The following is a 414,083-nucleotide window of genomic DNA, read 5'->3' as shown; positions in this document are numbered from 1 at the left end:
CTTCCCTGGGCTAAGAAGTAATCCGTTCCTATCAAAGAATTTTCTCCAGGGCAGCCTGGCAGTGAGGGCAGTGAAGACGATCTCGCTTCTGGGGGCTTGAGTGAGTGAGCATTTGGGAAGGAACTGCATCTTAGTGTGCATCTGTTCTGCAAATCACAGCCCCCGCTCTTGTCCTGTGAGATAAGTCACCCACGTATTTCTGGTCACGGAGCCCAAGGCTGAGGAAGAATTGAAGAATTGAATGCTTGCCTAAGAACTGAAGCAAACGGAGTCAGCTGTTCTGTGTTGTGTTTTGTTTTGTTTTTTTCCTCCAGAATGCTCCAGATATTCAAAGCTCTGGCTTATTCTGTTTGGGCAGCAGACTTCCCATGGTCTTCCTGGTTGATATGGAAATGGGCTGCAAATTCACCTGATAACATGTCCTTCTGTGCCCCACCCCAGCACTCTTAGGAGGCCCCCCAACCTTTCTGTCCCTTCCTGGAATGCAACTCATTCTCAATACTGAGAGCACCTTTGTCCCTGTTGTCCACCCCCCCCACCCCCACCCCCACCCCCCCGCCTGGAAGGCTAGTTCTCTTTCTCCAGCTCACGCGCGGCTGTTCAGGACTCATCTTAAAACGGCCCCTCCTCAGAGCGGGCTTTCATGAACACCCCAGCAATGAACTGTCCCTCTGATGATTCTTGCTGGCAGTGCCTTGTCAACGCCCTCCTTGAAACCCACGGCCTTTGCTTCCCGGTGTGTTTTCCCCCCTCATCTGACTGGGCGCCCCGGGGCCAGGCTATCTTGCTCGTGGGCCGTTCTGAAGTGGACCCAGCGCTGGGGGCACAGCGGCGGCTTGATCAGTCCTGATGGAATGACCGTGCTTTAGCCTGGTGCCCTCAGTTTGGGGGTGTCTGAAGAGCAGACACCAAAGGGAAACCGAACTAGTGTATCTGTCCACACTCTCACACCTTCCCTGCCTCCCCTGCTCCCTTGGCTAGACGAGGAGCCTCTCTCACACTCCTGCTCTTTTCAGCGCAACCTCTAGGTACCCCTGGAGTCCCTGCTTTCAGAATGGAAGGCTGGATCACCTGGCAGGGCGGTGTGTGTGTGTGTGTGGTGTCTGTGTGGGTGGATGAGTGGGCGGGAGCTGGACTGACAAGGGCCTCCTTGTCAGTCATCTGAAGAAAGGGAAGCAAGTGACTTCTCCCTTCCGAGGAAGGAAAAGAAGGGAAAGATGGGAGAGACTCCGTCAGCGAGCAAGAACCTGCTTGGAAGAAATTGGGGAAACAGCCAGATGCTGGAGGATTCAGGAAATGTTTCTAATCTCCCTGTCACCTGCCCCAGCCCCATTTCCACCCAAGGCTTTCCACCCCAGAGGACCAGTATGTTGGCCTTGGGTACCCAAATGATGGAGACACAAATACCCCGGGACTGTGGGTTCGTGTTTTAGAACATCAACAAAGGGGCGCACCGGCCCGCTGGAAAGAGGGGAGCTAAGGAACAGGTCTTGAAGCTTGCGGAGCATTGAAGCCTCTGGTTTCCGCCCGCTCCCTTGTAAGTTACAGATCTTCTAAAACAGAGGTCTCTGAGGATTCTTTTATTCGGACTTCAGTGAGCTGCAGAAACCTTGAAAGGTCACCTCAGACATTACTACTCCTACTACTGTTACTTGGGAGGACTTGGGGACCCCACGAGTCACCCCTTGGTGCCGCCGCTGGGGTGTTTATTCCGCAGGATTGCCGGGCTGTGCAGACGCCCTGGGCGCGGGCTGGGGGGGTGGAGGCGCCAGACGGGGCGGTTGCCCACCGCGGAGGAGGCCGGGGGCGGGGTGGGCCGGGAGGAGGCGCGGGGAGGAGGAGGCGCCTAGAAAAGGAGGCGCGGCCGGGAAGGTGCGGAGAGGGCCCGGAGGCGGCGTGCGCCTCGGGCTGGGCCGGGCGGCGGGCGGCGGAGCGCGAAGGGGAGGCCGGGCCCGGCGTGGCTGGAGCGCGGCCAGCGGCGGCGGCGGGCGGGCGGCAGGCCCGGCGTGGCAGCGCGGAGGGGCAGCCGCCCCGAGCGCACGGAGCCGGGCGCCCGACCGCCGGCCCCTCCTGGGCGCGGCGCGCGCGGCCGGGCCGGCCGGGGAACCGGGGACTCGGGCGGTGGGGGGCGGGTGGGCGCCGGGCCCGACGCACCGTCTCTCGGCTCTGCCCGCAGGTCCCCGGCGCGCAGCCCCCGCCCCGCCGCCGCCCGCCCCGGGCCCCGGAGCGCGGTGGAGGAGTCCCCCGAGGAGCCGGGGGCCCGCGCCCGGCGCCCCCCAGACATGGTGGGCCACCTGCATCTGCAGGGCATGGAGGAGAGCCTCAAGGAGAAGAGCCGGGAGGGCTTGCTGGACAGCCCCGACTCCGGGCTGCCCCCCAGCCCCAGCCCCAGCCCGCCCTTCTACTCCCTGGTGCCTGGCATCCTCGACGCCCGCGCGGGGGGCTCTGGCGCCTCCTCGGAGGCCCCCGGACCCGGCGAGGCCAAAGCGGTAAGCACGCGGCTTCGCGCAGAAACCGGGGACAGAGCCAGCCCCCCGGATGGGGTACTTCAGGAGCCGGGACTGGGTTTCCCCCGCCATCCCCCCAGCCAAGAAGGTGGCCTAGTGACAGCCACGCTCCGCAGGTGGGGATCAGGGCGCGTAGGTGGGGACGGTCCAGCCTGACCCCTGCAGCCCTCTCTCTGGCTGTGGGCCTAAGGAGTGATCGTCTGTCTTACTGTCAGCAGTAAAAGAGCAGGGGTTGAGGACTGTCCGAAATTCTCCGAGAGGTTGGCTTCAGGCTAGGGGAGCTGGAACCCCAGGTTCCCTGTTTGCTGTTCTCCCTGTGCTGCCAACGTGAAAGACTTTTTTTTTTTTTTTTTTTTTAACCAAACGCAGACAGGAGCCCTTCCTTCCCGGGGTGTTGAGGGCTGCTGACGTGGAGCCGAGGCGGTGCCTGGGGAAGGCTGGAACCCCAGGTCAGGACACGCGAGAGTTTTACCTCTTGCCGGACTTAGTGGGGCCTTCAGGTGGGCTCCGGGGGTCACCCAGCTTGGTGGCTGGGCTGAGACTGGGCTCCCCGCACCCCTTCCCCGGCAGGCGGGAGCCAAGCAGGCAGGAGCCAAGCAGGCGGGATCGGGCGCCTTTGGACTTGAGGAAATGACAAGTTGAGATCCGGAGGCTGCTAACAATCCCAGTGGCGTTTCCCTGTTCTCGCGGCTCTCTGCACGCCTTCACATTGTTTCTGCCGGGTGTCCTAGCACGACTCCAGCCCGGCGCCGCTTTCCTGGGGCCCCGGCAATGCCCACCTGGTACCTCACAGGGCAGTAAATGCTTCCCCCGAGTTGGAAATCCTCCCAGGAGCAGAAAGGAATGGTTCCCCTGCCTCCAGGACTATTGATGAGAATGTCACTGGTGTGTCCCTTGCTCCTTGGTCCAGTGGGTCCCAAACTTGAGTGGGCACGGGAATCTCTCAGAGATTTTTTTTTTTAAGTATTTATTGATTTGGCTGCATCAGGTCTCAGTTTCATCATGCGGACTCTTAGTTGCGGCATCTGGGATCTAGCTCCCCGACCAGGGATCGAACCCAGCCCCCTGCATTGGGAACATGGAGTCTTAACCACTGGACCACCAGGGAAATCCCTCTCTTGGAGATCTTTAAAGCATATCCATGCCCACCTCATACCTCCAGACAGTGTCATTTGATTGGTAGAGCCTGCGACCTGGACATCAGGATTTTTTTTTTTTTTTTTTTTTTTGCGGTACGCGGGCCTCTCACTGTTGCGGCCTCTCCCGTTGCGGAGCACAGGCTCCAGACACGCAGGCTCAGCGGCCATGGCTCACGGGCCCAGCCGCTCCGCGGCATGTGGGATCCTCCTGGACCGGGGCACGAACCCGCGTCCCCTGCATCGGCAGGTGGACTCTCAACCACTGCGCCACCAGGGAAGCCCTACATCAGGATTTTTAAAACCTCCCCGGGTTATCCTCATGTGCAGCAAAGTTTGGGAACCGCTGGCTTAGACCAAAATCATGCGTTGAATTTGAACTTTGGTCTGTCTTTTGGGGGCTGGGGGTAGGAGAGGCGTTCTGGACGTCCAGGGATTGATAGATGTGACCCAGGCTGTTGGCAGTGAAATTGATCCCACTGTCTGAACGCACCAGCTTTCCTGCAAGAGTGTCTCAGACTTGGCACAGTTGAATGGAGGGGGTGGTATTTGGGCTCTTGCGTTGGGAATAAATCCCTGTGGTGTCCTACACAGTGGGCCTTGGAGAAAAGGGACAGGGAAACAGCCTTCCTCTTTATTCTTTGGATGACCCGGAATCCCCCTTATAGAAGGTTTTTTGGATGCTTTTCCTGCCGGCCAGGCCAGCCAGGGGCAGCCATAAGAACAGTGTGCCTGGCTTACTTGTCTTGGCTGTCCTAGTTGATTGTATTTTTTCCCCCTCCTTGCTAACTAGATGCCAGGTATGGGACTGAGCTTCTCTGATCTTTCTAATTTGGCTTGAAGGCAAGACCTGGGGCTGTTTCCACACAGGTAATGACATCTGCATTTAGATAGCCTTCCCAGGTGCTAGGAGCTGTCCTAAACTCTTTACTTACGACAACTCATTTCATTTTCACAGTAGTCCCAAGAAGTATGTAGGTGCTCTTATTACACCCATTTCCCAGAGGGGGAAGCCGAGGCACAGAGGTTAGCGACTTGCCTAAGCTGATAAGTGGCGGTGCTGGATTAGAACCCAGGGAATTGGGCTCCGGAGTCTCTACCCTTGAACCTTGCATTATCCTACCTTTCACTGTGCAGCTAATTAACTACCTGTGTTTTGTTGTTGTTGTTTTGTTTTGTTTTTAAAAAAACAAAATGCCTCTGAACCTACAGGACTTGGAAATGCTGCTTTTTTTTTTTTTTTTTTTTTTTGGTACGCGGGCCTCTCACTGTTGTGGCCTTTCCCGTCACGGAGCACAGGCTCCGGACACGCAGGCTCAGCGGCCATGGCTCACGGGCCCAGCCGCTCCGCGGCATGTGGGATCTTCCCGGACTGGGGCACGAACCCGTGTACCCTGCGTCGGCAGGTGGACTCTCAACCACTGCGCCACCAGGGAAGCCCATTGGAAATGCTGCTTTTAATAAAAAGAGAGGAAATGGTTGCCACAGGGAAGCCTCTTCTCAGCCCTGGGGCCTGCAGCTAGGGCCCCGGGCACCTAAGTTATTGTCACACAGGCCCCCTCCACCCCCACCCCCGCCCCCCACAGGTTAACTCCTGTTAAATGTTGCTAATCTGGTGTTTAACAAAACCCTGCTTGCGGGCGACTCACTGACCATGCTTTCCAGGCGCAAATGTAGGCAAAATATTGGCTGCCGATCTTGCACAAAGGGACAGAAACCTCTCCTGCGTCTTGGAGTTGATGGTTTCAAATGGCTGGCTGCAAGCAGGGCCACGTTTGCTCTGGCACCCCCTTAATGGCACCTGTCAGACCATGTGGGCCTGGGGTTCAGCCTGGGGTAGACATCTTTGTTCTGACACCCAGTTTCCAGCACTGCCTTCCTGGTCAACACTGGTGGCACACACCCCAGCCAGGGGGATGAGCTGCAGTCCTGTCCCCACCCCCCTGGCCACTGAGGTCCTCGCTAGCTTGTCACCGTATTTATTATGCTGGAAGTGCAGGTTAAATTTGCTCACCCTCTAGAAAGAGGTTCCATTTCTCCCCACTTTGTTTTAATAAGCTGGACTTACCTTCTGGACAGTACCCCGTGGATGTAGGGTAACTGGCTGGCTGCGACATTGCCCCCCAAGACGTAAAAGGCACTGGGGAGCAGGCTGGGTATAAATGAATCCCTCAACCCCACCCTAACTTGATCATAGGTTTTTTTCTGGCCCACTCTGTGGACCAACGATGGTACCGTTCCTGGGAATTCCCAAACCAAAGGAAGATCTAGGAATCGGTCATTCGTCCCACCAGTACTTATTGAGCACCTACTGTATGCCATGTGCTGTTTTGGGCCGTGGGTGACATAATGGTGAACAAGATGTTCGAGGTCCCTGCCCTCATGGAACTGGCATTCTAGTGGGAGAGACAGTCACCAACTTAAACATGTGATAAAACACCAGGTGGATTTTTAAGTGCCCTTAAGACAAAGAGCTGGATTCAGGTAGAGCTCCTTTAGACTGGATGGTCAGGGAAGTGACATTTAATGGAAACCAGAAAACATGAGAGAGTGGCCTTTATGGTCATAGGGCTGAAATGTGCGTCAGTCCAAGGGGATGGCAAGTGCAAAGGTCCTGAGGCCTGGTTGAGTTGCAGCCGTGAGGCTGGTGGAGGGCAGCGCAGGGACTTGTGGGCTAAGCTGAGGCCAGAAAGTAAAATTCCATTTGGTCTTTCCAAAATGTACTTGTGACTGTTTTATTTTTATTTTTTAAAAAGGCCTCATGAGCTCCCAGACCCTCCAAATTAGAAACCCAAATCAGAGACTTGACTGAGAAGTGCCTGTGCAGAACAGGCTCTGTGGAGGGCTTGTCTCCCTGCAGTGGGCCCCTGGTCGCCTGCAGGACACCGGGACAGCCAAGGCCGCCTGCCGGGCCAGCCAGGGTTTGCCTGTCAGCTGCATTCATCCCACAAATATTTAAGCCAGGCCTGGTGAGGGATACAGCTGTGAACAGGACAGCCGCTGTCCGTGTCACCTTTGAGCTCTCGGGGCCTGGACCTCCGGCTCCAGATTGAGGGAACACTCTATGTCCTTCCTGCCCCCCTCCCCGTCCTGCCTGGTGGAGCTGTGGGGAGAGGTCGTGCTGCCAGGAAGGATGAGTGAGTGTGTGTGGCAGATACCCATCTCCCCAGGTTAACGTGGCCGGTTCAGGGAACTAGCCCTATCCCCTCTTACCACCCTCAGGGAGAGCACAGATGGCATTTGGGGTCGCAAGTCGTCTTCTCTGGGTGCACCTTTGAGGGAACAGCCACCACCGGGGTGGGTGAGGTGAGGACAGATCACGCACCTGTGGCACATGAGGGGCTCGGCCGTCCGTGGGGTGGTGACCGGAGGTGACAATCTGAGCTGTTACCCCCTCAGCTGTGGATATGGGTTCTCTAGAAGCCAGTGGCCTGGGCCCCGTCATGCGTTGCCCCATCACCCCCATCTGACCTCCTGGGCTTTGATTACACATCGAGTGTATGTCCGAGTGGCACACCGGGGAATTTCCCTAAGGATGAGGTGCTGGTTCCCCGGGCCCAGATTCCGAGGGAAGCCCTTGGGGCCGGATCCGGGTAGAATTGGGGGTGGGGAGTGGGTTGTCTTTGCCCATCCTCGAAAATTTCCCGGGGCTGCCCAGCTCTTGGAAATCTTTGTCACTGCCAACTCTTAGGATCTTGGCTGTCACCACCCCTGCCCCCAGCCCAGGACACCTGGATTTTCTCATTTCCCTGTTTCTGGTCTGTGATGGTGAAACCAAGGCTGAGGGCAGAGAGGGAAGCGAGTTAGGAATTTAGGGCGTCAGCACCCAGCGTTAGGAAGGACGGAAGCACGGATGGACGGACACACGGATGGATGGATGGATGGATGGACAGACGGAAGGATGGACAGATGAGCGCGTGCATGGACAGATGGATGGACAAATGGATAGATGGATGGATGGATGGATGGGCAGATGGATGGGTGGATGGTTAAATGGACCGATGGATGAATGGATGCATGGATGGACACACGGATGGATGAATAGATGGATGGGTAGATGGACACACGGATGGATGGATGGATGGAGGGATGGATGGATGGATGGACAGGCAAGTGGATGGACGGATGAAGAGAAAAATGGATGGACCGGTGAATGGACAGATGGACTGAGGAGACAGGGGTCAGCCCCCATGGCCCCCTTGCAGGCTCACGGTGTGTCCCTGACCAGCGAAGGTGCCTGTGAGCAAGCTCAGGTGCAAGAGAATCAGGTGTGTCAGGCCACGGAGGGAGGGGCCTGTTGGCGGAAAGGAAGGCCATGAGGGGCCAGAAACCCTGGTGCCTCCTTTCAGCCCCCGTCCGCTTAATCCTGGATGAAGTGGCCTCCAGCGGAAATTCAGCAACGTCTCTGACAGCCTTGCGTCTCTGTGAAAGGCTCATCTGAGCGAGAAGTTCTACCTGTAGCTTTAGTGTGCAAAGAAGACAAATAGGCCCATGCCCTGCCAGGTGCTCTGGGGGCGAGGGAGTGAACAGGAGCCACCTTCCTGGGAAAATGCCCCTAGGCGGGGGCTGACGGGGACTCTCCTTGGGGTGGGCGTGGCCTGTCCTTTGTGCCCTTGGGACTCCTGGCCTCCCTGCTGTGGGGTGGGGGAAACAGATGTGGTACAAAGAGGCCTGAAGTCTGAGATCCGGGTGTTAGCAGGGCCATATTCCCTCCGGAGGCTCTAGGGAAGAATCCATCCCTTGTGTCTGTCCCACCTTCTGGTGGTGGCCGGCCATCCTCGGCGCGCCTTACCGTGGAGATGCACCCCTCCATCCCTCCCTCCGTTCCCCCGTGGCCTTCTTCCCTCTGTGTGTCCCGTGTCCAAAGTTCCCTCTTTTTATAAGGACACCAGCCGTGTTGAATTAGGGCCCGCCCCCGTCCAGTGGGACCGCATCTTCACTTGATCACATGTGCAAAGACCCTGCTTCCAAAGAGGGTCACATTCACAGGTCCTGGGGATTAGGACATGAACATATCTTTGTGGAGGCCACAAACCAACCCACCAGCATCCTGCTGGCTTGGGTCCATCAGGCGCCCAAGGGCATCTTGGGGAGCGGGCCCGTCCCTGAGCCCTGCCTCTGACCTGTGATGTATGGGTTTGCTCAGTTTCACTGCTCTGAGTGCCAGACCCTGCGCCTGCCCTGTTTGGGGTCTCCTGGGCTCCCCGAGCCTGGCCCACTCACCACCTCTGTTGTGCCGTGTTGTGCAACGTGCCTTTTGGAGTCCCTCCCCTCACCCCAGGATTTGCCACCCATACCCAAGGCCTTTCATAAAAATGATAAGAATTCTTGGGGCGTAAATGTCCCTCCTTGGATCACTTTCCTCATGGGTGCAGGTCAGCGTCCACCTTAGCCCAGCATGGGAGCTTTGGGTCTCAAATCCCAAAACACGCCGAAGATACTCAGTTTAATTCCAATCACGGTAGAAGCCATCCCCCACCAGTGAGGTCAGTGGCCTGAGAGAGGCTGTTTCGGCCCTTACAAAGGTTCCCTGTGGCTGTGGTGAGGACCCCCCTCTCCCATGTCTGTGTGGGGTCTCCCCGGACCCTTCCTCCTGACACTGACCCTCCGCTGATGGGGGCTTGATACTCCCTAAGTGGAAGGTTCTGTGGGTCACATGTGGCTTCAGCCACGTCCCGTGCGGTGGCAGGTGGGGGACCGCCGTGCGTCACACTGCAGCGCCATCCCTACCTGTCCCTGCCAGCCAGGCCCGGACCCCCGGTGGGGCTGGGCTGTCACCGCGCGGCACGGAGCTCTCAGGACGGAGGACTTATCTTTCTCTGCCGTCCTGTGGGCCGTGCCCTGTACCGCAGCCAGGAAGGGGGAGCTCTCCAGACGCCAGGGTGTATTTTTACTTCCAGGCGTGGAGTATGTATCCTCACCCGGCGGCTCCAGGGAAGGCGCATGAATCACTGGGTGAGGCGGGGCGTGGGGGCATGGTAGGCGGAGGGCAGCCCGCTGTTCTCTGGGTCCCACTTTCTCAGAAGCACTCCCTAGTCCCTACACACACACCCTGCCTGCCCAGGAGACCAGGGAGCCAGACCAGCCCCCTCCCCAGGCTAGAACAGGGTTTTGCCGGTCCCTAGAAGGAGCTGGGGGCTGGAGGCTGGCCCAGCTGTGTCTCCATCCCAGGGTGGGCGTGTGTGGCGTCTGGGAGTCTGGGGTCCGGCCTTCAGCTCTCAGCTCCCCCGTGCGTTCCGCTGCCCCTGCAGCCCAGGGCTGCGAGGGGACCCGAGGACACCGGCCAGCTTGCGCCCGGGCATCAGCCTCATTGTACAGATGAGCAAACTGAGGTACTGTGAACAGGTGGCTGGTACAGGTGGCTTTCTCGACGGGTCCTCTTCAGAGGGAAGCAAGCACCAGGGCCTTTGGGGAAACGAGCTGGGATGTGGCTGCCCCAGGGTTGGGGGGCGGGGAGGGGAACAGGGCGCCTGGGAGCTTTCTTTGCTCCAGGTGGCCCAGGCCAGGCCATCAGGTACAGCGGCAGCAGCAGGGGGTCCCCTGGGCGCTGGAGCCCAAGCCCCGTCCTCAGCCCGCCCCCCACGCTGGCGGCTCCGATGGGAATGTGAGTCCAGCGTGGCTGGAGGGCTGCCCTTGTAGGGCCAGCAGTGTGCCTTCCTGGCCGGCTCCCGGGGCTGGCTGGGCTCCGCACACAGCGCTGCCATGTTGATGTTAAAACACCGCTGCAGCTGCAAGACTCGGCTCTGAGCTTCCGGAGCCCAGCGGCTGTGGGGTGGCCGGAACTGCCACTGGTCCCTGGAGCCCTGCGGGGGCGGCCTCAGGCCTCGGCAGCGACTGCCTGAGCTGTCCCGTCACCCCCGGGGCCCCTGGATGCCAGCCTGCGTCTGGATTTTCAGAGGCTTCCTCTCTCTCTCTTGTATCGTGTTCCCAGGTGGGGCAGATTTTAGCTGTTTTTCCACCAGGGCCCTTTGGAAAACGGTGCCCAGAGCTCCAGCTTCCTGGCCTAGTCTGTGAAGTCAGCCTTGTCCCCTCTGCTGGCAGACAGTGTGGGGAGTGAGATCCGGCCAGAATGGAGCCCCAAATGTGCACTCGGGCCGCGCCAGGAGGCTCAGGGGGACCCCAGAGGGATGGTGGTACCCAGCTCTGCACCGAAGGCTTTGCCTCCCAAGGAAGTCCTCCCTGCCCATGAGCTTGGGAATGGTTCTTTCTTGGGGGTGCAGTGGGGGGATGGAGACCAGTAGCAGGCTGCCCCCACCCCGCTCCAGTCCTTCCACCTAGAGACACCTCCCAAAACCTTAGCACCCATGTCCATAGCCCCTCACACGCCTGCCTCATCCTCTCTCCTCTTCGATGTCCACAAGAAGGGCCCTGGGAGGCACTGTGCCTCATCCGACTCACACAGGGCCTGGCGCACAATAGGTGTTTGGCGCACAGTAGGTGCTCAGCAAACCCCTGCACACATCTGGGAAAGCGCCATACTTCACGCTTCAGATAGTCTTACGGGGAGAGAGTATGATTTTTATAAGCATCAAGTCATGGAGTTTTACAGCTGAGGCCAGAGCCACAGAGGATGCCAGAAATGCCTATATCTTGTCACTGTTTTATTTTTTTAACTTTTTTTTTTTTTTTAATTTTTGGCCACACCGCGCAGCTTGTAGGATCTTAGTTCCCCAAACAGGGATTGAACTCGGACCATGGCAGTGAAAGTATGGAGTCCTAACCACTGGACCGCCTGGGAATTCCCATCACTATTTTATTTTTAAACTTAAAGCTCCTGAATGATGTATACTTGCTTCTGAAAGGTAGGAGCAGGGTTGTCTCAAGGTTAGAAAGGGTGTGGATTGTACCTCTCTCTCCTGAGAGGACCCCCCCAACCAGGCACCACCCCTCGAGCCTTTGTGAAAAGCACTCAGAATACAAGCCTTTTCTCCGTAGGCTTGTATTCTGAGACTTTTATACAAGACTTTTGTGTGGCGCTTGCTCCGTGCCGGGCACTATCCAACACATTCACACACTTTGAAGCATTGTCCTGACTGCGGCCTGGGAGGCGGGTGCTCCTGTTGCCCCGCTTTGGGGACCAGCAGGCTGCAGCCCCGAGAGGGGAGTTGTTCTCTGGGTCACATGGTGTTGTAGCTTCCTGTCGCTGCCCTAACAAATGACCCCGCGCATAGTGGGTTAAAACAACACAGATTAAATAGCTTACAGTTCCAAAGGTTAGAAATCTAAAACAGCTTTCACGGGCTAAAAGCAAGGATTTTGGCAAGGCATCCTCTGGGTGCTCTAGGGGAGAATTCTCACCTTTCCCACCTTCTAGAGGCCGTCCACAGTCCTTGGCTCCTGGCCCCGTCCATCCTTAAGGCAGCAGCATAATGTCCTCCATTTCTTTCTGACTCTGACCCCCCTGCCTCCCTCTTTCACTTATAAGGACCCCTTGAGAAGACATTGGGGGCCCGCTGGATACTCCAGGACAGCCTCCCCATCTCAAGATCCTTAACCACATGTGCAAAGTCCCTTGTGCCCTGTAAGGTCACGCATTCCCAGGTTCTGGGGATTAGGACGTGCACATTTTGGGGGCCATTATTCCACCTGCTATGCCCAGCAAGGGAGAGATAGGACAGCTTGATGACAGCTGCTGGGGGCCTAGGGAGAACCCCCTCTTTCTCCAAGTCTTAGATCTTTTCTTCCTGTGGTCCTTCCTCGGCCCCTGTTCTGGGGACGCTGTGAGGGGGCTGAGGAGGGGGCTGCGGGGACCATGTCCATAGGCTGATAGCGGATTTGAAGACAGGTGTGGGCCTGGCCCAAGGGCTCACAGGACGGGGGTGGGGAGAGGTGGAAGGGGGGCAGGGCGCTGCTTTGCACGTGTGAGGTCCTGCCTTTGGACAGCATGGGGTCTGCGAGGTGCCAGGCGCTGGGGCCAGAGAGGTCATCAGGTCCTGAATCTTAAGGAGCTCGTGGTCTGGGGGCGACACCCAAAGGGGTCGCAGCGATGGAGACCAGCAGGTGGGAGCTCCAGGAGCCCCTCAGAGGATGTTGGGGGAAGACACGGGCGCTGATGCCTAAGTTGTCACCCTGGACGGACCAAGTGAGAAGGAAAGGGAAGGACGTTCCTAGTACAGGGAACAGCATAAGGCAAGGCACAGAGGCAGCCTGGGCCGTGGCCAAGGCGAGTGAAAGGTATGTGTGGGCAGAGGCCTGTGTGGGAAGCGCCCTGATCCTGTGTGTGAGGGCAAGCTTGCTCTGAGCAGGAGGTGACTGGACAGGTCTTGGGGCTGCAGCACCCGTCCCGTGGGCCTGAGAGGCGGCCGGGGGACATGGGTGAGGGCGCAGACTCTGGAGCCAGACCGCCAGGGTTCCAACCCCAGCTCGGCCTCTGCCTAGCTGTGTGGCCTCAGGCAAGTTACTTAGCCACCCTGGGCCTCAGTTTCAGCGTCTATAAAATGGGGATGCTAGTAACAACTCCCTCCCATGATCGAATGTATGGAAACATGGAGTGCTCAGAGCCACGACTGGTGCGGTTAGCGCTCAAAAAGCATAGCTGCTGTGATCTCTCCTCGTCCAGGTGAGGACAAGGAAAGCCCTGTGAAGGCGTTGAATGAGGGGCCCACAGCCACGCACCAAGAAGGGCCGGGAACTCTTCCCTCGATGAGCACGGTTTTCAGTCCCTCGCAGAGCTCTGACCTGCCGTGTCACCCAGGGGCGCAGCTTGCGAGGCTTAGGCTCAGGGGCTCCCTGAGAGGGGTCCCAGTTCTACAGGGCTCTGAGCCTGGCGCCTGGAGCTCGGGTGGGCTGGGCGTTGTAGAAAGAGGCCGTTACCACATCCCCTTATTGAGATGCCCAGGAACTGAGGGGCAGGCCGGTGGCTGGGTGGGCATCAGAGCGCTTGGATTCCACAGAGGGACGCTGGGGTGGGCTTCCCGATGGACCCTAATGGACCCCGCAGAGCAGGCTTCCGGAAAACCAGGACTGGAGTGGTGTGGGGCAACCCTTGTGCGCGGCGGAGAGCTTAGGTTGCAGTGCCAAAGGGCTGCTCACGTGACCCTGTGTCCCTGGCTCTCCCCGCAGCCCCTCCCCCTCCCCCCGAGCACCCCGGCGCGCGAGATGAGGCCCCGGATGCTGCCTGTGTTTTTTGGGGAGAGCATTGAGGTGAACCCAGAACCCACGCCCGAGATCCGGTGAGTGGGGCGGCTGGGCTGGGTGGGGCGGGGTGGCCAGGCCGGGGCGCGGCAGCCCCTCCGCATGCTGCTCCCCGAGGGGGCATGGCTGTGATTTGAAGAGACTCTGTCCCCAGGTGGCCTTCCCTGCCACCTCTCCAGTCCGTCCCGGGCCCACATGCGACCATGTCCACGCTGACCTTCACCCCCAACCTGGCTGGGTTTTATTTTGAATTTGCCCCTTTATCCCCCGGGGAGCCATTGCCCTGAATGTGTATTAGGTGCCCTCCCACGTGTAGGACGTCTCAGGTGGCACCTGCACTTCTGAGTTAAGGCCACCCCACCAGGAGCTTTCCCCCAGCCAGCTGCCCTCCTTGGAGGGCTTCTGGGGATCGGGCTTCCAGAAGGTGGAGTCTAGGGTCCGTGGGTCTCACCCACGTATCCCTGGGACGCTCAGGATGGATTTGTCCATGTCACCCCAGCCTGCCCAGGGGTGTGGGACCCACTACCTCCTCCCGCTTCCCCTCTGGATAGGGTCCCAGGTCCCCTTTGAAGGTTTTTCTTCCCAAAGAGCGCTCCTTTTTAGTTTTTATCACAGAGGCCCCAGCCAGGGTGGATGCGAGCTGCCTGGGCTCTTGGGAGCCCTGCTTCTCTTCCCATGCGGGTCACCTGTGGGGTGCAGCGGGGAGGGAGACAGGTGAAGTCCCCACACCCCTCCCCGGAGCTCTTCCTTCCCGTGTGATGATCTGGGAACAGAGCTGGGGGCACTGGCCAGCTGGTCACTCCTAAGGAGGGTCACTCACCTGGAGGTGCTGCGGCTACTTGGGGGGAAACTTAGTTTGATAACATTTCAAACTTAAGGAAAGTTGCAGGAAGAGTACAGGGAACCCCCGTTAGACAGATTCATTGGCTCTTTCCACTTGGCCCCATTGGTTTGAATATCTGCTCACTGTCTTGTTCTACATAAACGAAGCTTTCTTCTGACCCGTTTGAGAGGATGTTAGTGACACCGTGACCTTGAACCTCTAAGTAACCCCGGCTGGTGTCCTTCCTAAGTACAGGGACATCCTCTCACATAATGACAGTGCACTTGCCAAAATCGGGCCAGCTAAAGCTGAAACACGACCACTGCCTGGTCCAGTTCCGCCCACTGTCCCCAAATGTCCTTTTATGGCCTATTTTTATCCCAGTTCAGGATCCAGCCAGAGTCACGTGCGGCATTTAACTGTCCCGTCTCTCGAGTTTCCTCCAAGCCAGCTGGGTCCCTCAGCCCTTCCTTGCCCTTCTGACCTGGGCATTTCGGAAGAGCCCAGGCCGTTCTGTGTTCGCACTGCCCCCCGACCACGCGGGACAGTGACCTGGCTGCCCCATCCGGGGCTCACCCCCGTGCTCCCGCCCTCCCCCGCAGCTGCAATTCTGAGGTCAAGTACGCCTCGGAGAAGCACTTCCGGGACAAGGTCTTCTACGCGCCGGTGCCTACGGTCACGGCCTACAGCGAGACGATCGTGGCCGCGCCTAACTGCACTTGGCGCAGCTACCGCAGCCAGCTGACCCTGGAGCCGCGGCCGCGCGCCCTGCGCTTCCGGAGCACCACCATCATCTTCCCCAAGCGCGCCCGCAGCTCCTTCCGCACCACCCTGCACCTCAGCCTGGGCCGGCCCCGCCGCTGGTTCACGGCCAGCGTGCAGCTGCAGCTGTGCCCGCGTCCCGGGCCCGGCCTGCTGGGCCCCGCGCCGCTCTGACCGGCAGCCCGGCCCCCGCGGCGGCCGGAGCACGGGCTCCACGATCGGGAGGGACCCCGGACTGTGTCTTGCCCGCGCCGCATCCGCTTTCTCAGCACCTACCTGGTGAGGCAGCGTGGGCCTGGCTTTCCCGAGGAGCCCGGGGCGGGGGCAGGTGGGTAGGCGGTGCCCGCCCCGACGGCCTGGGAGAGAAGAAGGTGTGTGTCCCTGGCTGCCCTTGAAGCGGGGGACACCCCGAACGCCGGCAGGACAGAGGCGTCCGTCCCAGCCTTGGCCGGGCCCCCCCCCCCCCCACCAACCCCGGCTCCCAGGCCACGTGGGAGGGAAGAGGGGTGCCATCCAGACACCCACCGCCCCTGGAGAGGGCTGTTTCCAGAGCAGGCCTTTCAGATATGTGCAGCTGGACGCCCAGAGCCATAGCCCAGCAACCTCTGGTGGACGGTGAGCCGGGAGGCTGGGCGAAAGCCGGAAACGCTGCCAGGGCTGGTTGTGGGTTGTGTGGGGAGCGGCCTGGAGGAGCCCCGCCCGCGCTTTCCCAGTGCCCGTGCCCCAGTGCGGAGGATGGAGGGCATAGCCCGTCTGCAGCGAGGCCTTTGAGCTCTGTGTCCGGAGCCTCACCCGCAGGGCCTCCTGCTAACCTCTGTCCTGACACCTTCAGGACCAGGACTCTGGACCGTCAGAGCCCTTGCGCCCGGTGCCAAGGGGAGGCGTCTAAGCCGTTGGAAATGACCACTGCCACCTGCCCGAGGCTCCCGGCCAGCTGTCAGCTTTCAGATTCCGTGGGGTCCAGTGCCCTCGCTCAGGCCTCCCGTTCCTACGGTGATGACGCTGCAGTGGCCAGTGCTGCAGGGTTCACCACACACGTGCAAGGTCAGGGGAGGAAGACGGGAGACCCTTGTCTCCCTGGGAAGAGCCAGGATACGTGGGTGCTGGGGCCACGGCCTGGGGCTGCCCGCCACCAGTGCCCCAGAATCCCCCAACGTGGCCGTGGAGATGCCTTCAGACCTGACTGGACCCAGCAGGTGGAGGCCGCCCCGCCGCTCCTCTGGAATCCCCCCCAGGACGGGGTTTAGCTCCCTCGCTGCAGGGAAGGGCTGCTCGGAGCTAGCGTTCAGGAGAGGCGAAGTGACTGATATATTTTTATATATCTTCAGACTGTGCATGTTCTCGCCACAGAGATGCTTTCTGATTAACAAAGAAATAACTTAAGAATCGATTGATTATCTTAATAAAATGTGCAGACTCGAAGAGACTCCCTCTTCCATGTTTCTGAGACCCTCAGACCCCACCGTGGGTGGGACTGGTCTTCATAGGCCTGTGGCCCCTCCCCACTGCCCACAGGGGGCAGGGAGACACTTGGAAGGCTCAGAGGGAGCCCTATGCCCCTCACCCCATCCCTGTAGACAGCCTCAGAGTGCGCCAGCTCCACCCAGGAGCTAGGTAATAAATGCAGAGGCCCAGGGCCCACGCTGGGACTTGGGTCTGACTCCGGGGACGGTCCCGGGAATCTGCACGTTGGATGCTCCTGTGCTTTGCACTCCGCACGCCAGCCCTCGGCACCTGCGGACGCCCAAAGCCAGCTCTGTCCCCGGAGAAGCGCCCGGGCTGCCTCTGCAAAGCAGGTGGCCTCGGCCTTGGTACACCCTCTGCGCATCGGGTCCACATCCTTGGAGGGGCCTCCGGGGCCCCAGACTGGGAGTGAGGAGGACTCTCGGGGCAGTGTCCTTGAGGGGGAGAGTGCCGGTGCCTTTGCAGGGGATCCTGCCTCAATGGAGAACGATGTCTAACAGGGCGGGGCCAGGGTGAAAGCCAGGAGGGCAGGGCCAAGGGACAGGGTCATGTCACTGAGAGGAAGAACCTGGAGGCGTCGGCCGCTCAGTACGGGCAAGCGGGGTGCAAACACAGCCTTGGGAACTCCGAGAGCGCAGCCTGTGTAGAGAGGGGACTGTGTGCAGACACACGCTGGGGGGCGCATCGCGGGCACCAGGCAAATGCAGCTGCACCAGTTTGCTTTCCAATCACAACCCTGATTTCCCCACTTGGAAAGATAAGTGGGTTGGGCTTCCTGACATGTGCAATTACGGTGCCAACGAATCCGGTGACCTTGGAGATGCCTCTGGGATTGCCCTTCAAGAAACAACTTCTGAGGCGTGCAGTTAGCGGATGGCCTCTAACTAGAGCTTTCCAGCAGCTGCCAGGCTCCTCCCGGGCGCCCCGCCAACGGGAGTGCGGTGGGACGGGACCAGTTGCCCGAGGCTCAGTCCCTGCCAGGTCCTGCTTCCTGTCCCTTTTGTCTTTCACAAGCATCACCCTGACAGGCCTCAGACCCTCCTGACTCCATCTCGGCACCACCCTGAGGACCCGGGCCGCACATGTCAAACAAGACCGTCTCCTTTGATCATGCAAACGGCTTCCGCCTTCCCCGATGACCTTGGAACTCCAGCCTGGGAGGAAGAGGACGTGGGGTGCAAGGGCTGCGGCCCGTCAGGCCCCCAGGTGTACCCCGGTTTCCCTCTGAAGCAGCTGTCTGTCCTACGGGAACCCAGAGGACTTGGAGAAAGAGGCAGAAAGAGGTGGCAGCTTCATCTAGGTCCCGTCCCAGCCCTTGGGATTTCCACCCCCAAAATAAAGAGCCTGGAGGCCAGTGACCCCGCTGCCCGCCTTAGGGTGCTGCCTGCAGAAGCCCCTCCTGTCCTCTGCCTTCCTCCACACTCCCCGGATCCAGATGCACTGGGCAAGGGGGGCAGAGGTCACTCACTGAAGCCCCCTGGGAGGGGAAGACCAACACGGGGAGGGCCCGGTGGCTGGAGAAAAAGCCTGTCGCTTAACTTCTCTAAGTATCTGCAAGGAGGCACATGGACTTACCTGCCTGGCGGCTGGGACAGTGAGAATCCGTGCTGGTAAAGCTCGGGCTGCCATCCAATCAAGCCGGGACCCTGCTGGGGGCAGGTCAGGGTGTCCATCCTCTCTCTCAGAGGGGCAGAAACACTTCCCAATGTCGAGGGCCGGCTCTGGCCCCAAACACCCATCCTGAGCCCCCTCGCTCGGCCTCTTGTGCTGTCACCCCGGCCAATCTCTGGGTTCATCTCTGGATTCACACTCGCAGGCCTCCAATCAAGCTCGGCGGCCCCCAGCCCACAAACAGGTGCCCCGTCCGTCCGTCTAAGGGCTCGTCTCTCCTCCCCAGAGTAGCCTTGGTGAGAACACACAGCCCTGGCGGCCGACGCGTCCACGGAGCGCTGCCTGTCTGCAGACCGCTTGGCCCTGCTGTCAGAATTTTCTGCATTTAATCTTCCCAGTGAGCCTGTGAGGTAGCTGGTGAGACATTCTGATGAGGAAGCGTGACCTGGCTGAACCCCGGAGGAGGTCGGGTGGAAGGACAGCCCGTCACGTGGCTGCCACAGCTAAACCCTCCCGGCTTCCTGGAGAAGCCATGAAAACAAAGGCGTCTCCTTTGATGGCCCTTCTTGGCCTTCTAAAGGTGGAATGACCAGGGGGCCCTCCCACCAGCTGCCAGCGATCAAATCAGTTTATCCCTGTAAATATGCAAATAAGATTCACCGTTGCCGGACCACCTGGAGTTTTTTTCTCTTCTCTCTCCTTTCCTCGCAAACCCATTCTTTCTTTCTTGCCTTGTTCCACTGACTCCTGCACAGGTGAGTAAACTGTGTCTCTATAGAGCTACACAGCCCATCTCTGAGGTACTCCTCACAGCAGTATCATTATCCCATTTTACAGATGGGGAAACAGAGGCACAGAGGGTTCAAATGGCTTGGCCAGGGTCACATGGCCATTACGTGGCAGCTGGCTCCACAGTCTGTCTTTACTCGCGTGCTGCACACCCCCCCTCGCCTGCCTCATACGTGGCCTGGCCCCATCCCCACTCCCCGAGGCGGTGGGGCTCTGTCCTGGCCTTCTCTGCCGTGCCGACCCCCATGCTGGCCCTGCACTAGCCTCCTGGACTGCTGCTCCCTCAATACACCCAGCACCCTTGCAAGCCAACAAGACCCAATTTCAGAAAACCAGCAAATCGCCTTACTGGGCATTGACTGTTCCGTCTCAGAAATTCCAGGGCCTCCACACTGCCTTCTGTCTAAGCCACCCTGGGCTCCTGAGTGCCCCTGGCTGGGCTTCACCTCCCGGCCTTTGCCCACACAGGTTCTTTCCACTCAGCCCCTCCCCTCCCCAAGAACCACCACCTCCAGGAAGCCACCCCGACTGCTCCAGGCCAGCTGTCACAGTGTCTGTATCACCTGGCCCGAGGTGGGCTTGTCCTGAGCCAACCCTAGTGCTGTAGGGACCAACCCGTTCCTGCCCCCCTTGTGGGCGGCAGCTCTTCGGGTTGGTGGGCTGGGACTCCCTCTGCAGAGCCGCCTGTGCCCTTACTGGAGAACTCCTGGCCAGAAAGAAGTGAAGGGACCAGGTTCTAGCTCTGACCTGGGGCACCACCCTCACCATCATAGTGAGGGCTGCAAGTCACCGGCATCAGAAACACCTGGGCCGCTGGATGAAAACACAGATTCCCAGCCCCAACCCTGGACCTAGAGAATCATTCCTGTCCTCTGGGTGGGGCCCAGGAATCTGCACTCTAACCAATGTCACAGTGTTCTAAGATGCTGGGAAATTAGCCAGCAAGTGTCCTGCGCTTTGCAGGTCACGTTCTCATTTTCTATGGAATCGGATCCTCACAGCATCAGTTCAGCTCAACAGTTGCTAGGGGCTCAGTCAACAACAGAGTCAGGAAGAGAAAGGCAAGATCTTTGCTCTCGAGGGGTTCTGTCCAGTAGCTTGCAGGGTGTCAGCAAAGACCCAGAGGAGAGAGAAGATGGGGAGGGATAATGGGTTCTTAGAGGAGAGAATGACCCAGCTGGGTTTTGAAGTATGTGTAGGAGTTTTCCAGAGAGATGGGATCCCAGCAGGGGCCTCCATTTTAAGATGGAGCAGTAAGAAAACCAAACAAGATGGGGGTGGGATGAACCCTCTGGGGGGGTTGCTGAGGACTCTCTGGGTGAGGTTGGAAGAGAGGGTGGACCCTTCACAGGCACCAGGAGGCCGTGAGCTCTCCCTACACCCCACAAACATCACTGTGTGGGGTCTGTGCCACTGGGTGCCAGGTGGTGTCAATTCTGAGGCCATGGAGACAGGGGGATGGCAGAGATGAGCCTGTGGGCTGATACTTGTGTCCCTCCCACCCCCGTAACACTCTGGTCTGACTACAGCTGAGGGAAGTGCCATGGGATGCTGGGTGGCACCAGCAGGCATGGCCAACCCCTTGTGGCTGGTGTGGCCAGCACGACCTGACCCATCCTGGATTCCAGGTGGGGGCTGGCCTGCACCCGGGACCGGAGGGAGGCCCGGAGCAGGACAAGACTGTTTTCTGGCCCAACACTGCCACCTGCCTGTCGGCATCAGTACTACAGCCCAGGCGCCAAGCTGAGCCCTGCGGGGCTCCAAAGACCTCTGCTCATTTCGCCTCACAGCACAGGTTCCCAGGGTAAACTTGGAGCGCCAGGGAGGGTGGGCAGAATCCCCTGAGGACGCAGATCTCTCTGCATGCCCAGGTCCACACCCTGGGGAGACGAGGTGCCGGGCTGACCAGCAGTTCACAGGTAGGGCAGGGGATGGGAATTTCTGCATCCAGTGGGTCTCGGTTCTCCCCTCCACTGCTCCCCACACCCTGCCCCGCCCCAATGCTGCAGGCACGTCCATGGCGAAGAATCGCAGCCTCTCTGGAGCTCCAGCCCTGCTCCTGAAGGAACACAGCTCGTGTCTGAGACACGTTCTACCAAGACTGCAAGACGCCAGTTGGCAGCTGCCTCAAGACCCAAGCTGGGAGGGAGGGCTGTTCTCTCTTCTGCCGCGTATCCAAAGCAGTGACGGCAAAGGGTCTGTTTGTTCCCTAACATAGTGTGGGCAGGAATAATTTTTAAAGTATTTAACAGTTAAGAGCTGATGATGGCCTTCTTGGATGCCGTCACCATGGCTGTGAATATCTGACACCCTCCTCGTGGGTGTGAAAATTCAATACTCTCACCATGGGTGGGACAGTTCAAGGTCTGCACGGTGACATCCTTACCGTGGGCGTAAATATTCGCCTGCAGAGGGGAGAGACTGGTGAGTCAGGGGATGTGCCCTTGTCCCCCGCAGGGTTACACTCCCACCGTTCCCCCCCGCACCGCCCCCCCCCCCGGCCCAGTCGCCTGTCCTCCTGGCTGCCGGGGCCAAGATAGAGAAGGAGCCTCTGTAAGTCGAGTATAATTCGCTTTTTAATGAGAAGAACGTGTGTAAATGACAGGACGCCACCGCCGTGCGCAGATGGCGGTCACAGAATCCCCTTCAAATTCATTCTGCCCAAGGAGAGGAGGGAGGGAGGACGCAGGGGGGCTCGAGAGCTGGCAGCCCCTGCCCCACCTCGGTCCTGCGGACTATGGGGTCGCCGACTGTTGGCCTGCGCACGCCTCTTGAACGGTAAGCAGAGATCGAAAGCACAGCAGCAATAATACTGGGTAAGTCCTTCCTTGCTTAAAACATCTGAATTAATTCATTGAAGGTATCAAAAATATACCCTGTAAACCAATATATCATTTACACCTGCCTTTCCTTCCCACCGCTGCGGCAACGATGTATGAAAAAAACAGTCCAGTTCCTCGGAGCAGCCGCTCACCCCAGGCCGCACCCGGCCCTGTCGCCCGCCCATCTGGCCTGACTTGGTTTCCAGCGGTCTCGTTGGCTGGGGCAGCCCGTGGGGACTGGGACAAGAGCGCTGGGGCCTGGACAGGGCCTGTGTCCGTCTGTCCAGAGTGCTAAGCGGGGTGGGGACGGAGGGCGGGTGCGGGGGCTGCCAGCTTAGTTTAGACTTTGGTTCCAAATGCGTTAGGTGGGGAGGCAGTGGCGTGGGAGGTGCGTGGTCGTCCTGCTTTGGGTCCCTGGCCGCCCCGGCTGTGCGCGTGTGGCCGCCACACGCCTGCCGTGCCCCCTCCCCGGCCCCTCCCCTCCCGAGCACCAGGTAAACATCCCCTGAGTAAGGTCACTGCACAGGGCCAGCCGGGGCGGGAGTCGTAGTTAAGGCTTTAGACAGGCAAGGATGCCGGCTCTGGACGGACGGACGGACAGACGGGCGCACAGGCAGACTCAGGGGCTCCTTCCTCGGTGGGGGGAGTCGGCAGCCGCCCGCTCCTCGTCCCGCTGCTCCGGCCGCTCGCCGGCCCACCCCGTTCTGAGCCTCACTCGCTGTCGGAGAGCGTCTCGTACTGCGAGCAGAGCAGCGGCTTGGGCTCCTCGTCCCAGGCGTGATGGGGGCCGGCCAGGGGCCCGCTGCCCGCGGGGAGGCCAGGCGGGGGCGGGGAGGCCATGACCCCCGCCTGCAGCCGCATGATCAGGGGGTTGTAGGGAAACGGTGTGGACCCTGCGGAGAGGCCGGGACAGAAGCCCCGGGGGCCCCGGTGAGCCTGGCGGCCCCCAGGGGCCCACCCACCCGCCACCCCGGGAACTGGGGCCTCGGCCTCCTGCCTCCCACCCCTCCTATCTCCTGGAAGCTTTCTCAAACTGCCCGCCTGGCCTCACTTCCAGCACTCCCACGCCACTCATGCCCGGCAGCCTGTTGCCCGGCCCAGCGGGAGCCGCCTCGCTGTTCCTGCCCTCGCCCCCCTGCGTCTGTCCTGCAGCCAAGAGCTCTCTTGGACCTGCGGGAGATCACGCACCTCCCCCAGGGACCTCCTCGCACGCACAGAGGAGTCGGGGGCTCCCCTGAGGCCCCCCCAAGCCTGTGGGACCGGCCCTGCCCACAGGCCTCTCTCGTCACTTCCTGAATCCTGCATCCTCTTTCTAAATCGTGCTTTCTCTCCACCTGGGCCCTTACGAGAAGCATCCTGACCACCTGTGAGCCCCAGTTCAGCTGGCCACGGCCCTGGGCGAGTGTCTCAGAACAGGCCTGACCATGCGCTCTGCACACAGTAGGTGCTCGGGCAGCTGGCCGGGTCCACCTGCCCGCCCCCACCTGCCCGCCCCCGGTGCCCACCTGCGGACGAGGGCCGGTCCTCCCACACGCGGTTGGTGAGTGGGGTCCGGCGGTTGCAGTCTCCCTCCGAATGCACTGAGGAGACAGAGGGTGGCCGGTCCCCAGACGCCAGGCCTGGGGCCGGGGACTTGGCTTTTCGGCTGCTGGGTCTGCCAGAGACTTTGGCCTTCCCGCCACCACCTGCAGGGGGACACGTGGGAAAGGGCCGAGTTGGACTGAGGACAGCGCTCCCACTGTACGGGTGGGGGTGGGTGGGTGAGGCCCTGGACCCCTGCTTCCCAGGCCCCCCAGGGAGGGGGAACAGCAGCCCAGCCCCCTGGGAAGCCAAGGAGGTCGACCAGATGGCCAGACCCAGCCAGGAGCCTGGATTTGGAGGGGGTTTCTACTAGGGGAGTGAGTAGAACTACTTGCAAAGCCCCCTCGGGCTGCCCCGAGGCCCCCTACCCACCAGGGGCTAACACCTCAAGCACGGAGCCTCAGGCCTCTGGCTTGACCCTGACCACTGCCCCAGGACTGTGCTGGGGCTGGGCAGGCTGCAGGCCCTCTGCAGAGAAGCCAGGGCCCCTGAGGCCAGGCCTGGGCCTTCATTAAGTCCAGAAACTTCTGGGGGTCACAGTGTCTAGGTCAGAAAAATGGCTCCAGAACTCTCTGCCTGGCCCTTGCTCTGATATGCAGAGTGTTGATTAGGGACCCAGGGCAGAGGGCGAGCCAGCCCGTCTGGTTTCCCTGATTCATCTGAGTTTGGATCTGGCACACAGATGCTGGTCTCCACCCCATCAGCCCCGAGGGCCAGCCGTGAACATGCCTGCTGGCCGCAGCAGACAGTGGGCCCACTGGCCTGGCTGCCGTGAGCCCAAGGGTCCCCCCTGATCCACACAGAGAAGGTGGGTCCTCACTCCAGCCTGATCTCCCCCAAGGAGACACAAGCTGGGCCAGGACGTGGGCATCCCGGGACGAATGTCCAGCCGGGGAGGAAGGCAGGGCAGGGCTCGGGCAGCGGCGTGAGTGTTTTTAGAAAAGCGGCAGCTCCTTCGGGCCCAGCGGGCGAGGGCGGGCCGGGGCCGCGCAGACACCTGGGGGTGTCCGCCCGGCTCGGGGTTACCCAACTCCAGGACCACGTCAAACACGCACAAAAATAGAGTCACAAGCTCCAAAGCTGGAGGGGGGTTGGTCAGAGGAACGCGGAGGGAGGCGGGAGGATTAATGACACCGGCTTGGGACAGACGGGGTGGAGGAGGCCTGCAGACCTGGCGAGGTGAGCGCGTGTTCCCTCCGTCCGTCAGCAGCGGTTACGGGCATAGCAGCGGGCAGGCTGGCACTGGCATTCAGAGGGTTAAAAGCATTGGCGCTGAGCGGGTGCTCCTCCCACTGATCATATTTACCCATGAGCGCCTTTCTAATAATGGCCTCCAGCCCCATGTTGGTGCTGGCATGCTCCTGCACCGCCTGGCTTCTGCAGGTCATGAGGCCTGGGAGAGAGACACACACACAAAGGGGGCCGCAGGGGCCAGAGGGACAAGGGGGAGAGAGGGAGAGAGAAGCAGAGAGGGAGAGAGGGAGGAGAAGAAAGAATACACAGTGAGCACATTTTGGCAAAGCAACGATTCTTGATTTCCCTATCTTCCCCCCGTGTTTCCGCTGCAGGGTGATGGGGGCGGAGGGCTCCTTCTGACTCGGGCCCTGGAAGCCCTCAGGAATTCCCGGTGGGGGAAGAGGTGGGCTCGGGGTGGTTAGATGACCGCCCCCCAAGCCTCATTCCTACGCTGCCCTCGGGGAAATCAGAAGCCCCTTCTGGATCCCTAACCCCCAGCTGGGGCTGCTTCTTTTTTAAAAAAATCGAGTGGCCTTAAAAAGGAGCGGGGAGCGGGATCAGGGGGTCCCCTTATTTGGGGGAAGGGCTGCTGGGAAACTAAGTCAAGCCAGAGCTCAGTGCTGGGCGTTGGGGGGGTCCACCCTGGTTCCCGGGGGCTGCTGGGAGGAATGGAGGGAAGGTGACCAGACGGTCCTCCGGCCGCCCCTGCCTGCGAGGCCTGGGACCCTCAAGCCCCCTGTCTGCCCCCGCAGCTGGGCCTAACTCTCCTCCCACCCCCTCTCCCCGCCCGGGAGCCACAAGGAGAAAGAGGTGCAGAGACGGACGGTGGAGAGGGGGGTCGCAGCCATGCAGTTACGGTGCGTGCGGGGGTCAGGGCAGAGCTGGAAACAATCACATGGCCGCCCCCGGCCCGGCCACCCGGCACAAAGTGGTCTGATCAACAACTGTCCCTCACGAATCCTTCCAGACACCCGCTTCAAAGTCACGCCAGTTATGCCTCTTTTTCTGTTTACCAGGTTTTCTGTCCCTCTCTTGTTTACTTGTGAACCATTCTGGGGACGTTTGCAAACCCTGGGGAATGTGTCTCTTTTTGGCATTTTTGTTAAACCAGACTTTGCTTCCAAAAACCTCCAACGAAGCTCTCTGCCTGCCACTGGGCAAAATTTTCATGGATTTTAAAACTTCCACTCTAAGTCAATTGTATGATTACCAAGTGGCCGAATAACGGGTCTCGCTGACCCCTAACGCGTCTGTAAACCGGACTGATGGTTACTGGGAGCCTCGGAGCAACGCGGCAGCAGCTGAAGTCACATCTCTTCAGCGACTATTTGCCGTCTACGTTTTCATTTTCTTTTCTTCCTTTTAGTTTCAAACTCATTCACAGCCACAGGACCCCTTGACAGGTTTTTAGCTGTGTCTGGGCCATGCTTCACCAGCACTTTAAAAAAGTCATGTCGGGGCCTCCCTGGTGGCGCAGTGGTCGAGAGTCCGCCTGCCGATGCAGGGGACACAGGTTCGTGCCCCGGTCTGGGGGGATCCCACATGCCGCGGAGCGGCTGGGCCCGTGAGCCATGGCCGCTGAGCCTGCGCGTCCGGAGCCTGTGCTCCGCAACGGGGGAGGCCACAACAGTGAGAGGCCCGCATACCGCAAAAAGAAAAAAAAAAAAAAAAGTCATGTCGGTCAAGAAAAAGCAAAATTTCCAGCAGGGGTGAGTGGGGCGGGGAGTGGGGAGAAGCATTTATGATCCTACAAACTGAGACACTGGGAAGTGGAAATAAAAGATGTGAGGGATACAGGTCACGATGGTTCCTCGGTAGGTTAGCATCCTACGATCACAGACGTTACTGAACCTGCCACCCAAGGTCACGGGTCCATGGTCTGTCAGTGCTAGGCAGGAAGCTGACCGTCTCAGGTCCTAAAGCAGGAGCTAATTAAGCAGCAGAGACCGGGGTCTGGGGAAATTTTGTGTGTGTGGCCTAAACTGCTTTGAAAAAACGTTGAATCTAATTTATATACAAGTTCCTTGTACCGCGTGAATTTCTACAGCACACACGCACCTGTGTCGGTGTACGAGCATCTCTGAAATGAAAACATGAAAACATTCATTTCTGTCCATCTTGTTGTTTTGACCGAATTGTCTCCTCCCCATTGCCTGAGGCTCAGCCAAGCCCCCAGCGTCTAGTCTCCGGGTGGGTGGACATTCCCCAGTTGGGACCCCCATTTAGAGGCCCCGTGGCCCCCTGATAAAATCCAATGGCTGCCTTTTGCTCACCACATTCCCAGAGCTGTGACGGCCCTCAGGGAAGGTCAGCACATCCCCCCAAAGACGCCTCGTTCCTCCCCACACTGGGCAGGCCTCTGGCGGAGGGTCAGCCCTGTCTGCTCTGGCTCAGCCGCTTCACACCAGACACCAGGTGCTTCCCCAGAGCCCCGTCCCAGTCCTTCTACAGAGGCAGCAGAAATGCACAGTGTAACCCCACGGGCTCCACAACATCACAGAAGGCTTCAGTTGCAGTGTAAACATGTGTGTGGGGGCTTCCCTGGCGGCGCGGTGGTTGAGCATCCGCCTGCCAGTGCAGGCGACATGGGGTCGAGCCCTGGTCCGGGAAGATCCCACATGCCGCGGAGCAACTAAGCCCGTGCGCCACAACTACCGAGCCTGCGCAGGCTCTAGAGCCCGCGAGCCACAACTACTGAGCTCGCGTGCTGCAACTACTGAAGCCCACGCGCCTAGAGCCTGTGCTCTGCAACAAGAGAAGCCACCGCAGTGAGAAGCCCGCGCACCGCAACAAAAAGTTGTCCCCGCTCACCGCAACTAGAGAAAGCCCGTGCACAGCAACGAAGACCCAACAGTCAAAAATAAATAAATACAATAAATTTATATATTAAAAAAAATGTGTGTGAATTTTACACTCATCTCTGGAATACATCTGCACTGTTTCCCCAGCTCCCTGGATGGAATTTTCAAGTAAAACTGATGCTCCACCTATAAAAAAGGCCCACGTGGACCACATGCACACACAGGCCCACTCCACGCACTCACATCTCCACCTGAGATCCCAACAGACAGGTTCCGGGTATTTGTGTGTAATTCTGATACTGAACTACATGCACCAGAAGGCCTTGAAATTGAACTCCAAATAGACACTCCTTGCCAGGCCCCGCCGGCCTTTTGTGTGTGTCTGCATCCCCACGGCAGGTGTCTGTCCCCTCTGCATCCCCACTGCAGAGGAGGGGACACGCTTGAACTATGAAAGGCCACCTGTCACCATGGCTACGGCTGATGTGAGGCCCAGTGACCTCCGAGGCCTCACTCCCAAGTCTCCTTCCAGGTCCAGACACCCAGCTTGACCTCCCTGGGCGCACAGTGACGGGGGAGGGGGAGGGAGGGGACGGGCTGTCGGCCGAGCAGCCCGGGGTGGCCGGTTACCTGCTCCGGTGATGGCGGGCATGTTGAAAATCTCCGTCCCGGGCTGGCCAATATCTGGAGGGGGATGACGAGATGGGTGAGGCCTACAGGTCCTGGAAAGCACCTGCCCCCCATGTCCCCTGTCTGGTCTCGGCAAGGTGCGCCACCTGGGAGCTTGCGCAGTGCAGACAGATTTAGCAGGGCTGGGGCAGGGCCTGAGAGTCGGCATTTGGAGCCAGCTCGCTGAGGCTGCTGACCTACTGGCCCAGGCACAACACTTGGCAAGGTTCTGGACTTAGCAGCCTGGGCCAGTGACTGTCTGCAAGGCTGCGACTCCAGCCCCAGAAAGAGAAAAGCCTCTGCAAGGTCCCCAAGCTCCCTGCGCTAATGAGCTTTTTGAGGCCGGGGATGTGATGTTCTTTCTTTCATTGGTTCACCCACTCCTGTGTTCTCTTGAGCATCTGCTATGTGCCAGGCGCTGTGCCGAGAGGGTACAGCTAAGCTAGGACTTACGTCCAGTAACCTCGTAAGTGGGGTAAACAAATCACAGATGTGAGGCACATCGTGCACGGGGTACACACGGGGTCCTTGTAAGGGCATGGCCCCGACCTCTGGCGCCCAGTACGAACAGACCCGGGCATGCCAATATCCCCCGAGTGCCCCCTGTGACAACCCAGCAAATGCCTACGGGAAAAAGACGGACAACACGGGCTCCCTGAACGTGAGGTGACGGGCCAGTGGGAGAGGTGGCTGGTGGGTCCACCCGGCTGTGCTAACCCCCCACCCCCGGCAGCCCCGCTCCCAGGGAGGGCGGGCCCCTTACTGTATTCTGGCTCGTTCCGGTTGTGGGTGTTGAGCTTCTTGTTGATCTCCTGTTTCTTAGATTTGACCATGGCCGAGTTGCTCTCGGTCAGCTTGCTGAAGAAGGCCGGCGGCTGGCTGGTGTTGCCTGGGGATTTGGAGCCCATCCTGCTGCGAGGATCAGACACCCCGGGTCAGTTCACTTGGTGCTGAGCTTGCACACCCTTGATGACGGGGTGCTTACCACCTGAGCTGCCTTAGAAATTCAGGATGAAGCTTCTCCCACCTCGTGCTTGCTTCCCCCACCTCTTAGGGCCCATGTCTTCCGAAATCCCCTCTGTCATCCACCTATCCTTGGGCTCAGGGTGTCTCTGCAGAGCCCTGGCTGCCCTGGTGGGCCACGCCTGTCTACCTGCAATAGCCGGACTCCCAGAAAAGAGCCTCGGGAACCAAAGTGGGCTCAGACCACATCTTCCCCTGAGGTCAGGGGGCCCTTTCTCTCCCCCCCTCCCCCGCCCTCCCCGGGGCCCCAGTTTGGTCCAGCACACTTAGCTCTTTATTTCTCAGATCCTCAAGGGCCGGCAACAGGGGCCGGGCCTGAGCTAAGAGACCCCAGCCCAAGGCTCAGGAAGCTGCCGTGGAGGTCCACCAAGTTTTGACCTTGTTTAGCGGGTCTGAAGGCCCCCGGCTGCACCCCAAAGCCCTTGCCAAGCCCCCAGCTGCACAGTGGTGGATCGAGGCCACAGGTGGGCAAGGGCCCGAGTCCTGAGCGTCCCAGGAAGGGGAGGGGCTGCCGTGCAGGTACCTGGGCTCCACCTGCTCCCCGTGCCGGTACAGCAGCGGGTACACGGTGCTCCGGGGATGCCCGGGCTCTGCCATGCCCTCCGGCGGGGACACAGGTTCTATACCATCCTCACTGCTGCCCAAGGCTGACGTCTTGCTTGGCTCTGGAGACCTGGATGGAGAGAAGGTCTCTGCGGTGGTCGGAGCTCAGAGCTCTCCCTCTTGCAGGGGGCGCACCCCTCCCTCCGCTCCCCGCTAAGCCCTGCCTCGTTCTAAACCGGGGGTCGGCACGCTTTTCCTGCAAAGGGTCAGACAGCAAACACTTCAGTAGTCTCTGCTGCATATTCTCCTCCTTTAAAAACGTAAACTCATCTTTAGCTCATGGACCATGCAAGAACAGGCCGTGGGCTGGATCTGGCCCGCGGGTGGCACTTTGTGGAACCCCCGCTGCACCCCAGCGCCAGGGACCCCACTGTTCCCCCAAAGACATGCTGCTGTCTCCCCAGCTCTGGGCGCCACTCGGAATGGCTCCTCCATCCCAGAGTGGGGGTCCCTCCCCGTTCCTCTCCTCTCTGACCAGGGACCCCCCCCCAGGGATAACCAGGAGTGCAAGTGTGTATGTGCCCGTTAGGAGGCGGCTCTCAAATCACACGGCTCTGCTTCGAATCCCAGCTCCACCACTTACTGGCTGCGTCCCTCTAGGCAAGTGAATTCACTGCTCTGTGCCTCAGTTTCTTCGTCTGTGAAATGGGATACCTACACTTCCTAAGGTTGTGGTGAGGACCCTGGTTAACAGGCGTGAAGTATTCAGCTTGGTGCCTGGAACCCCCCGAGTGCGGCGTATGTAACAGCTATGGTCCAGCTGCGCCGTGACCTTGAGCAAACTCCCTGGTCTTCCTGAACCTCGGTTTCTCATATGTGCGATGGCTCCGGGTGGGCCTCGCACTTTACTGGGCTCAAGCTTCCCGCAGCAGACACCTAACAGAGCCCTCTCGGTGGTGACCAGCAAGGGGCACCCGTCTCCCACCGCCGCTCACCTCTTGCCCCCTTCACTGTGGGGTGAGCCACGGGCCGGGGCGCCATGGTCCGGGGCTGGGAGGTAGAGGTCGCTGGGTGGGCGGCGAAGGTCCAGGATGGGGCAGCTGGCTCCAGGGAAGGAGTAAAGGGGGGCCGGGAGGGGCGCGCTGAGCTGCTGCGGGTGGTGTCGCGTGTAGTCCTGCGTGATGACCTCCTGCAGGCCGAGGGTCAGGGGACAGGAGCAGGGTCAGGCGCCAGCCATTTGCCAGAACCTTCCAGGCGGGGTGAGGGCTGGACTGAGCTTTGGGGGCAGAACCCGGGGGCTTGGTCCTTGGCTCGCCGGGGGCTTCGGGCCTGCCCACACAGCCTCAATGTCCCCAAGTGCATGGGGTGGGGGCACTGGCCCAAGTCTCAAAGTGGGCCCCCAGGTGGGTCGGGTTCCCCTGACCAGCGTGTGTAAGATGTGGATCGAGGCTGGGCTCGTGCACCTGAGGCTCCGTCAGCTGGATGAGGGGGCGGATATAGCACCTGAGTCTGAGACTCTGGGACCCCTGGCATGGCTTGCCCTCACCAACCCCGGATCCCTGGCTCACCTCACCAGGACTCAGTTTATCCACCAGATGGTGCGTGGACCCTCCCCCCCACCCTTCCTCGGGGCCGGGTCCCACCCCAGGTACAAAGGCAACGAGGAGGGGGCACAGGAGGGGTAGTTACACTGATGTGCTGTGCCAGCGTGACCACCCGCTGGTGACCTTTGACGCCGGGGGTGGTCTGCAGCAGCGGGCTGGACGAGGGCTGGCTCTCGGGCAGCGGCCGCAGGTGTGGGAGGTGTGCAGCCTCGCCGCTGAGCTTCCCCGGGCCTGCGGGCAGAGCAGGGCAGGTCAGGGCGTGGCTGGGGGGGGGGGGGCGAGGCGTGTGCCTGGTGGGGCTGCTGCCCTCAGAGCCCGGCTCTGCCCTCTGAGCTGTGGTGCGAGGCCGATTCCGCCACCTCTGAGTGCCTCAGTTTCCCCACCTGTGCGATGGGGTGACAACGGTCCCTGTCTCACACGCGGTGGGGGGGGCGGGAGGGGGCTCAGAGGCAGGGGGGACCCTACCTGGCTGCTTGTGCCGCAGGTCCCCTTCCAGGTGGCTCTTGTCGAGTTCCTCCAGGTGCTTGGGGAGCCCCTTGTCATGGGTCAGGCTGGGTGAGCTCACGGGGCTGACGGGCTCCACCCCATCAGGGCTGTAGCCGCCGCCGTGGTAACCTGAAGCCGGGTGAGGCCGCGAGTCAGGCCAGCGCCAGGGCCAGGCTGTCCCTCCCTGCCTACCCTCCCAGCTGGCGGGGGCCCCCAGGCCGGGGGTGGGAGCTGGCGCGGAGGGAGAGAGAGGGAGAGAGCCAGAGTGGGGTCTGCTGGCCGGCCGGCCAGGGGTGGGGGCAGGGTGAGAAAAGAGGGACGGGGGCTGCAGGGGGAGAGGGCGTAGAGAGGGCCGGACACAGACGCAGCGCAGAGAACAGGACGCACAGGCAGGCGGGCGGAGGGGGGCGGGGAGAGATCCAAGCAGAGGGACGGGGGCTGCAGGGGGAGAGGGCGTAGAGAGGGCTGGACGAAGAAGCAGCGCAGAGAACAGGACGGGCAGGCAGGCGGGCGGAGGGGCACGGGGAGGGATTCAAGCAGAGGGAGAGCTGGACAGCAGCACAGGTGGGGAAAGGGACGGAGACACAGCCCGGTGGTGCTGGCGGGTGGGGGGCGGGGACAGTGAGATGGGGGAGGAGGAGTCTCTGCGAAAGGAGTGTAGGGGCAGCGGACAGCGGACGGGACAGGCGGTGAGGGAGTGAGGTCGGTGAGGGCTGGGGCGGGAGCGACCCTCAGGTCCCAGTGTCCCCGCCGGGCCACAGCCCCGCTCCAGCACGGAGGACCCCCCTCATCCCCGGGGCTCCTGGCCGGCGGGCTGGCAAGGGGAGCGTGGGGCAGGGTACCCCCAAGACTCCCTCACGACCTGGGCAGGACGCAGGGGGCAGGTTCCCAGGTCCTCCTGGAGAGTGGCGGCGCTCCCCCCCTCCCCGTCTTCTCTCCACCGTATGCCGGGGGGTGGGAGGCATCGGCCTCGCCCCTCTGCAGCCCCGCTCCCCAGACAAAGGCGCAAAGGGGGAGATGGGAGGCGCGGCTAAAGTCAAAATCACAGATCCATTCATTAAAGGAAAAAAAGCGAAAATCCAAAACAACACAAAAAAATCATGATAGAACGATGTGCAAAGGATGAGGCTGCCCCCACCCCCGCTCAGAGGGGGTGTGCGCGGCTGGAGGAACCATCAGAGCGTGCAATCGACGAAGACGACTTTCAAAACAAAATACCAAAACCAACGAAAAATGGGGGAAAAATAAAAAGCAGAGATCTGAAAATATCTTTAGGCCACAAGACGGAGCGGGTGGGCGGCGGGGCCAGAAGTCTTACCATCGCGAGGGGAGTCGTTGGCCAGCGAACCTCCTTCTCGCGGCCCTTTATCGTGAGCAATTTGACGCATGATTATCGCGTCTATGAAGGTGGCCGCTGTCAGGGTGGTCTTACCCAGAGAACGGAGTTCCAATTCCTGGATGGAAAAGGGTTTACTTTGAGTCTTTTCCCGGTGCAGGTCCGAGGCCGAGGCGGGCGGCGCTGGCTGGTCCGGGCTGGCGTGGTGGGGCGTGAGGCCCTTCGCCGGGGCGCGGGTGATGGCTGCGTGGCCGGAGCCAGGCGGCGCCAGGGGCCGGGGCTCGGAGCCCTTGCCGGGGGAGGATGCGGGCTCCAGCCCTGCACGGGCTGGGGGCTTGGCGAGGAAGGTGTGGCCGGCGTCCGCTCGGGGCCGCTCGGGCCGGGTGACCCGCGGGGCCTCCTTAGGCAGCAAGACAGGCTCCAGGAGGGTGGGGTAGACCCCGTCGAGGGTGCCACCCAGCGGGCAGTGGGTGGCAGGTGGGAATGTGGCGGCCGGGCGGACAGGCGAGGAGGTGGAGGTGGACCTGGGGGAGGAGAGAGGGAGGGTCAGCAGCTGCGGGACTGTGAGGCCGAGGCAGGGTCACTCCCTCACTTTGACACCCTGCGGAGTCACCCCTGCCCGGAAGAGCTCCCTCTCTCCCTACTGCTCTCAGAATAAACGCTGCTGACCGTGACCTGGGAGCCCCCGTGCCACGTGGCCTCACCTACCCCATCCACCTGTCGTCCATCCAGCCCATCAGCTTGTCAGCCCAAAGCTTTTTACGGAGCACCTACTATGTGTCAGGCGCTGCTCTAGACACTGGGGTACAGCAGTGCACAAAACAGACAAAAGCGCCATACACTCTAGGTCAGAAGAAAGACTACGCACGTCTTAATGTGATAACGTGATAAATTAAACCCCCGTCAGCATGGCAACTGCTCGAAGGTGAACGAGTCTGGGTTACGTTCTACTAAGAGAGCGGCAAGGGAGCTCGTAGGCCGGGCTCCCGGGGGGCTCTCTGAGAGGCTGGTACATGTGCTGGGGAGGAAGTGAGTGAGCCGCGGGGAGACTCAGAACACTAAGGGCGAGGTGATGATGCTCCCACCTCCGCCGTCAGGGGCCACACAGGGCTCCCTGTCGTCCCCTCTGCCTGGGGCGCTCTTCCTCACCCCAGAGGCTTATGGGTCTAGGCCATAAGCCCTGAGAGGGCACCGCGTGCGTCAACCATTACCGTGTCCCCCAAACCCAGCACAGGGCAGGAGACCCACCACAGGCCCACGAGGAAGGAGGAGTGCACAGATGCAGTCTCTCTGACCTTCACAGGGTCAATGTAACCACCCCTGCTCTGCACACGAGGAAACAGGCTTGGACATGAGCTGGCCCGACCCCATCTCTCGTGGCCTGTCAAGCCTAGCGTTTCCATGAGGAAGGCTTGTGCGAACCCTCTCTCCCAGGGGTCTTACTCAGCTGCCATTGGGAAAGGGCTTGATGTCCCCGCTACAGCTTCTCCCCGGTGGCTGCCGGTGGGAGCTCATGCCTGGGTACCCCGCTCTGCGAGTCAGGTGCTCCTGCCCTGCATACCTGCTGGGGACCTGACTCAGAGGGGACAAGCCTATGCTCTTGGGAGATGATGTCATTTTTCGTAACTGGAATGGTGGTGGGGAAGGTATGATTTAGAGCAGCCAGATGGAAGGATACTTGCATGAGTGGATACTTCATTCTGGAAGAAGCAGCCGCCTCCAAACTGTCCCCGGGCAGGGAGGGGTACTGGGGAAGCTCCCTCCCCCATCAGGCAGCTCTGCCCACAGTCCTTGGGCGGGGGTTGGGAGGTGGGCCTTGGGCCTGTTGTGATAGGAAGTGGACTCCGGGGGGTGGCGGGGGGGACACCTATGGGACCTCTGCAGCTTCTCCCATCTTCACGGAACCTCTGGACTTTGTCCGGGCAAGAGAGACACTATCTCCTCCCTGTAGGGCCCTGCTGAATCCTGGGAGAACAGGAAAGGCTCACCTCACAGGCCTCACCCTGTCTCTCCCTCTCCGCTCCACAGACTCCATTCCTGAACTCGACAACCTACCCGACTACTCACCCACCCACCCACCCAACTCATCATCCATCTACCCGATGAACCATCTACTCATCCATCTACCCACCCAACCCCCCAGCCATCTACCCAACTCGTCCCCTGTCCACCTACCCATCTATCCACCCACCTCCCCACCTACCTACCTAACCTAACCCGACCACTCATCCACCCACCGACTCAACCCATCACCTGTCGACTCACGCATCTGCCCATCCATTCACCTACCTGCTCACCCATCTAACCCAACCTCCATCCAACTACCCACCCATCTGTTCACCCACCTCCGTCCATCCACCTGTTCACCTGGCTCTCTAACACAACCATCCATCCACCACCCGCCCACCCGCTGTCACCTACCCATCTGCCCCCCGACCTGCCCGTTCATCCAGCTCCGCCACCTGTCTATCCACCACTGACCCACCTATGCATCTACCTACTTACCTGTCATCCATCTACTTACCCACCCAAAGTCTGTTATCCGCCCATCCATCCAATCATCTATCCACCCACCCATCCAACTAACCCAGTCACCCATCTATTTACCTTCTCACCCACCTGGCCACCCACCTGCCCAGCCATCCCTCACTCTCCCGTATACCTCCCAACCCATCGGTACACGTGCGCATCCCCCCAACCCGTATCCAGTGACCAGCCACCCCCCCACCTGTCCCCTCCCCGGTGCCAACCTTGCCCACCTCAGGACCGTGGGCGTGCTGGGCTCCACGGAGGTGATGATGCTCTTCATGCCCGTGTTGTGCAGCACGCTGGGCCTCTGCTGGATGGCGTCCTGGGTCCGGGGTGAGATGGGCGAGTGCTGGTGGGAGTGGGAGGCGGGGCGGCTGCCGCTGCTCCCACCCCCGCCGCCGCCGCCGCCACTCTGCTCCGTACCTGGTGGAAACAAGCCGCGCGATCAGAGGGACGGGCCACGCGCAGCCACGGGGACCGCTGGGGCGCGTGCTGGCGGCTCTGCCGTCCTACCGGGCCTCCAGATGGGCGCGTGCTCCACCGTGGTGCTGGACGCGAGGATGGACTTCTCCCGTTCCCGCTCCCTCTCGGACGAGGACGTGGCTGCGGGTTTTGTCAAGTGAGTGGGGCCTCCTGGAAACCCAAAGGCCTGCGGCTCAGCCCCGGACACAGGAAGGGCCCTGGACTTGTCTTCCGGGGTGGAACAGAGAGGGCAAGGCATCTGCCCGAGGACGCCCAGAACGGGGGTGGGGGCATCACCTGGGGAGAGCGGGGAGCTGCTGAGCCGGCTGCTGAAGTGCTGTGGGGCCGTGGGGAGGTAGGCTAGGCGGTCCATGGCGGTGGCTGGAGTGCCTGGTGTCGGGGGCACCAGCACAGGCAGGTGTGGCACTTGGGACAGGTCGATGATGCCTGTGAGAGAGGAGGCGGGGCCGGGCTGCAGCGGGCGGGGGAGGAGCGGGGCCAGGCTGCCTGCTGGCTGGACCACCCCAGCCAGTGGAGCACCGCGCGTCCTCTGAGAAGCAGCACGGCCGGATGCTCCCTCCTTGGTCCCCGCACCGGGCCCGCAGGACCCTTCTCTGAACGCCGGGTGCTTACAGCACCCCGTCCCTTCACTCCCAAACCCTGAAGTGGGCGTGGCTTGCAGTTGGCACCCCTGCATACCTTGCTATGCCCATTTTGCTCTTTCGCTGTGCCCTTGGTGTGCCCTTTTTGCCTTTGACCCTATGCAGTCCTTTCCTGGTATTCAATCCCCACTGTACGAAATACCTAGTGTGACCGATTTTACCAACTGGACCGTAACTAGTACTTGGTTGTTCCGGAAGCACATTCCAGAATCAAACAGACTCACATTTCCATCTTTTTTTTTTTTTTTTTTAAACTCCAAGGACCGCACATACCAAGAGGACACAAGCACATGCAGAGCCCGTGTGTACGCATCCAGGACACACACCACACACAACCCTGCACCACCTGCCAGGTCTGTGTGTGCTCTCAGCGCAGTGATACAACCCGAGCCTCTAAGGCAACTGCTCTAGTCGCCTCGGCAAGGACAGACGTGCACGCGTGGGCACGCACGTGTCCTGTGCTCTCAGGACCCTGGGCAGACCAGGAATAAGGGCAATTCTGGGGGGCGGGTTCTGCCCACCCGCGTGACTGGCAGCTCTCTGCCCCACCCACCTCGCGGGCCGGCGGCGTAGTTGAGCGCCAGCGAGGACTCGCGGGGCGACAGGCCCCTCAGCATGTCAGCTCGCTGGGCCATGGCGGTGGCCGCGTTGTGGTGCATCTGCTGCGAGGTGATGTAGTCGTTGATGATTGTCTGGCGGTTCTCCAGTGCCGCCGTGTCGGGGTAGCCGCGGATGAGGTAAGGCGGGTACAAGTGTGGGTAGGTGGGGTTGGGGGCCAGGTGCCGGGGCAGGTAATAGGCAGCGGCTGCCGGGAGAAAGGGAACAAGGTCAGGCCGGCCCACACCTCGGCTGGGAATGCCACGCCCGCCCCGCCGGTCTCAGTGCCCTCACAGCTTCTCCCAAACACCCCCCAGAAAACAGAACTAAGAGCCTAGAAGGAGAAAACCCCTCGCTGCCCCAACACACATGCGGGTGCCTCTGACTGATAATGTTCTTTGGATGGAAATTCCCCCAAACACAGGGCATCCAGAATGGGGATCACTAAAATCCCTACGGGCTGCATCCTGCTAAACGGATTTTCAGATCATGTCCGTCTGGGGAACGCTCACCCTTGAGCCCTCTTTTGATACATTTGCAATTTTAAAAGCACTGATAAGTTCCGCAGGAAAAGAAAACCACTGAAAAACGTTTAACCCAGCATGTCCCTCAGAGCCCTAAGAGAAATTCTGTTTCTCACCTAAACTGTTGACGTGATTACACTGTTGGGTCTCCCCCACACCATGCCTCAGTTTCCCCACCTAGTGGCGCCTAGTTGACGCCTGAGGAGCCCTCGGGCTGACACGGATGCCGCAGGGTTCTATGGGCCCGGGGCAATCACCTGCATCCAGAGGGATCCCACGGGGTATGGAGGTGGGGTCAAAGGCCAGCGGGATGTGGCCGCGGTACAGGTCCACGCCACTCACGCCCCGGAGCAGGTGCTCGTAGGGCGACATGGGGTGGGGGTGATGCTCAGGCACGGTGCTGTGTGGGGACTTGGCAATCTCACGGGGCGTGGACGTCAGCTTTCGATCCTGGGGTGTCTTGCTGGACGAGAGGCTGCCTGTGGGGAAGGGCCGGGTGGGGACGGCATCAGACCTCTGTGATATAGGTGTCCCAGCCTCCAACACGGGGGCTGCCAAGGCCAGTGCTTATGGGAAGTCATTTGGGGGTAGGGTCTCCGGGATCCCAGGGACCAGGCCTCGTCATCCATCCATTTGCGCCTAGTTCATTTTTCCTTTCATTTATTCATTCACTCACTTGCTTCTGTTTTTTTAGTTCTTTTGAAAAGTTCATTCTTTCTTTCCTGCGTTCCCTTTCTTGTGCATTCCTTCAATCAACCAGAAATATTTATTAAGTGTCTACGACATGCCGAGCACTTTCTAAGAGCTAGGGCTCCCCCGCTGGACAAAACAGAAAAATCCTGGCCCCTGTGGGGCTGACATTCAGTGTAGGAGACAGATGATCAACTAGTCATCGAAAAAGAATTTCAGAGTGATAAATGCTCCGAAGAAAAATTTTAAATGTGACAGAATGTGACCAGAATACTGAAGGGGGGAGGGTGGTCATAAGAGGCCTCCCTGAGGATGTGACATTTGAACAGAGTCCCGAAGGGCGCAAAAGAAACCCGTTAGGTAAAGATCTGAAAGGCGGGTGGTGGGCTGGGGGCGGGGGTCGGATTTCAGGCACAGGGGACAGCACGTGCAAAGGTCTAGAGCAAAGAATGAGCTGAGTGTGGTCAAGAAAGAGACATAAAGCAGCAGATAAAGGAATTCAGCAGTAAGATGGAGAGGTGGGTGGGGCGGGATCCTGCAGGCTCCCAAGGCCGTGGAGGAAAAGGGTGATTTTTTCCTAAGTGCAGTGAGAAGTCACTAGAAAGATTTAAGCAGAACAGTGGCGTAATCTGATGTAAATATTTCAAAAAAGTATTCAGCCTGTCGTTTGGGGAGCAGATTATTAGCAGGACAAGAGAGAAGTCAGGGAAGCCAGGTGATCTGGAGGTGGCCAAGAGATGGAGAGAATCCTGAGGATGGTTTGGAGGTAGAACCCACTGGTCTGGCAGGTGGCATGGATGTGGTGGCCCCGAGGATGCTCCTGAGCTAAGGAGTGGATGGTAAGGCAGTTTCAGAGACCGGAGCCCACGGAGGCCGTGCCCCACCCTGTGGCCCCGCCCCACCTCGCGCCCCGCCCCACGCACCCTCCTGCAGGCGCGGGGTTGGCTCCCGTGTGGTCACTGGTGATCCGCGGGGTAGGTGGCTGGCGAAGGGCGCCGCGTGGTCCTCGTAGGTCAGGGGGCTCTGCCGTGGCTTGCCCAGCTCAGGCACGATGACCGGGGCCCCCCGGGTGATGGAGCCCCCCGAGCTGCTGACAGTGCCCGGCCGGCTCTTCAGACTCTCCTCGTAGCAGGCGCGCTCCAGGGCCCGGGTGTCGGCCATCACGTCCAACGGGTGCACCGCCGGGAACGTCCGGCCGGGGCTGCCGATGATGGAGCGCACGTCGTGCTTTTTGGAGCCGGTGGAGGACGTGCTGGTATCATACTTGAGTGGGGTGCCCTGAGGAGCAAGGGGGGGATGAGCATCAGCGACACAGCCTCTCTGAGCCTCAGTTTCTCAGCTATGAAATGGGAGCGACATCTCATGCCTCCAGGGGCGGCGGAGGAAGGGCTTTGCTAAGCCTAAGATGAGCGCACACCTGTCCCTGCCCTGCCCACCCCTGTCCTGGACCCTGGCCACCAGAGTCACCAGGGGGGCTGCAGAAGGGGGCACAAAGTTCAGAGGTCAGCCTTTCCTGGAGCAAGTGGGGGAACCTCTGTTGGCCCTTGGGGTTTGCTGGAAAGAGACTTAACACCCCCATGAGGGCAAATACCTTCTTCCTGTCAGTCTGGGACTGTCTGCGGCCCATCCAATGCCAAGCCAGAAAAGCCAGCCAGAAAATCCAGTTCCACCGCCCTGAGGCTCAAGTCTCAGAGGTCAGGGCAGAGGTTTATGTTTGCTCTATGGCCAGAAAGGGCAGCTGAAGAAACAGGGGTCATGGATGAGCTGCAGCCTGGCTGCCTGGGAGAAGACCCAACCCTGTCTGCGCAGGCCGGGGAAACCCAGGATACGGTAGGCTCTGTGTCTTTGCCAAGTAAGAGAACTCTGCTTTTATTCAGGAGTGGTTTTTTTTTGTTTGTTTGTTTTTTGCGGTACGCGGGCCTCTCACTGTTGTGGCCTCTCCCGTTGCGGAGCACAGGCTCTGGACGCGCAGGATCAGTGGCCATGGCTCACGGGCCCAGCTGTTCCGCGGCATGTGGGATCTTCCCCGACCGGGGCACGAACCTGTGTCCCCTGAATCGGCAGGCGGACTCAACCACTGCGCCACCAGGGAAGCCCTTCAAGAGTGTTTTAATTACTTTCTTAAGAAGGGAAAATGCCCTTATTTTAAAAAGAATATTCCAGAATCAGACTGGCCTCCCTTTTGGATCCATGGGAAACTCTTGCCAATGGCTTCACAACTGCCCAGAGGCTAAGAGCCAAACCCGTCCCCCGGCCTTCGACAATCTTCCCACCGCTCCCGCCTTCTCCCGGGGCACCTCTGTGCCGTTAGCCAACTGTAGGCCTCCTGGACACCCCACCTAGTCCCTGCCACGTCACAGCCACGCAGCCCCCGATGGATCCCACGCTCCTTCCTCATTCACATCAGCCACCTCTGACCACGTGAAGAGACACTGGTCCTTGGTGGTTTCCACCGACCAGCTCCTCACACAATCAGAGCTCATCTTCCCTTACCAGGCTGGGGCCTCTGGGGGGCCAGAGCCACGGGGGTGGGGGTAGGATGAGGTGCAACATGCCGGTGGGAGAAGTGGATGCCAAGAAGCAAAAATGTTGCAGATTTAGGGACACCTAGATTTGAGATACACAACTTGCCATTTACTTGCTGTGTGACCCTGGACAAGTTGTTTAACCTCTCTGAACCTGTTTGCTCACCACTAAAATGCAAACAGTAAGAGAACTACCTCAGAGTGCTGCTGTGAGGGTTAGATAAGTCATGATGTCTTATGGTTACGGATTGAGGGTTCGATCCATGACTGGTGTTCATTATTACATCTAGCTCTGGGGTTTGGCAAGCTTCTTGACCTCTCTGGGCCTCAGTTTCTCCACCCGGAGAATGGGGATGATAGGTATGACTCTCCTGGGCTGTAGATACAATTGAACGAGGTCCTGGATATAGTATAAAGGCCTTGGTATGGAATCTGGAATGTACGTGATGACGGCTCAGTGATGAGCAGCTGTGTGATCTTGGGCGTGGCACTCAACAAGTCTGGGCCTCAGTTTCCCCATTTGTAGGGACCAGAGCAGTGCCCATCGGCACCCGCCGCCCAGCCCCGTGCCCGTACCTGCGTGATGGAGCCCTCCTTGAGCGGCCGCGGTGCCAGGGGCAGTTCAGGCGTGCGCCGCATCTCCTCCCGCGGGATCTCGTGGATGGAGCGGCCGGCCTCCTTCACTGTCGCCACCAGGCCCTCGTGGGCCGGCTTCAGCTTCAGGGGGCCCAGGGCCTCCAAGGGCCGGGCCTTGTAGGCCTCGGCCAGGTCCCGTGGGGGCGGGGGGGGCGGGGGCGGCGTGCCCTCACGCTTCAGGAGCTTGGCCTCCCGACGCTGGTAGTCTTCCTGGGCCTCCACGTAGGATCGTGGGATCCCTGCCAGGGAGGACGGGGCGCTGACCCTTGCACCTGCACCCCACCTCGCCCATCCTAACCTGGGGCCTCCGTGCTGGCAGATTCTGGAGCCAGACTACCTGGGTTCAAGTCCTTATTTGCTGTGTGACCTTGAGCACATGACTTGCCCTCTCTGAGCCTCAAGTTCTTCACACATAGAATGGGAGTAGTAACTGAAACCCCTCACCAAGTCAGGAACATTCAGTGAGATAATATAGATAAAATGCATAAAATGGGGCTCACAGTAGCTGGCTTGCCACTGACCAGCCAGGAGGACTTGGGCAGGGTATCTGACCTCTTTGATCCTCCCACCAATTGTATCTTCCTCTCGGGGTCTGTTCCATAAGATAATATATAGAAAGCGCTTGGGGTAGCACCCAGCGCAGAGTACAGGAGATGCTCAATAGATGACATCTACAAAGTTGAGGGTGATGGGTAGTATTTTGCTTTCTCTTTTTGTTTTCAAATACATAAGGAATGCCTTGCTCTGCCTTTCAACCTGCACACATACCTGTCATGTACACGTGTGTTACATGCCTTTCCACACACCTGGGCACCCATGGCACTCTGGTACGCCTTCCCTCTCCCGCCCACCCTGACTGTAAACCCAAGGGCTTGTTGTAGCTGCCACGAGGGCGTGGTGGCCAGGCATGCGGGGGCACTTGGGGAGCAGAGGGCAGGGTACCTTGCGTGATGGAGCCTCGGATGTGGTGCTGCTCTTTGAGATGGTGGGGGCTGTGTCGCTCAGGCGGGATGGCGCGGCCCATGAGACCTGGGAGGGGGAGGGCAAGAGCATCACCTCGCGGCTCCCCGAGCCGGCCTTGGCATGACGAGCCAGGGTCTACAGCGCCCCCTCCCGGCAGCGGGTCCCTCCAGCCACTAGGTGTCAGTCCCCATGATGATAGTGGTGGCGGCATAGGACCACTTCCCGGGCCCTGTGCCACCTCCGGATGGAGCTTCAGAAAAACCCTGCCTCAGTTTTCCTATCTGTAAAGTAGGGCCAACCATCCCATCTCCTCCCTCCAGGGGGAGCTGAGAGAGAGAAATTCTCTCCCTTTCCGCTCATCACCCAGCAAGGAGGGAAGCCCCCGGGGCAGGTCCTAGGCCCTCCCGTTGCCCTTCTGTGCCCCCTGGAGTAGGGAGCTGGGCAGGGCACACACCTTCGATGCTGGCTGAGGAGATAGCCCTGCTGACGCGGCCCTCCATCACGTCATAGGTGCGCTTGGGGGCGGCCGTCTCGTGGGGAGGTCCTGAGCTGCTCCTGCCGTCCTCCTTGGAGCACTGGGACATGGACGTGCCACCTGGAAATCAGACCGATCTCACGATGAGGGGCAGCCCCAGGGCAACTGTGTGCACTGGGCCCAGAACCAGCAAACCGGCCGGGCCCAGTGGGCAGGAGTCAACAGCCTGCGGTCCAGCCCAGGGCCTGTTCTGCTGGCAGGTAGGTGTGTGCCTTTGACCACGCGCGGGTATGTGAGTCTGTGCACAAACACGTCCACTCGTGGGAGCCGACATGTGACGTGAACACGTGTAACCACGTGCACGTGAGCAAAGATGCACCAGCCGAGTGCGAACATGCAGGGTTACCACAACCATTTGTGTGTGTCACTGTGGGTCTCTGTGTGTGTGCACGTGTGAGAGTGTGTGTGTGTGTGCGCGCACCTGGCCACTGAGAGCAAAGTGAGGCCACATGGAATAAACTCTGTGCATCTGTGTCCACGTGGGGAGAGTGTGTGTCTGCGGGGAAGGGGGGAGGGAGGGGACGAGGAGTGTCCACAGCAGAGGCGGCCTCGCCAAGCTAGGCTGAGCCCAAAGGGCGAGCGCCTCAGGCTGGCACGCGGGCCCCCGACAGGCTGAGGGTCTGAGCAGCCAGGAGGCGAGCCCTGAGGAGGCCAAGGCTGGGTCTCGCCCATCAGGCTCGGGGCTCCTCGAGTGGGCCTCTCCTCCCAAGGGTGGCTGAGTCCAGGGGTATCGGAAGAAAGTTCCCGAGAGCCCCGTGCCTGCCCCTTGGGATAAAGGGCGCACTCGCTCTCCCAGGATTTCTGATCATGACCCCATGGGATCCTCAGGGCATGAGCTACTCCAGGGGCTGCAAACTGGTGGCCAGCAGACAGACCGCGTTGCTGCTCCAAATTTTGCTCAAAATTAATTGCTGATGTTTAAACACTGAGAGATTTCAGATAAAAACAGAGAGATAAGAAGTCTGGCCAGCGAGCTCACACTCATTACAGGGCGACAGTCAGCTATGGGAGAACAGAGGCGGGGACCCTGTAGTCACAGCCATCATTCTCCGGGTCCTCCCCGGCCCCTACTGCCTTCCACCCGGCCTGCGGCCCTCTCTATTCCCAGGAAGCACGTGAGAAATTGAAAGCCTTGGTTTTACACCCATTCTGCAGATGACAAACTTAAGGCCTGTAGGGGCTCAAGAACTGATCGGGAGGCCTGAGCTGAGATGCCATCCAGGGCTCTGCTCACAACACCTCAACTGCCAGCCTCTCCGTCTGCCCTTCCAGGGCCCCTGACCATCCCCCAGGGCCCTCCGCCGGGTACCGAGGTTGGCACAGAAGACGCAGCTGACACCCTGTCCCCAAGACTGTCTCCACCACTTGGCAGCAGACAGAGGCAAATGCCTAAGCCCCACGATACCACCTCCGCTTCCCAGGACCTGGAGGGCGGGAGGGCAGTCAGGCCAGGCGGAGGCGGAGGGAGAGGAAAAAGCGTCCACCGCCGCCAGAGGAGAAGCAGTTTGCAGCCTTACAGCTGCCAGCCGCTGAGAGGGGCGCCCATTAGCAGCTTTTATCTCCGCGCCGCTGGGTGCCCGAGGCTGCCAGGAAATTCACGTCCCAGCCCTTTACTTCCTTAACTCCTTCCAGGCGGGGCTCCCTGGTTGGGGAACCAGAGAGGGTGAGAGGAGTGAGGGGCACTGAAGTGGGGGGCCCAGGGCTCAAGGGGGTGACGCATCACTCTGGTCATCGCCCCTTCCTGCCACCCACGTGGTATCAATTAGAGAGCACAGCGTTTGCCCGGAGCGCTGGGCCAGAGGCCTGGGGGACTGAGCCTGAGCTTCTGCCCCCTGGGCCTGTTCCCCTCCTACACGTCTGGCAAGGCTGGCCACAAGTTTGCTTCCTAAATTGTAAAGAACCGGGCAGAGGTGGAGACAGCTAAAGCCAATCCTTACCTGCTGCTGGCTTACATACCTGCAGGGATGGGGAGGTCACCCCCTCTCCTGGTGTCACCCCAGCCTTGCTTCCCTGTGAACCCACCTCAATGGGCCAAACACCCCCACCCCTGCTCCCCCAGTCCCAGGCCTCCTTTGCTCTTGAGGGGCCAGGAGGGCGGACACACAGAAGGACCACTGGACATCACTGCACCTCAGCTCCCACATCCGTGAAATGGGAAGACACTCCTTCACCCTGGCTCTCAACCACACGAAGCTGACAGGAGGGCAACACACTCCCCTAGATGCGTTTTCTGAAGACATTTGGCTGCCCTTGAACCCCAGCCATGTTTTCTGGATCCTTCTCTCTTGACCAACTCCAGAAACACCAAAGTCTGGGGTTTGGTGGCCAAGCCACACTGGATGCGGGCAGGTTTCCATGACTCAAGATTAACAAGGTGACGTCCCATTTGCATCCTGGGCGGGTGTCCTGAGAGCTCTCTGAGGGGGCTTCATCCGCTGGGCCCCCAGCATATGGGCGGCCCCCAGTAAACACCAAGTGACCACATGACCAACCACCTCCAGGTCACCACTGGTCCTCTCACCTAGAGGGTCCTTCCCGGGCATCAAAGATGCCCGAGGGGGTTTCCCTGGTGGCGCAGTGGTTGAGAGTCCGCCTGCCGATGCAGGGGACATGGGTTCGTGCCCCGGTCCGGGAAGATTCCACATGCCGCGGAGCGGCTGGACCCGTGAGCCATGGCCGCTGAGCCTGCGTGTCCGGAGCCTGTGCTCCGCAACGGGAGAGGCCACAGCAGTGAGAGGCCCGCGTACCACAAAAAAGAAAAAACAAAAAGAGGCCCGAGGATGGGAGGGCCGGGCCAGCCCCTGCCCGCCCACCAGCTCCCGGCAGCCGAGCCGGACGACGGGACTCACCCTCGTAGGACAGCACGTGGCCCTTCTTGCCCTCGTAGATGACGTGGCCCTTGGGCAGCCCGTCCTCCCGGCTGCGGTCCAGGCGGCTTGGGCTGTCCTCACCGATGATCCTGGTGATGGTGCCCTTGTACAGGACGTCGGCTGGAGTGCCCTGGGGGTGCGGAGGGGGTGAGTGCCCGCGAGCTCCGGCCGGGGACCCCCACATTCGCCAGACACGACCCAGCGCGCGTACATGTGCACCTTCCAAATCCACACACAGGCACATGTGTGTCCGCCAGTGCCCACGTGTTCACACAGGTACTGCTTCAAAAGGGCAGAGCCCAGCGGAACACAACCACGCAGGACAAAGCATCAGTAATATTAACAAGTGCTGGACGCTTTCTATACATCGACTCATTTAACCCTGGAAATAACCCTAAGTCAGGTACTATCGTGCCTACTTCAGATGAGGAAACGGAGGCACCGAGAGGCAAGGTGACCTCGCCCAGGGTCACCTGGCTAACGCGGGGCAGAGCCGGGAATGGAACCCAGGCAGTCTGGCCCTGGAGTCTGTGCTGCAACCTGTACTACATGAATTTTACTTTCTCAGAGCCTGGACGCTGGGATGTCAGCCACGTGCCGGTGGCCACATGTCATTCCCAAAACCAGAATGGGGACTCAAATCAGGGCAGGACACCAGAAATCTCAGCTCTAACTCAGGGTTTCTCAACCTCGGCACTGTGACCTGTGGGCCAGATGATTCTTTGAGGTGGGGGCCAACCTGGGCACCGTAGGACATTTAGCAGCCCTCCCCCCGGGCTCTACCCACTAGATGCCGGTAGTGGCTGTAACCCCCCATCTGCTCCCCACAAGATGTGACAATCACAAATGTCCCTAGACATTGCCCAGTGTCCCCTGGGAGGCAAAATTGCCCCCAGTCAAGAAACAGTGCCTTAGAGGGAGTGAGCTCCCTGTTGGGGGTTGTATTCAGGCAGAGAGAAGATAGCCACGTGGGGTAGTGTCCTGCCTTGGGCGACTTCCACAAACACGAGTCGGGGGTCAGAATATGAATCTGGAGTCAGACTGCTGGAGGGCAAACAGCAGCTTTACCAACAAGTTGCTGTGTGACTTTTGTCAAGTCACTTTGCCTCTCTGAGCCTCAGCCTGTACATCTACAAAACGGAGACAATCTCTGTATACGATTCTCAAAGGCACCCGTCACAGACAAGCTGTCCCCAAATCAAGACGTCTCTCTTCTCTTTCTACGATTCCAAGAGCTGACTGAGAGATGCAGCTCCAACTGCGTGCCAAGCCCTAGGCTGCTGCACTTTGAGTCTCCCCCTGGGAGCTTCTCTGCCAAGAAACATCCTTCTGTGGGGTAAGGGCAGCAACTGGCACCCCAGGCTTTCATCCCAGACCCTGGTCTGCAAGCAGGGGAAAAGCAAGACGCCCTGAATCCAGACCAGTTTCCTGAGACGTCTCAAAGCAGACGCCCTAGATAGGATCCCTTGGCCACACTTTAAAAGGCTTGTGCACAAACAGTGTAGAATAAATGGGCTTTAGTTTGGGTGACAGATAATCCAGGGGCGGGAAGCCACCTCTCTCATCAGGAGAGCACACGGCAGGGGAGCCGGCAACATCCCATCAGGAAAGGCTCCTCCAGGGCCAGCTGATAGAAGCCCACCCACTGTAGGTCTGCGTGTGTATGAGTTTGTGTATGTGTGTGTATCCGTGTGTTCCTGAGTTTGTGTGTGTGTGTGAGCCTGTGTGTGTCCCATGACCAGATTTCATCACCTGGGAGTGAGGCTGTGGGGAAGTCTGACCCTCACACATCTGGCAGCTGCCAGAAACAATCGCCAAGGCTGTGAGTGACCCACATGGCTTGGGTCAGGGCCACCTGAAACTGGAGGCCGATGGATGCCCAGGAGCCTTTAATCCCTAACACCTCTGTGAGGATGACTCAGCAAGAGACACTTTTAACAAAGGTAAAACTGCATCAGGGAGCGTCGATCCCCTGCCTGTGTCAGCATGCAGTGGGGCTGGGACTTGAGTGTCTTCAGCCCGGCTTTGGCCCCAGGTACCTGCGCAGCTGCCTTCTAAAGCTCATGATTTCAAAACCAACAGGTTTTAGAGAAACATGAAGCATCAGGGCCTCTCCTCTGTGGTGTGATCTGAGGCCCCTGGAGCCAAAGACACCTTCCTATGGGAGCCTGTGGCCTGAAGTTTCACCATTCACGTGCGTGTGTGTGTGTGTTGGGGGGAGGGGTTGTGCGTGCGTGTGTGTGTGTGTGTGTGTGTGTGTGTGTCCAGGCTCCCCTTCCTCTGGGACAGCTGGCACAAAACGCTGCGTCCCCTGCTTACTGGCTACATGACCTTGGGTTTAACCTCTGGGCTTCGGTCTTCTCATCTGTAAAATGGGCTGACCTGGATTCTGTGCTAATGTAAACCATCTTGTCTGGAGCGGGTGGAAGGGAAGGAAAGGAAAGCCCTTGGAGCTAAGGACCCCAGGAAGTGGGGGGACTGCCCTCTGTGGTCCACCCGCCAGGGAGGAAGGAGAGGGTTAAACAGGCCCTGTGTACACTAGGAGCCCCGAGCTCAGTTCTGAACCCCCAGTCCTGACCCCGGAGGGCCAGAGTGGCCCCTCTGCAAACCCTTGCATGGGGCAGATGTCCCCAGCCGATCCCACACTCCTTTCTGCGGAGCTGGATGTGGCCAGGATGCCAACTCCAGCCGTCAGCCTGTCAGCACCACGAGGTCGAGGCTGGCACCAGAGGAAACCTCTGTTATCCAGGACTGAAGTCACAGAAGCGAGGGTTAGGGCAGCACAGGGGGGGCCCCAGTGGTGTGGGCGGGCTCAGCTGAGCTGCGGGAGCGTCCGACCACTCACCGCCTTAAAGGCGGGGCATGTGCAGACTCCCTCACTGGCCCCCAAAACTTCGCTGACCCGAACGCCTCCTGCTCGCTGCTCCAGGCACCACGGACACTTGCTGGTCCTGGCGCACACCAGGGACCCTCCACCTCTCCGCCTTTGCGCATGCTGTTCCCTGGGCCCGGAATGCCGATCCCTGAGATTCCCGCAGGGCTCACATCTCCGAGAGGTCTCCCCGGCTCCCCTGTCTCTGCGGCCTCAGCCATTCTCAATCGCAGTGTTTTACTCAACACAAAGCACTGGCTCCTCTGAAGTCACCTGCTCCGTTTTTACCTGTCTGCTTCCTTCTGCTACCCTCCCAGCTCCTTGGGGCCCTTGAGTTTTGTGTTCTGCTCAGCACCTAAAACGCCTGGCTCCCAGGCTCACGGAGTGAGTGGGCACCCCACCTACTGAGGCAGATGCTGAGCAGAGATGCTGGGCGGACTGGGTGGGTTGCCCACTGTTTTGTCCACAGGCAGGGCCACGTCCGGAGACACTGCCTGCTAGTGCCACCCTGGCCCCTCATGCCACGGCCCCAGGACACCTACATGGGTGATGGAGCCGCGGTACGTGATGGGGCTCTCGGAAGGCACCCGCGTGCTGGGGATGCCCTTGGTGATGCTTCCTCCTGGAACCGAGCCCAGAGACGTCCCTGGAAGACATGAGACACGGGCTGAAGGGGTGTCTGCAGCCCCTCCCCAGGCCCCAGGCCCAGAGCCACCCAGACCTGCAAGTCCTCCCCCACCTCCAGTGTCTCGAGGCTGAGGGTCCGCCTGCCCCTAAATGGCGAAGTAGACAACCGTGAAGAGAGGCTGCTGGACCCTCTGGGAGCTGAAGCTTCTTAGCAGGTTTTGGATAAAGGGGCCCATTCCTGCCTCGACCCTCCCAGGGATGCAGGGGCAGCCGCCGGGGGTGAGCCTAGCTCGCACACCCTCACCTCTCAGCACGGACGTCTCCTGAGCCGCAGGCACCCCCAGGCTCTCCGGTGGCCCAGCCTGGCCCCGTGGGGACAGCTGTTCCTGCTTCACTCCGCTGAAGGGCGCTGGAGAGGGGCGAGAGCAGTGAGCCGAGCCTCTGGGCAGGGATTCAGAAGGATGGCCGCCTCCCTGCCCTGTCCAGGGGCTGAGGGACCTCCCCGCCACGCTCAGGCCAGAGTCCCTTAGGGTGAACTGCCTCCCTCAAGCCCCCAACACAAACAGCCTGGGCCAGCGAGGTTGGGGGGCCCTAGATCCTTACCCAGCTTCTTGGGGTCCATGGTAAGAGGCAGCCCCATGGTGATGGGGCCCACGGGGGCCTTGGCATGCTCTGAGTACGGGACGTGGAGCTGCACAGACATGCCCTGTGGGAGCAGAGGTCGTGGGGTCGCAGAGGTCGTGGGGTCGCGGAGGCCACAACCAGGGCCTCAACCCGCTTTTACGAGGGCCCAAGAGGAGGGGAACCTCAGGATCACACACGGGTCCGAGAGGCTGGGGCCTGAGTTCTGGCCCTGCCGCCGCCCTGAGCAACTGTGAACGAGTCACGGCCTCTCCTGAGCCTCAGGGCCCTCACCCGCGTGGCGGTCATCATGACCTGGTTTAAAGGAAATGGTGCCCACAAGCGTCTGAGCGAAGCACATGCCTTGCCCCCGCCCTGAGCCACATGGGGGCAGGTCAGAGAGGTGAAGGAGCAGGTGGACCGAGGCTCACCACGTGCCAGGGCTGTGTGTCTAGTGCCTGCGATTTTCTGTTTCACAGAAGGGAAACTGAGGCACAGAGAGGTTAAGTAATTTGCCGAAGGCCACACAGTCTGATCGCAGAGCCCGTGCTCTTGAATGCCCCATGGAGGGACCTCCCAAGGTCCTGATGCCTGGGTCAGGCACAGCCAGCTCTGACCCAGCCCCTTGGGTGCCCGACCCCCACCCAGACACCACCAGTCCCAGTGATCACCCCCACCCCGACCTGACAGATGGAAAGACCAAAGCCCTGAAAGAGGAAGGGGCGTTCTCCGGGCACCAGGCTGCACAGGTGCTTCTGGGGGCCTGCCCCCCCACCTCACCTGGGAGATGGCACCCATTTGCCTCTCAAGGACGCTGGGGTGCTTGGTGGAGGAGATGAGGGGCGGCGGGTTGGAGATGGTGGGTGGGCGTGGTAGGACGGGCCGGGCGCTGTCATGGAGGCCCAGGGGCAGCGGGTGACCTGCAGGGCACGTATCTGTCCATCACAGGGCCCCAGGAGCGGTCAGCGGCAGAGCCCCCAGGCCCCTCCCCACCTCGTCCCTGTCCTGCCCAGGGGGGTGCCCGTCCATACGTGCCCCCACTGCTCCTCTCGTCTGCCTGATGAGCCGTCTGCATCCTTGGTTCAGACACCACTACCCCAGGGAAGTCTCCCTCCAGGCCCCCCCACCACTCCCAGGCCCTGGCCCAAGCCCCTCAACTCTCTCCCAGACTCCTTAACTGGTCTCCCCGTTCCCCTTTTACTCTCCAACAGTCCACTCCTCTCACAGGAACCAAAGGGATCTTTTTGAAAAGTCTACTAGTTCACATCCTCCCCTGCTATGAACCTTTATGGCTCCCCACTGCTCCCCCAGGATAAGGCCTTAGCCTCTGACACCACTTTCAGGTTCACCTGACCTGGTGCTTATGGTCTCCCCAGGCTCACTGGGCACCAAGCTTCTACCATGGCAGCCTGAGTCAGTGTCTCAAGCTTCGCCTGCTCTTTCCTGCCTCCGGACCTTTGCACATACTGTTCCCCCTGCCTGGCATGTCTTTCCCTGTTCTTCTCCTGGCTCTTTTGGCCCACTCATCCTGCAGGATCAGCTCTGCTTAGGATGGCCTTTGCTGACATCACAGTCCTTACTGGCCCCTGGCTATGCCCCTTTGATTGCTGGCGGGGCCTGGCAGGGCTGGAGAACCCAGGAAGGATCTCGAATCCAGCCTGACTATATTTGTAAATCAAAGCAGGCCCTTCCCTCCTCACACTTTTCTCTCCACCTGCCCGTTGCCCACCTCCAAGTCCATGGTGGAAGACAAAGCTCCCACCCTCAGCCTGCCCCTCACCGGCTCACGCACCTCCTAGGGCTCCCCAGCACCAGGGGCTTCCACTGCAATCCTGTAGATTTCTCACATCTCAGCGGAGCTCCCTTCCCCTTTACTGACCAGACCATCCCTCCCGCCAGGACCCTAAGATCCTTCTGCATGCAGTTCCGAGTCAGTGCACACAGTCGGCGCCCAATGATTGCACGCTGGCTGACTCGGCAAGGAGACCAGGCTCGGGTGAACTACTCACCAGGCGGGGCGTAGGAGAAGGCCAAGGGGTCAGGGGCGTGCGGAGAGGCCTTGATCACCTCGCGAGGGGGCACAGGAAAGGGCAGGCCTGACGTCCAACACGAGGGATCCGTGGGCAGCTTCTGGCCCTCAGCCGCAAAGGCCGGGAAGAATACGGGGTTCTCTGCTGAGGGGCAAGGCAGGGCAGTCAGCCACGCTCGGCCAGCCCTCAGGCCCCCAGCCCTGGCTGCCCTGCTCAAACAAGACCCCCTGCGCCTTGCAGGGCCGGCCTCGGCCAGGGGAAGGTCCTGGCCAACAGTGATGGAGCCCCCCAAGTCTGCAGACCGGGCACCACGCTGACTCCTGTGATGTCCTGTCAAGCACGGTTGTGCCTCGGGCTTGGGCTGGGCTTCTCAGCGGCCCCTGATTCCAGCGCTGGAATCCCACAGGCACTTGCCCGGCACCGGGTCAGCAAGGGGCCTGGACAAACTTCCAAACCAGGGGGCGGCAGATGGTGGCACGGGGCCTGCCCACCATCCGATTCTGTGTGTACACTTGTGCTGGAACGTGGTCACATCCACACGTTTATTTATCATCTGCAGCAGAGCTGAGGAGTTGCGACAGAGACCGTCTGTCTGGCCCACAAAGCCTAAAATATTTACTATCTGGCCCTTTCCAGAAGAGGCTTGCTGACCTCTTCAGATGACGAAGGCGGTCAGAACAGTTTGCCATGATCCGTGTATGTGTGCTCCCGCCAGCACGGCTACGGCCCGGATGCCCGGGATGATGAGGATTATCCCCAATTTGCAGATGGGAACACGGAGGCTCGGAGAGGTGGAAGTCACCTGGTCAAAGGCCCACAGCCAGCAAGGGGAGCTCTGAGCCCAGGTAGATGGGCTGCAGGCTGTAACCTTCACCTTTGCCACACACACACTGATCACAGGAAGAGGAGCAACGATTGGCCCTGGATTCTCAGGCCTGGGGACAGCCCGCAGACATGGCCAAAGGCCAGGCCGTCTTCACGGTGTTCTCCCGCTGGCCACTCACTCTGCTGAAATCGGTCCTAAGCGCCAAACCTCTTCCTTGAGAATTGGTGTCAGGCTGGAGGACCGATGGTGGCGAGGGCGGGGTACGGGGTTGGGGGGCGGGGAAGGAGTAGCCAGCTGATAACGACTGGGGAATGCCGGGCCTGGGATGGGAACGGCAGGCAGGTGTCATCCCTCGGGCCACCTCCAGGTGACAGACGGAGGCTCTGAAGACCCAGCGAGGCGAGCAGGAGGGCACTGAGAGCCACCTGCTGTGGGCCCAGCAGGTGGGGGTGGAGGCGTGCGCGCCCCTTGCTTCTCTCCTGGGAGTGAGCTCCCCCCGGACCTGTGCGCCTGCTGACGTGGGGAGCCCGCAGGAGGGGCCGCAGATGCGGAGAGTAACCCGGGGTGGGGATTCTCATGCTCAACCAACCCCCAGTGGAGGCGCCCCCCCCCAACCCAGGGCCTGCACCGGGCCCGGAAATTCCACGCACACCCTGGACCTCGCTCGTCCAGCCACCCGACCGCGCGTGCCTGGGCTGCTCTCTCCAGCTCAGCTCCGGCTGCCGTGGGAGGGGGCAGGGGCGGGGGGTGGCCTCCGGTGCTGGAAGGGAAATCTGGGGCCGGGCCAGGATGGGCCGGCGGCCGAGAGCTTGGAGAGACAACCTGTTCCTCCAGCTGGGCCCAGGGAGCCCGAGGGGTGGGCTGGCGGAGCAGCTCCAGGCAGGAGCCGGGCGGCGGGGGAGGCTCCTGAGACCAGAGAGGTCGGTCGGGCTGGGTGTCAAGTTCATGCATGTGCCTACGGGTGCTAGCTGCAAGGCAGGCCTTGGTGCCTGTCGCCAGGTGCCCCGTCTCCTGTGCGGAGCGATTCCAGGAAATGGCGCAGCCCTCCGCCGTGCCAACGGGCCGAATGCCAGACTCAGAAAGCACAGGTGGTGGCTCACCTTCTCCCAGGACAGGGCCTGTGACCCATCCCAGCGGGCCCTGCCTGGCCCTGTGTGCTGTCCAGCCACCCAAGTATGGCCCAGCCCGGCTCAGATCTGGCGCCGGCCAAGGCTGTTTGGGCCCCTGACACTGCCACGCAGCTATCCGCCCTGGGCTGGTGCCCCAGCCCTGGAATGTCCTTCCAGAGCCAGACCCCACGTCTCACACTACACTCTCGTCCAGCGAACCCCAGCCCCACCACGGGGAGTCCCGGTCCCAGCGTGGGTGGCTGGCAGGGTCCCAGGAAGAGGCAGACGTTCTGCTTTCAACCCCACACTCGGGTTCATCAGGAGGTCCCACTGTTTGCCTTTGAAACCAAGTCCCAATGCCCCCCTTCATGGTCACCCGCACAGTCCAGGCTGCCGCCATGGCCTCTTGCATCTGCCCACAACTCCCTGCTGCCCTTTCTCCTCAACAATGGCCAGAGAGGCGGAGAGAGAAGAGATCTTTCTAAAATAAAAATCAGATTGCCTGACCTCTCCCCAGTCCCCTACACACACACACACACACACACACACACACACACACACCTTAAAATTCCTCCAGCAAAGGCTTTTTCTGCACCCAAGACAAAATCCCACAGTACCATGGTCTATGAGGCCCTACACAATCTGGTCCCCCATCTCCCTGTCCCACCTCCTATCCTACCCCCTCCCCAGCCACCACGACCTCCCGGCAGCTCTGCCAACACACCAAGCTTTTTCCCACCCCAGGGCCTTTGCATGTGCTGTTCCCTATGCCTGAACGCCCTTCCCCCGATCTTCCCACGACTGCCTTCTCCTCTTCACGGAGACCCTTCCCTGAGCCCCTCATCACTCATTCTGTTTTGTCTCTTTCGCTGCATGAACCAGCCTAAGGTCATCTTGCTTCCTTACGTGTCCCCCCGTTTAACGTCCTCTTGCAAAAGCAGCAGCTCCTCGGAGCAGGGATTTCATCCTGCTCACTGCCGAACCCCCGCTGCCTGGCATGGTGCTTGGCGATTGTGGTTGTTCAACCAAAGTCCTGGCCCTGTGGCCACAAGCTGGCCTGTGTGCCAGCCAGGATGCATGCCCGCCCGTGTGGGTGGCATCCGAGACTTCCTGCAGCAGGTGAAGGCGGCAGGCAGGGCGGGCTGATCAGCGGGGGCGTGTCTGGCAGGCCCTGTCACTTGTGAGGTGTGGAGCTGGCCTGCTTCAGGGACAGCCCTGCTCTCTGTCGTCCAGCACACAGCACCGCCCTCAGGGAGGCCCATGGCCGAGGGCCGCCCGGCTTTCTAGAGAAGGCGGGACGTCGTACCAGAGGCTGCCGGGGGTGGGGACGCAGGTGGCCCTGGCTGCCCACACCTGTCCCTGGGTTGCGTCGGTCACGGAGGATGGCCTGGGTCCTGCTGCCCTCAGACCCCTAGAGCAGCCCGCAGGAGCCTGGGCTAGCCCAGAGTGGGGGGAGCCTCTGGGGGGTCAGCCCCCAGTGCCTGAGACGTGCCAGGCTGGTCTGGGACGGGTGTCCCTTTGGGACACAGGCTTGAGACTTCTTGGGCCGGGTCGGGGGTCTGGGGCAGAGACAGAAGATCCAGAGAACGAGAAACCATGCCCCACCTGCCTCCAGACCTTGAGCTTCACGTGGTGACAGTAAAGCCCGCCCCGGGCAGTTGCTGCAACACAGTTGCTCGGGGAATCACCCCACTGGCTCCCCAGTGAACCCAGTGACCTCGGCCTGGAATAAGGTCAGGGTGAAAGCTGGAGGGGGAAGTGCTTCCTGCCCAGGCCTCAGAGTTGCTGCCAGCCGGTGCTGAACCTCGTGGTTCTAGAAGCTCACGTGTGGACTGAATCACGGGGAACCAGAAACTGAGCCGTAGACATGTTTTCGTACATGCACAGTGCTTTTGAAAATTTTGAGAAGTTGCCAATGTCGAGAAATTCGAAGGTTTCACATGACAAGATGGATTAGTAGCTTCTCTGGAAGAACCACCCCAGGCCTGTACTGCCACGTGGTGACTCTTGGCTGAGGCCAATATGCACCCACTTTAGAAAGAACAGAAGTCTCCAACTGCCCCAGTGCCCACCCCCACACTGCCTCACCCCCCCACCATGTGTCACTCATTTACTTGGCCTGTCGGGCCACTGCGGCCTTGGAGTCTGCAGGAGCTGCTCTGCACACGCAAAGGCCCCTTACGCCCACCCACCTGCCCCCTCTCCCCCATACTCCCTGGGCCACCGGCACACACTTACCCTCCTTCTCAGCAGGAGGCACAGGGCTCCTGCTTTTGCCTCGAGGGCTGCTGCTGGGCTGCTGGGGGCTGTCGCTCTCCGGTTGCACGTGCTGCGGTGGCGGAGGAACAGGGGGCGCCGCGTCCTCCCGGGTGGGCTCGTGGGCTTTGGTGACCTGCTGAGGGAAGCCGGGAGGACTGAGCATCTTCACAGCCCGTCCGTCCATAGGCCACAGAGATCAGGGAAAGCCCTCCAGGCCCCCTGCGTGGGACCAGCCTGGAAACTGAGGCCCAGGGGGAGGCCGCGACGTGCCCAAGGGCACGCGGCTTGAGGGCCAGGAGGGTAGGGCTTTGCGCAGAGTGTAGGGGGTGTGTCCGCCCATCCCGGCTGCACGGCCGTGGATGGGGGAGCCCCCGTTACCCTCCCCACCAGCCCCTTCGCCCTTCCCCAAATCGCTCCGGGTCTCGGAGGGATCGGGGCTGACCAGTGGGACTGGGCCCGGCCTCGGGGAGTGGGCAGCGCGGCTTGGCACACCTTGTGCCCCTCACTGGGAAAGCCCTGGTCAGCTCAGAGCCTTTCAGCCCAGAGCCCCCAGCTGCATTTGAAGGCCCGGCCCACCTCCTCGGAGACGGACGGCTTTGGCCACAACTGAGCCATCCCGAGTAAGGGGCACCTCTGGGGGTCCTCCTGCTGGGCCTGGGGAGGAATCTTCCAGCTCCCTCCTTCCCCCAGCGAAGGGCCTCTCGGTAACTGTGGGCGCTGCCCTCCGCTCCGAGGAGCTGTGAGAGCGGGCTGGGGGAGCTCACTGCGAGGCCTGGGCGCCTCTGGAGAACCGTCGGCGGGCGGGGTGGGGCGAGAGGCCAGGGCAGACACCTTGCCAATCCCCCAGCCTCCCCGCCTGTCTCCACGGGGCTTTGCCCAGGGAATGGGAGACGCGGGCAGAGCCAGGCTGTGCAGGTGCTGGGGCCCCGCCTGCCCGGCCAGATCTACCGTCCCCCCAACAGGAGGTGGAGGTCGCAGGGGCCCGGGACTCACAATCGGGGGGATGGCGGCCGCACGCTGCTTCAGCTGCTTCAGGTCCAACGGCTTCTGGGGCGAGGCGTTGGTCCTGGCGTCGCTGGTCGCGGTGAGGAGGCTAGGCCGTGGCGACAGGAGCCTGTGGGGGAGACCAGCGTCAGGCCCACGGGCTCCCGGCCTCCTGGCTCCAGCCTGGATGACGGGGCCGGAGGGGCTGCCAGAGAGAGGCGAAGGTCCAGGATCACGGGGCCCAGGAGACCTGGGGTCACGGTGGGGTCTCCTCCCTCCCTCCCTCCCTCCCTCCTCTGGTCCATGCAGGCCTCACAAGGGGCCAAGAGCCCTCCCACCCCAGCCCAGAGGCCCAGCCAGGATCAAACACTCCTGAGACAGCCCAAGGCAAGGAAAGCCCCAGAGAAACCCACACTCAGGGCCCACACCACGCTCGGCCCTTTGGAAGCTGCCAGAAAGGCCAAGAATCAACCAGCTTAAGGCTTGGGGAGCTTGGGAGGTTCAGAGGGACTCTCCGTCACCCAAATAGGAGGCTCAGGTGCCGGGGTAGGGCCTGGGGCATGGTGCTGAGAGGACCTTGCTTATTGGAGACCAGGATTGGGGAGCCCCCCACTCAGCCCAAATGCAACCTGAGATGCTGGGAATCTTGCCTGCACAGCGTTTGCTGAGGCGCTAAAGCGGGCGGGTACAGGCTCTGCATGGAGGGGCTGGTCAGCGTGTACACGGCCCGCCCAGCAGCCCTTAGTGGGCCTGTGGTGTTGAGCAGGGCCTGCAGGTGCCTCGTCCTCTAAAGCAAGGTCACGTCTGTCTGCTGCTGACATGCAGAATGGGGCAGCGCACCTGCGCATGGTGTGTGTGTCGGGGGGGGGGCGGAGTGGGGGGGGGGGCTGAAACACGGTGGGATGCCAGCGACAGGGTCACCCCAGTGTAGAGGTGCAGTGTCTGGGACACCGGAGCAGAGCCTGCCCTGGGGTGTGGCTCCAGAGCTGCTCACGGGTGTTGCCTCCTTCAGGAAGTCTTCAGGGATTTCCAGAGCTCGCCAGCACTGACCACAGTGCCCTGCCACAACCCCCGTCTGCCTCCCCAGCTGGCACGAGGGTCTGTAGGGCAGGAGCTGGGTCTGCTGCACCCTCAGAAGCCCTCACCCACCCACCGGGGCTGCCTGGCTCCAGCCCAGCCCTCGGTTCCCTCCTGTGACCCACACTTGCTGAATACACAGCAGGCCTGGTGTTGTGCTTGGGGTGTGTGGTTGGAGACCCAGAATCCAATGTCTGCTTGCAGGGCGCCAGAGCTGGCTAGATGATCAAACGGTACACACAAAGGCATCGGCTGTGGGCTGGATTCAGCCAGAGGGCAAAACGAAGGCCAGGTCCCCAAAGCCAGAGGGTCCTGTTGGTACAGCCCTTAGTGTGTACTGTGACCATCCTGGCTGATGCCACATGCAGACTGTAAGCACAGCCACTGCCTTCCAGGTAAGATCCATGACCACCAGGATGTAGCTCACGCCACCCAGTGCTGGCTGCCGGACGCCCAGCAAAGAGCAGAACACGGCTGCTTCCCGCAGATGGAGCAGGACAGACGGGTGAGGTGCAGCTGCGGTACCCGCTGCTCTCTGCAGTGAGACCATGGCCTGTGACCGGGACCACAGCCTGTGACAAGCCAGTCCCGGGGGCGCTAACCCCCTGGCCGCATCTGCCACATACTCAGCCGAGCGGAGTCAGTCTCGGCGACGCCCACTGGCGCTGCCCATGGCGTGCAGGTGGCGCCGGGCGCAGAGCTTGGCCTGACTTCTCCGTGCTCAGCTGGTCTCCACGGTCCTCTCGACCCGGCTCACCCTCCCTGCTGTCCTCACCTCTCTCGACCTCTCCAGATCCTGCTCACGCTCCGAGGACCACCCGAGGCCTCTCCTGCTGTGGCTGCCCGTCCTTGCTCCCCTGGACTCAGGCCCAGCCCCGTTTTGCCCACCACCCTCGGGCCAAGGCACCCTGACCAGGTCTGAGAACTGATGTTATCACCTGTCCTGCATTCCCCACCTGCAGCTTCAACCGTCACCAAACACTGCCCCACACGCCCGCCGCAACTAATTATCAATGTCCATTTAAATCAACTTGCATTTGTAGACTTAAATTTAAAATGAATATACTGCAGCCACTTTGGAAAACACTCTGGCAGTTCCTCAGAAGGTGAAACAGAGTCACCATAGGATCCGGCAATTCTACTGCTGGGCATATACTGAAGAGAATGAAAACACACATCCACACAAACACTCGTTCACACAAGATCACAGCAGCCACTATTCACAAGAGCCAAAAGGTGGAAACAACCCAAGTGGCCAAAAACAGATGAATGGATAAACAAAATGTGATAAATATATATACAACGGAATATTATTCAGCCATAAATGAATGAAGTGCTGACACAGGCTACAACATGGATGAACCTCAGAAACATGACGCTGAGTGCAAGAAGCCAGTTGCAAAAGGCCACATACGGCATGTTTCCATTTATATGAAATTCCCAGAAGAGGCAAATCCATAGACACAGACAGAGAAGAGAGATTAGCGGACCAGGGGCTGGAGGTGGGGGATGAGGAATGACTGCTAATGGTCTGGGGTTTCTTTCTGGGGCAGTGAAAATGTTCTGGAATTCAACAGTGGTGATGATTACACAACTCTGTGAATGTACTAAAAACCACTGAACTGTACACTTCAATGGCTGAATTGTATGGTTTGTGAATTATGTCTCAATAAAGCTGTTACAGGGAAAAGATAAAGAATATACTATTTGCCAGCCATGAAATCAAGGGTTTGTTATATGAACTGTACTGTTTCTACAAATAATAAAGTAATAATGTTATACTATTATTTGCTGTATAAATGACTCTAAAATGCAGATTTTAAAGTTAAAATATAAACTTTTATATTTTTGTAAATATAATTTTACAGGGACACAAATTATGCTTTTATAATACACATAAAATCAGCAAAGTGTCTGCGTCTCACTCTGATTGTCAGTGAACTAGGACCTCCGACTCAGACCTGTGTCCTGCCTTGGTTTCCCGGTGGCTTCTCGTCCAGGCAGGGGGCAGTCAGATTGGAGGGGGCAGGGGTCGCCCCTCGAATGCTCTCAGCAGGCACCAGCTGCGGGGTGGGGGGACAAGCACAGAGGTCCAGACCCCTCAGGATTTTCTGAGGCCCCCCTAACCCTCACCCAGCAAGGCAGGAGCTCAGTGGGGACTGCGGCCATGGGCACGGCACTTCACAGTTGACGAGATGACAGCCTGACAGCTCACGGTAAAGAGGGCGGCATCCGGGGCCTCCCTGGTGGCGCAGTGGTTGGGAGTCCGCCTGCCGATGCAGGGGACACGGGTTCGTGCCCCGGTCCGGGAAGATCCCACATGCCGCGGAGCGGCTGGGCCCGTGAGCCATGGCCGCTGAGCCTGCGCGTCCGGAGCCTGTGCTCCGCAACGGGAGAGGCCACAACAGTGAGAGGCCCGCGTACCGCAAAAAAAAAAGAGGGCAGCATCCAAGAACAAGGGTCTGGATTCAGATCCTCAACAAGCCCAAGGGTCCTGAGCTCCCCCCACCGGGGAGCGGGAAGATGCCTGGTGCTCACGTGGCCCCCAACCCCCCTCATCCCACATCCACGGTGGGCGAGCACCACCTCCAGGGGCCCTCCCCGTGGCAGCGCCCTCCCTCTGTTCTCTTTCCTTTGTTTTCTTGGAAGACAGGGCTTTTATTTTCCTCTCTGGAGGCCTGGGCAGGGTAGGGGCTCTCGGAGCCTGGCACTGTGCACATGACCCGGGACAGGCGGGGGAAGCCAGCAACTTGGCTGAGAGCAGCCAGGGTCCCGCCCCCGACCCCGTATTCAGGGCTCTGGCTCCCAGTTCAAATCCCACCTTTGGCCGTATGACTTAACCAGCTGTGCCTCACTCAGTTTCCCCCCATCTGTAAAATGGGTACGAGAACAGTCGCTCCCTCCGAGGATTGTCCTGTGGGTGGAACATGGGAAGCCCCGAGAGCAGCGCCTGGCGCTGAGCGGCTCGGGCACCTTCCCATTCCTGTGGTTTTTCTTCCCACCCTGGAAGACCAGGGCTGGGGGAGGGGGAGGGGCCACAGGGGACTCTGGGTCCTGCAACAGTATGCCCCCTCTCTGCTGAGCCCCCCTTCCCCAGCTTTCTCATCATCACTGGGCTGGGATAGGTGGGACTGTGAACAGTGTCCACACAGACGAAGTCATGTTACTCCCCTGTGCTCCCAGGATAAAACCGCACTCCTTACCTCGACCCCTGGGGCCCTGTGGAGCCAGGTCGGGCCGGGTCCCTGCCCACCTCTGTGACCTCCTCTCCTGCCTTCCGGGCCCCTGCCCACCTCTGTGACCTCCTCTCCTGCCTTCCCCTCTTCCCTTCGCTTGCTCCACACTCAGCCACAGGCCTCTTTGCTGTCTACTGAACATAAGCTCATGTGGCCACAGGACCTTTGAATTGGCTGTTCCCACTGCTGGCTTTTTCCCTCCACGTCTCACACTAAGTGTTCCAATCATCCTTCAATGGCGCCTCCTCAGACAGGCCTCCCCGACTGCCCCTCCCACTCCCCCCACCCCCAATCCCTCCATCACCCACTTATCACACGAGCATTCCCTTTATTCCATTACTGTTCCAGTTCCGTACTGGTCGCTCTCACTAAAATGTAAGCTCCTTGGAGCCAGGACCTCATCTGTCCTGTTCCCGGCACCCCTTGAGCCCAGAATGGCGCCTGGCACACACTGGGGCCCAGTTAATCATTTATGGACTAAAGAAGTAAAGGAGAAATTGCTGTTACATTCTTTCAAAGTTGCAGGGGCTCAGCAGAAGAAGCCGCATTCCAGCCTCCTCCTGGAGTGACCTTTGCGGGGAGCCTGAAGCAGTTCCAAAGTGCCAGGCTGGCTCGTAACTCCATTATCCTGACAAGAAGCTCATAAGCCAGGATACCCACACCCATCTTATACGTGAAAACGCTGAGGCCCAGAGAAGGGACTTTCTGAAGGCCCAGCCCTGCCAGAAAGTGCCCAGGCACCTTCTCTGGGAAGTGGAACAGGCGGGGGCAGGCAAGCTCAAGGCTCTGCAATCGAAGCCAGTATCTCTGGCTGTGGGCCAAGAAAACTCCCAGGTGGAGCTGCCTGGCAGAGAGGGAGGGAGAGGAAAAGCAGGATATGATCTTCCCTCCCCAAGTCATCCGGGCACGGGCCAGAACGAGATGCATCTTGTGTCTGTCCAGGGACGCCCAGTTCACTGCGCCGGGACTGCCGGGCGGGCGGGAGGGAGGGCCGTGGGCAGGAGGCCAGGACCGGGGGTCGCCTGGGGGCCCACCCATCCCGCCGGCCCTCCCGGGAGGCGCTGGCTGCCAGGACGCACTCTGACGCATCTCGCCTGCGTCCTCCGACGCCTGCCCGGCCCTGTGTGGCTGTGGCCGGGGAGGGAAGAGGTCAGGAGGCTGGCCTGAGTCCAGCCTCACCCTGGGGCCAGGGGACTGGCCTCGGTCACAGAGGGCGTGACAAACCAGGTGTCCTGACTCCCAGCCCAGGGCCCCTGCTCCCGAGGGATCGAATGCTGGCCGCTCAGGCAGGAAGAGCGGATGGAAGCCAGACCCAGCTCGGGGAGGGAAGGACACGTCCCTGGGCGGGGCTGGGGTGGGGAGCAGCTGAAAGTAGGCTGCGGGGCTTCAGGCCTGGCCCGAGAGGTGCGGGCGGGCTGTCGGGATCCAGGCCAACCCGCCGAGCTGTCCAGCCCGTCAGGCCATGTGCACCCAAAACACAGACTCCGGGAGGCCGCTTATCAGCGTGGCTGTCCCATGAGCTCAGCACTCTTCCCACTAAGAGCAGAAACATGTGTTTCCATGACTCTGTCCCCGCGGCCAGCAGGAGCGGGGTGGGGAGCCGCCCGCCCTGACCCCATTACCCAGGCGCAAAGAGTGAGCCGAGTGGCCAGACCCTGGCCCAGGGCCCTCCCGGGCAGACCGAGCCGCCATGAGCACTGTTTTCCAAGCTGCGCCCTCTGGGCAGGAAGCTCAGGGTCTCTGCGCCCTCAGAAACCTGTTGGCCAGACCTTTGCTTATCAAAGGGCCACACAAGCGGGGTGAGGGTCCCCCCCGGACGCAGGAGGCAGAGGACGACGTGGCTCACCGGCTTTTGTGGACCATGTGGGGACCCAGACCAAGTCCTAGTTTCATACGAAACGTTCTAGAAGGTGCCGTTTTCACATGCCCCGAGGTGGATCGTGGGGCAGAGGAAACGGCTCCTGGGGAACAGGTCGGGTTTGAAAGTCAGATTTTCCTCCCTCTCGTGCTGCCCAGAACTTTTCCGAGAGACGTGAGGGGAGAGAAGACAGACTCTGCACTGTTTTCAGTCAAAATAAAACTGGCCGGCCCGCCTCACCGAATTCTTCAAGCCGCCCCGACGTGAGCGGGAGCCGATCTCCGCAGCTCTGCCCTCCGCTGCCCACGTTTGGCCCTAAGTGGGGTCTACGAGCTTGGCTTCTGGTCGGGGGTCTCGGGGACCCTCCGCAGGCATAAGAGGAACCAGCAAGGATCCCGGAATCCGCCACTTTCCCCCGTGTCCACCACCACCAGCCTCACCGGCCCCTGGGACACGGCCGCTGCCGCCTTCCAACCCGTATGTATCCCTGTGCCCCTGTGGCCCCCGTTAACGCCCCGCCCCCTCCCAACACACTGCTGCAGGTTTCAGAGCCTGAGACATACCCCAGCTCTCTCGGGCTCTCTCCCTCTGAGGACAAAATGCAGCCGCCCACCCAGCCAGAGGGGTCGCACGAGGCGGGCTGGTCTGCTGACCCTGCCTCTTCCCAAGCTGCTCCCCCGACCCCGCTCCACCACTCAGGGCCTGCATCACGCAGGCTCAGTCCCACCCCGGGGCTTTGGCACTTGCTGTTCCCACTGTGTTGAGAGGAGAATTGCGTCCCGCAAAATATGTTCAAGGCCGAACAGCCAAGTACCTGTGAATGTGAACTTCTTTGGAAACAGGCTCTTTGCAGATGTGACCAAGTTAAGATGAGGTCCTTAGGGTGGACCCTCATCCAGTGGACTGGTGTCCTTAGAGCAAAAGGGAAATTAGGGGACACACACACACAGGGAGGGTGTCACGGGACCACGGAGCGACGCGTCTACGAGGCAAGGACTGCCGGCACCACCGAGGCAGGAAGGAGCCGTCACGAGGCGTGGCCCTGCCGATGCCCTGACTTGGGGGTGGTCCTCTGTGGCGGCGGCTCTGGATGCTAATCCACGCCGCCCAGCACGCTGTCCCCTGGCCCTCCCTGTGGCTCCTCCTTCCCCGTCCGGGCTCAGCTCAGAGGCCACCGCTGAGGGGGGCCGAGCCCCCGACGCTGCCCTCTCCCACCACGGAGCTCCTGCGTCTGGACCACTCAGTGGCGGCCTCCCCTCCCTCCGAGGGCAGGCGTGGAAGTGGCCTCGTGCACTGCCGTCTCAGTACACAGGTGGCGATCAGGAAGCGTTTACGGAGGCAGACGACGAAGCCGCCGGCCGGCCCACTCACCTGTTCTTGTCGCCGCCCTCGGGCTCATCGACCTCGTCCGCACTGCAGGTGGCGCTGGAGTCGCTGTCCTGGGGGGCGCCCGAGCCCTTGGCCGCGGGGCCTTTGCCCCCAGGGCCGCCGCCCTCCTTCTTCTCCACCTTGGGCGCCCCCTCGGGTGTGGCCTCGGCTGCGGCCTCCGCGCCCCCCTTGACCTTGTCGGGCCCCTCCTCGGCGGCCTCCTCCTTGCACTCGCTCTTGACGGGCTCCGAGGGGGGCGCCTCGCCGGGCTCCTCGGTCTTGCCCACGTCGGCTGCCGGCTCTTGGGCCGCAGGGGGCTTCTGCTCCTCCCCCTCTTCGGCCGAGGGGGCGGCTGCGGCCTCTTCCTCCTTCTCCTCCTTGGGGACCACAGCAGGGGCCGCGGCAGGCGAGGCGGGTGCCGGTGGGGACGTGGGTGGGCAGGCGGCTTCGGGGGCCGGGGCGGGCTCGCTGGGGGCCGGGGCATCCTCAGGAGGCGGGCTGGGGGGCTCAGGAGGTGGCGCATCGGCGCCCGGGGTGGGCGGGGGCTTGGGCCCGCTCTGCGCGGTGTCCTTGGCGGCCTCGGTGCGGGGCGACGGGATACTCTCGGTGTCGGAGCTGTTGTTGACAGTGGCTGTGCGGGGACAGTGAAGACGGAGTGAGCGGTGCCGGGGGCTCAGGGTGGAGGCAGGCCCGGCCCTCCCCACGGCCCCCTGACGGCCCCGACGGCACGCCCTGGCTCCAGGCAGGAGCTCAGGGCGCTGTGACCCCCATCGCTTGACACCACGTAGCCCTAAGGCTCCTACACGCCTGGGCAGCGCCCCCGCCGGCCCCTCCCAGTGCCCTGTCCTCCTCTGGCCGCCCTCTCCACCTGCTGACTCTGGATCCCAGCAACCTGTTAACTTCCAACCCCCCGGGTGGGCGGCCAGCACCCCACAGAGTCAGGCTGGGGGCGGCCAGGGCTGCAGGCCTTTGTTTTGGGGTCTCCTTGTTCTCATCTGGGCTGCAAACCCTGGCTCTGCCCCGGCTGGTGGCCTGGCCGTGGTAACACCGGTGGCCTCCCAGCCTTGCTTTCCCCATCTGTAGGGTGGGGAGAACAGCTGCCACCCCACAGGGGCTGTGACAGCTCAGGGTGACACCTGGTAACGGTTTGCTGCTGTATTATCGCTGCTGTCATCACAACACGATGACATAAAATGGGGCCAGTGAGCTCGAAGGAGCCCATGGGGAAAGGGTCCACACCGACTGCATCCCCCAGCCATTCCCACAGGGCTGGTACACAGCAGGGGCACAATAAGTATCGATCGGATGACTGAACGTGTGTACAGATAAAGGGGGAGGGGACCTCAGCTCCAGGCAGGCCTGACTCTCTGGGCTTAACAACCGCTCCTGTCCCTTCTTGGGTTTCAATTTTCCCCATTTTCTACAAAATGGGGACATCTGAAACCCCCCACCCTCCACACTTCCTGTTGGGGAAATCAAACTGGGTAAGCGTCGCAGGTGAACACACTAATGAAAAATCAACCAAGCAGTCAAGCCGAGCACACTAATCTGCAGGAGTGAGCCTGGGAACAGCATGGGGAACAGACACTGCGCTGAGGAGCGGGGACAGAGGTGGCGGCAGGGTGGTGCTCACAGGCAGAGGCGTGCTCACAGAGGTGGGCCCCCTCATAGAGAAAAGGCCCCCTTGGGAAGCCCCCCGCCCTGGTCAGGCCCTACCCCCGCCCCCGACGGCCAGCTGGCCACATTCGTACCTGGGCCACTGCATTCCCCTCTGGGTACCTCGTTCCCAGAGGCGTGTAAGGCTGGAAGGAAGTGAGAGAAGGGTTAGCAGCGAGGTGGCATGAGCGGCAGGTGGGGTGGGAGGAGGCTCTGTGGCCAGGCAGGGCTGGGAAAGGGGCCCAGGGCCCAGCAGACAGCAGGAGGACCTACAGCCCTGTCCCAAGAGCCCTCACCGTTGAACACTCCTGGGTGCCCTTGGACAAGTCACTGGCTCCAGGGTCCTGGGGTGGGAGGTGCTGGCCTCAGAGGTGGGCAGGGCTGGGGGAGAGGCCTTCGGGGCTGCCGGGCCCTGTCTCACCCCTCAGACGCAGAGCCGGGTCAGCAGGGGTTGCTGGTGCCCTGCGCAAACGCTTCCTTCAGCTTTCACTGCCTCCAGACCCCTGGCCTCTCCCACTTTAAGGCCCAGAGCAAAGGCCATCCCTTCCAGAAATAATAATCCCAACAAGAGCAACACAGGGCTCGCTCGGTGGGTGCTGGGCTCCGGGCAAAGCTCTTCACACACACGACTCATCTCACCCTCAATAACCTCTAAGTTGGAGATGATCACCATTCTCCTTTTCAGATGAGAAAACAGAGAGGTTGCGTCACTTGCCCCAGGCCACACTGCGTGGAGGTGGGAGGCGGCTGACCCCAACATCCTGTGTCCCTGACCACTGGTTCCTGCCCCTGCCTTCTGACTCCGGCAATGTCACTCCCTCCTTTCACGTCATCAGACCACAGGATGGAGGGGGCCAGCGCTGAGGTCCCCTGGACAAATGGTTTCGCCCCAGAGTCTATGTGTTCATCTACAAAATGGGCGGTTCACGCCTGGCTCTCTCCCTTACCCAGAGGCTTCTCTCCATCGGGGGTTCTCAGACCTGAGTGAGCCTGAGGGCCGTGAAGACTCACATGGCTGGGCCCACGCCCAAAACGTTTCTCACTCAGTAGGTCCAGGTGGGGCCCGAGAATCAGCACTCCTGACAAGTTTGAATCCTGGTCCCCAAACAGGCCAACTGGTTACCTTGGGTAACCTCTCTGTGCCTCAGTGTCCTCATCTGTAAAATGGGGTGATGACAGCACCCACTGGGCTGTTGTGACAATTAAAGGGAATAACTCAAGGCTGTTGCTCTTATGACCACGATCTTTACTAGAGACACTACGGGGCCAAATGGATCACTCCTCCCTCCCCTGGATTCACCTTCAGCCTGGCTATGACAAGGCACTTGCTGCCTGCCCCGTGGAGGGAGGGGTCTGCAGTGCAGTTGGGGCTGGTGGGGTATTCCAGAAGGTTCCATTGTGGTGACCTCAGGCCCTAACCCAGAACCTACCTCACTTCCCCTATCCTGGTCACAGGGACAGAGTTACGCAGCGAATGCCGGCTGGACTGGCAGATTCCAAGTCCACCAGCTACATGACACCCCATGAGAGTGATTCTCCTCTTCCTGGGCCTTGGTTTCCTCATCTGTAAGATGGGAACATCACCCTGTGCCTCTCGGCAGGATCTTCTAAACTGCCTCCCTGATGTGCACAGAGCCATCAGGTGGTCACAGAAGCCTTGGATTCAGCCAGACCAGCACCCCCACCCCCACTGCCCAGCAGAGAATGCCTCTCCCCCCATCCTTGATAGGTTGTGTGAACCCTACAAGTGACATGGAGCTCACCACCGCACAGTTCTCTTACTGGGCAGCGCCTGTTCTGCTTTTAATGCTGAGCCACAGACTGGCTTCCTTTAACTTTCCCACCAAGCCTGCATCCTGCCTGGATGGATATTTAAAGAGGGGATTGGGTTTCTGCTCCCTAGGCTCCCTTTTCCTGGCTACAGACCCAAGATCCAGAATGCAAAGACCAGAGGGATCTGGAACCTTCCATCAGACACGGGTCAGGCCTCTGGTCAACTTGGGATAGAAAGACCCAAGGCTGTCAAGGAGGCCAGACTCACCTCCCCAGGTCCATCCCCAATGCAAGACAGTAATAACCCAATGGCTTGAGTCCCCATTTTCAACCAGGAAGTAGGATTCAGGCTGGTAAATACACTGCGGGCTGGTATAGCCTGAGTTTATTTGCACGTCTTGCTCACGGAGCCAGGGAGTGATTCACACTTTCCTCACACGTTGGCAGAAGTTTGGGAGTTTAAATGCAGAGACAGGCAGATAGGAGGGACAGGAAGGAACTCTGGCAGGGACAGGAGGAGAAAAGGTTCCCTTCACCAAGAACGTGAGGCCCCGCTGGGGAGCTCTGGCCAGGGAGATGGCGGAAGGAGAGGCAGAGACATTCAGCTACGCAGGGGTTGGGGTCTTCAGGGGTGTCATGCCTTGAGGGCTGGTGTAGACCAAGGAAAAGGGAGAGGGGCGGGGGCCAAAGGCAGACTGATCAGTGACCAGGGGTGCAAGCCTGGTGTCGGGCAGCCTGGTGTAACTCCCGAGTCTACAAACACTGATTACACAGCGGAGCCGCAGGTTACGTGGGGGCCAGGCTCTGAAGTTAGGTGACCATCTCGTGCAGTTAGAAATCCTCCTTTTGAGAAGTGGGCCAAACTGCCTGTGCAATTTAAAAGACTGATTCTCGCTCTCTCTTTAGCAGCCCTCAGCTGGTGGGAGAATTCATCTAAGATCAGGGCAGACGATGCATCTGTGTGATACCTGGGGTGCCTGGTGTAACTGCCCTGAACCTCAGTGCCCCCTGATAGAAAGCCGGGGGCTATGCAGTTTATCATCCAAATCGAGACACTTGGGAGGAAAATGAAGCATAATTATATAACTTTTGAATACTTATCGACCAACGGTATTGGTTGTACTTATATTAGTCAACTTGTAAAATAATAGTTCAGGTCAAAAAACTATTTTCAGGGACTTCCCCGGCCATCCAGTGGTTAAGACTCTGCACTTCCACTGCAGTGGGCGTGGGTTCGATTCCTCGTCGGGGAACTAAGATCCTGCACGCAGCACAGTGTGGTTAAAAAAAAAACCAAAAAACTATTTTCAAAAATAAACTTTTTTTTTCTAAAATGTGACACCAGATGTGCTGGCAAGGTAATAGGCATCACCAGAGCTGGATGCGACCTGGACGTGTAAGGTCACCAAGCACAAGACTGAACTCACAGGGGTCAGGAGGACTGAATGGACAAGTGTCCTGTGGGCGCAGAGATGCCGATTACCATCATTATTGTTGCCACTGTCACCATCATTATCAACATCATTTTCACCATCATCATCACCATCACCACCACCATCACCACCACCATCACCATCATCACCATCACCACCACCTTCATCACCACCAACACCACCACCCCCAGCATCATCACCATCATCACCATCACCACCACCCCCAGCATCATCACCATCATCACCATCACCACCCCCCCCAGCATCATCACCATCATCACCATCACCACCACCCCCAGCATCATCACCATCATCACCATCACCACCACCCCCAGCATCATCACCATCATCACCATTATCATCATCACCATCATCACCATTATCATCATCACCATCACCATCATCACCACCATCACCACCACCCCCAGCATCATCACCATCATCACCATCACCACCACCCCCAGCATCATCACCATCATCACCACCATCATCATCACCATCACCATGATCATCATCATCATCACCACCATCATCACCATCATCATCACCATCATCACCATCATCATCACCACCATCATCATCATCACCACCATCATCACCACCATCATCACCATCACCACCATCATCATCACCACCACCATCATCATCACCATCATCACCACCATCATCATCACCATCAACATCACCATCATCATCACCATCAACATCATCATCATCATCATCACCATCATCACCATCAACACCATCATCATCACCATCACCATGATCATCACCATCATCACCACCACCATCATCATCACCATCATCATCACCATCATCATCATCAACATCACCATCACCATCATCATCATCACCATCATCACCACCATCATCATCACCATCACCATCACCACCATCACCACCATCATCACCATCATCACCATCATCATCACCATCATCACCACCACCATCATCATCACCATCATCATCACCATCATCATCACCATCAACATCACCATCACCATCATCATCACCATCATCATCACCACCATCATCACCACCATCACCATCACCACCATCACCACCATCATCACCATCATCACCATCATCACCACCACCATCATCATCACCATCATCATCACCATCATCATCACCATCAACATCACCATCACCATCATCATCATCACCATCATCATCACCACCATCATCACCACCATCACCATCACCACCATCACCACCATCATCACCATCACCATCACCACCATCACCACCATCATCACCATCATCACCATCACCACCATCATCACCACCACCACCATCACCACCATCATCATCACCATCACCATCACCATCATCATCACCGTCACCACCATCATCACCACCATCATCATCACCACCACCATCACCATCATCATCACCGTCACCACCATCATCACCACCACCATCACCATCACCATCACCATCACCGTCACCACCATCATCACCACCATCATCATCACCATCACCATCATCATCACCATCATCACCATCACCATCACCATCACCATCACCGTCACCACCATCATCACCACCATCATCATCACCACCACCATCACCATCACCATCACCATCATGCCCTCCTCTTGGGGCAGTCCAGGCTCCTTCTCGGTAGGACCCAGGCATTTCTGGGAGAGGTCAGCTCCCACTGCCCACCCTCACCTTCTGCCTCCTCCGCCATCTCCTCTTCGTTCCCGCTCACGCCTGACACCTCCATCTCCTCATCTTCCACCACGGGTGGGAAGGCAGCCTCCTCACTGGCAGCAGCCGGCGCTTTCTTCTTCTTCCTCCGTGCGTTCCTCTCCTTCTCCTAGGGCACAGGGATAGCAGTGGGTGAGGGTCAGGGCAAGGGCCTGGGCTGTCAGCCCGGGGACTCCCGGTGCCGGAGGCCTGCCACAGCTGCAAGGGACAGTGATCCCAGCCACGTGGTCTTGAGTTGGTTTGAATCATACCAAACCCTTCCCCCCTTGTGCCCAACTGCACGGCCAGACATGCCAGTGGTTATTTTTATCCAGAGCTTCATTCTTCCATGCCCCAGATACACCTGGGGCGCAACCTGGCCTATAGGTTGCCCAGACATCCTTCCGGAACAGATGAGGAAGGACTGCCTCTGCCTGGAGGCCCCCCATGATCGCTCCAGCCCTGCCAGCTGTCCTAGCCAGAGCAGTGACCACAGCCTCTGGAGGACACACTGCCAGGCACGGTCAGTACACTGGAGAGAATGAATGAATGAAGCTTTTCCTTGCAGCCTCATCTGTCCCCAGCTGAGCCCCGGGGGACAGGCTAGCTTGGGCAGCACGTCATTTCACCCTACCAGTCTTTACAGGGCACCTCTTGTGTGCCAGGTACTGCCCCAGGGGCTGAGAATACAGGACGAAGGAGGTAGACAGGGTCCCTGCCCCACAGGCCACCTAGTCGGGGAGATGAGCAATCAACACATCAATTAAAAAGACGACTCAGAGGTGGGGGCATGGCTGCTGAGGGGGAGAGACAGGGTGGGGTTGAGAGTGCAAGGGCGGGGCAAGGAAAAGGCTTCTCCGAGGAGATGACATCTGAGCTGAGGTTTGAGTCGAGAGAAGAAGCTGGCCAGGCAAGGCTCTGGATGAGTGGTCCAGGTGGAAGGAACTGCAAGTACAGAGGCCCAGAGGTGGCACCACCTGGGTGGTTCAAGGAACAGAAAGAAGGCCTCCACTGAGCAGCCCCGCACTTCCCTCCACGCCTCCCCCAGTCCCCAGAGGCCCTGCTCCCCACGCAGGGGGCCAGGCGCCCACCCCCAGCTCATCAGCACTCCTCCTTGACAGCTCCCGTGTTTGCACCGCACTGGGCCGGGTGTTCCAGAAGGGTGTCTCTTTACCCCCATGCTGAGCCAGCCAGAGAGTGTTGATTGGCTTACTGAGTGGCTGCATGGGCCGCGTCCAGGGCTTCAACACACGGTCGGCAGAGCCGGGGTATATGTGGAGGCAGAGTGTGCTGGGGGTCCGAGGTGACCAGGGGCTCCCAGGGGAGTGGACTGGTCCCTAAGAGGAGACCCACCCCAGTACAGCTGGTGTGACGGGAGGGGTCGCAGCCTGAGCCCTTCGGGGTCCCTGAGGAAGGAGATGGAACCTAAACACTCCCAGACATGCCAGCAGCTCCCAGAGAAGCCCCTCACGCAGGGCTGACTCGGTTCCTCCCAGAGTTCACGTCCACCCGAACCTCAGGATGTGACCTTTCATAGAAATGAGCTCCTTGTAGATGTAATTAAGATGAGTTCATATCAGATGAGGGTGGACCCTAAATCCAAAATGACTGGTGTCCTTAGAAGAAGAGGGAAATCTGGACACAGAGGCACCCAGGGGAGGGATGCATCCCCAAGCCAAGGAACGTCAAGGATTGCAGGCCACCCCCAGGAGCTGGGAGCGCAGGGCAGGAGCCTCCCCTGGAGCCTTCGGAAGGAGCGTAGCCCTTCCGACACTTTGATTTCAGACTTTTAGCCTCCAGGATTGCAGGAGGATAGGTTCCTGTACCAGACTGTGGTGCCTTGTTACAGGAAACAGGAAACTAACGCACCTCCCCTCCGCCAATCCCCCGGCCCCCAGGAGAAAGCCACCATCACCGTACGTGAGTGAAAACACAGCACAGCCCACTCTCGGGCAGATGCTCCATCACCTCCAGGCGCCAGCCGGCCCTGCCCAGCCTGGCCCCTCACCACGCAGGGCTGGGAGCAAGCCTCAGGGGTCCCCAAGCCCCAGCCCCTGCCCGGGAGTGGGATCACTTCCTGTCCTGCCTTCTTCCTGAGCAAACGGGGGACCTTGGAGTGCAGCCGCTCAGAATTCGGGGAGGAAGAGGGAAATGTCTGTCTGCCCGTTAGTCACGGTTTCCGTCACCAGCACTCGGCCAGGGCCACGGCCCCACCCTGCCGCATGTCCACGGGACCACTGTGGGAACGCCCAGCTCCACCACCCGCCTGCCTCTGGGGGCTGGCGCACCCCGGTCCCAGACCCCGAGCTTCTCCCAGAGGGCCCCCGGCTGGAGCTCGCGGGGGCGTGAGAAAGGTGTGTGGCCTGTGGGTTTGTGGGTGCAGCTGAGGGGTCCCTCTTCTTCCCCAATCTATTTTTAGCAGACAAGGACTCACTTGAGTGCTGGAGCTGGGTGATGCAGGCGACTGGCTGCCCGGGGGGGTGGGGGGCATGCTCGGAGCCTCGCAGGGAACGGGGGCTCCTATGGGCCTGGCTGGGATGCACGTCCTGCTGGGAACCTGAGGTCTCTCCAAGCCAGCAGCCCAGGCCACCGCAGGCCAAGTGGGGTGAGTATGATGTCAACACCAGAATCCCCCCAAGCTCTGGGTTTCAGAGGCTGGGACTTAGTGTCCCAGGAATCATACCAAACCCTTCCACACGTGGCTCTGAACCTCAAGACTGGGACATGTGTATGGAACAGGAGATGCTGGCGATAGTAGTATTGGTAATTACAGCTGATGTCTGTTAAGCACCTACTATGTGCCAAGCATTCTTTACTTATTAATTCACTGGATCTGCACATCTCCTCTGCGAATCAGAGCATGCCACTCCCTACCTCGAACTCTCCAGACGCTCCCAGAACCTCTTGATATAAAACCCAAGTCTTCCCCGCTCCATACAGTCCAGTGCGATCTAGATCTGGACCCCGCCCAGCTCTCTGACTTGCTCACCCTCCTTGGTCTGTTACAAACACACTGCCCTTCTTGTGCAGATGGGCTTACAATGCCCCGGCCACAGGGCCTTTGCACTCGTCATTTCTCTGGCTGGACAGCCTTCTCCCAGACACCCACATGACTCACGTACCCACCTCCATCGGGGCTTTGCTCATACATCACCTCCTCAGTGAGGTCCTCCCTGATTACCCTTCAAAATCAGCTAATCTCGTTCTCCATCAATCACTTTCTACTACTATCCCTCATCTATCTTCAGACCACAATCTGAAATTATCTGTGAGTTAATTTGTCTCTAGAACTAGAATTAACTCAAGGGCAGGCATCTTTGTCTGTTCTCAGCTGTATTCCCAGCACACCAGGAACAGTGCCTGGCACAGAAGAGACACTCTGTAACTACTAATTTAGATGCATGAACCTGATAGACAAAGATGCTGGCCCAGAGGGGCAAAGACACTTGGCCAAGATCACACAGCTCGTGGGTCAAGAAACCCACACTTCAATGCAGGTCAGGTTCAAGTACCTCCCTGTCTGACCATCTCTCTCTGCAGGCCTGTGCAGCCTCAGATGGAAGAGGCGACAGAGGAAAACAAGGCAAGGTGGGGCCTGGGCTGAGATGGACAGAGACAGAGAAACACGGAAGCTGAGCCCGAGAGCCTGGATTCACAGATGGGAGAAAAGGGTAACCTTCGGTCATTAGGAGGGGGAGGGAAAACCTTGGAGAAGCCACTGGTGCCAAATGTTACATAACGCTGGGACACGCTCCGCCTGCCCACCCGATCCTGCTTCCTGCTGACGTCGCCCGTAGCCACGCTCGGGCCAGGCCTGGTGCAAGGCAGGAGGGGACACCCGCTGACCCTCTGCTTCCCCCACTGCTCCCTCCACTGGCCGAGGGTGACGTGTCTTCCTGAGCTCCAGACGGGGCCCGGCCAGCAGGAATCACCAGGACCTGTCTCCCTCCTGGGGTCTGGAGGGTGTGGGACAGCATCTTGTGAGGACTGCTTGCATTCTCCAGTGACAGGGAACTCAGCCAGGCACCATGGGTGGCCACTGTAAGGACGGATGGACCCAGGCTGCTGGGCCCGCCATCCCTCACTGAGCTTTCTCCGCAGCCTTCAACCTAAGTCCACTCCTTCGCTGTGAGCAGGGAACGAGAACCCGTCCCACTCTCCCCAACAGCCCTTTCTCGTCCACAAGTGACAAGCAAGGCTCCCCTGTTTGTTGGCCGCAGAACACGGCCCATCGGCCCCCACCTTCTGGTCCCCTGCTTCCCAGCAGGACCAGCCTCTGCTGAGTTCTGTGGGAGCCACGTCCAGTAATACAGGTATGGGTCCAGGAAGGGAAGCCAGGGGCTCCCACAGACTTGGGTTCAAACTCCCTCTGTGGTGTCTCCCTCCTGTCCTCAGCATCTTCACCTGAGGACGGGGTCAATGGGGCGACCTCAGGGGTCTGGGGGAGGGGCCCAACCTGGGCCTCAGGGTCCCCCTGCTGTTCACGCCTCCTCCTCGGCCCACCAGCGATGCTGCCAGCCACCAGCATGTTCAGAGTCTGGGGACAAGGAGGGCGACCGTCTCTATCAGCTTTGGCTACATTTCACTCAGACCACACAATCTAACCCGAGCCCGGCCCCCGCTGGGTTGCCCCTCAGCTCACAAACCTTCAGTGGCTCCCACTGTCCATTAAAGAAAGACCCAGCTCCTCTGCCCAGCAGGAAACTCCACCCACACGTATACCCAGGGCACCTGCCATTGCTTCCCTGGCATACGGTAGGCGCTCACTAAAGGCTTGCTGAGTGTGTGATGAGATGATGCCCAACACTTACTGAGCACAGATCGAGGGCCAGGGCTGGCCCTTTACAAATACGAAAGCCTCTGCTGCCCACAGCAACCCTACGAGTGGGCCTGGGTCTTACCTCCTTTTACAGAGGAGGCCGCTGAGGCCGAGTGCTGAGGCCACGAACCTGCGGGCAACAGCCAGGAGGCGACAGAGCTGGGGTGTGAACCCTCCAGCCCACAGCCCTACTCCACACCATCCTGCTCGGCTGCCTCTTTGAATGAGTGAGTGAATGCATCGATCAATCGACGAATCAATTGCTCAGGCAATCCAGGAGCAGACACACTCCACACCCAGTTAACAGCCAAGGGAGGCACGGCACCCCACATCACTACTGATGCCACCACCTCTGCTACCAATGATGCCACTGCGGCTCTCTCTCTTAGTAGCGCTGGCGATGTGCCAGGCCCAGTTCTAAGCACTTCATACCCATCCCCTCGAATCATTCCCACAACAGCTCTTTGAGGTGGGAATGATCCCCATTTCAGAAGTGGGGAAACTGAGGCACCGAGAGGACAAGCCACTTGCCCAAGGTCACACAGCTAGGAAGTGGCAGAATCTGGATTTGAACCTGGGTGTCTTGGGCCCACAGTCCCCACCCTGGCTGTTCCTGCACACGTTATTCAGGAGAGCACCTTGAAGGCCCCTGAGGAGAAAATGGGGTCCGTGGCTTTAAAATAAAAGAATAATGACACTGATACTACTACCAGTAGTTAGAGCAGCTGACCCCCATGCAGCGCCCCCCTCTGGCAGGCACTCAGTCCTTTACAAGTGGTAACTCATTCGCTCTTCACCTGAGCTCTCAGGGTAAAGCCTATCATTCTCCCACTTTACAGATGAGGAAACTGAGGCTCACGGGGTAAAGCCGCTGCCCGAGGTCACACAGGTGCCAAGTCATGAAGCTGGCGCTTGACTCCACTTTCGCCCTGGAGCCCAAGCTGCACCATCCACCTGGCTGGAAGCTCTGTTTCCCCAACCCACCCTCTCAAGTTTTGGGGCCCCCAGGGGGCACAGCAGGGCCGTGCCCCAAGGAAACCTGGAAAGTGAGGTGGGGGCCAGCAGGCTGTGAGAGGAGATACCTGTAACCCAACAGCCTGGGCGAAGCGGGCTGGTGTGTGGGCACCAGCTGGGCTGGGCTGGGCTGAGCAGGGAATGGGGGGAGGGGAGAGGCGGGGAGGACAGGTCAGAGGGAGAGGGGACGAAGCAGGAAGACCCCTCTGTCCCTGGGGCGATGCTCAGGGCCACACTCCCAGCCCAGTTAATCCTGAGTTGGTGTGTAGAGGCCGACATCCTGCCCCCATCCAACCACCACCACCACAGAGCTGGATCCTCTCTGAGCTACGGGATCTTAGCAAGTGTTACGGACAGGTGCTCCTTGGCCTCGGCCCTCACTGAGTCTTCCACCCTGCCAAAACCAGAGTCCTGAAAATCTAGAAAAAAGCAGAGCTCCCTGTGTTTCAGGGCGCCCTGCCTGAAGCCCCAGGAGCACCGGGAGCCGACTGCAGAGCAGGCGGGGAAGGCGCAGGAGGCACAGCCTAACCAGACACGACGGGGAACGGGCACAGGCAGGGGCCTGACCCAGGGAAACCTGAGGGCGAGCCTCAGCGCTGACCACAGGGCCATGGCACAGCGTCCCCCTCTGGCCTAGAATGCTTGGGGTTGGGGTGGGGAACTGGGGAGGGATGTCCTTAAATTCTGCACATGCTCAGGGAGCGTTCAAAGAGGGTGATCCTGTCCCTGGTCCGCCCGCCATGCTGTGTGACCTCAGCAGCCTGCTCGTCCTCTCTGGAGCAAGGCAGGCTCCATGGTGGAGCAACTCAGCCTCCCAGGACAGGGTGCACATACTTTAAACCCAGCACAAGCAGCCCAATCAGGGGGAACGGGGAGGGTGGGGAGCTGTGTGTCCCCCTCTTGTACCTTCATATCTACAAGGAAATATGCAGCCCGCCGATTAAAAGCATGCATCCTCAGGTCATGTAATTGTGGGTTCAAACTCCAAGTCAGCTGTTTATGAGCCTGGCTGAGCCTCAGTTTCCCCAGGTCTGAAATGGTGACAATGCTTGGCATGTCACAAGTGTGCCCAAAAGGGGGAAGGGAGGGGGATGGAGGGAGGGAGGGAGGGAGGGGGGGAGAGAGAGAGAGAGAGAGAGAGAGAGAGAGAAGGAAGGAGGGAAGGAAGGGGGGAGGAGGGAGGGAAAAGGAAAAGAAAAGGAAAGGAAAGGAAAGGGGAAGAGAAAGGAAAGGAAAAGGAAAGAAAACAAGCCACCCCCAAATGGCCCTCGCTTCCCAGTAACAGCTGCAGAGGAAGCGGCCTCTCTGTGGAGACCATTTACGGGCTCAGCGAGGCGAGCCTGCTCCTTCTGTGCTCCTGGAGGAGGGAAGGTCCGTGCCTCTTCTCAATCCCCTGGAGGCCAGGGCTGGGCCGGCTGCTCCCTGACCTGTCCATTCCTCCCCCGGGGTGGCCCTAAGACTGTGAGTTCAAATGGAGTGCGGGAGATGCTGACTTAGGGTTCCTCTGCCAATGCGCTGACAGCCCTGAGTCCCTGGGGAGTCAGTGCCTGGCCCACCGAGCTCCTTCCTCCCTGCCCTGAGCCCTCAGAGGCACTACGGGCCCGCAGAGGTGTCTGACCGAGGAGTGCTGGGGGGTGGAGGCGGGGAGGCAGAGGTGGGCCTGCGCATCGCAGTACCCAGGAGGGATGCTTACGGCAGGGATCCACCCCTGCAGCATTTTCGGGGGACCACGGAGCGGGAACCTCGAGGGGCTGAGACCTCGGCAAAAGAGCTGGCGTCAGACCCCTCCCCACCCAGGGCTCCCGGGCCGCAGGTCTGGCCCACAGGTCTGGCTGGGATGCACAGGGCAGTGGCGGGGGGGGGGGCAGTGGGGAGACTCACCATCTTCAGCTTGTGCTGCTGCAGGATCTCATCCAGGTTCTGCCTCTTCTTGTAGTTGAAGTAGAAGTTCTTACACTGGGACACCGTCTTGGAGCCCACCATCCGGGCGATGGCCGACCAGTTCCGGCCGTGTTCCAGGAGGCCTATGCGGGGGAGGGCAGCAGGTGAGGGGTGGCAGGGGGCTGGACAGGCAGCGGGGGCCCGTACCCACAGCCTGGAGGGCAGACAGAGCCCTGGGCGAAAGCAGCCCTGATCCCGGGGCTTAGGCTCACTGCATGGGTCCAAGGTTTCTGGAAAGAGATGGCTGGGGTGGGGGACACCAGAAGGGTGTGGGAGGCCTGGGCTCCCCGGGCTGCATGGGACAGCCTGGAACTGGAGGGGCAGGTGGGTGCAGCCCTGGGTGTACCCCTGCTGAGGCCACTGTCAAGGGTTCCAGGGACTGAGGGCTGAGGTCTGGGGCGCAGACCCCGCCCGGGGCCCCACCTCTCCTCCTCCCCTGGCTGTCTTGACCCAGCACTGACACTCGCTCGCAGCTGCAGACGAGGCCTCGGGAGACGGGCTGTTTTCCGGCCGCACCAGGCCAGAGAAAGGAAGGAACGTGTGAGCAGGGGTGGGAGGGTGGAGTCCGGCTTGGGGTGAGCTGGCCCAGGATCCTCCGCGCCCAGGTTAACTGGGGCACACCCAGAACCCAGAGCTCCCCGTGGACGCCTAAAGGCCCACCCTGGACTCGGGGCCCACCAGGCGTGGTTCAGGGTCTGGGAGTGGACTTGCCTCCCCAAATCACAACCCCCCCATCTCCATGAGCTTCTCACACAGCCTCACAGACTCCTGACGTGGGGAGAAACGCCCAGGAATTGGTAGACCCCATCCCAAATTTACCTAGGGCAGAGAAAGTTCCCTCCATCCCCACAAACTCAGGCCAGAGCTGCACCTCCAAGCCCTATTCCGTTCTCAATGCCATAGACACCAGGTTCTGCAGAAACGTCGTTCCCCCAGCCCCCCTGGAAGCCAGCCCTGGGTCTCAGCCCGTCTGCCCTTAGTGCTCCCAGCACACACCTCGAACAGGCCAGCACCTCTGCATCTCCAAGCAGCGCGCCTTGTGTGGCCAGGTCAGCCGGAGCAGGTAGGGCCTGCCCGCTTCCTGACGGCTGCAGGAGGGGCAGATGGGAGGCTCCGGCCTCCAGGGACTGCGGGGCAGGACTGGGCCCCCAGAGGGCAGCAGGCATGAAGCCTGAGTCACGGTGCTGGGAACACAGCAGCCTCTGAGCCCCAGAGCTAGACTCATAAGGACTAGCGAAAGATTTCCCATAAAGAAGTTTGAGGCTGTTTTCCTTGAATCAAATCAAGCTGCAAGCAGGGAGGGCTACGGCTGATATTTTTCAGGGGTGTGGGAGCGTAAGGGGCGGACAGTCTGTGTGTCGGTATTTTCTTTCTTTCATTCATCCATCCATCCATCCATCCAGCCATCCAGCCAGCCAGCCAGCCATTCAAACATGTGCCGGCGGCTTGCTACATACAAGGCTCGCACAGAAATAAAACAGCAGCAAAAACAACATCAACAAACCACCAGGTCACACGGCCGAGCAACCTGGAGTTTGCAAAGCCCTGCAAAGACCTGGTTCCCTCTTCTCCTTGCTGTGGAGGCCACGGCTGTTTTCCCATCCCCAGGATGGGGGAAACCGAGGCTCCAGGGATCAGAGGAACTCACAAGCTTACGGGGTGCGCCAAGGGGCCGAGTGGACGTGGGACCCAGGTTGTCTGCTCTCCCGCCTCTGGGCCCGGGGAGTGGGGTGCTAGACTGACAGGCCACCTGCTCCCCTGCGGAGGCCACGGGGCCACATGGCCCCAGGGCAGCTCCTCAGGGTTCCTCAAGGACAGGCACGGAGGGGAGGGCTGGGGCGCGGGATCAAGTGTAACCCAGCCCCCTGACCTTTCCCTCCGCCTGCGCCCGCAGCAGCTGCCACTTCCACAGGACCTGGCGGAGGACGACGGGGACGCGTTTATTTATATTTCCCCAGCCAGGGCCAAGAGAGCCCAGGCAAACACGTTGGGCCGGAACCCCGGGAGGGAGAGGGCGGGTCTCCCATCTGGGCCTGCTGAGGGGTAGGTATTGGTGGGGGGGGACGAGGGCCCGGAGGTGGGGGGACGAACCTCAGCGAGGTTGACATTTACAGACTCAACACATAAATAAGGAGGGAGCTTGGAGCTGGCTTGGGGGTTGGGGTCCTACTTAACTCCACTGGTGGCAGAAGCAGGAGCTTGGGTGGAGGGGTCACCCGGCCCTTCCCGAAAGCTGCTCTCGAAGGAGTGCTGGACTGAGCTGTCCAGAAGCCCTGCCAAGAACATGCTGTGTGGTCTCCGCCATCCCCTCTGCTCTCTGGGCCTCAGTTTCTTTAACTGCTGCGTGAAGGGCTGGGCTGAATGCCCTAGCACTGCTGGCTAGGGTCCCTGGGGTGGGGGTGGATGGGCATGAGCTTCCTTCTGGTTCTGGTTCTGGTCCTGGCACCCCAGACTGAGGGTGCCAGGCACAGGGAGATGCACTTTAGACCCCGCCATGCCTCGGAGACCACATGGACCAGACCCAGCTGAAAGCCCCCTCCCACCCACCCCCGCCGACACCCCTCTACCTGGAGAGAGCACCTCTGAGCATGTGCCAACCAAGACCCCCAAGATCCGCCCCAAGCACAGACCTCCTTCCGGGAGAGCCCCAGCCCGACAGCCAGAGAGGCAGGGGAAGGGGCACCAGTAGAAAGCCGGGGGGGGGGGATCCCACGGGTATAGCACTCCTGAGTCTGCCGCCCTGGGGTCCCTGTCACCGTGGCCCAAAGTCCCCCCCCATCCCAGTCCCCTCCCCGGAGCCACTCACTCACATCCTCTCATCTGCGTCTCCCCCTCCGCCAAGTTTTCCGGAAACATACGGCTTGGAGGATGCTCCAGGGATCGGAGCTGGGAGCAGCGGGCTGGGAGGCGGGAGGCTGGGCGGCCCTGGTGCCGGCTCCGCAAGGCTTCTGGCTGGCGTCTGCTGGCGGCACAGCTCGGCCTCACATCCTTCTCGTCCAACGGCGCGAGGGAGGGAGGAGGGAGGGGCCGGGCGGTGGGAGGGCGGCAGGAGGAGGCTGGCTCCGAGGAGGGCGGGGAAGCAGCTCCGTGCTGCGCGCCGTGGTGGCCCAGGGCTCCTCCGGCGCTGCCACCCCTGAGCCGTCCCCCCCCCCCCGCAGCTGCGGGCGTGCGAGGTGCCCTTCGCCGATGCGGGCGGGCGGGCGGGAAGGTGTCGGCCGTGCCAGGCGTCACCAGGGAGCACACTGTCAGCGGCTCCTCTGGGCACCAATGTGCCCAGCGCGGGCGCTCAGCCCCCGGACCCCCGACGCCCCCGCGGGGCAGAATCCAAAGACCCCAGAGCCTCTCGGGCAGCAGCGCCCGGCAGCGTCGCTACGCGCCAGGGCTCGTCCGATCTTCCTGCTGCCTGACCCAGCGAGACGCGTCAGGGCTGAATGTGACCTCCAGACGGAGGCTCGCGGGAGGGGCGGGGGAGTGTGGCAGAAGCCCAGGTTCGGAAGGGGCGGGCCAACTTGGCACTGGCTTCCCCCTCCCTCTCTCTCCCCATCCGTGGCGGTGGCGGCGTCAGCAGCGGTAAGAACAGATGAGGGTTCAGAAAAACAGAGCTTCTCCGCCCCGGCAGCGGGAGCAAACAGCTTCTTCCGCCGTCAGTCCCCTGCGCTGGTTCCACCTGTGGCCTGCCCCCCTCCGGGCCTGACGCTGCTATGGCGGCCAGGCCCTCCGTGGGGGACTCTGGAGGTCTGGATGGGCTGGAAGGCGGCAGTACCCTGGCATTCTAGGAGGAAGCTTAGGATGCGAGGGGACTCTTCCAAGTGCAAATGAGACCTCCCACACCTGAGGATGGGGGGAAGGGTTTGGAGCCCGTCAGAGGGCTCTCGACTCCCTGAGGGTCTTGGGACGACGGCGGCGGCCTCTTCCTTCCCTCTCTGAGATACCCGTGACGACTGGGTCGGCCCGCGCCCCATACAAACACCTGCTGTGGACGCCCCAGGCAGCTCCCAGGAGGTTGAAAGTTAACTGAGTTGAACTTTGGAGCAAGATCCAGGTCACGACCGATTTCTCCAACTCCGGGGTCACTGACCTGCTTGTCCCTTCAGCCCTCAGCCTTTCCATCCTGCCCAAGAAACCCAAGGAACGACAGGCCACGGGTCTCTGAAGCACCCCGATACCCCTGCTTTGCCCCCAGCCCTCGCCCTGGGCCCTGGGGCACACCCTCCAGGGCCGGCAACAGATCCCAACCACATCGGGGATGCGGGACGTCCTGCCTGAGTCCCATGATCCGTTCTGTGCAAGGGAGGCCCAAGACGGCTTTTAAGGATGCCAATCCAATCGTGTCACTCCTCGGCTTCAGATCTTCCAGTGATGACCCAAAGCTCTTGGAATAAAATCCAAAGGCCTCAGTGTGGTGCATGAGGCCCTGCAGAGCCAGTCCTGCCCCGCTGTCCAGCCTGCTTCCTACCTCTCCCCTCGCTCCAGCCACTGGGACCTTTTCTGCCCAGCCCTTGGATGTGCCCCAGGACATTTGCACTCACTGTCCCTGCTGCCTGCATGGCTTTTTCACAGCTCTCCTTCTGTCTTCCTTCAGTTCTCAGCTTCAAGTGATACCTCCTCAAGAGAAGCCTTCCCTGACCACTCTCTCCACAGTCGTCCTCCCAGCCACCCTGCCATCATGGGGTTTTGTTATCTCCAGAGCACTTATCACTCCCTGAAATTAGCTCCTTGGCTCCAGTGCTCATGGACAGCCGTGTCTCTGCACTCACAACTGCTAGGCGTGCAGGAGGCATCAGGCAAATGAACAAAGCTCCAGACACCCTGGGTACCTGGGTTTGGGAGCCCTCTGGGCATCCCCCCCAGGCATCTCTGCTGCCTCTCTGGGGCTCCCAATTAGGAGCTCCAAAGAGAGGAGGGAGCTGAGCAGTTTATCCCCCCGGGGGGGTCCTGGACCCTCCCCTCCCCAGAAGAGACGTCAGGGAGTGCCTGGCTCTCACACCAGGGGCACGTCCACATGCACTCTGTGCCGGTGCCCCAGACGGCAGATTCTGCCAACATCCCCTGTGGTCTGGATTCCCTGACCTCACTTCTAATTCCTAAGGAAGGAGTTTCGTTCTGAAGTGTCAAGAGGCGGGAACTAGGAAGTGAAATTGACCGAGACAGGAAGTCAAGCCAGGAGGTCTGAGTCACAGACTTGGAGCGCAGAATGAGGTGAAGGAGCAGGGGGTAGCCGCAGAGGTGCCAGCGAGAGGGGCTTCTCTGCGTGGTGGCACACGGAGGCTTGGCCAGACCACTCTGGCTGTCCCGGCTACCCTCAGTGGGGAGCTTCCCATACACTGTCTGGGGGCCTGGGACAAACTGTTCTCCCGGGAGCAGTGACTCACCCTCCTCAGCTCACGTACACTGGCCCCCAGAAAGGCCTCGTCCCTGTTATGTCCCTCCGCACGCTGCCACCCGCTCAGGGTCCCTGATGTAGCCTGGGGTCTTCGAACCTGTACCAGTGGCCAACCTCCACCCCGCCACGGGCGAGTTCTGATAACCTGGGGGCAGGAGGAGTCTTTCTAGCACCTGCAGTCACCACACTGTCATCCATCTGCATCCTGGGAATGTCACAGCTGCTCCCTCTGGAAACCAGCGTCCGCCACCCCCTCCCCACCCCCCCGGAAACACTCGCTCCCCATTACCCCAGCCAGCCCTGTGCAGTCCTGAAGTTTTCTGTTCCCTTCATGAAGAAGCACAGGCCGCCTACAAGAGGGACATATCCACACCCCTCCCGCCAAATGCCACTTTCCAAGAGAAACTCCAGTTTGCAAAACAAGATTTTCTGCCTAAAACACTATCAAAGGAGTGGGGGGGAAAATCCAGCAGACTCAGTCCTGAGTCATGCCACTTCCTTATTTTGGAAACTCCAAGCCCTGGGTGGGTTTGACTTGCACCCAGCCCTTGGTTGGCGACCTTGCCAGGAGCCTACTGTGTATCTGAACCTCTGACACTCCCGCCAGTCCCCGAGGGGATTCGGCCGGACAACTTCACACCTGAACTTGGACTTACCTTCCAAGTAAGTCCAAGTTAACTTTTCTGTCCGTCTACTCTTTTCAAAATAAGCCTCGGTGCCTACATAAGCCTCAGCTTCAGCTATTACATCTGCAAATCACAGTGACGATGTGATCTCCCAATACATGATCAAAGCCAATGATCTCCCAATACATGATCACCTATTAAGATGAAAAAAAAAAAATCACCTGTGTGCAACCCAACACCCTACCACTTTGGGAAAAATGCCCTGTTCTGTGTCCAATGTCAAGTTTTCCCACAGAGCACAGCCAAGTGGTTTGCCCCCAGGGCCAAGCAGATCTATGTTATTTGCTGGGCAAGCCCCAGCTCACCGCCCCTTGGGCCTCAGTTTTCCCATCTGCGAAGCAGAAGGCATGTGCGCTTGTGTGTGCATGTGTGTGTGTGTGCATGCACACGTGCGTTCGCAAATATGAAGAACTCGCCTTGAGGGTCCCTTGGGAGGATTAAGTAATATCATTCGTGCAAAATGCTGGAACCAGCCAGCAGCCACCACATGGTAACAGACATCATCACTGCTGTGTAACCTGCCAGGGGGCTCTTTCCCTGAGGAAGCACCAACTGGAACGGCCATGTGTGGATTTTGCCCCTGGGAGTGCAGGTGGGCTGGGAGATGCTTGACTTTACCTTCCAGGGTGCTGACAAGGAACAAGAGAGTGGCCTGGAGCTTGCCCTGGTGTCTGGCTGTCCCCCAAGTTCATGCAGAAACCCCGACTCTCTCCTCCTTCTGAGCCATCACAGTGGCCTGTCTCCCACACGTCAGAAGCATCCAGATCGGGGGAGAGCGCACCCAAGACAAAGCTCAGCAGTCTCTCTCCAGCCGGAGGTGGCGACAGCTCCCCACTGATGCCAGCCCTGGGATGCTGCAGGGTCCCTTCTGACAAACCTTTAAGGCCGCCCCGCTCCTGTACATCAACCGTCCTCAGCCCCCCTCCAGGCGCCGGCCCCGTCTCCTGCTGGGCCCTCCCTGATGCCCGTACTCAGAAGTGACCCAGCACCCCTGGTGCATCAGCCGCCAGCCCTGTGCGTTAACCACAGCGCCATGCCGCCCGTCGTGAGCGCCTGTGGGCAGGTGCACGGCTGTCCAAGCACAGAGGCCATCGCTCTCCCTTGGTCCCTGCAGTGAGGACGGCATGAGGCTTTGATGATAGACACGTGGATGGTAGGCCCCACATTTCCAAGTTCCAAGGCTGGAGACTCACGCCTCCCCTCCCCAAGCCTCAGACTCTTCATCCGTAAAAACTAATTAAACCAGCCAGTGTGCACAGCAAGCATTTTGGAGGTGCAAAGCAATCAGTGGTTTCTCCCTCGGTCCCCATGAAAGGGGGCGAGTCCTGCAGGCAGAGACAGCCTGAAGTTACTGGGGGAGAGTTCGGGGTCCACCTGGGCTCCATCCGGCCCGACGGGCCTTGCTTGGGGCCACCAGATCCTGGTCCCTGCAGCACCCTACTCTGGGGCCGCACACCTCGCCTTCTCCCTCCCCACCAGGCAGGCCACTCGAGGCCAGGGAGGGGCTGGTGGCCAGGAGCTGGGCCAGTGCCTATTTCTGGTCTGGAATGGTGTGCCTGGGGGCTCCCCTGCCCCCTCCACAGCTGGCGCCCTGTCCACCAGAGAAGGGGGCTGGAGACCAGTAGGAACTGCCAGCAAAGCCCTGGGCCTCCCACACAGCTGGGTCGAGACTGCAAGCCAGGCCAGGCTGACCTTTCCCAGGGGAACTAGAGCCTCACATCCCAGCCTAGTGCCTGCCCAGCATGGCGCTGGGCCCGAGGGCAGGCAGCCAGCTCCCTGAGGCTGCCCTGCACATGCTCAGTCCTCACTTTGTATGAGCCCCAGGACAGGCAGCCCTGACTCCAAGCACAAAGGAAGGAGCAGGTGCCCACCTGCCAACCTGGAATCCCGCAGCCATCCTGTCCCCTGTCCCACTCTTCCCCATGCAATGGTCTTCCCCATGCTCTCAGAGTAATAGCCAAACTCTATCCCGCAGCTGGTAAGGCTGGGGGGTGAGGGGTGGCCCTCCCGACGGCCCCTCCATTCCTTGCCTCTCTTCCCCTCGTTCTCTGGGTTTTAACAGCTTCTTACTTGACCACGCTGCCCTGGCCGCAGGGCCTTTGCACATGCTATTCCTTTGCTGGGAGGCCCTTCCCTCTCTCGTCATCTGATTAATAGTAGCCAGGTCCATGGACTCACTCATCCAAGCCTCACACCAGCCCCATTCCCATTCTGTAACTAGAGTGCGTGAGTTCAAATCCCAGCTCCACCAATTAACAGCTGTGTGGCCTTGGGCAGCTCACTCAACCTCTCTCGGTCTCAATTTCATCATCTGGATAAAGACACTAGTAATAGCATCTGCCTCTTAAGGTTTGTGGGATGAAGTGACTTGATATACAAAACGCCTTTAGCTGTACCTGGTACCCAGGCGTACCGACAAGTACTTGATAGTGTTACTTAATGTTATTTCGTGCTTTGGGTGTCAGCCCAAGGGCCCTTCCCCGGCGCTGTGAAGCCACCTCCAAATGTCATTCTACGCTTGCTCAGGAGGCCACTCACCTCCAACCCCCTTCCCTGCGGCCCCGGGAAGCGTAGGCACTGCTCAGTGTCACACACCCACAAGGGACAGAGCTGGGACTCAAACCCAGGAAGAAAGGCTCCAGAGTCTGTGTGCTGAACTGCAGGCCTGCCACTTCTGAGCACGTACCGTATGCCAAGGACAGCACGAATATGGCTCATGCCACTCTTATAATGCCCCTCGGTGATGGCATCCAGCCTCATTTTGGAGGACGAGGGAAAATGAGGCCAAGACAGGGATGGGCCAGGGTCACAAGGCTGAGGAGCCGGTTATCATTACAAACAGTGACAGGGAACTCAGTGTGTCTAAGTCACCACCCCTGTAAGCGCTTCTGTTTTCTTTCACCAAAACCCCACGAAGGTGGCTGTCCTGGATTCAACAGTGCTCCCCACCCACCGCCAAATTTCATGTCCACCCACCTGTAACCTGTGAACGTGACCTTATTTGGGAAAAAAAGTCTTTATAGACGTGATCGAGTTAAGATGAGGTCATGCTAGATTAGGGTGGGTCCTTATAAGAAGAGGAAAATTTGGACAGAGACACGCAGAGGGAAGACAGCCATGTACGATGCAGGCAGGGATTGGAATGTCTAGAAGCCAAGGAGCGCCGAGGATTGCCAGCAACAGCAGAGGTTGGAGGAGGAGAGGCAGGACCCTCCCCCGGAGCCCTCAGAGGGAACCCAGCCCTGCCGACACCTTGATTTTGGACTCACGGTCTCCAGAACTGGGAGAGAATACATTTCTGTTGTTTTTAAGCTACTAAGTTTGTACTTTGTTATGGCAGCCCCAGGAAACTCATACAGTGGGTGATACTCTAATTCCCATTGTACAGATGAGGAAACTGAGGCACAGAGAGGTTGACTAGCTTGCCTGAGGTCACAGAGCTCAAAGGTCCAGAGGCTGAGGTCCAGTTTCTCTCTGGGGATGGGGGACCCTCTGCAGCTCATCCTTCTAGGCCTGGCTCCTGGAAGTCTCCTGGGATGCCTGGGGCAGGCTCAGTGGTCCCAAGGCCCTGGGGACACCTGGCTGCTCACTTCCTGGGCTCCCCGAGGGAGGGACCAGGACTGGCTCATCTCTGGGTACCCCTGCCCTGCCCAGGGTGAGGCACTGGGTCGACGTAAATGGGTAGGAGGAGGGGTGGGTACCATCTGTCTCGGGCACAGCTGGGTTTTGGGTACCTTCCTGGGTTTCTGAGGGCCGGGGGCACTGGAACATTCCTAGTCCCTCCACCCCCACCCACTGTGGAGGAGGAGTCCTGGGGGCTGCCAGCACCTGCCTCCCGGCCCCGACCCCCCTCCCACCGCCTGGAACATGCAGCCATTAGCAGCCACCCTGAGCGGTAATTGTCCAGATTGCTATAATTCACAGCGGACAAGCACACTGGCACTCATCACATTATCACAAATGTCACTGAGCAGGGCCTCGGCGTGCACGGTCCCCGGGGGGACTTGCACGCTGCCGTCTCCGCGGGCAGGACCCAGGATGAGCTCGCTGCCGCCACAACCTTGAGACAGTGGGGTGCGCTCCCGTCTCAGCCGGTGAGTCATCCCCAGCCGTCTCCCAAAGGAAGAGAGAGAGCAGCCTCTGACTCAGCCGACTCCCCGGTTCCCGGGCAACTGGGAAGGAGCTGGGGATGGGGCTGTCATGACGACAGAAGACACAGCACAGGCTGGCAGCCCTGGGACATGCACGTGGAGCCCCTCACGGCCCTGGTGGGTGGGTCCCCGCGCAATATCACTGCCGGTGGCTGAGATCCCAGGGTCTCACGTGTGGTTAAAAAAAACATGCAATTCTACACAAATGTCCACAACAGCATTATTCACAATAGCCAAGAGGTGGAAACAACCCAAGTGTCCATCAGGCAATGGATGAACGGATAAACAGAACTCCTCTGTCCACACGGAGGAATACAACTCAGCCGTAAGAAGGAATGAGGTGCTGACGCAGGCTACGACATGGATGGACCTCAACAACACGATGCTGAGAGAGGCCAGACACAAAGGGGCATAAGTTGTATGATTCAATTCACGCCGAAGTCCTAAACGGGCAAATCCATAGAGACAGAAAGCGGACTAGTGGGCACCAGAGGTTGGCAGGGTTTGGGGAGAATGGGGAATGACTGCTAATGGGTACGAGGTCTCCGTTTGGGGTGACAGAAAGTTCTGGGGCTAGAGAGTGGTGATGGCTGCACAACGCTGTGAATGTACGTACTTAATGCCACTGAACTGTACACTTTAAAATAATTAAAATGGTAGGTTTTTACGTTTTATGTATTTCACCAAAATTAAAGGGGGGGGGAAACATCACACATTTTCAAATAAAGCCTCTTTTGCACCCCATGGTGAATCCACACCGAAAACCACAAAGTAGACACAGAAGAAGGAAGAAAAGGAAAACGTGGCCCCCTTGGGGGGCTGACAGCACCCACGGACCCCTGGCAGCCAGAGACTGTGCCCACAGGCCCCCGTTAGTGCTCCTCTGACACACTGAATATAGGACCTCACCTGCGAGAGGAAGCTTCTCCTCTTCTGAATGATGCTGAGGGTCCAGCCCGGCCCTTCCTCCAGGCCAGCCTCACCAGAGGGCGGGGAGCTTGGAGGAAGGAGGTCTGGAGCCTCCGAGGGACAGCGTGCCCGGAGGACAGGAGCCCTGAGGGGAGGGGCCCACTCCCAGGCAGGGGGCCTGCTCAGGTCTGGGGCTGCTCCTGGTCAGTTTCTGAAACACCAGGACCAGACGCTCAGGCCCCTAGGGACCCTTTCCCAGGGCAGGGGGAGGGGAGGGGGTGGGCAGGGCAGGCAGCCCATGGTCCAAGGTCTCAGCCTCCGGGCCCAGCTGTCCTCGCACACAACTGTCCCTGTGCACCTGGGTCCTTCATTAGAAAGGCCATTTGCTCCCTCCCTGAGTCATGACCTGGAGCTCTGGGCACAAAGAAGCTGCACGTCAGCAGTGGGGCCTCAGCAGGACCTTGGGGACAAGAGCCGGGAGGCCCAGGTCACCAGCCCCAGGACCGGGCCATCCTCGGCCTCTGCCTCTCACTCCCTCGTCCACAGAACGGCCGGAAACAAGACTCACCTCTCAGGGCCGGGGTCAAGGTGAATGAGAGAAAGCAGGGAAAATGGGGCTCAGACGCCACCTCAGCCTTGGCCTTCCTGCCGGCGCTGAGCTAGTCTGACGGCCCCTGCACTGGGCACAGGAGAGGGAGGGACAGCCGGAGCATCTCCCAGAGATGGGGGCCGGGGGATCGACGCCGACGTAGCCCTGAAAGTGCCGGGCCGTCCTTGGGACCCTCAGTGCCTGTTGTCTCTGGCTTCTCTTGGCCAACCCGGATGCCCCTCTCTTTTCACAGATGGGGAAACTGAGGCCCAGAGATTGGTCACTGAGCCAGGAAGTCAAGGGCCCAGCCATCCTGGCTCCAATGAACAACAAATGTGCGGGTGGCTTCTACAGAGAACGTGGGGTCGGCACCACAGCGCAGGGAGACGGCGCAGCGGAGGGGAACAGCTTGACCCCGTGGCCCCGCCGCGGTGGCCACCGGCAGGCTCTGCACCTCCCAAGGCACCCAGGTACTCTGCCGCCACTCCGTCTGCAAGGCCACGACGTGCTGGCCCCAGTGGCCACGGAAGCCGTACACCGACAACATGGCCACACAGACCCATTTTCTGGAGGACAAAACTGAGGCTCCGAGGAGACGTGGCCCATCTGAGAACACCCAGAAGCGGAGCGTGCCCCCTGCAGACCACACCACAGCCCCGTTTAAGGGCACAGGTCAACCTCCTCCCCACCACACGAGCTGCAGGACCTGGATGCCCATCAAGGGCCATTAGAGCAGCCAGAAACCCCTCACCTTTCTTGGCTGTTTCCATCTCTTCTTCGGTCCAGCGAGAGCTCTCGTTCATCTCCATGGAAGCTGGAAAGGAAGACACAGCGTGTTGGCAGCAGCCTGGAGCGGGGCGCTTTCTCCGCCTCTGGCTACTCGGGGCGCCTGCTGGGTGGAGGGTGTGCAGGCACCTGTTTTACAGAGGGGAACGCTGAGGCGATCCAGGGCCTGGACCCTGAGCTGCCTCTGTATGCACTCGGCTGGGAGCATGGTGACCACGTGAAGGCGGGGGGGGGGGGGGGGAGATGAGAAGGGACGTGAGCTTCAGATGGGCAGGGACCTCCTCTGAGCGTGGACCCACTGGGGCCGGATGATCCTCTGTCGTGGGGGCTGCCCTGGGCATTGCGGGGTGTGGAGCAGCATCCCTGGCCTCTACCCACTAGATGCCAGGATCCCCCACTCCAACTGAAACAATCAAAAATGGTTCCAGACATGGCCACCTGTCCCCTGCGGGAGGGCCCTGCTCTACAGGGTGATTATTATATGCTCCCCTGACTCACGCGGTACAAGGATGGGGCTGCTCGTGTTACTGAGAAGGAGCGCAGCTGCCTTGGAGTCGGGGGAGTTAGCCGGGTGTCTGCTATGGCTGTTCCTGAGCCTCTCCTCCAAGTTCCCCTACACGTGAGCCCTCGCTCTTCCCTGAAAGTCGCTTAAGACGTCGGCAGGGGGGCGAGCGTGAGGGACATCAGCTGCGCGGACTCAGTGCCTGGAACCGCGCTAGGCACAGAGTACGCACTTGGTAAAGGCCGCTGACCATCAGAGGAACGTTCGGGCAGCTTCCCGGCTCCCTGCTGCCAGCTTTCCCCTTTCCTCCCACGGCACCCCCAGAGGCAGGCTGTGGAAGTGGAGCCTGGGGTGGGCGGTGCCCATCAGAGGGCCTGGGGTTGTCTTCCACTCCGCCATCCGGCCCCAACGTCAGCCTGGGGTCCAGAAGAGCCTCCCCAGAAGTCAGGTGCGCCAGTGCACTCCTGAAGGGAACCCTCCTGCCCTGGGTCTCCAGGCACTCCGGCACCAGCCCACAGGAGCTGCACGGGGTTTGTGGCCAGCGGGCTGGCTTTGAACCCCAACTGACTGGGACTTTACAGAGGCAACACCCCTTCTCTAAGGTTCAAACAGCCCGTGTACGAAACGGGTACCAACGACCTCCCACGGGAAGAAGGAAGAGGTGCCTGGCACAAACCCTGGGTGTGGACGAGGCGGGTGTCTGTGAGACAGGGAACATCACCTCCATCAACTCCCACCCCGGGAAGACATCCAGGTGGCTGGGGCCTCAGCCTGAACACTCAGGCCATGGGTCCGGGCTCCCGCAAACGCCGGAGGGCAGGCCCCAAAGGGCCAAAACGCTACAGGCAGCAAGCACACACCGGCTGCCCCCCTGTGGCCGAACTTGGGAACTGCTACTCAATTCTTCTCTTGTTTCCCCCCTTGGGGTAGGGCGTGAGGCTCAGAGCACCTGGGGGTGGGCACCCACTGAGCAGAAGGAGAAACTGAGGCCCACAGAAATGAAGGTACAGGGACTTCCCCGGCTGTCCAGTGGTTAAGACTCCACACTTCCACTACAGGGGGCGTGGGTTCGATCCCTGGTCGGGGAACTAAGATCCCGCAAAAAGGGGTGGTTTTTCGGCGGCTTGCGGGATCTTAGTTCCCTGACCAGGGATTGAACCCAGGCCCTTGGCACTGAAAGAGCAGAGTCCTAACCACTGGACCACCAGGGAAGTCCCAAGGCCAGATCTTCTGAGTGAAAAACAAAACCAAATTGGTGACCTGGAATTTTATGTGAACTCTCCAGCCCTGGAATAATCACGGCTGACAGCCAGTGAGCCTTTCCCACGTCCCAGGCACTGTTCTAGGCCCTTCCTACACACAAAGTCACTAAAACGCTCACCCCACGGGGACAGGCATTACGGGCAACTGCAGTGCCGATGAGGCCACTGAGGCACAGAGAGGTTAAGGAACTCGCCTCAGGTCACAGAGCGAGTGTGCAGCTAATGCTGGGATTCTGAGCCTGCTGTGCTTGCGGCGCCCCTTCCCCAGCCCGAGACTCACCCAGCTCGGCGCTCTGTTGCGGGGTGATGGCCTCCTCACTGTTGGCCTCGTTGGCCATTGAGCGGGTGATGCGGCCTTTGCGTCTTCCCTGGCTGTTGGCGGTTTTGCGGCCTTTGGAGGCCACTGCCTCCTTCTCATCGTTGTCTTCCCCAGAGGTGTCATCCGTCTTCTCCCTAAAGGCCAGGGAGGGGAGACAGGGATGGTTTCACTGGAGCCGGGAACCTAGGTGGCAGTTTCAAGAGACCTGCTTTTCCTTAGCAAGATTGAGTGCTGGCTGCCAGCGATTTTCTACTAATCAGAGGGTAGGAAAGAGGGAAAAAGCTTGGGGTGAGGGCTGGCTGGGAGCAATCTGCAAGGTTCCTTTATTCACCAGACGAGGGAGTACGCCTGGTAGCCGTCTGCAATGCCATCTTATTCATGAAAAGGGAGGTGTGAACTGGTAGCTGTTGTCTGCTTTATTCTCCTAACAGGGACGTGGGCTGGGAGTTAACCGACTGGCTATTTTATTCACCAAGTAGGGGTGTGGGCTGGTGGCTATCTGCAAGACCATTTTATACACCAAACAGAGATGCTCTCTGCTCTCTGCCTGCAAGATTACTGGATTAACGGCATGGGGGTGCAGGCTGGTAAAACCTTCAGGCCACTTTACTCCCCAAAGAGGAGACGTCCCCCAAGGGGCCCTATAAACGGCACTGACTTTGCCTTCCGTATTATCATGGACCACTGTGGCCTGCAGAAAACGCAAGAGGAAAGTTTCCTGCCGGTCTTATGCAGGCCGAGCCAGGCGTGTGGGGAGCATGTGACCTCAATAACTGGGGCTGGGACTTTCTCAGAAGCCGACTCAGGAGACTTTACTGCGGGGCTCCTCAGATTTATCACCTCCGCTTTCCATTCATCTTCCTGAAGGGCCTCGCAGGAGCGTCTGGGAGACGAGGGGTAACGAAGCCAGATGCTCTCAGAAGCCACATTCCTGAGCCCACTCCAGGTACCTGGCGCTAAGCCGTGCCCACTCCCCGCCCTTCCTCGGAGTGAATCTCCAGCTGGCTGTGCTCCCACCCCTGGCAGGCACGGGAGGCTGCCGGTGGGGGGCCCCCCCACCCCGAGGCGAGGCTGTGCCTTGATCTGCAAGAACTCACACTGACAGCGATCATTGGAAAGGTGAGGGCTGCCGCCTGCCTGCATCCTCTGACCCCCCCTCCCGCCCCCAGCATCTCAGGAGACTCGGCCGAGGAGGGGGAGGAGGAGGAGGAGAGGAGGCAAAGAGTTCCAGAGTCACTGCCTGGATTTATTCGCTCAGGAGTGGAGCTCAAATGAGCTCTCAGTCTCTGAGGTCTCCAGAGGCTTCGAGAAAGAAAGGGCGGACAGGCGGGAGGAGAGAAGAGCAGGCTTCCGGAAGGGGGGCTGTCGGGCACAGGCAGAGCAGAAAGTGCCTCCCTTCGAGGCAGGCGATCTGTAGATGCCACCTCCTCGCACACCCGTACAGGGGGCCGTCCACGGCCCCGTTCAGGCTGAGCGCACACCACGGCCCTGCCACCCCCCCACCCGGGGGTCGCGGCCAGGCCCCTGCCGGGCGGCCGCCGGCCTTACTTGATCAGCTCTTCCTTGCCATCCTCCACGTCCGGCTTCTCCTCCTCCTTCTCGGCCTCCTTCTCCTTGTCCTTGTCCTCTTTCTCCTCCTGGCCGCTGCGGGGCATCTGCTGCTGCTGCTGCTGCTGCTGCTGCTGCTGCTGCTGCTGCTGCTGCTGCTGCTGCGGGGCCCCAGGGGAGGGCGGGGGTGGGGGTGAGGGAGAGGAAAACAGTGAGGTAGGTGAGCCTCTGCACCTGGGCCCAGCGAGCTGGGAGAAGAGCGGAGACCTGGCCGCTGGGAACCCAGAGTCCCCCCTGTAGTGTGAGCTGGACAGAAACCCCCGGGGAACTGGGGAGGCAGGAGTCATGGGTGAGGTATAGAAAGTGCTAGTGTCAGACGCCTGGCCTCTTTCACTTGGTGACTGTGTGACCTTGGATGAGGGTCTTGACCTCTCTGTGCTCTGATTCTTCCCCTTGAAATCGTGCCGACCCCTCAGCCAGGGGCGGGGAAGCTGAAATGAGAGACCCCTTGATGAGAGCTGGCATCTGGCACCAGTATTTACGTGGGGCGGAAGCCCCCAAGGCAGGAGGGAGGGGGCCCTGGTCAGCTTCAGGCAAGAGCATGGTGAACATGGGGAAACCTGGGGCCCTGACACCCCAGCCTGCCTGCCCCTGACAAAGCTCAGGCCATCTCTCTAAGCCTCAGTCTCCACATCTGTAAAATGGGCAGATGGAAATGTTGTCCCCAGGTCCCCGGGGGCCCATGTGAGGATGGTTGCTGCTATGATGAGGGTCCACTTTTGCTGCCGTGGGCCTGGTCTTCCTCTCACATCAGTCAGCCCTCAGAGGGGAAAAGAGCAGGCCCCGTTGGACAGGAGAGATCAAAGGGGCTCACAGCAAAACCAGCCATCCTTCCCCCACCCCGCAGGCCTGTTCCTTTCATCTCCTTCCCAAGTGGGCGGGACAGGTGCTGGCAGCAGGCTGCTGGCACTGCCCTCACCAAGACAGGGGGGACGTGGGAGCTCCTCCCCACACCGCCACCCTTTCTGTCCAGCCTGATTTCTCTTAAGACACACACTGATTCTCTTGGCCACCCCGAAGTCCTGCTTGCGGGCGGCTGCCAAACCAGACCATCTTTCCATCCCTTGGAAAAGATGAGCCAAGTGAAATGAAAACAAACACGCCGCAAAGCCTTTCAGTGTGTACTGAGGGGCGTGGTCACACCAATTCTCCAACCAAGGAGAAAGAAACCGAAGCCCACGGGGAAGGTAAGGGTGGTGTGCGAGGGTTCCCGGTTCCCTTTCTCCCCATCTTTCCTCCACGCCAGGAACGCAAGCCAGTCCCTGGCACAGGCTGCCCCGGCCTGTGACCTCACCACCACCCACCCCCGCCTGCCCCTCTCTGTAGCTTTAATTTATGACTCACGATGCGGCTGAACACAGGGCCCAGCTACAGGCATTCTGTGGGCGCCGGGGCACACAGCGGGCGCCTGCACATTCACGGGGAACCGTGGGCTTCCCGAGGCGGCAGCAGTGTCCACCCCGGAACCTCCTGGCTCAGGTCTGCCCCCTTCTCTCTATTCTGTAAGAGGAGGGGCTGGAGCGGGGGGAACAGCCTCCCTCTACCCCCTGCTCTGTTGCTGTCAATTCCCGACGGGTGGCCCAGTGTCCTTGAACTAGCCTGTCCCTCACCACCACCCCAAACCCTGAAACACTAAACTTCCAACAGCCGGGGAGCTGTGGCCGCCTCTCACCCCTGACACGTGGAGCCTCTGCTGGAGCTGGCCCCGCAGATGGGAGCTGCGGCAGAGGAGACGAGGGGGACCAGGGACCAGGACCCAGAGCAGGGGGAGATGGCACGGCCGGCTGAGGAGGGTTCCCCCTCCCTGGGGGCTGCTCGGCATGGCTGCTGTGGCCAACAGGGAGACACGCCCGGCTTCTGCACACCCAGGAACCTGACGCCCAGGGCCAGAAAGGGCAGGGCCGGGGCTTTCCAACGGCAGGGAGCGTGCCGTCTCCTAAGGCCACCGCTGGCGCCCACAACGCCCAGCTGGGCTGCAGCCGCACTCCAAAGCTTTACCTGCTGTCCCTCCCAGCAGCCGACTCCAGGCTTCCCTCCTGGAGCAGCTGTTCTTGTCCCCTAGGTCCAGGCTGGTGGCGTCTCCAGGCCCCCTGGAATCTCATCCTTGGGCCGCCAAGCAGGCCACTGTCTGCGCCCGGCACGGCCAGCACGGCTGACCAGGGCTGCTGCCCAGCGAGTCTGCACCTGCGCCTTGCTGCCCAGGGCCTTGCTGCCGCCGTCCCCCTCCAGATCCTCACAAAGCCCCACTGCGGAAGATGCCAGCATTTCCCAAGAGCTTCCGACCCGCCCGACACTGCGCTGTGCACAGTCTATTGACCAGCTCCCAGCCCCTCTGCAGTCCTGAGGATAAAGGCAAAGATGAAAAACCCAGCAGTAACAGTGACCTGGGGTTTGTCCAGGGGGGCTGCTCCTTCCCCGCAGCACGCCGAGCGCCTTGCAAATATCAATGCTATTCCACTTACTGCCCTTAGCCTGCCTCAGGCGGAAAAGGGCAGTGATCACTGCTCCCATTCTGCAGAGGAAGAAACTGAGGTTCAGACTGGCAAAGCTGCACTGCCTCAGAGTGAGGGAAAAGGGGGTCTCAGAGTGGGGAGCGGGCGTGATCTTGTCGTCCCCAAAGCCCCGCTGAGAGTCTCACCCAACTCCACACCCTGGTCAGCATCTTGGGCCTCGATGGGGGTGCTATGGGCATCCCTGCCCCTTTCTGCCTAGTCTACCCTGCCCCCCTTGCAAGATTCCTAGAGCCCTGATCTGGGCCTGGGCCAGCCCGTGACGACCCCCTCCCTCCCTGAATAATCATCCACTTCACAGCATTAATAATAAAAAAGCTCCAAGTGCCATGTGCCGGGCACATGTTTTATGTACTCCCTCATCTCCTTTACCAACCCCCATCATTCTCCCATTTTACAGAAGAGGAAACTGAGGCACTGCCAAAGCTGGGCAACGGCAACGCCAGGATTCAAACCCAGAGCCTGAGTTGACCCTGGTTACACCCAGGCCTCTCTCCCCCCTGCCATCTCCACCCCCCCGCCGCCTGCCCCCACTCAGTCCCGTGAGGAGGGTCCCAAGTCCCAGTCAGCACTAGAACCTGGTCATTATTCCCGTCGCATCCCACCCAGGTGCGCGATCCCAGTGTCAGACCCCCGTGACCTTCTCCCTGACACTCCAGGGCAGGGGCAGGCGACTCCCACACCCCACCCTCTGGGAGAAGTGGGTGCGGCGACTTCAGAGCCACCCTGGAGCCGTGGCACAGAACCCCATGGACGGGCTCCCGGTTTCCTGGGGCCTGAACTCCACCTCCCTCTGGAGAGGTGTCCGTGCGCCCCGAGCTGAGTGATGCGAGTGGAAAAGGATGAAAGCGAGAAACCCCAGGTCAGCCCTGGTCTTAACCGTGGTTTCCACTGGGAGGGACCGTCAGGCACATGGTGACCACCTGCCTGGCCTCCTGGTGGGCACAGGAGGTGAGCGGCTGTCGTCGGGATGCTCCACTCACTCTGGGAGATGGACGGCGCGAGGCGGAGGCCCCACTGCCGGGCCCCAGTCAGCCACCTCTGTCCCCGAAAGCCTTCGACGTCAGAGGACAGCAGATACAGCGACGGCTAACTCAGGGACAATTCACACGTACTAGGGCTCCGCTTCTGATCTCAGGCCCATGGCGGATCGCAGGACGGCACTTGCTGGGTTTCGCGAGCAATTTAAAGCCACTGTTCTCACAACGGCACACACAGATCACCTGAGAAGCTCTGGGAAGTCCCGACGCCCAGGACCCACCCACACCAGTCGCATCAGAATCTCAGGGTGAGAGCCCGGCATGAGCGTGTTTAAATTCCCAGCTTATTGCAATGGGCAGCCCGGTTTGACGATCAGAGCATAAGACAAGGAGCCGGCCAACTTTCTGTAGGAGCCACAGATGGTAAACGCTTCAGGGCCATCGGCCCATCGGTCTCTTTTGCAACAACTGACTCTGCCGTTTGTAGCTTGGAAACAGCCAAAGTGTAAACAAGTGAGCATGGCTACATGCCAACAAAACTGTTTACAAACACAGGTGGGGGCCAGATTTGGCCTGCAGGCCATAGCGTGCCCACCTCTGCTCTCGACCAGCACTGTTCAAACTGAAATGCACACACGAACCGCCTGGGGATATTGGGAAAATGCAGATTCCCACTCCGTGGGTCTGGGGCAGTCCTGAGACCCTGCATTTCTAGGTAGCTCCCAGGGACACCAGATACTCTTGGTGGCCGGACGACAGCGTGAGGGGCAAGGCTTCCGGGGGTCCCTGTTTCACAAAACACGTCCAGGACCCTTGCCACTGGCAGCAGGGGATGCCTGTGGACGCGGGAGAAGAACCAGAAGCCAGACTCCGCCGTCTCCAGTGATTCCGGAGCTCGGGATGAGGTTCACCTTTGCTTTCCAGACACGCCATTGGTCATGCTGACAACGGGCTTCGTGCCCAGTGCTTGGTCGTGAACCTCCCAAACCACAGCACAGCTCTGAGGAAAACCTGACCGGATCTATGGTTAGCCAGAGCCATCAGTTCAAATCCCTGAGGGACCCCTACTTCCAGAGCGCTGAGGGCTGGACTCACTGAGCCTGCTCTGTGCTGAAGCCTCAGACTGGGAGCTGTACAGAAAATGATATGAATAAAAACAACAAATGCTGATGAAGCACAACGAACATGTGATGAGGCTTTCTCCTCCTCATCTGATACCTGCAGTTAATAAAATCCTCCCAACAACGCTGGCATTATCTCTGTTTTATAGACGAGCACACAAAGACACAGAGAGGTTAACCCACCAAAGGTCACACAGCATTTCCTAGCGAGATCCTACAGGCAGGTGCTGTGTCTCTCACCCTGGGGAATCACAGGCTCCTCTTCACCCCCGTTTAAGCCAAACCGTTCATCCCCTCCACAAGCACGCGCACAGAAAATACAGTCCCCAACCTTACGGAGCTAGGACAGGACACATGGCGGCTGCAGGGACAAGAAAACTTTAACAAGGCCCAGCACATGGCAGGTGTGACGGTGATTCCTCCTGACCAGCGGGGATGAGGTAGGAGGCCTCCGAGCTGAATCTCCAAAGGCTTTTGGCGGAGAAGGATGAGACCCGGGGACGTTTCAGGGAGGGGACCTCTTCAGGCAAAAGCAGGACGACGTGAAGTCGCCCACGGTCCTTACAGAATGACGTACTGGACTTGGCTGCAGAGCTTGACTGGCTTTAACGCCCGTGCTCAGAACTACGGGAGGTGCCCTGACAGCTGTGGACAGCCACGGAGGGCTTTTTTCAGAAGGTGGAGGGCGAGCAGCCTTGATGTGATCCACGCCGTGTTTTAGGGCGATGCAGCAGCGGGTCAAGGGAAGGGTGGCCATTGGTTCCAGGAATAAGAGGAGAGAGTCCATGGGCCTCCCTGGTGGCGCAAGTGGTTGAGAGTCCGCCTGCCGATGCAGGGGATACGGGTTCGTGCCCCGGTCTGGGAGGATCCCATATGCCACGGAGCGGCTGGGCCCGTGAGCCATGGCCGCTGGGCCTGCGCGTCCGGAGCCTGTGCTCCGCAACGGGGGAGGCCACAACAGTGAGAGGCCCGCATACCGCAAAAAAAAAAAAAAAGAGGAGAGAGTCCAGTGAAAAGGTGGTACCAACCATCCCGGAAGGAGCTGGTGAGATTTACTGCCCGACGACATGCTCAGTCCTCCAAAGGCCTGATGAGACCTTCCCGACACCCAGCAACACCGACTGTGACACCATCTCACTCATTCATTCAACAAACACTCTGCTGAGCAGGTACTACGTGCCAAGTGCCTCCAGGGAGCAAATCCAGGAGGGGTCTGCCCTCGAGACACCCTATCTCTTGGCAGTGGGGGAAGGGAGATCACAGGAGCCCAAGGTTGGTGGGAGGCGTGGGGTCAGGGGTCAGGGCTAAGACACAAAAGTTTTCTGTTGCTGGCAGCCCCTCCCTGACATTCGGCCCCCACCATTCTGATCCAGTTCACGTGTCTTCCTGGAAGAAAAAGGCAGGCAGGGGATGCTGCCTTGGCCCGTGAAAGGCATCCTTTATAAGACACACAGATATAGGTGTGTGGGGCCGGCGTGTACCAGCTCACAAGTGCAGACTTCAGTTTCCAGGAATTTTGCAGGTTAGTTGTTAGAAACAGCCATTATGAAAAATGGAAATGCACAACTTTACAATTAAAGAAATTATCATAAAAACAATGGTAGTAAGTACTCACAATGCATCCCTTCACCATTACTTGACTCCATTTGGCTGCTACCTGTGCTCCCGTATGCCACTGCGTCCACACTGCAGAAGTAGGATATGGTCCCGTCCCCCGAGGCGCTATGCACACCCCCTTCCCAATTCCACGTTCAGTGGGTAGCTTGGAATCAGCACGATGGGAGCGTTTACACCATGGTAATCGGCACGCGCTACAGTCGGGGCTTCGCCTCCTGAAAGCTGGTTGTTAGACACTCACCAGCGCTCCACTGCACACAGACGTGTCCCCAGAACCTGAGCAATGTTCCGCACCCTCCCCCGTGACGTCCGTTCTGCCTGCAAGGAGATGCCTGCTCGAGGCAGCTGAGGCTTGTTTTAACTGCCCGTCGATCCTGTCCCGCCCCTCGGAATAAAACCAGTGGTCCAGGGCACAAGGCCAGGCCACCTACCCCCTGCCTACCTCACCTACCTCCCTAATCCCCCCTTTCTCCTCCTGCAAGATGCCACACTTTTCCTGCCTCAGGGCCTTTGCACTCACTGGGTCCTCTGCCTGGGAGACTCTCCCTCCAGCTCTGCCTGACCAGTTCCTTCTTATCGCTGAGGTCGGAGCCCAGAGGATCCCTCCTCTGAGGAGCCTTCAGAGTCGGCTCCCTAAAAGCTGCCCTCTCTCCTGTCAGCCGCCTCCTGACCCCAGCTTACCGTCTGGAACCGTTGTTACCACCTGCAAGAACCACACTAATTTACTTGTGCACCGTCCCTCTCCCATGTGCACGTGACAGCTCTGGGGACCTCCTCTGTCCTGTTCACTGTGGCATCACCTAGAATGGTGACATTGTGATGGAAGGACCAAACAGACTGGAACTTGGTCACCGTCTGCCCTCCCCCGGGGCCCCCTCCTGTGGTGGCCGGAGCTGGCCCAGGCCGCACGAATGCTGCTCTTCTGGTAACTATTTCCTGATTCTTGGCAGCCGAGCTTGAAACGCCTGGATGGGAGGTCTGTCAGCCCCACACAGCCTCTCACCTCCTGGGGTCTGAGTGATTCACACTCACATTTTCCACATCCTCCTGGCCCTTTGGTGTGGTCCGCCCCAGACGGTGCCGACGGGGAGCTGGGTCTCCCCTGCCGCTGCATCACGGCCCGTGAGAAGGCCGTGTCGCTCGTATCCCAAAACAGCAGCCCAGCTTGCTGGGTCCCTGGGGCCTGGCCTTCCTGAGAACTGCGCCCCTCCCGGGATGTGTCTGGGAGACTGTGGGCCTAGACGAGCCTCCCATAGGTCTCTGCCCACTTAGCACAAAACTGGGCAGGGAATCAGGGACATCTGCTCGCTGGAGCCCTAAATCTGGACACAATCCCGCCCCCAGCGGGGCGGAAGCGGCCGCCTCCCGCAGGCCTGGGCGGCCCGGGAAAGTCCAACCGACCCCCAAGCTGGAGGCCCACCCGGCCGGGGTGGCCGTTTGGGGTAAGCACGCTCGCGCTCACCCAGCAGGCAGGGACAAGCTCAGCCCAAGCTGGGGCCTGCTATGCGGCCCCTCCGGAGATTTCACCGGCTCAGGGGCACGGCCAGGGTCTGGGAACCGGCACTGACTGCACGGTGGCTGCCCCACCCCCCGGGGACTGCACTTGGCCAGCCCTGGCCTGGAACGCCTTCCGGTCACGCTGTCCCCTGTGCAAGCTGCCTGAGGCGCGGGAGTCTCTGGAGTACAGAGCAACTGGGAACAAGGTCACCTGTCCCTCGGCAGGGAGCTGGGAGAGGAGGCGGGGGGAGGGGAGGGAAGATGAAGGAGGGTGGGTGCGGGGGACACAGACTGAGACGGGAGGGATGGGGGAAGGGGGCCTGCAGGAGAGATGGGGGGAAGGGGGCCTGCAGGCCAGAGGTCAGGGAGGGAGCAGGCCCCACCTCCCTGGACTTCCCCCCATGACCCCCCAGGAGCGGGAGGCTGGGCGCCCTGTCCTCGTGCCCATCTCCGTGGGAAGAGAAGACAATAGCCCATGTGGCCTCGAGGAGGAGACCCCAACCGGCGCAGCTCCCAGCCGGCCCCCTCCCCTCTGCGGCCGCATCACCCTGGGGGATGGAAGTAGGGGCACTCACCCTCGGGGACAGGCCCCCTCCGCAGCACGGCCCCCCCATCGCCAGGAGGGCCACGTGGACGCCCCCAGTCACTGCTGCAGAGCTGGGCCCTACTGCCTGGGCCGCACTGGCCTCACAGCCTCGGTTCCCCGACAGTTTGCATAGTCAAGCCGACTTCTGACCGCAGCATTCCTGGGCTCCAGCGCTGCAATTAGCTGGGATAATGTGGCCCCTCCATCCATGAATCATGAACTATAAACTGCTGTGCCGTCACCGGTGCTCCGCGCTGGCCCCCGGCTTGGCCGGTGATTCACCTCGAGGAGAGGACGCTGGGGCACCACCCACAAGCTCACCAGCCACTCAGAGCCGGATCCCGGGGGCTGGGGTCCAGGAGGTGAGGGCTGGGCCCCCTCCTGCCGAAGCCCAGGTGTGCGCGGCTGGCAGGGGCTACAATTCCTGCGTCTCCCTCTGTCAGAATACGGGGAAGCTTCTGGAAAGTGGGCGGCATCCTCTCTTAAACAAGAAGGGCATCCTGACACTCCAAATGGCCAACACGTGTCCCAGCCACGGCAGGGCCAGGCAGCAGTGCAGAGGACGCCAGGGCGGCCTTGCCCTCTCGGGTCATCGAGGGTCTGAGACCAGACACATCGGACGGCCGATGCTTTTCAAGCAGGAATTTTATATCCCCTTTCCTAACCATCCACGCTTTCGAAAGGCAACCACCGCAATGACGAACAAGGGGCTCGGCACAGGGTGTGGTGAGGCCGTGACGGGGCGTGTGTCACCTGAACACACGAGGTGACATCTTGCTGCCCGCTCTCTGCTTAAGCATCGGGGCAGGTCAGGACCACCGCAGAGTGTAGTTTGCAAATATTCAAACATGCAGGATTCGTCCCCAGGATGGACTGGCCAGGTCCCTTTCTAGAAGGGGCCTCAGCCGCTACGAACGCCCTCAGCCTCTACGGCCCCTGGGCTAGGACCTGGCCCTCTCTGCCCACCTGGGAAGGGCCATTCCAGCTCCGGAGCACCGCCCCCAGGGCTGCTCCAGGCTGCCGACGAGCCTCTGCCCCGCCTCGATTGCCCCCTCTGCCACTCTGTTCCCTTCCTTCCCTTTCCTTGGCAGGTGGGGACTCCCCAGTAAACACCCCGGAGGCCGAGGTTCTGAGGGGTCCAAGAGCAGCAGCAGCACTGCCAGGGCACTTGTTAGAAATGCAGATTCTCAAGCCCCACTGAGGGGCGCGACCCAGCAATCTGTGTTTTCACAAGTCCTCGTGGTGAAAGTTCAAGCACTTCAGCTGGACGCCAGCTCCATCTCAGGGTCCGTAACTCAGCCTGGGACACATCCCTCCTTGGACCCCAGGAGGGCACAGCCCAAGGACACTGGCCACGGCCAATCTGGAGTGGATGCTGGTATCGGGAGAAGGAAGAAGGCCTACGATCTGGGGAGAGTAACTTCCCACCGTGGGTTCCCCTCCTCCCCAGACTTGGGGGTTTGAGCCTGGAGCCCGAGACAGCCTCCCCTCATCACCATGGCGGGAATGACCGGGGGAGGGGTGCTGGTGGCAGGTGGGTAAGCCTCTGTCTCTGGCCCTGGGCCATGTCCAGCCAACTCAGGAAACGCACCTTCTACAAGGCGGCAGCCTGGAGAAGGGCCCCGCTCACTGACACCTCGGAAGTCCCACCTCACGTCTACCTCAGAGGCTCTTAATTGGGACGGGCTGTGAGATGCCCAGACAGCTGGGCTCGGCTGACACCCTCTCTCTAGCTTCCTGAAGGATCGTGGTCTCGTACGGCTCTGAAGGCGAAGCTTTACAGCCCTGGCATGCAGTAGGCACTCAATAATTGCCTGCTGGATGACCGCACGATATCGTGCATCCGACGCCTCTGTGGAGGTGAGTGGGGGTCAACCTTAGAGAAATGAAGCGGGAGGGGCCCACCCGAGGGGCATCTGTCGAGCTGACAAGCTGAGCGGTGCCACGTGGCCATCCTCAGCTACGGCGTGGCCGGAGCCACGGGAACCACGTGAGGATCACAGCCGGTCCCAAGGTTCTGAGCTGCCAGAGGTGGGCCAACAGAGCTGTCACCTGGGCGCCTGCTATGCCTCCGAGGCTGACTGCTCCCCACCCCATGGTGGATCGCTCCCCAGGCTCCTTCCCACCTGGCTCTTCTGGCTTCACAGAGCAGAGGGTCTCTGCCTGCCTCACGACCAACCACCATCTGCTCGCAGCATCAGCCCACGGGGGGCCGCCACCGCCGGTGCCCATCCATCCATCCACGGGTAGGTGCCCAAGCACATACACCCACACCCACTCCGTGCCAGGCTGGGGAACCCCTACCCGTCTCACTGGGAGATTTATCAGCAGGATCACAGGTTTTATCACATCAGGCCTGCTGCAGCAACTGCACCTTGAATTACCAAGAGGGGTTGCGGCGTCGGTGTGTCTGTCATTTATTTTGCTGTCACGGGGCAGAGGGAAGAGTTACGGCCACAAAGTCAACACTTGGGTTGACCCATTTATTCCATATTTATGAACAGGGCTGGCAGGCGGTGGTGAGGGCAGTGGATCTGCCTGGCACAGGAGTCCTTCCAGGGTTTGCACGTTAATTTCCGTCCCCGGCAGGGCCCGGGCCACATGGCACCTCTTTGCAGCCACAGCCGATGAGAGGGAGGGGAGAGCCCCAAAGATATGTCCCATCCCCAAGGAGACAGGGGCCTCGTGCCCTGCCTTCTTCTCTCCTTCTGCAAGAGGCAGGGCACAGAGGCATCCCTGCTCCATCCTGGGAGCCCCAGCCTGAGACGCCAGCTTGCGCAGACCGTTAAACCTCACCAGACAAGCCCCATGTCTCTCAGCATTGTGGATGCCACAGCTAACCCGGGACAGCTCAGATGAAAATAGGAAGCCAACGCGTCTCCTCTGCTATAAAACACTCCAGGGCCCCCAGTGCCCTGACCCTGGACTCTGTCCCAAGTCACATAATCCTCTCCCTACCTCTTCCCCCAGCCTTACCATACTCCAACCCAGAGGTCTTATACTGAGGGCCGAGGACAGATTTCGAGAGCAAATATGAGTTGTCCAACCTATCCGGTGCTTTGTTGTTATGGGTTCTTACGTGACCTAAGATTTAAAAATCAGGCAATTTCACATAATTCCCTATCTCCAGCTCATCATCAAAAATCAGATCTGGCAATACAGGGCCAGGTAGTCAAGAGTCAGCTGGAGCTGATATGAGGCACAAGCTCTCTAGTTAGCCCCAGGCCTCACCACTCCCTATTGCCTCCTATGGGTTCTCCATTCCTTCATTCATATAAGACCCTGGAAGGTATTGAGACCCCTGCTCCTAAGACTCTAAGGTACTGTGTACTCTCTCGTGTTCCCTCTGCCCAGGACACCCTCACCTCTGTCCTCATCCTCCCGAGAGGCTGTTCCTCAGCCTCATCTTTGGGGTCCCTTACTTGATGGAGCCTCTCAGACAGACCACCGACATGCTGACTTGGAACCACCTGTGTACACTGGTCTAGACAATGAGCACAGAGTCCCCTGGGTCAGCACACAAATGTCCGACGGGCAGATGAGTCAGCTAGCAAGGCATTAACACCGTGAAGTGGAACGCATGGCAGCCAGGACCAGGGGCAGGGGGGCACCAACAGCCCCCCATTCCCCAGGACTCACCTGGAGATACCCCCTCCCTAAATGACGTCAGCACCCAGTCCTTGCCTCCCTCCACACCAATGTGGCTCTCAGCACAGGGTGAGAATGGCCCAGTCTCTCCCCATCTGACTTAGAACGCTTTCATCTCCAGAGCCCCCAGCCCAGCCACCAGCAAGGCCCTCATGAGCCCACCCACAGGGCCCCCACGAAGGCGGGGAGTCAGGGGGGCCCTGGGAAGACGAGCAAGAGAACTGACACACAGGAGATGCTCAACAAATAGCTGACAACATTTTTAAAATCAATCCAGAGGCCTTTATCTCCCCCTTTATTTTGCCACAGTGCACGCCACGCCCTCCTTCCTGCCTCTTATGCCGGCACATTTATGCTCCCTGCCCTGGCATTTATTTGAGTTTCTGCATCTCAGTCTATAAAAATTCCTAAATGCGCTTCAATTTCTAACACGCCACAGCTAGGTCTTTACAACTGAATAGCGCCAAGCCAGTAGGCCTCGGTTTTACACATCTGTTAGATGGGCGAGCAGGCTGGCCAACGGTGGCTGCACAAAACTAGAGGAAAACCCTATCCACAAACCAAACGCAGCCACCCTTCAACGATCCAGGCCAACGACAACCAATGCTCAGTCTCAATCATCTTGGCCTGACGTGCAGAATGCAGTGAGGGGTTTACTCTCCCGTCAGCACATTTGCTTCCCTAATTATGTGTGGCTTAGCCAACAGAAAAGTGGGTCTGTACTCCTGAAGCACAGTTCCCAGAAAGCAAGGAGGAGACACGGGATGCAGGCTAGGAAGCTGCGTGGACCAACCCATCGTAGGCTATGGGGCTTGATCACAGAGTGATGGTTTCACAGGGGACATTGGGACCCCACAGGTAATGGCTGGACTTGATGCCCTCAGGGTCCGGCTCTCTCCAGCCTCGGGAAGGGAAGACGGTGGCCCTGGGGTAGGGGTGGGGGTCTGGGCTAGGAGACGCCAATGACAGGGAGCACCCACCTAAGAGAACCTCTGTGTCCTGTCCTCCCAGCACATGCTAATCCCGGCCTTGGTCCCTTAACCCTGTCCGGTCCCCCAGGCCAGAGGCCCCAGGGAAGGGCCTGCCTTAACCCCCTCCAGTCCGGCATCTAAGAGCAGTGCCCAGAGCCTTCTGCAGCTTCCGGCCCGCATCCCTCCTCCTGCAGCACAAGGCCACTCCCCCTTTCCCTCCATCTCCCCGACACCAAAACACTCGCGAGGCCCCTTTGAAATGTGTGCCACCGACCCCCTCCATCTTTAACATAATTTATGGAATTTTTTTTAAACGAATTCCCTTTTCCTCTAACTCAGAGGTCAGCAGACTTTTTCTATAAAGGACCAGATAGTGAATATGTCAGGCTTTGCAGTTTCTGTCAGGACAACTCAACTCTGCTGTTGTAACAGAAAAGCTGCCACAGTAATATGTCAATGAATGGGCATGGCCGGGTGCCAATAAAACTTTATTCACAAAAACAGGCGGCAGGCTGGACTCGCCCGCAAGCCATAGTTTGCCAAGTCCTGCTCTAACTTAAATCATCCTTCAGTCATATCCGAAGCACTGATGTCTGAAAAACGGCGCTCTGAAGTACTGGCTGTTTTTTTCTTTCACATATGCATTACGACAAAACACCAAAAATTCTTTCTAAATTTTAAACGTTAAGTTTGTAGACCAGCCCAAGGCATCCTGGAAGCCCAGCCCTTGCTCTGGGAATGCGACCCTAATCTACCACAGGGACGGTGGGTCACCAAGCCCGGAGTTCTAGAATTTTCCAGGCTGAGGGTGGAAGAGGCCATTTCTCCCAGGTCTCTTCTCTGCTGCTGGGATAGGAGGAACACCCCCAGAGAGGGTCTCCCAGCCGCCACGGAAGGGGCCCAAACTGAGGGACCCGCTGCTGAGAAACACGAGGAGATGTCACCGCACGCTGCCCCCGAGCATGCCGGGAACCCACCCAGAAGCCCACCCAGAAGCCCACCCCGCCCCCTCCTTACCTGGCCCTTGCCGCGGCGCCGGTAGCTGCGCCTCACCAGGCTCTTGTAGTTCTCATTCTTCTTGGTCAGGTAGTAATAGAGGACACACTCAGCCACCGTCTGCAGGATGGACAGAGAAAAGAACTCTTTGAGGCGTGTGCAGTGCAGGAGGTCAGAGCAGGAGGCCGGGAGCCAGAGGCCTGGGTTCCAATCCTACCTCCTCCAGGTACCGACTGGGTGACCCTGGCCAGCTTACCTAACCTCTCTGGGCCTCGGTTTTCTCACCTGTGTAGTAGGGGTACTAACACCACATATTTCACAGGGTTGTCATGAAGACAAAGTAAGTTAATACACATACGTGTAAAGGACTTAGGACCACAGATCACACCCTGCAGAGGTGTTAACCTCTTCGTGTTGTGGCTGGTGCTACCGGAAGTCGTAAGGATGAAGCTGTCACCTGCCATGCCAGCCCCAGGGGAACAACGCCTCCAGCTCCCCAGCTCGGGTCCGTTCGCTCACCCTAGCTTCCTCCTCCCTAACATTCAGGGCCCTGAGTGACCTCTTCCAAGCTTCGTGCATCCAGCCTAATGTCGCCACGCAACTCTTCGTCTCTTGGGACCTTTATGTCTTTTCTCTGCTTCGGTCTTTGCCCCGCGGACCGGGGTCTGAATCCTGGCACCACCACTTGCTGAGCAAACGACTGGCGCTCTCGGAACCCCACCCCCTCCTCGTCCAAATGGGACCAGTAAGAGGGCATCGTCCTCAGAGAGCAGCTGAAGGACAGAACACGACGCTGCCGCCACCTGCGGCCACGGGGCCCGGTCCAGGTGACAGCTCGCCAATGCCAGCAGCTGTGACTGAGATGAGGTGAAATGTTTCTGTGATGCTCGGTGCTGGTGCCAAGCCCGAAACTGGCCTCTGAGGGGCAATCGTGAGGGCTGCTGGGCGCAGAGGACGGCTGGGCCTCAAACCCCTGCGTCCTCATCCACTTCCTAGAATGGACTGTGAACAGAGGCTGCTCCCAAGTTCAACCTGACCACAAGCATGGCCCGCAAAATAGTTAAGAAAAACATTTTATAATCAGATGCCAATATCTGCAAACGGGGGGATGTGGGTGTCTGACTTCCCCTTGAACAATTCAGGAGAGTGCCTTCCCATGCTGGGTGACCACGGGCTGGCCCTAAGCATCACTTGCCCCTGCAGACAGGCATGGGCTGGCCAGTCCACCGAGCTCCCACCCTGCTATTGACCTCACTCACCACCAGGACACGCCAATCCCCAAAGGCACAGCTTCAGACCCTTCTGGAAGCTCTATTTAAGTCTCAGCTTGGGCTGCCTCTTAGCCAAAGAACACCGTAAAGTTTATTCTCCAGCGTAGAGACCTCTGATTCCCTCATTCAAACAGTGCTGCTCAACTGCCAATTCCTGAAACCCCTCTGCTTCTGTCTCCGGGAAGCCCCAACCTAGAGCCTCCTGGGTTGTCCACACCCCTGGTAAGAAGCTTTCACTAACACAGAGGAGAGGCTATTTATAGGGCTTGCTTCTCCACACTGGTTTTTCAGGCCGGGAGAGATTTCGCTTCCCCACGCCGACCCATCTCCCTCCTTCTATGGGTATCGGCTCATTGAGGGCAGATGCTGAGAACAACTGTTACCCTTTAAAATACCCGCCTGGATCCGGTTCCGACCGCCCTCCCGCAGTGAGGAAGCATGTGGCCTCCAGTAGCATGGTATTTGCAAAGTTGGGAGTGGGCAGACACCCGGTCTGAGAGACGAGATTCGTCGAAACGCTGCTTTAAACACCCAGAACAGCAGCCCCAGAAAGTAAACCTTTTCAGGAAGCTTGTCTGGCTCCGCCCTGAGGATGCTGGGGTCCAGCGGGCGACTCTGACACAGGGCCACGTCCAGCCCCCCAAACCAGCTCCCTCCTACCTGCGGCTGCTGCGGCCACTGCCCAGCCTAGCCTCGTGGGTACACAAAAGGGGGCTTTGCTGTTTCCTGGGACGCTTTGTGTCCACCTGCCAACAGGGAGCCCGAGCAGAAAGAGGCACCGCTCCAGGCTGGGTTTGGGGGCAAGGTGGAGCTCAAGCCTCAGTTCTACGTAAACGTTAATCCAAAGGGGATGAGGATAAACCACACGCCAGCCACACGCCTGGCTTCACATCATGGGTGTCAGCGTACAGTGACCGTCAGAGGGACCTAGAAAGGTCACTCCATCCAGCGCCCTGGAAGATCGCCACTCTTGCCTATGAAGCCTTAATTAGGATGCCAGGCATAGCATGGCTTCCAGAACCCATGTCCAGTCTGCCAGGACACTTGCTGCCACGTCTGAGGAGCTGGTGCACACAGCTCTCCTGGGGTTTCCCAGCCGGGAGCTCCGCCCTGGGAGAAGGGGGCGGGGCCTGTGGTTGCTTCTCCCAGGAGGGAGGAAGGAGGGAAGTGCCGTCAGACACAGCAAGGAGAGCAAGGGGCCAGCAGGCAGGGGCCTCGTGGGTGGGCAGGGAGGGTCCTTCGGCCCAGCCCAAGCGGCTGCCCCCAGGAGTGGCCGCCAGGGGGGAACGGGGGGCGGGGGGCGCTGGGCCGGCGGGCAGACTCACCTTCCGCTCCAGGAAAGATGCGATCAGGCCGAAGTTCTTGGGGTGCTGCATGAATCTGCGGGGAGAGAAGGGCGGGCCTGAGACCCGGCCGAGGGGGGCTGCCCAGCTGGGCGGCCGCCGAGCTCCCGGGCGCCTGCCATCTCCGCTGGCCCGGCACCGCCCCGCTCGGAGCAATTAAGCCCAGGGGGGTGTGGGAAGGGCCGGCAGGCGGGACGGAGGGCTAAGAGAGGGCGTTCCTTGGAGTGAGTCACTGGTTTTAGCGCCTTTGAAAATACATTTGTTTGTCCTGCTGGAGGCGGATTCCAGGAAAAATGAGGACACGACATGCAGCCCCTCGGTGGGGCTCCCCCCCTTTTAAACTCTGCCTTTGTTTCTGTCTCCGGCTGGGCCTGGGAAGCTGGGCCTCGCCCGGCCCACGCGGGGCCGCCACGGGCGAGGTCACGGGGCAGGACCCTGAGAGGTGAGAGCAGAGGCTTCGAGTGCCCGCCAGGAGGCAGGCAGGAGGCAAGCCGGCCCGGGAGGCGGAGGGAAGGGACCCAAGCTGGAGGGGTGGCGGGGAGCTGGCACCGCACCAACTGGCTTCCTGCGAAACAGGGAGAATTACTGGGAAAGAGACGGGCCAGACCGAAATGTCAGGGCCACAGGAGCAGGCGGACAGCGGGGGCGGAGATGTGGGTCACGGCTGCTGGGGCCCCGGGGATGCTGGGTGGAGCCTCGGCCCGCCCGTCCCCAAGACGCACCACCGCCCCGCGGCCTCCCTGGGGAGAGGAGAGGCTGCTGGGGACGCAGGGGCCCCGGGGTCCCCCCACCCCCCCGCCGCCGCCGCCGCCGGAGGGAGCCTGGGCCAGCGCTGGCGATCGTCCTGCCCAGCCCTCCAGATGGCTGGGCAGGAGGCCAGTGGGTCCCTCCCCTGCTCCCCAACCAGACACTGGAGAAGCCAGAGTGGCCTCTTCTCTTTTCCCAGAGGAAGCCGCGAGTCAGAGGCAGCCTTCCCAGCCTGGGATCCTGCCTCGGGCAGTTCGCAAAGCTGGAGGCGGCCTAACGCCCTGATTTTCCAGACAGACAGTCTTCCCTTCTCCTCCCTCTCCCTGCCCCAGTGACACTTCCTTCCCCACAGATCCCTTCCCTGGGGTTTCCCCACGCAGAGATGGGGCCCCAGGAGACCAAGAAGCACACGTGGGAATCTCTTAGGTCACCTGTTCCACCTCCCTCCAACCTACACCTGGGTCCCCTGCCATGTTTCCTGAGAGTTTATTCTGACACTGGGTACCTCCAGACGGCTAAGCGAGGAGGCACTGAAGCTACACCCATTTTACAGACGTGGAGACTGAAGCTCAGGGAGGGGAAATGGTTGCTCGAAGTCACAAAAACAGTAAGTGATGGAACTCTCCGCCACCGGCACGTGATTCTCCGAGGCCCTGAGCGCTATCGGTTCCGCTGAAAACGAGAGGTCACCCAGGACCTTGAAAGACTCAAGGTGCCAAACTGGGTCTCAGCAGACATCAGCCCAGCCTGGGCCCCCCATTCTGCAGCTACTGGACAAACAGTGTGAAATCCTTAGGTCGGAACAGCAACATGAAAAATCCAGAAAGGCCAAAACACAGAAAGCGTTCCCAGAAACCTCTTTTTTTTTTTTTTTAAAGAAAGCATAAATAAATAAAATATCAAACACACCAGGGGGAATTTAAATACCTAATGCAACAGTAATTTTTAGCATCCATGACCGTCCTACAGTCACTTCACTGGTTTTTAAATTGTACAACACCAGATACGGGACGACTTGATTTGACGTCTGTTGACCGTGAGGACCTAGAAATGAGCCGCTAACTACCTGCGTTTCCTGTCTCTGAGCAGTAAACCCCAACACACGGCAGGAATTGCTCCCCAAAGCGCTATTTCCTGTGGAAGGTCGCTGCATCTGTGTTAGGCGTTCGAAGGTGCACTACACCGTCCCTCTGTTTTCATGTATGTTTTAGAATTTCCATAATCAAAAGCCATCTAAACAAACAAACAAAAACTTTCCACACAAGACCCTCTTCAGTCGCTCCTCCTGCATTTCCAAGTCCTGGTGTCTGCCCTGGCTGATGCACCCCAGCCTTGCCCACGACCCAGAGCCATCCCCATGCCTGAAGCCCAGTCTAGCACTTTGGGGCCACCCAGCTCTGCAAAGGGCAGAGACAGCCCCAGCCCCTGCGGCCTGGTCCCGCAGTGGGTGGCTGGAGAACGTGGGACACCTCTTTTGAAGAAACTCTGAGGCCTTCTCGGGAGGCGGAGGTGAACGTGGACGCCCCGCAGCTGAGTCCCCCACGCCCTCCTGGCTGAGTGCTGAGGCCTCCGCCTTAGTTTCCCACCCTCTTGCCTTATGGGGGTCCTGGGTCCTGAGGAGGCGCTCTGTGCCCAGGATGTGGTTCCCTGGGACACACATTTTGAGTCTGGTGGGGGAAAGGAGCGCTTTCTCCATCTGGTTCCTTACTCGTCTCCCCAAAACAGACATTTTGCTCTTTCATTTTAGAAGAAGCCCCAAGCTTAACCTCTTAGCATCCAGTTCCTGCCTCTGCTTTCCAAAGACCCCCCACCCTGCTCCTTGGCTCTATACGCCCCTCTCCCCCGACAAGCCTCTCCATTGCAGCTGAGCCCCTGCCCCGAAGCTGCGGGAGTCTGAATCCTGCCTCCACCATTTGCAAGCTGTGTGACCTTTGTTAAGTGTCTTAACCTCTCTGAGCCTCTGTTTCCTCATGTGTGTGATGGGGATGGCCTGTTAACGCTGTTATGAGGGATTAGAGAGACAAATGCACAAACCCCAGAAAACATCTGTCCAGTGTCTGTGATGAAGGATGTGCTCCACAAATAGCCACCTTCCAAGTAAAATGAAAGCCGAAAAGTCACCGGCCAGCCACATAACCCTGCCCGAGGCTTCAGCCCAGCCTCGAAGGTCCTCCTGCCTTGTTCTTCTGATACACACTGCCCCATTTCACATAAAACTGCCTTGACACTTTGTACTGGTTTGAATAGTGGCCCCCCAAATATCATGTCTTCCCAGCACCTCAGAAGGCGACCTTATTTGGAAATGAGTCCTTTGCGGATATAATTAGTTAAGATGAGGTCATGCTGGAGTAGGGTGGGCCCTGAATCCAATGTGACTGGTGAATTTATAGGAAAAGGAGAAGACACAGAGAGACACACAGGAAACAAGACCCCGTGAAGACACACTGAGACAGTGAGATCCATCTCCAGGCCGAGGGATGACAAAGATCGCCGGCCACCAGTAGGTGCCAGCCAGGTGCGAGACCTGGGACAGACTCTCCCCTGGAGCCTTCAGAAGGAACCACCCCAGACCACACCTTGATCTTGGACTTCCAGCCCCCAGAACTGTGTGAGGATAGATTCTTGTTGTTTAAAATCACACGGCTGGTGGCCATTTGTCGCGGCAGCCCTAGGAAGCCAGCACAAGCCTCAACAGGGCAGGTTTCTCAGGACAGGGGAGGGTGGCCCGGCCAGGCCCGCCCCCCAGTGACGGGGACTCACTTCTCCCGGAAGGTCTCCTTCTCCTGCTCGCTCCACATGTTCATGACCTGACGGTCTTTGTACACCTTCATGGGGTCGTCCATGAGCCCGTTCATGTTGATGAACTTGATTCGCTGCTGGTCGGCGTCGTACAGCATCGGTGGAATCACGGCCAGCTGGCGCATCTGCTTCTCCAGGTTCTGGAGGGAGATGGAGACGGCAGAGGGCTCCGGTTGGAAAGCACAGGACAAGGGGGACAGGGTGGGGAGGGGGAGGGGTGCCTGCGCCCGCACAGGGGACCCAGGTGAGGAGCCGAGGGTAGGGATGCTCCGGGCAAGACAGGAAAGATGCAAAACCAGAGAGAGAGCGAATGACGAGTTAAAAAAAATAATAACAGCCCGTGCAGGGGGAGGGAGAATTTAAAGGCGGCCCCAGAGAGGTTTATGGTGGGCAGGGCTGTTAAATTAAATGCAGAGAGCGGCAGCCACCTTATCTGCAGAAAGAGGGGAGCAATGAATCTTCCGTTTGGAAATGCAAGTGCCATAAAATACCGCAAGAAAGATGTGCAGCCCAGCTGGGCCGGACTAGCTCAGGAGACGGGGCCTGGCCCTCCAGCTTCAGAGGGCACGCGGGGTGGGGCGGGGGGCTGCCTTGCTCTGGGGGGGCCCGGTGAGGCTGCAGAACCATCTCCTCGCCCGCCACCCCCCCCCGAGCCCTGGATCCAGCTCCTTCCAGCGCGCCCACTGGGGACCAAGCCTGCCCAGCCCCGTGCTCAGCAGGAGTCGGGCGGGCGTGCTCCTAATGCATCAGGATGGCTATTAAGAGGCTCTGAGCCGCCACTCCGCTGGACTCATTTCCCCAAATCTCTGCAGCCAGCCCATTACTGGCGATTAATTACCCATCTCCGGAGGCAGGCAAGGGTCCAGCCCGGCCAAGGTCAGCCGGTTCAAAGGCTCCGCTGCCCAACCTCCCACATCCAAGCTCTCCATTCAGCGCTGGGGATTCCCAACAGGAGCAGGGGAACGCAGCGGGGGCAGGGCCCCCCCCAGAGGCCTGACCCTCCCCCGGCACTCGGGCAGCCCTCCAGCACCTTCACCTCGCCGACCTCCTCGGCTGCCCGAGATACACAGCACTGGCAGAGCCCAGGCAGGGTTCCTCCTGGCAGGAGCCCCACCCCTGCTCTGCTGCCCCTCCCCAACCGGGCAGGAGCGCTGACGACCGCAAGCTCCCCCCAGATGGACAGCATCGTTCCTCCCGCCCAGTCCCCTCCTCCCCACCCTCCCAGGGAACCTCAGGTCAGCCGGGGCTGGGTGAGGTGAAGTTTCTGCCCTGAATTCCCTTTCCAACCATCACCCGCGAAAGCTGTTCCCTCAGCATCCCTGGGGACGCTGGTGGCTGCATTCTTGTGCTGCCAGGACCTGGGGAAGTGGGCCTCCGGGATGAGGGCCGGGGTGGGTGGGAGGGGGACACTGAACCAGCTGGGATGCCAGGTGCCCTGCCTGCACCAGGCAGGGAACACACGGGAAAGGGCCGCCCTCCTCTTGTTCCCATGTGCCCCTGTGGGACGTGCATGTGGCCACAGCATCGGTGGGACGGGAGCTCGAGCGAACCCACAGGCGTGAAGACAAAGGCTTTCCAAGTTCTGCTTGTCGGCAGACTGACGGGTGTTCAAAACAGGGACATAGCACGTGAAGTTTTAAAACGAAGGCTCTTTTTTAACGGCCAGAGAGTCTGAACTACCTGCATCAGACTCACGTGAACAGCCTGGTGAAAATGCAGATTCCTGAGTTCTGCCCCAGACTGGCTAAATCAGAACCGCTGGGGCAGGGCCCTAGGAAACTGCACTTCAAGCCAGACTCCCCCTCGCCAGGACTCTTCAGTCAGTCCGCAGTGAGAATCAGTGGCCTAAGCAGTGCTACCCAATAGAATGTTCTGCCACGATGCAGGTGTTTACTGCCTGCTCTGTCCAACACGGGGCCACTAACCACATGTGGCTCTGAGCAACTGACGTGGGACAGAGGAAGTGAATGTTTCACTTTATTTTATTTGTGTGAATTTCCACTTCCATAGCCACGTGCAGCTAGAGCTGACTGCGCTGAGCTGGAGCCGCCATACCTCCCATCTGGACAAAAGTTCTGTCTGGACACAAGGCCCCGGGGAGGAGGAATGTGCCCCCTCCTTTTGTGAGGCTCCCTCTTGTCTACTGTAATGTTGGGAACATGCAGGGTGGGGCGGGGGACTGGCACATGAGATGCTTGACCTACAAGACTTGGGAGGGGACAAGCCAGCACCAGCCCTGCCCCAGGAGCAAACGCCTCCTCTTTCTGCTTCCTGGTCATCTCTGGGCTCTGGTGACCACAGCCAGGGTCACCTGGCTGATAGAAGGTCCCCGGCTTGGTGAACAGCTGGTGAGATGGGAATCCCCCTCTGCCCCCAGTTCTGGGCACAGGGAGGCTGACCTAGAAACCACAGCTCTCAGGCACTCGTGCCCTCTGGCTTCTGGTCAGACTCAACCAATGGGAAGCACTGAAAGTAGATGGGGGCGGGGGGCGGGAGCGAGAGGCGGGGGTACTTATCCCCTGTTTCCTCCCCGCCGTGGCATCATGGATGGGGCCCTTCCTCGCCGTGTCCTACCAGGGGGCCTCCTCTCCTCCACAGCCCCAGGAAGGCCCCTCTCCCGCTTGTCCTTCAGGCTGGGGACGGGCAGTGTCTACTCCCCTGGTGCCCCACTATCCCACCTGGGCTCTGCCCACACTGCAGTAACAAGCCCCTTGATTTCAAGCATCCAGGTGAATTCTGCTTCCTGCTGGGAGCTTCTCCACGCGCAGGGGACACAGCGGGTGGAGCTGAGGTCAGGGTCAAGGCCATGGACTTACCTCCTGCTCCGAGAGGCCATCGATGATCTCGGACACCTCGTGCTCACTGCGGGCGGCTGACATGGAGAGCCCGCTGCCCCGCTGGCCCACCCTGCTGGAGACCAAAGGGACACGCTCAGGACCGGCCCCTCGGCAGCCAGGGACACGCGGCCGGCACAGCAGCACAGACCCGAGCCCGCAGGTTCCCCAGAAGCGGCATGTGGGCAGTGAGGAGGGGCCAGGCCTCACACCCACACAGACAGCCCCAAGCCCAGGGGTCCAAGGGAGGGCATGGAGCCCCCAGACTCACCCAGAAATGCCAGAACCCTTTTTCTCTCCTAAGATGCCCACCAAAAGAGCAGATCCCCATACAAATCCCAGCCCTGCCTTTTCGGACCTGTCCCTCAATGTCCTCCCCTGTACCACGGGAATGAGGTGGCACGTGGCTCCCAGGACTAGAGGAGGCATTCGGTGAGATACGCACCGTGAGTGTCCAGTAAAGAGTGAGATCCAGCATCCCTGCTCACGGCCCACCACCTTATCTGTATGACAACAGATGTCACAGCCGCATGTCACCAAGCACCTACTCTGCGCTGGGCACTCCTACGCAGGATCCCACCCTGTCCTCACAGCCGCCACCTGAGACCAGCATCCTTCTCCTTTGATCCACACCAGGGATCTCAAACTCAGCTGCCTTCAGGGGCCGCATAAATGAACGAAGCTGGGAGATACCAGCCTGTGGCCCACCGGAAGGAGAACTCACTCCACCAAAATGGATTTAAGCTTCTTTCAATTAAGTATTAAGGCCGGGCAGGCACCAAGTGACACATCCAAGGGCTTGATGCGGCCCCCGGGCTGCCAGTTTGAGACGCTGCTGTGGTTTCTGTTTCACGCCGGCCAGGGTGCCTCTGCGGACAGTGCCTCGAGCTGACCCAGGCCCTGGGAGTCAGGAAAGGAAGGAGGGAGGGGGGAGGGGGGAGGGGGAGGGAGGGGGAGGGGAGGGAGGGAGGGAGGGGGAGGGAGGGAGGGAGGGAGGGGGACGGGGAGGGGGAGGGGACAGGGAGGGGGAGGGGGAGGGAGGGGGAGGGGAGGGAGGGAGGGGGAGGGGGAGGGGTTCCCCCACGCCCCGCACCGGGCCCAGCCCCCTGCCGCTCACCTCTGCATGCGCTCCTGCAGCTCCCGCTGCTTGCGGATCTCAGGGAACTGCTTCTCGTAGTACTCGCGCACCTTGCTCTCCTTGGCCCGCCGCCGGGGGTTGTTCTCAATGCGCTCCACCTTCTTCTCCCAGGCCTCCATGAGCTGGTCATAGCGCTGGCAGAACTTCTGCTCCTGCGGGGGTGGGGGGGGCCCTGCGACAGCCGTTCCTCCCGCATCCGACACCCAGCCCCTCCCCGGCTCCCCGCTCTGCCGTGTGCCCGGGCACACGTGGGCAGACACGCGATCACACGCGGGCACGTGGGCAGACACGTGATCACGCAGAGACCTGAGCAGACCCAGGCAGACCCGGGCCCCTGAAGAAAACCCACAGGCTGCCCTAAGGACCCGGCCGCCTCGCTCCCTGGGGAATGGGCCACCCCCTGCCGGCCTCCCTCCAGAAAGGCCTCGTGCTTCCAGCCACATGGGGCTGTGGAGTTTAAATCAGGTAACATTAAGTGACGTGTAAATTCAGGTCTCTGGTCCCTATGCCACATTTCTAATGCTAGTAGCCACGTGAGGCCAGGGCTACTACCCATAGTGGGCAGTGCCCACAGACCATTTCATTCATTGTCAGCTGCGTCGGACGGGGCAGCTCTGGGCCGTCCATCAGGCCCGGGACAGCTGCGTGGAAAGCATTCTCTTTCTGAATAGTCCCCCATCCCCCGGCCTCAGGCCAGCCATGCTCCCCACACCCAAGGACTGGGTGTGAAGACTCAAGCTGCCGCCCATCCAAGACAAGGAAGTCCCTCTCCAAGTCTAACCACAGTGCTTCCTGCTGTATGCCCTTCCTTAGAGAAAAGACCCCGGCCCGGCCCAGAGTGTAGCTGCCTGGCTTCTGAGTCTCCAAGGTGACCCAGACCTCAAGCAGGCAGGGAGCATCTGGCTGCCCGTGAGACCCGATCTCCCCGTCTCTAACAGCTGCCATGGACAGATGGCATGGTCTGGGAGTCTCGCTTGAACGCCTCCCCGACACTTCAGCATCATCAGAAAACCCGTCTCTGGTCCTCGTGCCCAGGCACCACCCCCCCATCCTGAATTTCAGCTTCTGACCAAGGCAGCTTGTGACCTTGGTCCTCAACAAACCCAGCGGCGTGATGGTCCCCAAGTGGCCGTCAGGCCAGCTTTGAGGAGGAGCAGAACTTGACCTCCAGCTCCCAGGGGGTCTCCAGGTATGTGGGCTGCCCCAAGAACCCTTGGGAGGTCAAGTTCCAGTAGCAGACAATAGCCACACATGTTCGTGGCAAGGTGCCGAGAACAGCACCCCTGAGGGTGAGAACCGGGTGAAGGAAACCCAGCCCAGCCCACCATCAGAGCAGGGGACCCTCCCCACGCTCTCAGCCCTGCCAGAGAGGCCTCGATCTGATGGGCGAGAGCAAGAAAATATGTCAGATGGAGAAAAGGCGAGAACGTGTTCACCCAAAACCAGCAGAGGAAAAGAATGCAGTTACCCGTGAAGATAGGCAAGAAACCCGCAGGGCCACCAACCAGCTGCCCAGTGGAGGGGCGAGCAGGGAGGCCAGCAAGATGCCCCAGCCCTGCCTGGGGCCCTCGTGGAGCAAGGGATAGGAACAGCCGTGCGGGCACCCACAGCCACACTGCCCAGCCCCAAGCACCACAAACAAAGACGTGAGTAGCTCCTGAGGACTGTCCAGGATGAGGAAGTCCCCCTCCACATCTAACCACAGTGCCACCTGCTGTGGTCTGTGCACTGGAGGTGCTCTCCGTCCACTGAGGGCCGAGGGCACGGGGCGCCTCGGGACAGAGCACGGCAGTGGCTGCGGCCCTTCCCTGGGGCAGCAATGTCCCTGCCAGGGGGTTTCCACATAGTGGCCCCGCCGGCCAGGGAAGGAAGCAGGTCACACACTCACATACACACATGCACACGCTCACACATAACACATGCACACTCCCTTACACATACATGCACTCACGTGGACAAATACATACACTTACATTCTCACACTTACAATACACTCACACCCACACACTCACTCATAAACTCACATACACACATTCTCACAGTCACACTCACACCTCAGAGGCTGGAGCACTGCTAAGCTAGTCTGCCGGGTGCCAGGAGCAAGAATCTGCAGAGGAAAAGGAGGCTGGCCCCTGCGACCACAGTCTGTGTGTGTTATGAAAACAGGTCACTCTCAGTGGGAATTCATCTTCGTAGCATCATCATCACCATCAGCATCGCCGCTGACACTAGCTAAGTGCCACTGTGTCACATGCCAGGCACAGAGCTGAGTCCTTCCCGCGACTGACTCTCCCAAACAACAAAAGGCCATGACCGCCATCCCCTCTGTAGAGGCAGGAGTTCAGAGCTCAGGGCCGTCAGCCCGGGATCACACAATTAGGGACGGGAGGTCAGGACCCTTCCTGATGGTTGTTCTGATAAAGTCCAGTGCGTCTACTTCTCCTTTTGCTTCTCATGTTTTTGGTGTCACACCCAAGATCTGCTGCCCAGTCCAAGGTCGTGAAGATTCACCCCTATGGGTTTTCTTTTAGGAATTGTATGGCTTTAGCTCTTGCATTTAGGTCTTGGATTCATTTCGAGTTACTGTTTGTGTTAATTCTATGAGGTGGGATCCAACTCCATTCCTGTGAGTGTGGCAGTCCTATTGTCCCAGCACCATTTGTTGAAAGAGACGGTCCTGTCTCATTGAATGGGCATGGCCACCTGTCAAAAATCCAGCAGCCAGAGATGTGAGGGCTTGTTTCTGGCCTCTCTATTCTGTTCCATTGGTCTCCATATCTGTCCTTAGGCTAGAACCATGCTGTTTTGAGTATTGTAACTTTGTGAGATGTTTTGAAATCAGGAAGTGGCTCTTCCAACCTGGTTGTTCTTTTTCAAGATTGTCTTGTCTCTTTGGGGTCCCCATGAATTTTAGAGTCAGCTTGCAGCTGACGGTTCTGAGCACCCACTGCAGTCTGGACGTTGCTGTGAGCACACTGCTTGCAGCCTTTCACTCAGTGGCCTGATGAGGTGCATGTTACTATAATCCCCACCAAACAGAACAGGAACCTGAGAGCAGGAATTAAATGATTTGCCCCGGTCACTGAGCAGGGCCAGGATTTGAACCCCTCCTACCCTGCCAGGTGTGTTAGGATGGAGCTCTATACTTAGGGCAACGATGAGAGATGGGGTGACCAGGAGGTACCCCCAAAACTGAGGAAGACAGCCTCAGGCCGACGGACAGAGTGCAAGGAGGGAAGTGTTAGGGCGGTGGCTGGAGCCGGCTGGCCAGGGGAACTGGCCTCTGTGGTCACCTGGTGACCCGGCGTCCTCCAGACCCCCAGGGAGCCTGCAGCCCCGTGCAAAGGCCTTCTGCTGGGCTCAGCGGGCCAGGCACCACAGACTCGGGGAAGGCTCCCCTGCTGGCTGTCCCGCGTGTTCAGCGACGCGTGACGGCGACAAGGCGGGACTCTCCCAGCCTCTGTCCTGCTGCCTGTAACTCAGGCTGCAGAAGCAAGTCACGGATGCCAGGGCAGGTCAGGAAAAAGCCCAGAAGTGAAAAATAGGAGGTGCAAGGGATATGAGAGGAGTGAGCGAAACTTTAGCCGTCTCTAAAAAAGAAGTAGATAAAAAAGGAGGGTGGGGACAAGCCAGGAGAAAGAGAAAAGGCAGATTATGCTGAAAATATGCCAGTGCCCACACTGTAGTAGGTTCAATGGTGACACCCCCCCCAAAAGATGTGCCCGCATCCTAACCCCCAGGTTAGGGGGTTTGAATCTTCAAATGTGACCTTATTTGAAAAAAGATGTTTTCAGATGCCATTAAGGATCTTGAGATGAGGTCATCCTGGATGAGGGTGACCTCTAGATCCAGTGACAGGCGTCCGTGTGAGAGAAGAGAGGGGAAAGGCCAGCTGAGGATGTAGGCAGAGATGGGAGTCATGTGGCCACAGCTAGGAACTGTCTGGGGCCACCAGGAGCTGGAAGAGGCAGGGAGGAGCTTCCCCTAGCACCTCTGGAGGGAGCACAGCCCTGCCCCCATCTTGATCTTGAACTTCTGGCCTCTAGAGCCAGAAGTGAGAGGATACATTTCTGTTGTTTTAAGGCACCTAGTTTGTGGTCATTAGTTACAGCGGCCCCAGGAAATGAATACACCCACCGTCCAGGCTGAGCTCAGCCCCTGACTAACCCCTCCTGCCGGCCATCAGTCACACACACTACCCCTGCCAGGCACTGCGCTAACTCATCCTGCAGCCCCACCATGACCCCATTTCACAGATGAGGAAAAGCAAGGCTTAGGGCAAGACGGCTGTCCCAAGATCACTCACAGCGGGTATGGTGGGTAGGGTTTGAATCTGCGCATCTCAGCCTTACAGTGCCCCCGCTTATACCCCCTTCCCCCAACACCACACACACACACACACACACACACACACACACACACACACACACAACCTGGCTTCAGGGGCCGTGGGGCGGGCGAGCTCAGCTTCCCAGGGGAGGACAGGGCAGGCCTGGTGGAGGCTCCTGTTGGGGTTGGGTGCCCCTCTGGGGAAGAGCCTCAGCTCTCTGGGCAGAGCAGGAGTGTAGGGCAGCGTGGGTCCCAGGAACCTCTGAGGAGTGAGGGCCCCACAGAAGGGGAGGTGACTGACGTGGGGAGGGGGGCGGGCGGGGAGCATGCAGATCTGAGGGGGCCCGTCTTGGCCAAGCGCCCTCCCAGTCCTTGCTGATGACGATGCATGGGGCTTTGGGCTCATTTATATAAGAACAAGAATGAGATCATTCCAGACGCCCTCCCATCGCAGCTTCTGTGGTTTAGGAATTCGTTTTCACATGGGCCTCTCTTAAGATGGGCTCAGCTTGGCCACAAAGCGAACCCAGAATTTCTTAGAAGTCTCTCCAGTTCCTTTATCTTTAAATAAGCCCATTTCCCCTCCATCCCCTCAAGGGACCCCTCCACAGGGAGCCCTGGGAGATTTCTGAACAACTTACACCCACCCAACTCCACCCCCCAGCAGCCACTGGGGTCCTTTTAAAATGTAAATCAGATCTCCTTCTTCCAGCCCCAAAGGAACCCCAACCCTGGGCAGGACTACAGGGGAAAAGCTGTGAATCGTTAGGTGTGATAAAGAGAGAATTTCCTTCCTCCAGGAAGTGTTCCGGGTGAGGGCCTGGGTGTCTGCACCTATGTTCTAACAGCTCAACACAAAAACATTCATACCTACACACACACACACAGACACACACACACACAAAGCGAATATAAAAGAAATGTTAACCACGATGGATTCTAGACAGCGGGCTTATAGGTGTTTACTGTTACTCTTCTGTCAGATTTCCTGTATCACTGTCAAATTTTCCGAATAACTAAAAATTCTTAAAGGTTTTGTATTCTTTATTAAGAATACATTAAGAATAAGTGTCCAACTGTATTTAGAGTAAAATCTAGACATTCCATTTCCAGGTGACCTGGCGCCCAGGATTTTCGACCACAGCCCCCCACGCATGCCCTGTACTTCAGGCTTGCCTGCTACATGCTGTCCTGTGCTACCCCCAGGCCGGTTCCTGCCTCAAGGCCTTTGCACTTGCTGCGCCCTCTCCTTGACACTCACACCCCCAGATATTCACACGGGTGGTCCTTTCTGGTCATTCCTCTCTCAGTACTGTGGTCGGGTATCCAGGCTGTCCCCGAACCCATCCCTCTGCAGGGCACTTATCACTGTGTCTCCTCCACTCAGGCACACAGCAGGTGCTCAGTAAGTATTTCTTAACTCGATGAATGAGATGGGATGCCCCGTTTCATGAACCCCATCTATCCAGCCAGGCGCCTCTGGTCACCATCCAGTCAATCTGGGAGTCTGAGGAGGTTGAAAAGAAAAGGGAAGCCCACCACTTCTCACCCCGTGGGGCCCTGGGGTCTAGGGTGCCGCCCAACCAGATTCCCAGTCGCCCAGCATCTGGGCCAGAAATGTATCCCTTCTCCAAGGGCCCAGCTGAGGTCTAAGGCCAGAACAGGGTGGGTTCAGAAACTGGTTCAGAGGGACCGAGGCCCTCGAGTGGTGAAATCAGAGCTTTTGTGAGGTGGTCTGAGAAAGAGCAGCTCTCTCTCTGGCTCTAAAAGACTCAAACCTGCTGTAGCAATTCAGGTCCCAAAGGAAAACCAGCTTGTCAATGTACTAATATGCAGACTTGAAGAAAAAAGGCATAGAAATGAAGGTGCAACCTGATCAAACCACTCCTGAACTCCATATCAGCTACACAAATTCCTTTACTGTTTAAGCCCATCTGAGCCAGTGCTTCTTCCTCTCACAGCTGAAAGAATACTAATGGGTAACTCCCTCTCCATCACTCAGTGAATCAGTGACGTAAACGCCCACCCTAAACCACAACTAAAGGTGTTCTTTCACATGTGCTCCCCCTGCCTTGGGCATGCCTCCCAGCTGAGACGGCAGAGTGTGCGGTGGGTTGAAGGAGTCCGTACCACTTTCTAAGCAAGGGGGGCCTCACTGCTTCTCTGGGCCTGGATTTTCCTGAGCCTGGAATGGGCACAGCGGGCTGGGCAAAGCTCATTTCTCAGGGAGCCCCCTGCAGTCACCGCCACCCAGCATACAGCCCACCCCAGTCTTCCACCTCTGCCAACAAACTTCTCTCTTTCTGCCTAAAATAGCCACAGTAGGGCCTCCGACAAGGAACCAATTTTCCCGGCCAACATTTTGCTTTCTCCCCTTCCAGGCTGGAAAAGGAGGGGCACAGTTCCCAGCCTCCCCACCCACTCACACCCCAGCTTCCTTGAGGCAGCCGAGCCCTGAGCCCCCAGCTTCACGGAAGCAGCTGCTGTCTTTTCCCACTTCTCTCACTGCCCTTGGCTTTTCTTGACACCCTGGACACGCAGGAATGAGCTGCAGAACCCAGGGATCCCGGTGGGTGTGGCCTGAGTGGCCTGGACGGTCTCGGCTCTCAAGGAAGCCTGGTCCGTGGAGGGGAGGGGGCAACAGAAGAGATTCTAGGGGTGGGGGACGCGGTGATGACTTACCCATTGTTTCCGGGCGTGATTCCTCCTCTTGAAGTACAAGATTAACTTTTTCCGCATCGCCTGGTTTCTAAGGAGGGTGGAAATGGCCAACCGGGCAGGTCAGAAATGCAGGCTTTCAGGAATTCTGTCCCGTGCTGAAGTTTGCCCCTACTTGCCCCTATTGGCTCCCGGTGAGCTAAGACACATCCGTAGCCCCCCAGGGTGAGCCACGAACTGCCCGTGTGTGCCCTTCCCCCGTCACGTACGAGGTGTCCCCACGCACACCTAGGCTGAGCGTGGTCTGCAGAAAAGAAGGTTCCGAAGCGGGGCGAGGTCTTGTGGCTTCCTGCCCTCCCCGGAGCTGCCATCACCCCTACTCGCAGCCAGGCTCCCCTCTCCCGTCAGCCACACCTGCCACGGGAAACCGGCCACAGAGAAACTGCCACAGCCTTAGAAACGCAGGCCGGGGAGACCAAGCCCCCGAGACCTGCAGCTGCACAGGGGCAGGGTCTTGGGGTCTGGCCTCTGTGACCACAAGCCACCTCCAACCAAGCCCCTGCTGTGCCCCCTGGGGTGGGGGTGACATGGACAAGCCAGCGACAGGCTGGTGGGAGCCAGCGCAGCAGGAAGCCCGGGAAGCACCTGAGGGGTCTCATGCCTCAGCTCAGGGAAGCCAGACCCCTCTCGCCATCAAAGCCCTCAACCAAGGAGGCCACACACAGCACTGCGGGCTCAGAGGGCAGCGGGCGCTTCCCCGGGGAGATGCGGGCTGTTCAGAGAGAAAGAGAGGCAGGCACAGGAGAGAGACACCAGACCAGGAGTGAGGGAGAAGGAACGAGAGCAGACAGACAGACAGACGGAGCCCCAGAGGAAGGCAGGGAGACAGAGGGAGAGGGAGCGACAGAGAGGTGGATGAGATCAGATCCCAAATGAGGACAGAGGGAGAGGGGCCTGGGGCCTGGCAGAGAGCGAGAGAGAGACAGACAGAGACAGAGACAGAGAGAGAAAAGAGGGACAGAGGGGAGCAGGCCGAAAGGCAGAGGAAGACAAGATCCAAGGAAAGGGGGGCGATGGGTGAACAAGGTCCTGCTGTACAGCACAGGGAACTCTATTCAATCTCCTGTGATAGATCATACTGAATATTAAAAAAGAATGTACATATATGTATAACTGAATCACTTTGCTGTAGAGCAGTAATTAATACAATGTTGTAAACCAACTATACTTCAATAAAATAAAAAACAAATTAAGGGGGATGGAGGCCCAGAAGGAGGCAGAGGGAGACTCAGAGATGCGGACCGATACGGAAGAGGATGGAAGACTCACCCCCAAGCACCCCCTTCCCCTCGGCCCTTTCCCCACAACTTCCAACGCACAGCAGCGTGTAGCAGCTGGGGCCTGCGGGAGTCACAGACAGGCCCCGGAGAGCCCATCAGGCCCGTGAACTTGCTTGCCCCCCAGCCGGGTGTACAGCAAGATCAACTTTTCTGGGGAGGGGCCCCCCGACTTGCTCATATTCTCAGCCGCATCCAAACTCTTACCAAAAGCTTACACACTGATGACTGGGAGCCCCGCCCCGTCCAGCCTCCAGGAGGTGTGGTACCTGTGGGCCACCAGGACCCCAACCTCAGGAAAAAGACAAAGAGGGGGGCACTCCAGGCCCTGATGGACGAGGAAGCTCCCCCAACACACGCCTCCCGGGGGCTGAAGGGCCTGAAATCAACCTGCCCTGCGGACCCCATGGGGAGTCACTCTCTGCTCCCTCACCCCCCGCAAACAGACACCACTGCCTCAGAGACCCACCTCCCAGCGGCTGTCGGAGTCTGCCAGCACACCTCATCCCCAGGTGGACCAGGGTCCCCAGGCCTTGCAGTGATTTCCAGCAGGAGGTTGGCATCCCCACTACCTGGTCTCAAGTCGGAGATGCTGACGGGCCTGCATGGTACCTCTTCACCTGTGGACCCCAGCCAAGCTCAGCCCTGTCTCCACCCATCTCTTGACAAGGAAAGGCCACACCCACTTCCAGGAGGGTCAGTGAGGGGACCCTCGGCTCCCTGGGTCATTCTGGTCTCGCCTCCCATCGGCCAGGCCTCCCGCCTCGAGGTCTCGATACTTAACATCAGCCTCCCCCTCCCCAGCAGGACGGGCGCTAGGGGTCCTCAGTCACACAGGCTGAGACCACAACCCCTCATTCCACAGCAAGGTGTCTCTGAACAAATCTCAGATGGTCTCAGCCTCAGTTTCCTCATCCGAATAATGGGAGCAGTAGCATTGTGCTTTCATCTCCTCAGTCATTCAGCAAATGTTTACTGAGCACCTACTATATGCCGGGCACTGTTTTGGGCCCTGGGGACATAGAGGTGAGCAAGACAAAGTCCCCGGCCCTCATGGAGGTGACGCTTAGAGGGGCCACGCTGACAATAAGCAAGATAATCAAGATAATCCTGGAGTCAGGAACTTCCAGGGAGGGTGGGATGGTGACTGGGGGAGGGGAGGGTGTAGCTATTTTAGATTCAAGGGTGCAGAAAAGTCTCTCAGAGATGGCTGCGAGCTGATATCTTGATCACCAGGAGGACCCAGCTGTGGGCGATCCAGAGGGAGATGCACTCCTGGCAGAGGGCACTGGGAGTGCAAAGGCCCTAAGGTGGGAACAAACTCAGAGTGTCTGAAGAACAGACAGAAGACCCATGTGGCTGGAGAGTGCTGGGCAGGGACACAGGGGAGCAACAGGGAGGAGGAGGGCAGCTGAGAGGTTGGCAGGGCCGGCTGTACAGGGCCTTGTAGGTCGGGGCAATGGAGAGGGGTTTGGACTTGGAGACGGCAGCCGAGACGGCCAAGAAGCAATGACAGCCCAGAGCAATGAACCCACCAGCACCGAGGTCTTGGTCTCTAACACCATTCTCCAATAAAAGGAGCCATTTCTCAGGACTTCCCTGGCAGTCTGGTGGTTAAGACTCTGCGCTTCCAGTACAGGCAGCACAGGTTCAATCCCTGGTCGGGGAACTAGGATCCCACATGCTGCGCGTGCAGCACGGACAAAGGAAAACAAAAAAAGAAGAGCCATTTCTCCCTGGAGGAATGGCTGCATCCAGAGCTGTGGCAGGAAATATACAAGATGAGCCCAGAACATTTTTAAGTAAAGAAAGAGTTTCCGACGGCCAAAGCTGGAACAATTTGAGAGGCAAAATAAATATCGCTAGTACTAGATTATAGCCCGAAGAATAAAATAAATAACCACGCATCCACACGGATATAAATAAATGACCGAATAAATAAATAAAGGAGGGAGAAGGGACAAATGTTCCTTACAGAATTCCAATTAATGAACGTAGAAGGACTGAGGGAAGTTGAAAATCACTATTAGGTAGCACGGTGCTAATTACTGCAGGCTAGACCCTTGCGTGAACGTTAAATCAGTTGGCAAAACTTTGAGGAGAGACAGGAAATGTGCATAGCCTCGAAGCATTTCCCCCAAATATTTACTAATCATTGTGGCAGTTTAACTTGTGTCCACAAATTCTTTGATATTCCCCCTCCAGGAGGTGTAGCTGGACTCCCCTCCCCTTGACAGTAGGCTGGATGGTGACCTGCTTTTAAAGCACAGAGTAGGGAAAGGAAAGACAGCAACTCAACGGTGGAGACATGGCTGACACCTCCCTGAGCAAGGGGGCAAGGTCAACACCACCTGTAGTGACATAAACACCACCAGTCAGGGTGTCGGATGCTCCTGATATATCATGATGGGAAGGGCACCCCCTCACCTCTGTGGGACTCTTCCCCCAGATCCACAAGCCCAGCAGCCTCCTGAGAAAATATCAGACACACCCAAATTGTGGGACATTCTGCAGAATCCCTGACCAGTCCTCTTCAAAAGGGTCAGGGTCAGGAAAATCGAGGAAGACTGAGAAATTATCACAGACTGGAGACCAAGGGGACATGAGGATGCAATGCAGAGCAGGAACCTGGATCAGACCTTGGACCAGAAAAAGGACATTAGTGGGAAAATTGGGAAAATCCAAAGGAAGTCTGTGGTTTAGCTAATAGGACTGTACCGCTGTCCCTTTCGCAATTTTGATAAATGTAGCTTGTTCGTGTCACATATTCGCATTGGGGGATGCTGGGTGGAGGGTATACGGGGAATTCTTAGTACGGTCCATGGGTTCCACATCCCCAGATACGGGGCCGACTGCACTGTGCCATTTTATATAAGGAACTTGAGCATCGCGGATTTTGGTATCCATGGGGTTCCTGCAACCAACCCCCCTCACTGTACTACCTTGGCAACTCTTCTGTACATCTAGCTATTTTAAAATAAAGACTTAAAAAAAAAAAAAAAGAGGGACAAGACCTATGTTGAAATGCCATAGTGAGATCAAAGACAATTTACTTTAGAGCTTGCAGGGGGCTTGGTGTATGTTATCAATTGAAATGTGCCCCCCAAAAAAGATGTTGGGGGCCTGACCCCCCACGCCAATACCTTAGAATGTGGCCGCATCAGGAAATCAGGTCATTACAGAGGTCATCAAGTTAGCATGAGGTCAAGAGGGTGGCCCTGATCCCATATGACTGGTGTCCTTATAAAAAGGAGAAATTTGGACAGAGAGGCAGATACACACAGAGGGAAGATGACATGAAAAGACACAGTGAGAAGGCCACGTGAAGACAGAGGATTGGAGTGAAGTGTCTACAGGCCAAGGATCGCCAAGGAAGCCAGCAAACACCAGAAGCTGGAAGACACACGGAAGGATCCTCCCCTAGCGTCTGCAAGAGATCAAGGCCCTGCCGATACCTGGATTCCCAACTTCTGGCCTCCAGAGCTGAGAGAAAATGAATTGCTCTAGTTTTTAGGCACCCAGGTTGTTGTGACAGGTTCTGGCAGCCCGAGGAAACTTGCACAGCCTGTAACAGCTTCAACAAGCACGGTGCTGTGGCTTCGAGCTGAAGAGGCCTCGGTGAGAACAAAGACTCGTGGGGGCAGAGGTGATGCACGGAGCCGCCTCTGTTCCCCAAAGCTACCAGAGGGCACGAATTCTCCCTTGCTGATCCGGGTTTCCTTCCAAAGCAAGCACCGTGACTGGCACCCAGAAGCATCCGCTTACTGCCAAAGAGGACAAATGTCAAGTCCACAGGTTGCAAATGGGCGCAGTCCACCAAGTGGAGCCAGCTCGTGAGACTGTTGTGTTTGGACTGCGGTGCTTTCTAAAAAATCTGAATTTGTTGCCAGTATTGAGAATCAGAAGCTGCTGCATAAAAAGCTCAACATAAAGCATCTCTTTAAAAAAAAATCAGGCAGCCTGGCCACGCTCCCTCGTGGCTACAGACAAGGAACTAAGAACTAACTGCCCCTTTAAAAGCGTGAGGAGCTCACCGCTCACCCCGGTCCTCACCACTCCCTACCGCCTCCCACCAGCCTTTTCCCCTCTAGCTTTGTTCCCGCCCCGGAGGCATGCATCTGGGTGGTTCGCAGGCCCCTAGACATCTGGTTTGGGGTGACCACTTGTCCAACATTCTTCTGGCAAACACTTTTTGAGTGTTTATTTTGTTCCAAGAAGTGTTTAGGTATTGCAGCTGCTAACGGCATACTGCAGACAAATCTTCTCTGCTGAGATTGTCCAAAAATAGGGAACAGAGTCCAGAGGGCTCTGGAAGGACCGACAGACCAGCAATGTGATGAGTTTGCCGGTGGAGGCATTTATAGGGTGCAAAGGATATCTCAATCTCCTGGAGAAGGCAGGGTTTAAAAAAGCACAGCCTGTCAAGAAATATAGGCCTTGTCGGCTGACACTGAACTAGAGGGAGAAATGAGAACCAGAAAGGAGGGAAAAGGAGATGGAGAGTCTGTGGATGTTCGAGGAGAGTCTGGCCAGGCCCTGGGTAGGACTGGCCCTGGGGTCTATGGAGTTCTGAAAAAGGAAAGTGTGGGGGCAATCAGGGGAGGCTTCCTGGAGGAGAGGTTTGAGATGAAGCTTGGGAGAAGTAAAGGAATGGGGTGGGCAGAGGGAAATGAGGAGAATACTGGGTTCTGGGGGAGTAAGGGTGACAGTGAATTTGGAGGGAGTGAGGAGGGGCGTTCAGGGAGAGCCAGACCCCCGACTGTGGGGGAAGCAGCCCACGCAGGGCCCTGAATGCTTTGGGAAAAGCCTGTCGGACCGGGGTGACTGATGGTCCAAAACATGCTTACCAGGGGCCAAGCGCTTTTCCCATGCAAAATGACTCCAGGGAGACCAACTTACTGACAAGCTAAGTGATGTGACTTGCCCGAGGTCACCGGGCTAGCGAGGGGCAGAGTCCGGACTGCAGACCCAGGAGAGGGAAGCAGCGTGGGTGCGCAGATCGGGCCGGTCTAGGAGTTTGGCTGTGAGGCCCTGGGGAAGTTATTTCACATCTCTGAACCTCCAGAGCAAGACCACAAGGACCTGTTCACCGTAACCTGGGGCCTGAGCACCCTTTCCCTCTGCACGGCCCCAGGGCATCAGCCAGCCCTCAACGAGGGCTGAGGAGGGGAAAAATCAGTCTGAAGACAAGAAAATCGGGAAGGAAGAGCTACCAGGAGCTAGCAGGCTTCCAGGCCCCGAGGGGAGGAGAGGACACCAGGTGAAGGGGTGGCCACGGCAGAACACACAGGAGCCTGAACCATCACCACTGCGTCAATCCCATGTCCTTTCACCGAATCACCTGTGGGTTCCCCAACCCAGTGAATTCAGCTCCGAGCTCTCCCGGCAGGTCCGGCCTGCAGAGAGGGGGCCAGTCCCTCCACGGAGCACGGGCTGATGCGGCTCTGGGGTTGCCCCCACCCCATCTCCTGCCCTTTCCCCTGCTTCCCAAAGCCTGGGAGGTCTGAGGAGTCAGTCCCGAGGCCTGGGGCTAAGACCCCACAGCGAGTCACCCGCCTCCCCCGTCCCCGATCCCGCCGGGAGCAGGGGTGGCCACCCCCACACCTCCCGAAGAGGCAGGTGGCAGAGGACAGCAGTTGAGGTGGGTACAGGTGACTTCAACACATCCGCAATTGCCAGTGCAGCAGGAAGTCAAGCGTGAAATTAACTTTAACTCCGCGGCCCCAGCGCGCAAACACTGAGAAATTAAAGTGACAGGGCAAGGTCCCGTGGGGAGGGGATAACCTTCCACCTGGCGGCAATTACAGCAGCCGGAGAGAGGCTGGGAGGCGCGGCTGGGGTGACCTGGTGAAGCTCTGCACCCTGAGAAGCAGCCCCAGCCTGATCTGTCTTATTGTCCTCACCAAGCTGTCTTTCTATCACAGGCGTATTGTCTGTCTGCAGCACCAGAATGGCAGGCCTCACCCACTGCTGTCCCCCCAGGGCCCAAACAGCAGCTGGCACAGAGCAGGTGCTCATAAATATTTGAATATTTGAATGAATGACTGAGGGATACCTCTTGGTCTCTGCTGATAAAGTAAAAAGAACAAAAATCACTGAACACTTCCTACACGCATGACACCGAGCTCAGCACTTCAGGGCTAGTAATTCATTGAATCTTCAGCAACCCATCTCACAGATGGGGCAACCGAGGCACTGGTCGTAAGTGACTGGCCACACGAGCCAGATGCTTGGGGCTCTCAACATGCCCCCGGCCCATCGGCTCCCCCAAATCCAATCAAATCACTTCTCAGCATAAACTTCATCGTTGGCCTCCCTTCTCACAGATAATAAAACCCAAACTCCTCACCAGCTCTGGGTGATCTGGCTAGCACCTTCCTCTCCCTCACCAACCCCCTCGGGACATACCCGCCTGCTCTGTCCAGCCCCAGGGCCTTTGCACTGCCTCTTCTACCTGCCTGGGGGGCCTACACTCCAGCTGCCGCACAGTCCCCGAATGTTCCCTCAACTGTTAGGTCCTGCCCTGATCTCCCTGGCTAGAGTCCCCCCTTACTTTCTCTCCCATCACCCTGTTTGCCATCTTCAGAGCATTTTTTAAAGTAAATGACTGCACTGACTTAATGATGACCACACTGAAAAATTAAAATTACAGAAGTGGTTATGATTTCAGAGGCAAACTATGAAAAAAAATTAAAAGTTCTAAGAAGAAATCAGTTCAAATAACTTGCTTACAGATACATTTTTCTAACATAAAGCTGACCACTTATAACAGGAAAAAAATCTTAAAATTATTTACCTCTATGTTTTACACTTAAACATCTGTTCATCCGTGACTTAGATTTGGAACCAATTTCACTAGGCGGTTATTTACATAGCCAAAATGCACTCTAGTAGACCAGAGCCATCCTCTGATGAAGATTACAGGATATAAAAATAGGGCGTTGGTTCAATAAGCTTATAGTTGTATTCTACTTACAGATGTAGCAGTATCTTGTTTGCCAGTATTACTTGTATGGATACCTTTTTCCTTTGTTGTTTGGATTCTATGGCCGTTTTTATAGCCTGAAATCATCCACATTATTCAGCTTAAAATATTACTCATTTTTAGTTTAGTGAAAAACTTATGTAAAAGTTTCAGTGTAATAATATTGCTATCAAAATTGATATGCTGAAAGGAAAAATAAAACTAGGTAGATTAAAGCATAAAGAGCTTAAGATAGCTATGTGACCACAGTATTTTTTATTAGCTGATGTTTTCTTATTCACTTATTAACTCATTTGTTTTCTGTCTCCCCTGCTAGATAAAACTTAATGAAAGTATGGGTAACTTTGTCTTGTTCACAGCTGAACCCCCAGGTCCCTAGAACAGGGCCTGGCACATAGTAAGTGTAGTAAGCATGTATTGAACGAATGAATGTTCCCAGCAGGTTTGCCCAGATGAGAACACCTCAGCCCCATCCCCTAAACCAGCTGTGACAGGCCCGAAAGGCCCCCTGGTCCTCACCTAACATCCATCTGGGCCTCCCCCACCCCCAGCAGTTGTCCCCACGATGAGGCAGGTCTCAGGAAGCTTATAAAGACTACGGTGGCCTGATTGGAAAATAAACCATGTAAAGTTGAGAGGGATTTGCTACCTGAGCAGCGAACACACTCTAAGGCCAGACAAAAGCACAGGCCACAGCGGACACAGAAAGCCTAGCACTACACCAGCGCTCCCAGTACAGGACACTCCGCAGCCCCTGCCAGCCACAGGCTGAGTGACGGCCGGCAATACAGGTGAAGCATCCTCACAGGCAGGTGCTCTCGAGCCCAGATGGGCCAAGGACCTTGCTGGCAACACGGGATTGTCTAGGTTGCTCCATCAGCGACTTGGGGGTGGGTGGCCGTGTTGGTCACCAGAGCCTAGACTAGTCACTCGAGTCCAGAAACTACAACAGAAGGGACCTCCGCAACAACTAGTCCAGCGCCAGGGGAGCTTAAAAACCATCGGGGGGTTTGCATGCCTCCAGGGATGGGGAGCTCACTGTTGCACTTCCACCCTGCAGTTCCACCCCAAGGAAGCTCAGACAATCAGACCAAACTGGACCGCCCGCTGGACCAGCTAAGCCCCGCCCTCCTGAGGTCACACAAAAATGAACCTTGAACAGTTCAATGACTGTGATCCCGAAGGGTCTGCCTCTAAGCTAACAGTCCCGGAGTGCTCGCAGCCACATGCTCCTCAAGGGGCAAGACCCCTTTTACCTTTGGGGCTCCTGGAAAACAACATGAGGTAATATCCCCTCCTCAGCCAAGGAGGCTATGCTCCCACTAATGCATCCCAAGAGAAAAGCCAGCCCCCTTCCGGCAGCCACACCTGGCTCCCAGCTTTACCACGTAATGTCACTGGTGTCCAGCACAGTCCAGCTGCCCCTGCTCTGCCAGCTCGGCCCACACCAACTGTGGGGGGCACTTCACTGATAGTTTTTCGCTTCTAGCATCCATCTGGGAAAAGGCGCCCCCTCACTGGGATACGTCATGTTGGCCACTCCAAAGCCTCTGGGTCTGGATTAGTGCTCCCAGCTGCTCCACGCTGGGCTGCCCCACAGATGGACACCCTGTGCAGACCACAGGACGGTCCCGAATATGCATACATCAGAGGCCAAACCATGGGCCCCTGCTTGTTCCATGGCCGCCCCCGTCACCTTGAGCTCACTTTCCTCCGCCCGGCAGCATCCTCCTGCTCAAACAGCCCTCCTCCTCTATCTCTCCAGAGCTGTGCGTGCAGCTTGCCCACCCTCCCCAACCCCAGGTCTGTTTCCCAAAGCTTCACGGGGCCACCCCCTCTGCCCCTCCCCTGGCCTCGCAGGTCTCTCCATCCTAGGCCCAGAACTCTCGCCCAGATTGCCCCCTTCCATTCCCTCCTCCAGCACCTGGCCCTGGCTGGGAGCCCGCTGGGAACTGAGAACCCACATCCCACCCGAGGCCCCCACCCCGCTGTGCATCTGCACGGCTGCCCACAGGTACTCACATTTTGATGTTCTCATGATACTGCCTGGTGTCGGAGGGCTGGTTGTACAATGGCTGCAAGGAAAGAGACAGGGAGGCACGTCGGAGCCGGGCCTGGGCTGTGGGCAGCCGGTGCGAGCTGGGCCGGCTACTACCCCACTGCAGAGCCCTGGGACCCCTCAGCCGCAGCGCTCCAGGCCCTGGCACCAGGGAGCCATCCACTGGTGTGGGAACCAGCTGCCGGCGGGCATGAAACGGAACACGGGGACCCAGCCCTCAGCCCCGGCGAGGAACAGGCTGTAACGCTCTGGGCACAGCTGTGGGTACCATGAGCCCTCACCGCAGTGGCTGCCATGGCCGCTCTGCAGGGCACGGGGCAGGGCTGGCCTGAGCGCCCAGGGACAAGCACACACATCCCAGGGAAGCTGAGACCAGCAATGGTCTCGAACGGGGAAGACCGCCAAAGCACCGTGCGATGCCCCGTCACCACCGCTGACTAGCAGAAGACAAAACAGCCTAATAGTGCCAGGGGTTGGTGAAGACGTGAGGAGACTGGAAGGCGTGCACATGGCCGATAGAAACGTACGCAGGTACACGTGCCCCGGAGACGTGAAAAGATGAAGGTGCGACCCCCTTCCCCTACCGCGGAAGCCCTGGAAGCGGTCGGGCACTGTGTCCCGCCAGGAGATGGACGCCAGAATGCCCGGACCGCGTTGTTCACAACAGCAACGCATTAGAAGCAAGTGTCCACCTCCAGGAAGAGGAAGAAATAAGTTAGGACGCGTTTACGCCTCGAAGACGACACAGCAGTGAGAAATGAATGGAGTGGGCGCACATGCAGCAACACATCTGCCAACGAAAAGGAGGAAGTTGCTGCAGTGTCTGCGATGGGGCAAGAGCTGAGCTCGATGTCGTGTTATCTCCCGGCTGGACGGCAGCGCTGCCGTTAGGGGCTAACCCCCGGGTTCGCATCCCGGCTCTGCCACTGTCCAGCTGTGTGTCTCTGAGTGAGCTACTTAAGCCATCTGTGCCCCAGGTTTTCATCTGTAAATGGGGTTAAACTCAGAGAGTTGTTGTGAAGATCAAAGGAGGGAATGCGTGCAAAGCCCTCAGCCCAGCACCTGGCCGACTGAGAGGTCCAAGACGTCTCAGGGTTATTATCACCATCAGGGTGCAGTGACTGCATTCATGGAAGCCATTTTTCCTGCCCCTCCCCCCGTACCCACGCACGCCCTTGCTTTGGCCAATGGGACAGATGCAAACGTCATGAAAGCAGACGAGGCGTTTCTGCTCTTTCTTCCTCTCTTGTTCGCCTGCCCCCCCCAACCCCTGTCAAGAGACCACGTGTAGCCTGGCAGAGAGCTGCATGGAGGACAGCAGCACCATCCCAGCAAAACCGTGAGCTGCCAGCTGACCTCCCAGCTGCCCACGGATGTGAGTGAGCTGAGCCCAGTCGAGAGAAACTGCTCAGCTGACTTCTCCACTCGTGGAAAACAGCAAAAGGTTGTTGTTTCAAACCACTATATTTGGGGCTGGTTTGTTACACAGCAGTCGCTGACTGATACAATTACCATCCCCATTTTACAGGTGAGAAAATCTAGTCCCTGAGAGGTTAAAACATTTGCCTCTGGCTGGTAAGCGATGAGGCATTCCGCCTCTCAGCTCCAGCCCTGGAGGAAGGAGTTGGCCCTTTCTCTGCTTGCTCCCTTCTCTGCATGCCCCCCTCTTTATGGCTCTGTGTGTCTTTTTTTGTGTTGCCCTCTCTTCCCTTCCCTCTCCCCATCTTCCCTCTCTCTGTCTCACACACCCACACAGGTAGCAGGAGCCTCCCAGACAGCCATGGATGACTGTGGTACAAAAACCAGGTACAGAGTGTGACGGGTCAGGCCGGGCAGGTGAAGATGGAGACGTGGTGTCCTGAAGCCTCAGGGCAGGGCCCCGGGGTGAGGGAAGGGGGCACGTCAGGCCCCACCCTTGAACTTCTCCCTGAGCATGGACCTGAATACACCTCCTGACATCATCCCAGCCGATGGGGACCGCCCACAAGCAGCATGGCCACAGGTCCAACCTGCCGTGTCCCCAGGGACAGGCCTCCTGCTCTCTGTGGACAGGGCGGGGTCCTCAAGGAGGGGCCTCTGCTGCCCTGGGAATCGCAGGCAGCCTTGGCTGAGGACAATGGCACCTCTCTCCCGGTGTCCCCCAGGTTCCCTCCATGACAATTCACCATTACTCAGGCAATTGCAGGCCCCAAGTCCAGCTGCTCCCCCTGGGATCGAGATGCCGCCTCGTGGCTAGCACAGGCCATGTCCCACCACACTGGGTCAGATGCCCTTCCAAGGTACTTGGCTCAAAATGGGGAGGTTTCCCCACCCCCACTCTGGGTGTCTGAACAGGAAGGCAACAGGAGAGACCACCGTCAGACTCACTGCAAAACTTCCCAGCCAGAGAGGGGCAAGACGTTACTGCACATGGTGGAGAGCCCACATCTCAGGACAGCAAGGAGCCCTACAAAGACGCCTGTGCTGAACTCCAGGGCATCAAATGCCCGTGTTTAACCCCAGGTGACTCTGCGTCTGGTCCTTTACGTTCCTCACAAGCCAATAAAACACAGGCCAGGCGGGAATGAGTATGGCTTAAAGGTTCAGTTTCTAGGAACAGATGCACCCCAATTTCACTAGCTGTTGAGACCTTGGACACGTGCCTTGAACACTCCAGGACTCGGGTTTCTCATATGGAAAATGGGTATAGAGCAAATAGGACCTACCTCACTGGGCTTTCGAGTGGCCCAGGAAATGTCAGACTTGGTGACTCAACTGCTTTTTTTTGCTTTTAAAGATGGCAAAGTCTCCACGGTCTAAGGAGGCCAGGAGGGGCTGAAGGACCACATAGAGGGACCCCGGGTGCCAGTGATGGGCGGGGGGCGGGGGGGCGTCCCGTTTCTACAACATGGGATGGGCCAGAACAGGGGAGACTGGCTTCTGGGAGGGCAGCGGGGTCCCAGCCCGCCTCTGACCCGCTAAACTCGCAGGGGAAGGAATCACTTTCACCCTCCAGCCCCGCTGGGTAAGAGGAAGACACAGCACCCTGCCCCTCCAGGTGGCCTTCAGCAAAAGGCCAGGAAGAAGTCAGAGAACACTGTGGGGTGTGCTACCTCTGACCAGGGGGCTGCCCCCCAAGGAGGCACTCGCTGGGCATTCTTCGAGGTGCACTGAGACCTGGGCGGGAAGGGAAGGCTCTGGGCCCAGGGCGGCCTTGGCTGGCTGTTTGTTGCCATGGTGACGGGCTGGGTGAGGAGGATCATGACACCTCCTTGGCTGGTGCACTGCTGAGGGCAGGGCAGGGCCAGAGGGCGTCCCCCGTAACGCCCCTCCTCGCTACCTGCAGGCGGGGGAGCGCACAGGGCCAGGCAACGCCTAGGCGTGTCCCCAGTTAGTGGCCACGCGGCCACCTTGGCCTTCACACCCACAGCAGCTTTCTCTGCTACCTCCCAGGTCTCCAGCCCCCGCCAAGGGGACACGAGACCTAAGAGGGAAAGTCCCTGCCGCCGACCCCACAGGAGTGAGGCTGGGGGGCCTAGGGTACCTGCAGGAAGGCCCGCCCCCTCCATGCCTCCATTTCCTCCTCTAGAAATGGGGGCGCAGCCAAATAATCGGAGGGAGAAAGAGAGCACAAAGGGGAGCATGTGCCAGACTGTAGGGCCCCAGACAGAAATGACTAAGAAAGAGAAGCTGGGTCTCGGGGAGAAGGAAGGAAGGTCCCCTCCAGACCTGACGGCAGGCAGCCGGCGGGGGGCCGAGAAGAACCAGGTGGATGAACTGCTAGAAACAGAGTGTCTGCGCTGGCCCTCAGCCCGCTGGTGACACGGCGTTCTTAAAATAACACCTCTGAACAGGAAGGAAACCAGTACTCAAAGCGGCAGGGCGAGGAGGCGGAGGATGGGGCTGCCCACACCCTCCCCCCGCTGCCCGCTCGGGGCCAGGCCTGGTCCCCAGGGCGCAGGGATGGAGGGCCGGGCTGCGCAGAGCCCTGCCTGGAGCCGTCCGCGCTGTTCATCATCTTCCTCTCCCACGCGGGTTTCTCCTGGGCCCAGGCCTCCCCCCGAGGGAGGTCACAGAGCGCCCATCACTGTCGTCCTCGGCTGGCTGTTCCCTGGGCTGCAGGTGGGAGAGACCTCCAGGGAACTGGATTCCCCGGGGTGCAGCCCAGTGACCCGAGACCCGGCGTGAGCAGCACCAGGCCCTTCCTCCCAGCCTGAGCTCAGACTCCTGGGTGGCACGAAGCAGGCCCTGCTGAGGGCGCGCCTCAGGGCTGCCTCTGCTTGGAGGACGCCTCTGGTCAGTCGGGCCTTGTGGTAACCAAGACAGAGGGCAGACCAGTGCAGAAGTGGTCAGCCACAACCCCATGGGCTCAGCACACCTCCCGGCTTCATCTCGTGCTGTGTGACCCTGGGCAAGGCCCTGCCCTCTCTGAGCCTCTCCTAGGACATGGATGGTGACACTTCCACAAGGCCTGACACACAGCAGGTGCCGTGTCAATGTGAGGCCCCTCTCCAGCCCCACGGAAGGCCACCAAGCCAAGAGCCTACCGACTTCTAGAGCACTCCGGTGACAGCTACGCAGCGCCCCAGACCTCGGCCTCCTGCGCCACCAGCCTTGAGGAAGCCTCTACTGTGAGACCACCAAGCAGAGGACAGCCTGCTCGCCCCCGAAGACCCAGGAAAGAATCACTGAAATTGTGAGCCCAGCAGACGCCCTGCTGTTCTCAGCGGCTCCCTTCACACTCCAACCCCCTACTCAGGAGCCTCCAGGACTACTTAGGTCAGGAAATGGGAGAGGGAGAGCCTCCAGGTCTGGAAATGGTTGGGTGACGCCTCTAGTCCTGCCAGCCCCACTGGCAAGAAAGGGAAACCGAGGTGAGCAGCAGCTTACTGGTGGGAATGGAAAACAGTGGAGCGACTCTGGAAAACCGTCTGGCAATTAATTCCTCAAGAGACTAAACACAGAATTAACATGATCCAGCAGGTCCAGGCCGAGGTATCTACCCAAGAGAAAGGGAAACACACATCCACATGGAAACCTGTACATGAATGTTCGCAGCCACTTCCTTTGTAATGTCCGAAAGCTAAACCAACATAACGCCCACCAATGAATAAATGGATAAAATAAATGGGGTCCATCCGCACAATGGAATACGATTCAGCCATAAAAAGGAATGAAACACCAACACAGGCTACCTCATGGATGAACCTTAAGAACAGGATGCTGAGTGAGAGAAACCAGACACAAAAGGCCACGTATTGTATGATTACACTGATACGAAATGTCCAGAATAGGCAAAAACCCATAGAGACAGAAAGCAGATTAGTGGTTGGTTGGGAGGGAGGGGGAGAGGAAGGAGCGGGGTGGGAGGTGGGGGGATGGGAGATAAGGAGGTGATAGTTCAGGGAACAAAGTTCTTTTTGAGATGGTGAAATGTTCTCCAATCGATGGTGGAGATGGCTGTGCGCATCTGTGAATATACGAAAACCCACTAACTTGTACTCTTTAAATGGGTGAATTGTATGGCATGTGGATTACATCTCAATAAAGCTACTCAAATTTTTTTTAAAAGAGGCTGCTAGAGACATCCCAGAAAGCATGCCCAAAGGGAAGCAAGGCCGCAGGCTGGGAGCCTGTCACCCATCCCAGGAGAGGCACTGGGCCCCGCCCCTGAGCCGTAGGAGCCCCCCACACTCCCTGTCTGGCTCTGCCGCCTGAGAGGACCTGGGAGCAGTAAGAGGCCAACTGCTCACAGCTCCTCAGTGGCCTAAGCAGACGGACCCCAGGCTGAGGAGCAGCTGTCACTGCAGAAGAAACTCCGGAGCAAACAGCTCTGCCTTCCCAAGGGTCCACGACACTGAGCGCCCACCACAGGCCAAGTGCCGCGTCAGTGAGCCTTTTCCCCGCACCAGTTCATCATCAAGATCCTCCCTCATCAAGATCCTCGGCTTCCCCATTTCACAGATGAGAAAACCGAGTCCCTTTCCCAAGGCCACTCGGCAAACACATGGTGAAGCCAAGTTTAAAATGAGGCTCCAAACGCGTCAGATTTTTTCCCACCCCGCAGCCTTCACACGCACACACGCACGGGGATCCCTCGCTTCCATCCTATGTGCGTGTCCCCACGTGCTGCCCCCGTGGCTCTGCACCGCCCCGCTCAGTGGGACAGTGACAGTCCCAGGCAGGTGGGCACTCTGGCCATTTCTCCCAGGACTCCAAGGCCACCAGCCGGGAGTTCCGGTGCTCCCTTGTTTCCTATCTCTGGTGACACGTAGGGTGACGGGTGCCTGAGAGAGAAAAGGCCCGAGTCTGCTTCCCAGCTCTGCTGCTGACATGGCAGCTTCCCATCAGTAAAATGATACCGACAACAGTAATAATAACAACAAGGGCAAGTGCTAACACTCAGCACTTACTCTCCATCAGGCTTTCCAAAACTCAGCATGGTTAGTCTTCACTACAACCCAGTGGGATGTGTGTTATTATTAGTCCCAGTTTACAGATGAGGAAACTGAGGCACAGAGAGGTTAAGACACCTGCTATTAAGTAGCAGGTCTGAGAGCTGAACTCAAGAGGATTGGGCCCAGAGTATGGGCTTTCCACGATAAACTACAGGCCAAATGGGTTGGACTCCAGCTGGTGAATCTTGCAGCCCGACTGGCTGGGCTTGGGAGCACAGCTGGAGCGCCGACGCACCCCTCCTCACCCCCAGTGCGGCCTGCCCGTCGCTACCTGCCCGCCCCTCTCATCCGAAGGGTGGATCTCCTGCCCCCTTCCGAGGACAGGGCTTCTCCTTCCCTTCACCCCCACCTGCCACCCTGCCCACCCCCTCCCAGAGCGCCCCACCCTGTTCCCCAGCTCACCAGCTCCACCTGGGGCCCCAGGCCTTCCAGAATCCGATGTGCAGCCTCGGCCTTCTTCTGCAGGGTGACGGAGAAGAGGAGGAATTAAAAAAAAAAAACACCAGCAGACACACACACACACACACACACACACACACACACACAGCAGGCAGCTGCCCAGCCCAGCATGCCCATCCAGGCCCAGGGGCGGAGACGGGGCTGGGGAAGGGTCCCCCTACAAGCCCTCCCGGGGCTGGAGACAAACACAGAGGGCCTCAGCATCCCCGCAGTGGCCCTGGCAAGCCCGCCAAGTTTCGGTTCGAACAAACGCACCCTGTTCTCTGGCGCCGGGCCCCTGAAGCCCCCAGCCTGACGCCCCCCAGGGCCCGGGGCGGGCACAGCTCCTGCCAGGCCTGAGATGCCTTCCTCCGCCTTGGAAGCCGGCTGGGTGTCTACAATTACCTCCGCAGTGAGGGGGGAGGGGGGGGAAGCAGGACGAGATAGAGGCACGGGGAGATACCCTTTCTAGGATTCTTGTATTTCACCATCATGTGACTATTTCTGAGCTGCCCTGGGGCCTCCCCGCCTCCCCACTCACAACCCGAACTTATTAGGAAAACAGGAACATATGGCAGAAAGGGCTTAGCGGCTGCGAATTCAACAGTCTGGACCCCCGGGGCCCCTGGCCGTGAAGGCGGACATTGTGTCTGGTCCAGGCTCCCAGGCAGGGACCACAGGGCCCGCTCGGCCGGGCCAGCCTGAGGACGGGGTGGGCAGAGAGCTGTGGAAGGTGATGACTTCAGGGCGGGTCTCTGTCAGATGGAAAGCGGGGTGCTCACGGCACAGATGTGGGAGACCTGAGCCCCTCCTGCGACCCAGGAAAGGCTGGGTGCTCCTGACTCAGCCAAACTCGGGAAGACCATCCAGGACTCAGCGTGGGCTGGCAGGACACGCCAAGCGAGACACCATCAACAGGTCGAAACCGTCTCTCAATGATCCCCAAATCCAGACCCACTAAACGCGGGTGACCCAGAGCCCTGCTCACAACAGAATTCGAGGCCCAGGCTTCGGGTGTCGTAGCAGGGAGGAGGGGTGCTGAGGGCCAGCCTCACCCCCTCCCCCAGCCCCCATGACAGAGGGTAGGTATGTAGGTGGGCTCAAGCTGGCACCTAGAACTAGCTCCGCCTAGAGCCCTGGGCCCAGCCCACCCAAGAACAAGCCATGATCTCGGCCCCCTTTGTGCAAAACCAAAACCCTGAGAGCAGCAGCCTCAGAGTGTAGCTGGGGGCCGGAAAATCAGAGGGCAAATTATTATTGTAATGATGGCCATTTTATTGAGAACCTACTATGAGTCAAGCACTGAGCACACGGCATGCATTATTAATATCTGAATCACACACAACACGAAGTCAGGCAGATATAAGGAGTATCCCCATTTTACAGCTGATGAAACTGAGGCACAGAAAGATGATGTAAGGAAAAGTCCTTTTTCTGATCTCCAAGCTCCAAGAGGGGAGAAAGATAAGGGCTTGTCCCATCCAGGGCCTCCACTAGGCATGGGTCCAGAGTCTTCTATTGGGGGGAGGGGTGCAGACTGGGGGAGGTTCCAGCCTGACCACCCCAGCCCTGGCCACACCTGAAAGCCAGAAAGTGTCAGCCATGGGGTACCAAAGATGGAAGAACTCCCTAGCTGGACCAAGTGAAGGACGAGGTATAGGGTGAGGAGGGAACAGGGTAACTTCCCAAACATTTGAGCACTCACTCTGTAGTAAGCACCAGGGCATGAAACAAAATGAATGATATCGGCCTCTGCCTACAATGAACCCAGTCTAGTGGGCAGTTGGTCATGAGCAGTGATGGCAGATTAATATGCTCAGGCAGGAAAAGTATGTGTGGTATACGGGGGAGGTATTAAGCGGGTCAGAGTCACTCTCTCCAGAAAGGTAACAGGCTGGGTTTTGAGGGACGAATAGGAGTTTGTGTGCATTTATGAGGCTCTGTCGGGATCAGCAGCAACTGCCCATCTAGATAAAGGAATGATGCCAAACACAGGAAGGGCAGGGCTGGAGCAACTGGGCCACTGGAAACTGCCACATCACACGACTGGGCCTGGGTCTCAGATCTGGGACCCGTATAGGGCCTCTAGAAGCCTGTGTGTGCCGTATGAACCGGAGTGGATTCCATCTTCAACCACACCTTCGCTGTCTCAGGAACACAGGCACCTGGGTAGGGGGCTTCCTGTAGCCCCTGGAGAAGAGACCAGGGAGGAGCCCCTTCCTTACCTGCCAAAGCCACGGGGAGCCCAGGCGACCAGGTGTGCCCTGAGCACCAGCTCTCCGTCATACACCTGGTGTGGGAGTTCCTTCGCTCCCTAACAGACCCTCCCCCAGGCTCTGCTCTTAAGCCCTGAGCGGCCCTGGGGCCTTTTAAGACAACTCAGTTTCCAAAAGGCGGCACACCTACGATTCACCCAGAAGAAACCTGCCATGGAACAGTCCTAAAGACGCCTCAACACTGGAACACGGGACAGCGGGCGGCCAAAGGAAAGGCTACACGGCCAGCGCCTGGGCTCTGATCCACTTGCCAACTGCGTGGTCTTGGGCAAGTCCCTTCACCACCCCCGAGCCTCAGCTTCCTCGTCTACGAAACGGGGTTAACATCAGCACCACCCCATGCAGCTGCTAAGAGAATTAAATGAGCTGACCCACGTACCGCGTGAAACTCAGGATCTGGCACACGGTGGGAGCTAGGTAAGGGCTGGCTGTTATTATTATTGCTGTCAACAATCACGACAAGGCCACGGCTCACACCAGGTGACCCCCTACACGTGCCAGGGCTGGATCCTCTAGAAGCCCCATCTGTGTGGATTCCTGCAGGAACCCTCTGCGGAAGGTTCTAGCATCAGCCCCATTTACACACAAGGAAGCTGAGGCTGGGGTCACACAGCCGACCCAAAGTATGCAGCTCAAGTGGAAGCTAAAGGCTGGGACAGGCAGGCCCTGAACCGGCACCCCACCTCTTCACGTCGTCGTGGGGACACTTCTTCCACCTCGTGCTACCACACTCCCACTCCCGGCTTCACCGGTCCAGCTTGTATGGGTGCGGGGTGGGTACGACATCTGCTGTCAGCTGCCGGGGAGCTGGCGGGGATGTCCTGCCTACTGGGCCCCCCCACCCAGACAGGCAGGCCTTTCAAGAAACACACATCTGTCCAGCAGGGGCCCGCGTCTGGGAGTCCACTCTGCTCTAACCCTCGGCAAGTCGCTTCACCCGCCTGGACCTTGGTCTCCCCATCCGCACGACAGCCGCGCTCACCCCGGGTACCAAACTCCCAGGACTTTTACAAGGAAGTTCTACGAGGAACAAAGTGTACGCTGTCACTTCTTTCTTAATGTCCCTCTTCAAATGGAGGGGAGGCTCCCCCCAACACCCTGGAATGGAGCACGGCCACAGATTCAGACCCACACTAGAAACTCCCTCCCACCCGCTCGGCTGACGGCTTCTCGCCACCACGAGAACCAAAGCCAAACTCTTCGCCAAGGCCCAGCGGGTCTCCCACAGCGCCTAGCCTTTGGGAAGTCACTGCCTGAGGTCACCCTGCTCAGCTGCAGGGAACAAAACAGGAGCACAAGCCAACAGGAGGGGACAGTCCGCCCCCCCTGGCTTCGACCCACCACCAGGGCTCTTGCCTGACACTGGGGGTTCGGGCTGGGGTCTCACTAGGGAGACGGCACTCCTCCTGCTGGGGACCCCAGGGTCCGAGCGGCCTGGCCTCCCGGGGGCCGGAGCACCTGGGGCACGAAAGACCTTAGTCACCTGTGCAGACAGTCGCACGCAAGCCCCATGGACCCATAGGACAAAATTCTATGTCTACATCTATAAAAGCACAAACATAGACACACATGTGCCACACCAGGCGACTCACGCACACACGCCTTCACACACGCGTGCGTACAGCATGCACAAGTACAATTGTGTACCCAAGCGGACACATGCATGTGCACAAAGTATAAACAGTCACACACATGCCCCACGCAAGCCACTTTGCGTACACGTGCGTACAGCCACTCGTGCCTCTACACATGCCACATAGCTAACGAGTGTACCCACAAACGCCCGGGCGTATCCATGCACACATAACCACAGCTGTGCCCCACACGTGCTGACCCAAACACACGTGTATCCACATATATAGGTACACGGATGCATAAATGCATAGAAGTCACGGGCTCTACCCGTGCTAAGCCATGCACACAATTTGCACACACATGAGCACAGCTTTCCAGTTATACACGAACCCACACACATGCGCACGTGTACCCCCCCAAACACACACACACACACACACACACACACACATATACACACACTATCCCAGCTCCTCTTGGGCAGGGGGGCCGGACCTCACCCTGACCAGCCCCCTGGCCGGCGCCCCACCCCTTGGAGCCCCAATTCTAGCTCGTCAGCTGCCTGAGCTCTAGGTCTCACCCTCCTCTTCTGCAGAGTGAAGGCAGCACCCACCCACCCAGGAAGCCCAGGAGCCCAGCCCCTATCTCCCTCTAGGCCCCGCTGCCCAGCCCTCCACACCGCGTCCATCTGCCAAGCGCTACAGCGTTTCGGGCAGCAGTCACCCCCGAGGCTCGGTATCCTCGTCTGTACCAGCAGCCGGAAGAACCCTTCCAGAGCCCTCCCGGGTGCGTGACGGAGACGACTGAGTGAGTGAGGCGGAATTCATGGACTCTTGTTCACAGGTCCGCTAGGACAACGCTCCCTGTAGGCGGAAGAATTTGGAGGAAGCCCTGGACTCCAGGAGCAGTTAGGATGGCCAGACGCAGAGGCAGAGGCAAGGGCCCAGCTCGGGACGGGGCGTGAGCCGCTGCTCTGCAAGCCCCGAATCACGACTCGGGTGGGAAGGGAGTCTGAAGCTGAGCATCAGGGTGCCTGCACCCCCAAAATGCTCTATAAAATGCTCACAGTCTTGGTTCTTACCAAGAGAACTGTTCATCTCTGTCCTGCTTAGACATCATCACACTGGATAAAAACTTTACTAGTAAGATGCTTAAAATCGAAGACAAAAAAGGACCTGGGTCCTACGCTCTGATTTCCTCCTCACCCCTCAGCAATCAGAGGGCCTCCATGAGTTCTGCTTCCTCACCATCTTTGGACAGGCCACAGTCCTCTCCACTGCAAATATCCTGCTACCTTTTCCCCGCAGAGCCCATCGTGCAGACCTAGCTCAAGTCTCCCCCAGGACGTCTACCTGGATCGCCCACTGCCCTAAATTCCTAGAGTACCAGCGCTGTGCCAGCTGTCCCTTATTTACACATCCTTCGCTAGTGCTGACCAGTGCTGCTTGTGTTTGTTTTACCCAAACTCCAAGTGTGAGCATCCTCCCAGACCCACCAGACCTCCACCTCCCACCCCCGACACGTTCCCTTTGCAGATCAATGAAGACCCTGTCCCCTCTGTGAGCCTTCGCCTGAGCTGTGACCCCCGCGCCTGAATGCCCTCCTCGGGGCGACGGCCCACCCACTGCTTCCAAGAGGCCGTTCGTTCCCAGTCCTGGCCCTGCAGTGCCCGTTCCTGCCCCTTGGGGCCTAGAAGAACCCTGTTTCCTGTTCTGCCAGCTGTGTGCACCTGCCCAGCCCCGCCCATGCAGACAGCCACGCCCCCTCCCCACCCTGTGCGCGCTGACGCCTCGGCCTTGTGCCCTGAAGGGATAGACCAGTCTGCAGAACAGCCAGGCAGGCCCTGCCCGGCGGAAAGCTGCGTTTTCCAGCCGGTGGGGCATTTAGAGACAGACCCTTGTGTCCGCCTCTCAGAGGAACCAGCAGGAAAGGGAGGAGGATTAAAATTTAATCCGATTGATCCCCCAAGGGGCAGTAAGTCCTGGCTGCTCCTGCCCAAGGCAACTGAGGGGCTTCCTGCCCACTCGGTTTCCGGCCCCTGAGGCTCAGCCCAGGCAGGGGGACCCCCGCCAACCTTCACTGGGGGCAGAGGCCAGTCCCCACAGCCCCCAAACCAGAGGACTCTTCCGGAGGAAGAGTCTCCCTACCCTCTGCCATTCATTCATTTGTGGAGCAGACATTGAGTAAGCACCTACTGTGTGCCAGGCACTGTTCTAGGTGCTAGAGATACAGCTGGGAGAGAAAGACAGAGATCCCTGTCCTCACAGAGCCTCTGTTCACAATAAACAAGAAAATGTGAATTATGTCCAGTGGGAACAAGGGCAAAGGACAAAATGAAAGCCAGGGAGAGGAGGTGTAGACGGTTTTCAGGATGAAACAGAGGGTCAAAATGGGCCTTGGCTGAAAAGGGGACATTTGAACAAACAGCTAAAAGTGAGAGAGTGAGCCCAGTGGGAAAAAGGAGCTGCGGGCAGAGGGTGCAGCCAGTGCAAAGGCCCTGAGGCAAGAGCACGCCTGCATAGTCAAGGAAATACAAGGGTCAACGGGGGCTGGGGCAAAGCGAGGCATCAGATGAAAGGAAAGAAAGGGGGATCGGGACAAGGAGGGGCAAATTCCTCAGGTCCTCGTGCGCCTGCATGTGGTGGCTTGAGTGTGATTACGTCTCCCCCCATCAGAAAGCCAACGTGAGTGGGCTGGGGCCGAGGTCGCCACTGTGTTCCCAGTGCCTGGAACAGCGGCAGGCCCAGAGCAGATGTTCAGCTACATGGCTGCTGAATGAATGAATGAATGGACAGGATAAGTGTGATGCGCCCTGCGCACCTGAACTTACCAGGCAGAGGCCTGCTCTCGGAATCCCAGGAACCAGGGTTGGAGTCCTAGCCCGCCACTCACTAGCTGAAAGGCCGCGGGGAAATGACCCAGGGCTTCTATTTCCTCATCTGAAAATATGGAGTAGGGGTGCTGAGGGAAGGCCAGTGACTCCCACTGTCAGAAGCCCATCGGGATGAAATCAGCATAAATGGGCATAAAGCCCCCAGCCTGAGGCGCCGGAGGGGAGAGAGGACAATGCCTGTGCTCTGGGACCCCAACTTGGTAAGCACCAGCCCAGGCTCAGGGGCACAGGCTGCATAGGCCCGGCCAGCCTCCGCTCCACTGCCTCTGACCTCCTCTTGGGAGAAGCCCCCTCCTCTATCTATTCCCTGGGGCAGGGTGGGGATGGGGCTGACTCCATCCCCAGACTCCAGAGGTTGGCCTAAGATCCAGCCCTGACCAGTCAGCGTACTCAAATCCACTGGCCTCCACTGGCTGAGAAGTGAGCTTGTGACGCCAGCCAGCCAATGAGAGCCAACCCTGGGACTGTTGCTGAGACATCTGGGAAGAGTTTCCCACCTGGCCTGGGAGGGGTCAGTGGGCCTAGAGGTGCGGCAGTCCTTTCTCCATGTCCTGGGAAACCCCGCCTGGGAACGACACTGGCACAGAGAGAGCAGAGGTGGGGACGGAGTACTCCCAAACATCTTCGTTTGAGCACCTGAGTCCACACATACTTGAAGTAAACTAACACCAACTTTCATTACGAGACTCAATAACCCCTCTTTAGCCTCAACCAGTCTGAGCTGAGTTTTTGCCTCTTGTACCCAAGAATCTTGACTTCCTGGACTCTTCCTGGCACAGCACTTCACAGTTTACAAAGCCCTTCCAGTCACCGTCTCAGCCACATCAACTCTGTGGCCTCAAGAATGTGGCCAGGGGGACTTCCCTGGTGGCACAGTGGATAAGAGTCCGCCTGCCAACGCAGGGGACATGGGTTCGAGCCCTGGTCCGGGAAGATCCCACATGCCGCGGAGCAACTAAGCCTGTGCGCCACAACTACTGAGCCTGCGCTCTACAGCCCGCGAGCCACAACTACTGAGCCTGCGCGCCACAACTACTGAAGCCCGTGCGCCTAGAGCCCGTGCTCTGCAACGAGAGAAGCCACCACAATGAGAAGCCCGCACACCACAATGAAGGGTAGCCACAGTTCACTGCAACTAGAGAAAAGCCCACGTGCAGCAACGAAGACCAATGCAGCCAAAAATGAAATAAATAAATTTATTTTAAAAAAAGAGAAAAAAAGACTGTGGCCAGGGCCTGGGACGCTGGAAGGCCTGGAAGTGAAATAAACCACCCAGCTCATGAGGGCACAGGCTGGACTGGAATCCAGGCCCACCCATCACCCTCCCTCACACAGAGCTGCAGAAAATCAGGGCAGGAGGAAGCGGGAATTCTGGCAGGGAGACCACCCAGGGTAAGACCTGGGAAGGGGTGTCTTAACTGCTGTTGGGGGAGGGGGAGTGCTGAGGCCAAGGAGCCAAAGACCAATCAGATCTGTAGCTATAGCTCTTTGGGGAGAACTGGTGAGACCCGGAGGGGACCCCCCAAATTACTGCTTAGGCAAACCCCCAGGGAAGTGGGGACAAGTGGCTGGCATGGAACGTGGAACAAATTTCCCACAGGGGGCACCAAAGGCCTGTGCCTTCGAGTCTGGCTGGGGAGGGCTGAGGGCTCCAGCCTGCTAGAGTCTGCCGGCCCCCAAAAGACTGAGCCCCCCAAAAGGGCCAAGGGCGCTGTGGTGACATCCTGGGCAAAGCCGTCAACTTGCCACCACAGCTGCTGGAAGGAACTGTGCCTGCTCTCCCACCCAAGATCAGGGAGGGCAGGCAGGGGGGCTGCCTGGAGTGACAGATCCAGGAGCTGTGCCTTTGTGCCCCCTGCCACAGGCTCCTGGAGCCAACTCAACCCTGGCTCCGATCCCCAGCCTCAAAGCTCACTTGCTGTGCAGTCTCAGGTAGGTCACCTTCCCTCTCTGAGCCATGGCTTCTTTATGAGTGAAATGGAGAGAATAATAGTACCTATCTTATACGGGTCTGGAGAGGAATAAATGAAATCATGCAAAATATAAACAATAACAAGAAGAAAAGAATAACAAAGACTACAATGTTGACAACAATTAATAGTGCCAGCTAGCGCCTACATGGTGCCAGGCATTGTTCTAAGGGCACTACATAATGAACTCATTTAATCCCCACACCGTGGTATAAGGTAGGTGCTTTAATTATCATCATTTTACCGGTGAGGAACGTGGGTTGCAGGGAGACTTAATTAATTTGCCCAAAGGTCACAGAGCCAGGAAGTGGTAGAGACGGGATTTGAACCCAGGACATGTGGCTAAAGCACACGTGGCCCCTCAGTTCTCCTATCACTGTGACTGTTATTAGTGTTACTTGGGGTAGGCGGCCAGAGCATGGCAGGGCGACCAGCCCTGCGAGGCCCAGCACACCGTTCCCAGGCCTCCAGCAGGTTCAGTCTCATCCTGCATCTGTTGCAGCTTCAAGAGGTGGAGGCAGAACCAAACCAGTTGATCCAATAGCTTCCTGCCTGGAGCTAGAGCCCCAGGCACCCGTCACATGTTCCCAGGCTCTAGAGCAGCTCAAGCCTTGGGGTTCAGCCCCTGGGAGACACTCTGCTCTGGGTACCCTGAGCCCCTCCCCCTCCAGACACCCAGCAGCTGTCCTCCACAGATCTCTATGAGCTCCCACCATCTGCTACAGACCCTGCGTTCAACCATCCAACAGCCCTTTCCAGGGCTAAATGTAAGCAGAGGCCAGTGCTGACGAATCAGGCCCTGGGATCTGATGGCCCATGGGTTCAAATCCCAGGTCCACCGCTTCCCAGCTGTGTGACTTTGGACAAGTCACTTAACCTCTCTGGGCCTCAATTTCTCCCTGTGTTAAATGGAAACAATCACCATACCTACCCTCTGAGGACTGCTATGTAAAAAACCTGGCCCGTCGCCTGGAGGAGCTGTTCAACTAATGTTTGCTGTTGTGATGAATAATGTTACTATTGTTTTCTGCATTACAGGAATTTCTTCTGCATGAGTACCTAAGTGATTGCCCGTTCCCCCGCTGATCAACTGGCCCCTGAAGCTCTCCTAGGACCTAATGCCTGCATTTTCATTTGCATCCCACAGGCCAGCCACGGTCCACACCAGTCGGCATGTCTGAGCAGAACAAACCACAGCCACACCAAGATGGGTCTCCACTGGCCACCCTTTCCCCCTCCCACACACAAACCCAGGTTTGAGGGGGTAGGGGTGGGGGTGGGGTCATACAGGTTCCCATTTCACAGATGGGAACACCAAGGCCCCGGGAGAGAGCCAGGCCCTTCACAGCGACACCTGCATCCCACCTGGTGGCCGGCACAGGGGCTCTGCGGGGCAGGTCAGGGCGTACCCGGTTCTCGTCGTAGATGATCTGCACCAGACTGCGATGCTTCGACTCGATGGGTGGTGGCGACACGGGCTTCTCAGGCTCCGGTGGCTTGGCGGCCTCCTCCTCCAGCTGTTGCTGTGGGGAGCGAGCGGGGAGAGTGGAGTGGTGAGCACGCCAGCAGGCGGAAGGAGAGACAGCGCCCCCTGCCCCTAGGCGGGAGGGCGGCACCCCTGGGCGGGAGGGCGGCACCTCTGCGCAGCAGGGCTGGTGGCCCCACACAGGAAGTCAGGCTGCTAACCATTTCCCCTGAGTCACCCGCAGGGACTCCGAGTCCCAGAGAGGCCCAAGCTCCCAAAGGGGAGGGCCCAACCAGGGCCAACTCCGGGCTCTGCAGACAGCCTTCCTGGGTTCAAGTCCAACCTTGGTGATTTATCAGCTAGGTGAGCATCAGCAAGCAGCTTAACTCCGCTGTGCCTCAGTTTCCTCATCTGTAAAGTGGGGCTCGTGGCTGTGCCTCCCTGATGAGTTAGTGTATGTATTGTGCAGACTGGGGGCTCGCTGAAGGCCAGCCGTTATCCACTGTTTCCACCATCAGTACCGTCATTCTCAGGAGAGGCTGTGGAGGGTCTGGACCCAAACTGTCCAGACCGGAACACTATTTCTACTACTTACTTGCTATGTAAACTTGGGAGCTTGCTAAACTCCTGAGCCTCACTTTCCTCATCTGGAAAGTGGGGATAATTAAAGTGTCTATCCTAGAGAGCTGATATGAGAATTAAATGAGCTGATGCACGCAAAGCACTCAGCACTTAAAAAGCAGCTTCTCATCATCATCGTTATTGTCATCTGCCCTGGGGTCTTCATCCTGGACCCTCCTCCTCCTAACACCATAAAGGACTTCCCTTCATGCTGCTGTCTGCTTTATACCAAAAAGGCAAAGCAAAGACCAGAGAGCTTAAGACACTGGCCCAAGGTCACACAGGAGGCCAGTGCCCAGGTGTACAACCTGACAGGGCATCTTGAGTGAGATGAGAACACTGTTCTTTGCTCACAAGGCTCACACATCCTGCCCATGACCATGGAGCAAACCATTATGAACTCAAAAACACGGCCAAGACGAGAGCAACGCAGAAAGAGCCAGAAAATCCAGTTTTGGCTTCTGGGGGCACAGAGGCCTGGAGGGTTGAGCCGAGCTGCCTCAGGCCCACAGTGACCCCTGTTGGTAGCTTTCAGAAGGGCAGCCAGCACCTGCCAAAACACTGACATCCCTCCCAACAGCGCAAAACAAACTAAGCCAAGAAATGGAAGGAAACATAGCCAGAAAGGAGATTCTCGCCAGTCAGTGAAGGTCCTGAGGCACCAAACGTTAAACACAGAGTCACCATGGGACCCAGCAATTCCATCCCTAGGTACAGACCCAAAGAACTGAAAACAGGTGCTCAAAAACATGAACACAAAAGTTCACCGCGTGGTTCACGATAGTCAAAAGGTGGAGATAACCCAAGCGTCCATCAACTGATGCATGGATAAACAAATGTGGTCCATGCATCCATACAGTGGAATATTACTTGGCAAAAAAAAAGGGATGAAGCACTGGCACAGGCTGCAACATGGACGAACCTTGAAAACATGATGCTGAGTGAAAGATGCCAGACACAAAATGCCACACAGTGTTTGATCCCATTTATAGAGAATGTCCAGACAAATACATAGAGACAGAAAGCAGATTAGTGGCTGGTGGGGAAGGGAAAATGGAAGTGACTGTGAATGTGTACGGGGTCTCCTTTTGGGGTCATGAAAATGTCTTGGAACTAGAGCTAGATAGAATGGGGTGGTTGCACAACGCTGTGAATGTACTGAATGCTGCTGGGTTGTTCCCCTTAAAATGAGTCATTCTATGTTTTGTGAATTTTAATTAAAAAAGAAAAATGCCAAAGTGGAATTAAAAACCAAAAATCTATCAAGGGCTGCCCTGAGCCACGTGGCTTCTGGCTGCAGCCACAAACGTGTGCACATGGCCTGTGGCTTCAGCCTGGGCCCAAAGCCAGGCCCAGGGGGACTAAAGGTCCCAGCACTCCTACAAATGGGCGTGGCTGTGTGCCAATAAAACTTTATTTACAAAAACAGGCATCGAGCTGGATCTGACTGGATTTGCTGACCCCCAGGGTAGAGGATGGCTGGGGATGAGGACTCCTGTAAAGGCTAGGGCGGGTCCCTCTGTGGAGGGGACATCTGAGCAGACACCTGAAGGTGCCACAGAGAGAAGCAGGAGAAGACTCGGGAAAAGGCAGATTATCAACTAACTTTCTATCAATTAATATTAAAAATAAAATCATAAAGTTAATATTATTCATCTTTACGTTAACTTTTCTTTGGTTTCGACAGTGACAATGAGGACTTCTTTTCACCACATGACCCTGTTCCCTCACAACCTCATGAGGTGGTGTCATATCTGTGCCCATCTTACAGAAAAGAAACCGAGGCTCCGAGAGGTGAATGTTCCAAGGCAGAGTTAGGAGGCCCAGCTCATACAGATTCCAGAGCCAGGGTCAGAGTCACGTGACATTTCTCCCCACATTATGGATGAGGAAAGTGAGGCACAGAGAAGTAACTGCCCACCCCCACATGTCTGGACAGCCTGGCTGTAAATGCTGACCTCCCACCCACCGTTCCTGTGCTGTCCCAGTACAGTAGCCACATGTGGCTATTCAAGTGTAAATGTCATTTCAACTCCAATTAAACTACATTAAAAATTCAGTTCCTCAGCGGCACTAGGCACATTTCAAGGGCTCAACAGTCACATATGGGTAGTGGCTACCACTATGGACAGTGCAGATCTAGAACGTTTCCGTCACTGCAGAAAGCTCCCTCGGACAGCACCACACAAAGCAGCTCTCTTGTCCAATAAACATAAAGGGCATAAACACGAGCCAGCACACGGGCAGTGCTCAGCACACGTTCACAACAGCTACAACTACCAGTGCCGTTTTCTCAGCGGCAGCTGCTGCTGAATCGGGAGCCACCATTACCCCACCCACCCGCACCTGCTTCTTCTTCAGCTTGGAGATCTGCTGCTCCACCATGGTGATCTCGCGGTCCACCCGATCCATATTCTGGATCAGCTCCTCCTTGGAGAGCCGTGGAGGTACCAGCTCCAACTCAGGGTCAGCGTGTGGGGGGCTGGGAGGAGACACCGGCTCCAGCTTGCCTGTCAGGCTGCGGTCCTGCGGTGGAGGAAAAACAGGTGTGGAATCAGTGCAGGGGGCACCCCCATCCCCCCAGTAAACCCCAAGTTTCCAGCCATGACTTCAGGCACCAACACACCGGGCATCTGTCGTGCCAGCCCCCGTGTGCCAAATACAAGGTTGCTTACTGATCCCACCTCTCTGCCTTTGCCTTCACGGGTCCTCCTGCCAGGTGTTCCCTCCCCAGCCGTTTCCGAAGGGCAGATCCTTTTGATCCTCCTACATGCCAGTTTCCCCAACCGTCCCTCACGTCGTGAAGCCCTCCCTCTCTCCTTTCCCCATAACACACCTCTCTTACCCCACTTACCCCGTCTGTGCCCTCCCACCAGACCAAACTCCTCGAGAACCGGCACCAAGACCCACAACCTCCAGACGGACGCTCCGTGAACACGTATTCACGATGCGCAGTCCAAACCAGCAAGTTACAGAATATCATACACAGTGCAAACCCAGTTTTGTAGACAATATACACAAACACACAGGAAAACTATGAGAATGGGATACAGAGATGTCAAAAGGAGTTATCGGGGCAGCGGGGGAGAAGGCGGGTATTTTCACTTTCTTCTTTTTAATTTACCAGTGTTTTTCTGATTTTCCTTCACTGAGTATTACTCTTTGTGTAATGAAGTTGTTTTCAAAAATGTGTTAAACAAACAAGGGAATCCTTCATTGACTTATTCGGCGACTCCTTCATTCCACCAACAAAAGTATATTGAGCGGGCTTCCCTGGTGGCGCAGTGGTTGAGAGTCCGCCTGCCGGTGCAGGGGACACGGGTTCGTGCCCCGGTCCGGGAAGATCCCACATGCCGCGGAGCGGCTGGGCCCGTGAGCCATGGCCTCTGAGCCTGCGCATCCGGAGCCTGTGCTCCGCAATGGGAGAGGCCACAACAGTGAGAGGCCCGTGTACCACAAAAAAAAAAAAAAAAAAAAAAGTATATTGAGCATCCAAGCTGCGGTGGATGCTCAATAAAAAAATAAAACCCAGTCCTTGTCCCGGAGCACTCACCTGTACAGCCCCGGGTTCAAATCCCCACCCACTCTGCCACCTCCCAGCATCATCCTGACCACAAGCAGATCATCGGCCTCTGTTTCCTCATCTGTACAATGGGACAATGCCCACCTCCTGCCTGCTGTGAGGCTTGAATGAGTTAATATGTGCACTCAGCTCAGAGCCTGGCACACCGTCAGAGCTCCACAGGCATTGGCCGGGGTTGTTCTGCCCCCAAACCCAGCCCCGCCCTGTGCCATGCTCAAGGCCAAGCGAGCAGCTGCTGGCAGAGGAGGCCCCAGGAGGCGCTCCAGGCCGCTGCCTCCCCACCCCCAAGGCAGCTGCAGCCGGAGGACAGAGGACACATTATTCCCGGGACAACTGCAGCCCCAGGGCTGCCAAGTGCCACCCCACCCCCCCAGCTCAAGTTGAGCAGAGGCTGTGCCATTCTAAGTCCACCCCTCCTGGCCTCGGGGTCTTGGTCACACACACACACACACACACACACACACACACCGAAGCCCACGGGGCCCCAGTGTCTGGGGATCACCCTGGCCTCATCATTGCCATCCGAGACGTGGGAGAGTTGGCGTCGAGACTCCCAGGCCCTCCACACACCCAGAGCCCTGGGGGCAAAGGCAGAAAAGATCTCAAGCCCTTCAACAGCTCTGATGTGGCCCTGCCCCATGGCTCTGAGGTGGGCCTCCACGCTCCTCAGGGATGCCTAGGAAACCAAACCAGGCACCGTCCCATTCCTCGGCACACCCCACACCCTGGCCCCGGCTGCGGCGCTCCCAGGGGGCTGCCACTGCATCCCCACTGCACAGATGAGGGTACGGGGAACCTGCAGGCACAGGCCTGGCACAGCCCTAAGCCAGCGGTCGGCACACTTTCTGTAAAGGGCCAGGTGGAAAAACACTTCAGTCTTTGTAGGTCAGACGGCCTCTGTCCCAACTACTCACCCCCCACTGTAGTGGGGATGCAGCCACAGACAGGACACGAAAGAATGGGCATGGCTGAGTGCCAATAAAACTTTATTTACAGACCCACGCAGAGGGCCAGGTTGGAGCTTGCCGAGTTTGCCAACCTGTGCTCTTAACTCACATAACTGTCACAGCCCAACCTGGAAGTGAAAATATGGTTTTCCCCATTTTCCAGATGAGGAAACTAAGGTCCAGTGAGATTCAATGACGTGCCCGAGGTCACCAGCCACAAAGCGACAGAGCCTTGGCTTGGAGGGCACAGGACGGGAGAGACCAGGCCTCATTCAGAACTCTCCAGAAGCAGGCAGAGCATGCAACCAGGTTGCTGGGGGTCCCACAGCAGAAATGGGGTCACCACCATGCATTCATTCATCCCTCAGAGCCATGTTCTTGCAAGAGCAAGATCCCTTCCAGGTCTAGGACCCCCTGAAGTTAGAGGCAAAACTGTGCACAGAAGACAGATCCCCTAGAGAAATACTCAGAAGGAGTGTGTGTGTGTGTGTGTGTGCGTGTGTGTGCGTGTGTTTGGCCCTAACTGCTCCCAGATAGGAGGGCGGAGGGCAGACACAGGGGCTGCAGGCACCTGACCCCACACACGCCAGACCAGAAGCAGCCTGCGCACCGACCGTGGCATCTCCAGGCCTTTGCACCAGCCACTCCCTCTCCTAACTGCACCTTTGTGCCACCTGAAATCAGACCCCACATCCACGCCCCCTCCCCCAGCCCTTAACTGAGATCCGCCCCTTCCCTCTGTGCCCCAGGGCACTTGGCTGGTCTCCTCCGACAGCCACAATCATTTCTCAGGGTTCTTTTTTTAGCTGGGGGTGGCTGCGTTGGGTCTTCGTTGCGGTGCGCGGGCTTCTCATTGCAGTGGCTTCTCTTGTTGTGGAGCACGGGCTCTAGGCTCACGGGCTTCAGTAGTTGTGGCGCGCGGGCTCAGTAGTTGTGGCGTGTGGGCTCTAGAGCGCAGGCTCAGTAGTTGTGGCGCACGGGCTTAGTTGCTCCACAGCACGTGGGATCTTCCCGGACCAGGGCTCGAACCTGCGTCCCTGGCATTGGCAGGCATATTGTTAACCACCGTGCCACCAGGGAAGTCCCATTTCTCAGGCTTCTTGAGACAAAAGGTTTTGGCGATATGGTTCCTGGTGCCCAGTCCTGCTACCTGCTGCAGGAAACCACTCTTCTGCCCACCTCTGATCTTCCACTAGGACTGAGAAGGGACGGAGAGGAGCACAGCAAGAACAAGGGCTGTGGTCAGAAGGCTTTCGGGGCCAGGACACCCTGAAACAGTTCATCCAACCCAGGGATAATTCTCAAAATGACATGAGCAAAAAGAAGGTTTCCATCCCCAAACCCGACAGGAGCAGCGCAGGGGTGAGACGAAGCAGTTGGCAACCGCTAGGAACTGTTGGAAAAGTCGCTGGAAACTTTTTCTTAAATTCTTGACGGGGAAAATCCGTCTTCTTCAATGACTTCTTCCTTAAGGTTCAGGCTTAGCTTTTACTCTAAGCAAAACCACACAGGCAGATCCATCAACTGACAAATAAAGTGTGGTCTCTCCATACAATGGAATATGATTCAGAGTGACGTACAGACGCGTGGTAAAACACAGATGAACCTTAAGAACATGATGCTGAGTGAGAGAAGCCAGACGTAAAAAGCCACATATCGCGTGATCCCATTGATACGAAGTGTCCAGAACAGGCAAATCCATGGAGACAGAAAGCAGATCAGTGGTTGCCAGGGGCTGCGAGGAGGAAGTGACTGTTTAATGGGTACCAGGTTTACTTCTGGGGTGATGAAAATGCTCTGGAACTAGACAGAGGTGGTGGTCCACACCGTGACCCTACTAAATGCCACTGAACTGTTCACTTCAAAGTGGTTAATTTCATGGTATGTGAATTTCACCTTAATCTGAATAGAAGATGATGCAAGCCTGAAGGGCGAAGGGTGCTTTCTGCAGTGCTGAGTTTTCCAGGAATGGGACCGAGGGAGCCCGGCGACTGGGCCTCCAGATGGTTCTCCCGATGGCTTCTGGCCTTCATTTAGGCCCAAAGCCACAGGAGGAAAACAACAGTCCTATATCCTCACCAGTCACCGCTAGGTAGCAGTCGGCACCATTTTCCCCATCAGATGCCCTTGGTGTAAAAATTCAGGCCAACGTGGAACAGAAAAACTCATTATGTAAAATTACAGACACAGAGGCAGCAAAAACCTTGGGGGCTGGAGAGGACCCAGTGGGGCTCCCCCTGTCTCAGACCCAGGAAAGGGCAGGGCCAGCCTCAGGCACCCACAGTCCTCTCCCCCAGTCACAATGATGGGTTGCAGGACAGGCACGGGCCTCACTCAAAGGCAGGGAGATAAACAGCTTTGGCCTGGAAATGTGGAGACAGAGGGAAAGTTCTTTTTTTGGCCTTGAATGTGGGAAGAAGAAGGTCTGGAAACTCAAACTTTCTCCTTGTTAATACAACAAGACCACGTGCAAGATGGCAGAGCCAGGGAATGGACAGAGATAGGGACCTCGTAACCTGTCACCTGGATCAAGCTGTGCCTGAAGCCAACAACCCCTCGATTTCAGTTATATGAGCCAGGACTCCTGCCTAAACCAGTCTGACATGGGTTTTCTGCCCCTTTCGGCCAACGGGGCCCCAACAGACAAAGAGATTTTCAGAAATGGTGCTGTTTGTGATGATTCTAAAGTCCCGGAACAAAGTTTGGCGAATTCCAAAGGAAGCCTCTGATGCCACAGGACTCCAGAGGCTGAAGGCCACAGAAGCATTATAAAACAGGACATTTTTCTATTTTATATTTTTATAGGAAAAAGGAACACAGCCAGGGCCAGTGGGGAGGGAGGTGCTGTTAAAAAAAAAAAAAAAAAAAATCCCCTCACATTCCCAGCTCATGTACCCAGCTGAATTCAACACAGCAGATGCAGAAAACATCTGAATCCCTCAGAGCTGTGTTTCTCCCCTGGCTTCTTCCGTTGCCCAGCATTTGCTCATACCTTCCAAATGTTCTTAACAGCCTGCAGCAATTACCGTAGTTGGTCCAGCCAGGCCCCAACACTGGGCCCATCACTCCCCCACACCCGTGGGGTCCAGGAAGAGAAGAGAGAGAAAGACAGCCAGATAGACACAGAGACAGAGATAGAGAGAAACAGAGATACGGAGACAGACAGACATAGACACACACACACACACACCCCAGGCAGAGAAAGAGACACAGGGACCGAGAGACAGAGACATACAGAGAGAAGCAAAGACTGAGAAAGACCCACAGAGGGAGAGGGAGCACCCCCAGGGAGCCCTAAGAAGCAGAAGGACTCCCAGAGCCACTGTCAGGCCGGCCTGGAGACCCTCAGATGGACCCACAGGTCTGAGGACTCAGAGCCCAGCTCTGGAGAGATGCGCGGTAGGCAGCAGAGGCCCGACAGGGCTGTCCAGAGACACCCGCCAGCCTGTTCTCCAGGTAGAACCAGACATGAGCACAGGGATATGGCGCACTCAGGGCTCTGGTCCCTCACGGGGGGTGGACATCAAGCATCCCTGCTGTGGCCCTGTGCCCCCCTTCGCATGCACCCCATGCCCCTACTGCCCAAGACCCACTTCAGGGAATAGCTTTTCCAATGGCAACATCCCTCCCAGGAGGCCGAGCAGTGATGGAATCTAAGAGGAGGAGGCTAACGCAGGGATGGCAGGATGGCAGGCACGGGGGACCAGAGGGGAAGCCCGAGGCGGGACAGCCTGGTGGGCAGGTCTGGGCTACAGACCTGGGCTGGCTGGGCTTCAGTGCCTGCTCCCCACTTCCCAGTGACCGTGGGTGAGGCCCTTAGCCTGGGGCCCCGTCTTAGCCTGGGGCCCCGTCTATAAAAGGTGATCGCAGACCGGGCTTCATCAGGCTGGGAAGGCACCATGGAAGGACACTCACGCTCAGCACAGTAGCTGGCACACAGTCAGGGCCTCCGTGTTAGCTTGTCATCATCATCGTGACCACCCCGGGAAACCCCTTTCCTGTCAGCCCCCCAGTAAAGAACTGGCCTCAGCCTGAAATCCCACCAATCCAGTGTCAGGCAGAGAAGAGGATCCAGCAGGCCCAAGTGGGCCACTTCCCTCCCCGGTCCTGGTTCCCAGGCCCCACCCACCCCCACTGGTGCTGCAGTGAGATGAGCACTGACCTCACCCAGCAGCTGGGCGGCCATTAATGAGCTAATGTGCATCCTCATGGCCAAGAAGGAGCATAAAGGCGCTGCTCCAGCACGTGCGGAAAGGACATCCATCACGCAGCCGGCCAAGGATGAGCATGTCATCCGGCCATAGTCCCGGCCCCACCCTAGGCACTGACAGTGAAATGACAGCCTCTGAGGCAGCTGGGGGACCCTAGGGGACAGACGCATCTGGGCCACTGGCTGTGATTCCTCCGTTTAGATAGAGAGCAAATGAGCTTCTAGCGTGGACGGTCCTGAGGTTCGCTGAAATAGCAGAAAAACCTCTCTCAGCAGCAAACCATGAGCGCTTAATCTGTGCCCATTCTCCCCCTCCATCTCAGCTCGACTTTCTGCTTAAAGAAGAGTAAAATGCAGGCGCCCTCCAGGGCACAGTGGTCCCCACGGGCTGGACACACTCCGGCAGCTGGAGGGGGCAGTGGGGGAAGCTGTCCCTCTCCAGCCAAGAAATGGCCCACGGAGCCAAGCTCATCCCCGGACCCTCCTCTGGCTGCCCAGCCTCTGCACGCCCCGGGCTCAGCCCTTCTCCCAGCCTTCGCCCAAGCCATCCCCCCAGCCCAGCATGCCTACCCCCCCTCCCTTGTTCCCCGCCCAATCACAGCAGCACCCAAACCCTCAGAGGAGCTCCCGGCTGAGGCCAGGCCTTACCTTGGACAGGTCCTCGGAGCCCCCGGGCTGGCCAGTGGCCAACAGGGGGGAGGGCCGCAGCAGGGGGTCAGGCAGCAGCTCCAGGCGGGGGCGCTTGCTCTCCAGGAATTCCATCTCCGACTTGCCCAGCTCAGGCAGGTATGAGTGCGACTCGGGTCGCAGGTGAAGCTCCTGGGACCTGTGGGGGGCAAGGGCACACGGCATCACGTCTGCTGCCCGTCCTGCGGGAGGAGTGCCCATCTGCTCAAGGGCGCACAGAGAGGCAGGACTCAAATACAGCTCTGTCTTCCCCCGAGTCAGCATTCACTAACTACGTTTACAGCAAGAGAATGTACTGGTGATTGATTTCCCTGCCCCCTCACTGAGTGTGGCCCCCAGACCAGCAGCCTCAGCCCCTCCTGAGGCTGGTTACAAATGCAGAATCTTGAATCCCACCCCAGACCTACTGAATCTGACTCTGCATTGAAACAAGATCCCTGGTGATTCAAGGGGAAAGTCGGAAAAACACTGTGGGTCTAACACAGACAATAACACACACGATGCTGTTGGCAAATCACTCACCCAAAGCAGACATCACTAGCTGATCACAGCACTCTGGCTGCTCAACCTGGCCTTGCCTCCTTTTCAAGTCAGCCCAGCAGCCTTATGCAGAGATAGGAGCTGTCCAGCCTAATCTCTCCCAACTAAATCTCCTTAACCCTCCTCCCCAGTTTACAGAGGAGGAAACTGGCCCAGAGAGGCCATGGCCTTGCCTGAGCACACACAGCTGAGCCACGACTCCCAGCCTCCACCTCCAGCTCCTGCCCAAATACTGCCCCTGCTGAAATGCTTTTCCAGTTGATGTTTTTTGCCCAATAAACTTAGAATAGAATCCAAACGCATTCCCCCCACCCTCAGGCCCTGCCTGGTCTGGCCCTTGGTCACCGTGCCCACTGCATTCCTGCCTCAGGGGCTGTGCACTGGCTAGGCTGGAACACTTCCACGCCAGCTCCTTCTATGATGCCTCTTTTCCTTCCTGTCCCAGTGCATGGGGCGTCTCCTCCTAACAGCAGTCTCCCTGCCCACCAGACATACCCCATCTCACCCCATCTCATTTTCTCTTTCTTTGTTTGCAGCCATCACCACTTGCTTGTTGGTTCACGCATGTTTGGTGGCTGCCTCCCCCATCCCAGAGTGTCTGCTCCACAAGGGCAGGAACATTCATCTGTCTAGTGCCTGGCATACAGCAGGCATTCCATCAGTGCGTGTAGGCTGAATGAATGTTACTGACTGCAGTGTGGGCTGAGGCTATGCCGCTGTCCTCTCCTCCCTGGGGGGCCCGTCTCTCGCCAAAGCCAGGTCACAAGATGCCCCTCCTGCCCACCTGAGAACCAACAGCTTCACAATTACAAGATGCCCTGCAGGAAGCAGGTGGCGTCTACATTTAAACATGAAAAGGGCACCATAATAGGTTAGTGTCCCCCCAGAATTCACGTCACCTCAGAACATCAGAATGTGACCTTCTTTGGAGGTAGGGTCTTTGCAGATGTAACTAACTGAGATGAGGTCATACTGGATTAAGCTGGAACCTGAACTCAATGACAAGTGTCCTCCTAAGAAGGGCTGAGGACACAGACACAGAGGGGGGCGGAGACTGGGGTGACGCAGCAGCAGGCCAAGGAACACCTTGGGCCTCCAGAAGCTGGAAGAGGCCAGGAACAGGTCCTCTCCTAGAGCCTTCAGAGGGGGCGCAGCCCTCCTGCCATCTGGGTTTCAGACTTCTAACCCCCAGGAACTGGGAGAGAACACGTTTCTGCTGTTTTAAGCCACCCGGTGCAGAGGGGCTGAAGCCATGGCCCGCAGCAGCAGCGGCCTCCCCGCGGGGCCCTGGATGCCTCCATGCAGTTGTGGCAGCACAAAAGGCCCAGGCCAGCTCTCCGGAATTCTGGTCCCACCTAGGCCATCCCTCAACCTCGCAGCCTCAGCAAGGTGACAAAGGAAGAGACGATGGGACAGGGCCCCTGGGCCAGCCCAGCCTCAGTGGTCCCTGCTTGTCCCTAGAATCACTGCACATGGCAGGAAGGATCTGAGGGTGGAAGTTATATCCTGGCCCTCCAAAGCTCCAAACCCTCCCATGGTCCCCTCGAAGTTCACCCTCCTGGCCCCCAGCCACCTGGCTCAGCCCAGCTACCCGGCCTCCTCGCCTTTCTGGAACACTCCATGCACATTCCCACCTCCAGGCCTTTGCACGTGTTGCTTCCGCTACCTGGAAGGTCTTCACCCCGCTCTCTGAGCGGCTGGCTACTTAGTGGCCAAGTATCTCTCCCCTGAGAGGCCTTCCACGGCCTCTCCAGCCAAATAGTAGCCTTTCCCTGCCTTGCAGGAAACAGGTCACCTGCCTCATTCTGGAGTCACCTTGTGTGTTTGTTGCATCTCCCCTGCTAGACTGTGGGCTTCCTGCAGGCAGGGCTGCCTGTCTAGTGCCCACAGCCTACAGTAGGCCATCGCATGTTAGAAGCTCAGGATTCTCAAGAGTGCCCTGGTGGCCTAGTGGTGAGGATTCCAGGCTTTCAGTGCCATGGCCTGGGTTCAATCCCTGGTCGGGGAACTGAGATCCCACAAGCCACGTGGTGTGACAAAAAGAAGCAGCAGACCACCTGGCGGGGGTGGATAGGGAGGGTGGGAGGCAGGGAGAAGCAAGAGGGAGGAGATACGGGAACATATGTATATGTATAACTGATTCACTTTGTTATAAAGCAGAAACTAATACACCATTGTAAAGCAATTAGACTCCAATAAAGATGTTAAAAAAATTTATATACATAATTTTGTCACAAAGAAGTATGATAGTGTGATCAATAAAAGATTTTCAAGCATAAAAAAAAAAAAAAAAAAGAAGAAGCAGGGGCTGCCCTGGTGGCGCAGTGGTTGAGAGTCCACTTGCCGATGCAGGGGACGCGGGTTCGTGCCCCGGTCCGGGAAGATCCCACATGCCGCAGAGCGGCTGGGCCCGTGAGCCATGGCCGCTGAGCCTGCGCGTCCGGAGCCTGTGCTCCGCAACGGAAGAGGCCATAACAGTGAGAGGCCCGCGTACCACACAAAAAAAAGGGGGGGGAGGGGGCTTCCCTGGTGGCGCCGTGGTTGGGAGTCCGCCTGCCGATGCAGGGAACGCGGGTTCGTGCCCCGGTCCGGGAGGATCCCACATGCCGCGGAGCGGCTGGGCCTGTGAGCCATGGCCGCTGGGCCTGCGCGTCCGGAGCCTGTGCTCCGCAGCGGGAGAGGCCACAGCGGTGAGAGGCCCGCGTACGGCAAAGAAAGAAAAAAAAAGCAGCAGCTCATGACTCTCAGCAATTACTGCTGCTCCTGTCTCAGGCACCTTGGGGCCCTGCTCTGGCCTTGGCCCTCCCCTCACTTGGGTCCCCACCCGCCGTATGGCTGGCTCTCTCCCACCTGGATTTAAGGAAGGCAAGGCAGGCCCACAGGCCCAGTCTGCCAGCTGAGGGATGGCAGAGGACTCGGAGAAAAGGGGAGGACAAAGGGAGGGGGTGACAAAGGGAGGGGATGGAGGGGGCTCCCCATGTGCACCCAGCTGTGGACACGTCACTCCCAACCAGCAACCCAGCCCCACTCCCCTACTTCTTGGTGGTCACCCCCTCCTGCCTGGGCCACACACCCAGAGGCCACTGCAGGCTCACAGCGGGAAGTCCAAGGGCCACGTGGATCTTCCCTGCCCACCCCCATCCCTGTCCCAGTCACAGCCTCACCAGGACAAGGGCACAGCCTGACACCCCTTCGTTTAACACCGACCCTGCAAGCTCTTCGTGAGCACAGGCCTCCACTTCCCCGTCTGAGCAATGGACACGCAAACCCCTCCTCACCTTTCATTCCCAGGCTGAAATTCAGACAGCAGGGAGGGCCTCCTCCGCTGGGGCTGGATGATGGAGCCAGGCGACAGGTGTGAGGTGTAGTCACGGGGGTGGTGCTGGTACTCAAGCAGCCCGACGTCCTGCAGCAGAGGACACAGACCAGTGAGCACCCGTCCCGCTGCACTGCAGCCCACACAGCGAGGCAGGGCCAGAGCCCCCTGCCCGGGGCTGCTCCTGTACCCGGGGACCCTCCCAAGTCCTTTCCCAGCCCTCCGATCTAGTCCAGCCAGAGGACATTCCTGGGGCCAATCGCCAAGGAGAAGTGACACGTTTAGCTAAAGGACACCTGGTCCTGCCCTCTTTCCAGATGAGACAACCGAGCCCACGTGTTAACAGAGACAAATGGAAAAAGGCACAACCTGCACGTCTGCGATGGGTGCAAGTGACACAGCAAGACACGGGCATCCACACCAGGGGACAGTGGATGACACGGCAAATGCTGATGGTCTGCAAGGCTCGAAGACCAGATTCCAAAACAAAGCCCCAACGTGGGAGTCCCCCGTCTTACAGAGGGAAAACCTACACACGTGTGTCACATAGGCAAGTACAGCTCAAAGTCAGAAGGATAAATCCAGGCAAAACATGCCTTCTTCAGTAATATGCCATCTATTACCCACTGCCATCTGTGGAAAAACTAAACACTAACAAATTAGATGCACCCCGATTAGCAACTACACCCTGATTTGAGACACGTTAAAATGTTTAAAAAAAAAAAAAGATAGAAAAGAGAAGCCTTTCAAAGGAGAAAACAGGACAGGCTTCCTATGTGTACCAATCCAAATCGATTAGTTGTGCCTGCAGAGAACACCCAGTTAAACTGTGGGGTGGCAATCAATTAGTGATGTCTGACACGAGTAAGGCTTGGGAAAGCGTGGGATTGTAGGTGATTTGTTTTCTTCTTGGCACCCTTCTTAATTCTCCCAATTTTCCAAAAAAAATCTAGTCATTCTTTTGCTGTCTGGCTTTTTTTTTTTTTTAAGCAGTTATTTCTGCAAAGAGAATTAGATGATACCACGTAGGTGTGTTGGAAATGTATGTGTTTCAGACCCTCCAAAACAAACACATGTAAGAGGCTGGGAGGCTGGAGGCGAGAGAGGATGAGTAACTAGAATCAAGAGGGATCCTATCAACCTCAGAGGCTGGAAATGAGGGAAGGGCCTTCCTGGGCAGCCCGATGTGGAAGCAAGAAGCTGCACGGCCTCTTGCACGGGGTTGAGGTATCTGTCCATCCCTTAAACTCTCTGAGCCTCAGTTTCCTCATCAGTGAAATGGATGCCTGAATTCCCTGGCAGTCTAGTGGTTGGGACTCCACGCTTCCACTGCAGGGGGCACGGGTTCAATCCCTGGTCGGGGAGCTAAGATCCCGCATGCCGCGCGGTGCGGCCAAAAAAAAAAGAAAGAAAGAAAACTGAAATGGATGCCTGATCCAGATGGAAGGAGGCCTCTGTGTCTCCAACCAAACATCCCCCTTAACTCTCCAAGGGCTTCCCTTAAGACTGAGGGCAGCTTCCAGAAGGCAGAGGACTCAGCCTCCCCCCTCCCCCACACTCCACGATGTCGATGTCGTGCACAAGGCACCAGGTGCTAATGAAGGAACAAGAAGAAAGGGCTGGAGGGAGGGGGCGGCAGCTCCTGGGATCATGCCGGCGAGGCTGCCAGGCACAGATCCGGGGTGCACACGCACGCAGAGGTGTGAGAAGAAATCGGCAAGCACTGCAGTCTGCTGGGAGGAAAATTCCCTCTCACACAAAAGCAAAATGAACAAAGCGGCAGAGAGGCAGACGGTCCAATCCCTTGGGAGAGGGCCCCGGCAGGACGGCGCCTACCACTGCCAACCGAGGCGGGAAAAGGCACACGGCCCCCAGGGCTCCCGAGGCAGGGGCGTGGGGCGGCCACTGCATGAACCCTTCTGGCCTCAGTTTCTCAGTTTGGGAACCAAGCAGGATGACCTCATTAGCACGGTCTCTCCAAGGAACACCTCGGGGGCCATCTCTGTGGTATCCACACTGATCTCCACCCCTGGGCTCTGAGTGCAGGGACCACCGAGGGTGCCTGCATCTCTACAGGAAGCCAAGAACTAGGGGGACCCCAAGAAAGACCGAAGGTGGGGCTCACTGTGGTCACAGGAGCCTGAAGACACCAGGCACTCAGGCTGGAAACCTCCAGCCACGTCTCAGGACACGAGAAACCTCCACGTGTTAACAAAGCATTCCAACCCCACCTGCTGCCCTCACACGTGTACTTGGCCCAAGCAGGCTCCTGTGTCCGTGACCCTTGGTCTGGGGGGAGCGCTGAAGACGAGAGGATTCAGATCCTACTTGAAAGCCTGTTGACGGGACCGCGGCATCTGAGCGCACGGCCAACCACAGGCCTGCTGGCCTCGGCCTAGACCCGCCCCCGGGCCCGCGAACTGGGTCACGTGCGGAAGGACCATGTATCCATTTGTGACAAACTGGAAATGAAACAGACTGGTCCTTCCCACAGAGAGCCTGATAAGCACTGATCTAGGGCAGGAGTCAGCAAACGGGGCCCAAGGCCAAAGCCAGGCTCTGCCTTTTTCGTCAGGTGTCACTGGCACATGGCCATGGCCATTCCTGTACGTGTTGGCTGAGCTGCTTTCACGCTAGGACGGCAACAGTGCCGGAGTAGTTGTGACCGAGACCGAGCGCCCGGAAAAGCCTGAAATATTTACAGAGAAGGTTTGCCAATCCCTCCTCTAGAGGAAAAGCCCACAGTGTACCCTGGGGGCCATTCGGAAAAGGATACTAGCGGGCACGCTGTCGTCATGACAGCAGCAGCCTCAAAGTCGTCAACACTGCACTGTATCAGTCGCGCTTACTCAGCCCAGGCGTTGTGCAGAGGCCTCTGCACACGTCAACTAACTTGATCCTCAGGGTCTTAGAACTAACCTCGCTCAACTGATGGGGAAACTGAGGAACAGGGCGGTAAGGCCACTCGTCCAAAGTTTCACAGCTAGGAAGTCACTGAGGCAGGACGTGAATGCCAGCGGTCTGGCTCCAGAGTCTGTGCTCTGAAAAGCCCTTCTAACACTAAGGCACAGAGAGGCTAAGTAACTTGCCTAAGGCCACACAGCAGGCAGGAGTGGCCCTGGGATTGACTCCCGTATCTTTGGACTTTAACGCATTCATTTAGTGCAAAGCTTGCAGGAACTGGAGAGAGAGCTCAGGGGGTCCCGCGGGGCTTGGGAGAGAAGGCAGAATCGAGCTGAGCTCTAGAAAGCTGGAAAGGAGACAAGGAGGGGAGGATGTGTTGGGACCCTCAATCCTGGGAGACCCTCAGTGCCAGGAGCCCGCCAGGACCCTCAGGGAAAGATGTGGCGTCCTGATACTGTGGGGGAGGGAAGCCAAGACCACAGAGAAGGAGAGAACAGGGCTCAGAGAGGCTCTGAGGGTGGAGCAGGTGGGACTGAACGAGCCGTGCGCACCGTCACCGTCACCGTGAAGAGAGGCTCTGAGGGTGCCTGAGGCCGGGTCAGGGGAAGCACACCTGGAATTAAGCCCTCCATCTGCGCCGGCGTAACATACCAGGCAGCCTGGACATGACGCAGGCTGAGGCACAGGCCAGAAGAGAAGGCGGCTCCCACCGCCCCTCTCAGAGTGCAGAGCCTCTTTGGTCTCCTGCCACCCCGCCAGGAGGAAAGAGGTGGCTGCCACATTCAGACACTGCCCCGGGCACCTCGCAAACATCTGCCAGTGGTGCTCAGGCCCACAACACCCATATTGCAGATGGGAAAACTGAGGCTGCCCCCACAGGGTTAAGTGAGCAGCCGAATGTCACTCAGTGAGTTGGGAGGAACAGGGATTCAAAGCCACATCTGGAGGTTCTTCCGGGCTCCGGGGTGGGGGGGACTCACCATCAAAGCAGCCCCATGCCCAGACACACTGGAAGAAGCCTCCAGGGCCAGGAGGTGCCACCCTGGATGCAAGCCTGTTGGGAGCAGGTATGGGAGTGAGCTGAGTCCCAGGAAGGTCACAGGTCACGGGGTCCAGGCCCCGCCCCCTCAGCCCAGCAGACCTGCCTCAACTACTGTACAAGGAGCTGGGACCCCTGGGTTCCCACCTGGCCCTTGGATGGGGCATTTGCTTTCCACGCCTTTTCCCCTTTTCCTCCGCCCTCTGCCCCCCAAAAGGGGGGCATCTCACAAACCCTGCCTGTACAGTGGGCTGGCGGTAAGGGGTTAGGGGGCACAGGGCTGCAGGGGGACCTCCAGATTACAGTCCCAACACTCACCTCCCACCAGCCAAAGAAAAGTGGCTCCAGCCCCGGACACATGCCCAGGAGAGCAAGACCCCCCCAGGATGCCTAGAATTCTTGTTCCTGCCTTCCCAGTAACAAGCAGGGGCCCCCAGCTGGGTCGCCCCAGCATGAGGCAGGGTGATCAGGAAGTGGGGCCCCACCGTTGCCACCACACAGGATAAGGATGCCCCGCCTCGTAGCTACCCAGGGCCCCTGCTCACCCCCTGCGTCAGCCTCCTGCCCAGAGGAAGTGACCACTGGGTCCTACCCGGACGCATCCTGCGTCACTGAAGGCCCAGCGGGAAAAGTGCGGGCAGTGTCTGAGATCAGCTGGTGACTCCAAGTGACCTCGAGAGGGCCCAGCTGGGGCGGGGATTGCAGGATGGCAGGGGCCAGAGGGACTCAAGGACTAACCGAGTCTGGGCCCTTGGGGAGGGAGTGGGAGAGGGGTAGGAATCTGGCAGGAGGGGATGAGAAAGAAGAGAAACCAGAGGCAACGGCCAGGAGCCCCCAGGGGAGGCAGCCCCTCCAAGCGGCTGTAGTGACAGTGACAATATTGCAAGTAGACACAGCTGGCTGAGTGTCTGCCAGGCCCTGTCATAAAGACCTTCCACAGATCATCGCGTTTAATCCCCAGGAGAATCTAGGAGACAGATGCTCTCATTACTCCATTTTATGGATGAACAACCGAGGCTTAGAATCATTAAGCGACCTGTCCTGTTTCCTCACCTGCAAAATGTTCCCCAGCTACAAAGTGCAGAGCGTAAGAGTACCCTCACTTCAGTGGTAAAGAGAAGCAAGTGCAACTGTATACATAAAGGGCATAAACAAAACACTCACCCTGTAGTAAGCACTCCGACGACAATGCTTAATTTTGTTATTGTGATTATGATAAAGGTGATGACCACACATAATAGTAAATGACCCCCAGGAGCACAATCCTCGGCCCTGGGCACACAGTAGGTGACCAATAAACAGTCATCCGTTTCACAGGGGCTCAGAGTCCTGAAGCTGAAGCCGACTGCCTTCTCATGGTGATTTAACCCGAGGCCTATTATTTAACCTCCCAGCCTCAGTCTCCTTATCTGCAAAATGGGATGATAATGCAAGGTGCTCTTTCATTGGGTTGTTTGTGAGAATTCGACGACCTCATCCAGAATGTGCCCGTTTATCACAGCTGGCTCTCAAAAGCATCTTGGGGGCCCAAGTCCTCAAGAGGCCACTGTTTTCGGGACACCCCCGGGCTGGTCCAGTGGGCTCATATGCAAAAACATCTCGCTCATGGAAGATAGAAAAGCCCTCCCACGCCACTTCCTCTCTGCATCTCAGGAGGGACCACACCAGCCAAGCAGGACAGACACAGGCGTGTTCACATAGGGGCCAGCACAGCAAGCTTTGACCCCAGCTGCAACTGCAAACCCTCGCAGTCCCTCACCAAGCAGCCAGGAGGTCAAACGGGGGAGGCCCAGGACCCTGAGAGCCCTCTGGCAAGCCCCTGAGGATATAGAACAGAACCAAGCCTCATCCTCAGGGCCACATGCAACTAGAGATGAAGTCAGGAAAGGGGGGTCCCCACTAGAAGGTGGACAGAGTGGGGTGCAGCTCGAAAGAGCTGACCAACGGGACTTCCCTGGCGGTCCAATGTTTAAGACTCCACACTTCCACTTTAGGGGGCACGGGTTCAATCCCTGGTCGGGGAACTAAGATCTCACAGGCCATGCGGCGCAGCAAAACATTTTTTTTTTAAAAAAAAGAGCTGACCAAGTGCACGCCCGCTCCCTCGCCAGCAGGCCACCCCCCCACTCACACAACGATGGGGAGACCCCTGTGAGCAGAACTAACCCATGGGACCCCCGTGTTGGGGATTCAGAGAATGACACGCACTGGACCTCATTGTCTCAGAGCGCTAAGCATCACTGCAGTGAATAGGCTCCAGGCCCTGAGGATTGGGGAGGGGAGGGTCTGCGAGCCATGGCCCCTAGGAAGCCACCCCAATCCTAAAGCAGGGGAGCCCGGCTGAGGCTGGGCTGACAGTGTATACAGCAGGAGCTCCACGTCTGCATGCAAACCCCACAGCCAACTCAGAGGCAGAGATCCCAGCTCAGCCTGGCCCTGGGCTCCAGCTTCCTGGCTTTAAAATGGGAGCTAAGGGCTTCCCTGGTGGCGCAGTGGTTGAGAGTCTGCCTGCCGATGCAGGGGACACAGGTTCGTGCCCCGGTCCAGGAAGATCCCACATGCCGTGGAGCGGCTGGGCCCGTGAGCCGTGGCCGCTGGGCCTGCGCGTCCGGAGCCTGTGCTCCGCAATGGGAGAGGCCACAACAGTGAGAGGCCCGCGTACCGCAAAAAAAAAAGAAAAAAAAGGGAGCTAAGAGATTTTACCAGCTGTCCCAGGGCCTGGTAAGGCCACAGATGCCAGTGGTCTCTGCCAAAGCACCCCACCTCCCCGCGGGGGACAGCGAGCCCTGGCAGGACACTGTTGGAGCCACTCTAGCCTCAACTCCAAGGAGAAATAGGAACCCGGGGACAAGAGAAGGCCCCAAAGGTGACCCCAGGCGCACATTCGTGCCCCTTACCGTGTGTGGCCGGGCGATCTGCACAGGGTAGGAAACGCCGTGGGGCGGGTAACGGGGCTCGGTGGCCCTCCACGTCTGTGCCACGGGCTGCGTGGACCCCGACATGGTGGTGGTCGTCCAGGGGGGCTCGTGGGCCCCTGTAAGCTCCCTCTCAATGGTCTCCAAGGATTAAAAGCCAGTCTTCGTCATCTGCTCGAGGGCCACCCTGTCCCAGGCACCTGTGAGGAGACCAGAAAAGCAAGCAAGATCAGTCACAGGGCTGTTCCTTGCAGACCCTGGCGGGGCCCCAATTCCTTCCTGTGGCCCCTGTGAGGAAGAGAGGGGTCCTCCGGGACCCTCCTCCACGCCACTGGCAAGCTCCGTGCCCACTGACAGCAGTGGGAGACGCCACGTGGTGTCTGAGGCCTCTCCAAGCCACAGGCCAGCAGCTGTGGCACAAGCCACATCGGTGACAGCCGTGTCCTCCTCCGCTGCTAAGGCCCTTGCTCAGCAGGCATGGGAGCTCTAACTCTGCGGGCATTGCCCCCACGACCCCACCATGGCTCCCAAGCACACTCAGCCCACCCCACCCCACCCCAGGTCCTCTGCCAGTTTGAGTCACCAGGGCAAGGTTCCCCGAAAGCACCTGGCAGCTCAGGCAGGCAACTGCTGTCCCAGGAGGGGCAAAGTCCGTACAACCGTCCAGGGTGATGGTGGTGAACAGGGTCGGCTCGAGCAGAACACAGGTCACAGCGTAACCCCGGGCAAGGTCGGGCCTGCCTGGGCCTCCCAGTGACCCTCTGGGGAGGGTGAGTGACACGACGACGGGGAAGCAGGACAGACGTGAGGTTGGCCCGGACGTGAGCTGAGGGCGAAGCGACTGGGAGCCCGAGGGCCACACCGGGGAAACAGCCGAGGACACGGAGGAGAGCCGGCTGGGCCGCCTGTGGCTCCCGGAGGGGCAGGCAAAGGATGCTGTCCACGGGGAAGAAAGCACTCATGTGCCCATGATGGAAGGAATCCACTGGCTCTACAGATGGGGAAACTGAGGCCCAGGAAGAAGAAAGGACTCAAGTTAAGAGAGCAAGAGAGCCCCTGGTCAGAAGGGGCCTTTGCCCAGAAACCTCCGGGGGCCCCCGACCCCCCCAGGACCCTTCTCTCCCTCTCCGCCAGCCACTGCTCCATGCAGCCTGCCCAAGGTTATAACTGGCTCCGCCGCCCAGGCCCGGGCTGAAAGCCTGGCAGGTCTCGGGCCTCCTCCACACTCAGCCACTCAGAAAAGGGGTGTCTATCAGGCCCCTGCCATGTGCAAACCCCCCACTCACACCCGCCACCCAGGAGCTAAGGAGAATCCAAGATGGCGCAGGGGCCCGGCACCTGGAAGCCCCCATGTGATGTACCCTCTCGGGCTGCATCTCATGTGTGCCCCCAGCTCCCTGTAATTTCATCACAACGTCCCTCATCGCCCGGCCCTCCACTGACAGCTGTCTTTCAAGGGCGTGGACGCCCTAAACCTCCGCCCTTTGGAGGTCTGATGTGGACGGATACTGGGAGGGAAGACTGAGATCATGGTGGTCAAAGGAAGAACAAGACCCCCCTCCCTCCCACCTGGGGGCCATAACTGCATCCCACTTCCCACCCCCATCTCCTGCTACAGTAGACTCGACTTTCTTTTTAGGAACCATCTTCCCCACGCAGACTCCAGGAGTGATCATGTGATCTGGGCCTGGCCAATCAGAGTCCTGCTTCCCCTGGGCCAGCGATTGGTTCAGGGATGGGCATCTGACCCAATCTGAGCCAATGAGAGTCAGTCTTGAGACTCTGAGAAGGAACCAGAAACAGGCACTATCCACTGGGGTTGTAAGCCAGGAGGATGAAAGCCTGAAGCTCTCGGGGGGCCACCACTTGGCAGAAACCTACCCGAGACCATACCCGCAGGAAGGCAGATCTGAAGGGGAGAGAGAGCACAGCTAGGTCCTGATACAGCCATGCCTGAAGGCAGATCAAAGCTGCTTCTTCATTTAGGGAAGCCAAGGCACTCCTTCTGTGTGTTTTGCCTTTGCCAGCCCAACCCAGCTTTCTGTCACTGGCCATCAAAAGTTCTGACTCACCCAGAGAAGGAGGGAGTCACAAAGGAGGCAACCTTTCCATCGGGTGCCGTCAATCCTCCCAACACTGCAAAGCCGAAGAATTCCAGAGCCCAAACTGCCACACCTATGACCACCTCAGGAAAAAAGCCCACGTGGACTCTTCCCAGACACCGAGACAGGAGGCACTGTGTAATTCTTTTTTTTTTTCTTTTCTTTGCCGTACGCCGGCCTCCCACCGCCGTGGCCTCCCGTTGCGGAGCACAGGCTCCGGACGCGCAGGCTCAGCGGCCATAGCTCACGGGCCCAGCCACTCCGCGGCATGTGGGATCTTCCCGCACCGGGGCACGAACCCGTGTCCCCTGCATCGGCAGGCGGACTCTCAACCACTGCGCCGCCAGGGAAGCCCGGCACTGTGTAATTCTTACGAACGAGGGAACAGTCCTGCTCAGCAAATGGGAGCTACTATTACTACAGTCCCTAGTACTGTCACTGCAGTAGCTGCAGCCCGGTCACAGCGATGCTGTGGACATGGAAGGGAGGCAGAACTGCCCCCGCCGGTCCCCACCAAGAGCAACGCGGCAGCCCTCCTGCAGCCCAGAGACAAGAGACTGGCCTTGGGAGAGGGGGTAGTTGTGGCCACCAGTGCTGGGCCCTGTCCCAGAATTCCCTGTGTCCCGCCCAGCTCATCACAAAGCCCAGCAGACCCTGGTGGTCTGATGCAGCAAAGCCACTTCTATTCCGGCCTCGCTCTGGGTTTTAAACGGTTGCCCGCTCTCTGCAAGAGGAAGAGGGCAGCACCTGGCCAGAGAGAAGCTCCATCTGCTTGCCTTTCCAAGAGCACCACGCGCAACTTCCAAGTCGTTATGTGACTTTGCATTGCGTGAGGCGGTGAGAAGTCTAATTTACCAGTAGATTTCTAATCTCCTTTGCCTAATGAAATGCCAACTGGGGATGGCAGCCCCGGAAAGATGCTCGCGGCGTGCACTGCATGTGGGCTCCAGAAGCCAGAGAAGTGATACCTTTCCAAACCAGCCCTGGAGAATCCTCGGCCACTTCCCCACCCTCCTCGTGCCAAGGCCTGGCTTCCCACGACCTCAACGCTCACAGAGTGTCCACCGCCGAGCTTGGGGTTCATGCCCCCACCACCCGTCAAAGGATCACTCCACCGGCTCCATGGCCCAGCATCCTCATGTGCAGGTTGTCCCCAAAGCTGGGGGACTCTGGGGATATTGCACCTCCCGCATTCACCACGAGCTTATTTTAATAAGCTCCATTTCTATCTCCCCCAACCTTAGCCACATTTTTTGCCAACTTGAAAAAAAAATTTATTTTTAGGAAAATAGTTTGACAGTTTCTAAAAATGTTAAACATAGAACTACCGTAGGACCCAGCAATTCCACTCCTAGGCATATACCCAAAAGAATGGAAAACAGAGACAAACAAATCAAGGTATTCACAGCAGCAGTATTCACTATAGCCAAAGGTGGAAACAACCCAAGTGCCCATCAACCAAGGAGTGGCGAAATAAACAGAATGTGGTCTATCTGTACAACGGAATATGATTCAGCTATAAAAAAGAACCAAGCCCTGACACATGTCACAACGTGGATGAACCCTGCAAACATGATACTAAGTGAAAGAAGCCAGACATGAAAGGACAGATACCATACGATTCCACTTATAGGAAATGTCCAGAATGATAAATCCACAGAGACAGAAAGCTGACTGGTGGTTGCCAAGGGCGGGGGGTGGGATGGAGGGAGGGGTGTAGAGCGACTCATGGGTATGGGGGTTACCATGCAATGATGGAAGTGTTTCGAAACTAGATAAAAGTGGTGTTTGCGTAACACTGTGAACGGCGGGGCAGGGGCGGGGATTAAGCTTTGACTTCATCAGCAACATTTGGAGGTGCATGCCAAGAAAAAATATGACATTACTTCATCAAAGCCAAGGGTAGGAGAGGATGAGAGCAATCCACGGGGCAACGTGGGGTCTCCTGGATCTGGTCTTGGCTGAAAAGGGTTCTGAGAGATGGATCCAGGTTAGAGCAGGAATGTGATACAGTGGCCCCGATATCACTGCAGGGTCTGGGAGCTTTGGGGTCAGGAGAGGGTGGTGGACATCCATTATCTCCAGACTCTTTGGGGTCCCCGCTGTGAGCTGAGCTCCAGGCTAGTGAATGAGGCAGGGTCCAGGCCACAAAGGGTCTCGGTGCCCCGGCAGAGTGCAGACAAGCAGCAAATAGTGACTCTGAGAGCAGGCTGGGGGCTCTGGAAGCCTTGGGGAGGGCGAGGGGGTGGCAAGGAGAATTTTCTGGAGCGTGAACCAGAGACAGCCGGGGGAGGGGGAAGTGGAGGGGGCTCCAGGCAGAGGCCACCACCTGAGCAAGAACCCGGAGATGAGACCAGGCATGTCGTGCTTGAGAAATTCATCAAGTCATTCAAGGCCCACGGACCATGGAAAGGATGGATTTTGTTCAAAGGGCAATGGGGAGCCACGGAAGGTGGTTGAGGGAGAGAGGAAAGGATCGGGGTGTTTGACAAGCAGGCGCCGTGAAGAGTGAGCGTGGAACCCAGAGGCCTGGGGGGCTCTCGCAAGCGTCCCTGCACAAGATGACACCGGTGGGACTGGGACAGCAGGAACGGAGAAGCAACAGCAGACGGCGTGCAAGTCGAGAAGGAGCCTGCCAGCCAAAGACACATCTTGCTCTGGGGGTGAGGGAGGCCGAGCGGCCCCCCAGGGACAGGGGCCTGTCATTCCCCGCTCAGGCAAGGTGCCTCGGGGCTCTGTCCTCAGTTTCCTCCACTGTAGACAGGGAACATGCGTGTCCCTGCTCCACGGACCCAGGAGGACAGCACACTTGTGAAGGGTGCCTGGTAAACAGCAGGTGCTCAATAAGGCAAACGCAGCCAAGTCAGGGCTCCACAGGGAAGAGACAGCGCTCTGGCGAGGTTAAGGACTGGGTTTGCCAGGCGGTGTGGGATGCTCCCGAGCCCCATAGCACGGGGACACCGCAAGCCCCACCGGGCCTCGCATATCCAAACCAAAAACCACGGGCCCACAGAGCCGGCTGGAGGAGGGCTGCAAACTGCAGGCCCAGCCCATGCTGGGAGCACCCGTGCACACGGCCGGGAGCACCCGTGCACACGCCCAGGGCCACGCAGCCACCCTGGGAGAGCCACATAGGCTGTAGGTCTGATTCGGCAGCGCCCCACAAGGCTGCCAAGCCCGTGTTCCATCCACGGAGAAAGCTCACTGCCTGTGATTCTGTGTCTGCCTTGCAGGGCCCAGCATTGCGCTGGGCACACAGCAGGTGCTCAACGAACGAAACTGTCAGGCGGAGGTGAGCGCCAGTAACACGAGGTGAGGCTGGAGCCCGCCACACCTGCATCTCCCTGACCCTGCTGGGCAGAGGCCTCTTTCCGGGGGGGATGTTTCTGTCCTGCCCGGACATCCCTTCTCGGGCCCCAGGCAAGACTGCCAGGGAAGCCACACCAAGACACAGACTGCCAGGGAAGCCACACCAAGACACATTCCACAGATTTTCCGAGTTCGAGCAGCCAGGCTCAGATCCGGGAGGGTGGGGTTATAGCCACTGGGGCTGGGATGTCTCTGAGGGCACAGGGAGGCGGAGGGGGTGTTTGTTAAGGGGCCGGAACGGAAGCTGAAATGTGCCTGGGAGCCTTCAGACCTGAGCCCAGGAAGATGAAAGGGGAGCTGTCTGCACCGCACACGCCTGACATTGTCTTGGAACTAACGGGACCGACGCTGGGACTTGTGGCAGGTGGGGAAGCTTCAGAATTTCAAATCAGCTGCCAGGCAGGAGAGAGGCCCCCGGCCCCGGTGCTGACCCACGTGCTCGTCAGAACCCCCCCGTGGCGCTCGAGTGGCCACCAGTCCCACAGAGGGGACACGGTCTATGACACCCCACCCCAGCCAGCCTGTCTCGGGCCAGGGACACACACATGTGCTGGGAGCCTATGGGCAGGGACCCTGCCGGTCTCCTCAGTGTCTGACATATAGTAGCTGCTCCATAAATGTTTGTTTTAATTGCCTGCTGAATCCCCCATGAGGGGCATGGTGCCTGGCACACAGTAGGTGTGTTATTTTCCTGGAGCTGCCATAACAAACTGCCACGAAGTGGATGGCTAAAAACAACGGAGATGGATCCTCTCACTGATCTGGGGGCCAGAAGTCCAAAATCAAGGTGTCAGCAGGGGCCACACTCCCTCCAGAGGCTCCAGGGGAGGATCCTTCCTTGTCCCTTCCAGCTCCTGGCGGCTCCAGGTTTCCTTGACTTGTGGCCCCACTGCTCCAATCTCTGCCCACCTTCGCACGGCCCGTTTTCCCGTGTGCCTGTCCTTGCTCTACTTATAAGGACTCCAATTGTATTTAAGGCCCACCCTCTCCAGCATGACGTCATCTTAACTAATTACATCTGCAGAGACCCTCTCTCCCAATCAAATCACACTCATAGGTTCCGGGTGGACAGGAATTTGGGGAGGACGTCATTTAACCCAATACAATAGGTGCTCAATAAATATTTGCTTTGTTCACTGCTCTATCCCAGAGCCTGGCACAAAGTAGGCATCCAATAAATATCTACTAAACAAAAAGGTGCCAGGCAGCCTGGCCCGAGGAGAATGGAGACCCGGAAGCCAGCACTGGGGCAGTGGAGGGGGGATGGGACAGGACTTGAGGACAGAAGCAGTTCTGGGGTGTGAGGCTAAGCTGCTATGGAAACACCAGCTAGAATGAAGCTGACTGTTCCCACCTTGTGTTTCTAGCTTCTGGCATGCTGTACACATCGGGGACCGGCCAAGCATTTGATGGCCACCTTCAGCAGGGGCTCATGGCACAGAACAGATGCCCAGGAATCCAGCTCTGAACTAAGTCATAAGATGAAGATGGGAAGTGGCACGGGTGAGCCTCACCCGGCCTGGCTCACAGGAGCCTGTATGGCCCACGTGGACAGGGGCAAAGGCAAAGTTCCTGCCCCCTGCCCTGGCTGCTGCCCACTGTCAACCATGCTTTATAGGCGCCTCCTGTGGGACAGGTGCCGGGACGCAGCAGCGAATAACAGACCCAAACTCCCCGCCCTCGCGGAGCTGACATTCCACTGGGTGAGACGGGAGTAAGTGGACAGTATCTGTGCTACGGAGAAAAATAGAAGCGTGAGGTGGGTAGGCAGGGGATGGGGGGTGAGGTGCAGTTTTAAAGTGGGTGGTCCGGGACAGCCTCACCAGAAGGCATCTTTAAGCAAAGATGTGGAGGAGGGGAGAGAGGGAACCAGCAGATGTCTTGGAAGGGTGTTCCAGGCAGGCGGAACAGCAAGTGCAAAGGCCCTGAGGTGGGAGAGGAACAGCAGGGAGACCCGAACGGTGAGAGTGGAGGTCACATGGGGCTTTCACTCCCAGTGAGATGAGAAGGATGCCACACCTCTGGGCACGGGTGATGTGAAGGGTCTCCTATATCAAACCTGCCCCTGGCATCTCTGGGCTCAAGGAAACTTCAGCTGTGCCCCCTGTCCAGGAGCCACGGGTGCAGGCCTCTGTGCACAAAAGGGCTGACCCACCTGTAATCCTAACTCTATTAAAGGAGGAAGACCAGCTTCCTTGCCCCATACCTGGCAAAGAGGTCACTGGGCTCCGTAAGGAGGAGCCAGGACCCCAATCACAGCCTGTCCTTGGCCCTGCCCGAGGGGCGGTGGTCTGGAGTAGCTGAGGGTCACCATACTCAGAGCCAACTCAGGCTGCTGCCCACAGAGGTGCCACCTGCCCCCCGCAAGCTGGGACCAAGCTAAACAAACCCATGCTCCCAAACTCCACACATTCTGGCCAATCAGGAAATTATTTGGGTATCTACAAGGTGCAGGCACCGTTGCAAACACTGGAGCTACAGCAGTGAACCAGTCAGACCAAAAGCCTTGCCACTCAGAGCTGACATCCAGTGACAGGTCTGTCCCAACCGGGAAAGCTCCCAGCCAGGTGTTCACGGGGAGATGGATCGATGGACGGATGAAGGGAGAATGGATGGATGGATGAAGGATTGATGCTAAGATGAATGAGAGATGGATGGATAAAGGAGAGATAAAGGGAAGGGGGAGGGAGGATGGATGGATGGATGGACGGATGGTTGGATGGACTAATCAACCAATGCATATCAATTTAACTGTCCCGTATTCCAGGGGTTTTCTGGTCTTACTTTTTTAACCAACCCCCAGAGCCAAGCGTGTCTTTATTCTACTAATATCCCCCCACATCAGGCTCCCTGCAAGCCACCATGGGGGACACAGATAAGCATCATCCTCCCCATGGCCCAAGCCCATACAAGTGCTCCCCAAGCCCCAGGCTGCTGGGCACAGAACCTCTGGGGAAAACTGCCTCTGGTCCCGAACTCCAGAAGCGCAATGGGAGGGTCTGAAGGCCCACCCTCCCCTGGGCACCGCTTCTCCTCCTCAAGCCATAGCCAGCACCCCTCCCTCCTGGGGAAAAGGAGAAAAGAAAAGCCAGCCCACTGCAGCCTCAGAAACATCTCCCCTGTGGCCAGCGGGGTTTACAGCCCCGGGTAACACGATCCATCACGCCACACGCATGCGCCAAGCAACAGCCAGAAAAACAGCTTCCCGTGGGCCCAGACCGTGGCACAGACCCCAGATCTGCTCCCGCCGGGCAGTCTTCCAGGGACCTGCTTCCCCCTCCCCATCCAGCTCAGCCAGGCCCCAGCGACCAGCTCAGCACGAGGCGTTATAAAGAGGATTTCACAGAAAAACCCCAATTTCTGGTTTCCCTGAAAACCAGGGACTCTCACATATTGCCAGTGGGGACGTAAAATGGTGCAATCACTGCGGAAACCAGTCTGGCAGCGCCTCCCTAAGCTAAACACAGAGACACCATATGACCCAGCGATTCCACTCCCAGGCATACAGCCCAAGAAATGAAAACAGGTGATGAGACAAAACGAACATGAATGTTCACAGCAGCACTATTCACAACAGCCAGAAAGTATCAATAGAAACAACCCAAATATCCATCAACTGATGAGTATATAAATAGAATGTGGTCCATCCAGTCACTGGAATATTATTTAGCCATAAAAAGGGACATATAAACCATGAAAACATGATGCCAAGCCACATGTTGAATGATGCCATTTGTGTGCCAAGCCCAGAAGAGGCAAATCCATTGAGTCAGGTGCAGGCTGGTGGCTGCCAGGGGCTGGGGGAGGGGAGGAAGGGGAGAGACTATTAATGGGTATTAGGTTTCCCTTGGGGCGGTGAACATGCTGTAGCACGAGAGAGTGGTGACGGTGATGCACCACTCACTCTACTAAGTGCCCACGAACCGTACACTTTAATGTAGTTCAAATGGGAAATCGTATGTGTATTTTCCCACAGCAAAATCACTTAGGGGCACGACCGGCTGGAGGCGGGCAGGAGCTACCCACATGGGATGGACACACCGTCTCCTGGTCAGCTATGTTCGTTTCTATCCCCAGCCTGGCCAGCGGTGCTCAAAGGCCAAGGGCTCAGTTCCCCTTCTCCGTCCGGCCTGGCTGGCTGGCTGGAGCTTTCACCTCCACCATCACTTCCCGAGAACCTGACCCCAACTCCAACCTGCCAGCCTGGGCTCCCGCGAGCCTCTCTCTTTCTGCCACTCCCGTGGGCCCAACACCATGCACCACCACCGTCTGTTTACCCACTGTCTCCCCACCCCCAGACGGAGCTCCTGACCTGCAGTTGGAGCCCCACCTGGTGTCACATACATAGTAGGAGCCCTGGAGGCTGTGAGCTGTCACAGCCCCTCAGTCACTAAGGAAAGGTGGTGCCCTCCAGCAGGCCGCCCTAATCCTAGAGATGTACCCTCTCCACCAAGCCACCTCCTGCCCGCGCATTGCTACGTGTGGAAAGTGACCAAATGGGTTCAAATCCCAACTCTGCCACGATGTAGCTGTGTGACCTTGGGCACAGTCCCGACTTCTCTGGGCTTTATTGTCCCATCTGTAAAACTCTCTTCCAAGGGCCAGTGGAAAGAGGATGCATTGGGAAAAGATCTATGGGAAGTTCAACACCCATAAATGAGTCCCCAAAACAAGAGCTGTGGCTGTTACTACCCTGCGCTGCTCCAAAAACTGGGACGAGGGAGGGAGGCAGGCAAGGTAACGGCCACACTAGTGATGATGCTACTGGCAGAGGTAGTTACCTTGACTATCCCCACTTTGCAGATGAGCCAACTGAGGCTGGGGGAGGTGAGCCGACCAAATGGTAGAGTGAGTCCCTAATTAGGAGGTGAGACCAGGGACGCCCACACCTGAAAACAGAAAAAGCAGAGGGTGCTTCCCGGGGTGAGCAGGCCCTCGCAGTCTGGAACCAAGGAGAAGGGGGGGCTGCTCTTCTCAGCCCTGAGACCTTGTCTACACGACATCTCACTCATTGCCCTCTCGTTACAGATGGGAAACTGAGGCCCAAAGAGGGTCAGCAGGCTGGTGCTGCATGGCCAGACTCCACCCTCCTCAGCTGGATCGCTTGGCCCACGTGGTCCAGGCGTCTGAGGAGGTGGGCACGGTGGCCTGCGCTGAGCCCAGGGGCCACGCGGGGACGGGCTCCAGCTGCACCAGGACAGCCAGGTCCCGCAACAGAAATGCCGCTGCAGCCTGGCTGGGAGGCCATGGAGGAGAGACCCCCAAACGCCACATCCTGCATCAAACCTTCCAGGGAAGGGGCTTCCCTGGCGGTCCAGTAGTTAGGACTCTGCGCTTCCACTGTAGGGGGTACGGGTTCGATCCCTGGTCGGGGAACGAAGATCCTGCAAGCTGCACAGCTCGGCCAATTAAAAAAGAAGAAGGAGAAAGAAAAAAAAAAAACCTTCCGGGGAAAAACGCCCCCAGCACCTGCCCCACCTCTTACCTCCCTGAAAAAGCATCCCCAGCCACTGGGAGAACCTCCACCCACCCCCTGCCACTGATTCTGCTTTGGGAAGCCCTCCCAGGTCCCCCATACCCGCCCCTTGCTACCGGCAGGTTCTACCTCATCCACAGGCACCCACTCACCAGAAGAATCTGATTTCCCTCACCAAACATGATTGTTCCCATTCAACAGATCAGGAAACCGAGGCTCAGAGAGGTGAACTCACTTGCCCAAGGTCACACAGCCAGAAAGCAGCCAGGCGTCATTCTGATCTCCAAAACCGCCAGCCCAGGCCCCGCACACCCCACGGCCCCTCCCAGAGCAAGCAGGGATAAGGCGCTGGTTGGAGCTGTCAAGGAGGCCAGTTTCTGTTTCCAATTTAATTGGTACGTTTGTGTCCGCTGGGCTGTGGCCAGCTCAGCCGCCCGGCCCTGCTTCCCCGCCAGGGCAAGTTCTGCTCAAAATCACTTCCTCTGCGACTCTTTTTCTTTTTTCCCCTTTTAATTTTAAAAGGAAGAGAGAGAGAGGTTGAGAGAGAAACCACAGCTCTGACAAACCTCCTGGCACACCAGGTCACAGGGTTCCGCACGAGAACCCTTGCCTGGCAACGCGGCCTCCCTCTGGGGTATTTCACAAACATGACGCCGGATTTTTCCTGGCTCTTCCTCATTAAGTCCTGGGCACCCCGGGAGGGACGTGGTTTCCATTAGACCCGGCTCCTCCATCTGGCCTTCCAAACGGCAATTTTCTCTGCAGAGGGAAGCGGGGGCGGGGGACACAGAGAAGAGGCTGGTGTCTGGGCGGCGGCTGTGTGACCTGGGCAAACCGATTAACCCCCTGCCCTGAGGCTGGGATGGGGGGTGCGCCTATGAAGGGGGTCCCCAGGAGGACCCTGGGATTCTAAAGGATGAGGGGCTTGGGGTCCTGGGTCCATCTACTTGGCTGCCTGGGTGGGACTGAACCAACAACTGAAGAGAAAAGAGGCCACAGAACCCAGAGCTTGACATTCAGCTAAGTGAAATAAGCCAGACACAAAAGGGCAAACACTGTAGATTCCGCCCAAATGAGGTGCCCAGAGGAGTCAGAGTCACAGAAGGTAAAAGGGTGGGTTCCAGGGCCTGGGGGAGGCATAGGGGGAGCTCGTGTTTAATGGGCACAGAGCTGCTGTTTTGCAAGATAAAAAAAGTTCTGGGGAGGATGGTGAGGATGGTTGCACAACAGTGTTAAGCGTACTGAACACTACTGAACTGTACATTTAAAAATGGTCGAGACGGTCGGCTTTCTGTTATGTGTGTTGTGCCACAGTTTAAGATTTTTTTCTTTAAATTTTGAACACACACACACACACACCTCCTCCAGGGAGGACTCCCTGACTGCTAGCTAAGAGCACCCAGCTGCTCTGTGGTGGTTCCCACTGTCAGAGCAGCCCCCATGAGAAAAGACAGCGTGGCCAAGGGTGCTGCCTAGCACTCAGCAGCCCCTCACAGCCAAGGGCTGAGAGGGACCACAGTCAAAGGCCGGTCTCAGCCCATCTCACCTCAGCACCCCATGGCCACGGGGCACAACTGGGCCTGCAGACCGGCGGCCTCACAGCTCTGGTCCCTCAGAAGTCTCCACTGACCAGCCGCCTCCAACCAGATGGCCTGGGCCCAGGGAAGGGCTGACCAGAAACTCTCTGCCCCTTGAGATGGGCCCCTGGACCCTGAAACCCGAGGCCAGGCCCAAAGCAGCTCTCTCAATGCCCGCTGGACTGCGGTCTCCACCCCATGGCTCACAGCCAGTGCAGAGACCCCGAGGGTGAGGGCGGCAGCCCCTGGGTTCCCACCAACTCCCCTGAAGCAACATCTGGCAAACGTGTCCACAGCTGTGCAGCTGCCGGAAACGCCGCCTCCACACACACAAGCCCTCAAGGACGGCTTTCCGAAGAATTTATGGGGTCATCCCTAATATTTCAGGGCAGATCTCTGGGGGACGTCCTCCGCCACATGTGAACAAGGACAAATGTTTCTGCTGCTAAGAATAGCTGCTCTAGGCCGGGAGCCCACCCACTCACCTACCACCCTCCCATGCATCCCCCCCGTCCTGGACCCCCAGCAAACCACCAGTCTGGACCCTTGCAGGCCCACCTCCCACAGGCCTGGCTGGGAGGCCCCTACTGCCACCCAGACGCCCAGGCTGAGGGAGAAAGGATCCACTTTGATCAGCTCTGTCCAAATGTGGACGCGACCAGGCCACTGAATTAGCCCGAGGGCATTCGTTGCTGAGTGTCTGATGACGGAGGAGTGATCAGGAATCCAAAAGGTCCTCCAGCCCTGCAGCCAGGAGTTCCAGACAGCGAACGGCTTCCCTGCCCAGAAGCGGCAGTTGATTATCAGTCCAGGGAGGGAGGAGAATCAAAAAGGCTCCAGGGCGGAGGGTCCCAGGCCGGAGGGTCCCAGGCCGGAAGTAGGGAGGCGGAAAGAGAAGGGAGGACTATGCACATCCACCAGCCTGGCCTGCAATACCCTCAGGCCAGGCTGGGACCGTGACAAGGAGGGGCAGGTGGGCTGTGTGTGTGTGTGTGTGTGTGTGTGTGTGTGTGTGTGTGTGAGAGAGAGAGAGAGAGAGAGAAAGGGCACAGGAAGGGGGTGGCCCAGGGTTCCAGTTCTTTCAGGAGAATAAAGTCTGATTTTGAGACATCCCTCAATTTGCAATTTTTATTTAAAAAACACTGACTTGGGGACTTCCCTGGCGGCCTAGTGGTTAAGACTTCGCCTTCCAATGCAGAGGGTGTGGGGTCGATCCCTGGTCGGGGAGCTAAGGTCCCGCATGCCATGCAGCCAAAAAACAAAAACAGAAAACAGAAGCAATACTGTAACAAATTCCATAAAGACTTTAAAAATGGTCCACATCAAAAAAAAAATCTTTAAAAGAAAAACAAAAACACTGACTATAAACCCAATGCAATAAATCAGTCTGACATCCATATCCAGCCCTCACACTGCCAGGATGTGACCTGTGGCTTCTGACATGTGGTCAGCTGGGAGCCACAAGAGAGGGTCCAGCAAAGCCCAGGGAGCTTCAGGGAGGGGGGATGGCGAGTGTCCAACCTGGGCAAAGGCTGGAGGCGGGGCCCGGGAGGCCCTTAATGACAACAGGGAATGGGAGGGGCTGGGCCACTTACCCATCAGCGACACCACCCTAACCCCAACAGGACACACACTGGCTGTGAAAGGGGGGCTGGCTCATCTCCAACACATGGAGCTGTCCATGGCAAACCAAACCCCATTGTCCTTGGGCCACCAACTCTCCTGCAGCCCTCAGTCCTGGCCTTGGGGGAGGCTGACCCCGCCTCCCAGGTCTGCCCAATCAGCACCGGTCACAGCAGCACCAGCTGAAGTGATTGATTTGGGAGGGGCTTAACTCTCAAGCTGAACTGATAAAAGTTCATTCCCAAGACTAGCTGGAATACCAGGAATACCAGGCTTACCTTCCACTGGGGCCGCTGAGCTGGCATGAGGCTGTGCCACCAGGGACTGGACAAGGAAAAGCCCCTCGTTACCTGAGCCCCTGGATCCAACCGTGCCTGAAGCTTACCTGAGCCTTTTGTGTTAAATACAGGAGAAGCAGGGAGTCTGACAATTGCAACCAAGAGACCTACGACAGCAACGCCCTAAAGCCCAGCTTCTAAGCCCCATGAAATCTCTCCCCAGAATCAGATCTCCTCCACCCTCTGGTCTCCTCACCTGTACAGGTAGGGAGAGGTCTAAAGCCAGCCAGAAGGAGACAAGGGGAACTGAGATGGAGCCCGGGCCAGACTCAACGTAGGAGGAAGGAGCCTGGGACACGCCTGCCCTGTCTCTCACCCAGAAGAAGTGGCGTCTCCCAGCCCAGTCCTGAGCCGTCAGTGGCTCTAATGGGGATACAGCAGACAGCAGCTTTGCAGATAAAGGTGCCCCTCCAGGCTGACTCAGATCTGGGTCACTCCTCAGCCACAGGCACACCCCACCTACACTGCCCTGCGCAGTAAATTTAGCCTCCAGCCTCAGTTTCTGGAGTAACATCCCGAGCGCACTTGTCTCCCTCTCTCTCCCTCTCTCTCTCTCTGAACATCTGCTGTCCTGAACTGAACGTGCTGATAAACAGAGGCCGGCTTGAGCAGGTCCCAGCAGCCCCAGTCAGGCCAGAAGGCAGGCATTGTCTGCAGCCAGGAGGCCAAGCGGGCTGCACCCACCTACCGGCGTGCCACGGGTCCCATTCCCACTGGGGCCTCAGTTCCCTGGGCTGTAAAACGGGCAGCTGCTCCTGGCCTGGAAGGTGGCCAAGGCTTGAACCAGCAGGTGGAGATCCTGACCCCACCCCCCTCAACCCCATAAATGCTAACTTCCACCATCCCTTTCCTCCCGGCCTCCATGCGGCCCCAGACTTGTGCCGGCTCCCATTTCAAAGACAGAGAGACTGAGGGTCTGGGAGCGAAGAAGCCTGTCCAATGTCCCACAGATAGGAACGCGGCCAGGGAAAGATGAACAAACACGGCTTCTAGCTCCCAGGTTCTAAGCGGTCACTGTATCAGATCCAAGGTAAGCACCTGGCCCTCATGATCACAACCAATCCCCAGCACGCTGCTCGCTGGCATCAGTTCATCTGATCATCCCAACATCCCTGAGAGGCAAGACTGAGGCACAGAGAGGCTAAGTAACTTGTCTGAGGTCACACAGCAAGCAAGTGGCACAGCCTGGATGCAAACCCAGGTAAGCCCTCTCCAGCATCCACCTCTTATCCAATGTGTGATGGGACCCCATCACCTCTGTACCCCTGCCACCCTGCTCAGGCTGGGGGAGACCCATCTCCCCTACCAGGCTCCAGGTGTCACACCCAACATCACTGCTCATGGGTCCAGGTCAAGTTTTGCCAGCTGGAGGCGACCACGGATCACTGCAGATGGGCCGCGGCCAACTCCATGTCTAACCAGCCAGCCCCCAAAGCTTGCCGCAAACCACCGACCCCAGGCCCCAGGCCGCAGAAGGGGAAGGCAGACAGCATCCTTGCCTCCAGCCCAGCCCCCGGCCCTTATCAGGACCTGGAACCCTCGTTGCCAAAGTCCTGCTGCCTTATTTCCCATCCCCCCACAAGCCCAAATACAAGGTCCATGAAAGCAGGAACCACATCTGTTTTGTCCATCGCTGAGTCCCAGCATGCTGCACACAGCAGGCGCTCAATAAATGCTTGTTAAATCTACAAACACTCTAAGAGCAAAATTCCAGGCTCTGAGCTGAAGCTCAAAGACCACTTTGTAAACAGAGAAACTGAGGCCAAGACAGGATCTACATGAAGCCAGATTTCAGGATGTCATCTACACTGGGCCAACGTGTCCCAGAAACTGAGCCACATCTATACCGCCTGCTCCATTTTCAAGGTGGCCCAGGACTCTGATCCCTCCCCTCCTGGGAGCTGCAATGCCAGCCCATCCATTAGCCATGACTGGGACTCTGAAGGCCGTCACCACCACCGAGGGGCTGTGTGGCCTTCTCCAGGTAGCCTGCCCTCGCTGAGCCTTGGTGTATCCATTTCTCAAGGGCACCTGGCAAATGAGGAAGCTTGCTGGGGAATGGCTGCCATCCGGGTGCTAGGTGAGCTGCCAGGCATGTGGGGAATGGGCATTCTGGGCTTGGGGAGGGGTCCAGCGTGGAACCGGGGAGCCTCCTGGTCCTGGGCCTCATCATTAGGGGCGGGAGAGATAGCAGCAGGCAATGGGCGGGTTCCGGAATCTGTGGATTTGGCTTCTGAGGGAGGGAGGCAGGCTCCAGGCTCCTCAGGTGGGGCTCCCCACACCGCTGGGCACCCGACCACCTCACTTTGTCCTGGGCCCTCAGGCTTGGGTGGGGAAAGGCACCACGCAAACCCCTCCCAGGGAGAGCTCTCCCAGCCTCCAAAGACGGGGGATCACCGGCGGTATTACTTTCCCTAGATCCACTGTAAACAAATAATCACAATCCGGGTGGCTTAAAACCACTGAGATTTACTCTCTAACTGCTCTGGAGGCCAGAGGTCTGAGATCAAGGTGTCTGTAGAGCTACACCCTCCAAAGCCTCTAGGGAAGGATTCTTCCTGGCCTCTTCCAGCTCCTGGTGGCTCCAGGCATTCCTTGGCCTGTAGCCCCATCCCTCCAGTTTCTGCCCATCTTCACACGGCCATCCCTCTGTGCGTCTTCTGCCTCTTTCTGTCTCTCATAAGGACACTGGCCACTGAATTTAGGGCTCACCCGGGTAACCCAGGATCACCTCATCTCAAAACACATTGGCAAAGAGCCTTTTTCCAAAGCAGGCCGCATTCAGATGGGCTGGGTATTAACAGGTGCACATGTGTTTTGGGGGCCTCCATTCACCCCACTACACTGGCCCTCAGCTTTTTTCTGATCGCCCACCTACTGAGAGCTCATTCCCTACTCGGCCCGACGGCCAAGGCCCAGCACAACCCGCATTAAGAAGATGAGAAAACTGAGGCGCAGACAGGTAAGCCACATGCCCAGGGTCTGAACCCATTCTCTCTAAGCAGGGCCCACGGGCCTCCCTCCCGTTTAGAGGAAGCAAAAGGCTCTCACACCCACGCCTCCAGAAGAGGGCCCACCGCTGATGACTCACTCCCACTTCACAGGCCAAGAAGTGGTTCCGCATGGTTGGGGGCGGGGGGCGGGGAAGGACACAAACCCCAGAGTCTCAGTTTGCTCCTGCGCCAAATGGGAGCAAGTCCCACCTCCTGAAGGGTGAAAGGGGGTCCTGGAAGGCGAGAACCTCTGCCACCCCTGCTGATGCTCACACAGCTGCCCACCCAGCCTCCCACCTCAGCACAGAAAGGGCCATTATGACATCACAGGCCTGGAATTATGTTATTAGCCCGGGAAGGGGGCAGGACCCAGGCACAAAGGGCTCACTGTCATGTAAATCCACACTGGGGGTGGGGGGCGGGGGTAGGAGGCAGCCCCCTCCTGCCTTCCAGCTTCAGAGCTGGGCCGAGAAACCGACTCCCAGCCTTCCGGAAGAGTTTGGGCATCTCCAGGCCTCGGAGGTTCTCTCAGACTGGGAAGTGGGCCCTTTCCCAGGTCTGAGCCAGATCCCTGGAAAATAGCAGCTGCTCTGAGGAGGGTCCCCAACAGAACCTGGGTTCCAATCCTGCCTTCTCTACAGCTGTGCCACTGTCCTCTGAGACAGGGATGGCCAAAGGGACTCTGAGGGTGAAATAAAATCATCTCAAGGAGCTGAGCGGCGCCCTGCGCACAGAAACAACTGCACAGGACACGCCACTACCTATTTTTTTAAACTTTTTATTTTATATTGGAGTAGATGTTGTGTTAGTTTCAGGTGTACAACAAAGTGATTCAGTTACACATATACATGTATCTGTTCTTTTTCAAATTCTTTTCCCAATTAGGTTATTACAGAGTATTGAGCAGGGTTCCCTGTGCTGTACAGTAGGTCCTTGTGGGTTATCTATTTTAAATACAGCAGTGTGTACATGCACCGCTACCTATTACGCCTCTGAGTACTGAGTGCCTGCGGCTGTGTGTCTTTGGGCAAGCTGCTTACCCTCTCTGTGCCTCATCTGGAAAGGGTGATTCAGGGCCCCCATCACAGGGGTGTTGGAAGGACTCAATATGCTAAGCTGTGCAGAATGCCCGCCCCACCTGGTCAGTCTTCAGCACATGAAGCAGATGCTGTCAGCACCCCTCTCCTGCACCCTGGATCCCTCAAGGCCCCCCATCACCACTTTCCTTGCTCACCAGCCCCACCTCTCTGACTATCTAGGAGGTGCAGACTTTCTGGGGATGCTTGGTGGGTTCCTACAGGGCATTCCTGAGCAAACATACAATTACTGCTTTTCCAAGGACTCTAGTTTTCCAAGAATGCCCCCAAATGCATACTCAACCCCTGGGAGCAGAACGTCTGGCGTGCAGGGAGGTGAGCTCACCATGAATTCCAGCTCGAGGGACATGGGTCTCCCTAGCCGGAGCCCTCGCAGGTGTGCATATCTGTCCCCATTCACCTTGAGGGGACAGGCTCAGGCCCACAGCTTGTGGGGGACACTGAGTCAGGAACAACTGTTTGCTAAGCACCTATGTGCCCAGTGCCAGGGACACAGTGGTTACCAAGATGAACAAAATCCCACGTGGAGGGTTTGGGGGGACACCGCTGATGGATGTATGTAAATCCCAGGTGATGACAGTGGCAAGGTGGCAGGAGTGATGATGGGGAGATGGAGGCCTCTCTCAGGAGGTGACATTTGAGCAGAGGCTCAATGAGAGGAAGCTGTGAAGACCTCACAGAACAGCGTCTCAAGAAGAGCACAGCAAGTACCAAGGTCCTGAGGCAGGACCATGATCGGGGCTTCTAAGAAACAGCAGAGAGGCTCGTGGAGCTGGAACGCCCCTAACCCCCCGACCCGACTCCCCGCCCCTCCAGGCTTTGCCCAGCAAAGCCAGAACCTGAGACGCTCAGCTGTGACTGAGCTGTGACTCCCTGCCAACACAAGCCTCCATTACTCCAACATGACGGTGGAACCCCTCTCGGCAGCTCAGACCCCCGCCCCGGGTCCTACAGGCACCCACGTGTCTCCAGCCTGGGATGCTCTGAAAGCCTCCAGAATCCTGAGGCACAAAACGTGCCCTTCCTGGGCCTCTGAGGATGCCCAAGGGCCCACGCTCAGTTACTAGCCGGCTATAAGGGGCACAGCCATCTGCTGACCCTCTCCCAGGAGCCCCTGGAGAAGCGTCTACCGTCGGATCAGCTTTGGCCGGACAGAAATGCTCTTCCCACGCTGAGTGCCAACGGAGATAACCCAGCTCACTCTGGGGTAAGCTGGTTACACCCCAAAGGCCTTCTCACCACTGCTAGAGGCAGGAAGGAGTCCGAGGGAAACCAGTACCTACCACAGGGAACAGCAGGAGGTACGGCTGCGCCCACAGGGCAGAGCAAGCAGGTCAAAGTGCTCAGAGTAAAGGTGAGGTCAGCCGCCCCAGGAGGGAGCCCACAGACGGAGCTGAGAACAAGTCCCACCTTGGGGCTGCAAAGACAGGCCTCAGAGGAGGTGACTGAGACGCGTGAGCTCTGGGTGGGCCCAGGAAGTGAGAGAAGGGGCCCAGGGTCTAGGCTTTCTGGCTTTCACAGGTCATGAGCCCAGCGCCCTGTCCAGCTGACAAGTGGGGAGAGAAGAAGGAGGGGACCGAGGCTCAGAGAGGGCAAACAACCTCCCCAGGGTCACCCAGCCAAAGAACCTCCACACACAGGCTCTGGCTTGGGGTTTGAGTCCCAGCTCCGGCCCTTACAAACTGTGTGCCCTTGGGTGGGTCACCTGACCCGAGCCTCGGTGTCATCCTCTGAGAAGTGGGGCTCATACGGCACGCTCCCTTCCCGTGGCTGATTTCGGTATGAAATGAGATAGTGCGGGGCAAAGCACAGCCATCACATCAGGGTTAGAATAGTACCAATGACAGCACCCCTCCCCCCTCAGCACGTGCCAGCACCTTCCTCAGCACTTAGTATGAATCAACACATCTCATCTTCGTGCCAACACTGTGAGGTACCAAACACTACCCCCCTTTTACAGATGAGGAAGACTGAGGCACTGCAGGGTTAAGCCACCTGCTGTAATTCACACAGCTACAAAGGAGCACACTGGGATCAAACCCGGGACAGCCAGGCCCCAGAGCCTGCGCTCTCTTTCTTTTTAGATCACTGTAGATTCACATGCAGCTGTAAGAAATAATACAGCTGGATCCCGTGGACCCTTTAGCCAGCTCCCCACAATGGTATCATCCTTATAATAGCTGCAACCAGGAAACTGACATTGATGCAACTGGCCTTATTCAGATCTCGGGGGTTTACATGTGCTCACCTGTGAGTGTGTGTGTGTGTGTGTGTGTGTGTGTGTGTGTGTGTGTGTAGATCTACGCACTGTTATCTCAGTGTAGATTCGTGTGGCCACCACCAACGATGCAGGACAGTCCCACCGCAAGGGTCTCTGCGACCTCTGGTCTGAGCCACCACATGTGACTGTCTTTCTCAGTGGATGGGGGATCGAGTCCCCAGGACCCTCAGGGCAGGGCAGTGGTGGCAACCACACAGCTCTGTGGCTGACCCAGGTGGGCACTGAGGGCTTGGGGGCAGCAAAGGGACATTCGTGGGATCCTCTGCTGCACAGGCCTTTCCCGAGGTCCCCAGGAGAGGCCTGAGGACAGTGGGACAGCGGGCAGCTGGAGTGGGCAGCCTGGACACCAGGGAATTCCCCACTGGCTCCTGCTGGCCTCAGAGGAGAGGCCCCGAGCCAGCCACTGGCCCAGCATCCGGTGTCGCTTACAAACACAGGACAGTTGCCACCCTCGGCGGGAGAGCCAGCCCTGTGCACCCGGCCCCCAGCCACGCCAGGCACTGTCGGGGTGCCTGGCCCAGGCTTGGTGAGGGACAGGGCAGAAACAGGTACGCACTGGGGAAGCCCCAGGGACCGCAGCCCGGGTCCAAATGCAGACCGAGGCTGGGGCTGGGGAGGGACCCTTCTCACCTCGCTGGGGTTTCACTTCTATAAAGTGGGAGGGCTCTCAACAGGGAAGAAAAGAAAAACCGATGGAGACCAAGATGTAGCTAACTTCATGCAAGCTTGTGGTCCACACTGACGGAGCCTCCCCACACCTGCCCGCTTGAGGGCCCTGCGGGTGTGTCTCGGCTTTCCCCAAGGCAATGTGTGGGCTGTTCTCCCTGAATGGACAGGAGAACTGAGGCTCCACGGGGCTCCACGACCTGTCCAAGGTCATCCTGTCTGTGAAGGGTGGGGCAGGAACCATTCATTAGCCCCCTTAACGCCATTCAACAACTTAGGGGTGGAGACAGATGAAGTATCCATTTGCCAGATGGGGAAACCGAGGCTCAGAGCTGTGAAGTGACTTGTTCAAGGTCACACAGCCGGGATGTGAACCCAGGCAGTCTGGCCACAGAGCGAACCAGGAGGTTGCATCCCTCCCCCCACCTCATCCTCACGCCTGTGTGGCCCCTATTACTGCCCCATTTGACAGGCAAGGAAACTGAGGTTCGCACAGGGGAGGCCCAGTGTACAAAGGGACAGAACCAGGATTCCAAGCCACGCCGTCTGGGACCCCAGCCCTCCCCGGCCTGTGCTCACACGCCCCACGAGACGTCCCGTTGCCTCCCAACGGCCCCGGCGCACCCAGACCTCAGGACAAATCACTCCCTCATCCCCTCCACTTGCAACTGAGGGCTCCTTGTGAGCTCGGGAAGCCCTTCCAACTTTCCAGTGTTTATCCCAGCTCCTCGCTGCCAGGTCCCTGGGCAAGCCTGGGCCAGTGGCGCTGATTTCAAACCAGACACGGGCGCCCAGCCAAGAGCCACCGCGGTGGGAGCCGGGCGCCGGGGCAGTCGCAGCGCTGCCTGCACCTGGCCCCCTCCCCTGCTCCGTGGCCACTGAGGCACCCGCCCCCCAAATCCCCAGGCCCCCAACCCACCCCCCGGGGCCAACACCGATGAACAGACGCCAGGAGCACCACATCCCTGGTCCTGCCCGCTCCCCCGCAGGGACGCGCACGGTACGGGGGCTCCAGAAAAGCAGCACCGTACCCCCCCACGCATCACTCCCATCCTCCCGGGCCACCTGCCTGCCCAGCACCCTTTCTGGGGCTTCAGCAACTCTGATAAGGCGTCAGGGACCGCTGTGCCCCAGCCATCGCCCGCCTGCCGGGGCACAACTGGGGCGTCAGAGCACAAGCCCGTCGGCCACCAAATGCGGTCTCCGGCGCAGGTCCCGGTCCTCCTGCGATCTGTGGCCCCCAATCTCTGCCCCCTCTCCCCCTGCCGGGCGGCCGGGTCACACCGCATCTCCCTGCCCACTGCCAAGCCCGGAAACTTCTCTTACCCGAGCACATGACCGGCCTCTCGCTCACGTCAGCTCCAAACACAACTTGAAGGAACTCTCCCACAAAAACAGAAAAAACAAAAAGAAAAGAAAAAGAAAGAGAAGTAGAAGGTGCCAGCAAGTGGGTCAGCGGAGTCCACACACACACACTGTTCTGCTGGCTTCCAGAGGACACGCCGCGTCCAACCTCAAACCCATCCTTCCTCCAGGGCTGACCCGGGAGAGGGGCGGCCCCTCCGAGCAGCCGTGCCGCCTTCCCGCGAGACTGCGGGCTCCCGCCCCGGCTAGGGGGGGGCCCTGCAGCCGGCCCGGCCCCCAGGCCCCCGGCCCGATGCCCCCCTTAGACGGGGTGGGCAGAGGTCCCCCAGGGACCACCCACGGGACCACCCGACCCACAGCAGGGTGAAAGCGCGGCGTCGGGCCCCAGGATCCCTGCTTGCCTCCTGCCCCTCCGGGCCTATAAACACAGGGAATTACATAAGTCCACTCCTCTCGTTGGGAAGCCAAAAGTACGAGCTTTTTCTCCTAGCCTTGGCAGTAAGTAATAATTCCTCATCGCCATGGTAACCCTGGCGGGCTTCCAGCCGACACTCCGGGAGCTGAAACACGGGGAGGCCTTTTTATAGCTCGGTAGAAAAACCTCACTGTTCACCGCTCGCAGGCGAAAGCGAGCTCCAGGCCAGCGTCTCCTCCTTAACCCGTCTCCTCCCAGCCGGACCGTCCACCCAGAGGGCAGCATGGCCGGCCCGGCCCCGGCGTGAACCGAAGCCGCTGCGCCTGTCCCTTCCCGGCCCTCCAGTCTCCAGGGTGACATGGCCACTGGGCAGGCTCTGTCTTTAAAATATTTGTCCTTGTCATCTCAGGAAAAGCAAACATGACCCCCTCACATTGGTATTCTGAACCAGGGTCGTAACAGTGACAGGCCCAGAGGGTGAAAAAAGACAAGTCACGAACACACACGCACACACACACGCACGCACACAGTCCAAAATGGACGGCTTGGTGGTCAGCCAGGGGTCTGAACCTTGGCTGCAGCTAGCTGTGCGACCCAGAGACAGGTCTGAGCTTCTCTGGGTGTCAGTTTCCCATCTGCAACCGGGCAGGCTCTGTTCTGCTTCCCCAGCGCTCCGAGCAGCAGTGCTGAGGTGTCAGGGGAAGCTCCAGAGGGATCTCCAGACTCGCCCCCCTGCCCCCAGCACCCAGGAGTTGGGCCCAGTGCTGTCTGCCTGAGATGGCATCCTGAGAGATGCCGAGGGACGAGGGGTCCCACGGGGTACAGATGCAGGGACAGGCCGCATGGCAGGAGGCACAGCAACTGCAAAAGTCTGGAGGCCGAATCGAGTTCGGTGTGTTGCAGAAGCACAGAGAAAAATGGTGTGACCGAGTGCAGTGGTGAAGCGGGGAGAGAATTAGAGGTCAAGGTCAGGGAGTGATGGGAGAGGGGTGGGGGAGGAACGGCATGAGAACTCCGGGCAAATCACGTAACTCCGGGGCTTCCCTGGTGGCGCAGTGGTCGAGAGTCTGCCTGCTAATGCAGGGGACACGGGTTCGAGCCCTGGCTGGGAGGATCCCACATGCCGCGGAGCAACTAGGCCCGTGAGCCACAGATACTGAGCCTGCGCATCTGGAGCCTGTGCTCTGCAACAGGAGAGGCTGCGATAGTGAGAGGCCCGCGCACCGCGATGAAGAGTGGCCCCCGCTTGCCACAACTAGAGAAAGCCCTCGCACAGAAACGAAGACCCAACACAGCAAAAATAAATTAATTAATTAATAAACTCCTACCCCCAACATTAAAAAAAAAAAAAAATCACGTAACTCTGTGGACTGGAGACCCTCCCAAGAATAATAATGACAATGATAGTTAATGGTAGCACGTACTGTGTGTCCAGCGCTGTGTAAGCCCTTCACATGTTAACCCCTCTGTCCTCAGGACAGCACAACAAAAGGCAGGGGCACCCAATATACAAAGAAGGAAACAGGCCCAGAGAGGTCAAGTGGCTTGCCCAAGGTCACACAGCTGGCAAGTGGCTGAGCTGAGGTTTGAACCAGGCAAATCTGGCTTGCATCAACCCTGCCATTGGGTACGGTCAGCAGGGATTCAGAGTGTTAGGGGCAGATCACATTTGTATGTGATCTGAACTGGCCGGGGGACTGGAATGGCCACTAGGTGACCTGTGAAGAGGCCCACGTGGAGGCCACATGTGTGCTGACTTTCATCAGCTCACCCTCCAGCCTCTCCCAGAGTATTGTGGAAGAATTCTACAGATCTGCCTTCTTTTATAGGTGGGGAAAACGAGGCACAGAAAGACGTGAGCGACCAAAAGCTATATTTTTAGACCAAAGATCCCGCCCATCGACTTTCACCCTGACTGCCAGGAGGCCATGAAACTCAGGAACGGGCCAAACCAGCCCCACCAAAACACCGGCAGGCAGGCGGTGGGGGCCCAAAGCAGCAGGCTCAGAATGCATGGGTTCCTTTTGTTCTTTTCTGTTTCTTTTGACACAGACCTGCACCCAGACTTTCTCAGAGGCTGGCCCTGGAATCAGGAGTAACACATCCACAACCCCACCAGAGCTATTTATGCTTCGGGCAGGTTTGATGCTGGGCTGTGTCATCCCGGGGTCACTTTTTGTGCCTCTCTTCTCCGAGAAGCTGGGGAGCAGATGGTTTGCTGAGTGACTCTATGAAGATGGCAAACCATCACAAACCAGAAACAGCCCCTGGCAGCCCCATCTAGGCAGAGCCAGTCACCAAACCCAAGTTTACATTCAGAATAAGTTAGTGTGTGGTCGTCTGCTTAGCAAAAGAAGGCCTCATCCCCCAAGCCTCTGAGGGTGAGCATCCCTCGGTGCTCTGAAAAAAACCAAGATTCACCAACATGTACTTCTAGGAACCTGGCTTCGGGCAAAGCTTTGGACGGTGGAAAAGATAAGTGAAGACGTTACAGGATACACTGTGATGGGGGCCACAGAAGCATGGGGTCCCCAAAAAGAGGCAGGAGGGGTCCCTAGACCAAGTGACCCTGGGTAAGACCCCCAGCCTCTGCAGACATCAGTCTGCTCAGCTCTGAAATGGGGCACACCTGCCTGTTGTCTCTGTCAGGGTTAAGAGAAACTACACCTCTGGGGGTGCTCAAGGGACCAGAGGAGACCCACAGGCACCGCTCCTGCTCAGCATCCAGCTCCAAGTGGAAGGGATCCCCACTCACTCCCTCCCCACGTGGCTGCCTCCTGACCCGGCCAGTCTCCAAGATAAGGTTGGAAGCAGGGGGACTTCCCTGGTGGCGCAGTGGTTAAGAATCCGCCTGCCAATGCAGAGGACACAGGTTCGAGCCCTGGTCCGTGAAGATCCCACATGCCCCGGAGCAACTAAGCCCGTGCGCCACAACTACTGAGCCTGCGCTCTAGAGCCCACGAGCCAGAACTACTGAGCCCGCGTGCTGCAACTCCTGAGGACCACGCACCTAGAGCCTGTGAAGCCCGCGCACCGCAACGAAGAGTAGCCCCCGCTCACTGCGACTAGAGAAAGCCCGCACGCAGCAACCAAGACCCAACGCAGCCAAAATTTAATTAATTAATTAATTATTTTAAAAAGGTTGGGAGCTGGGTGGGGGCTGGGAGATGAGAAAGAGAGAACAAGCTAGAAACGTCCAGCTGTGTTTTTACATCTTCCTCTCTTTTACTGAACCCCAGTGCTCCCAGATGTGGGTGGGTGATTACCCCCTCCCTGGGCAGCCTAGGTTTCCTCATCTGAAAAGCCACTTACAAGATGATTTTGTGGATGTCCATCTGCACAATGAGGGATTCGTCAGCCATAAAAAGGAATGAAGCACTGATTCATGCTACCACACGGACGAACCTCAGAAACATCATGGCAAGTGCAAGAGGTCAGACACAAAAGGTCACATTTTGTATGATCCCATTTATATGAAATGTCCAGAACAGGCAAATCCAAAGAGACAAAGCCAACTAGTGGCTGCCAGGGGCTGCGAGGAGGCAGGATGGGCAGTGAGCGCTGTTGGGTTCAGAGTCCCCTTGTGGGGTGATGGAGATATTTTAGAAGTAGACAGAAGGGTTGGTTTACAGCATTGTTTTTTTTGTTTTTTTTTGGGGGGGGGGTTTTGGTTGCACCATGCACGTGGCATGCAGGATCTTAGTTCCCTGACCAGGGATTGAACCCATGCCCCCTGCAGTGGAAGCGCAGAGTCTTAACCACTGGACCACCAGGGAAGTTCCAGTAAATGTCTGTTTGTTTATTTATTTATTTATTTATTTACTTACTTATGGCTGTGTTGGGTCTTCGTTGCTGTGCACGGGCTTTCCCTAGTTGCGGTGAGCGGGGGCTACTCTTTATTGCAGTGCTCGGGCTTCACATTGCGGTGGCTTCTCTGGTTGTAGAGCACGGGCTCTAGGCGTGCGGGCTTCAGTAGTTGCAGCATGCGGGCTCAGTAGTTGTGGCGCACATGCAATCTTCCCGGACCAGGGATAGAACCCGTGTCCCCTGCACTGGCAGGTGGATTCTTAACCACTGCGCCACCAGGGAAGTCCCAACATTGTTTACAAAAAACCAATGAACTGTGCACTTTCAAATGGTTAATTTTACGTGTTGTGAATTTCGCCTCAATTCAAAATAAATAAAGCGGTGGTTTGGTTGAATGGACACCATTCCAGTCCAGTTTACTGATCTTCTGAAAGCCGTGTCCACCTTTAAGAGTCCCTGACCTCAGGCCTGGAGACATCAGACATTCAACAAACACTTATGGAGTGCCAGCGACATGCATTGGACACGAAGAATAAGCAGGAACAGGACGAAGATCCCTGCCCTCGTGGGGGTAACTTGGGGAAAGGTGAGGAAGTCGGCCACAGATAAAGATGTGATGAAATTCAAGGAATGACAGTGGCTATGGACTGGTGGTTTCTGAGGTGGTGACAGCTCGACAGGGGCCTGGGTGGAGTAAGAGAGACAGGTGTGGAAACGTCTCAGCGAATAGTATCCGAGCCAAGGAAACAGCCAGGGCAAAGGCCCTCAGGTAAGGCTGCATCGCACTTGGGGAGCTCCAGGAGCAGCCAGGCGCCAGCGCAGCACAGCAGGGAAGGTCAGCCTACAGGGATCGTGTCGGTCTTCAGAGTCCACCAACAGATCTTTAAGTGTGATTAAAGTAAAATTCACAACTGCATTAGTTTCCTACGGCTGCTGAAACAAATTCCTACAGACTGGACGGCTTGAAGCCAGAGCAGGGTGTTCTTTCACAGTGCGGGAGGCCAGCGGCCCCACATCAAGGGGTCAGCAGAGCTGTGCTCCCCCCGAAGGCTCCTGGGGAGGATCCTTCCTTGCATCTTCCAGCTCTTCGTGGAGCCAGGCTTCCTTGGCTTGTGGCCACATCACTCCCTTCTCTGCCTCTATCTTCACAAGGCCTGCTCCCCGCTGTGTCTTCTCTTATAAGGACTTTGGTCATCAGATTTAGGGCCCACCCGAATCTAGGATGATCTCATCTTAGACCATCAACTTGATCACATCTGCAAAGACCCTTTGTCCAAATGAGTTGCATTCACACGTTCCAAGTGGATATTTCTTTGGGGGACCACAACTCAACCCACTGCCACAATCAAGACCCACCATTCAGCAGCATCAAATGCCCGGAAACATCCCTCATCTCCCCTCTCCTTTCCACACTGATTCCAGGGGACCAGGCTGGAAGCTGCAGGGGCAAATGCTTGAGCATCTTGAGGAAATCCTCCATCCCCTCTCCCAGGGGGCCCCCTGCAGCTGGCCCTCTCCCGGCCTGAGCCAGACAAGAACAGACCCCAAAGAACCCAGACCCCCTTCCCTGAAAGACGTACCCATGAGCCACTCACAGGCAGCTGGCAGGAAAGGGGCCTCCTTGATGGGGAGCCTTTGCCCCTGAACGGAGATTTCCCCAGACCAAATGCACTGCACTTCATTACTTCTTCCAGGCACGAAAGCATCACAGTTAACCCCGGGCCGTTTTGGCTAAAGGTAGTGAACTGTCCCTTAGGGCTGGTTTCCTGTGTGTTGTTTTTATTTTTTATTTTTAATTGATTTATGGCTGCGCGCAGGCTTTCTCTAGTTGCGGCGAGCGGGCGCTACTCTTCCGTTGCGGTGCGTGGGCTTCTCATCACGGTGGCTTCTCTTGTTGTGGAGCACGGGCTCTAGGTGCGCGGGCTTCAGTAGTTGTGGCACGTGGGCTCAGTAGTTGTGGCTCACTGGCTCTAGAGCGCAGGCTCAGTAGTTGTGGCGCACGGGCTTAGCTGCTCCGCGGCACATGGGATCCTCCCAGACCAGGGCTCGAACCCATGTTCTCTGCATTGGCAGGAGGATTCTTAACCACTGCGCCAGCACGGAAGTCCCTCTTTTTATTTTAAAAAGGTGCCGCTCCCACCCACAGCAGCTGTGAGCTGGCCGCAGGCAGGGCTAATTGCTCACATCGAAGTGCAGTGCCATCCTGCAGCCAAGGGCACAGAGCAACGGGCAACGATGGCTGGGGCAGGGGAGCCCACGCCTGGGCAGCAGAGGAAGGAGGAGGTGTCCAGAGAAGCTCCTGGCCACCACCAGCCAGATGCCGGAACCCAACCCAGGAAGAACAAATTACACCAGACCAGGGACACACACTCCCAATGTGCCAGGCACTGGGGAGAACAGGTTTCACACCTGTGTGCTCCCTGATGCCTCACAACAATCCTACAGGGTGTTATCATCCCCATTTTACAGATGGGGAAACGAAGGAACAGAGAGGTGCAGTGACTTGCCCGAGGGCACACAGCTAGTAGTGGCAAAGTCAGGATCTGAACACGGGGGGTGTGATGCCCAAATCTACATCACTAACCACTAGGGTTTACTATCTCTCAGAACAGGTTGAGCTCCTCTGGAGGGCTCTGGGAGAAATTCGGCAGCCTCAGGCCTCCACGTTTGGAAATGGTATCTCTCTGGAGGCATTAAACGTGAATTCTCAAGTCTTGGGACCCTCTGTGACATTCCCTGGACCGGTCTGCCCAGATCACGGAGGACAAAATACTTTGAGATGAAAGTCACAGCTAAGAGCAGAGGCCACAGAATGATGACAGCCAGCTGTGGCCACCAGGGAAGCTCTTTCTGGCACACACAGTGTTTTTTTAAAAATTAGGACATTGCTTATAAAATCCAGATTTCCAGCTTCTCTTGGAAAAAAAATCAGAATATCCAGCATGCCAGTTAGCCACAACCCCCGCCCCTCCCTTTTGCCTCATTCCTTTCCTTGACTGTGTCTGAGTTTGGGACACTCCTTTTCCTCACCTTGGCCACCTCCCCCCAGTGTTGAAAATAGCTGAACAAGCACTGAAGGCTTCACTGGGCAAGGAAATGGCAAAGAGAAAGGAGTGCGATTCTTGGGGCTGCAGGTGACCCTCCCTCCCCCCTGGCTTGCTGTGCTGGTGGCACGGACCTGCCTGAGACGAAGGCCCACAGAGAAGGAAGCAGCGCTGAGACAGAGTCCGCTCTCCAAGGTGTGCTTTGAGCCCCTGGATCCAGCCATGCCTGAACGTGTCCTACCCTGGACTGTGCCATTAGGAGTGCCCGTCAAGTCCTCCTCGTGGCCTAAACCTGAGTGTGTCTCCACCACAACTCAGGAGTCCTAACGAATCACCCTCAGGTCTCGCCTCAACTGATACTTGTCCAAAGAAGCCTGTCCGGACCACAGGCAAATTCGAAACGTGTTACGCTCCAGTGATACAGCCTGAACTCTGTCCACATGACCCTTACTGTTTAACTGACCCTCTCCCTCTGGACACTAAACTCCTCAAAGGCACGAACCATGCCTGACTTCCATCACTCTGACCCCAGTGGCCTACAAATATCCAGAACATTCCAAGTGCCCAATAAATGTAAATGAATCAACCAGCAAAAGAAAAAAAGGGAGAAGCAAAAGCCATTAAACTTGATTTCTGCCTTAAATGTGGTAAAGGACCCAAACCCTGAGGTCTATAGAACAGCCTCAGATCCAGAGAAGTACTCCTGCTGCCCCTGGCTCTCAACATTCCTGAAACATCATGACCCCAGGGCCTTTGCACATGCTGTTCCCCCACCCCCCCACACACACCTAGCTGGCTCATCCCTCTTCCTTGCATAGGTCTGGTTCCTTCTCATGGTCCAGGTGTCAGTTCAACTGCCACCTCCTCAGAGACCACCCTTGATTCCTCTACCTAAAACGAGTTCCCCAGAAAGCAGAGTTGCCCCACCCTGCGTCTTTCCACAACCAGCATTTCCCTGCCTTGCAATAGCATGTTTGTTTATTGTACTGCCCATCTCCCCATCAGTCTATGGGATCCACAAGGCAAGGCTCTGGTGTCTTGTTTGCTGTGTATCACACCCCACCCCACTCCCAGGAGGCCATGGGGACACCAGGCTGGCTGCAAGGAGGCGGGAAGCAGAACCTCATGTCCTGACCAGTCCTGCCCAGCCCAGAGCAGCTGCTGCATGCCTGAGGGCCCTATGTTACACGGGGAGGCTGGCCCACCGCCGGTGCAGCCCTGCCAAGGGATTCATTTTGGCTCCAGGCTCAGGGAGGGCTGCAGGTGGTGCCTGCACAGTGCCCATAATCAACAGCAGGTGCTGTGGAGTCAAGCTTCCTGGGTTCAAATCCCAGTTCTGCCAGCTGCCAGCTGTGTGACCTTGGGGAAGTCACTTAACCTCTCTGTGCCTGCAGCATCCTTACATATAAAATGGGGATGATAATACTAGCCCCTACCTCGTAGGGCTGCCTCAGGAAGTACATTAGTGAATGTACATGATACATTTAGAACACAGCCTGGCATAAAGTAAATGTGCAGGAATCAGTAGAAATTATAGGGTTAATAAAAATGATAATGGCAAACTGTCACATAGCACTAAGGCAAGCAAAAAGTCAGGAAATGTTGGCTTGGGTAATAAATGCAGTATTTGCTCTGTGCCTGGTCCTGTTTGAAGTGCTTTACACAGGAGTTCCTACAAGGTATGCTTGTTATTATTCATTCAACGTGTTTGTTCCAGCTCTTCCAGGCAGCCTCCCCAGATTGCTCCAACCCTCAGGAGCAACATGGACACACACAATTCCTCATGTGAGTCTGTCCTCAACTCCCCTCTCCGTCCTAGGCTACAGGGAGGGCAGGAGGGCCCCCAAACCCCATGAGACTGAAGTCAACACAAGGGTGTACATGCCCCACACCAGCCCAAGCTGCAGCCCCTGCTGGACTCCCAAAAATGCAGGCCCCATCGGGCACCCCAGAAAGTGAAACATGCTCCCTCACTGCAGTCTGCAGTGGGGCAACTCTTGGTGGAGGCCTGGGCATCCCAAGGGCTCAGGCCCCACTGCCCCTGACAGGGTCAGATGTCTGAGACACAGGGCACACCGTGAAAGAGGCAGTGACTTTGGCTGGGGGTCTGGGGTCTGCGTAGACGGCTTGTGAGAACAATACTGTCCCTCCAGCCACTGCCATCCTTTCTGTCCCCCAAATGATATGGGTGCAGCTGGTCTCCTGGCCACCCAGCACAGCAAGGACCCCAGCGAAGCTAGCCTTTGGCGTGCACAGGCCCTTCACTTCTCGGACAGGAGAGGCAGACCCCTCCATGCCAGGGACCTGATGTGGCCCCAAACCAGGTGGTAAGAGCTGGTTAGAATGCCGGCCAAAGCACCCACCTGCTGTGTGACCTCACTCAAGTCCCTCCACCTCACTGAGCCTCCGTTTGCTCATCTGGAAAATGGGTCTAATGATCATTATCACAGGCAGGACACGAGTGTCCAAAGAGCCAGCAAATCAAAGCCACAAAAAAAGAAAGAGAAGATCTAGAAAGAGGCTGTTTTAATTTCTGCAAATGGGCTTGCTTTGTCATTCAATGAAACAAAATTTTATTTCATGGCTCAGAATGGTTTCTGTTTGGATTTACGGCAGTCCTGGAAGGAATGAGTTGATCTTTTCAGCATTTAAGCCTCTGGGTGCCTTGAGCCACCCTAAGTTAGCATCTCCCTCAAAGGGCACACGCTCAGCAGAGACGGCACTCCAGGTAACCCACACAACAGGACCTGGAGGCTAAGTCAGGAGACCTGGAAGGATGCGGGCTCTGGGGCAGACAGCCTGGGTTCGAATCTCACTGGTTGTGTGACCTCAGGCAAGTCACTTAACCTCTTTGTTCCTCAGTTTCTTCGTCTGTAAAGTAGGGATGACAACAATCCCTACTTCACAGGGGGGTTGGAAGATTAACAAACTCTAACAGGTAAAGTGCAACACGATTTACTATGATAAACCCTGTTATTGTTACTGCTGTCATTTGCTGCAATTTCAAAAGGTTTAGAAACCCAACTGCAGGATAAAGACAAGTCCACCTGGATCCCTGGTGTCTGGGGGACCAGCACCACCCAGCTCACTGGGATCCCAGAAAGGCAGCGCCTCCCTCCTCCCTCCAGCTGGGGGCAGGGATTCCTATCAGATGGAAGGAGATACATGTCAGAGCTGAAGATTAAAAACAAGTACAATTATCGGGCAGGCATCCATCCATAATTATGAATTTGATGTAATTAGGCACCCCACTAACTTCATTACTTATTTATTTACGGGATTGCTTATTTAATTTACAGGCCTCCTTCTCTGAAAAGTCATCTTGGCTAACACCCCTCGGGCGAGGGAGGAGGGGACCCCCTCCTCTGTCCCCACCCCCACTCCCCATGCCCCTGCCTCGCTCCAAAATAGCTCCCCAGAAGACCTCCGTGACTGAGACGCAAAGCCTGACATTCACTCAGCAGTGCTCAGTGCCAACCTAGAAGGCGGAAGCTGCAAAACATCCTTTACACCTTCATCTCTCCAGCAGAGGAAACCCAGGGGGAAGAAGGGTGATTCTAGGCACCGCCACCCTGTCACCAATTCCTGACGTGACCCTCTGGACCAGCAAGCACATCGGTGCAGCCAATGGGGCTGGTACTTCCCAGCTTGGAGAAGGAGAAAGAGCACCTAGCTCTCACCAAATGACCTTCGATAAGTCACCTGACTTCTCAGAGCCTCAGTTCCCACAACTGTCAAATGGGATTATTAAGAACAACACTCACAAGCTACCTAACCCTAAACCCCCCAGCTGCTGCTAGTCATTGCTATCCTGTGGCCTCAGCCAATGCAATAAGGCAAGACAAAGCAAAGTGGTTTAAAGACTTTCTAGCTTCATTCATTAATAGCCAAGAACTAGAAGCAACCTAAAGGTCCATCAACTCATGAATTGATAAACAAATGGAATCATATAAGCACACGATGACAAGTGAATCTCAAAAACTTCACGCAGAGCAAAAGAACCCAAACACCAAAAAGTACATACTTTATGATAATTTTATTATGAAAACCTAGAAGTTTCTATAACCTCTATGACAGCAGATCAGTGGTTGCTTCTGGTGCAGGGTGGGTGGAGATTCTTTTGGGGGTGATGGAAACGCTCTACAACCTGATGGTGGTGGTTATATGCATGTTTACATTTGTTAAAACTCATGGAGCTGAACCCTTAAAATGGGTGTATCTTATTACAGGTTAATTATATCTCATTAGGCTTATTTTTTTTTTAACTGTAACAGAAGAATATATACATATATTATTAACACTACTAACTCCAAGCCCCATGCCCAGGGACTATATCCCCATTTCCAGGTCAGGTCTGCTGGTTCCTTCACTGCCCCTCAAGTTCCCCCAAAGCCCCTGATTTATGAGCCCTGGACAAGTCAGGTAAGGACTGAATCCCAGATTTATCCCTTCCTTCCTGGGTCATTTAGGGCAAATCACTTTGCCTCTCTGCCTGTCAGCTACAAAAGCAGGGTTATAAATAGCATGATCCTTGGAGAGTTATTGTACACTAAAATGAACCAAGGTAAAAGTACCTGCTGCAGGCCCTGGCATACAGCAGGGGCCTCGTTACTGCTGCTGCTAAATGATGAACAAGCAAGCTCCAGGCCCAGTGTGGACAGGGCTGGCCAGTATTCTTGTCCCCCCCGCCATACATAAGCCCCCGGCCACAAGACTCCCAGCCTGGGTAGCTGCCTCCACCACTGAAGGGTCCAGGCTGCCAGGGTTCCAGCATTTAGCTGATGCCTGCTGTCCGGGACAGGACACATCTCCTTGACTCCACCCAACTCACTCCTCCCAGGAGAGCGGACACAAAAGGATGAGGGCCCTGTGGGGAGGAGCTGGCCCTGAGGGTGGGGCAGTATGCCCTAGAGGTCACTTGGGGACAGGAGCTGGCCGGCAGAGAAGACATCCTGACGGACAAAGGGCATCCTGGCAGTCAGGCCATCACATATACACCAACTGGGGCAGGACAGGGTCACCCCAGAGCCCACCCATTTACGTAAGAAAAAAGACAATAGGAAAAGGACGGCAGGGAGGGGGCTTCAGGGACTGAGGGGCTCTGTGCCAGCTCCCCAGGTGCCTGTCTGAAGGCGGCTCCTGCTGCCCTGGGAGTGACGGAGCAGGCAGGCAGCGCCTGGCAGCCGTGGCAGGAGGGGTGTCCCCCGGGCCCGATTAGAGGGCCAGCCGCAGACAGACACGCGCAACTGTCAGCCTCGTCCTCCCAGCCCGCCTTCAGAGGCACCATTAATTGCTGTCATTTGAGGGTGGCCTGTGGGGAGAAGGAGGGGGGCTGTGGGAAGGGGAGGGGAAGGAAAAAGGAGGAGGGAGAGGTGGGGGATGCAGGGAGGAGGGGAAGGGGGGTGGGGGAAGGACAGCTTGCCCGGGGCTGAGCATCCTGAGCTGGAAGGAGAGAGAACCACCCATGCATCCTCCTCCTCCACCCAATGAAGGGACCAGCGTCCCCCCACCTAGGGGCAGAGCTCGTCGACCCACTGCCCAGGTGGGGCAAATAGAGTCCAGAGAGGTGTGATTCTGCCCATCCCAGCCCTGTGAACCTCCCCCCGCCGCCCCACACACACCTGGCCACTTGTCTGCCTGCGGGTTGGTTGGTCCTGATCTTCCTCCCCAGGGGATCCAGAAAGCCTGGCCGCCCCCCTCCCATCCACCTTCAGCCTCCACCCACCCCCGACCCCTCCCCCCTCCTCTCTTCACTACCAGGCACCACGCTGGGAGAGGTTCAAGGTTGGGGCAAACCCCACTTTCCCACCGTGCCCTGCACTCACGCAGCTTCCCCACCCAGGATGCCCAGCGTTCCCCTCCACCACCTCCACCACCGCAGGGTCAAAGCCTACACGCCACCTCCTCCCAGGACCTCCACCCTCACAAAAGATTCTGGAGCTGGGCTCCCTCTGCCCCTTGCACACAGGGGACGTCACATCACCTCCCTGTGCCTCCGTTTCCTCATCTGTAGAATGGGGATAAGGACAGTGCGGTGCTGAAGCGCTTGCTGCTGTTACATGATCATCCAGGACTTCTGTCTTCCTCGACCCACACGTCTCCCCTTCTGCCTCTTATTGTGGCTCTTTCTCAGAAGTGCCTGCTCCCCTGCCCCTGACTCCGAGCCCACCAGACCCAGCCCACCCTCCCCCCCAAGATGAGGAGGGTCTCAAAAGGCCTCCCAAGGTGGAACATCTGGGTGTGGGGTCCATATTGTGCCTCTGTCTTCAGGAGGGGAACCCAAAGCATCTGCCTGGCCTCCATGCCCCCCGGCGGCCCCCGTGCCAGACGCCCCTGCCCGTCCCCAGACAGGCCTTGTCTCTGGGCTGAGGAGCCCCTTGGGTCCTACCAGGGGGCTCTCCCAGGAACACTGGCTTCCTCGGCAGGGGGAGGGACCCCCGCCGCCCCCTCCCCCGTCTGTCTGCCTCGGCCTCCCTCAGACGTGATGGATCGCCCCAGAGGAGGAAGCTAAGTGCCTGCAGACAAAAAGCCCTTTTATCGTCCTCGGGTGGGCCACTGGAGTGACAAGCAGATAACTCAGCCACAGGAGGAAGCCTCTCCATTAGGTCTGTGGTGTAGATGGATGGAGGACCGAGAGGCAGAGGAGGAGAAGGAGGGAAGATCACCCCAGGCAAGGCCGCCTTCCTTCCAACTTCCAAGGCACCGAGAACGCCAGGTAGAAAACCCGGCTGGGCTGATCACTTTGGGTGGACCACCACCGGTGTCCCCCATGTTCCAAGATAAAACCCATCTCTGTGGGGCCCAGGGCCTGGCTCAGGAAGCAGGCAACCTCCAAGGCTGTCCCTCCCTCCTGCCTACTGGGGGCCCCCAAAGGCTCAGGAACAAAGGAGCAAGGCCTGACTCATACAGACCCCTGCAAACCAGGAGGCCCATTCCACACAGCCTCAGGGCCTTTGCACGGGCTGTTCCCTCTGCCTGGGAAGCCCTTCCTCCAGAGACTTGCAGCCTCCCTTGCCTCCTCCTGCAGGTCTTTGCTCCTTCTCAGGGAGGCCCACACTGACACCCCCCCATCTGAAACTGCAACCCCCCAGACCACCCACACACTCCCTAAACCCCCTCTCTGCTGGTTCTTCACCCCAGCGCTCCCCACCGAAGGGCACACGACGTATCTGACTTGTGAACTGTCTGCCTCACCCAGGGAGGACGGGATTCTTGTCCAGCTTATTCCCAGCTCTATCTCCAGCACCCAGAAAAGGGCCCAGCACACAGTAGGTGCTTTAGAAAGAATCGTTCAATGAATGAAGAAAAATAAAATCTCCCAATAGCAGCCAGTCCTGAGCCAGGACGTGCCCAGCAGTGCCCTCAGCAATCCTTGGAGGACAACCATTTGACAGATGAGGAAACCAAGGCACAGAAGTGTCTCAGCTCCTTGGGATCTGCACCCAGGTCGGCAGGAGGCCCGCCCACTGCAGAACCACCCCAGAGACCCAGGACGCCAGTCCAGGGCTGGGTGTCACAGACAAGGACCGAAACCCGCCCCCAACCTGCTTCTCGGCGCTGCAGCCTCAGGGAGGCCCCTTCCTATCTCTCGGCCTCAGTTTGCCCCTCTGCAGAATGGGGTTGCACAGGTAACCACCTTCCCCCACTGTCCCTCCCAGGACACTGTCCTCCAGTCCCTACTGCACTGGTGTGGTCCTGATGAGGGAACAGCAGTCAGAAGTGCTGAGCAGAAAGTGCCAGAACTTGACCCCATCATGGACGCCAAGGGTTGGGCTGGGGGCTCCTCAGACCCTCCTCTGGCCCTCCTTGGGGCCAGGCCCGGCTGACAACCCTTCCCAGCCCTAGAAGAACAGCTCAGTCGGTAAGGGGTAAAGAAGGATGCTGGGAGCGCTGAGTGAGCACTTCCTACCTACTAAGCACTGGTGCTCGCAGCAGCCAACGCCCCACGTCCTGAGCCCCAGCAGCTGAACAGTGCTCGGTGACACAGAGCCAGGAAGGGGTCAAGCTGTCATTTGCGGGGGGCCAGTGCCTGCGCCCCAGCAGCTGCACCCACTGACCAGCCCTTCCTCACTGGCACGGACAGGGGCTAGGCACCCCACATACCCTCCAGACGTGTTTCCACTGCTTCCCCCAATTGCCTGACTCTCCAGAAGGCTGGGGGGTGGGGGGGTGCGGCATTTCCTCACCACGCCCACAGGGGTCTCTGGCCACATGACTGCCTCTCCCAGGCCTGGGTCAGCTGGTCACCCTGTCCCCGGGGGGCAAGGACAAGACACAGGGAGGGGACCCGCAGATTCAGCTCCCTCCTCTGCCGGGGCTCCCAGCTGCTTCGACAAAAATACAGAAACCAAAAACCTTAGCAACAATCGCCAGCTCTGTGGGGGGGATTTGATTCCATCCCCATTTTACAGATGGGGAAACTGAGGCACTGGGTGGCTCGGGACCCTGCCCAAGGTCACGCAAATAACAAGCGGCAGACAGATATGCACTCAGGCAGCCAGGCTCCAGGGTCCCTGCCTGGGACCACTTGCCTCTCCTGGTTGAAAAGAATATAAAATAAAAGATGCCTCCCTCTACCACCAGCCAGGCCAGTACCTGAATCCCCTCCTCCAAGCCTGTGCTGGGAATTCCATGGCACTTTCACTGCTGGGGCCCGGGTTTGATCCCTGGTCGGGGAACTAAGATTCCACAAGCCGCACCGCGTGGCCAAAAAAACAAACAAAAAACAAACAAGCCTGTGCCCACCCCACTGACCCTCACCTGGACCGCCTTCCCTCTCCCTGACACCCCAAACTCCGCCAGTGCCCCTAGGACCGCTCGCCACTCCCCCTGATGGAGAAGCTTTCTGGGGAGGTCCCTGCCGTCAGATGTACCAGGTCGGCGGGGGGACAGGGAGGGCAGTGGGCACAGACCAGCCCCACATGGGCCTCGGTCTGCTTGGCTGTAAAATAGGTGCACTGGGGAGGAATCTGCCAGGTTCCCTGGGAGAGTCAAAGAATTAGCCCCAGCTCTTTGCTTCCAGCTGAGATATGTCACAGGTGACCCACCTGTGCTTCGGTCTCCCCAGTTATAAAATGAGGAGAACAGCCCATTTTGGAGCACCGCTGTGAGGGTCACAAAACACGGTGACATGAAAAGCACTGTGGCGATGGGCTTTTGAGCAGCTCCTCTGTGCCAGGCGCTGCTCCATATCAGCTCATTTAATTGTCACAGCAACGTTATGAGGGGACACTCATTACCCCAGTTTACAGACAGGGAAATGGAGGCACAGGGAGATGAGTGATTTGTCCTGGGCACCCGGCATGAAAGTGGCAGTGCCGGGACTGGAACCCCGGCTCTCCCGCTGGGCACGGCGACCGCGGTGGCACACAGGTGTCCAGCCCGAGGGCCTCCTCCAATGTCCAACGTCCCAACTCGAGGGCCAACACACAGGCTCCACGCTCTCTGAGCCTGCAGCCCACCATCAGGGCACAGAAGCAATGTGGCCATGAACCCCAGAGACAGAGAAAACCCACCATCACACAGCTGCACTGTTGGAACAACCCCTTCTCCCAGGCACCATCTGCACATCAGTGCACTCAGCCAGAAAATACCCCGTCCCAGGGGAACCCACAACCTCCACCCTGAGCAACACTGCTGCCCAGACCCCACCCCACAAGGCCACACAGAGCCCACCACCACATCCGCCAGCAGAACCTGGCACCCCGGCAACTGCCGACCCCCTGACCACGAGAAGGTCCCAGCAATATGAATCCGCTGGAGACAGCAAGGAGGGATAGATGTGAACCTACCAGAAACAGCCACCAGCAACGCTGTGTCCTCAAAGACTCTGGGGGACCTGCAGGGAAAAACACAGGTCTTGTTAGCAAGGATCGCAGCATCCCCATGAATGGGCTAAGGTATGACCACATCAATGTGCAGGTAGAGACGGCAAGGCCCACTGGCCTGGACCTGGGGCACTGTGTACATCAGGCCAAGTGTTTCTCCACGACAACCCTATGAGGTGGTACTGCGAACCCATTTGACAGAGGGGGAAACTGAGGTTCAGAGAATCAAAGTCTCACGCCCCAGGTCCCACAGCTAGGAAGTCACAGAGCTGGGATTCCAATCCGAACTATGTGGCTATAAAGGCAGCCCACACCCCATCAAAGCCCCCAAGGGACCCCGGGCCCAGATCACACTGTTGCTGTGAAAATCCCCCATTAACTTCCCAGAGGACCCTATGAAAAGTCAGTAAGTGACATCTGACGGAGGGGTGGGCCTATGACTCTCATTCAAGAACTTCTGAGTCACCATTCAAAGTCAAAACCAGCACAATAAAAACTAGTGTCCAGAATATAAAAAGCATGCTCACAAATAAATAAGAGCCAATCAACCCAATAGAAAAATGGACAAAAAGACTTGATAGAACTTCACAGAAGTGGATATAGAAATGGCCAATAAGCACTTGAAAAGATGCTCAATATCATCAGTCAACAGGAAAGTGCAAACTAAGAGACCACTACACACCCACCTGGGTGGCTAAAATAAGACAGACAATGCCAAGTGTTGATGAGAATGCAGAGCAACTGGAATTCTCAGACATCACTACTTCAATGCAAAATGGTGCAACTACTTTGGAAAACAGTTTGGCAGTTTCTCACAAAGTTAAACATACATTTGGGTGACCATATGACCCAGCAACTCTACTGCTGGGTATTTACCCAAGGAAAATGAAAACATATGCTCATACAAAGATGTGTACATGAACGTTCATAACAGCTTTATTCATAGTCACAAAAAACTGAACACAGTCCATCCATAGATGAAGGGATAAACAAACAGCGGTACATACATACCATGGACTACTACTCCACAATAAAATGGAACAAACTACAGACACACAACCACATGGAGTGAAGTCAGACTCAGATGCTAAGCACACGCGAGGATTCCATTTATAAGATTCTGGGAATGGCAAGACGCTACTTTCACGAGTAGAGGGGGCAGTCTGCAGGGGCAGTCACACTAGAACAAAAAGATGATTCCCACAAAAGTTAGGATGTTAATCACCTCTGGAGAGAAGAGCGCACGTGACTCCTTAACAATTATTCATTAATCTGCAGCCACGTGTTTATGCATTCTTTTTTTTTTTTTTTTTTTTTGGCTGTGCTGTGTGGCACGCAGGATCTTAGTTCCCCGACCAGGGATTGAACCCCTGCCCCCTGCATTGGGAGTGTGGCGTCTTAACCACTGGACAGCCAGGGAAGTCCCTATGCATTCTTTATTGTGTTAGCTTCTGCAAGAAAAAGAACAAGTAAACAAATAGCAATGGGCAGACCACTAGAGAGAGATCAAAACCCTGGCTGTGGTCCCAGCTCCTCTACTGACAGCTGTGACCTTGGAGTCTCTGACCTTGGTTTTCCCATCCAGAAAATGGGCCCACTCCCCACGGCTGTCTCCAAGACCCGTCCGTTCGCAAACATCTCAGCCTCGAGTGGACATTTAGGGAACCCCTTCTGCACCCCTTGCCCCCATGCAGGGATCAAAGGCGAGTGGAGCTGCGGCTTCCGGCTCTCATGCAGGGCTCAGGCTCTGGGCCCAGGCTCCCTGGGTTCAAATCTGGGCTCTGCCCTTCCTAGCTGTGCACCCTGGGACAAGTAGCTTCACCTCTCTGAGCCTCAGTTTCTTCATCTCTAAAATGGAAACGAGGGGGACTTCCCTGGTGATCTAGTGGTTAGGACTCCGCGCTTTCACTACCGAGGACCCGGTTCGATACCTGGTTGGGGAACTGAGATCCCGCAAGTCATATGGCGTGGCCAAAAGATTTTTTTTTAATTTTTAAAAATGGGAACGATGATACATTAAAAACACCGACCTTACAGGGATGCCGTGGAGGTAAAGTGCTTGCAGAGCCAGCGTGGGCTCACTAGCAGCACTCAGTTCCTGTGGGGCGTTGTATTACCCCAAGGCAGGGGCTGGCAGCTAAGCTCCAAGACCCCAAGGAGCCCTAAAAGGGGCAGCTGCAGGCGGCTCATGGGGAAGGACCCTGCCCCGACCTTCCTGTCCTTTTAAGGTTTTTTTTGCTACAATGCCTCCAGGCTTGACACTTGTCCTGCCATCTGCGGCAGCTCGAGAGACAGGGCCCTGCAGGAGGGCTGGAAACAGGGAGGCCCAGGCATGTCTCCGTAGCCATCCCAGCCTCCCAGAAGCCTCTGTGGCCAGCCCCCTGCAGCAGGTCCTGCAAAGGGCTCAGGCAGGGTCAGGTGGCTGGGCGCTCTCCCCAGGCACCACTGTGGAAGGCTTGGGAGATCAGACCCCACCCGCTTCCCACCTTCTCCCAGCCCCAGCCAGTCCCCCCTGCAGTCCCCCAATGGACGCAGAGCCCCTGATGGCGTGAGGTCAAGACCGGCCTGGGCCGGCCCCACGGGGCCATACAGAGCATCTCCCAGCAATGCCGACAACACGCAGGTCCAGAGAGCAGTTCCCAGCCTAGAAGACTTGGGGACTTCCAGGGAGAAGCGACAGCCATGCTGTGCCCCACAGAGGGAAGTGAAAGGTGCGCTTGGCGCTTGGCGAGAGGATGGAGGATGGGGAATGCGGGCAGAGAACAGCTGATCACAGCATGGAGGCTGGAAGGAAACGGAGCGGAGTGAGTGTGTGTGTGAACGCCGGGTAGGCAGGGCTGATCGCCGCAGGGCCCCTCGGATTGGGATTTTATTCCCAGGGGCAGGGAGACCCTTAGGAGGGTTTCGCATGCAGAGAAACGACAAGTCCCACCAGAATTTGGAGAGTGCGTGCGGGCTGTGGAGTGGAGGATGGGTGAGGGTGGAAGCGGACAAGTGGATGGGATGGAGAGCATTTTGCAAGTAGAATTCAGGCGGGCAGGCGAGGGATGGAAGAGGAGCCTTGGCGGCTGTGCTGGGCTCCCGGCTTGGACAGCGACAGCTCTGGGGTGGGGGTGGGGGGCGAGGAGAACCACATGCACTTCCTGTGGCCTTTCTGTGCTCCGGCTGCTTCCCCGGTACCTCATGTAATCCTCACAACCATCCCGGGAGGGAGGGAGGTACGGGGGCTTCTGTTTCCAGGCCAGGAAGCCGATGTTGAGCAGTAACTCACTCAAAGTCAGGAAGGGAAGGGGAAGAACCAGGATTTGAACCAAGTCTTTAAGCCTCGGGAGCCGGGGCACTGGTCGGGGGACCCTCCTTGGGCGTGAACAAGGAGAGCGGGAGTGGGGAGGTGGCCGCTCCCAGGTTGACCCCAGGCGCCCCCAGCAGGGAGGGGGCTCAACCTCTCCCTGAGCAGAGCTGCACCCAGTGGGACCTCCGTGGGCCCAGAAGGTCCCCGGGTCCCTGGGTCTCCTAGGAGGGGGGCGGCTCTGACCCCTGTGCAAGGGGCTCAAGCCAGGGGGCAGAGCCTCTCGTTCAAGGTCTCAGTCACGCTCGTGCTCACACGGCTGCACGTCCTCAGTCACACACGCACATACTCACGGCCTCATTCACTCACTTGTTCACACTCACGCATGCTTGCGCACACTGTGCTTCCACACACTCCCACACATACGCACTTGGCCCAGGAAGGCTCCACGGGGGAGCCTGCCCCCCGCACCGTGTTTCCAGCCTCGGTCCTGTCGTGGCCCAGCCCAACTGCTGAATCCCAGCCCCATCCTCCTCTCCCCCCACCCCTGGGGGAGAGAGTGGGGGAGGGAAGGGAACGGGGGCTGACCAGACTGGTTTCCCAGCAAAGCAGATACAGGAAAGAGGACGGTTTCCAAGGGTTCCCCTCCCCCAGGCCCTCGGTAACCCTCTCTTAAGCACTTCAACAGCTCCCCAGGGCCCACGGGCTGAGACCTGCCCCCACATGGCACCAGGCCCCCAAACAAGCCCCATCAGGCCCCCCTCGGAGCTTTGGCCCTCAACTCTGCCATTTGCCCTCCCACCCCTCCTCTGCCTTCCCCGCACCAGCATAACACTGCCTTTTTCCTCCTCCAGGAAGCCCACCCAGATTACCCCAGCCACAGAAGTTGACCCAAAGTGTCCATCCACCCTGCTCAGAGACAGGAAGCTAGCAGTCCAAGGCCACACAGGTGCAGGAGGGCAGAGCCAGCTGGGTTCAAACCCAGAGAGAGCTGTCCAGCTTTGACTGGGAAACCAGCATCAACCTTCGGCCAGTTGACAAGCTTGACGGAGGCCCTGCACAGGGATGGGGCCATGAATACGAAAGACAAGGGTCCTCGGGGGACACGGTCACACCTACCCACACTCAAACACCACACACATACATCAAGAAAAGAGCAAGATGGGGAATTCCCTGATGGGCCAGTAGGTAGGACTCCAAGCTTTCACTGCCAAGGGCACAGGGTTCGATCCCTGGTCCGGGAACTACGATCCCACAGCTGTGTGGCGAGGCCAAAAATAAAAAAATAAAATACAAAGAAAGAAAAGAGCAGGACGACGTCAAAGGGCAGTGACTGAAGTAACAGACATAAACCAGCATAAACCTGCAATGAATGACGGGCGGGATGGGGGACGGGGGGAGGACTAGAAGACAGGTAGGGTCTCCCAGGAGGTGACACTGGAACCCAGGGCTGAAGAGATCAGGAGGAAGGCACAGCAAATGCAGAGGCCTGGAGATGGGACCCAGCTAAACTGGAAGCAGTGGTGGACGGGGCGAGGCGGGGCGCGATACTGGCCTGGGTTTTATTTCCAGGGCGAGGCCACGGGAGGGGAGGGGCACATTCGGATCTAACACATAGCCAAGTAGAACAGTGTGAGGCATGGCCAGGGAGGACGCTTCCATGTCAATCCCTGTCGGCTCCATGGAGGTGGTGTCCTCTTCCCCAGGCCAAGCCTCAGCCTCTCTCTGCACTGGAATCTCTCCTAAGGTCAGAACCTGAGGGCTGAAGTCTCAGTGCCAGGCAAGTGCTTGGTAGCTGAACCTCAGTACCTCCAAACCTTTCCCACCAGGCTGTGCTGTAGCCACCCAGAGGCAAGGCCCCGACCCCGCTGGCCCCTTGAGGCCCTAGCAACACCAGGCCTTTGCCTCCACCTGTTCCCTGGGCAGGTTGCTAAAAGTGATTGCACAAGCCAGGGCTCAGAACAAATCCTCCCTCCCAGCCCAGCCTCCTCTGGGCCTCCAGCCACGTGGGCCGTACCCTCGGCAGGGCCCCAGGAGGCACACTTTCCACGTGTGAGAAGGAGAGGGGTGTTGAGGGAGCCCCTGCAGTGCCTGCAGATGATGGGCAAGGCAGTGACGGAGGCTGCCGGGGTGCCAGTCCTAGCTCGGCCAGTCCTGCACTGGGCACCCAAGTCACTTCATCTCCCCGTGCCTCTATTTCGCTGTCTATAAACTGAGGGGTGGTAACAGTGTCCCTTCGAAGGGCTGCTGTGACCATTAAATGAGTTAATACAGCAGAGCCCCTCAGAGCAGTGCCTGGCACGGCGTAGACCTCAACAAGCTTATTAATCACAGTCAGCACTTTCTGCATCTCCCCACTTCAGGACCCTCACAGCAACACTCCAAGAGAAATGGGGAAACAGAGAAACTGAGGCACGGAATGGTCACCTGTCCCAAGTCTCTCAGCTGGAAGCAAAAGAAAAAAGCTGGGACATGAACCCTTTCTTGAATCCCCCACTCCCAGGGACCCTGGCAAATTCCTCCCCAGTGTGCTCATTTCACAGCCAAACAGACTGATCCGTATCAGACAGGTCTGTGCCCACAACTTGCCCTGGTATAAGTGACATCAAGTTGTCTCTCCAAAGAACTCCTACACATCCCTCAAAGCCCAGCTTATGATGTCCTCTCCCCTCCCCTCGATGAATAAGCCTTTCCAGTTAGTCCAGTCATATCCTGGCCCTCACCGCCACCTCATCCAAAAACTCTGCCTGGCCTTGAGCCTTCCCGGAAAGGGCCTGCCTTATCCCTCACTGAGGCCACAAGGCCTGACGCAAAGGCAGGTGCACAGTGGGAACAGCAGGGTGAGGCTCAGAGTAAAAGAGACTGCATACAGAGGAGGGTTCAGCACAGTAGAGCCAACGCTGTGAGGTGCAGCTGACAGCAGGGCTGAGAGAAGGCCTGGCACACAGTGGGCCCAGCCGACTCACAAGAGACCTAACACAGTGCCCAGCGCACAGTGGGGCCAGGATCACAGAAGGCACTGGGGGAGGCCTGGACCTGCCTGCCGTCTTTCACCCAATCTCCGCACTCCCCACCGCTGAAAAGCCCCCCATGCACCTCCCATACCCATGCGAGTCCCACCCACACTCACAAGCCCAACGGCCTCCTCCTCCAGGCAGCCCACACTCCCTCATACTCAGCTACATGCAATCTGGCTGCAGTCACAAAACCAACAACAACGGCAATAATAACAGTGGCCATAACTAGCGTTTAGTTACTCCCGTGAGGACACCAAGCGGAGCCTTTACATACTCACTTAACTCCCGACAACCTTTCAAGTAGGCTTGCTTATTTGCTTGCTTGCTTGCTTATCTATCTGTCTATCTATCTATCTATCTATCTATCTATCTATCTATTTATTTTGCTGTACGAGGGCCTCTCACTGTTGTGGCCTCTCCCGTTGCGCAGGCTCCGGACGCGCAGGCTCAGCGGCCATGGCTCACGGGCCCAGCTGCTCCGCGGCATGTGGGATCCTCCCAGACCGGTGCACGAACCCGCGCCCCCTGCATCGGCAGGCGGACCCCCAACCACTGCGCCACCAGGGAAGCCCTTTTTTTTTTTTCAAGTCTACACAGCATTTTTTTTTTGGCCGCGCCACATGGCATGCGGGATCTTAGTTCCCTGACCAGGGATCGAACCTGTGCGCCCTGCTGTAGAAGCGTGGAGTGTGAACCACTGGACTGCCAGGGAAGTCCCCAGGTAGGTTATTTTATTATCCCCATTTTAAAGATGAGGAAACTGAGGCTTGGGGAGGTTGAGTCACTTGTCCCAGGGGTTATACAGCCGAAGAGAGAAGTCAGGGCGGGCACCCAGGCGGCCTTAACCGTGCACACGGGGCTGAGCGCTGTTACTGTTAGTGGTACCCTTGCCCTGTGTTCTCAGACCCTGAGCCAGGCAGCAGTAACCCGACTTAACCCTCCCTGCAGCCTCCTGAACTGCTGCTACCCATTTTCCAGATGGACAGACTGAGGCTCCAAGAGGGGAATCGCACAGCCAGGCTGCCGCCCACTTCAGTGGTTCCCCACCTCACCCCCGAGGGGCGGGATCTCCACGATTCTCTCCCCAGTCAGTGCAGAGGCCAGAAGCCAGCGCCTGACAAGAAGCAGGAGCCCCAAATAACCCACAATATCCCTACGCGGTCATCACCTCCTCCCAGGGCAGGATCCCCTGCCAGGCTCTGCCGTGCCAGCCCAGGAGCCTTGGCGCCGGCCCTCAGAGAGGAGACGCTCCACCTGCAGCTCCCGCTGTCCCATCTCAACCCCCTCAGTGGGCACAGGTCAAGTTCGACCAATCTGCCAATGAGCCCAGGAGGCTGGGACAAGGTCCCTGCCCGGGACCCTCAGGGCTGGAACCAGGTCCCCGAGCCAGCCTTGGAGAAAAGATGCTCCTCCACCTGCAGCCCCTGCCTTCCCATCTCAAACCCACTCAGTGGGCACAGGTCAAGTTCTACAAAATCACCCAGGCCCCGGGGGCTGCTGCAATGCCCGCCACTTTGAGGAGAGGGAAGTGATGCCCACGTGAGCCTCCATGTGGCAGTGTGAACCCTACGAGGCCAACATGAGCAAGCCACGAAACGTGCTCTACAGACGCCCTAAACGCGATCCCGCAGACCCGGGCATTGCCCCCAGTGGGCAGGCATAACTTCCAGAAGCCATCTCTGCAGGCTGGATTTGGGGACTTCAGGTACAGTGTGACCCAGGCACCCAGGGCAGAAGCAGCCCAGGGCCCTGAGGCGTTAGGGTGTGGGGGACCTAACACCCCTCCCAGAGCTGCCTGGGTCTGCCAGACACGTCTCTTCACACCTGATGAACCGGGACGTCTCCCCTGTCCCCTGGGACCGGGTGTCGCCCTTCCCTGTCACTGTCGTAGCAAGCAGCCCAGACAGCCAGAGCGGGAGGGAGGCAGCTCTTCCACTTAGGAGCCACTGGGATATTTTATTTTCCTTCTCAAGTGACAGCTGAGGCCGGCTCTCCTTGAAGCTGCGGAGAGGCAATCATGGAGAGTTCACCCAGGTCTCTGATTCCCCACCAGACTGCGGCAGCCAGCAACTGCCAGGGCATGGGGGCAGGGCAGTGGCGCAGCCAAGCCAAGGCCACAGCCAGTGTGGATGTGAGTGGACAGGGCCTGGGGGAGGACAAAAGGGGAGGAGGGGCTGTGGCCCAACGGAGGGGGACACGTGGTCCCACCCAAAGGGGGCACAGCATATCCAACCATGGGGGGCACAGCCCCAGTCCAGGGGGCTCAGGTCCATCCAAGGGGGGCACACAGTCAGGAGGAGAATGAGGATCAGTACTGGTCCTGCCCACAAGCCCCCCAGCCCCCAGGTCCACCTATCCGGGTTCCCAAAAGAGACCTGCGCTGATCACAGGCAAAACAACCACAATGGTTGCCACAGCGATAATAATAGCCCCTCCTGCACGCACAGTCACCGTGTGCCAGGTCCTGGGCCGTCTATCCTGACCCCATTTCACAGATGGGGAAACTGAGGCCCAAAGAAGTCCAGCAACCTGCCCGAGATGGCACAGCCAGGGAGGGGCAGGGAGATGGGGGCCCGGGCGTCCTCCCTCGGCTGCCCCATCCTCCCCCCGGCTCCACCCTCAATTTGGCCCCAGAACACAGTGCTCAGAAACCTCCCGCCCGCCTCCTCGCTACGGGGCGTGGGGCCATCTGCGGAGACAGCAGGCCGACAAGAGCAATTAGACGCCAGGAAGGAGCCAGGATATCGACCGTTTCTGGAGGAAAGGGGGGCAGACGGGGGCTCAGGCCACACGGGTGTCGGCAGCCTGGCTCCCGGCCCAGCACAGGCCAAGTCAGGGCAGGCAGCACAGATCAGGCCGGGAGGGCCAGGGGCTTCGCTCAGAGGCCTGCGGACGCCCAAGACGGCAGCACAGAGAAGCCATTTGTCCGTCTACCTGTCTGTCCACCACCGGCATCGCCAGCTGCAGACACCTGGAGCTCCCCTGAGGCTTTCGCTGCGTGGGCACCGTGCTAAGCCCTGTAAATTACTAACTGGTTTAATTTTTACAACCACCGTACACATGAGTTACTATGACTCTCCCCATTTTACAGATGGGGGCAATGAGGCAGAGAGGCAAGAAAGTGTACCCAGGGTTCCCACAGCTAAGATTTGCATCCAGGCATCCACTTTAACCACACATCACCTCCGCCTGGGAGTCCCCTGAGGGGTGGGAGATAAGAAAGTGGGCTTTCTGGGAATGGGGCACAGGGGACTGCATGGGGTGGAAACTTCCAGAAGCCTCTGGAAGTCCCTCAGAGGCCCCATCATAGGCTCTCTGTAAAGCTAATTCAGTTTCCACCCTGTCGGAGCACAGGCCAAGGGCCCTACAATGCCAGCTGCTGGGTTCCCCCAGGAGGACGCTGCCTGATGGTCAGCTGGAAGGGAAAACCACTGCATAGCCTCCCACCCTGCCCCAAGCTTCCCTGCCCAAGAGCAGGGTCTGGGCCATTAGCGGCTGCAGGGCAGGGCTGGGGGCTGCCTGGGAGAGCAGGGGTGTCATGGAACCAGCGATTTATCCCCAGAAGCAATTAACTCTCTGGGTCAAGAGATGGTGAAAGAGATTTGTCACTGGGGTGCCCAGGGGATATTCCAATGAGTCCAGCAACCCAGGCGGGAGGGGTGGTTCCCGCTGACCTGGTCTCTGCACACTTCTGGAGCACCCCACTCCTCCCCCACCCCGACAGAACTACCTCTGCACACGCCCGCTCCCCAAGACCAGCCCCGACCCACCCCCGCATCTGTGACCCGTGCACCAGGGGGACCAGCCCATCCTGCACAGATGGGGACAGAGAGGCCCAGCAAGGGAGTCCATACACAGAGTCCCAGAAGCCCCGGATCTGGCCCTAGACCCGGACCCAATCCCAGCTGCACCAGGTTCTAGCTGGGCGACCCCACGCCGGTGCCTAAATTCTAAGGCTGTTTCCTCTGCTACAAGGTGGAGGTGATAAGCAGGGGAGTTAAAACCAGGACGGCTCAGGCACAAATCCCAGCTCTACCATTTTGTTAAGCCTGAGGCCGTCACCTTGCTCCTCCAAGCCTTGGTTTCCCCATCTGTAAAATGGGGGTGATGCCAAGGGCTACTTTGTGTGGAAATATGCAGTCTGGCACACAGCAGGTGCTCAGTGCAAGCTCGCCATCAGGGTTCACCAGCCCACCTCCCCAGTGACGCAAGCCCAGCCCCTCAGCACCTAGGACACCAGGGTCAAGCCCTGAGCCAGGTCATGATGAGAATACCTGGGGCACAGACCCCCCACCCCAGCCTCTGAAGCATGACCCAGTGAGAGACGTAGGCCACCATCCCCAACCGGGCTTGGCGACTGCCTGTCTGGAGAACAGAATCCCCTGGACACACGGCCCTCCACCCAGATCCTCCACGGACAGAGCTGGAGGGGATACAGGGCATGGTCCTCCCCTGTGTGAGAGTCCCCCAGTGAGTCTCCCAGCTTTCACCCCCTCGTGTCTGCATCATTTCCCTCCATGCACACCCTGGGCACATGCGGCCCCTGGGATCCACTGTTTGACGACAGTAAACACCCATAACAGCTCCCTCGCTGTTCCCACTACACAGATGAGAAAACTGAGGCCCAAAGCACCCAGCAAAGGGCAGCCTCAAAGCCAGCTCTTTGTGATGTCCCACAGGAGCTCAGCAGGTGCTCAGAAGCCCGGGTCACCGGGCCAGGGGGCAACACTGAGTCACAGTGAGAAACTTGGTAGAAACTGAAAACAGCCCCACAGGCCCCACGTACTGCCCAGAGTGAGTCGCGCTGATTCACAGCCGGGCTCTGTGTTGGAAAGTTCCTGCTTCTGTGGTGGAGTGGAGGTGGGGGACACGGGGCACAGAACAGCCACTAGGCGCGAGCTGTGAACTGGCCCCAGGGCCTCTAGATCACATCCAGCCTCGTCTACCACCCAGCGCCCCATCAGCCCCATTAGGGAAGTGCCCGGGGGGGAGGGGAGGGGAGAGCATGCTCTGGGCCACAGAAATACGGACACAGCATGAAAAGGGGATCTAGGTGTTCCTGCCCTCCCCTGCCCAGGGCACAATCAAGATGTGAGCTCCTAAGGCCCAATGCCCGGTCTTCATGCTAAAGACACTTGGGCCTGATCATTCGTCATTGTGGGGCTGCTCTGTGCACTGGAAGATGTTCACAGCATCTCTGGCGTCAAACCGCTATGCCTGTGACACCTCCTCCAGGCTGGGATAAACGAAATGTCTTCAGACACTGCCAAAGAATCCTGGGGGGCTTCCCTGGTGGCGCAGTGGTTGAGAGTCCACCTGCCGATGCAGGGACATGTGTTCGTGCCCCGCTCCGGGAAGATCCCACATGCCGCGGAGCAGCTGGGCCTGCGCGTCCGGAGCCTGTGCTCCGCAATGGGAGAGGCCACAACAGTGAGAGGCCCGCGTACCGCAAAAAAAAAAGAATCCTGGGGGCTATGTCGCTGCACTGACCCCACCCCTACCCTGACCCTTAAGGGCCTCTATTCCTGGGCAGGAAATAGCAGTCAGTGGCACCCACCCTCCCCTGGGCCGGCCCCTTGGTCTGGTCAGTTCCAGACAGGGTAGAACCCACTTGAGGGACAAGGGACCTGTGTCCAGGACCCGTCCTCCCCCTCCTCCAGGTCAGGCCAGGGCTGGTCTCGCTGCCAAGGGACCCATCAGCCGCCAACACTAACTGACCAAGCCCCTATTACGTCCTGACACCATTCCAGGGACTGGGGGCCTAGCAGTTGACAAGACAGAGGCAGCTCCTGCTTCCTCGGAAGTGACCTGATGTGGGAAGGCGGACAACACACCACGGGAAGGAATCAACCAAGAAACTTCATCGATCAACAACTACAGACCTAAGTGGGGGGCTGGGACAGTGGCTGCAGGGGGTGCGGGTGCTGCTTGATTGGGCAGCCAGGAGGTCCTCCCGAGGGTGACCTCTGAGCTGAGACCTGATGGCAGCTGCCACGCCGATCGCAGGGAACAGCATCCCTGGTAGGGGAACAGCAAGTGCAGCGGCTGAGTGCAGAGGCTGGGGTGGGGAGGGATGTGGCTGGAGCGAGAGCCAGGAGATGGGTCAGTGAGGGTGAGCAGCTCCCCGGCACCCTTGGGGCCTCTGGGTTTATTCTCAGAGGAGGAGGAAAAAGGGAAGGGAGAGTGTGAGACAAGGAGCTGAAGATTCTCATTCTCCTTCGGACAGGATCCCTTTGCCTGCAGCATGGAGAGCACAGCAGGGGCAAGAGAGGATGGATTCAGGGGCCAGGAGGAGGCTGTGTGGGTGCCAAGCCAGACAGTGGATGGGGGAGGGGGACCACAGGGTCTGGTCTGCCCTTATGAAAGCAGGGAGGGTCTCGACCACAGGGGTCCCACCCCCCACTAACAGCATATCGTTGTTTTTGTGCTATCAGGGCCGAGGGGGTCTCCAAGGCAGGGTCCCCACTCTGGAACATCTCAGAAACCGGCAGGGATGTTTTTGGCTGTCCTGTGACTGGCACTCAGCCAGTGGGACAGTCCCACGCCACGAAAGTCACCCTCTCCACACGATTTTCAAATAACCTAGCCGTTAAAAAAAAAAAAACCTGCCAGAACCGATCCAGACAGCAGCTTCTTCTTTAGCATCACTTTCATGTGTTTCCAGAACCGAAACGTTTCTGATCTCACTTGCGTCGCATCGACACTTACTCCTTCTGAGTGGGAACCAGCAGCACCTCCTCCCACTTCCTTTTATACTCCAGTGTACGCTGACTGTTGTTACTGTCGTTGTTAATTCTGTGCAAAGTCAAGACCGTGTGCAGGAGGAATTTCAGTGCCAAGGAGTAAAGGGGATTTTCCAAGTATATGCTCTAAATATCATCAGGGGCTGTCGGGATGCTGTGTGGCTCTGGGTAAGTTAGCCGACCTTTCTGAGCCTTAGCTGTTTGCCTGTAACACAGGGAAAGCGATGATGCGATCATCGCTAGCTCGCGAGATTGAGAGGATCAAACGAATGAACGCGGCAAGTGCCTGCCGCTATGAGACCCGGAAAAGCACCTGGCCCTCGGTCCCTCATCGCATGTGGCTGAAGGGGCTGGAGGCGGGTGGGGGTAAAAGGCCCCAGCGCAGGCCCCGGCTGGGCAGGGGATGGAGGAGAAAATCCCGCACTCCCTGCGTGGGCCAGGTGGCTCCCCGCCAGCCGGGCTTTCATCTCCAGGAGATAAGCCGCCTGCTCAAGTTCACGTTCCGGATCAAATGAACCCACTTAATCGCCTTAGGGATCTCCACTGAGCCGGCTCCTCGGGGACCCGGGGAGGAGGGCAGCTGAGCCCCTCCAGCCACGACCCCCACCTTCGCAGCCAGGCATGGAGAGGACACCCTGCCCACCCTCAGCCCCAGCCCGGCAAGGACCGCTGCAGCGCCCCCCCCAAGGGCAGGTGTGTGCACACTGGCCTTCCGAGTCTGTGCACACAGGTCACCTGCTCACCGTCACAAAGCACCTACTGTGCGCCCCGTGCCCAGGCAAAGAGGCTCTTAATCCCCACAGCCTCCCAGAAGGCAAGGGCTACCACAAATGCCACTCTCCAGATAGGGAAACTGAGGCCCGGAAAGGAAACAGCCAGCCCACGAAGGCGACAGAGCTCCTTGCGGGATCACCGGCAACCCTCAGGGCAACACCTCCCCCACTTCACAGATGAGGAGACTGAGGCAGGAACGGGCCTTAAGTCACCACCATACGCCAATGCCAAGCCGGGGCAGGTGGGCAGTGCCCGTCTATGCCTGTTGGGGGGTTGGGTGGGGTTGCTCATGCCTGGCGTGGTCCCAGCCACATCCTCGCACTTGGGACAGCTCCTGGCACACAGTAGGGACCCAGTGAGCACATCTGAATGAACAAAATCTACATGCTGGACACAGACACCAAGGAAAACTCCCTCACGGGACCTCTCTGCCCTCCTAACAGCCCTCATGTACCACAGGCGTCCTGGGGAGTGTCTGTGCCCCCCAGAGGACCCTGGGCAGTCATTCCTGGTTGTCACAATGGGTGGCGGGTACCACTGGTAGAGACCAGGGATGCTGCTAAACATTCTACAGTGCGCAGGACAGCCGCCAAAACAGAAGTATCCAGCCCGAATGTCAGCAATGCCCAGGTTGAGAAATCCTGCTTAATTGAGCACCTACAGTGTGCAGAGCTGCACAAAACCCTGCAAGGGGACGAGATCCCAGGGGTGAGGTTTTCGTGTCCAATGTCACACAACAACTGCAGGGCTGAGGACGGTCCCGGGTCCAACTGACTCAAAGCCCCACCCCAGAGCCGGCAATTACCTGCCCCATTCCTGAGGATTCCGACCCACCAGGTCTAGAAGTGCGGGCTGCAGAATCTAGATAGCTTCCCGTTCCCGAACTCTCCCCACTTCCAGGCAGCAACAGTCTGAGCTGTTCCTTTCCATCAAAACCCACAGACACCAGGATGCCAACAGTCTGTCTCTCGGGCGGGGCGGGGGGGGGTGGTGAGAACATGGTTGTATTTTTTTCTTTTTTTTGTGTGTGCAGGCTTTTTTTGTGTCTTAATTTTCCAATTTCTAGAGAACACAGGAACTTGCCTGGCGGTCCAACGGTTAAGACCCTTGCCATGTGGTACGGCCAAAAATAAATAAAATAAGATAAAATAAAATGAAATAAAAGAAAAGAAAAATACAGAGAACAGGTTGGTTCTGCTTCTGAAAATCAAGAAAGTCTTTTTCATAAAGCAGCTGTCGAGCCACACGCCCTACCCAAGGCCTTGGCCATGGGGAGATCTCACACCCCACCACAGAAGGCCAGCCAGGGGAGCCCCCTGCAGAACCTGCCAGCATCGGCTGGAAGAGCCACAAGCCAGCAGTCCCACTCCCAGGAATACGTGGAGGAGGAGAGCACGTGAGCACCTGGAGGCACTCAGAGAAGCTCCAAACACGGCAGTCAACCCAAGCGGTGTCTAGGGAATACACCAATCACATGGCCTGTATCCCCATGACGAGATACTATCTCTACAGAACTTAAAATTCATCAACTAGATCTAACTGCACCAACACGTTGCAAAATCCTATTTTTTCTTTTTTTTTTTTTCTTTTCTGGCCACACCACGCAGCTCGAGGGATTTTAGTTCCCAACCAGGGATGGAACCCAGGCCCTCGGCAGTGAGAGTACGGAGTCCTAACCACTGGACCACCAGGGAATTTTTAAAAATAACAATAATAGGTACACGATTCGCCTTGTGTATTACACTTCGAATCCTCAAAATGATCCTAGAAAATAGGTACTATTTCAGTCCCTATTTTACATATAGGGCAACTGAGGCACAGAGTGACACCTCACAGCTGGAAAGAGGCCAGGAGGGATGGGGACCCACGCCATCAGAATCCCTGCTCGGGACCACTCCAGTCTGCTTGCCTGTCTCAACGTGGAGAGGAAATTACTAGGCTGAGTTATATAAAAGCTGTCAATATTCGACCACTTTTGACCTAGAAAACTGGCAGAGTCCTGTGGCTCATTCTAATAGCAAATTGCAGAGCGCCAAACACAGAAAGACACGGCCACGTGCATCTTCCCAGCCTGGAGATGAGACGGGGGCCCCAGGCCGTGCAGGAAACCATGCAGAGGCCCTTGCAAGTGTGACAACATTTTTAGACGAGCACATGTCCAGTGGAGAAGTGGCAGTCTCTGGGGAGGAAACTCAAATGACCAGAAAGTCACCTGTAATTTTTATTATTATTTTTTTTTAATAAAAGGCAGCCGCCACTTTAGCCGGTGGCCCAGAGCCCAGCCTCCTGGACTCAGGCTGGCTAGAACATTCCCACCGTCTCCCCGTGGCAGCCTTTCTGCCTCCCAGACCCCATAGAGCCTATCCACGAGCAGTGGTTCCCCAGGGCCTGGTCTCCAGAGCCTCCTCTTCAGGCGAGAGAAGCTCTCCCCACCTAAGGATCCAGTTTCATTTAATTGCAGGCTTCAGGTTTCTGGACTCCGGCCCAGAGGGCCTTCGGGCCGAAGGCGTGGGCCATTTTCTTTCTCTTTTCAATAAAGCCGGGAAGGAAGCAGCATGTGGCATCGCCCGTCTGCTCCGAGAATGTGGAGCACTTGCCCCCTGGGAACCCCACCCAGAAGAATCATCTGTGGCTCGTCACAGCTGGGCGGACAGGCTGGGGACACAGTTTTTTCCCCCCGGCCCTTCATTGGAGCCAGGTACCCCCACCGGATTTGAAGGAAAAAAGAAAAAATGAACACACAAACATCCCTACTTCACACCACTCCCTCCCCACTCCAAAACCTCCAAATGGTCATCTCTCTGCTTCTAGATTTTTTTTCTTGCATTTCTTTTTCTTTTTTTTGCGGTATGTGGGCCTCTCACTGTTGTGGCCTCTCCCGTTGCGGAGCACAGGTTCCGGACATGCAGGCCCAGCGGCCATGGCTCATGGGCCCAGCTGCTACGCGGCATGTGGGATCTTCCCGGACCGGGGCACGAACCCGCGTCCCCTGCATCGGCAGGTGGACTCTCAACCACTGCGCCACCAAGGAAGCCCTTGCATTTCATTTTTTTTCTCCAGCACAGCCCTGTACAGTTTGCAGGTCCTTCTGTTCGCTCTGTGTCCCTCACGCATAGCCCCAGGGCAAGGGCAAGGGCAAGACACGGAGCGGTCACCTGATTCCAAGGTCACTGGCTGCAGGGACACACACGGTCTAAATGACCAGGTGGCACCTGGCTGCTAGGGGTCTCAGGGAAGATGAGGGCTCTTGTTTGAGTTTCCTCTTGCTGCTGTAACAAATGATCACAAACGCGGTGGCCTGAAACAGCACAGATTTCTTATCTCACAGTTCTGGAGGTCAGAAGTCTGAAATGAATCGAACAAGGCGAACATCAGGGTGTCGGCTGGGCTGTGTCCCTGCAGCAGGCTCTCCGCGAGCCCGCATTCCTTGTTTTTTCCAGCTTCTAGAGGCTGCCTGCACTCCTTGGCTCCTTGCCCCTTCCTCCATCCTCAAAGCCAGTAGCACAGCATCTTCAAATCTCTTGGACTAACCTCCTGCCTCCTCCATATAAGGACCTCTGTGAGACCACCAGGATCATCCAGGATAACTTCCTCCACCTCAGGGTCAAATGACTGGCATCCTTAATTCCATCTGCAAGCTTAATTCCCCTTTGCCATGTAACACAGCACAGTCACAGGTTCTGGGGTTCAGGGGCACGCACATCTTTGCAGGAGACCATTATCCTCCTTCCCACAGGCTCCAAAAATCTCTGGGCCTCGAGGGAACTGCTCCAAAGGCCCATCTCACAAACCCTGAGCTCCAGCAGGCAAGTATCGAGTCCACGTGACTCGGTCTCTCCACTCCTACAGAGCAGGCATACCCCGTTCCGTCATCTGTATGGTGAACACGTACCCCAAGGGCGCCCAGTCTAGCCTTTGGTGGAAATGTGAATCAGGCAGAGCCCTGTGGCTCATCACTAGAGACTTCCCTAAGATGACAACAAATAACTCATCGATCAATTTTCTTGGGCAACTTTTGTGGGTTTTGGGGACCAGTTACAAATCGCCCTATTGTTCATCCCCCACTCCAGCAAGATCCGTAACAGGGAAGACGCCCTGTTGAAACGTTCATGGCCCTGCATTCTAGGTCAAGAATGCCACTGGCACCAACAAAGCAAACAACCTCTGGGAAAATGGAAGGCTTTGCAAGGTTCAACTGACCGGTAACACGACTCATGCTTGGAAGACCACCCAGAGGACCAAGCCCTCACTACACAGCTGATGGGTGGTGAGCAGGGACTGGGGAAGCAGAGGCCATCCAATGTGCCCAGCAGCACAGCCACTAGGGGCATCCCTGGTGTGAGTCAGCACCCTCCCCCCATGGCTGCTGATGACCACACCTCACTGACCCCTGCCCAAGAGCCGGGTCTCCAAGGACCTGGCAGTATGGACAGGGACAAGGTGAAACCTGCCCCGTGACAACGTAATGATATTAACAATAGTAGCCATCGCAACGCGAAAGATGATAGAGGACACGATGTAATACTCTCCTTGCTTCAAAACCCTTGTGCGTCTCTTTCCTGCCAGGAAATCTGGGAGGAGGATGCCAAGGCCCAGAGAGGTTGTACAAAAATTACACAGCAACCCGGTAAACAAGATGGGTCTCAAATGCCCGGCGCCCACCCCATGGCCTGCCTCCCAGTCCAGGACCCTCCAGGCAGCTCCACCTCATCCTCCTCCACATCCCTTCCACCCTGCATCTGGAAAGGGCCCACCTCCCCTCCCCAGGCTCCCTCAATGCCCCCCTCTCACTTACCTCCCCTCCAAGGAAGACACTTACCCGTCCCCCCAGTGTCGTAGCACCTACCAAACCCTCCACACTTCCCTGGCTGCCATCCAAACACCGTGGAGGCGCTCTTTACAGCATGGGGAGCTCAGAGGCATCCCGGACACATGGCCAGGGGCTTAGGGGCACAGAGAGGGCCACAGGGGCCCAAAGGTCACACAGCAAACCTGCAGAGCAGCGCCTGGGGTGCACATACTCTTCCGCCTCGGCATTCCCACTGGGAGAAGCACAGTTCCAGGAGGCGATGCAGCAAGGGGGCAGCAGCCAGAGCCCAGGTGCCATGAGATGCAGCTTCCTGCCTGCCGCTGCGGCTGCTATTTATAGTCTAGACAGCAGGGTCAGCTTCCTGCAAGGCAGAGCCCAGGAGCCTGCGGGGAGCCTGGGAGTGTGACCTCGAGGGAAACAGGCCAGGCCAGGGCAGAGAGGTGAGGTGAGGTGCCCAGGGCTGGGCACATGGTGGACCCAGGCCGACCCCCCTGCCCGGGGATCCACAGTCCATGGGAAAGGGAGACAGGAGGAAAGGCCAGGTCCTGCCTGTGACAGCCACCCACCGAGGAAAGCGCTTACAAGCCATGTGCCCTGAACCAATGACATCACCACTCTGTGCCTTGATTCTCCCGTCATTAAACAGGGAAATTAACAGTTCCGGCCACAGCTGTCACTGTGGTCCTTGTGGGGCTCTGGTTATTGGGGGGCTTAAACGAGCTAACATACAACAACACGGAGTGAGCTCGCCCATAAAACCTCTGTCAGCTCAGCCCCTAGCCCTGCCCAGAGACCAGACAAGGAAGGTGGGGAGGAAGATGGCATGCACACAACCTGTCCACGGCAGGTCACCATCATAGAGGCCACCCCAGGTGCCCTAATCCAGGCCACTCCCCTAGGAGGCAGGGAAGACATTTACCGCCATTTTACAGATGCAGAAACTGAGGCACAGAGTGAAAGAAGAACCCAGCCCAAGAAAGGGAGAAGGGTTCCTCCTGCCCCTGGGTTTCGTGAAGTTACCTGGAGTCTTCTCTCTCAGCAAACAACAAACAGGCCTCACAGGCCCTGGGAATGCCCGCCTCGGACCCTGCAGAGCTTACCTTCCTGTGATGGAGGGGACAGGCACATGGGGCCAAGAAGGAGACGTCTCAGGCCACAAGAGCAGACAGAGGCCACCTGCCTAAGGGAACACGGGCTTAAAGTCCCCTAGGCACCTGGAGTCATCCGGCTATGATGTCTCATCCTTCCTCTAAAAACCAGCACAGCAAACTGACACCACGGCCACCAAGCACCAATCGGATTGAGGTCTTTCTCTGTGCTCTCAGCGTCAGGCAGCAAACCCCTTCCTGGGTGACCTCACTGAACGCTCCCAACAGCCTCGAGAGATGAGCCATCTGATTGTGCCCATTTCGTGGATGGGAAAACTGAGGCCTGAAGTAGCCAGGACCTTATTATCTCAAACCTCAGCCACTCCAGAGCTCAGTAATCAGCTCTGCTCTGCAGGGGACTGTCATGACCACCCACAGGAAAGACAGGGAGGGAGCAGCTGAAGGCCCAGTGACCTCTGGGGGTCTGAGGAGGGCCACAGGTGAGGGAAAAGGTATCAGATGCAGGGAAAGGCAGACAACTTGGGATCCCAAGACATCCTGCATTGGGATGCCAGGTCAGGCCACGCCCAGCCAGAACCTGACATTCAATACATTTATTGGGCACCTACTGTGTGTCCAGAGCTGTTCTAGAATGGCGATGCAGCAGGGAATGTGGACCAAAGTCCCTGCCCTTCTGGAACATGCATTCTAGCAGGGATGACAGACAACAGCAAGTTAAACAGATAAAACCATAGTTCATCAGAAGGAGACATGTGAAGGAGGGAAGGAGAGGGCTTGAGGAGGAGAGGGTACCATTTTAATTAAGACCAGAGAAGGACCCACAGAAAAGGTGACATCTGAGCAAAGATGGCAGAGAAATGACGCAAGTCACACGGACACCTGGGGGAAGAGTGTTGCAGGCAGAACAAGTGCAAAGATCCTGAGGCAGACACATGTCAGGTAAATTTCAACAAGGAGGTCAGTGTGGCTGGTACAGAGTGAGAACAAGGGGAACAGATCAGAAAGGGAATTGGTGGAGGGTGGGAGGGGCGGGGCACAGACTGTGCAGGGACTTTTAAGCAAGATAAAGAGTTGGCTTTTATGCTGTCTGAGATGGGAGGGCTCTGAGCACAGGAGGGACAGGCCTAAAAGAAAACCCTCTGGCTGCCATGTGGGGAACAGATGGTCAGGCTGACTGGTGAGGAGGCTACTGTAATAGTCCAAGCAAGTGATGATGAGCGCTGTATTAGGTTCCTGGAGCTGCTGTAACAACTCATCACAAACTAGGGGGCTTAAAACAATACAAATTTATTCTCTCATAGCTATGGAGGTCAGAAGTCTGAAATCAAGGTGTCGGGTGGAGTGGTCCCTTCTGGAGGCTCCGAGGGAGTCTGTTCCATGGATCTAGCCAGCAATCCTCGGCTTGTAGACGCATCACTCCATTCTCTGCCTCCGTCTTCACACGACTTTCTATTCTTATAAGGACACCAGTCCTACCGGATTTAAGGCCACCCTACTCCAGCACGACCTCATCTTAACTAATTACATCTGCAGCGACCCTATTTCCAAGTACGGTCTCCTTCTGAGGTTCTGGGAAGCACATGAATTGGGGGAGGGGACACTATTCCACCCAGTACGGTGGCCTAGATGGAGTGCAGGCAGCAGAAGTGGGCAGAAGTGAAAATGGTTAAGAATACTTAGGAGGGTGGCAGACGGTGTCGGTGGGTGTGGGGGGCAGGGAAAAGTGGGCGCCTCCCAATCTCTCCCCCCTCTTTCATCCTCCCCTAGTTTAACTGGTCACAGGAGTTACCCAGGAGTCACCACCACACATAATTCCCACCAGAACCCCACCCTGCAAACCTGGCCCAAGCCCCCAGGACCCTGGCGACCCCTGACTCCCGCTGGCCTCTGCAGCACCCCTCCAGGGCCCCCGCTCCGCTCCTGGCCCGGTGGTGGCCGGTGGCTTGGCAGACAAGCCCCACTGAGCCCCAGGGCAGCACGTCCCCGACCCCCCACCTTGGCCCAGCAGGCTCGCCTCGTTAGCCTAACGAGCCGGGCCGCGGTGCCAGGCAGTTGCCATGGCCACGGGGGCAGCACTGGGCGATGCTCCGGAGGGTCTGCGGCGGGCACCAGAGTTCAGCGTGAGGACAAGCAGGGACCCCCGAGGCACCCCCTCCCCGCGGGGCCCCCTGCTGTGTGCACCCCCAGGCCTGGCCTCAGGGACTTCTGACTGCCAGCATCTCTCAGAGAGGCCCCCTGGGCCACAAAGAAAAATCCACTCCCCTCCCACCCACCCCTCCTGACCTCCTGGCCAGAAGTCCCCCCTCCCCCCCCAACACAGCACACAGTTATTGCAGGGGTGGCCGCCAAGGGGAGGTCGGAGGTCAGCAGACGCCGGGGCAGACAGGCCTCCAAGGCAGTGAGAAGGGCCTGGATTTCATGCAAGAAGTGCCGGGAGGCCCTGAGGGCTCATGGGGCTCTGAGTCAGGTCAGGGCACTCACCCACAGGGTCCACCCAGCAGCTCTGCACAGAACAGACTGGGGGCAGGATGGAGGCTTCTGCAGGCGCTGGGCGGGTGAGAGGGCAGCTGGGGTGACCCCCAGCTCTCTGGCTCGGCCCCACACTCAGGGAGGAAGCCCAGGCTGGGGGGTCGGGGGGCGAGGGGGGACCGCAGGTCCGTTTTGGGACAGATCGGGCCTGAAGCCCCTTTGGGACAAAGGGAAGGAGGCTGCTGGATCTACCTGCCTGGCCCCAGGGTGGGCTCCGAGGGTTTACGAGCCGCAGACAGGAAGGAGAGGGACTAAGACTCGGCCTGAAGGACGCACTCACGCCTCAAATGGCCCCTCAGCTCCCTTTGCCTCACCAGACCCTCTGAGGTCGTGTGTCATTCATCACCCCATTTCACTGGTGGGTAAACTGAGAAGCTCTCCACAGAGGCTCCATTACTTGTCCTAGGCTGCATCGCACAGCCAGTAAGAGGCAGACACCGGACTCCGCCCCGTGGCTCATTTGATCTCTGTTCACAAGCCCTAAAACACAAACACACGTCACCAAAAACCAAGCCAACCCCAGGAGACAGGAGGCAGAGAGCCTGGGCCCCCGGGTCTCCGGGAGACACACCCACACATGCCCTCCAGTGGGTGGCCAGTTGCCGGTCTCATCTGATTCCACCCGTCGGTTACTTTTTCCCCCACTTCCTTTCCAGCTCAGAGGAATATCCCAGGGTCAACAGAAGGAAGCAGAAACACTGGAAAGCATCCACAGAGCACCAAGGCTGGAACCGGAGCCCAGAGGCCCCTCCATGCGGACACACCCGCAGCACCGCCACCGCAACAATTCCAAGATCCCTGGGCCCAGGGTATGGAACAGACGGGAGTGACCCTCCACCCAGGAGTGGTAAGCTCGTCACCTACCCCACTGCAGGGTCTTCCCTCAGGCCAAGTGGCCCCCAAGGGCCCCGGGGCCTCCAATAGGAATCCTGCACCTTCCAACCCACTCACGGTCACCTTCCCAAGTCTGACCCAGGATGGACACCCAAAGACCCTGGTTCTTGCCCAGGGTATGACCTTGGTTAAGACACTCCCTGGGGCCTTGATTTCCTTCTGGAATCATCTGTTAGGAGACCACCCACCCACCACCCCGCAGGCATGCAGGGGGCACAAACCTGGAAACATCTCGCAAGTGTTTTCCTCTTCCCTACTCCTGTCTGCTCCAGCCCACCCCTCAAGAACTGAGACAACTGTCAGGAATGCATAGGATAAGGTAAAATCAGAGAGCAAGGGGCTTCCCTGGTGGCACAGTGGTTAAGAATCCGCCTCCCAATGCAGGGGACACGGGTTCAAGCCCTGTTCTGGGAAGATCCCACACGCCGCGGAGCAACTAAGCCTGTGCGCCACAACTACTGAGCCTGCGCGCCACAACTACTGAAGCCCACGCGCCACAACTACTGAAGCCCACGCACCACAACTACTGAAGCCCACGCGCCTAAAGCCCATGCTCCGCAACAAGAGAAGCCACCACAGTGAGAAGCCCGTGCAGTGCAATGACGGGTAGCCCCTGCTGGCCGCAACTAGAGAAAGCCCACGCACAGCAACAAAGACCCAACGTTGCCAAAAAATAAACTAATTAATTAATTATTTAAAAAATCAGAAAGCAAGGTCAAGACAAAAAGAAAAATCAGGGACAAACCAATCTGAAATCAGGATGAAGTTGGTAAAACCAAAACACAGACCAGATCAGATTGCTGAAGGCAGGCTGCAAACTTGGCTCCGAGCATCCTAACACTCAAAGCAAAGAGGGAAACAAGATGGATTAGAGACTGCAAAAATTTGTGAAAACTATGTAGCACCACACAGAAGGTGTTACAGCAACTCTGTAGCGCCGGACAGAAGGGATTATAGCCTCAAACATCATCTGAGAGGCCAAAAAATGGTGCCAAAGGTCATCTGCTTTAACCATCCCCACTGCCCTACTGCATTCTACAACAGCATCAGCGTAACTCAGCAAGAACAGCGAGCCAGGCAGAAGGAGGGGTTTTGGGGCCTGCTCGGTGCGACCCTCAAACTCATCAGGGCCCCAGTTTCCTTGACATAACCCTGGAAGGTTATGCTGAAGTTAAAAAGAATGTGGGAGGGGCTTCCCTGGTGGCGCAGTGGTTGAGAGTCCGCCTGCCGATGCAGGGGACGCGGGTTCGTGCCCCGGTCCGGGAAGACCCCACATGCCGTGGAGCGGCTGGGCCCGTGAGCCATGGCCGCTGAGCCTGCGCGTCCGGAGCCTGTGCTCCGCAACGGGAGAGGCCACAACAGTGAGAGGCCCGCGTACCGCAAAAAAAAAAAAAAAAAAAAAAAAAAAAAAAGACTGTGGGAGCTCTCTATCAGGGGTCGGCAAACATCTTCTGTAAAGGGCAGTAGAATCAATATTCTAGCCTTTGGAGGCCTTCCGGCCTCTGTCACAACTCCTCAATTTTGCTGCTATAGCCTGAAAACCACCACAGACTAAACATGAATGAATGGGCATGGCTGCGTTCCAATAAAACTTTACTTCCAGACACTGAAATTTGAATTTCACTTAATTTCACATGTCACAAAATACTCTTCTCCTGTTTATTTTTTTCAACCATCAGAAAATGTAAAAACCATTCTTAGCTTGCGCACCATATAAAAAAGTGGAGGTGGGCTGGATTTGGCCCGCGGGCCGTAGTTTGCTAACCCCTGCTCTCTATATATTCCAGAATAAACTCCTAAGATGTATTATAATTTAAAGGAGGAAAGTAAGATGTGAATAGGGTGTGATATCATTTGTGTGCTTGTTTTTAAACGGAGCACACACATCCAAGTCCCTGTCAGGCGGACATATGGCCAGAGTATCTCTGAGAGGAAACTTTTCCCACGTGTATCTGCCTTGGGGGACAGAAATGGGAGGGTAGGAACAGGAATGAGACTTACTTCGACACCTGTGGGCTCTGTTTTAATTTTTTAACAGGCCCATGCCTTTTCTTGTAGTAAAACACATTTTTATAAAGCCCGAGGCAAGTAGCAGGGTTTCAGTGCGTTACTTTTTGGTTTTCTGTATTTTTCAAATGAAAAATAAAAGTAACGTTATCCCCTGCGCCAAAAAAAAAGTTAATCTAGTTGTTATCTACATGGAAAGACATCCATAATGTGTTAATTCATAGCAGAAAAACATATGGACCATGGCGGCCCCTATGGGAAGCAGGCCTTCCGGATGTATCTGCAGGTGCAGAAACAGACAAGTCGGGGGCTGGACCATCATCTCTACGAACCGGGATTCCTCTGAGCCTGAGTCCAAGACCCATGGACCTGACCTCAGCTCACAGTGGGAGCTGCCCACACTTTGCACAGACCTGGGGCTGTCCCCTGTGCTCGAGAAATGACAGCCAGGGAAGGAAGTGGGGGACACTGAGCCAGCTCTCCAGTCTCAGGGACAGTGGCCTGGTAGGACCAAGAAGGGTGAGAACATCCAGCCAGTGGCCTGAATACAGGCGTCTGGTCCTGAGTCAACAGAGAAAGCAAGGCTCTAAGGTCAAGCTGCCCAAGAGGGACGGGTGCCCACCACTCACATTTTAAATGTATTAAAATCATGTAGCAGGGTTTCCCTGGTGGCGCAGTGGTTGAGAATCTGCCTGCCAATGCAGGGGACACGGGTTCGAGCCCTGGTCTGGGAGGATCCCACATGCCGCGGAGCGACTGGGCCCGTGAGCCACAACTACGGAGCCTGCGCGTTTGGAGCCTGTGCTCCGCAACAGGAGAGGCCGCGACAGTGAGAGGCCCGCGCAGCGCGATGAAGAGTGGCCCCCGCTCGCCGCAACTAGAGAAAGCCCTCGCGCAGAGACGAAGACCCAATGCAGCCAAATAAATAAATAACATAAATTTTAAAAAAAAATCATGTAGCAAATAACATTCGGATCCTAGATGGCACTAGCATCTCTTCAGGTGCTCAGTGCCACCTGAAGAGTGGAGAGTGGCTAAGGTGTTGGGCAGATGGGGCAGGTCCGGAACGTTCGCACCATCACAGAAAGGTCTCCTGGTCAGAGCGGCCCCAGAGGCTGGTGGGACAGGAGGGGGTGGGGACATGAGGAACGGGGGCAAGGGGAGGTGGACGGAGGGCACAGGAGCCTGGGCCAGCACCCAGGAGAGCCTCAGGCTTTGCTGGGAAACAGGACCACAGAAGGGGGTGTGTCCTTCCAAGATGACAAGGATACAGTGGCACCAGGCAGAGAAAAAACACACAAAAGAAGGAAAACACTCAGCTGCTAAGAGCCAGGCCCTGCTCCCATACACAGAATCTTGTTTCAACATCCAGTCCTGGGCCTTCTGATCAGGCACAGCCACATGTGGCTTTTTAAATTTAAGTTAATTAACATGGAATAAAATTACCAGTTCCGACAGCGCTAGCCACATTTCAAGCGCTCAAGAGCCACACACACCTAGTGGCTACGGGACAGCAAAGATCTAGAACAGTTCCCACCATCGCTGGGAGCGACTGGGCAGTGCAGCTGTGGACGGTCCTCTGAGGGGGCGTTATTTTCCACCCCTCCCCCACTTAAGGATAAGGAAACTGAGGCCGCAAGTTCAGAGACTTCGCTGAGTTTTTAACTGAGGGAAGCAGGATTTGAATCAGGTCTGACTTCAAAGGAGCCCTTTCTAGAACCATCCCCGCCCCCCACTGCCAGGTGAAGGGGAAGCTCGGCCCTCCCCCAGGAGGCTCCCTGTGTCCTCCCCATCAGGCTTCCCCCCACTTTCCAGGCTGCCCAAGCGCTCCAAGTTCAGTGCCTGACAGGCGCTGGGGGATTAAAGGCGGAATGGAAAACCTCAGCCTTCAGGGGCCCAGGGAGAGAGCTGGGCACATCTGTGAATCACCAACCAGCCCGACAGGAGAGGAGCCTGCCGCCTCCAGAGAGCAACAAGCCCAGGCCTGGGGCTCAGGTGAAGAGACTATGCCATGAGAGGATCCCTCCCAGCAGCCCTTTAGAGGGAGGAAGGGGTTGTGTCCAACCAGCCTGTCAGTGAGGACCTGGGGTGAACAATAAATTCTACAGCGGGAAGCCTTTCCTCTCCAATGGTTGGTGGGGGACAAAGTGGCAACAGCTCCTGTGATATAGCATGACATCCATCGGGTCCTCACAACAATAAAATCAGAAGTAGCATCATCATCATCATCATCATCATCATCATCATCATCCCCATCTTAGAGATGAGCAAACTGAGGCTCAGAGAAGTTAGGTAACCAGTCCAGAGTCACACAGCTTGAAACTGTAGGGCTGAACATCAAACTCAGCTCTCTCACTTTCAGCCCCTTAATCCTCTCCCCTACCCCCAGTGGGCCCTGTGCCCAGTGTACAGGCCAGGGCACCCAAACTTTCAGAGGGGCAGGGACCAGCCCCAGGGCACTCTGCTTGCATAGCGCTAAGCCGGGACTTCAACTCACCAGAACTTGAAATGATCAGAGGTGCGGATCTCGGACAAAACCCTCCCAGACTGTCCTCTACTGTTGGTTTAGGATGATTCTTTATGGATCTTTAAACCGAAAGTTCCTTCCCCCAGGGCTAGCCTGAGCCCAGCTGGGCGTGGTGGTATGGAAGTGCCCAGGCAGAAAAGCCTCACTTTGGTCTAAAAGAAAGATAATGATGATGATTTTGATCATCATAAGCAAAAGTCACACAACCATGCGACCTCGGGCTGGCCTGGCACCTCTGACCTGCGCCCTCATCTGGAAAATAGGAAAAAGCTGTCATCTGCCCCGGACCTCTCAAGGTCTCCAGCTACAAAGTACCCCAGGGCTGCCCGCCAGCGTACAGGCACTCATCTGATGCAGCTTTCTGGAGTCTCGTTATATGCCATGTTAAATAATTCAAAACCATGTTTTCATTTCAAAATAAACACAGCCCCATCGCCAGAGCGAATGCCAAATTTGCATGAATGTTTAAGATAAAAGGAGACTTCAAAGAAACTTCAGACCTGCCTCTGGCACTGCCCCTCCCCAAATCCTAGAAAGAACAAGTTCTCAGTCTCCTGCCCCCTGGGGCAAAGATCTGCAGGTGCTGCTCAAATAAGAAACATAATTTCTTTTTTCCTATCCTCTATGGCAGCTCCACAGAGCAGGTCTGCAGGATGTTCATTCTTGCTGCACCAAAGCGACCATGAGTAATGCCAGGTCTTAATTCTTGGTTCCGCATCCAAACTGTGTGACCTTGGGCAAGTCATTTAACCTCTCTGTGTTTCAATTTCACCATCTATAAAATGGGATAATAATAGCCCTGACTTCACAGGATGGTAATGAAGAGTAAAGGGGTAGATTCCTGTTGAGGGCAGATCCTGGCCCATAGTAAGTGCTTTCTATGTGTCGGCTGTTATTACTATTGCATTATACATAGTATTTTCCAGCTCCTAGGCCAAAAGTTCACTTGACAGGTCGTAAAGTCCCTTCCCCCCCTCTCCAAGGATCACTTCTCTGGGGGCTCCACATACCCACCCATGGGACAAGCCTTTTAAGATGACACCCCTGGCCTGACCCTGGGCAGCTTGGCCCTCCCCAAGCAGCAGCCCAGGCTCAGGTCCCCTCCTGGCCCCCTTTCCTGGGTGCCTGGGGCAGGAATGACCAGTTCCCGCAAGCTGTTCCCCTTGCAGGGAGTCCAGTCTCGGAGGTGGCACCTGGAGAGGCTGCCGTTGGCATTAGAGAGATGAAGAGGAAACGGGGGAGGAGGGAAAAACACACACAAATAAAAGCTCTCAACCCCCTACTGTCAGAGGCAGCATTTGATGTGGGGGCCTTTCTGTTCTCAGAGCTGCTGGAAGGAAGCGGTGAGAGTCCCAGCTCTCCTGCCTGTGCATCTCTGCTTCTTAAGAAGGGAGCCCCCTCCAACTTCTCCACCCACAGGCCTCAGGTCTGGGTGGGAACACAGCACAAGGTACCTCCCCCCTGCAACTCGCAGTCGGGGGTGGGGGTGGGGGGATCCGGACCAGGCAGCCTCCACATCCAGCCTGAATGGCAAGACGCTGGGGGCCGGGACTCCTGGGGCCTCCTTCCATCGCCAGCCAGCGGGCAAGCCGGCCAATCCTCCCACCCCCATGCCCTGGGAACAATCAAGCCTTCCCAGATCGGGCCTTTCACGCAGCTAAATTCGTGTTTGCAGAGCTCTCAGAAATCTTTAGGAGGTGGTATGAGTATTATTAATTGGGTGAAAAGAACGGATTATGCCAAATAAATCCTTCCCACGTAGCCAAACCCTCGCTGAGGGAGGGAGGGGGGTGCGCGCAGCCCCACGAGGGGTCTCCATCCCTCAGCGGGGCCTGACAGCCACATTACCATTTACATGGATTTATCAATAGTATTGATCCCGGAGCAAGCGTAAATAGCTCGGTGGGAAGAGGCCGGGGCTGGAGCCCGCTGCGTTCCCGCCCCCACGTCTGGGTACCGCAGACTCCCCGGGCACCCAGCGGCGGCGGCGGTGGTTAAGTTTCCAAGCAGGGACAAGGCAGCCGGCGCGGGGAAGCCAGACAGCGCCCGGGATGCCCTGGCAGCCGCCCCACCGCCGCCGCCGCCGCCGCCGCTTCCCAGCTCACCGCCGGCTCCGGGCCAGCCGGACTCGGTCTATGCATCTGTTCAATGGGCTGAAGGCGCCACCTGCCCTTCTCGGTCCTCACCGGGAAAAGCAAAGGGAGGTGCAAAGAAGGCCCCTTCCCTTCCCCAGATCTCCAGGCAAAATGCAAGGCAGCCCCTTCTCACAAAATGTCCAGGCCACTGGATTAAAGGCCAAGTTTTAGAACCCAGGAATCCTAATAACAACAGTGGTTGTCGTAACACATATACAAATACCTTGTCTGTATTACCACCTCACTTCTCACAACAACCTTCTGAACTCGGTACTATTTTTACCCCACTTTACAGACGAGAAGCCTGAGGCACAGAGAAGTTGAGTAATGTGTCCAGAGTCACACTGCCAGTAAAGTGGCAAAAGTATGATTCCAACCCAAGGCGTTGAGTTGCAGAGTCGGCTGTGAAAGGCTCAGCTATCCCAGCTCACATCTCTTCCTTTCTCTGAGGGCTCTCCGTGCACCCACCAATCCAAAAAAAAAGAAAAGAAAAAAAAAGGCCACCCACGACGAGGTACACAACAATGCCCTGGGACGCCCTCCCAGCTCACTCCTGGCCCGGAGAGCCCCTTCTATCAAAGCAGCCGCGGGGACCCAGATCTGGTTTTAAAAGGGCAAAGTCAAGGCCACCGATAACACAACCCAACGAGCCCAGAACTCCACAGGGATCCTCTCCCCTTCCCTCCTCCCTGCCTCCCTCACACATCCTTCCTCCAAATCTGCAAAAGGGAAAAAAAAAAAATCATAATAAAACCAGTTCTCACCAACAGGGGTGGAGGAGGAGGGGGAGGAAGGGAGGAGGCTGAGCCGACAGAACAGATCCGCCTCCGCTGCCTGCACCAGACCCTCGGAGAGCAGGAGCGCACGACAGGCGGCGGGAGGGCCCTCGCTGCCAAAAAAATAAACCTACAATGTAAAAATAACGCCGGGCGCCCCACGCTAATTGGGCCCGGGCGACAGCAGCTCACAGGTACAGCGTGTCTCGCCCGCCCGCCCGCCTGCCTAGCCCTCTCTCCCTCCCTCGGGCTTTTTCCTGCAAGCGTCCGGGGTAGGGAAGGCGCGCCCCACGGGTCCCTCCCACTCCCCCCCAAGTCTCTGGGGGTGCTACCCCAGCACCAGGGCCTGGGGCCTCCGGGTCCAGCCCAAGTGGGATCAGCTCCGAATTCCAACTTCCCAAACTAGTGGCATCCCAAGTATCCGCACAGCCTGGGGGAGGGACCAGGAGGCGGCCCAATGAGGCGTCACCAGCCGCGGGAGGCAGGCCCAGACACCAGGAACACCAGCCCACGGGGGAGGGGGGAGCAAGGGGTGCCTCTCCCCGGAGACCCCCATCCAGAGCCCTCCGGCCCCTCGCCCAGGAGCGCCACCGCCAACACCACCACCCCCGGTGGCGGGAACCCCCCAGGCGCCTTCCGCAGCAGCCAGGCCGGGGAGCCGAGGGTGCCATCTCCAGGGGTTCTCCAAAGCCGCACTGCCCGCTGGAAAATAAGGCGCAGTGTCACCCCCCCAAGTCCGAGGCCGCTTGGGGAGGAGGGAGGCGCATGGCGGCCATGCCCCCAGGGCCGTGGCACACGGTGGGGGGCTGCCCTATGCAGTTCCAGGGCGCCCCCCGCCCGCCCACCCCCACGCCACTTCCCTCCTGCCCGCCCCCTCACTGGGGAGCTGGAGTTCCCCTAAGTTCCCCGGCACCTCCACGCACGCGGGCCGCAGTGTCTACGAGGCGCCTCACTCCCCAGCAGGCCACCCCCGAGAGCGCCAACTCGGGAGTGCAGGGGCCCCGCCAACTCCGCCGCGTGCGCCACCCGATCTTCCCCGATTCCCCCGGAAGCGCGCCCTGCGCCTCACCCCGGCCCTTCGCGGGGACCCCCGGCCCCAACTCACCTCACGGAGGTGGAGGCGGCGGCGCCCGAGCACGGGGCGCGCTCGGGCTGCCCGGGCGCTCAGGCAAGTGGCGGTGCCGATCGGGCTGGGGGCGCGCAGCAGGCCCGGCCTCCAGCCGGGGCGCGATCCTCCCGCCGCCGCCTCCTAGGGCGCCAGCCCCGCGTCCCTGGTCCGCAACTTGGCGCGCATCGCGGGGCGCAGGGCGCTGGCGCACGGCTCGGGCGGGGCGCGGGCGGACGCGGGGCTCCGGTGCGGCCCGGCCTGCCCGCGGCTCCGCTCCGCGGCGGCGGCGGCGGCGGCGGCGGCGGCGGCGGCGGCGGCGGCGGCGGCGGCGGCGGCGGCGGCGGTGGCGGCGGTGGCGGCGGCGGCGGGAGGGGGAGGAGGGGGCGGGGCAGGAGCCCGGGAGGCGGCGGCTCGGCCTCCCAGCTCCTGGCTCCCCGCCCGCACAGACGCGCCCCGGCCCGGCCCCCTCGGGCTCCTTAAAGGGCCCGCGTCGCCACCCCTGGGCCTGCGCTCACCCACTCGCGCGTGCACAGGCTGCCACACAGATACACACACACTTGGGCGCGACGCCGAGTTTCTTTTTAGCAGCTCCGCGAAGGAGGAAGGAGGGGGAAAGCGCCTCCCCATCCCGCCCCCTCCTCCTCCTGCGGGCCGTACGCCTTCCTCCTCCCCAGCCGCAGATACTTCTCTGGAATAGCGTTTCAGCTATTAAATTATAACTCAGGAGCGGCCAGTGGATGGGGAGGGGTCATATGGGGAGGGCCACACACAGGGCCTTTAAGGGACCCACACAGCTGTGCAGCGACACCCACGGTGGAGCTCGCTCTTGGGGCTCTGGCACACAGTAGGGCGCAGAACTCTCACCAGTGGACATTCACCCACTGGGCCTCAGCAGAGAGAACATCTAACCCAGGTGAACACGTGGGGAAACTCACAAACCCCCGCAGACGTGAGCGTAGCCTAGGACTTAGACTCATAAGACATAAGGTCACCCACAGATAAACCCCGGACACAGGAGTTCACACACGCAGGCATACACACACACACACACACACACACACACACACATATGAATGTCCGTTTCTAGAGGGCGAGGATTTCTGCCCTTTCACAGTAGGGACGCAGTGCGTTGCGTGAACTCCCATTTGGGGACTTTCAGGGACACAAATGCACAGACACGATGCTGCAAGCTTGTGGTCGGGCACACACAGCACGAGTAGGCAGGGTCACAGACGAGCACACATGTGGACACTCGCCCGCGCACACGCAGGCGCTCACCGCTCCAACAGGAGCCCCACTGGCTGCCCTGACAACGGTGTGTCCTCACTTACCCTCCTCCTGCCCCTCCCAGACAGCCCTCTCAAACCCGGGGAGATCTTTTAAACAGCAGAGGGCACTGGGAGCCCCAGACCGGGACCCTCCCTCCTCCTCTGCTTTCCCCTAAGATGTACGAGAGTTTGAAATTTTTTTTTTTTTCAGTTCAACTTTCCTTTTTTGGAGCGACGTCTCAGCAGATTCAGTTCTGCCATCTGCCAACATCTGAGAACCCCCAGGGGGAGTGGGGTATGGCTGCGGTGGGGAGGCGGCCATGCGGTTTCCAGGGGCTGGGCGTGCCTCTGCCTCCAGCCGGCCTGCAGGGGTTGCCAGCTGTCCTGGCAGCAATGTGTCCCTCTCGGCCTCAGGATTCTCGGGTCCTTTTTTCCTGGGGAGGGTCGGGGGGAGCACCTGAGGCTGAGGAAATCTGGAAAAAGGGAAGTGTCTGTGGAGGGGCAGTTTGCAGTTTGGAACAGAAGGGGGGGGGGTCTCAGGTCAACGGCCCCTCCCTTCCCGTCCTCGTCCCACCAGCTCCAGAGCTGCCTGACCAGAGCGTGGGAACCCACAGGTCAAAAGCCAGACCTAAGGAAGGAAGGACTAGCCTTCCAGAGGAGTCTGGGGGAGGGAAGGGAGGGCAGGAACTGGGGAGCCCTCCTCAGCCCTCCCACCAGGCAGGCTCCTGAGCCCTCACCCTCAACCCCTGGTCACCTGAGAACACTCCCCAGGATTTGCATTTCAATGAGATTCCGCTTTGGGATTTGGCACTGAAGAGAAGGGTTTGGGGTAAATTCAGGGGTTCCTTCTTCCAGCTTCTGCCTCCCAAGGGTTGCCGTGGGGCTCTGGCTGAGTCTAGGGGCATAGGAGGGGGTCAGGCAGGCAGGGGGACTGTCAGCTTTGTAATGTCCCAGGGGTCACATGGAAACCCCTCGAAGAGCCAAGTAGAGACTCAACCGTCGGTGTCCTCTGGACCAACCCCGTGACAGATGGAAACGCCCAGGCCAGGAGAAGGGGCGGCATTTTTCTGCAGAAGACTGGCCTCTTGCCCACTCCTGTCTCTCTGGTTATTAATCTCATCCTCATGGGCTGCAGGGAGCAACACAAGTGCATGTCCTCAGAGCTCATGAATTCCCTCCAGAAACCCTCAGATGGGGGCTTGGGGGCTCCTGAGATGGGTCCCACAATACAGATGGGGAAACTGAGGCCCTGGGAGGTTAAGAAGCTAACTTGCTGGACTCACTCAGCTAGCAATTCCAGATGGGTGCTCTGAACCCTGACTCTGGAAGGATGAGGTGGAAGAGTCTCAGCTGAGCCCCTATACCCAGCCCCCCACAGATTGCATCCCATGCCCTGAGTGCTACTCTGTGTTCTGCATCTTTCGCTACTGGGCTCTGAGCAGCAACCCCAGGGATCCACATGTAACTAATGGGAACAGCAGCTTTGAAAAATTGCCGAACACTCTGGCCCACAAACAGCCTCTCTGGAGGGCCCCTACACCCCTCGGGAATGAGGGTTAGCTAAGAGCTTCTAATGTATGCATCCAAGGGGTTCTGGCCTGAATGGAGCCAAATTCTGCCTTAGGTTCAGATCCCACTGTCCCCCTTCCAATCATTCAACCTTTTCCTCCTAAATACCTGGCAAACTATTAAGCTCATCCCTGCCTCAGGACCTTTGCACTTGCTGTTCCCTCTGCCTGAGACAGCAATCTTCTAACGTCCAGTCCCAGGTCAATATCACCTCCTTAGAAAGGCCCTCACTGAACCTCTATCTAAAACCCCAAGGCACTCTCTAACCCATCCCCTTATTCCTTTTCCTCACCATCTTTCGCCATCTAAAATTATCTTGGGCATGTTGCTTATATATTGTCTTTTGTCATCAGAATGTCAGCTCTATGAGAGCAGACACCTCATCTGTCTGGCTCACTGCTGTATCCCCAGCACATAGTAGGCACTCAATTAAAATGTATTGAGGGACTTCTCTTGTGGCGCAGTGGATAAGACTCTGTGCTCCCAATGCAGGGGGCCCGGGTTCGATCTAGATCCCACATGCATGCCACAACTAAGAGTTCGCATGCCACAACAAGGAGCCCACGTGCCGCAACTAAGGAGCCCGCCTGCCGCAACTAAGACCCAGCACAACCAAATAAATAGATAAATATATTTTTTAAATGTACTGAAAATGAGGGAACAAATGAATAAATGAATACAACACAGGGGAGAAGGGGGCTGGCTGGGGGTCAGGCTTGGCCCTGGAGAATCCAGAAACAAGGGGGGATGGCTGGCCTGTTTTCTAGCACTCACTCCTCTGGGATATTTCAGAGTCGAGCCTTTACTTCCCTCCATCTCTCATCCTCTAGGTAGAGGGAGGCGGGGGGGGGGGGGGAGTTGCTCCCCGAGCACAGCCCAGGGCCTGACACCCAGGAGATGCCCATTCAGGGTCACTGAGTCCATATGGAAAGCCACGGTGTCAGATCAAACTGTGGCTGGAAAAAAGCCCCCCTGGCCAACCCTGGAGAAACCAGGCATTTAAAGGGTAAGAACACAGGCTGCAGGGCATGGTGCCCTAAGCCTCCCTGACCCCAGTGGCCCCAAGAGCTTCCCAGGCTGGCTGGTCGGAGCACCCACAAAGGAAGCCCCTCACTCTCAGGACCTCTATCAGCGACAAGCCAAAAGATGCTCAGATGAGCATCACAGGGGCAAGCCTCACATGCACATCAGAACAGTGTAGACACAGGAGATCTTACATATACTTTTCATACTTTTGATGTGCTTTAAAATGGGAAGGGCAGGGACTTCCCTGGCGCTCCAGTGGTTAGGACTTCACACTTCCACTGCAGGGGGCCCAGGTTCGATCCCTAGGCAGGGAACTGGGATCCCGCAAGCCATGCTGCACAGAGCACGGCCAAAATAAATAAATTAATTAATTTAATATAATATAATATATAATATATAATATAATATGATGGGGAGGGCAAACGCAAAAGCCCACAGGGCTTGGCAGGAACAGCAGGTCCGTGAGTGGAGGAGAGGTGAGTAATTGGCACACCCCATGCCTGTCCCCAGACACTCAGAGCCACCCTCTGTTTAAAACACAAGCATGGCCAAGCCAAACAGCAAATGCCTGGGTGGGCCACAGTCTGCAGGGGCCAGCTTGTTTGTGACCCTGCAAAGCCTTCGCTCCCCAGGCTGGTTTTCTACTCAGTGACCCATGCTTCCCACCCCTAGTGGAGGGGCTGGGTACGGGCGGGAAGTGGAAACTTCTAAGTGGACAGGGAACCCTTTTCCAGAAGTATGGGCAGGAGGACGGAAAGCCTGGTTTCAATGAATGCATCCCAGCTTTGGTCATTCAGTATGTATTTTAGTAAGTGCCTACTGTATGCCAGGGGCTGTGAGAGGGAAGAGCAAATGAGATCAAGCCCAGCCTCAGGGACGGGCATACGGCGGGGAGTCGACACTCAAAATCAAAGTTATGTCAATGCCTGTGTGCTAAAAGTCCGTTAAAGGGAAAGAAAAATATGCTGGTGTTTGAAGGATATTTAAATTTTACGACACAAGAGGATTTTGGAAAGGACAGGATTTCCCCAAATCCCCGTCCTTTCCTGCACAGGGGAGTCCAGGGTGCCCCTCCAATCTCACAGTCCTGCAAAAATATCACTGAGAATGTCATTCAGAGCCACCAGCCACCCCCCACTTCACTGCAAGAAACTGCCGTGTCACCCCCGGCTTCCTCTGAGGTCTGTGCCTTTATTTATGACACTGTGTTCATTTCAGAAAGAAGGAAGCAGGGAACGAGATCAAGCCCCTGTCTGATAGGCCTGATTATATCTGAAGATAAACAACTCATTTTCTCTCAGGGCTGCACTTCTGGGGTGTTCTGTTCCCCTGCCCGTCTGCTTGAGTCTTTGCTCTTAGGGGCCAGTGGGATACGAAGAGAGACATCCAGGGAGGAAGATGGTCCCCGTAGGGCTGCTCGTGGTGGCCAGAGGTCAGGGCTGCCAGAATGGACGTCAACGGGGCAGGCGGTGTGGAGCCCGGGCGTTCCTCCAATGAAACATTCGGCAGCCGTGGACAAGCACAGAACAGGCTGTGCATTCTGATGGGGGCAGAGCTCCAAGATACATTGTTTAGCACAAAAGCAGGTACAGACCTGGGCGTGCAGTGGGGTACCTCACGCACAAAATAGAAAGGGGCATAAGTGTGCAGCTACATGCTTGTCTGTGCATGGCTACTTCCGGAAGGGTATTTATTAATTCAGGAGTACCTGCTGTGTGGTAGTCACCATGTGAACTAGGCTCAGGGAATTCTGCCGTGACTGAAATAGGCAAAGTCCCTGCCCTCCTGGAGCTGACATTCTGAAGGTCGAGATGCATAAGGAAAACGAAACAAATGTATCATACGCTGTATTAGGAGGTGGTATCTGCTCTGAGAAAAAGTAAGTCAGGAAAGAAAGACACAGTAGAGGTGAGGGAGGGAACCACGCGTGCAGTATCTAGGCAAAAGCCCAATGTGCAGAGGGCACAGCCAGTTCAAAGGCCCTGGGGTGGGAATGTGCCTGGTGTATTCAGGGAACAAGAGTGAGGCCAGTAGGAGGAGAATGAATGAGTGCACAGTGAGGATGGAGGGATGCTGTGGGAGCTTGGATGGTAAAAGGACGCACAAGAGACTGATACTAGGCGTTGCCTCTGGGTGGAGGGGGCGCGCCTGGGAGTTGGGGTTCGGATGCGGGGTGGGGCGGGGGGACGGCAATTTGCTTTGACCACATCCCGAGTGGACTGTTTAAAGATGCATATTGAAAGTTCTTTTTTATTTTTTTTTAAGCTTGGACATCTGGTTTTGGACATCCCTGCATGCGCTTCTGGATTTTTTCTTGAGATTCAAGGAGGTCTCCTTTCTGGCATCTTTGCACCACATTTGCTGTTTTCCAGCCTCCCAGAGAATGTTAGGAATTAGCCCCTGGGTGGCCTGACCTCCCGGTTGGGCCTGGGAAACCAGCAAAAGCCCCAGCCTTCCCAGGGTGGCGGCTGTGCATGGACGTCCAGACAGTGTAAGAATCCACATTGCAGGGGTTACCACATGCAGTTCTCAGAGCAGCTCTGCCTTGAACCTCCCTGCATATGGGCCTAGAGCACAGGCCCCTGGTCAAGTCAAGGTCAGAACTCAGAGGCCTGTCCACAGCCGGAGAGGCTGGAAGTCTTGGAGCTGGGCATGTGTGTCTTTCCTGGGTCCCCTCTGGCTTTTACCCAACAGAACCAATAATAACTCTCATTTTAAAAATATCAATGTGGCAGGTTCAACCGACTCAGAAGGGCCCTCCAGGCCTCTCAGCGCCCTCGGGAATTACTGAAGACCCAGCACTGCGTGTGCAAAGTGTGCAGAACCCTAAAATCCCAAGGGAGGCTCCATCTAGCAAGCAAGAGCAAGTTGAAATGGAAAGGATTCATGGTTTTGAATCAGACAGATCTGGATTCTACTCCCAACTCTGACACCTCATTAAGTCACTCAACAAACATGTATTAGGCTGGCCCCAGGACCCAGCAGTGAACGGGACTCACATGGAGCTAGCTTTCTGCCAGGGCAGTGTCTATTCCTCCCTCCTCCTGGCGTGCCTTCCTGGACAGCAGAAGCCAACACTTATGTTTTCCAGACTCCCTTGCAGCGAGAGTTCTGTGTGGATTCTGGTTCCAGCAATCCACAGGTAGCTCTAGAATTCAGGACAGTTATCCACGGGGTAGAGAGAGAGTCCAGCCATTGGACTAGGTGCACTGTAGTGGGGCAGGTTCTGGAACTGGCATCTGAGGGCAGCACCTCATTCAGAGGGTGGCTTCCCGAGGGCAGCAGCTCCCCTGGCAGTCCAGCTCTGCAGTGTGTCTCTGAGTGTCATTGTCTGGAAGCTTTGCCTCAAGTACAGAGGCCACTTAATACCCTGAATGGCATTAACACCCTTAATATCCTTCAACCACCAGAGCCCATTCTCTTCCATGTGAGATTTAGGGACTCAGAAAACAAACAAGTGGGACTTTCCTGGCAGTCCAGTGGTTAAGAATTCACCTTCCAATGCAGGGGTGCAGGTTCCATCCCTGGTCGCAGAGCTAAGATCGCACATGCCTCGTGGCCAAAAAACCAAAACATAAAACAGAAGCTATATTGAAACAAATTCAATAAAGACTTTAAAAATGGTTCACATCAAAAAAAACTTAAAAAAAAAAAAGAAAAGAAAACAAGCAAAGAAAGAAAGAATAAGGTTAAAAATGGTGGTGATTGCCAAAAGGAAGCTACTCAGGGACCAAGAAACCTGGAGGGAAGAAGGGAGAAGGACAGGCTTGAGGTTAGGTAATCAGGGAGGAAAGGCCTCCCTAAGGAGGTGACATCTAAGGTGGCATGCAGAGGTTGAGAAGGAGGCAGGTATGCAAAGGCCATACCGTGGGAAGTGACTCGGTGTGTTCAAAGAATGGATAGAAGCCCAGAGTGGCTGGAGTGTTAGGAGAGGCAACCCATTTTACTTCCCTGGGCCTCAGTTTTCCTCATCTGTAAAAGGACTCACTGCCTGGCCAGCCTTAACAGATGGTTTCAGGAATTCAGTGAGCAAAGACAGCCGAACACCCTTCAGAACTCCAAAGAGCTGGGGCACTTCAAAATCTTAAAGATCTTTCTTCAAGAGCTCTTTCTATAATGAGCCCTGAGCTAGCTCAGCATTTCCCAGGGTTTATTGACCTACAAGAGCTGCATAGCATAATGGTTAGACACACATACCCTGGAACCACATTGCCCGGCTATGTGACCTTGGGCAAGTTACTCAACCTCTCTGAGCCTGTTTCCTAATCTGTAAAATGGGGAACAATAACAGACCATCCCTCATAGGATTACTGTGAAAATTAAATGAATCAATGTGTGTAGATCAGGCAATGTCTGGCACATAGTCTTTTATAAGCATAAACCCTTTATGGTATTTCACTGAGCCTCATAACCTGGTAAGATTGGAACTGCTACCATCCCCCCTATACAGATGGGAAAATTAAGGCACAGATGACGAAACTAAGGCTCAGAGAGGTAAATCACCAGCTCAAAGCCATCAATGGGAAGCAATTCACCTTTAACCCCAGCTCTATCTGACTCCTGAGCCTTCCCTGCACCATCCCACAAGATCCAGTTGGGTCATTGCTTTGACTGTAATTTCCACTGCTCAGAGGAGGCATTCATACCAGTGATCGAATGGGGGTGCAGGATTGATGTCCCCGTGCCCAAAAATATGGCTCACTGTCCCCACCTTGGTCCCCTGTGCATTAGAACATTACTCAGAATCTGGTTGGTATGACTCATCATTGTCATAGCACCTGCCATGCCAGAACAATCAGTTTCACTAGACTATGTTGAACAGGCAAGAAAGCAAGAGGGACAGCAGCAGGGGAGGGAAAGAGCCTGGGGGAGACTACCCTGACTCCCCCCAACCTCATCATCCCCACCCTCCCCGTCTCTGACGCTGCTCCAACACACTGGCCACCTCAAACACACCCAGAATGCTGCCTCAGGACCTTTGCACTAACTGTTCCCTCTACCTGGAATGTTTTTTCCCAGATGGCCATGACTTGCTGTCTCACCTCCTACATGTCTTTGATGAAATGGTGTCTTCCTACTCTTTCTAAAACAAGCCCCTCCCCAAAGCTCTCAATCCTCCTCTCCTGCTTAACTTTCCTCCTGGTACTTATCACCTGGAGACCTGAGACGCACTCCCTGATCTCACAGGGACCATCTTCTGGTGAGAGGCATCAGACAAATAAACAAATCAATACACAGTGGTATGTTGTAATATCAGCTAGTATTGAAGGAAGAAGAATAAAGCAGAGGGTGACAGAGGGTGGTCAGGGAAGGCCTCTTTGAAAGGAGAGAGCCAGCCATGAGGATATCCATGGAAAAGGCATTTTAGGCAGGGGGTACAGCAAGTGCAAAGGTCCTGAGGTAGAATAGATGAGCCTGGCAAATATGAATGTCCTTGTACGCCACACAAGGAGTCCAGACTTCCCCTATCAGCACTGGGGAGACCCTGAAGGGTTTTCAGTAGGACTGTGGTCAGGTCTGGGTCACGTTTCAGAACAGTTATCCTTTTGAGCAGCACGAGGTGGGAGGCCTTGCAGTGAGAAATGATGTGTCAGGTCAGGGGCAGTGAAGTGGGGAAGAGGAAACAGATGTCGGGGAGGTTCAGAAGGCAGGATGTAGATGACCCATCCCCCCGGCATCCAAGCACAGGGGGAGACCTGCAGGGCTGGGCATGGAGACAAGTCTGGGCCAGGCGAAGGGAGTGGAGCCCGTTTGTACCTGTAAAACTGTTTGCTTTGGCAGCTGCGTGGAGGAAAAATTTCAGTTTATGTTCCCTGTGATTCCTTTGAAGCTATTTATGGAAAGGCTTACACTGAGGGTGCAAGGCCCATCTTGTTCTCAAGGTCATCGGAGTCCAAGCCAAGCCGGTGAAGGGTGTCTGATGCAGGTGGATCAGGCCTCCTCTCATCCCATCTCATTATCATTCTTAACTTCTCCTTGCCTCAGTTTCCTCCTCTGTGAAATGGGTATCATATAAGCCCTTTCCTCTTCTAGTGGGCCTGAAAATTTTTTTTTTTTTTTTGGCTGCATTGGGTCTTCATTGCTGCTCTCAGGCTTCTCATTGCAGGCTTCTCTTGTTGCAGAGCACGGGCTCCAGGGGCATAGGCTTCAGTAGCTGCAGCACGTGGGCTCAGTAGCTGTGGCATGTGGGTCCTAGAGCGCAGGGGCTTCAGTAGTTGCAGTGCCTGGGCTCAGTAGTTGTGGCTTGTGGGCTCTAGAGTGCAGGCTCAGTAGTTGTGGCACACGGGCTTAGTTGCTCCGTGGCATGTGGGATCTTCCCACACCAGGGATCGAACCTGTGTCCCCTGCATTGGCAGGTGGATTCTTAACCACTGTGCCACCAGGGAAGTCCCGGGCCTGAAAATTAGATGAGATGCTGATGTAAAGTCTTTAGCACAGTGTTGGGGCCACATAAATGTCAACCTTACTCATTTTATTAGTGGTTACCAGGAAGGGGAGAGGTGGGCGTGGGCTGGAGGAATCAGGGATGACTTCCTGGCAGAGGCATGACTAGTGCTGGGACTGGTTAATAACAGCTAGGGCTGGCTGGGCTCTTACAACATGCCAAGTTCATGCTTGAACTTCCTGAATCCGTGTAAGAACCCTTAGAGGTAAACACAATTATCAGCTTCTTGTTATAAATCTCCTGTAGCTGCTATAACAAATTATCACAAACATCGTAGCTTAAAACAACACAAACCTATTACTTTACAGTTCTGGAATCAGAAGTCTGAAATGAGTCTCATAGGGCTAAAATCAAGATGTCTGCAAGGCTGTGTTCTTTTCGAGGCTTTGAGAAGAATCCATTTCCCTGCTTTTACCAGCTTTTAGAAATTGGTGGCCGTGCATCGCTCCGACCCCTGCTTCAGCGTCACATCTGCTTCTCTGACTCTGACTCTCCTGCCTCCCTCTTATAGGGACCCTTGTGATTACATTGGGCCCCTGGATAATCCAGGATAATCTCCCTTTTCTGAGATCCTTAACGGAATCACATCTGCAAAGTCCCTTTGTCAGGTAAAGTCACATATTCACAGGTTCCGGGGGATTAGGGTGTGGACATCTTTGAGGAGGTCATTATCCTGCCTATCACACCCATTTTATACACCAGAAAACCAAGGTGAGAGAATCAGCCCAAGGTCACCTGGCTCAAGAGTACAGCGCTGGCCTTGAACCAGGTCTCTCAGACTGCAGAGCTGACAGTCACCACCCTTTCGGGATTCTGGCTTTGCTGTGTTTATCATTTGAACCTGCATCTGGGTGCTCCAGCCACCCTGCTTCACCAATTATTTAACAAATATTCACTGAACACTTATTTTGTTCCAGGCACTGGAGATACAGCAGCAACCAAGACAGGAGAACATTCCTATCTGCATGAAGCTGACAGTCACTCAGTTGTATCCATTACAATCCAAGTAACAAAGCCCAGCACACAGCAGCTTGAACAATGAGATCATCTGTTATTTCACAGAGCAGGAAATCAGGAGGAGGAGGTAGTTCGGAGTTTGGTTTATTAAGTGCCACTGTCATGGACCCCCAGTTTCTTTCCATCTTTTTTGTTTCCCATCCTCAACTTTGTTCTCTTCTCAAATTCCCTTATGATCACAAAATGGCTGCCAGCTAATACATCCAGACACAACAGCCAGTAGTACCTGGAGAACAAGAAACCTTTCTCCAAAGCCCGCTGCCGCCTTTTGCTCATGTATCATTGGCTAGAACTGGGTGCCATGCCCATGGCTTAACCAATCTCTGGAAAAGGAACTGTGATCAGATAAATTGACTGAGACCAATCTGGCTCCTCCCCAGAGCTGGGGATGTGTCGCACTGTGTCACATGAAGAGGCATGGGCCTTTAAATAAAACCAGGCTCCCACAGCAAGAAAGAAGGGGATAATTACTCACTCATCCAATCGCCTGAGTTCATATCCTGGCTCTGCCATGCTCCCTCTGAATAACTCTCTAGGCCTCAGTTTTCTTATCTGTAAAATGGGTGTAATAATGGGACCGAATTCATAGGATTGTTATGAGAATAAAAGGAGTCAATGCCTGCAAAGCCTAGCTCTCAACATACCTCAGCTACTATTACTTTTCCTTCAACCTACTTCTCAGGGTGGGGCTCAGAATATCAATTCTTATTCCATTGCCTTGACTCTAGAAGATGTTTTTCTAGTTTCTCCCCAAATTAAAATGGAAAGCTGCCCCAAATGACTGTACTTCAAGACCCCATCCTAGAAGCTACTGGGGAAAGGACTCATGTGAGCCCTCTTCCCAGAACCAACAATAATTTGAGAGGTACTCACTAAGAGCTGGGTGCTGGCTAAGTGTCTGGCACACAGGACCTCTCTCAAGTTCACCTTTATCAGCTGCCAGTAACAGGTGAGGCCCAGAGACACAGAGCAACTTGGCTCAGGTTACCAAGAGCAGAAGCAGAGAAGTAGGATCTGAACGCAGGTTTGATGGGCCCTGAGGTCCAGCCTGCAGACGCATCACTGTGCCCTGTGCAATGTTTTAAACATCTTATTGGCCAGAATTGGGTCACATGCCCATTCCTGAACCATCCCAGGCAAAGCGGATTGGCTCACTCTCACACTAATCAGAGTCTTGCCTGGAGCTGGGGGCGGGGCTCAGCTGCCCCTGAGGTCTTACAGCTGGTGGAGAAGCCCCATAAAATCAAGGTCCCTCCTGCCGGGTAAAAAGCAGCAATACTGCCTACGCCAGTCTTTCCAGAAGTGTGACATCTGTACTGCTTGATGGCACGTGTGGTGATTTTAGGTGATGAAATTTTTAACAGATTTTAGATAAACAATTTTAATAGTTATTAGGTTTTTGTTTTGTTTTGGTTTTGGTTTTTTGCGGTACGCGGGCCTCTCACTGCTGTGGCCTCTCCCGTTGCGGAGCACAGGCTCCGGACGCGCAGGCTCAGCGGCCGTGGCTCACCGGCCTAGCCGCTCCGCGGCATGTGGGATCTTCCCGGACCGGGGCACGAACCCGTGTCCCCTGCATCGGCAGGCAGACTCTCAACCACTGCGCCACCAGGGAAGCCCCCAGTTATTAGTTTTTATAGTAGTTATTATTACCTTTTATTTGTGGCAAGTGATACTGAGTTTTCTTTTATGCTAGCTATAGAATTGCCTTTAAAAATAAGTTTAGGTCCCACCATTAATTAAAAATAAATAAATAAATACAAGTTTAGCCAAATTTTCATACACTCGGGTGGGAGTGTCAAATGGTTCAAGTACTTTGGAAACTCTATCTACTATGTCTGAACATACACACACCTTATGACCCCAGCACTTTCTATCCCAGGTATATACCCTTTAGAAATGTGTCCATGTGTTCATAAAAACACACACAGGAGGATGTCTACACAGGGTATATTCATTACATCCCAGGATAAAAACTCCCCCCCAATACCCATCAACCTAGAATGGATAAATACATTGTGATATATTTACACCATGGAAGGCTACACCATAGTTACACATGACAACGTGGATGAAACCAGACACAAAGGAGTCCAAACTGTAAGATTCTATTGACTTGAAGTTCCAAGTGAGGCAAAACTAATCTGTGGTTAAAAGTCAGGATAGTGGTCACCCTTGGGGGTTAGTGACTGAAGACGTCTGGGTAGGGGAGTCCTGTGACAGTTAGGGAAGGTGGTTTTTCTTGAAGTGAGTGCTGGTTACACCAGTGTGCTCATTTGATGAAAATTCTTTAAGCTGTACATTTGAGACCTGTGACTTTTTTTGTCTGTCTAACATACTTCAGTAAAAAGTTCTAGAAGGTAAAGCACTTTAAAGAAAAATATTAGGGGCTTCCCTGGTGGCACAGTGCTTAAGAATCCGCCTGCCAATGCAGGGGACACAGGTTCGAGCCCTGGTCCGGGAAGATCCCACATGCTGCGGAGCAACTAAGTCTGTGCGCCACAACTACTGAGCCTGCACTCTAGAGCCCACGAGCCACAACTACTGAAGCCCACGTGCCTCGAGCCTGTGCTCCACAACCAGAGAAGCCACCACAATGAGAAGCCCGTGCACCACAACGAAGAGCAGCCCCCACTCGCCGCGTCTAGACAAAGCCCACGCACAGCAACAAAGACCCAACGCAGCCAAAAATAAATTTAAAAAAAATTTTTTTAATTAAAGAAAAACTATTAATAAAAAGAAAAATATTAGCTAGACAATAAAGCCAATGGTACACTGGCTTATGAATATGTGGAGGTTTTCAGGAATGACTGAAGTCTGAGAAGCTTATACCATCGTTATTATCATGCCTATTTTTGGTGGTTGGAGTCACATGAACAGCAAACACCTGTTGTTGATGATGCACACTAAGGAAAGAGGCTGAGGGGAACAGACGGTGCGTAGAGAGGGCTGTTTGCTTAAAGATTATTTCATTTAGCACTCAATGGAAGTAAATCTGTCTTCAGTTGCTGGGATGGCCTCTTGACATCCTCTTTCTTTAGAACAGCCTTGGGAAGGCCCAGCCCAGTCTCAGCAAATATGAGGCATGCCTACTATCCCTCCATATTCCACTCCCAGGGCAGGCATTGCTAATCGATCCTCTCTCTTGTCCATTGATTCCAGGCAAAGCCTTTAATTCTTCGGAATACAATGTCAAAGGGAGTTGCGGCAAACAACTGCAGCTGGCACTTGGATGACATTTACTTGACATTCCAGATCTAAACCTCTGCCCTGTCTTAATCAGGAAGATATTAAGCCATGGGTCCCACCTCTGCCTGGGGCACACCCAGGAGACCCACCATGACCAGGGTGTGTGGAGGAGGAGAGGTTGACAGCTTCTGCCTGAGACTGTAGCTCACACTGTGTGTTTCCTGGACACCATCTCTCTGCTCGTGGTCCTCCCTGCCCAGCCTGCAGCTGCCTTTTTGCACCCCCACCTCTGCCTCTTCTACACAGCCTTCACTTGTAGGCAGAAGGGCCTCGCATGTGTCCAGCTGTACGACCCACATACAAACAGATCCCACAAAACCACCACCTAGTTTTCATAGCCAGAGTACTACCAATCAGTTAACTCTTGTTTTCTGTATTAATGGAGGCATGGAACACAGGAAGATAATAGCAGATTCATTTTGACCTTGGGATGCCATTTAGGACTCTCTTTCGTGCAAAATCTTTGCATAATTAATCGTAATTTGATTAGGCTGTGTTTTTGCTTGACAAGCATCCATTCCTTCTCTTCCCAATAATGGCATCTCAGTTTTCCTTTAGGGAACCTTTCCTCTCTCACTACTAAATGAAATCATCTCTAATGTGGTTTGGATAGAAGATATGGCCCAACTTGGGCAGGTCGTGGTGATTGTTTCAGGAATGGGTATAAGACACAACTGGGCCAATCATAACTGGCCCAGTAACTGGAGCATTCAGTCAAGAAGTGCCCCCCTTCTGCTCAGGTTGCCAAGATGATAAGAGGTAACCTAACAGCTGTTGGCACCATCTTTCCTCCACTTGAAGAAATCCAACCTTAGAATAAAACCAATACAAAGGAAAGCAGACCCAACATATGGCAGGATACAGATTCCCAATGATATCATTTAAGCACCTGGATCCAGCTGTACCCAAAATCCATACCATACCTCTAGACATTTCTGCTTAAGACTATTTAAATTGGATTTATTTCCCTTGCAATCAAAAGACTCTTGATTGGGCTTCCCTGGTGGCGCAGTGGTTGAGAGTCTGCCTGCCGATGCAGGGGACACGGGTTCGTGCCCCGGTCCAGGAAGATCCCACATGTCGCGGAGCGGCTGGGCCCGTGAACCATGGCCGCTGAGCCTGCGCGTCCGGAGCCTGTGCCCCGCAACGGGAGAGGCCACAACAGTGAGAGGCCCACGTACCACAAAAAAACAAACCAAAACAAAAAGACTCTTGATTAATACTGGTTTAAGTAAATAAATAAATAAATATTAAAATAAGTCTGAGTAGCTTTATAAATAGACAAGAAATTATTAAGGGAAGTGTCCTAAAAACATGTGGGTTAGGAATAATATTGTCAGATAAAGCAGATGCAGAAGACACAAGGCAGACAATCAAGGAATTGATAACAATTCCTCCTATAAAGATAATGAAACCACTATTCAACAGATCCTTTAGGAGGATGGGGTCCTAAGGGGCCATCTGCTCTACCAAGGGGTCTCCCCATGAAAATAGGAAATTGACATCAGTCAACGCAAGGTAGCTTAGTGAACCCATGTTAGCTTCTCGTGATTATCATATTTTCTTCTAAATAGTCACGAGCCATCTGTGTAAAGCACTGTTCCAGAATTCTGCTAAGAACTCTGGCTGTCAGACATACCCCATCTGGGGTTTCCAGAATCCATATTATTTTTCCCTTTTAGAAAATTGGGGTCTTTGCCCATCTTCAGGCTCTTCTCTCGCGTCTTTTTTTACTGTCTCCCTGCCAGCCATGAATTCAACTCTCTCTATAGAACGTATCTTCCTCCTGTGGTATTTGAAAGAACATTTGTCCTCAGTGGTGAAGGCAGAGCTGCATCAAAGATGCACAATTCAGCGTTCTTACTGTTTCCTGAGCACGTGACCCCCCAACACACACACACAAGGGATCCATCTTTGACATCTCATTATTTCCCCTGAATTTCTGACATCCCTCTTCTTGTAAAATTCACCTGAATACCTTATTACTTGTTAAAAGTAACACACACATGTGATAAAAGAAGTTCCAACAGACCCAAAGGTCTCCTCCACCTGGGCTTCCAGCCCCCTGACTCCCATCCCCAAGAACGGCCAGAGTTATCAGTTTTTCCTTCCAGAGATATTTTGTTGCATATACCAGGATATACGTGCGTGTACATATATGTGTTTGTATGCCATACATATGTGTGTCTCCCTGCCATTTTTTTGCGTGCACGTGTGGTAAGAGATACATAACATAAATTTACCATTAATGACATTTAGCATATTCACCATTATCACCACTATCTAGTTCCAGACCATTTTCATCACTCCAAAAGGAAACTGGTACCCCTGAAGCAGTCACTCTCCATTCCTCCCCTCCCCCAGTCCCTGGTAACCACCAATCTGCTTTCTATCTCTACAGATTTACCTATTCTGGATATTTCCGATAAATAGAATCTTACAGTGTGTGGCCTTTTATGACTGGCTTCTTTCACTCAGCATCATATTTTTGACATTCATCCATGTTGTAGCCTGTGTCAGTGCTTCATTCCTTTTTATGGCTGAAAACTATTCCATTGTATTCATAGCCAACATTGGGTTTATCCACTCATCTGTAGATGAACATCTGGGATGTTCATACCTTTCGGCCTTTGTGATTAGTGCTGCTGTGAACATTCGTGTACATGTATTTGTTTGAATCCCTGTTTTCAGTTCTTTCTGGATATACACCTAGAAGTGGAATTGCTGAGTCATAGAGTAATTCTATGTTTAACATTTCAAACTGCCATGTTTTCCACAGTGGCTGCACCATTTTACATTCTCATCCACAATGCATGTGGGTTCCAATTCTTCCACAGCCTCACCAACAATTATTTTCTGTTTCTTTTTTTTTTCAATAGTCATCTTAATTGATGTGAAGTGGTATCTCCTTGTGTTTTTTTGTTGTTGTTGTTGTTGTTGTTGTTTGCGGTACGTGGGCCTCTCACTGCTGTGGCCTCTCCCGTTGTGGAGCACAGGCTCCGGATGCGCAGGCTCAGCGGCCATGGCTCACGGGCCCAGCCGCTCCACAGCATGTGGGATCTTCCCGGCCCGGGCCACGAACCCGCGTCCCCTGCATCGGCAGGCGGATTCTTAACCACTGCGCCACCAGGGAAGCCCCCTGTACTTCTTTATTTCTCTTTCATGAACTTTTTTTGGTATTTTTTTTAACATCATAGCCTGGTTTGGAGCAGCAATCCCCCAATTTGAGCATCAGGATCCCCTGGAGGGCTTGTGAAAACCCTCCAGGAGATTGCTGGGCCCCACCTCCAGGTGTCTGATTCCATAGGTGTGGCCTGGGGCCTGAGAAGCGCATTTCTAGCAAGTTCCCCGATGGTGATGCTGGGGCCCGAGGACCACACTTTGGGAACCACTGGTTTGGCATATCAAAATTAGCCTCATGGGTCTCAGCCTGGCTAGATATTAGGGTCATCATTTTAGAACTGCAGGTGCCTGTCTCCTGCCACCCAGGATTTTTATTCCACTGGTTTAGCAGTGGAACCCAAGGACATCCGTATAGGTGGAAAGCTCCCCCCAGGAGATTCTAAGTAAACCACCAGGTGAAAAGCTCCCCCCAGGAGATTCTAAGTAAACCACAGGTGAGAACCACAGCCTCTGCCTGAAACCACCTCAGATTATGCTGCGTGGAAGTCTTATGTCAGATCTCCAAATCATTTATACAGAGAGAGCACCAAGAAATTTAATCCGATCTAGCCATTATAAGTCTGCATTCATAGGTGTTGGATGTCACTATAAACAAACCTCTTAAAGGTCACTTTAAAAAGTAATACAGGAAGCGGTTCCTTGCTGGAGCTCATCAATAATACACATCCACAAAGCAAATGAAACAAGCAATGTCCAAATTTATGCAAAAGGGTATTTGTGGTCTGGGATAACATTTCCAGTGGCCGCGTCATATGTAGATTCAGAAAATGCCATGTTTGAAAAGTTCTAGACATACGGGGAGCAGATGGGATCAGCCAAACTCCGTTTGATGATTCAAAACACAACGTCAAGGGCACGGATGGAGGGCTCGAAGAACATTATTTCATGAATGTAAGCCCGGAACAAAAAGACATATTTCTTAATATCTTATGTAACTTTTTAACGTGTGACTTTAAATAGGCATAACTAGGCATATATAACTTTATTACTAATATGAATGTGCAAGTAAACATTTGACTATTTAATTTATACCACCAAACTTTTATACTTAAGTTTATCGAAAACATTGAGAGAGGAACCCTCTCACTGCTATAAAAGGGAGTTACCTTACATCATTTGGAGATATACATTTTTTTTTCTTTTTTTTTTTTCAGTACAATGGTAAACAAGACAGATGAGGTCTCTGCCTCTAGGAAACTGACATTAGAGGGAGAAAGACAACAAACAAATAAATACAGTCTCACAATGAGTGCCATGATGAAAACTAAAGTAGTACAGAAGGAAAGGACCACCAGGGAGAGGTACAGTTCCACTCGAGCAGAGACCAAAATAAAGAGAGGAATTGAGCCTTGTGAATATCTTAGGGAAGAGAATACCTGGTGTTGGGAACTATAAGTGCAAAAGCCCTGAGGTGGGTACACGCTGGCACTGTTCAGGGAACAGCAAGGATGCCAGCGGGAGGGGGGAGAGTGGGCAGGGCAGGCCAGGTCTTGCAGGGCCCAGAGGGAGGTGCATCGTATTTAGTCTGATGGAGCAGGAGTGCCCGCTTCCTTTGGGGCTGAGTGAGAGGTAACTCCTCATAATTCTAGATCTAGGACCTCTGTCCACAGCTGGGTCCAGCATTCTCGGGGCCTCCAGGATGGAAGTATTAATGTTTCCTGCTTCCCCATCTGTCTCCTACCTTCCCCCTTCTCCAAGGAGGACACTCAGGGCAGGGAGGGGCCGCAACAAGCCCCAGAGGTTAAGTAAGGGCTGTGCCTTCCCACCTCCAACTGTACGATGCAACTCAGTTGTGGGAGTGAGCACCTACCTCCTCCTGGAGACCAGGTACTGACCTCAGCGTGGCGCCACCAAGGTCTCCATAACACCTGCATCGGAGGCTTCAGCGAGGAGCCCACACAATCACTCTTTGTATTTTTATGGCCCTTGAGAGTTTACTTTGCTTTCCTGCCAGGCCTTTGTCATCCCCGGGGTGGGGGTGGGGGGCAGAAAGACAGGACTGATGGTACCTACTTGGTAGGTTAGGAAAATGAACAAGAGCAGAGAAATCCCAGATCTCCAGAACCCAGCAATCCTGATTCCCATTCCCTGTCTGGCCAAATCAGAGGTGCAAGAATCCAGGCACATCTGGACTTTCCGCACCCTACCGTGGGCTCCTGCTGCATGCTCCAGCCACATGCGGGTGATGGGGACAGGGCCAGCTTCCTGAGTGAGCCACTTCTGCAGCCACACAGGGACCCACACTCAGAAGGGCCTCAGGCTTGGTTTAATGCTCTGCTGTCGCCATCTTGAAATTCTCAGTCATTTTTGAACAAGGGATCCTGTGTTTTCACTTTGCACCGGGACCTGGCAAATGATGTGGCTGGCCCGGACAGGGTCTGCGTCCTAGACGCACGTACAGGGACCCAGTTCTAGACGCACGTACAGGGTCCCTGGCAGCCAGTGGAGATGTGAGTTGTAGCCTCACTTCAAGGCTCCAAATGCTGTGGCCTGCAGATCCCCCTGGCGACTCTCCAGCCCCCGTGTTGCCATGGACGAATCTCTGTAGATGTCGGAGATGCTCTTAGCAGACATCCGTGAAGTGATGTCTGGTTTTGATTAAATATCCAGAGTCACTCATTAACTTGCCCCACAAGCAGACTTGGAAGCCCTCCCGATATAAAACCTCCCCCGCCATCCCTGCCACCTACATCTCCTGCCGGAAACCAGGAGTCCCTCGTTCAGGGGCTGAGGACCGAGGGGCAGGGGAATGGCTCACAGTCTGGCAAAGCCTGCATCTTCCATCGTGTGAAGGTTTCCTCACCCTGCTCTCTCCTCTCCTGACTGGGGTCAGAGGCCATGTCTACCTGGTACCAATTAAAGGGGTCCAGGAGGGCATCCTGCTTACTTTGGCCACTGGGTCTGAAATTCCATCAAAGCAATCCTGTTTTGTTTGGGTGAAACCCATACTTTGAACTGTTTTGAATCTCTCACTGTAGTTTTTACGATGATTTATTTACAAGTCTGTCTCCTCTCCAGGTCAGAGCTTTGGAGGGAAAAGTCCATGCCCTGTTAATTCATTCTTCAAGAAACCTATTCCAGGGCACCCCCCGTGTTGAGACATTGGCTAGTACAAGGACTCTAGAACAGTCTTTGGATCCTGAACACTAAGCAAAGGGCATACTCTGCTTGGGGGCCTCTTAGTATTTGATGAATGAATGAATGAAAATTATGACTTACATTTGTTGAACACCTACTAGGCTCCAGGCACTGTTTTAATCAGTTTGTATGTATTTCCTCATTTAACTCTCATAATGACCCTGAGTTTTGTGCCATTCTTGCCCCCATTTTACAGAGGAGGAGACTGAGGCACTCAGAAAAGACACTTTACTTAGAGGGTTTACAACATGCATACACATACACCTGCATGCACATAAACATGCACCTCTGCCAGCCAGAAACTAGTCCATTCACAGGCAGGCAGGGTTCAGAGCCAAATTAGCAAAATATCTTGACATGGTGTTTATTTCCTCTCTAGTTCTCGAGCTCTAATGACTGTTTATTCTCATAAACATCTAATTTGTGTGCTCAGCCTCCCAGTCAGAGTGCAGTGCCAAGTGGCTCAGAATGTTTGCTCTCTGGTGGGGTATAATGCCCCTCCCTGCTTTTTTTTTTTTTTTTTTTAAGTAAAACAAGACTCCTCGGAGCCCATGCACCTTCTGGCATCTCACAGGTGGGACATGTTGTCCTCTGCAGCCTCTGGGCCTCACCAGGCCAGCAGAAGCAGGCTGGAGGGGAATGAGGGTTCCCTGCAAAGATGGCCACCGGCAACGCCTCCCTTCCCGGCAGGTGCCTGAAACTCCTCCCACCAGGAGGTGGAGTCTCCTGAAAGTGGGTGGGCTCTGTGAATGCTTTGACCAATAGGAAGCAGCAGAAGTGATGCATGGGCCAGTTCTGGGCGAGAGACCTGACAGCTTCTGCTTTCCCTCTCTTGGGACCCAGCTGCTCAGGCCAGATTCCAGACAAGATAAGCAAACACGTGGACAGACTGAAGCTTGAGGAAATGAGAGAGGGACCCCACCCGCCCTTCCAGCTCTTCCAGCCGGTGCCAAACGTTGTGGGTAAGACCATGTGGACCATCCAGCCCCAGCCAGCACCCCGGCCCACACAAAGTGAGACAGGCCCACCCCCCCGCCCCACTAAGTCCTGAGGGTCAGCCCTGCAAGCAGCCTGTCCCCATGTACTCTCTCTTTCCCACCCGCTGGGAGCATGCCGGCTTGTTTTCCCAACAGGTGTTAAAATAACGACCTTTGGGCTAAAAAGGAAACTGTGTGCAGGGGTGATAAGAGGGTCTAGCTGCCTGAACCGGAAGGAGGGAGGGAGGGAACGAAGGTGGGGACAGCCTGGGGGAGAATTGGCAAATTTCAGGGAGGGCTGTCAGTGTACTGAGGGGCACAGCACTTCCTTTCCTTTCCCTCCCCATCAGAATTCAACCTCCGTCATTTCTTCATGAACAAGATTTGCAGGAAACAAGGGCATAAGACCAAGAGCCCTCTCCTGCCTCAGGGCCTTTGCACTTACAAGTCCCTCTGCCTCAAATGCCGACCTCCTCCCCTCGCCCTTGTTTAGAAATAGGGTCACTGTAGGTGGAAGGAGTTAAGTTAGGATGAGGTCGGATCAGAGGAGGGTGGGCCTTAAATTCAATATGACTGGTGTTCTTATAAGAGAGGAGAAGGCCATAATAAAGACACTGACACAGGCAGGGAGAAGGTCATGTGACAAGGGAGGCTGAGATTGGCAGGATGCAGCTGCAAACCAAGGAACTCCAGAGATCGCTGGCAACCCACGGGGAAGAAGCTGGAAGAGGCGAGCAGGGATCCTTCATTAGAATCTGCACAGGCGGGTGGCCCTGCTGACACCTTGATTTCACACTTCTGGCCTCTAGCACTGTGAGAGGACACAGCCTGTGGTCCGTACTTTGTTACAGCAGCCCGAACAAACTAATACACTCCTGCTGTGCCCTGGCCCAGTAACCTGGGACTTCAGCAGGTGCGTTTGACTCTGCCTTCAAAGTACACCCCAGATCAGCCCCTTCTCCCCACCTGTAGTGAACACCCTGGTCCAACCATCATCTTGTCTTGCCTGGACTATTGCAGTAGCCTCCTCCCTGGTCTCCCAACATCCACTCACTTTTGTAATGTCCTTTTAACAAATAAACTATTTTATGGAACAGTTTTAGATTTACAGACAAATTGCTAAGATAGTACAGAGTTCCCAAACGCCCCACACCCAGTTTTCCCCATTCTTTTTTTTTTTTTTTTTTTTTGCGGTATGCGGGCCTCTCACTGTTGTGGCCTCCCCCGTTGCGGAGCACAGGCTCCGGACGCGCAGGCTCCGGACGCGCAGGCTCAGCGGCCATGGCTCACGGGCCCAGCCGCTCCGCGGCATATGGGATCCTCCCAGACCGGGGCACGAACCCGTATCCCCTGCATCGGCAGGCGGACTCTCAACCACTTGCGCCACCAGGGAGGCCCTTCCCCATTCTTAACATCTTACATCCATACAGTGCATTTGCCGCAATGAACAAATAGATCTTGATACATTATTATTAACTAAAGTCCATACTTCATTCAGATTTTCTCGGTGTTTCCTAACGGGCTTCTTCTCTCCAGGATCCCATCCAGGACAGCATGTTACATTTGGTCCTCATGTCTCCTTAGAGCCCTCTCGGCTGTGACGGATTCCCAGACTGTCCTTGTTTTTGACGAGGCGGACAGTTTGCAGGAGCCCTGGTCAGGGATTTTACAGGATGCTTCTCACTGAGGATTGGTTTAATGCTCTTCTCAAGCTTGGACTGGGGTTACCAACTCCAGGGGCTTTTTTAAGCTGTATTGTTCAGGGTAGAAAGGCAGCTGGGTGCAGAAGACCAAGGCAGGGTCCTCCAACTGGTACTTTAAGGAATATTTTCACATTTATGTTTGTATATTTCTGTTTGTACATCCCTAGGTCACCCCTGGAAGGACACACAGAAACTGGTCCCTGCAGATGCTTCAGGGGCAGAAAAGTGGACACGTGGGGAGGAGGTGGAAGAGAGATGTCCTTTTCACTGGGCCATTTGAAAAAATCTTTAACCATGTGTATATGCAACTGAAAAAAAACAGAGAGATAAATTGAATAAAACAGAACATGCCCCCTGCTCTGGGCCTCCAGCCCCTGAGAGCTTGGCAGGAGTCCAGAAGGAAGGTGAGATGGGGAAACAGTTGGCCAGGCAGCTGGCTGGCTGGGACTTCAAAGGACTTCAGAGGAGCTGCCCTGCCCAAGAAGGCCCACCTGGGGCCAGGGTCATTCACCTCTGGGGAGGGAAGGAAAGGTCAGCCCCTGGGGCCGTCTCAGAACATCTCCAGGGAGTGGGATGTGCCTGCCAGGCCACATGGGCAAGCAGCTTCACCTCTCTGAGCCTCAGTTTGCTCATCTGTGAAATGGGGGTGTTGAGAGCACCTGATCTCTAGGGCTGGTGGTAGGATGGATGTGAATGTGAACATCAAAGGTTTGGCTCACAGCTGAGCTTAGGACATGTGCTCTTCACACTGAGAATAAAAACAAGCCTCCCTCCCAGTGGCCCACAAGGTCCTGCGTGAGTCACCCCTGCCCACCTGTCAGGCCCCATCCCCTTCTTCCTCCTCCAGTGGCTGGAGTGAGAAGGCTAGGAGGTACAGTCACAGGGGGTGTGGGGTGCAGACTCTGCAGGGCCTGGGGCTTTACAAAGACTTAGGATTTCACTGTAAGTGAGATGGGCCCACAGAGAGCTGGGAGCACAGGAGTGGCAGGACCAGGCTCCTTCTGGCTGCTGTAAGGAAAGCTAGAGGGCCAGTAGGATGCCCGGAGAGCAGGGAGGGGGCTACTGCAATGGCCCAGGCAGGAGCTGAAGGCGGCTCGGACGAGGGTAGAGCCCACTGGGGGCGCAGCTGGGAGACAAATGCACTATCACATGTGGCTTCCACCTGTCCGGTGCACGGTCACTATTATAGTTCACCTGTGGACCCGTCAGCCCGTTCCAGCCCTAGAGTCTGGGACTCCCTGCCCCCTTTCCCATGAAGACCCAGGCCCCAGGGACTCTGTCCCACATGCCCCTGGGCTTTTTTTAAGGGTCTCCGTCCAGAGGACCCAGCAGAGCATCCTTCAGCCCCCTGCGCCCCAGGCAGGTGAGCACGCTGCCAAGGGCACCCCTCTCCTTGAGCACCCACCCTTTCCAGAGAACGACTGCTCTGGTTGCTACAGCTGTTTTCATTTGGACACAAGTGCTCATAGCAGCCTTGGTCGTACTCGCCATAGCTGGAAACATCCCAGATGTCCGTCAGTGGGCAAACGGACCAACAAAACATGACCTGTCCATATACAAGGGAATACTTTGCAGCAATGAAAAGGAAAATGAGACACGGATACCTACAGCAACAGCTGAGAATCTCAAAGGCACTCTATTGAGTGAAAGAAGCTGGATGCAGAAAAGCACACGCTGTACAATTTCACTGTGTGAAGTTCAAGAATGGGCAGCCAGCCTAGAGGGACCGAAAGCATATGCACGGTTTCCTGCAATGCGGAGGGCATGGGGGGGCAGGTAAAGGGGGAGGTGATTAGAAGGGGCAAGAGGGCAGCAGCCAGTGTTTATTGAGATACAATTCACATTCTATGAAGTTCAGCCTTTTAACATACAATTCAGTGGCATTTAGTACATTCACAAGGTAATATAGCCATCATCTCTGTTTCCAGAACATTTTCTTCACTCCCCAAAGAAACCTCATACCCAATAGAAGTCACCCCCATTCCCCCTCCCCTAAGTCCCTAAGCACCCACTTATCTACGTTCTGTCTCTATGTATTGGCCTATTCTGGACATTTCACATAAATGGAATCATACACTATCTGGCATTTTGCGTCTGGCTTCTCTCACGTAGCATCATGTTTTCAAGGTCCATCCATGTAGTAGTCTGTGTCATTGCTTCATTCCTTTTTACGGCTGAATAACATTCCATTGTATGGCTATGACACATTTTGTCTACCTCTTTACCAACTGATGGATATTTGGGTTGTTTCCAATTTGGTGTCCTTAAAAACAATGCTGCTACGTGCAAGCTTTTGTCTGGATACACGTTGCTGTTTTTCTTGGGTTAAGTACCTAGGAGTGGGATTGCCGCTGGGTCGTATGGTAGTTTGCTTAACTTTTGAGAAACTGCCAAACAGTTTTCCAGAATTCCTGCCAGAACTTTGACATGAGCTAATAAGCATCTGGAACAATCGGGAAGGTTCTATTTACCTCTTTTCGTCTTTATGAAAGGTATAATAAATGATCTGTTATGTTCTAGGAATGGAGTGATGGATGCTATGGACATGTGCCTGAAGAGGATCTGGGTGGCTCAGGAGAGGGGCAGCGGGGGGTGGCCTGAGCACTTGGGCCCCTGGAGTTGGGCTGCCTATTTTCGAACCTCCCCACCGCTTACTCACCGTGGCCCTCGAAGTGATGCCGGATTAGCATTGCTACAGACCCAGAAAACCAGAGCGGGGAGAAAAACAAAAGAGCCACGCTTAGCACAGGGTCCCGTAGCTGCCCTGCTCTGCCCCCACATGCCGTGCCCAGGGAGCACGTGAGTGTAGGCATCATTTGGGGCAGTGATCTGGACTGGTGCCAGCCTCCTGGGTTCAGATCCCAGTTCTTCCACTTCTTTGTGTGGCCCCAGGCAAAGTACAGAACCTCTCTGGTCTCAGTCTCCCTCTGCATGAAATGGAAATACTAACAGAGCTTGCCTCTAAAGGCTTAACCCGAGTGCTTCTTGCTTTCCAGGACTGAGTGTGTGCCTGGGAGCGTGTGCCACTCTGCAGGTGTCTGTGAAGGTGTGTGTGAGTGTGGACGCGCCCTATCCTTTGCCTTCTCCATTGGGCAGACTGGAAAGCTGTCTGAGGAGGCGTCATTGGCCAGTTTTCCTGTGGTTCTCAGAACCGTTTTCATTGGAGCCAGGCTTGTCCAGGGGCCAGTGAGGGGATCAGCTTCTAATCTGAAGCCAATCATTTAATGGGCATTTATTCAACCCGACCCAGCCGGTCTGTGATTTCTTCATGATGTCCCACTCATGAGCTTCCAGCCCACGTTACTTGGCAAGGTCCCTGCCTTAGCTTTTATCAAACACCCAAAATTAGGGACTTCCCTGGTGGCACAGTGGTTAAGAATCCGCCTGCCAATGCAGGGGACACAGGTTCGAGCCCTGGTCCAGGAAGATCCCACATGCCGTGGAGCAACTAAGCCCGTGCGCCACAACTACTGAGCCTGCGTGCCACAACTACTGAAGTCAGCGCGCCTAGAGCCCGTGCTCCCCAACAAGAGAAGCCACAGCAATGAGAAGCCCGCGCACCGCAACGAAGAGGAGCCCCCGCTCTCTGCAACTAGAGAAAGCCCGTGCGCAGCAATGAAGACCCAACGCAGCCAAAAACAAAACAGAAACAAAAACAAAAACCCAAAACTATAACAAAATACGTTACCAGCTAACATTTACTGACTGGCACTGTTGCCAGGCACGGGGCCAAGCATCTTACATGCCCCGTCTCATGGAATCGCCACAATTCTGTGATGCAGTAAGATCGTCATCATCCTGATTTTATGGAGGAGGAAACTGAGGCACCGCGGTTAGAGACCTGGCCCAGGTCCCACAGCGAGTGAGTGGCAAGCTGGGGTTTGAGCCACCGTCAGCTAAGCCTTGGTCCTCCTGGCCTGGGTCCTGAGACCCCCTTCTGGAGGGGCTGGTGGTCTCATGGCCCCATCCCCGTCTGGACCCCACATGGCTGATTCACCATGCTGTGGGGATCCCAGTCCTGCCAGGGCCTCCCTCGAAGAGACCCCAAACCCTGAGCACTTGTGACTTTAACAAGAAGAACTGTTCCTGAAAGTTGGGGTCAGGGCTGCTGGCGGGGGAGCAGCAAGGAGGGGGTCCATTCTGGGGCAGTTTCTATCTGTCTGTCCATGTGTCTGTCTCTCCTCCTGCCTCTTCTCAGAATCAACGAGAATCCCTCTTTCCTCCAGCCATGCAGTTCCATGAACAACATATCTTGTTTCTGGAACATTCTTTGGGCTAGAACTCCCACCCCATGGCTTCCCCTAATGATTGTCCCAAGCAAAGGCCTCGTCTTCCCACCACCCAGGGCCTTGCCCAGGTCAGCTGAGGGGTCGGCCTGGGTTGGAGGGAGGCCCGAGAGGACGAAGCACCCGGGCTGGGAGGTATTGTCCTCAGAACCACGAGTGTTGGTTGAATGAATAAGAGATCCCCTAAAACAAGGCTGCAGGGAGGTATTGACATCGACACTTTTCAGATAAAGAAACTGAGGCTCAAGGTCACATGGCTTGTAAACAGAGGCGCCAGGGCTGAAACCCGGGTCAGCCGGCTCTCTCCCCACCCAGGGCCCCTCAGAAAACAGGGTGAAGCTCTGCAGGAGTCCCTGCGTGCCCTCATTTTGCCCCCTGGGGAGAAGCAGCCAGCGAGAAGGGAAGGTGCCAGGCAGCTGGCCTTTCCCTGGAGGCGCAGAGCCTGCAGAGTCTGACTTGTGAAGGCACAATTCATCTGCCCTTGGGCTGCGCTGGCTCTGATCCCAGCCTGGTGGTGACTGTCACTCCAGATAGAAGAGGGCGCCTCTCGCCATGGCAACGGAGACGTCACCCGGGATGTATTTGCACAAAAGGGGGTGTCGGGAAACACCCACACGCTGGCAGCAGGAACACGGGCGCCGTGGCCTCTGTCCCTGCCTGGGGACAGCTGCTGGGAGGTGGCCAAGCCTCTCTGAGCAGCCACGGCCTCCCCCAGCCCTCGTGTCTGCCCTCCCAAGAACTGGGCTGTTTTCTATTCTTTCCTGACGTAAAGAAGGAAGGAGAGGTGTGCAGCCAGATGCATCTGCTCTGTGCCTAGTGAGGTGCTGGCCACTTTCACGCCTCTTTGACTCATGACCATTGCACAGACGAGGAGACCGTGGCAGAGAGAGGCAAGGAGGCTAACCCAAGGCCCGGGAAGCCCCTCATGGCATGGCATTACTGGTGGGGCTTTGGAGGCAGAACTGGCTGGGGTTCAAATCCCTGCTTCCCCAACCACTAGCTCTATTTCCTCAGTGAAGTCATTGAGTCTCTGAGCCTCAATGCTCTCATCTGTAAAATGGGAACAGTGATCGTTTCCAGAACAGTCACTCATCATTTTTTTTTTTTTTAAAGGCTGGGCCAGGGCTGGCACTCATCTTTTTTTTTTTCAAGCGTGCAATTCAGTGGTTTTAGTATATTCATATGATTGTGCAACCATCACCACTCTCTAATTCCAGAACATTTTTCATCAGCCTAAAAGGAAAGCCCCAACCCTTCACAGCCACTCCCATTCCCTGCCCCCAGCCCATAGTAACCAGCAACCTGCTTTCTGTCTCTATGGATTTACTGATTCTGGACATTTCATATAAGTGGAATCCTACAATATGTGGCCTTTTGTATTTGGCTTCTCTCACTTAGCTTGTTTTCAAGGTTCATTCAGCTTGTACAACATATCAAAACTTCATTCCTTTTTATAGCCGAAAAATCGTCCATCCTACTGATAGACCACAATTTGCCCATTCATCAGTTGATGGGCATTTGGGTTGTTTCCGTCTTTTGGCTGTTGTAAATAGTGCTGCTATGAACATTCATATACAAGGTTCTCTGTGGATGTATGTTTCCGTTTCTCTTAGTCTCTACTTAGCAGTGAAATGGCCAGATCATATGACAGGTGTATGTTAAACTTTTTAAGGAACTGCCAAACTGTTTTCCAAAGCAGTTGGACCATTTTGCATCCTCACCAGCAACGGGTGAGAGTCCCAGTTTTTCTACATCCTCACCAGCACTTGGTACATTGCTGTCATTTTATTGTTGAAGAGGCTTTTGAAGACGCTAAAAGTAACAAAAGAGCCCATACATTACTCATAATAGTCAACTGACGGAAGCAACCCAAGAGGCCATCAACAAATGAATGGATAAATAAAATGTGTTACATACATACAACAGAATACTATTCAGCCTTAAAAAGTGCCCCCTCTAGGGCTTCCCTGGTGGCGCAGTGGTTGAGAGTCCGCCTGCCGATGCAGGGGACGCGGGTTCGTGCCCCGGTCCGGGAAGATCCCACATGCCGTGGAGCGGCTGGGCCCGTGAGCCATGGCCGCTGAGCCTGCGCGTCTGGAGCCTGTGCTCCGCAATGGGAGAGGCCACAGCAGTGAGAGGCCCGCGTACTGCAAAAAAAAAAAAAAAGTGCCCCCTCCCACTGTGGGTACCATATGCCAGATAGGCTGAGAATGCCCCTGGAGGCTATTGGTGCTGTCCTTGTAAATATGAGCTTAAAATGACTAGCTCACAGAGACGTTAAGGCATTGAAATAATCGAATGAGTGTTTTTATAACATACCCACCTGGCATGACCATTGACATAACTTCTGATCATATGGAATCCAAACAAATAAAATGCCCCAATATTGTTTTTTTTCTTCCCTGTTGCACCAAAAAAGGAAGGAGATTCTGGCACAAGCTACAACATGGATGAACCCTGAGGACATTATGCTAAAAGAAATCAGCCAGTCACAAAAGGACAAACACTGTATGAGTCCACTTATATGAGGCACCTAAAGTAATCAGATGTAGAGACATAAGTACAAGGGTGGTTGCCAGGAGCTGGAGTGGGGAATGGGGAGTTAGTGTTTAACCGGGATAGAGTACCAGTTTGGGAAGATGAAAGAGTTCTGGAGATGGATGATGGTGGTGGTTGCACAGCAGTGTGAATGTACATAATGCCACAGAACTGTACTCTTAAAAATGGTGAGAATCGGGGCTTCCCTGGTGGCACAGTGGTTGGGACTCTGGCTGCCAATGCAGGGGACATGGGCTTGAGCCCTGGTCTGGGAAGATCCCACATGCCGCGGAGCAACTAAGCCCGTGCGCCACAACTACTGAGCCTGCGCGCCACAACTACTGAAGCCCACGCGCCTAGAGCCCATGCTCCACGACAAGAGAATCCACCGCAGTGAAGAGCCCATGCACCGCAAAGGAGAGTAGTCCCTGCTCGCTGCAACTAGAGAAAGCTGGCACACAGCAATGAAGACCCAGTGCAGTCAAAAAAACAAAACAACAACAACAAAAAAGATTAAAATCTTAAATTTTATGTTATGTATATTTTACCACAAATTTTTATTTTATTTATTTTTAAATATTTGGACTTTAATTTTTTCATGTTTTTAAAAATATTTATTTATTTTATTTTTTGGCTGCATCAGGTCTTAGTTGCGGCATGCGGGAGCTTTGTTGCCACATACAGGCTTCTCTCTAGTTGTGGTTCTCAGGCTCAGTAGTTGCATCGCGTGGGCTTAGTTGCCCTGCGGCATGTGAGATCTTAGTTCCCCGACCAGGGATTGAACCTGCATCCCCTGCATTGGAAGGAGGATTCTTAACCACTGGACCACCAGGGGAGTCCCCACGAATTTTTTTTAAATGCAGCATCCTTTAAATTTTGTCCTTGAGTCAACTGTTTTTGATTTCAAGTCATCCAGTCTACCATGTAACAGGAACAAAATTCTGCCCCTCTGGGCTTGAGGGATGCCCAGGGGAGAGGCTGTGACCCAGTTGTGGCCTGTGAGACATAAGGGGAAGTCTGCTGATGGCTCCTGGGCAAGAGAGGTCTCACTATAAAATGAGAAAGATACAGGAAGAGAGACTTGTTCCCTTCTGCCCACTTTCCTTCCTGCCTTTGGATGTCATTGTGTGAGGAAGTGATGTCTGGAGCTGTGGCAGTCACCTTGTCACCATGAGGAGACGGCCAAGAGAATTTCAGAGATGTCAGCCCTGTGTTATGATATTGAGGAACTATTGAACCCACCTGGGCAGTGCCTACTTCCTGATGTCCTACTAAGTAAACAATGGATGGCCTCATGATTTAAGTCACTCTTAGCCCAGGTTTCTGTTACTTGCAGCCAAGTGTATTCCTAGCAGATACAATACACTCCTCCTTCTATGGATTCAGGATTCAGAGTTAGCAGCAAGAGACTTTGAGTTCATCACAACCTGGGCTGGCCAGCTGTGTGACCACAGGGAAATTGCTCCACCCCTCTGGGCTCCCAGTTTGCCTATGGCCAATTGGAGACAAGAGTGCAATATCTTTTGTAACGTAGGTGGTGTGAATTTAGTGCATTACAGGATGTCAACATGTGCCTGGTACACAGTAGGGGATTATTCAGCTATTCCCTGGGAAGCAGGATGACCCTTTTACCCTGGGAGCAAAAAATAATGGCAATGCAGGACCGTGTCTGGGCGGGGCCGTCCCCTGCCACAGTCTTGGGCTGTGGCATTTTTTTCTGGCTGCCTGAACTGAGGAAGCTGCAGAAGCCTCGGGCTGCTGGCTGGGGAAAGGACAACGATGCAGTGTTGACTGGGGGTTTTACTTTCCCTTCTCCCGGAACAAAAGCGCTGAGCATTTGCTTAGAGAAGGCTCATAAATTCCCAGCCACTGCACAGCCTTCCAACTGGAAACGAGTCAAGCGTCCAGCGTTCCTCTTTGCTGAGTTCAAGGTTGGCCCCCCTGTCGTGCTGGCACTCGGGATCCCCTGGAATGAACTGAGTCGTTGCAGGAAAGTGGTGGTTGGAAGGAGCGGCACTGCCCCTCCCAGGAGGGACGAGGGAATCTGGGAGACAGGCAAGATCACCTAACAGTGTGTCCGTTACCCTGAGGAGTGGAGAGCAAGCAGGTAAGACGAAGCTGCAAGTGGCCACAAGGCGAGGGTGGGGTGTTTTCACGCCCCTTAAGGGAGGGGGTGGTGGCAACTTTGACCTCATTAGCGAGGCTGAGTTCATCTTCCAACAGCCGGGAAACTGGCCGACCCATCTTACACTCATTCTCCAGCTGCCTCGCCTGAGGCTGTTACAGACAGGATGTTTGTGTTTCCCCCACAAATTCTTATGTTGAAACCTAACCCCTATGTGATGATTTTAGGAGGCAGTACATTTGGGAGGTAATTAGGTCATGAGGGTGGAGCCCCCATGTATGGGATTAGTGTCCTTAATAAAGATGCCCCAGAGAGCTCCCTCCACCACATGAGGACACAGACAAGGCAGCCCTCCATGAACCAGGAAGACACAGAATCTGCCAGCACCTTGATCCCAAGATCCAGGCTCCAGAACCGAGAAATAAATGTCGGTTGTTTATGCCGTCCAGTCGGCGGTATTTTGTTATAGCAGCCTGAACTGGCTAAGACAGGCCCAGGGAGACTTTGGGGTGATCCTGGAGGCAAAGGCACCCACCGCCCCTGCAGAGGTGGGAGGTCCAGGTGGCCAGCTGCACTGGACCTGCAGTAGGTAGGCACCTGCAAGGTGGCAAGGTGCTCTGGCAGTGAGCATGTGGCAGCCCCCAGTTTGTTCAGCCCGGCCTTCCTCAGGCTCCCCCACCTTCACTTCCCCAGCCATTTGTGCCAGGCCTTCTTCTCGAGGGGCTTCTTAGACCAGCTGCTGGTCCTACCTCCGTCCTCGAGGGAGTGATTCTGAAAAATGTTCCCATCCTCAGGAATGCAGACTCACTGCTTCTTGTTTAAAAAAAATAAAGGCAAATCCTAATGCGATACGAGCAAAAGCTAGGCTGCAAGAAATCCTGGGGGGGCCACAGAGAATGAGGAGGTGTGGCGGGAAGGTGGAGGTACTGAGTGCCGAGCGGAGGGCTTTGGGCTGAACTGGAAGGCAGCAGAGAGCTATGGAGGTGGGGGGGGGCTGTTGGGGGAGGGGAGAGCTCTGTGTTGGGCCTGGACAGGCCCAACCACACAGGCCTCCTTATGGGCTCTTGAACATGCCTGGTTGGGTCCTGCCGCAGGGCCTTTGCACCTGCAGTTCTCTCGCCTGGAACATTCTACCCCAGATCTTGGCACGTCTTGGGTCAAAGATCACCTCAAAAAGGGGTCTCCAATGGCCTTTCTAGCGTAGCTGCACCCCTTCTGTCACTCTCTTCCTCATCAACTCTTTTTACGGAATTCTCTCTTCCTGTTGCCCAGACTTCCAGAATTGCCTGTTTGTTTATGGTCTGTCTCTTTTACTGTCGCAGTCCCAAGTACCAGGACTGTAGGATGAAAGAATAGGATGAACAAATGGATGGCTAGGTAGACGGATGAATGAATGAATGATGGGGGTTGTTTTGGGGGGGGCGATTAATCATGGCAGCATGCACAGTGATGTCTTGAGCCTGCAGGGTGTCTGCTCCCCTTGCAGCCCCTGGCACACTCGAGGTTGGGGAAAGCTCGCTGATGGCCCTGCCCCAGGGGGCCCATTCTCCCCCCAGCGCTGTGCAGCAGCAAAGCTTTGAAGCTGCCATTCCCTGCTGGGTCTGCAGACGGGAGCTGCCTGACGTTTCTGCAGGGGCAGGAGGCTGGTGGCGGGGAGGGGCCATAAAGCAGCTGAGCTCTTGGTTTCCTGCTGGAGAACCCCGCAGGGAAGCAGCTTTTTTTCCAGAATGCCAAGAGCAGTCTCTGTCCAAGGCACCGGGGTCCGTGCACGGTGAAGCGAGGCCTCAGGGCTGCTCTTGGCAGCAATCAGACCCCTCACAGGGCAGGACAGGAGAAGAGAAGCTCGCAGGCTGGCAGGCTCTGCTGACAACTGCACAGAGCAACCTTCAGAGCCTGAGGGATGAGACCGAAGTTTCCAGGCAACAAGCAGGCGGCCGTGGGAAGGACCCGGGCCTGGAGGAGAGGCACAGCGGTAGTGGGCCTACGTCCTTAGTAACAGATAGCGTTTTTCAGAGATGGCTGCAGCCATATGCCCATCCCACAAGGTCTTCTCACTGTAGGACCCTGACACCCCTCCAACCTAATGGGATGGTTTACATCACCTCCCTCTTGAAGCTGGGCATGTTTATGACTCATTTGTCGCCAACAGAATGTGATGGAAGGGATGCGTGTGGCCAAGGTCACAGAGGGTGGTGCAGGTACATTCATGCAACAGCCCCAAGATGCCATGTAAGTGCTCTGACTGCCAGGGCTGCTATGTCGTGAGGAAGCCCAAGTAGCCACGACCGGATGCCAGGTGTACCTGTTCTGACCCACAGTCCAGACGAGGTCCCAGCCAGCAGTCAGCTCCAACCACTAAATAAGATGCCTCTGCAATGCCCTGCACGAATTCTTGACCCACAGAATCTGTGAGTATAAGAAGACGACTGTGGGACTTCCCTGGCAGTCCAGTGGTTAGGACTCCACACTTCCACTGCAGGGGGCACTGGTTCAATTCCTGGTTGGGGACCTAACATTCTGCAAGCTGCATGACTCAGCCAAAAAAAAAAAAAAAAAAAAAAAACTGACAGCAGTTGGAGGATGCCATGGAGTTTTGGGCGGGGGTTTGTCACCCAGAACTAGTACCCGTCTACCCTGGCACAGGGGCTTTGAGTCAGCATTCTCACTGGTCTCCCCACCTCCACTGTGTCCCATGCAGCCACCTACCACCCAGCCCACAGGTCAGGCCCTTCCCCTGTTCAGAATTCCTCGGGGTGGATGTGACTTTACCCCTCTCTCTGAGGGTAGGAAATGTGCCCATCTTTCATCAGATTTTGCCACCTGGCTCTTTGCAGGCCTCCCACCCACCTGATGAAGAAATTAAATCTCAGAGAGGTTTCAAGGGGTCACTTTGTCTTCCCAAGGACAAAGTGGTCGGAGTAGACTTAAGCCTTCTAGAAGGTAGGGCAAAAGTTCCTGTGGTCTCCCGTTCTTATGGTCGCTCCCAAAACTGTAATCACACAATAACCACACCACCACCAGCAGTAACAGTAATCGTGGGCTTGCCCTGTGCCAGTCACTGTTCTAAGCACGTCTTACACATTACCTCATTTAGACACACTCATTGTCCAAGCCGGTATGATTCTTGGGAGTAATTTCTTTTTTGTTTTTCATTTCTTTTTTATTTATTTATTTTTGAAAATTTTTGGCCACTCTGCACGGCACGTAGGATCTTAGTTCCCCGACTAGGGTTCGAACCCATGTCCCCTGCATTGGTACTGAGGAGTCTTAACCACTGGACCGCCAGGGAAGGCCCTGGGGGCAATTTCTTACCCAGATGATTGGGCTCCAGAGTTTGTAATAGTCAGGATAGGCCAGGTTATGCTGTGGTAACAAACAACTCTGCAATGTCAGTGACTTGACACACAAAGGTTTACTGTCCCTCACACTACACGTCCATGATGAGTCAGCTGTGGACTCTGCCCCAGGTTGTCCTCACACCAGGACCCAACCTGCTGGAAGGTGTGTTAGAACGAAAGAGAACTCTGGAAGGTCTCACGCTGGCAAATGAACGTGCAGCCTGGAATCACTCACACTCAGTGGCTGAAAACAGTCACATGGTCCCCACTACCCACCAGGGGTCAGGAAATGCCCAGAAAAAGAAATATGGAGCAGCCTGTGCTGCCCTAGAGTCTGCAGGGCACAGTGGCTGGTATCTGGGTCCAGCATCCCCAAGGGTGCCACCCAGCCCTCCCTCCCCTCCAGGGTCTATTTCCCCCTGTGCCTGGTGAGGGACGGGCACCCACCCTCACAGAACCCACCTGTAGTGGGCAGACTAACAGCCCCCCAAAAGATGCTGTCCTGTGTTACCTTACAAGGCGTGTTACTTTGGCATATGTTACCTTACACAGTGTGTTAGCTGGGGCTGCCATAACAAAATACCACAGACTGGGGGGTCCTACACAGCAGAGATTTATTTCCTCACAGTCCTGGAGGCTGGAGTCCAAGGTCAAGGTGTGGGCAGGGCTGGTTTCTCCTGAGGCCTCTCTCCTTGGCTTGCTGGCAGCCATCTTCTCGTTGTGTCCTCACGTGGTCTACTCTCTGTGCGTGCATGCCTCTGGTCTCTTTTTGTATCCTAATCTCTTCTTGTACAGGCACCCGTCTCATCGGATGAGTTTGAATGACCCCATTTTAACTTATTTGCCTCTTTAAAGACTTTATCTCCAAATGCAGTCACATTCTGATGCTCCGGAGGTTAGGGCCTCAACATGTGAGTTTTGAGGGGTCAGAGTCAACCCATAGCCCATGGCAAAAGGGACTTTGCAGGTGTGATTTAGTTAAGGATTTTGAGATGAAGAGATTATCCTGGGTTATCCTGGTGGGTCCAAAGGCATCAAAGTGGCCCCTACAAGAGGGAGGCGGGAGGGTCAGAGTCAGAGAAGGAGACAGGAGGATGGCCACTGAGGTTGGAGTGGCATAGCCATGATCAAGGAGCAAGAAGCTGGAAAAGGCCAGGAAATGGACTCCCCCACCTGCCACGAGCCTCCAGAGGGAACCAGCCCTGCCGACACTTTGATTTCAGCCCCGTAAAATCCATTCTGATCTTTTTTTGCCCTCCAGAACTGTAAGATGATAAATTTGTGTTGCTTTGCTGCTAAATTTGTGGTAATTTATTAGGGCGGCCACAGGAAACTGATACCGCTTGAAGCACCCATCCTTGTAGAAACTGCCCCCAGACCTACTCTACCCCCAGACAGAGGGACCCAGAGACCCAGAGCCACCACCTTGGATGATGGGGGACTGTAGGAGTGCGTAGTAAATACAAAGGGCGTGCGACCCCAAACGGTAGATCCCTTTCCTTCTACCAGGGGGACAAAATGCCTACACTCTCCACCCTCCAGCCCACCCTGACCTCCTGACCTCCTCTCCGGCCGCACCCAGCTGCCCTTTTCAAACTCACCAGGCCCTTCCCACCTCTCTCAGCCTTTGGCCCGGCTGTTTCCTCTTCCTGGTGTCCCTGTGTGCCTGACTCATTGTCAGCCTCCAAAGAACGTCCCCCCCCCCACCCCGCCCCTGCCTGGCTCAGCTGAATTAATCTCATTTCACTCCCTCAATAGACGTTTACCAAGTGTCTCTTCCATTCTCACCGGGAGGTGACCAGGACAGACACAGCCCTGACCTCAGAGCAGATCGGACGGAGAATTCCATGTTCCCTCCCTGCCCCATCTCCCCACCCCGGCACACAGCTTCCCCTCTTAGTAATAACTGGCATTCGGGTGACGCATTTGTTACATCCAGTGACTCAACACGGATACATCGTTTTTAACTAGAGTCCATAGTTTACATCAGGGCTCACTCTTGGTGGTGTATATTCTGTGGGGTTGGATAAATGTATAACAACAGGTATCTGCCATTATGGTATCGTACAGAATAGCTTCACGGCCCTAAAGATCCCCTCTTCACCCATTCATCTACCCCTCCCCCCCAACCCCTGACAACCACTGATCTTTTTACTGTTTCCGCATAGTTTTACCTTTCCTAGAATGTCACAGAGTTGGAATCACACAGTTTGTAGCCTTTTCAGACTGGCTGCTTTCACTTAGTACCATGCAATGTTCCGTGTCTTTTCAGGACTTGAGAGCTCGTTTCTTTTTAGTGCTGAATAAAATTCCATTGTCTGGATGGACCACCGTTTAGTTATCCATTCACCTACTGAGGGGCATCGTGGTTGCTTCCAGTTGGGACAGTTATGAGTAAGGCTGCTGTAAATATCCGTGTGCCGGTGTTTGTGTGGACAGACGTTATGAAGTCATTTGGTAAATACCTAGAAGCGTGAAGGCTGGAACACGTGGTAAGAATATCTTTAGTTTAGTAAGAAACCGCCAAACTGTCTTGCACAGTGGCTGCACCATTTTGCATTCCAACCAGCAATGAATGAGAGTTCCTGGGTTTTTACACTTTCTCATGGTTGAAAAAAAATCAGAAGAAGAGTAGTATTTTTTGGGAGATTGGAACTGACATATATACACTATTATGTATAAAATAGATAACTAATAAGAACCTGCTGTATAAAAAATAAATAAAATAAAGTTCAAAAATTCAAAAAAAAGAGTAATATTTCATGACACCTGAATACTACATTAAATTTATTTATTTATTTGTTTGTTTGTTTGTTTTTGCCCTGAGGCTTGTGGGATCTCAGTTAATTCCCTGACCAGGGATCGAACCTGTGCCCCCTGCAGTGGAAGCACATAGTCCTAACCACTGGACCGCCAGAAATTTAAATTTCAGAGCCCATAAATAAAGTTTTATTAGAACACAGCCACCTCCATTCATTTAGGTATTATCTATGGCTCCTTTCATACTACAAAAGTAGAGTAGAATAGTTGAGATGGTAAGTCCCACACAAAAACATTCTACCTGACCCCTTACAGAAAAGGCTTGCCCACCTCTGACCTAGTAGAGTGATTTACGTTACGTTGTTGTGCATGTTAAACTTCACTCCTTGCGACTTCCCTGGTGGTCCAGAGGTTAAGACTCTGCGCTCCCAAAGCAGGGGGCCTGGGCTCAATCCCTGGTACAGGAACTAGATCCCACATGCCACAAGTAAGAGCCCACATACCATAACTAAGAGCCTGTGTGCCACAACTAAGACCCTGTGCAGCCAAATAAATTTTTAAAAAAACCAAAAAACTGCACTTCTCTTTATTGCTGAATAGGATTCCATTGTGTGAGTACACAACAATTTATCTGGTCACCAGCCGATGGACATTAGGTGTCTCCAGTTTTTAGCTATTATGGATAAAGCAGCTATGCACTTTTGTGTATGAGAATATATGGGATATATGTCTTCATTCCTCTTGGGTAAATGCCCATGAGTGGAATTGCTGGGTCATGATGGCAGTATGCTATTTCCAACCCATGTCCCTTTTATTCCATTTCACCCAAAGAAGGGTTCCTTTCTTTGCCCTTTGCCCCTTGCCCTCTGCCAAACTAGACCCCAAAGCATTCATTGCCCAGGGGAAGAATAAGAGAGTCGAAAAGCATAACAAAGGCTGTTAGTTTCAGAAGTCAAAGCTCTTGAGTTGCAAGAACCTGGGCTTTTGTGCTGCAAAGCCAGAGCTATGAAGAGCTCCAGATATCAAATTGGTGCCCCACAAAATAGATTGGGGTGGTGGTGGAGGATGTATAGTGATAAGCCAGACTGTGCGCCCAGGAGGAGAGGATGGCTCCTGGGGCTGGGACACAGGAGCCAGTGGGTGGAGAGGCACTACCAGATGCCCATCAGAATCTGCAAGGAGCAAGATGACCCGTCCCAGCATCCTTTTTTGTTTGTTTGTTTGTTTGTTTGCGGTACGCGGGCCTCTCACTGTTGTGGTCTCTCCCGTTGCGGAGCACAGGCTCCGGACAAGCAGGCTCAGCGGCCATGGCTCACGGGCCCAGCCGCTCCGCGGCACGTGGGATCCTCCCGGACCGGGGCACGAACCCGTGTCCCCTGCATCGGCAGGCGGACTCTCAACCACTGCGCCACCAGGGAAGCCCTCCCAGCATCCTTTGAAGTTAGCGGTGACCACGTGACTGAGTTCTTGAAGGCTGACCCTCCAAACCTCCTCTGTATGATTCTTTTTTAAAAAAAATTAATTTATTTATTTATTTATTCATTTATTTTTGGCTTCATTGGGTCTTCGTTGCTGTGTGCCGGCTTTCTCTAGTTGCAGTGAGCGGGGGCTACTCTTCTTTGCTGTGCGCGGGCTTCTCATTGCTGTGGCTTCTCTTGTTGCGGAGCATAGGCACGTGGGCTTCAGTAGTTGTGGCACGCAGGCTCAGTAGTTGTAGCTTGCAGGCTCTAGAGCGCAGGCTCAGTAATTGTGGAGCACGGGCTTAGCTGCTCCGCGGTATGTGGAATCTTCCCGGAGCAGGACTCAAACCCATGTCCACTGCATTGGCAGGGGGATTCTTAACCACTGCGCCACCAGGGAAGTCCCAAACCTAACTTTTCTAGAAGCTGGAAGTTTTGATGTATGTAAAATATCCTCCTCATCAAATGGCAGCAACTCATTCATGCTGGCTCGATTCAGCACATCTATGGCTGGATTTGACCTACGGGCCACCACTTTGCAATCTCTGTCCATGGGTTCAATTAATAAGCATTTATGGAGCACCTACTGTGTGCCAGGCACAAATAAGCCACAGCCTAGGGAACTGTGGAGGGGAGAGTAATTTCCCAGCAGAGACCCAGAGGGACAGGAGGGGATGGGCAACCCAGGCTGTTGGAAATCCCCTTGCTGCTCGTCCCTCAGCCTGGTGGCTGGCCTTGGGCTGACCTTGGGCAGGGGTTTCCTCCCTCACCCAGCCTGTGTGCATGTACAGAAGCCCCGCCCCTCCTGGTATGGAGGGGCTGCATGGGTGGCCCAGCAGCCTCCAGGCTTTTCCAAAGATTTACTGGGGAAAACTTTCCCTCCCTGTTGCTCAGAATTGTTCAACTCCCAGCCTTTCGCTAATTACTGTGCCCTTGAGCAAAAATGTTAATCTAAAAAATGTCAAATTATAATGGCTTACTTGACATAATTGGAACAAACAAGATGAGCAGGGAAACCACATCAGCCCCTTGAAGGCCCCAGCGGGAGGCAGGGCCCACCTGGCAGGAGGGGGCGGGTCTGGCTTCAGCCCCCAGGCAGGGCGAGCCACCAGCGGGGAGGGCTGGTGGGAGGAGATTTATGGGCCTTATGCCCCTTGCCTTGGGATATCGCTGGGCTCCTCTTTCTGCAGTGGGTTTCCAGCCAGAAACCCTCGTCGGGCGTGGAGCGGTCAGCGTGGATGTGAATCCCATTTCCCGCTGTGTGTTCTGGGGACAGTGATTTCCCCTCTCTGTTTGCCCCTTTCCTCATCTGTGAAATGGGGCTAATAAGAATGTCCACCTCCAAGAGTTCTCCACGTGACAGGTTTGTGAACGCTGAGCACAGAACATCACACACAGCAAGTGCTGGGTACACAGCCACCCCTGTGGTTGATGCTGGGAGCCCTCGCTCAGGCCCATCTGAGGACGGAGAGGAGGTGCATGCCTCTGTCCTTCGTTTCTCTCTTTTCTCGCAGGGGCCTGTCCCAGCCCTGGCTTTAGCTATAAGGTCCCCATTTGGGGGAGACTCAACCTCCTGCCTGCCTGCCTGCCTACCTTGCTGAGAGTCCAGTAAGCCGGATTCCAGAGATTCTAGAGCCAGCAAGGAGGAAAGAAAGGAGCTGATCATCTCTTGATAAGAGATGCTCGGAGAGCCCTTAGCGGAGGAACAGCCCAGCCCTTCTTATCTGAGCAGATAAGAGGGTGAGTGGGGTGGGATCCACCCCTGCCCAGGGCTCATGCCTGCACACCAGAGCTCGCGCAATACCATCAGAGCTTGTGCGTGGACACTAAGGCCCATGCACACACCCAGAGCCCATACATGGCTAACCCTCAGCCCCAAGCTCTCTGGATAGTTGTAAGCGCTGGGATGCTTTGGGCTGCAAGTAACAGAAAATCTAACTCAAAAACAGCTTAAACTAGAAGTGAGCAAACTACTACTCAAGGGCTGGCTCTCTGTTTTTGTTAAAAAAGCTTTATTGGAACACAGCCATGCCCATTTATGTATTGCCTCTGGCGGCTTTCACTCTAGAGCAGCAGAGTAGACCAGTTGCGACAGAGACTGTCTGGTCTGTAATGCTTAAAGTATTTACTCTCTGGTCCTTTACAGAAAAGGGTTGCCAGCCTCTAGCTTGAACTATAAAGGAGACTAATTACGTCATTTGATGAATGCTTACAGTGAAAGTGGTCTCTACTTATCTATGACTGGACAACAGCTCACCCCCAAATTTAGAGGTTTAAAGCAACAATAATCATTTACTATCTCATAGTTTCTGTGAGTCATGAATTCGGGAGTGGCTCTGCTGGGTGTTTTGAGCTCAGGGTGTCTCAGAGGTTGCAGGTGGAGGTGTGGGAGGTTCACGCCAGGTTGTGAAAACACCACCTGCATGTATGTGTCTGGTACCTGTACTGAGAAGACAAACAGCTGGCATTTGTCAGGTATCTTCCTTCATCTTTATGTGTTCTTTCCAGCATGGCAGCCTCAGAAAAGCCAGACATTTTACACTACAGTTCATGGTTGGGTGTCTCGAGCATGTCCCAAAAGAGAGCCAGGTAGAAGTCATTTCACTTTCCTGTGCACCCACTCATCAGAGCCATCACAAAGGTCCACCTAGGTTCAAGGAGAGGGACCTGAACTCACCTCTCCAATGCCTCAACATGACCACCAAGAATCCAGGATCCTTCCGTCTTTCTGCTCTACTGACCTTGCTCTGGGCTCAGCTAATAGCCCCATGGTCACAAAATGGCTGCTGAGGATCCAGCATTTTAAACAAACACAGCAACCCCCAACAGAAGAGGAAACGGTCTTGATCCTACGTCTCTCTTTTGTCCCCAACATTATTATTGAAGTATAAGATACAAAAGAGCACATAGATGATAAGAACACAGAGCAATATATTTCCAGAAGTGCCACACATCCGTGTCGCCAACACCCAGACAGACAAAATAACCAGAAGCACTCAGAAGCCCCTTTACTCTCCCTCAGCCACTACCCCACCATTCTCCTCAAAGGTGATAGCTTTCCTGACCTCTATCACTGCAGCCGACTCTTGGCTGCTTTTGCCTTTTATATAAACGGAGTCTCAGCTAAACGTGCTTGTGTGTCTAGCTTTCCTCACCTGACATCACACGTATGAGCTTCTTCCACACTGCTGAGTGCAGTGCCAGGCAGTTCTTTTTCATTGCTGTGTAGTATTTCATTGTGAGACCCCACAGTTTGAGAGGCAGCTGGGTTGCTGGGGCAATTATGAAAAGAGCTGCAGTTAGTATCCTCGTAGGGGTCTCCCTTTGGAAATAGGGGTGCATTGGCTGTAAAACAAGGAGGGGAATTTCTGGGTTATAAGCTAGGTGAAGTTCAGCTTCAGTAGAAACTTCTGAACTGTTTCCAAAGTGACTGAAAATGTCCCTGCCCCCATGTTCAGGAGCCCCAGCACCCCACAATGGGTGACCCATTATGTCCAGTCTCCTGTCCCAGCATCATCCAGCCCTCCCCCACTAACTTATTTCCTGCCTTCCAGGGTCCAGAGCCACCAGCTCCAAAATGGGCTCTAAACACAAGACCTGGTGACCTCCAGTGACAGCAAGGGCTGTACATGACACCTCAGTAAAGAACTTTCCAAAATCTACGGGTTTCAAATGGGGATTTTTCTTTTTTTAGGACCATGGCTGCTTATTGCAAAATGTTTAGAAAAAACTTACAAGTCGAAAGAAGAAAATAAAAGCCTTCTGTCATCTCATTGTGCAAAAATCTCCATGGATATTTTAATGTATTTCTTTCCAGTCTTTTTTCTATGCATTTATATGGACATAAGATTTTAGCTAACTTTCTTTCTTTTTTTTGTTTTTGGCTGCACCATGTGGCATGCAGAATCTTAGTTCCCCAACCAGGGATGGAACCCGTGCCCCCTGCAGTGGAAGCTCCGAGTCCTAACTGGACTGCCAGGGAAGTCCCTGTAGCTAACTTTCATAACACACTTACTATATACCGAGCACTGTTTCTTAAGCATTTCATATATATTAACACATTTAATTTTCATAACAATTCATCCAAGTGGCTATTACTAATCCCTACTTTCCAGATGAGGAAAATGAGACCCAGAGAGGTGAAGTGACTTGCCCAAGGTCACACAGCTGTTCATGGGTACAGCAAAGACTCAAACTCAGCTTTCTCAGCCCAGTTTTGCTTTTAACCACTACAGTGTGCTTCTCCTGGCTTTGTTCTTGTTCATCTGGAGTCAGAGGGTACAGACTGGACATGATCATGAATTTAGGAGCTCTGACTTCAGAGCCTGGGAGCCCCCATCCTCCCAGCCCCACTGTGGTCAGGCCACAAGCGGCACCTCCTGTCTTCTGTTCACGTGCTTGACTCCGGAGGGTCCAACCTGAGGACACTGGTCACAGAGAGCCAGCCTGACCTCCTGTTTCCCCCACCCCAGAGCCTCTGCAGAAGGTAGACGTGTTGGGCGTTTACCTGTCCACAGCCAGGTGCCTTTCATCTTTACCTCTGAAGATAAAAATCTGTTGGCCTCCAAATGGATTTCTGGGAAACACCTAGCCATTATTCACCCGGGCAAAAAATAGAAAGACAATCACGCTGCCCCGGGCTGTGTCCTCCCCAGTGCATGCTGGGTCACTGACACATACTTGGCACTTCCCAGATGCTCCAGGGGGATGCTGGTGCCCAGCAGTTCTGACTCACCGTGGGCATGAGAGCCAGACTCTGCAAGACCAGTGGTGGTGGGAGCTGCCCCGCCCAGAGCTCGGGTTCCCCCACTCACCACACCATGATCTTGGGCAAGGTCAGGCTCCTTGAGCCTCAGTTTTCTCATCTGGAAAGTGGGTATGATGATACCGTCTTTCATCACAATGAAGCTGCCATCAGTGTAAGCCACACAGTGATGTTATGTATCACAAAGAAACAAGTGTTGTCGCTTAAACTGCGACAAGACACAGGCTGTCAGGAATGTTTTGATTTCAGTGATGAGGGAAAATGGGTTTCTGAGTGACAAACTTGTGCCAGCCTAACAGGGTTTGGTGCTGATGCTGCTGTGCTGTCACTGACCAATCTGCTCTGACTTGCTCCTATTTTGCGGCAAGGGATGAAAAGCAGCACTAATTTCCCCAAGGGGAATCAACCTCTGGACCTCCCGTCCTGACCTTCGTGGGGGGGTGGGGAGCGTCCTCCCAGAGACCACTCCACAGGCTGGGATCCTGGTGCTTTGCCCTCCACCCCCAGGTGACCAGGGGGACCACCCCTTGGTGACATCATTGTTCTCTCTGCTATAATAAAAGGCACAGAGGTGGCCCTAAGGCAGAAAGGCCTCTTCAGTAGGGAGGGGTCCAAAATGGAGATGACCTTCCAGGGCAAGGGAGAGACAGGCAACAAAGCAGATGAACAGGAAACACTCCATTAATAACGTCAGGGAGACACGAGGGTCAGAAGAAAATAGAGCAGAATGAGGGTGGGCGAGTGATGGGGAGGGTCCAGGCTATTTAGATAAGGAGGTTGGGGAAGGCAATTGCCATGAGTGGTGAAAGGTGAGAAGGAGCCAGCAATGCAGACTTCTGGGGGAAAGGCATTAGGGCAGGGGGGACAGCAAGTGCAAAGGCCCTGCGGCAGGAACAAATCTGTGTCTGAAGAGAAGAAGGAAAGCCATTGAGGACAGAGCAGAGTGAATGGAAGGGAAGGGGCGTAGGTGATGAGATGGGGAGAGGCAGGGACCTTGCAGGTCATGTGACACGAGCGGATATTCTTCTGGGAACAATGGGAGCTACTGGGGTTTAGAGCAGAGGGGTGGCATGGTCTGGGTGATGTTTGCAAAGGTCTTTCTGGCTTCTGTGGGCTACAGGGGGCAAGGGCAGCACTGACTTCATAGGAACGTCCTGGAGGTTGCATGTAAGAATCCATGCGAAGTGTGCCCACCATACCTGGCATATAGTAAGTGCTTGATTAATGGTGGTCAATGTGGATATTGTTGTATATTATTATTATCAAGATTGCATTTCCATATGCCAACAGAGGTCTCAATCCTGACATGCATTCAATCCCCAAAAGCTCAGAATCTGTCTGGGAAGATTAATTCCTCCAAGTCAGGGAGCCCCGTCCTCAGGCCCAATGAAGGCTCTAGGACCTCAGGGGAAGAAGGGTGAGCTGGGACTACCCACCTCTGACGTCCCTTCTCACGCCCTTTGAATGTTTCTCAGTCCAGAACGGGCTGGATCAACCCCCCAACTCACTCCATGCCTTCTCTCAGCTCCCTAGAAAAGCCACCATCTGTGTGCTCTGAACACACTTGCCCACTGGAAAGGCTCCTCGGCCCCAGCTACTGTTCCCTGCTCAGAATTCTCTGTGAATCTTGGCTGCAACAGTCACCAACTTGATGTCTGTGAGTTAATATTCCACGAGTTTCCCCAAGTCAGAGATGGTCAGAGTTTGCAGGAAATTCTGAGATGGCCAAGCTCAGGGTTGGTGAATACATAGCCCTTCTCTGTGCCACGTCCGAGCAGACATCACTAATCACTCTCTCTCCAACTGAGCTTGAACATCACCTCTTCAACCTGGACCTTCAGGCAGCCACACCGCATTGCTAAGAATCGGCACAGGAGGAAAGCTCATTGTTTCACCCAGTCTAGCACAAAGCCCTCACTGTATACTAGGAAAACTGAGGCCCACTTATGGGAAAGAACTAGAATTCAGGCCCCCTGACTCCCAGCCTATAGTATCACTCCTCAAGGGCAAGGGGACGTTTGTTATTTATGTCTTCCCCAGAGGACCTGGCTACAGCAGACATTTGTTCAACAAATCACAGGAATTAAATAAACGAAAACCAAAGAAAGAAAAAAGAGTTCCAGCTGCAACAGGTGGAAACTGGGTTGGAAGTGAGGAAGAAATTCATGACATCAAGCGTTGCTAGATGTTTAGAAAAGTTGCTAAGGGAAAATTTCAGAGTATCTTTCCTTGCAGGACTTTAAAAATAGTCCCGAAAAAAAAAATGCCCTTATTAAGTACCCGTCTGCCTGGGAAGCTCCCACAGAATTCTGAGTTTATTATTCATCCATCCTCGACAATTGTTTGCTGAGCATCAACTATATGCCAAGCGTAAATCAGTCATCGAATTAAAGAGCAACAATAACAGCTAGAATCTGTGTCTCTGTATCCATGAGAGATCTTAGGCTGTGAGTGTCAAGCCAAGCCTGGGGGCTAGACGTGGCTCCTTCCAAGGCAGGTGTATTTGTTATCTACAGCTGCGTAACAAAATACGCTAACACTTACCGGCATAAACCAACTCTAAAAGTTTATTGTCTCCCATAGTTTCTGTACGTCAGGAACTGGAGATCCGCTTGTCTGGGTGGTTTGCTTTGGGGTCTCCGTGTGGCTGCAGTCGAGATGCCAGCCAGGGCTGTGGTCATCTGAAGGTTTGACTGGGGCTGGAGGACCTGCTTCCAAGATGGCACCCTCAATGGCTGTTAGTAGGTGTCTGAGTCAGTTCGGACTTCCATAACAAAAGCCCACAGACTGGGTGGCTTAAACGGCAGAAATGTATTGTCTCAGTTCTGGAGGCTGGAAGCCCAAGATCAAGGTGTCAGCAGGTCTGGTTTCTGCTGATGCCTCTCTCCTTGGCTTACAGATGGCTACCTGTCACTGTGTCCTCACATGGCTTTTCTTCTGTGTGTGCATCCCTGGCATCTCTTCCTCTTTGTATAAGGACATTAGTCAGATTGGATTAGGGCTCACCCTAACAGCCTCATTTTAACTTCATTACCTCTTTAAAGGATCAGTTTCCAAATGCAGTCCCATTCCAAGGAACTGGGACTCAGGGCTTCCATATAGGAAATGGGTAGGACACAATTCAGGCCCTAAGAACAGACCTCAGGTCTTTACCAGCAGTTGGTGGGAAGCCTCAGTTCTTTGCTCCCAGCTCTGCAGGGAAAGGTCCCAGCATTGCCCTTTCCCTCCAGTGAAGCTCCAGTTCCATCAGGGTTAAATCTCATCTTACCAACCTTTGGATCTGAACGCTTTTCACACAGCATCCAGCCCGAGTCATTTAGTAATTCATTCAACAAATATTCACGCTCCATTGTGCCCCAGAGCTGGAGGTGCCATGGCAAAAAAAGGGAAGTCCCAGCCTTTAAGGAGCTCATTGCTCTACAGGTGGGACAGAGAAGCAAGTGTCCCATCCCAGAGCAGAGTGACGACATTTTAAAATAATAAGGGGGGCTTCCCTGGTGGCGTGGTGGTTAAGAATCCACCTGCCAATGCAGGGGACCACGGGTTCGAGCCCTGGTCTGGGAAGATCCCACATGCCGCTGAGCAACTAAGCCCGTGCGCCACAGCTACTGAGCCCGTGCTCTAGAGCCCACGAGCCACAACTACTGAAGCCTGCGCGCCTAGAGCTTGTGCTCCACAGCAAGAGAAGCCACCGAAATGAGAAGCCCACGCACTGCAATGAAGAGTAGCCTCCGCTCGCTGCAACTAGAGAAAGCCTGCGCACAGCAAAGGAAGACTCAATGCAGCCAATAGATAAATTAATAAATAAAATCTATTTTTAAAAAAAGAAAAAAATTTAAATAAATAAATAAATTAAATTAAATAATAAGAGACGCCGCTCACCGAGGACGCATCTTGTACCAGACGCTGGGTCAAGCTCTTTACATGTATTAAGTCACTGAGCCCTGGGGGAGGTACTGTTGCCACTCCCTCTTTACAGGTGAGGATAAGTAACCTGCCCAAGGTCATATTGCAAAGAAATGGCAGAGCTGGGCTCCAACTCAGGCACCTGGGTTCCCAAACCCAAGATTTCCACCATGATCTTCTGCGGCCATGGTGATTCTTACTGAGCGGGGGAACCGCAGGATACAACTAACGCCCAATGGATTGGCAAAAAGTATAAAGTCCAGCAACACCAGGTGCTGGTGGCGACGTGGAGCCCCCCGGGACCCCTCATGCTTGCAGGTCGGGGTGTAAACCATCACTGCCACCTTGGAGATCAGTGCAATGCTAAGTCCCCAAATTGAAGACAGTCATATCCCGTGATCCAGACATCCCACTGCTTGGTGTTGACTCTCAAGAGAAATGAAGTCTTGTGTCCACACAAAGATGGATGCTCATAGTAGCTTTATTCTGGAAACTGGAAAAAACAAATACCCATCAACAGGTGAACGAACCAATCGAAGCGTATTCACACCACGGAATCCTACTCAGAAATGAAACAAAGAATCGAGACACACAACCACCTGGGTGGATCTCATGCCAGTGGAGAAGCCAGACTCACAGGAGAACATACTATATGATTCTATTTTTTTTGGAAAGAGGCAAAAACTGATCAACAGTGTTAGGGATGTCTAGCTGGGTGGTTAAACTATAATGCACATAAGCAACATAAGGGATGTCACAGGGGCTGGTAGGTGGTTAGCCCTTGGGGAGATGGAGGGGATGGTGATCGGGAAGGACCACATGGGCCGTGGGTGTGGGGTGGCAGCTAAGTTCTACTTCCTGCTCTGGGTGCTGGTACATTATGCTAGTTTCATAATTATACTCCCCACTTTGTTAATGTACTATTCCCTACCTGTGCTCTATTTTGGGAGGTGAAAAGTCATGGGCTTTGGTGTTCAACATGCCTTAAGTATTTATTTCTTGAGCACCTACTATGCTCCAGACCTAATGCTAAACTATTAGGGATACAGGGAGAACCAGGCAGACATGATCTCTGCCCTCAAAGGGCTTATGGACAAGTGGGACAGACAGATATTAAGCAGATAATGACACAGGTATCTGCAGTTTGCTTATATCTGTGCCAAGTCAATGAAGAAGCATCAGGAAGGGCTACACATGCTGGTACCAGAGAGACCTGTGTGAATGAATCAAGAAGAAATAGTAGCCAATGCTTCTTGCTCTTTGCCCTCCAGTATATATAAAGACATTGTTCTATGTTCTTTTCTTAATTCCCTCACTCAGTCTCTTTAACAACATCATAAGGTAGATGGTATTTCTATGCCCACTTAACAGATGGTAAAACTGAGGCATAGAAAGCTTCAGCAACTTGTCTAAGGTTACCCAGTTCAAGTGGCAGTTAGGTGGTCTGACTCCAAAATCCCTTGAACCTGAGTCTAGCCTGCACCCTAAGGAACTGGTCTTTAAGATGAGGCCTGAAAGATGAACAGGGTCAGCAGTAGCTTTCACTAGGAAAGCAGGGAAGAGCATTTTCACCAGGGGGACTAGCATGTGCTAAAGTTCAAGCTGGAAAGCAGCTGTGGTGTCGGAGGGGCTGGAGGCTGGAGCACAGTGAAGATGTCCAGAGTCGCTGAACAGGGCTCCCGCCGAGCCCCAGGGCCAAGTACAGAACTTCAGAGCTACTCTTGGTCCCAGCGTGTCTCTCACCCTCTGCTGGGTGTAATGAGAGCTCCCTGGTTGCTGCCAGGATGAAATGGAATCACATGCAGTTGGTCCTCACCTGCATTAAATCTTTTCTTTCCCCTTTCAGTTCAAGTTCAAGGAAATAGCCTCCAAAGCCCAGAGCCCTGAACAACAGTTGTAATACTACCGATATAAGAGATCTGGCACCTCCCTGCTTCACGGAACACCCATTGGTGCACACACAACCCTTCTGCTACGTGGCATTCGGTACTTCCATAGTCTCCAGGGACCGATGCAGCCTCATCAGGGCCCAGAGAGGAGCCCCCGCTTCCTGGGAGTCAGGCATCTGCGGCGCCCACACCAGCCACCCGACTGGGGAGGGAGCAGCAATTTCACATTCACACCCTGAACGACACAACCCCTAATTAGACACGGAGGCACTGCGAGCTAGCGGAGGTTGTGGGAGATGGTTCCTGTTTAGTAAAAGTGTCATTTCATCTCTCTCTCGCTGCTTTTGAAACTTGCTGGTGATAACAGAGATCGGAGAAAAGAGAACGCCCACAGAAACACATGCCTGGGGGCCGAGGCGCACCGGGTGGGCGTGTGAAGCGGCAGCAAGTACACGCACTCACACACGCACGTCACGGGCTCACGTGGCTGGGCTCCCAGCACAGACACCGTGCTCCGCTCCCCAGTGTCACGGTGGAGAGTGGGACTCGGGAGCCCGCAGGTCCTGGGTTCAAACCCTGGATCCGCTGCTGGTGGGCTGAGTGTCCTCAGGCAAGGAACTTGGCCTCTCTCAGCCTGCTATTACTCAACCGTAAGATGCAGACGATTCATTACAATGATCTCACCCTCTTCGTCCTTGCTCTGTGTCTGCAGGGGCTGAGTCTGCAACACAGGAGCTGCACCAGAACACCCCCTACCCTCTGGGCTCTGGTAGGGGCTGACCGACAGGAAGCATCGGAGCAGATCAGAGGGCACAGGTTGGGGGAGAAGCAGGAGGGGGGTGCCCCTCCGTCCCTCCCTCTACAGGGCTGAGGTTTGGCTGGTCCCCCTACTGAAGGTCGCAGCTCCTGGTGGGCAGCCCTTTCTGAGAGCTGCCTGTAATCGCCTCCTATTACTGCAGGAACAAATGAGCACATCCTCAGTGGCTTAAAACAGCACAAACTTCCTTCTTTAGTGTCTGGAGGTCAGAAGTCTGACACAGGTCTCAATGGGCCAAAATCAAGGTGTCAGCAGGGCTGTGTTCCTTCTGGAAGTTCTGGGGGAGTGTCTGTGCCTTGCCTTTTCCGGTTTCTAGAAGACGCCAATGCCTTGGTCATGTCCCCCCTCCTCCATCCTCAAATCTCTCTGACTCTGAACTCCTGGCTCCCCCTTCCACTATTAAGGACCCTTGAGATGACAATGGGCCCGCTGGATAACCCACGATAACCTTCCCATCTCCTGGTCACCTTCCCTCCCCTTGGTCCTATAAACCAGCCTAGGCACAGTTTCCAGGAATCCGGCTGTGGATGGCTTTGCAGGCCATTATTCTGCCTCTCACTCTGGCTCCGTGTTGCTCTGGTCCCCGACCCTCAGGTCTAGGAACAGGAAGGGGTCCCCACGATGCTAGTCTCCGGGTGCTACATCACCCCTGCTGCTTCCCTTAGCCTGGACACCCCACTGTCCACCATCCTTTCATCTCATCTCCCCACTGACCTCCATTCAAAGTGTCTCTCCGATCTGTGTGAGGACAAAATGAGCCATCATGTGTACCTGTAACACCCTCAGCCTGGCGTCCGGCGCGTGGTGAACGCTCAGCACACCTTCATCATCATTCTTTTGTAAATTTCCCTCACTAGCTGCAGGACCCTTGAAGGTGGGAACTGTATATTTTTATCTCATTTTTAAAATTTATCTCATTTATCTCGCTAGCCCAGCTGCTCTCAAAGACTAGGTGCTCAATTATTCATTTAACAAACATTTATTGAGCACTGACCGCACTCTGGGGAGGCAGAGGTGAGAAAACTTAACCCCAGGAAGCTTCTGGTCTAGTGAGGGAGCCTGCAGCTATGGCTGTCATCAGACAAATGCATAATGACAAGACTGCCACCCAAGTATTCATGGAGTGCCTCCCTGGGCCAGCCACCAAATACCAGGAGTACCAAGTGAGAGAGACACAATCCCTGCCCTCAAGGCGCTGATGCTTTCAGGTTAGTGAGAGCTATGGGCGCTGTGTGCTCAGCTCTCTAAGCAGGTAGTTCTTTTCTGATTCTCAGATCGGGTCTGGGGGAAGTCCTGGCAACTCTTTAGATTTTAATCCCTACGTTCTTAATCCGGTGTACACATGTGAGCAAGAGGAAAAGATAATCGTCACTTACACTCTTTTAAACAAATTTATAAATAAATTTTGAACTACGTCCGTTTAAAAAAAAGTTAGTTTCTCATTACTCCTGTGACAAGTTACCCCAAACTTAGTGGCTTAAGCAACACAGTTTCCCTGGACTAAGTCTAGGTGCCCGCAGGGCTGGTTCCTTCGGGAGGCTCCGGGGGAGACTGGCTTCCTGGCCTTTTCTAGCATTACATTTCTTGTCTCTTGATCTCATATCACTCCTACTTCTTGCCTCTGTTGTCACAGCTCCTATTTCCTCTTCTATGGTCAAGTCTCTCTCTGTCTTCATCTTTTCTCCTTGTTTTTTTCTCAATCATGCCGTGCAGTACGCAGGATCTAGTTCCCCGACCAGGGATTGAACCCAGGCACCCTGCATTGGGAGCACAGTCTTAACCACTGGATTGCCAGGGAGGTCCCCCTCTTCTTCTTTTTAACTTTCCTTTTTAAAATTTTTAATTTATTTTTAGTTTTTTATTTTTCGACCGTGCCACACGGCATGTGGGATCTTAGTTCCCCCGACCAGGATCGAACCCGGGCCCCCTGCAGTGGAAGCGTGGAGTCCTAACCACTGGACTGCAGGGGAAGTCCCTCTGCCTCCCTCTTTAAAGGACACTTGTGGTTACATTTAGGCCCCCCTCGCCCCCCGCCATCATCCAGGAGGATCTCTCCATCTTGAGATCCTTCATCACATCTGCAAAGTTCCCTTTGCCATGGCAGATTCCAGAGATTAGGACCTGGGCATCTTCGGGGTCCACTATTCTGCCCACTGCATGCACGACCTACAGCCCTCCCAGGGCCCATTCCGTCCACCACATTTCTGTCTGTCCCTGTGCCAGCACATGCTGATTTGCTTCATTCTTTTCAGCCTAATGGGCACTTGCACAGCAACGGCCTGTTAAAACCACACTGGCAGCATTCACAGGGAAACAGTCAGGGTTCTACGCTCCCCTGGGAGCTGAGAGGGGTGCTGACCAGCTCTGAGAGAGTTCTGGACACGACTGAGCCTTCCCACTGCCAATACCCCCCTCCAAGGCCTCCAAGTGCCCCAAGTCAGAGGTGGCTGGTGCAATGTGTGATGTGACGCCAAAGCCGGGATTTGGGGACAAAGGTGGCATAGAAGCAGAGGTCAGTATACATTAGGAAAAAGGAGATAAATTGTCCTGAAAACATAGCCATGTGCATGCAGACCAATGGGTGCCTACTTAAAACTCAATAGTTTCCTTACGTTTTACATTTACATTTATCATTTACGTAGCCCCATTTTAAGTACGCTGGTTAACTTTCAATTGCCCTTTCAGACCCTCCCTGCTCTGTGCATCAGGAGGCTGACCCTGTGGACTACATTTCCCAGGACCCCTTGCACCCTCATTTCCTGCTGGGTTCAGCCAATGGGAAGCAAGAGGGAAGACTGGAGGGCGGGAAGGGAGAGAGGTTGGGGTATTTCCCCCACCTCCCTTCCGGCCTCACTGTGATTAGAACAAGGGCTGTGTTCTTCTCCTGAAGGTCACTCCTGTTGATGGCCCTTCTCCTCCAGCTACAGCTCTCTCTGGGTTCCAGTAGCGACTCCTTCTCCACTCCTTCCAGCCTAAAGGTGGTAACAGCTGCTTGTTTTCACTAGCCCTGGACACTGCAACATTTATTCTTGGCTTCGCTGCACAGACCGTGCCTCCACCTTTGTAGACTGTCCCTTTGTTAACTCTCCCAATTATCCCATTTGAGTGCTGGAACTCATACAGATACACTGAGCAATGATATTTGTGACATCACAGGCTTGATGTGCCAGTTATAACCTTTGAACACATTAAAATAAAGATTGATTACTAAAGCAACAAAATACAGTGGCGTTCTACTTAAAATCGTCTCATATGATATCATTGGTATTCATGGCACTCAGGGACATTGTCATGGAATAAGCCCTATTACAAGGATAATACAAAGCATGTTTGGTCTAACCATGAGGACCAAATTATCACACATCCTGAGGGAGTGGGGTGCAGCTTGCCAAGGTCAGACTGCACTAGAGATATGGCTTGGGGGAAAGAGAATGGAGGAAGGTGAAGTCGGTGTAAGTACTCTGGGTACCACCTAAAATGTTAGATTCTGGTATTTCAAATGGGAAACTTACCATTTTTGTAAATAATTACTTATATGATGCTGTAACACTGCACTACTCAGAATTCTTGCTTGCAAGTGACAGAGACCAACTACAGTGACTTTATTAGTTTCCTAGACGGCCATAACAACATACCCAAAACTGGGTGGCTTAAAACAACAGGAATTTATTGTCTTACAATTCTGGGGGCCAGAAGTCTGAAATCAGGGTGTCAGTAAGGTCATGCTCTGAAGGCGCCGGGTGGGGGGGATCCCTTCCTTCCTCCTCTAGCTTCTGGTGTTTGCTGGCGACCCTAGGTGTTCCTTGGCTTGTAGATACATCATCCCAGTCACGTGGCCTTATCCCTTTGTATCTTCACATCATCTTCCCTCTGTGCATGTCTGTCTCTGTGTCCAAATTTTCCTTTGTTTATAGGGACTCCAGTCATATGGGATTAGGGCCCACCCTAATGACCTCATCCTAACTTGATGACCTCTGTAAAAACCCAATTTCCAAATAAGGTGACATTCTGAGATACTGGGGTTAGTACTTCAACATATCTTTTTGTGGGAAGGGACACAATTCAACTCATAACAGTGATTCCATTTACCCAAAAAATGGAAATTACTGGTCTGCATAATAAGAAAAATACCTGGAGTGTGTCTTCAGGTGTGGTTTGATCCAGGGCCCACTGCCTTCATGATTCGATCTCTGGCCCCCCATCTCTCCACTCGGCTTACCTGTTTTGGCTTCATTCTTAAGCAGTCTCTCTCCATGTGGGGACTCCAGGCAGCTCCAGATCCCTGCTCTCCCAGCTGAGCAAAAAAAGCAGAAAATATTCTTCTTTCTCAATACTTCCAACAAATTCCTCAGGCTGACACCCAGCTGCCTTGCTTGGATCATGTGCCTACCTCTGAACCAATCACTGAGATCAGGAGGCGGGACGATACTGATTAGGTAGGCCTGAGTCACATGCCCGTCTCTGGGGAAAGGGGGTAAAGGGGAAAGGCAGGAGCCAGGTCCTGGCTGGCCTCACGGCCTAAGGCGAGGGGAGCGCAGGTCCTCCAGGTGTGGTTCCCAGAAACAGGGAGCTTGGGAGCCAACCAGCACAAACAACAGGTACCTGCTAGATGCCTGGAAAAAAAACGAACCCAGGATGAACACCTGCCAGTGGCGCACAATAGTTATCTTGGGAGTCAGAGATTTGCAGAGTTTTCACTGCCTACAGTATGCATAGCTGACTTCTGCCTTGCTAGAACTTTCTGGAAGAATGACTTTTTGCATTCCCAGGGGTGCAGTTTCTGAGAAGGAGGTTAGCATGCACAAACTGTATTAAGGTGGGCCCTTGGGATCAGTCCCATGGGAAGGGAAGGGAGGGAAACAGGAGGGGCAGAGAGAGGGGGCAGCTTGTGAACCCAGTGCACGGGGCCTCTGGAGCCAGGAAGCCCTCCCAGAGGAGTCCTGTGGGCAGTGAGCTGTCCAGGGTTTTCCACTGGCCTTCCTCAGTCATCACAGGATTTCCCGACCTTGGGACTGTTGACGCTTGAGGCCAGATCATTCTTTGTTGCGGGACAGCAGGATCCCTGGCCTCTACCCACTACATGCCAGTACCACCCCCTTCCCAGTTGTAACAACGAGAAGTGTCTCCAAACAAAGCCAAATGTCCCCTGGATGGCAAAATCGCCCTGTTGAGAACGGCGGGGTCCTCAGATGAGGGCAGTTCCAGGGGGATCATCACCCAGCAGAGGTGGCTTGGCAAGGCAGCCTTCCCGAGGTAATCCCCGACAGCACTCCCCAAAGCTAAGGCAACAGGCCCCTCCTGGAGGACAATCCGAGCGACCCATCTTAGCCTCCACCCTAACAAGTTATCAGAAAAATGTTGATTGATTGATTGACTGATTGGCCAAGCCACGTAGCTTGCGGGATCTTAGTTCCCCGACCACGGATGGAACCCATGCCCTCGGCGATGAAAGAGTGGAGTCCTAACTGGATCCCCTACTGGACCGCCAGGGAAGTCCCCAGAAAAATATTTAATGGAGGTAAATAAAACAATAAAACACCGTGTTCCCAACATGCAGCTTGGGAAAAAATTAATCTCATGTGATCTCCTCCGCAATCCACTGGGGGCACATGCCCTGGCCCCTCACCTCACCCAGCACCTCTCCCACAACCAGTCGGCTCTCTGGGCAGGGGCTGGGCCACCTTCTCCCCTACAGGGATTACACAAAGTGTGTTTGCACATTCAAAGTCTCCATGACCTGCCATGTTGGTTTGGCCTTATTAGCGATCCCCGTTCCCTGTCAGTAGAACCTTGATTTTGTCCAGGTGCTGCCTTGGTCCCACCCTTGCCCCGCAGTGGACACTGGTCAGTTAAACCCAATAGTGGGAGTTCCGAGGCCTCCCTTGTTTCACAATTGGCCTAGGAGGGGTTACGTGGAGATCTCTAGCAATAGGGGAAGTGTGTCGGCCAGCTTTGGGAAAGATTTCCTTGTCTTTACATATGGCTGTGAGGAAAGGCTATTCACTCTGCTGCCTTTAGGGCTTTGTGACAAGATGCCTGGCTCACCAGCAGCCATATTGCACCATGAGGGGATGAGCCTAAAGATGGCAAAGCACAAAAATGGAAAGAGCCTAGGTCCTGGTTGACACTAAGTGGGCTGCTGAATCAACCAGCCCTGACACCATCTCTGTCTTCCAGTGCTGTGACATAATACACACTTCTTCCTTGGAGAAGCCATTTTGAATCAGGGCTTCTGTTATCTATGGCCTCTTGATTCACTTGGAAAAGTCCTGGAGCCACGAAATCTATTTCCCTTTGTGTTACCCAATGTTTCTCGCACTTCTCTGAGCAGAAAAAAAAAAAAAAAAGAAAACTTTAAAAGAACACTTTAAATCAAACCTTTTGATCTTCCTCTTTAGACAATTAGCAAGTGTAGCAAAAGCTGAGATACTTGGCCTTGGTGGGTTCAAATATGGTTCCCTTACTGACCAGCAGTATGACCTTGGACAAGCCCCTCTCCCCCAGGAAAGCTCCTGGGCAGGGACTGATAATTATCTTCTCAATATCCACCCTCCCCTTCTTCTTTAGCCACAACACCTCAATTTTTATCTGGGCAACATTTCCTAGCCTCACTTGCATTGAGGTTCAGCTGTGTAGCTAAAGCTGGCCAGTGAGATGAAGGTGGAAGTGTTTCATGGAACTTCCAGGAAGGCTCCTTAAAGGAGAATGACTCAGTTGAAGGATGATCTCTTTCCTTCCTCCAGCTGCCTAGAATGCAGATGTGATGGCTGGAGCTACAGGAGCCATCTTGGACGATGAGGTAACTTTGAGGATGAAAGTTACACAGTAAGATGTGGAGGAGTCCAGGGCCTGATGCGTAATAAGTGCTGAATAAATGGGAGCTGTGATTTTATCATTAATATCTACAGGACCCAGGTTTTCCCTCCACTGTATTCTGCAGAACACAAGATGCTGTGTTCAAAAAAATTGATCTTTTGATACAATTGGGATATGTCTCCTACAGACACAGAATGTACATTTGATTATTAAAGGCCTTAGTAACTCCTGTGCTTTCTTTGTGTTTAACCCTGCATGTCCCAGATTGATTTGGGTACTAAACCACACCCTCCTATTATCTTTTATTTTAATTATACCTACTCCCATTTCCCTGAACAAACTCCAGGAAACCCTGATCTAACCCAGAGGTTCTCGAACTTTACTGTGCACACCAATCACCTGAGGAGATTTTTAAAAGACAGACTGTAACTCAGCTGGTTTCTGGTGGAGCCTGAGATTCTGCATTTCAACAACCTAATGCTGATGGTCCGGGCATCGCACTTTGAGAAGCAAAGAGTAATAATGTCTCGTACAGCATGTCTTCATCTTACTGACTTCTCAGGCAGCCCAGGTGTCATGGGGATGAGATGGGCTTCAGCCTGTCAAGGTCAGGTTCAAATCTCACTTTACTCTTAGAGCCGTGGGCTTTTTGTCCATGTCACTTTACCTTTCTGAACCTCCATCCTGATGTATAAAATAACCCATTTCTCAGAGAGTGGCTGAGAAGGTCAAAGGAGGGAAAGAATGAACCAAATAACAAGAATATCAACTAAACTGTCCCTTAGGTACAGATGAGGAAACAGGTTCAGAGAGGTTAAGTAACTTACCAGGGACACACAGCCAGGAAGTAGCAAATCTGACTCCAGATAAACTGCTTTGATTTCCTCATCAGAAGGTTGTGGTGAGGTCTGGGGAATAAGGCCAGCATTTTACGGAATTCTGGGTGGGAATTGGTGTCAATGGTTATTTTTCTGCTTTCAGCCCCCAGAGGGTCTTGGGCTCAGCAAGGCAGGGTCCCAGGCTGTCTGGCTGTCTAAGGATTGATCTCAGCCAGGAGGCTAAGGTGTCTCCATCCACTCTGGGTCACCGGGATCAACCTGTCAACCGCTGTGGAGTAGGAACAAGGCGTGAAACGCTCCCTTCCTCTTGGCCTAGTCCACTGGTGAAATCATCTTCGAATCCTGGGATGAGCAAATGAGGTCATTCGGGCAGGCCCTGCCGCTGCCTGATCCACCCTGCAGCCCTCGCTTGGGCCAGAGGATCCGTTCTGACAGCTTTGAGGTTCGGGTTCGCTGGAATCAGTCCCCATTGATGAGGCACTTTGGGGCTTTGTTCAAAGCACCCTTTCCTCTCTCATCCCAGACCTGGGATGGGAAATAGTGGTGCCATGAGGGTAGAACAACCAACTCCACCCTGATTTGCTCAGGACTGTCCCTGCTGTAGCACCAAGAGTCCTGTGTCTCAGGAACCTCTCAGTTCGGAGCAAAGCGGGGCGGGGGGGGGGGGTGGGCAATTGGTGACACGCCCCCCCCACGGTGGGGACTGGGGGCTTTCTGTTCTGTTCCCGTGCGGAACAAAAGGCCTGTCCGCCTGCCCTGCTCCCTTACAACTTGCTGCTGTTTCTGCAATGGCAGAGCAGGGAAATGTGTGTCTTCCTGCCTGTGTATCTGTGCAAGTACCCCCCTCAGTCTTGTCTCCTTAGAATGGGGATAAGGGTGCCATTCTCCTGGAGGAGCTGCCAAGAGGCTTAAAGGAGGTAAAGATCACAAGGGACTCAGCAAAGACTGTAAGCGCCCATACAAGGTGGTGCTTTTATAAAAAAAATAATAATAACACAAGGGGGACTTGCTGACAAGGCAAAGCGAGTCCTGGGGAAATTTCTGCAAGTGGAGGAGGTCACAGCAGGAGTGGGATGTGGGTCATGTGTCCACAGTGTGCCAGGCCCATGGGGGGCATGCAGTTGATTCATCTTGAGAACTACACAGTTGGGAGTATTATTGCCCCATTTTATAGATGAGGAAACTGAGGCTATGAGAGCAGTTGGCAAGGGTGGCTCCCTCTCCCCCTCTCGGCCGCAGCTCTCCTTTCCTGACATTCTGGGGAAGGAAGAGACTGGGTCATCCGTCCCCTGGCCCAATGACGTCCAGTGCCCCAGAGACCTCCATGTTGGAGAGACAGGACCATCTTGACTCTGCCTGGGGTGCTCCCCCAGCTCTTTTGAGGACCCCAGGCCTGGGATGCCCTCCCAGACTCTGCCGCCCACACCTATGACTCAACTTTGTGGGGCAGGAGCCTCAGTTTCTCCCTCCATAAAATGGGGATAATGGAGCCCTGAAGGCTGTTGAAGGGAACTTTTGTTGACTCACAGAGAGCCAGTGCTGAACTGCCCGGGCCTGGGCACCTTGGGGCTCATACAAGGGGCCAGTATGAGAATTCTGATCAGGGGACGCCATCTCCTCCCCGCAGAGGGCCGGGGTGTCTCTGTCACGCTCCCCAATGGTCAGCAAGCCCCCCATATTCTGGTTATAACGCCCCGCTTACTTGCTGGCCTTGCCCATGGGTCTGTGAGGTCAGCAGAGCAGAGCCTTTCCTACCTCCTGCCGGCCAGGTCCCAGGACCAGCCCCTCCGAGCCTCGGCAGGCAAGCTGAATCCAGACACTGTCTCCTGGGGCCCCGTCCCCACCCTGCACTTTGGAGGGACAAAGCCACACGCCCACTTGCCACCCTGAATGGACCCCAGACCAGCCATTCTTTTTTTTTTTTTTTTTGGCTGCGGTGCGTCTTCGTTGCTGCGTGAGGGCTTTTCTCTAGTTGCGGTGAGCGGAGTGCAGAGTCTTCATTGCGGTGCACGGGCTTCAGTAGTTGCAGCACGTGGGCTCAGTAGTTGTGGCTCGCGGGCTCTAGAGCTCAGACTCAGTAGTTGTGGCGCATGGGCTTAGTTGCTCTGCGGCATGTGGGATCTTCCCGGACCAGGGCTCGAACCCGTGTCCCCTGCATTGGCAGGTGGATTCTTAACCACTGTGCCACCAGGGAAACCCTAGACCAGCCATTCCTGAAGTGTGGCCTAAGGACCCCTGGGGGTCTGAGACCCTTTGGGGGGATCCACAAGGCCCTCGTTTTCCAGCCCCCAGTCAGTGAGCTGGCTTTGCTTCACTGCCTTCCACCAAGAAGACAAATAAATCACAACAGGCTGGATGTGGAGCAGATCTGAAGATCCAGATCCCGGACATTAAAGAGATTTGCACAAACAGAAAGCAAGGTCACTCCTGCCACATATTTTTTGGCTTGAGACAAATCATTTTTATGACAAATCATTATTTGTCATAAAAATATATTATTGACATTAACATGTAATAAGTGTACTATCTTTCTTTTTAAGTGAATTAATAAATGCATGTTTTAAAATTTTACCAATCTCTAATATGAGAAATACTGAATAATAGAACTCATATTAGCAAAAGCTCTTTGCTTGGGGTCCTTGATAATTTTTAAGTGTCATGGGTCTGGAGACCAAAAAGTCTGAGAACCGCTCCTTTAAACAATGGTCTCCCTTTGCTCCTTAAATTAAAATGGCTAACGGTTACATAGCACTTTCTATGTGCCGAGCATCTGCCTAGACATTTTGCATAGATATTTTTATATAAATGTGCACATAAGTATTAACTTAGTAACACAACAGTCCCCTGAGGTGAGTTCTAGACGCTCCATTCTACAGATGGGGAAACTTAGGTTCAGAGAGGGGAAGTCCCCTGCCCGAGGTGAGGGGTGGAAGGGACTTGAACCCAGGAAGCTGGAGACTTAACCACTAAGGAGCCTTGCCTCTGGGGAAGCCACACCTCCCCCACCCCCGCCACCAGGACCACCCCAGCTAGTCCGGGAGAGGCTGAGAATCAGGATCAAACCACCTGGAATCCTCAAAGTCGGGCCCCCGCTCAGGAAGTCCCCCAGGGTTCACTAGCTGGATTTCCCAGAGTCTAAAGCAGAATAGGGCGCCCCCTGGGGTAACCCCAAGCCGGGCCTGTCCAGATTACCTGTTTCAGAAGAGCGTGGCCACCCCTCACTCCCTCCCTCCAGCTCCCAGCCTCAGGGGCTTTGCACCTGCTCTTCCTTCCTGCAGACGTGCCTTTCCTCCACCATGGGGGCCCTTCAGCTCATTCAGGCCTAATGGGCCTGCCTTAGCAGCAGCCCCTCCTACCCCCATCCCTCTCCAACCCCTTTCTCTGCTATATATTTCCTTAGTAACACTTATCACCATGTGACATTATATTACATATGCCCTGGTTTAGGATTTAACGTCTGTCTTCCCTGTGAGAATCAAAGTGCCGTATAAAGAACCAGGCACAGCGACAGGTCCCACTGCTCTTGAACTAGTGAATGAACGAGCAGAGGATGGGAACAGAAAAGTCACGCCAGGCTTAAGGGGCAGGCACCTCCTCTCCCCGTTCCCTGCCTGCCCCCCCAGCCTGGTCTGATTGTGTCTACGTTGATGGCAAAGGCTTGCCAGATTTTTTGATTTTTCAAAAGAAGCTGAACATCCAGATTTTTATGTAGCATCTCCTGTTTTTTTAATTCACTAGCAACTTATTCAAATTACCAAAATGAAGAAACGGCTTGGTGAGCCAGACCTTATGTAGCTAAACGCAGTCAAGTTTGGCAAAGTGGGCCCCCCTTCCGTTGTAAGGGGAAGTGACATTTGAGCGGGGGGGGGCGCGGGGGGGAGGCTTAATAGGGGAAACTTAGGCACAGGCCAAGCAGGGGGGCTGGAGAAGAGGAATCCGGGCCGAGTCGGGTGGGGTGGGGGGCCTATGAGCTGTCCCCACCCCGTAGACAGGCTCATACCCCTCACCCCTCTCTTCGGAAGTACTCGCACTGACCCACCCCTGGTCCCAGCTGGCTGAGAGCCACGCACTTGAAGCATATGCGTGGAGTGTTTTGAGAAGGAACACACAATACACAGCAAATAAGGCTGCTTCTCCGTCTGGCCCGGACACGTCCCTGCACTCCGCCAGATGGTCCCCCATCCGCCTCCCCAGCTGAGGCCAGGGCTTTGTGAGGCTCGGGTAGAGCCTCCCCTCCATCCCCCAAGAGGTGGCTGGGAACTTCTCTCCCCAGGGGCAGCTGGGAGGATTTTTCTTGGCCCACGGACAGGAAGGCTGATTCAGCTGGGAACCTTCTGGATTTATAACCCCACCGCTTCATCCCCTGGTGACCTCGAGCCCCAGTGTGCTGGCGTTTATTGCTAATTGTTTTCAGACAGATGGCATGGCCCAGAGTCTAATTCCCCAGTCTAGGGGGCGGGGATGCTGGGGGAGGAGGCCATGCCCTTGACCGCTGCTTGCATTCTTGAAGAAAATGTTCTGGGTTGTGGGGGGTGAGCAGTGACAATGGTGAGGGCTTACAGAAGGGAAGCATGTCAGGGCTTTGGGAAGGGAATAGGGGAGGAGGAGGAGGAGGAGGAGGAGGAGGAGGGTTTTTCTGTTTGTTTTAATATTTATTTATTTATTTATTTATTTTGGCTTCGCCGGGTCTTCTTAGTTGTGACACGCGGGATCTTTTAGTTGCAGCATGTGGACTTCTTAGTCGTGGCACGCATGCGGGATCTAGTTCCCGGACCAGGGATCGAACCTTGGCCCCCTGCGTTGGGAGTGCAGAGTCTTACCCACTGGACCACCAGGGAAGTTCCGAGGAGGAAGTTTTGAAAGGAGCGAGTCAACCCGAGGGTTCAAGAGGCTGATAAAGCTGGGTGAAGAATGCCCCCTTCTCCAGGAAGTCCTCCTGGATTGAAGTCTGTGTGGCAAGGAGAATCTCTCCTTTAGGGTTGGATTTAGGGATGGAAGGAAGTAGGAGATTTGTTGGGAGGGTGGAAGACCCGCCCACAACCTAATAAGCAGCCCTCACTTTTTAATATGATTGCAATATAATTCAAGGGCTTACAGAGTCATCTGGATCCCACGAGTGCCAGGCATGAATGAAGATGCCAAATTACAAGTGAGAAAAAGAAGGTGGCCTCTGAAAGGGTAAGTGACTAGCTTGAGGTCACACAGTCAGTCCACAAAGATTCACTGAGCACCCACTGTGCCGGGGACACAACAGACAGCAGAGGGCAAGACCAACAACCTCCCTGTGCTCACAGTTTCCAGGTTTGTGAGAGGAGGCAGACATTCATTCACAAAAAAGTGAGTTCAGAAATAATAAGGACTGGAAAGAGATAAAATAGGGAGATGAGGAGTCAGGGACCTTAGGGGAAGGTCAGGGAGGGCTTCTTGGAGGAGGCAACCTTTGCGCTGAGCCTTGAAGATGGAGTAGGACCCAGACGTGCCTAATCCCAGGGGAGGAGCATTTCAGGCAGAAGGAACAGTAAGTGCAAAGACCCTGAGGTAGGAATGAGCTTGCTGTGTCCAAGAAACCAAATAAATAGCCAGTGTGACTATAGCAGGGTAAGAGTCATGGGAGGTGAAGTGTGGGATGTGGTGGGTCTTACATAAGAGCTGCGGCCCTGAAGCCTGTTGGCCAACATCATTGGCCACCAAACACATCCACAACTGAGTGAAACTGGTGAGCCAGAGATTATAACTCTATGTTCCAGCTAATGAAACCAGGGCCCCCTCTGAGAGGGCAAGTCCCAAGTCAGCCACCAGCTAATGTGCAAGAGAATTGAGATTTGAGTGGGTGTCCTGACTCCCTCAGCAAGCTCAAGGCAGAGAAAGTAAGCCTGGCTTCCATGGGAGGCTCTGCAGAATTTCTGAAATGCGTGCCAGTTTTCTGTGTGTGTGACAGTTAGATTGAACAATGGTTGGAAATCTCTTGAGCCAGTGGCTGACACATAAGAGAAAACCCAACACTCCCTGGGGTAAACAGAGGAGAGAATTTATTGGGTCATGTAACTGGAAAGTTTCAGGGGAAAGTGACTTCAGGGATGGCTGGATCCAGGGACTCAAAAGTTCCAGGAGTCACTCTCTCTTCATCTCTCAGTCCTGTTTGCCTTTGCAGGCTCTCCCTGCAGAAGCAGGGAGATGACAGAAGCACCCCAGGAGCACCTAGGATGATCAGCAGCTCAGCAAACTCCACATAGACAAAGCTTCTCTGCTGCAGTAATTTCAGCAAACGTTGCAGGGTGGACTCTCATTGCTTCATTTCAGGTCAGATGGCCATCCCTGAGCCAATCACTGTGGTCAAGGGAATGCACTTTGCTGATTGGCCATCCCTAGAACTTGGGATGTGGAACCGCTCCTTCTTCTCATGGGCTGCAATTGGGAGAGAGATGGTCCCAAAGGAAGATGGAGGTGCAAAAGCCAGAAACAGGAGGAAAGGATGCTGGGGAGGCCAAAGCAAGCATGCCCACTGCAGAGTTGGAGGGCGTCTCCTTCTGTATGCCTCCTACGGCCATGTCAATGTCAAGAGACTCTGCAAGGCACAAAGACAATGGCACTGGCAGCCCACGCAGCCCCTGCCATGTGGTGGCCCCTCCCCACCAGAAGGCTGGCAGAAGGGGTGGGTTGTAGGAGCATCCGGAGTGGCTGCTCACAGGCCTCTTTCAATCACTGACATCTGGCCTCGCAGTGGGGCCTCCTCTCCTTATTCATTCAATAAATATTCACTCCTCATCTACTTGGTGCCAGGCACTGCACTCAGCCCTGGATATATAACCATGAATGAAACAGAAGAAAAAAAATCCTTCTTTCTGTTCCCCAAACATACCAAGAGAGGGCCTGCCTCAGGGCCTTTGCACATGCTGTTCTATCTCCCTTGCCACGTACTTCCCACTTCACTTGGCCTCACTCCTACTCACCCATCAGGTCCTAGTGAAGCACCTCTGCTCTGGGAAGCCTCCTCTGTGCCCCTGGGTGAAGTCAAGCCCCCCAGTTAAGCTCCCCCCTCCATCTCTCCGTGGAAACTCTCTTGACACTCAACCGATATGGAGGGAGAAGCAGAAAGGTGCAGTGGTTAGAGCACAGATTCTGGCACCACAGGCTGCCTGGGTGCAAATCTTGGTCTCTCACTGAAAAGCAGTGTGACCTCAACCAAGTCACTTAACCTCTCTTAGCCTGCTTTTTAAAATGAGGAGAATGATAATCCCACCCAGAGAGGATTAAATGAGATACTATATGTCGGTCGGGTGCGTGGAACAGGGCCTGATACATCGTATGTGATCAACAACTGCTGTTGTGGTCATCATGTGGAATTACTTGGTCACTGGACATCTTCCCTGCCAGGCTGCAGCTCTGGAGAGGTCAGGGCAGGGCTTTGCCTTGGGCGTGGTTACCCCTGGTTTGCCGGTGTACCTGGTGTTGCACGCGAGGTCTGGACGGGAAGGGAAAACTCAATCATCACGTGCAAACTGGACGGATGTTTTGCTCTCTGAGACCTGTGGACCCTCCATGCTACACCCCAGGGGCTCCCCTCTCCCCTCCCAGGCCCCTTACTACCGGGGCTCATCTGAGCCACACCCTGCCCCCACCCCAGCCTCCTCTAACGCCCAAGCGCAATTAAGCCAAATTTTTTATTTAAGATATTTATAAAGGCACTAAGACTGCCCTCTAACATCAGCTTATATATTCTTAATCTGCCGTTAAAGTGATTTAAAATGGAGCTCGACAGACAGGCGTGATGAAAATTAAAAGTCTCCAGCACCTCGCGTCTGGCTGCGGTGCCCCTACCGACAAGGACTCAGGGGCGGGGGAGCCTGGGCACCTCCACCCCGCTGTGTGCCAGGCTCTTTCTCCAGGGCTGGGGCCGCCAGGGGCGGGGGTCTGGGGAAGGAGCCACCTGGAGGGGCTGCGCACGCGGCCTAATGAACGGTGACATCTGGTCGTCTGTTTAATTAACGAGCCGTTCTCGCTGTGGCAGGACACAGGCACCATGTCCTCTGTGCTTGCAAAGGGGAAAAAAAAAAAGCTCAGGGAGAGAGGACTGCAAATTTACAGACTGATTCTTTTTTCCTGCCTCCTTTTAGAAACCGGAGAATGGAACCCGGCTCCTGTCTTTCCTTTTCTGCAAGACAATTTCCTGGGACTCATTTCCCGAGTATCCTGGTGGGTGGACCAGCTCCCAGCCCATTCTTCTCCCTCCTCCCCACCCGCGGCCCTCTTCCCACGCAGCCCCTTCCCAGGAAAGTCTGAAATAAATGAAGGTCACAAGCACATGGGTCTGCAGCTTCCTCCAGGCCCGGCCTGAAAAGCCGTGAATCAGCAGTGAATTAAAGCTCCCCGTCGTTGTCAGTTCCCTCTTCCATAAATGCCTCTCGGGTCCCCTCCACCCACTGACAATGTGCTGCCACCTAAGGAGATAGCAACCCTGGGCGGGGGGAGGGATTTGGAGATCTCACGTTCCAGGACGGGCCCACCAGGTGGTGGCCTTGCAGAGCACAGCCCTGTCCGCAGGAACGTCTGGCGGTGAGTGTAAGGACTCCGCAGGGATGGCTCTGCCCTCCTATCGCCCCAGGAGATCCGCCCCCAAGACGGGCAGCTCTGACCGCGCCCAGGAAGATGCTCGTAGAAGTTTCTCCCTTCAACACCATGGAGATTTGGGTCTGGAGTTCAGGGGGGAGAGAATGATTTTGGATGTGCCTAGGTCCCTTTGAGACATCTGAGTGGCAGTACTGAGTACACAGGTGGATAGGCCACTCAGAAGAAAGCTCTGGGTTGGAGACAGAAATGTGGGACTCATTGACACGTGGGTGGGGGCCAGAGCAGTGGGGGTGGGGGGGACTATAGAATGGGGAGGGGACGGGGTTCCGACAGCCTTGGGGATCTCCCCAGAGGTGGAGAACAAGCAGCGCGAGAGACAGACCCTCAGATGTTCTCCCGCGACGGCTCCCTGTCATTTTCTGGTGCTCAAGTCCCTGTGTAATCCTCTCCCCTTGTATGTGGGCAGGTTCTCAGGCTTGCTTCTCCCAGTAGAATAATTCTTAAGATCTGCAGCCTGGAGGGCACTTCATAGTCAACAGAAAAGCTCTGGTTGGGCAGAAGCAGTTCAAATCCCAGGAGGAAGGAAGGCAAATGGATTGCGTGTCATTTCTGAGCCCTGTAGGGGAGCGCGAGCCACACCCCAGGCCGAGGGACCGGCCCTTCCCGACTCAGCACCGGACACATGTGGGAACCCCCAGGTGAGGCTTCCGCCTTCCCAGGCAGCCTCTGTCTTGTCTAGGGTGGTGGGCCTGGGGCTGGCGGGCAGCGAGCCCAGGAGGCCCCCGTGCCACACCCCACGGCTGAGCTGGGGATTCTGCCCTCGCAGCTGGGCTGACCTCCTGCAGGCGGGCCTCCGTCTAAACAAGGGCCCAGTGTGTTTCCCTAGGCGAGGATTTGGCTGAGGTTAGCCCAAGAGCCTGGTTCAGACAGGAGCCCTTTGAAGGCAGCATGAATTGGGCTCAATGTCTCCATCCAGCTGAGACTGGAGGTGGGGGGCAGGGGCCCAGCCAGAGCGGCTTCCAGAAGGCCTCTTGTCCAAGGAGGAGAAGAGGCTTGGCGTCCGTGCCCACCTCCGGTCCCGCGGCAGCACCCTCGTGCCACAGCACAACCACTGCAGCAGCGATTCCCACAGCCTCTGCCAGAGCGAGCCCCGAGCAGGACAAAGATGGTCCTGGACAAACATGCGTGATTTGTAATACTTATGCATGTATGTTAAGGTGTCCTAGATAAAAGCTAGCTGGCCCATCCCATCAGAGCTTTCTCAGATTTTATTGCTTTGTGCGAGGCGACATCTATTGACAGTTAAAAAGGGGCTTACTGGGAACTACCCAAATGTCCACCAGCAGTGAATAGGTAAGTGAATTGTGGTACATCCACACAGTGGAAAGCTGCTCAGCAATGCAAAGTAATACTATCCTGGTCTGCACACCACGGATCTATATGTGGAGGGCTGGGGATGGATGCCATTCTTTGTTTCGTTTGGCCGTGCCACGCGGCTTGTGGGATCTTAGTTCCCCAACCGGGGATTGAACCCAGGGCCTCGGCAGTGAAAGCACCGAGTCCTAACCACTGGACCACCAGAGAATTCCCTGGATGCCATTCTTAAAGGAGGAAGATGCTGAGCCTGATGTCGCGTGGCACAGGGGCCAAAACACAGGCTGCTCTAACGCTCCACCCCTGTGCTGGCACCCAGTCTGTGTCTATATCAAGGCAATTGTCCCCAAGAATGTCCCCCATCCCTCCTCACCCATCCATTGTCTGACTCTTACTCAGATGAACTTATTTCTCTCTCTCGGCTTCCCTTGGCCCTGCCTCTGGCCTCTTCAAACCACTCCCTCCCCCACCCCGGGGCACAAATTAATCTTCCTAAAGTGCTGCTCTGATTGAGGCTCTCCCCCCTGCTCAAGCACCTTCAGTGGCTCCCTATTGCCAGGAAAATAAAGATCAAATGCCTCAGCCTGGTGTTTCACGTTCCCAGGATTATCTGAGCAGCCTTCTGTCCTATATCATACACCATCCACAGCAGCTAATTTTACGCTGTTTCCTGAATGTACATCACGAATTCTCACATCCTAGCCTGCTCTTTCTACCTCCCATGCCCTTTCCCACATCCCTGACTGTCAAATCCTGTCTTTTTTTTTTTTTTTAAGATGCAGCTTAAATGCCACGTCCTCCTTTCTGGTCAGAATCAAATACACCCGCCTTCATCGTTTCACTGCCCTGTGTCTCCATCCTGAACACCCTTATCCATTTTTCCTTGGGCCATAGTGAGTCGGGTTCCACTCTCAGGGGATCAGGATTTTAAAACAATCACTTGAGGAGGGCAATGCTTAATCCAAAGGAATTCTGCTCTGATGGTGAAACTTCAAGCACCCGTGATTACAGAAGAGGGCATAGTGTGGATCAGGGGGGCCCTCCCTGTAAAGCACTTAGACCAAAGGCCACAAACTCCAACAATTAGAGTTGAGGAGAGAGGCTGTGAGCTGATATTTGTAGGGAAGACATCACAGAAAAGGAAGAATTGATCTGGACATGGACGGTGGATGGGACTCAGGGAGGTGGCATGGTTCTGGGGAAAGAATTTGGAATTTGGACTTAGATAGGCTTGGACTCAAATTCTTTTTCTGCGTCATTAGAGGCCAAGAGTCTTTTGCTTATCCTAGAAACCTCAATTCAAAATGGCCTCAGTTAAAAAGAAAAGATATTGGCTTTTATAATGACAAAGTCCAAGGGTAGTGCCAGCTTCAGGTATGGCTGGATCCAGGGGCTCAATCACTGACCTCAGCATGCTCTCTGTTTCTGTCTCATGGTCATTTTTCTCTATGTTGGCTTTATTCTCAGGTAGGCCTCGCCCTCAAGATGGAAAAGGCATCCCAGCAGGCTCAGCTGAACATTCATGATGGTTAGTCACCCCCAAAATTCTCTCTTCCCAACTGTTCTAGGATTACCTCTGAGTGGACCAAACTGGGTCACCTAATGGTCCCTGAACCAATCACTGAGGCTACAGGTTTGGAAAATTCTGATTGGCCACGCTTTAGTCACATGCCCATCTATGAACCAATGGGTGGAGTCAGACTAACCCCAAACCACGTGGTCTGAGGTGAGGGAGGGGTCGTCTTCGAGGAAATGCAAGGACAGTGACCAGAAGAGGCATCCAAAGCAACCGATGTTCCCTAAAACTGCTGAACAGCTGTGGGAACTTGGGCAGGTGCCTTAGACTTTCTGATCCTCGGAGCCCATGGTTGTGAAGTGGGAATATTACAGGCCGACCGCAACGTGGAGCTGTGGAGAGGTAATGTGCGGATGTTAATGGAAGCAGTGAGCACTCACTAGGTGCCTGATGAAAGTCCACAGAATCAGAAGCTGGGAAGAACCTGGACTGGAATTAGAGCAGGAAATGGTGGGCGTGGCAGTGTATTTTACAAGGTGGCCACAAGTTCTAACATCTCACAAGCTCTCTTTACAACATGAAGTTGTCACTCCTGCAATTGAGAGGCGGGGTCCATGTCCCTCCTCTTGGCCAGGGCTGTGGCTATGATGGGAGTGACACTATGTGACCTCGGAGGCTAAGTTACAGAAGGTGACACAGCTTCTTCCTGGCCCTCCTGAGATACATTTTCCTACATGGTGTGAGGCCGACATGTTGTGAGGAAGCCCAAGCTGCCCGAGGAGGCCACAGTCCCAGTTGAGGTCCCAGCTGATAACCAGCCTCTACTGTGTGAGTTGCAAGATGTGTGAGCGAGCGAACAGCAAGATGACCCCAGCCCCAGGGACCATGTGACTGCAACTGAGACCTCAGTTGCAACTCGGACCCTGCCTGAGACCACCTAGCCGAGCCTCGTTGCTGCCAGAACCGTGACATAATAAAATCATTGCTGTTGTTTTATGCCACTAAGTTTGGGGTGGTTTGTTACATAGCAACAGATACTGGGGAGAGTGAGCTAGTCCGAGGGATTGTGGGTGGAGGCTCTCATGGGGAGCTATTACTTGTCTGATCGCACAACAGAATCTGTCTCCAGAGCTCGCTCACTCCCATGCCTGGGTTAATGCTAGTCTGTCGAGAGAAAAAAAGGAGAGGCCACGCTTGAGGCCCCTGAGGCCCCTGAGCTGCACACAGCCCTGTGCCTGCTGGCAGAAGCTGGCTCAGCCGTACCACTGGGTACTTGCTGTGAATTTCCCAGGACAATGTGGTGGCCCACATGCTTTGGGACAAACTGTCCTTTGCAGTGTTGGTCCTTCCAGAAGCTCAGGCCCAGCCCGCTCTCACTGACTCGTGAATGGCACTTGTCACCTTCTGAAAGTGGAGGAGTGGGGAAGCAAATTACACCCTTGAAGGTGAACTTGCTGGATGTTTGCATAACCCAGGCTGGAGAATTTCCTTTTGCTGAGGTTGGAGGAGGCTGAATCGCAATGGGCCCCCCGTTTTTCAGCCCCATTCTGCTCTCCACTCCCTCACTCAGGTCCTGTGGGACTTCCTGGTTCCCATTCTGTCCTGCTACCCGGGGCAGGTCACCTCTGAAAGAAGGGAGATGAAGTTGAATGTGAATTGTACCCGGGTGGCGTCTACACAGATCAGGAGATAATCCAGCTAATTGGATCCTTTGAAGCTTACAAGGAAACATTCCACTCTGGACCTCAAATGCCCAAGCTGCTACCACACACACACACACACACACACACCCACTCCCGGGGCATTCAGGCATCTCCGCCCCATCCCCCTGAAGCACTCGTGGGACCAGTTCCTGCCCTCTCCACACCTGAACTACCATTTGCTTAATTCTTTAAAATCCACCACTTGCTTTCCCTTTAAGAACATACATTGACTTAAAAAAGACAGCTTAGATTACCCCATAATTGGAAAGCCAATATCACATGTCATAAACAGAAGGTGACCGTGAAAATAAATACAAGGACACGAAGGAGATCACCAAAATCTGGCTTCCATCCTGCTGCCTGACCGGATGAAGTTTTTTTGAGACGGAAATTTTCTCTTGCTTTGTTGTAGAGATACCTGAGCCAGCCTCAGTGAGCCCCGTCAAAGACATGTCAGCACCCCGTGGAGACTTTCTCCTTCAAGTTGGCAGAAGAATGGAAAGAAGAAAGGGAGGGACTTTCTTGTCACTGAGGCTTATTTAATGCTGTCTCTGCATCCACCCCAGGTCCTCTCAGCCACGGGGGCAGGATGGTCATGATGGTGAATGCTTAAGCAGAGCTTGCTGTGGGCTTGAGTCAATTCCAGGACATTCAGTGCACTACCTCATTTAATCCTCAACAACCCTATGAGTTAGAAGTAGGTGCTGTTATCATCCTCACATGGGACCCAGAGAGGTTAAGTAACTTACCAAAGGTCACACAGCCAGTGAGTAGTGAAGCAGGGATTTGAACCCCAAGCTCCCCAGCTCACTGCCTGGGAAGCACAGGTCTACACCCATCAAGTCCAAGGACAATTGCTTGGAGTCTCTGTACTGGGTTGAAAAATGTCCTATCCAACCCCCCCTCCCAAATTTGTGTCTACCTGTGAAGGTGACTTTATATGGAAATAGGGTCCGTGCAGATAGAATTAAATTAAGATGAGGTCTTACTGCAGATGAACGGATAAAGATGTGAGATACACACACACACGCGCCCGCACACACACACACACACCCGCACACAATGGAATGCTACTCAGCCATAAAAAAGAATGGAATAATGCCATTTGCAGCAACGTGGATGGACCTAGAGATTATACAAAGTGAAGTAAGTCAGACAGACAAAAACAAATATCATACGATATCACTGATATGTGGAATCTAAAATATGGTACAAATGAACTTACTTCCAAACCAAAACAGACTCACAGGCATAGAAAACAAACTTATGGTGACCAAAGGGGAAAGTGGGGGAGGGATAAATTAAGAGTTTGGGATTAGTAGATACAGACTATCATATATAAAATAGATAAACAACAAGGACATACTATATAGCACAGGGAACTATATTCAATATCCTGTGATAAACCATAATGGAAAAGAATATATATATATATACACATATATATATATATATATATATATATATAACTGAATTCCTTTGCTGTACACCAGAAACTAGCACAACATTGTAAACCAAGTATACTTCAATTAAAAAAAAAAATAGATGAGGGCTTCCCTGGTGGCGCAGTGGTTGAGAGTCCGCCTGCCGATGCAGGGGACACGGGTTCGTGCCCCGGTCTGGGAAGATCCCACATGCCGCGGAGCGGCTGGGCCCGTGAGCCATGGCTGCTGAGCCTGTGCGTCCGGAGCCTGTGCTCCACAGCGGGAGAGGCCACAACAGTGAGAGGCCCGCGTACCGCAAAAAAAAAAAAAAAAAAAAAGATGAGATCCAATGACTGGTGTCTTTATAAGAATATGGAAATCTGGACACAGTGATACACAGAGGGAAGACAGCCATGTGACCATGGAGACAGATATGGGAGTGACAGGGCCACAAACCAAGGAATACCCAGGCAGCTGGCAACCACTAGAAGCTGGAAGAGACGTGGAAGGATCCTCCCCTAGAGCCTTCTTCAGGGGAGCACCGCCCTGCCAACACCTTGATCTCAGGGTTTTGGCCTCCAGAGCTGTTAAGAGAATATGTTTCTGTCTTTTTTTTTTTTTTTTTTTTTTTTGCGGTACGCGGGCCTCTCACTCTTGTGGCCTCTCTCGTTGTGGAGCACAGGCTCCGGACGCACAGGCTCAGCGGCCATGGCTCACGGGCCTAGCCGCTCCACGGCATGTGGGATCCTCCCGGACTGGGGCACGAACCCGTGTCCCCTGCATCGGCAGGCGGACCCTCAACAACTGCGCCACCAGGGAAGCCCGTGTTTCTGTCTTTTAAGGCACCTAGTTTGTGGTAATTGTTATGGAAGCCCCAGGAAATGAATACAGTCATCTTGGCCAGTGTTTGGGGGGAAATGTCTCCCAAGAGGATGAGAGTCTCATGGGAAAGGGGTCTGGAGTTCGCTGCAGGAGGTCTCTTGTTTTTTTGTTGGAAAGGCTGAATTCCCAGCTTTCCCCACCTGCTCTGACACCTGCTGGGGCAACCTGACCTTCCCTGGTCCTCCTGTGCTTCTCTTGCTGTGTGACTTTGGGCAAGTGACTTAACTCCTCTGAGCCCCCAATTCCTGTCATGGATTTAGCAAGAAATAGACCCCCGGGAGGCAGCTCTTATATCTCAGTAGATTTAGGCTTTAGGACGCTTCACCATTTGGAGTTACCTCACCTGTTGGTTTGCCTGCTTGTGTCTGTCTAAGCCAGTGTTGTCCAGCAGAATTTATTTTATTTTTTATTTTACCTATTTATTTATTATTTATTTATTTTTGGCCGTGCCATACAGCATAGGGGATCTTAGTTGTCGGACCAGGGATTGAACCCGCGCCCCCTGCAGTGCAAGCACGGAATCCTAACCACTGGACGGCCAGGGAATTTGCTAAACAACGCAAATTTATTCCCTTACTGAGGGCAGAGGTCTGAACTGGGCCTTACTGGTCTGCAGTCAAGGTGTTGGCAGGGCTGCGTTCCTCTCTGGAGACTCGGGTGGGGAGTGGGAGGGAGGAGAATGTGTTTTCTTGCCTTTTTCAGCTTCTAGAGTCTCATGGCCCCGTATCACTCTGACGTCTGCTTCCATGACTGGATCCTCCCCAACTCTGACTCTCCTGCCTCCCTCTTATGAGGACTCTTGTGGTTACACTGGGCGGCCCCTCCAATAATCCAGGATAATCTCCCTTTTCTGAGATCCCGAACTGAATCACATCTGCAAAGTTCCTTTGTCATGTAAGGTCACGTATTCACAGGTTCCGGGGATTAGGACACAGACACCTTTGGGGGCCATTATTCTGCCTCCCAAACCCCACGTGGCTAGTGGCCACCATACTGGACAACGCAGGTCTGGACCTTCCGTTCCTAGAGGATCTGACAGTGATGTGTCCCCCGAGCCAGGCACACAGTAGGTGCCCAATTAACGTGTTCAATTAATGAAATTTGAATATCGCCTCTACAACATGTTTGTTGAAGGATGTGCTGGCTTTAAACTCTTAAGTCCAAGCTAAACTTTGCAAAATGGAGACCCGCATTCTGGTACCTCTTAACAGAGCCTAGGCCACTCCTCGGAAATGCTTCTTTTCCCAGCTCTACTGTGTGACCTTAAGCAAACCTCTGTGCATCTCAGCATTGACTTCCTCGTCTGTACAGTCCTGAGAAACAGCTACCAAAAGCCTCATAAGAGAAAAGAAAACTGAGGCACAGAGAAGCTTAGGGGCTGGCCCAAGGGCGAGGTCATGAGGAAGGGGAGGAATCTGTTCCAAAGTCCGGAATGCACTTCAGAAAGAGGGTGTGAGAAACCAGTAGAAAGGCTTTCTGTGCCATCTGGGGAAGAGAAGATAGCCTGGACCAGGGGTAGAGTCAGTGACTGACTTCTTAAATGCTGTGCTATCTGCCTGGAGAGCTCTAAACTTTTTCTGACTGTTGAACTCCTACTCACCCGTCAAGACCCAGTTCAAATGTCCCTTTTTTAAGGAAGCTGTCCTTGACTCCCTGAACCCACTTCTAATGTAACAAAAAGAGCCCAAGATCCCTGGACCTCCCACAGAAGCTCTGCTGCCCCATCACAGTCCAGATATTTTAAATCACCTGCCTAAAACCACATGGGCCAGCAAGTGACAGAGCTGGATCGTGAACCCAGGTGATCTGGCTCCAATATCTATGCTGTCATGAGGCTATACATACACATTCAGCACACACACATCCCTAACTGCACACATATAAACACATGTACACACATCCATATATACAGACATACACATGCACATGCTCACACAATCCACACACACACATATACACATCACATCTATAAATACATGCACGTACACACAACACACGAACATACACAGCCCTATTCTTTTGCACATGTGTGACCATTGAATGCATGTGCGTACATAAGTGCACACACCACATAGACACGCAGATAGACCAGACGCGCTCGCCCCTCGCACAAGCTTGTTCCCCCGCACACACGCATACAACATGCCGGCCCATGCACCAGCCCGTAGGCGTGTACACATAGGCGTGCAGGAAGCCCACCTGCCCACACACCCCTACATAGGGGCCTACACCTAAAAATAAAATCTAACGCTTACCACTGGGACAGCATGGTAGGCACACACGAATGCATGTGTATGTATCCTCACACATCTAGCTAAAAATTCACATGTACCATGAACTCAATCACAGACAGAAAAATATCTAACTCAAATATGTGAACTGGAATATTCAAAATTACACCTTCCTCCCGTGCACCCCCAGACATGCATATGCATACTCGGGTACTTGCTCCGTCTCCTGTTCTCTGTCCCCAGGCCCCACCCTGCCCACCCTCGCCAGGGTAGGGGGTAGCAGGCAGCACGGTGTGCGTGCTGGGAAGAGGGACGGGTCCAGCCCCAGCCCTGTCCTCAGAGCCCACCTGGCCTGCTCCTTGTCTCCCTGATCACACTCCTTCTGACCCCTGCACCACCCGGCCCATGCTGGATCCTGGGGCCAGAGGCAGGCTCAACACACTCCAGGGGCCCCAGATGAGGCCCAGAAACCTGGGAGGGACAGGGACCCCTCCACCCACCCTCGAGCCTGCGCCCGCTGTTCCCGCTGAGCAGAGAGGAAGAGGAAGCACAGCATGGGCCGGTGGGGAATGGGGGGCGCCCGCCCAGACAGCCTTCTGCGCGGCCAGATGGCCAGCCATCTGCAGTCCCCTCCTCCTCTGCCGTGGTCGGGCCTGGTGCCGGGGCGAGCGGCCTCGGAGCTGGCCGAGCACGGTGGAAACGTGTGCTGCCTGCCAGGCTCGGGAGCTGTTCTTCAGAGGAGGCCTGCCATGCCCGGCTGCTGTGGCCCAACCTCTGCCCCCATAGTGCAGGCACCTCTGTTCTGGAAGATTCTGGGGCTTCGGAATCCAACCCCTTCATCCAATCATTCATTCATTCCCCAAACACCAAGTGCCTACTAAGTGCTGGTCCTAGAGATACAATGACAAATAAAACAAATACTTGTTGAGTATCTATTCCTCTTGGTCTCTGCTCAGCTGGACAAGTTGGGGTCTCCAGGGTGGAGCAAGGGGTGCCCGTCCCCTCCCAGACTTCTGGGTCTCATCTGGGCCCACTGGGTCTGCCTCTGGTCCCAGGATCCAGGCACTTTTCTAGGAATCAGGGCTATAGCAAATATATATTTGACAACAAATATATATTAGACATCTACTCTGTGTCGGTCACTAGGCTGATGACAACAGCAAGCAAACAATTGTGTATTGAGCACCTACTATGTGCTGGGAGCTGTTCTAGGCACGGGGAATACAGCAGTGAGCAAACTAATTGTTTGTTGAACACCTACTACGTGCCAGGCACTGGGGAGATAGTGGTGACCAAGAAGGACACGGTCTCTGCCCTGACCAAGTCTGCAGTCTCCGGGGCAGAGGGGACGGATGAGCTATAGGGAATACATGAAAACTAAGGGGTGAGGGAAGGACAGTGGTATTCTTATCCATTTGGTCATTTTAGACGGGCAGTCAGGGATGCCTTCTCTGAGGAGGTGACATGGAGCAAGGAGTCAGCCCTCAGGCTCCCTGGGGAAGAATGTTCTGGGCTGAGGGAACAGCCAGCAGAAAGTCCTGCAGTGGGAACGGGCTTCATGTGCCCGAGACAGCTGTGGGGAACCAGGGCCCCTGGGCCCGAGCAGGTGAGCCCAGGGAGGGGCAGGGGTGGGAGATGAGGGGTGGGTGGGGCCCTGGTGGGGAGTCTGGGCCTGGGAAGAGACCCCAGGGATTTCGGGGGGTGGGGGAGCAGTGGGCATGTGAGGTGACAGTGATATCCCGACATCCCAGCATCCTGTGCAAATGTTCTCCCTGAGGCCCACCTCCATGAGGGCTGTATCTGCATTGGTCCCGGTAAGTCTGGGAAATGAGCACCAGGATGATTCTCATTTTACAGACCGGAAGGTGGAGGCTCATGAGAACCCTGCGGTCCGGGGCCCGCATCTCACTGGATGCTCCTGATGCTTCCAGAGCAAGCAAAGGAGACGCCCCGAGCCCACATGGGCCCTACCCATCACTCCTGGCGGCCCCAGGCCGCCCCAGCCGTGGACTCTGAAGGCAACGTCCCCGGCCGACCCCTCTGCTGGCGCCTGAAGCTGTCAGCCCTGATTCCCCGTGGGCTTAGTCACCCCATACAAGTGACATTTATTTATTCCCTCGCACGGAGTGTGGCGAGAATTAATTATTCAGCGCCAAGGAAGCACTTTGAACATAAAAAGTGCTGAGGATGACCGTGACATTACAGAGAATAATGTTCCCTCCTCATGCCCGCCTGCAGGTCTGGGTGCCTGAACTGTCGCCTTCCAAGGTCCCCTGACCACCCCCACCACCCCCGCCCATGATGGGGGCGGAAACCCCCTGCATGGGGAAAAATGATCTGAGCTCGGAATTTCTTTTCTATGCAAGCAGGAAGGAAGAGAGGGAAGGAAGAAGGAGAGGAGGGGAGGAGGGGAGAGGGAGAGAGGGAAAGAGGGGGAGGAAGAAGGAAAGGAGGGGAGGAGGGGAGAGGGAGAGAGGGAAAGAGGGGGAGGAAGAAGGAAAGGAGGGGAGGAGGGGAGAGGGAGAGAGGGAAGAGGGGAGGAAGAAGGAAAGGAGAGGAGGAGGGGAGAGGGAGAGAGGGAAAGAGGGGAGGAAGAAGGAAAACAGGAGAAGGAAAGGAGAGGAGGAGGGGAGGGAGGGGAGTTTCACACATATTTTTCAGCTGCTCTGTGAGTTACGAAGGTGGTACAGAAGTGAGTCGCAGTGATACAGTTACAGATTATAAGGCACTTGCTCTGTGTTATTTTCATGAGGTCTGCAAAACAGGGTGGTTTCTCAGAGCAGAGAACGGGTTGCAGCCCCATTTTACAGATGAGGAAATTGAGGCTCTGGAAGGAGCAGCAAATACCCACCTCCCACAGCTTGGCCACAGTGGCCAGGAGCGAAACCTGTGAAAAGGAGTGTCAGGGGCTGACCCCAGGGGCTGTTCGCCGAGAGTTCTCACCTCTGTCAGGACAAGCCCCAGCTCCCTGGGCACCGGTATCCCCTGGGCACACGACACCAGCCCTTGAACTTGAGCCTCTGCCCTGTGGCCACCCTGAGGATCCGTGCATCCCGCCTCCCCCAGCCGGATGCCAGAGGGAAGGAGGCGAGAGGGGAGGGGAGTGAGGTGGTGGGGAGACAGAACAGCTTGCCAGGGAGGTTGAAGTTTGATTTGATTTAATATTTACCCCAGGGGCTTCCCTGGTGGCGCAGTGGTTGAGAGTCCGCCTGCCGATGCAGGGGACACGGGTTCGTGCCCCGGTCCGGGAAGATCCCACATGCCGCGGAGCGGGTGGGCCCGTGAGCCATGGCCGCTGAGCCTGCGCGTCCGGAGCCTGTGCTCCGCAACGGGGAGAGGCCACAGCAGTGAGAGGCCCGCGTACCGCAAAAAAAAAAAAAAAAAAAAAAAAATTTACCCCAAAGAAACCCCATCAGGCAGAAGAGACCGTGGAGACCGGCAGAGCTGAGTTTGCTGTAATTGCCAAGTGAGATGGTCTTTGTTCTTACCTTCAGAGGGAAAAAAAGGGTGCAGGCCACACTTGACTCCCCGCTCTAGGCCAGAGCCAAGCAATCCTAGTGGAGGTGGAGAACGGGGTCTCTGGGCCATCTGCACGCTTCTTTCTGGGGGTCCCAACTGTGCCGTGATTCATCTCCACACACCGCGGTGGCCAGAACCATGCCTGCATTCAATAGGGGCCCAGTAAATGCCTGCTCGTGCGTCCCGGGTGTCAATCTGAGGGCCCCTGTTCAGTGAAATAGGGAAGGACTGGGGGAAGCAGTGGCCTTGCTGGGACAGGTGACTTAGGCTCTCTGTGCCTCGGTTTTCCTATCTGTAAAATAGGAGCAAAAATGCTAGAACAACACCACAGACTAGTGAGGATTCGAGGACTTGTTCCCAAAGTGCTTAAGATGGCAACTGGGGCTTCCCTGGCAGTCCAGTGGTTGAGACTCCAAGGAAGATGCCACATTTCCACTGCAGGGGACACGGGTTCGATCCCTGGTCAGGGAACTAAGATCCCACATGCCCTGCTGTGCAGTCAAAAAATTAAAAATAAAAATAAAGTTAAAAAAATAAAAAGACAGCACCTGGTACGCAGCAAGTGTTCTTGAAGGCGGAGCTACTGGGAGGCAACGATCCAAGCAAAGCCCCTGGCAGACAAGCGGTCTTCACAGCTAGATTCAAAACCTCTCACCCGTTCCAACCTCCTGGACAGATAAATGGCGTAGGAAAGGGGGCGGGGTTCCCTGGTGGGAAGGAAGGTGCTGGCCTCAGGACCCCCTCACCTTCCCACCCCCCCACTCCCAAACCCCGCTCAGACTGCAGGACGCTCTTCATGTTAATCAGGCCTCAGGGGTGGCCCTGACGTTTCCCTGTGTGGCCGCCCCCATGGGTCATAACTGAGTGATGTGTGTTTTGAGCCAGAAGACACTCCGGCTGTAAGTCAGGAGGCTGCGCAGGGGCATGGAGGCCCCGCAGCCACCTGGCTGCCTTCAGCCAGGGAGGTGGGTGGAGACCCCACAGGCTCCTCGGACAGCTGGGAACCTGCTGGAGGCTGCTGCCATGGCAACAGTGCTGGTTGCCCTCACTCCGCATGGGCCCCATCCTGCCTCTCCTGGGCACTGAGTGGGCTGGGGCTCAGCTGGTTACCCCTCCCTCCTCCTCCCCCAGGGGTCACTCGGGGGTCCTGAGAGCTCCCTGCCCACTTGCTACCCCAGCAGAGCAAAGCCAGCTCTAAGACATCCCTCTCTTAATAATAACTAATACCAGCTGACAGGTATTGAGTACTCAGCTCTTTACAAGTATTAATTACTTAATTATCATGATAACCCATTTAATAGATAAAAAGACTATAGTCCAAAAGGGCAAAATTGCTTGCCCAGGGTCACATGACTAGTAAAGAGCAAAGCTGGGGCTTGAACCCAGGATGCTGGCCCCGGAGTGCCATTGCATAATATAATGCAATGGTTAAGATACAGACTCTGGAGTGAGACAAGCTGTGTGAGCCTGGACAAGTTACTGAACCTCTCTGGGCCTCAGTTTCCCCTTCTGCAAAGTGGGATAATAGTACCTGCTTCAGAGACTCCTGGCAAGGATGAGATGAGTTAATACACGCAAAGCACTTAGAGCAGCAACGAGCACAGAGTAGGCGCCTGGACAAGTTACTGAACCTCTCTGGGCCTCAGTTTCCCCGTCTGCAAAGTGGGATAATAGTACCTGCTTCAGAGACTCCTGGGAAGGATGAGATGAGTTAATACATGCAAAGCACTTAGAGCAGCAACGAGCACAGAGTAGGCGCCTGGACAAGTTACTGAACCTCTCTGGGCCTCAGTTTCCCCGTCTGCAAAGTGGGATAATAGTACCTGCTTCAGAGACTCCTGGCAAGGATGAGATGAGTTAATACATGCAAAGCACTTAGAGCAGCAACGAGCACAGAGTAGGCGCCTGGGGCTTACCCAATTTTCCCCTGGAAACAGATGAGGATTTGCAGCCAGGTTCTCCTGGGGAGGCCAGCGGGGGAACAGGACAGAGAAGGAGGGGTGCCAAGCTGAGGTGTCACTTGAGTCACCGTTCCAGCCCTCGCCTGATCCGTGGGGGGTTCTGGAGCGTGAGTTACACCCCGAAGTTTGTCCTGCCTCCAGAGCAGGGGGCCGGACCCCCACACTGTCAGTGGTCGCCTAAGGGCTGTCCCAGCAGGATGACAACGCCCAGGCCGGTCAGGCTTTCTGGACACGGGGCCAAAGCACTTCCAGCTGCCCAAGAGCTGTGTGCAGAAGCAAGGCAAGAGTACGGGCCGTCAGGAGGAAAGCACACAGAATTGCAGAATCAGAGGAGAGACCCAGGCCTTGTGGGTGGAGCCCTGCCTGCTGTCCTAGACATTGTTATTTACCTTCCTAGGACGCCACAGCAAACCTGTCTGACCAGTAGAGTTGCCCTCGTTTTGCCAGAAGGTCACTTGGTTTGGTCAGAGTCACACAGATTTGGGGCAGGGGGCCAAAACTCTAGACTTTCAATTCTGCACAATTTTCACTGCACCCTGAGACCTGGTCGTGGGTCACCTTCTGCAGTACCTAGAAAAGATGATGCTTACTTGGGCAGGAGGAAAGTTAGCAGCTCAAAGGCCTGGGACACCTGGAGGAGGTTGTATCAGTCAGAATGTCTTAGGCAGCAAGTTAAAAAATCTGAATTCAGGGCTTCCCTGGTGGCGCAGTGGTTGAGAGTCCGCCTGCCGATGCAGGGGACACACGTTCGTGCCCCGGTCCAGGAAGATCCCACATGCCGCGGAGCGGCTGGGCCCGTGAGCCATGGCTGCTGGGCCTGCGTGTCCAGAGCCTGTGCTCCGCAACGGGAGAGGCCACAACAGTGAGAGGTCCGCATATCACAAAAAAAATAAAAAATAAAAAAAAAAAATCTGAATTCAAACAACTTTAATAATGAAAAAGACTTCTATTTTCCATGGTAAGAAACCCTGAGGTGAAGGAGCTCCCGGGCTGGTTGATTCAGCAGCTCAGTGGTGGCATCAGAACCAGGCTCTTTCCCTCTTCTCTTTTCTGCTGCCCTCAATATAGATCATGCTCTTCAAGGCCCCCAAATGGCTGCCCAGATCCAGTCATCACATCCCACCGGGACAAAGTACAGCCCAAGATGAGCCAGTCAGCTCTTTTTGTGTGTTTCTCTTTTTTAGGAGCAAGTCAAGATCCCCCATAAAACCCCTACTGGGGTCCCCCTCACATCTCATTGGCTGGAGTTGGGTTATATGACCCAACAAACAAAGGGACATAGGCACCATGATTGGCTTAGACCAGGGGTCAGCAAATTAGGGCCCGCAGGCCAAATCTGGCCCCAACCCTGCTTCTGTAAACAAAGTGTCACTGATGCACAACCATGCCCATTTGTTTACATATGGCCGCTTTCACGCTACAACGGCAGAGCTGAGCAGTAGCAACAGACACGTTCTGGCCCACAAAGCCTAAAAGGATTATTATGTGACTCTTTACAGAAAATCAGTTTGCTGACCCCTGACTCAGCTCATTGGGATTCACCCCATGCTGGACTGCGTCATTGTCTCCGAGGGATGAATACTGAACAAAATGATGCTCTCTGGGTGAGGCAGGCTGGTGTCTGGACTGGCAGCTAAGTCATCGTCTAGGTCTTTGCTACTCAAGGCGTTGTCCATGGACAAGTAGCAACAGCCTCACGTGGAACAGAGCCCGGGCTACCCCCCTTCCCAGACCAACCACACCAGGACCTACATTTGACCAAGTCCCCGGGGGGTCTGTGCACGTGGGAAAAGCCCTAGCCCTGCAGAGGGCTGAAGGCACAGGTGGGGACAGATGGGTAGCTGCCCTGGATTGACACTGAGGTGGCCTGAGTTCAAGTCCTCACTGTGACCTTGACCAGCTGTGTGGCTGCAGGCAGGTCTGGCCACCCCTCAGGGTCTTAGCACCCTCACCTGCTAAACGCCACGTGTTAGCATCCTGGGACGGCCATAACAAGGTTCCCCAGACTCTTGGCTTAGAGCAACAGTTCTGGAGGTCAGAAGTCCCACATCAAGGTATCGGCAGGGCTGGGCTCTCTCCAAAGTCTCCAGGGGAGGATCCTTCCTGGCTTCTTCCAACTTCCCATGGCCCCAGGCGTTCCCCAGCTGTGGCTGCATCCCTCCCCGCTCCACCTCCATCCTCACGTGACTTTTTCCCTCTGTATCTTTCCTCTTCTTCTAAGGACGCCAGTCATATTAGATTAGGGCCCTGAATGACCCCATCTTAACTGGATTACATTTGCAAAAACCTTATTTCCAAGTCAGATCCCATTCACAGGTTCCGGGGACTTCAACACGTCTCTATGGGGGACACGATTCGACCCATAACAGGTGGTGGCACCGCCCACACATGACACGCAGGTGAAAAGGGGACACACGTGTTTGTGTCTGGGGGGAGGACAGGGCTGATGGAGGAACAGCTGGCCAGCTATGCGGGAAGCTTCCTGAAGGTAGCTGGCCCAAGGTGGCCTCCAGGAGAGCATCTCTACCCCCTCAACTGCCGCCCTCAAGAGCCTGAGCTGCTTCAGGGACCTCCTGGGTCTGTCGAAAGCAGGTCCAAGAATCCTCAGCAATTCCTGGATGAGGATGAGACAGGCAAGGCATCCAGGTGCAAGTTTCAAGGAAGCGCTCGTTCATTCTCAGGTGCCGCCTCGGCGGAGAGGGCGCACCTCCTTCCACTCTGCCCTGGGTGCCTTGCTCATCTCACGTCTTGACCAGTGCTGGTCCTCAGCTCTGCCTGTCATCCCAAACACCTCTCTGGGCCTCTGTTCCCAGTTGTGGGTGGGGAGCAGGTGGGCTCTGCCCCAACATCTACTGTGTGAACAGATAAAGTCCGTTTGACTTAGATAAACTGAAAACATCCAGACGTGTACCCTGAGCACCTACCTGGTGTTGAAAAGCCAGGTATATTGAGTGAACGAGGAAGTAAATTCCCAAATCCAAATTCCTCACCGTGACCCACAAGGCCCAGCATGATCTGGTCCCGCTCACGTCACTGGCCTCATCCCCACCATTTCCCCCCTAAACCATGAGGCTCCAACTCCACTGACCTCCAAGTGCTTTCCAAAACGTGCCAAGCCCACTCCAACCTCAGGACCTTTGCACACACTGCGCTCTCGGCCGGCATGCGTTTCCCCAGAGGCCCAGGTCTGGCTCCCTTATTTTATTCAGATCTCTGTGCAGATGTCACCTCCTCAGAGAGGCCTTCCCTGCCACGTGATCAAAAGTAGACACGCTCACTCCACCCCTACCTCCACCCCACCAACACCCAGTCACATACTGTCCCATCAAACTACTTTAGTGTCTTGATAGAACTCACAACTGGAGTGTGGAGTTCTCACAGGCATTTATTGATCCATTGGCCATGTCCTCGGTGCCTAGAACAGTGGCTAGCACATAGTAGGTGCTCGGGAAAAATTTGCTACTTGACTGAATGAACCCGTTTCCCACTGGAACCCAGCCAACCTCTTAGGGAACACTCAGGCATCCCCAGGCCCCTGCATTCAAGGTCTGGCAAGCCTCGCCCTGCAGTGGAATTTTCCAGATGAAGCTGTTCCCTTTGTGCTTCAACCAGGCGTTTAATCTCAGCTCGTAGCTGGGCAGGAAGGAACCTGCTTTGCTAAAGGACTTCTGTCCTAAAGCTGCCAGGTAACATGAGAGGGGCCTCTCAAGAGGAAAGCACAGCTCCCTACCCCACCCCTGATAAGCATCCAGCAGCCCCCTCACCTTCTCCAGGAAGCATGCCTCCACCCACAGCCGTGGTCAAAGGCTGAGACCACCCTGTGCTCACTCCCCAGCCGGCACCCCTCAAACTGCACGATGGCCCTTCAGCGGGCCAGGAGATCTTAAAAACTCCCTTTAAAAATAGCATTACTAATTTTCTTTTTTTTTTTTCCTTGTTAAAAATTTACACATGTAATCCACATGTGCTGACAGTGAAAAATGCCAGCATTTCTAGTGGGAAGTAGATCATCATCCCCCAGATTCCAACCTCCAGCATAGAGATGAAAACCACAGTCAAAGGCGGTGGTGCCCTTGGGAAGGACTGGATTCCTTTAACACATTCTTGTATGGCGCCCCTAGCAAATCCTCTAGGGCTGTTATATTCTTTTTTTTTGTTTTTTTTTTTTTTTTTTTTTTTTTTTTGCGGTACGCGGGCCTCTCACTGTTGTGGCCTCTCCCATTGCGGAGCACAGGCTCCGGACGCGCAGGCTCAGCAGCCAAGGCTCACGGGCCTAGCCACTCTGCGGCATGTGGGATCTTCCCAGACCGGGGCACGAACCCATGTCCCCTGCATCTGCAGGCGGACTCTCAACCACTGCGCCACCAGGGAAGCCCTAGGGCTGTTATATTCTTACCCCCATTTTACAGATGGAGAAAGTGAGGCTCAGAGAGGGACCGAGCTAGCCAATGGTGGGCAGTGGTGAACTCAGACAGTCTGGCTTTGATCCTCACTTTGACCACTACACCATACCACTTCTTGGCAGAAAATTTCTTGATTTGGTTTTTAACTTTTTTTTTTCTTTTTTTCCCATTTTCTGTTCCATGTTGTTCTCTGACTTGCTTTTCTCATTTAACACTCCACGTCTGGCACATCAATTCATGGCAGAGGGAATTCCCTGGCAGTCCAGTTAGGTTAGGACTTGGCACTTTCACTGCCGAGGGCCCGGGTTCAATCCCTGGTCAGGGAACTAAGATCCCGCAAGCTGCGAGGTGTAGCCAAAAAAATAAACAAATATTTCTTTAAAAAATTCATGGCAGACATACATAGGTCACCCCATCCTTTTCAATGTCTGTGTTGTATCACTAGCCCCTGACACACAGCACAGAACTACTATGATCATTTGGGTCAAAATGGTCCATTTGTGATCATCTTAAATTCTCAGTACATAGTTCATTTGAACGTGCCCTATAGTAAATATGTGATACAGTGAGTACTTTTGGGGAAAACTGGTAAGATCTGGGCTTATTGGGCAGGAGAAGGTCTGAGTTTCCCTGTCACCCACAGACTCTAGGCTAAGTCTGAGATGGTGCTGGTGGAGAGAGTTAATGCACTATTATCCAGAATGTTCCCAGCTCCAAAGAGGCCACAAAGGTGAAACGTCCCTTTTGCTGATCAGCTACCTGTCTAAGGACTCCAGAATGTCAAGCCTTCAAAGTACTGTGACTCATTCCCTGAACAACGATGCTTGGTAATTCACAAAGCAGCCCTAGGTACACCACAGTTTATCCACACCTCCAAAGAAAGTCCTACTCAGAATCTCCCCTGAGCAGACCAAGAGAAACAAGTCCTCTCTCCACTTCAGGCCCTGGATGCTTTTTTGGGGCTGGCATAAAGGGAGTGAGGGGGGAAGGGCATGAGTTGTCACAAAGTCAAAACGAAACTGCCAACAACACAGTTCTCTGTCTCCCAAGAGTGACTCACCCGGTGAAAACCAGAATATTGTTCCAAGTGTCAAAATCTGCAAAGCTGCCTCCAAGATTTGGGTCTTATCCAGCTTAAATGAGCCAAACGTTCCAGCATCTTCCTCAGGTACCTGTGAATGGTGCCTTGTCTTCTCCCTGTGGCTTTTGCTTTTGAAAGTTCATAAAGAGGAACCCAGGAGGTCAGGGGACAGCAGGGTGGCCATTTCCTTCCCCAGGACAACATTCAGACAGTCTCTACATGCCTCCCAGCACCTGCCTCCCGCCAGGGACCAAACCGGTACTGTTGGCACCCAGGCTGCCCCAGAGCACACAGGAAACCAGGACCCTGGCTGGAGGTTGAAACGTACTCCTTTGGAGCATCATCCGGCCTCCTCAGCACTGGTAGGGCCAGGCAGCGGCAGGGGGGGTGGTTATCATCATTAGAGGAGGGTTAACTTTGAACAGGGGAGAAATGTTTTAGAGTAATGTTATTAGCACTGGATTCTGGAATGCCTTTTCTATTCTTCTCAGTAATATTCTCTGCAGCCCTGTGCACCCCACAGAGGAGGAGGAAATTGACTGGTTTGTAGATGGGGAAAAGGCGGAGCCATTTCTAGCTCCTGGTTTTATTTATAGGAGGGAATTCACAAGGTAATCTCAGAACACTACAGTTTGCCTTGTGGGGCTGGCTCGATCCCCATCGTCCTACTGAGTATATTTTTGGTGCATATGTCAATCCATAATGAGTCATATAGAAACCAGGACAACGTGACCTATGTCAGTTTTCAGCCTTGACGGTACTGGGATGGGAGACAGTGGGGGTAATAGGAGCTAATACCTATGAAGAGCTTTGTACAGGCTGGGCCCTGTCCAAACACTTCGCATGAGTTAACATTTAACTCAGATAAAGGGAGGTACTAATATGATCACCCTTTTACAGATAAGGAATCTGAGGTACAGAAAGGTTAAGTAACTTGCTCGAGGTCACACAGCTAGAAAATGGCCAAGCTGGGATTTGAACCCAGGAGACCCACCTCCATGGTTTGTGATCTTAACTCTAGGGAGTGTTGTGTGATTGTATCAAATCTAAAGATATTGGCAATAAATGGACTCTCTGTGACAGACACTGTGACTGACCCATCACAAATTCCCAGCCTTTTCTCCATTCCTGCATCAACCACCATGTCCAGAAAGGCTATTTGCTCCCTCAGGATCCTCTGCAGTTCTGGCCAATGAGATGGAGGCTGAGGCCAACTGGTGAAACTGTGGGAGAGGTTTTGCTTTCCCTAATAAAAGAAGCAAAGGTAGCTGATGCCCTTGTGCCCTTTATTCATGCCTTGAACATGGATGTGATGCCTGGAGTCATGGCAGCCACCTTGCGATCTGAGGGAGGGGCCAAGAGACGCACAGACAGTGACCTGAAATGACCTGAGCTTTGGAACTGACTCCCACCTCCCAGACTTCTTTTTGAATGGGAAAATTAAACCCTGTTTGTTTACATCACTGGGTTAGGTTTTCTGTTACTTGTAGCCAAAGATCATACCAAATATTCTTTTCTCCCTTCCTCTCTCTTACTCCCACTTGAAAGTAACTGGTTGTTAAAAGCCAGCATCTTAGAAGAAGTAAGGGGCCAGGGAGAGGCCTCTTTCTGAGACTATTCGATATGGAGTTCCAGCCTCCTGCAGCCTTTCCAGCTTTTTTTTTTTTTTCTGGCCTCGCCTCACAGCATGCAGGATCTTAGTTCCCCGACCAGGGATCGAACCCGTGCCCCCTGCAGTGGAAGTGCAGAGTCCTAACAACTGGACCTCCAGGGAAGTCCCTTTCCAGCTCTCGTTTACTGAGCACCTACTGTATTCCACGTATCCATGTGTATCATGGGCTCCAGGTTCATTTTTCCATCAACACTCTTACAGCCTAGGAGGGAGACCACATTTGGCTCCATTTTACAGATGATGACACTGAGGTGCTGGGACTTTAAGAACTTGCCCAGTGGGTGGGGAGCAGATTCACCCAGGCCAGCCTGACCTCAACCGCAGGGTCTTCCTGTTCTCAGCTGCGGTTGCTCTGACCCATGACCCACGGTACAGCCCTCAAGAACTTCTCCAACTCGTCAGATTCCAGGCTTCTGTTCCCTCCTGTCCGCTCAGGGTCAGTGCCTTGCCCTCAGTGCCTCTGCATTCTCATCTGTAAAGTGGGGATGACGCTAGGACCCACTCACAGGGCTGCTGTGCTGATTCAGTGGAATAATCCACTGGGCACGGAGCCTGGCACATAGGGAGCTCTCAACAGACGGTGTTCTTATTATTACCATTATTATTACTAAATACCCAGAGTCCTGTCCCCAAGAGTAATTCCCCAGGGCAGCAGTGAATGGAAAGGAGAAGCTGAGGGAACCCAGCGTCTGATTTCCATTGAGCCAGGCCTGATTTCACACTCCCCCAGTCTGGGCACAGGTGTGCCCTTGGGTGACACCTTGGAAGGCTTCCTGCAAGGAGCCACCTGAGGAAGAAAGCTCCTGCCAGACACCTTGTCTGGAGAGGAGCACACATTCAAGGAAGGCTGTCTCCTGCCAGGGGCTCAGGGGCTCAGGGGTTGGCTGTCAGCATCACGGTCAAGGCTGGCCAGTGCACAGGGCTTGGAAATCACCCTTTCGATCCATGCCAGGGTGGCTGCCAGCTACTGCAGCAGGGGGAGAGAGGGGGAGAGAGAGAGAGAGAGAGAGAGAGGGAGGGAGGGAGGGAGGGAGGGAGAGAAAAAGACATCTCTTTCCTGAGCCCCAGGCCACAACAAAGGGAGTCAGCCTCCAAAAGTGGAGGGGAAGGGGCTCTGTTGAATTAATTAATACTATAATGACAATGTATTAAGTGCCAAGCGTTGGATACACAAGCTTCATTGAACTGAACCTTCACCACAGCCCTCTGACAGAAGTACTATTACCATCTCTATCTTGAAGGTGAGGAAAATGAGGCACAAAAAGGTGAAGCAGCTTGTCCAAGGTCACACAGCTGATAACTGGAGGAGCCATGGTTCTAACCCAAGTGCCCAGACCCCTGAACCAGTGTTTCTAAGCAATAAAGAGGTAACAAGACCTTTAGTCCTAATGAGTCTCATTCTAATGGGGCTGGGAGAGGAGGAACCAACTATAAACAAAGCAACAAGTGACGAACTAACTCCAGGTGGTGACAGCAAGTGGTTACATCACCCATATCTGTCTGATGAACCTCTGTGGGGGGCCTTGGAAGGCTTCTAAGATGAGATGGAGACTGGGGCCATCCTTGAAGGAAGGGTGGGATTTTAACTGGGAACTCGGGCATGAAAACTGTGGAGCCAGAACTTAGTATGGGTACAAATGCAGGCATACAGTTTGTGTTCCATAAATGGTCATTGTAAAGGGTATATTGGGGGTTACACCACGGGAGGCTTTAGAGGTCTGGAGGAAGTGTTTATAAATCTTCTTCCGGGGCTTTGCTCCAGCATCTCCCAACCTCAGTGTTTCTAGAGAGTCAGCCCCAGGGCCTGGGTCCTGATTGGTCCAGGATGATCATGCCCCCAACCAGAGACTGGGCTAGCTGTGATCATGTGACACAATCTGGCCAATGGCAGGCAAGTTTCTAGGAGAGATTTTTCTCACCCTCAAAGAGGAACAATCCATCCAAGATGGCTCTTGTATTAGTTATCTATTGCTCATAACAGAAGTCCCCCAAACTTAGCAGCATTAAACAACAATTAAGTATTATCTCAGTTTCTGTGGGTCAAGCATCTGGGAGTGACTTCAGGGGTGATTCTGGCTCGGGGTCTCTCAGGAAGTTGCAGTCAAGATATCAACGGTAGTTGCTATCATCCGAGGGGTTTCTGTTCAATCTCTCTCCCTTCAGGTGAAGGTAAACGGCGTCAGAGGTCAGCTCATCCAGTCCCAGCCTACAGACACCCAGTCTCTGGCTTTTTCCTGACACACGGATCCCAGCTTGCACATCCCCTCCTCCCTGCCCATGCCAGAGATTTTCATTCCTATCCCCTCTGCCTTACTGCCTGAGACTCTGCTCTTAACTTACCTTACTTTGTTCCTTCTTGGTTATTTACCTTTTTTGGTGTCTCTACCCCCAACTAGAATATATACTCCATGAAGCATCAGATTTTTGTCTGTCCTGTCCTCTGCTAGATTTCCCAGAGTTTAGCATAGTGCCTGGTATATAGTAGGTGCTCAATTAAATATATGTTTATGGTTTATGTAGAATAAGAAATAAGTGGATATTTCACAGCCCTGAAAGTGATCTGGGACATCAGGGAATTCTGAAGAACCAAGAAAGAGGCTGATAATTCTCTGTCTCTCTTTTGTGCTCGCGCACGCGCGCACACACACACACACACACACACACACACACACACATTTTTCCTCCAACTGCCTGCATCTAGGTTGCTCTCACGTGCAAAGCCCCCAGGTTCAACCCTCTCTGGTCTGCTTCCCAAATTGGCTTCTCCAATCCCACACCACCTCCTCCATCCTGTACCTACCAGATCTGTGAGGCCACCTGCACAACAAAAATTACATGGAATTTGGAGTCAGACAGACCTGGTCCACATTTGGAACTTTCCGCATTTGATCTGACCTTGAGTGGCTCACTTCTCGTTCTGAGCCTCAGTTTCCTCATCTGTAAAATGGGGCAAAGCAAGACCACCATAGCCTGCCTTCTGCATGAACATGAGTATGCAGTTATTTCAGACATGGAAGGGCATTGGACTTGCCTGGAATAAGACTCCCCTCTTTGCTGCCTACAGCGGCTCAAACTCTCTCCAGTCCAACCCAGCGGTTGCCCCTCCTCTTGCAGCTGCTCCCCAGAGAGTGTGAAAGCTTAAATGGCCAATATTTTCCCCAGCTCAGCACAAAGCGCAATCATTGCAGGGCAGCCAGGAAGGGCTGTTAGCTTGATTGGGTCCTTTTTTCATCTCCACGTCAGCTGTTAGGCTGTTCAGCTCATGCAGGGTGACTGCTCCTTTATTACCCAGCTCTGGAGCGGGGTGGGTGGAGTCCTTAAGTTATAGCAAGAATGTGGCGCCACTGCATACCGCCCCACACAGCAAACGCTTGGGATATCTCCTCTCTCTATTGAAAAACTAGAAATAGCACCTCATTCCCAGCCAGGAATCAAGTCCAAAGCCCTCCACCTCCATCCCATGCTGAAGGTTCCCTAACCCTAACCCCGCCCCTGCTTCCTCCTTTCTATTTGGGCGGGAGACATTTTTTTCAAAGACCTCCAGATGTACTGGGGTTAGGGGAATGATTACTTTAGAACACATTGGTAACTACTTCTGCTTCCTAATGGAGGTGGTACAAAACACTTGATTCCTATACCATCCTATACCATTCTCTACAAATGCTTATAGAGAAATCGCTCTATATGTTTTCCATAAATTCACTTAATTAATCCTCACAGCAACCCTAAGACAAGTGCATTATCCGTATTCCCATTCTACAGACCAGGTTACGGAGGCAGAGAGAGGTTAAGTAACCTGCCCAAGGTCACACAACTGTTGAACAGAGGGTTTGGGACTTGAACTTAGATCTTCTGGTGCCATTAACTTACTCACTAAAGGGAGGGGAAAGTGGACATGGCAAAGGCCAAAGCTGGTTTGTCTGTGAGGCTGGGGTATGGGGAAAGAGTGGATGGCCATTTCTTTTGTAGGACACAATGATGAGGGTTTGGAGCCTGACCTTGGTAGGGGGCTGCATAGGAATGTTTAGATAATAGAGTTTCTTGGGGAGTGAGAGAAGGAAAACACTGGAAAACAGGAAAGTGGGGGAGTCTTGAGAAAAAAGACTGGCTGCCAGACCTCTCCCTTGCTCCCCAAACCTCAGCAAAGTCTGCTGCAACCAGAAATGATCCAGGTTGGGGGATAGGGAGCAGACAATTGCATAGCCAGAGATAGACATCCAACTCTCAGATTTCTTGTTTCATGTAACTGGAAAGTCCCGGGTGGATTTCAGGCCTGGTTGGATTCAGGGATGCAAATAATGTCGTCACTTGTCTCTCCTTCCTGGCGCTACATTCCTCTAGGCTGGTTTCTTTCTCAGGCAGGTTCAATTACATCCCACCAGCATAGCAACATAGCATAGAAAGAGAGATCTTTTTCCCAAGTGGTTCCAGCAAAAGTCCCAGGGAAGGTTCTCATTGGCCCAGCCTGAGTCACATGACTGGGTCACAAGACTGTCCCTGACCCAATGGCTGTGGCGATGGGGAGAGTTTGACTCACTTAAAGGGTGAAGTATAATGGAAGGGTGATTCCCCAGTGGGACATGAGAAATTTCCTTCCAGAAGGAAAGACCCTAGGCAGGAGGGCCACAGACATCCACTGTGGGGCCCTGAGGTGAAGAGGAGGAAGAAGAGAACAGTTGTACGATAGCATCCACCAGTGAGATTAGGAGGTTAAGGGAGAAGCCTCAAGTGATCAAACCGCATGGTCCCTCCTGCCTACTCTCACCTGAAATTGCACAGAAATCATGCTCAGGGTGCAGGGCTGCCTGCAGAATGAGCAATAAGAAAAATGCTTTGAAAGTCAAGAACAGAGAGCTTAATAATGCACCTCAGTTTCCTTTCTGTAAAATGGGGTCAAAAATAGTACCAACTTCATAAGGTTGTGAAGATTAAAGGGGTTAGTAACTGTGAAGTGTTCAGAATGGTGCACATAGGAAAGACGCAATGAACACTGGGTTCTTGGGACTTCCCTGGCGATGCAGTGGTTAAGAATCCTCCTGCCGGGCTTCCCTGGTGGCGCAGTGGTTGAGAGTCTGCCTGCCGATGCAGGAGACATGGGTTCGTGCCCCGGTCCGGGAGGATCCCACATGCCGCGGAGCGGCTGGGCCCGTGAGCCATGGCTGCTGAGCCTGCGCGTCCGGAGCCTGTGCTCCGCAACGAGAGAGGCCACAACAGTGAGAGGCCCACGTACCGCAAAAAAAAAAAAAAAATAAAAAAGAATCCTCCTGCCAATGCAGGGGACATGGGTTCAATCCCTGGTCCAGGAAGATCCCACATGCTGCGGAGCAGCTAAGCCCGTGCACCACAACTATTGAGCCTGCGCTCTAGAGCCTGTGCGCCGCAACTACTGAGCCCACATGTCGCAACTACTGAAGCCTGCGTGCATAGAGCCCGTACTCCACAAGAGAAGCCACCACGATGAGAAGCCAGTGCACTGCAATGAAGAGTAGCCCCCGCTCACTGCAACTAGAGAAAGCCCACACACAGCTACGAAGACCCAATGCAGTTAAACATTAATTAATTAATTTTTTAAAAACACACTGGATTCTTTGTTAATCCAGGCCACATAGACCCTGCATATTCCCACTGCCACCCCTTTGCCTAGATTTTCCCTCCACTACCTCCTTGGCCACATTCAGCCCTCCTCCTCCAGGAAGACCTCCTGGGATCCCCAGTGCACTCTGAGCCTCTAGAACCCCACAGACCTGGGCCTCAGCTCCAGCTCTGCGACCCTGAGAAAGTGGCTTCACCTCTCTGAGCTGGTCTCCTCTTCTGGAAATGTGGATAATTAAAAGCACCTTGGAAGGCTCTGATAGATTCTAAGCCTTTGGCTGTATTAAGAGGCTAGGGTCTCTCTGGGGTTGGGGTCCTCTCCCTCGCATTTCTCAGTGTCTTAGGGAAACCCCATTTAAAATGCTGATAAGTTCAGCTTGGGTTCTCACAGTTCAGAGCTGAGCCCTAGATCTACACATAACAGGCTGTGTGACACTGGGCAAGTCACTTTGCCTCTCTGAGCCTCAGTTCCCTCGTGATAATCCCTTGATCACAGAGAGGTTATGAGGCTGCCAATAGCCTCTACACTGTGTCTAGGAAAAGTAGACATTCATTCAATGGGCATTCTCCTTTACCCCTGCTGCCAGTCCAAATGCCACCTCTTCCAAGCAGTCTTCTGTGATTATACAACACTGATGCCCTCTTGGCCTCTCCTCTTGCCTGCACACTGGCTTCTTGGAAGTTCAGATCAGGCCAGTGTGCCTTCAGAGTCCCTACTGCCTGGCATGTGGCCCTGTAAACAGTGTGTATTCTAGAGATTTTGAGACTGATGATGATGACGATGATAATGATGATGGGCGAAAATGTCATTTGAGACCTCCCAGGTGTCCTTAACTCTTCTCCCAATTTAATTTCAGCTTAACTTGATTCCAGAAATCTTTTCAAATCCACGTTTGCAAGGATGTAGGTAAAAACAAACACATAAAACCCAGCATCTGCTGTGTACCCAGCTCTCTCCTAGGCTAGCCTCTTTTTTCCAGTTTCAAGCAGTGTCTTTGCCTTTAATGATGAGGCTTTCATGCAAACAGAGTTTCATGGCCTGCATGATTTGGAGTGGCACACACAGAGGAACACTTTTTACTGTCATAGTTATGTATTTATTTTAACTGGGAATTGCATTTGGCTACATATATCTAAAAACCCAAATCACAGTGACTTACTCAAATAAGAGATTTCTTTCTCTTTGTTAAGAGACAGCTCCACCGTGCCATCGTAACTCGAGCCCTTTTCTAAGCCTTTTATTCTAATGATCACCTTATGGTCACAAGGCGGCTGCTCTACCGCCAGCATTGCATCTAAATTCCAGGCAGGAAGAAGGGAAAGAACAAAGGGAAAGAGATCAGCCTTAGTTCCTTCTGTTCCCCACCCCCATCCCTTACTTTTTAAAGAACTTTCACAGACCTAACCACAGCTAACTTACATCTCATTTGGCCAGAGGTGGATCATGAGCCACCCCTACGTGCAAAGGAAGCTGGGAAAGGTGGAGTTCAAACTGGGTACAGTGCTGTCCTAAAGAAAACTAGGGTTTTATTGCAAAGAAAGGTAAGAAGAATGGATATTGGGAAAGCAACCCGTAGTGTGGACTACGCACACCAAACCTATGATTCGCAGGCATTATTGCTTAGAGCTTCAGTTCTCATGCTTGAGCACGCGTCAAAAATCCCCTGGAAGGCTCGTGAAAACACAGGTAGCTGGGCCCACCCCCAGAGTGTCTGACTCAGTAGGCCTGGGGTGGGGCCCAATCATTTGCATTTCTAACAAGCTTCCAGGTGACTCTTGGCTGCTGGTCTGACATTACACTTAGAGAACTGCTGACAGCAAGGCAAAGTCAGTACTCAGATAAAAATACGTGAATTGTTTTTATTTTTATTTTTATTTATTTATTTATTTATTTATTTGCGGTACACGGGCCTCTCACTGTTGTAGCCTCTCCCGTTGCAGAGCACAGGCTCCGGACGCGCAGGCTCAGCGGCCATGGATCACGGGCCCAGCTGCTCCGTGGCATGTGGGATCTTCCCGGACTGGGGCACGAACCCGTGTCCCCTGTATCGGCAGGCGGACTCTCAACCACTGCGCTACAAGGGAAGCCCATGAATTGTTTTTAAAGGGACTAATAATGAGAATGCAATGGTTTAGCTATATTATTAGCCAGGACCCCAAAAGAAAATAGAGGAGGGCACAGTCAGATGGGAAACCGAGAAAACTTAACAAAGCGACCATTTGTAAAAGTCTGGGCAGGGGATAGTACCCCTCCCCCAATAGCAATATGGGGAGTTGTTACAGCCCATGAAAGGGACAAGGGTGAGAGCCTTACTAGAACCCGAAGCCGGGTGCTATAGGAGAGGAGCACGCAATAGGAGTCTTATCCTTTATTGAAGGGACACAGCCCACCTGAAGCAAGGCAGAGAGGAAGCTGGGGAATAAATACCTTGGCTTCTTTCTCCACCAGCCTCCAACTGCCAGCTGGTACCTCCTATTGGCTGAATCCAGCTGGATACCAGAGGGCTGGGAGGTTGGGGGATGCAGCCCACAGGGGTCATCCTGCATGGAACAGAACGGAAAAGGGGTGGAGAGGAGACCTGCAGAGACAAACGGAAGATGTCCAGCACAGACAGAGAAAATATCACGACATCATGATATACAGGAGTAGCTGAATTTGGCAAACCACAATTTAAAGTAAGTAGCCACCCAGGGCTTCCCTGGTGGCGCAGTGGTTGAGAGTCTGCCTGCCGATGCAAGGGACACGGGTTCGTGCCCCGGTCCGGGAAGATCCCACGTGCCGCAGAGCGGCTGGGCCCGTGAGCCATGGCCGCTGAGCCTGCGCGTCCGAAGCCTGTGCTCCACAACGGGAGAGGCCACAACAGTGAGAGGCCCGCATACCGAAAAAAAAAAGGTAATAAAGTAAGTAGCCACCCAGCTCCTTTATTCATTCATTCGATTATTCATTGAGCACCTGCTGTGTACCAGGCACTCTACCAAGTGCCAGGGATTTAGGGCTGAATTAATCATGACTCCTGCCCAGAGAGGATGCTGTCCTCTGGGGTCCAAGGCACTGTGGTAGAGGCCGGGGCGGGTCCCCTTCCCCTGCCTCCCTGCGGCCATAGCCCCACCAGCCAGACTCACTGTCCCTTCCACTGATCTCATTCACTTGTCACCCACAAGAATTTTGGTGTGATTTAAGCTTTCATTAAAGTTTAACTACGGGGGAAAGACTGCAACAACAACGAAAATCACCTGCTTCATCAAAAATCACAATGTTATTATGTGCTGAAATAGGGGCCGTGGGACTATGCTGGGGGGATTTGGTTGGGATTAGGGACAAAATGCATTGAAACCGCTGGGTGCCCGCGCGCCCCCATGGTAACACCCCGTAACCCTTTACGCATATAGGTTTATATCCGGCGAACTGTTTCTAGTATTTTTCCCCCTAGCCTTCAGCGGCCCTTGTGCTGCCGCTTCAGCCTTACACAAAATGTCTGTCTCCACGCTCAATAGCCAATAACAAAAACGATGAAGAATCTGATGCAGACGCGGATAATTGCTCTGGCTTCCTCTGGTGAATTTAAATAGCTTTCTTGAATTACTGCTTTTGACACGATCAATAAAATTGAGCTATTGCTGTATCAGGCCTTTCAGCAAATACACAGGAAGCTGTGCTCCGAGGGCTGATGGTTCAGGAACCCCTGCTGTCCTGGCGGGCAGGGCCAGGGTCTTGGGGACAGTTGATGGACTGAGGACAGGGATGTACTGGACTGACCAGCAGCCCAAACAAGAAAAGCAGGTGAACTTCAACATTCTGCCTTCTGGCTGACCACACTTTTCCTGTATCCCTTTCCCCCCAACAAAAAAACGGCAAAACTTACCTGTCTGACATCCCATTCCCTGCGCTTTCTAAAAGGACAGCTGGCCAATGAGATACCCCAACCTATGCCTGGGTATTAACTCAGCACCTTCCAACAAAGGAAGTGACCCCAAAGGTGGCTTTGACAACACCTTGAGACCAAAGATTAACTCTCGTGGTGAGACGTTAGATAAAGGAAAGATATCAAGACAGGAAAGAAAAATTTTAGGTAAAATTCACATAACGCTAAATTAACCATGTTAACGTGTACAACTCAGAGACATTTAGCCCATTCACAAGGTGCAACCACCAACTCTGTCTAGTCCCAGGACATTTTCATCACCCCAACAGGAGACCTCACACCCATTAAGCAGTCATTCCCCATTGCCGCCTCTCCCCAGCCCCTGAAAGTCTGTGTCTCCGCTAAGTATTTGCCTAGAAAAACTTTTTTTTTTTTTTTGGCCTGGCCGCACACGGCTTGCGGGATCTCAGTTCCCCGACCAGGGATTGAACCCAGGCCACGGCAGTGAAAGCCTGCAATCCTAACCACTAGACCACCAGGGAACTCCCCTAGAAAAACGTAATGCCTTGTAACCCCAATATCGGCTGGTTGAGTCCATGTATTTTGAACAGAGGCTCTAAAACCCAAGTGCCTGGAAGAAATGAGGCTGCAAGAGTGATCATTCTTATTCGGGCTTCTCTTGGACTTAATATTCAGGGGTCCAGGACTTCCCTGGTGGCACAGTGGTTAGGAATCCTCCTGTCAATGCAGGGGACATGGGTTCAATCCCTGGTCTGGGAGCATCCCACATGCCGCAGAGCAACTAAGCCCACGTGCCGCAACTACTGAGCCCGCACGCCTAGAGCCTGTGCTCCGCAACAAGAGAAGCCACGGCAATCAGAAGCCCGTGCACTGCAACGAAGAGTAGCCCCCGCTCGCTGCAACTAGAGAAAGCCCGCGTGCAGCAAACGAGACCCAACGCAGTCAAAAAAAAAAAAAAAAAAAAAAAAATTCAGGGGGCCAGAGACTGTAAAGGTTTAGACAAAAGAGAATCTCCAGAGTCAGGCTAACCTGAGTTTAAATCGCAGCTCCCTTGCTTTTCCAGCTGTGTGACCTTGGGTACTTGCTATGTCACCACTTTGAGCCTCAGTTTTCTCATCTCATCAATGGGGATTTTAACTGTACACTTGCCTCCATGGGTTGCTGTGGGGATTAAGTGGGGAGACACAGAAAGTTCAGTTCAGGGCAGGTCCTCGGGGGCTACCCTGGGTTGAATAGTGTCCTCCCCAAGTTCATGTCCACCCAGAACTTGTGAGTGTGATCTTATTTGGAAATAAGCTCTTTGCGGATGGAGTCAAGTTAAGATGGAGTCACGCTGGATTAAGGTGGACCCCAAATCCAGCGACGGCTGTGAAGACACAGGGACCCAGAGAGAAGACAGCCAGCCTGGTAGCTTCGAGCCAAGAAATGCCAAGAGTTGCCGGCAGCCGCCAGAAACTAGAAGAAAAGCAGGGAAGGACCCTCCCCTGGAGCCTTCAGAGGGAGTACGGCCATGTTGCCACCTTGATTTCAGACTCCTGGCCTCCAGAACTGTGAGAGAATACATTTCTGTTGTGTTAAACCACCTACTTTGTGGAGTAATTAGTTAGAGCAGCCTGAGGAAACTAGTACAGGGAGGGTTGGACAAGTGGAAGGCCCTGTGATCACTGCTGGGTGATAACGGAGTCGCTCAGGAGGGCAAGTGGGTCAAGGGACCCAAGGGGCTACGGAAACTCTCTAGCAGCCATCATAAGAGTCAGACCTCACCTCCAGCTGCCTAGGCCTTTCAGGAGGGTAAGGTCAGGGTCAAGGATGGGTTTTGGTGGGTGAGGGCTAGAAGCTAAGTGAGGCCCAGTCCCAGGGTGAGCTGAGGGACGGGTGCCCAGGCCTCTAGACTCAACAGCCAGCTGCAGAAGGAAAAACAAGTAGCTTCTTAGAGGGGTGCCACCTGCCCCTGCTGGAATCTATCCCCCGGTCTCCTTATAGCATGGTGGAGGCAGGATACCACTGTTAACCAAGCCGTCAAGATGGATGCTGATACCCCAGAATCAGAGATGACGTGGGAGGGACTTCCCTGGCGGTCCGGTGGTTAAGATTCCGCGCTTCTACTGCAGGGGATGCGGGTTCGATCCCTGGTCGGGGAGCTATAATCCCACATGCTGCGGGGCACGGCCAAAAAATTTTAAAAAATAATAAAAAAAGAAAGAGATGACCTAGGGAGACACCATGGGGTGGTGGTCCAACCCCAAAGCTGCCTTCCCGCCTAGCCACCCACGGATCAGAGGCCATCCCCAAAGTGCCGGTTACATCCAGGATAACAGCCACCAAGACGTCCTGCCCGGCTTCCCTTGCACCCTGAACTTGACCCTGGGAAGTCCTGTTCTCATAGAAAATGAGCATTTTCCCAAGACAGCCCAAAGCAGAACGAAAGAAGCAAAGCCAAGGGGAAAGACGGTCATCAGCATTCATGCTACGGTTTTGCCCATTTCCACCCGATAAAATCCACACGGAAAGAATCCCAGGGAAGCTGGGAGGATGCAGGCTGAATTTTTGAGAAGATAGTTTTGGATTTCCCGGCTAGTGGGCTGACAAAGAGCGGGAGAATGATGAACTCCTGACAGGTCAAAAGATGCTGTCTTGCCCCGGGGGCTTCCAGATAAGGGCAGGTGATTCTTAAGTCTTGCTCAGTACATGTTTCACACCAATACAGAGGTTCTGGGCACCTGGGGGCTGGGTGACAAGCCCCCAGGATAGGTAACCACGTCCTTGTCCCAGCTCTGCACACGTGCACAAGGCAATCACTTGGCCTGCATTCCCTTGGAAGTCTCTGATTGCATAAATGTTATTGCAGATCTGGTCTCTGACCTGAGGAGATTCCAGCCGAGGCACTCACAGGGCCCCGAGAGCTTTCAGAAGAACTCCAGTTTGAATTTCTGGAGCCAAACCAAACACTGGACTCGAAAACGTTTTCTTATTATCTCATTCCCTGACTATGGAACAATCACCCCATTGAAAAGCCGTGAGCCCGCCCAAGTTTTAAATTAAACCTCTTGAGTTTTCCCTCTGAGAGCAGATAAAAATCCTTCCAGCTTATGTTTTGAGGAAAGAATTTGGTTTGTGTGTCTGGGTGTGTGTGTGTGTGTGTGTGTGTGCGTGTGCGTGTGTATTTCCCCTAAAACTCATTTTCTTTTGTTGGATACTGTGAAGCTCTGTTTAAATATTTTACTTGAGGAAATAATTACGTTTGATGAATGTTGAAATACCCTTCCAGGAGCCAGTCCTGCCTGCTGCCTGGATTCCAGAATGAAGCCCTTTCTGAAAGAAGAGGTGAGGCCCCTTTCCAAGAAGTAAGCCCCCCAGAGTGGTCTTGAAGAGCTTTGCTGACGTTGTTACAAGAGGTATTTATTCTCCACCCATCTATTTATTCGTTGGATGTCCACCACAGGCTCTGAAAATCCACTGCGTATAAAAGCTCAAGTTGCAGTGATGGAGCGCAGAGAGGGAAGAGAGTGGGTTTTGTTCCTCGGCTGCGGCAGGAAGAGGCCCAAGCTCTGCTGTGGGCTCCATCCTGAACAGCTGGGCGAATCCTGGCCAATTCCTTCCCCTCTCATCATCTTAGACGCCTCCCCCGACAGGAAGGCTAATCACAGGAGCTCCTTTTGTGGAACCGTCATTAGCAAATGCACGGGAAATACTTGCTGCTGACAAACATTTGCCCAGCGCCTACTATGTGCCAGATTCTGTTCTAGGCACCGGGGAGACAGCGGGGAACAAGACAGACAACATCCCTGCCCTCATGGAGCTGACGTTCTAGAAGGTGGGAGAACTCATCTGTTTCAGACTCTGGGAGTAGTTTCTGATTTCGTTTTGGAAGCTATGCAGGGCTTCGTGTGGTACCTGGTACATAGGTCAACACTTCTCTTCTTCTTTGTTGTAATAAAATGAACGGTAAACCACCAAACACCAGAAGGGAAGGGCCCAGCCACAGTGGGTATACGGGTAGGGTTGGTGGCAATTCTGGGTCTGGAGGCGGCGGCCACTCGGGGGCCCCCATGAAGAATCCTCAGCCCAGCTGACCACACTACACGGATAAAAGTGAGCAAAGAGGCCAGGTTCCCCTCTGCCTGCCCTCCACAGCCAGTGATGAAAAGCCAGCTCTGAAACCAAGGGCACAACCTGGCAACACGGTGGGGGAACCCAGCCTGCCGACAGATTGGGGTATTTCACACATACCCCAAATGTCTGGCTTCTCTGGAAACATCGGAGATTTTGCCACATTGGGGCGGATTCCTGCCCGGCTGTGCTGGGCTGGGGTCTCTGCTCTCCAGGTCACTCCTGTCCCCTCCTTTATGTACCCACATGGCCTCTGACAGCACCTGAGTTTTCAATCCCTTCTCTAAATGGAGTGGGCAGGAGTTCTGATGAGGTTACGGGTGGCACTTTAAGTGAAAAGAAGCTTTCTCCATCCTGGTCAGTGCGGGCGTGGGATGGCGTGGTATGAACCCAGGACTGGGAACCAGATAATCAGTGGTTCAAATCCTGGCTCTGCCACTCAGTGGCTGTGTGATCTTGGGAACCTCAGTTTTCTCATCTTGAAAATGGGAAGCTGTGTCCCACTAGGCTATTGCAAGGAATGAAGGAACATGAAAGGTCTACTATGCACCAGGCACAGTCAGGGCCAGGGACACAAAGGACTAGACAAGGGGTTGAAATCCAAAACCTACAGAGATCAGACAGGTAATGTAAATGGGTAAAACGGCTTGGGTGTGGGGCAATAGGGACTGGTGGGGAGTGGGGTGACGTGAACAAGAGAGCACCCGCCTTGTTTAAAGGCCAATTCCGGCTACTTGTCATCATGTCAGAATGTCGGGCCCAAGGTTACCATATCTCCTGATTTTTTTTTTTTTTAACAAAAGCCACAGATCCAGATTTTTAATGTGAAATCTCTTAACTTTATTATCTTTTTTTCACCGTGCCATGCAGCATGTGGGATCTTAGTTCCCTGACCAGGGATCGAACCCGCGTCCCCCTGCAGTGTAAGCATGGAGCGCTAACCTCTGGACTGCCAGGGAATTCCTGAAGTCCCCTAACTTTAAAATGATGCCAATTAATTTGTTAAAAATGATAAAACTGTATGCAAGGGCAACTAAATCCCTTTGTGGACCACCCGTAGGCAACGTCTCGGTGAGAAACATGGGATTTCCGCTCTCGCTGACTGTGCAGCCTGGGCATTACAGGGGGGAAGCTTGCTACAAGGAAAAAATTTCACAATTCTGGATTTACCATTTGCGATCATTCTCTAAAGGGGAAGCACTGAGAGCCGGGAAAGTGCATTCTGAGGAGAAAGGGGAAGTGTCTTGAAGAAGAGATGGTTCTGCTGAGACCTGAAGGCCTGCAGGCAGGCCCAGCAGAAGGAACAGCATCAGCAAAGGCTCGGCAGCGGGACTTTAACCTGCTGGCCTAGGGACCTGAAAGGCGTCCAGCACGACACAGATCCCTTGCCAACACAAGGGCTGCTTGTTCCATCTCTCACCCGCGTGGCAAAAAGGGGCAACCCTTCTAGAGAATTCTGTGCCAAGCTCAGGAATCACCAACCAGAATGCCAGCAAGTGGAGGGTGAATCAGGCTACCCTGGAGACACCCTCCCCATGGACCCGCTGGAAATCTGAACTGGGGGACCCTCTTCTGGGCCTCTCTGGGCCTGACCTAATCCACCACCCAGGTCTTAGCTCCCAGGCCCTGCCCCATGCCCCTCTTTCCTGAAGGAGGGAACCTGGACACACTTCAGAGTCTTGTGCGATTATGTGCTGTTTGGGGCATCTGGGGCGAAGCCTGGCACATTCCAGAACAAATGGAGTTAGCGGGGGGTTCGGGGGGGAGTTGGCACCCCTTCAGCAGGGACTAGAGGGGAGGAGAGGAGAGGGGGCACATGGAGACCCACCCGTCTGGGTCCCATTCTTCCCTGCTGGGTCTGGATCCAGTTTTGAACTTCACCTTTTTCCTGCTCTGGCCTCAGCCTGTTCCAGCTCGCCATGGGGTCTTGGAGAGGTGCTATGTGTCGGCGGGAAATTCTTCGGGGTCAGGCTCAAGGTCAAACTGATTTGCATGTGAGCACCTGCTTCAGGCCGGCACTGGGTTTACGGGGAACCAGACAGCAAAGGCTCCACCACACCTGGAGGTGGGGCCGTTTGGGAGGCGGAGTTGAGGGGACCCCTGGTGCCCCTAAATCCCTTACAACAACGGTCGCATAGAAGCCCAGAACCTCCTCTTCCTGCAGATGCGCCATTAAGAATGTTAAGGGCCAGGGCTGGGCATACAGTCAGTGCTCAATAAATGCACACCCAAAGAAAGGATGATCTGAAATGGGACCGAACAAGCCTGCTTCCTGAGATCATGCTCCACAACACAGGGAGCTTGTACACTCTCTAACGACCACTGGGAAGAAAAAATATTAATAAGTTCAACCCTAATCAAATCTGGATAATTTCACTAGAAACCTTTCCATAATTTCATCAGCATTAAAGGATTACAATAGCAACAAATTAAACCAACAGGCATGAATTTAGTTGCTCAAGAGGAAAATGTAGCTTGATTTAGAAACGGATGTTACAGTTTATTAACCAATCTAAATTAATTCGATTTTGAGCCGCTGTTAAATATACATTAGGATGTATCACCCAGTAGCATAGCTGGCAGGAGGAGAGAAGGGAGGGGATGGAAAAGAAGCAAGGCCAACGTGAGCTTTGTGCCTGCACACAAAACGGCGTGTTGATTCTGCCGTTTTGGGCTGGGGGCTCAAAACTGGAGAAGGGAGTACCATCCGGGTCTCCTAGTAGCAAGAATTACAAACTCAATTCAAGCTGGCTTAAGCCAGAAAAGGGGTTTCTTATCTCAGTATCTGAAAATGTCAGGGCTTGTCAAGCTTCAGGTACAGCTGAATCCAGGTGCTCAAGGTCAATAGTACTTGGCCTTTCTCTCCTTCTTCGTCTGTTTTCTTCTCTATAGACTTTACTCTCCATCAAGATAACCCCCAGCAGCTCCAGATTTTCATTCTACCGGCGTAACCACCTCGCAGAAAGAGAGCACACCCCAAATCCCAGGTAAATCTCTCACTGACCTGGCCAAGGGCATGAGCCACTCTGATGGGCTAGGCTCGGGCCCCTCACTCATCCTTGAGCTAGAGAGGAGAAGAGGATGGTCAGATCCACGTGGGGCAGGTGGACGGAAAGCAGGAGAGGAGCAGTTCCCAGCCTTGAAGATGGGAGGAAGCAGCAATGACCTTTCTAGAATGCAGGCCTCCTCCAGAAGCTAAAAGAGGCAAGGAACAAATTCTCCCCTGGAGCCTCCAGAAGGAACCAGCCCTGCCGACACCATGATTTTAGTCTGCAAGACTCATTTTCGACTTCTGACCTCCAGAATGGTAAGAGAATAAACATAGATGGTGTTAAGTCACTAAGTTCTTGAGATTTGTCAGAGCAGTGAGAAGAAACTAATACACGTGTGTAGGACCATGCGTTCCCCTTGGGCATGAGGCATCAAACCTACCATGGGGTAGGAGAGACTTCAAAGACAACAGAGCGAAAATATTTTAGGCTGCAACAATTTCAGATCTACTAGGGTCCAGAATGCAAGATTTGCTTGAATGGCTACCCTAAAATATAAGCCGTCAAAGACATCCCAGGCTGCATGCAGGCTGTTTGTTTGTTTTATTGCAGTGTAGTTGATTTACAATGTTGTGTTAGTTTCGGAGGTACAGCAAAGTCAATCAGTTATACATATACATATATTCGCTCTTTTTTAGATTCTTTTCCCATATAGGCCATAACAGAGTATTGAGTAGACTTCCCTGTGCTGTACAGTAGGCCCTTATTAGTTATCTATTTTATATATAGTGGTGTGTGTATGTCCATCCCAGTCTCCCAGTTTATCCCTCCCCTCTCCTTACCTCCTGCTAACCGTAAGTTTGTTTTCTACATCTGTGACTCTCTTTCTGTTTTGTAGATAAGTTCATTTGTACTCTTTTTTTAGAGTCCACATACAAGCAGTACCCTATGATATTTGTCTTTCTCTGTCTGATTTACCATGCCGGCTGTTTCTAACTGTGTCTTCACAGATCAGGGCACCCACTAACAGATTCAGCACCATGACAGCCTTGACCGTCATCCCCTGGGGTCTCCCGCTGCGGGACACATGCGTGACTGATTGACAGCCCCACTGCTGTGCTCTGAACCCACCCTGAGCCACACAGGTGCTCCCACCAATGACCCAGCGAGAAAGGGAAATAAAGGTAGGCCCATCCCAGCAGGATGTGGGATGCCTCCGATGGGGGACCCCGGCTCCAGGATTCCCCATCAGCCTGCACAAAAACTTCCTTAGAACTGTGCTGAGGCCTGAGCCCCTCCTGTCTCACTCCGCATGGAGGCCAGAGTTGCATCTCAGCCTGAAGCCTCTCCCACTTCCTCCTTTTCTCCTAGAGCTGTTTTCCCTAATGGCCCACTTGCACGTCGAATCTCACCTTGGCATCTTCTTTTTTCTTTGTTGTTTTTTTTTTTTGCCGTGCCACGTGGCTTGCGGGATCTTAGCTCCTCGACCAGGGATCGAACCTGTGCTCGCGGCAGTGAAAGCCCGGAGTCCTAACCACTGGACCGCCAGGGAAGTCCCTCATCTCGGCATTTTCTTTCTTTTTTTTTTTTTAAATAAATTTATTTATTTTGGCTGCATTGGGTCTTTATTGCTGCGCGCGGGCTTTCTCTCGTTGTGGCAAGTGGGGGCTACTCTTCGTTGGGGTACGCAGGCTTCTCATTGCGGTGGCTTCTCTTGTGGCTGAGCACCGGCTCTAGGCGTGCGGGCTCGGTAGTTGTGGCTCGCGGGCTGTAGAGCACAGGCTCAGTAGTTCTGGCACACGGGCTTAGTTGCTCCGCGGCATGTGGGATCTTCCCGGACCAGGGCTCGAACCCATGTCCCCTGCATTAGCAGGTGGATTCTTAACCACTGCGCCACCAGGGAAGTCCCTTGGCATCTTCTTGAAGGACCCAAACTGACCCAGCACTGTGAGAACTAGAAAAAGAGAACTGCCTGGGTGGATGCATTACAACAATCAAATGCTTCTTCCAGGATAAGCAGCTGAGCAACAAGCCGAGCACGGCCCGAGAGCACCCCAGTCCCCTCTCCAGTGGGCGCCTTTGTGCAGCACACAACACACACACTGCGCGTGGCAGGCTGCTGAAGACCGCTTGGCTGGAAGGGGATTTTGGACGGAACACTGATGCAGGCGGGCCAGGAAGCTCCCATCTCACTACGCGGGGGACCAGGAGAAGCCCAGGCACACCCTGCACACACAGGACCAAACGCTACTCCGCATCTGCCCTCTGGGCTGTGCCCACCACGGGCACCCCAGGAGCTGAGTGAAGACACTGTTCTCAGCTAGGACCACTTTGTGTGGCCTACGCTGGGTTTTCTAGAACCTTGAATGACTAGATGGCATCCTTTATAAAGGTGGATTTTAGCTTCTCTTGAAAACTCAGCTGACCTCATACACAGAGTCCATGTCGTCCACTTGGGCAGTGCCACTTCACAGTGACGTCGCTCTCTGGCCAGGCCCCGTGTATCCCAGCCTGCCACAGTCCCCACGTGGGCCGTTCCAACCCCTCTCCTGCCAGGGCTGGCCAAGCTGGTGATGCCACCGACTCGCTGTGTGACCTTGGCCCAGCCGCTGCCCCCCTCTGAGTCCTCCTCACCTATTCCTGCAACCGAGGGGGACAGGCTCTTCTCATCTTCAAGGGCCCTCCAGCTCCGGGCACCGACAACGCTGGGGAAGATGGAGAGGGAGATAAAAGAGAAAACAGTTCTGCTTAATTGCCTCATTAAGCTCTCCTTGTTGGAAAGCCAGAATTGGAGCAAGCTTCCTCTGTTTTATTGCTTGCTTGCACCCTCCCCAGCTGAATGATGCAGCTGAATGCTGAGGGGGAGGGGGAGGGGCCTGGAGACAGACGAGGGTCCTTGGGAAGGACCTGGCCAGCCTCAGGCATGGTGAAGTTCACATCCCTGTCAGGGTTTTATTTGGCCACATGGAACAGAACCCCTCCAAAGCCATTTTTTGTTTGTTTCTTTCTTTCTTTGTTTTGGCCAAGTCTCGCATCTTGTGGGATCTTCGATCCCAAACGACGAGGGATTGGACCCGGGCCCCAGCAGTGAAAGCGCCGAGTCTTAACCACTGGGCCGCCGGGGAGCTCCCTCCCCGACAGCCACCTAAAAGAGAGTGGGATTTATATTCCTCCCATGTGCCAGTGATGATTACAAATGCTACTGTGGAACATGACTTATGCAGGTGCCCAGGGCTGTTCTCAGCATGGCACAGAGATGAACTCATATTAACCCATGTCTTGGGGTGATTAGTGTCTCCCCAAAATTCACATCCACCTGGAACCCGTAAATGTGACCTCATTTGGAAATGGGGGGTTTGCAGATGTAACCAAGTTCAGACGAGGTCATACCAATCAGGGTGGGCCCTTAGCCAATGATGGCTGTCCTTATAAGAAGAGGGAACTTTGGACACAGAGACACACAGAGGGAAGACAGTTATGTGTTGACAGAGGCAGAAATTGCAGTGATGCATCTACAAGCCAAGCAACATCAAGGACGGCCGGCAACCACCAGAAGCTCAGAGAGGGGCACGGAATAGATTCTCCCCCAGCGACCCCAGAAGTCACCAACCTTGCTGATGGGTTGATTTCAGATTTCTGGCCTCCAGAACTGTGAGCGATTAGATTTCGGTTTTTTAAGCCACTAAGTCTATGGTACTTTGTTGTGGCAGCCCAGGAAATGAATACACTCCAAGAAGTGGGTTCTGTCTTCATCCACATTTTACAGATGGGAAACTGAGGCACAGAGAGGGCAACTAGGGCAAAGTTGTACAGCCTGTAAGTAGTAGAGTCAGGATTTAAACCCAGCCCATTGGGTTCCACCTCAAAGATTTTCTGCCAGAGAGAGAGGCACATGCGCAAGTGGACACGCGTCTGTGTGCACAGATGCGGCCAGGAACCTCTGCAGGGTCACCTGTGGGGTGCAACAGGGTACACACGGTGCTGACACAGAGGATTTGGCCCGAGTCCACAGAAGGCGCCTGTGAAGTGATGACGAACGGGCCACGGGAACCGAGTCGCCACAGCGTGATCACATGATCACATTACCAGCTCAGTTGGAAGGAATATGGCCAGTCTGATGGATGAGATTTAGCAGGTCAGAGCCTTTGCTGATGGAATGATCCCCAATCGACTGTGCGTGGCAGGAAGCCTCAGCACAGGAAGGAATGCCTGGGCTGGCGATCAGCATGGACCATCAGGGGACGGTGCTCAAACAGAGAACGGGACGTCCTTGGAGAGCTGGGGCTTTCCTCTGACACCACTTCCCTTAGTCTGTCTGAGCCTTTGTTTCTTCCTCCGTGAAATGGGGCCACGGATACACACAACGTGGATGATCTCACAGATGTTATGTTGAGCGGAAGAAGCTAAACACAAAAAAGCACGTTCTGGATGACGCCATTTCTATGAAATTCTGCCAGGAAACCAACCTACGGGGAGAGAGTCAGAATAGTGGTTCACTCAGCAGGGTGGGTGCTACTGACAAGGAAGGGACCCAAAGGAGCCTTCTGGGGGCTGGAAATGTTGTGTATCTGGAGCTGGGGGGTTGTTACTTGGGTATATACACACATGGGGAAATTCATCAAGCTGCACCTTAAGATTAGTTCCCTTTACATATATATGTAAATGCATATGTATGTATATTTCATTGGAAGGAGGGAATGGAGGGAGGGAAGGAGAGGGGAGGGGAGGGGAGGGGAGGACAGGATGGAAGGAAGTTAGTTTTCGGTCACTAATGTCCTAAGTATTAAATCCTATAAAACGGATTGACAACTCGGGGGCTGGTACAACTTTTATTCCCATTTACAACAAGGCAGTAATTCCGAGGATGCACAGTTGGAACCCGGCAGATGGACCTTTCACCTGCACTCCCCCAAGTACCACCTCCTTTTCACCCTATGAATCCCCAGTCCTAGTCAAGAACAGTGTGGTGGGCAAAGCAGAGTTACTCCAATGAAACTTCATGGCCACAGCCCCCAGATCCTCCCCTGAGCTCCAGGAGAAAAGGAGGTGGTTGGAGGGCAACGAGCCAGGGCCCTTTGGGCTCCCCACCCCGGCAGCACAGTGGCAGAGACCGTCCTAGTTGTCCCCCCAAATCCAATGGCCCCTTCCTCCTGAGTAAGAGAAACCCTGACTTTTAGCTGGGCGCACAGCTGGTGGGAATAAAGCCAACATTTCCAGGCTCCCTTGCAGCTAGGTGTGGCCGAACAATTCAGTCCTGAAACTGAGTCCTCCTAACGCTGAGTTCCCTTATTGAGTTTATGATTAATCTCACTCTGCAAACCTTTATTCCCTTTCTTGTCCCCTCTGACCTCAATCCTGTGCTAACTGAACACTAATCACCCAGAGTCAGATGCTAAAATTGCAGTTGTTGATGACATCATTAATGTACTAAAATTGCTCTTATAGATCTCATCATTAACGTACAAACTCAGGGTGTTTCTCCAGGGCAATATGAGCTCACAGACACCTGAACCATGGATCATTTGACCAGAAAATCATAAACCAGAGACATCCTGAATCCTGATTAAGAAATGTCACATGATGATGATTAATCTCAGCCTCTATTGTTCTTCCTCTTTTTAAAAAAAACCCTTAACTCAAACACCAAGTGGGAGTGGATCTGAGGCTTGTCTCCCACTCCCTTGCTTGGTGCCGTGCAATAAATTCTTACTTTGCTGCAAATTCCCACTCTCAGTCTGGCTTCCTGCACCACAGGCACGCAGGCATACTGCTCTGTTTCAGTACTGGCCACCAAGGTGTAAGTGGAAGCAGTATGTTTGATGTCTGGGAAGGATCCTTAAAGGGAAGAGAAATGGTCGTCTTCTGGCCTTCTCCTTTCTACTGGCTGGAATTCAGATATGGTGGCTGGAGCTGCAGCAGCCCTATTAGACCATGAGATGCAAGCCACGACTCCCTCCTGATTTTTTTCTTCTAAGAAGTAAACTTCTATCTTGTTTAAACTCCCATTCCAGGGTTCTCTTTCAAAGGTTTTCCTAACTCATAATGACAATAAAGTGTCCAAGCAGTCACAGGGTTTCAAAGTTTTGGGGGTAGCCTCCAAGTAGCCTTGTTTTGTTTGAAAGGAAGTGATCTTTTTTGAGGGTATTCCTGAGGCCTTAGCACTGATCACAGAGGTGACATTTGGAATGACAGAAGGACCCAGCCATGCTTGTATATTTTGGACTTGTGTGTAGAGGCAATGTGATTTAAATACCTCTAACCCATCAAGTGTTACCCACCATAGGGAAAAATATTTCAAATAGCAAACTAAACTCCAGCAGCTATTACATCATCCCTGTTCCAAATTCATTTTCTCAGTATCTTGTAAATTGCAAACTATCTCCAACATAGAAAGGGTAAAGTTAATAACAGTAACAGATTGTCTATCTCCAACCACGCGAATTAAACAGATATTAACACTTTGCCAAATTTGCTTCAGATCTCTCCTTTTACAGAATTAAAAGGTTGCAGATCCAGCTAAAGCCCTCCTTCTCCCACAAACACACACAGCATCCTCTCCTCCAGCCCCACACCCCAGCCTCCAAACCCAGACTTCTCCTACACAGACTGTCTCCATAAACCATAGGTGGTGTGGTAAAAACCGCTTTCTTATTCTAACTATTTAAATTCATTTGCTCATACATAGTTGAAGCCATCACTTTACTGCAATTTATGTAAGACTACTGAGCCCATTGGGAGGATGTAGGTCTTTGGGGAAATTTTATTCCACCAATATTGCCCAAAGACATATGTGCTATTTTATTTTTCTCTAGTCCATGTTACAGTAAATGTGTAAGTTATTCAAATTAAAAGAAACAGCTGAACTGTGTACCAGCTAAAATTATCCTGCGTACCACCAACAGTACCCTACCAGTTGGGAACACAATCTAACCAGCCCCATGAGAGCTGGATTCTGTGACCCCACTCTCCTCCGAAGGTCAGCCAAACTAGAATGTTCCAGACACTTCTGATCGTACCCTGTGACAATAAAAATAAAACTTGAGCACCAATCCCCGTGATAGGAATATTTCTTAACTTGTAATTTATGCATATGTCCTCTAGTATTACTCAGCCGTTTTCTTACTGCTCACCTGTATTACTGGAATTATCCTCCGTCTGTCGCTTCTCTGCAGGGAGATGTTTAAGCCACTTGTCCATTTCATGAGGGTTACTTTAGTTAATCCCAGGTACTCTGGTCTTAAAGTCGCTAGCCCGGGCTTATTCACGCTGCAATTGTGACAGGTGTAGAGGGCACTCCTTCACCCCAGGTGCTGCTGAAAAACAAACAAACAAGCATTTATTGAATGCTTACTGTGTTCCAGGGCTGTTCTAAGCTGCTTTACTCAGACTAGCTCATTTAAGCCTCACAACAGCCCAGGAAGTGGTGTTATTGTTCATTTACAACTGAAGCTCAGAGGCTGAGAAAAGGCCAAGGTCACAGAGCTGTCAAAGGGGAGGCGGGAATTAAACCCAGGCTGACCAGCTCTCAGCCCACACGCTTACTTAGCCAGTGCCCTTCAGCCCTCCTGCAGGAAAAGGGCAACCCTCTGTTTTCTAAGGCATCTTGGGAAGGGATTGTGACATGGGACCCGCTGACATTTGGCCTGAGAGCAGGGGCACCCATAACGAGTCGGACCTTAAAAACTAGTAGAGAATCTTTACCTGTGGATTAGGTTCTAAAGTGAACCAGTGAGTTAAAAAAAATTAATATAACCAGTTATCCTTAAATCACGCCTAAAGTAGAAGACCATGCCAGGGAAGTATAGCACAGCAAGCGGCTCCTCTGTTGTGTGTGCAGGTCTTTGCCTGCTTGCTCTACCCTTGGCTGTGACCTTTATTTGCTGGGCTGTCCAATCAGCTGGCTTCCACCCAGTGTCAGCCAATGGGAGGCACCGGTTGGAACTGGAGGGCGGGAGGAAGGGAGCACCTAGAGTGTTCAGAGTATTTCTCCCCTTCTTTCTTCTATGTTTTTTTTTTTTTTTTTTTTTTTTTTTTTTTGGCCACGCAGCTTACGGGATGTTAGTTCCCTGACCAGGGATTGAACCCATGCCCCCTGCAATGGAAGCAGGTGTCCTAACCACTGGACTGCCAGGGAATTCCCTCCTTTGGTGGTTTTCTCCAGTAGTGACTGCATCTCTGCTGCATGTCTACTGTATCTCTAGCTCTTGCCAGACAGCCCTGCCAGGGCTCTAGTTCCGCTGGATGAACCAAGCTCCTAGTTTGGGTACCACCACCTCCTCCATCTGTCCTTCTAGTTTAGCAACGGCAGTGGCTTCCTGCTGTTACTGACCACTGGACTTCCCAGCTCTTCCGTCACCTGTGTGACCAAATCCCTGCATTAAACTCCTTTTGTTGAAACACCTAGGGTGATTTCTGTTTTCCTGATTGGACTCTGATTGGATACGCACTGAACAATGTTTGGGGGCCATGTCATATCAAAACTATGTACATTTGGTTGGCATTCCAAGTGTTGATAAGTAGAGCAACTGGAACTCCCAGATGTCATAGATGGCAGTGAAAACTGGGAGAGCTACTTTGGAAAACTGTCACTAGCTACTAGAGCTAAGCCCATGCCTAGTCTATGATTCAGTAATCCCACTTCCAGACATGCTCCCAAGAAAAATGCTTACAAATGACCATCAAAAGACATAGACGAGGGGCTTCCCTGGTGGCGCGGTGGTTGAGAGTCCACCTGCCAATGCAGGGGACACGGGTTCGTGCCCCGGTCCGGGAAGATCCCACATGCCGCGGAGCAGCTGGACCCGTGAGCCATGGCCGATGAGCCTGCGCATCCGGAGCCTGTGCTCCGCAACGGGAGAGGCCACAGCAGTGAGAGGCCCGCGTACCACAAAAAAAAAAAAAAAAAAAGAAGACATAGACGAAAACATCCACAGCAGCTTTCTCTGAAATAGCCCCTCTATTCATACAACTGAAAACTGCACAGAAATTTAAAAAGAACAAACTGTTGGTTTACATGTCAACATGAATGACTCTCGCCACCAACGGAAAGCGGAAGAAGCCGGACACCGTGCCTGTTAAGAGCTCATCCGCTGTCGTTTCATTGAAGTGAGGTTTGGGAATGGGTATAAGGGATCCACGTGATGCAGTCCCAACAATAGGGACCCCCAGAAGGGAGGGGTGGGCTCTGCCGGGCATGAGGGCAACTTCTGCGGTGATCAAAATCTTCCACGTCTGGATCAGGGTGCTAATAACCTTAGCGTAAATGTGCAAAATCCATCTAGCTTCACATTTAAGATTTGTGCACCTTCCTGTGTATTGTTCCTCAACAAAAATTCTTAACTTTGACCATGAAGTTCTCTCTCAGCTTGGCAATATGACCAATGACTGACATGGCAGTGGGGACAACAGACATCCCCCCCGCCCCTGCAAGCAGGGATGTGAACAAATACTTACACACTCATGTTCACAGCAGCACTATTCACAATAGCCGAAAGGTGGAAGTAACCCACGAGTCCATCAACAGATGAACTTAATGTGGTTTACATATACAATAGAATATTGTTTGGCCATAAAAAGTAATGAAGCTGCTGTGAACCTAAAAAATAAAGTCTATTAAAAAAAATAGAGAGAGAGAGTGTATATGGGGGGGGGGAAGAATGAAGTACTGATACGTGCTACGGCATGGATGAACCTCAAAAACGTGATGCTAAGTCAGCCAGAGGCAAAAGGACAAATACTGTATGATTCCAAAGTGTGAATTTTGTAGGGGAAGCACCATTCAGTCTATAGCATGTACATTTACTAAAATAAAAAATAAAGCAAAATAAAACCCCACAAAAAACATTATATATATATAAAACACACACGCACAAACCCTGACCTGCCTGGCTGAAGACAGGAATGACCCTGGTGCAATTTACGCTCCAGAGCCCAGAGCCCTGCGTGGAACCAGGCTGAGACCACACGCTTACTTTTCCTGTGCTTTTCCTGTGCTCCATCCTGCCTCTCTCTGTGGTCTTTTGCCCCAGGAAATCACTCCTGTAAGTATCCCTCTCTCTCGGGCTGCAATTATTAGAAGCAGGGGTGCAGGGGCCACACGGGGACTCAGACCACAGCCCTGGGCGTCCACCTCCCCACCCCACCCCCCTTTTTAACATTTATTTATTTATTTGGCTGCATCAGGTCTTAGTTGCGGCACGCAAGATCTTCGTTGTGGCATGTGGGATCTTTCGTTGCGGCGCCTGGGCTTCTCTCTAGTTGTGGCACGGGCTCCAGGGCATGCGGGCTCAGCAGTTGCGACGTGGACTTAGTTGCCCCAGGGCATGTGGGATCTTAGTTCCCCGACCAGGGATCAAACCCATGTCCCCTGCGTTGGGAGGCGGATTCTTAACTACTGGACCACCAGGGAAGTCCCCCCATCCCCTTCTTTACCTGCAGCAGGCTTGGCCTGGCTGTCTAAGTGTAAAGCTGATGTGGCACCAGCCTGTCCCCAGCGTCCAAAAGTCCTTCTGAAGCCTGTGGAAAATCTGGTTTGAGAGCTAATGGCCAGGAACGGCCAGGAACAGCAGGTCTCTGCTCCCTGGGACCTGCCCCCGGGCCCCGCCTGCCGGAAGCGAACCGTGTCTTATTAAATCCACAGTCAGTACGCCTGACCCAGACTCTGATCTCAGGGGCGCGGCCCCGTGACCTCACCAAGGGGTTACCAGCTGAAGCCGTGAGCACAGAGCACACAGGGGGAAGGGGAAGGGAATCACAGGGCCCGGGGCCTGGCCTGGGAAGTCTCATTTCTGGGTGGCAGAGAGCAAGCAGGGGTGTCTCAAAGATACACACAGCTCCAGGTTTCATTCTCGACTTTCTTTGCTGAAATAATCACTGTGTACAAACATGAAATATTGGGTCCCCAGACAGCACTAATTGTCTCCTTTGAAAGGACTGGTGACAGGATGTTGCACTGAAATAATTATGGCTTTTGCATGTGAAAGGGGAGGGAGGGGAGGGAGGGAGAAGATCTTATTTGATTATTTATAGTAAATAGCAGGAGCCCAGTTGGATAAAGAGAGAGCGTTCCATTTTTTTGCAGAGAGAAAGGCAGCCACCCCCGTCTGGGGCTGTGGAGTGACTTCTGGCCGGACGTGGGCTTCTTCACTAGGGGGACAAGAGACTTTGCTGGACCAGAAATCGAGAAAGATAGATATGCCCTGTTTGACTGAGGGCAGTCGGGTGGCTGGTGGAATCCGGGTCCCTTGTCCTAATTAATAGTCAAGTGTTAACAGTGTAAAGATTGCCAAGATGTTCCAAATATGGCCCTCCATGACCTACTGGTGTTTAGAGAAGAAGACGTGGGGAGAAGGGAACATCGCGTGTTAAGCACCTACTACGTCCCTGCTGGGTGCTTTATCAGCATGCCTTTCATTGCCTGTGGCTGTATGTTCAAATATGCAACAAAGCTTTATTGAACACCTACTATAAGCTGCACGGCAAACAATCACAGAAGCTCAGCGCATAGCACAATAAGCATCGATTTAGCTGGGTGCAGGGTGGCCGGGACCCACTGCTCTAGGCTGGCTCACCTGGCAGTCTCTGGAGGCGTCACCTGGACGGGTTTTGCCGCTGCAGGTTGGGTGATGGAGCGGCTCAGAGGCTCAGCTCTCTCATCCTCTCTCTGGGACCAGCATCCTCTCCTCGTGGGGATGGAAGAGGAGCAGGAGCGCAAGTAAAATCCAGCAAGGGCTATGCTCGGACCTGCCACGTGGTTAAAGCCAAAATCAAGCGGTAGAAAAGCAAACTCCGCCCCCAGAGTGGGAGGAGCTGGGCAGTGGGAGGAGCTAGAAGAGTGGGAAGAGCTGGGCAGTGGGAGGAGCTAGAAGAGTGGGAGGAGCTGGGCAGTGGGAGGAGCTAGAAGAGTGGGAAGAGCTGGGCAGTGGGAGGAGCTAGAAGAGTGGGAGGAGCTGGGCAGTGGGAGGAGCTAGAAGAGTGGGAGGAGCCGGGCAGTGGGAGGAGGTGGAAAGGCGTAGAGGGTGAGGACTGGAAGCCAAGGCCAAAATATGCTGCTCGCACATCTTCTGTGCCAGACTCTGTGCTGTTTGCTTGAGGAAGCCATTGTTTATTAGACACCGAGTGTGGGCCACTTATTCATACATTCCGCAAATATTTACTGAGCGCCTGCCAGCCAGCACTGTGGAACCGGCACCGTGGAGTGCTGGAGAAACCCTTGTCAACAAAAACAGATAAGTCACTGCCCTGGTGGTCCTCACAGGGTGTGTAGGGGGAGGAGGTCACAAAACAATGTACCGCGTGCATGAATGTCAGCTATGCTTAGCGTTGTAAACAAGAGGCGCTTGTGCTAGGGACGCCTATAATACGGGACCTGACCTAGCCTTGGGGGCTGAGGGAAAGCTCTCCTAAGGAAACCATCGATGATGGAGCTGAACCTTGAGAGATGCGTGGTAATGCCCTTGTGAAGGGGGAAGAGAAAAGCATCCTGGGAGGAGGGCTCAGCAGGTGCAAAGGTCCTGCAAGGAGAAGTTTGCTTGCAGAGGCAGAGAAGGGTGGGGAGGCTGGTGGCGGAGCGCGGGTACAGGCAGCATGCTATGAACACCAGCCCCCAGGGCACTGCGGCTGATCGCCCAGTGGGCACAGCACTCAGAATCTGGCAGCTCTAAGGGCTGGTGACAATGTCCAGGACCTTAAACAGAACATACGCTGCCTCTAAAATAGAAAAGACAGTGGCAGAACTGAAGTTAATAACTGTCAACTTGGATCTTGACAGAAACTGTATTTTGTTAACAAGTCATGTGCAGCTCAAAGCAACTCTTAGAGGTCCCTGCTTTTAAACCACAGTAGTGGTAGGACTGGTGCTTCCCAGAAGATGGAGTAGGTGTGCTTTTCCCCTCTTCTTCTCACTACATATACCTTAGACCTAATGCTGGCTTACACTTGTGTAGTCTTTTCCATCTGCAGGCACTGCTTCAAGTGCTCTAAGACCCATTCTATTAATCTCCCCCATGTACTATGTCAGATGTTGGTAAGCGTTAAGGACAAAACATAAAACAGGGCAGGGAACCCAGGAGGTGCAATTTTAAGCAGAGTAGCAGAGGCGTCGCCACTGAGAAGGGGTCGGTTCACCTAAAAGGGGAAGACGGCACAGCCAGTGCAAAGGCCCGGAGGCTGGAATGTGCCTGGAAAATTTCAGGAACTGTTAGGAGGCCAGTGTGGCTGGTGCTGAGTCAGCGAAGGGGCCAATATTGGGAAACGAAGGCAGAAAGGGCATGGGGGCGTGTGCTGAGAAGCCTGAGCTGGTATGTTGCATTAAGAATGTACAGATTGGGACTTCCCTGGTGGTCTAGTGGTTAAGAATCCACGCTTCCACTGCAGGGGGCACGGGTTCAATCCCTGGTTAGGGAACTAAGATCCCGCATGCTGCACAGCCGAAAAAAAAAAAAAGAATGTGTAGATTGGGAATTCCCTGGCCGTCCAGTGGTTAGAACTTGGTGCTTTCACTGCTGGGGGCCTGGATTCCATCCCTGGTCAGGGAGCTAAGATCCCGCAAGCTCCGCAAGCTGTGCAGTGTGGCTTAAAAAAGAAAAAAAAAATGTGCGCAAGCCACCCAAAACGGGGGTCAGAGACAGGTGGCTCCCTCAGCATCCAAGCTCCCATTTTGGGGAAGTGAAACCCACGGGGTTGTTCTCATGGAAGATGCAGTTTCAATACACCCCTACAAAGGAGGCAGAGTCACAAGATTTATTCCTCCCAGAAGCGAGGGCACATGATGAGTTGGGGAGAGAAGGACAGTCTTCTGCCCCAGGTCACCAGCCAGCAAAAGACAGAAAGCAGGGTAGGGAGCACTGATGACTTCTACGGTGGTTGGGACAGAGATCGCTAACTTTTTGCGGGCTTAACTCTAAGTGGTTATTTTCAGATGTGCCCCGGGAAGATCAAAGTGGGAACTCGTGGCGGGCAGCCTAAACTCAGCCTAAACTCTAAATGTCCGGACTCTGGATGTGAGCAGGGTTATCAAACCATAAATTGTCTGGGCAGCAACTCAGAACAAAAACAGTTGCTTTTCTCATCACAGGAGGTGAGAGCGTACAGAGCTTTGAGACCACAGTGAGAACTTTGATTTTTACTCTGAGGGAAGTGGGAGCCATGGAAGGCTCTACAGCAGAAGAGCAGGTTTTAAGAGGATCCCTCTGGCTGCCATGTGGGGAATGGACTCAGTGGGGCCAGTCCAGGCTGGGACCTGGGTGAGGGCAGTGGAGGTTAGGTAAAGTGATTAGACTCTGGATCTATTGTGAACAGAAAAGCAACAGGATTTCTTAATGAATTGGAAACCGGGAATGAGAGCCTCAGGCTGCTGGCAGTTGACAAAAAGAGGAGTCAGGGATGACTGAGGATTTTAGCCCAGCAACCAGAAGATGAAGTTAGCGTCCACAGAGATGGGGAGACGGCAGCAGGAGCAGGTCTGAGGTCGATTTTAAACACGATCAGCGTGAGCTGCCCGTGAGGCATCTGCAGCCAGCCAGGTTTTCCTCTAAGGACACAGCAGCAGAAAATGTAATGCACTGTCTGGTTGAAGCTTCTGAAAATCTTCACTTGTCAGATTTGTTCTCCTCTGGGGATAAAACAAACCGACGAGATCTTTCTCCACCATCTCTCCTGAGCGCAGCAAGCCTCCAACTGGGTCGGCCTCAATCGGCTGGGCAGCTGGCGCCATAAATCACCGAGTGATGATGCCAGGGCCTTCAGAGGATGTCTCCTGGTATGAGGCTCAGACAATAGAAGGGGATTCGGATGAGCTCACACAGCGGCGGGCACATTAGATTTGCCATAAATTATTACAAAGTAACAGGAAATCACAGTGATCTCAGCTGAGCTGCAGAAGGAACAAGGGGAGGGTGGAGGGACCCTCACAGCCCTGCATGCTCCAAATCATCACCTTGCTCTGTGTGTGTGCACACACGTGTGTGTACATGTGTGTGTGTTTGTGTCCCAGAGTAGACCATAGACAGACGTGGCATGAATGAGAAATGTGAAGGTTGAGAACATCGGGTGATTTCTCTGCTTAGCTACTGAAAAGCTGTGTGTCCTTGAGCAAGTTACGTGACCTCTCTGAGCCTCGGTTTTCTTATCTGAAAAATGTCGACAGTAACTACACCTACTTCATAACACAGCGGGGGAGGAAGTGTGGTAGCATTCATCCCTAAACCATTTGTTGCCTTTCTGGTTCTCCTCCCCAGCACACAGTAGGATTGCGTTTCCCCGCCCCTTGAATTTAACTGAGGTCATGTGACTTGCTTCCACCAATGAAACATGAATGGGAGTGATAGTATCGCATTAAGAGCCCATGCACGGTGCACCATGATTCACTGTGTTCACTTCCCTTCAAATGTTCTGTTTACCAACAGCAGAGCTGCTCAAGAATATATATATATTTTTAAGATTCTTTTCCATTATATGTTATTACAAGATACTGAGTAGAGTTCCCTGTGCTATACAGTAGGTCCTTATTGGCTATCTATTTTATGTACAGTAGTTTGTATCTGTTAATCCCAAATTCCTAATTTATCCCCCCATCCCCCCTTCCCACTTTCATAACTATAAGTTTGTTTTCTATGTCTGTGAGTCTATTTCTGTTGTGTAAATAAGTTCATTTGTATCATTTTTTTAGATTCCACATCTAAGTGATATTTGTCTTTCTCTGATTTACTTCCCTTAGTATGATAATTTCATCTTCTTACAAGTACAGCAGTCCTATTGGATTAGGGCCCACCCTAATGATATCATTTTAACTTAATTACCCCTTCCAAGACCCTATTTCCAAATACAGTCACATTCTGAGGTACTGAGGGTTAGGACTTCAACATATGAATTTTGGAGGGGACACAATTCATCCCATAATGGTTGGTTACCCTCCTCTGACAGCGCACAAGGAACTGAAGTCCTGCCGACACTATGTGAGCACATAAGCGATCCTTCCCCAGTTGGGCCTCCAGATGAGACCCAGTCCAGCCAACACCTTATTGCAGCCTTGCAGAGGAACCAGCTAAGCCGAGTCCAGACTCCTGACCCACAGAAACTGTGAGATAAGAAGTGTGGGTCATTTTAAGCTACTCACTTTGTGGTGATTTGAAAAGCAGCAGTAGACAATGAACAATGAGTCATATCAGCACACTTGTCCAACTTTGTTTCCTTCTGCTGATGCTCAGCACAAAAGCTTCTATTTCCATATTCTCAAGATATTCTTCTGGGAGAACTTCAAGGACCTACATTATTCTTCAGGTTCCTCTTCTGCTTAACCTGATAACTCATCCCACTGGGCTCTCAATCCTTCACTGAAGTGATGGAATTTTGTTTTTATCAAAGTGCTTTCACATGCTTCGTTAATCTATCAGTTCATTTGCTTGTTGGGTTTTTATCTTCTTTCCAGTCACACAAGATAACTGTTCCCTCCTAAATGCAGCTGGGAAGGTGAAGGTCAGAGAGGTGATGCAATCATTGAAATAGACTCCATTCTCTGGGTGCCTTTCACATCACTAATCCAAGCAGCAAACTTGTTGGAGCACAAAGATGCTCTTTGAAAAAGGGATTCAATGGAAAACTGCAGCTCCACTTAGAGATGCACATTGGGTATGTTGAAGGCACTGATAAATCCAGCACGGGGAGAAACCACTTCAGTGCCTTTTGAGCAACACTGCTCTGATGCACACGGTGACATTGCAGGGTAAGTAAAATTATCCCTACTTTCCAGATGAGAACATTGGGGCTTATTCTAGCACCTTGCCCAAGGTCCCCCAGTTGATACAGTCAGCCTGGGAGGCAGACCCAGGCTGGGAACACCAGAGCCTGGCCCCATATGACTTCCTAAACCAAGCAAGGAATTGAATAAAGCTTCAGTGGATCCTAAGGGGTTGGTTAAGGTCAAGAATTTGCCGGAACAAGGGCAGGGGCTGACTCGGGGGCCAAGTTGATGTTGTTTCTGCTGAAAATATCCCCTGGGTGAAATTCCAACCATCTCCTTTTGCTTTTAAGAACTACAAATACATATAGTTTTTAAATTTTTATTTTCTTTAAAATGAAATGGGATGAAGGAACTGGCCATCTGGGCTCTGGTGCCCACTGAACTAACATGTGCCTTTTTCCCCTGAGATCTTGCTGGGAATAGTAATACTGTTATTAATAATGGTTCACATCTAGTGAGCCCTCGTGTGTGCGTAGGGTGTGTGCTGTGCTAAGCACTGGACAGTAGTTTCCCATTTAATCCCAACAAGAACCCTGTGAAGTTAGGACTGTTCATGCTCCATTTTGCAGATGAGGAAATTGGGGCATGTAAAGATCAAATGGCTTGGCGAATACCCGGCCAGCAGCAAGAGGCAAATGGCCTTCAGACACAGCGGGAGGAAACTTCGTGAGATTGTATAGAGAATTGCCAAGAGTATGAGAGATTGTGAACCTTGCCAAAATTAACATTGACTACCGGCCTTGGTTAAAAACAGCAGCTGTTTTTACCACGTGCCTAGTGCTGTTTTCAGGCCTTTGTCTGTATGCAGTTGTTTAGTTCTCAGGACAATCCAAGAAGGGAAGAAATGTTATCATCATCCCTATTTTCCAGGTGATGAAACTGAGGCGCAGAAACGTGGAGTGCCATGTCCAGGGTTCCATAGCGAAGAAGTGGCGAAGCTGGGACTCCAGCACAGAGCCCTGTGCCCTTAACCTTGCACTCCACTGCCTCTCTGGGCCTTACCTCTTTTCTTTCCCGTGTTAGCGCATTTTGCAAAGGCAGAAACTGAGCCTCTGCGAGGTGATACAGGTTGCTCAGGACCACACAGCTGCATGCAAGCAGACTCAATACCTATTCGACCCAGAGCCAGTGTTCTAACCACCAGGCTCCCCCATCACTTCCCGGCAGCACCTGATGCCAGGCCAGAGGTGAATGGGTTTCGCCTTCACTGTGCCACATGCAGCTTGACCAGACAGGCCCCAATGGACCCCACCCTTTCCAGGCCCATTGCCACTCTCTGCTGAGATAATGCTGACCCAAAAGATCAGAGGCAGAAGATGGCTTGGTGCTTTTCACAGCTGCTGCTTGCTCAGCATTCTTGCTGAACTTAAAAAAAAAAAAAAAAAAAAAAAATCCTTGAGAATGCCAGAACCAGAGCTGTAGCTTGCTTAAAATGAAAAAAAAGAAAAGAAAAAACTGATAATGTCAGGAATCTTTCTTGCAAGCCAATGCAAATCAAACGAGCTTAAGCAGAAAAGGGAATTTATTGGCTCAAGTAACTAAAATTCCAGGAATAGTTTCAGCTTCAGGCGTAGCTGGATCCAGGGGCTTAGATAATGTCATCAGGCCTGAGGGTCTCTCTCTCTCTCTCTCTCCTCTCTCCATGTTGGCTTCACTCACAGATGCCACATGGTGGCAAAATGGCTGCCAGGAGTTTCATGCTACATCCCCGAGATGGGGCTCTAACAGAAAAGAGATGCTCCCACAGCCAAGTCTCCAGGATCAGTCCTAATTGGCTATCCTCGACCAATCACAGAGGTCAGAGGAATGCAATAAGCTGATTGGCTTAGATCAGGATCCTCCTCCCTGGAGTTGGGGATGCACCATTTTTGGACTAAGAGTGGAAGGCTGGATCTCCTGAAGACTAATAGGGCTGCTGCCAGAGCAGGAGGAGCAGGTGCTGTGAAGACAGACACAGATTTCACTAGGCCAGGAAGCGAATCAGACACTGTGTGCTGGCATCTTCTGTTTGCCTGCCTCACTCTTCTCCTTCCTGCCCCCGGCTCTCTGCCTGGACGCTGACCTACACCCCCCGCAGCCCGCTGCTCTCTGCCTTCTGTATGCACTTGGCCGATGCGGAGCCCCTGCAGGACTCTGGGGGAGAGGGAGGTCAAGGGCTCCCTAGGGCTGGCTGTTTGCTTCCACTGAGGGGCACCAGGCCTCTCAAGGCAGCAGATGCTACATCCTCTCTCCTGCTGGTTTCTGCAATTTTCCCTCCCCTCCTCCCTTCCAGCCCCGGGTGATAACAGCTCCTCCATTTCTAATCCAGGATTTCCCCCGGGCGTGCCCACACCTTTGCAAATAGGCCCTTTATTCAACCCTCCTGGAATTACCCTTCTGTGACTGCGCCTCCATTTCCTGAAGCCTGGCTCCCAGAAAAGATGCCGAGAGGAAATCCAGTCCGGGCCGGGACACCTGCCTTCTCCCGTGATCCTCGTGCCCCGGCCCCGCCCCCAGGCACCCCGACCCCACCTGACCTTCCCCAAATCCGGAAAGCCAGTGAGTTGGGGAAGACGAAAAAGTTCTGATGCTGGCACAGCAATGTGAGTGTAACTTAATGCCGCTGAAGTGCACACTTAAATACGGTGAAAATGGTACATTTTATGTTATGTCTATTTTACCACAATTTATTTAAATGCTTGGGCGGGGGAGAGCCAATACACACGAAGCCTTCTCCACCCAGTGGCCCATTTCTGACCCCTCTCCCCAAAGGGGGCGGTTCTAGAGACTCCTGCTGGGAGGCACTTGATGAGGGAGGCGGTCTCCTCTGAATCAATGCCGTATTGATTCTTGTTTTGTGGAGAGAACAAGGCACAGGCTGATTTCCTTCCACTGGATATGAACTTCAGATGCCCACAGGCCTCGGGTACGAAATGATGCAAACCATTTCCGCAGCCAACAGGGAGGCGTCCCGGCAACCCGGCCGTGGCCGTCCAGGGGGCGGGAGGGCAGGGAGAAAGGCGTTTGGCAAACCCGACCTGGGAAGGAGCCATGGTGACACGGTCCCATGAGAAGCCCAATTCCCCTTCCCGGCGCGGGAGCTGAGTCACCCTGCCCGGGCCCCCTCCCCCGCCAGCAGCTGCTCTTCCTCCTGTGGGCTGGGAATGCCCTGGTTCTGAGGACAGACGCCCACGGTCAGCAAATGAAGGATGATCCCTTCCGCTGGGAGAAACGAGGAGGCAGACCACACGGCAGCCCAGGTTCTAGATGCTGGTGATAAACAAGTGAGTCCAGAGACCAGTGGCTGCCTTCACCCAGCTGGCATTCCAGAGTAGCTCGGAAATATAAGTGAGCCACATGCAGAATTAAAAATTCCCTGTAGCCACGTTAAGAAAAAAGGAAAAAGAAGGAAAAAAAAGGCAAAAGAAACAGATGAAATTGTATAGCACAGGGAACTCTACTCAATATTCAGTGATAACCTATGAGAAAAAAATCTTAAAAAGATGAATATATGGGACTTCCCTGGTGGTGCAGTGGTTAAGAATCCACCTGCCAATGCAGGGAACACGGGTTCGAGTCCTGGTCCGGGAAGATCCCACGTGCCGCGGAGCAACTAAGCCCATGTGCCACAACTCCTGAGCCTGTGCTCTAGAGTCCACGAGCCACAACTACTGAAGCCCGTGCTCCTAGAGCCCATGCTCCACAACAAGAGAAGCCACCACAATAAGAAGCCCACGCACCGCCGCGAAGAGTAGCCCCGGCTCTCCGTAACTAGAGAAAGCCCATGCGCAGCAACAAAGACCCAACACAGCCAAAAATAAATAAATAAATAAACAAATAAAAAAATAAATAAATGAAAGAATGAATGAATGAATAAATAAAAGAATGAAAATATGTATAACTGAATCACTTTGCTGTACATCTGAAATAACCCAACACTGTAAATCGACTATACTCCAACAAAATTAAATTATAAAAAATTATTTTAAAAAAAGAAACAGATGAAATTAAGTTTAATGTTTTATTTAACCTAATCGATCGAAAATATTATTATTTCAGCATCCAATCCACATGAAAAACTATCAGTGAGATATTTACATTCCCTTTTTTCATGTGAACACTTTGGAATCCACTGTATATTCTACATTTGCAGCCCATCCCAATGTGGATGGTCAGTTCTCCTCGGAAATACTTGATCTATAGTTTGATTTCGTAAAATGGACAGTTAGAAAGGTAGATGGACCCACCTGAGTTGCTCTGCAGAGACTGAAGTCTTCCAAGCACTGCATATCCAAAAATCCTTTTGTTTTAATATTTGCATCCACATTTGTCAAAACCAGCTGGGTTTTTCATTTTAAATTTAAATTGATTAAAATTAAGTAGAATTTAAAATTGTTTTGCAGTCTCACCAACCACATTTCAGGTGCTCCATAGCCACATGCAGCTATTGTTTTGGGGCAAGGCAGGAGAGAGACGATTAAAATATATATAAATAGAATCATTTCATGTACATGGAATCACAGAGTAGGTCCTCCTTTTGTATCTAACTTTTTTCATTTAGCATAATTATTTTGAGAGTCAGCCATGTTGCTCCTTTGTGTGTTTATATACCTATAATTTTAACCAAATGGAGGTTAGTGCTAACAAAGAAATAAAGCACAAAAGGCAAGGCCGAAGAGGGGTCTGGAGTTCTTTTAGACAGAGAAGAGATCTGGGCAGCCCTCTCCGTGGAGGTGACATTTGGGCAAAGACTAGAAAGCAATAAGGGTCTGAGCCATGTTTGGATCTAGGGGAATAGGGACTAGGCAGTGCAAAGGTCCTGAGGCAGGAGTATGCCTGGTGGGTCCAGGAAGCAGGGCAGAGGTGGGGAGGGCTGGAGTGGATGGACGAGGGGGAGAAAATGAAATCAGAGGGGTCTCAGGGCCAGATCTTGTGGATCCTGTGGGACTTTGTAAGGACTTGGGCTCCCACTCGGAGAGTATTGGTCTCCTCACTGGTCTCCACTGCCCCTTCCCCAGTCCATTCTCAGCCCACTTTGTCCTCTTCTTGTCTGGTTTCTTTCATGCTGCATAGTTATGCTGAGAATCATCCATATTGTTATGTATATCAATAGTTCATTTCTTATTGTTGCAGAAGAGCATTCCATTGTGTGGATGAACCACCGTCCGTTTCTCCATTCACCTATTGATGGATGATTGTTCTATTTCCAGTTTTTGGTTATCCCAAAAAAAGCAACTCTGAACATTCACGTACAAGTCTCCTTGTGAACATACGCTTTCATTTCTCTTAGGTAAGTACCTAGAAGTGGGATTGCTTGGTCCTATGGTATATCAGGTATATGTTTAACCTCTTTAGAAACTCCCAGACTGTTTTCCAAAGCAGTTGCGCCATCTTACATTCCTTCCAGCTGTGGATGAGAGTTCCCGTACCTCCACGTCCTCATCAACCCTGGATACTGTCTGTCTTTTTAAGTTTAGTCATTCTAGTTGGTGTGCAGTGGTATCTCATCATGATTTTGGACTACGAGATCTTTCAGGTCCAGACATTCACTGATGCATTCAACAAATATTTGCTGAGCACTCAGAAAGCCCCAGGCATGGCACAGTTATGAAGGAAAGCAAGCACAATCTTGTGGCATGCTTTGTGTATGAGACTGAAATTTACCAATTGTTGAACCACAGGAGCTTTAAAGGCACGTGATGCTAGGAGAGTGTGAAGCGGGAAAGCATGATCTGCTCTTGGGGGGAGGGAATCGGGGCAGGCTCCTCTGAGGAAAGGGCATAGGAGTTGAGCTCTGCATAATGAGGAAGAACTACCTAGTTGAGGGGGAAGGAGGCAGGGAAGAGAACTCCACATACAAAGGCCATGAATGAACTGGGATGCCTTCAGCTGCAAGTAACAGCTATGAAGAAATTTAATTATCTCATATAATAAATAAGAAGCCTGCAGAGCATCAGTTTCAGGATGATTTTGGCTCCACAGTCAAGGGACTTCCCTGGTGGTCCAGCAGTTAAGACGCCATGCTCCCAATGCAGGGGGCCCAGGTTCGATCCCTGGTCGGGGAACTGGATCGCACATGCTGCAACTAAAAGATCCCACGTGCCACAACTAAGACCCAGCACAACTAAATAAATAAATAAATATTAAAAAAAAAAAAAAGAACCTAGGAGCTTACTGACTTTCTGCCCTACCAAACTCAGTGGGTCAGTCATGTTTAGACTCATAGCCTTAAAAAGGTTGCTGTGGTTCCAGGCAACACTCTCTCACACAACAGTGAACCGAGCAGGAAAGAAGGGTGTGGTAACAAGAAGAGCTTTCTTCTCATGTGCTTCTCTCTTATTAAGGGGGCAAGTCTGTCCCCAGCAGAGTTCCCCTAACATCTCATTGGCTAGACCTGATTCTCATGCCCACCTCAGATCAACAAGAAATAAGATTTCCTTGGACCTATCTGATTAATCTCCTGGGAGAGGGCAGCTCATCCCCCAAATAAAATCCAGGCTCTGTTGGAAAAGAAAAACAGGGAAGAGTTGCTGGCACCTGGGCCTGCCTGGCTCATAGATTACTATTTAACTGAATTGGCTGCCATCTTAGGAATGTTTAGGTTGCTGGCCTGAGGGAATTCACCTAAGGCAACATGGCAAAAACTGAAGGACAGTCCAGGTGGCCTCATTTCATATGCCAAGACTTGTTTCTCCCAAGAGGGCCCAGTGGGAGGCACAGCTGGAAGCAAGGGGTGAGTTACATGAGCCCACCCCGAGGCTTTCTTTTTTTTTTTTTTTTTTTCCGGTACGCGGGCCTCTCACTGTTGTGGCCTCCCCCGTTGCGGAGCACAGGCTCCGGACGCGCAGGCTCAGCGGCCATGGCTCACGGGCCCAGCAGCTCTGCGGCATGTGGGATCTTCCCGGACTGGGGCACGAACCCGTGTCCCCTGCATCGGCAGGCGGACTCTCAACCACTGCGCCACCAGGGAAGCCCCACCCCGAGGCTTTCTGAGTGAGGGTCCAGGGCCACCCTGTCCATGCACCACTGAAACATCTGGAGTGGAACTGGGGGCTGGGCTTGGTGGCAGCTCAAATCCTCCTTGGCACCGACCCTAGCCCAGCCAGCCACTGGCACTCAGCCAGTCCCCTCTCTTGCAAAACTCTTTGTTTTTTCACTTCCCTGTGGGAAACATCTCAGCGATTCCAGAATGCAGCTCTGAAGAGGAAGGTCAACCTGCAACAGGACTCGTCGAATGTCGGCCCTAACTCCATCCCACCCCCTCCCAGGTGAGGGGAGCCCAGCTGGGTTTGTGTACAAGAGTCTGTCCACATCTGCCATTATGTGTTCTCAGGGGGAGTGGGTGAAGCGTGTGTGAGTGGGTCTGTGTTTGCAGGGGGCGTGGACAGCCCCTGACAGGTGTGTGCTGCTCTTTTCATGCATTCGGCCAGGATTGACAAACAACCAACCTGGTGCCTGGTGCTTCTGAGTTTCCAAGAAAATAGCAGGAACAAGATTACCCCCAGCTAGCAGGCTTACATCCTCCTGGGGAAAAAGATAACAATAAATAAGAAAAAAAAAAAAAGGGGTCATTTTAGATAACACTTCTCCATGCTGGGATGCAAGGAGAGCCTGATGAGGCCTTAGATTCTTCTGCCTAAGAGGTCAGAGCAGGCCTCTCTGCACAGTTGACATCTGAGCCAAAAACTAGGTAAGAAGGAGCCAGCTGTGCTAAGACCCTGGGGAGGCTGGTTCCAGGTAGAAAGTGCGTTGAACACAAAAGCCCCAAAGTGGGAAAGTAACCAAGGAAAAGAAAGGACAGTCTGTGAGTGTGGGGGGCAGCGTGTGTGCCGCTGAGGCTGTGTGTGAATATGATTGGAGGGCCTGGATATGAAGTCAAATCAGACCAGGAGGACTCTGTGGGCTTTGTCAGAGAAGATTTACTCTTTCTGGAAACCCTGGAGGCAGCTGGAGCAGTTAAGAAGCTGTCTTTGACTCTCGGGGCTGGGGGGCCGTGGGTGGTGTGCTCCTGGCTGAAGATTTCCTTTTCCAGCCTCCCTTGCAGACATAGGTGGTCGATGAGTGGTGAGCAGTTGTTAGGACAGACTTCTTGGAAACCGTTCTGTTTTTGTGCTTTTTTTTTTTTTTTTTTGTCAGATTTATTGAGGCATAATTTATACACAGTGTTCAGTAGCATTCCAGCAGTTTTCAGGAATTTTGTGCAGAGGTTAAACTGTTGGCATCTTGAAATCGGCAGTGCTGGGAGTATTTACACCACGGAAATGGGCAAGGGCTACACATCAGGACTTCCGGTTACCTGTTCCTACTCCCCCCAACCCAAAATAAAAAACTGACTTAAAAGATGCAACTGATATACATTTTAGCCTTTTTATGAATAGTTCAATGAATGTTGGCAAATGCATAGAGTTTGTGTATCCATCACAATCAAAATACAGAACCTGTATCATCACCCCCCAAATTCTCTCATTCCTTTGTAGTCAAGCCTTCCCCCACCCTAGTCCCTACCAACCACTGATCTGTCTGCTGTTCTTCTAGTGTCGTCTTTTCCAGAATGTCATGTAGATGAAATCACACATCTTCTTTCACTTAGCAAAATGAACTTGAGATGTACCCATGTTGTTGAATGAATCAGTGGCTCATTCTTATTTCACTGTATGGGTACGTTACAGTTTATTTATCCATTCACCTACTGAACCTGCCCTTGCCCCTTTCCCCTCCTTCCCACCTACATGTGGACATGATGACTGGAGCTACAGCAGCCATATTGTCACTATGAGACAAACAGAGGCCACAATAAGAATGGTAGTGTAAAATGGAAGGAGAAACCTGAAGACAGCAGCCCTCAACTGTCTACCTGCCTCCAGACTTCTTATAGTAAAAGAAAAAGCTCTTTTACCTAATCAATTCTTAAATGGATTTTCTCTTACTCAGCCAAATCTAATCCTAACTCAAACACTAAGCAAAGTCTAAACTTCTTTCCTCTCTCTCGCCTTGTGGGTTTCTCCAGGAGAAGGAAGGGATGTTGGAGGGCTATACACTTTAGATAGGGAGGGGAGACCATTACATGAGACAGATTCATGGGTCAGGGTACAAAGGACCCTCCAAGCCAAGTGGCCATTTCCTTCTCACTCCTTCCAAACTGGGATTCTCCCAGAATTCAAAGCGTGTATTCGTTTCCAATGCTGGGTAACAAATCACCACAAATTTATCAGCTGACAACACAGATTTATTATCTCACAGTTTCTGTGGGGCAGGAATGCAGGCCCAGGCTAGCTTGGTCCTCCACTCAGGGTCTCACCAGGCTGGAATCCAGGTGTCAGCGGAGTTGTCATCCCATCTGAGGCTCCGGTTTCTCTTGCAAACCCCCTTCAGTTGTTGGCAGAATTCGCTAGGACTGAGAGCCCCACCTTCTTGCTGGTGGTCAGCTGGGGCTGGCTCTTGGCTCTCAGAGACCAGTTAAGCTGCGCCCAGCGTACAGCTTAATTCCTCAAAGCCAGTGGGGCGGGGCGGTGGGGGGGAGGGGGGGTGGTCTCGCTCCCATCCGCTAATACAAACTTTTGTATAACGTAACCAGGGGGGTGGTTTATTTTATTTATTTATTTATTTATTTATTTATTTATTTATTTATTTATTTAGAACCTTTAACATCAGCTAATCAAGGGAACACCCATCCCATCATACACACACCCCAGCAGTGGGGATTGCACAAGGCTCGCACACAAGAGGAGGGAGGGTCTTGGGGCTGTTTTAGGATTCTGCCTACCGCAGAGGACAAAGCTTTTGGTGGAGGCCTGGCCTGATACAGATGCCAAACCCCAAGTCCCGGGAGGGCACAGAGACCCCCCCCCCAGGGTGGTGTCCACAGTCTCACTGGGAATCCCCCACCGGCCGATCTTGAGCAACAAATTGCTGATTCCTCACCCTGCGTGACCCAGACGCTCTTGAAAAATCCAGGAGAAGTGAAGGAAAGCAGGGACAAGCCTGGAGAAAGCCAGACTCAAGACGGAGCCTTAGGACTTCCCTGGTGGCGCAGTGGTTAAGAATCTGCCTGCCAATGCAGGGGACACGGGTTCGAGCCCCGGTCCGGGAAGATCTCACGTGCCACAGAGCAACTAAGCCCACGCGCCACAACTACTGAGCCTGCGCCCTAGAGCCCACGAGCCACATCTACTGAGCCCGCGTGCCACAGCTACTGAAGCCCGCGCGCCTAGAGCCCGTGCTCCGCAACAAGAGAAGCCACCGCAATGAGAAGCCCGTGCACCACAACGAAGTGTAGTCCCCGCTCGCCGCAACTAGAGAAAGCCCACGCACAGCAACGAAGACCCAATGCAGCCAAAAATAAAATAAATTTAAAAAAATAAAATAAATAAAAGACAGAGCCTCAAGAGGGTTAGAGGAGGCACCACCACCGCAACCAGAGGACAAAGGGCCAGAGAAATGTAAAGGTAAGAGGTTGCGGGTAATAGAAAATCCATTTACTGAGCAGGGCGTGGATCCACAGGGAGTTTCTAGTGGCTGCAGTCTGTAAATACAAAACAAAGCCAGCTGCCCACAGAAGGTTACCTCCATTTTACAGGTTAAGAAGCTGACACTCAGAGAGGTCAAGTGACTTGCCCAGGGTCACACCGCTAGTTAGTGGCAGCACTAGGATTTGAACACATTGGATTTGGCTGGTTTTTTAATCAGCCAGGAAGTCCTACTTAGTAGATCGTGCAACCCTTGACACCCACTCTGAGTCAAACCAGGGGGTGAGCTGGCCCTCAATGAGCCCATCCCTTCTCAACAAATGGGCCGAAGTCCCAGCCTTCCTCTGACAGGAACCCCTGACACACAAAGATGGCTGGCGCCCACGCCAGCAAAAGAAGCATGCAGATGGGGTCAGGAGTCACTAGACCACAGACGGAAGGAGCCACATTTCCTTCTCCCATGCCACCAACAGGCCAGGGAGGATTTGCCGAGAAGCTCAATCTCCTTTGAAGTCTGAGTCACCAGATGAAGATTCTATTTTAAAGCCCCGATAAAGCAAAACCACTGAAACCGCTGAAGCTTGAGCACGCACACCCCCCAGGACCCTGGGGTTGGTTTGCCGGTAACTGAGGATGAGTCAGAGCTGGCCTGTTACTCGAGAATGATCCAGCCTGAGGCAGTCACAGGGCTGTGGCCATCAGGCTCCTCTTACAGGTGAGAAAACAGGCGACAAGAGAGGTTGCACCACCTACCCGAGGTCACACAGCTCATGAGACAGAAAATTGGGAAGAAAACCCCAGTCTCCCAATGCCCCCCCCAACGCTCTTTCCTCTTACCTTAGAACCAGGGGAGAATTCTCCCTCCCCTGTTGTAGAGAATGGTTGCTATTTTTAGCTACACTCCCCTTTCTAATAGGAGCAGAACCCTGGATTTCCCTCACCTGCCAAGACTCTTCAGTACAGGATGGTCCTGTGAGGCTCCACCCCCTCAAGGGGCAGAGCCTTGACCCACACGTGGCCAATCAGAGCACTGTTAGCCAGGTGATTGGCTCACAGATGGGCATGTGACCTAAGCTGGTCCAATGAGAGTAATGACTAGGATTGTTTAGGAGTTACAGGGGAGAAAGTGTTCCATCTTTTCCACTAGACTTGAACCAAGGCAGACGTGAGTTAAAACAACACAGATTTACTACTGTAGAGCACGGGGAACTCTACTCAATATTCTGTAATAATCTATGTGGGCAAAGCATCTGAAAAAGGGGCTTCCCTGGTGGCGCAGTGGTTAAGAATCCGCCTGCCAATGCAGGGGACACGGGTTCGAGCCCTGGTCTGGGAAGATCCCACATGCCTCGGAGCAACTAAGCCTGTGCACCACAACTACTGAGCCTGTGCTCTAGAGCTCGCATGCCGCAACTACTGAAGCCCGCGTGCCTAGAGCCCCTGCTCCGCAACAAGAGAAGCCATTGCAATGAGAAGCCCGCGCACTGCAACGAACAATAGCTCTCACTCGCCACAACTAGAGAAAGCCTGCGTGCAGCAACGAAGACCCAACGCAGCCAAAAACAAAATAAAATTAAAATTTTTAAAAAATCTGAAAAAGAATGGATATATGGAGATGTATAACTGAATCACTTTGCTGTACACCTGAAACTAACACAACATTGTAAATCAACTATAGTCCAATATAAAATAAAAATTAAATTAAAAAATAAAGTTGCGGGCCTCCCTGGTGGCGCAAGTGGTTGAGAGTCCGCCTGCCGATGCAGGGGATACGGGTTCGTGCCCCGGTCTGGGAGGATCCCATATGCCGCGGAGCGGCTGGGCCCGTGAGCCATGGCCGCTGAGCCTGCGCGTCCGGAGCCTGCGCGTCCGGAGCCTGTGCTCCGCGACGGGGGAGGCCACAACAGTGAGAGGCCCGCATACCGAAAAAAAAATAAAAATAAAAATAAAGTTGCAAAAACCTAAAAAAAACACACAGATTTATTATCTTATGGTTCTGGAGCTCAGAAGTCTGAAATGAGCCTCACTGGGCTAAAATCAAGATGTCAGCAAGGCTGTGTTCTTTTTGGCCATCCTAGGAGAGAAGCCATGCCTTGCCTTTCCCAGCCCCTTCTAGAGGCTGCCCACCTTCCGTGCCTCGTGACCCCTTCCAGCAATGGCATCGCTCTGATGTCTACTTCCGTAGAGTCGCACCTCCTCTCTCTGACTGGTTCTCCTTCCTCTCTTTCACTGATAAGGACCCTTGTGATCATGTTACCCATATGATAATCCAGGGTAATCTGCCCATCTCAAGATCCTAAACTGAATCACATCTGCAAAGTCCCTTTTATCATGTAAGGTACCACAGTCACAGGTGCCCTGGGATGAGGACATGGACATCTTTGGAGGGGTTCATTATTCAGCCTACCACAGAAATCAAAACCATGAGTTCTGAGCTGGAGAGAAAGTAAATCCTGGTCAATGTTTTGAGCCCCTGAGTCAAGCTGTACCTGAACCTTTCAGTTACATGATGACTATCGCATCCCTTTTTTGCCTAACGAAGTTTGAGGGTTTTGCTTTGTTTTATCACTTGCAAACAGAGGCTGACTAATACAATCCTGAACCCATAAGAATGTCACAATGAGTAAGAGTCTTGAGAGTCTCTCTCACGTGAGGCGGAAGTTCTCTGACAGCAGGGACAATACCTTATTTAACCTTGCATCTTCGGACCACGCACAGTCCTGGCATAACGGGGTACTGAACAAGTGTTTGCTGATTGAATAATAATTTGCTGATTGAACAACCGTATAAACACCCTCCCATGTGCCCTCCATCAGCGCCATCGCTAGAACAAGAGGGCAGAGAGAAGCCTCAGCAGAATTTTCCAGGGGTGAATTGCAGGCCAGTGCTTTCCTCTCTGGAGGTGGCAGCTTGCTCAGAGAGAGGCCCTGAGAGTGACCCAGACAGAAGGCTCAGAGAAGACCTGACCTTCGTGGGCAGCCAGCAGCCCTGCCATCCTGAGCCAGCTCTTCCAAATTACTCCAGGAATGGCAGCTGCAGCCTTCCACCGACAAACCTATCTGAGTCATTTCTGGTCAGGAAGCGCCTCGCTCTTAAATGAGAATCACAGCAGGTCCCTTTGTGCACCCGGAAAAGACAGACTCCTCATGTTCCGCGGCTGCAGGGCCAGCCGGCCAAGGCCTGGGGAGGAGGGTTTTCACGGAGCAAGAAGAGGAAATGAGAGAAGAAAAATCTCCCTGGAAAACCTCAGTCTCTGTCCTCAGAACTGAGCTATCATTTTCATCAACAAAGTCCCTGCAATGTTTGTTCCCACACACGTCTGAGAAATGAGGTCTGAGGGAGTGTGCCTTCTCTCTTTCCTGCATCCCACCCCAGACACACCTGCCTGAACCTTTCCCATCCCACACTAGAGGGTCTCATGTCTCTTCTGTGAACTCCGAAGGGCAGGGCTCAGCCTTTGCCACATCTGCACTAAGACTTGCACTCAGCTCATAGTGCATTTAGGTGTAGCAACAATGTAAGTCTTTGCACATGCTGTTCCTTCTACCTGGAACACCCTTCCCCACACTGGCTATACCTTTGACTGGCTACTGTCTCCCACTGATGCTCGAAGAATAAGTAGATGTGTCACTTTTGTTTATTTAATCAACTGAGATTGATACAAGGAATTAATGACATGTATATATGGCACTTAGGGTGTACCAGACTCCGCTCCATCTATTATAGATACACATAACTTACTTAATCTTCACCAAAAGTCTAAGAGATGAGAAAACTGGCACAACTGGTGAGTGGCAGACAGGCAGAGCTGTCCACAGGGCTGGTTGTTTAACCCCTGAGCTGTACCAAGCTGGGGACTTGTGATCCTCGGGGCAGACTCCCTGGACCCCTGCATTTTAGTCAAGTCCTCTGCTGTGTCCGCCACCAGCCCCCAACAGACCCTGTGCTCCATGAGGACAGGAACGGCCTCATTCGACTCTGAACCCAGCACCATCACTGAATGGATGTGTAAATACATAAATAATTGAGGATGCAGTCAAGCCACGTGACCTTGGGCACTTGACCTTTTTGTGCCTCAGTTTCTCCTTTGTGAAATGGGGATGATCAGAGCAGCCACCTTGTCAAGGGTGGACCTGAGTCCCTCCTCTTATAGGACTCAGGGGGCTCTCAAAAGTGATTCGAACAAGAGATGGGGAGGTGGTCTCAAAACACAACTTTAAGTTTGTGATTGAGGTCACACTGCCCCATAGAGGCCCAAAGGGGTGATGTTATCAATATTAACAGGCTTGCCGGCCTAGGCACCCACCATCAGAACGAAACCGGCCATAACCTTCACCCAGGACAGTGGACTGGCATGGATCCAGGTAACTGGGGCCCCCGGGCACCTGCCAGGGGATGCAGCTCTGCCAGGTGGGTGCTCCAACCAGCCCACACCTGCATTGTGACAAGCCAGGGGGACCTTAGAGGAGCAGGAACGGTGCCCAGGATGAGTGAGTCACTGGGGCCCTGTGCAGATTCCAGGGGCAGCAGCCAAGCCTGGGAAAAATGGGGTGGGGGGGCACCCTCCACTCTCCACCCAGGTTGTCCTCCCCACACCCAGGGGAGACTCTGAGGCCTGCCTGGTCCTGATACCCGCCAGGCAGGGCTTCTCCCTTGGCTCAGGCAAGCGGCTAGAGGGGTCCCATGGATGGTTCGGGACTTCAGAAATCCAGGCTGCTGAAATTCACCAAGCCAGGAGTCCCCCAGAGAGCTGGGCTCAGAGAGAGCCTCTGAACCCACATGTCTCTCTGATTCTGCTTAACAAGTGTAAGATTGTAGGATGACTCCTGGCAGCTCCCTAATCCTAAAGAAGCCAAATCTGGATCCTGACAAATTATAGCCAGGGGTTCTCAAGCAAGCTAGCATGTGTGGGCATACTCTGGCAGAGGAGCGACCTATCTTTGGGGACAGGAATCACAATTGCAAGCTGGCCCCAGCGGGCAGCTGACTTCCACTTACACACCCCCAGGGACGGGGAGCTCACTCCTTTCTGAGTTCCTGACTCAGGACCATGAATTGAGCTCACCTCTGCAGAGAGGACTCCAGCAGCCACCCGCTCGCCCAGCTCTGTTCACACAGCTGCAAGTGCATCTCTGTACTTTTTCAAATTCACCGCTCATCCTCCCCCAGCCCCACAGCCATTGAAATCAGTCCCAAATTGCCAGAAACCCCAGACCCTGGGCCTCCTAGGGCTTTCCTTCTTCATGGAGCTTATATTCTAGAATGAGGAGGCAGACACCCCCAAACGATCAAAGAAAGAAATCTATAGTTACAAATTGTGATAAGTTCCACAGAAAGAAATGGCAGGCAAAGGAGACAGTGGTTACTTGTAAATATGAGTTTTGACACCAAAATATTAGAACTTCCAGGATATTTCCTGGGTTTGGGGGAATGAGGATTTTTGTCCCAAAAAAGAAAGAAAGGAAAAAAGGAAGGAGGGAAGGAGAGAGGGAGGAAGAGGGAGGGAAAAGAAAAAAATAAGGAGAGAAGAAAGAAGAGATGTTCGGTCCCCATAACTATAATCTAATCCAGGAGTCAGCAAACTATAGCTGCAAGCCAAACCCAGCCTGTTTCTGTGCAGCCTGAGAACTAAGAATGATTTTTTTTTTTTTTTTTTACATTTTTAAAGGGTCGTAAAAAAAAATCAACCAAACAAAGAAGAACATGCAACAGACCTTACGGCACACAAAGCCTAAAACATTTACCATTTGGCCCTTTTCAGAAAAAGTCTGCCGCCTCTGTATCCCACCCGTTTAAGCTCTAGAACAACTTTCCCAGCCTGGACGAGCTGGGAAATGCGGAACAGACCAGACAGCAGGGACAGACCAGACAGCAGAGAATTTTCCATTTCTGCCCACGAGGCCAAGCATGATCCATCATAAACCTTTCAAAGCCAAGGCCCAGGAGGTTAAGTGATTTCTGCTCCAGCTCCGTGAGGCGAGGTCAGGGGCCGCGGGAAAATGGATGTCCTCACACACCAAAGAAAAAGGAGTGGTCATGCGGCCTCTCTCATTATCCATTTCTCATCAGCTTTTTAGAAAGCAAGGGAATGAATTTTACCTGTTCCGCGCATGGTGAGGTAGCATTTCTGTTTTATGAAATGAAGGAAGAGAAAAGACCTAGTTATGAGTCAGGGTTCTTGGTTCCAAGTGATAAAATCCCAATTCAAAAGGATTGAAGCGACAAAGAAAATGTATTGGACCATGTTATTGAAAAGTCCAGGAGTTGCACAAGCTTCAGGCATAGCTGGATCTAGGGACACCATCAGTATTCATCCTCTCCTTTTGTTCCGGGTTAGTTTCATTCTCGGGGAGGCTCTCCCCTCATGAGGCAAGATGGCAGCACCACATCCCTTCCACTTGCCAAGCCCAGCCTAAAGCGGTTCTCTCGTTAATGTTCCAAAACGGAATCTCATTGAATGCTGTCTGGATCATGTGACCCCTCCCAACCAATGACTGTGGTCAGGGGATGGAATGAGCTGATTGGCCAGGTTTGCTCATGTGTTTCTCCAGGAGTGTGGTGGGAGGGACCAGCCGGAGGGACCCGCCCCACCTGAACCACAGCCGCGGAGAGGAGAGGAGAGAAGGGAATCGTTTCCCCAAACAAGTTCAGGGGTCCGTTCTCAGAAGGAGGAACAGGTGCTGAGCCGTCAAAAGCAACTTCTGTTCCCTACAGAAGCCAACTGATATTTCTGTTATCTTTCTTTTCTTTGTTTTTGGCCACGCCGCGTGACTTGTGGGATCTTAGCTCCCCGACCAGGGATCAAACCCAGGAGCCCCGCAGTGGAAGCCCCGAGTCTTAACCACTGGACCGCCAGGGAAATCCCCCAACTCATATTTCCCAGGCACCTTTGCTAAGTTTCACTACCACCCATTTTATAGTTGAGTAAACTGAGATCCTGGAGGTAAAGTCAGTCTCTCAAGGTGACAAACTTAGTTCATGAGGGAGGCAGGGTTCTAATCATCTGAGTCTGACTCATACTCCTGCTGCCAACACTGACCGTCACGCATCACCAATCCTGCCCTCAAAGAGCCTAAGGACCCTGTACACAGTCAGTGTGCAATGAACGCACATCACATCGAATCGTCATTGAGTGACTGCCCCCCACTGGACCATAAGATGCCTGAGGGTAGAGCACATGTCTGTCTTGTTCACCGCAGCATTCCCACCACCTGTACACAGTAGGTGCTCCAAAGACACTTGGCAAATCAATACACATGGCCTTCGCATTTAGCACCTAGTAGGTGTTGCACAAATCGTTGGTGAATAAATGAATGAATCTCAATGGAAGTCAAGCTGCCTGGCTGTTCAAACCTTTCTAGATCATTAACAAGACAGATGGAGATAGGGAGATGGAGGAGGGGGGAGGGATGAATGAATGAATGAAGAACAGAAGGCTTTTCTAGAGTCTGAAGCACTCAGAGCAGAATCCATAGATCTTGTCCTAGACAGTAAGAGTGCCAAGGTTACTTGGAGAGCAAACCCCAGTTTTGGAAAGGGACACGGGGCCTTTGTGAGCCAGGAGGGGGTGGGTGGAGCTGGCAGGAGGAAGCCAGGTCAGCCAGAGCCCAACCAACCGGCTGTGCCAGGGACACGGCGCCCCGCCCCACTGCCCCTGACCTTGCTTCATCCCACAATAGAGCATCCATTGTAAGTGGGTAATTGGGTTCCGGCGCATCCCCTCCCCCGGCTGGGGGTGGAAGCGAAGGGAAACACAATCTGTTTTCTATTTGTTACAGCTGCCAAGATGCCACTCCCTCCTCTGTCCCCCACACCCGCCCCCTGAGCGACAGCCGCGGTGACATTCCTTGGCTGGGGCTGAGCATGGATTAGAGCTGCCGCCCAGGCTGGCAAACCCGGGAGGATCATGACAAAAACCTAAAAACAGCCTAACAGGCCTCCCAGGCTTTGTTCGTACCCTTACCTACGGGGAACCTAAAATATTGTCCTAATTGGACAAAGGAGGGGTTCACGTCCTGGCTCCTTCTCTTTGTAGCTGTGTGACCTTGAGCCAGTCACCTAACTTCTCTGTGCCACAGTTTCCTCATTTGTAAAACGGGGATGATGATAATCCTAGGAAAGGCTATAGGTTGTCTTTTTATTTTTTGTCTGTCTACAGGAAATCCTCTTTCTCTTTTTAAAAAATTTTTATTGGAGTACAGTTGATTTACAATATTGTGTTAGTTTCTGCTGTACAGCAAAATGAGTCAGTTATACATACACATATATTCACTCTTTTTTAGATTCTATTCCCATATAGGTCATTACAGATTACTGAGTAGAGTTCCCTGTGCTATACAGTTAGGTCCTTATTAGTTATCTATTTTATATATAGTGGTGTGTACATGTCAATCCCAGTCTCCCAATTTATCCCTCCCCCACCCAGCCCCCCATAGTTTGTCTTGAATGTGTTCATCCAGGCAGGGTGCTGGGCATGTAGTGTTTGGTAACAGCTGGTGATCGTTGGATTTACTGTTTAGGGAGCTGGCGCTTCCCTGTTTCAGTTTGCAGACTTGAATATCTTTGCCTCAGACCACTCTGAGGTGGGGGAGTAAAGGGCAAATGCTCAGAGAGGGTCCTCTATGTGAGCCCCGGGGTTGCCTTCTTGCTCTGAGCACTCACAACCAGAGGACCTACTGGGTGTCTGGTGTGTGCCCATCTTAGGCCGATGGGAGAAAAACAGGGAGGTAACAGAAGGTACATAAAAAGAACTGCAAGGTTTGGGCTCTGCTCTAACCAACTGAGTTGGGTTTGAAGACAAACAGGCTCTGGGAATGCATCCCCAGGCCCCCAAGTTCTGTAGGAGTTGAGGGAATGCAGCAGGCATGGAGGGCTTCCTGGAGGAGGTGAGCCAGGTTTAAATCCTGCCTCTGCTGGGGATCTTAGACAATATGTTCACCTCTCTGGGCCTTGTCATCTTTTGGGGACTTCAAGAAAAACAGTCCAAGTCAGCCAAGCCTTAATAGACAGGATTAGGGCCATTTATGAGGAAACCAAGACATCTTGAACTTGGTTTTTACTGGAGGAAATCCCAGCAAGGCCTTGGCCTGGATGTTCAGAGTGACCCTGCCCCAGCCCCTGAAGGTCCAGCCATAGACAGACCTGCACTGAGGTCTGGCTCCATTCCCAAGCCACTGAACACCTCAGGCAAATCACTTAATCTCTGAGACTCAGTTTCCTCGTCTGTAAAATGGGACACCATGCCCACCAGCGTGACTGGGAGGGCTTAAGCTAATATAGACTTGGCACACAGTAACAGCTCAATAAATCACAGCCAATACTCCTAATTTCTAGGGCCAAGGGATGTCTGAAAAAAGGGGGGAGGGATAACCAACAGGCAGCAGAAGCCAGGGCTTATCTGTGGGACTCATCAAGACCCCCTCCTCCCCTTTTGATGAATAAACTCGGATGTAGCAGTAATAGCCAGCATTAGTTCTGAATGACCTCAGGTGCACAAAACAGGGTGAATCATAATCTCCTGACTCACTCCCATTGTTGGTGGGTACCTGGCCTGTTTTTATTTTATAGGTTTGTCTATTTCTTTATTACTTTCTGTACCATTTAATTTATTATTCCATAATATAGCGGACACTCATGTGAATCACTCCCCAACGCAAGAACAAGGCTATGACTCCTACAGGTACCCATGTGTTCCCTCACCTCTCCCCAGGAGTGAGCACCATTCCTTGATGTAATAAGTATTTATTTTGTCCTCACTCCGGGCCAGGCACACAATCCTGAATTTGTGTTTGTCATTCCCTTGATTTTATTTTCTTTTTCCGCATCACGCAGCTTGTGGGATCTTAGTTCCCCAACCAGGGACTGAATCCACGCCTCCTGCATTGGAAGCGTGGAATCTTAACCACTGGACAGCCAGGGAAGTCCCCATTCCCTTGCTTCTTTGGATCAAGGTCATTGGTTGCGTCTGTGGGTACGTGTGCCCGCACCAGTGGTCCTCAGGCTTGAGTGTGTCCAGAATCACCCAGAGGGCTCTGAAAACGGATTCCAGGCCCCACCCCCAGAGTGTCTGATTCTGCAGGTCTGGAGCAGGGCCCAAGAATCTGCATTTCTAACACATTTCCAGGGGACGCTGATTCTGCTGCTCTGAGGACAACACTTTGAGAACCACGGCCCTAAATAATATAGTACGGAGTTTTAGTTGTTTACAAACTTCATAACAAGGGTGTCATGTTATAGGTGGTCTTCTGTGGCTAGGTTTTGTCACTCAACCCCAGTGATTTTTCTACCAGGGGCAAATTTGCCTCCAGGGGTGGTTGCTCAATGTCTTGAGACATTTTTCTTATCAAGACTGGTTGGCCGACAGAATGATCCTGCCCCAAATGTCAACAATCTCAGGAGGAATAAAAACAGTTGTCCACACAAAAATTTGTACACAAATATTCATCATAGCATTATTCACAATAGTCGAAAAGCGGGAGCAACCCAGATGTCCATTGATAGATGAATAAATAGCATACGGTCTATCCATACGAAGGAGTATGACTCAGCCATAGAAAGTAATGGAGTTCTGACACATGCCACAGTGTGGATGCACCTTGAAAACGTGATGCTGAGTGAGAGAAGCCAGACACAAAAGGTCACATATTGTATGATTCCATTTATGTGAAATGCCCAGAAAGGACAAATCCGTGGAGACAAAAAGTAGATTGGTGGTTTCCAGGAGCTGGGGACAAGGGAAAGGGGAGTGACTGATGATAGGGAGGGGGCTTCCTTTCAGGGATGATGCAAATGTTCTAAAACTGATGGTGGTGATAGTTGCACAACTCTGTGAATAGACTAGAATCCATCAAATTGTACGATTTAAGTGAGTGGGTTGCGTCGTACATGAATTACATCTCAATAAAATTGCTATTAAAAACAATAATGAGGGCTTCCCTGGTGGCGCAGTGGTTGAGAGTCCACCTGCCGATGCAGGGGACACGGGTTCGTGCCCCGGTCCGGGAAGATCCCACATGCCGCAGAGCGGCTGGGCCTGTGAGCCATGGCCGCTGAGCCTGCGTGTCCGGAGCCTGTGCTCCGCAACGGGAGAGGCCGCGGCAGTGAGAGGCCCGTGTAGCGAAAAAAAACAAAAAACAAAACAATAATGAGGGGCTTCCCTGGCAGTCCAATGGTTAAGGCTCTGCACCTCCACTGCAGGGGGCGCAGGTTCAATCCCTGGTTGGGGAACTAAGATCCCACATGCCACACGTCCAAAAAGAAGATAATAATAATAATGAGAAAAATGTCAATAGCGTCAAAGTTGAGAAATTCTGCAATACACTCTCTTACTAAGATTCACCCTGTGTGGGCCTGGAGCTGCTGCTTTTTCATTTTCACTGCTGTGTAATACTCCATGGTGTGAACATACCACGAGGTAGTTATCCATCTTCCTGCCAGTGAGTATTTGGTTTGGTCCCAGATTTTGCCACAGTGAACAGAGCTGCCGTGCACATTCTTGTACCCATCACTCAGGGCCCACATGCAAGAGTTTCACTTTGGCACGTACCTAAGAGAAAAATGACTGAGTCACAAGGAGCAGGAAAGTTTACTAGAAAATGCCAGCCGTTATATTAAGGACTTTCTACTCACGCCAGGCACTGGGCTAAATATCTACTTGTATTCTCACCCATTTTAAGAGATGAGGATGCTGAGGCTCAGAGAAGTGAATGAACTGGCCTGGCCCAGGAGGGGCAGACCAGACATAAGCTCTCAGCCACACATCCTACAGCAAACTCCCCTGCAAGCGTGAGTGACAGGCTTCCCCAGGCAGACGCACTGCAAGCAGCAAGGGCGTGGGGAGGGGGGCTTGCACAGAAGCCGCTTCCAGCCCAGCCTGGGTGCGGAGCTGACAGCAGGTGACAGCTTGTTTAGAAAACAGCCCATTGTTTCTGAGACATACATATGGAAGCGCCTCCAAGAGTCTTCCCAACCTGGGGCCTGATGAACTTTCTAGAACGTTAAGCCAAAACCCACATCACACATCACAGCCCTCTCCTCAGGCAACGAGAATCCTCCACCACCCCAACGCCTCCTTCCTGCCTTGTGTCTGAACTCCGAACGACACTTGCCCACCAAGCAGGGGCAGGAGGGTGCAGCAGTGATGCCCGCAGGGTCTACTAACCACAGGCCTTGTTCCAAATCCCACTTTTTTTTTTTTTTTTTTTTTTTTTTTTTCGGTACGCAGGCCTCTCACTGCTGTGGCCTCTCCCCTTGCGGAGCACAGGCTCCGGACGCACGGGCTCAGCGGCCATGGCTCACGGGCCCAGCTGCTCTGCGGCATGTGGGATCTTCCCGGACCGGGGCACGAACCCGTGTCCCCTGCATCGGCAGGCAGACTCTCAACCACTGCGCCACCAGGGAAGCCCCCAAATCCCACTTTTACTACGGACTTGCTGTGTGACCGGGGGACGGTGACTTGACATCTCTGAGCCTATCTCCTCACTTAAAATGGGGACATCGATACAGCAGCTATACATCCCAGGCCCCAAATCCAGGTCTACAGGATAGAACCAATTTTGATTTCTTTCCAATCGACGCAGAGTCAATTCCAAGCCCTCATCCTCCCAATATGATAGAAAATTTAGTCTCAGTCTCAGGATTGTGGGTCCTCCATGCTGGCTCCGGTCAGAGACCAAATCTGAGAGGTCCCTCTGGCCACTGGTTCCCACTGAGGACCCGGGAGATGTTTGGGATCCCCGACCACGCGGCCCCTTCTGGTGGGAAATTCTTCAGCATCTGTGTGGTGGGGCCGGGGGGAGGGAGCTTGCCTGCCCTGGGACCTCTTCGGTCAGGGCACCCTCTTCCTGGTGTACAATGTAACTTCTAGATCCTGTCACCTCCCAGGAGCACCGCTACCAAATGAGGTCATCAGGCCTGCTTCCCTCCTGCCAACTCCAGCGTGTGCGAATCTCCCTCCCTCTCTCTCTCTCCCTCCAGAACCAAAAGCAACTTCACAGCCAGTTCCGGGATGCCTCCTGTCCTACAGGAAGAGAACTTCCGCTGGGACCTGGCTGCTGAGCCAGAGACGCCCTCACCCAGCAGCTCTTGCTCCCCTGGGGTGCGATCGGGAATGGTTTGTGCAGCTTGCACACCACTTGCTTAACAGGAAGTTGCCTGCCTCCACTTTTTCTCTTTCTCCCCATTTCTGAGAGCACGTGGATCTGGTTTCGACTCTGCTTCAACCATGCCGTGAAAGACCATATCCTAGAGGTGCTGGAATAAGACAGAAGGATCTGGGTCCCCAAATGGCTGCAGAGCTGAACCTCTGGCCCGCCTGGGCATACTCCCCTCCCTCAGACCTCTTACTTCAGAGAGATACAAACTTCTCTCTTGTTTTAATCTATGTGGTTTTTCTCTTTTTTTGGCTTTTTTGGTGGGGGGGGGTGGGTCTTTGTTACAGCAGCTGAGCTTATACCCTGACTAATACGTGGGGTTTTCACAAAAGGCTTGTGATGGTTAATTTTATGTGTCAACCTGACTGGACCCTGGGCTGCCCAGATATTTGGTTAAACATTATTCTGGGTATGTTCATGCGGATGCTTCTGGAGGAGACTGACATTTGAATCAGTAGACCAAGTAGAGCAGATTGCCCTCCTCAATGTGGGCGGGTCTCATTCAACCATGTGAAGGCTTGAGTAGAAGAAGAAGGTGAGGAAGGGAGAATTGACTCTCTCTGCCTGACTGTCTTCAAGCTGGGACATTGGTCTTCTCCTGCCTTGGGACTCAGACTCAAACTGGAGCTCCCACCATCAGCTCTCCTGGGTTTCCAGCTTGCAGATGGCAGATTGTGGGACTTCTCAGCCTCCAACACCATATGTGCCAATTCCTTATTTATTAATTCCTTATAATAAATCTCTTTGGACTTCCCTGGCAGTCCAGTGGTTAAGACTCCACGCTCCCAATGCAGAGGGCATGGGTTTGTTCCCCGGTCAGGGAACTAAAAGATCTCGAATGCCACACAGTGCAACCAGAAAAAAAAAAAAAAAAATCTCCTTATAAATAGATGGGTAGAGATGCTAGGGAGAGAGGTATACAGTATCCTATGAGACTGTGTCTCTAAAGAGCCCAGATTAATACAAGGCAAATAGACTAGCTTCCAGAAACTTCTACCCTCTACTTGGAAAAAACCAGGAATCAAGAAAATACAAAGGGCTGAAGTCTGCCTTGGAATCCGGGAAAGAAAATTACAGGGTGAATAAACATGAGTGAGCAGCTCCATGAAGAGCCCTGCCAATAGTCCACAAAACCGTATCATATATTTGAAACTTGCTAAGAGAGTAGACCTTAAAAGTTCTCATCACAAGAAAGAAAAAGTTGTCACTATGTGAGGGGGTGGATGTTAACTAAATTTATTGTGGTGAACATTTCACAATGTATAAATATGTCAAATCATCATGTGGAACTCCTAAAAGGGGAATACTATATTTTATGTCTATTATATCTCAATGAAACTGCGGGAGGGGAATTAAACTTGAAAAACAAAAGAATCCTGCTACAGCCATGCCTACTGTGGAGGGTTGTTTGAAGGATGAAGCGGGGAACGCGTGCACACAGGGCAGTTGGCTCATGAGGCCTGGCCTGCACTGAGTGCCCTGTAAGTGGCAATGAACCTTGGGGCAGGGGCACCGAGCACGTAGGATCCTGCCTTTGATGCTTTCCAGGACATGTGATGTTGGGTACATCATTTCACAATGGCAACAAGTAATTACTGAACACTTGCTGTGTGCCAGGCACTGTTGTAGATTCTGCGGATACAGTGGGGGGTAAGAAATACCTAGTCACAGTCCTCTGTGAGCTGGATTTGGGGGCCTTGAGAGGTGCCAGCCCAGGGGTTCTTAAATGCCAGGCTGACCAGCTTTAAGGCTCAGCAACAGACATGGACGTGCACAGCAGATGGAGTGACGTGGCAGGGGTGGGGGGAGGGTGACGAAGCTGGCCAGGAAATGCATAATGGATGAGACTCAGATAATTAGCATCTCCAGAAGGGAGAAGAAAAACCCTGACTTCTATGATGGCTCAGCAGAACAGCTATCTCTGATAAATACTAACCCTTCTGGCTTTCCTGCTAATGGTCACATGGTAGGATTTTTCTTCTCTCCTCTCACCACCGCTCCAGAAGTCAGGCATGGCCATGTGACTTGACTGGACCAACGCGATGTGAGTGGAAGTGATGTAAGTTGCTCCTGAGAAGAAGCTTTAAGAACCAGTGAACAATTTCCCCCATGCCCAGTGATGGTCCATGTTGCACAGGGCATGTTCCATCAGTCTGTGTCCCAGAATGAGGAGGCCATGGAGCAGAGACGAGACACGAACTTTGGTTGTTTTAAGCCACAGGATTCCAGGGGTTGTTTGTTACTGCAACATAACTGAGCTGACGCTGACCTGTACACCTCCATTTCACAGATGAAGAAACAAAGTCTGGAAGAGGTCGCATAGCTTACCCAAAGTCAAACATGGAAGCACAGCCAAGACTCAAAGCCAGGCCTGCCCGTCTCTGCAACCTTTCCGGAGGTGGGGTGTCTGCACTCTCAACACATCCAGCCAAGCCCCTTGTTGCTAACCCCTTCAATTAAAGCCAATTTCAGGGTCTTCTGGTTTCTAAATGAACAGCCCCGATCACGTTCATTGGAGGCCCTGTCTGCTCAGGCTGCTCATTTTATCAGAAGCCGCCAACAAGATAAATAGCCCTGTAACTTATTGTTCTGCTGCAAAGCACCTCGCAGCCAGTGGCAGCACAGATGCCAGGAATAAATCACATCTGATCTTCCGAGAGTCAGGTCGAGCTCCCTTGAGGGACGTCAGAGGCAGGGGGGTGGCCTGGAGCAGCCACAGACACTGGGGGCCTTCACTAAGGACCACAGAGCTGCTGGGAGGTCTTCCTCAGGACCCCAGAGGTCTGGGGTGAGCGTCACTGGTTTTTAATCTTCTCAGCATCTATTTCCCCTTCTTAAGGTTTAACAGCAGCACTTTTTCTTTGGGGAACATCATCTCTCCTCACTCTCAGTCAGTATGGGTCAGGTGGGGTCATGGCTTCCATCCAGCTACAGAGAGTGGACACATGATCTAGCCCAGCCACCCGCAGCCCCACGTCCTGTCACCGCCATGATTGGTTCAGGGGGGGGATATACCCTGGGATGATGGGACTCGATTCTCAGATTTCTGTTGAAACTCTAAGAAAAGAGTTGTGTTTTTTTTTTTTTTAAATAAGAGGAGTATATTTATTTATTTATTTATTTTCTTGACTATAGATCTAATATTTTATTAAAAAAAATTTTTTTTCGCATCTTTATTGGAGTATAATTGCTTTACAACGTTGTGTTAATTGTTGCTGTATAACAAAGTGAATCAGCCATACGTATACGTATATCTCCATATCCCCTCCCTCTTGCATCTCCCTCCCTCCCACCCTCCCTATCCCACCCCTCTAGGTGGTCACAAAGCACTGAGCTGATCTCCCTGTGTGATGCGGCTGCTTCCCACTAGCTATCTGTTTTACATTTGGTCGTGTATGAGAAGTTCCCTTTTAACAGAGGTTGCTTGCAGAAGGAATGTCTTTTTCATTGTGCTGTCTCTAGCTGCTGGCACAATTACATGCATGTAGTAGGTGCTCAGTAAAAATGGGCTGAATGAATGAGTTAGCAAGGTGGAGTCAAGACAGCTGGGTTCTTGTTTGGACTCGGCTAAATCGACTCTGTAACATCAAGAATCTCTCCTCATCTCAGTTTCCTTGCCTATGGAAATGGAGTTAATGATAGCACTTACCAATAGCTGGTTATATCGGTGAGCTATTGCCACCAATATGCTGTGTAACAAATAACCCCCAAACTCAGTGGCTTAAAACAGCAATGGTGCCTTATCATTCACACATCTGTCAGTTGCATTTGAGGGGTCACCTGATCCAGGCTGGGGCTTGGCTGGTCAGCTTTGCTCCACCTTTGTCTCACCCTCTTGGATCAGCTGGCTAATCCAGGGTGTATTTGTCACATATCATGGCAAAGGTGCAGAAACGTACAAAGCCCCTTAAGGGACAGAGCTAGCCCAGAATCACTTCCACTTCTTTTTTTGGCCAAAGCAAGTCACATGGCCGCACCCAAAGTCAAAGGGTAGAGAAGTGCGCTCTATCCCTTTGGTGAGCAGAAGTGTTAAGTCACACGGCAAAGAGCATAGATGCAGGGAGGGGTGAAAAACAGAGCCCAAGCGGGCATTCCTCCACGCAGCTGTGACCGTCTTTGTTCATCTGTTTCTTTGCTCAGTGTCTGCTTCTCCACCGGAGTGTAACCTCCTCCTGTGTGTGGCTCCTTACCTGCTCCGCTCCTGGCGGTGGTGGTATCTCCAGCCCCTAGAACAGCAGTGGTGTTCAGTAAACACTTGTCAAAAGACGAGAAGCTGTCCCCAACCTCCCTACACTGTCATGAAGACTAAACCAGGTCAGGCACGCAAGCAACACTCTGGGAGTTACAGAAGCCCTCCCAGAGTCACGATTCCGACCCCACCTCCACCTTAAATCTCTGCAGGGGACAGGGGTGACCGTCCCATCTCCGGGACGGGGTCCAGAGCCAGGGGTCCAGTTGTGGGTGGCGGCGTCACATCCACATCTTGGTCAGTCTGTGTCTCTCAGCCTGGCCCGGTGGTCCTGGAGAGGCCCCACGGTGCAGCTCAGACCCATTCCCTTGGATCGGGAAGTTCAGGTTCCACTGCACGCCGAGGACACAGATCTCTCTGGGGTAAGAAGGAAGTGCCCCGAAAGGCCCCAGGAGAGACAGCCCTCTGTGGCCGCTCGCTTGGCCCAGAGCCCCTGAGGCCACAGTGCCGCCTTGTGTGGTCTCCCTCGAGCCCGCCCTCCCGTCTGCTGGAAACAGCCAAGTCACGGACCCTCTGCGCCCCACGCTGTTTGCCCTGCCTGGGGGAGCTGCCCGCCCCTCACGTCCATCTGGCCCTCAGTGTCTCCGTCCCTCCAGGTGGACTGGGCTCCCACCAGCCCTGCACACAGGAAACATCTCCATTCTGCCCCCGCACTGCACACTTCAGCACAAAAACCTTCTCCAGGCCCAGCCCGAAAGAACCAAATGTTCCTCTATTATGCAAGCTCATTTCTCTCTTCCTGGCGGGCCCAAATTGCAATCTGCACCAGGGGAAGAGAAGGCGACGGAGGCCTGAATCGGGGAGCCGAACAGCTGTGGCAGGAAACCCTCCCCCCCAACCAAGGCTGCACTGTCCCCGGCCCCCTCCCCTCCCCAGGACCCAGCCGGACACATCAGCAGAGGGGCAGTGTGTCACTGCCTGTCACCAAGAACTAACCCAGCTGTCCTTGGGGTTTGCCCAGGACAGATAACCCCTGGCTATGTTCAGAAAGAGAAGAAAAGCATCACTCTTAGCAATACATCAGGGGTGGGGTCAAAGGCAGGAGCCAAGGCAAGAACTTTGCATAAAACAACACATGGGTGTCATTTACTCTGTGCCAGGCTTGGCTCTAAACACCTTCTCATTTAATCTTCATACTCTCTGAATAGATGCCCATATTATCCCCCTTTCACAGAGGAGGAAACTGAGGCTCAGAGTGGGTGACGCAGCTGAGAAAACACAATTAGGAAGCAGCAGAGCTGGGATCCAAACCAGACAGGCCCCAGGACAGAGCTTGTCCAATTAACTGCTGCTCTGTCAAATGTGTGGATCCGTTTTTATGTCCCAAAGGGTTTCCCTGCTAGGCTAAAAGCCACACCACTTGTGAGCCAGCAAAACTACTTCTGGGTATACAGTTGACCCCTGAACAACACAGGTTTGAACTGCATGGATCCACTTTTATGCAGATTTAAAAAAAAAATAAATGTACCATGTACACTACGGGGTTGCACGGTCCAAGGCTGGTTGAACCCATGGACGCAGAACCTTGGATACAGACGGCTGACTACAAAGTTATACTCAGATTTCCAACCGGGGGGGGGGTCCACACCCCTAACCTCCACATTGTTCAAGGATCAACTCTGTACGCAAAAGGATTGAAAGCAGAGTCTCAAAGATATACTTGCACACCCGTGTTCATAGCAGCTTTATTCACAATAGCCAAAAGGTGGAAGCAACCCAGATTTCCATCAGTGGACGAATGGATAAGCAAAATGTGGTCTATCCATACAATGGAATATTATTGAACCTTGAAAAAGGGAAGGAAATCCTGCCACACTACAACATAGATAAACCTTGAGGGCATTATCCTAAGTGAAATAAGCCAGTCCCCAAAAGACAAATTCTGCATGATTCCACTCACATGAGGTCCCTGGAGGAGTCCAATTCATAGAGACAGAAGGTAGAAGAGTGACTGCCAGGGCCTGAGGGAAGGGGATGGGGAGTTAGTGTTTCATGGGGACAGAGTTCCAGTTTTGCAAGATGCACAACTTCCTGCTTGCCCTCCTGCACCTCCGCCATCACCGTGGATCACATCCAGGCTAGCCTGCTGGTAGAGACACACGGAACAGAGCAGAGCCCTCCCAGCAATCCACACAGAGGCCACCCAAGATCAGCCAACAGCCAGCCACCCCCAGACACGTGCATGAGCCCAGCTGAGACAGAAGAAGCCCCAGCCAAGTCTAGCCCCAACTGTTGACCTGCAGACTCATGAGCCAAATAAATGCTTAGTGTTTGAGGTCATCAATATTTGGGGCGATTTGTTACACAGCATTATTCTGCCAATAGATGACTGATACAAACTCACATAAAAGGCCTCCAGCCCTTCAATCATTTATTCAGCTGCTCCAACACCTACGTTTGAAGCACCTACTCTGTATCCAGGACAGAACAGCTGGCAAGGCCCTCCTGGAGCCCACTGTCGAAAGGGGGGAGACAGACCAAGATCCAAGTACTTATGATGATGTGATTAAGTGAAGGTCTTAAGTATAGGGGCTGTGGGAGAAGCACATGGGAAGGGCACATAGCTCAGGCTTGGGAGGTCAGGGGAGGCTTCCTGGAAGAGTTGTTGAAATGAAGGCCTGAAGAAGTGGGAGAGGTGACGTTTGTGTGTAGGTAGAATCAGGGAAGGGTGTCCCAGGCAGAAGAACAGGGGTAAAGGCCTTGGCCGGTTGCGGGGACAGAGCCTGGCTGCTTGGAAGAATGGCAAGGTCGTTGAGAAAGTTGTGCTGGAGCCATTTCTGAGCTCGGACTTTATCCTGAGGGCCCAGGGGCGGGTGGATTTCAACTGTATGCTGCATGATCAGATGTGCACTTGAGAAAGATCACTGGGGCAGCGGTGCGGAAGGGGTGTGAGCCCAGCATGCACTTAAGCCCAGCTGTGAAAGCTGCCTGGAGAGTCAGAGGTCCCTGTGCCAGAGTGCAGTGCGGACAGTGCCCAGCTCACCAGGAGCCGCCAGTGTCCCCGCTATCTCGGCTGCCCTTTCCCGGGCTGGCTCCCTCTGGGGTAGCGATGCAGAAGCTGAGGTTGTCCCCGGGCACCAATGAGGCGGCAGAGAGGAGGCCTTCAGCCACATGTCCGCCCTCTCGCCACCCAATCAGCAGGCCACCACCAGCTGCAGAAGTCGCCCTGCCCAATCGGGACCCAGGACACTCCCCACGGGCCACCTCCAGCGCGTGGGTGGAGAGTGAATTTGCTGATTCTGAGCAGTGACAGGGCCAGAACCCTCCTGCCAACCCCATCCAAACGTGGCCACCTGGCCCTGCCCCCGGCGCCCCTGCCCCATCTGGCCTCCCTCTGTATCCGCAAGACCCCGTCAAACACGACCATCCGCTGGCATCCATCACTCCAGAGAAAAGAAATAAAGACGTTGCCGTAGCGCTGTCCCAGGATTAATGTCCCTGCTGTGAAAACAAACGTCGCGTCTTCCCGCCAACATTTATTTTTGATAAATGCTGTGACTTTGCCTTGACATTTCGGAAGCAGCGGGAAACCATTACCCGGTGACAATGTTCTATTCCACTGACATTATCTCTTAATTATAATATGCAAGTAATGCTGAAAAAAATGGCCCATAAATAGCTCGTTTGGAGTTGCTGCATTCTGTCCTGTCGAGGAAATGCTGAACGATTTCATTCAGCGCTTGCAAATGAGGGGAGACAAATGAATCTCTGGGGGCTCTGTGTGTGTCGTGCCTCTTCAATGACAAGGCTGGCAGGGTGGCTGGACGTGGCAGGGAAGTGATGATGTCAGGGCATCAGCTGGGCTTGCACCCCAACCCCGTCCCATCCATCCCCATCCCCAAATCGGAGCGCACTTCACCCTGATCACAATTAATAAGGCTTCAACTCCAGTCCTGCAAAGCGGTTTGCTATGAGCATAGAGGAGAAAGGTAGTGCTTTTTTTTTTTTTTTTTCCCCCCAGGAAATTAATTCCGTTCAGGGGCAAAGAGGTCGAGGGAAGAACGTCTGGAGGAAATCCCATTTTGCAACTCCTCTGGGTCCTCAAGAGCCGAAGAAACATCTGCCAAAGTTCAGAGGGAACAGGGCTCCGGGAGGGGGTGCTTGGGGACAGGGCAGGCAGAGGCTTTGGAACAACGCAGGAAAGAAACCTGGACACCCCTGTGGAACTGGTGGACAGCGGAAGGGGGTCAACCAGAAGTCAGACTCATAAGGCTAACATTATTGGCAGCAAAAAGAGTCAAGTGAATTCACGCTTTGGAAGTCTCAGCGCTCCAAACACAAACCAGTGAAAACTCAAACTCTCAACCAGCGGTTCTCAACCAGGGGTGGTTTTGCCCTCCCCCCGCAGGAGGGCATTTGGCACCATCTGGAAACGGCCTTGGTTGTTACAACCAAGGCTTGGGTACTACTGGCATCTAGTGGGTAGAGACCGGGGATGCTGCTGAAGGCTGCATCTAGTGGGTAGAGACCAGGGATGCTACTGAAGGCTGCATCTAGTGGGTAGAGACCAGGGATGCTGCTGAAGGCTGCATCTAGTGGGTAGAGACCAGGGATGCTGCTGAAGGCTGCATCTAGTGGGTAGAGACCAGGGATGCTGATGCCCAGGATGGCCCCACCGCAAAGAACTGTCCAGTCCAAAGGTCAACAGCGATGGTTATGAGAGGGGAGGCGTTGGTGAGTTTGTTGGAGACAAAGAGCCTCGATGGTGGTTGAGAAGAATCTAGAAAGAGCTGCCCACTTTGTGAAGAGAATGTACAAATACGTGGCTTAAACATCCAGGGGGAGCCTCTAAAGGGATGGAATACAACCTATAGTTTGTAGATGGCGGGGAAAGGAGAGCCTATGAAAGCCCATCCTGGGACTTCCCTGGCAGTCCGGTCGTTTAGACTCTGCGTTTCTACGGCAGGGAGCACGGGCTGGATCCCTGGTTGGGGAACTAAGATCCTGCGTGGTACGGCCAAAATAAGAAAAAAAGAAAGCAGCCTATCCTGGAGTATAAATACAAAAACCAACCCTGTCTCAGTTAAGTTTTCTCATCTGCCCTTTGAGACTGTTATTATGTTTTCTCTTTATTTTACAGACCAGGAAATGGAGGTTCCCCAGGTGGGCATGCCCAGTCACAACAGCAGTCAGGAAGACACAGGGGTCACGGGAAGAGGGTGGCCTGGGCTCAGATCCTGGTCACTTGCCAGCTGGTCACACTGGGTGAGCAACTTGACTTCTCAGGGCCTTTGTTTCCTCATCTATAAAATGGGCTCATAAACCTGCCCCACGAGGTTGCCCCAGGAATGAGTTGAGATGGCCCTTATACATCAAGCAGGAACGAGAAGCCAGCTCCAGTGGTTTAAGAGATTTTAATCAAAGGAACCATGGACAGAGACGTGGGCAATGCTGGGCAGGGGTGGTGAGGCAGCCAGGGGCCGGCACCAGTGGGGAGCTGTTGCCAGGGGAACAGGGGAAGGGGCTGGGGAAGGAATATCATGCATGGAGGCGGGGGAGCGACCAAGCCAGGTTCTGGGAATCAGGACGTGGACGTTGTGAGGGAGGGGACACACAGTCATCATCGTCACCGTTGGCTCGGTCCCACGCCCCCCAATCTGGTTTGCTCCCCACCGTTCAATGCTGCTTCTCAAGAGAAAACCTGGAGCGTCGAGGGGTCGTTTTCAATGTGGCAGCAGGATGGCAATGAAGCGCTGCCCTGCTCCCCAGAACGCGTCCCCGCAGCCTGGACAGCCCCCTGCCAGCTTCTAAAAGTCTGTTCCAAGAGTTCAGGTTCAGTGCAAGGTTGCGGGCTCAGATGCCACCAGGGCACGTCAGCATTTATCGAGAGCAGCTGGCCTGGGCAGTGACACGGAGAATGTCACTCTCAGCCACGACCCCAGGGGAGGGGGACGGGGACAGCTGCCAGGGAGGCATGAGGGCCCAGTGTGGCCAGATCCTTACTAGATTTTGCAAAAGTAGCTGAAATGCAGATTTTTCCATGAAGTCCCTTGCTTTTTAAGTATTGGCCACTAATTCAGGTCCCACCCCCCCTTAAACACTGCGTAAGCCAAAGACAACAAGCCTATAGGCCACGGGTTTGCACCCTCTGGTCTGGTCCACGGCCACTCCTCTCCCTTGGGAGATGACCCCACACTGGCCTGGAGTTACCCTAGAACTCACCTGCCCCGGGTCACAGCCAGAGGCACAGCCATGGTGGCTCCCTGCCAATGGGCCCCAGTGAACATGCACCTGAAGCTCGCTGACCCTTTACCTGTCCCCAGAGCTCTGAGCCAAATCATCTCCACAAAGACGCCCCAAGCCAGCTGGCCACCTGGCTAAGTCAGGTCACCTCCCTGAGCCTCGGTGCCCTCATCTGTATAACGGGCCTCTGTGAGGCACTGTGATCATGGAATGAAGGTGTCCAGCAGGGCCCGGCACACAGCAGTTCTCAGTCACCAGGGCAAAAATCATCGAAACCAAAAGGAACAATAAAAGATGGCCTTGGCTGGATCCTCTGGGAGAAGAGAAGGGGCCCCAAGACTGTCTTGTCTGTGTTTTCCTCTTGTTCCCAAGAATATCATGAGAGGTTAGCATAGGACCTGAGGGTAGAAGACCTGGGTTTGAATCCCAGCTGCCCTACAACCCTGCTGTGCAGCTTTTGCCAGCTCACTCAACCTCTCTGAGCCTTGGTTTCCTCACCTGTAATCTGGGATGAATTTCTCCTTGTAGGAGGAAGTTGTAGGGACTGAAAGGCATAAGATTAAGTAAGCACTAAGCACATGAAAAGGCACTTGGAATGTTAGCGTCCTCTCAGAAATTCCCCACGTCCTCTTTTACCCGCTTCCTGGTTTAGGTATCGAAGAGCTTGAACTAAAAGCTTTACACCTTTAGATTTTCTGAGATGTGCGGCGCCTTCCTCCCCAAGTTCGCGCAGATGTGTGTTGTACCAGCTCTGTGTCTCCTGCTCCCCAGGCAGTGTCAATACTGGCCTCTGCCCAAGGCCTGGTTGTTACTGACGTCACGGTGGGCAGCCTGGGGTAACCTGACCACAACCTGCCTGCTTCCTCCTCCAAGGGGAGGGGCTCCCCAATACCTGCTTCCCTGCATCTGTGGACTTTCCTTCAATCCACCTGGAGGAGACAGCCACCGGGTGGCTGGAAAGGAGACTCAGTGGGTCAGAGATTTTGGTCTCTTTTGCTCACTACTCTATCCCCCAGGGCCTGTTTCATTGAATCCTTGAACTACAGATGTAACACTCACTTTCACACTTTAACATAATTTCACTGAAGTCTTAGCAATAATGGTGTCAACTGTGTACCTTTAAAAATGTTGAAAATGTGCCGGGAGGTGGGTTGTATCAGTCAGGATGGTCTAGGTTATGGTGCAGTAACAAACAATCCCCCATATCTCAGTAGTTTAAAATAACAAAGGTTTATATCTTGCTCACATTAGAGAAGTCAACATAGGGCCATACTTTGTGGAGTCCTCATTCCAGGACCTGGGCTAGTGGGGCACCCAAAATCTCAGACATTGCCTGTCACAAGGGCAGAGAGAAAAGGAGTTCTGAAGGTTCTCAACCCCACAGTTAAATGCTGCAGCCCAAGAAGTGATACTCCGGGCTTCCCTGGTGGCGCAGTGGTTGAGAGTCCGCCTGCCGATGCAGGGGACACCGGTTCGTGCCCCGGTCCGGGAAGATCCCACATGCCGCAGAGCGGCTGGGCCTGTGAGCCATGGCCGCTGAGCCTGCGTGTCCGAGCCTGTGCTCCGCAACGGGAGAGGCCACAACAGTGAGAGGCCCGCGTACCGCAAAAAAAAAAAAAAAAAAAAAAGAAGTGATACTCCACTCTCATCTCATTGGCCAGAATGAATCACATGATCCTACCCAACCATGCAGGGTCCAGGAAGTACCTTCCTCCCAGGTGCCCAGAAGGTGAAAGTAAAAAGATTTGGTGTACAGACTACCAATGGCTACCACATTGGTATTTTTATTATCCTCATTTTTATAGATGAGGATATTGAAGCTCAGAGAGGTTAAGTGACTTGCCCAAGATCACACAGCTAGTAAACAGCAGATCTGTGATTCAATACCCTGCTCTGTCTGACTCTAGAAACTAGTAACTTAGCCGTTACCATTTATAAACCCCAAAGTATGAGCTGTTCTACCCTGTTTGTACATAAGGTAAACTCATTCTGGGAGTTCGCTGGTGGCCTAGTGGTTAGGATTCCGGGCTTTCAATGCCGTGGCCCGGGTTCAGTCCCTGGTCAGGGAACTGAGATCCCACAAGCTGTGCAACGCTGCCCAAAAAAAAGATTAAAATTCATTTCAGTGAATTGGGCTGACGCAAGACACCTACCTACACACCTCCAGAATGGGGCGTATCACCACAGTCACTTATACTTAAATTACACAAGTAACAAGCAAAGGCAAATACTGCTCAAAAACAAATAGACGAAGTCCTGTTCAAGTTTGTTTGCTTCGGCCCACAGAGTATTTTATTTAATTGGAATATGTTGCCAATAATTAAAAATCAGGTGGTTTCAGGTTTTTAAAAACCATCTTCTCTTGAAGTCAAAAAAAAAAAAGAAAAAGTGGAAAGACCTGGCAGCAACAGCCTGCATTCCCATAAGGCAGTCGTCAGCATGACTGAAGACAGAGCTAGGTTCTCAGATGACAGACAGGCAGCCTGGACTGGAGTCTGGAAGGAGGGGTGTCAATTAGCCCAGAACCCAAGACACAAAATGCTGCTCTCTTTAACTACAGATGTAACAGCCTCACTTTCACACGTTAACATAATTTCATTGAAGTCTCAGCAATAATGGTGTCGGGCTACCCTGGTGGCGCAGTGGTTGAGAGTCCGCCTGCCGATGCAGGGGACGCGGGTTCGTGCCCCGGTCCGGGAGGATCCCACATGCCGCCGAGGGGCTGGGCCCGTGAGCCATGGCCGCTGAGCCTGCGCGTCCGGAGCCTGTGCTCGGCGACGGGAGAGGCCACAACAGTGAGAGGCCCGCGTACCGCCAAAAAAAAAAAAAAAAAAAATGGTGTCAACTGTGTACCTTTAAAAATGTTGAAAATGTGCCACTTTGGGCCTCCCTGGTGGCGCAAGTGGTTGAGAGTCCGCCTGCCGATGCAGGGGACACGAGTTCGTGCCCCGGTCTGGGAGGATCCCATATGCCGCGGAGCGGCTGGGCCCGTGAGCCATGGCCGCTGAGCCTGCGCGTCCGGAGCCTGTGCTCCGCAACGGGGGAGGCCACAACAGTGAGAGGCCCGCATACCGCAAAAAAAAAAAAAAAAAAAAAAAGTGCCACTTTGGGGAGGGAAAGCATCGGCCGTCCCCACGCATACCCACCAGCTGTCTAGCTAAGCTCTGTGCAGGTAAAACCTTCCCCCACTAGCTACCCTACCGCTCAGAGACCAAACATCTGGGCTTCTGGGCATATTGACACTGCTGCCTTGCTGTGTGGGCTGAACTCACCTCCACTGATCTACACACACCATTTAAAGAAGCTAGTTCTTTGCAGTAGGATATCCACCGGATGATTCAAGTGTGAGAATGCCCATGCCGTGTGTGACAGTGACATCTCCTGATGATGTACCGTTTCACAGCTCGGCTCTACTAGACCGTGTAGATATTTAGATAAACTGCACCCCGAACGTTCGTGTTTGTTCCAAGAGTACTTTGTGACACATTTGAAAGTCTTTTCAGGACTTCCCTGGTGGTCCAGTGGTTAAGACTCTGTGCTTCCACTGCAGGGGACATGGGTTCAATGCCCAGTCAGGGAACTAAGATTCCTGCATACGTGGCTAAAAAAAATTCTTAAATCATAAATAAAATAAAATGTTTTCAAACTATTTTCATCTTGAAGTGCATAACATGTCCTTCTGTGTGACCCCCATGAGGACCTGTGAAATCAACGCAGCAGGAGTTAGAGTGCCTGTTGGAAAGAAGAGAGCAGGGGTGCCGAGGGGGCCAAAGTGACTTGCCTGCAGGACACAGCACGTCCAGGCCTCTTTTGCAAACAGCTCTGGCTTCCCAACCCCACCACCTGCCTAATCTCTGGGGCTGATATCATGGGAGAAACCACATCCTTCCCCCAAACAGCTGCTGCTGCTACAGCCGGAGACCCTAGGGCTGAGTATACCATGAACAGGACCAGAGATCTTAGTGTCTCCTCTGGGAGTTCCTGTCCCCTAAAATGGAAGAAATTCCAGCAGCCCAGGGAAGAGCAGATGGAAGAGCAGATGACACGCACAGACAGAAGATCCCAGAGACCAGAAGAATGTTCCACAGCTCTGAAAGCCTGCCCCAGGCTGGGCCGCCACATGAATGCTTTCCACACCGCCGTGTTCCAACACATCTGCTGAGATGTTTTCCCAGGGGAGTGGAAGTCCCATTTTGTACTGGGAGTTGAGGAGGTGAATGAGATCCAGTTTGCAGAAGTGTGCATCGTGGCTAATGTTGCTCACACATCTGTCGCTTAAAGTCAAAAACAAACACCTCCGTCTCGGAGGCCCCCCTTCCCGCTGAGCCGAGGACCTCTGGATGTTGCCAAGTTTGCAGCAGCTCAGGCTTCACGGCAAATGTGTCCATAAAGTCTGGAAACATTCATGACTCCAGACTCCAAGACGCAGCCATTTGGCCTTCCCGCCCTGGGAAGACACGCCAGACCTGGAATCCTCAGGAGTTGGCACCTGAGACAAGTCAGAGAAATGGCTCCTGCCGAAGCAGTGGACTGTAGCCGCCCCTCGGGCAAAAGTCCTGGGGGGCTTCCTCCAGTCTCCCCTGCCCTCCCTTTGGAGTTTTGTTGTGGGTATGAGAGAGTCAAGCGCTATTTTTAGAAATGTTTATTCTTAATCCTCTCCTTCCCTTCCCATTCTCGACCTCTCTGGAATGAGCCTGGATGTTCCCTGCTGGAGGCTTTTCCGGAGGAGTCAGTCGCTGGGCACATGCTGGATGGAGCTAGGATCCAGTTCGGAGTAAATGAGTTTTTCAATCTCAGATTGAATCAGGACCCGTCTGTACAGTTTGCTTGGAAATGACGTTCCTCGAAGCTGGTTTCCCCAGCGTGATTCCAGAAGGGGATACAAGAGAGTAGGAGTCTCTGGTGGCCAGCAACAGTCACGAGTCCTGGTTAACTGGACCACGAGGAGATGAAGACTGCAGCCGCTGAGCACACGTGCCTTGGACCTGAGCTTCAAATCTGGACCCTGACATTTTCCAACCATAAGACCTTGGACGGGGACTTCCCTGGGGCTCCAGTGGCTACAACTCCCAATGCAGGGGGCCCTGCATTGGGCCAGGGATCAAACCAGGGTTTGATCCCTGGTCAGGGAACTAGATCCCACGTGCCGCAACTAAAGATCCGCAGGCCGCAACTAAGACCCAATGCAGCCAAATAAATAAAAAACAAACAAACATTTTAAAAAACAAACAAACAAAAACTTGGGCGTTTACGTTGCCTCTCTGCACCTGTTTCCTCATCTGTAAAAGGAGGACAGTGACGATAATACCGTTTACCTGGGTTGTGAGGAAAATGAGATGCACTCAGATCAAGGATTTGAAAAAGTGCATGGCACATAGGAAGCACTCAGTAAATGTTACCAACGATCTGTTTTAGGAGAGGATGCCGGTCCACCAGGGCCAGATGACTGGACCAAGATGGACCAGCATCAGAGAATTTTTTTTTTTTTTTTCCGTACGCGGGCCTCTCACTGTTGTGGCCTCTCCCGTTGCGGAGCACAGGCTCCGGACGCGCAGGCTCAGCGGCCATGGCTTACGGGCCCAGCTGCTCCACGGCACGTGGGATCCTCCCGGACTGGGGCACGAACCCGTGTCCCCTGCATCGGCAGGCGGACTCGCAACCACTGCGCCACCAGGGAAGCCCCCGTATCTGAGATTTTGATGGGGATCAAGCTCAGCCCTGGGGGACCAGCCCCGCGGCCTGGGCCCTGCATTCTCCAGGAGCCATTCTCCAGACCAGGTTGAATGTACTGTCCTTGAGCCCGGCCACCCAGACTGAAAGAATCGTAGTCATTTCCCATCAGCTAATCCTGCCCTCTGTGGACATTGCTCATTAATAACTTTATAGACCCTATTTTTCACACGGGAATGCTACACATATTTTTATGTGTAGAGACTCTTAACATGTTCCATGGAAACATACAAGGAGCACAGGTCATGCAGCCCTGGTCTGTCAATTTTTCTTTTTCTTTCTTTCTTTTTTTTTTTTTACTTTTAATATACCCAGATCCTCAAAATATAGACGTGGCTCAGACGTGGCTCAGGCCCCCGGGCTGGCCAGACAGGCCCAAGGTGAGTCCAGGTCTTTGTACGCTAGACCAAGAGCTGCCTTTCGGAGGGCGAGCCCACAGCGCCCCCTGGTGACCAAAGCCTACACTTCCAGCGTCTGGCGGCGCCCTGGGCGGGTTCTGAGGCCTGAATACAGGAGGGGGGTGAGGGGGGGAAAGGAGGGGGCGGTGCGGAGCGGGGCAGCTGCACGTGGGCGGGCTCTGCACTCTCTCCTCCGGCAGCCACACCCCCAACGCCACCACTCCCCAACGAGTCGTTCTTTTATTCCACAGAGACTTTGCACACACACCTTCCAGCCAGGCTCTTGGGGATGCAGCCCGGAGCCTCACAGACCCAGCACCGGCCCTCAGGGGCTTACAGTCTGGGGACGGGACGCGGGGTGGGGGGTGGGGGGGCGGCGGTGCGCAGAGCGTAACCAAATGCTTACACACAAATAAAGATCAAAGCCCAAAGGGCAGGGGCCTTGAGAGTGAAAAGCAAAGGGATGCAGCCTCCCCTAAAGGGACCACTTACGCAGCAAGAAGGACGGAGAAGCCAGGAAGGTGCCTCAGTTTCCCCACTTGTAAAACTGGCCTGATTCTCTTGCCCGCCATCTCACGGGGGCTCCGAGGGTCGCGTGGCAAGAGCAGGGGGCAAGAGAGACTTTGTAAACTGTAGAGTGCCTCCTGCCGAATGCCTCTGCATCCCACCTGCCCCCCACCGCAATTCCCCACACAGCCAATCAGCGATCACGTTGCTGCCCAGCTTAAACCCTCCAATGGCTCCCATTGTACTAAAATCCAAACTACAGAGCCCTGCTGCGTTTAGCCCCTGCCTAGCTCTCCAATCTCGTCAGCCTCAGTTTATCACCCTCCAGCTACGCCCCACTCATTTCTGGTCTGCGTGTCGCTACCCCAGGGACTTTGCACGTGCAGTTCTCAGTTCGTAACGGGCTCTTTTCCTGATCCCTTCAAAAGCCTTCGGGAATCAGCATAAATGGCCCTCCTCAGAGGACACTTCTCTCATCTAAGTAGCACCTCCCTCCCCCAAACACCTCCTCTCCTCAGGCACCTGTTTTTTTTTCTTTGCTTGCACCCTTCACTCTCTGGAGTTATCTCATAAGTTATGAGATAATAAGTTATTCATTTACTTGTTCACTGTCTCCCCCACCCGAAGATAAACCCACGAGGGCAGGGACCTCTCCTGCTTTTTCCACCACTGTACTTCTGAGGCAGATAACACTGGTGCTCTAACAAATCCAAATAGACACCTTTTGACTGTTTCTGCGTCCCCCTGGTTTCCGGACACTTTGGCATTCAAAACCCAGTACCTGCTGGTCTTCCTCGGAAAACTGCCCTCTCTGGCTGCTGGAGCCGTTTGCCTTCCTGGGACAGCTCCTGGCCAGGAATCTATGTGTCAGCATCGCCAACCCAAGACAACTCCCAATATATACTCGAGAGTCTGACACATAGTGGGCACCCAGAAAACATTTGTTGAATGGATGGATGGATGGATGGATGGATGAGTCTACACAGCCCTCTGAGTTTGACTCTCTCAGTGCCCAGCCAGTGCTCAGCACCCAGTAGGCATCTAATACATGCTCGCTGGAGGCTCAGCATCTGAGATCTTTCACGATAGTCCTGGACCCCGTAGAGAATGCTCACACAGCCATTTCTATTCCACCCTCACAAGGCTTCTTGGGGATTCACAGAGCAGCGATCTTCACTCCCATGGGTGGGAAACCCGAGGCTCAGAGAGGTTACAGATTGCTGCAAGGCTGCCCAGCCGCTGGCACAACTGGATTAGCATGCAGGTAGCCTGCCTCCAAGGCCAGAGCCCTTTCCTTTACATGCTAAGGAAGCGCGAATATGCCACGACCCTGCTTTTATTTTAGGAGTGTCACTCTTGCCCACGGGACCCTTGGAGAGCGTCAAGGTCCCTTTGAAAATCTGAAGAATATTAAGAAAACGCTCCCCAGAAAAAAAAAAAGCTCAGACATAGGCATAAAATGAAATTTCTGGAGGTTGCAATTTCCTGAAGCCAGACTGTGACCCCAGGTAACACCCCACCAATTTAAGGAATGTAAGAGGTGATCTCAGCACCTCTGAGAACGCGGACCTCTGAACAACCTGTGTGCGCAGCTCGCCCCCCAGTGGCCGAGCCCGGAATTGCCGGGAATTGCCCAGAAACCCAGAATCGCAGCCAGAAACCGGGAAGGATTTTCCCAGCAGCCCTCGAGAAAGGAACTTGATCCTCCAGGTGCGGGAAAGCCGCACAAGGATTTAAACAAGGGATGAACCTGCTGATAGTTTACATTACAGGAAGACCTCTCAGGCCACTGCTTGGAGAACTGACCGCACAGGACACTTGTGGGAGCCAAGTGGGCCAGGCTGGCAGAGACCCCAGGGGCGTCAATCAGGACAGCTCTGGAACAGTTGGCTTGAATGCAGGGTCCCCACTGCTGAACTCATCACGCGGGGCCGCCAACTCTTTTGAACTCCACACTGACCCTGCCAGGCAGGTATTAGATTATTCCCCCCCCCTTTTTTTTCTCAGACGAGAAAAGCCACCCTAGTAACTTTAGTCACAGTGCATAGCGAGCACTCGATAAATACTGGTGGAAAAAGTGACCATGTGACTTAGCGAAGGAATAGAGAGTAACCATCTCGGTTAAGCAATCTTCCAGTTTCCCGTGCGATTGCAGGTACCAGGGATTACATTACAGGCCCATGCGGTTTAGGGGCTCCAGCAACTGGAGTTAGGACTTGTAGTATTCTAGAACATTCTAGTATCATCTAGGGTACAGACGCAGCAACCCAGGAATTCCAAGAGGGGGGAGAGCTGAGTGAGCAGAAGTGACCAGGGAGGCTTCCTGGAGGAGGGGGCGTGGTTGGAATTGAGTCTTTGATGACGGCCAGGACTGAGCCAGACAGAGGAGGGGAACCTTCCACACACTTATTCCACAGGCAGAGTGGAAAGATGAGGGAGTGCAGGACACGATAGGCACAGTGAAGTGTTCTCAAATAGGGCAGGTCTGGTAGCACCTGGGGGAACATCTTTAAGCTTTAACAGTTAAGTATTTTTTTAAATATTTTTTTCTTTTTTAATTGAGGTAAAGGATGTACAATATTATGTAAGTTGCAGGTGTACGACATAGTGGTTCACAATTTTTAAAGGTTATAGTCCATTTATAGTTGTTGTAAAATATTGGCTGTATTCCCTGTGCTGTATAGTATATCCTTATAGCTAATTTTTTTATACACAGTAGTTTGTACCTCTTAGTTCCCTACCCCTATCGTGCCCCTCCCCCCTCCCCTCTCTCCACTGGTAACCACTACTTTGTTCTCTACATCTGTGAGTCTGTTTCTTTTTTGTTACATTCACTAGTGGTTTTTTTAAAAAAAATATTTATTTACTTATTTGGCTGCACCGGGTCTTAGTTGCAGCATGCGGGCTCTTAGTTGTGGCATGTGGGATGTAGTTCCCTGACCAGGGATTGAACCCAGACCCCCTGCATTGGGAGTAGGGAGCCTTAACCATTGGACCACCAGGGAAGTCCCACTAGTTTGTTTCATTTTTTAGATTCCACATAGTTAAGTATTTATTTTCATGGATACTAGAAAAATATAACTTGCCGCTTGGACCCACAAGTTCAGATAAAACTGCTTTTTCAAAAGAAACAAACTTTTTACAGAAAATTTTTCTTTTAAAAGAAAATTTAAGTAAAAAGGTGGATCAAATTGAATAAAAAAATATTGTTAGCAGAGTCACATAGTGGGTGGGGTTGCGGTGTAAAGTGAGAGGGTAGGAATCAAGCCTCAGGGTCAAAGACACCCCTGAGAATTCCTGAGGCCACGAGGAGACCTGAGGCCATGTCCCTTAAGGTGGCCTCACAGCCCGTCCTTCCCATGTGGGACCAGAGGGCAGTTTCCCTCTGAGCCCTGGATGAAGTCATTGGCTGGGTTTAGGGACCACAGTTGTACCAAAAAAAAACCCCAAAAATCAGCTTGAACCTTGCCAAGATGTTCACAAGCAAGATGCTCACACAATGAGACATGTGGAGGGTAAATTCACCTCCCATGTTCCCCTGGGACACACACACACACACACACACACACACACACACACACACACCAGAATGCTTTATGGAGATTGCCTCTTTTTTCTCTTTATGAGCAGGCAGGGCTGAATGCAAAAGTTCCAAGTGTCTGTGATGCGGCTTGGACACAGGAAAGTCAACAATCCTCTCAGTGGTCATCAGACTCAAGCTGGGGAACGCTTTTCACCTTCGGGTCTCCCCGGGATCAGGGCCAGGCGGCAGGCGCCCTTCCCCAGGCCCCCGACCCCGCAGCAGGCAGGCGCAGCTCTCCCCAGCCCTCCAGCCCCGACCTGAGGGACACTCCCAAACACTGGTTTCGAGAACTGATCTAAAGATTGAGTAATCTTTTTGCAGTTCTTTTGCAAGTCCGTGGTTTCCACTTTGCTGCCTTCTACAAATGTGAAGAAAGGTCAGATGGACGTATCAGCTGATAAATCAGTAAAAATACTTTTTGATGA

At 54.9% G+C, this 414,083-nt stretch overlaps 2 protein-coding genes and 1 long non-coding RNA gene across 27 annotated transcripts; 1 reads left to right on the top strand and 2 right to left on the bottom strand.

Moving 5' to 3' along the window:
* Positions 1-2,243: 2,243 nt before the first annotated feature.
* RFLNA (refilin A) lies at positions 2,244-15,544 on the top strand. The gene is made up of 3 exons (XM_060119285.1): positions 2,244-2,489; positions 13,706-13,815; positions 15,203-15,544. The coding sequence occupies exons 1-3, from the start codon at positions 2,283-2,285 to the stop codon at positions 15,534-15,536; spliced, it is 651 nt and encodes a 216-aa protein (XP_059975268.1). The 5' UTR covers positions 2,244-2,282; the 3' UTR covers positions 15,537-15,544.
* A 6,240-nt stretch (positions 15,545-21,784) lies between these two features.
* NCOR2 (nuclear receptor corepressor 2) lies at positions 21,785-246,843 on the bottom strand. 25 transcript variants are annotated; one of them, XM_060118201.1, is made up of 49 exons: positions 246,651-246,843; positions 214,900-214,946; positions 174,938-175,155; positions 168,060-168,187; positions 164,203-164,380; positions 157,161-157,340; positions 154,138-154,251; positions 143,979-144,035; positions 137,103-137,155; positions 126,783-126,849; positions 119,751-119,923; positions 118,616-118,709; positions 115,761-115,939; positions 112,236-112,290; positions 109,661-109,759; positions 95,654-95,814; positions 94,067-94,239; positions 91,988-92,050; positions 79,459-79,601; positions 71,727-71,874; positions 66,939-66,989; positions 65,191-65,818; positions 57,658-57,778; positions 56,644-56,800; positions 52,450-52,614; positions 51,221-51,375; positions 50,423-50,525; positions 50,124-50,228; positions 49,735-49,838; positions 46,300-46,450; positions 43,370-43,510; positions 42,895-42,981; positions 41,893-42,191; positions 39,715-40,069; positions 38,359-38,580; positions 37,534-37,785; positions 36,616-36,765; positions 36,370-36,489; positions 36,078-36,279; positions 33,310-33,851; positions 31,971-32,120; positions 31,591-31,736; positions 30,897-31,090; positions 29,882-30,031; positions 29,099-29,247; positions 28,297-28,350; positions 24,936-25,022; positions 23,554-23,733; positions 21,785-22,941 (listed from the first exon to the last, which is right to left on the bottom strand). In XM_060118201.1, the coding sequence occupies exons 3-49, from the start codon at positions 175,040-175,042 to the stop codon at positions 22,760-22,762; spliced, it is 7,572 nt and encodes a 2,523-aa protein (XP_059974184.1). In that variant the 5' UTR covers positions 175,043-175,155; positions 214,900-214,946; positions 246,651-246,843; the 3' UTR covers positions 21,785-22,759. The 25 variants fall into 25 exon arrangements, with proteins under 25 accessions (XP_059974184.1, XP_059974187.1, XP_059974180.1 ...); XM_060118204.1 differs by having other exon boundaries at positions 95,654-95,811; XM_060118197.1 differs by having other exon boundaries at positions 95,654-95,818; positions 109,662-109,759.
* Positions 246,844-353,272: 106,429 nt separating this feature from the next.
* Positions 353,273-364,408, bottom strand: LOC132502803 (uncharacterized). The gene is made up of 4 exons (XR_009534521.1): positions 364,245-364,408; positions 359,805-359,987; positions 356,285-357,140; positions 353,273-355,379 (listed from the first exon to the last, which is right to left on the bottom strand). It is a non-coding gene; the product is annotated as an uncharacterized LOC132502803 (long non-coding RNA).
* Between the last annotated feature and the right edge of the window lie 49,675 nt (positions 364,409-414,083).

This window comes from Mesoplodon densirostris, chromosome 15, assembly GCF_025265405.1.
Source record: "Mesoplodon densirostris isolate mMesDen1 chromosome 15, mMesDen1 primary haplotype, whole genome shotgun sequence".
Lineage (NCBI taxonomy): Eukaryota > Metazoa > Chordata > Mammalia > Artiodactyla > Ziphiidae > Mesoplodon > Mesoplodon densirostris.
This window is presented reverse-complemented; position numbering and strand designations above follow the sequence as displayed.

Excerpts from the sequence above, each read along its gene's own strand:
- RFLNA (XM_060119285.1), top strand. The coding sequence starts at position 2,283 with ATGGTGGGCCACCTGCATCTGCAGGGCATGGAGGAGAGCCTCAAGGAG. Across the intron at positions 2,490-13,705 it reads GACCCGGCGAGGCCAAAGCG|CCCCTCCCCCTCCCCCCGAG; the intron begins GTAAGCACGCGG and ends CTCTCCCCGCAG. Across the intron at positions 13,816-15,202 it reads GAACCCACGCCCGAGATCCG|CTGCAATTCTGAGGTCAAGT; the intron begins GTGAGTGGGGCG and ends CCTCCCCCGCAG.
- NCOR2 (XM_060118197.1), bottom strand. The coding sequence starts at position 175,042 with ATGTCGGGGTCCACGCAGCCCGTGGCACAGACGTGGAGGGCCACCGAG. Across the intron at positions 119,924-126,782 it reads ATCACGCCCGGAAACAATGG|GAGCAGAAGTTCTGCCAGCG; the intron begins GTAAGTCATCAC and ends CCACCCCCGCAG. Across the intron at positions 36,766-37,533 it reads CTACGCCGCCGGCCCGCGAG|GCATCATCGACCTGTCCCAA; the intron begins GTGGGTGGGGCA and ends CCTCTCTCACAG.